The following is a 512,104-nucleotide window of genomic DNA, read 5'->3' on the forward strand; positions in this document are numbered from 1 at the left end:
AGGCCACATCACAGCACCAAAAATCCTGTCCCGGTCCAGAGTGTCAATCTCCCCTGACTGAGTTAGCCCCGTGTTTGGGGAGTGGGTCGGGATAATCCACCCTGAGCGTGGAAGAGCCCAGGATGCGTTCCCAGGGGAGATCACTTCCTAAAGCCTGTTTACTTCCCATTTCTCTTTCCGAACCCAACAACTCAGTGTCATAGTTCTTGTAAAATGCTGCCATTGAGTTCCATACTACATATCTTACATCTGTTTTCTTTTCTTTTTCTTCTCTTTTCCTCGTTTTCTTTTGGTGTTATTTTATAGTTTTTGTTCCTTTTTTTGTTTTTCTCGCTAGCATTCATTCTGTGGCCTTGATGACTTCAGTGAGCCGAGAACTCGGGTGGGTATCTCCTCTCCTTTCCGCAGATGACAGTGACGATTCTCTCAAACATGAGTCCTCCCAGTCCCTGACTGTCACGCCCCTTGAGAGATGAGGCACCGTGGAAGGTGGCCTTGTGTTGGTATCTCCTCTCCTTTCCGCAGATGACAGTGACGATTCTCTCAAACATGAGTCCTCCCAGTCCCTGACTGTCACGCCCCTTGAGAGATGAGGCACCGTGGAAGGTGGCCTTGTGTTGGTATCTCCTCTCCTTTCCGCAGATGACAGTGACGATTCTCTCAAACATGAGTCCTCCCAGTCCCTGACTGTCACGCCCCTTGAGAGATGAGGCACCGTGGAAGGTGGCCTTGTGTTGGTATCTCCTCTCCTTTCCGCAGATGACAGTGACGATTCTCTCAAACATGAGTCCTCCCAGTCCCTGACTGTCACGCCCCTTGACAGATGAGGCACCGTGGAAGGTGGCCTTGTGTTGGTATCCCCTCTCCTTTCCGCAGATGACAGTGACGACTCTCTCAAACATGAGTCCTCCCAGTCCCTGACTGTCACGCCCCTTGAGAGATGAGGCACCGTGGAAGGTGGCCTTGTGTTGGTATCTCCTCTCCTTCCGCAGATGACAGTGACGATTCTCTCAAACACGAGTCCTCCCAGTCCCTGACTGTCACGCCCCTTGAGAGATGAGGCACCGTGGAAGGTGGCCTTGTGTTGGTATCTCCCCTCCTTTCCGCAGATGACAGTGACGATTCTCTCAAACATGAGTCCTCCCAGTCCCCGACTGTCACGCCCCTTGAGAGATGAGGCACCGTGGAAGGTGGCCTTGTGTTGGTATATCCTTTCCTTTCCGCAGATGACAGTGACGATTCTCTCAAACATGAGTCCTCCCAGTCACTGACTGTCACGCCCCTTGAGAGATGAGGCACCGTGGAAGGTGGCCTTGTGTTGGTATCTCCTCTCCTTTCCGCAGATGACAGTGACGATTCTCTCAAACATGAGTCCTCCCAGTCCCTGACTGTCACGCCCCTTGAGAGATGAGGCACCGTGGAAGGTGGCCTTGTGTTGGTATCTCCTCTCCTTCCGCAGATGACAGTGACGATTCCCTCAAACACGAGTCCTCCCAGTCCCTGACTGTCACGCCCCTTGAGAGATGAGGCACCGTGGAAGGTGGCCTTGTGTTGGTATCTCCCCTCCTTTCCGCAGATGACAGTGACGATTCTCTCAAACATGAGTCCTCCCAGTCCCTGACTGTCACGCCCCTTGAGAGATGAGGCACCGTGGAAGGTGGCCTTGTGTTGGTATATCCTTTCCTTTCCGCAGATGACAGTGACGATTCTCTCAAACATGAGTCCTCCCAGTCCCTGACTGTCACGCCCCTTGAGAGATGAGGCACCATGGAAGGTGGCCTTGTGTTGGTATCTCCTCTCCTTTCCGCAGGTGACAGTGACGATTCTCTCAAACATGAGTCCTCCCAGTCCCTGACTGTCACGCCCCTTGAGAGATGAGGCACCGTGGAAGGTGGCCTTGTGTTGGTATCTCCTCTCCTTTCCGCAGATGACAGTGACGATTCTCTCAAACATGAGTCCTCCCAGTCCCTGACTGTCACGCCCCTTGAGAGATGAGGCACCGTGGAAGGTGGCCTTGTGTTGGTATCTCCTCTCCTTCCGCAGATGACAGTGACGATTCTCTCAAACATGAGTCCTCCCAGTCCCTGACTGTCACGCCCCTTGAGAGATGAGGCACCGTGGAAGGAGGCCTTGTGTTGGTATCTCCTCTCCTTCCGCAGGTGACAGTGACGATTCTCTCAAACATGAGTCCTCCCAGTCCCTGACTGTCACGCCCCTTGAGAGATGAGGCACCGTGGAAGGTGGCCTTGTGTTGGTATCTCCTCTCCTTTCCGCAGGTGACAGTGACGATTCTCTCAAACATGAGTCCTCCCAGTCCCTGACTGTCACGCCCCTTGAGAGATGAGGCACCGTGGAAGGTGGCCTTGTGTTGGTATCTCCTCTCCTTCCGCAGGTGACAGTGACGATTCTCTCAAACATGAGTCCTCCCAGTCCCTGACTGTCACGCCCCTTGAGAGATGAGGCACCGTGGAAGGTGGCCTTGTGTTGGTATCTCCTCTCCTTTCCGCAGATGACAGTGACGATTCTCCCAAACGGGGGTCCTCCCAGTCCCTGACTGTCACGCCCCTTGAGAGATGAGGCACCGTGGAAGGTGGCCTTGTGTTGGTATCTCCTCTCCTTTCCGCAGATGACAGTGACGATTCTCTCAAACATGAGTCCTCCCAGTCCCTGACTGTCACGCCCCTTGAGAGATGAGGCACCGTGGAAGGTGGCCTTGTGTTGGTATCTCCTCTCCTTTCCGCAGACGACAGTGACGATTCTCTCAAACATGAGTCCTCCCAGTCCCTGACTGTCACGCCCCTTGAGAGATGAGGCACCGTGGAAGGTGGCCTTGTGTTGGTATCTCCTCTCCTTTCCGCAGATGACAGTGACGATTCTCCCAAACGGGGGTCCTCCCAGTCCCTGACTGTCACGCCCCTTGAGAGATGAGGCACCGTGGAAGGTGGCCTTGTGTTGGTATCTCCTCTCCTTTCCGCAGATGACAGTGACGATTCTCCCAAACGGGGGTCCTCCCAGTCCCTGACTGTCACGCCCCTTGAGAGATGAGGCACCGTGGAAGGTGGCCTTGTGTTGGTATCTCCTCTCCTTTCCGCAGATGACAGTGACGATTCTCTCAAACATGAGTCCTCCCAGTCCCTGACTGTCACGCCCCTTGAGAGATGAGGCACCGTGGAAGGTGGCCTTGTGTTGGTATCTCCTCTCCTTTCCGCAGATGACAGTGACGATTCTCCCAAACGGGGGTCCTCCCAGTCCCTGACTGTCACGCCCCTTGAGAGATGAGGCACCGTGGAAGGTGGCCTTGTGTTGGTATCTCCTCTCCTTTCCGCAGATGACAGTGACGATTCTCCCAAACGGGGGTCCTCCCAGTCCCTGACTGTCACGCCCCTTGAGAGATGAGGCACTGTGGAAGGTGGCCTTGTGTTGGTATCTCCTCTCCTTTCCGCAGATGACAGTGACGATTCTCCCAAATGGGGGTCCTCCCAGTCCCTGACTGTCACGCCCCTTGAGAGATGAGGCACCGTGGAAGGTGGCCTTGTGTTGGTATCTCCTCTCCTTTCTGCAGATGACAGTGACGATTCTCCCAAACGGGGGTCCTCCCAGTCCCTGACTGTCACGCCCCTTGAGAGATGAGGCACCGTGGAAGGTTGCCTTGTGTTGGTATCTCCTCTCCTTTCCGCAGATGACAGTGACGATTCTCCCAAACGGGGGTCCTCCCAGTCCCTGACTGTCACGCCCCTTGAGAGATGAGGCACCGTGGAAGGTGGCCTTGTGTTGGTATCTCCTCTCCTTTCCGCAGATGACAGTGACGATTCTCCCAAACGGGGGTCCTCCCAGTCCCTGACTGTCACGCCCCTTGAGAGATGAGGCACCGTGGAAGGTGGCCTTGTGTTGGTATCTCCTCTCCTTTCCGCAGATGACAGTGACGATTCTCTCAAACGGGGGTCCTCCCAGTCCCTGACTGTCACGCCCCTTGAGAGATGAGGCACCGTGGAAGGTGGCCTTGTGTTGGTATCTCCTCTCCTTTCCGCAGATGACAGTGACGATTCTCCCAAACGGGGGTCCTCCCAGTCCCTGACTGTCACGCCCCTTGAGAGATGAGGCACCGTGGAAGGTGGCCTTGTGTTGGTATCTCCTCTCCTTTCCGCAGATGACAGTGACGATTCTCTCAAACATGAGTCCTCCCAGTCCCTGACTGTCACGCCCCTTGAGAGATGAGGCACCGTGGAAGGTGGCCTTGTGTTGGTATCTCCTCTCCTTTCCTCAGACGACAGTGACGATTCTCTCAAACATGAGTCCTCCCAGTCCCTGACTGTCACGCCCCTTGAGAGATGAGGCACCGTGGAAGGTGGCCTTGTGTTGGTATCTCCTCTCCTTTCCGCAGATGACAGTGACGATTCTCCCAAACGGGGGTCCTCCCAGTCCCTGACTGTCACGCCCCTTGAGAGATGAGGCACCGTGGAAGGTGGCCTTGTGTTAGTATCTCCTCTCCTTTCCGCAGATGACAGTGACGATTCTCCCAAACGGGGGTCCTCCCAGTCCCTGACTGTCATGCCCCTTGAGAGATGAGGCACCGTGGAAGGTGGCCTTGTGTTGGTATCTCCTCTCCTTTCCGCAGATGACAGTGACGATTCTCCCAAACGGGGGTCCTCCCAGTCCCTGACTGTCACGCCCCTTGAGAGATGAGGCACCGTGGAAGGTGGCCTTGTGTTGGTATCTCCTCTCCTTTCCGCAGATGACAGTGACGATTCTCCCAAACGGGGGTCCTCCCAGTCCCTGACTGTCACGCCCCTTGAGAGATGAGGCACCGTGGAAGGTGGCCTTGTGTTGGTATCTCCTCTCCTTTCCGCAGATGACAGTGACGATTCTCCCAAACGGGGGTCCTCCCAGTCCCTGACTGTCTCGCCCCTTGAGAGATGAGGCACCGTGGAAGGTGGCCTTGTGTTGGTATCTCCTCTCCTTTCCGCAGATGACAGTGACGATTCTCCCAAACGGGGGTCCTCCCAGTCCCTGACTGTCACGCCCCTTGAGAGATGAGGCACCGTGGAAGGTGGCCTTGTGTTGGTATCTCCTCTCCTTTCCGCAGATGACAGTGACGATTCTCCCAAACGGGGGTCCTCCCAGTCCCTGACTGTCACGCCCCTTGAGAGATGAGGCACCGTGGAAGGTGGCCTTGTGTTGGTATCTCCTCTCCTTTCCGCAGATGACAGTGACGATTCTCCCAAACGAGGGTCCTCCCAGTCCCTGACTGTCACGCCCCTTGAGAGATGAGGCACCGTGGAAGGTGGCCTTGTGTTGGTATCTCCTCTCCTTTCCGCAGATGACAGTGACGATTCTCCCAAACAGGGGTCCTCCCAGTCCCTGACTGTCACGCCCCTTGAGAGATGAGGCACCGTGGAAGGTGGCCTTGTGTTGGTATCTCCTCTCCTTTCCGCAGATGACAGTGACGATTCTCCCAAACGGGAGTCCTCCCAGTCCCTGACTGTCACGCCCCTTGAGAGATGAGGCACCGTGGAAGGTGGCCTTGTGTTGGTATCTCCTCTCCTTTCCGCAGATGACAGTGACGATTCTCTCAAACATGAGTCCTCCCAGTCCCTGACTGTCACGCCCCTTGAGAGATGAGGCACCGTGGAAGGTGGCCTTGTGTTGGTGTCTCCTCTCCTTTCTGCAGATGACAGTGACGATTCTCTCAAACGGGGGTCCTCCCAGTCCCTGACTGTCACGCCCCTTGAGAGATGAGGCACCGTGGAAGGTGGCCTTGTGTTGGTATATCCTCTCCTTTCCGCAGATGACAGTGACGATTCTCTCAAACGGGGGTCCTCCCAGTCCCTGACTGTCACGCCCCTTGAGAGATGAGGCACCGTGGAAGGTGGCCTTGTGTTGGTATATCCTCTCCTTTCCGCAGATGACAGTGACGATTCTCTCAAACGGGGGTCCTCCCAGTCCCTGACTGTCACGCCCCTTGAGAGATGAGGCACCGTGGAAGGTGGCCTTGTGTTGGTATATCCTCTCCTTTCCGCAGATGACAGTGACGATTCTCTCAAACGGGGGTCCTCCCAGTCCCTGACTGTCATGCCCCTTGAGAGATGAGGCACCATGGAAGGTGGCCTTGTGTTAGTATCCTCTCCTTTCCGCAGATGACAGTGACGATTCTCTCAAACATGAGTCCTCCCAGTCCCTGACTGTCACGCCCCTTGAGAGATGAGGCACCGTGGAAGGTGGCCTTGTGTTGGTATATCCTCTCCTTTCCGCAGATGACAGTGACGATTCTCTCAAACGGGGGTCCCCCCAGTCCCTGACTCTCACGCCCCTTGAGAGATGAGGCACCGTGGAAGGTGGCCTTGTGTTAGTATCCTCTCCTTTCCGCAGATGACAGTGACGATTCTCTCAAACATGAGTCCTCCCAGTCCCTGACTGTCACGCCCCTTGAGAGATGAGGCACCGTGGAAGGTGGCCTTGTGTTGGTATATCCTCTCCTTTCCGCAGATGACAGTGACGATTCTCTCAAACGGGGGTCCTCCCAGTCCCTGACTGTCACGCCCCTTGAGAGATGAGGCACCGTGGAAGGTGGCCTTGTGTTGGTATATCCTCTCCTTTCCGCAGATGACAGTGACGATTCTCTCAAACGGGGGTCCCCCCAGTCCCTGACTGTCACGCCCCTTGAGAGATGAGGCACCGTGGAAGGTGGCCTTGTGTTAGTATCCTCTCCTTTCCGCAGATGACAGTGACGATTCTCTCAAACATGAGTCCTCCCAGTCCCTGACTGTCACGCCCCTTGAGAGATGAGGCACCGTGGAAGGTGGCCTTGTGTTGGTATATCCTCTCCTTTCCGCAGATGACAGTGACGATTCTCTCAAACATGAGTCCTCCCAGTCCCTGACTGTCACGCCCTTTGAGAGATGAGGCACCGTGGAAGGTGGCCTTGTGTTGGTATATCCTCTCCTTTCCGCAGATGACAGTGACGATTCTCTCAAACGGGGGTCCTCCCAGTCCCTGACTGTCACGCCCCTTGAGAGATGAGGCACCGTGGAAGGTGGCCTTGTGTTGGTATATCCTCTCCTTTCCGCAGATGACAGTGACGATTCTCTCAAACGGGGGTCCTCCCAGTCCCTGACTGTCACGCCCCTTGAGAGATGAGGCACCGTGGAAGGTGGCCTTGTGTTGGTATATCCTCTCCTTTCCGCAGATGACAGTGACGATTCTCTCAAACGGGGGTCCTCCCAGTCCCTGACTGTCACGCCCCTTGAGAGATGAGGCACCGTGGAAGGTGGCCTTGTGTTAGTATCCTCTCCTTTCCGCAGATGACAGTGACGATTCTCTCAAACATGAGTCCTCCCAGTCCCTGACTGTCACGCCCCTTGAGAGATGAGGCACCATGGAAGGTGGCCTTGTTTTAGTATATCCTCTCCTTTCCGCAGATGACAGTGAGGATTCTCTCAAACATGAGTCCTCCGAGTCCTTGACTGTCACGCCCCTTGAGAGATGAGGCACCGTGGAAGGTGGCCTTGTGTTAGTATCCTCTCCTTTCCGCAGATGACAGTGACGATTCTCTCAAACGGGGGTCCTCCCAGTCCCTGACTGTCACGCCCCTTGAGAGATGAGGCACCGTGGAAGGTGGCCTTGTGTTAGTATCCTCTCCTTTCCGCAGATGACAGTGACGATTCTCTCAAACGGGGGTCCTCCCAGTCCCTGACTGTCACGCCCCTTGAGAGATGAGGCACCGTGGAAGGTGGCCTTGTGTTAGTATCCTCTCCTTTCCGCAGATGACAGTGACGATTCTCTCAAACAGGGGTCCTCCCAGTCCCTGACTGTCACGCCCCTTGAGAGATGAGGCACCGTGGAAGGTGGCCTTGTGTTGGTATATCCTCTCCTTTCCGCAGGTGACAGTGACGATTCTCTCAAACAGGGGGAGTCCCAGTCCCTGACTGTCACGCCCCTTGAGAGATGAGGCACCGTGGAAGGTGGCCTTGTGTTGGTATATCCTCTCGTTTCCGCAGATGACAGTGACGATTCTCTCAAACAGGGGGAGTCCCAGTCCCTGACTGTCACGCTCCTTGAGAGATGAGGCACCGTGGAAGGTGGCCTTGTGTTGGTATATCCTCTCCTTTCCGCAGATGACAGTGACGATTCTCTCAAACAGGGGGAGTCCCAGTCCCTGACTGTCACGCTCCTTGAGAGATGAGGCACCGTGGAAGGTGGCCTTGTGTTGGTATATCCTCTCCTTTCCGCAGATGACAGTGACGATTCTCTCAAACAGGGGGAGTCCCAGTCCCTGACTGTCACGCCCCTTGAGAGATGAGGCACCGTGGAAGGTGGCCTTGTGTTGGTATCCTTTCCTTTCCGCAGATGAGAGTGATGATTCTCTCAAACATGAGTCCTCCCAGTCCCTGTCACGCTCCTTGAGAGATGAGGCACCGTGGAAGGTGGCCTTGTGCTGGATGCCTCAGCTTATGGTCTGGGTCACCGGAGGAGACCCGCCCTGAGGAGGGGGATCAGGGATGCTCACGGTGAATAAGAAACTCCTCTGTGGAGTTTCATCCACAAAGGGGGACTGTGTTTTATTCCAAAGGTTCTCTCCAGTCTGGCGTCAGTCCCTGGTGCTCTCTGTTGCCATGTGGACCAGTAAGTCCTCTGTAGGGTCCAGGGTCTTTGGCTTCCAGGGCCAAGGGCTGCAGGAGCAGGAGGTTGCTGGACAAACGGCTCATGAGCCTAGACTACCACTTACGTGCAAAGTGCCCTGGGAGCCTGTGTAAGAAGCCACCCAGCTCCCTACCCCTCTCACCCCTGTCCTGTGCTGGGTTGTGACACCTGTGCCATGCTCAGGGACCTCTGGAACAAGACCATCTCAGCATCTGGTCCTCCTCTGACCACTGAGCCCTGTGTGTCCCCAGGACCCAGCTCCCACCTTAGACACCTGGATCCTTGCACATTCTCCCTGAGAGTGACCATTTCAGAGCCGGGGGCTGCCAGGACCCCTAGACTCTAGAGTTCTGTCTTTGAATCCAGCCCAGGCTGAGGGCCCTCTGGATTCCAGGGATGCCTGCAGCACCCACTAGCTACCTGGACCCCTTAGGCTGAGCTCTGAGGCCAAGGCCCTGCCTGATGTCCTCATAGGCGTCCCTGAGGCTGACCCCAGTCCACAAGGGCTTTGGTCTGGTACCTTCTGTATCCAAGTGTCTGGGACAGTGCTGGACACATGGTCGATATTCATTCAATGTTTATGGACTGAGTAAAGGAAGGATCTCAGGTCTTAGAGGACAGCTGACAGTCCCATCTGAGCAGAGCTGGGGGTGGCCACAGGGGTGGGTGGGTATTGGGGGATGGGGGATCTGATCCTGCTGCTGCTGCTTCTCCTGGATTGCAGGGGAAGGTCCCTCAGGGCTCAGCTGTGGGAGCAGGGGGCGGATAAAGCCAAGAGGTCCTCCAGCCATTTTAACCCTTGGTTCTTGTGTCGTTTCAAATTATGTTTTACTCTTACAGGATAGGAAAAGAGTTTATGGAATAAACTGAGTCCCTACGGCAACCCCAACCCCACTCAAACCAAATTCAACAGCGAAACAAGCTATTCAAAGTCCAGAGACTGCAAACAGAATTTATGTATATTTGACAATAGCTTTAAGGGGAAGCCTTTGGACGCACGGCTGGGTCCTGGCCAGCCCAAGCCGTAAGGACTCTGCAGGGACGATGGGGATTTTGTCAAACTTGGAACCACATCCATGTCCCAGCTCTGGCACCTTGAAGGCCCAAGGGGGCAGAGACCTGAATGCCAGGAAACTAAGTGCAATTACCAGAAACCAAGGGATCGGCAGCCACCGCACTGTCTGGGGACAGGCCCGAGTCCTCGTCCCCATACCAGATGCCTCCCCAGGCCGCAGTGTGCGTGTCCAGCTGGACCCGGGTGGGTGCCGTCTCTGCCCTGTGTACATAAATCTCCACGAACCGTGCTGTGTTCGTCCTGGAGTTTGTCTGCCGGAGCGACTTGCAAGTGTCCTTGTAATGTGAACCCCAGTTCAAGTCCTGGTCAGCAAAACCTCTGAATCTGTGCACAGCTGGATGTAGCAGCTGGCAGCCAGAGAGAGAGGGCAGGACTCTGATGAGGGGCTGGAGCCTTGCCCATCATGGAGAAGCCGACCTCAGGGACCCCAGATTTCTGAAGGGAGGCCGAGGGCTCTGTCACTCTTGTGGGAGTGACACGGCAAAAGTCCCAGAGCATGATTGTCCCTGGAACCTGGTGGACTGAGGACTGATAGAGCAGACGTGACCACCAACCAGGCCACACTTGGGCCTGCGTTGCATCTTGATCATAATTTGCAAGGGGCTGCCAAGGAAGAGATGCTGAAGCACCTGCAGGAACTAGGTTATTTGCATAGTGGTCTCAAGACCAGGTCCTGCTGTCACCACCGCGGGGAGGAAGTGAGATCTTCCTGCCTTTGGAGGCCACCCCTGGATGGAGCTGGGAGAGCTGTCAGGGTGTTGGAGGCCTTGCTAGAGAGTGGATGGAGTGGAGCAGCCACAGAGAGCTGGATGCCAGCTGGGGACGGTCAGCCCAGGAGGAAATTCCCCAAGTTCCTTTCTGATGATGTTCCTGTTGTTATTCTAGGCTGGGTGGGGTGGAGGCATCTCCAGAAGAAGCCACCTGCTCACAGGATGCCTCTCCCAAACTTCTGCGCGGGAAGACATTTGGAATTAGAATAGATGAAGTGAAATAGAAGACTGAATGTGACGAGGAGGCTGGCTGTGTCTGCATGGGAAGAGCTGGCTGAAGGCCAGGCCTGACCATCCTCAGCTGGCTGCAGGTGGATGGGCTCAGGCCGTGCTCATCAGGTGGAAGGAGTGGTTCTGTGGTCTCTGGTGAGGAGGACCTTTGGACAAAAGGGTAATGACTGAAATTTAGGCAGTTGAGGGAACTCATGGGTGAGGGCGACAGAGGAGCTAGAAGTCCTGAGAAGGCCAGATCCACAGATGCAGAAGGACACAGTACCCTGCACAGAAGGGGCCCTGCCAGCCGGGGAGGGCTGCTCACACCACATCCCAGGATCCATCTCTAAGCAGACATGCACCAGGATGGCCCAGTATTACCCATTCTCTTTTGAAGTCAAAATCCCAAAGCACCCACTGGCTCAGCCTCTGTGACTTACCAACACTTGGTGATGAAATACGAACAGACTGATGTCGGTTGAAAACACAGGCATCCTAGCAGCCCAGGGGGCGATGGGAGTGTGGGGTCACTCAGTGAGTGAAAACAAAGGCACGCTTACTCTTTCTGGCCAGGAAGCACAGGAAGTGTTGCTGTGCTAACTTCTGTGGGCAGAAGTCTAGGGGCACCCGTAGGTCTCTGGAATGTCGGTCCAGCACCCTTGCAGCCGCTGCAGGAGTGCGGTCCTCATGCCTGCCTGTCCCCGTCCTTCAGCGGGTGAAGGGTAGTGTCTGTGTCTGCTGGGCCCTCCCACTCAGATCATGCGACCGAAATGGCCTTGGCTTTGAAGTCAGACCCATTTGTCCCTGCCAGCCCGGCCTCTTCCTGCTGCATTGCATTGGCAATGTCCTTGCCGCTCTGAGGAATGGTAGTGATAGTTCCCATGCGTGGCCTTGGGAGAGGTCTGAGCTGGACGGTTAGACCTGCAGGCTCCCACAGGCCACCGTGGCTGCTGGTGGGAGACATAGCATCTGCTATTCTCTCCTTGGGAGTTGTCCTCAGAGGAGTCCCTACGGCCGGCCCGGGGCCAGGACCCGTTCTCTTTGGCCCTCCGGGAGGCGGCGCAGAAGGAAGCATGAGGCTCACACTGGCAGGTACGGGGGTTTCCCTGCATAAAAATCCAGAGTCCCTGTTAGGAACCAGCATTTCTTGTCACAGTCCCAGCCGTGGCTTCCCGGCTCCCTGCTAGGCACAGTCCTGGTTGCAAGGACCCCAGTATGCAGGGAGCCTCAGAGCTGTGCTGCGCCCCGGTGCACTCACCCCTCATCCACAGCCCTGTGCCCAGGTCAGAGCTGTGCTGCGCCCCAGTGCACTCACCCCTCATCCACAGCCCTGTGCCCAGGTCAGGCGCATCTGCCAGGGCTTTGGATGTTGTTGCATAGTAACACATATGCGCTTTCCAGGGCAGCAGAGTTACAAAGCTGGGGGAACCCAAGGTCACTTCCTCAGGTAGAAAGGAGAAGTGTGGCTCCACACTTTAGCGCAGCCCTGCTCACAGGTCAGCTGGGAGGTTTAGCAGAGAGCCAGCCCTGAATGTTCCTGGCACAGAGACGTCCGTGGTACAAACATAGGTTTCCGCCTCTCTCTCTTACACCTCAATCCTCTGTAGGCCAAAGGCAACTAGGGATGAGCTGGGGCACAGAAGTCGAGGGATCAGACAGCGTTCTGGGGGTTGAGGAGCCGAGGCCAGGGCTGGGGCCGGGAGACCAGCTGTGCAGGGACAAGCCATGCTGATTTATCCAGGATGGCGGGGGTTTCCGGGAACAGAGGACTTCCTGTTTTAAAATGGAGGAGGTTCTAGGCAAACTGGGAGGTCGTTCCCCCATGGGTGCAAGGCTTTTCTTGCCAAACCCCACTTCCCTTCCAGATCTCCAGCTGGCCGCAGGTGTTTTGGCTGAAGTGTACAGTGCCCGTGCCGAGCACCTTAGGTGAAATGAGCTTTGTGCTTCACACGGATGCCCTGGGAGTCAGCTCACGCTCAAGGGTGTGAGATCCTACGCAGCCTGGCTCCAGCTCGGTGCTGGGCCCTGAGGGGAGGGAAGGAATACAAACATGTGGGCAGGTGGACTCCTCCCCCAGTCAGGAGCAAGGCTCACCCTGGCTGGTTGCACGCCCCGCTTCAGCTCCGGCTTCCCTATCCTTCCCAAGCAAATTCAACATCTGCCCCCATCCGCTGCTCCTCTATCTGCCGGGAGCATCCAGGACTGTGGCCCCTGCTTCTCCCTCGCCTGCCATAACCCCTCTGTAACCAGTAGCGACCCTGCCTGACACTCCCAGGACAAACAATGGCCAGTTTGATATTTGGTTATGTTCTCACATTTAAACAGGGTTTGCCAGGGGTCTGCCAAATTGGGTGGGAAATAGCAAATGTGCCGTTGTGGGGTTCTTTTCCCACCCCGCCCGGTTGTCTAGACTCTTGGGGCCTTCTGTAGGGCCCTTCTCTATGCCCCAGATTCCGGCTCTGAAGTAGGGTGGAGCCCAGGTCTTCACACGGCCAGACCTCCCTCCGTTCCTCCCAGCCTCCCCCCAGCTCTCAGGGGCTGTTGTTCCAGCAGAAACGGGGACTTTTGATTTCTTCCATGGCCTGTGTCCTCCCTGTTACCACCCTCAGTTTCAGGGAACCTCCCTAAGGATCCCAAGGGGCAGAACCCCATCCTTACATCTGCACATCAATCTGTCCCCTTCTCCTGCCGAGGCCCTGCCGCTTCTGAGGAGCCTGCAGGCTCAGATCTCCACCCCAGGCTACCACAGATGTTGGTAAACCATGGGCAGGCCACGATTTTCTCTGTTTGACCTTCTTCTTCCCCCAAGAGCCTCTGTCACTTACCTAAAAAGCCTGAGAACACTTTCCCAGGAGAGGCCTTGCCTGCTTCCCTGTCTTTAGGCGAGAAGGAAGGAGGTACCCTCCCTCAGGGCTGCTCCCAAGGAAGGGCTGGAACAGCTCCTCCTCCTTGGTGGGCCTGGGGTAATTTTTTAGTCTCTTGCTGTTGCCTTCAGCTGTCACTCAGTCCTCCTGGTCTGCACTGGCTCCTCCTGGCTGATGTTCCTGGAGGCTTATGGTGCGGTGCAGGTACAGGACCAGCCACCACCCCCCACCACCACCCCAGAGCTCAGTTAGTCATTGCCACAGCAGGGAGCGGGGACTGCTGTCAGTTTCATTTTGCAAGGGGCCAAGTCACTTGCCTAGGATCATGTGGCAAGTAGGCGTGAAAGCTGGACACGGCTGGACAGTGTTGCGTCTGCCCCCACCCAGCAGACAGCATGCTGTATTTAGTGTGTGCCAGGTGCTCTGCTAAGGGCTTTGCAGGAATTGACTCATTTATTCCTGAACAGCTCTTCACTTAGGCACGATTTTTACCCTCCTTTTTTTGAGAAGTTAAGTAATTTGTCCAAAATCACATCTGAGAAGCAATGGAGACAGGCCTGGAACCCAGGCAGCCTGGTCCCAGCGCCTGGGATCTGAATGGCTCCACTACACCCCTGTCCCCCGCCTCCAACTGCCCCAGGTCCACGGAAACCCCTTGTGGCCAACAAGATATTGGCCACTGTTGGGAAAATATGATTAAAGAGAAAAGCTTCTCCCAGCGCAGAAAACCTCATCACAAAGAAAAGAAAAGAAAGGTTTATTACTGAATAAGCATTAAACCAAGATATGAGATGCATTACAGGCAACCCACTGAGAGATTGCAAAGACAGAAAGAAGTTTCGCCCTTTTATATAGCCAGGCAGGCACAATCCATGCACACATCCTCTCTCATCCCTATGGAAAAGGACTTGATAGCGTTATTGTTTCACATGGTTCATCCTAAACTCACCTGGCAACGAGGGCAACCCTCTGTGTTCATTAATTTGTTTTATACAAAGGAAAAAAAAAAACTTCTGCACCTGAGTTCCACCCTTCTGTCACTTCCTGTGACTGGTTTTGCATCTTGGAGCGAGGCGCCTGCCCAATTAGTCTCCTTCCTCCCACTGAACACTAGGGGCGCTGTTTTCCTTAGAATTTACATCTCAAAGAGGCGGTGCCCAGGTCCTTCAGGGAAACATTCCTGAGTCATAAAGCTGGCAAAAGGCTTATTTTGCTTTAAAAAGGATTTACACATATTTCAAAGAGACAAAGAAAGAACTTACAAATTTTCTAAAGTAGATGCTCTATGAAAAGAGAGGGGGGACGTCTCTTATTTTTAGCAGGGAGACAGAAGCCTCTTATTTTCTATTTGTCTTGGTCCTGACGCCTCTTTGCACCAGGCCTGGCCTGTGGCGCTGCCTCCTCCTACAGGTCCAGTTGCCTCCATCTCGCTCCTGCAAACCCCAGAGTGCTCGATCCTCAAAATGACATTTGACCAGGCACCTCCCTTCTCCCAGGGGCCCACAGAAACGCCAGAGTCCTTGAGTGCCTGAGAGAAGATGCCACCCAGTCTCCTCTGTCCACACTCCTCACTTCCTCCTTTTGTGTGTCCACCGGGCCAGCTCAGTCTGGTCCTCCTGTTCCCTTCACTTGTCCTGCCTCTCTGTGCGGGGCTGTGGCCTGAGGATGCTCCCCACCTGGGGGAGTCTCCTCACCACTTCTCTCTGCTGTAATTCCCCATTCCTCCTACAATCTCTTCAGCCTCAGACTTCCTCCCCCTCCTCAGGGTGCCCAAAGGATGTGTTTGCTCCTTTTTTGGGGTCTTGTTGCTCACCTATTACTGTATCTTCTATGTCAGAACACACACACTTCAGTTTGGGAGTCAGATCCATATTTGAATCCTGATTCTGCTACTTCCCATCCCACCCGTGGGACCCGGATAAGCTCCTTCACCTTCCAGAGCCTCCATCTGACCTCTGTATAATGGTCATGTTAATGCCCACCTCATAAGGTCACCAGGAGAATTGGACTAGTTAAGGCATGAGAGGCCCCTGCCCCGGGCGCAGACGGCACCCAGGGCAGCATAAATTTCCCATCCTCTTCCCCTAGCAAACTCTAGGTCCTTGAAAAATACGTGCTATGCTCAAAGAGGGAGTGTGGAACCTTATTCATTATGTGGTAAAAAGATAAGCTTCATTGACTACTGGGAGTCTCTAACATCTGATGGCCTTACCTGGAGGTCTTATTTTTCCTCTCTGTGTTCATCACTAGGCATTTCATCTCAAGTGATTTTTCTGCAATTTTTTCTTGCTTTGCGTGAGTTCTGGCATGCTGACTTGTAAAACGAGAGGCTTTCATTCATATTGTATGACGCTTGTGCAGATGAAACCCAAGTCACCCACTCATGAATAATCCACCTGTTCTTGCCCTTCTCAAAGGATATTTTCCTGAACAATCTGAAGTCACAAACACCACCTTGAAATCTCCAGGAAGTCAATGTTGCAAACTCACTTAATTTTATTATTAAGTCTTGCCCCATGAAATATTTCTGAGATGGAGCCAACAGCCAAGGGACGGACTGAGAAGAGTTTCAGCTATGTCATCAGAGCCCCCAGCAGTGAGGGGTTCGACATAATGAACGTTGATGTGAAGATTGACACATCCTGGATATTCCAGGACATGGAAGATAGTGCTGAGGAGCGGGAATGTCTCCAGGAAGAAGCAGCTGATCGCCCAGACATGGATATGGATGCGCTCAGGAGGCAGCTGGAGTCCTCCGAGCAGAAGCTGTCAGCAGCGGAGGACAAGTACGTGACATCGGAGTCCGGGCTGAGAAGCAGGTAGCGATGCCATTTTGATCTCTCTGTGTGTATTTCACAAACCCCGGGGCCATCAGAGTGTGTCACCGTGGTGTGTTGAATCACACCACACAGCTGGGGAAACTGGCTCACCAAAGGCACGTAACCTGCCCACGCAGTCACTTGCCTTCTGCTCCTCCCGCCCTCCTTCTTCTGCTCTGTACCTGCAGATGACGCTGCCTGGGCTCCTCTGCTCAAAGGCTTCCATTTAGGTGCAGCCAATGGGAGGCCCTGAAACGGAGGGAGGCAGGGAGAAGCCAGGTCTTCTCCCTCTCTTCTTCTCTGGGTGACTGTTCCATGAAAGGGCCCTATGTACAAAGTGACCCAGAAGTGCAGAAGGAACTGAGAAACCAAAGAAAGAGGCAGACAAATCCAGTTTGTCAGTTTGGGATGATTTTTTTAGGGGAACTTGCAGACACAAGCTTGGTTTTAGGCAGCCGCCAGACAAGTAGATGTCCACACAGCAAACCTTCCACCCCCAACCCAGGGCTTATATCCTGGGGAAAAAGCATGTGTGCTCTGCTTGCTTAGGTGGCTTGCATAGGTGGCTACAGGCATCACAGCCTATGGTTTCTGCAATGACAAGGGTTGTTTTGGAGGAAACCCACAACGAATAGATGTTTCTACATAAACAGAACTACATCAGCTCCACATCTTGGAGGCATTTGTGGACTCAGGGTTAGTCAAGAGTCACGTGCTGGATTAGCATTTAAAATAAAGTCACTCTTGTTCCCACAGTGACATCTCCCACTGTGGCTGTAACTCAGACGTGCTCTCAGCTTCCTCTGTGGTCCCAGCTCCCGCTGGGTGGCCTGGCTGCTCCGCCCTGCCCTGGTAACATCATCTCTTCCCTGTGTGGCTGTCCAGCCCCAGGGGCAGAAGTGACTTCCGGCAGTTGCTAATCCAGGCTGCTTGTCATCTCTGTCTGGCCTTTGGACTCTGCTGTCGTCTTTGAAATGGGTTCTCTGCATTCGTTTCTCTCTGTAGAACATCCTGGTGTAGGCTCTGTTTGCCTGATGGGGCTGACCTGGTCCCAACGTGGGGCATTTGAATCCAGGTCTTTCTCTAAAGCCCATCTTCTTTCCTGACGATGTCTTGACACCCAGACTGGCAGAAGGAGGTTGGGCCTTGCATATCGATCAGAGAAACCCAGCATGGAAGCACAATGCAGTGACGGCGGGGATCGATTCTGACAGGTTACTCATATCCCAGCAGCCACGTGCCTTGGATTTTTGCGGGACTTCCCCATTTTCTTGTACTTGCCTTTGTTTTAGTAAAGGCAGACCATTGAACGTGTATGCACATGTGATTTACTTTTCTTCCTTTTGGTAAAGTTTTATGCATGAAGAAATTCACAAATCAGAAAAATTCTTCTGTTACTCTATGTGATTGCCCATTCTTTCCTTCATTCTGCAACGCACTTACCCTCCGAGAGTCATGTACAAAGCTATGTTAGTTTGCCTGGGTTGCCATGACAAAGCACAGTAAGTCCTCACTGAACATTGTCCATAGGCTCTTGGAAACTGTGACTAAGTGAAGCAACCTACAACAAAACCAATTTGTTTTTGTTTTTTATTTTGCTTTGTTTTGAGATGGAGTCTTACTCTGTCACCCAGGCTGGAGTGCAGTGACATAATCTCGGCTCACTGCAAACCCCACCTCCTGGGTTTAAGTGATTCTCCTGCCTCAGCCTCCTGAGTAGCTGGGACTATAGGCGCCCATCACCACACCCAGCTAATTTTTGTATTTTTAGTACAGACAGGGTTTCACCATGTTGGCCACGCAGGTGTCGAACTCCTGACCTCAAGCGATATGCCTGCCTTGGCCTCCCAAAGTGTTGGGATTATAGACGTGAGCCACCACGCCTGGCCACAAAACTAATTTGACCATAGGCTAATTGATACAAATAAGAGTTAAGTTCCTACAGCATATTTCCGGTCAGAAAAACATCACGAAACTTTGAGATAAAGACCCCAAACACTTCTAATGTTAAACACCGAAATAAATGTGAAAGGCTCAAACAAATTTAAATTTAAGAAAGACAAAAAAACACAAGTAAGGTGATTATTTACCCAGTTGTTCCAGTTCAGGGTCACAGGTGGCTGGGGCCTCTCCCGGCAGCTCAGGGTGCAAAGTCTGAACAGGACACTCACACCCACACGCACACTCACGCAGGCTGGGACTATGTCGACATGTCAAGGATGGTGACATGGGGACATGGACCCGGATTCACTGGCTGGTCTCTAAGACCAATCACAAGTGTCCTTGAGAGAGGGAGACAGAGAGGGTTGAGTCTAGGGATGGCAGTGTGGCCACCAATGTGGGATTGCATGCAGCTGGCTCCAAAGATGGAGGCAGGGCCAGGAGCCCAGGAATGCAGCTCTAGACCTGGAGAAGACCAGGAAATGGATTTCCCCTCCAGCATCGGAGAGGGCTTGGCTCCACTGACAGCTCGACTAGCTCAGGAAGACTGATTCCGACTTCTGGCCGCCAAGCTTGTGGTGACGTGTTACAGCTGCGGGAGGAGACCAGGGTACCCCGAGAAAGCCCACGCAGACACGGGGAGAAGGGGCAAACTCCACATACACAGTGGCCCTGGCTGGGAATCTTTTTTTTTCTCATTAACATGATAATGAAATGGCATTACTTGCAGACCTGGGTGACTTAACAAAAACTTATTTTCTCACACTTCTGGAGCCCAAAAGCCCAAGCTCGGGGGGTCGGCAGGGTTGGTTTCTCCTGAGGCCTCACTCCTTGGCTTGTGGACTCCACCTTCTCCCTGTGTCGTCACGTGGTCATCCCTCTGTGTGTGTCTGTGTCCTCATCTCCTCCTCTTACAAGGACCCCGGTCGAATTGGAGCCGGGCCCACGCTCATGACTTTCTTTCAACTTAATTCCCTCTTTGAAAGGGCTTATCTCCAAATGTAATCACATTCTAAGGAACTTGGGGGTTAGGCCTTCAACACAGGAACTTTGCAGGGATGTGTTGAGCCCGTAACAGAAGTCCTGGGTGCTGAGAGCTGGGGAAGGCAGGGCCCTGGCCTGAGAGACTAGCAGCGTAGGCCCATACAGGGTTGTACATTCAAATCTTCTAGAAAGGTTGGTGGTGGAAACCAGAAGATCAACGGACCCCAGGAAGACAGGCAGGGAACCCCAGCCAAAGGAGACCCCTCCATGGGGGAGGGAAAGACAGAGATTCCCAGGGGGACACCATGAGCCGTAGGGAGGAGGGGCCTCTGTGACCCGGCCTGTGGGGGAATGTGGGCTTGAGTCCTCTGTTCTCTTTAAAGATGGGTACACCATCTTGCAGAAGACGGATCAGGGGAGGAGAAAAGGGAGCTGGCACAGGGCTAGGCCCTCCCATACTTGCCCCATCTTGGCTCTCTTAGACCCTGTGATGCATAGGGTGACATCATCTCCTTTGGCAGATGAGTAAACTGAGGCTGAGGGATGAAATACTAAGTGATCCAGGGCTGCTAAAAGCTGAGGCCAGGTCTGAAAGCACAATTCTGAGCACAGATTTCAGGTGAATTTCACAATGTGTTTGGGTCTAGCTGGGGCAGGGGAAAGGCTGGATAGTATGTCTTGGGTTCACTTTAATTAAAGAATTGAAGCACAAAAGTATTTCTTCTCAAAATAATATAACAGCTTTGTTAGAAATGTGAGGAAGAAAATCCCACTCCCGTCTTCATAACACTATCATTTTGCATATTTATTCCCCATCTAAATGCAGTAAAATTAAATAACAGCTAAGCACTTACTGAGTACTTGTTCAGTACCAAGCCACTGTTCACAGACTTGACAAGTATTAACATAATTCATCCTTAAAACAATACTACTACAGCACAATGGCTCGCGCCTGTAATCCCAGCACTTTGGGAGGCCGAGGCGGGCCGATTACCTGAGGTCGGGAGTTCAAGACCAGCCTGACCAACATGGAGAAACCCTGTCTCTACTAAAAATACAAAATCAGCCAGGCGTGGTGGCACATGCCTGTAATCCCAGCTACTCAGGAGGCTGAACAGGAGCATCGCTTGAACCCTGGAAGCAGAGGTTGCGGTGAGCCGAGATCGCGCCATTGCACTCTAGCCTGGGCAACAAGCACGAAACTCCATCTCAAAAAAAAAATAATACTAAAAACACAGTAAAAGTATCATCCACAGTTGTTATTGGTTTAATCAGGGAACAGTGTTCCTTCAGTGTCATATTTGTGAGTGTATTAGCTTCCCGTGGTTGCTGTAACACGTCACCACAAGCTTGGCGGCCAGAAGTCAGAATCAGTCTTCCTGAGTTAGTCCAGCTGTCGGTGGAGCCAAGCCCTCTCCGAGGCTGGAGGAGAAATCCATTCTCCTGGTCTAGAGCTGCATTCCTGGGCTCCTGGCCCTGCCTCCATCTTTGGACCCAGCTGCATGCAATCCCGCGTTGGTGGCCACACGGCCGTCCCTAAGTTCAACCCTCTCTGTCTCCCTCTCTCAAGGACACTTGTGATTGGTCTTAGAGACGAGCCAGTGAATCTGGGTCCATATCCCCATCTCACCATTCTTGACTTAATCCTATCTACAGTCTCTCTTGCATTTTAAGGTAACATTCATAGGTTCTAGGGATTAGGACCTGGATAAACCTGGGGCCAAAATTCACCCCGCCAAAGTGAAATTCGTCATTTTCTGCTCCGTTTAAGATTAGGAATCGTATCAGAATTAAATACTGTTCTCATATTTATTGTTACAGATTTGTCTCAAAACTAGAAAGAAAGGCTTTTGCTTTTCCTAGCAAATCTCCCCATATTGTAGAACTCATCGGAAAGTGCTCAGCCTGACTGACTAACTGGAGCTGCTCCTATGGTCCAGTTTGGAAAGATCTTGATTATGATCCTCACGAAAGAGAGCACACTCTGGTCTGCTACCCTTGAGACCTTTCCTCAGGGCATGAGAACTGGGATAGGAGAGGGACTCTTGGCCTTATCGTTAATAATAATGCATCATGTAATTTAATCTTCATGAAAACCTGCTGAACAAGGTTAATGACCTCTATTTTATAGATAAAGTTACTGAGGGTCATAGTGCTGAACTAGCCCTGTTAAGACCCCATGGCTGGTGAATGGCAGAGCCAGCAGGCAAAGCTAGTTCTTCACCCAGGGCAGCAGTATCTATCCTGGATGTGCAGGTGCCCAGCGTGGACTTGGGGAAGGAGTGAGGATATGTAGAGCTTAGGCATGGAGGCTGTGAATGCACCTTCACATGTATCATGGTTTCTATTATACAGGCAAGATTGACACATTAAGGGGACTTGGAAACTAGGCACAATGGGAGACAGGCCAGTCTTTGCAGTGCCTCCTCTCCCCGTGGGTCTGGGAGCCTGGGCTTTCTTTTCGGACTTTCTCCCCCGACCCTGCGTGTGTCTCCCTCCCACAGAGCTGCAATCAGGGTTCACATCCAGTCTGGGTTCTACGTCTATGTCTGCTTCTGACATAGCCCCAGTGTATTTGCAAGACCATGCAGTCTTCCTGTGACTTAGCCATTCCTAATAGACAGTTAAGCCACTTCCAGCTTCTCATCTGGAAGACTAAGTAATACAGAGATTCATTTTTTTCAGTTGCAGAAACTTTTTTCTGAATTTTAATCATTTCCTTAGGTTTATAAGAATGTAGCTAAAATGGGAGACAGCAGAGCAGAGGCTGACAATGCTGAGTCCGGAAGTAAGACCGACTAGATTCTATAATGCTGTGTGACTTTGGGCAAAAGTCTGCCCCCTCTGATCCTATTTCCTCATGTGTGAAGTAAGGTTAGCAGAACCCACCTGTAGGCTGTTAATGTGAGGATTCATTGAAACCACCAAGTTAAAGCTCTTAGCCTAAATGGCTCAAGCTCAGGCACTCTGAGTTAGCATTACCTGAATCTGCAATTACTGGCTTCGGTGTGAGGACGTTGAAGATTTCTGATGCATGGTACCTAATTGTTCAAATAACATCTTTGAAGTATTGTAGATAATCTTTAGAACTATATACATGAATATTATGCAAAATGTAATTTTGTCAGAACATCACATTGGCCCAATGACAAAAACAATAATAATAATAGTTTGGCCCTGGTGTCTGCAAAAGCCCTAGGCCATGTTGACTGCACCCTGAGCAAGTGCCTCCCTGCTTTTCATGCTGCAGAATTCAGGAGCTGGAGCTGTCAGAGAGGAAACTCCTCCGGAAGGTGGACCAGCTGAGCACCCACGTGGCCCAGGAGAGAAGCGCCTGGCTCCAGGCCCAGGAGAAGCTGGCGGCGCTGCAGGGGGAGCTGGCCAGCCAGGTATCGTTTCCTTCTCCTTTCCAGTCCCTGTTTCCTGGCCTGCAGAGCTGTGGGAACTCAGCAGCAGCTGCAGCTGGGCAAAGACAGTATAGGGCGGGCCTGGGAGAGCCCAGTCAGGAGGGTTAGAGAGATCCTAAGTTCATGGTGCATGGAGTGACTGCGGGGCCTGGGGCGTGCAGGGATGTGGGGGTGAGGGCTGCACACTTGCTGGAAGCTCTTGTGCCTGAGGACCTCAGCGCCAGGCCACAGCCTGAGGACAGGAGTTGGCTGGTGCAGGGCTCCTGGGGTCTGGAGCTCTTATGCAGATGGGGGAGATGATAAGAAACAAGTAACTCTAAACCTGGATGTGGGGTGCCATGGGGGAGTGTGGGATTCCCCCATGGTGTGTGTTCAGGGGGCTGGGGGAGTTGAGGAGAGCTACAGAGAGCTGAGGCCATGTGAGTTGGGCGTTGTTGGGAGGGGCGTGTGAGGCGTGGCTGACAGCATGGTCCATAGCACAGAGGTGTGGGAGAACACAGAGGATATCACCGTTCTGGGGACGGAGTGGGTGAGTCAGAAAGTTCCAGAGGGGCCAGGGTGGCCAACTCCGCTGCATGGCCCAATTCTGAATACAATGGGGAACAAGCTTTAGGGGATTTAAGTAGGGAAGCCTCGGAGTCAGATGGTCATTTGGGGAATGCCATTCTCCCTGCATGGGAGAGAGAGATGATGGAGGCAGGGGGAGAAGTTCAAGAGCTCCCTGGAGAAGCAGTGGGCAGTTAAGGGTGGGGGGCTGTGGAGGCAGAGCCTGGAGCCAAACCCTGGCTCTGCCACTCACTAGCTGTGTGACCTTGGGCAAGTGACATAACCTCTCTGGGCCTCAGTTTCCTCATGTGTGAAGTGGGAATGATATAGTACCAACCCCCTCAGATTGTTGTGTGGGCTGAGTTGATACATGTAAAAGACTCCCAACAGTAGGTATTTAAATGACACTATCTGCTTTTATAATTATTAGCCGTTGCTAAAATTTTCCAGGGGAAGGACGATGGGGCTGGAGGGCAGGCCACTTTTAGGAAAGGCTGCAGAGGCAAAAACCACAAAACTCCAAGGTAGCCGCGTGCGGCTCACAACGGTCCCTGGAGGCATCCTGTTCTAGTCTGCTGCTATTTAGAATGCAGCCAGGGATTTTCAAATTGCAGGTTGCAACCCATCTGTGGGATGTGAGATCGATTCTGGGGCTCACAACTAGCACTTAAAAATCAAATCAATATAGACTAAGAAATATACAAGCACGTCGCATGTGCTAGAGGGAGTGCTGTTTTGAGAAACTTGTTTCAGCTGTACACAGGTGTGTATAACGGGCATGATGTTCATAGGTGTTTCATACATGTTTCTTATAGTGGGAAACTGAGAAAAGCTGGAAAACACTTGACATTGCTATTAGCTGAAATAGAAGTAGACGTGGAAATACAAGGATTCCAATTAAATTGAAAATAGTCCTTGAGATGCCAGGGAGATATCCTAGTGGAATTTTTTTCTCCTTTATACTGAACTTCAGGCGCAGAAAATCGAGTTACTTCTCCTTGGCTCATAGTACCTCATCATTACCATCCTGAGGGGAGTTTTATCACAGGTAGAGTGCTGTTGAGTGGGACTCCTCCACCACTGATGTGATGTCTTTGTGGAAAATGTTGTCATAAATACTTTTTGAGCCATGCCCTATGTGAATGTAGGATTTCCGAGGTGAATTGGACCTAGCCCTGTAATGGTGTTCACAGTGTGATGAGGGGCAAAAGATGAGGGTGACAGCAAGTGACATGCTGTTAGGGAGTGAAAGATACTGCAGGGACCAGCAGTTTCTGCAGGGGAACACTAAGCCCTTTTCTACATATGTCGTCTTATTAAATCTGTCCCATGTGCTATGTATGCTCCTGGGAAGGACTCGTCACAAAACTCCATTTCCAGATGGGCAGCAGATGTTCAAAGTGATAGGGAAATTGCTTAGGGTCTCTCAGTTGCCCCTTGGCCCAGCTGCCACCCAGCCCCCAACCGTCTAACCCTAAATCTTTCGCTACAAACATCTGTATTTTGAAGCGAGTTTTGCAGGAGTGCATGAGTGAGTTTTCCATGCCCTTTGCACCTGTATGTACCAAATAGCAGTTTTGCTTTGTTGCTGTCAATGTTTCCAGTAAGCATTTGCACATGAAGATGTCTTGTTTCTGTAGTGACCTGCGGTTGTTGTGAAAGCTGTCAAAGGCAGACCATCTAGGCTCTGAAATCCCTCCACCGGGCACCATGCAAAGATCATTACAGAATACCCGCCTTCAGGAAGACCAGGAGAATTCTCCTCCCAGGGAATCTGACCCCGACTTTTATCTGCCCCACGTTCCCCAAAACTATCAAACAAAGCTTGTCTGAGCTGTTCCCAGGTTTCCCCTTTCACGTTTGCTCTTAGCTTGTTTGTTTTTGTTTTCTGGAAGCTCCCTAGCAGAAGAGCAGCGGCAAGTGACGGCAGTTGAAAGATTAACGTAGAGGTAGTTCTGTCCCTTTGCTTGAATTAATTCTGAAAAGTAGGCGACGGCTCTAATTTTCACAGTGGGTGGGGCACCCCCGTCCAGCTCATCGCCCGTGGCTGGGAGGAGGCAGATGTGTTCCCTGGCCAGGCAGGTGGGCAGATGAAAGAAGAAAAGGCCTGAGTCAGATACAAGGCGCTTGGCATCCTGGCCGCAGTGAATTTTAGCTGTGTGATATGCAAGTCACTTCTGAGTGTCTCTCAGGCTAGTAAGGTACCTCCCTCTAGGTGGAGTATCCACCGTAATGACAGCTGCTGTGGCACTGGTATCGCGACTCACCTGCTGGGGCCAGCTGACCCTGGGTGGGCCAAGCACTGACCCTGTAGGTAGGAAATGGGGATCTCTGGGCACTTCTGGGGTGGAAGTGGGGACACCTGGGAGGCTCCGGAGCAGCTGTGTGCAGTCAGGTGTGGACGTATTCAGTATCCGGACATCTCCAGCGGCCCTCAGGGTGTGTACTCGCTGATGGCCATCCTGCCACCTGCACAGCTCCTTTCCAGGACTCAGGGAGCTCTTGAAGGTACAGGGCCCAGACTAGGGTGGATGAAGTGAGGGAGACACTTGCCTCCGTGCAAAATTTAAGAGGATGCCAAAACAGTCAAAGAGATAATACTTTGATGCATTATTATAATGCACAAAATGCAAAAACGCACCATGCACAAAATACGGAAATGTTAAGTCAAGACAGGATCAATGTGAGCCATGGTGTGTCCTTTGGGCTTGCTGACGCCCTCATCCACCACCAACTTGTAGATCCGGGAGAAGGAGAGCGTGGCCAGGCGGCAGCAGTGGCGGCTGCGGCGGTTGCAGGAACGGTTGCGGCGCAAGGACGAGGCACTGGGGCAGCAGGCGGCGGCCCTGGAGCGCGGCCGGCGGACCCAGCGGCGCCAGCTGGGCCTGGTGCGCGAGCAGGAGCGCGTCCTGCGGGAGCAGGTGCAGCGGCTGGAGCGCGACGTGCGGCGCCTCTGCCGCGCTGCGGGCCTCCTGCTGGCCCAGTGGGACACCGCGGCCCCGGGCTCCCAGGGCGCCACCGAGGCGGTCGCGGAACTGCGTGCCCTGCAGGCGAGGGCAAAGCGCAGCGAGCGTGAGCGGGAGGAGGCAGCGCGCAGGCTGCAGGAGCACCGGGCCACCGAGCGCGAGCTCCGCGGGCAGCTGGAGGAGCTGCGCTGCTGCATCTATGGGCTGAAGCTGTCAGAGATCGGCCTGCAGGGCCAGGTGGAGGACCTCACCCAGCAGAACCAGTGCCTGCGAGAGGAGCTGGGAGCCCAGGCCCCTATTGGTCACTGCAGCCTGGTAAGTGGCGGGAACCCAGGGCAGGAGTGATCTTTTGCCTTTCTCCTTCTCCTCCAGCCACTTGGTCAAGTCATTGACCCATCCATTCCCCGGGCTCCTCTTCCTACACCTGTCCAACCCTGCCAGCCCTGTCCATCGTCCTTCACTGCATCTACTCACCTCCCCACCCACCCTCCCATCTAACCTCACACACTCATTCAGTGCACGCCCACCTCACTACCCATCCACCAACCATGTCCACCACCTGTCCATCCTCAGATGCACACACTTGCCCATTATCCATCCATCCACCTATCCAACCACTCACCCACCTACCTACCACCATTTTGCCATTCATCCTAACACCTGCTTGTCCACGCAGCCACTTATGAGACCACTTACTAAACCACTTGTTTTCCCATTGTTGAAATCTGTCTGGGCTTTTATAAAAGATACCATAGATGGTGGCTTATAAACAAGAGAAACTTATTTTTCACACTTTTGGAGGCTGGAGGTCCAAGATCAAGGCACGAGTAGATTTGGTGTTGGGGGAGGGCCTGCTTCCTGGTTCACAGATGGTGCCTTCTCACTGGGTCCTCACAGGGCAGGAGGGAGAGGGAGCCTTCTGGGGTACTAATTAGTAAGGGTACTAATACCATTCATGAAGCCTCCACCCTCAGGACCTAATTACCTCCCAAAGACTCCACCACCTGACACCCTCACATTGAGGATTAGGATTTCAATATAAATTTGGTGGTGGCGGGGAACACAGCCACTCAGACCCCAGCACTTGCCCACCCACTTGTCTAGCCACGTTCCATCATCTTCTCATTCACCATACCATCTGTTCATCTATCTACCCCTCTGGCCACTGGCCAGGCAGCCAACCAGCCACCTTGTATCCCTTATTGTCCACTCACTCTTGTCCATCCATCTGTCCAACATCCAATGAGTTCCTGCTGACAGCCAGGCCCTGCGCTACACAAGATCTTCAACATGCTGTGCCATGGGACTCGTATGTGCTTGTGAAGTCCAGTCCCTCTCCTCTGGAAGCAGTCACCTCTTCTCCCACTTCACCTGTAGCACCAAAGGTGACAACAGTATACTGGTGGCAATTCTGTGCGTGCATCTTCAGTTCTCCCTCTTTAGACTGTGAGCTCCTTGAGGGCAGGGTCCAGATGTGATGGTATTTGTAGCCTCAGTCCCCATAGCAGCACACACGAGGGCCCCAGGACTGTGGAGTAGAGAGCACACAGGGTAGGGTCCCTTTCTGGTTTGCATATTTACTCGCTGTGTGACCTCGGGCAAGCTTCTTAAACTCTGGAGGGCAGGCTGGACATGTATTGATTCATTTGATTGAGGGGAGGGTAAAAGCTTACATTTTATGTATTCCTACCGTGTGCTCGGCTCCATACTGGGTGTTTGCAAAGACATTATTTCATGTAATGCTTATGAAGGCAGGTGATATTAGCATCTTCCTTTTGCATTTGAAGAAGCTGAGGCTCAGAGGACAGCATCTTTTAACTGTTGTCACACAGCTATTAAAGGACCGAACTGGAATGTGATCAAAATTTGATGAAAGTCCAAAGTTTATTGTTTCTACTGTAGCAGCCCGCCTGCTGCAATGGAAGCACTAACTCAGCTCCCACGAAAGATCTACAGCCTGCTTCTCCCCTGTGGCTCAATTTGCATTTAAGGAAAAATGAGTGAGCAACCTTAGCCCAAAGAGGAGCGCTCATTTTTTGGAAATAAAATTTATCTTTAAACCTGGACAATCCATTTAAAATTACCTGGAACCTTAAATGATCTGAATTTTCTCAGGATTGTAGTAATGTATGAATGGCTTCATCGGTGCTCTTAGTTGACCTTTTTACTGCTTTATCCTCCTGTTCTAGCTGTTGTACATTTCCTGTTTGTTCTTCTTCCTTATGTTCATCAGATAAAAGGAAAACAAAGTGTATAACATTGGCAACTTGTTGTAATTTTGGAAAACAAGTGTGCATAGATGGAAATTGTCATTTAAAATTCTCTCTGTAATTTTCCTAAACATAAGACTTTAGACTGTTGGCTTAAGTCCTTCTTCCCCCAATCTCTCCATTCATCCTATCTTCCTCTTGTAAAAGTCCCAGTGGCCCAGGGGAACTGCACCTCCCATGGGGCTCGGCTTTCAAGGCTGCACTGCAGGCTGCTGTACAGTCACACTTCTCAGAAATAGCTACCTGCTATTTCTTGAAGATGGTTATCTGGGAGATAGCACGAGTACCTATGTATTTAGGAAGTACCTGCTCATGTCTTGGCCATTCTGTTTTCTCATGTAATCCTTAGGACAGCCTTGTGAGACAGGTGCTGTTTACCCACTGAACAGATAGAGAAGCTGAGACCCAGGGAGTTTAAGTGGCATCATCACAGGCACCAGCTGTTAAGTATCCCGGCCAGCAAGAGGACATGGCCAGAGCAGAGCCGTGACTTCTGCCTGCTGCCCGGACCTCGAGAGCCTAGGGTCAGAGTTTGTTACTGAGGAGCCTGGGGCAGCAGCAGTGGCTGGATTTAGTAGATTCTATGCCATCAGCTCACTGGATCCTTGTCATTGTGTGTCTGTGAACTTCTCAAGCTTTCATGCTTCCTCTTATAGAAGTCCCAGTGACCCAGGGGAACTGCACCTCATGTGGGGCTCAGTTCTTAAGGCTGTGCTCTAGGCTGGCCTGCACAGTCACACTTCTCTTGAGAGCCCCCTAAATTGCCCATCAAGTGGGGTCCCCAGCCACTTCTGCCTCGATCTCTCATCAGCAGCGTGGCTGAGAAAGCGGGGTTGCAACTCAGGAACCTGTGGAGTGTAGAATACTGAGCCTTCAACACTGGAGTGGAACAAGATGCTCACACTCAGAGGTGTAGGCAGGAATGAGAGTGGAGATGATGGAGGATTCCAGCACAGCTCTGCCTCCTACCCCCTGAGATGCTTTTGGGCAGGTTTCTGAATTCTCTGTGCCTCCGTTTCCCAAGTGTGAAATGGGATTAATACTGGGATGATGATAATACTAGTGCATCCTGATTGTGAGAATGAAATGTGAAAGCACAGGGAAAGCTCTTAGCTCAGTGCCCGGTATATTTTGATTGATCAATCGAATCTAGCTTCTGTCACTGTCAGCATCATCACACCGTCACCATCACCACCATCACCATCACCATCACGTCATCACTATCACCATCATCACCAACATCACCATCACCATCGCCACCATCACCATCATCACCATCACATCATCACCACCATCACCATCATCAGATCACTATCATCACTATCATCACCATCATCATCACCATCACCATCACCATCACCATCATCACCATCACATCATCACCACCATCACCATCATCAGATCACTATCATCACTATCATCACCATCATCATCACCATCACCATCACCATCACCATCATCACCATCACATCATCACCATCACCATCATCACTATCATCACCAGCACCATCACCATCATCAGATCACTATCATCACTATCATCACCATCATCATCACCATCACCATCACCATCACCATCATCACCATCACATCATCACCACCATCACCATCATCAGATCACTATCATCACTATCATCACCATCATCATCACCATCACCATCACCATCACCATCATCACCATCACATCATCACCATCACCATCACCATCACCATCATCACTATCATCACCAGCACCATCACCATCATTACTATCACCATCACATCATCACCATCATCATCACCATCATCACCATGATCATCATCACCATCACTGTCCTCATTATTATCACCATCACCACTACCGTCACCATCACTATCGTATTATCAGCCCATCATCATCATATCGTCATCACCATCACCACCCCATCATCACCATAATCACTATCACCATCAGAGTCACAATCACCATCACCACCACATCATCATCACCATCACCATCATCACCATTACCATCACATCATCATCACCATCACCACCGCCACCATCATCACTATCACCATCACCATCACTGCCATCACCACCATCACCACCACCATCACCATCACCACCATCACCACCACCATCACCATCACCACCATCACCATCATCACCAACATCACCATCATCATCACCACCATCACCATCATCACCATTACCACCCTCATCACTATCACCATCACCATCACCATTGCCACCCTCCTCCTCATCTCTTCCTGAGCTTGTGTTCATCTAGTAGGATGTTGGGTAAATCAACCTCACTACCTATATTGTAATTTTCTCTCTCTTGACTTATTTGTTTTTCCTGAGGGCTTATCCTGGACTGGAGTAGGTTAGATGTGAGTGTAATTTGTCACCATTGAGCTGCCTGAATGGCTGGTGGGAGCTCAGGCCAACAGGTCCCCGGGGTGGACAGGGCCTGTGGTCACCAGCTCCTGTATCCCAGCAGCCTGTGGATGAGCTGGGGAGACTGAGAGAACTGCAGTGGTCTTGTGCAAAGGGCCATCTGGGGGCGGCTCTCTGGGCCGAGGAGCTGAGAACCTTTACCTGGGTCTGCTGCAGGGCAGAGCAGGTGGGTGAAGCCCCCTGGCTAGCAGAAGACCTGGGATGTGAGAGGAGGTGAGGGGAAGGGGCTGGCTTTCATCTTGGGAGCTGCCCATCTGTTACTTAATCCTCAAGCAACATGGCCAGATAGGTGTCCTCCTGTCTGCTTCATAGAGGAGGCAGAAGGCTCAGAGATGCAGTGTCCTGTCCAGGGTCACACAACCAAGGAGCGAGGCCCCGATGTAATTCCCACTCCCTGCCTTTCCTTTCATATCCACCCAGCCTCCTGGGTTGGGAGTTTCCCAGAGGCAGCTGTGGGTGCTCATGCAGCTGAGAGCCACCCTCCGAGGGCATGGAGATGGCACCAGCAGTGACCCTGAGTCAGGCTGCTGGGGCTCTGAGCCCACCTGGCAGGGGGCAGCTCTGGGGCAGGACAGCATTGTCTTAGTGGGCAGGAGGGGCCCCACCAGCCACAAGCCTGGTGACAGAGTGTGACAGCGGCAGGCAGGGTGTTCCCAGCTGGTTTGGAGCTAGCTGCTGCAGGTAAGGGCCAGGTCACATGGGGTATTCCCGGGGCTGCAGATTGGGCCCTGAGGAAACAGGCAAGGCACAGCGTGTTATTTTCCTGGGGCTGCTGTAACAAAGTACCTCAAACCTGCTGACTTAAAACTGCAGACATTTATTGTCTCCTAGGTCTGGGAGCCGGAAGTAGGAAATCAAGGTGGCAGTGGGGCCATGCTTCCTCCTGAGGCTCTAGGGGACAGTCTGCTCCTTGCCACACCCAGCTTCTGGTGGCTCCTGGCAATCTTCAGCTTGCAGACGCATCACTCTGATTTCTGCCTCCACCTTCTCTTGGCCTCTTTCCTCTGTGTGTCCGTTTCTGTGTCTCTTCTCTTCTTATATGGACACCAGATCTTTATTGGATTAGGACCCAGCCTAATCCAGTATGGCCTCACCTTAATTTGATCACATCTGCAAAAACACTATTTTCAACTAAGGCCACACTCTCAGGTACTTTTTCTTTTGGGAAGGCACAATTCAACCCACTCCACAAAGTTATGTGGCAGATGACGGCTTATGGTCTCTTCTCCTCCTCCAGGTATTCCCTGACCCCAGGAGCCTCTTCTGTCCTCCCAGGGCCCTCACATGCACGGCTGTCAGTGCTGGGCTGAGCCTCCCAAGGGCGGGGCTGGGGCTGGGTGCGCTCTGCCTTCCCTGTGTTTGCTGAGTGCCGCAGGCACACTGACATGCTATACATTTATTTATTCATTCATTTACTTCCACCAAAACATGCATCTTGCAAGACAGGCACTGTCCTCTTTATTTTCTGCTGCATTCCCAGCACTAGCGCAGTCCTTGGCATGGAAGAGGTGCTGGGTGAATATTTATTAAGTGCAAGGAGGGAGGAGGGAAGATAGCACTGACTCTCAGTTACTGGAGCCTGTGTGGGTTCAGGCCCCTTTTCAGCCCTGTGAGGTTGCAAACAGATGATCTGGCTTCTCGGCTCATTTAGGACACTAGTTTCTTGGGACATGCCACCTCCCCTGTGGGTTTCTACTGGATGAGAAATAGCGGCAATTGTCTCCCTGGTAGTGTCAGAGGGAAGAACCCAAGAGACCGTGATTGCAGGACCCCACTGAACAAACGCTGGATAACATTCTCAGCATAAAATATCATGGAGCACGAACTCCTGACCTAAAGTGACCAGCCTGTCCAACATGGTGAAACCCTGTCTCTACTAAAAATACAAAAATTAGCTAGGCGTGGTGGCATGCGCCTGTAATCCCAGCTACTTGGGAAGCTGAGGCAGGAGAATCATTTGAACCCGGGGGGCAGAGGTTGCAGTGAGCCAAGATGGCGCCAGTGCACTCCAGCCCGGGTGACAGAATGAGACTCTGTCTCAAAAAATAAAAGAAAAAGATGTCATTGGGTAATGACTGATTCTGCCTTCTAGCAGTCTAAAACCGTGGCCCTTGAAAAACCAGGTTAGGAGAATTTCGACTAGCAAGAGGCTTGCTTTGGCTGTGTGTGTGTATCCATTTTATTATGGCTTTTGTATTTCTGGTATTGCTTGCTCTAACTTCCGGTGGGCTCTCCTGCCACTTACCGATGGGTTGCCCTTGGAGGGGACTCAACACCACTTCCTAATCACATCCCTTTGGGGATATGGGTTTTACCGGATGAGTTTTGGGGGGACATGAAAATTCAGACCGTAATATGGTGGGACCAGGATTTGCCCTTTGGTGGGCTGATCCCATAGCTGTGTCCCACGCCCTGTTTCTTCAGTAAATACTGGTCAACAGGTCAACAGTCAGGATTTGATGGTACCTACTTGGTGCCTGTGCTTGGCTCCAGTCTGAGCTCAGTACGGGGGCTGGGGAGTGAGATAAGACCCTGCCCCACAGGATGACAAAACAGATTGGGTGAAGGGGGTAGGGGCAGAGGAAGGGCAAGGAAATGAGCCCTGTGGAGTCCGTGGGTCACTGGGGGAGGACCCTGGTGTTGGAGTGGGGGCTGGACCCAGGCTGCAGCATGTGACAAGGCTGCCAGGCTCTGTCCATCTCTCAGAAGGAAGCTGATGGCCCACAAACAGCATCTTGAGGTCAAAAAGGGCTGCCTGGAAAGGAAGAATTCCTCCTGAGAGGACCACTGGGAAATGTGAAGCGCTAGCCAGCCACCAGCTCTCAGGTTGAATGCAGCCTGGAATTTAAAAATTAAAGTGTTAGAACCCATCGATAAGGAACTGCAAACCAGATGCGGCCCTTCATGTCTTGGTGGAAATTGCATGAGCCTCAGTGGCCCATGGCTGTGGCTCCCAGGCCTCTGAACATCTGTGAAGCCACATAGTCCAGAGAGCATTGCATGCTGTGTGACTGCCCAAGGCTGCCAGTGCATCTTCGAAGGACTGGGAGTGACCCAGGAGGACCGAGAGCCACACACAGGTCTTCAGCACCTTGCTCTAGACAACAGTGGTGACTGTTAAAGGATCTCCCTCCATAAGCACCCCACCATGGCTGCCCATGGCCTCAGGATCAAGTTCAACTTCCTATCCACGGCATTCAAAGCCCCTGGTGTTCTGCTCCTTCAAGCTCAGTCCCCCGTATGCCACTTCAGTCACACTGAGCTGCAGGTCCCTGAATGTGCCAGGCTCTTCTGTCTTGTAAGCCGTCCCTGTGTCTAGAAGCTTCTAGTGCCCATCCACACTCAGGCTGTTGGAAAGACTTGCTACTTTCTCTTTATTTGTTGGGAATGTTGCTTCCTCTGGAAGATTTCCCTGATCTCACGTCAGCTCAGTGCCCCCATGGTGACATGAGCCACCTCTGGTGGCCCTGATGTTCACTGTGCCCAGATGCCCACCCCCTCAGCTGTGTGTCCCTCATCGTCAAAAACTGGTTCACTTTAGCTCTATTCCCAGTCCCTGGCCACCAGCTGTGAAATGCTTGATGAGTGAGTGCCTTGATGTATCGGTGAAGTTATTTGCTGCACTGCCCACGGGAAAAGGAAGCTTCTGGCTGAATGGACTGCTTCACAGTGGCAATGCTGGGAAGTGAGGCATAGAAATGGGGAAATGGTGGGGAGGGTCTAGTCCCAGAGATGTGTGCCACAGATAGAAAATCATCACGAAAGCTGACTTTCATCAGCTTTTGGAGTGCTTATTGCCTGCCCAGCGTGGTAATGTGTTGCGTTCCCCACAATAAGCTTATGAGGTGGTAGAGTTATTGATTCTCATTTTGCAGAGGAGAACACTGAAGAAGGGAGGTAAAGTCACTTGCCCAAGGAAGTGGAAGCAGCAGTATCTGAAAGGAGGCACAGGCTTGGCCCCACCTGCAGTGACCCCTTGGCTATGTCTGATGTGCTCTGGGAGCCATGGTGTGAACTATGGCAAGGAAAGTCATCATAAAAGTGTGTTTCCTTTGCTTCATATTCACAAAGCACTTTCCTAAACAGGAACTCATGGACTCTGCAAGGTAGCCGGGGCAGTTCCCTGTCTACAAACCTGTAGTCTGGAGGATTCCCGTAACTTGCCTGGGGTCATATGCTTCCTCCTGAGGTCACATGTTTTAGAGCAAGTTACTTGGAACCTTGATCCCCAGAGAAACGGGCCACTGCAAGGACAAACCCTGATGTGGGGAGGAGTCTGGGGACAGGGTTTCTGCTCAGGGTAAAAGGAAGTAAGAACCATTCATAGTTGGCAAGACAAATGTGGTTTATCTGCAGATGGGTCTGAATGCTTTCCCGTGAGTGTGCACTGGGCACCTGCCATGTCCCAGGCGCAGTGAGCCAGGCATGCACCTTGCCCTCCAAAAGCTTATAGAAGAGACAGACACAGGTGCAAACCATGACACTACAATGATGCTACGGCAGAGGGCGGCACAGGGCTGTGCCTGGCCTGGAGGGTCCCAGAGATGCTCATGCAGAGAGATGAAAAGCCAGGCTCTTAAAAAGTCCTTGTCCACTGTCATCCCAGAGCTGAGATCACGATCCAATGTCAGGGGCTTTAGGAGTTACTGGATGATCCCGCCAGCCTCTGTGCCCTGGCAGTGTGCGTAGAGTGACCCCTGGTGGCAGCTACATGAATCTCTTTGTTGTTGGGTGAGTTGCAGGCGGCCTTGCTCACTGCTTGCTTTTGTGCAGAACAGCATATTACACATTTGTTTCTCACTCCAGCAGCAAGCAAGAGCTTTTAAAAAAACAGTGTTAATAATGTCAAAAAATAAAACAGGCAAAAGGGATGAACATGCAAATAATATAAAAGAAAGTACAAAATGGCCAGTGGTCTTAATAAAAAAATATGGACAGCTCCATTAGTTAAAAAATAACGCCAGTGAGAAAAACCTCAGGATCCCATTTTCTTCTGTACATCTGTCAAAGGTTAAAAGGGCCTGCAGCCATGTGGTGTTTGAACTATCAGGAGTATAAATGAACATATCCCTTTGGAAGGGCTGTCAAGCAGTACGTATTAAATGCCTTTAAAAAAGATTTGTGCCTGCATCTCAGCCATTTGACTTCCACGAATATATCCAAAAAGTGATCGGAGGGTGCAGAAGAGTCATGTACAGTCATGTTTATCTCAGCTCTGCTTATAGTTGGTAAAAATTTGAAACAACCCAACTGCCCAATAAGAGGGAATTGATTTGATCTGGAACTATCTCCCTTTTTTCCTCTCCCTTATAGCAGAGAATATTAGTTAGCTATAAAAACCACACTGCAGAAGATCCTGTAGAGAAATGATCCTTCTATATCATTAAATGCAAAATTCACAAAGTAAAAATTTACATTTTGTATAAATAGAACTTTCGTAATGTCTATGCATAGGAAAATGTCTATGCATAGAAAAAAGCCCAGAAGGGCCTCTAGCACGTTCGTGTTTATGCCTGGATATCCTGATATTTCTCATTTTCTTCTTTTTGCTTATAATTGCACATGAAAGCTGAGTCCAGACTAAGTTACAGGCAAATGTTTTCTTGAGGGCTGAAATGTAGGATGGACTGATAGAGCAGGCAGGGAGAGACAAAGTTCCAGATCAGGTTTAGAAACCTGAGCTCTGCTCTCGTTCTCCCGTCGACTTACTGTGTGACCTTGGGCAAGTGACTCACCCTCTCTGAATACTGTCTTCATCAGTTGTGACATGAAGGGGTAAACTAGACAATGGGCAATGTTTCAGTACAGCGTTGTCTTCTAGGTTGTGTCCACTGGATGTCACCTCCTCAAGGCAGGGATCTAGGTATGTTTATACATGGCCGTGTCCCCAGCTCCAGAACAGGGCCTGCCACATAGTAGATGCTCAGCGAGCATTTGTTGAAATGCATTGAAGTCAGCCTGGGTATGATAACAATCCAAAAAATACACCACCAGTAACCATTTCTACCTTCTGAGCTATGGAGTGGCCTCCACGCTGCCTCCCCAGCCTCTTCCTTTTTCTATTTATCTAGTCCTTCCTCTTCCTTCGACTTCTCTCTCTTCCTGCTTTCACTTTGAATTTCTGTCTCTTCCTTTCCCTATCCTATTCCCTCTCCTTTTCCTTTGTCATCCACCTTCTTTCACTTCCTTTCTTTGATGCCTTCTTTCTCTCTTTCATTTTCTCTTTTCTCTCTCACTCCAATGATGATTTTAAGCAGCTGACAAAGTGTGCAATTCTGGTTGAGTGGGAACCAAATGGATGAAGACAAGAGGCAGCTGAATGGGACCGTGAGAACGTGGGACAGCTGCAGCAGCCAGCCAGGCCCCCTGGGTGCAGGCAGGTGGCCGTCGGGACAGGATGCTGCTGCCCAGGCCCTCAGGGTTAATAGGTTTGGGTTGATGCTCCTGCACTGGTTCTTGTTTAAAGATTCTGGGTGACTCCATGTTATGGCCAGTGCTGAGGCCCCTGGCCTATGAGAAGAAATGGACAAGACCCAAACCATCACACAGATCAACAGGGGGCCAACAACCCAGAGTAGGAGGAGATGAAGGCTAAAGAAGGCCTCGTTAAGGATTGGCCTTTAAGCAGGTCCCAGAAGGGGAGGAGGGTGGGAAGAGAGGTCCAGACAGTGTGCAAAGGCTCTGAGGTGTGGGGAGAAGAGTTCCTTCCAGGAGCACAGACGTGGGTGGGGGTAGCAGGGTGCAGGTGGGGGCAGTAAGGCCGGTGGGGGTTTCTCTTTCAGTGTAACAGGAAGCGTAGAAGGATGAGAAGCAGGGAGCAACCAGATCCAGTTTCCATTTTAGTGCCATCGCTGGAGGCTGAGCGGTGCGTGGAAGGGAGGGGCCAGGAGCAAGAAGCAGAGAAGGCTTTGCCTGCAGCAGGCAAGCGATCAACGCCCCTCCCAAGAAGGATGCACCAGCCAGGTGGCAGGAACAGCATATGGGAAGGTGCAGAGGCCGGGGAGAGCACGGACACACTGGGGCAGGCAAGCAGGTTGCTGTGAGGGGAAGCTGGTGCAAAGCTGCAGAGGTGGGAACAAGGCGCCCAGTCAGCAATGACAGCCCGTAGATGGGCACCAGCACCTAATTTCAGCATTCGTGCTGACCCTGTAGCCAGAGAGGAGCCAAGGGGAGCCAAGGGAAGCCTGGGTGATCAGCGGGTCTCCCTGGTAGCTGGAAGAAGAACCTGAAGGAGACAGGAGGACCAGCCAGGAGTCAGACGCTGGGTCTGCTGAGAGAAGGTGAGGACCTGGGGAGCAAGTGAGAAGGGGACAGGGCACTTACCTGTTCACTTCTGTTTCCTCCTGGCCTAGAGCCACACCTGGCACACAGTAGGAGCCTAATAAATGTTTTCTGAATGAATGCACTCGTAAATCTAAAACATCTGCTTTTCCTCGGGTTCTATCTGTCCACCCAATGATGAAACATTTATTAAGCACCTACTGTATACAGGCTAGGGTGAGGGTGCAGACAAAATGAAGCCAAGTTCTCTTCCTAAAGGAGCCCACAGTCCAGTGGAGTAGTAGGTAGGTGAGCCAGCCAACAGCGCCAGGCTGGAGTACTGCAGTGGAAGCAGCCAGGGCTGTGGGAACCCAGAGGAGACCTGTGCCCAGCCCCTCATGGGGGGTGGGTGACAGCTGAGTTTTTTTTTTTTTTTTTTGCTGGTCCCACACCTCTACCCTGTAGCGGGGGGAAGGAGCTGCCTCTGAATTATCCTCATCTGCAGCAGGGCGGCAGCTGGGGAAGCTTCAAGCTGTGGAGAAGTCCAGGGGACAGGGTGCTGCCAAGGTAACGGCAGTCACATTTGGAGCTTATTGACAGTTGAAGGACAGGACGGTCCAAACCCCCTGGGCAGACACCCTCCTCCCTGGGTGGGACATGGAAAGAACCTCTGCACAGGAAGGGTGCCTTCTTCCAGGATGCCCTGGACTGTGTTCAGGGTGACTCACTGCCCCCGCCCAGGGAGGAGGCTCTGGACCCCTGCACAGGAAAGGTGGAGCTGGGAGCCTTTGGTGCTCTTTAGGGTGGCAGTCCTTAACCTTTTTGGCACCAGGGACTGACTGGTTTCATGGAAGACATTTTTTCCATGGGCAGGGGGTGCAGGGGGATAGTTTCATGGTGAAACTGTTCCACCTCAGATCATCAGGCATTAGTTAGATTTTCATAAGGAGCACCCAACCTAGATCCCTCGCTTACGCAGTTCACAATAGGGTTCGCGCTTCTATGAGAATCAAATGCCGTTGCTGACCTGACAGGAGGTGGAGCTCAGGTGGTAATGCCTGCTCGCCCGCTGCTCACCTCCTGCCGTACGGCCCAGGTCCTAACAGGCCACGGACTGTACCAGTCTGGTCCATGACCCTGCTTTAGGGGATCTGGGTGCTTCTTGGCTGGACAGACACACTCCTCCGAGGACTGAATGCTGCCCTCGTTGTCTGTGGACAGGAGTCCGAGTGACAAGAGGGGGCAGTTTGGCCTGGTGAACCAAAAGCACAAGGCTGGGGCTGTGCTGCCAGGCTGTGAGCTCTCTGCCCTCTGAGCCTCAGTTTCCTCAACTATGGAAGGGACTCAAGCTCCCTGCTGGGGAGGGGCCCCTGGGGATGGGCTTGGAGTGTACACTTCAGCCAGGACACTGATGGCTCCGGACTTCCTCTGTCTTCCTCCAGGACCCTCTGGGCTGTGTTCAGGATGACTCACTGCCCCTGCCCAGGGAGGAGGCCCTGGATCCCTGCAGAAGCCAAGACTGGCAGAGCTCCCAGCGGTCCGATGATGCCCCCGGACAAAGGGCCCCAGCAGGTGCGCAGGTACCGTGGTGCGTGGAGGACGGGTCCCGGGCAGCACCCACCGAAGGGCTAGCTTGCTTCCTCCTCATCATGTCCCAATGACGCAGGGGGAGGGGGTGGTCCTCCCTCTCTACAGACAAGAATCGAGGCTCAGAGAGATAGGGTCCCTCTCTCAGGGTCACACAGCTGCTGCAGGTGGGATCAGAGTACGCAACTTCCACCAGGGGCCTTTGGCTCGGGCTCAGCTGAACACAGGCTCACACCCTTGGCCCTCGGGAGGGTGCCAGCCAGGGGGCCTCACAGGCCAGCAGGTTGGCAGCAGGGACATGCTTTCACAGATGTCCATATGATGGCCAGGAGCCGCCCTGTGCCCCTACTTCCCAGGTGAAACCTCCAGTGTGAAGCAGTGAGAATCGCACTTGGCAGGTCTGGAAGCTGCTGGGGCTTAGAAGCCTCTTGTCCCTGATGTGAACCAATATCTCTCTCTCGTTTTTGTTTATTTGTTTATTTTTATTTTTTTTTTTGAGATGAAGTCTCACTCTGTCACCTAGGCTGGAGTACAGTTGTGCGATCTCGGCTTGCTGCAACCTCAAGCTTCCGGGTTCAAGCTATTCTCCTGCCTCAGCCTCCCAAGTAGCTGGGATTACAGGCTCCCACCACCATACCTGGCTAACTTTTGTATTTTTAGTAGAGACAGGGTTTTGCCATGTTGGCCGTGCTGGTCGCGAACTCCTGGCCTTATGTGATCCGTCTGCCTCAGCCTCCTAGAGTGCTGGGATTACAGGCATGAGCCACTGCACCCGGCTTGAGCCAATATCTCATAACAGCCTCAGCCATGGCTTCCAGAGCCCCTGCACTCAGAGAGCCTGACAGCCATGGCAGCCAACTGGGCATCTGTGGTTTATTTCCAGCCCTCCAACCCCAAGGGCTATTAGGGATGGCATTATCCCGCATATGTGTAGCACAGTGGTGCTGCTGACTGATGCAGCCAGCGTTCTCCCTTTATCTCATTTCTGGGGAGCAGAGCTGCCACATCGACCCAGGTCAGATGTATCCTCATGCCAGCTGTGCAGAGCTGGGGTGAGGCTCATACCCTGTTTGACAGATGAGGATGCTGAGGCTTAGAAAGGTTTGGTGGATTTTGTCCCATGTAGGAGTCTGTGGGCCGCAGAGGTGGCATGGAGCCCTGGGGTCTCTGCCCACCTGCTGTTGGTGGTTTCACATCTCTGAGCCTCAGCTTCCTCCCCTGACCGAGGTGCTGGTGGTCATCAGGCTGCCTTTGGGAGGCTAATAGTCGGGGGTGGGGGGGTGCCATCTTACCCAAGCCCAGGGGACGTGGTCCCTAGAGGCAATCATGGCAGAACCCCTGGGAGCAGTTTTGTAACCCCCAGGGTCTTGTTGCTTTCCAGGCCCGTCCCTGGAGGGTCCCTGCACCTGGAGCTGCATCAGGCCTGGACAGGCCTCTTCTGTTTTGGCTCCAGGCCCAGAGACCACAAGCGAGCTCCCCAGAGACCTGGCGGGATCCAACCGTGAACAGGTGAGGCCGGAGGCTTTCTGCGCATATGTGCAGTGCCCCTGGGTCCCCTCAGCCCTGCCTCGTGCAGGCTATGTGACCACCCGCAGGAGGTGGGAGGGGTAAAGAAGCTCCAGGTCTGGAAGAACATTCTGGAAGTAGTTGAGAGAGATTTGAGGAAATGAAACATCCTGAGACCTTGATGGGGCGTGGGGAGGAAGGGGGTTAACTGGGTGCCAGGCCTGGGCTGCCACGGAACAAGCTTCATCTCATTGACACCTCCTGACACCCGCAAGGCATTGCTGCCACCTCTGCTCTGGAGAGGAGATGAGACTCCAAGGGCTGCTGTGACTCCCCAAGGCCCCCAGCTTGGAGGTGGACCCCGAGATCCAGGCTCGATGGCCCACACTGCCCCATGCTGGCCCTGAGGGTCAGGAGCCTGTGTCCCGGCTCACCTCCCGTGGCTCACTCTGAGGCTGAGGCAGTCGTAGCCTTTCTCCACTTCCATTTTCTCATCCATGAGGAACAGAGCTGTGCTGGGACCTGCAAGCCCGGCTGTGGTTGTGTGGTTCTAAATAGAGAGGCCCTCCATCATCTCTTCATTCATTCATGTCCTGCTCACGATGCATCTCTTATTTTTGTTGTTGGACGTCACATCCCCATATGCCTCACTCCTCACCGCCCCCTTCCCTTGAAGCCCAGGGAAATGTCTTAGAACACAGAGGTGCTCCATTTGACAGGTGAGGTGGCTGAGGCTCCAGCAGGTTAAGGAACTTGCTCAAGGTCACACCCAGGATTGAAGCCAGGTCTCTAGGTCTGTACCTTTCTGGGGCAAGTGCTCTTTACTCTGTGGGCAGCTGGGACAGTGCCTTGGTGTCTGGATTGAAGGACATTGCAGACAAAGGCAAAGACAACAGAGGATGGGGTGCTGCCATCCTCTGTTCAGGGAGCAGCTTCAGGGAGCAGGGATGTGGTGGCCCCTCCAGGCAGGGGCAGCACTCCTGGCCTTCAAGCCCCCTCTGCCTGAAGGGGCTCTGCTGCTGGTATGTCAACCTCCAAAGGCTCAGACTCCCTCTGTCCTTTGAGATGCTCCCTCTGTCCTTCTCATCTGTGTCTTAGACCTGCTGAGCCTCTCCCAGCTATTCTAGGGGCTCCACTGAGAACCGCCTGCAGCCTGCCAGGTCTGGGAGCAGCCCATGGGGACTCACAGTGAGCCTAGCTCAAGGCAAATTTCATCCTCAGGCCTCCCTCAGCCCAGTCGGGGCCTCTGCTGTGAGCTGGGCTCCTCCTTTCTGGATAAACACGTTGAATAAGTGAAGATAAAAATACATTAAAAATATCGAGGAAACACCTCCTATGTGCCCAGCACTGTTCTAGGCCCAGGAGTTGAACAAAGATGAAGTCCTGTCCTCAGGGAGTGGACAGCCTGCACCAGCTGCATCCATGAGAGCCTTCTGCAGCACTGCTCACAGTCTGCATCTGCGCTGCCCAAGACGGTAGCCACGAGCCACACGGGGCTAGTGCCACAGTAGAACTGAACGTTAACCTTGATTTGATTACTTTACATTTTAGGAGCTCCATGTGGCCCATGACTAGTGGATTGGACGGGGCAGAGCCATAGGGGGAGTTAGATGATATAGACAGAAATATATAATATGGTGTGAGGACATGGAGGGTACTGTGGGAGAAGATGACGTGGGGTAGATGGCCCGAGAGTGGGGGAGGGCGGTCAGGGAGGGCCTTTTCAAGGAAGTCACATTTGCGTTGAGATGTGAATGGAGCCAGGCAGTGAGCCATGAGGGCATCTGGGGGAAGGACATTCTGGGCAGAGCGAAGAGCATGTGCAAAGGCCCTAGGGCGGTACCAGCTGTGTCCTGTGTGGGAAAGAGCTTGTCCCCTGTGCAGCTGGTGAAGAAACACGGAGAACCCCAGGAGGTGAGTGGAGGTGGGGGTGCTGAATGGAGGAAGGGGCTGTTTCACACCTCATCTTCTCTCTCCATTCGTAGCTTCCTCTGGTAGAGCCCAGCTTGGATGAACAGATTCTTCTCCTGGTGTGTGGCTGCCCACGAGGGGAGTGCTTGGACGAGTCACTCCTCCCCATGGACCTGGCCTGGATTTCAGAGAATCTAGCAGCTGACCCGGCTGCAGAGGCCTTTCTCCTGGTGCAGACGTCTGCACTCCCTCTCTGGGGGCCGGCTGGGGACTCCACTTCTTGGCGACCACTGCTGCTCCAGGAGTTTCCCTCAGATGGACAACAAACCCAAGAAGAGTTGGCCACCAGGTGCCCGCCTCCTCCCAAAGCCACAGGACACCCCGGCTGGGATTGTCACCAAGCAAGAGGCTGCGGTGCCTCCCTCTTCCACGAGGCCCCCTACATTTCAAATCACCGATTTCCAAAAAAACACCCCAAGGATCTGAAAGACACTTGGAACAATGGAGGAGGAAGCCTGGTGGGGAGAACTGAAGAGGGGGAGGCAAGGGTGACTTTGGGCAGGAAGGGGAAAAACCTTGGTGACAAGCACCAGCTGAGTCAGGAAAGCCATCAGAACTTGGAGAATGGAGCTGGAGCCGCTGATGGCATGCAGGACCAGAATGGGGCTTCAGAGACCAAGGCCACAGCCTGCCGCCCTGGGACCCGGCAGGAGTTTTTGATGCCTCTTCTACAGGGGGAGGCCTCAGTATCAGAGGAGGATCCCGAATCCCTGAACAGGAGGGAAAGGGTGGAAGGATATGTCTGGGGTCTCCGAGGAGGACTGTCATCAGAGAAGGAGGAAGTGGCACCCCCAGCCACCTTCTGCAGGGCTCAAGAGACCATAGAGCCGTGGCCAACAGACAGTCAGCTTGTCACAGGGAGACGCAGAGCCATTGGGAGGACAGCTAGGGGCAAGGAGGAAAACCAGGTGTGGCTTGGAAATGCTCTGCTTCTGCAAGGAGGAAGCCCGGAGGATGAAGGGCTAGAGGAGGAGGACGAGGTGCGACATCAAGAAGCATCCAGTCCGAGGTGCAGGGGTGCGCCCGAGGAGCCTGACTCCCAGAAACATGAGAGCAAGGAAATGCTTTTCTTCGCCGGAGAGACAGGTTTGCCACTGTTTCCCAGATTTGTCTTATCAGCTGACAGGGGCGAACCCACTGGTCATGGTCATCCACAGGCTGTAAGCAAAGGACACGACAGGTGTGCACTCACAATCAATGAGCTTGCACAGGAGGTGGAGGCTTGTTTCCAGCAGCTGTCCACCCTGCAGCCGGGCAGCGGGGGCTGGCAGCGCTCAGCCTCTGAGTGCGGGGGAGAGAACTGGAGCTTTGCTCGGAAGTGGTACAGTGGTGGGGAGAGAGCTCACTCTCAGCAGGTTTGGGGAAATCAGGGTATTTGTTCTGACGAAGAAGTAAAGTCTAAAGAGAGTGGTGAAGGTGATAAGCCAGGAAAGACCATGGCCCTGGGCACCAGCAAAGTTCCTGGTAACCCAGGGACACTGCCTGATTGGGATGAAGGCAGCCCAAACCCTCCACCGGGGCCCGCTGAGCCCTGGGGTGCCCTCAAGAGAGTGAGGAGCAGGTTTCGTCAGCTCATTTCTGGATTGAAGAAACAGAGAAGCCAGATTTTACACGACAACATCAAACTTCACAGAGACCAAGAGAGGTTCCATGAAAGAGTGTGCACCCTTGAAAGAGAGAGAGAGAGAGAGGTGACAAAAATATCCAGGCTCGAGCGGGATAACCGCAGGCTGGTAGAGGACATCTCTCAGTTAAAGAAAGAACTGGACCAATATTTACAGGCCATCTCTGACCTTGAAGACTGCAGTGGGAAGAGTTACAGCAAAATTTTGGAGCTTGAAGAGGAAAATGAAAAACTGAAAGGGAATCTGGGCCAACTCCAGAAAGCCACATCTGAGAGTATCAGGAAATCCAAAGACACGATGGAACAAGTCACCCTGGAAAACTGGAAGCTCCAGAGGCTGATCTCGGAGCTTGGCGTCAGTTATAAAGAGTTGATAAAGGATATCGTGCTAGGAATAGAAGACATGATCCGGGCCTTAAGCAGGGAGAACGAGCACCTTCTACGCAGGGTCCATGTCTTGGAGAGGGAAGTCACCTTGCAGAGGAGCATGGATCAGGGGCGTTTGGTGAAGGGAAGGGAGCACCTCCAGGGAAAAGCCAAGATGCACGCTGTAGACAAAGAGGTGCAGGTGACTCCACTCACAGGACAGCTGCTTTCAAGAGCCTGTGGGCCACCCTTGGAGAAGGAAATGAGTCTGGCTGCAGGGCAGACAGGACCTTCCACAGGCACCGGGAATTCCAGACGCGGTGCTGATTCTCCCCCTCCATCGCTGGTCTGGAGAAACACTGGTGTAGCCAATGCCCTGCAAGGAAATGTCAGTGGAGCAGGAGTGAAAGAAGCACATTTGGAGAAAGAGAAGAGGCCCAGGTGTTCTGTGGCTCAGGGGCAAGCTCTGAGGTCCCCGAGCAATGGCCCCACGGTAGGTTGGGTCTGCATATCTGCTTACTCATCACACATGACTCTGTTCCAGGGGCCACCCCATTCACTTATGCAATTCACCAGAGTCCTGTGAGGGAGATACAATCATCCTCCCGACTTACCAGATGAGAGGAGGTTGGTACAAAGAAAACAGAGAAATGCAGTCACTGCAGTCACACAGCCAGTGAGGGATGGAGCAGGGACTCGCACCTGGGTGCTCTGATCCCAGGATCTCTGTTCCCACCTGCCATGGGAGATTCAAGCCTGCCCCTCTTCTTAGACTCCAGCAGGGCACCCAGGGGGTGTTCACACTTTAAGATCAGACCTTGCATTTTCCAACCCTGGGGTTTTTCAAGTGGCCCAAGTACTAATTCTGTACATTGGGTCTTGAAAGTTGCAGTGAAAAGAACAACGGACTGTAGAGCATGATAAAACCGGGTTCCAACCCGGCTCTGTGCTTGCAGAGCTGTGACTTTTAGGCCACACGCAGACTTCTCTGAGTCACTCTCCTCACCTGTGGACAGTTCTTGACTGTTGGGAGTCCTGGGATAAGACACTCGTAATGTTCCTATGGTGGACTTCACCGTGTGTAGGATATTTAGCGTTGAGACCCTGGCATTCATTCATTCCATTTTCTGTCTGTTTCTCTCTCCCATCTCGCTCCACCCTCTCTCTCCCCTTTCCCCTCTCTGTGTCTCCTTCTCTGTCTCTCCATCTTTCTGTCTCTTGCTCTCCCCCTCTGCCTCCTTTTCCCTCTTTCTCTCTTTGTCTCTCTCTTCCTTCTTTCTTTTCTCTCTTTCCTCCCCACCCCCAACAATTTTATCAATCATTTCAAAGAATCTGTTTTTAGTTTTATTGATTTTATTTATTGTTTGTATTTTATTTATTGGTTTCTTCTTAGATCTTTACTGTATTCCTTTTTTTTTTTTTTTTTTTTTTTGAGACAGAGTCTTGCTCTGTCACCCAGGCTGGAGTGCAGTGGCGGGATCTCGGCTCACTGTAACCTCCACCTCCCAGGGTCAAGCAGTTCTCCTGCCTCAGCCTCCCAAGTAGCTGGGGCCACAGGCACATGCTGCCATGCCTGGCTAATTTTTTGTATTTTAGTAGAGATGGGGTTTCCCCATGTTGCCCAGGCTGGTCTCGAACTCCTGAGCTCAGGCAATCTGCCCACCCTAGGCCTCCCAAAGTGCTAGGATTACAGGCGTGAGCCACCGTGCCAGGCCTCATTATATTCTTTCTTCCACTTTTTTTAAATTTAATTTGCTGTTCTTTTTCTTGCTTCTTGTGTTGAAAACTTAGGTCATTGATTTTCAGCTGTTCTTCTTTTGCAATCTATGCAATTAAAGCTATAAATTTCTCTCTAAGCATCCCACACATTTTGAGATGAAGTCTGTTCAGTTCAAAATAGTTTCTAAGGATTAGAGGTAAGGAATATGTATTGCCTATCTACTATGTGCCAGGAAATTTATATATTATCATTTATTCCTCAAAATTGCCTCAAAATGACATTGTTAGGGCCAGGCGCGGTGGCTCACGCCTATAATCCCAGCACTTTGAGAGGCCAAGGAGGGCGGATCATGAGGTCAGGAGTTCAAGGCCAGCCTGGCCAATATGGTGAAACCCCATCTCTACTAAAAATACAAAAATTAGCTGGGTGTGGTGGCATGCCCCTGTAGTCCCAGCTGCTTGGGAGGCTGAGGCAGGAGAATTGCTTGAACCTGACAGGCAGAGGTTGCAGTGAGCCAAGATTGTGCCACTGCACTCCAGCCTGGGCAACAGAGTGAGACTCTGTCTCAAAAAAAAAAAAATGACATTGTTATAGCTAGCCCTATTTTATTGATTTAGGAATTAAAGTCCAAGAGGATGAAATAAAAACAAGCAACAACAACAACAACAACAACAAACCTAAAATAGCTTCTAATTTCTATTATGATTTCTTCTTTGACCCATGGGTTATTTAGAAATATGTTGCTTAATTTCTAAGCATCTCTGGAGTTTTTCAGTTATACATTTGTCCTTGATTTCTAATTTTATTTCATTGCTGCCAGAAAGTATACAGTATATTATTTTAGTCTTCTAAAATTTGTTGAGACTTGTTTTATTGACCGGGTTATAGTCTATGACCAACAGTATATCCCACATGGCCTTGTAAAGAATGAACGTTGTTTGATTGTTGTATATCAATTAGGCCAAGCTGGTTAATTGTCCTAACCAAATCTCTTCTATCTTTGCTGATATGTTGTCTGTTTGTTTTGTCATTAACCAAGACATGTTTTAAAATCTTCCACTCTGAGTGTGCATTTGTGTATTTCTGTTTTTAGTTATGTTATTTAAAAATCTATACATTATAATGTTCTTTCATTTTTATTTATTTATTTATTTTTGAGACGGTGTCTCACTCTGTCACCCAGGCTGGAGTGCAGTAGTGTGATCTCAGCCCACTGCAACCTTTGCCTCCCGGGTTCAAGTGACTCTCCTGCCTCAACCTCCCAAGTAGCTGAGACTACTGGCACCCACCATCACGCCCAGCTAATTTTTGTATTTTTTAGTAGAGGTGTGGTTTCACCACGTTGGCCAGGCTGGTATCAAACTCCTGACCTCAGGTGATCCACTGGCCTCAGCCACCCAAAGTGCTGGGATTATAGGTGTGAGCCACTGTGCCCAGCCAATTTATTTTATTTATTTACTATTTTTTCTATTTGTCTCATCTATTCTGTTTTCTTTTATTCTTTCTTTCCTCCCTTTGTTTTTGGTATTAATTATATTTTGTTATTTATTTTTCTTCTCCATTAGCTTATGTTTTAGTATTATTCTTTTAGTTGTTACCCTCGGCATTTCAAAAATGTATCTAGTAATTATTTAAATTTACTTTAAATTAGTTTTTTTACCATGTCCCAATTAATACAAAAATTTTTCAATAGTTTAACTTCATTTAATCTCTTTTTACTTTTTATTATTTATTTTTGTTATATATTACTCCTACATAGAATAAATCTTATAAGTCACTGTTATTTTAAGCAATCATATCTTTTTCATTTACCCATATCGTTACATGTTCTTGTGCTGTTCATTCTTTCCGAGTCTTCTGTGGCTCTGATTTCCTTTTGCCTTAAGAACTGTGGGATTTTTTGTAGTGAGAATTTTCTGGTGATTAATTTTCTCATATTTCTTTTTATGAAAACAATTTTTTAACCTTCATTAAATTTTTTTTCATCCCATTGGATTCTGAATTTTAGGTAGCCAGGTATTTTGCTCTTTTGGCTCTTTAAAGAACTCATTCCATTGTCTTCTGCCTCTCATAGTTTCTGTCCAGAAATCCATCATAATTGTCATTGTTTTTCTCCCTCACTCCCCCTGAAATAAATGTGTTGTTTTATCTCTGACTGCTTTTATAATTTCCTATTTATCTTTGAGTTTTGGCAGTTTCACTATAATGTGCCTAGATATGGTTTTATTTGTTTTTGTCCTGCTTGTTTTTATTTTTTTGGTTTTTTTTTAGCTTCTTGAACTTGTGTATTTATGTCTTTTCTGTCAGACTTAGAAAATTCTTGATCATTATTTCTTCAAATATTTCATTCTGTTCTATTTTTCTTTCCTCTCCTAGAAATTCAGACTTTTTGGCTTTATTTCACATCTTTCAAAAATCCTGTATCAGTTTTAAAAAATGTGTGTTTCTGTTTGGATTTTCTATTGACCTCTCTTTTAGTTCACTAATCCTGTATTTCCACCGTGTCCCATCTTCTGTTAAATCTATTCAATGAGTTCTTAATTTCATTTATTGTATTTTGCAGTTCTAGATTATCAATTTTATTCTTTTAAAATGAGATTCTGGTTCTCTGTTGAAATAGTCCATCTGTACATCCATTTTCTTTATTTTTCCTATGTTTTAAAAAATATATAGATCATAATTATTTTGAAGACCTTGAGGGGTTTTGTTTTGTTTTGTTTTTGCTGCTAACACCAATATTTGGATCATCTCTTTGCCTGCTCCTATTGACTATTTTGTTTATTGGTGAACAGTCACATTTTTCTGCTTCTTCATGTCTAGGAATTTCAAAAACTTTTATGTTGGACATTGTGTATAATATTTTATGAAGATTCCTGATTATTGTCTTTCTTCAAAGAATGTTGAGTGAATTTTATTCTGGCAGATAGTTGCATGATCAGCAGATCATCTTATTCTTGTGTAGGCCTATTTAAGTTTTGCCCTCAGACCTAGTAGGGCTTGATATTACTCCTAAGGTGAGGCCCTTGCTCTTAGGGCATGACCTCTCTGTGATATCAGCTGAGTTTCACAGCATTCACCAAGTGCTCTCCATTTTGGCTTTGCCAGAACTCTACCATCTTCTCAGAAGTGTGTGACCTGTGACATCTCTTCACCAATTAACCTCCAAGCTGCTGTTCTTTGCAAGGCTTAGAGTCTTCTACTGTGTCACATAGCTTATGATTCAGCCAAGGACCCAAGGGGCATTTCTAGGACAGTATTTGGACTTTTATTCTCTGTAGCTATCTCTTCCCTGTTACTTTGTCCCACAAACGCCAGCAGTCTTAGCATCCTTAAACTCCAAGCTCTATTTCTCCATCTAGCAGGACTACCACTTTCAGCTTGGGCTCTATTTTCAGGACTATTGTTTGGAAAATGTTTCAGAGAGAACCCCAGGGAAAATGTGGAGCCTACCTTGTTGTGCAGGCTTTTTCTTAAGGATTGTGGCCCTGCACCAGTCATTTTCCAATGCCTGCAAAGCATTCCTTGTATATATTCTCCCCAGATTTTATAGTTGTCCAGTACCAGTGAATAGGAATGTGAAAACCTGAGGAGTTGAATGTTGAGCTGAGATTTTGAAGGTTAGAAAAGAGCAGTGAGGAAGAGCATTCCAGGTAGGGAGAAAAGCGAGTGGCCAGGCCTTGAGGCAGGACGGAGGCTGGCTTATTGGAAAAACAGAAAATAGCCAGCATGGCTGGATTCCAATGGCAAGGAGGGGTGTAGTGTGAGATGAGGTTGGAGAAGCTGTCACAAGGCAGGTTGCAGAAGGCTTGCAGGCTCTTGTTTGGATCTTTTCTAGATGAGGTAGGAAGCCATCAGAGGGTTTCAAGCAGAATGATGTGACCCAGTTTATACTGTGAAAAGATCTGTCTCCTCTGAGAATGATGGTCTGGGTGGATTGAAGGAGAACAGTTGAGAGGAGCTGGTGGCTGGATAGCCAAGAGGTGACACTGGGGTTGAGGAATTTGGAGTGAAAACTGGAGCTGGAGTCCATGGGACTTGGTGATGGACTGGAAGTCACCAACACCTGATGTGTTACTCTTTGACCTAAAACCCTCTGTGGCTTCCTACTGCACTGGGCATGAGATCCAAACTTCCTACAGTGAGCAGTGCTCTGGCCCCTGAGACCCTCGGGAGCTTCCACTGTTGCTGCTTATACCCCCAGCCTCCACACTCCATGCTGCCACCTCTGCCCTCATTCTTCACCTTCTTCATCCACCCTTCCCTGCACCCGGCTTTCTCCTCTAGGTCTCCTGTTGGGGGGCCTCTCCTCCAGAAAGCTTTCCCCCACCCCCAGGCTGGGTTCTGTGTAGAGACAAGTCAGAGCCAACTCATGTGTGTCTCCTCCCAACTCATGTGTGTCTCCTCCCAACTCTGCCTTCAGTAATACCATTTTGGTAGCTTGCAGTCAGTCATGGTGGGAATATCCACACTATGGAAACTGGCAAATGCTACAAATTTGTACTGTCCCCCCAACCCAGAATGTGGTTGTTGTACAGTTGCCACCCCCCAACTGGATGATGTCTCTGTTCAGTGCCCCCTTCAGGTCGTCACAGCCTCCTGGCTTCCCTTTATCAGGCTGTATTGAATGTTGAACTATCTGCCTGTCATTCTGCACACCAGCCTGAGCTCCTGGAGGGCAGTGTCACCACCGCCCACCTCAGGCCAGCGTACACCCTGCACATGTGCTCATGATGTCTGCTAGACAGCAGGAGACTCTCTGGGCAGCTCACAGGGCTGCTGTGTGGGGTGGTCCCATGGGACAGCAGGCTGGCCCCACCCGCACAGCCATTCTCTTTAGAGGAAACTTGGGTGCTCTCTGAGGACCCATGGGACAAAGCTCTGGTCCAAGTCACTGCCAGAGGAGGGAGGTAGAGGAGGCAACGTACTTCCCAGAAAGGCCAAGTTGTTTTGAAGTCTTGAAGCTGAATTTTACGGGACCATTCGGAGCACCCATCTGTTCTTAACAGGGCCCAGCCTATGCATCTCAGGCCCATGTGGTGTATATTTCTATTAATTTAAAAAAAAAATCTTCTGCTATTGTATATTTTATTATGAGAGATGCCCCAGCAGCCCTAGAGTCACCTGAATTCTTCCTTCTCCTCCTCTTCTCCCTTGTCTCTTTTTCCCAAGCAGGGTAGCTTGGGTTCCCCCTCCTACCTACCCCTGCTAGGTCGGGATGAGTTTTGGGGGCCTTACAATTCCCAGGGAAGCTGCCTTAAAGGAAAAGGGAACTGCCATCACAAGGGGGAAGGGTGTTTGAGAAGTGTTTGAGTTTCTAGGCTCCTAAATCTTCACAAACGGAACTTTTAGCAGTGCTGTTCCCTTCTAAGTCTGCCTTAGTAGCATGAACCAAGAGCTTAAAGATGCTCATGTCGGGCCAGGCGTGGTGGCTCATGCCTGTAATCATAGCACTTTGGGAGGCTGAGGCGGGTGGATCACCTGAGGTCAGGAGTTCGAGACCAGCCTGACTAACATGGAGAAACCCCATCTCTATTAAAAGTACAAAATTAGCCAGGTGTGGTGGCACATATCTGTAATCCCAGCTACTTAGGAGGCTGAGGCAGGAGAATCGCTTGAACCTGGGAGGCGGAGGTTGCGGTGAGCTAAGATCATGCCATTGCTCTCCAGCCTGGACAACAAAAGCGAAACTCCATCGAAAAAAAAAAAGACACTCACGTTGTTGACCCAGAAATACCCCCTAATGATCTCAGGGAAAGCATCAGAGGTATGACCAAGTATTTAGGTACAAGGGCCTTTGTCACAGTTCCAATTATAACAGCAAGATGTTAGAATAATCCGAGTGTTCAGCACAGCCACAGGAGGCTGCGTATACACTAATAACAGCATTTTCAACATTATTTGGTAATATGGAAAAACGCCCAGGACACGGTGTTAAGGGAGAAAAGCAGAAAACAAAAGAAATATATTATATTTTAAATTTTATATAGAAAAATATGTGTTAGTATGTATGTTTATGTATGCTTGTGTCTATGTATGTATGTGAGTTATTTAAAAAAATAAGAATTTAGACTTCAAAACCATTTGGGGGCAGTAGCACCTCTCCCATTTTGCCACACTTCCCACAATGCAAAGCCAGCCTGTTCCCTCTCACTGTCCTTCCTCCCAGAAATTCCCTTTGGCATCTGAATGAAACCCACTAATCTCACGTTAGATCCAAGAAGAGTGACAGGCAATTGTGTATTCATTTAAGAAAAGTGCCTATGGGAGATATAGTATCTTCTGTTTCATATAAATATATTTTGCTTTAGCATAATAAGCATCTCATAATTTGATTGGAACATTCAATTTCACTCATCACACTGTTTCAGTATAACAGTGACTAGCATCTATTACAGCAGATTCTGGAATGCCACCCCACTGCACATATTTTTGAAGCTAATATTCCAGGCTGTTATTCTGGGACTCTCCAGGCCCTCCCCAACGCCCTCCTCCAGAAACCAAGCAGAACCACCCACTCCTATACATACACATGTCGAGGGGCTTAGCAGGAAGTCTGCAGAAAATCTATGGATAACAAAGGTTCTGCAGGATAATCGGATTGGGAGTGATTTCCGCTACCTTCTAAAACTTACTATAAGAGAAATGTAAGCAAGAAAAAAAAAAAACTAAGGAGTGGGGAAACAGGTACAGTTTGTTGGCTAAGGCAAATTGCTTGGAAGATAACCTAAACATTTCATTCAAATCTGTGATTTCCGCAGCTCCGGGACTCAGAGGCCGAGGTTACTGAGGAGGATCCCAGGCTGCGTGCCCAGCAGCTCCATCACCGGGTGCTGACCCTGCAGTGCCAGCTCAGGGACCAGGGTGCTGCCCACCAGGCGTCTCTGGATGAGGCCACCCGCCTCCAGGAGGAGCTCCAGGCCAAGGTGTGGGAAGTGCTTTCTTTCTCCTCTTGTCAGCCAGGGCTCCCACACCCCAGGGCGTTTTGGGAGTGAACAAGGATTTGCTGAGGTCTCCCTGACCCAGCCAGTTGGGAGCAGGTACTGGATTTTTAAAGTATAAGACAGTACCAGGAAAAAACAAAAACAAAAAACACAGGCTCTATGATTGCTTCCCTGTTAAATTTTAAAAATGCACATATGTGGTTTCTTTAAAAAGTCAAGCAGGCTTACAGTGTCATATAAATAAAAGTCAAAGCCCTTCCTCTGTCGGAGGGAAGTGGGTGTGACTACGACACAGTGGTGCAGATGCAAACCTATACAGGTACCAGAATTGCACGGAACTTAACACGCAGATGCACACGTGTAAAACTGGAGAGATCTGAAAAAGATCAGTGAATTGTGGCCATTTCAATTCCTGGTTGTGACATGACACTATAGTTTTGCAAAATATTCCCACTGGGGGAAACTGGGCAAAATGTACAAGGTACACTCCAGCCCAGGCGACAGAGCAAGACCCTGTCTCTAAAAAACATGTACAAGAAGGCTCTCTGTATTATTTCTTACAACTGTCTGCAAATCTTAATCATCTAAAATATAAAAGCTTTCCTTCTCCTCAACCTCAACATTTTCTGACTTCCAACATTTTTTCAACTCTATCTACCCACTTTCTGAATGTGTGTGTATGTGTACATGTTTGAAATTATACGGTACAAAACTATGCTGCATCTTCATTTTCTCATTTAATTAAGAATCTTGTGGTATTTTCATATCAACACATGCAAAGTGACCTCATTCCTTTAAAATCGTGTGTATTATGTCATCATGAGGCCAAATCATAACTTATTTAATCAATTTTTCTGTTTGTGGAAATTCAAGTTGTTTCCATTTCTTTGCATTACAAACACAGCTCCAATGAACATTTTTCTCTCTCTCGGCATATACTTCTGCTGTATATCTAAATGGCAAATTTCTAGCAAAAGAAAGGATATATAAATCATTAACTGTGATAGGTAATGGCAAGTAACCCTCCAAAATGATAGCATCATTTATACTCCCACCAAGAAGAAATGAGTCTACTCATTTGCCCATAACTTGTTATCCCAAATGTTAGCAACTTTACAATTTTTGGGCAAGTCAATGGATGAAAAATACAGCCTCAGCATTACAGTATAATTTCTAACTCTTCTCCCATGTGTTCTTTGTGAGATCAAAGCGTGTTATATGTAGGGTTTTATGTTCATTTTCCCATGTTGCTGCATAGTCCTTATACGTATGATTATTTGACTGTGTAGTAATCTATGATTGTTTGTCTATGATTGTTTGTGTAGGAATCTATTGGGTGGATGTGGTTTCCTTAACTATTCCCCAATTGTTGCATCTAGAGCTATTTCTATGAACTTACACATAACTGCTTATATATAACAGTTCAGAGAACTGGGACTACTGGCTCCAAAGGTGGCAATATTGTTGATTCTTAGCTATATATCACAAATTGCTTTCCAAAGTAGTGGTATCCACTTCCATGCCACCAGCAATAAATGAGTGTGTCTTGTTCACCGTGTCTTCAACCAACACAAGAGCTAGTATTGCTTTTTTCTCTTATCTGTCACTGGCCTGTGGGGAGGGGGTGTGTGTGGAAACTTCAGTTACACATGAATTAGACTTTAAGTATACTTTAAATTATTTTCATTCTTTTTTCTTTCTGCTCGGTTTCAATATTTCCTTCGAATCTCTCTTCCAGCTAAATAGTACTCTTTGGATGAATCTAATTTGCTCTTAAACTCACTTTAGTTCTTAATTTCAGTTAGTCTATTTTGCAGGTGGAGAATTTCCCTATGATTCTTTTTTTTGTAGTTCTCAGTTTTATGATGAAATTTTTGTAATGTAATTTCTGAACATCTCAATTGCAGTTGCTTTAAAGAGGAAGAGTGTCTCTGATCACTTCATTTTGTTCTCACCAGCAGTGTAGGAAGGTTCCAACTTCTCATCCTCACTAACATTTGCTACTAGCTGTCTTTTTTTATCATAGACATCATAGTTAGTGGGAGATTGTCTCTCATTGGTTTTGAGCTGTATTTTCTGATGACTAATAATGTGGAACATCTTTTCATGTGCTTGTGGGTCATCTGTATGTCTTATTTGAAGAAGAGTTTATTCAGATTCTTCCCATTTTTCTAATAGGGTTAATTGACTCTCTTTTTGTTGAGTTGTGAGAGTTCCATTTATGTTCTAGATAGAAGTCCTTTATTAGATATATGATTTGCAAATATTTCCTCCAATTCTGTAGGTTATCTTTTTAATTTCTTCTCATTCACTTTTTGATTGCAAATGCCCAATACTTATCTCACTGTGGCATATTTATGTTATTTCCTAAACTGAAGCAGACAGAAGGTTTAATCCAAGCCTGCATATATGATTGAGTGCCTTTTGAATATAAGACAGTCTGCTTAAAGCTGGAATTTTACTCTTTGAATATATTAGGAATGGTGTGCCAAAACAGATATATGGAAATATTCATTGAAATCTTGTTTGTAAAACAAAGAAACAGAACTAATATAAATTTCCATAAATAAGGAACTGGTTAAATCAATTTTGTTTTGACTTTGTAATTAAATAACATGCAAGATTTTAAAAGAATGAGGTCAGTTTCTATGTGTTAATATGAAAATAACATCAAAATTTTTGTATCACATACAAACTGATCTCATTCTTTTAAAATATTGCATATTATTTAATTATGAAGCAAGATGCAAGACCTTTTGCACAGTATAATTTCATATACACACATTCTGATCCATATGGGTATGTTGGTTAGAAGAGGTTGGGAGTGAGGAAGAGGTTTGTGGCTTTTTATTTGATTTTTTTAACTGACTGCAAAGGGACTGAGAGAGTTAGAAGAACTCACACAACACCTGTTTTGTTGTATCTTACGGGTCCAGAATTCAGACAGGACTCGGCTAGGCTGTTCTGCCCTCCAGGAGATCAGTGGGCATGACTCAGTGGTATCCAGCTGGATGCCAGGCTCGGCTGGGGGAGTCCCCGGCAGCCTCACTCACGTCCTGGCCCCTCTGCAGGGTGGCGGAAGGCAGCCCCCACTGGTGCCTTCCCTTTTTTCTGTCATGTCTCATGGTCTCCCCAGTGGGCACTTGGAATTCTTAAATCCTGGCTCAGAAACAGAAGAGACCCAAAGTGGAAGCTGCCAGTCCTTTTCAAGGCCAGGCCCACAAAGGCCCCAGGGCCACTTCCACTGCGTTCTATGTGTCAAGGTATCTCAGGTCAGCCCAGATCTGAGGGAAGGGGATAGGAACCCCCTCCACGGGGAGCAGTCTCAAAGAATCTGTGTCCAGCTTTCATCTGCGCCTAATAGTAACATTAGTTTATTGATCACTGACAGGTGCCAGGGCTTGATCTAAGCACTTTACATGAATGGGTTCACTGAATCCTCACTACAGTTCTCACCAGCGGGTGGCACTCATATGAGCCCCCTTCACAGATGAGAAGACTGAGGCAGAGAGAGTGTCTTGCACAAGATCTCAGTTCCAGCGACGGGCTGAGCCGGGATTAGGACCCCTGCTGTCTGGCTCAGGAACTTGTATGTTTATCACAAGACCAGAAAACTGCCGGGCTGCTTGGAGACTCAGAAGAGGGCTTGGAGCTGGCCCCAGCCACTGCAGCTGGGCAGAGCTGATTCTTTTTTTTTTTTTTTTTTTTTTTTTTTCCAAGACACAGCCTCGCTCTGTCGCCCAGGCTGGAGCACAGTGGCGCAATCTCAGCTCACTGCAAGCTCCGCCTCCCAGGTTTACGCTGTTCTCCTGCCTCAGCCTCCTGAGTAGCTGGGACTACAGGTGCCCACCACCACGCCTGGCTAATTTGGTTTTTTTGTATTTTTTTTAGTAGAGATGGGGTTTCACCGTGTTAGCCAGGATGGTCTCGATCTCCTGACCTCGTGATCTGCCCACCTCGGCCTCCCAAAGTGCTGGGATTACAGGCGTGGGCCACTGCGCCCGGCCGAGCTGATTCTTGAGTATTCAGAACATCTGTCCTCCCCTGATCCTGCCAGGCAGGTGGTGGGAAAGGCCCCTGTTCCCGGCACTGAGTCCCCATGAGGGTAAAGAGGGCAGGCAACTGCCAGCTGTTCTGAGCCCGGCTTGCCTGGGGAAGCTCTGGACAGTGGTAAGTGATGGTGCAAGTGTTGTCAAAAAATGTCGCTTTTATTTCAGCTTGAAGAACTTCAGAAAAAGCAACATGAAGCAAAGTTGGCAGTGACTCCCCTGAAGGTAATATGTTCATAAAATCAATATGAAATGCCTCTTTCAAAACAAAAGAGAGTTTAGTATTTTTCCTATTAGACATGTAATCCACCTGTACTGTATAAAAGTCTGGATAGGGCCAGGCAAGGTGGCTCACACCTGTAATCCCAGCACTTTGGGAGGCTGAGGCAGGTGGATTGCTTGAGCTCAGGAGTTTGAGACCCGCCTGGGCAACATGGCAAAATCCCATCTCTACAGAAAATACAAAAATTAGCCAGGTGTGGTGGCATGCGTCTATAGTCCCAGTTACTTGGGAGGGCTGAGCGGGGAGGACTGCTTGAACCCAGGAGGTCAAGGCTGCAGTGAGCCGAGATCACGTCACTGCTCTCCAGCTTGGGCAACAGAGTGAGACCCTGACTCAAAACAAAACAAAATAAAACAAAACAAAAAAACTGCAAAGAAGAATGAAGGAGACAGAAAGCAGCAGCCCCTGCTTGCACATGGCATTTCCATGTCTTTTCCTCCAGTACGTTTCCCATGTGTTTGAGAGCCTACGATGCCTGTACGTTTGCCTCCTGCTATTCCCACTTGATGGGGCGACCTAGGAGGTGGGTCCCAGCCTTTGAGGCTGCACTATTCATGCTGGGGTGAAGTGCGAGAGGCCTTGGTCCATAAAATCACCACCCCTGTGCTCTGTGCTCAAGCCCCTTCCTTTCTATCGCTGTCTCTTTTGTATCATTAATTGTATACAAACACTGTGATGTACTTTTTTTTTGTTTTTTGAGATGGAGTGTCACTCTGTCGCCCAGGCTGGAGTGCAATGGTGCGATGTTGGCTAACTGTAACCTCTGCCTCCCGGGTTCCAGTGATTCTCCTGTCTCAGCCTCCCAAGTAGCTGGGATTACAGGCGTGTGCCACCACACTCCGCTAATTTTTGTATTTTTAGTAGAGACAGGGTTTCACTATGTTGGCCAGGGTGGTCTCGAACTCCTGACCTCAGGTGATCCACCCCTGCTTGGCCTCCGAAAGTGCTGGGATTACAGGCATGAGCCACCGTACCTGGCCGATGTACAGGTTTTCTCAGAAAGGTTTTCTCCACGTATCTAGACATTTATGTTTAAGATCAATTCCTGGAAATGTCATTACTCACCCATGGGGTTTAATATATGCTTTGCTAGCAGGACACAGTATTTGGTCAAGGTAACACATTTCATCTTGAACATGGGCCTGGATCTGGGGAGAAGCTGGGGGCTCTGCTCTTTCTCTCTGGCCCCAGGGCAGAGTGGAGAGGGAGGTGCCCTGGGCTGGGCATCAGCAGAACCTGGTTATGCCCTGGACTCCCGCTGACCTGCAGCGTCATCCTCCCTCTGGGGCCTCAGTGTCGTCAGCCGTCAAGTCAGAAACATGAGCCACACAGTTCCGAAAGTTATTTCCCACCCCACATTTCCATGTCTATCTGAGCTTGGCGCTTGTAAAATAAAAATCGTCATAATTCCTGCCGTGCCCCTGCAGACGTGGTAGCTGGGAAGGTGCAGAGCGGACCGTGAGGCTCCTGCAGTGCGAGGCTTCTCTCCTCCCGGCTCTCATTGCCATCATTTGCTGTGGAGCATTTCTTTAAATGGAGGCCGTAATCCCTTATAAAGTGCTATCGAAATGTGAGATAAGGATAGAAACACGACACTCGGTAGGTGTCTGCCTGCGCCGTCTCCTTTTATCCTGGTGTCCATGACAATCCTCATTGTACAGATAGGCAAGTCGAGGTGCAGAGGGGAGCTTGCTCACAGAGCTGGTCCGTGGTGGGGCCCAAATCCACGCTCTTAACCCCTGCTGCCTTGAGCCTAGACCCCATGGAAAGGGCAGTGTGGAGCCCCTGGGGGTGTGTGGCCGTCTGCTCCGAAAGCAGCCTGGCTTCTGCGGGCAGGAAGGCGTCGCAGGGTGGAGGCTGCTCCGCTGAGCTGAGGCAGAGCTGGGGATGGTGAGTAGGGGCCTCAGCTGACCCTCCGGCCCCCAGCCCCCCAGCTCAGCCATGCAGCCCCGGTGGGAGCTCTGCATCCATGGCCTCCCTCCCTTTCAGGCCAAGATAGCTTCCCTGGTCCAGAAGTGCCGGGAGAGGAACCGCCTGATCACCCATCTGCTGCAGGAGCTGCACAGACATGGGCTGGGGAACCTCCTGCTCTCCGAGCTGGCGCAGAACATGCTCAACGACATGGCACTGGCTGAGTACGAGGCCGCCTTCCTGGCTCCGGGAGTCCCAGAGGTAGAGTCCCAGAGGTGGCCCTGTCTTTGCTTCCTATGGGAGTGTGGGCGTGTCCCTTGCATGCCCCTGCCTGACTGGAACAGCCCCTCCTTTCCTCCCTCCCTCCATCCACAGACACTACCCAAGAAGACACCCCCTGGCTTTTCCTGTATGCCAATGCCCATGCCCTGGTTGGGCATGGGAAGATGCATCTGGCAATCTTTACCCTTCACAGTGCTCAGGAAATGGTGCAGGGCACATAAACAGTGATTGTAATTCAGGGACATACAAGCTTCATTGCGTGTGTGTCACAAGATGGGTCTTTTGTGCCAGGACCTGTGCACTGGCCACTTCCTCTGGCAGGTTGCTTCGGTCACCCCATGACCTCCTGTCCATCCTTCAAGGTACAGGTGTGACCTTGCCCAGGCAGCCTGCTGTGAGCCCCGCAGACCAGAGAGTTAGCCACAGCCTCCCCTGTGCTCCATTGCACGTGGCCCTGCGTGACGGGGCATGAGCAGGGAGCTCTCCTGGCTGTTGCAGGAGTTTGTGGGCCCCTCTCTGATGGGCCCAGAGCCGCTCCATAGCCATCTTTGTCTTCCCAGTGCCTGGCTCTGAGAATCTGCCACAAACCTGGAAGAATGTTTGTTGAATGAATGAAATAATGAACCAAATGAATGAGAATCTCCTTTCCCAGGGTCAACAAAAGAGGAAACTGAGGCCAGAGAGGTTAGGAGATGTGCTCTGGGTCACACAGGCAGTGCACGCGGTGACAAGTGCCAGCTCTCCTGACTACAGTCAGCACCCACAGGTGCCCAGCCATGCCTGCCCACACACATACATGCAGCCCCGTTCCTGGGGACAAGCCAGCAACGCCCCCGCCAGACTAGCTCCGCTCCTTACGTGCGCGGGCGAGACCAGCTCCCACGGTAAACACAGCCGGGGCTGTTTTCCACGGTCCCTCCAGGCTCTGCCTGTGGGGCTTGCTCTCAGCCCCTTGGCACCAGGTCTGAGTCTCTCTCTGCAGCTCTGCCCAGCCTGGTCTCTGCAAGGCCAACCTCCTCTGACCCTTCCTTTCCCTCACAGCCTTGAGAGGTCCCCTCTGGTCCAAATCATTGCACAGCAGAGATGGAGGCCTGGAGGCCAAGAGGCATGTTCAGGGCCATTTGTTGACTCGATTCATAGGCAGAACTTGAATCCAGAGCCCCAGACTCCCAGTCTGTTGCTCTTCTCTTTGCCCAAGGGGTACAAGACTCCTTCAGAACTAGGATAAGGGTGAGAAAAGAGAGCAGAATTTTGTCAAAGTGCCTGCATAGTCCTTGGGATCTACTAGAGGCCCGATACGTGGGGGTTAAGTGAGATAAAATTGAAAGCAGGCCGGGCGCGGTGGCTCATACCTGTAATCCCAGCACTTTGGGAGGCTGGGGCGGGCAGATCACAAGGTCAAGAGATCGAGACCATCCTGGCCAACATGGTGAAACCCCATCTCTACTAAAAATATAAAAATTAGCTGGGCGTGGTGGCACGTGCCTGTAGTCCCAGCTACTCAGGAGGCTAAGGCAGGAGAATCTCTTGAACCCGGGAAGTGGAGGTTGCAGTGAGCCGAGATCGTACCACTGCACTCCAGCCTGGCAACAGAGCAAGACTCCATCAAAAAAAAAAAAAAAAATCGAAGGCAGAGTTCCAGGTTGTGAAAGTATCAAATAGCAAATGCAGCAGGTGTCACCCTGGAAGGCCGGCTGGCTGGCTGCTGAGGGGACATCATAGCAGTGGCCCACCTTCCAAGGGCTGCTCCTCACTCTCACAGGCCCTAGAACTAGAATTGAAATGTTCACTGGGGTTGGATAGGCTGACTTACAATGACCAAACTCACAGAGAATGATGTATACACTGGAATATTAATTTTTAAATTTCCTATGAGAAATAGAACTATACACAGGTTGAAGTATTTGATGAATGCATGAAAAATTGTCAGCGTATTCTCTCCCTATAGTTGAGTTATCTGGAAAATCAAATTTTTTCATTCATTTCTTCATCTGTCACTTGAGAGCCCAGAATGACAGCAGGGAGAGTTATTATAATAATGTCATCGGACGGATTCATTCATCTCCTATAAGGATGTGCTTCTGGGCCCGGACATGTTTCCGTGGACCAGGGTGTCCCTGCCAGACCTTTTGAAAGTGAAAAAAAAATTGTGATGTGTTTCAGAAATTCAGAGAGCTCCAGGCTGGCTGCAGTGTGGTCCCCAGGGGAGGAGTGGGGGGAGGCTGGGCTTCTGGGAGGCCACAGGCACCTGTGCCCCGGCAGGGTGTCTGCATCTTGGTTCTTAGCGGAGAGCAGGGTGGGAGTGGCGTTGGCCGTTCCTCCTACTGGTAGCCGGGCAGGAAGCGGGTCCAGTGCTGCTTGCTTGATGGACAGTAACTCTCGATTCAGAGGACACAGATGGAATTCTCGATGGAGGCCTTTGGGCTCTGGCTAGGAGCCCAGGAGGACTGCCAGGATGGCTGGGGAGACTCTGATGGGCTGGAGGTGAGAAGTGCCAGAGCAGCAAGGGACAGGTCCTGGGAACTTCAGCCAGGCAGTGGAGGGCTGATGTACCTTCCAGGAATACCCCTGGAGGGTCCTGGGCTTCTGTTGCCCGCAGTGTCCCGAGACGCTCCCATTCTCTGGCCCCTGCCTTCGGGTAGGGGGCATGGGCTGGGCTAGGGTCCCAACTGGACAGGCTGCCTTCATTTATCCAGCCAAGTCATGGTGGCCAAGACTCACGCTGCCCTCCCCCTCGCACGCTTTCCATGGATCTGCTTACTCCACCCTCCCAGCATCCTGCTGCTAGGCTCCACAGGGGACCCTGAGCCTCAGCACGTCCCGGGGCTGTTGAGGGGGTGGGAGCTGGGCCTCGGGCTGAGGCCACTAAGCTCTACCCTTTCAGGAGGAGGTGGCGTGGCCTGGTGCCCACGCAAGCAGCAGTCGGTGACCACCTCCCCTCCCTGCATGTGACTGAGTCTTTGTATTTCCATTTTCTTTCCTTGTCCTGGTTTGGGTGAGTGGTGGAAATTGAGCCTCAGAGTCGATTTGGCCCCAGTGCCCTTTCTGCAGGCATGTGGTGATGGGCTGGGGGCCACAGGTCCCAGCACTGCTGTCTGTGCTGGCATCTGCTGTTTTGCCGTCCGGGTCACTAGCATCCATGGGTCACCCTTGTATCCGCCCTGGCTTCCCTCCTCCTACTCTGCTGATTCTCTCCAGCTCAGGTGCCTGTTTTGGGGATCGGGGGAATCCCACGAGGTCAGCCTGGCCATGGCAGAGGTCACTTTTCTTTCTGCTGGGAACACGGGTCTTGCCGCCTCCCTGATGTTAGCTGGAGATGGGCCCTCAGGGAAGGCAGGCTCCTGCTGCTCTTGGATTCCTAAAACCTCTCTGGAGTTCTTAATTCCACCTTGTCCCCTGGACGCCTTGAGTGAGCAGGGCTCAGGGCACTTTCTTGGGCCTGTTTTGCTTCCTCTCCTATGCCCCCCTGACCTCTAGCCCCAGCAGGCCTTTTTATTTTTTCCTGTGTTTTGCCTGGACCTAGGCTGTTGATATTCACAAGCGTGAAATGAGACACCTTTGCTGTTTGTATTCGGTTACATCGTCCCCTTTCCCCGTCCCTGAGACCTTGGAGGCAGAGGCCCGGGTGCCAAAGGAGAGGAGAAGAGGGTTGCCGGGGCTCACCTGGGACACAGCACTGGCTAAGATGGCAGCTGGCTCTCCTGCCCACCCCTAGGGTCTGGCCTGGGGTCCACTCCACAAATGGAAGGTCCCGTCAGAGAACAGAGAACTCCTGAGCTTCCTGCGCTCCTAGCTGGGTGGTTTCCTGTCCTCTCCCTGGGCATGAAGATTCACCTACAGATGATGACACCGTGATTCTAAATAACAACCCGTCTCATGAACTTGGCACTTGCCCTTCACTGACCTAAGCCACCTGTTGTCTTAGGCCAGGTGGGGGCTGCTGCATCCTATGGGGCTCTGTGAGGTTTGAATTAGATTAAAGACCCCATGTCAAATGCCTGGCACAGCACCTGTCACACACAGGCACCCAACAGCTTTTGGGGCACCTTCAAGCAAAACGTCAGTTTTGCTCCCCTGGGAGCAGCCAAGGGCCTTGGGCACACTAGAAGGGGAGAGTCATCCAATCGGGGCAAAGAGGTAGGTGACCTAGTAAGGAAGATGCTCATCTTACCTCCTCTCGCCCTGCTGTTTCCTCCTCCTGCCACCTCCTACTTTCCTCTGGGTATTTGTCAACGAGATCTAGTTGTGGGACTTTGGAAATGGAATCTGGTCTAAAAAAGGAGCAGTCATACTCAGACGATTAAAGAATTGTCCCTCAAAGCCTTGAACTCCCCCAGTTCATTAAATCAGCAATCCCCAAGCCTGGGCCTCCAAGGATCCAGGCAATTATTTTCTCTTTAACCCCTGTCTTTTACAAAACTTGGAATATTCTCCTAAAAGTTTGCATGGGGAGAGAGGCAGGGCTCGGGAGAGTGTAGCACAAGTCTTCATCTGTCCCCTACTCTGTGTCATTGGCATTTAGTGGACATTCCTTTTCATCTCGTTCTGGTGGACCCCTACAAAGGACATATTGGTACTGTATTTCCATTCCACAGATGGAGAGGGTGAGGCTCAGAGAATTCAACTGACTTGGCCAGGATCATGGAATCAGTGAGTGGCAGAGGCAGGACTCAACTTGAGAAAGCCTGGCGGCTCTGCAGCCACTCCAGGCCAATGCAGTAGTTGAGGAGCTGGAAGCAGATAAGGGTCCTTGCACCCCAACCACATACCAAATGCAGGGCCACCCAGAAGTCAGTTGAGTGTGCTTGAGGCTACTCTGCTGGTGTATCCTCTACGAAGGTGAACAAAACCTCAGTTTCACATTGAAGGAGCCTTTATCTAATGAGGAGACACCTGACTCTAAACTCAGGGGCAACAAAGGGCATTCATTCAAAGCACTGGAAATAAGCAGAGAGGAGAGAGAGACGGATTGGAGGATATGCTTTCTGGAGTAGGAAGCACTCAGATCAGGCCTTGAAGGACAGAAAGCAGGATTTAACAGCTGGAAGGATGGAGTGAAGGTCTCAAGGCTGCGAGACCTGCATGGGCACGGGCACGGCGGCGGGAGAGTCCAGGGTGCTTGAAGACACAACGGTGTTGAAAGGGTGACAGCAAAGTGCTCTAAGAGCACCGTTCAGAAGCAGGCATTGTGCCTGGTACCGAAGCCTCCCAGGAGTGCTGGTGTGATCCGGTTACTACCAGAAGACGGCTGAGCCATAACCCATGCCCCAGAGTATTAGGCCCTCCACCAGTCAATCCAGGTTAGAAGGGACCCTCATAGAGCCCAGGTGTCACTGCAGCATAGGAGGTGCTGTGTGAGAGGCAAGTGGCTGAACTCTGCCAGGTGGAGTCAGGGAAGACTTCGCAGAGGAGGCAACATTTGAATTGGGCCTTGACGTCTACGTAGAAGTTCACCAGAGACAGAGAGAGAAGGCAGAGCCCTTCCAGACATGGAGATGGCCTCTTATACCTGGAGGAAGAGCGTAAGCAGGGTGTTGGAAGTGGAGACAGGAAAGACAGTTATCACAGCAGCACTGCACCCAGGCCCCTGCCCCATCAGAAACACCCAAGAGGAAGTGGGATCCAGGCTGCCGGTCTGGAAACAACTCTAACCTGCCTTGAAGATCCAGCAGTTGCTCTTGCTCAACCACTTGAGGGCCATGGGCCAACCAATTGAGTGATCATTGCCATCTCACTTCTCACCTGCCCCGTGCAATGCAGAACCAGGAGGACACTGATCTGTGCGGTGGTGCAAGTGGTGCACTCAGATTCAAGCCCGACCTGAATTCCTGGGTGATTGAATCAGGGGCCCCAGGGGAGACATCAGAGCACTGGATGTCCTCATTAAAATGTTTTTTAATAGCAGTTTCTAAAGCACTTTTATTACTGTCTCCATTTGGAGATTTAATTTGAGAAAAGGAAATGGAATCTTTTTTTGTGCCCATGTTTCCTAAGAGCAAAACCAATTCCTGTTCTCCTTTGAGCGTCCTGGAGAGAAGAGGAAGGAGGTCTTCACGCATACAGGCAGGGCTGGTCCTACACAGAATGCAGTTTTTTTGGGGGAGGGGTGATGGCCCTGCTTGGTCCAATTGTAGTCCTCTGTGCAAGGCTGTCCCTCCAGTGCCATGCAGAATAACTGCCAAAATGTCTTTTCTTGCAGACAAGCCACCACCTGGACGTCAAGTCTGAGATGACGGCAGCTTTAAGAGGTCAGTGTGATTTTTGATCAGGAAAAGTCTGTGTGCTCAGAAAAAGTCCAGGCCAGCAGGACGCTGTGACAGGTGGGCCAGCGGGGAGATGCCCACTGTCGCGTTCATGTTACTAAAAGGAACGGGACCCACTTCTCCCTCTCACTTTCCTATGTGGCATTGCCTTCCTATTTCACAATGAGAGAACACACTGGAAAAATACAAACGTTCAAATTCCTCAGTGCTAGAGTTTCACTCCTGGAAACTCATCCTAAGTAGATAATTCTGTATGTGGAAAGACTCTGTGGACAGGCATGTTCCTGCCAGTGCATCTATAATAGCGAAAAACTGGGAGGAACCCTCAGTATTGTTAATGAACCCATATAATCAGTGAAATACAACATAGTCATTAAAATGGTTCTGAGAAACACCACGCAACAGCATGGGAATTACCATGTTCTACTAAGTTTAAAACTGTTAGGATATGGGCCAGGCACAGTGGCTCACGCCTGTAATCCCAGCACTTTGGGGGGCCGAGGCAGGTGGATCACGAGGTCAAGACATGGAGACCATCCTGGCCAACATGGTGAAACCCCATCTCTACTAAAAATACAAAAATTAGCTGGGCGTGGTGGCACGTGCCTGTAGTTCCAGCTACTCGGGAGGCTGAGGCAGGAGAATGGCTGGAACCCGGGAGGGAGAGGTTGCAATGAACCGAGATCGCACCACTGTACTCCAGCCTAGCGAAAGAGCGAGACTCCATCAAAACACACACACACACACACACACACACACACACACACACAACTCTTAGGATATGGAATGTTTCATATAATTATAACAGCATAATTCGATGTGCACGTCTGGGTCTGATCTGCAACTTAGGCTAGGACAGCAACTAAAATACTAGCCGTGGTTACTCAGAGAGTTGGTAACATGAGTGCTTTTTCTTTAATTCTGCTGTTTTTATTATTTATTTATTTATTTATTTATTTATTTTTGAGATGGAGTGTCGCTCTGTCGCCCACGCTGGAGTGCATTGGTGTGATCTCAGCTCACTGCAACCTCCATCTCCTCAGTTCAAGCAATTCTCCTGCCTCAGCCTCCCGAGTAGCTGAGATTACAGGCACCCACTATCATGCCTGGCTAATTTTTGTATTTTTGTAGAGACAGGGTTTCTCCATGTTGGGCAGTCTGGTCTTGAACTCCTGACCTCATGTGATCTGCCTGCCTCAGCCTCTCAAAGTGCTGGGATTACAGGCGTGAGCCACTGCACCCGGCCTATTTTTACTATTAAAAAGAAAATGAAGCCGCTACCTGACCAGACAGAATTTTCCTGGGCCTTGTTTTACTCTTTTTTATTTCAATAATAAATTTGGGGGAACAGGTGGTATTTGATTGGGCCTTGTTGAAGCGCAGCTTACTACCCTCAGTGTGGGGGTGAGACGGGGCTCCTAAGGATTTGTTTAGTGTTGTGTTCGGATCAGGTGCTCGATAAAAACGTGTAGAACGTCTGGATGGTGTTACCTTTAAGACTGAGCTGCTATTGAGATCTGTTCATCTAGTGGTTCTTATTACTAGATTCTATTCTTGCCAGCTGTGTGGTCTTAGATGAGTTCATTAACCTCTCTGAGCCATACACTCTTTTAAGAGGAGGATAATATGACCTTCCTGTGGAGTGTCTGGCCCCTGGCACATAGCAGGATGTCAGTACACGAGCAGAGAAACGTGTTCTCAGTCTTTGACGCCTCAGGATGGGCCTGTCCTTCTCTACCAGGCTGTCCCTACAGCCTGACTTGGTGCCTGTTCTCACAGTTGGAGAGGTGCAGATCCTAGCTGGTCTGCTTCTGCCACTAATTTTCTCTCTGTGGCCCCAGGCAAGTCTCCTTCCCTCTCTTGCTCAGCTTCATCCCGTTTCAAAGAAGGAAACGCGCTAGACCGATTGGGTTATTTTTTTGTTGGACATTTCTGGAGGGCCGCCACATGCCAGATCCCACATAGGTGTTGCTGCACTTACAAAGCTAAGCCAGCTTGCAAAGGCGGTGGTCCCTGCGTGGAATGAGCTTGCAGCCAGGTAGGGGAAGGTGAGGCAGGCAGGCAGGCAGTTTTCTGGGGTGCCCCAAGATCATGACAGCACCATCAGAGGCATATGGGTGAGGTCCTTGGAGAGCTCAAAGGCATCTGAGAGGACCTCTGCCCCGGGGCATGGAAACTGGGAATGATCTGGGAATGGCTAGAGAGTGAAGAAGGTTATGACAGGGCTCAGAGACTTGTAGACTTTTCACCTAGCTTCCTGGGTGGAGGCTTGACTGAGAATTTTCCCTTCCAGCTCAGACATACCTCTTGAATCCTGAAATGGACAGTGTCCTCCAAAGCTCATTGTCTTCAGAGTCCTGGCCTGTTCCCGAGCCGGAGTGGCCAGCACAGACAGCCCAACTGGATTCTCCGAAGGTGAGAAGGCACCTGTCACCTCATTTCCTAAATGAACTTTGTTATTGAAAGTACAACACATTTACAGCTTAGCAAATTATCCAAGCGATATACACCCAGAAAGCCGCCACCAGGTCAAGAAATAGAACACAACCGACTCCCGAACAGCCCCCTGCTTTCACCCTCAGTCTCCTTCTATGATCTAATTTTAATGTTTGTTTCTGGTCAAATCATGTGTCCTAGGTCTGGTGACATTTTTTTTTTTTTTTTTTTTTTTTTTTTGAGACGGAGTCTTGCCCTGTTTCCCAGGCTGGAGTGCAGTGGTGCAATCTCGGCTCACTGCAACCTCTGCCTCCTTGTTTCAAGCGATTCTCCTGCCTCAGCCTCGGGAGTATCTGGGATTACAGGCACCCACCACCACGCCCGGCTAATTTTTGTATTTTTAGTAGAGATGGGGTTTCACTCTGTTGGCAAACTCCTGACCTCGTGATCCACCCACCTTGACCTCCCAAAGTGCTGGGATTACAGGCGTTAGCCACCGCACCCAGCTGGTCTGGTGACTTTTAGTGGATGCTGGACATCATGTATGAAACCTTGATGACACAATTTGAGGCCTGACAGTATCTCCATCCACAGAGGACTTCCTTTGTTCTGCTCAGGGCAGGTCATCTTCCTCACATTAGGGCTGAGTCGACGAGGAGTTCCAGTGCTCAGGAGGTCTGCTGCGTTTCTGGTTCACGGCTCACTCCTAGGGCATAAAAGCCTGTCGAGTGTTTGAGAGCCCTTTCCCTGTCGGCCCCAAGAGGCTGCTCAGAGCTCTCCTTAGCTTTTCACCCTTTCAGCTGGCTCCTTCCTGCACAGACCCTGCCTTCATCTCGAGGGGAAATAGGTCCTCAAGTGCCCTGCTCGCTTTTCTTGGCTTCTCTTCTGTTTTCAATTTTGGTCTCACAAGTCCTCACGGCCTTGGTAGCTCTCAGATGGCTTCAGACAAATGTTCTGTTACGTTTCCCCCTAGCTTTTCTAGTTGCACATACTGCAGGTTTGGTCCCAAAGACCCTAATCAGTCATTGCCAGAGCAGCACTCCCCTCTGTCTTCCCAGAGAAAACTTACTTTACTTATGAGCTTTGGGGTCTGGCAGATCTGAGTTCAAGTCCCAGCCCTACCCCTTTTTAGTTCCGTGTGATGTTAGGCAAGTACTTCATCTGCCTGCACGTAACTATCAGCTGTGAAATGCGGCTGCCTGCCTCCTACTGTTAGGAGGAGAAATCAGGCAGGCAGAGCTGAGTGTGTGCCTGGCACATCAGAGGTGCTCACAGTAAAAAAGAGAAAGCAGCCATTGCTCAGAAGGAAAACTGCTCTTACTGATTTTATTTCAGCTGATTGTAATTTTTCTCCCTTCTTTTATCCCCATGGCCTCTTTCCCGTCTCAATTATTACATTAATTTATTTTATCTAAAAGATAAAAGAGACAACAATATTTACCTCTCAGGCTTGTTGGGACAATTCAATGAAATCATGCATATGAAGCATTTATTATAGTGCCTGGAATCAAAAATAGAGGCGGTATTAAAAAAAATGACAGCTATTGTTATTGACCTTAAACTTTTTTTTTCTGGTGGGTAAACTTCATTTTAAATGATTTCTTATCTAGTAATAAAAACAAAGCTTTGATCATTCCTAGGATAATTACCTCTGATTTTTTATTTTGATCTGCCTTATCGGCAGCAGGTAGAAGATATTCTAGGCAGGCCGGGCACAGTGGCTCACGCCTGTAATCCCAGCACTTTGAGGGGCTGAGGGCGGATCACTTGAGGTCAGGAGTTTGAGACTAGCTGGCCAACATGGTGAAACCCCGTCTCTACTAAAAATATAAAAATTAGCTGGGTATGGTGGTACATGCCTGTAGTCTCAGCTACTCGGGAGGCTGAGGCAGGAGAATTGCTTGAACCTGGGAGGCGGAGGTTGTAGTGAGCCAAGATCGTGTCTCTGCACTCCAGCCAGGACAACAGAGCGAGACTCCATCTCAAAAAAAAAAAAAAAAAAAAAGAAAAGAAAAAAAAAGAAGAAAATATTTTAGGCAAAGGGAGCACTTGCAAAAAGACGGGAGGGTGAGTGCCCATAAGGCATTTGGAGGAATGGCAAGCAACATCGCTGGAGCATAAAGTATGAGGAGGTAGAGAGGAGACTAGAAGAGGATAATGACGACAGTGATAGCAACAGCAGTGAAACAGAAAACACACCCAAATCTTACTGTACCGGCATTGGCTCATCCAGTCCCACAAAGGGCCCACCAAATAGATATCAGCATCAGCTCCACTTTACCTGTGAGAAAAGATGAGGCACAGAGGGAGCAAAGGTCACCCAGCTCCTAAGTGGCAGAGCTGGTCTCCCAGCCCGGGGCGCCTGGCTCCGGAGCTGGCCCTCTGATCGTTATGTGGCCAGATGGCGCGTGGCCTGGATGGGGCAGGGATGGGGGGAGAGGAGCAGTCCCTCTTCCCTCCCTCAAAGTTCCAATCTGGAGCTCAGCGTGAGAACAAACCCTCTAATGTCTGCTGTCAGTGACACTGGCCAGAAAGCTGTAGCAAAGCTTTTGAGGAAATAGTTGGAGTAACATGTTGCATGAATGGATAAACCCAAAATGCATCTTAATACCCTTATGGTTCCAAGTTTGTCAGGTGTTCTTCAGCTTTCTTCAAAGTTATCACTAAAAACACAGAATGCCACTGGACTGGAAACCCTTCCTCTGCTGGAAATCATTTCAAGTCCATAGGGGACTTCTGTTTCTTTGTAGCAAGATGGCAGAATGTCAATTTAAACGTTTTTCCCATGCTTTGCACGGTACCTGGCCCATGGGAGGCCTTCAGAAGCATTTGTTGGGTGAGTAGTTAGCCAGAGACAGGAGCCATCAGGCTGTTTCTCTGGAAGGCGCACGGCACCTGCTCCTGGTTCCCAGCACTGCATTTTCGCTGCAGTCTTGGTTCTGTCCAGTCATCATGAGCATTTGGGAACAGAGCTCCTTGCCCTGGGCAAAAACAGACCGCAAGCCACGTATCTGGGCTGGTTTTGGGGAAGAGCTTCCCATGCTGAAAACAAACTTGTTAAATAATGACACCAGGGGATTAGTGACCTACAAGGAAAATGAGGTCATGGAGTTTTGAAGGGCAGTAACTAAATTTGTCACATGTCACACAATTCTATTACTGTACAGTTGAGCTTAGCAAAAAAAGGAGAAGAGAGCTTTAGAGTACACAAACATGTCCTGAAAAGGCTGACAAATCTTTAGTGAATGAGGAAATGTTTCGCCCTCTATATCATCAGCCTCATCCTATCACTCAGCCACTGAAGATCCAACAATACATCCCTGGGTTCAGCTGTCACTGTGGTGGGGAATCAGGCAGGCTTGAGAGCCGTATGGCCTGGGTTCAAATCTTGCAGCAGGCTCCTATTAGCTGTGTGGCCTTGGGCACAACACTTCACCTCTCTGGGCTTCTGTTGCTTCATCTGTATGATGGGATAACAATAATAGCACTTATCTCCTTAGATTTTGTAAAGATGCAATGAATCAATACGTGGAAAGTGCTTGGAACGACACATCGCAAGAGCTCAGTAAATGTTCACTGTTGTAGATTGAACCCTAGGAAATTGCCAATATTATACTACTCTTTCCCTCAGAAACAGTAATTTCATATGGCTTAAACTATCATTATCATTATTATTATTGTTGTTGTTTTTGAGATGGAGTCTCCCTCTGTTGCCCAGGCGGGAGTGCAGAGGCACGATCTCGGCTCACTGCAACCTCTGCCTCCCAGGTTTGAGCGATTCTCCTGCCTCAGCCTTTTGAGTAGCTGAGATTACAGGTGTGCACCACCACACCCAGCTAATTTTTGTATTTTTAGTAGAGACATTCATTTCAAAACAAAAAGCTAAACTACGTTAAAATAAATCTATGCACTTTGACACTTCCTGGGGAGCCCTCAGTTCCTTGTCCTTGTTTGTCCTTCCATGAAGAGACAGCCACTTCCAGGAGGGGACAGAACTGGACAGGTAGCGGCTTTAGTAGAGACAGGGTTTTACCATGTTGGCCAGGCTGGTCTCGAACTGCTGACCTCAGGTGAGCTACCCACCTCAGCCTCCCAAAGTGCTGGGATTACAGGCATGAGCCAGGCCGACTATCATTATTATTATTATAAGATGGAGTCCAGACTCCTATGCACACATTAGTCAGCTCAGAATGACCTTGCATTTTAAACACATAACAGAATCCTGCTCCTCTCCAAAAGCTGAGCTCAGACACTGCCTCCATGAGGCCTTTCCAGCTCCTCAGTGTGCAGTCAGCACTTCCGTCCTGGAGGCTTCATCAGCACCTGTGTGGGTCTCTCTTCAGGCTTGAATACTGCAGCATAATATTGAGTTTATGTGTCTGTCTCTCCCACTGGATTGGAAGTGCTTTGAGGGCAGGGACAAGGTCAGGCTTGGCACATAGTGATTGCCGATTCCCTGCCTCTGCTGTCCAGCCTCTTTTTCAGCCGTCTTCCACCGGCGAGGCAAAAGGCCCTGCTCATTGCAAACCTTCGGCTGCTCTTGCCTCCTGGGACTGGTGGAGACGTTGGCTCCATTCTGCTCATCTGTCTGGCAAGGCACCGACACACCTACTACACCCTTTAGAGGAGGGAGAAGAGGCATTAGCAGGACTCACATGTTACCTGGTGAGGCGGACCTGCCTGTCATTTGCAGGGAAGGTGCCTGAGAGGTGTGAGATGCTGGTCGTGAAGGGATCACAGGTACAACAGTGATTGGAAAGGAGACGTAGAAAGAGTGGAGATTTGAAATCAGACGGGCTTGGCTTTGAACTCGAAGCCAGCCACTTCAGAGCTAATACATTTAGTGAAGGCATTTAGAATCTCTTAAACTGTTAAGTGGGTTTTCATCTATAAAGTGGGCCTGATGATAGCTTGTTGGGGGAACTAAGTGAAGGCAAGTAAGATGGCACATTTGGGGAAAGCCCTGAGATGTGCTGGGCATGAGGTCTGCAACCAGCAAGACATTGCTTCCCCTTTCAAGGGAAGGTCACTTTCTCTTATCACTGGGAAGGAGAAAATTTATAGAGGACATCCACTCTACAGGAACGCCCGCTCATGACTATTGTCAAGCACCTGCCCCATGATGTGGAGAGGGAGCCTCACACTGCCCCAATCTCATTTTCTGACCCAGAACGCAGTGATGACAGCGTGTGTCTCATTGAACTGTCACCAAAGGAAGTGAGCCAAGGTGTGAAGAGTATTTGGTGCCAGGCACAGAAAGTGCCCCATAACTGTTAGCTATCACTGTCATCTCCTCCTTTGATTAAACGTGTGAATGGAGGGGCTTTTACAAACATGTGGACGCAGAGACCATTTCATTGTCCTCTTGCCTGCAGCTCCCTCTGTCCTTCGTGTCCACGCTTGATCCTGGAACGTGCCTGGCAGCGGTCACTGCGGAACCAGGTCTCCCCGCACAACGTCTGCAAGAAAAAGGCGGAATGCCCTGTCCTGCTCTCCAAGTCGATAATGTCCCAGTACCCTCCGAGCTCTTGAGCCCAGCAAGGATCCTGGCTTTTCACCAAGAGCTTAGACAAAGCATTTGCAGCAATTCCCAGGTCCATAAATCACCGCTGGAGTTAGAGATGTAATAGGGCCACTCATTCTCCTGAGCCATTTCATAGACTCCATAAATATTTGAAGCAGAACCTTCAGAGTGTGCTTTAAGAAATTGGTAGCAATCAGAGCCCTCATTTAGTGGCAAGCGGTTTTGCCTTCGGCTTTGGGATTTTGTGTTCATTGTCAGAGCTTGAGAGAAATGCTGGCCTGTGCCTGGCAAATTCTGAGGAGTTTGGCTTTGGCAATGTCAAGGTAGCATAGGAAATATTTACTGTACCAAAACCTATTGAATGATTGGTCCAGAGGTTCTCAACTGGGCGCAGTTTTAGCCCCCCAGGGAAAATCTGGCCATGTCTGGAGATACTTTTGGTTGTCACAGCTGGGACACTGCTACTGGCATCTGGTGGGTAGAGGCCAGTGATGCTATGAAACGTCCTACAATACCCAGGCCAGCCTCCTACAGCAAAGAATTACAGCCCGAGGGTCGCCAATGCTGAGGTCGAGAGCCCAGGATGGATCTCATAGCTCCCAACAAGATCAGCCATAGAGAATTGTTTTGTTATTTTTCTGCCCCCGGGGTCCTTCCCACGTTTTAAAAGATTTTTTGTCTAGTAAGTGAAACGCCTAACTTAAGTCATTATATATTTTACATTTAAAAACATTAAAACTAACCAGAACTTTCTAATCAGTCCATTCACTCCAAAAACGTCTGTTGATATCCACTGGATGCCAGGCAACGTGATATGAAGGAGAAGAGATGAGTCAGTGTTGATCCCGGTGCCGGGGACCTCACAGGACAATGGGAGAGATACTCCTGTGAGTAAATCAGCATGCACGCAAGTGTCACATGTACCCTGAGCAACGGGATGAAGGCAAGGGTCAGTTCTACTTGGCTTGGGAGAACTGGAAGTCAGCCACAAAGGAATGGCTGGGCAGCGTCCCGTGGGTGAGGTGGGAAGGGTGCTGCTGTATGAGGGAACGCATGTGCAAAGGCCCTGAGTCATAAAACTAAACTGTGGATGTGCCCCTGGAGGCGAAGTGGGCGAAGTATGCTCTTGTCAAGCCAGCTGCAAGCAGTCACTGCATCGTTCCCATCCAGCACCCCTTCCTTCCACCGAGAACAGACTCGTGCCCCGAATCAGGTGGGCGACCCAGGAGAAGAGCACTTCCATCCTGAGGGCAGCCCCCCAAAAAGAGAGTCCAGGGGGCTTGGACGACACACACCAGACCCTGACCCAGGCTCACCCACCAGAGATGTCACCTCGCTCTTTGGGAAGGGGCTGAGGAGGGGCTTAAGGGAAAGGCCAAAGCCGCTACCTGTCCAGTTCTGTCCCCTCCTGGAAGTGGCTGTCCCTTCCTGGAAGGACAAACAAGGACAAGGACAAGGAACTGAGGGCTCCCCAGGAAGTGTCAAAGTGCATAGATTTTAACGTAGTTTAGCTTTTTGTTTTGAAGTGAAAATTACACAGAGTTCCCGTAGACTCTTCCCCGGGCTTCCCTTGATGTTAACATCTCATGTGACTTATGTTGTACAATTATAGAAACTAGTGGGTTTTATTTGGAGGAAAATTGGGGAGCCATTGAGACGTAAGAAAGGCAGCCTCAGCACATTGAGTTCCACCCTTTAAATTCGTTTATGGAGTTTTCTGATGGGTTAGCACATTCATCCATGTATTCCTGGATTTATTTACCCACAGATCTATTTATTTATTCAATATGCATTTAGTGACTGCTGTGTGAGTGTCTGGCTGGATGCTGCTGGGGAAGAAGTAAAGATGATGCTGTCCACCTAGGTTTTCAGGGACACCCCTAGAGACCCTGTGGCCCCGTTACCACCCCTCAAGAATCCCCAGATTGGAAACCACTGCGGTGATCCCTTTGTCGGTTCGACCACCCCAGGGCTTCCCTATAATTTCCAAGCAGGAAGTGACCTGCAACACTGGTTTGGTGATCCACCTTCTGCCTCCCTCTGTATTTTGGGACAACGTCATTAGCTTTGAGCATCAGGAACATGACAGAGAGAGGACAGAAACCCGGTGCAGTCGAGGACAGCCAGCTGAGCCCTTGCTGAGCCAGCGAGATGCAGCGTGCTGCCACCACATCTGGTCTCCAGGACTCCCAGGAGCTCAGACGTCCGTCCTCTTGTGACTTCATGCTCCCCTCTGCCGCGCTCACGTGCTGGGCCTGGGCAGAAAGGCAACCCAGCAAATCCATTAAAGCAAGCCAAGATGACCTTTGCAGCTTAACCCAACGATTCCCTAATAAATCATGTTTCCAGGGCAGAGCCACTTACTCTCCCGGGCCATGAATTCCCGTCTGGGTCTAGCACTTTGGGTCGGCTCAAGCTTTGTGCTGTGGCTCCCTGGGGCACAGTACAGGATGGCGGACTCCCCTCGCCTGGTCTGTAGACCCCAGCCTTTGGAAGGGCACATGGTGGCTCCTTGCCACCCATCAGATGCTCCGGGGGCAGGACCTGCTCTGGCAACCCAGCAGGTTCAGGCAGGAACTTGGCACACAGGAGCTGGTCTCAGGCTGCCCCACAGGCAGGGAATGACTCTACGAGTGACCCTGAGGCCTCTGGAGACCAGCCAGACGGTCCAGCCTGGCTCTGCGGCAGAAAACAATTTGTCACACGGACTGTCAGCAAACAACAATGGCGGACTTCCCTGGAGGCGGAGCCCTAAACCCTGCGAGGTAAATGCGCCCCTCCCCCACTGCACAAAGGAGCCCCACCTCGGCTTTTAGGCAAATCAGAGGAGAGGGTTGGCTTGGCCTGAGGCCAAGCAGCAGAAACATTAGCGCAAGGTCCCTCCCTGCTGTCTGGCTCGTTTTCCTGTGCTCCTGGGAGGCCTTCTGCTTGAGCTGCAAAGGAGTTCTGCTCAGCAGATGCTTCTCCGAGCACTTGTCAGGACAGGTGAAGGGCTGGGGTTTGGTCACAGGAGTCTTACTCCAGGTTCCTGTCTTCCAGAGTTTGCTCTGACCGAGTGACATGAACAGGGACAACACAAGGCCCAGGGGCCATGGAGTGGGCGGCTGACCAATGAGCAGTCAGGGAGGGCTTCCTGGAGGAAGTACCCTCTGAGTTGAGCCCTGGAGATGAGCAGGGATCAGCCTGGGTGAGGAGGCCTCCAAGCTAGGAGAAATCATGAGCAAAAGCCCAGGTAGGGTTGGGGTAGGAAATGGTGGTAGAGATACATGGCTTTCTGTAATCCTGTAATGGAAGGTTCCAGAAGGAAGACATTGCCTTTTTTGTGATCCTGCTGTGTGACCCTTTCTGATGTTCCCACAATGAGGAAATCACCTAACCACACACTTCTCACAACCTATCCCCACGGTTATATGCATGACTGTGTATCTGAGGGTAAATTGCTAAGAGGAAATCCTGGGTCAGAGGAGGTTAACATTTGTCATTTTGTTGGCCTTGGCCAAACTCCACTCCTCGCCCCTCTTTGAAGTTGTAGCGGTTTTTGAATCTACTTGCAGAGCTTGGGGGTGCCTGGGGCCCCCAATCCTGCCAGCACCTGCCTGTGATGTGTGGATTCCATTTAGCATCACAGACAGGGCCCTGCACTGACGACGATGCTTCTGAGTGGGGGAGATGGGAGTTAGCAAGCAGGTGTTTGCTTTCTGACTCCACCGGAGGGGCCAGGTGCATTTCATCTGCAGGTGCTCACAAGCAGGAGTGACCTCAGCTGGGAGGCTGGGATCTGGCTGCCGGGGATGACTGGTAGAGCACTGGGCAGTTTGGAGGCTGGTGAGGCACTGAGAAGTGGCCTTTGGGCTGAGCCAGGAAGGCTTATATGGTCCTGCGTTCCTATCCCCATCCACCATGCGGCAGCTGTGGGCCCTCTGCCCAGGCCCCTTCAGGCTTGGCTTCCTCCTGGGAAAATGGAAATTACAGCCCTGTGACATCATCTTATCTCATGGAGCCTTGAAAGGTATCACGTGGCCAGTGCCCGGCGGTGGCATTCACAGCCCAGGTGTGTGACCACCCCTCGTCCTTTCCCCTGTAACGCTGGAGGCAGGTGACCCAGGAGCCAAGCACACACCCCCGCCTGGCTTTGGACCCCAGCTCTTCCCCTTACCCCATCTCTCCCCGCCTCTGTGATCTCATCTGTAAAATGGGGTTGCCTGCCTCCAAGGGCGGTGGTGAGGTGTGAGTGAGTTAGCATCTGTGAAGCGCTCAAGGGGGGCCTTGCGACATGCTTAGAGCTACGGAAGTGCCGCCACTGCTTTATCTCCATGCTTGTCATTTTTAAAAAACAGAATGAAAACAAATCACCTAAGGTGCAGGTGGGAAGGAGAGGTAGGGGCGGGTGCTCAGAGGGAGACAGCTCACAGCTGAAAAGCTCAGGAGGAAGACAGCAGGGGTCAGAGGGAAGCAAGGCTGCTGTTTCGGGCCTGTGCACAGGGCAAGTCAGCAGAGGTCTGCGGGGGTTGTAACGAGCCTCTCCAGAGATTTCCTTCTCAGCTTTAATCCTGAAAGTAACAGGAGCTCAATGCCTGCGGCTGCTGAGTCTTCTCTCAGGTCTCTCCCAACCAGCATCTCTGGTCCTTTCCATTGGTCTGTCTTTTCTGGAACAGCCTTTCCCGTGGATTTGAGGGTTGTTTTGTCTGGGCCTTCTGGAGGTGGGCTAAGCTGGGCATCTTCCGTTCCCTAAATGTCCACATTTGTTTGTCCAGAAGAATTTGCATCCCTGCTGCTTGGGCCAGTACCTTTTACTTGATTTGACCCTTTTAAAAATGAACAAATCGAATACAGGCTGGCACGTGACACTCCAAAGCCCTCCCCTCTCCATGCACTGCCTGCCCAGGGAGGCCTCGACGGGAGTGGAGGTCAGCTTTGCTGCCTGGAGCTGATCCCCCTCCCCCATCCTCCCAGTCCATCTTTTCTCCTCTCCTTTCCCTCCCATCACACATCAACTCCCTCATCTGCTACAGAATCTCAGCCCATTGCTCCTTGGGGCCCTCGAGCCATGGCTCTGTCTGAGTGGCTGATAGTAATTTAGCATCAGGCAGCAGGTGTAGGGCTGAGGGCAGGGGTGGGGGGAGGTGGGCTCCCAGCTGCCGCTGCTTCCCCATACCCAGCCCCGGGGCTGGATTCCTGGTGTTTGCTGGACACTGGAACAGACCCCAGATCAATACCCCACCCCCAGTCTGACACACACAAGGGGAGGCTGCAGACAGGAGCCTAGAGTAGCCATTCCCCGTTGCCACTGATAGTGACACACACTGACTGCTGTGGGCCTACTGTGTGCTGCTGCTGTCCTGGGAGCCGAGGAGGCAGAGCCAGCTCTTAGCTTGTCTGCTGAGTAGGGCTCACTGTCAGGCAGCAAGAGTCAAAGAGGCATTGACCCTGCTCTCCCAGAGCTACTGCATCTGGTTGTTCAGGTTGTGTCCTAAGCAAGGCACTTGGTCCAAGGGCAGAAGGGGCTGAAATCCAGCCGTACTCTTTCCTTGGGCTGTGCCTGTATGGAGGAAACAATGCCTTTTACAGAGGCTGCCTCAGCCGTCCTGGCCAAGCCCTGCCACCTGTGTCCACCTGGAGCGGGCATCTTTTTGCAATTCTGCACAAAGGCACTGTGTGGCCCAGCACAGTGTTTTTTGCTGACTCAGACCTAGCAGTGCTGAGTCAGCAGCCTGGGGTGGGCAGGTCTTGGAGTCCCCGAGGCCTCCCAGCAGGGACCTCCAGCTTAGCTTGTACAGTGCCAGAGGGGCTGGACCTGCCCCCATGCGCCCTCCTGCCAGACTCAGGAGGCTGGCACTCTCCCAGGACCTGGCCTGCAAACAGTCCTGCCGTGGGATGATGGGACGGTGCTCTCTGCTCACTGGTGGGATTAGGATACTGCTTTTACTGAGTCCTGCCTTTTATCCCCAAATAGTCCCAGCACCTGCATCCTGGGTCCTCCTTTAGGAAGTTACTGTGACTCCACCCGTGCCCAGCTTGAGGTCAGGTTAGTACTGCACAAGGACCCAAGGCAGTGGGGATGATCATGGAGCTGCTGCTTCATAGCCGTGTGTCTCTAGGTGAGTCATTTAACCTCTCTGTGTAAGTCAGCTGTAGCCGCAATATTACCGTGTAACAAACCAGCCCAAACTCAGTGACTCCCAGCCATTCTTTCTCACTCTCTGGTCTGCAGCTCGGCTAGGGTTCGGCTGACCAGGCTGGGCTCAGCTGGGAGGCTTTGCTTCAGGCAGAGGGCTGGGATTCAGGCCCGCTCCATGCCACAGTAAGTCGTGTGAACGTCAGTGGGGCGGGGACTCACACTCCACTGCTATGGCAGGAGGAGGAAGAACTGACAGCATCCAGCCTCCTGCCTCTCACAGCGGACCTAGCACACCCCATGCAGGACAGGGGTCAAGACCAGAAGCAGCCACCTGAAAATAGTGCTCATCACAGAGGAGGCTCCCAACAGCTTTTGGCTCCCTTTGGCTGTTCCTTAATATCTTCACAATGGCATAAAATATTTCTAGGCAAAACCAAAACTTACGATAGGGAATTCAAGTGGAGTCGGGGTGGACGCACACAGCCGGTGCCAAAACGAGTCGTTCTTGGAGGAGGGAGTGCCAGTGCCGGGAACTGTGCATGTCCATGGCCTTTCTGAGCACGCTCCTTCCTCTCCTGGAAATCTGGCTTTGTTTCTGGCTTCTCCCTGAGGATCTAAGTAGAGACATCCAGAAAGGAATGATGGAGTCTTAAAGGAGCCAGCCAGTTCCTTTCTTTAGCGCTTGACCTTTTAGACAGTTTGGGATATCTCCCCCAAGTTCCCTTAAGGAAGGGAAGTGGTGAGGGAAGGGGTGGATGGAGTGGATGGAGGTCCCCAGCCAAGGACCTTCCACCCACAGCCAGGTGGGGAGCGGTGGTCACTTGACTGTGCTACCTGGGGCCAGAGACCAGCCCCGCTGCTTCTGAGGAGGGGCCAGCCAGTGCTCATGCGCTTCGCCCTGCTCCCTCATTCTGGAGGCGCCTGCCGTCCCCACTGCCAGCCCTTCTGGGATTCTGGGGTGCAATTCAGCTGGCTTCTCATTGGCTTTCTGTGCAAATTCAGCAGAGCAAAGAAAGCTGAAAGTGGCTTAACTTCTGTTCTCTCCTCCTCTTCTTATCTATCTATCTGTCTATCTACCTATCTATCTATCTATTTATCTATCATCTATCCATCTATCTTCAGATCCCCTCCATCAGTAGGTCTTGTCGCCTCCACCCGGGATCCAGCTGCCTCTTATGACTCCTGACCCTGGTTCGTTGGCAGCTCCATCCCCGGTGCCTAGAACAGTGCCTAGCTCCTCCCAGGGCTCGGTACATGCTTGTTGAATGACTCCATGAACTAGTTGCTTCATTTTATTTTAATGGCACTTCCAAGCACATATTTTATTTTATCTCACTGTAGTGCAAGTTCTGTTAGATGAGAAAATGTTGTCATCCTTTTTATTTTTGCTTTGGGAGTAGAGGGAGTAGGAAGGCAATGGTTCAGGGAAGAGCAGAGGAGGAGAGGGATTGGAACTCAGCTCCCCCTGCATGTTGCCACACCGCCACCCACAGCTGAAGGAGGAGAGGGCCCGAGTTTTGCTGGGTTTGGGGAAGAGGTCTGGATTAGCAAGAAGGTAGGTTGGACGGAGAGCGAACACATTATAGCAAGGGATGGAGAAGAAACAGGAAGTGTTAGACTCTTCAGCTTTGAAATTTAATTTTTCTGTTGGAAGGACTGTTATTTATTTCATGCCGTCTGTCTTAGACCATTTATTATGGAATTTTATCTGTGCCATTATTAACAGGGCCGTAAATTTCACCTCATAGATAAAGTGACTTCCTTTCTCAGCTTCACATTTGTATTTCTTTGCTCATGAAGGTTATTCTCTGAGTGTTGGTTTGGAGGGTAATCATAATAACTTGAAATGAGACAGACTGGGATACCAGTACCAGATCTGTCATTAACTAGCTTTGGGATCTAAGGTGACGTAACCTCTCTGAGCCTCAGTTTCTCATTCCAGAGTGTCTCTTGCTTCACAATCATGTGCCACCCACCCCGCTTCATTCCCTCAATGCAGGTGGCTTTACCATATTGTTACGAGAAAAGTCACTTGGTTTAGCTATTTCACACTAAGTTGTGAATGATTGCTAGTCTCTCAACTTTGTACAGAAAACTACCTTTTGTAATTTGTAAAGAGGACGCTCATGGCATAGAGAAACTTTCAAGTTGGCAGGATTGGGAGCAGTGAGATAGAATGAGGGGACTCTCGACGGGACTCTAGTTCTGGTCCAGAAGACAGCCAGCCATCCAGCTAGGAGCTGAGGGTCCATGAAAACAAGTGCAAGAAAAGCACATGCTGCTTTGGGGATGAAACTGTGGCCATGAGCCTCTACTCTGTTCTGTGTGTGGGCTGAGCACCTTGTCTCACTCATGCTTATGCTGACCTGGAGGGACTCTTTTCACTGCCTTAATGCCATGGGTGATTCATTCATTCATTCATCCGCCCATCCATTCATTCATTCATTCATCCATCCATCCATTCATTCATTCATTCTCATGATTAATGCTTACTGATCGTCTCCTACGTGCAGTCATGCTTCTTGGTGTATGGGATTCAGCTATGAACAAGTCATCAGGAAGAGAAAGGCTACACACAGATTCATATATATTGTGTAATTTCGAGTCCTGATCAATGTTGTGAGGGAAGAAAAACGGGGTGGAGACACTAGGAAACGAGGAGGGTGACCTTTTCTAATGGATGTTATCAGTCAAGGCGTCCTGGAGGAAGTGCCATTTTGAGTGGAAAACTGGTTGAAGAAGAAAGGCAGGAGAGAGGTGAAGTAGCTTGCCCAGGAGAACTCAGCGAGTAAAAGAACAGATTCAACCCAATTTTTGAAAATATTTTGTTTTGAAAAATTTCGAACCTTTACAAAAGTACAGAGAATAATAAAAGGAACCTCACGTAGTCATCAGCAACGTCGACAATGACCAATTCAAAAACAATCTCGTTTCATTTCTACACCACTCCCTTCTCTCCACTCATATTATTTTGAAGTAAAGCTAGATATCATATCATTTAATTCATATTTTAAACAGTCATGATACCACCATCACACCTCAAACAAATGATGACTCCTTCACTTCATCAACAATCAGTGTTCAAATTTTTAAGTGGCCTGTCAGTTTTATAGTTTAAAAAATTATTTGCAGTTTGTTTGAATCAGAATGTAAATAAGGTCTTCACACTGTGATTGTCTTTCTTTGTGATAAAATATACAGAATGTATAGGTTGGTGCAAAAATAATTGCAGTTTTTGCTATTTAAAAGTGGCACCAACCTATGAAATTTTTTGTGCCAACTTTTGCACCACCCTATAAAATTTACATTTTATTTACATTTTAACCTTTTTTTTTTTTTTTTTTTTTTGAGACAGAGTTTCACTCTTGTTGCCCAGGCTGGAGTGCAATGGTGCGATCTTGGCTCACTGCAACTTCTGCCTCCCAGGTTCAAGTGATTCTCCTGCCTCAGCCTCTGGAGTACCTGGGATTACAGGCACCCACCACCACGCCCGGCTAGTTGTTTTGTATTTTTAGTAGAGATGGGGTTTCACCATGTTGACCAGGCTAGTCTCAAACTCCTGACCTCAGATGATCCACCCGCCTTGGCTTCTCAAAGTGCTGGGATTACAGGCGTGAGCCACTGGGCCCGGCCCATTTTAACCTTTAAGTACATTTATTTACATTCCCATTTTAACCTTTAAATACATTTATTTACGTTGTTATTCAACCATCACCACCATCCACCCACAGAACCCTTCTCATCTTCCCAGACTGAAACTCTATTCCCATTAAACACTAACTCTTCATTCTCATCTCCCCCATCTCCTGACAACCACCAATCCACTTTCTGTCTCTATGAGTCTGGCTAATCTAGGGACCTGATCTGAACGGAATCACATAATATTTGTCCTTTTGTGAGCAACTGGGTTGTTTCACTTAGGATAGTGTCTTTGAGGTTCATCTGTGTTGGAGCGTGGGCCGGAATTTCCTTCTTTTGAGGGTGAATAATCTTCCCTTGTCTGGAAGAAGCACATCTTGTTTGTTCGCTCATCAATCTGTGAACCCTGGTGGTGCGTCTTTAAAGTCTTTTCATCTATAGCTTCTGCCTCTTTCTCTTTTTATTTTCTTGCAACATGCTGTTGAGGAAACCAGGTCACTGTGCTGCAGTTTTTCACGTGTGCAGGGTGGGGGTCTTGCTGCTGTGTCCCTGCTGTGGTGTTTGCTGTGCTCTCCCCTCCTCTGTCTGTCCTTGAATTGGCCATTGGCTCTAGAGCTTTGATTTTATCCGGATTCAATGGTTTTGTTTTCAAAACTCCTTTAAAGGTGGTGTTAAGTTCTTCCATCGGGGCAAATGTCTGGCTGTCTCTCTTTCTCTGTTTTTTTTTTTTTTTTTTTTTTTTTTGAGATGGAGTCTCACTCTGTTGCCCAGGCTGAAGTGCAATTGTGCGATCTCGGCTCACTTTAACCTCTGCCTCCCGGGTTCAAGTGATTCTCCTGCCTCAGCCTCCCAAGTAGCTGGGATTACAGGTGCCCACCACCACGCCTGGCTAATTTTTTTTTTTTTTTTTTGAGATGGTGTCTCACATTGTTGCCAGGCTGGAGTGCAGTGGCACAATCTCAGCTCACTGCAACCACTGCCTCCCAGTTCAAGTGATTCCCCTGCCTCAGCCTCCCGAGTAGCTGGGACTACAGGCGCATGGCACCACACCCAGCTATTTTTTTTTTATTTTATTAGAGATGAGATTTCACCATGTTGGCCAGGATTGTCTCGATCTTCTGACCTCGTGATCCGCCTGCCTCGGCCTCCCAAAGTGCCGGGATTACAGGCGTAAGCCACCACATCCAGCCTTTTGTATTTTTGGTAGAAGCGGGGTTTCACCATGTTGGTCAGGCTGGTTGCGATCTCCTGACCTCAGGTGACCCACCCGCCTCGGCCTCCCAAAGTGTGGGGATTACAGGCATGAGCCACTACGCCCAGCCCTGGCTGTCTCTCTTTCTGTGCTGTTAGCATCAATACCTAGATCATGAACTCATTAGTTACGAATTCTAGGTGTCCTATAATACCATTCTTTCATCACTTACCTGCTGGAAGACTCCTAGCAACACTTCCTGTTGCCCCCTCTTCAGTTCCTCAGTTAGTTGAATTTTCGCACCTGCAGAGCTTATGTGCTGTGTGAGCCTCGCTCTCTCAGTCTCCAGCATTTACTAACTGCCTGCTCTGTGCCTCTTGCTGGGGTCACAGAGAGAAATGTCCCCAACCCCATGGGTGGTCACAGACCCATGAGTGAGAAAAGCGGTACATTGGTGGATTCGTCCCAAATTGACCATGGAGGTAGAGGTACTGACAAGATCCTGTGAGCGTACATAGGGGACAGACCCTCCTGGAAGTGAGGAGTGCCTGGAAGAGGTGCTTGCATCTGGATGCATCTGATCTCGTGCAGAGGCTGGCAGGGGCCCTGGGGGCTGGGCTGACAGCTCCCACTTTTAGACTTTCTAAGTTTAGTTTTTTGAAACTGAAAGCAGATAAAGCAGTCCTGATTTTATCAGGGGCTCCCAGGGGGACGATCCAGCCAGTATCCTGGGGTTTCCTTCCATCTCCGGGACTTGGAGGAGTGTTAGGATACAGCCTGGATGAGGCCACATCCGGGACTCCACTGGGAGTAAAAAGGACCTCAGAGACAGCAAAAGGAAGGGTTCTGAGTGTGGGAGGCCCTTGGGGCTGCAGTGTGGGAGCTGCCTCTGCCTCTCACCAGTTGGCGATTTGTAGGGGCTCCCTAGCCTCTTGGGGGCTGTTTTCCCATCTGTTGCTTGAGCTTGCATTCTGCGCGTGGCTGCAAGGACAGGTCGCCTGGTTGCCAGGGATATTTCTGGAGGCTGCATTCTTTTTCCCCAAGGTGCCCCAAGCATCACAATTATTGAGGTCTTTTCCTCCTATGGTGAACTTCCTTTCTCATCAGCCACCTCATCTAAGAGCATTTGCCTCTTCCAGGGCCATGGGCCTTGGGTTCTTCTTAACACATCTGCAACCCTGCTGGGGGCTTGATAAAAAACTCTCCAACTGCTCATTCTTGGAGGTCACACAGCTCAGCTTCATTCTTGGAGGTCATGCAGCTCAGCTTCCTCATCTCATGAATGGGGTCTCAGCAGGAAAGAGGTGACTGAGGGAGTCTATTTGTTCAAATAATAAAAAGAATAAAATAATACATTACTGTTCAGAATATTCCACCTTTCATCTTAAATACATTCCATGAATGAGTCGGTGGGAAATCTGATGGGGTGCAGGCCAAGCCTGTGACCTTCCCTGGCTGTCATCTTTATTTAAATGGTGGTCTCTCCAAGGGCAATGGCCAAGAGCACCATGTGTGTTATCGCCTCCCACGTTGTTATATGTAAATGCGTCTTCCATGGTGCCACAAAGAAATAGCACTTGAACATAAATTTAATTCTCTCAGCAAGGCAATCTTTAGTTTCTGCAGAAAGGGTGCTCATCGCAGATGTAATAATGGCGAGAGCACATCCGAACAAAGGAGGGAAGCAATTTTTATTCCTTATGCAGTTTGTCCCTGCTACTGTGTCCTGTCTCCATTGGCTGGAGCCAGCCTGCACAATCTAAACTAAAACCCGATTGGCTAACAGTTTAAAACTTTTCTAAATAGGTAAAGACAATAGAAAGACAAAGGAAAAGAGGAAGTTGCTTATGAAAGGACTTAGGAAAGTAATAACATTCCCAAATAAGGGAGGGGCATAGGCTGCAAGCTGGCAGATGCCTGTGAGCCTGTCTAGAATGAAGTTAGTCTTTAAAAGAAACTTTTATTTCTAACACTTATGGTTTATTCTTTAATGAGAAGGGAAACTTTGAAGAGGAACTTTTACTTTCTACACACGTCTTTTATCATATTCAGCACAGGGGGTGCATTGAAAGTCTAGGGGTTTTGGGTTTGTGAAGAAGGCACTAAACCCTCCCGCCAGTCCTTTCCAGGCTCCCTTAAGCCCCAGCCTGGCTGCCGTCCTCCCACCCTGGGAGCTCCTTCTGCAGCTGACTGCACTCCTGGGAAGCAGAGGGTGTGTCCTGCTCAGGGGCAGGACAAGAGGTAAACAGGGTGGCAAGCGTGGGAAGCAGTGACCACCCTAGGGTCAGAGGGCGGGGAGAGGGCGCTGCCGCTCCTGGAGGCTGGGAGAGCTAGAGCTGGGGACTGCCATAGAGGAGCCTGGCCTCTGCCCGACCTACTCCTGATAGGGTGGAGAGTAAGTTCTAGAACCTTCTCTCCTCCCTTTCTCCAGCCTTCTCCTTGTGCCTCCCATTGGCTGAGTCCAGCTGGAAGTCAGAGGCCAAGGGAGCCAGGAACGTCATCCTTGGGGTCAGCCTCCTGGGGCCAGAAAATGGATGAAACCGGGGCCAAGAGGGCAGAACAACAGCCAGCAGGACAGCTGAGTGTGAGAAAACACAGAGGGCAGATGCGCCGGACCAAGGTCCAGCCTAGCCCAGGGCCCAGCCTGCCAGCTGGTCAAGAAAAATGCAGGTTTCCTTCAAATGATTAATAGAAGCAACTGAGATAGCAACAAGGAGGTTGATGGTAAGGAGGCAGGGGCTGGGACAAGTCTGATCTGCACCTCCTTGGGCAGGCCTCACCCTTCAGGGCCTCTGTTTCCTCCTCTCCAAGGTGAAGGCCTTGGAAGAGATCCTGCTGCCCTGACTCCACAGGGCCCTGCCACTCATTTTGCTCGTTAGATTCCATGTGGGTCTCCGATCTGCAGGTGCCAGGCTCACATTCACAAGCCATGTTTGTCAATGAAATGGGAGGTTTCCCCTCTCCTGGGCACTGGCACTCTGGCCGGGCTACTTAAATGCAGGAGAAGACACAGAAGAAAATGAAGTGAGTACCCTGAGATGTGGCCTCAGCCAGGGCCTGGGTTCTAGCAGCTGTGGGTTCCCCCGGGAAGGTGGGTACCAAGCTGAATCGTGAATAGCCCTGTGGGAAGATTGATTAAGATGTCATGCCGGCGCCAGGCAGTCAAATCCGAATGCTGCTTACTAAGGAAAACCCTCTCCCGCTGCTTCAGCTTGTTTCATGCAGGGGGGACTGGGGGGCTCAGAGGACCTGGAGCTTCCTCCTTCCAGGAAGGGCTGCAAAACCCTCAGCCCAAGGCACCTCCCCACACACACTCCAGTGCTAGAGCCACTGGCCTGTGGAGAATCATTTTGGAAATCTGAGGACAGGCGTGGAGCCTTGGTATGAATTCCAGCCATGCCACTTACCAGCTACAAGACCTGGAGCAGGTGTCTTGGTGGCCCTGTGCCTCCGTTTCTTTCCGTGTGGAATAGACTTTGGTAAGGACTAAGTCAGTCGGGCAGCAGGCTGGCTCATCCATCTTTGCTACTTGGAAGTCTTAGTCCTCTCCTCTCTGATCTCCCTTTCCCGGGGAAGTCTTCCCAGACCCCTCCGCCGCAGGCCTCTGAACTGCCAGCTTCCGTTTCCCGCCGTGCCACTGAGCCCTGTCCCAGCTGCCCTCTTCTGTTTCCTTGTCACCTGCCTGTCTCCCAGCAGGCTGCCTGCTCCTCAAGGGCGTGGGTGCATCTGGTTCATGTGGGTACCAAGCTGAATCTTTATCCTCCATCCCAGCACAGGCCAGGCGTGGGGGATGCTGCTTCCTCCAGTGGGGCTTCCAGAAGTTTCTCCGAGGTATGAACCAGGGTTTGGCTTGTGCTCACCAGCTATAGCGAAGGGTGGGCCATGTGACTCTGGGCCATGTTTTCTATCTGGGGGCTGCCCCCTCGCTCACTCCTTCTATTTGTTCCATCGATCATTTCATTCCACAAAAGTTCACCTAGCGTCTCCAAGGTGCCAGGGAGCACAGGATAGTGGGAGAACTCCTGAGGGGCAGAGAATGAAGGAGAGAGAGAATGAGACAGAATCATGAGCCGTATAAACAAGTCGTTCCCCTGCAGAGGGCTGAGGGGCAAGAAGGGGCCTCCAGCCTTCATGGGGGGCTGAGGGAGGAATTCCCCAGGGAAAGCCCAGGAGAAGCTGAGAGCCCAGCCTTTGAGAGAAGAAGGGAGCTTAGAGACTGTCCACTATGACTCTCCATGGGGAGGGAGGAACCAGGAGGCAGGGACACTCGATGCCCGAAGTGCAGGTATTGTGACTTCCTCGCCAGGGTTTTGTGTGTCTATTTGTCTCTGTATGTCAGAGACATGTGGCAAGAGAGACAAGATTCAGATGGGGGCTGCCAGAGGCCTCCCAAAGAGCCCGTTGTGGGACTGCCCAGCTGTAACATGACAGGTAAGCAAGGACTGCTTGAGGGGGACCTTTGGCCCCCACTGTCTGGCCATGCCGTTGTCAGCATCCGTCTTGGTATCTGGACAGCTGTACAGGGTTTATCTTCACTCTCAAAAGGAACTTGTCGTTTAACAAAATAAGATGAAGTCTGATGAGTCTAATCTTATATAGGGCAGTACTTGCTAATTGAATGTGATTTCTGGAGCTGATAAGGGATTATTGTCAGGTTCTCAACTTCCTGTCCTTTTTCTGACTCCTACGTTTTAGGTGTGTTAGAGGCTTCATAGCCGAGACACTCAAAAGTACTTCCCGCTTCTTAGATGGGAATTCACAGTTTGTAAAGCATCTCCTGATGTGTGCTCTTGTTTGAGTCTCACAGCTGTGAGGAGAGAGGAACAAGGAGAGGATACCCATTTTGCAGATTAAGAAACTGAGGCACAGTGAGGTCTGGGAATATTTTCACGATCACACAGTTGGGGTGAAGGGGAGAGGCTGGTTTTCTTCTGATCCTCCAGCTCCCTGGAAATCGGACCTTCAGGCTGTCCCAGCCTTCACCCCTGGTGCTTGGACATCAGTGCAAAGGTGCATAGCCAGTAAAATCCAAAAATTAAATGTGGCTATTCCAAATGTGAACCCCTGGGAAAACTCAGGGCTTAGCTTCAAAGTGAATGCAAAGAAACAAAACCATTAAGATACTATTTGGTCCTGTTGTGTTCAGAACAGTTTTAGAAAAGATGTGATCACTTTAAGAAGAAGCTTACTGTGGGTGCCTAACGGACACGTAGCATCACAGAAACAGCTGCCCCTTCTGTGAGGAATGAGGCCAAATGTTTATTGAGCATCGTTTCTGGCTCAGGCTAGAAGTTTTCCAAGATCCTGCCTGGAACACTAGGATAATCAAATATCCTTTCATATATGCCTAGTGCCTAACCAAGCCTGGCACAGCGGAGAGAAAGAAACATATTTTAAACAACATTTTTCTGTTTATAAAAATTAATATATATGTATTTGAGTGAATTTGGAAAATTAAAAAAATAAAGTGACAAAAACACATGGAATTCCACCAATAAGAGATGTTCATTTTCAACATTTTGACATTTATCCTTACACATCCAGGCTTTTTAAAAAACGAGATCTTACTGTATGTGATGATATTTAAAGCATTTCTCATTCAACATGCAGTATTGACATGCTATTTTATAGGGACAGGATAGCATGTTGGTTAAGATAATGGATTCTGGAATAGTCTCTCAAGCTGTGGGCAAGTTCTTAATCCCTTTGTGCCTCCATTTCTTCCTAAATAAAATGGGGATAAGAGCCGCACCTTTTTTATACTCTTGTAGGAGTAAACAAACTAAATACGTAAAGTGCTTAGAACAGGGCCTGGCATAGAGCAAGTTTTCACTAAATATTTGATGTTATTATTATTTCAGTAAAATTATTTAAGCCTCCCTCGCTCATCCCCACTACTTACTTTGTGCTGGGCATTTTCCAAGGTCTTTTCACGCATGTTGTCATATTGAATTTCTAAACGATGCCAAGAAACTGATATTGCCTCCCATTTCACAGATATTGAAACTGAAACTTGGAGCAGACGAGTCACTTGCCAAGTCATACAGGGATCAGCAAAGCCAGAATCAAACCCCTTCAGGTCCTGTATGACCCCCAAGCCCTTGGACTGTGCCCAGACCACCCTGCTCCTGATCTTAGCTCTAAGCAAACCAGATTGGCGCTGTGGATGCTGCTGTTGATTTGTTTGGCATTGATTGTTGCTGCTACCTGGGGTTGTGTATGCAGGAAAGGAGGCCTTTTCAGTCCATTTGTAACCCACCCCACACCTCTGATGATTTCAAATCAGCTGCCACCTCTCCCTAAAGCTTCCTTAGGCAGCTGGGACTGAGATTCCTCCAGGAGCAACCCTTTCTCCAGTGCCTGGTAGATGCCTAGCATTCCATAAATGCATGCACAATTGAGCTGAAAGCCACTTTTAAAAAATAAACATTGATAATTGGAGACGCTTTTGGGACTGAAACCAAAACCCAAGAAAGACAAAGAAAGGAAATGGGGTATTTCATTAAGAGAAGACTTGGAACCTACTGCCCCAAGGAGTACCTAGTGAAAGTGAGAGGAGGAGGAGTCCCATTGTAAATTGGAAAAAGCCTTGGCCTGGGGCCAGGACAACCTTTGTTCCAATCCCTGTGTGACCTTGAGTGAGTTTATTCCCCTCAGCCTCCTCCATACAATGGGGACAAGGCTGCAGTGAGGACAATAGGAGAGAATGTGTTTGGACTGTTTAGCATGTGCTGGGCCTGAGTTTAGACTCTTAAGAGCAGAAGCCGTGTCTTCTGTGTTGTAGAAATTGGTGCCCTTAATTTCTAGAAGAGTATCGGGCACACTGCTGGCATGAGGAAATGTTATTGGACAAATGAATGTTAGTTTCTCCCTACCTACCGTCTTACACAGGTACCAGGGAATAGTTAGGAGGATGAGAGATGAGGGTGTGGGAAGTTGAGGGAGGAGATGGTAGAATAAGAGAGAAGCAATGTAAGGAGTAGCAACGGGTGCAGGAACCAGAACGAGCACGCGAGAATTCTGGTCTCAGCTCTGCTACTGGCAAGCTCTGCAACTGTAGCCAAGTTGCCTCATCTCTTGGGGTCTCAATTTTCTTGTGAGCAAATAGGGACAATGATAGTACTTAACTCGCAGTGTTGTTGTCAGAATGACAAGAGCTTAAAACTTATAAAACTCTCAGCATAGAATCTGGCACAAAGGAAGCACCCAAGTAATGTAAATCATCATCATCATTATCAGAACATTTTATTAATTAGAAGAAAGAAGATAAATTAGATATGGTTGGGTAATAAACCACCCTAAAGCTCACTGGCTTAAAGCCACGACCATTTTATATATTCATGTATACACATTAGATGTAGATTGGCTCTGCAGGGTGGTTTTCTGCTTGTCTCACTCGGCTCATTCATCAGATAGTTCTTCTGGGGCTGAGTAGTCCAGGAGGGCTTTGTGTCTGGCCATTGGTGCTAGCCATCAGTTGACTGGTTTTTCAGCTAGAATGCTCATCTCTGCTCCAAGTATCCTCTCAGCCTCCAGAAACTAGCTCAGGTTTCTGCATATGGTGGTCTAAAGGCATGGTTCCAAAAGAGAGAGCAGGAGCTTCAAGGTCTCCTGAGGCCCAGGCTCAAATCTCCCACAGTGTCACTTCTACATCTTTCTATTGGTCTAAGCATGTGGCAAGGCCAGTCCAGGGTGTGGAGAACCAGACTTCACCTCTAGGTGGGAGGGGCAGGGGAGTCACATTGCAAATGAATGTACACACAGAGGTGGGAGGGATTCTTGCAACCAGCTTTGCAAACAGTCCTTCACTGGCAGGAAATGACATTTTTGAGGCCCTGATTACTTACCAGGCACTTCAACTTCCACAGATGTTATCCACATAGCAAAATTGTGAGGCGAGGGCTTCGCTGTCACCAGGAATACTATAATCAGGCCAAGTCTGCCAAGCCATTAAGGCATCTGAGATGGTGGGATCCAGGCTGCAGATCAGGGCCTGGGGGAAGGGCACCTGGGTTCTTTCTGTCAGTGAGAATTGCAGAATTCTAGGAAAACCATAATAGTATAATGAATTACAAATAAGAAGGAAGATTTCTATCAAGTGTGTCAACTGAATGTTGAGGTTCATACACTTGGAAAGGAGAGCTTTATTTCCCATAAAGGATTGCAGCCTGCAGGGTGGCCATTCTGGCAGGCGAGGGAGCATAACCTCTGGCCAGAAGCCAGAAACAGGCACTTCCAGTGAGGGACAAAGAGAACAGAAATTTATGCTGAGTTGGGTGGCCAAATATACATATTTAATTAGCTATGGGAGGAGTCATGAATATTTATGAAAGGAGAAAATGCACATGTGCAACTGAGCTTCATGCTTTTGCATGGGACCCACGTTCAAAAATGGCAGCATTAGCATGATCTGAGGGTGTTTTCAGCCTTCTGATATCAAAAGGTGGGGCAGAGGATACAAAAACCCTTTCTGCATATTGTCTGTAGACTGGCCAAAACCACTGCATGGTTGGTGATCTCTTATCACTGCTGAGGCAGTGAGGACTAAAGGAGCCAAATCCTGGAGAGGGGAGATCTTCTGAGAGTCAGTGCTGCTCTCCTGCTGGGGTTTTCTACAGTCTGGGGACCAGGGACAGGGCTGAGCATCCAGGCCTGGTTCAGCGCAATGACCACTGATGGGGATGGAGAGACAAATTAGAGACTTGAGGGGCTTCAAAGGCCAGGGTGGGTTTCTCCTCCAGACGTTTGCCACATTCCAAAGCTGTGCAGGGTGGGGAGTGGGAAATGGAATGAGAAAGCCTCTGAACAGCAGAGCAGAGTTTTCCATAGTCTAGATGCCCAGAAGAAAAGGATCAGTCTCCAGGCTCTGCCGGAGAAGCTGTCGGTGAGCACACTGGGCCCTCACCTGGCTGCTGTTGATATTTGACCCCATGGTGCCCTCAAAGCCAAGGGCGAGTTTCAAACAGAGAAGGACTTCTTGTGGTTTAGGAAGACGATTTTGGATCCCTGTGGAGAAAGGATTGAAATAGATGGGAAACTAGTGGAGAGAGGACAGTGAGAGAGGATGTTGCCTGGTTGTGGGCAATGGCTGATGGGCCAGGTGCTGCCTGATGTGTTCCATTTCTTTCTTTCTTTCTTTTTTTTTTTTTTTTTTTGACAGAGTTTCTGTCTTGTCCAGGCTGGAGTGCAATGGCGCGATCTCGGCTCACTGCAACCTCTGCCTCCCAGGTTCAAGTGATTCTCCTGCCTCAGCCTTCAGAGTAGCTGGGATTACAGGCGCCCGACACCACGCCCAGCTAATTTTTTGTATTTTTAGTAGAGACGGGGTTTCACCATGTTGGCCAGGCTGGTCTTGAACTCCTGACCTCAGGTGATCCACCTGTCTCAGCCTCCCAAAGTGCTGGGATTTCAGGCGTGAGCTACTGAGCCCTGCCCCCATTTTTTTCATAAATCAAAAAAGCAGAGAAGCATGAGCAGGCAGAGGAAGGCAAGCTATTTGATGGAGACGCCATCTGTCACAGCAGCAAACTTGGGAGGATTAGGGGAAAGCAAAGGTGGAAAAGAGGCATCATTTGTCTTAAATGATAAAAAAAGAAAAGAAAAGAAAACTGACATCATATTATGAAAGGAGTTTGGTAGATTTTGAAATGGGAGAGAAGAATTTGTCTTGATTAGTGTGATATTAAGTAGAATTAAAACTGAGGACAGGTTAAAATTAAATTTAAAGAAGGTTATCTGAGACTTGGAGATGAATCAGCTCATCCATCTCATTTGAGGAAACTGAGGCCCAGGGAGAAAAAAAATGGCCTGTTCAAGGGACCTAGTAAACTGATTACAAAACCACCCTAATATTCTTTCTTATTCAATGGTGGGAAGGCTTGTCTTTCCCCATCCTAAGGCCACCTCCTTAGATCAGAGGGCCCCTCCTTCTGTGACCCTTGGATCCTTGGGTCCTACTTAGCACATTGTAATAGTTAACTTATCGGAGGAAGTTATTGAAGAGAGAACCCCTTGGTGGCAAAGACTGTATGATTCTCCTAATTCCTGTTGTAGTCCCTTTGATCCATGGGTCATTTAGAAGGATACTTTCAAATTCTTAATATGCGGGGTTTTCCTTATTTTGTTCTTATTATTTATGTTTTAATTCCATTGTAACGAGAGAATATGGTTCATATAATTTCCATTTTTTTTTACTTGTCAAGGCTTGCTGTATTTCCAAGATTATAAATGCATTTGGCAAATGTTCCATGTATGTTTGAAAATATTACATATTTGGTTATTATACTAATGTTTCAGACTTTATATATATGTCCATTACATGAAACTTTTTCATTGTGGTCTTCAAATTTTCTTTGTTTCCTCATTGGTACATTTGTTTGCTTGATCTGTCAAGTTCTGAGGAAGATGTGTTTAAATACCCAACTATGGCGATTCTCTTTCTAATTTTCTTAGTTTTGCCTTATACATTTTGAGGCTATATTATTAATATTTAGTGCAGTCTAGCATTTTTCTATTATACTATGAATCTTTGTTTTACAATTAGGTAGTAACCTTTATTATCTTTAATAATGCTTTGCGCTTTTGAGTCTATTTTGTTCAATGTCAGTATGGTTATTCTGAGTTTCTTGGGCTAGTATTTGCTTGGTACACCTTTTCCCATTATTTTACAGTCAATCCTTCTCTGTCTTTATATTTTTAATATGTCTCTGTTAACAGCATATAACTGTATTTTAAATTTTTTAAGCTTAGAACAATCCTTGTCTTTTAAATGGAAAGTTTAGTCCATTATAATGATTATGATAACTGATATATGTATATCATGATATATAATAGCTGATAAATATATATATATATTTATCCATCATCTTATTGTGTGCTTACTGTTTACCCTGCCTTTGCTATGCTTCTAATTTTTCCCTTTTCTTGCTTTGTATAAAACTGATTAAGTTTTCTTTATTCTACTTTTCACCCTAGGTGTACATTATATTTCTATTATTTTAGTGGCTACCCTTTAACGTTTCAATGTGCATTCTTGGCTTGGCATCTCTAACTTCCTCATGCACAGAGAATCCTAAGAAGGCTTTAATTTTTATACCTCCCCTTGCATCTTTCATGTTTCCCAGGAATATATTTTCACTCTATTTTTATACTTTTCACATTAGCCACTATTATTATTTTATATAGTGAATACTTTTTTAGATTTACCAGTTTCTTTAGTTGCCGTTCTTTCTTGTATTTTTTTTTCTTTTGAGTTTAGTTTAGTTCTCTCTGGAGCACATTCCTTACTAGTATTCTTTTAGCAAGGCATTTAGCAGTAAAAACCTCTCAGTCTTTGCCTGAGAATGTCATTATTTTGTTTTTATGGTTAGGTGATCATTTAGCTGAATATAGAATTCTAGATTCTCTATTATTTCTTCTTGGTAATATGGCAATGGTATTCCACTGTCTTCTGGCTTTCATGAAGAAGCCTGTTATCGGTGTAACTGCCATGTATTTTCAGGTCATCTATTTCTCTCTCTCTGGTTGCTTTTAGCATCTTCTATTTGTCTTCGTGATTCTGGAGTTCTGCTATAAGACATATATTCATTTTTATCTATCCTACTTGGGGTTCATGATTTCTGAATCTGAGAATTTGTATCTTTCAGCATTTCTGAAAAATTCTGTTATTATACATTTGAATATTATACCTTCAACCCCTTGTCTTTTCTTTCCTTCTGAAACTCGTATTAACAGTTTTAGACTGACTCAATTTTTTTCCTTTGTGGCTCATAACCCCTATATCTAACTTATATCTAACTCTGTCTGTGTTTTTTTTTTTTTTTTTGAGATGGCATCTCACCATTGTTGCCCATGCTGGAGTGCAGTGGTGCGATCTCGGCTCACTGCAGCCTTCACCTCCCGGGTTCAAGCAATTCTCCTTCATCAGCCTCCTGAGTAGCTGGGATTACAGGCGCCCGCCACCACACCTGGCTAATTTTTGTATTTTCAGTAGAGACACAGTTTCACCATGTTGGCCAGGCTGGTCTCGAACTCCTGACCTCAGGTGATCCACCCACCTCGGCCTCCCAAAGTGCTGGGATTACAGGCATGAGCCACCGCACCCATCCTCTTTCTGTCTTTCTAAGCTATATTCTAGGTAATTTCATCAGATAAATCCTGAAGCTCATTATTTTTTTTTTTTTCTGCAATGTGATGACTCTGTAGCCAGACTGTTGGGGATTAAATCCAGGCCGTGTGATCTTTCTGTACGTTAGTTTCATCATCTTTAAAGTGGGAGTTCCACCTACTACCAAAGTGGGTTCCTTCCACCTACCTACCAAAATAACCTAAAATTATTTTAAGGTTAAATAAATCAATACAGATAAAGCTCTTAGAGTTGTACTGTCCCATCGTAAGTGCCGTATCCAAGTTAGTTAGACATTATCTTAATTATGTTTAGAATCCACTTTATGGTCTCTATTCAATAGTTCTACTATTTGATGTTGTTAGGGGAACTTAACTTTCCTGACAAATACATCTTATGTCTTCATTCATAAAGGACTGTTTTCTTGGGCATTTTGTAATGTTGGCCTCTGGGGCTTTTTTTTTTTTTTTTTTTTAGACGGAGTCTCACTCTGTTGCCCAGGCTGGAGTGCAATGGCGCAATCTTGGCTCACTGCAACCTCCACCTCCCGGGTTCAAGTGATTCTCCCGCCTCAGCCTCCCGAGTAGCTGGGACTGTAGGTGCCCACTACCACACCCGGCTAATTTTTGTATTTTTAGTACAGACGGGGTTTCACTATGTTGGCCAGGCTGGTCTCGAACTCCTGACCTCGTTATCCGCCTGCCTTGACCTCCCAAAGTGCTGGGATTACAGGCATGAGCCACTGCACCTAGCCCTAGGGCTTTATCTGTAGGAATCCTGTGTGTCTCAACGTCAGCCCTGAGTATATCACAGGCCCAAGGGAGTTCAGCCCCAAATTCCCATGAGATATAGGGCTATGGTTACATCTTCTTAAGGATGGCTTTTTTCTCCTCACCTAGAACTCAAGCCAGGACAAACTTCCTCTCTATCTTCTAATTCCCCCTGTTACTGAGGCGATAGCCCTCCAAGGACCTTGGCTGAGTTCCAGCTCCCTGACTCTGTCTGCGTCCACGTCGAACTGCATCCCCTGGTTTACAGAGGCCAGAGCAGCCTTCCAGTGGCATCATCGCCACTGCCACTCCTGGAAGGAGAAAAAATAAGGCCACCTTAACTACAGCAATCATGAACCTAGAGCTTCCTGTGTGCCAAGTGCTGTTCTGAGCAGTTTCCATATTTTAACTCATTTAGCCTTCATGACAACTGTATCTGCGCACTATTAACCATGTTTTACAGCTGGAGAAACTGAAGCACAGAGCTGCTAAGTAACTTGCTGGGAAGTAACTTGCTTGGGGTCACCCAGCCAGAAATGTAGGGAGCTCGGATTTGAACCCAGGCAGTTTAGGGTCACATGTATGCGCTGAAGCCTATACCAGGCTGCCTCTGAGGCTGTGGGAAGACACTTTGCCTGGTTCCTGGCCCATGAAAGTGACTACACGATAATAGCTATTGGCATTATTATTATAAATGCCATTATTATTGTTATTGCTGTTGTTATTTACAGGTAAACCCTGGTTCCAGGCTTCAGGAGCTCACGGGCCAGGTCAGCCAGACACACGTGGAAGGGAGGCTTGTGCTCCAGCCTGGCTATGGTAAGTGTGCAGGGCCTGTAGCTGGCCTGGGGCAGGTGGTTTGGAGCTGAGGAAAAAGCATGGGTGAAGAACATGCCAGGGGTTAAGTGTGGCCAGGAGGAGGGTGCAGGGAGGAGTGGCAGGACACAGAGAAAAGGCAGACAAGGGCCAGACAGCGGAGGACACTTGAGCCAGACCAGCGAGCCTGCAGCTTCTCCTGCAGGGATGACAAGCCGCACAAAGTCCTTTTGTGGAGGAGTGGAACTTGATTTATTTAAAAGGCTAAGCTCTGTGCTGAGTTTTCCAATATAAGGAAGCTTGCAGAGGAATCTGCAGGCGATGCTGCCTGAGCAGGAAGAGAATAACGACAGCGAGGGCCTGGAAAGGGCCAATGTGTGTGGGTGGTCGTGGAGTTTCAGAGCAGCCGTGACTCCTGTGTCGCCGCCAAACACTGTCCACCTCGCCTTGCCATGCAGCCGTCTACTCTCCACAGCCATCCAGCGAGCTGCTCACCGCTTCTTACAGATGAGGAGACTGAGGTGCAGGGAGGCAAAGTGAATTGCCAGGGGCTGCGTTGGAGTGGGAAGACGTCTAAGCCTGTGTCCTTAACCCTACACCACGCTGCTTCTCCAGTTTTAGAAGAAAAGAGTAGGGAGGTGGTTCTCGCTCACAGACACCCTTCTCTCTCTTCCTGTTTCTGCTCTCCTCTCTGTCATCTCTTCCTTCCCTCTCCTCTTCCTGTCTCATCCTCTCCTGACCTCCTCCTCCCACTCCTCTCCCCAACAGGCTTGTCACCAGGACCCCCACATTGGCTTTTATTCTATCTTGGAGGGGACTTCACCATCCCTGGCTCACTCCCACACCTCCCAGGGCTGCGTCAGTGCAGGTCTTGGGAACAGTGTCCTTCAAGGGTGTCTGGGCCAGAGGGGACCTTGCTATGCCCAGCCCATTTCCCATGGGCATCCGAGCTCCGCAGGGAGGCATGATTATAGTCAAAACAACTGCTGAGCACGCCCCTTACCCCCAGCTCACTTAGTAGCAGACATTAGAGGGTCTGTGCTGGCCGAGTGCTAGAGTCGGGGACACAGGGATGAACCACATAGCTGCAGCCCTCAGGGACTCCAGCCACGTGAGCAGGTAACTGGCGTGGGGTCTGGTGTGTACCAGTGTGTGCTGGGAGAGCCCAGAGTCAGGGTCGGGGTCAGCCACACAGCAGATGGGGAATATGGGAGTAGGGACGGGAGGTGGAGGCAGGAGCTGCCATTCATAGAGGCTGGAGAAGTAGGAAAAGCCCCATCCCAAAGTTCCGTGAGTGGCAGACTCGGGACCTTGGATCTTTTCCCAGAATCAGTAGGGAGCCTTCCAGAGTTTCTAAGTGGGATGGTAGTAAGCAAACACTGCACTCGTGTTCCATGAAGCTAATATTCAAAAGCACTCTTGACAAAGTGTTTTCACACACATCCCAGCATCTGATCCTTCCTCCACCCTCTGTGAGAGACGAGGGCAGCTAAGACATCGCATGGAAGAGAAGATCCAGAGGCAGAGAGGAGGCTCGCTGGGATTGCTTAGGATATACACGACAGCACCAGGCTCCCATTCAGGGCTCTGGCATCAGGGTCCTGATCCCTGGTGCTGGGGGCAACTCTTCTGAGGAGAAATTTGTTTACAAAAATTATAAGGCAGAGAGAAAATGATGATCTTTAATATTAATGATAATATGGTTTCTGACACTTATTGAGTGGCTGCTGTATGCCAGGAGCTGCACCACCATTATAAATGCACTATCTCGTTTAAACCCTATAACAATTTGTGAAGCTAAGTAGTAATATTCTCCTCTGTGCAGAAGGAAACTGAGGTTCAAAAAAGATACCTTCTATTTCTGCAGATCTGGGATTGAAATCCAGCTCTCTTGCTTTTTTAATACTGTAATGTGGGTGCAGTGACTCACACCTGTTATCTCAGCACTTTGGGAGGCTGAGGTAAGAGAATTGCCTGAGCCCAGGAGTTCAAGACCAGTCTGAGCAAGGTAGGGGAACTCCGTCTCTATAAACAATTAAAAAAAATATTAGCTGGGCATGGTGGCATGCACCTGTAGTTGCAGCTACTCAGGAGGCTGAGGCGGGAGGATCAATTGAGCCTGGGAGGTCGAGGCTTCAGTGAGCTGTGATGGAGCCACGGCACTCCAGCCAGTCTCCAAAACAAACAAACACTGTAATGTTCCCACCACAGTCTGATGCCTTCCTTCTCCAGGTAGATGATCACCTGGTCACCTCAGGTTCAGGACCTGGGCACCCGGACAGCACCAGGCAAGCTGTCCCCTGCCTGCCTCCCTCTTTGATGGCTGGATTCTTTATGGAGCCCAGCCTAGTTGTTCATGTGCGTGCTCCGTAAATGGGCCAAGGAAAGAGTGTGCCAGAGTGGAAATGCGACACGCTTCTGCTCTCTGGGGCATTCAGCCAAGAACTGTGTGCATGGTTCACCTGTCTGTGAAGACAGCCGGCCAGTGGGTTTACACCTGGCAGGTTAGTGCATTACACCTGCCTTCCTCACCTGAGAGGGGGACAGGAGGCCAAACATTGCATGGAAATTAGAGACAGTTGGCAGGGGTGGGGGACAGGGGGGCGTTGGGAAGAGCTTAGCATTTTGGGGTCAGGTGACAACTCTCTGTAAATACTGAGCTGGTGACATTGCCTGTCTTCTCCTCTGCCCTTCTGCGTGGGTTGCACAATTTGGCTCCCCTTTCCAGCCTCGGCTTCCCCTTCTCTGTGTGCTCTGCTGATTTTCTGGAATCAATGAATAGAAGGAGGAAGTGACATTGAATGAGACAGTGACACCCCGGGGTGGTGATTTCTGTGTCAAAGCCTAAAGGAGAGCCTGGATCCATGGGGAAGATGGGAGGGAGGGATGTGCAAACCTTAGGCTCCTCAGAAGCCTTCCTGGAGGAGGCAGAGCTGAACGAGAGGGATCCCCCTGCAGAGAGGGTGGAGTGGGCCTCCCCATCAGACATCACAGGGGCTGCTGATGGCTGGTGTGTGGAAGGACAGGAGGAAAACAGCCGCACAGAGCCTGTATTTGGAGCGTGGAAACATGACAGTCTAGAAGTGCAGAGGGCAGGTTTCTAGTTCAGCTCGGCCTCGCCAGGGCTGCACGACCTTGGGGAAAATTGCTCTATGTTTTTAAACTTCCTTTGTCTCTTCTGTGAAATGAGAATCCTGGTAAATCACCTTATCTTCGCACCTGAGAAGCTGACAGTGAAAAGTTTTTGCAAACCATAAAGCTGTGTTCAAATGCAAAGATGTGTTCTTGTACATGGGAAACCAACACCACTCCTAGATTCCCTAACTGATACTTGCTAGGTGTTCCTTGCCCCTGTGCATCAGTGTTTGGGGGCTGCTTCTTGGTTCTCTTCCTTTGCCCTGAATACAAACCCGTGAGGTCATGGGAACATACCAGCCAAGTAGCCTGGACTTTGAGTCTGCAGGGACTCATTCCAGGGAGTGTTTTCAGCTCAACCCCAGTCTTGGGGAGTTCCTTTTCAGCTGGGCCTGACAGAGATGGATTCCAGTGACCTGCAGGATCCGGGACATGGCTCTTTCCTCCTAGTCTCACTGAGACAAATTTAGGCTCTCCCACTTTCATGTGAGCTTTGGCAGCTGGACCTGAACTGTTTGCTCATTTATGCACGAGGCGTTTGTGCACTCCTGGCCAGGACTGTCCCTCCCTTCTTTCCTTCTTTATCCCTTTACCCCTTTGCCTCTCCGCTTCCCACCACTCTTCTTCCACTTATGTCTTTCAACATTTTGAGGAGCACCTGCCAGACCCATGCTGGGCATCACAGACAGCAGAGGTGAATCTAAGCATGGTCCCTGCCTTCATGGTGCTCACATGCTCCCAGGGGAGACGGGCGCTGGAGTTGAGTGCAACGCTGTAAACCATAACACGTATGTTTCACTCATGGAGGGGGATCTGGCTCTGGAGAGAGCCAGAGGGTGATGAGCAGACCCACCCAGGGTGGGCGGGGCCCCAGAGGCACTTGCTTCATGCCTGCTCTATGCACAGCTGCTGCACACATGCCCACAGTGAGGCATGGGAGGCACTGCCCAGACACATGGATTAAAGTTGTTAAAACTGTCTAGTGTTTCAAGATTCACAAAACCTGAACACTTTGATTCTTCTAGCAACTTTATGAAGTGGTCAGCTGAACATAAGAAAGGGGTTCAAAGAAGTCTGTTGGTGGATTGAGCCAATACCAGAAGCTAGAGTCAGCCTGTGAGGATAGGAAGTCGAGCAAGGATGGGGGCCGGAAGTCAGGATTAATCGCTATAGAGCTGTCCAAATAGCACCTGACACATAAAGACACTCAGTAGGTAATGTTACCTCTTATAATTGGTTGCTATTTTCCAAAGAAATGGAAGGCGCCCAGAGACCATCCAATCATACATCCTCGTTGAACAGAGGAGGAATCTGAGGCCTAGAGAGACGTCAATGGGAAGGCAGCCACAGGACACTGAGTCCAGGCTCCCCAGTTCTCAGCGCTGCACACCCACAGTCCCCACCATACAGAGCAGCCTCTGTCATGAGCCCAGTGTTTTCTCTATCAACACCTGGTTGTCATCATGCCTAGAAGTATCACCTGCATCCTGTTAGATACAGGAGCACAATTTAAAGGCCAAAAACATTCATGAGGATATAAACCTATCAAGTAAAAGCCACCTCTAACTTGGCATCTCTAGTAGAGCCCAATAAAATTTGCTTGCCTCGGGGTAGCTAATATTTAAAGCTGGTTATTGTCACAACACAGCTTAATGGTCTAGCATCTTCAACACTTAATTGCCCTTTATTAGATCATTGCAGAATGAGATAATTGGACCAAGCACTTGAACTTCTGACTCTCTCCTATTTATCTTGTGGCGCACACAGATGGGGAATTTCACAAGTGCCTTTTAGGGCTGGCGCTCACAGAGCTCTGGGCGGCCTGGAGTTCACTGCCACTGTGTTTACTCAGGGCGTGCTTCATTCAGAAAAGCTGCCTTTCCTGGAGTTTCTCACTTTTATTTTTTCTGCTTATAAGAAGTAAATTGTAAATTTCCTTTCCCCTTTCCTTCTGTCCTTTTGTTTCCAGCACAAGTCCCTGTTATTAAAACACAATTCACTTCAGAGTCAGTTCTCTTGGGTTTATAAAAGTGCATATTTCATATTGAGCATGAAAGTCAAGGAAATGTAATGTTATTCCTAAAGGAGAATGTGCTCGCTTTTGCAAAACAAAATGTAAATTCTGCCTACCTTTGTTGTTGGATTTGGGATAAAGGAATATTTACATAACTTCCCACCTTCAAACTGATGCAGATACGGGCTTGAAAAAAATGTCTGCTGACAGGCACATCAGAGCCTGAAAAATATTCACACCTTTGAAAACTGACTAGTACTAGCTGCTCTGGGAGACACAGATCTAACTAATTGCAGGATTTATCATGGTATGATTTATAATAGTGAGTTCTTAGAAACAATCTGAATGTCCAACTGCCTGGAAATGGGTGAGGAAATCATATATTCACTCCATGAAATAGTGGTCTTTTCACTTTTGTTCAGCACATTTTTATTGAATGCCTACTGTGGGTATCAGGGACAGTGTTAGGAGGTAGCTATGCAATGATGAGTCGGGAAATGATGCAGTTGTTAGCAATCACTGCTACAAAGATGATGCTTTGGGGAAATCTTTTAATGCGAAGTCAAAACCCCCCAGAAATGTTATTATCTCGATTTTGTTGAAAGCACACAAAACACTGGGAAGGTTGACTTATTTTTTGTTTTTATCTCTTTCTCCAAATATCTGTAAGGCACACATAAAACATCTCTAGTAGGGAAAAACAAGAAAGTTTTCAAAAAAGCATTTGACATGTTCATTTGGAGGTTCCCCTGTTAGGAATTGTGTCTGTATGCCGGAAGTCACTGCATCTTTGGAAGTGACAGGAGAAGGTGCCGTCTGCAGTAGAATGCCTTCTGGCCCCAGGGTGATGTTTTATCACCAGGAAGCATGCAGGGTGTTCATGCCTTCAGCTCATCCCGGTGCCCCTCCTTCTTCCTCCAGAGCCTCATGGGAAATCACGACTTCTCCGTGCCCGTCCCTGTCAGCACACAGATCTGCCGGCTGGTTTCCATAGGCACTTGGTCAGAGCAAACAAAGGTCTTTCATCATCTGCTCCATGAACTCCCTTGGTGACCTGGAACCCAGCTGCTGCTGTCCGAGGTAGCTTCGGATGTGTGTGTGTGTGTGTGTGTGTGTGTGTGTGTGTATGTGTATGCGTGTGTGTGTGTATGAGAGGGAAAGAGCGAGAGCTAGCCCATGAAAGGTTTTGTTTACAGCTTTTGCCTTTGACCTTATAAGATTACCTTGCAGTTTGTATTCCAGGATCCTGAGTATGGTAGACACTCAGTGAATAGAAAATTGATACTGTTTCCGAGTAATTTTGTGAAAGATTTTTATTTTTGCCTTAATGAGCTCCATCTGAATTAAATTTTCAGGTGTATTATGAACACTTACCCTTTATAGAGGACCATAAACATTATGTTCCTTAATATATTGCAAGTTCCACGCATTAATGTGAGCTCCGTATTTGCAGAGGTCTGCAGGAAGCTGTAACTGGTACTCAGGTGAGTGAGGCAGGCATCCTGTGCAGTGGAGCTTGTCAACTCAGGACACATCAGTGGCAGGGCACATGGGGGTTCTGGGACCCCAGGGGAGGGACCCAGGCAGGTGTTGGGGAGGGGATTGGCAGTGCATTTGGGGAAGGTTTCCTGGAGGAGGCCATGTCTGAGCTGAAGCATGAAGAATGGGTATATTAGTCTGTTCTCACACTGCTGTTAAAGATACTACCTGAGACTGGGTAACTTATAAAGGAAAGATGTTTAATTGACTCATAGTTCTGCATGGCTGGGGAGGCCTCAGGAAACTTACAATCATGGCAGAAGGAGAAGGGGAAGCAAGGCACATCTTACATGGCTATAGGAGAGAAAGAGAAAGAGAGACAGAGAGACAGAGGGAGAGCAGGGTGAACTCCCACTTTCAAACCATCAGATCTCATGGGAACTCCCTCACTATCACCAGAACAGCATGGGGGAACCTCCCCCATGATTTAATCACCTCCTACTAGGTCCCTCCCTCAACACATGGGGTTTACAATTTGAGATGAGATTTGGGTGAGGACACAGAGCCAAGCCATATCACTGGGTAGGAGTTGTCAAGCAGAGGGCAGAGGCAGAAAGCAAGAGAGTAAGCTCCAGGTAGGGGGAACAAAAGGGTATGGGGGAGAGGTTAGAAAGACTGGAGGGAGGTGAGTGTGGTTGGAGTGGGGAGCGGTCAGTGTCAGAGATGGGCTGGAAAAGGAGCAAGACCTGGAGGCTTTGGACACATGACCCTCTGAGCTGTTGCCATAAGACCTGCTTCTGAGCCCTGATTCTGCAGTCTGTCTTCCATGGCCTGTCCTTTGGCCTCCAGGCACAGCTGGCTCCAGGCGAGACTGCACCCGCCAGTCATTCTCTGCCACTTCCATCTCCTGCTTTGTGGTCACCACCATCTGACAAGCATGCATCTGCTCCCTGTCTTCCCCTTCCACAGTAGGCATCGTAAAAGCAGGAACTTGCATGCATTTCCCCAGAACACTCCCTGTCTGTCTTCCCCTTCCACAGTAAGCACCATAAGAGCAGGAACTTCTATATATTTCACCAGAAACATGGGCACACAGAAAGCAGTCATAAAATATTTACTGATCAGATGAATGGTCAGTGAATGAATGAATATGGATGAGCCGCAGAGCCACTTTGGATCCCCCTCGGGCCAGGGTTCAGGTTTCCTGTTTGTGTGGGAAACAGCTGGAAGGATGAGTGGTCATGCAGGCAGGGTGGGCCTGGGGGCTTCTTTTGAACTTACAGCCTGGTTTATTTCAACCACTTTATTGCGCTTGTCATTTGGCTTAGAAAATATGGTCTGTGGGCCCGGGGACACAGGTACTGTGCTGGGTCATCTGCCCTTTAAAAAAAAAAAATTGAGGCAAAATTCACATGATGTAAAATTCACCATTTGAGCCACGTTAAAGGGCACAATTCGGTGGCTTTTAGTGCCTTCACAATGTTGTGCAACCATCACCACTGATTTCAGAACATTTTCGTCATCCTAAAAAGGAACACTGTCCCCTTTAGGCCCTTTAGGCAGTCCCTGTCTGTTCCCTCCATGCTCTGGGGTAACTGACATCGGGCGGTCCACCTTCTGTCCCTGTGGGTCTGCCTGCTCTGGGCCCTTCATGTGAATAGAATCATGCACCACGTGGCCTTCGTGTCTGTTTCCTTTCACCTAGCGTCCCATTTTCAAGGTCAGTCCCCGCCGTAGCAGGTGACAGCACGTCATTTCTTCTCATGGCCGAATAATGTTCCCCTGGATAGATGGGCCACATTATGTTATCCATTCACCAGCTGATGAACATTTTCGTTGTCTCCATTTTTTGACTATTATGAGTGTTTAGGTCACCAGATTAATAGGTGCTCATTATAAAAATCTAAACCTTATTGAAAGACACGTTGGGCGAAAGGAAAAGCCCCTGGAGCCCCTCCTTCCAGCTATCGTGTCGCCTGCATGGATCTGTGCATGGCTCCGCCTTCTGCGTGGCAGACTCAGCTGCCGATCTCCACAGGAGCCCCTCTCTGCCCACAGTCACAGCCTTCCCTGTGAGGCCTCAGGTTTCTCTGCATTGCTGAGATCTTGCCCTGGGTCTGCATCTCCTCCCAGCCCTCCCCAGTCCTTAAGACCCCCTTCCCAACTTCCATCACCTGGTGAACTCCAGCTCATTGCCCGCTGCCAAGGGTGGGTCCCGGGCCTGGCTCAGTGCTTCCCCAACCCTGGTCCTCACTCCCAAACCCTGGTGTAGGTGTCTGTCTCCCCTACCAGACCGTGGGCCCCCCAAGGCTAGGGCCATGCCTGAGCATTTCTGTGACCACAGGGCCGTGCTCAGGTGGTGCTGGTTGGAAGCTCACATTGGTGGGAGAGGCAGGTTGCCATAGAAACCCAGTGTTATGCTTGGTGAAAGGACAGGATCTGCTCGTGGGACACAGCCATCCTCCTCTCGGCGTTTCCTGGGGCCAGGTTGGCTGCTTCTGCCAGTCCTTGTCCACTGGTACCATCCTCCCGACAGGGCGACCATCGGTCCTGAGGCCCTGTGACCTTGCCTCAAATTTATCTTCCTAGTTCTCATGCTGCGGAATGTACGGTCACCACTTCCTACACAAGCTTCAGCGCTTCCCATGCCTCCCTGCCTGGAATGGTCCTTTGCAAAGAGAGTTGCAGATCCAGCAGCCTGGGGGTCCCCCAACAGCCCTCCCCACTGGAGCCCACCCCCCACCACACCTCCTTGCTGCTTCAGGGGTTGCGGGTCTTCCCTCTGCCCATCTCAGAAGGCCCTCCATCAGCTGGTCCCTTCTCTTCCCCACTCAGTGAAGTCTGTCTCCACTCCCTCTGCTGGCCTCTCCCTCCCAACCCAAGTGGCCCAGACCAACATCTTGGCAAACCCAAAGGCAGCTTCCTGGTCCTCTCCAACCTGGTACATGGCCACCGCTGAGAACCCCCTGCCCTGCCCCCCAAACCTCTCCCACTCCCCTTGCCAGGGAATTCCCAGGCTTCCTCCCGAGCTGCACACCTGCCACTCAAGTGCTTCTTCCCAGGGTTCCACCCTTGCCCTGGCACCTGGCGCCCACTGGGACCTCCCTGCTAAGCTCCGGACCCTCTGATCTGCTGTTCTGTAATAATGCACCTTCCTGTTCCCACTTCGATGTTCCATGGGCAACTGAAAGCCAGAGCTCCAGCTGGACTTGGCATCTTCGTCTATAAAGCCGCTTCGTATTGTGCAAGTGGATACCCCTCTCCCCACATCCATGTGGAACTTGATCTCGGTCCCCAGCCCAGGGGCCCCTCCTCCTTCCTTCCCCACTCTGATGGAAGAAGACCTGAGCTACTGCTCCAGGCCTGCCCTGGGTCCTCAGCACTGAGAACCCTGTAGCCAGGGATTGGGGGTTCACAGCGGCTCATGCTTGGGACCAGGCCAGGAGGTTTCTCGACCCTTGCTCAGACTCCAACAAACCGTTTGGCCTTTCCTGCTCTCTGCTCCTGCTGACCCTGGGTGTGGGGCAGGCTGGGAATATGCTGTGCCTGTCCCAGTTCTCCCTAAGATAGGCCTCCTGGGCTGGATGTGGGGAGGGTCCAGGAGCCCCTACTTTTGGCCTCAAGCCTAAGCCGTGAGCTCCTGCAGTTTAATCAGAAATCGACGATTTTGGTTTCCATTTGACTCTTGGCTCTTGTATTAGTCAGGGTTCTCTAAAGGGACAGAACTAATAGGATAGACGCATATATGAAGGGGAGTTTATTAAGGAGTATTGACTCACATGATTAGAAGGTGAAGACCCACAATAGGCCATCTACAAACTGAGGAGCCAGGAAGCCAGTCTGAGTCCCAAAACCTCAAAAGCAGGGAAGCCGACAGTGCAGACTTCAATCTGTTGCCCAAGGCCCGAGAGTCCCTGGCAAACCACTGGTGTAGGTCCAAGAGTCCAAAAGCTGAAGAACTTGGAGTCTAATGTTCAAGAGCAGGAAGCATCCAGCATGAGAGAAAGATGAAGGCTGGAAGACTCAGCAAGTCTGCTCTTCCATCTTCTCCTGCCTGCTTTATTCTAGTCACGCTGGCAGCTGATCAGATGGTGCCCACCCAGATGGAGGGTGGGTCTGCCTCTCCCAGTCCACTGACTCAAATGTTAATCTCCTTTGGCAACACCCTCACAGACACACCCAGGAACAATACTTTGCATCCTTCAACCCAATCAAGTTGACACTCAGTATTAACCATCACAGCTCTCAATGTGTGTGGCCTAAGTCTACAGGCTGGAGCCATTGGAAGGAAGATTGGTGGGAGGGGGTGGGTTAGGAGTGACCACACAGCCTCCCACATTCCCTACTGATGGATCCTGCCTGGCAACAGACCAGCCTTCTCCCCTCCACCCCTACCCCCAATCCCTCACCCAGCCCTGTGGGTTCTGCCTCCATTCTATCATTCTCTCCATCTGCTTACACCTGTGCTGGTGGGGTGGGGTCCAGACACTAATGCACACCTGTCCCCAGCCGCTCCTGCCACAGAAGCCTCCTATCTAATCCACATCCCCCTTCCCCTTGTTAGCAATGAACACAATTAGTAGCACACGTGAGGTGCCAGGCTCTGTGCTTGATCCAGAGTTCACACTCAGGGCTCATTGCCGTCATTGTTTCTGTCCTTGTTCTTGTTGGTATTACTGGACTTGGAGTCAGAAACAGGTTCGAATCCCAGCTCCACCACCCTTTAGCTGCGATCCTTGGGCCACATTTGTAACCTCCCTGAATATCAGTTTCTCATCTGTAAAACAGGAATTATAATCGCTCTCTTGCATTGTTGCTGAGATAATTAAATTAATTACACGTGCAAAATGTCAGGTCCCTTTCCCTCCTGGAACAGGGAAAATCGCGTCTACTCCAGGAAAGTTCATTCTGTGTCCCTCCTTAGAGTTTCTGTGGGCTCCCAGGGAGATAATTTGTGAAAAGTGGATTGTGAATGCTGAAGTGCTATGACAATGTTTAGAATGATGATTACTAATTACAGTTTAGGGCAGCTGGGAGAGAAGCTGGGGTGAGGTGAAGGTCTAGCCTCCTGCCTTTCAAAGGCCATGGGGCAGGGTTGGGAGGAGACAGAGCTGATGAGGAGACCATGGGTTGTGTGTTACTTGGAGCCAGGAGGCTGGAGTCCAGCAAACTCCCTGGGTCCTTTCCCACCCTAGAGTCTGGCATCCATCTGCCCATTTGATGAGCATGCCACGAGGGCCGCTCCAGGCTGGGCACTGTCATGGATGCAGGAGCTGGAGGGGACAGGAGGACAACCCTTCTCCTGCCCTCATGGTGCTTATCATCTACAGGTGAGATGGTTAGATAGGCAGTTTACAAGCAAGGCACACTCCCCGAAGACCTCTTCTGCAGAGTCGCCCGGTGCATGCCATGCCTATCCGTTTCCATGGGTCTGATTCCCCCAAGGACTCTGTCTTATTTCCTGGCATAGCCCCAACACCTGATGCAGGGCCCAGCACCTAGAAGGTGTTTGATAAGTAAGTGTCAAATTGGACCAACTCAGTGAAAGCTGACTACTGTGCAGTAGAGGGCCAGGTATGGGTTACCCGACTCACAAGGTTATTTTTCATTGTGTAGGAAACATGGAGTTAAGGTTTGCATCTTTTCAGGCAGTTGTTTTGAAAGACACACCTCCTGGGATTCTGAGGAGATGGGAGGGCCCATCCTCTGTCCCCGTCCATCACTGTCATGTGCACTGCAGTGGGCCCCGGCCCACCACTCTGGGATTAGCTTTCCCTGCATGCGGTCCCTGTGCTCTGGGCTCTGACAGCCTCCACCCTGCAGGCTTGTCTTCCAGCCACTGGGATCTGAGCTGGGGCAGCCACCCTGGGATCTCTCAAGTGTGTATTTCCTCTGGGCGCTCATCACTTTCCTGCTTGACCAGAAACCAGCATACTGGGGGCAGAGCAGGGGGCTCCTGTTCCTAGTTACTAGGTTCCTTCGGGGGCTTTTTTCCAAATGGGATCAGAGAGATACTCTGCTGCTTTTTGTGCCTGATGCAGTAGCTGAGACTTCTCTGCCTTCACAGGCAGCCTCTGCCCACACCCTTATCACAGCTTTCCCTGGCCCCATTTCCTCACCTCCCAGCACCGGCCGTCAGACTGCTCTTTCTTTAGAAAGGCAGCGCTTTTTATATCACTCCTGTGTGCAAAAATACTTCTTATATCCACCCCCTCTTATCTGCAGGGTAAAATCCAAACTCTCTACCTTGGCATGGAAGCTTTCCACCCTCTCGAGTGTCCCCTCCTCCTCCTCTCTCCAGCTCTGCCTGCCAACTTACCCACCCAGTGGATCCTCCCGAAACACAGTCAGCATCTCCCCGCCCCTGAGCCTCCCTGGAAGCTTTCCCCACATCGAAGCCTTCCTGCTTTTTGATGCTGGCAGGGTCTGTCAGCTGGAAGCCAACTCTAACTTTGCATTCTGTTACTTTATCTGCACTGTCTCACGGCATTCATCCCTTCCCCTATATGTGCACAGAACATGTGCCACCGTCTACATATGCAGACATGCGTGTGTGTATATATATCCCAGAGGCCATTTGTCCCATGGCCTCAGGCTCCTCCTCCAGCCCACCGCCTGACTGGGAGGCAGCTCTTGGCTTCTTTCTGAGTTCCTGAACAGAATCCACTTGCACGGCAGGACGGAGCAATGCAGATTTACTGAAAAGTCTGTGAGGGAGCCCAGGAGGATGACACGTCATCAAGCCTATCACAGGCAACCGCACATCCCCGCCGGACACCTGTCATCCCCTGGGATCCTCCCTCCGCGTGGAAGGGCCCAGCAATGGATGGGGAGCTGGAACTGCTCCTGGGACGTTGCCTGGCTCTTCCTGGACCAGCTACTTGCTCAGGTGTCAAGGTCTCAGGTCACTCAGATAAGCAGGCCCCATCCCAGAGAAATCCTGGCTGTGGTCAGAGTTCTTCAGCGTGAGGGTGACTGTCCACTGCTCCTGCCACTCCTGGAAGCACCTTACAACCCGAGGCTTCCCATGGGCTCAGCCATTCTGCCCTGACTAGTGAGACCAAAATCTAGTACCCCTCGGAGCTCACAGCACACCTTTGCAGTCAGCAGTTGTTGAGCACAGAGTTGTTTGTGTTTGCTCTACCATCATGGTACTTGTGCTTGGAAAACCAAATGCAATATTTGGCCAGGTGCGGTGGCTCATGCCTGTAATCCCAGCACTTTGGGAGGCCAAGATGGGTGGATCACCTGAGGTGAGGAGTGGATCACCTGAGGTGAGGAGTTCAAGACCAGCCTGGCCAAATGGTGAAACCCTATCTCTACTAAAAATACAAAAATTAGCCGGGCATGGTGGCACGCACCTGTAGTCCCAGCTACTTGGGAGGGTGAGGCAGGAGAATAGCTTGAACCCAGGAAGTGAATGTTGCAGTGAGCTGAAATTGTGCCACTGCACTCCAGCCTGGGTGACAGAGCGAGACTCCATCTCAAAAAAAAAAAAAAAAAAAAAAAAACAACAACAACAAAAAAACAATATTTATTCTCTCCATCCTCCACGCTGAGATAATCATCACAACCAGCATGAAGTAGGTACCTGCCATGTTCCAGGCCCTGTTATAGGCACCAGGTGCACACCTCAACTCACTTCATCATTGCAACCAACTCCAAAGTAGACATGACTGTCATACCCTCCTCACAGATGTAAAAACAGATCTCACAGCTAGTGAGTGGCAGAGGTGGGATTTGAACCTGGCAGTGTCGTTCCAGAGCCTGAGTTCCCAATTGCTATGCAACAAACACTAATGCACATAGAGTCATCCTCGGTATCCGTGCAGCATTGTTTCCAGGACCTCCTAAGGAGACCCACATCTGAGGATGCTCAAGTCCTTGTTAGAAAATGTCACGGCATTTGCATATAACCTACACGCTGTGTGCTGTAAGTCATCTCTATTATTTAAAATACTTATAATTACTATAATACCTAATGCAATGTAAATGCTTTGTAAATAGTTGTCATACTGTGTTGTTGAGGTAATAATGACAAGAAAAGTCTGTGCATGTTGAACACAGACTAACTTTTCTTTGAGTATTTTCAATCCCTGGTTGGTTGAATCCATGGATGTGGAACCCATGGATACGGAGGGCCACCTGTACCCGAAAGAACCCCTATTTCAGAGTTGATTCTGGTGAAGCATCTTCTCCCATGGGTTTTGTGGGAGCTCAGCGAGAGAGCATTTTCTTGTCTGCCATGGCAGCGGTTTCAGCTGGTGTGGTCCCTCCAGGGCCCAGTAGGCACCAATTCTTGTTTGCAGCAGCCAGCCCTGCAAAGGCCTGACTACTCAGTGTCTCAGCGTGGCATTTGCTGACCTGGGGTTAATGCCTTGGGGTCAGGGTGATTGCGTTGGAAGGGAGATTCTGGAGACAGCAGCTGTCCTCTCCACCCATGCTTCTGCTGATAGCTGCTCAGGGAAACCTTCCTAGGAGATGTCCTCGACATGGCCTCTTGCAGGGTCTCTGTGGGGCTGCTGAGGCATGAGGCACAGGTGAGTCCTCTTTAGGAAAGGGTGTGCCCCCCACTCCCACTTGCCCCTGCCTCAGTCCACTGCCTACAGGGAGTGAGTGAAAGAAGATCTAATGTGTCACCTGGAAGGTGATACACACTCCACGCCACTTCATCCAGACTTCTAGAACCTTCCTGAGCTGTGGTAGCCATGGAAACCGGGCATTGGATCTGCCAACTCTCAAGCCTGGGGCTCCTCTGAACTGGAAACAGGCCCCTGAATACATCCAGCTCCGGAAATGGCACAGCCAAGGGCCCTAAATGAGAGAGGAGTCCTGCGATCTGACGTTGCCCCCACATCCCAGCATTCCCCGCTACCACTCACTAGCACTGTCCCACCTGGGAAAGAGGGAGCCATGTCTGTCCCAACCAGGAGCCATAGCAGCAAGTTCTCTTGAGAAGCACCGAGACTTGAGCAAGCCCTTTGACTCCACCGGGTCTCAGTTTCCCCATCTGTGCAGAGGAATGCAGTCTGGACCAGTGATTCTCATCCTTGGTTGCACATTAGAGTCAACTGGGAGGGGTGTGCTTTAAAAGATAGCATTGCTGGGGTCCCCCGCCAGGAGACTCCATTCATTTGGTCTGGAATGGTCCAGGGATGGACACTTTTGGCAGCTCCCCAGTGGTGGTGGCATGCCTCCAGGCTGAGAAGCAACAGCAGCTGGATGACCTCTGCAGTGGGGCCCATCTGCAAAGGATGTACTGTAGCTAAATGCAGAACGGCTGAGAGCGGTCATCATTTTCCTTAGTGTGCCTTTGGGATGCTTGGATGCAGCAAAAAGTCGATTTACAAGCCCCAGCTAAGACGTGATTTGCTCTCTCATTTCCCTTAGAGCTTCCTTCTGAAAATCACAAGGTGAGCCCAGACCAGGCACAGCCCTGAGCTCCACTCCTCTCTGGGCGGCAGCCACTGTGGCTGGACCCGGACCAGGAGCCCAGTTCATGACCAATGAATGAGCCCACTTAAGCCACCTGCAAATCCTTAACTGTGGGAGGACATTGGGTTGTTTTTATTTCCAAAGGTGACGGTGTGAACCAGTTAGGAATGCGGTTCTGAAGTGAAATTACCCAGGTTTGAATTCCAGCAGCACTGCTTTCTGTAATAGATGCAGAGCCTTGAGCAAGGCGCCCCCACTCTGTGACCCCATTTCCCCATCTGTGAAATGGGACGTGAGGTGTGAGTTGTGCTACCTGGATTTGAACTGGCCGACGTTCTTTCTGCTGTGCGATAACTGAAGCTCACCATCCCTGCTGCGGTGGGAGGTGGTTGTACGATATGACCTCGCCTCCTCTTTTGTTTCTTGTGGTTGAGTTTTGAGTTTTGGGGGGCCTACTGTTTCTGAGGGCTTCTTCCCGGAGCTTCCTGACAGCAGAAGTGACAGCACAGTTTCTTTATCGAATGTTGCCCTTTCATTACCTGCTTCACCCTCGGGACCCTAGAATCATTTTTCCTAGTCATCATTTGCGTCGGGCCAGTCCCCGGCTCTCTGATGAATGACCAGCCGCATCTCATTGCGTTCTGTGCCAATGGCACGCCACCTCTCGCCTGGGATGATTTATGGAAGTCGAAGGCAGGATGACTTCTAATGACCTGTGCAAACCAGGACCCGGGGTGGGCACAGCTGAAACGCTGGAGTGCTCGATAATTAAATGGCTTCTGGGGTTGGGTGTGTGCTTTCAAGGCTCAAGAAAGAAACATACTATAGCTTTCAGTAGAAATACAGAAATTGGCCAGGCATAGTGGCTCATGCCTGCACTTTGGGAGGCCAAGGTGAGCGGATCACGAGGTCAAGAGATCAAGACCGTTCTGGCCAACATGGTGAAACCCCGTCTCTACTAAAAATACAAAAATTAGCTGGATGTGGTGGTGTGCGCCTGTAGTCCCAGCTACTCAGGAGGCTGAGGCAGGAATAACGCTTGAACCCGGGAGGCAAAGGTTGCAGTGAGCCGAGATCGTGCCATTGCACTCTAGCCTAGTGACAGAGCGAGACTCCATCTCAAAAAAAAAAAAAGAAAAAAAGAGAAATACAGGAATTGAAACCTCCGACTCTCCTGCATCAATGGCTTCAGGTTGTTATTCTTTTTAAGAAGGATCATGTATATTTTTTAGTTATACTTTCCTGTATATTATGGTTCACAAACACATTTTATTTTAAAGATTTAAAATGTCTAGCTTTTGCAGCCCCAGGCTGGCTGAGCAGGGCTGTGTGAATGAGCCCACCTTCTCAGATTTTGGACAAGTTACTCAGTGCCTCTTGATCCTCAGCTTCCTCATCTATAACAGGGGGATAAGGATACAGTATTCATACAATTTGAGAATTACATCAAAAAATGTGGGGGCCTCTGGTGGCGTAGGCATGATATAGGTGATCTGGAAATCTTGGATCCACTTTCCTGTGGCCAAATCTTTACTTAGGTTTGGCTAATTTGGTGTCGAACCAGGGAAACTTTCAACTTCTAGGGAAAGGCAGCTCTGGATTTCCACCCTCCTCAGTCCATGTAGCGATGCCTTTGGGGCCCAATGGCACTGTCCCCAGCCTGCCTCTGCTCTCAGCTGCAGTGCCTTGTTGCTGGCAAGCTCAGACTCTCCTTGTGCCCACCTCAAGCGGAGGCTCCTGTCCTCTAAGCAGAAGATCTGCAAGGCCTTCTGTGCTCTTCACAGAAGTGCTCTAGGGGCCATGACCCTATTTCCTACAGGAGTGACCTCAATACCCATTTGGATATTGTCTTCTCTGCACTCCCTGTCTCACCTCCCTGCTCCCTCACTCCTACTTCTGGGATCTCCCCCCAAATAAACCACCTGCACCCCTATCTGGGTCTCAGGCTCTGCTTTTGAGGGTGCCCAATCCAAGACAGGCAGCTTTTAGGAACTTGCAGAGTAATAGCTTTGCCCTTGGGTGAGTCACCCTGCCCTGAAGGCAATCTGGTTCTCCTCTGTGTCCTGGGGAAGAAGGGAGGGGGCTGCGATGGGAGGGAGAACAGCCCAGTGCCTGGGGTCTGAGCTCTGGGGGCAGGTCCTGGCTCCCAGCCTTCTTCTCCGTGGTGGGTAGGCACCCAAGGCCGTCTGTTCTGCATGGTTAAGCCCCAGCCCTCTCCTGGTTGATTGGTCAACAGCCAGACACAAAATCCAGGCAAGGCGATGGGAATTCTTCACTCTGAAACTGTGATTCTCTGTGCATGGGCCCCCCCAGAGTAACCAGGAGCTGTTTGTTGGTGCATCTGTTCCCTGTCCAGTGAGGGAAGCCAGGGCAGAATAAGAAAGAAGTCACAGCCCACGGACACCAGGAAAATGGTAGGGCTTCTTGGCAATGCTTGGGTCCCTGGTCACTACTGTGTGGAGCCGAGCTCTGCCTCTGTGGTAGCTGCACACCCATCCCTTGTTACAGGACTAGCCTCGCGTTCCTGGGCCATTTTTGCCCAGGCAACTTCAGTTTGGTTCCTTTCACAAGCAGCCAAATTGTGCATGCAGATACAAAACCTGGTCTATCTCAGTGAAATCTATGGTTCTAGGTACAGTGTACTTCCCAGCAGGTAAGTGTAGCCTAAAAGGAACACTCAGGAAAAAGAGGAGAGGGAAGTAACCTGGATTGAGCTTCTAGAATGTTCCAAGCACTGAACTTACCTCCTGTGAGGGAAGAGTGAGTCAAGCGGGAGATACTTAGCTGCAAGAAACAAGACACATTGTATTGAAACGAGCATGTGTTTATTACCCACTCATCAGGGAGACCGAAGTGCATGGCATCAGGGCTCGTTTGGTAGCTTGGTGATGCCACCAACCACTCAGCTGCTTTCCATCCTTCAGAACCACTGTCTTCAGTTTGCTAGCCTTTCTTCCTGGTGGTCATTGCCTCATGTCACAAGGTGGCTGCTGTGGCTTCAGTCTTCACAACCGTGTCCCAAGAAGAAAGGAAAAGGCAAACCTCCAGCATACATTGGCCAGGTATGCCCACAAATGTGTCCCATGGTCATTCCTACCTGAGAGCCAAGATCCCTCTTTCCGAGCTCTAGTCTAGGAGATGACAAAGGAGAAAGGAACTGGGAGTAGCTGTTGGTTGGCTAACGAACCATGTCTTTCCCTAGTAGCATGTGTGCACATAATGGTATCAAGAACAAACTGTGTCTGAGAATGGCAGGAACTGGATATGATCAAACCTTACAGCATGTGGACAAAATGATGGGAAATGGTGATGTTGACAGGCAAGATGAAGAGGGTCCTGGCATGGCCCTGGGGACCACTGAGGCTCTTAAGGCAGGTGGACCCAGGAAGGGGGTATTTCAGGACTAGATTTACAGTCTAGAAAGATCCCTCTGGCCGTTCCCTGGAGGGTTGTTAGGAGGAGAGTTGAACTGGAAGCAGGGCAGAGACATTTGCTGTGCCTGTCCTGTGTATTGAAGATAATATTTTTAGGTGTAGAATTTAGAGTAACTACTTTCTGAGCTACTCATTGGATTAAGGAAGTGACCAGACAGACAATCGAGATTAAACTAAAACTCATTAGAAATACAGGAGAATTTATCCTAGTGGGGAAATAGACTATGAGATGGCACCTTCATCTGATTTTTGATTTGATGGAAATGGCTTTTATCTGCATTTCTGTGTGCATAAGCAAATTCCAGCCTACATTAAGTTACTGACTCAGCCTTGTAAAACAAGCTCAAGGTTATTATGTCCAAGTGAGATCAAGTACAAATAACTTAAATGCTACAGAATAGGACATTATACCCTCTAAGTATTTCTAACAAATGAAAAATGAGAAGCACCATCACACACATTTCTTCAGATGGATCTGCTGGCTTTGTAAGAGAGGACATATTATACTTATATAGGTATTAAAAATTCAAACTGTGATAGTTAATTTTAAGTGATGTATGCTTATTACAGAAAAACTAGAAAACAGAGAAAAGAAGTTAAGAAAGCATTAAAACCCATAAAAGGCCGGGCGCGGTGGCTCACACCTATAATCCCAGCACTTTGGGAGGCTGAGGCGGGTGGATCAAGAGGTCAGGAGATCGAGACCATCCTGGCCAACACGGTGAAACCCCATCTCTACTAAAAATACAAAAAATTAGCTGGGCATGGTGGCGGGTGCCTATAGTCCCAGCTACTCGGGAGGCTGAGGTGGGAGAATGGTGTGAACCCAGGAGGAGGAGGTTGCAGTGAGCCGAGATCGCGCCACTGCAGTCTAGCCTGTGCGACAGAGCAAGACTCCAAAAAAAAAAAAAAAAAAAAAAAAAAAATCTGTTAACCTCTTGGCTCATATTCTTTTTTATCCCTGTGGGTAAGTTTCCATACAATATTCATAATCGTAGTCAATATACAATTTTATCTACTTTTTCATATAGTCTTGTAGGCATTTTTTCATGCTAACATTGTCTTCATAAACTTTACTTCTCATGATTACATAACATGAACTTTTCTCAACCCTTGTTATTGAACATTTGGGCTGCCGGGGTTTTTTTTTTGCTATAATAAATAATGAGATGATTATCATTGTCTGTAAATCTTTGTCTTCATAGAAGACTATTTCTTGGCGATTGATTCTCAGAAATTGAATTATTATCTCCAAGGGAATAAACATTTTTAAAGCTGTTGATAGCTATTGTTGGTTCAGAAATTCAAACTTGTGCTGAAAGTTAAATTAAAAGCAGACAATGCAGCGAGAAAGCCCCACTTTCTGTATTCTTTCCCTTGGCAGCCTGGAGATTTGGTCCCAATGTCTGTGGATGATTTATTGCCTTATTTCTAAATAGGATCAATACACACAGGAGCCCTAGTGTAATGAGATTCAAAGGGACCCCGACTCCTGAACGAATCCATCAATTGGACCAGAATGTTAAGGACAGCGAAAGTGAAAATGGCTCTAATGAATCTTGATATTGAAACAAAAGATTAGGGCATTTTGAGAAGAAAGCATTTTATCTCATCTATATTTTCCATACCCCATGTGATTAGGAAGCTCATGGAAATTGAACAGGTTCATCTGTTTCATAGTATATGCTATTTCTACACACTAGAGCTTTCTCGGACCTCCACTGCCCTCACTCAGAATGTATTCCCAGAATAGTCATTGCCTGCCTGCCATTCCCCAAGCACTGTGCAGAACACTAGAGATACGGCCTCCTCCTCATCAAGGAGCTATGGTCTGGAGTTTCCAGTAGTTTCCCAGGATCAGATGCCAGCTCTGCCACTGCTAAGGCCTCTGAGTATCTCCTTCTTTACACCAGCCCTGTAAGGTAGGCATTGTCATCCTCATTTTACAGATGGGAAAACTGAGGAAGAAAGAGGTTAAGTAACTTGCCCAATGTCACACAGGTAGTCCGTTCCAAAGCTGGTTGTATTAATAAAATTTTATTTTCTATAGTTTGTGATGTTTTGCCATATTGGGGCCTTGTTGGCCAGAGAGATACAGCTCCTGCCAGGGCTGGCTAATTTCTAGAGATGGAAATGACTCCCCTGTGAGCACGCCTTTCATGTGCAAGCCAGACAATCTATAGCCTGGCAGGTTTCCAGTCTCCTCCTTTATCTAACACACCAAGCCAACATTTCCCCTGCCACATGTCGTCCCAGGCCCAGGTGTCAAACAACTAGACAACATGCAAAAATATAACCCAGAGCATGCAACAATTTTAAAACTCTCCAGTCCTGGGCGTGCTCAGGCTTGCCTCCCCTGCCTCACCCATTTCTTCCCGCAGAACTCACAATAAAGGCTCTGGGCCAGGCTCTCTCTGCACTTCTCTGCCGCCTGCTTCCCTCTGTGGCCCTGCATGGTGTGGCATGCCCCTTCCTCTAGGGAACTGTGAGTAATAAACTCTTCTTTCAAACACAGTTGTCTCTATGTCTGTCACATTACCATACCTGATTAAAACAAAATACTGGGTGCATTTTAGAACACTGGTGCACTCTTTTACCATCATACCCCTTTTACAAGGACAGATATATTTCCTTGAAAGTAATTTGGTAGAAACACTGCTGAAAATGCTTTGTACACTCATCCCAACTCATTTTCTTCATAAAGGCCTATCTGCTGCAGTTATAAAAATATTTTGCTCATTCCAATTCTTTCCTATTACATTTGCAAAATTGGTATCCTGCTCTCATTCATTCATGCATCCATTCATTTATTCTTACATGTATGTCTTCCCCAAATACACACACACACACACACACACACACACACACACACACACACACACACACAGTAGAGTGCTAGACTGGAGCTGGTGCTTCCTGCATGCCTTTTGAGAGCCAATTGCATGCATCTCTTACCAACATATCAGCAGCTTAAAATCAGCCATAGTGGGAATGTTTACACCACAGAAATTTAAAAATGCCGAAAATCAGGTCTGGTATTTTTGTTTGTTTGTTTTTGTTTGTTTGTTTGTTTGTGTGGTTTTGTTTGTTTTTTGTTTTTTGTTTTGCGAGACGGAGTCTCATTCTGTCACCCAAGCTGGAGTGCAGTGGCGCAATCTTGGCTCACTGCAACCTCCACCTCCCAGGTTAAAGCAATTTTCTTGCCTCAGCCTTCCAAGTAGCTGGGACTACAGGCACGCACCACCATCCCCAGCTAATTTTTGTATTTTTAGTAGAGACGGGGTTTCACCATGTTGGCCAGGATGGTCTCGATCTCTTGACCTTGTGATCTGCCCGCCTGGGCCTCCCAAAGTGTTGGGATTACAGACGTGAGCCACCATGCCCAGTGTTTTGTTTGTTTGTTTTGTTTTTGTTTTTTTTTGAGAGCCAGTTGTTAAACATTTGCTAGCTCGCCACTGTGGTTCTCCATTTCTGTTCCCCACCAGGGCCTGAGAGCAGCAAGTTTCCTCTTCATCTTTTTACCTGGGGCAGGCAAAATGGATCCTGCCACCTTGAGTGGTGAAACAGGCCAAGCTGGGCCTTTCTGCATGTTTTCTCATTCTGATGGACCTGTAGGCAGCCAGGGAACCAGGCTCACCTATCTGAAGAGAGGCCCCTCTCTGTAAAGGGATCCCTTGCTGGGGTTTTAAGTGACATGTGAAGCATTCTCTCCCTGGCTTCACACACATTCTAGCAAGTCTCATTGTAACTTCACTCATGAAAGAATTCTCCAATAGTTAGAGTTGTCCATGAAACAGGCTTCCCTGGCACAGCTGGTGGGCTTCCCATCAGAGGACACATCCATGTTTGGGCAACCATCCACCACAGATACTCGATGTCGGGGTTTTGGTTTTGAGAAGGGCCAGAAAACCCCACAAGTTCAAAAGGCATAGAAAGGGAAGAGGCCGGGCGTGGTGGCTCACTCCTGTAATCCCAGCACTTTGGGAGGCCGAGGCAGGTGGATCATGAGGTCAGGAGATCGAGACCATCCTGGCTAACATGGTGAAACCCCGTCTCTAGTAAAAAATACAAAAAATAATTAGCCGGGCATGGTGGCAGGTGCCTGTAGTCCCAGCTATTTGGGAGGCTGAGGCAGGAGAATGGCATGAACCCGGGAGGCAGAGCCTGCAGTGAGCCGAGTTCACGCCACTGCCCCCCAGCCTGGGTGACGGAGACTCCGTCTCAAAAAAAAAAAAGAAAGGGAAGAAACGATTATTGGCTCTGATGAAACATCTGTTAGACAAATAGGGACATGGTGCTAGTTTCAAATTCAATAGAGAGGAATCCCCCCCACCCCACTAACAACAACAACAAAAAAGAGAGCACCTGAGGGCAAGGACTTTATCTTATTTCCCCTCAAACACCAAAAAAGCTTCTTGCCCAGGGCTACACACATAGAAGATTCTTGAAGAATGCTGGCAGGGGGTGAGGTAGAGAGGTTATTGGTTGAGGAACTGGGGAGGCCACTCCAAGCTCAGCCGTGATCGAGCGGGGTGATTATTGTGGGGTCATTTTCTCTTTGAAAATCTCTTTCCTCAACCGATTATACAAGGACACACTCTAGATAATTCCTTAGGAATAACTAGTATGTTAATTAAAAACACCACAATTCACATTCTGTTTATAGCATAATGTAGATCATAAACACAAGCATTACTTAAAATATAAAAATTAGTGACCGGATGGAACAGATTGATGAGATTCTTAAATTTTGAAGCTTTTTGAAAGGCTTAAATTTTAGATTTAATTCCCTATGAGAAATGCTAACTATCTCCTGAGGAAATATGTTGGAACCAGGTTGCATTCAGTAAAAATCACATTAAGTTGAACTAGGTTTAACCTGTCCTTTCAGCACCTGCTCTGTTCACATTTTCTCATGAACAGTTTCTCTTGGGGTTGTTTTATGTATGTTTCTCTGTGTCTTGCTCAAGAGCATGGGTCCTGAAGTCTGACAGATCTTGTTTAAAATCTCAGCTCCATTAATATTGCTAAAATTATCATACTACCCAAAACGATCTACAGATTCAACGCAGTCCCTATCAAAATACCAATGCCATTCTTTACAGAGATAGAAAAAAAATTATAGAATTCACATGGAACCACAAAAGACCTTAAATAGCTAACACAATCCTGAGGGGGAAAAAACGCTGGGGTCTCCACACTTCCTGTCTTCAAAATATACTGCAAAACCATGGTAACCAAAACAGTATGTGCTGGTACAAAAACAGACATATAGATCAATGGAACAGAATAGAGAGCACAGAGACAGATCCACATATCTACAGCCAACTGATTTTCAACAGAAGTGCCAAGAACATACATTGGGGAAAGAACAATCCCTTCAATAAATGGTGCTAGGGAAACTGGATATTCACATGCAGAAGATTGAAACTAGACCCCTATCTCTCACCACTTATAAAAATCAACAATGGATTAAATACTTAAATGTAAGACCAAAACGATGAAACTACTGGAAGAAAACATGGGAGAAATGCTTCAGGACATTGGTCTGAGCAAAGATTTTATAGATAAGACTTTAAAAGTATAAGCAACAAAAGCAAAAATATGCAACTGTGATTATATCAAACTAAAAAGTTTCTGCACAGCAAAGGAAACAACAGAGTAAAGAGACAGTCTATAGAATGAGAGAAAATATTTACAAGCTATACATCCAACAAGACATTGCTATATAGAATATACAAAGAACTCAAACAATTCAACAACAGAAAAACAAGCAATCTGATTTTAAAATGGGCAAAAGATCTGGTTGCAGTCAACAGCTAGATGATTTATTTCCCTCTGGACACCTAACCCTGCTTTTGGTGATCAAGGCCAGTGTGCTCAGCCTGCAAGGAGGTCATGTGGCCCCTGCATGACGTAGAAGGGTTTGAATTTCAAGAGATGAACTCAAAGACATAAGCAGGGCTAGATATGACAGGTTATTCTGTAAGTCTTGCTAAGTTAGGCTGCATCCTAAAAGCAGAGAAAGACATGTAGTAGTTTGAAACAATGGCATGATGTCATCAGCTTCCCAGGAATTCTGGCTGCTGTGTAGAGTGGATTGTGTGGGGACAGCCTGAAGCAGGGAGCCTGGCTAGGAAACTCTCTGTGGTCCAGCTAAGAGGCAGTCATGAGCTGGGCTGGGACAATGGCCATTCAGGGGAGTGAATGACAGAGCAGGTAACCCCCATTCTGTACTTTCCAGGCATTTTAAATCTGTGAAATAGGTCAGGCTGGTTCTTCTTTGATTTACAGATCAGAGTGAGAGAAAGGGCAGTGACAAAATGGTCCCCAAGTATGACCTTTCCACATCCCCTGTGTATCCCCACTGATGGCTGCATGACCTTGGGAGCTAGGTGAATGGTGTCAAGGGCAGTCGCGTATGTATTGGTCTCTCCTATCGGATGGTGTTCTCTCATTGAGGAGCTTGTGTCTTCACAAAGGTCTGGAACTAAGTAGGTCATGGACTAGTGTCCCCATTTTTGCCCTCATTTTCTGATACCTCAGGGCTTTCCCCCTCCCCATCGCATGGTCGTCTCCCTGCTTGGAGTCTCTGCTGTTGTCTGCTTCACACATTTGCTTCCTCCTCTGGACTCTGAAGGGAGGCTGTAGCCTAGTCGCTCCCAACTCCCCAGGGCATATGAATGCCTGCTGTGGTTTTATAGAGTCATCACATCACAGAGCCCACTGGTTAAAGTCAGAGGTCCTCTCTGATATCCCCACACGTGCAGTGCAGTGCAGTGAGCTTCCTGCAGGTACCCTGTCATAATGTCTCAGTCAGCTTTCTCAAATGGATCCTTCATCTGACTCTCTGTAGCACACTGTTACTTCTGTAACCCAGCATTTCCTTCTGTTCTGGCATTATACTTGCTTGCTTGTCTGTTTTACTCACTCAGATATAAGGCCCTTGAGGACACATGTGTCTGGGTTTTATTCATCTCAACATTCTCCATAGCCTTGAACACAGTACCTGGCATATAGCAGGTACTTGAAAATGAGCAAATAAATGAGTGAATGAATAAACAAGCAAATGAATGAATGAATGAGTGAATCAGTGAATGGTCAGCTCTTGTTGTTAAAAAGTCCTTCTTTACCTTCAACTGAAATACGTCTCCTGTTAACCAGCTTTCTGAGCTGATTCTACTCATTGACTCCATGCAGAGCACTCTACTCTGCCTCATGGCACCTTCTCATAGAGTGGAGCCTCAGGGATCTGCTTTCTGTTCTTTGAACATGCCAACCTGTTCCTGCCCAGCTTCACCCCACTTTAGGGCCTATGCACTTCTCTCTTTTATGCCCAAGACCCCTGGCCCTATTGCTTTCCATGGCTGGATCTTCCTTGTCATTTGGGTCTCAACTCAAATGTCACCTTCTCAGAAAGACCTTTACTAACTCAATCTAGAGCACCTCTTCCCCCAGCCCCCATATGCCTCTTCATCTCTCTGGGCTGAATTCTGGATGATTTCCTCAGATCTGCCTTTCAATTTACTAAATCTGCCTTCATTTGTGTCTAGTCTACTGTTTAGCTTGCCTGTAGAGATCATCTATCAGTTATTCTATTTTTCATTTACAGAACATATATGCAAATATTGTGATCATTAATATTTTAAAGTCTTCTTTTAGAATTCCTATTACATGACCCTCCCCCCCACCGCCAAAAGTGATCTATCCTATTTATTGCATCTGATGATTGTCTCTCAGATGTTGGATATCTATAATTCCTGTGATTTTTTTTAGATGAAACTTTATCAGAAATTAGCATCTTTTAGTGTCCCACATGGATTTTGGAAGTGACCCTGTGGTACTTGTTACTTCTTAAACAGTTGTTCCATTAACTTATTGGTGAATGCAGTATCTATATGTTATCATGTATAATGTAGGGAAAGAATGTTGCCTTCTTGTGTTTGATATCACCCACCTGCTTCTAGTGACAGTTACTACAAGCTTAACTTGTTGCTTTGTCCTCGTAGTGGAGCATCACTGACTGCAGCAGTACCCAGATGCCAGGTGCTTATGAGCTTAACACATAAGAGTCCCCCCAATTTAATGCATGAGCATAGCATGGAACTCATTGGAAACACAGATTTCCAAGATCTGCTTCATGAACACTGAATTCATAAATCTGAGATTGAGCCTAAGTATCAGAATTCTTGTAAAGCTCTCCAGTGATTCTGATTTATATATAAGTTTGGATACCAGTGGTCTTATAAGCTTCAAGGATTTAAATTTGGTTTATTTTTGTCTTGCTTATTCCTTCCTCAAAAAAGGATTTGAAGCTGTGTACCTACAGATAGATAAAAATACATTTTGAGAAGGAGACTAAAGACACCTACATGAACAGTGCCCTGAGTAGGTTGGCTTCCTCACTAACACCCTTGGGATGGATGCGGCCATGAGCGGTGTGTGAGCCATCTCTGCCCAGTTCTGAGACCCTTAGCATTGCAGAAAAGCCTGGCTTGGTGAAGTCAGTCATGGGGCAACTGTGGAACTGCAAAGGGATGCTGTGCACAGACAGGGTTTTGATTTTCCTAGGGTCCCTCTCTGCACACTGTCACATTGCTCAGATATGTTTATTAATCTGGCGCACCCATGAAGTCTCTTCTTGGCAAACTGAGCTCTTTAGACCCACTCTCTCTGCTACTCACGCTGTGCTGAGCCCCTCCCAGCCTGTATTCTCCCATACTTCTTGGCTTCTGCCCAACCTGCTTCCTCTGCCCAGAAAACTCCTGTTTGTCTCCAAGACTGCTCGAATGTCACCGTCTCCAGACAGTCTTTCTTTCACTCTCCTTCATTTTCTTCCTTCCTTTCCCCTTGCAAAATCATTTTTGAGTCCTTACCATGTCTGGAGTCCCCGCCCCCCCACTTCTCTCCATGCCAGCATTTGCCATGCTGCCAACCGTGACAGGTTCATCTCCTGCCACATCACTCTTTGCTTCTCTGTTTTCTTCACACTGGCTTCTCCTGCTCCCTCCATCTCTCTCCAGGGCTTTTGCACCGGCTGCAGGCTCCTCCCCTGACACCCTGACACCAACTCTTGCTGTCCCCACCTCCACTGTTACCCCTCCTCCTTTACAGCAGCAACTGGCACTTGCATTTGTTTGATGATTCCTATGTCACCCTCTGTAACCTGAGGAGGGCAGGCAGGGCATCCATCCCTCTGCCCCCCCCAATCCCGCCCCCGTGCTTAGCATAGAGACTACCACACAGCAGGTGTCCCATCACTTTTTGTTGGACGAACAAATGATGACATCCCAGAGCACCCCAATTTGTCTTTCTTCTTCAGTTGTTCTCAACTTTCTTTTGGCCATTGGCCCCTTTGAGAGGCTCCTGAAAGCTAGAAACCCTTTCTACACAATGTGCATGAATGCTTAGTAACATAAAATTTCCATATCATGTCAAGGGTTTGAAGCACCCCAGATAAAGAGAGCATTATCTAATAATTCCAAACTAAGGTTATTTTCTGGAGAGCAAGCTGATAATTGTATGATAGATACTCCATGATATAAGTCCATCACATATGGAGTTTAAAGTGGGTCTCCCAGTGATGTAAAGGTGTGTGCATGTGGGTGGCTTCATGTAGAAGCCACACTGGTTGCTATGTTCCCTTTAAGAACCTGTTTCCCTGATTTTGTCATTGCAGGAAGGAAGACAGCACAGGGGCAAACATAGCAAGCTGGAAAATATTTACATCCTTCTCAATTGACCGACAGAGCAGAGGTGGCCTATGATTTACGATCCTTTCCAGTGAGCCAAATTATAAGCCAAGCAACTATCTTCCTGTCTCAAGTCACTAATAGGGAATATTTCTACTCTGTATGATACCAACCTGGGGACCCAAGAGATGGCTGTTGACTGTAAGAAGCCCATATTGAATGCCATGTGAGTGACAGGAAGCCGAATCTGGAGTCCCAAGGACCTGTCAGCTCTGGGGCTCCTACGCTGGGACGCCGTGCACAAATAACTTACCTTCTTCCAACATCCTCTTCTTCGTCTGTTTGTGGGTCATATGCGTACTTGACAGTTTTACTCTGACAACCAAATGAGCTAATGGCTGGAAAAGCGCCTGAACACTGTAAGATTCTTTCCACGTGTCAGGATCCTTGTTGTGTTTGTAAAATGCAGTTCCTTCAACTTAGGTATTTCACTGACGGTTGTCTCGGAGTGCACTCTGCCATAAGGACTCATTGATTTACCATTCTGCATAGCTTCCATCCAAGATGGATGATGAGGGGATGATAGGATGATGGTTTTAAAAAATCATTATAGTAGTTATCTTGATATTATAGAGCTCCTGAAGAAGCTTGGGCTAGGATGGAGTTCCCAACCTGCACAAAAAGTTGTAGGCATGTGAACTCTTTCCTAGGGAGAAGGAGCATGGATTTCATCAGATTTGCAAATAAGACTGATAGACAAGCACCCTAGTAGCTAAGCACCCCTAGTCTAGGCAGAAAGTACTCTGTCCGGAAACCCAGAGACGGACTCTGCCTCCAACTTGCTGGCGATTTAAGGCTGTCCCTTGGCCTCTATCCACCCCAGCTCCTTATTTGTAAAATGGGTGTGGCACAGTCTTCCGGTTGCTGAGTTCCTACTGAGGGGCAGGCTCTGGCCAGACAGGGAGCTTCCACACCCAGCCTTCTTGCTTCCAGAGTAAGCGAAGAGCTCTTCTCTCAACTTGTGTCCATGAGTTGCGCCCAACTGACCACAGCACCCCAAAGTGCCCAGGCATGCAGCCTCATTTCAGCTCCTTTTGCTCTGCAGTTAAAGAGCATCGCGGCCCAGTTGCTGTGCTTGGACCCAGGGAGTCTGCTTCCTCTGACACCATTTCCCTGTAAACTGCAGGGCTGTGAGGCCCGCTTACATTGGCAGCCAGGGGCCTGACAGGGACTTGTGAAATCTCAGCATCGCCCAGGAAGATGCAGTGAAAATCCAGCTGTTGAGCGGGAAAACGTCAGTGAGCCACATGTTTTCTTGCCCCGGCTGCTGTGAGACAGTGGGTGGTGCCCGGAAGTCAGATCTGGTGGATGGAGTTGGCCATGGGTGTCTCAGATCTCCGCAGAACCTGGGGCAGTGGTCAGTGCTGGGTGAGCAACAGGCAGGCCCCACATCACATTACAGACCTTAGAGAGTTTCCAGTCCACAGCGGGTACCGGCAGCCCTTGGGCCAGATTTGGCCCACAAATGTATCATGTTTGGCTTACATTTAATTTTTTTATAATCGTGAATGCGCTCTGTGCCACTGAGCTGGATACTTAAAAATGGTTAAGAAGGTACGTTTCTCTAAAACTCTAAAACGTATCTTCTTAATCATTTTTAAGTATCCAGTTCAGTGGCACAGAGTGCATTCACATTGTGGTGCAACCATCACCATCATCCATCTCCAGAACCTTTTCATCTTGCAAAATTAGAAACACCATATTCGTGAAAGACTCACTCCCCATTTCCCTGTCCCACAGCCGCTGGCTCCCACCCTTCCACTTTCTATCTCTGTGAATTTGACCACTCTAGGACCTCCTGTGAGTGGAATCATACGGTCTTTGTCCTTTCATGACTGGTTTATATCACTTAGCACAATGTTTTCGAGGTTCATGTGGCAGCATGTGTCACAGTTTCCTTCCTTTCTAAGGCTGAATAATATTTCAGTGTGTGGATGTACCACATTTTGTTTATCATTCACGCATTGAGGGACCTTTGGGTGGCTTCCACCTTTTTGGCTATTGTGAATATTGCTCCTATGAACACAGGTGTACAAATACCTATGTTGCATTTTTTAATATTGGAGTTAGCAAGTGACATTTAAAAACCAAGAGATTTCATATACAAATCTGGATTTCTGGCTTCTCTTGGAAAATCAGTGTATCTGACAGCATCGGGCTTCCATCTTCCTGGCCACGGTCAGAGGTGAATGAAGCCAGCTCGCTCCCTCCCCCACTGAGAGGCACCCCACCCAGTGGACTGCAGGGCCCCCACCCCTTTCCCCTCCACTCACTGCAAAACCTGCCTGGTTTCCACAAGCTATGGCTTGGTGACACCTCGTCTGCTCAGCACCCTCATGTTATGGGTGAAAATGCAGTGGCCCAGGGAGGAAGGGTGGCTGGGGCCCGAGGTCTCACAGGCCAGGAAGTGATACAACCGCTGAAATGCAGGAAGGGCCTGCAACTGGGCATTGCAAAGCCTTGATTCTACTTCCAGCTCTGCCACCTGCTTGTCCCAGGTCCCTGGGACAAAGCCCTTAAACTTTCTGAACCTAAGTTTCCTCTTTGGAGGAAAATGGGAGAAATGGCACCTTCTATTGCAACCTTGTGAAGTATCGTGAAGACAGGAGATGCTGTGCATTCACCATTGAATGCAGTTGGGATGGGAAGGGGTGTTACTAAAAGCACAGGCCATGTCAGGCAACCTAGCGTCTGGGGGTCTGTTTTCTCATTTGCAAGACAGGAAAAGGGGCCACATCTTTCCCCACTGGGCTATTACAAGGATTAACTGAGGCAGGGAAAGAAAAGAAAAGCATCCGGCAGAGGGCGTGGCACCCAGCAGATGCTTCACAAATGCTACTTCTTAACAAGTAAGGTCACGTCCAAGGGTTCCAAATCCTCTTCCTGCAGTACACAACCCAGGAAGAGATGTAACATCATGGGAACAACCAGCTTCAGAGTCTATTGGCCTGATTTCAAAACCTAAGCTTGATGCATTAGCCACTGAGGGCACTGGGCAGGTGAGCCCATCTCTCTGATCTGCAAACTTTTCCATTGTTGAGTGGGGAAAATATCACTGTCCTTGACAGCACAGGGGGAAATGAGAAACAGAAGGTGCTTTGCACATAGTAGACGTTCAATAAAGTCTAATTCCTTTCCTTGCCTTCCCCAGCAGAAATCTGTTTTCTAGGTTAAAAAGATGGCATATTTTCCAAATATCTTCAAAAAAGGAAACAAGGAAAAGTGTGGTTTCCAGCTTCCCACTGAGGTTTGTCAGTCACCAGGTTTCATTCACTCATTCAAGGAACAAGCATTGATTGACCACCACTAAGTGCCAGGCACCACAATAGGCCCTGGGGTTCTGGGACAGAACAGAGTAGGCCAAATTCCTGCCCTGGTGGGTGGGCTTCCACGTAAGTCTGGTCAGTTGCTCCATGAGTACTCATTAAGGGCCTCTTCTGAGCTGCCTTTCCAAGGGCCTTGGCTTTACCTGGAAGGCTCATCTGTTGCTGTCTGTGTGATTCCTGCATATCTGGACCTCACCCACTTCTCTGCCAGTACCAGAGAATTTACTTGTCTTGGGCCCCAGACTTTTAGACAGCATGGTGATCCTGCCCACCTGTGCTGCTTCGGTTATCCCCTCAGTCCTTTCCAGGGTCCTTGGGCAAGGCCAATGAAGCACTCCTGGGGTGAACAGTCCATCCCACTGCACACAGAACACCCTGTGGGCCAGGTGTGGGCCCCAGAGAGCCTTGCCTCTTAGTTTACCTTTAGGCTTTGAATGAAATGGGAATATGGATGGAAAGCCCTTTGTAAACTCTTAAGATCTACATGTATATACAGGATTGGTGTTATTTGACTTTCTTCTAGAGAGATGACAGAGACCACCTGATGTAGGAGAAACAGGTTAGGGTTTAAGACCGGAATAGCTAGGCTGCAATCTGGGTTCTGCAACTTATCGGCTCCGAGATTAGGGAAAGTGGCCTCCCCTCCCCAGTTTACTTGCTGGGCAAATGGAGATAATAAGATACCCACCTCGGCACCTACTGTGCGCAATAATGGAAAAACTGGATGGGAAGGCATTTTGCAGACTTACATGTTGTGCATATACTTTACTCATGTCATTAATTTAATGTACATTTATTATACACCTACTGTGTGCCATTATGAACAAGGTGATCTGTCATATGACAATTTGGAAGAAAGTCAACAGGCTAAGGAAGAGAAGAAATACTTGTCAGATGGTTGTACTGCACATTCATAGATTATGATTAGCAACAGCCAGCAAGTTGGCATAGCAACGTTTCCCCATGAACTGCTAGGCACTGTTCTTAAAATAGGTATGTCGGAGGTGTGGCAGCAGCGGGGACACGCTGAGGTAGTGTGGTTTGATTGTTCTGCAGACCAACATGGGCTGTGTGCTCAGAGTGGCCCTGCCATTGCCCTTCCCAGGCAAGTCAGCAGGGCAGTGATTAAGGTGACAGATCCGGAAACATCCATTGTTGGAGCTGGAGACAGCCTCAGACTTCATCTAGTGTAAGCATCCTTCTCTTCCCCATTTTACAGGCGAGGAAACTGATTCCCAGATGAGGTTAACTGACATCTGCGGTCCAGTGACAAAGCCACTTGACTGCAAATGGGACTGAACCTGGTTCGGATGTCATTATGCAGTATTCTCCAACCGTGCCATGGGGCAGGCTCTTCTGATTCAGAATTTTAGGTCTTGGTCTGATGCAATTAATTTTCTACTGGGTTACAATCTATATGGCATCATCTAGCAATAGATATTAGTTTAAGGAATTCTTTCATTTTGTGTGGAATTCATGCCTGCATTTCACCCTGGGGAAGCCCTGAATCCCAGGATATCTTGGAAACTCACCTACTTTTTGGCTAGACTTACATGATTGAGCTTTAAATCCACCCTTCCATAGCCTTCCTTACCTAGTTTCTCAGTGTGAAATCAAGCATCAAAGCTGGTCAAAGGTTTTTGAATTGCTTTGGAATGAGATTATTATATGAGTTTAGTTACCCATCATTGGAGAGAACAGGGAACACAAGTCCTTTTACAGCTGGGGTCCTTTCTATTTGTTTTACTCAGCAATTTATTGAGTAAACTTTTATAAACTTGAGAGGGGCTTTTCATCTTCAGGCTGGTGAGCTTCTTTTAAGAGATTCACAGCTCCCCTTTGGTTCCAGGGTGAAATTCTAGGTCTGAAATGTGAAACCTTCTGAGAACTCAGCCAACTTCTGAGAATAGGGTGCGAGATATTTCTGACATATTTTAGACACAACCTGTTTTTCTCTGTTGAGACAGTGCCATGCGGTGGGAAGGGCTCTGGGCTGGGAGTCCAGGCAGGGTAAGAGGGGCTGCAGCCCTGCCACTTACCCCCTCCAGGTCATTTGAAGGATGTAAAGACCGCATTCTGTACTGATGATTCTTCACCCTGGTTGCATGTTGGACTCACCTGCAGAGCTTTTTAAAAAACTGATGCCCAAGCCTCTCTCCAGGCCACTGAAATCAAGTTGTATTGGATGGGGCCCTGGGCAGAGATCTATTTGAAAAGCTCCCCAGTGATTCTAATGGGCAGCTGGGGGAGAACCATGGGAATACAGTCACGTAGTCTCTTTCCACTCCTCCATTCCCTGTGCTATTTAAGTTCTAAAATGCTACTGTGGTTTTCTTCTGTGTTAGACTCATATTTATTTATGCTCCTAGCTAGGAAAGAAATGTGTCCTCAGAGTCTGCAGGAGGAAACTTCTCATCTTTGGAGTATTTTTGACCATGAGTTGGCTTTGTAACTCTACCCTCAGAGGGCCTTTTAAACAGCTGATGGTTCTTACAGAAATGAAATGCATGATGTGTTACTGCTTTGAGCTCCACTGTGGCAGAGCCTGGAGCTGAGCTCTTGGTGACTGGTCACTGCACAATTCCATGAAAGTTCAGATAATATAATTGGGTGGTAAATGACACACTAAGTGAATCTCTTGGGTGCAGTTGTTTGCATCCTAAACTCCAGAATATGCAGAAAGAGATATTCTATGGTAGATATATCTGCCAGTTGGGTAAGCAAACAAAAGTAGATTTGTCTTTGGCATGTGCACCAATGGCCAACTGCATTCTTGCCTGGCTTTGAAATAAATTATTGGAAGTTCTCCGGTGCCTTAAGGTGGTGTAGAAGGAAAAGATCCCTGGGGTTTGTTCATGTATTTAGTCCTCTTCTCTGTGTTATGGGAATTTCTAAAAACAGATAATTTGTACCTTGGACCTAAAACTGCTTTCAAGAACTCAGTAGACTTGGGATTGAAGGATTGGGTTTTCTCTTTCCCATGTGAACTTTCCTAAATCCTACTCTGGCTTCAGAAAGCACAGCTCCTATATACAAGTCTGACTTCTGCATCTCTAGTGTAAATGTAATGTATTGAGTAATGGAAAGACTAATGGAAGAATTGATAGCTCAAAAATGAGTTTTTTTCCAACACCATTTTTTTTTGTCTTTGAAAACACCAGCAGGCTGTGTCCAAGCATGGGCTGATGATCCGTTTATGTGATGGTAGAACAAGGGAAGAGAGAGACAAATTAATGGGATTGTTAAAAATGGCAGAAAACTTGATATCAACTTTGAGTCAGTATTTTCTTTTTAAAGTAATATAATACAATATTTGTAAATAGGACATTGAAAGTGATGGGGGAAATAAATGTCTATGCAGTGACCTTCTAACCATTAATTCTTTAGTGGAAAAGGACAAGGTCTGCACCTAACAGAAGTAGGACAGTGAGTTTTGGGGCCAGACACACGACGGCTCTGCCACCGACTAACTGTGCAAGCTTGGACAGGGTACCTACCTCTCTTAACCTCAAAGTCCTCCATGGAAATAGTGGGTAAGGTGTGAAGATTAAAGAAATAGCACGTTTCTTAAAGCACTCAGCATGTCAGTGGATGTTGGGAGCCTTCCCTCACCCCTTTGAAAATGGGCTCTGCACAAACACATTTTGGTGGGAGGCTGGGTCCTATCCTACCAACCTGAGTTGGGGGAATAAGATGATCTCTTCCACAGTTCAGGTTTGCACAACCAGCTTTTGCAGGTAAGGCAGGGAAGAGGCATGAGTGTCATTGGCAGAGCGATAAGCAAGGCTGGCAAGTTCACTTTGGTAGAACCTCTGTGGACTCCTTAGTTCTTCCAGGTTGAATCCTGGGCAGAAATCACATGAAAGCTGTGAAGCACAGACATCAGTTTAGAAATTGTGTAGTTTCTCACTGAATCCCAAATGCACAATAACTGTACACCTTGCGGTTGCATGAATCTACAAGGTCTCCTATGCACCCTCATTCATAAACTCAAGGCTGAGAATTTTGGCAGGCCAAGTCCTGCCCCTCCCCGGAGTGAGCTGCCTTGGTTCACGTGGGAGTGGTCCAGCGACAGGACCCAACACCTCCCCTCCGGAAGCTCTTCAGCAGGACCTGCCTCGGGTCCTGGGGCAGCTATCCTCCGGGGCCTGCCTGCAGTAAAACCATCAGTCTGTGGAGATGTTCACTGGATTCCCGACCGGTTTGGGTTGGGCTCAACCCTCCCTCTGGGTTTTCAGGATTTGTAATGATCGCTCCATTTGTGTAAAATAGGCCGGCATTTTCTCTTGTTACTGAGATGTATTTTTCTATGTTAGTTAAATGTATAATTTGTGTAATTTTGTACATTAAAATGTATGCTTTTTCACAATTAAAGGGTTTTTTCCCTTTTGAATGTTTTGTTTATTGATGGTTTGTTACAAAGTGTTGTCGACCTTGACGTAACAGAAAAAGGCAATGGAGCTAGGATTCCTTTGATTTTTGGTGGGGAATAAATGCTTTTCTTGGTACTCAAATCCACTTTGCACAAATAATTAAATGATTTCCTTTATAATCATGTAGTGATTTCTGATTGCTGCTTTGACAGATGACCATGAACCCATTGCCTTAGAACAACTCACATTCATTATCTTGTAGTTCTGAAAGTCAGAATCCCTGGGCTACAACCAAGATGTTGGCAGGGCTGCCTTCCTTCTGGAGGCTCCAGGGAGAAAGTGTTTCCTTGCCTTTTCTGGCTCCTAGAGGTGCCCACATCCTTTGGCTTGTGGCCCTTTCCTTCCTCTTCAAATATCTCTCACTTTGACCTGTGCTTCTGTTCTCTGATCTCCTGTTCTCAGACTCTGACTCTCCTGCCTCTGTCTCACTTAAAAGGACTCCTGTGATGACACTAGCTCCACCAGGTGATCCAGGATCATCTCCACATCTTAAGATCCTTAAGCACAGCCTCAGAGTCCCATTTGCCATGTGGAGTAACATGGGCAGTAGTTCTAGGGATTCAGGTGTGGGCATCTTTGAGCATCATTATTCTGCCCACCACAGTCCCATGTGTACTAATTTGGAGGCAACAGAAAAAAGCAGACATTTAAAAATCAAATGAGCCTGGATTTGAACTGCATCTCTGTCACTTGCTGGCCATATAACCAAACAGCTTGTTTAACTTCTCTGAAAATCTTTTCTTTTATCTGAGATGAGGACAATAATCCATTACTATGTACCTGATGATAAACTTACAATTCCCTTTCCTTCATTTTTTTGAAAACATTGTTTTTGCAAATAATTAATTAATATTTTTTTTTTTTTTGGTTTGCCAAAACAAAATCCACATCGGACCTGAACTGGCCTCTTGTCCTCTCCCATCTGACATGTCCCTTTCTGTTCTCTGCCATCACCCAGGAAGAAGGTTTCATGTCTGACAGGATGAGCTCAAGGTTTGTCCTTCACCAAATGTAATGCTGTAATTCACTTATAAGAACTCCTTCCCAGGAGGAGTGGGAGCAGTTGGAGGATGGGTTGGGGGATGGGGGAGGTCATAACTGTTGTCAGGATGGGGGCAGTTTTCTCAGGCTTCCCCTGCTGCCTCTGTTGGTTCCTGGCAAATATTGCTCCTTTCTCTCTCCCTGCAAGCTGGAGGGTGCATTTCCAACCTTATACCCTGGGTTTTGTTTCCTTCCTCCTTTTCTCTGTTGCGCTTGGGTTACTGACCTTGAGATGAGATGGTGTGGAAAAATCTCAGACAAACCTGAGTTGAAATCTCAGGTTAGTCACTTCCCGGTAGTTAACTTGAGCAATGGGCTTAAGGTTTGTCATCCTCAGCGCTCCAGCCTGAAGATGGAAGTGGCCTAGTTCGCCACGTGGGGCTGCCTGAGGGAGCCAGCAGTGTATAAAGCAGAGCATGATGCACGGAAATGAACTGTGTGTGCAAGGACCCTTATGCACAGTATGCAGCTTCAGGAGGGTCCGATTGCCTCCTCTGCACGGGGAGAAAACAGTGAGAGGAAGTGATATAAAGTCAGTGACATGCAGTGGGTGCCGCAAAGGTGTGTTAGATGAATGTCGAATGATTAGTTGCCCAAGACTGCATAGAAAACAGGATTCTAACTCAACCACCTAGACTCTTCTGCCTAAACCAGGTCCCTTTACCTCCTATCTCCCAGTGGGACCACCTCAGTCAGGCTCTTGGGGAGAGAAAAGGGTAGTTGTTTCGATGGGGACTCTGGCACCAGACTACTCTGTTTAAAGCTCGAATTCCTACTTGCCAGCTGTAACCCTGGACAGGTTATTTACTTCTCTGAATCTCAGTTTTCTCATCTGTAAAATGAGGCTGAAATGGTATTTTCAAGGTTGCTGCGAGGCATAAAAAAGTTACATCTGTTAGGTGCTTACAATGGTCCGGGCATGTAGTAAACTTTCTACAAGCAGAAGCTATGAAGATCCTTTCCTGCTTCTGCATAAAGACAGCCCTTTCTCAGCTCCTTCCTTGTGTCACTCCCTCTAGTCTTGGCAACTGCCCAGCCCTTTCTCACAATGGAAAGGGTTTTTTTTAAAAGCAGTAAGATTTCCATCATCACCAGCAAAGCCTGAGAGACTGTGTCCTCAAGATGTTGAGAGCAGATTCAAGCATGCAGTAGGAGGCCTGGCCTCCAAAGTTCCACCTAACTCAGACTCTTGAGTTTTCTGATATTTCTCTGGGTTATGTCACCCTGAACATTTGTGGGGTTTTAGAAGAAATTTCTATGTGGTCTTCGACATGAATTGTTCTTGCCTGGAATGGGCTGGGAATAGTATTTCACTGGACAGAGAAAAATTTTCATTGAAAAATTGGAAACACTTCCAAGATAGCCTGGAGGCTGACGGGCCTCAAGAGGAGTGTCTGTGACAAATCTGCACAGTGGACCCAGGGACACAAGGAGAGAGGAGCCAGGATGCAGCTGTGGTGGGTGGAAGGTAGATGGAGGCTGTGTGTGGAACTTTCTGTTCTCGAATTCAGCACTCTCTCCCCCATTAGAGTAAACACTTGTTGAAGGCAGAGACTTAGAAATACTCATCTGTGTCCCCACACTAGCCTCTCTCTCAAGCACAGAAAAATAACTTGCTAAATGCCCACCTAGTGGATGAGCCCATGCTCTAGGCCTGGCTGAACCTCCTTGAGGTTGAGGCCCTAGGAAGCCATTTCAAATCTCCCCTCCTGTTTCCTCTTCAAAGAGGTGGCAGGTAAAAATACCTACCTGCTGCACAGACCCCTTGTTGCAGGGTTGGAAGACAGTAGATTCAGGGAGGTGTCAGCTGAGGCCATGGATCTGATGGCCCCAGGATCCTCAGTCCATGGGGCCCAAGAGTCATAGAACAAGAACATGAATGCATCTGTCTGTCTGGTATTCTTGGAGCTTGGCCACGCTGTAGGAACTCTGGCTTGCAGCTGGCAGGGCCCGGGGTTGAAGGGACAGCTCCCAGCATGGAAGGCTGTGGGTGGGGGGACGTTGCAAGAAGCACTGATGCTCCCCTCTGCAGTCCCCACCCAGTCCTGACTTTGCTTGTCTGGACTGGCTCGAGGAGGGGGTCGGCAGCTGGCGATTCTGCCTCTCCAGGAAGTGCAGCTGGGACTGTAGGGTCCCCAGGGACTTGCAGGATCCTCTGCCTGATAATTGTGGAGAAATAAGGGAAGGTGTCTATAGGAGGCAGGTGGTGCTTTGCCTTAGAGGAGAGCCCCAGCAGAGCGACCTCCACGACAGAGGAACCCCAGAACGCCCAGACTGCAAGCTCCAGGAGCAACAAACGTGGACTGTGCCCTTCGAATGAGGGAATATCTGTCTGTCTGGTTGACTGCCAGCTGTGTGTGTGTGGTCATCTCTGTCTCTGTGTGTCTTTCTCTGGAGCGTTTTCATTTAAGCTTTTGACTTCCTTTATTCCTGGTGTGGACTTGTGTGTGTGCGTCCTGTTGCCAGTTTATGATGCACATGTGTGGAATCGCCCTGAGCTTGCCTTTGATATTGGTGTGTTGTGTGGTGTCATTGGCGTGCGCGTGTATGTGTGTGTCACTGGTTCTCATGCAAGAATGTGCTTCTCTTATGTGTCTGTCGGAGTGTGCCCCTAGCATGTCCCTCTTGGCTGCTGCACCACCTTTCCTGGCCCTTACCACCTCTTGGCCCACCATATGGGTGCTTTTGTATCCAATTCCCCTCCTTAGCAGGTCAGCTCCTGGAGGGCAGGCACTTGGTCTATTTGGTCCATGGCTCTGTTCCCAGCTCCTACAACAGTGCTAGGCACTAGTGGGCGCTCAGCAAAATAATAATGACAGAATGAACGGTGTATCCAACGCATGTGCCTCTCCAGTTGTGCAATTAATCTTGGTGTGATACTGTGTGTGAGTGGGGTTGTGAGACAGTGAGGATTTCTATTGTGTGTTTGTAATGAACTCGGAATGTGCATAAGCATATATGTGTATGTGTGTGCAACATTGAGTATGGTGTGCATGATCGAGCCCCTATGTATCTCCGGAGAGCATGTGTGATTGACTCTCGTGTGAGTGCCAGCATGTCTGTGCATCTCTCATGTGTTTGGCGTAATTGTCTGGTGTGCAGGTATGAACCCGCGTGTGCCTCCAGAGCGTGTGGGCTCGCGAGTGTACGCACACGGCTCCTGCCCCGCGCTCTCCTCGCGCCCTGCGCTCCGCCTGGGGGCGGAGAGTGGGGGGTGCGGCGAGGGCACTGCGGTGCCGCGGCCCGCCCTCCGCGCTGCGGCTCGGCCGCGTCACCGTCCCTCCCCGCCCCAGCCGCGATCCCCGCCTCCTGGTCCTTTGTAGCTGGCCGCGCAGCTAGCCCGCAGCCGCCCGGAGGCCCCGCCCCGGCCCCGCCCCGGCGCGCGCCCCGCCCCGCCTCTCCCCTCCCCGGGCCGCAGTCGCGCCGGGGCCGCCGCAGGCCCGCACCGAGGCGCGGAGCGCGGAGCGCGGCGCACGGCGGTGGCCAGGGCCGCGGGCGGGCAGGCGGGAGCGCGGTGGGTGGCCGGCTTTGGACGGGTATGGCGGACCGGCGGCGCGCGTGGAACACGGAGGACGACCTGCCCGTGTACCTGGCGCGGCCGGGCAGCGCGGCGCAGACCCCGCGCCAGAAGTACGGCGGCATGTTCGCCGCGGTGGAGGGCGCCTACGAGAACAAGACCATCGACTTCGACGCCTACAGTGTGGGCCGCCGCGGCTCGGCGCGCACGCCGCGCAGCGCTGGCCGGCCCGACGCGGTCGGCCTGCCAGGGCCGGGAGGCAGTGAGGACACGGCCAGCGACGTGAGCGATCCCTCGGGCTCCGCGGTCAGCTCGCCAGGAGAGCGCGACGAACGACCGCCGACGCTGCGCATCCGCTGCCCCGCGCCCCGCGACCTGCCCCTCGGCCGGGACAATGGCCAGGTACCCTCGGGGCGCGCGCGGGCCTTACGAGGGGGGCGGGCCCCGGGAGAACCCAGGGCATGGGGCGCCCGAGGGCCATGCCCGGGCCCCGGTGTTGGGGCAGCGGCCGCCAGGCCGGGGAGAGCCACGGCGCGGCCCCTCCCCCACCTCATCATGCAAGAGGTTCCCAAAGCTGGGGCGACTCGGTCGGGGCTGGCCGGCGTGGTCCGTGAGACTCGGAAGGGATCGCCCGGGTCCAGTCCCGGCTCCTCTTCTGCAGAAAGGGAGAGCGAGGTTCTGAGAGGGGAAGTTGGCTAAAGCCACCGCATGCACGCTTAAAACGCGAAGGGACCTCTGGGATGAGTCTAACCCAGGCCCCTCATTCTGTTTTGTGAAAAGACCTGGAGCTCCGTTCTGCGTTGGTCCATTCATCCATCCACTCACTCAGTAGTAATTATAGAGCACCTACTGTGTGCGGGGCCCCGGGAGAGGTTCCGCGAGTCGCCTGCGGCCACACAGATTAAAGCTGGAAGGAGCTTTTTTACGAGCGCTCCCCTCATGCTTGCTGGGGGGAAGGATTTGGTTAAGGATTTAGTTCGTCGGGCAGTTGGAGCCGTAAACCCCTACCCTCAAGCGCCAATAGATTCAAGGGGCACTCCTGACCTCCGCAGCACACACCGATGTGCCTGCTTCACAGAGCAAGGTGGAGGTAGAGCTGGGATTTGAACTGGGGTCTCTAGCCTCCCAGACCTGAGCATGGGGCTGGGAGGATCAGGGAGAGGGAACGCTAGGGCTTGGGCCCTGTGGGTATTCTCTCTTGAGCTGGGGGTCACCAGGGAACTTGGGGAAGAAGGGCGGATGGACGGCGTAGCCTTTGGATGGACCGACGAGAGCCAGGGTCAGGTGCCAGAAAAACGGAAGTTGGAGCATCCGAGGGCTAGGGAGCTTTCGAATTGGTCCAGACCTGGATGCCGGAGCACTGCTAGGTGCCAGGCCCAGGGTAGGCGCTAGGTCCCTGGCTCAGCAACCTGGCCCCACCCTCCAGAAGTTCCCAGGCTAGGGTGAGCGACGGATTCATTGTGAGAATTAAATCAGTTAATGCCGGTCGGTAGTGAGCATTCAACAAATGTTTGTTGTTGACTTTTATTACAATCATTATCATTTTAATTAAACCTTCCCCTATTGAATGCTATGAGTAACCCAAAGTGAGCCTGGAGGGAAGCAGAGCTTGATCGGGGCAGATATCTGGGAGGGCTTCCTGGAGGAATAGGAGCAGGGGACTGGTAGGCACGGTGGTGGGCCTCTTCGGGCCCCATCCCTTCTGGGGCGGGCTTTCTGTAGCTCCAGAGCTCTCCGTGGTCCTGAAGCCGGAGCCTCGCGAGGGAGAGGTCCAACAGCAAGGGTGTGTGTGTGTGTGTGTGTGTGTGTGTGTGTGTGTGTGGTGGTGGGGTGGTCAGAAAGGCAGATGGTGCGAAAGTCCAGCCTCCTCTTCCCCCACCCCTTCTTTATCTCAACCCTGTCCACTACCTTCCCTGGTGGTCCGACCTCTCTTGGGATCCAAACTCCCGAGCCCGATGGGGAGGCTTCTGGGCCGCGAGCCGAGAAGCCGGACCAGTACCAGGGAATCCGGGTTTCCAGCCAAGGCGCTTTGCTCTCTTGAGCCTCAGCTTCTCCATCTGTCAGATGGGGGTGGCCGTCTTCTCCCGGCCTTCCTCAAAGGGTGGTGGAGTACCAGGGAGGCGAGGGCGCTTTGTGCACGGCCCGTAGCTGTCCCAAGGAGAGTTCCTCTGGAGCTGCGGTCAATGTCACCAACGCCAGCATCTCCCCCAGGGCGCAGCCTGGGCCAGCCCCGCAGCTGCGCCCTGACGCTTGGGGACGCTGGTCGCTTCACCTTTCCCGTTCGTCTCCCCTCCTCCTTCCTCTTCTCCCTGTGGTCTCCTCTGCCTTTCTCCATGGCTTCTCAGGGACCGGACAAAAGGCAGCGCCTCTGGCGCGCCCGGGGCTCCGAAAGCACTCGAGCTTCGCGACTGTGGAACTCAGGGGCTCGCGATCTCCACGGAGGGAGGGTTTTACCTTCTGCGGGCAGAGCGGCCTTAAGGCTTGGGTTACAGCGGGCTCGGGTTCCGGGGCGGGCCTCACCGCTCCAGGGCTTTGCAACGGGTGCCCCGGCCCTTCCCCCCCGCCCACCAGGCTTCTCCCTGGGCTGCAGGAGGGGTTTCTGCGGCGCAGGCGCAACGATTGCCGCTGCTGGAGGCTGAGCGGCTGCGGCGCTTTGTACCGGCTAAATCTGCTTGGGAGCAGCGATCTGTTTGGCCAGTGGCAGGCGGATGCTCCTCCCCCTGATACGTACGTGGTCTTGTCCCTTGCTCTGGGGGCTTTCCGCTCAGATCTCCAGACTGACCCCAGGGAACGCCCTGGTACGTGGAACCTAGGACTTAACAACTCCAAGGAAGGGAGTGTAGGAGTTGGGGAGGGACAGTGTCCCCATCTGCAATTTCCGGTCATTGATAGGGATTTTAGGCCCCGCTGAGAGCCGGGGATGCATGAATGCGTGGAAGGAAATGAGTTGTAAACAGAGTGTGGGGGAACCTGGCATCTCCATGCTGCTTTGCCGCAGCTAATATGTTTTGCACCCGGGGTACATCATTTTACCTCTGTAAGCCTCAATTTCCTGTCCGTAAAATGGGAAAATTATGCCTAGTTTTCCTGGGATACTGAGCTGGCTTCTCTGTGAAGCTAAAACCTCACCTCTATTTTAAGGCCCAGGTGTCTCTGGCCTCCTGCCCTGGATTAGGGGACTGGCCTCTGGGGTGGTGGAGGTCAGGGCCCCAGCCCCCAACCACGGTGCTGGTGGAGCTGTACCAAGCCTAGGCCACTCTCGCTCTGGATGGCAACTTGAAAGCAGAAAAGATGAGTCGTTTCATAGGACCTGTGGGGTTGGATTTCGCGTGCAGAAAATGAACAACGAAGTGGTGGATAAAGTTGGTGTTTTATTCTGCCTGGGAACTGGGGGCACCTGTCCAGTGAGGTGGGGGCTTGCTGGGGCTCCCCCTTTTCCTCCATCTTTCATCTTTTCCCCTCTGCTGTTATGAACCTTCTCAAGCTGTGACCTGGCTTCCTGCCCACCTCCCTCTGGAGCAACATCTGGATCATGGACTCCGGGGCTGGTGTCCACACTGCTGGGAGGCTGGAGCACCCTAGTCCTCCTCCTGACCCCCAGCTTGTCCCCAGGGCTGTGGACACCTTGGTGCCAGTGGCCCAGCCCTCCAAACACTTGCTGTCTTGGAGGCAATTCTGTGGGGTGACCTGGTGGCCCCAATGTCAGGTTGCTGTGTGATGAGGGAGCTGCTGTTGGAGTAGAACAGGTCAGCATTAATTAAGGCCGTACCCTTCTGTCCCTGCTGTTCCCTCTGCCAGTTAGGGGGCTCCACCTTAGCGGCCCCCGGGGGGGCTGGTTCAGTGTTAGGATAGAGAGGGTGGCAGGGAGAGGCTTCGTGGTGGGGAAGGCATTGGAGATGGGTCTAGGGGAGTGGGCAGCCTTTTGTCTGGGGTAGACTATTTAGGGAGAGGGTACAGCGTGAATAAAGGCTTGGAGTCCGAGATGGAAAAAGTGCTTGGTGCATTCAGGGAGAGGCACTCGGGAAGGATAAACGGAGGCTATAGAAGGAGAGGCAAGAGGGGAGCGGTCCTTGGGCGCGATCCTGGAGAGCCAAGAACGTTCCCAGCAGCTTGGGCCGATCCTTGGCCCCCGTCCCACACTCCCTCCCCCCACACCCCCGCAGATGTTCCGGGGAGGCCTCCAGACGCGCGGCCGCACACCTGTGGCGCAGCCCGCGGGCCCTGACCGCGCCGTCTTTTTCTTTTAAAGGAGCCCTGAAAACCAGACTCTCTGGATAGCCAGAGCGAGGCCAGGGCCCGCCAAGGGCGTGTGCGCAGGGCGGGGGTCGGCGGGGCTGGGCGGGTGGGGGGCGGGGGGCGGAGTGGGAGATCGGAAGGGAAGCGCTTCCTGGTTCGAGCCGAGAGGGGCGAATCGGGCTTCGCTCCGCGCCGCCGGGAGGAGCTGTCTGCAGCCCCCTCCTCCCGCCCTCGCCTCTCCCTCCTCCTTCTCCCGCCCTCCTCGCCGAGCCGGGCGGTGCTGGCAGCCGGAGCGGCGGCGGGCGGGCCGAGCAGCCGGGGCAGCCGCGCGTGGGCATCCACGGGCGCCGAGCCTTCGTCCCTCTCTCTATCCCTCCCGGGCCTTTGTCAGCGCGCCCGCGGGGAGCGGGGCCGAGAGCTCCGGACCGAGTCAGACAGCCACGCAGGTCAGCGGCCGGGCCTAGGGCGCCAGAGGGGGCCATGTCGTACCAGGGCAAGAAGAGCATCCCGCACATCACGGTAAGCGGCCTCCGCCCCCGCCGCCCCGCGCTGGCCTTCGTGGGCTGGGAGTGGGCGCCCGGCAGGGTCCAGATCCACGGGGCGCCGGCAGGGGCGGCCCCCGAGGCCTCCTGCGTCGCCGCGGGTGGGGCGGGGCCGGTCTCGGGATTTCAGCCCCCTCCCCCAGCCCCTGGGGACAATGGGGGTGGGGGAGCCCCGCATGGCGGGGCGGGGCTGGAGCCGGGAGTCCCTCTCCCCGCGGGCTTGCCGCCCCCTCCCCCCACGGGATGTGCCAGAGGATGGCGTGGACAGGGAGGATGCGGAGCCGAACAAAAGAGGGAGGGGCGGGGGTCCGAACCCCCTCCCCGCAGGCCTCGCGCGGGGGTGGGAGGGTGAGCTGAGCCTCCTTGGCTCGGCCCCCGCACCGTCCGGCCCATGCACCCCACAGCCCGGTACCTCCCCCGCCAGGGGAGGGAAGAAGATCAACTAGTGCTCCCCACTCCTCGCCTTTACTGATGGAGTGGAAGTCCGGACCTAGGGACAGCGCCATGATGGAAGCTCGGTCCACCCCTGCCCGCAGCTAAAAATAACCTAATGGGGCGACGCTGGCGGCTGCCGGCCGGGAAGGGTTAATGCTGCCGACGCTGGGCCGCGAGAGGGTGGGGACGGTGGTGGAGGCAGAACAGCCGGGCTGCGTCCCTGGGTGTGGCCGGAAACAAAGGAACCCCCGTCTTTACGCTTTATCTCGGGGTGGGGAGCTGAGGGCGCAGCGGTCAGGAGCTGGCCCTCTGCCCCAGTTCCTGCCTGGCATCAGCGTGGAGCCTGACTGTTCCTGAGGGATGCGGACCACTGGAGCCCATGTATGCAGGAGCAGCTCCGGCTGGGAGGCGGGATTGTGGGGGTGGTGGAATCCTCCAGGGTGACTCCTGAGATTTGACTACTGGAGACCCAGCCTGCTCGTTTATGCAAAATTCAGGCTCCTGGACAGTCGCAGGGCACCTGCCAGAGGGCAGCCTTAGGTAGGCGGAGGGATTGATATTTCCACTCACCTGCCAGTGGCCTGTCCCGTGTATTGCAGGCCTGTTTCTTTAAATCGTGGCAGCAAGGCTTTGCGGGTCGCATTACCCACGTAAAGCTCCCTGAGGCTGGAGCATGGGCTGAGGGCCTCTGCCACAGGAAGGTCAGGAGGGAACCCAGGCCCCCTGCCTCCCCTGCACTGTCCTGCATCCGCCCCAGCTCTGGGCTGAGTCTTGAGTTAGAAAACTCCTCCTGGGCCCAGCCTCAGCTCTTGTCAGCAGGCCTCTGCCAAGCCCCCATGCAGAGGGTGGGCACCACCTCTTCTCTATCTCTCAGCTCTGCCCTCTGAGACGTAGAGGTGTAAGTGGCCCATTCGTAAACAGTGTAGTTGGTCGAGAATCACTAGAAGACATATGGTTGCTTCCTCCTGGGCAATGTGAGAAGAAGGCAGGTAATATTTGAGCAAGTCCCTGCCTTGGGACTCTCTAACCCTGCCTCCCAAGGGAACTGAGGCAGGTGATGGGGTCAGGGGTGATGCAGTGACGCAGGAGTCAGGAGCTCTGGGTTTGAGGCTGTGTGCCCACAGCAGGTCTCTGCTGCTCTCAGGTCCCCAGTCTCCAAGGTGAAAACTTAATAGGATGGCCTGCAAGGCAGGTCTGTGGGATGCTGCCTCCGAAAGTGTGCAGTCCCAGTCTGCTAAGCTGAAGTGGTCACCCGGCCTACTGGCTGTCGCCCTCTGGAGTGGAGATGCCTAGGCTTTTCCAGCCGATGGAGCTGGGTGTTTGATGCCTCTCTGAACCTCAGTGCTCTGCTGTACAGTATTAGGCCCCTTCACAGGACTCCTGAACATCCTAGGTGACCCTCCAAAGCGTTTAGTGTGCTAGGTGTGTGATAAGGGCTTCAGATCTGCTGACAGGTCTTGCTGCTTTAGTTCTTCATGTGAAACAATTAGTCAGCTTGTGTGTAAAGAGAAATCAAATGGGTGGTTCCAGCAGCCTCTAAAGGTGGTTTCAATGAGCATGGGAAGGAGAGAGGCTGTAAGTTATGCTTAGTTCCTGGGAAAGAGGGCCTTGATGAGGATCATTTGTGTTCATTTGGCCCACATCAGCCAGAAGGGTTTGTGGTTTTAAACAAATCAAAACCTTCAACAAATCAGAGAGGATTCACTTGTATGGGGCTTCACTGTATAGGACCTTTCATCTTCCTGAGTACCTTTTGCTAATAACACACATACATGTGTTGTGACAGGAACCAGATCCCTGCCTTAAATGCCATGTAACAAATGGGTGAGCACTGTGGCTTTTCAAATGGCTGCACCTTAACCTGTTCCATAGTAGTCATTTGACAAGTTAATGCAAACCCATTGGCTGTTAGTGGGTTTGCATTAACTTGTCAAATGACTGCCGTGCCAAGCACAGTGCTGGGTGCCAGGAAGAGTGGGAAGGAGATGAATGGGTTTGCCCTGGCCCTTCTAGAGCTTAGCCAAGGCTGACATTTCAGCCTGAAGTGTTAGTGAAGTGTTAAGGGTATCATACGGAGGGGCGGAGGAAACCCCAGCAGGGACACTCAGCCTGATCCTAGGGGAGACAGGGGACAGGAGGAGAGCAGGGTTCTTCGTGGAGCCCGTGGGGCCCCAGAGGCAAAGGAGTTGGCATGCTGGAGAAACTGAAGGAAAGACGGCCTCGAGAGAGCCCACCCTCTGCTTCCCAGGGCAACCACTGCACAGTTAGATCAAATCATGAAGGCAGTTCAGATGTTTCTGACAGCCATGATGTGTGGCCTGTGGAGAGACCTGGGGGCTTGGAAAGGATCAAGTGTGGTTCATGGGAAGAAGTGCTGGGGTAGCAGGCATAGCTCTCAGCTTCATCCCCAGGTCCCCATCTGCTTGTTGCTGGGTCATCCTGTGCCCGTCTGAGCCTCAGCTGTCTCATCTGCACAGTGGGGATAAGGGTGTAGCTTTGCCAATGAGTTCAGAGACTGGAGAGGTGGGAGCTAGAGTAGGGGAGGTGAAGGGGCATCACAGGCAGGGGCGCAGCATGGGCAAAGGCAAGGAGGTTGATCGTTCTGCTCATGGTGACGATGATGGTGATGTCTTCCTCTTTTTTCCGTCTCAGCCTTTTTCTGAGATAATATAGTAGCTGGTTAGAGACGGAAGAGCAAAAAAGCAGAAACACTTAGCTCCTGCCCCCAAGGACTGAAATATTTATAAAGCTCTCTTTCATGCATGTCTTTTTTTTTTTTTTTTTTTTTTTAATGAATGGCACAGTTGGGGATTAACTTAGCTGAAGCGGCTTCTTGTGCCCACTGCAGTGAGTGGAGCATCCTGGGTGTGGCTCTGAGCAAACAAAGGCACATGGCTTCCTAGCCCTGCAGAAGCTGTTGGCTCTGAATAGAGCCACCGAACGGGGGAGGCCTGCTCAGTTGTGAGACGAGTAAAGAGTGTCCACTATGATGATGAGGGAGTATTATGAAAAATAAAGCTTCATGAGTACCGATCACATGTGTTTTTGCTCTAGTCCAAGCATTCGGCACAACTGCCATTATCTCTCACCTATTCTATGCACGGTACTGTGAGAAATGCAGCCCAGGTAGAGCACCCCTCTTTCCCAAAGAGTAAACTGAGGCTCAGAGAGATTCAGAGGCTTGTAAAGGTTCTTCATTGGCCAGTGGAGGAAGGAGAGCTTACGTTCAAGCAGGGAGGGTATATGGGCTGGTCTGCATACTAGGAAAACCACTGCCGGTGTGTGTGTGCATAGTTGTGTGTGTGAGTGCCAGTGTGTATGTAAATGTAAGTGTATGTCTTTGGTGTGTAAATGTATTTGTGGGTGTGTGTGTATGTTTGATTAAACAGTGAAGATGACCAGGAAAGAAAGATCAAGTCAAAATCACATCAGGCTGGATTAGTTGCTCTAATTTGCAAGTATGCAAAAAATGTGTGAGGCCTATTACGCTTTTTCCCAAGGGTGACATTCAGCCTATCTGTGGATACCCAGTTGATTCCCTGCCTTTTTACACAAAGGATTTGAGATGTCCACAGTGATTTGTCATGCATATGGTGAAATCAGACGGAAGTCGAATAGCAGGACTGAGGATCAAGGAAGGACAGAACAAATGTGCCAGTGATTAGGACACTGGAGTGGCCGTGATTAGTCATCCACTACTGACTCTGAGCATCTGTCATCCAGGGCAGAGAAGCAAACACCATCCATGATGTCAAGGTCGTGATCAGACAGGGAGAAGTGGACCATTTTTAGGGAAAACATTATTTTGTTTAAATCAAATTCTTAAAAATGTCTCAGAGGGGACATAAAAGTGAAAGTGACATAACTATGCCACCTTAACCCTGAATGCCCATTTCTTCTAATGAACATGGCCAAGACTGAATACATGGAGCACACACAATACAACACACATGAGTGTGCATGGCCCATAGTAAATATCTAACAGGTCATAGCTCCGTTCTGAAAACTCAGGCTGTGTCTTTGAGGAAATGAAAATTCAGAATGGTAGCTAACCAACAGGTGTGGTGGGCAAGCATGTGTGTGTGTGTGTGTGTGTGTGTGTGTGTGTGTGTGTCCCTGACCTTAATTATCTTGCCATCTAAGTGACAAAGTGCATGCACATAAAACAACTTAAGAAAGACTAAAGGGTGCCTGTAATCCCAGCACTTTGGGAGGCCAAGGTGGGCGGGTCACTTAAGGTCAAGAGTTTGAGACCAGCCTGGCCAACATGGTGAAACCCTGTCTCTACTAAAAATACAAAAATTAGCCAGGCATGGTGGCGGGCACCTGTAATCCCAGCTACTCGGGAGGCTGAGGCAGGAGAAATTGCTTGAACCTGGGAGGCAGAGGTTGCAGTGAGCTGAGATCATGCCACTGCACTTCAGCCTGGGCAACAGAACGAGACTCTATCAAAACAAAAAGAAGAAAGAAAGAGAAAGAAAGACAGCAAGGAAGGGAGGGAGGGAGGAAGGGAGGGAGGGAAGGGAGGGAGGGAGGAAGGAAGGAAGGAAGGAAGGAAGGAAGGAAGGAAGGAAGGAAGGCAGGCAGGCAGGCAGGCAGGCAGGCAGGCAAGCAAGCAAGCAAGCAGGCAGGCTGCGGAACAGGGCACAGGTGTCAGAGGAATTCAGAGAAGAGATGACTCAGCCCTGGCAGAAGCAACAAGAGATGGCTTCTTGGGGTTTGGAGGATGACATCAGCCAGGTGTTGAGGGACTTGATTGGTTGAGGGAAGGGAAGGGCATGCCAGGTGGGTGGAATATTTCACACAGGTGAATCAGAGGATGCAGAACTGGAAATACATGTGAATGGGTGGGGCTATGGGGGGATTCTATAAAGCTTTGGAAATCAGGCAGAATGCACCCAAGGGGATGGAAATAACACATGGGTTCTAAGTGTGTCTTAGATATGAATGGGTTATTTGATGTTAAGCAAGTCACTTTCTCTCCCTGGGCCTCAGATTCCTTTTCTTGACAGGGAGAGTTGGATTAGATAATTCAGTTCCAAGTTCTAGGCCACTCTGATCTTCTTCTTTGGTTAATAGGAAGGCACTGGAAGTTCTTGAGGTAAGAGGCTGTTATTATGAAAGCAGCTTGTAGGAATGTGGATTCTGAACTCAGGCTATCTGGCTTTGAATCCTGGCTATTTTACTTACTAGCTGTGTAATTGGGACAAGTCACTTCTTCTTTCTATGCATCAATTTTATCTGTACAGATTTATGTTTGGAAATCAGAATGATATTTCCTAAGATTTTTTCCACATAGAATTAAATGACTTAGTATGTGTAAGATGCTTAAAATAGTGCCTGCACATATTAAATGTGATGTGGGTTAGCTCTTATTATTATTACCATGGGATGGTGTATTAGCTTTGCTCCATAGCACACAACCCCAAGGTCTCAACAGTATACACTTATTTTTTGCTCATGCTACATGAGGGCGTGGGTTGGCTGTAACTTTGTCCCTGTTTACTGGTGGGTAGTGAGTCTGCTCTGTGCATCTCTTCACTTTGAGACCCAGGCTGAAAGAGAAGAAAAGCACAAGAGATTAGCAGCCACCTGAAATATCTTTAAGAACTTCTACTCAAATATAGCATATTTCACATCTGCTGATAGTGTACTGGCCAAAGCAAGTTGTATGATCAAGCTGTAAATCAGTGGGAGAGAAGCACAAAGTCAGTCTTTCTAGAGGAGATGTGAGGATTAAATGTGAAAGTTCTGACATGTAAAAGATGCTAATGCACACCCGTGGAAGCTGATGATGAGGTGGTCAGGAAGCACAGGGATTGAGTTTGGAAGAAAAATCCCACCATTGGTTCTTAGGTTGAATTGGATTTGGTAGCAAGCTCCAAATTGAGGTGTCTCAATGGACAATAAGGAATAGATTGGAATGAGGGTGAGAGGCAAGGGACAGAGATAGATATTAGGGGCCCATGTACAAAAGGTATTGGTAGAAGACAGAAAAAGGCAAGCTATTTCAACAACCAACCAGTGGTTCTCAGCCTATGTGCTGCGAGCACAGTGGTGTACTGAAAAAATTCTCTGCAGATGTGCTGCTAAATTTCAATCAGCATTTAAAATTTATGTTTGCTACAACCAAGTCTACAAATTATTGTAGCATCTCTCAGGTGGAGCCCTGAGTATTCACAAGCAGAGAGATGTTGAATAGAGTCTAATTTGCTGTAAGTAAAAGTCAGCTGTTGCCATGGCAGAGGAACATCAGAGGACTTTGCCCTGAGAGCATATAGAAGAACATGGTCAGGGCAGTGGACAGCACCATGGTGCTGAACAGTAACCAAGTGCAATCAGAGCTATTATAGACCGGTAAGACAGCCATAGTCACACTGTAGTAGGAGGGCATGGTGATGGTTGCAGACTTACTTGGTGTAGTTTTAGGTCTTTAATCCTTCAAGAATGCTGCAAAATTTTATATGATTTGAAAGCATGTCCTGAATACAGTAAGGTTGAGAACTATTGCCCTAAAGAGCTGTAATGACCAAATCATAGCTTTGCTCTGAGAAGAAACAACTCTGAATTGGTGTTGGTAGTTTGGGAAGTGGAGTGGGATCTTGGATGCTTCATAGAGAAGTTGGTCTAGAAAACAACAGCAAACAGCTAAAAGGAAGAAAGCAATGTCTGTGGATATATGAGATGGTAGTTCCCCACTCCCTCCTTGGGCCTGTGTTCCAGGCATCCAGAGCATTCGCCTTGACCTGGCACACCATGTGTGGCCCTCTGCCTTTGTATCAGCTGTGTCCTTTCTCTACAGAGGATCCCTCCTCCTGGCCTGGGGGTGGTGAGCACTTCGATTTCAGTAACTTTGGCTTGTTGCTTATGTCCATCTGCTCCGCTTGACCATGAATACTTCGAAGACTGGGAAATTGTCTGATTCTCCTCAGGAGCCCCTCAGGAACACTGGGGATTCACAGTGGGGATGCCACACTGTGTGAGTGAGTGAATGGGACCAAGATTGTGGACTTCCTTGCTGAATGAGGTTTCAGCCACAATTGCATTTAGTCTTCCTTAACAAGGCACTATCTATGGATTTAACATGAAGGTAGTTACTATGCAGAATGAGATGAAGGTGGCATGAGGAGTTTTGGAGCTCAAAGAGAAAAGAAGCTGTGGGGGCCCCTGAAGTGGTGCTTTGACAATGCAGAGAGGGCAAATCTGGTTTAGTAATGGGCTTCGCTGCATTTCACATGGAATAGGAAGCTTTTGCGAAAGGTACTTTTTACACACAAGCTGGATCGTCACATTGCACATCTTCCCCTCTCCCCAGGGCCTTGACTAAATAATGACCTGGTGTTGGAACTTGGAGTCAATTCCATGGGAAAACTCATTGGATCTGATGCAGAATTACATACAGCAAAAAGGTGGCTATTTGAGGAAATTTTGAACCTGCCCCCAAATTATGTTGCCATGTATTTTTAAATCATACCATGTCCATAGACCCTTAGGGCTTAAAGTCTAATAAAATCTCAGCAAATGTTTGATTTCTATAACCTCAAGGTTGAATAGAACTTTTAAATTATGTAAAATTTTATGTTGTACAATTAAGGAGGAAGGAAAAAGTGTCTGTCTACTGCTTCTCCCCTGCCCCCACCATTCTCCCCTCAGTGCAGAAATTCCCAGTATGTTCTCTTTGCATACCTCCAATGACAGGGAGATCACCACTTTACATGGCAACCTGCTTTAATCTTGTACAGCTCTGTTGTTGGAAGGCTCTTCTTTATGTAGAGTGGGATTCTGCCTCGTGCCTTACTTTTGTTCTCAGAGTCTTCCCAAGTTTCTTCTTCCACACTGCTATTCCTAGAGGCACTGGAAGATGTTTCTCCATTACTTAGGACCTTCTCTTTTCCAAAACCACTCAAGTTCTTTATTCCTCCTCTATCACGATTTCCGCATACGGTGTTCGGTTTTCCTTTACTTTCTTTCATTTTCCTTTCATCTCATTTTTTTGCTATATTTTATTTCTGAACATGCAGAATAAAAAGAAATCCAAATTAATTTGGATTCCCCCCAATTTAATTATTGGGGACCTCTTAAACTAGTTTAAAGGCTTCCTAAGGCCATCAACTCCTCTGAGAAGCTGATAAAAGCAATCGAAGCTTTTTCCTGCATCCTCAAATGCATGAACATTTGGCATAGAATGTTAGACTTCATAGGCCAGCGTTCAGTGTATTGGGTACTTTTACATATTATTTCAAGTAATCTTGTGAGGTAGGTATTTTGATGGGTTCCATTTATAGATGAGGAAACTGAAGCCAACAGAGATTAAGTATCTTGCCAAAGATCACCCCGCTAAGAAGCTATGTGGGAATAAGCTGCCGTCTCTGGTGCCAAGGATTTCAGTCTCATAGGGGAAATAAGATATATTACAATGAGCTGGAAAATGAGTGTCATGAACAAATGCTGACCAGAGATGCAGGCCTCATGTTGTGGGAACTCCAAGGAGTGACCTTGTGATCCTGGACTCAAGATGCTGCACGTGACTAAGGAGTTGAAAAGCAATGAGCAGAGCAGATGTGGCCAGAGATCCATGCTGCAGGGAGGCCATAGAGGAAGGCATAGGTTGTGAAGGTGCAGTTAGGGAGGCAGAGCGTGGTGTGCGTAGATAGATGTGGTGGGGCGTGGCCGAGAGAAGGCTGGGCTCAGGCCAAGAAGAGCCTAGGAGGTGTGCTTTGTTCTACAGATGAGGACAAGCTGGTGAAGGATTTTGAGGAGAGGCGAGGCATGGTTGGATTTGCATTTCAGAAAGGTCACTCTGCCTGTCATATGGAGCGGACAAGATATTTGGCAGGGAGATGGGGTGAGGGCTTACCTGGGGCAGGTGCATTGGGAGGTGAAAGTCAGCAGGTAGGTATTAGAACAGTTCCAGGGTAGATGCAACAAGATCTAAAAAAGAGTTAGGTTTGAGGTGGGACAGATTAGAGAGAAGCTGAAAACGGAACTGAGCATTTCAATGAGATCTGTTACCCCACGTTGCAAGGATTAAAAAAAAAAATAAGGCACTGTGTGAAGTGCTATCCATGGGTTAATTCATTTCATTTATTCAAAATTTTCCTCCGCATTTGATGGGAAACAGAAGCACAGAGAGGTGAACTCACACACGTGACACAGTTTGGAGGTGTGGGGCCACATAAGAGCCTAGGTAGTCTGCCCTCTGCACCCGTGTCGTTAGGTGCAGTCTGGCCTCTGCATTCATATCCAAACATCGCCTCTTTGTTAAATGAGCATGCAATGAGAGAGTAAATATAAGCACCTGGCTCCCAGGAGGCATTGGCAATGTTTATTACGTGACAGGTCTCTCCATGTAATATCTTTCCCCTAGAAAGCCTTTTGCGGTTTTCAGAGGCCTTTAATCTGCCTTAACCACTTTTGAGCACATTCACAATAATCGTGTCAAGACGGCAGGTGAGGTACAAGGCCTGGGGTATGTACTTGATAAACACTGAACAGATAAGTGTAGTCTATCGCTGCCTGTCCCTGTTTTACAGAGTGGGGAACTGAGGCTCAGATGCATCAACTAGGTACACTGAAGAGAACACTGTACTAGTCTCACCACCGAGAGGCAGTGGGGTGGTCTCTGTACAGGTGCCAGGTGGAATTCGGTTCAAATCCTAGCTGCTGTACCATCTCTTGGCTTGAGCAAATTACTTCTGAGTTTCTTCACTTGTCATACTTATTCCCACTTTTAAGGTGATTTAAGAATTAAAAATGAAAACCCATGTAATGCAGAACTGATCCTTAATATGAGTTCAAGGAATGTGCACTTCTTAAGGCAAAGGAGTTCGGTTCAGATTTCTTTCTATAAAGCAAGAAGCGCAGACCAGAACACAGAGAAATGGGTCAAGTCGCCGATCACACATGCAGCTAGCATCATCTTTCCCCATGCAGCGTGCAGGCCCTGCCCACTCTTAGGGTTGTGACAGAGGTGTGCTGTTTTAAAATCAGATACTCACTCCGTCAGGGAGTGCTCCCTGAAAGTCTGCTGGTACAGTGGGACCTGAAATTGTGCACTTATAACTGCGGTTGTCATGGAGACAGGTATAATCTCGGGGAAAAAAAAGTCCTGCAGTCCATGGGGACCACCTGTATCTCCCATTCATGAAGGAGGGAAAGCCACCCTGTCCCCTACCCATGAGAGGGGGAACGAATGTGTGTTAATTAGATTCAGGCTCATACCAGTTGCCACTTCGTGGGTTGCATTCCTGGATAGTGTGGCAAAGGGCCACTGGCTGACAGGCTGTCCCCGGAGGCAAAATCAAAGGCAAATGGATGGTTTCTGTGAATAAATATGAGTGTGCAGCTGGATGGGATGGCAGCACTTGCTGTTGCAAGGAGGCCAGAGCGGGGAGCTTGCTCAAGGGGAAGGCTCTGGTTATTCAAGGTAGGGACCAAGTCATGGAAGTTTGACGTATTAGAGCTATGAAACCTCTCATGCAGCAACCCCTGTGGCTCCCAGCACAGAACCTTTATGATGTATTAATTCGCTTTGATGCAATGATGCTGCATAGCAAACACCCCCCTAGACTCTGTGCCTTACAGCAACAAACATTTATTTATGGCATTGGGTTTGTGGGTGGTAGATGCTTAGCAGGGCTCAGTTCGATTTGTCTTCAGTCTTCAGTTGGGATCAGGTGTGTTCCTCAAATCCTCTCATTCTGGGGCTGCCACTCCTTGGGTCCTGTGGTTTTCATGGCGGGAGGTGGACTGTCAGGGAAAGCTGAACCCACCTGCCCCTTAAAGCTTGTGCTCGGACTGGTGCACTCCCAGCCAAAGCAGGTCACATGGGCAGCACACCCACAGTCAGTGGGGCAGGGGGCTGCACTGCACCCACTTGGGGGCATGGTGAGAACTTGCCACAGAGGGTCTGTGTTGAAATTATCTGGGGATGTTTGTTAATAATATAAAGTCCTGGCTTGTAATCTAGATCTGGTGAATGAATATCTTGATAAAAGCCCCGATGGGAATTTTTAGCAGGCAATTCCAGGGCATTTTGAGGACCAGCTGGGCCATGGTGTCATGCTGTCAGTTTTCAGAAGGGGGGTGGCGGGGGTGTATGCCTACCGATCATCTTGAAGTTTTGAATTGCGAATGTCAGCCTCAACATCATGAGTGTGTGGTTTTTAAAGGACTAAAAACTTTCAAAACCCACCTTGACATTTCCTTTGTTCTAAAAGAAAGCAGTTCCCCCTGCATTCAATGCTTGGATAAGCACATTTCTACAAAATGGGCTCCCTTGATCTTTTTGAGCCTCATTTCCCTGCTTGCTCTTTGGAAAGAAAGGGTTTCTTCATCTTTCCAGAAGAGACTGGTCAGTTAGTTACCCTGAGCTTTCCTACCCTTCCCACTGAAGAATCAGGCAACCTCATCTGAATTTGCGTGGTCTCTGAGACCCTATGTTGACATCCGCGTGTTTGTGATTCCAATGAATCTCTAGTGCTCTAGTGGAGCACGTGGGGGCCATGGGAGTTGCTTGCTATCACCCCAACTTCCTGGGGTGGGAGAATTAAAGTATTGGAAGTAGTGTAAGGTCTTCATCTACCAACACTGAAATGTACTTGCCAACTTTGTCCACTTGGAAACATGAGACATGATTATTTTGACTCTGCAAGGCCAAAAGAAGAATTTTTGAAACAAAACTTTTTTTTTTTTTTTTTTTTTGAGATGGAGTCTCACTCTGTCACCCAGGCTAGAGTGCAGTGGCGTGATCTCGGCTCACTGCAAGCTCCGCCTCCAGGGTTCACGCCATTCTCCTGCCTCAGCCTCCCAAGTAGCTGGGCTACAGGTGCCCGCCACCGTGCCTGGCTAATTTTGTTGTTTTTAGTAGAGACGGGGTTTCACTGTGTTAGCCAGGATGATCTTGATCTCCTGACCTCATGATCCACCCGCCTCGGCTTCCCAAGGGATTAAAGGCGTGAGCCACCGCGCCCGGCTGAAACAAGACTTTTTTAAGAAGCTGACAAAGAAAAGCGGTAAGAAACTATAAGGTTGGATGCGGTCGGGGGCTGAGGAGTCTTCAGCATCAGGGTTTGGAGAAAACTCACGGTCTGTGTGTCCAGTGTCAATTCAGGACCGCGGACAGCACCAATCCCCACCTGTTCCTCACCTACCCACAGTACCTGGAACTTTCAGAAGATGGTGTCTCTGTATCTAATGTTTATTTGGCTGGGATGTTTCCCTTCTCCTCTCCCAATTTTTCTAGATTTCTGAACTCCTATTTATGTTTTGGAACTCAGCTCAAATTTCCCCTCCTTGATGACATAGTCATGGTCTTTTCTCTGTCACTGTAATAACAGCTTTGGTTCTCTGCTATTTTTCAGATAGCCAAGGTTGCTAAACCAGTGATTTTTGGATAGAGGTTGATTGGATAAGAATAGCATCCCATCTCTTTTTTTTTTCCTAAAATGTAGACCTTAATAGATTTTGTATGCCTTCTGACAGCCACCTTCATGGTGGAGATGACAGATTTATTCCCACCATGCAGGAGGGAGAACAAAAACCCGGGGAGGTTTAATGCCTCACTCAGGAATAGACAGTGATGCAGAACATTCACTGTCATCCAGAACCTCCCCTCTGAGCTGAGGTTGACTGCGGTTGCTGCTGTTTGTTTTTTTGTTCTGTGGATAAAAATGCCTGAAGCTTTAAAGGCTAGTTTTTGTAAGCAGAGCTCAACCTAATGCTTAATGTTTGTGAAAAAGAACAAAAGCGTCCTGCCAATGTCAGCTGTCTCCTCCCAGTGGGGGCTGGATGGGAGATAACAGTAGGTTTGGAGAAGAATCCCTTTCTCCTGCCTGGCTGCTCCTCTGACTCATGAGACGTTTGGCAGTAGAGACATGAATGCAGCCCAGCAGGGTTTTGGTAGAGTCTTTGCGAGGACGCCTTCCTGCAGCATCTGTAGTGTGCAGGCTTTGCACTTGCCAGGCTTCTCTCCCAGCCAGTGGGGTTAGGTTTTCAGGAATTTGAAAAGCAGAAAAGAGAGATTTATTATGTGTCCATCTATTCTTTTCTTCCTTTGTTTCTCTCTTCTCTCCTTTCTTTTGTCCTCCTTTCATCTTTCCTTTCCTCTTTATCCTTCTTTTAGCTCATCTTCCTTTTCTCTCCTTTGCACTCCCTCTCTCTTTTCAAACTTTCTCTTTCTACTTTCTCCTTCTTTCCTTGCCTCTTGTCTGTTGCCTCCCTCTTCTCCTCCTGCCCAGCAAACATCTGCTAAATACTGTGTAAGGGTCCTGGCTGGTTCCTGAGGATACAGAGATGGAATACACAGAACTCCCCTGGCCATGAAGGGGTGTCCAGCTCAATGAGAGATGGGCACATGAACTGTGACCATTTGGGGAGGGTTGTGCATTGGGAGAGGGCTGTGCATTATACTGGCAGTTAGATCATGGGGGTGGACCCCAAAGTCTCCATAGGGAAAGCCAATGACTCCAGATCCACTTCCTTTTGAATTCCTAACAGAGAATTCTGTAGTTTGCTTTTTCTCCTCACATTTTATTATCTAGCACTTTTGTTCACGCTTAAAACTTCCTGGAAAATATTTTAGCAGCTGTAGTAGCTGAATGATACTTCATTACTGGTGTGGTTATACCATTGTAGTTAATTCGGGATCACATCTTTGTGTATCATTTTGTGACCCTGTTTTGGATATTTTCTGGAGGACAAATTCCCAGCACTAAATTTATGGGTCAAAGGACATGAACATTGTTAAGGCCTTTGATACCTGTTGCAAACTTGGCTGCCACATATTCTTACTGAGGAATCCCAGCTTTGAGGAGAAGATAAAGACGATTCCTCCCCCCCTTCTTCCATTTTCACCCAGCGCTCATGTGATGTCTTAGCTCGGAAATGTTTCCATGTTCTGGTTCCTCCCTGATGAAAACCCCTCCATGACCTTCACCACGGAGCCTAGATTCCCCTTTACACATGGCACTGGGGTCCCTGAGATCTGGCTTCTGCAGTCCTTTCCAGATTCCCCACTTTGAGGTCACCCTTCAGCCAAAGAAGACCACTTACAGATCCCCAGGCATGCCAGGCTGCTTCTGACTTCTGTGTCTTTCCCCATGGAATATGGTCTGGATCTGTGTCCCCACCCAAATCTCACATTGAATTGTAGTGCCCAGTATTGGAGGTGGGGTCTGGAGGGAGGTGATTGAATCACTGGGACGGATTTCCCCTTTTGGTGCTGTTGTTGTGATAGTGAGTGAGTTCTCAGGAGAACTGGTTATTTAAAAGTGTGGCACCTCCCCACTCTCTCTCTTCTTCCTGTGAGGTGCTCACTCCCCACCCCCCACTTTGCCTTCAGCCATGATTGTAAGTTTCCTGAGGCCTCCCCAGAAGCCAAGCAGATGCCAGCATCATGCTTCCTGTATACAGCCTGCAGAATCATGAGCCAATTAAGCCTCTTTTCTTTTCTTTGCAAATTACCCAGTCTCAGGCATTTCTTTATGGCATTGTGAGGACGGACTAATACACCGTGTGCTTCCCTCTCTCGGGATCCCTTTTTGCCTTTGCTGTGTGGCTAATACCTACTCATCCTCTAAGCTTAGAGGGAATGCTTTTCCCCTTAGCAGAGTTGATGTGGAGGCTGCCTCCGTGCTCTGTGGCCCTCTGCACTTCCCACACTGGTGGCAAAGGCCAGCTGTTGACTTAGCCTCCCTCACTGGCCTGAGCACCCCTTGAGGGCACAAGCTGCATTTAAGCTGCTTACACCCATCCTTAAACAATGATTTATAGAGTGGAGTTCTAGCCACAGAAAATGGCAGAGAATGAACAATGAGCTCTTCACCTGCCAGGCCTGGGCTGAGTAAGCACTTCGAATACACGCCTAGGACGCAGAGCCAATTATCCCCATCTTATAGACGAGGAAACTGAGGCTCGGTAAGTCACATGGATAATAAGTGGAGTCAGGATCCAAGCCCACCTCTGTGTGAGTGTGGACATTTTGCTTTTAAGCGGCGCTGACACAAGAACATGATTTGCTTTAAAGGTCATTGCTGTCGCCGTGGAACGAACTGGCATCTCTGACATGCCTAGTTAATCAGTTCAGCTGTTAGACTTTGGCTGAGCTTTTCATGAGATGCTTTATTTCTTCAAGGTTTATACATAATAATTGTTTTTGAGATGGAGTCTCTCTTTGTTACCCAGGCTGGACTGCAGTGGTGCGATCTCAGCTCACTGCAACCTCCGCCTGCTGGGTTCAAGCGATTCTCCTGCCTCAGCCTCCCAAGTAGCTGGGATTACAGGTGCCGGCCACCACGCCCAACTAATTTTTGCATTTTCAGTAGAGATGGGGTTTCGCCATGTTGGCCAGGCTGGTCTCAAACTCCTAACCTCAGGTGATCCGCCCACCTCGGCTTCCCAAAGTGCTGGGATTACAGGCGTGAGCCACCGCGCTGGGCCTAGTTTATACATAATAATGTTTGTGCAGAGCGTACCATTGTTCACATCTGCTGTTTTCCCCTCACAGTAATCCCGTGAGAGGCAACAGACAGCACCGGTATTATTTTTTTTTATAAATGTGTGAATTTGGTGTTATTAATTTTAAAAACATATATTATGTAACATTTACTTTTTTTAGTATACAGTTCTGTGCACTCATATTTCCTGCATGAGAAAGGCAGCCTTAGAAGGCAAGGCCCGTTGATCTTATTACTTGGGTGGGGGAGGGTTCTAAGTTCTATCTTCTTATGAGGTGTCATGGATTCCAGAGTTTGGGAATGTTTAAACATGGGACAGAAGCGTGGCTTTGGTGGCTGGAATGCTGGACAAGCCATTAGGAACCCTTGGCTCTAGCCTGCACCCTTACTAGTTGTGTGAACGTGGAGGTCACACCTGTCCGTGGACCTCATTTCCCTGCGAGGTGGGATCAGACCTAAAATTCCACACGGACCATTCCGTGCAAATGGCCACAAAGCACGTAACTCCTTCAAAGCCTGTTTCCTACGGTCTCTTCTGTGGGAAAGTATCGCTTCAGATTTTCCACACCACAAAGGGACCTGAGTTTAGAAAAGATATCAACTCAATTCTCCTCTTGAATGTTCATATCAAATATCAGCAGAGGCAAGGATCTGAAAAGTTCTGTCATAAAGACATCATTGCTTCTGCTTAACCCAGAGATTTCTTTTTTTTTTCTTTTTTTTGGGGGGTGGGGTGGGGAATCTCACTCTGTCGCCCAGGCTGGAGTGCAGTGGCACAATCTTGCTCACTGCAACCTCCACCTTCCTTGTTCATGCCATTCTCCTGCTTCAGCCTCCTGAGTAGCTGGGACTACAGACGTGTGCCACCACGCCCGGCTAATTTTTTGTATTATTAGTTGAGATGGGGTTTCACCATGTTAGCCAGGATGGTCTCCATCTCCTGACCTCGTGATCCACCCACCTCAGCCTCCCAAAGTGCTGAGTTTACAGGTGTGAGCCACCGCATCCAGCCTTAACCTAGAGATTTCTAAACTCACGGCACCGGGGAACCCCTGTCTGGGCCTGTACCTACTAAAATCTCTCTGAGCTTGAGTTCTGAAGCACATGGCTTTGACAATGCTTGTTTAAGAGGCAAAGGAACTACTAATTTTAAGAAAGAACATGAAGAGTTGAATCAGTGCTTGGCTTCCTGTGGGCTTATTTTTTCGGAAGTAGACCGGCATCTGAGAGACACTAAGGGCTTGGAGCCTGGGCACCCCTGCTTGCAGTGTCTATTGGTAGTTGGGGAGGGAGTGGATGTGAACACGAGCTCCACCATCTGATTCTAGGAAAAGCATAGCAGGTTGGGCCGATCTTCTGGCACACAGTGCATGAAAATACCACCTTTCAGGCTGAGCCCGAAAAGCCCCCTATTAAATGTGACAAGGCAGACGGGTGCCTGCGGGGCGGCCGTGTTCCGGAAGCCATACACCAGCTGCTGGTGACTTATGTTTCCTGTTCTGGAGCCGGGGAAACATGCACACCAGCTTGTGGGTGCTTCCTGGACGTGCAGAGCCCGGGTCTCTTTTTCCCATTGGTCCTGGAGTGCCGTCAAGAGGCTTGGTGAGTTTCCTCCCTGGGGATGCACACATCTTTTTTAGGGGTACAGATAGGTTGTGGGGCCTAGGAGCAATTTATCTTGAAACATCTTCCTCCAGAGACCCTCCTGCTGAAGAACAGGATGTGCCTCTTCACACTGCTCTTCCTCGGCTCACAGCTGTGACGCCTTTCTCTCCATCTTCACCCATTCATCCGTCAAGAATCAGTTCAGTCACCCAGCCAGCCAGCCAGGCTGTGTCCAAGATGCCGGAGAGGCAGCAGTGAAGAAAACAGACAAAGTCTATTGCCCCCGTGGAGCTCACAGTCTAGTAAAGACAAGTGCTGTGCAAACTCCAGGCAGTGCCTTCCCCACCAACGCCTGTGTCATGCGTCCCCTGGGGAGTTGTGTCCTGCACTGCCGGTGGGGTAACACACCAAAGCTGTGATTCCAGTGTGGCAAGTCACATTTTAGACAGACCTAGAAATACATAGTCTGCCAGATGTGCTGTAAGTACTGTGAATACATAAACGGGTAAGGGATGTAGGGTCAGCTGGCGGGGTGGTGGTGTGTGTTGTCCCAAACAGGGGAAGTCGAGCGGAGGGCACTCAGATAAGTAACATCAAGCAGGGCCCAAAGAAAGTAGGAGCAGGAAGACTGCCAGGATCCTGGGACTCCAGATTAACTGGGGTCTCGCTGACCTTGGCTTTCACTCTGAGGGAAATATGATTCTGATGCAAGAAGCTTTGAGCAGCCGTCTGCATGATGTGTTTCTGATTCCCTAGTTTGGGTTAAACTCTTCTTCTCTGGGCTTGCAGGGCAATGTGGCCGATGCCATAAGACCATGGGACCTGGTCCAGGGAACCATTGAAGTGCCTTCTGTGCACTCCCTCAGATAGCCTTGGCAAGATCAAGCTCTAGTTGCCCACAGTGCTAGCCAGGTCACTATGCACTCTTTATTGGATTCATTTATTGAACAGGATACCCTCCCTCCAGACCCTGGAACCGCCTCCCAGATGCACCACCTGCCTCCAGGTTCTTGAGTCAGGCTCTGCTGTCAGAGCACCACCTACTGTGGGTTGTTCTTGTCAGTTTACTTCTTTTCTTTTCTTTTCTTTTCTTTTCTTTTTTTTGACAGAGTCTCGCTCCGTCGCCCAGGCTGGAGTGCAGTGGCGCAATCTCGGCTCACTGCAAGCTCTGCCTCCCGGATTCATGCCATTCTCCTGCCTCAGCCTCCTGAGTAGCTGGGACCACAGGCGCCTGCCACCACACCCGGCTAATTTTTTTGTATTTTTAGTGGAGATGGGGTTTCACCGTGTTAGCCAGGATGGTCTCAATCTCCTGACCTCGTGATCCACCCGCCTCGGCCTCCCAAAGTGCTGGGATTACAGGCGTGAGCCACCGCGCCCGGCCCAGTTTACTTCTTTCTCCCCCACCAAGGATGTCTGCTTCAGGGCAGACACTGTGTCTTATTCATCACCACATCTCCAGCCTGGAGAGAATACAAATGGTAAATAAGCACATGGAAAAAAATTACAAGCCTTCAAGAAGTGGAAAATTGCCAAGGCATGGTGGCTCACATCTGTAATCCCAGTGCTTTGGGAAACCGAGGAGGGATGATTGCTTGAGGCCAGGGGCTCAAGACCAGTCTGGGCAACACACTGAGACCCCATCTCTACAAAAAAAATTTAAATTAGCCAGATGTGGTGGCACATTGCCTATAGTCTCAGCTATTTGGGAGTCTGAGGCTGGAGGATCACTTAAGCTCAGGAATTTGAGGATGCAGTGAGCTGTGATCATGCCACTTCACTCCAGCCTGGGTGATAGAGTAAGACTCTATCTCGAAAAAAAGAAAAAACAAAAGGAACACAAATTAACAAACATTAATAATAAACAAGAGTGCTTAGTGTTTTCATGCAAAGAATGGGGCATTCCTTTTGGAAAGCAGTTTGGTCATCTTTATCAAGGGCTGTAAATAAGGCTTATGTTGTTTGACCCAGTTGTTAAGCTTCTGAGAACCTTGCCTAACAAATCATTCAAACTAAGGAAGGAGTTTTGTGCACAAAAAAGTTCATTGCAGCAAAATACGTATCACTGTAGAAAACAGAAAATCACTTCAGTAACCAACAATGGGGGAAATATTAAACAATTTATTAGGTATCCCTAAGATGGAGTATTTTACGATTATTTAAAAAATATAGTCATGAAGTGGGGCCGGGCGCGGTGGCTCACGCCTGTAATCTCAGCACTTTGGGAGGCTGAGGCAGGCAGATCATGAGTTCAGGAGATTCAGACCATCCTGGCTAACACGGTGAAACCCCGTCTCTACTAAAAATACAAAAAATTAGCTGGGCGTAGTGGCAGGTGCCTGTAGTTCCAGCTACTCAGGAGGCTGAGGCAGGAGAATGGTGTGGACCAAGGAGGCGGAGGTTGCAGTGAGCTGAGATCGTGCCACCGCACTCCAGCCTGGGCAACAGAGCGAGACTCCGTCTCAAAAAAAAAATTATATATATATATATACAGTCATGAAGAATGTGCGGCAAGTTGGGATGTGCTTATGGTAAAATGCAGAAAGGACAGAACTGTGTTCTTTTTGGTTCCCATAATGTTCTGGTTTCTGACTTGCATATCATTCCCTCTGCCCAGAACACTCCATATGGTGAAGCTTTGTTTATGTTTATGCATAAACATGTTTGTGGCTGAGTTCCATTCTGGAATGGTATTGACAAATAGAAGAGGGTTGAAAGCCTAGTCTGTACCCTTAGGCTAGGCTGGGGGATTGAAAACATCCCTTGGAGAACATCATCTGAATACATGAATATTTATGTAGACATACTCATACAATCCTGTGTGTGTGTGTGTGCTTATCTATCCACCTTCCTCTAATGACACATCCATTTATTTATCTATAGTCACAGAGAGTGTAGATATAGGAAGTATAAATAGACTCTTTTTTAGACTTATTTTCTGGGTCTGCGCTTTCTCTGCCCAATGCCCCAGATAAGGTTGGCAGCCCCTTTGGTTGGCTTCCGTGGCAGGTCCCCACTCTTCTCCTCCTCAACCCCACATACCCCATGACTTGATAAACATCTGTCTCTCCATCTGTCAACCCCCTGAAAGCAGATTCCAGCTCTGTGCCTGGTCCCCTCTGGAGCTGAGAGCATCAGTCGGTAGCTGATCGGTGCTTGGATGAGTGAGTGGATGTGTGCACTGTGGGGGAAGAAAACAGGAAAAAGAGTGGGGAGACATCAGAATGTCAACTGGGAGTTGTACTGGAAAAGTGGGGTTTTCTTTTTTAGTCTCTTCACTATCTTTTAAAATGTCTCTAAGTTGATCATTATCGTATTTAATAATACCTTGATAACTCCCTGTTCTACAAATGACCCAGTTTCTTCAACAAATGAATGACATTGAAAAGGGAGGAGGGGCCAGTGCAGGTGCTGACAGAGGCTGCCGAGATGATGAGGCAGGTGTGCTGTGGGGCCTGGTATGGCTCTTGATTCAAACCTTCCAACTACAAAAAGACATCTATGAGACCATCAAGGTACATTGAAGAGGGCCTGATTATTGACTGATAAGGAAGGTATTAAGTTAATTGGGTTCGTTGGGATAATGGATTCTGGTTTTATTTCTTTAAAAAGTCCTTACCCCTTTCCTGTTTAGAAAAAAAAGTGCAGCTTGCTGCCCACACTCATTTCTCGGGGCAAATGGGAAATGGGTTAACAGTGAGAGAAATCTAGTGAAGTATTTATAGGTGGAAAGATACAGTGCTTGTGCTTCGTTTTAAAACACCTCAGCAAAAACAAAACAAAGTGAGAGGGGAGAAAGGTGAAAGGAGAATGGGAAGTATTGGATAGAGAAGTATTGAAGCTGCTGATGGATCTGGGGCGGGGGAAGTTAAATGCCTTTACCTTTGAAAATATTTGATAATTCTTATATTAAAAATTAAAAAGAAAAGACTTTCTCCTGGCTTTTCACCAAGGATCCTTAATACTTTGCCTTGCTTTGCAGAGTGACCGACTCCTCATCAAAGGTGGACGGATCATCAACGATGACCAATCCCTTTATGCTGACGTCTACCTGGAGGATGGACTTATCAAGTGGGTTGATCAAAACGGACCTTTTAAGAAACCTGTGTCGCCAGGCTGCCTGGCCTTAGATGGAACAGAAGGCTGGCATTCTGCCCTAGAATGACGGGGCTGTGTACCTGTGTTTCAGGGGTAGAGACCTCACAGAGGTTGGGGGAAGTGCACGCTGCGGGTGGAGAAGGAGCTGGTGTTTTTCGGGTGCCCCCCTGGGCTAAGCTCCCTGCCACATGGCTGAGGCAGCTCCTCTCTTACAATGCTCATACAAAGCCTGCAAAATGCAGACACGTTTCCTGTTTTGTGGTTTTGGAGGCGGCAGGCCAATGAGTCTGGGTACCTGGCCCCATATGACAGGGTGAGTTAGGGTCAAGGCCCGGATTCCACCCTAAGACAACTGAATTCACAGCTCTTTCTTCCACCTAACCACAGTTTCTGGAATTGGGTTGAGGGGAGTAGGGAGGAAGGAGGAATGTGTGGCTTCCAAGCCCAGCCTTGGCACTTAAAGAAAAGATGGACATTGGGGCTGGAGTTTCCTTCACTTTCTTCTCATTGGCTCCCTCTTCAGCCCTGCTTACGACAACCCAGGTGTCTTAGCCAGCTCTGGCTGCCGGAACGGAATGCCACAGGCTGGGTGGCTTAAATGGCAGAAGTTTATTTCTCATAGTTCTGGAGGCTGGAAGTCCCAGATCAAGCTGCCGTCAGGGTTGGTTCTTCCTGAGGTTCTTCCTTGGCTTGCAGACACCACCTTCTGGCTTGCAGACATCACCTTCTGGCTGTCCTCACAGGGCCCTTTCTCTGTGTGTGCACACTCCTGGGGTCTCTTCTTCTAAGGACACCAGTTTTGTTGGATTCCAGCCCCACTCTTGTGGCCTCATTCAACCTTAACAACCTTAATCACCTCCTTAAAGGCCCTGTCTCTAAAGGTAGGCCCATGGGGTGGGCTGGGGCTTCAACATGAATTTTGGGAGATACAATTCAGTCCATAATGCCAGGCAGGGGTCTGTAGGCAGCGGCCTCCTCTCCTTTTTTTTTTTTTTTTTTTTTTTTTGAGACAGAGTCTCACTCTTGCCAGGCTGGAGTGCAGTGGCGCGATCTCGGCTCACTGCAACCTCCACCTCCTGGGTTCAATCGACTCCCCTGCCTCAGCCTCCCGAGTAGCTAGGACTACAGGCAGGCACAACCATGCCCCACTATTTTTTTGTATTTTAGTAGAGACGGGGTTTCACCATGTTGGCCAGGATGGTCTCAATCTCCTGACCTCGTGATCTGCTCGCCTCGGCCTCCCAAAGTGCTGGGATTACAGGTGTGAGCCATCGCACCTGGCTGGCCTTAACATTTTACTGGCGGGTGAGAATCACTGCAGTTCTCTTTCTGTGGGTCATAACCTGGATTTGCTGGGTGCTCAGCCTCTTCCAGCCTCTTGAAATCTGGAAGAGAAGAGAAGGACACTGTTTCAGGATCCAGCATGAGTGGCTGGCATAAAAAGGAAAGGCAGAGGGGAACTGGAGCTAGGGGAAGGCAGAAAGGGATTGATACTGTTAACAGGATCATCGTTAACAGGATCATCCTGGGGCCCGTGTGGGCTTTGGAGATGATGATGGAGGAGGAGGAGGAGGCTGGGAGAAAGGGGCTGTGGAGAATTGGGGGCATTGAAAGGGACCACATATGCAAATCACCCAGTGAAGACGGATACCCAGAACAGTTGAGCCCTCCCGGCCTCCCCCCAGCCCACCCACCCCCCAATTCTAGTCCCAGACTTTGACCATTTCAAATCCAGCTCGGGCCTCCCCTCCTCTGGCTTCATTCCTTGCTTGCTCTTCCAGCCATAATGAAAACTTGGGACTCACGGGACTTGCCAGGCTGCTGTCACCTCAGAGCCTTGCACCCATCAGTCCCCTGCCTGGAACGCCTTTTCCCCTGTCCATCTGCCTTCCCCTCATCTCGTTTGTCCTTGTGGGCCCTGCTCATGCGACTCCTCCTCCAGGAAGCCCTCCTTGACCCCAAGACGGTGTGGGGTGCATCCCTCTGTCCCCACAGCATGTGAGCTGCTGTCTGTTGCAGCCGTTGTCACATTGCATCGCTCCTTGACCAGGGCCTTGCCTCGTGGCCCCCGCCCTGGGGCCCAGCACCTGTAGGTCCTGGAGCGCTGATTCAGGGAAAACGTAAACAGAGGCATGCTGGCCATCAGATGATGAGGATGCTCCTGTCAGCCTCAGGGCACCTGGATCCCCAACGGTCGGGAAGGCAGATTGCGGGTGGGGAAGGGTGTCAGGATGTGTCAAAAAATGATGTTTTCTAACTCAACCATGGCTTAGATAGAGAGAAAGCAACTCCGAGGGAACACCCCTTTGTGTGGGGGGCTCTGGACTTCTGAAGCCTGAAAGGTAAAATGACCCTGAGAGTGATCTCGTGGGCTCCCCCATCCCACACACCACCTGCTGCTAGAAGTTTGATCTGACCACACCCACCCCCGTCCTTCCTGGGCCGGGCCCCCTTATAGAGCTCTGCAATCCCAGGGGGTATACAGATGGAGCAAGTGGCCATGGGTTGAGCTGCATTCATTAAGTGCCTGCTGTGTGTATCAACATCAAGAGTCCTAGGACTCCGGCTAACCAGGCTGTTGAGGAAAAATGCAGTTTCCCTAAATTCATTATCTGTCAGCCCCTCTTGGTCGTAAACCCCTTTTACTTGAACCCGTTGCTGAGAAGCTCTCTGCGTGTTGGCAGTCCTCCTCCGGCCTTGTGAAGCTGAGTGAGTGATGGTGACTGAGGCCTCACAGGGCCCTTGGGTGTTTATTCTGAACGTGCATCCTGCAGGCTGAGAAAGGTTAGGTGTGGAAGAGCCGGGGACCACCTGTGCTCACCCCAGGGACCACCTGGGATACAGAGGCACAATTATTTTCCTTCACTTGAATGAAACCCCAAGAATCCTTTAATCCTGTGGCCATTTGCCAAGTTTTCTTAAGAGCCGTTCAGCTGTTGTGATTCATTGAATTATGATTCATCGAGGTTTCCATTTAATTCACTTAGCCTTGGTGAATCTAGTGCCGGTGGTTGAGAGTTTCTTCTGCACCGTGAGGTGATAGTGTTGGGGGAGGGGTGTCTGTCTCATTCACTGAGCTGAGCTTCCTCTCTCCTCTTTCCCTTTCAAGCACATTGCTATTGAGCGCCATTCAGTGAGTCCCTCTGATTCACTGGGGTTCCCGTTTAGTGTAATCCCAGTTCAGGGAGAATCTGGCTCCTATATAAGGGAAGCAGGGCGGCAGTAAAGCCTGCTGGTCAGAGCTCTGATATTAGGCTTGGGGAGACCTGGGCTTGAATCCGGGCCCGTCACTGACTTGCTGTGTGTCCTTGGATGAATCACTACACCTCTCTGAGTTGTGTTGTCCTCTTTTGCAAAATGGGAATACCTCCTACCTTGCAGGGTTGCTGGTGGGAGACCAGAGAGAATTTGTTAAGAGGCTGTGATTGTGCCTGGTAAGAAAGAGCCTCTGGCTGCAGAGATGGCACTCACTGTTGAACATCAAGCATCTTAGGACTCTGGCCAACCACGCTGCTCAGGAAATGTCCTGTTTCTTTAAAAAAAAAAAAAAAAAAAAAGGTCAGGCATGTTTGTTCACACACTTTGGGAAGCCAAGGCAGGAGAACCCCTTGAGCTCAGGAGTTCAAGATTAGCCTGGGCAACATAGGGAGATCCCATCTCTACAAAAAACTTAAAAACAAAATTACCTGGGCATGGTGGTGCACACCTGTAGTTCCAGCTACTTGAGATGCTGAGGTGGGAGGATCACTTGAGCCCAGCAAGTTGAGGCTGCAGTGAGCCATGACCTGTACCACTGTACTCCAGCCTGGCTGACAGAGACCCTGTCTCCAAAATAAATAAAAGAACCTTTCATTAGAGTACTTGTTGGCCCCCACTGAATGGTGACTCGGTCACAGGCCTGAATCAGACTGAGCTGTGATTCCGCTGACACTCACGTGTAGGTCCGTGCCCATGTGTAAACACACCATGTGCATGTCTACAGCCAGCGGCCCTTCTGCCTGGACCGTGCCCAGGCCTTTGCCTGAGATGGCATTTGGGGTGCTACCCTGTCCTCTGTTAGAGCTGGTTGTGAGCCTTCAATGAGAGAAACCGTGATGCGCTTAGAAGACGCTGTTCTCCAGTTGCTGTTCCTTTTAAGTTAAGGGTCGAGTGTCTTCCCAACCCCTTTCCCTTCAGCTCTTGGCAAGCCCACACGTTTGGAGAGGATGGCAGAAGGATTGGGGAAGACAGGATTTCCCTAAGTCAAGTTGGACATTCTGGGGTTATTATAAGCAGTGGCGGTGGACATTCTGGGGTTATTATAAGCAGTGGCGGTGGACATTCTGGGGGTAAGGGATTGGTTATAAGCAGCGGTGGTGGACATACTGGGGTTAAGGGATTGGTTAGTATAAACAGCGGCGGTGGACATTCTGGGGGTAAGGGATTGGTTATTATAAGCAGTGGCAGTGTACATTCTGGGGGTAAGGGATTGGTTAGTATAAGCAGTGGCGATGGACATTTTGGGGGTAAGGGATTGGTTAGTATAAACAGTGGCAGTGGACATTCGGGGGTAAGGGATTGGTTAGTATAAACAGTGGCAGTGGACATTCGGGGGTAAGGGATTGGTTAGTATAAACAGTGGCGGTGGACATGCTGGGGGTAAGGGATTGGTTATTATAAGCAGTGGCAGTGGACATTCTAGGGGTAAGGAATTGGTTAGTATAAGCAGTGGCGATGGACATTTTGGGGGTAAGGGATTGGTTAGTATAAACAGTGGCGATGGACATTTTGGGGGTAAGGGATTGGTTAGTATAAGCAGTGGCAGTGGACATTCTGGGGGTAAGGGATTGGTTAGTATAAGCAGTGGTGATGGACATTTTGGGGGTAAGGGATTGGTTAGTATAAACAGTGGCAGTGGACATTCAGGGGTAAGGGATTGGTTAGTATAAGCAGCGGTGGTGGACATTCTGGGGGTAAGGGATTGATTAGTATAAGCAGCGGTGGTGGACATTCTGGGGGCAAGGGATTGGTTATTATAAGCAGTGGCAGTGGACATTCTGGGGGTAAGGGATTGGTTAGTATAAGCAGCGGTGGTGGACATTCTGGGGGTAAGGGATTGGTTAGTATAAGCAGCGGTGGTGGACATTCTGGGGGTAAGGGATTGGTTAGTATAAGCAGCGGCGGTGGACATTCTGGGGGTAAGGGATTGGTTATTATAAGCAGTGGCGATGGACATTCTGGGGGTAAGGGATTGGTTATTAAAAGCAGCAGCGGTGGTGATCCTGGTGGAGGTGGACATGTGTGGTAACATTTTCTGGGTGTCCACCTTGTCCCTGGCACTGTGCGGTCCTAGGCTTGTTTCCTGGGTTAAGAGGACAGTGTGTGGCACCCACTTCTTCGGGGGAGCCCCAGCTGGGACCTGCTTGCTGGCCCAGCTTCTCCCGGGAGCCCAGGAGGGCAGCCAAGCTTGCTGTCTTGGCTGCCTGGCTGTGGATTCTGTCTGGAGCTGTACTTTTAGTCACTGAAGCAGCATCTTCCTGTGTCTTTATTACTGGTGTTTTATGTGACTTAGAAAATTAATATGCTGCCCATTCTCAAGAGTTCACAACAATTGGATTTTTTTAAAAATAAAAATCACCCGCAGTCAGATCTCATGGTCTGAGCCAGACCTTGACCTTGGATGCTGCAGGGTTCCTCTCCTGGTTCTGGCTGAGCCTCTTCCCCCAGTGCCTTGATGGACCTCCTGACTCTGGTGCCAGCAAATAAAAACCAGAAGCCACCGTCATCAATAAGTCACCCACGGAGATCCCCGGGGGCTTGGTTTCTCATTTCATAGGCTCTTTTCCCTCCTTCCCCATTTGGAATTTACCCTTCTTCTGGAGGAAGTTTTCAGGCACCTGTTACATCAGAATAGACGTGACAGTCAGCACGTGCATCATGCTGGTCTCACTTCTGTTGGACTGAGCTCTGCCACCCCCTCCACCTGGAAGCCTTCTTAGATAACGAGGCTGGATGAAAGGGCCCCTCCTCGTGCCCACTGGTTGTCTCTGCTATACTGGGCTCTAACAGTCTGCCCACTGCCTTACCTCCTATTAGACTATGAGCCCCTTGAGGGCATGCGCCCTGCCTGAGTTATCTCTGTCTACCCAGGGCCTTGTGAAGGGCCTGGCTCAGAAATGTTTATTTCATGGAACTGAAGCTGCGGGTTGACTGCCCATTCTACTTTTCCTTTAAGAACCAAGGCTGTCTCTGTTGTTTGCCTCCAGACAAATAGGAGAGAACTTAATCGTTCCTGGTGGAGTGAAGACCATTGAAGCCAACGGGCGGATGGTTATTCCCGGAGGTATCGATGTCAACACGTACCTGCAGAAGCCCTCCCAGGGGATGACTGCAGCTGATGACTTCTTCCAAGGGACCAGGGCGGCACTGGTGGGCGGGACCACGATGATCAGTGAGTGACACTGTCCCCTGCCTTAGGGACATAGACTGTGAGGTCTCCTCCCCATCACCAGCATCACAAGTGCTCAGTGTGTTCCAGGCTCTCTGCCCAGGGTGCCACTGGATTTCATTCTCCCCCCGAGCCCTATGACACAGGTCACTGTTTTACAGAGCATACCATGTGTGCCACTGGGGCCACACAAGATGGCTTAATAAACAATACGGTTTTATAGGCACCAATTTTTAAAAATTATTTTTAAAATATTGAAATAAAACAACATCTCATTGGTATAATTGCTTAGCATGAGACTGAAGTCACATTTAGATTTTTAGAAATAAAATTTGTTTAAAGAAAGGTATTAAGTAAAGAAGACATGGATTATAGGGAGATAAAGCAAAAAAAAAAAAAAAATCCTAAAAATCCTTCAACATGATGTGAAGATGGCTATGGTTTCAGAACCAGTGACATAGGTATTATTGTGACAGATGGGAGAATAGAGGCTCAGAGAGGTGAAGCAACTTGCCCAAGGAGACACAGCTGGGAAGTGGTTGTATTAGTCAGTATTGCTGCAGTAATACTGTGATAACACCGCGTAACCAACAGCCCCCAAATCTCAAGCAACGCTTGTTTTTCTCATTTGAGGGTGTGCAGGAGTGGGAGTGGGGCTGGAGTGGCTGTGCTCAGCTGCGGGTTGGACTCAGGCACCATGGGTCTCCCATTCCGGACCCAGTGACTCCCCAGCCACTCTGTTCTCCTGGTGAATGGCAGAATGCAGGGGGTTCTGGCCGAAACTTACCTCTCCTCTCACTGCCTCATCTCCTCACTTCCATGCTGCAACCTCCACCCACATTCTATTGGCCAAGGTCAGTCACGTGGCCGAGCCCAAAGTTGACAGGAGCACACTGTGCCGCAGAGAGCCCTGGTGAGGTTGGGGAGGGAAGGAAACACTGTGGGCAATGAGACCACTCCCCAGCAGTGCTGGGTCTGGGAAACTGGACTCCTCCTCCATTGCCCTGTGCAGCCTGATTGCTGTTTCTTGTGTTGATTTTGAAGAGCTGCTTTTGCTTGGATTCATTTTAATAAGCAATTTTAATTAAATAGGCCACAGTTTATTGTAAATGTTCTTTCAACTGTTAGGCTCTTCAGTTTCAGGCAGCCTGTCTGTAATCTGGCCCCAACCCTGCCCGTCTCTCCCGCTCCTTCACAAAGGGGAGTCCCTTTGGAAGCGTGGTCTGTGGGCTGGAGCCCACTGCCATGGGCAGAGTTTGCCAAGTCCCTGAGCCAGGAGGGTGGGGCTTGACTTCTGAGGCAAGCACTGTCCTGATCCCTCTTCCAAAGGGTAGCCCATGGATCTGCTGGATGGGAAATGGGAGGATCTAGACTTGGACTTGGATCCCAGTGGCCAGGGTTTGAACCTGAGCACTGGTACTCAGCAGGCAGCTGCATGACTGTGGCCAGCACTCAGCCTCTCTGAGCCTCAGCTTCCTCGTCTATAATGTGGGCCTTATGGTGGGAAGTGCCTAGGGTGGTTTGGAGATGTACATGAGATTCCTTCATGTAGTGCATGGGGCATGAGAGTTCTGAGAGATGGGCACGGAAGTTCTGGGCTCAGGAGGACTGCAAAGGGCAGGGGAAAGAGTACTGGACGAGGAGCCAGGGTTCCTGGGACGTCCCCTGCTTTTCTCCATCACCAGCTGTGAGACCCTGGGGAGCCCTGCCCTGTAAGCCTTATCCTTCTCACCTGTGAAGGGCAGTTTCCAAAGTGTGTTTCATGGAACACCAAGAGCCTATGAAAGAGGACCGCAGTCCGGGACTCTGAAGGGGTCCCCGCCCTTCCCCATCTTCATTCAACAGATGTTAATTAAGAGTCGTCCGCACCAGGCACTGTACCAGGTGAACAAAAGCAGGAATGATGCTTGTTGTCAAGGGGACTGCCATCTCTCGGAGAGTCACTAATTGTCCACATGTACGACTAGAAACTGTGACTCCTGCTACAAAAGAAGGGTGCGCAGTACTTTGAACTGAAGGGTAGGGTCTCAGGGAAGTGTTCTCTGAAGAAGTGACATTCGTACAGGGATCTGAAGGATAAGTTGGAATTAACTGGGAGAAGAGGGCAGAGAAGAGCACAGCCCCAGGAGGAGGGAATAGCATGTGCAAAGGCCCTGAGGTGAGAACACACCTCCCATTCCAGAGACTGCAGGGAGGCCCGCGGTGCAGGGGTGTCGAGATTGAGGGATGACATCCTGTGAGGCAAGGCTGGAAGGAGAGGACAACCCTGGGCCTTGATGGCCTGATGAGGCTGTGGCTCTTTCTCATATGGGTGATGGGCAGTGTTGAGGTATTTTAAGCAGGGAGAGATGTGAACTGTTCTGCGTTTTGGAGAGACCGGTAATAGAGTGGCCTGGATGGGATGTGTCTGGACCAGTTGGGAGGCAATTGCGTAGTTCACCTGAGAGATGAGGGTGGCGTGGCTGTGGAGTGGGCAGAATTGGTCAGTTCCAGGGATATGGAGGAGGCCAGTCAACAGCCTTCGGTGCTGGGTCACACACGGGGGCATGCGAGGGAAAGGAAGTGCCACGGGTGACCTGGGCCTCTGGCTGTGGAACCGTTAGTTGGCGATGTCCACTACAGCTGGGGTTGGGGTGGGGAGGGTACTGCATGAGGTTTTGGACATTCTGATTTGGGGGAGCTTTTGAGTCATCTCGGTGGAGAAGCCAAGAACACAACCGGGTTCAGAGTTCTGTAGCTCAGAGCAAGTGGTGTGTTTCAATGAGCTGGCACAAAGAAAAGGGATCCAGTTAGTAAGCATAGTGAACAGTAGGGGATGGAGTCCTCAGGATGATTGAGAAGCAGCAGCCAAAGAAGTAGGACAAAGGAAAGAAAAAGCCAGAAGGTGGTGTTGCCGTGGAAGCTGGAGAGAAGCGAGTTTAAGGAAGGAGGGAGGGACTCTCTGTGCCCTGAGAGGCCAGAGACTGAGGACTGCATGCTCCCCATTAGACCTAGAGATGTGAGAGTCATATTAGCAAAGGCTGATGCTTTAGGTGGATGGAGGTGTGAGTGGGAGGAGGAGAGGTGAGACTTCTCTTTTTGACATCTGCCTGTGAAGGGTGGGGGTGCAAAGAAACAGGGCAGTAAGCCTCAAGGGAGACTTACATTTGACTGGAGGCTCCCCTTTCTCATCTACTTTACATTTAAGATTTTATTTGAAAAAAGGATGATGAAGTGAACTTGTTGGGTCTCGGAGGTCCTTTTCATCTTGGCATTCTATGCCAAAGGAGGTAGCTTGGAGCAGTGGGTAAGAGTTCAGACTATCTGACAGGTCTTGGATAACCTTCCTTCTTCTGCTTACTAGTTGTATGCTCTTGGACAATTGCTTTACCCTCTTTGAGCCTCAAGTTTTTCATCTGCAAAATGGGGATATTAATTTTCACTTTACAGGACAGTTGTGAGGATTGAATGAACAAACTTATGTCAAGCTTTTGTGGCATTATCTGACAAATAGTAAGCATTCCATAAATAGTTATGATGATGGTGATGATGATGACAATGGTGGTGATGATGGTGGTAATGAAGACTGAAGATGATGGTGATGATGTCATTGCTAATGGTTATGGTTAATGATAGTGACAGTGGTGGCAATATGACAATAATGATGGTGGGAGTGATTATGAAAAGGATGGTGATGATGGTGGTGATGATAATGGTGGTGATGGTGATGGGGTGATAATAGGGATGATGATGATGGTGATAGGATGGTGATGATGAAGATGGTGATGATGATGATGGGGTGATAATGATAGTGATGATGTTGATGGTGGTGATGATGGTGGTGATGGTGATGATGGTGGTGATGATGATGGTGGTGGTGATAATGTTAGTAATGATGATGATGTGGTGGTGGTGATGGTGATGATGGTGGTGATGATGGTGATGATGGTGGTGGGGTGATAATGACAGTGGTGATGATAGTGGATGCTAGTGATGATAGTGGATGCTGCTGGTGGTGATGATGGTGATGGTAATGATGGTGGTGGTGGTGGTGGTGGTGATGGTGGTGGTGGTGGTGATGGTGATGATGGTGGTGGGGTGATAATGATAGTGGTGATAATAGTGGATGGTAGTGATGATAGTGGATGGTAGTGATGATAGTGGATGGTGGTGGTGATGATGGTGATGGTGGTGGTGGTGGTGGTGGGATGATAATGATAGTGGTGATGATAGTGGATGGTGGTGATGATAGTGGATGGTGGTGGTGATGGTGGTGGTGGTGGTGATGGTGATGACGGTGGTGATGGTGATGACGGTGGTGATGGTGATGATGGTGGTGGTGATGATGGTGGTGGTGGTGGTGATGGTGATGATGATGGGGTGATAATGATAGTGGTGATAATAGTGGATGGTGGTGATGATAGTGGATGGTGGTGGTGGTGATGATGGTGATGATGGTAATGATGATGATGGTGATGGTGGTGGAGGTGATAATGGTGATGATGGTAATGGTGATGATAGTGATGGTGGTGGAGGTGATGATAGTGATGAGCGATAATGATGGTGATGATAGTGGTGATCAAGGTGATGATGGTGATGGGGTGATAATGATGGTGATGATGGTGGTCGTAGTGGTGATAATGGTGATGATGATGATGGTGATGGGGTGATAATGATGGTGATGATGGTGATGGGGTGATAATGATGGTGATGGTGGTGATGGGGTGATAATGATGGTGATGATGGTGGTCATAGTGGTGATAATGGTGATGATGATGATGGTGATGGGGTGATAATGATGGTGATGATGGTGATGGGGTGATAATGATGGTGATGATGGTGATGGGGTGATAATGATGGTGATGATGGTGATGGGGTGATAATGATGGTGATGATGGTGATGGGGTGATAATGATGGTGATGATGGTGATGGGGTGATAATGATGGTGATGATGGTGATGGGGTGATAATGATGGTGATGATGGTGATGGGGTGATAATGATGGTGATGATGGTGATGGGGTGATAATGATGGTGATGATGGTGATGGGGTGATAATGATGGTGATGATGGTGATGGGGTGATAATGATGGTGATGATGGTGATGGGGTGATAATGATGGTGATGATGGTGGTCGTAGTGGTGATAATGGTGATGATGATGATGATGGTGATGATAATGATGGTCATGGTGATGGGTTGATAATGATGGTGATGATGATTGTGGTGGTGATAATGATGGTGGCTGTCATAGTGATAATGGTGATGGTGTGATAATTATGGTGATGATGATGATGATGGTGGTGATGGTAATGATGGTGATGATGGTGGTAGTGGTAATGACGTGGCTACCATTGGAACACTTGAGTCTGAAGCATCATGATGCATATTTCTCTGTCCCAGTTGACCATGTTGTTCCTGAACCTGGGTCCAGCCTACTGACCTCTTTTGAGAAGTGGCACGAAGCAGCTGACACCAAATCCTGCTGTGATTACTCCCTCCACATGGACATCACAAGCTGGGTCGATGGCATTCGGGAGGAGCTGGAGGTGCTGGTGCAGGACAAAGGTCAGTTAAAGCCTCGGAATGGGGTTTTGGAGAATCCCTGGTTCTTTGGTAGATCCAAAGATAACGTGGAGTGAAAAATCCCCCCGTCTACATCTGTTCTGAGCCTGATTATGAGCTGCACTCTGCCACGTGACAATGAGGAAACAGGCCAGTCCCTTTACAGAGTCCATCCTTTTCTCCTTGAAAACCTCTGGGGGTGTCCTTGTTCTCAGAAGCAGATCCAGTCTCTGCAGCCTGCCATGCCAGGCCCTTACTGATCTAACCTTGCTTTTCTTTCCCATCACCCGGATCACTAGCCTGGCTGCCATCCCTGAAAGTGGCTATGCTGCGAGGCCCTTGCTCATGTGGATCCCCTGCCAGGAATGAATGCCCTTTCTCCTCTGCCTGCCCAGGGCTACTCACCTTCAAGACCCAACTCAACCATTACCTTCTCCCATTGCTTCATTCCTTGAATAGCCAATGCCGGTTACTTAGGCCTCCTTTGGGGCACTTTTTCCATTGTTCCTGGATTATGGGACATGGGTTGTCTGTCTGGCTCTTCTGCCAAACCCTGAGCTCTGTGAGGGAGGGGACCATGTCTATCTGTCTCTGCTTCCCACCTTGGCTCCCCTCTGGGTTCACACCAGCACAGTGTAGACACTTTATGGTGTGTGTTACATTGAATGGAGGGGAACTGATCAGAAGACACAAAGGAAGCAAAGAACAACAGAACGGAAAGAGACAGGGCATAAGCGATCTGTCCAGAAAGGGGCAGTCGGGGAGCCCTCTGAGGAGGCAGCCTCAAACGGTGGTGCTTCAAGGAGAGCGAGGGTGTGTTTCCAATTTTTAAAATAGCTGTGCTATGTTTTCTCATAATAATAGTATCATCCCCAATATTTAAAGAAAGTCAGAAAATGGAAGGGAAAGAATTGTTTTCCTCTGGTTCTACCCCCAATCCCAATTTACTCTTAATGTGAAGGATTATTGCTTTCCATTCCCTGTGTATTTGGATGATTTTTTCCCTATGTGGTTGTGCAATAGCTGTTATGTGGAACCCTTCTTTTTTCACTTAACATTTTATGAGTCACATTACTTTTCATCAATAACTTTTTAATGGCTCGTAATGTACAATATAATGGTTAATTTGCTTAGCTATTTTCTTTTTATTGGGCATTTATGCTTTCTATTCGTTTTATTATAAATCCTGTTACGGTGAACATCTTTGTGTATAAACATTTGTTTGCATTTCTAATTTTTCTTTGGATTTCCAGAAGTGGAATTAGAAGGTCAAAGGTTTTAACATTTTTCAAGATTATGACACTTATTGCCAAACTGGTTTCCTGAAAGATGCATCCCCTTGTACCCCTGCAAATCCTATGCCAGAATCTCTAGTCCCTGCACCTTTGCACCATTGGGCGTTATTGCTTCTATGAAATCCTTGCCGATTCGATGGGTGAAAGACACCACCATTGTGGTTTTCATGGTGATTCTTTACTGATTACATTCAACATCTTGCATACATTTTTCCTTATGTGACTATCTGATTGTATTATTTGCCCACTCATCAATTTGCATTTTCATATGTCTGTTTAAGCTCTTTCTATCAAGAAGGCATCGTGGCTATGGTGGCTCATGCCTGTAATCCTAGCACTTCGGGAGGCTGAGGAGGGAGGATTGCTTGAGGCCCGGAGTTTGAGAACAGCCTGGGCAGCAACATAGTGAGACCACGACTCTATTAAAACAAACAAACAAACAAACAAAAAACATAGCCAGGAGTGGTGGTGCATGCACGCCTCCCAGCTACTTGGGAGGCTGAGCAGGAGCATTGCTTGAGCTTGGGAGGTTGGGGCTGGAGTGAGCACTGCACTCCAGCCTGGCTCATAGAGTGAGACCCTATCTTTTAAAAGAAAAAGGCATTATCCTTGTGTTGCAGTTGCTGCGTGATTCACAACAACTACATAACAGAGTCATAATCCAAGGAAATTGACAGTCTTGTATCTTACTTTCCTTACCTAATGTTAAGTTCTGAGCAATTTTCCCCAGGTTGCTGCCTTAAGCAAATGGTCGTTTAGGACACCCCTCACTGAGATGGGAGGGTCTCTGGACTGGCAGTGGAGTTTGTAGGGAAAGACACTGGGCTCCGTGAGGCCTAGTGGGTCTGTGCTGCCTGCAGGCATCCAGGGAGCCCTGTGCTGTGTGCAGCTGGGCTGGGTCACCAGCCGGCGAATGGTGGTGGTGCTCAGGCCCTGGCAGCAACCTTTCTACTTTGTATGCTTCTATGAAATCAACTTTTTAGATTCCACATATAAGTGAGATGGTGTGGTATTTGCCTTTCTGTGCCTGACTTATTTCCCTTAACATACGGTTCCACAGCTTCAGCTTCAACTTTGTTGCTGCAAATGACAGGATGTCCTTCTTTACTAAGGCATCCATTGTGTACATTTACCACATTTATAAAATCCGTTCATTCGTTGATGGACACAGGTTGCTTCCTAATCTTGGCTGTTATAAATAAGGCCTCAATGAACACGGGAGTTGGGGGTATCCCCTGGGTATACTGATTTCAATTCCTTTGGATTTTCAGCCGGTAGTGGGACTGCTGAAGCATGTGGTAATTCAGTTCTTAGTTATGTGAGGGAGCCTCCGTACTGTTCCCCATGAGGTGGCTGTGCTAATTTACATTCCCACAAACAGTGCTCAGTAATTCCCTTTTCTCCACATCCTCATCAACATTTGCTATCTCTTAGATAGGTCCTTCCTTCCTTCTTTCCTTCCTTCCTTCCTTCCTTCCTTCCCTCCCTCCCTCCCTCCCTCCTTCCTTCCTTCCTTCCTTCCTTCTCTTCTGATGGAGTCTTACTCTGTCACCCAGGCTGGAGTGCAACGGCGAGATCTGAGCTCACTTGCACCCAGGTTAAAGTGATTCTCCCCCCTCAGCCTCCCGAGTAGCTTGGATTACAGGCACCTGCCACCACACCCGACTAATTTTTGTATTTTTAATAGAGACGGGGTTTCACCATATTGGCCAGGCTGGTCTTGAACTCTTGACCTCAGGTGATCCACCTGCCTTGGCCTCCCAAATTGCTGGGATTACAGGCATGAGCCACTGCTCCCAGCTGTGTTTTTATTTTCTAATCACCTTAAATGCTTTCAGCAATTCCACATCATCCCCAGAATAAATTGCAAGCTGTCTGCCTGGCTCATCAGGATGCGCCTGCTCCTCCAGACTGGCTTGTTCCAGTTCCTGGGGCCCAGAGCCCCGGCCCCCTGCACCTCCGTTTCCCATCTGCTTGAGGCTGCCTCTGGCTCTTGGGGCTGTGTGAGTGAGCACTGGCCCCTTCAGGAACAGTCTCCCTGCCTTTTCCTAGCGATTCTCCTGTTCGTGCTGAGCTGCACTCCCCTGGGAAGCCTTCCCTGAAGCCCCCTGACAGATGCAACCCCCCCATGCATCCCCCACATAGGGATCATCAGACTAAGTTGTCTTTGCCCATTGACTTGCTGATGCTCCCACACCCCAGCCCAGGTGGCGAGCCCCCTACGGGCAGGGACTTGTCGTCTTACTCACAGTTGCATGGCTGCGGCCTGCACACTGAGAGTTGCATCAAATATCAGTGGACCAGCTGATTGATTTTCTGAAAGATGCCTTTAGTAACTTCTGTATCCCAAGCACTTAGCACATGCCTATCATAGAGCAGGCTCTCAGTAAGTGTTTATAACATGAATAAATAAGTTAGGAAAGGAAAAGAGGAGAGAAGCAGGGAGGGAGAGAAGAAAGGGAGGAGGAACACGCCTGGTTTCCTTGGTCCTGAAGCATTTTAGTGCGTCCTTCTCTAAGTCAGAAGGGCTTGCCCAGAAATCTTGCTATTTGTCATGAGTGTACTGTACAGTCCAGTGCAGGGCGTTTCCAGGAAGGGAAACCAACACGTTTGGTGTAATGTCCTCTTTGCAGAAATGGGGAAAGTGAAACCCAGAGAGGTGAGTAACTTCTCCAGTGCCACATAGCAACTGAGGCCTGAACTCAGCTCTCCCTGACAGAGCAGCTGTCACTGTTGATCTCTTTATGGGAATTGCAAACACAATTTTTTAAAAAATGGGATAAAAAAGCAAATGCTTTAGGACACTTTCTAGAAGCTGCATGACTAATGTCTTTTCATCTTCCTTATTGCAGATGCTCATCACACCCTTCCTTATCCTTATCACACCCCTCCCTCTCAGCCTGGGGAGTTTTCCTCCTCCTCCTCCTCCTCCTCTTTCTCCTCCTTCTCTTCCTCTTCCTTCTTCTCCCTTTCTCCTCCTCTTCTTTTTCCTCCTCCTTCTCCCTTTCTCCTCCTCTTCCTCCTCCTCCTCTTCTCCTTCTCTCTTTCTCCTCCTCTTCTTTTTCCTCCTCCTCCTCTTCCTCCTCGTCCTCTTTCTCCTCCTTCTGCTCCTCTTCCTCTTCCTCCTCCTCCTTCTCCTCTTCCTCCTCCTCCTTTCTCCTCCTTCTCCTCCTCTTCGTCCTCCTCCTCTTCCTCCTCCTTCTCCTCCCTTTCTCCTTCATCACCTTCACATTCTGCTTGGGTGTGACCTTCCCTGGAAGCTTCCTTTGACCTTCACCCACATCCTCAGGCTGGATAGGTGCCTCACTGGGGATCCCAATGGCACTCATCTCTCCTGGCGACTACCACTCTGCTCTGTGGTCATTGATTTATTGGAAAGACATGCTTCTGTTTTTTCTTAAACATTTTTCTATCCTTTTTCTCTTGAAACAGGCGTCAATTCCTTCCAAGTCTACATGGCCTATAAGGATCTCTACCAAATGTCCGACAGCCAGGTAGGCCCCTCACACTCGCCCTCTCCTCTCTTGTCTGGGCAGGACTGGGCCAGCTTTGTTAGTCCAGGCAGCACAGGGCAAGGGAGATTGTGAGAAGCCGCGGGGTTTGAGTCCTGGTTCTGGCACGGAATGGCTGTGTGATATGGTGTCAGTCATTGTCCCAGCTGGGCTTCTGTTCTTTTCTGACTGTGTGAGTGGCATGCAGAAGGGGGTCCCTGGTTTGGTGGCTCCCAAACCCGGCTTATCCTCAGCATCATCTGGAGAGCTCGCTCAAAATACAGATGCTTAGTGCATGTTCCAGATGCTGGGTGTTGGACTCAGGAGGCTGTACTTCCTGAAAGCTCTGCATTTGATTCTGGGATTCAGGCAAGGATGGGGACCATTTATGAGCTCTGACACAGGAAAATAGACTGCCTGGCCTTCCCTCACAGCAACTGCAACATGCTAGGCAAGTCATCTCCTCACATTTGTAAGATGGAACATTTCTGGCCCTGCCAACAGCAAACAATTATTACGTAGATGCACCAAGTCAAGGGAGATGGAGCCACAAGTTGTTCTTCAGGAGTAGCGGTTATGACTTACAGGACAGCTGGCCTTCTTATACTACTGAGTCTCCTAGTTTTGTTTCATTGTCACTTTCCTTTGCTGTGCTTGTTAGTGTGGTGGAGAAAATCATGGAGGCTAAAGCCAAGCCAGGCTGCAAGCCCTAGCCATACCAGCTGCTTGCTGTGCAGCCAGGGGCAGCTTTCCCAACTTCTCTGTGCTTTAGGCTCATAATAGACCTGCCTTATAGAGGCAGTTGAATGATTTCATAAGAAGAGTAAAGTGCTAGGATGGTGCCTAGCACAGAATGGTGCCATACAGGCGTCAGTAAGCAGGGTAATTGGTTATTACCATGGAGATAGATGGGCAATGGGAGAAGCACTTTATGTCCTTCCTTTCAGATAAACACTTGGGGTTGCAGAAAATTACTTATCCCAAGATGTCCTGGAGGCCTTTGATACAATCAACAGAAGACATTCAAAGAGCTGAAAGTTGGTTCAGTTACATAGAAAACACAGCCGGTGATGTGCTGGCATAATTGTGATTTTCACCTGTTTCATTCTAACCACTGGAGCCCTGGACATGGATGGAATCGAGCAGCCTCTGGGTGCGGATTCTCAAAAGTGCTTCATGTCTCCACATGCCTTCCCTATTTGCTGAAATAGGGATGTGTGTGGGAAAGCAGACATCCCAGGGGATGTTATCTTGCATGCATGGAGAACAAAGTTGAGATTCAAGTGCCCCTGGAGAGGGAGCTTCGTGGCTTTGGCCCTTACTGGGGCAAATGCCCAAATGCAGATTCTCCTCAGGTAGAAAGAGAACACTGGGCAGTGGGGAGGGCCTGTTTTGGCTAATTGAGAGGATGATTGGCATGCCATATATTATCTGAGTATTGGAGTTATTAGAGAGCTTGTTTCCCCCACCCCACCATTGTCTCTAAAATGGCATGGGTTCACATTTTTGTAAGGATGCACACATCTTCTGTGGCATGTAGGTGGCTATGGTACAGGCTTAGCAGATTTAGTTAGATAATTTCTGTAAAACTAATGGTGACTTCTCAGGACCAGTTGTTGCCATTAACACCTACAGGTGTTTCAAAAAAGCCAACCCAAAAAGACAGCAAAAGGCATAGATAGGCACTGAGATTGAGTCTGTCTTCATGCCCTGGGGTGACTGGGACCAGTTGTGCCCCATCCTCAGCTTCCTGCTTTTGGGTCTACAAGATATCAGGGTCAAGGAACGATCCTTCCAAGTCTGACTTATATAGCAGCATATTCCATCCATATGAATGTGTCACAGAGGCTGGCAGGTGAATGACCAAATGGGTGTGAGCAGAAGAACGGTCTTCATGAATGCACACGCTGTGATTTTTTTTTTTTAATCTCACACCAACCCCTGTTTATCTCTCCATAGCTCTATGAAGCCTTTACCTTCCTTAAGGGCCTGGGAGCTGTGATCTTGGTCCATGCAGAAAATGGAGATTTGATAGCTCAGGTGAGTGGCAAGAATTTCCACTCTTCTACCTCAGTCTGATTCTCCTTGTTTCAAAAGGTTTGATAAAAGAGCATTGGTTAGTGAGGAGGCTATACAATGAAAGGTCAAGCCAGGAATTGGGTGTCATATCAGACACACCAGATATGAATGAAAATGCTTTGCAAACCTAGGTCATACCAGTGGCAATGCACATGGAAGCTGGTGTTCCTCATTGTCTTCAGGAATTGGGAGTGGGCATCATGGAAAAGCCCAGGCTTGGAGAAGGTGTTACAGGCCAGCCTCCTCCATCTCCCAGCCATGTGACCTTGGGCAAGGAACTTTTTCCCATGAACACTCTCATTTTTCATCCAGAAACACCCACCTGGCAGTGTTATTGTGTGGATCAAATGATATTATGTGCCATGGCTTGAATGTGTCCTTCAAAAGTTCATTATGTTGAAAACTTAATGCACAAGCTAGTATTTTGATGGTATTTGGAGGTGAGGCCTTAGGGAGGTAATTTGGGTTAGATGAGATCATCAGGGTGGGGCCTTCATGATGGGATTAGTGGCTTTTTAAGGAGAGGAAGAGAGGCCTGAGCTGGCATGCACCTGCCGTCTCATGTGTTGTCCACCGCCATGCTATGACGCAGCAAGAAGGCCCTCACCAGATGCCGGCACCTTGTTATTAGATTTCCCAGCCTCCAGAACCATGGGAAATACATTTGTTTTCTGTATAAATTACCAAGTCTATGGTATTCTGTTATAGCATCAGAAAACAGATTAAGTCATCATGTATGTGAGGTTCAGAATCTGACACATAATGGACTGCAGCCATGCAAAAGATTTGGATAAAATGAGACATGAGCAGATTTTGATAATTCTAGCTGTGGAGTGGATAATTTTTTGGGAAAAGAATGAAAGCTGGGAGTGGTGGCTCATACCTGTAATCCCAACACTTTGAGAGGCCAAGGCAGGAGGATCACTTGAGGCCAGGAGTGTGAGACCAGCCTGTCCAACATGGCAAAACCCCATCTCTACTAAAAACACTAAAATTAGCTGGGTGTGGTGGAGCACACCTGTAATCCCAGCTATTACAGGTGGGAATACAGCTACTACAGGTGTGAGGCTGAGGCACGAGAATTGCTTGAACCTGGGAGGTGGAGCTTGCAGTGAGCTGAGATCATGCCACTGCACTCCAGCCTGGGCAACAGAGTGAGACTCTGTCTCAAAAAAAAAAAAAAAAAAAAAAAAAATGAAGTCAGGATGACCAGCTAGGTTCTATTCCAGCAATTCTCATAAGAAATGAAGAGAGGAGATAGGAGATGGAAGAGGTGAGCATGACAGGAGGGAAACAGTCTACAGGACCAATGGACGGATTGGGTGGAGGAAGAAGAGAAAGAAGTCAGGCAGACTTCTGGGTCTCTGGTGCAGAGGCATGGTTTGGTTATAATGCTGTAAATCAAGACCAGGCATATAGGGGAAGGTTTGGATGCAGCCAGAAAAGGTAGTTAATGCTAGACATGATGCAAAGGACTTCACATATTGATACTCACAACTACTCCATGAGGTAGATATAATTATTCACATTTTATAGATAGGGAAACTGAAGCTCCGATATGAATAAGTTGCTTACTGTTGCTCACAGGGCAGTAGAGCTAGGATGTTAACCAGTTCCGTCTGGTTCCAGAGCGCAGTGGAAAAGCAACATGGTGGTTCAGTGCTGGAGATCTAAAGCTTCACCATTAAGTTTCTTCATTGACTTCACTTCTTATCTGAGTCCTTGTAGTTTTTCTGCACAATTGAAATTCTTTCAAATTCAATGTAAAAAACAAACAGTGCCTTAGTACCAACATGCAAGAGTATTCTGTTCATTGCTAACAGGTCACTGCCTCCAGCCCACACTCAAAAAGAAGGGATTATATAAGGGCAGGAATGTCAGGAAGTGAGCATTATTAGTGCCACATCTGAGACTTCCTCCCAATCTGTCTTCTGGCCCCCATGATTGATGTTCCTCTCCCATGCAAATTACAATCACCCCCTCCCATAGTTCTCCAAAATTTCATAACAGCATTAGTTCACAGTCTGGAATCTCATCATCCGAACCAGGTCCAGGTGTGGATGAGGCTCTTGGCTGTATTTCCCATAATCTGTAGGTCTATGAAGCTAAAGAAGGAAGATATCTCCCTGACCCTCCTGACATACAACATGCAGTGGTGGACCTGACATTCCTATTCAAAAAGGGGAAAATAGAAGGCACCAAGGAGTTATTGGTTCATGGCAGTTCTGAAATCTGGCTGGGAAATGTTGGCAGTTCCTTGACTGGGTCTCAAAGCCTGAGAATAAGTCTCCATAGCTCTTGGCTCTACCTTCTAAACTCCTGCTTCCATCCTCTGAGTCATCCATCCTTTTTCGTGAAAGGTAGTGCATGTCTGCAGCTAAGTGGTTTTCTCAGCCTGCTTCTTGCTCAGTAGAATTTCAGGGATCAGCCAGGCGCGGTGGCTCATGCCTGTAATCCCAGCACTTTGGGAGGCCGAGGCGGGCAGATCACCTGAGGTCAGAAGTTTGAGACCAGCCTGGCCAACATGGCGAAACCCTGCCTCTACTAAAAATACCAAAAAAAAAAAAACAAAACAAAAACAAAAAACAAAACAAAACAAAAAAAAACTAGCCGGGCGTGGTGGCGGGTGCCTGTAATCCCAGCTACTTGGGAGGTTGAGGCAGGAGAATTGCTTGAATGTGGGAGGTGGAGGTTGCAGTGAGATGAGATCACGCCACTATACTCCAGCCTGGGTGACAGTGAGACCCCGTCTAAAAAAAAAAAAAAGAATTTTGAGTTTCCAACTGCTTCTTTTCATATCACATGCCTGTGTTCAGTCTCAGCTTCCAGTATTTTGCTAAGGCAACTCTCCTAAAACTCTGTGGGCCTCCTGTGAATCTCACTGGGGTTCATACCATAAGACAAAAGGCACCCACTTCTTCCAGATAATCCCTCCGCTACCCTGATGAGAGAGCTAAGAGACACAACTGCAGGCTTCCTAGAGGCCCTGTAGTTTGACTGAGATGGTCCACAGGCACAGCCTTCATCTCTTTGAAATGTCTCTTAAAAAAAATGTTTTTTTTAATTTTTTTTGAGACTTAGTCTCATTCTGTCACCCAAAGCTGGAGTACAGTGGTGCAATCTTGGCTCATTGCAGCCCCCGTCTCCTGGGTTCAAGTGATTCTTGTGCCTCAGCCTCCTGAGTAGCTGGGACTATAGGCATGCGCCACCATGCCTAGCTAATTTTTGTATTTTTAGTAGTGATAGGTTTTCACCATGTTGGCCAGGCTGGTCTCGAACTCCTGACCTCAAGTGATCTGCCTGCCTCAGCCTCCCACAGTTCTGGGATTACAGGTGTGAGCCACCATGCCCAGCCTAAAAGGTCCCTATTTAAAGGATCTCTTTATTGTGGCTGATAATACTGGGAGGCACCACCCCTCATCTTTCTGAGTTCCTAACAAGGGGCTGTAGAGTCGCATCCTTGGTTTCATCACAAGACTGTTTATGGCTGCTTCTCACCTCCTGTGAGGACTCACTGGCAATGTCCTCAGAGGCCCTACTTCTTCTAAGAGTCCATTCAAGGCTATTTAAAATGCTGTTTCAGAATTCGTTCGCTGCCTGGTTCCAGAGCCTCTTCCACACATTTAGATATCTTTTATGATAACACCCTACTTCTGGTAACAAAACCTGTACTAGTCATCCATGATTGCATAACAAATTACTTCAGAACATAGCATCTTAAAGCAAATTATCTCATGGTCCTGTGGTTCCGGACTCCAGGTGCAGCTCAGCTATTTCTGGCTGAGGGTCTCACAGGCCATAGTGAGTGGCAGGTGGGGGGCGGTGAGCATCTCAAGGCTCAACTGGTGCAGGATTTGCATCCAGCCTCTCGTAGGTGGTGTATTTCTGGATTTAGCTCCTTGCTAGCTGTCAGGCTAATGTGATGGTCTGTTCTTTGCTGGCTGCTGGCCAGAGGCCTCCCTCAGTTCCTTGCACATGGGCAGCCCCAGTGAGGTGGCTTCCTTCAGAGCAGATTAACCAAAAAGCAATAGGTGAGCAGGTCGGAAGCCAGAGTCTCTGTAACCTGACCTCGGGAGTGACAACCCAACCTTTTGTCTTGTTCTGCTCATCAGAAGCAAGGTGCTGGGTCCAGCCCACACTCCAGGGGAGGGGACCCTGCAGGGGCTTGAAAAGCAGGAGGCGGGATCACTGGGAGTCATCTTAGAAGCTGCGGCCACACAAATCTTAGCTGATTTTAAACTTTCTGAAAATGGAACCATACAGCCCACACTCTCTTATGTCTGGCTCCATTTGCTCAATCTGAGGCGTGTGAGATCCATCTTTGGCCAGGCATAGCACTAGCTTTTTCTATTTCATCGGTGTGTAGAATTCCACCGCACGAATCTGCACAATGTATTCTCCAGTTGTTGGATATTTGGATAGTTTCACATTTGGAACCGTGATGCGTGAGGCTTCTGTGCTTGTTCTTGCTCCATTCTTGTTCAGCCTTTTATTAAACATAGGTTCACATCTTTAGCTGGTATATACCTAAGAGAGGAATGGCTGGGTCCTAGGGTGTGTGTAGATTCAGCTTTAGTGGTTACTGCTACACCGTTTTCCAGCGTGCGCGCGCCCCCACACCAGTGTGAGAGAGGTCCACCCTGCAGCACCCAGCTCCTGAGTGGCACATAAGGGGCTTGGCTCTCCTCACTGCCAGCAGAGATTTAGCTGTTCCAGCTCCAGCACATCTGTCACCTTTTGGACATTTGCTTTCCAGCTTTCAACATTTTGTTCCTGTGGTCTTTGTGTTTTCTTGGTTCCTGTGTATCTCTTTGTGTTGTGATTTCTGTGTGTTTGGAAGGCAGTGAAACAAATGCATGTGTGTAGTCCATTATTTTTGACTAGAAATCCTACTCTCGTCTTTGTTTTTCTTCATTATGTCATCTTTCATCCTCCCTTTTTCCCCTCTTCTCCCTCCCTCCTGCCTTTCTTCCCTTCCTCCCCTTCTCTCCATTCCCCTTTCCCTCCCCTACCCTCCCCCTCCTTACTTCCTCTTTCCTTCCAGAATAGTAACTGACATGTAAACAATTTCACATAGGGATTTCTCGGTATTCTAAAATCTTTTTGTAAACATTTTCTAAAAATGCTTTGTAAACAGCGTCTTCAGTGGCTGAAATTATTCCATTGTTTACTTAAATCTACCCAGCTGTTAGACTTTGAAATGGTTTCCCATTTATATTCTTGTAATAACCTCGAGCTTAATAACCATAGACGCACAGTTGAAATTGTGATTTCTTTTCATGATTGATGAGGCCCAGGGTTCATGACGGGGTTATGTCTAAGAACAATGACACAGACACTGAGGAAGTTAAAATTAGCAGCAGCACAGCTGGCATCTGGGCAATGTCAAAAAATTTTTTTATTTTTGTTTTTAGAAATTAAAGTGTTCCTGGGACAAAGAAACTTTGGACCAGATGGATTTGAATCTAGGCCATCAGCCCCAGGGAACCATTTCAAGATTATATGATAAGTTTGAGGTAGTGGTTTCCTGCTAGAAAGGCAGATGCCAGGAAGAGGCAGCTGAAGTAGATATGAGAGCCGGCTGCCAATTAATGAGCGAGTGCTTGCTCAGCTCCAGGTTTTGTGCTGAGCATGTTTCATATGCTTGCTCATCTGATCAGCATAGTAACTCTGCAGTACAAGCACCGTTATCCCCAGTGTACAGAAGAGAAGACTGAGGCTCAGAGAGCTTGACCAACCTGCCCAAAGTCACAGAGACGGCTGTTCTGGATCTGGACTCCCAGTTTCGGGATCTTTGATTTCAACATCAAAGACTAGAGTAGGATTCCTAGTTGAAGATATCCATGTTGTACCCAAACACCATGTTTCTTCCCAGAGGAGAGGCCTGCAGAGAGACTCCGAGATTGAGAGGGTGGTGGGTGGCCTTGGAAGCTCATGTCTTATAACCCTGCTTCCTCTCATTGATCCCGGGAGATTCCATATAAAGCAGGTGCAGATGGAGCCATGCAGGGCTACAAAGGGGAAGGTGGATGGGTGTGTAGTGGAGGGGACACAGTTCACTGCCCCCACCCAGCACACTGTTAACCTGGTGCAAGCCACTCACCTCTTTGGGACCCAGCTGCCCCCTCTGTCTAACCAGGGGGTTGGAGGAGTCACTTCTCCCAGCTCTGACATCCTCTGATCGCTAACTCACTTGTTCTTGTCTTGTAGGAACAAAAGCGGATCCTGGAGATGGGCATCACGGGTCCTGAGGGCCATGCCCTGAGCAGACCTGAAGAGGTAAGGTCTCCTCAACTTGGGCATGACTCTGACACTCATCACTGAGCACTCACCTTGATGCTGTTCCAGCTGGAACAGCCCAGCCAGGACCCAGGTCCTTCCCATGTCCTCTCCCAGACCATCCCAAACCATCTTGTCTTCCCTGGGAACCCTGGGGACTGCTGGCTGGAGAAGCCAGAAAGAGGTGCTGCCTCTCCCAGGGTCCTGGAACTTCACTCCAAGGCCCTGTGGGTGCTTCAGTGTCCCAAGTGGATACGGATTCTCATGGAGGACTTTGCATAGTGGATGACAGGAAAGTGGAGCCGCATGCCCAAGCCCAGCACCTAGGAGACAACTCCCACTGCCTGCCCTGTTCCCAAACTTTGAAAAAGGATGACTTCCCCTGGAGTGGCTGTGTGTGTGTGTGTGTGTGTGTGAGTGTGTGTGTGTGTGTGTATATGTTAGTGTGTGAGTGTGTATATGTTAGTGTGTGAGTGTGTGTATGTTAGTGTGTGTGTGTGTGTGTATGTTAGTGTGTGAGAGTGTGTGTGTATGTTAGTGTGTGTATGTTAGTGTGTATGTGTGTGTGTGTGTGTGTGTGTGTGAGAGTGCGTGTGTCTGTGTGAGTGTGTGTGTGTGTGCATGTGCACGCACCTGTAGGGAGCATGGAAGGAGGAAGGCAAGCTGATTGGGCATGGAATGGAGTGGGCACCCTGGAAGCCATCCTTTGAGTTGAGGACACTTTCTTTTTACTTTGTTTGTTTCTTTCTTTCTTTCCTTTTTTTTTTTTTTTTTTTTTTTGAGATGGAGTCTTTCTCTGTTGCCCAGGCTAGAGTGCAGTGGTATGATCTCGGTTCACTGCAGCCTCCGCTTCTTGGGTTCAAGTGATTCTCCTGCCTCAGCCTCCCGAGTAGCTAGGAATACTAGGCACAGGCATGTGCTGCCATGCCTGGCTAATTTGTGTATTTTTTTTTTTTTTTTTTTTGAGATGGAGTCTCGCTCTGTCGCCCAGGCTGGAGTGCAGTGGCGCGATCTCGGCTCACTGCAAGCTCCGCCTCCTGGGTTCATGCCATTCTCCTGACTCAGCCTCCTAAGTAACTGGGACTACAGGCGCCCGCCACCACGCCCTGGCTAATTTTTTGTATTTTTAGTAGAGACGGGGTTTAACTGTGTTAGCCAGGATGGTGTCGATCCCCTGACCTCGTGAATAGAGACTGGGTTTCACCATGTTGGCCAGTCTGGTCTCAAACTTCCGACCTCAAGTGATCCATCCGTCTTGGCTTCCCAAAGTGCTGGGATTACAGGTGTGAGCCACCGTGCCTGGCCAAGTTGAGGACATTTTCTGATGTCCTCATCAGGTCATTACCGAGTGTCCTGGGCCTGTGCCCTGGGCCTGGTGTCTGCTGGACACAGGGGACACAGACGTGAGTGGACAGGTTCCGTGTCCTGAGGGGCTTGAGATCCCACCCAGTGCTCTTCATGAGCTCCATGGCCCGGGGATGTCCATGATCTGTGTGTTCCTGGCCTGTGGTGAGGTCAGGACAGAACTGGGAGGCAGTGGTATAAACTTGTATAGTGCTTGGATGTTGCTGCCATATCCCAGTGTGAGACCAGTGCTCCACCCCGGAGAGCAGGGGGCACTGTCAAGTGCTGTTGGACTCAGTATGTCCTTCTCATTCGATGGAGCAGATTTCCCTTCTGATCACATTTAATTAAGGAAAATGGAGATGGGTGGTAGCTTTGCCCCCAGCCTTCCCTCCTGTGACACTGTGTGTACCGTGTTCAGCTGGAGGCCGAGGCGGTGTTCCGGGCCATCACCATTGCGGGCCGGATCAACTGCCCTGTGTACATCACCAAGGTCATGAGCAAGAGTGCAGCCGACATCATCGCTCTGGCCAGGAAGAAAGGTATGCAGCCGGCCCTAGGCCTTCTGGGGGCAGCTGGGGCCTGGAAGGGGGTGTCCCGCAGGTTCAAGTTCACTCCCTCCCGAACTCAGACAGGCAGCCGGAGGAGGGAGGGGTGGAGCGGGGATGCTCCTGACACAAGGATGGAGGCTGGAATTCTTTGGTCCCAATGACCTTAGGACATTCACCTCGATAAGCTCAGCTCCATTTAAAGAGAATTTTAATAATATGTTTAATCTAATGGATCCAAATATTTATTCAGCATGTCATCAATGTAAAAATCATTAATATTTTGCATGATGTTTTCTGTACTCTTCGAAATTCAGTGTGTATTTTACATGTACACAACTCAGCTCAGACTAACCACAGCCTCAGGTTATTGGTGGCCACATGAGGCTCAGGAGTGCCTTATTGGACAGAGCAGCTGTGGACCCCAAATATGTTGTTTTAGTGTTTTTAAGGGCAAGCTGACAAGTAGAGGCTAGAACAGTACAGCTTGCCTGAAACTAGCTCCATTTTGAAGATAAGGAAACGGGGGCTCAGAGACGTTACAGAAATCTGGAAGCGGTACCAGCCGGGAAGGGGTAAGCAGGCAGGTTCTGGAGCTATAGGAAGCCATAAGGTAGCCATTAGCCACATGTGGCTATTTAAATTTAAATTAAGTAACGTTAAGTAAAATGAACAAGTTAGTTCCTCAGTGGCACCAGCCACACCAGCTTAAGGGCCACATGTGGCCAGTGGTTGCTGGTTGGGCAGCTGTGATGCAGGGCACCCCTCTCGCTGCAGAGAGCGCTGCTTGATGGGCTGCCCTAAAGCCAGGCAGAGGTTGCAGCTGCCTCTCCTGCTGGGCAGCAGGTGGCCTCGGGTGAGGGCAGCAGGGTCTCTCGGGCCACATCTCTTGCCCTTGGTCTCTAATGCAAAGATCTTTCCTGGGGAGCCCGAGCCTCTGCCTGCAGGCTTTTCTGGAAGAAGCCCACCTGGCCCACTCCTTGAAAGACAGGCAGTAACTTCTGGGAAGTTAGTGCTCGGGAAGCCGCCCTCCGGCACTGGGCTGATAGAAACACATCCAACTCCCTTTCCCCTGGGGTGGGACGACCCTGAGGCATGTTCCCGAGCAGGACTGAGTGCCAGGGCCCTCAGCTGTGCCTCGATGAGGAATCTCCCTTTATTGGCTGCTTTCCCTGCCTTATGTCACTTCCTCAATCCCCAGCCAGTGTTTCCTGGAATCACCTCCCAAATAAGACTCTTGAACTAGATTCCTAAGATCTGCTTCTGGCAGAACCCAAACTGAGAAGAGCAAATCGTGTCTCCGTGGCTTGGCTTACAAATCTATAAAAGGACATAATAATGTCCAAATCCTAAAAGCAACAGCCGTATCCACAAGGTTGCTGGGTGAGTCAGCTGCCGTACGCCCCAAGGAGCGCGTGGTGGGGTGCTGACAATGTGGTGGAGCTGGGCCTGGACACCCAAGGTCCCTGTGGTGCAGGCGGTGATGCCTGCAAGAATGGTGGCCAGTGTTCTGGCCTTCAGCCAGCCCCGTTCTCCCTCCACAGTCTTCCAATTTTGTGCCTTTGACATCTGCCTCAAGAGAGTATTTGCTTTTAACCAGGCTTGTTTGTGTTTGCCCCTCCTAAGGGCCCCTAGTTTTTGGTGAGCCCATTGCCGCCAGCCTGGGGACCGATGGCACCCATTACTGGAGCAAGAACTGGGCCAAGGCTGCGGCATTCGTGACCTCCCCTCCCCTGAGCCCGGACCCTACCACGCCCGACTACTTGACCTCCCTACTGGCCTGGTGAGACCTGTGAGAATGTGGGGCTGGGGGAGGCAGCTGGGGCCTTTGGAGGCAGAGAGTTAATGGTGGGAATCCACAGGCTGGTTTGGACTCATGATTGTAGAGGAGGCTCTGCCCCGTGCTCTGAAAGGACAGTGCCCGTATGGATTACAACAGGCCTTCAGGGACCTGAAGATCTATGGCATCCAGTGACTGTTCCATTCACATCTATTGACCACCTCCTATTGAGCCAACCTACTGTTAAGCACCTGCTCTGTGGCAGGCACCATGGTGTATCAGGAAGCACCAGGATTACGGATGGAAACAAGGCTATGTCACCCTGGACCTGGCACGTCACCCGTAACATCTCTCTGTCTCCCTCATTTTACTCAAAGTGGAAGCAGACAGTACCCGTGGCAGAGCTGCCTATGAGACAGTGCAGAAAAAGGACCTGGAACCGAGGGCTCCAGAAGTGGCCGCTGCTGCCTGCAGCACACCTGCTGTGGTGCACGCACACTGTGGAGCCCAGCACCTCAGTCCCTTCCCTTCTGTTAGCCACCATGAGGTAACAGCACTTAGCAATAGCAAGGCCACACAGCGAGGCTAAGTGTCCAGGCCGCTCTGTAAGCAGAGATGCATGCTCAGAGCCCACCGGGAGGCTTGCAGAAGGCTTTCTGGAGGAGGTGGCATCAAGACTAAAGCTTGGGGATGAGTAGGAGTTTGCCCAATAGGGGAGGATAAGATGAGGCTTCTTGGCAGAAGGAACCTTGGAGGAGGGGCAGTGGGGTGCGCCCACGTGGAAATCACTGTCCCCCTGATGATACAGAAACCCTTGACTAGCATAGCCAAGGGCTTACTCAACATCTGAAGTCCGACATCTGGTGGGCAGCTCACGTTTACAAAGAACTGCAGATCTTCCCCCATAAAGCTGCTACCCCCACAGTCTTGCCCATCTCAGGAAATGTCAGGAACACGGACCAGAGGCCCTGGAGTGTGACAACGCCTCACCTGTCTGCTGTGGCCATCCTGGCTCAGGCCACCGTCATCCCTGGCTTCCTACCAAGCCTTTCTATTTCCACATAGGCCCACCCCACCCTATCCATCACAGTCTGCGCTCAGACATTTAGAACCTACTTTAGATCAAACACCCCTCTGCTCGGAACCAGTAAGTCCTCTGCCAGTGAAACCCACGTCCCCACAACATCCAACAAGGCAAAACTCAATCCGGTGCACATGCCCTGACCAACCTCCCTCCCTGGACCTCCTCTGCCCTTGGCTCTCTCAGTCCAGTCCCAGCTTCATGCTGACCCTGAACCCCAGGCAGGACCCTGCCTCGGGGCCTTTACACTCATGGGAACCCCTGGCTAGTTCCCTCTTTCTCAGACGCCACATGGTTTGCTCTGTGACTTCCTTCAGATCTTTGCTAGAAGGCTCCTTCTCAGTGACGTAATTTTCTGATTATCCTCCTGGAAACGGCATTCCCCAGCCTGTCCCCAGCATGCCTCATCCCCACCTGCTTTGGTAGAATCCCTGACACTCACTCTGACAGTGCCCATGTGCCCCATTCACCTCTGCTTATTGCCAGACTCCCCCATCCCTCAATATAGCTGACACATGCAGAAGCTCTCTCTTTCTGTTCTTAGATGCACTCCCCATTCCTTAAATTGTACCAGGCACATAGGAAGCATGCAACACAATTTTGTTGAATAAATGAGTGAAGAAAACTTCTAAATATACTCCTCTGCATCTAGGTAATTGCTAACATTTCCTGGGCCTCTGGATTGGAGGACAGCCTCACCGTCCTCACCTTGAGTTTAGAACCACTAATAATGGTCCATTCATTTTTTATTTTATTTTATTTTATTTTTTGAGACTGCGTTTTGCTCTTGTCGCCCAGGCTGGAGTGCAATGGTGCAATCTCGGTTCACTGCAACCTCCACCTCCCGGGTTCAAGCAATTCTCTTGCCTTAGCCTCCTGAGTAGCTGGGATTACAAGCGCCCACCACCACACCTGGCTAATTTTTTTTTTTTTTTTTTTTTAGTAGAGACAAGGTTTTGCCATGTTGGTCAGGCTGGTCTCGAACTCCTGACTTCAGGTGATCCACCCGCCACAGCCTCCCAAAGTGCTGGGATTACAGGCGTGAGCCACCACACTCAGCCTGGTCCATTCATTTTATTGTCTTAGGTGTTCAGCTCAGGGCATCTGATATATCAAAGAGTATTTGTTTTTAAAACACCAGGGGACAAAAGGGTAAATCCCAGTGAACTTGTGCCACTTTGCTGTAACCAATGAATACTGTTTGTTCTGCAAGCACAGCACAAACACACTGGCCAGCCCTTATGCCAACTGCCTTACGTCAAGAAGACAAATGTCAGCACACATTACTTGCTTTGTAATGTGCAAGGCATGAGGCCAGTGACATAAATGGGGCATCCCTGACTTGTGACACGTGCAGGCACACGCTGGAGAGTCTCTCTTACCCACTGGCTTCCTGATCTAGTCATTCATTGATTGGCTGTGCTGCATGTTCCTGTTTGAAGTCAGGGTTTGCCTTCAAAATGAACTAAGGTCTGAACTCTACCTTGTTTTGTCCTTGCCAGTGGGGACTTGCAGGTCACAGGCAGCGGCCACTGTCCCTACAGCACTGCCCAGAAGGCGGTGGGCAAGGACAACTTCACCCTGATCCCCGAGGGTGTCAACGGGATAGAGGAGCGGATGACCGTCGTCTGGGACAAGGCGGTGGTAAGGCTGGATCTCTTCTCAGGAGCATTCTAGAAACACCCTACCTGCCCTGTGAAAACCGATGCATTATGCACGCTGGGTTCTTCAAAGTTCCCTTCTTACATGGAGGCGGAAGCAGATATACTAGGAGGGCGCAGGAGGGAACGCATAACTTGTGAGAAAGTAGCTCAAGTCTGGGAGAGGCCTCTGCATTCGCGGGTGTCACCCTTGTCCTTTATATCTTAAGATTGAAAAATGTTTTGTTTTGTTTCTCAACCACATCTTAGTTCCTGTGAAAATGTCTCTGTAACGCTGTGTGTATGCATGTGCACACGTGTTAGGAGTTGGGGTGTTGAGTGGGTAGAGAGAGAATTCCTGTTGCAGAGGAAGAGCTGGGTCTCACTCTGATCACTGACCTGAAACCAAAGGTTTTTAATCTTCTGTTAAATTGGGGCCTGGTGACATGGACAAGATGTCATAGTGGCTCCTGTGTCAACATACCTCTGTGCGGTTAATTAAATGTCCTCTCTGATGAGGCTGGGCCTTTTGGGGTTCTTGATGATGGCACGTTTTTAGCTGGGAGAGGAGAGAATTCCAAGCCTTGCAAGGCCTGCAGCTGGCAGGCTTCCATTTGTGCCCAGCTGCCTCTCCTTCTGGCCCCATTATGAGATGCTCTTCTCATCTGTGGGTCTTGCCTGTAGGCTACTGGCAAAATGGATGAGAACCAGTTTGTCGCTGTCACCAGCACCAATGCAGCCAAGATATTTAACCTGTACCCAAGGAAAGGGCGGATTGCCGTAGGCTCGGACGCCGATGTGGTCATCTGGGACCCTGACAAGGTGAAGACCATAACAGCCAAAAGTCATAAGTCGGTAAGTCCTGGCCTATTTGTGCTGCTGAGATAAGTGATTCTTCGTTTTAATCATTTTTAAAGACTGATTAAAAATGATTTATAAATTTTCCAACTAGGATGTGATCTGATATCTAGCCTGACTCAGTCATTCCCATTTCTCCTCCAGTTGGAGAGATTGGGAGGAGGGATTTGAGCAGGCTCAGCTAAGCTGCTTCTCCTTCTCTCTCTCTCTCTCTCTCTGCTCCTGACCATGGATGCATGCATTCCCAGCCATCTGACACTGCTTATAATGTGTAAGCTTCAGGGCTCAGAGAGGGAAAGTATTAGGTCTAAGGTTTTCAATTTAATTATCAAGCTGGAAAGGGTTTGATTTGGTATATCGGAAACCTCCCACTTGGTTTTGCGGCTGGCTGCTAATAGACAGGAAAGGGTTGGCCCTAAAGTGCACACTTTTTCACATTCCATGCCGAAAGTTATGGGCCGTCTTTGCTTTGTATCTTATATGCCTTTGATTTCTCCGCTCATCCAGCAACCTACCAAAGATGCATGCATAGAAAGGGTGCATGCAGAGATGGCAGAAGACACCTGTGCCTCCCCGAAGGGCTTGCTTTAACACCCTCCTGCATGGCCAACAGTGGCCTTGGGTCTGGATTAACAGTTACACGCACAGACCCAAGAGGCCACAGTGGTCCCTGGCTCACTGGAGTCTGTGCAGGCACACAGGCCAGAAGTAGTGCATGTGCACACTGTGATGGGGCTGCAGTGGGTGTTCCCATAGCCCCTGGGCTCACATACTGGAGAAGGAGGCCACAGGTAGGGGGACAGGATGCCACGCACAAGGAAGTTTCATAAGAAAGCCACAGGAAACACTTGTAGCAGCTCACGGCCATGGCCCTGGAGTATCCTTTGGCTGCCAGAGACATAGTCTGCAGAAGCAGAGGTCTCGGTAGCTGCTCACTGACCTTGTCCGGCTCAGCAATCCAGGTCATTCTTACAATACACAATGCTCCCTGGTAACACTACTTGCTTCCCACGGCCCCCATCTCCAGGGAACGGGGTGCCTGAGATCATCTTCCCATGGAGAAAGGTTTATGCCACTCACATGTACAGTCCAGCAGGGCATGCAATTCTATTATTTATTATTATGAATTATTTCATGTGTGTACACACTGCTTGGGGTCTGTGCACATAGGAGAGGCAATGGGAGAACATCTGAGAGGGTCTTGCCAGTGAGAGGGCATCTTAGTCCATTTTGTGCTACTGCAATAGATACCACAGACTGGGTAATTTACAAAGAAAACAAATTTATTTGGCTCATGGTTCTGGAGGCTGGGAATTTCAATATTAAAATGCTCGCATCTGGCAAAAGCCTTCTTGCTGAGTTATCCCATGGGCATAGGGATAAGAACTGCCCTCTGCATGGGCAGAGGGCAGAACGATAAGACAGGACAAGTGTGAAAGAAATATCAAGAGAACGCTGAATTCGCTTTTATAACAAGCCCAGTCTCACAATAACTCACTCATTCCTGTGATAACAGCATTAACCATTAATGAGGGCAGAGCCTTCATGACCTAATCGGCTCTTAATGGTCTCACATCTTAATACCATTGCAATGGCAATTAAATGTCCAGTTGAATTTTGAGGGAACATTCCAACCGTAGCAGAGGGTGTGCACTCCTACAGGCATCTGGCTGTGGGAGCTGCCCCTTGCTTCACAAGGTGATCCTCATCTAGAAAGGAACGTGAATGTCTGTGTCAGCCAGTCAAAGGTCAGCGGACAAGGACCCAGAAGGAAGTAGACTGAGCTGGGATTGTCTTACTATTCCTTTTGTTGTTGTTGATATGGAGTCTCGCTCTGTCGCCCAGGCTGGAGTGCAGTGGCGCAATCTCGGCTCACTGCAAGCTCCGCCTCCCGGGTTCACGCCATTCTCCTGCCTCAGCCTCCCAAGTAGCTGGGACTACAGGCGCCCACCACCACACCTGGCTAATTTTGTTTTGTATTTTTAGTACAGACAGGGTTTCACCATGTTAGCCAGGGTGGTCTCGATCTCCTGACCTCGTGATCCGCCCACCTCGGCCTCCCAAGGTGCTCGGATTACAGGTGTGAGCCACCGCGCCCGGCCTGTCTTACTATTTCAATGTGGAATCAGGGGCCACACCAGCTTCCATGCTCAGGAGTGGGCACTCTTTGTGTGATTATCATCACAATCCAGCCAAATACTGTTTTGTAGTTACTCCGTGCTTAGCATTCTCCATGCATCATCTCATTTAATCCTCAGGATCTTCTAAGTTAGGTATATTGTTATTAATAAATGAGAAAATGGACAGAGAGAGGACACGTGTGTTAAGTTTCCCCTGGACACTGTTATAAAGTGTCACAGGCTGGGTGGTTTAAACAAAAGAAATTTCGTTTCTTAAAGTTCTGGAGGGTAGAAGTTGAAACCAAGGTGTTGGCCAGGCCATGCTCTCTCTGAAGGCTCTGGGAGCAGATCCCTTCCAGGCCACTCTTTTAGTGTCTGACGTCCCCAGCAGTACTTGGTTCCATGGCGTGTAAGGCATCCCTTACATCTCTGCCTCTGTCATTGCGTGGCCTTCTCTGCTGTGTCTTCTTTTATGGATGCCAGTCATTGGATTTTGGGCCTACCACACCCCAATGTGACCTCATCTTAACTAATTACACCTGCAACATCTCTGTTTCCAAATAAGGTCACATTCTGAGGTAATGGGGGTTAGAACTTCAACATGTCTTTTTTGGGAGCACGATTCAACCCATAACAATATGTAATATACCCAAGGTTACCCATCTGGGAGGTAACTGTCTTCAGGTTAAACTCGGGGAAGCATCCCCTCTCTGTGTGAGGCAAGATTTGAATTCTTTTCATAGCAGCAAGAGGACAGTTGAGGATTCCGTGAGGTGGTTTGACCAAAGGATTTTGTCTGTTTCATTTTCTCTGTCCAAAGCAATGCCATCCACATAATGGCAATTTTTTCAGAACATGGATTGAGAAATGCTGTTAGAGGTTAGTTTTGTTTTCATATGTTTTAAAAAAACATTACTTTTAACAATGAAAAGAGATCATTTCTTGTATATTGACCGTGATTAGATTTTAGATCTACTTTTCTATAAAACACAACTTTTATTCTTTCCTGTCTTAGTGGAAAGCATTCACATCAAAGTGCCACATCATGGGTATGCATATGTGTTTGTATTTCATAGACTATCTGGATGTTTTTAACTTTCTTATTGAGATATAATTCACATACCATAAATGTCACCATTTTGAAGTGTACAATTCAGTGGCTTTTAGTATATTGAGAAGGTTTTACAATCATCACTAATTCCAGAATGTTTTCATCACCTCCAAAAAAGAAACCCTGTACCCATGAACAATCAGTCCCCCTCTCCCTCCCGCATTCCCTAGCAACCACTAATCTGCTTTCTGTTTCTATGGATTTGCCTATTCTGGACATTTCATATAAATGAAATCATCCAGTATGTGGCCTTTTATGTCTGGCTTCTTCTACTTAGCATCATATTTTTGAGGATCATCCATGCTGTATCATGGATGGGTACCATGTTCCTTTGATGGCTGAATAATATCCCCTTGTAGGGATGGACCACGTTTAGTTTATGCACACATCAGCTGACTGGCTGCTTTTTAAAGGGTATAAAAGAAACCAGTCCTCCCTGGAGGGGACCAGGGAACTGGGGCTCATGGATGGCAAGAGGTTTTTTCATCATGGTGTTTTGTGTTGTTTAAATTTTTACACTGTTTGTATATTACCTTTAAGAAATGAAGGAATTGATGTTTAAAATTCAGTGTTGTTGTGAAATGCAGGGTGTGGCATTTGTGATATGACCAGGGCCTCCTCACACCTCTGCAGCTTGAGACTCTCACCACAGCACAGCGTGTTCCTCACCCAGGAGTAGGGACAGCAGCCCAGGTCCCCAAGGGCTGGCCAGTTTCAGCTGGGAGATGGGTGACTGGTTCCTTGCACCGCCCCTCTGCATTCATAATCCATGTGTCCCTCGGCACAGTTATGAATCACTCCATAGTGGAGCCACTTTAGGGTGAGGGAGAATTAGGTTAGCAAATGCTAACACTGGAAACACACTGTCTGCCTGGGTCCTGCGAGGCTGGCACAGTGTCAACAGCTGTGTGTAGGAGACGTGATTGCCTGGAACCCCCAAGAATGCACCTAAAAATCATCAAACACCATCAGATTACAAACCAATATAAAGAATTGATAGTTTTTCTATGGAAGAATCAAAAATCACTTTGAAAAATAGAATGGAAATCAAAATCCTGTAATAGCAATAAAAACTAAAGACTTGGCCTGGCGTGGTGGTTCATGCCTGTAAACCCAGCACTTTGGGAGGCTCAGGTAGGGGGACTTGAGGCTAGGAGTTTGAAACCAACCTGGGTAACATAGTGAGACCCTGCAACTACAAAAAAAAAAAAAAAAAAAAATTAACTAGGCATGGTGGTGCATGCCTGTAGTCCTAGCTACTTGGGAGGCTGAGGCAGGAGGATTGCTTGAGCCCAGGACTTGGAGGCTATAGTGAGCCATGATTGTGCCACTGCACTGCAGACTGAGACCCTGTCTCAAAACAAACAAACAAACAAACCAAAAAAATAGAAAACTAAAGACTTAAATAAATTCAAGGACCTTTACACTGAGAAGATTCAATATAGTCAACATATCAATTCTTTCTAATCTAATCTATAAATTTGGTGTGATCCCATCAGAAAATTTAATCATTTAGCTAGGAAAGCAGAGTTCCCAGATGGGAAATGTGAGAGTAGCTGAAATAGTTCTGAAAAAAGGGAAGACTGGGCCCGGGGGTGTCAGTCATCCCAGTTATTAAAACATGTCATAAAGCTGCAATAAACCAAACAGTTTGGCATGGGTACAAGAAAAAGAGAGCCAAGGAATAGACTGACTGCATATGGGAATTTGCTTTACAATAAAGGAGACAATTAGAATTAGGAAACGATAGTTTCCTATTTGTGTTAGAACACCTGACCCATGAGGCTTAACCTCTGCCCTACTATTTACTAGCAAACAAATCAAACCATGGATCAAAGATTAAGATAAAATAAAGCTATGAAAGGATTAGAATAAAACACACATTTTTTGAAAGAATGATAATTTTGAAGGGGAAAGGATCTTGCTAAGCAAGACGCAAAACTTAGAAATGGTAAAGAATGGTCTGTTTGACCATTGACTACACAAAAATTATACAAAACAATCTGTGTGGCAAAAACAATTACTTCATATGAGTTCCAGAGACAGAGGACCCGGGAGGGAGGAAATATTTGCAACACACATAACAAAGGATTAATTCTTTAACATTGAGTGTGTACTTTTAGAAATCAGTAAGAAGAATGCCAAGACCCTGAGAAATAGAATAATGTGCAAAACACAGTGACACAGTAAGAAATATAGAAATGGCATGTGTTGATTTAAAAAGAGACCCAGTCTCAGTCACAAATGCAAATAACAACCTAGAGATAGTATTTTTCACCTGTGCCAGCAACTGAGATCAGGAGTTTAATATACATAGATACTGTCTACCAAAGGCTGTCAGGTAAGCTCACAGAGTTTTGTTGGGAATGGAAACTAGTGTTGTCTTTTTCAGAGGGCAAATCTGTCAAAGATGAAAATCCATTTACTCTTTGGCCCCAAACTCCACATCTAGAAACACGTTCAAGTGTGCAGATTGTGGATGTAAAGTCTGTTTCAGCATTGTTTTTAGCAAAGGCATCGCAATGACCCAACTGTTTATCCTTGGGAACTGGGCATATAAATGGTAGTACATCCTCCTGATGAAATGTAGCAGTGTAAAAGTATTTTGTATGTGTGCTGATATGGAACAATTGCTGAGGTAAAGAAAAATTAAGCTGAGAAATGTCTGTGTAGAGATGTGTATATGTCAGACAATTATTCATGCCTTGGACATACCTAGAGATACAGAAGAAACTTTTCAAGGCCTATGTCTCAGACTCAAGTAGAAGACAGACTTACCTTTCTATCAAGTATCTTTTTTACCATTTGATTTTTGTCAACCATGTATGTGACCTACTTATAATAAATAAAAAGCGGTTGGTGACAGTTGACACACAACTGTCAAGCATTCACTTTAGGAATAATGGAAAGAATGTGTGTTTTTTGTTTTGTTTTGTTTTTTTTCTGGAGACAGAGTCTCGCTCTGTCCCCCAGGCTGGAGTGCAGTGGCACGATATCGGCTCACTGCAACCTCCGCCTCCCAGATTCAAGCAGTTATACCTCAGCCTCCCAAGTAGTTGGGGTTACAGGCATGAGCCACAGTGCCCGGCCAAATGTGTGTTTTAAAGGAAATGTTATTTTGTCTTTCAAATTAGCAGAGAAAGAAAAAAATGGCATTACCCAGTGCTGGGGGCGGCGGGTAAGTGCCGATATCGTGTCAATTGGTCTGAACCCTTGGGAAAATAATTTGGCCATATGGCACACGTGCTTTAAAACAGCTCATATTCTTTCACCCAGTAATTTGATTTTAGAAACCTATCCTAGAGAAAAAAAAATATTTTATTTAAAGAGATGTTTTAAATAAAATAAAGAACATTTTATTTATTTTTATGTTCAGTATAGTCAAAGCAGCCACATTGCATAACCCCAGGGGGACCCCCTTCCTGTTCGTGATGCCCCAGAACAATATTGATTTGATTATAGAAAGCCACCAGCAGCCTACATGCCCAATGGTGAGTTGTTGGTTATATACACTGTGGACCATACAGTGGAATATTACACAGTCAATAAAAGGTATTTTTAGAGAGAGAAAAAAAAACATTGGAACATGCTTATGATATAATGTTAGGCAAAATCGCTGTTATGAACAGCTCGGTTGGAGCAGAGCAAACCCTGGGAAGTAACGCTGAGGCTGTTGGTGCAGGCGGTGGAGTACAACATTTTCGAGGGTATGGAGTGCCACGGCTCCCCACTAGTGGTCATCAGCCAGGGCAAGATCGTCTTTGAAGACGGAAACATCAACGTCAACAAAGGCATGGGCCGCTTCATTCCGCGCAAGCCATTCCCGGAGCACCTGTACCAGCGCATCAAAATCAGGAATAAGGTGTGTATGTCTGCAGGGGAGTGGGCCCACCCATGGGACCAGAGCCGACAGTGTCTCTTGGGGAATCGAGATCTGATGTGTGCAGAGTTAATAATGTCATCGCCCTGGGAAACTCCCTTTCCTTATCTCTTAAATGGGTTGAGACGCTGGCCTGGGCTCCTGTCTGAGGACAGGAGTGAGCCTCAAATAAGGACATGCAAGTTCCAGGGCTTTGCAAACTGTAGAGGGGTGTGCACCCGTGAGGGTGGGTGGATCATGGGAGGGACGCTTACCAAGCTGCTCTGGGTGCTGTCCTGTGTCATCTTAAGCAATCCTGCTCACCCACTGGAGGTGCTGGGATCCTCCTTTTGCAGCCCAGAGCCATGAAGGGCTTAGCCAGAGTCACGGCCCAGAAACCCTCGGGTCTGGCCCTTTGGAGTAAGGCATTACCCCTGGCGTCTTGCAGGCAGGGCTCCCTTCAGATCCGCCCTTTCTTCCTTTCCTTCCTCCCTTGACGTTTCTGCCCTGTCTTTCCTTGTTTTCCTTGAACAACCTTAGCACTGACCTCAGGACAGCTGTCAAAGGGAAGGAGCGGGCTCTATTCCTAACTTTAGAGCAACTCAGAGGAGGGAACTTTCTCACAGCTGAGAGAGACTCCCACCCATGGCCAACATCTTCCCTAGCCAGGCCCTCCCATCCCCGTGGCAGCTGCTTTCCCCATGAGACAGCTGATGTTTGCCAGAAAGGCCAGCTTCATGTGTGTGTGTGTGCACACGTGCGTGTGTATGTCTGTGTATGTGTGTTATGTGTGCATGTGTACATGCATGCACGTGTGTATGCGTGCATATGGGGATGTGTGTGCATGTGTTTGTGCGTGTGCGTGTGTGTATGCGTGCATATGGGGATGTGGGTGCATGTGTTGGACTGTGTGTGCGTGTGTGTATGCATGCATATGGGGATGTGTGTGCATGTGTTGGACTGTGTGTGTGTGCGTGTGTGTATGCGAGCATGTGGCGAGCTGTGTGTGTGTGTGGGCGTGTGTGTACCTGTGTGATCCCGCTCTTCTTATGCTTCGTAAGTGGCACCAATTCCAGAGACCTTCCTGCATTGCCAGGCTGCAGCCCCGACTGGGAGGCTCTGCGTCTGGTTTTGGTCCCTCCCCAGCTTCTATAAGGTGTAGCACCAGGTCAAAGACACCAAGTCGCACAGATGCTTCGCAGTGGATGGGGAAACAAGGGATGGGGTGGAAACAAGTCAGATCCGAGACAAGGCCAGGCATAGGCAGCAGGCCATGTGAGGACAGGGGACTCATGGAAATCCCTGGCTGGGACACCCACTGAAGAGGCAGAAACACCCCTTGGCTGGCTTCATTTTCTTCTTGGTCTCAACATGAGGCCTGCCGTTAACATTCAGCTTCCGTGAGGGCAGATATCTGACCCCAAATGCCAAGACAGCAGTTTGCAGGAGCAATAGGATCGGGGGTCCCATTGCACAGGGATTCCTTCATGCCTGCAGGAGCAATAGGATCGGGGGTCCCATTGCACAGCGATTCCTTCATGCCTGCAGGAGCAATAGGATCCGGGGTCCCATTGCACAGGGATTCCTTCATGCCTGCAGGAGCAATAGGATCGGGGGTCCCATTGCACAGCGATTCCTTCATGCCTGCAGGAGCTAGACCAGGTGAGGGAGAGACCTGCACCAGAGCCTGCCTCTGAGCTTCAGGGAGTGATGAATGGCCTCACCCAGGAAGCAGTGCAAAAGCCACAAAGAAGAGTGGACAGGATACAGTGAGGCCCAGGGAGTCAAGGAGCAGGGCTCCAGGGACAGAGGGCAAGGCCGTCGACATGATGTGCAGGTGCTGGGTCTTTGAACTTAGTGCTAAAATTGAGGCTTCCTCCTATGGAGAGGCAGGAGCCCAGAGTTGGGGATCAGTGTGCTATCACCTGCTGCAGAGGAGGAGGGAGCCAGGACTGAGGTCAGGGCACTGTAACCTGCTGTAGAGGATGAAGCCCCATGTTGGGTTAGGGCACTGTCACTGACCCATGCTGGGACCCTGTACAGGTCCCTGAACACATGCTGTTCTCCAGTGTCTGAAGCAGGTGCCCTCCCAACCTTGGCCACCCCTGAGGTCACCTGGGCTGCTGTTGGCAGTTCCCAGCAGGCTGACAGCCTCCTGCCTGGAAGCCCTGCTGCTTTCAGGATCTCCACCCCTACAACCCTTTCCCAATGGGGCTGGGGCTCCATTGCCCTCCTTCCCCATCCTCCTTCAGGCCGGTGCGGAGGTGTGCTCCCCACAGCGTCCCCAGCCCTGCCCCCCACAGACCTGGCCCGCTTCTTGTTCCTCTGTATTGTTTTCTCCCTCCCCACTCCTTCCCCCTTTCTGGAAACATCTCCCAACAAACTACCTGCCCCCCGAATCTTTGCCTCGCCACTGACTTCTGCAAGAACATACATGAAGATGGGCCCTTTGCTGCTGCCTGTCTGGGACTCAGGGGTCCTTTCTGGGGGTGGGTAGGCGGCAGTGTCAGGGAAAGTGATTTCTTCTTGGAAGGGATTTGGGGTTCTCCTGCATGAAGCTTTGTGTGTATGAGTATATGTGTGTGTAAGTGTATATACGGGTGTGTATATCTGTATGAGTGTGTATGTGGGCATGTATGCATGTGTATACATATGTGAGTGTATGCGTGTTCACTTGTGTATGCTACTGTGTAGGCATGTTTACTGCATGTGCATGTATATATGCATGTATGTGAGTGCATGCGTGTTGTGTGTGCATCTATGTATGTGTATGCATGTGGGTATGTAGATGTGTGTGTATGTATGCTTGTGTGTATGAATGCCTGTGTGAAATGTGCACATCATGTGTGCGTGTTGTGTATGTGTGTGGGTGCATGTGTGCGATGTGCACCTGTCGTGTGTGCGTGTTGTGTGGGTGCATGTGTGATATGCACGTCGTGGGTGCATGTGTGTGATGTGCACGTGTGTGCGGGTGCATGTGTGTGATGTGCACCTGTCGTGTGTGCATGTTGTGTATGTATGTGGGTGCATGTGTGTGATGTGCACGTCGTGTGTGCGTGTTGTGCACGGGTGCATGTGTGATGTGCACGTGTGCATGTTGTGTGTGTGTGGGTGCATGTGTGTGATGTGCACGTCGTGTGCGTGTGTGGGTGGATGTGTGATATGCACGTCATGTGTGCGTGTTGTGTATGTGGGTGCATGTGTGTGATATGCACGTCGTGTGTGTGTTGTGTATGTGTGCGGGTGCATGTGTGTGATGTGCACATATGTGTGCGTGTTGTGTGTGTGCTGTGTGGGTGCATGTGTGATATGCACGTCATGTGTGTGCGTGTTGTGTATGTGTGCAGGTGCATGTGTGTGTTGTGCACCTGTCATGTGTATGCGTGTTGTGTATGTGTGTGGGTGCATGTGTGTGATATGCACGTGTGTTGTGTATGTGTGCAGGTGCATGTGTGATATGCACATGTCGTGTGCGTGTTGTGTATGTGTGTGGGTGCATGTGTGTGATATGCATGTCGTGTGTGTTGTGTATGTGTGCGGGTGCATGTGTGATGTGCACATATGTGTGCGTGTTATGTGTGTGTGTGCATGCACATTTGAAATGACCTCAGGTTTCTCTTTTGCCCGCAGGGCTCTACTTTGTTGCCCAGAAGGGCACACGTGCACAGTGTCGATCAATCACGCTCTCCCTTCCTCTGTTTAGGTTTTTGGATTGCAAGGGGTTTCCAGGGGCATGTATGACGGTCCTGTGTACGAGGTACCAGCTACACCCAAATATGCAACTCCTGCTCCTTCAGCCAAATCTTCGCCTTCTAAACACCAGCCCCCACCCATCAGAAACCTCCACCAGTCCAACTTCAGCTTATCAGGTAGGAAGGAGTGGTGGCCCAGGCTCCCCACACCTGCAGCAGTTCAGGCCGAGTCCTTCCTGCTGCTTCTGAGGAAATGGACACGTGGCCTTGGACACTAGATGAAGAAGCAGGGAAGGGAGTGTGCCCCACCTGAGCCTGTTCTCACTGGTGGGGCAGAGTGGGCTGGCATGGTCACCAAGCAGAGGGGGGTCCATGTTAGGGGGGCAACATGGTGGTACCTTACCTGGGTTTACAAAGAGAGGTACAAAATTGTCCCAGTGCTCATCCTTACACACATTTGGGGACACTTTCACACTCTTCCTCATGAAAGTAAACATGGAGTGGTGGGGATGAACAAGAGATAGGAGTAGCTGCCATTTGCAGGGCATGTGCTCTGCACACGTCTTTAGCCTGTTCACCCACTGCAGTGTACTAAGCACTTTCATAACCCAGGATTTTATTTTATCCTCACTACTCCATAAAGTAACATTATACCCTATTTATTTAAAGAGGAAACGGAAGCCCCAAGAAATCCAGTGTCAAAATACCAGGACTTGGTGCTCAACAAATGTGTGGGAGCAAAATTAGATATTGACTTGATCCCTCCTAACTTTCTTAAGGTTTCAGGGCGGTGTATCTGCGATTTCGGTAGATGGCCACATGAGGGCAGGCAGGCACACGTTGAGAAAGTTGAATTGGAATTTTGTCCTGCAAACTCTTTGAGGCGTTGCATGGGTTCCACACCGTGCTAGGTGCTAAGAATATGGTGATTTTTTTTCTTAGAGGGCCAGATAGTAAATACTTTAGGCTTTGCAAGCTAAGAGGCAACATCTAGGGTATCAGTTTAGATTGTGTGGTGGCAGAACCTCTTATCCATTCAGGAAGTGTCTGATTCAGTGATTATGCAGAGGGGGCATGAATCAGGGAGGCCTTCCCATTCATCTTATTTTCCATAAGACTTTCATGGAAGAGCTTCCAGTGTTTCATATTTTTTGCACAAAATGGACCCTAAATAGAATGCTAATAGTCATGTGATGCTCAATCAGCAAAATAGGGATTGGCTTCAATCCTGGGAAAAGCTGTCTGGGTGTAACAAGACACAAGCTCTCAAGGAGTTTGCAAACTGGACCACTGTTCTGGAGTTATGCAATTAAACATTGCACAACTGCAATTAAACATGGACAGAAAATCCTCCTCCCCATTGTTCCTCGAACAAGAATAACAATGAAGTTAAAAGCCTCCTGGAAGGGCCCCTCCCCACCCTTGTTCTCTCAGTTTCACTCTTAGTCCTCCTGAGGCCCACAGCACCACTGCTGTCAGCCAGCCTCATGGCAGGTTGATAGGTGAATTCATTTGGTACCAACAGCATAGATGCTTTCCAACATCAGTAACAACCTCACAGATGCCCTTTTTAATATCTGCATATGTTACATTATAGAGCTGTACCATGAGTTAGTGTCTGTTTTCGTCCATTTACATTGCTATAAAGGATTACCTGAGGCTGGGTAATTAAAGAAAAGAGGTTTACCTGGCTCACGGCTCTGCAGGCTGTACAAGCAGCATGGTGCCAGCATCTGCTTCTGGTGAGGGCCTCAGGCTACTTCCAGCATGGCAGAAGGCGAAGGAGAGCTAGCGTGTGCAGAGATCACATGGCAACAGACGAAGACAGAGGAAGAAGGCAGAGGTGCTAGGCTCTTTAACAAGCAGTTCTTCTGAGAACTAATAGAGCAAGAATTTACTCATTACTGTGAGGCTGACACCAAGCCATTCATGAGTGATCTGTCCTTCATGACCCAAACACCTCCCATTAGGCCCCACCTCCAACTTTGGGATCAAATTTCAACACGAAGTTTTGGGGGACAAAAGTCCAAACTATATTAGTGTCCTTTTTTCCAGCAGGTATTTTCAAAGTGCAGACATGCAACCAGCAAGGTACAGATGGTTATAAGGAAAAAGTTACTAAGTGCTAGGCCTGATTCCAGGCCTTTAGGGGAGTCTTGTATTGCAAGAAGACATATTGTCCACCAGTGAAACAATGGGAGAAAAGAAGTCACTACTCTGAACCAAATTCTTAGTGGCTTACATAGACAAATCATATAATGTTGGAGTTGGAAGGGGCTCATCTAGTCTACTGTTCTTATTGTGTAGAAAAGGAAATGAGGCCAAGGGAGTGAGGTGGTGTCTTACTCCAAATCGTCCAAATTCAAGGCATGATTAGCACTAAAACTTGAGTCTCCTTCCTGTTGCAGGTGGCAACTATCTGGGGCCAGTGTTCTGCAGCTAGTAAAAAGAATTCACCAAGACAGTTGTAGGTAAAGAACGTCAGATTTATTAGAAAAAGTATGAAAGGGTACAGTGGGTAGGTCAGCAAGAAAGGAGCTGACTGCAAGGAAACAAAGGCTTGCTGGAGATTGTATAGGATGGTGCTTGTGCTGTGTGCTGAAGAGGGCTTTGTGCAGTACTGATAATGCTGTCGTTGCAGTGAGCTAACTAACTTACATTTTTCTATTAGCCGAGGGTCTGGTGATGAGTGCAGGAAGATTGTGAGTTATTTGTGCCGGAAGGCTGTGTTCTAGACCATGAAGAAAGGCAGACTTAAGCTTATTTGCTTTCTCTTTTTTTGCTTTCCCTCAGTTCTGCCAGCTCAACTTCCCCTCCCTGATAAGGACTCTATACTTCCCACCTTTCAGCATTATCCACCCTTCATGATTTACTCATTTAATAAATATTTGTTGAGCTCCAGGCACTGGGTTTGCTGCTAGAATTTTACATCTTTATGCAAGAGAATACGTAAAATTAGAATGGATGGTTGGTTCTGAAAGATTAAAATTAAGAACCTCTGCACACCACACCCCCCTTCAGATCCACCTATTGCCAATGAGGGAAGTAAATCCAGCTTGTGTAGTTCACATGCACGTGCACACACATATGCACATGCATATACAAATGTGTACACACAGAATATGTGAAATACCTTTGGAGTGTGGGACACTGTGCCTAAGAGCATGGGCTTTGAAAACCAACTAGTTTGGGCTTCAATCCTGGCTTCCCCACCCAACACTTGTGTCCCGCAAGACACGTGGCCTGAACCTCAAATTGCTCACCCGTAATTTGGGAGTACAAACACCCCCTTCATAGTATGATTGTATGCCCTAAATGCAGTAACATGTTAAAGCACCAAATGTGTGCCTGCACACAGTAGGCACTCAGTGTTTGATCACCTGTCTCAGGAATGTCAGATTTTACTGGGCACTTGGACAAGAACAACACAAGGTGGTCAGGGCTGAAGGAGGGAGAGCCCAGGGACTGAGGGGCACAGAAGAGGGAGCAGTGGACTCTGTGGAGGCCAGGGAGGTTTCCCATGGCTGGTCCTGGACTGAGCCCTGAATGAAGGTGGGTCCAGTGGAGAACACCTGAAGACGGGGCGGGGTCACGACTTCTGCTAAGGTGGGGGGCATGGCAGAGTACATGGCCTCCAGGAGCAGCGTGGAACTGATGTTAACAGATCCCATCCAGCAACGATTGGCGCTCTCTTTCAGGTGCCCAGATAGATGACAACAATCCCAGGCGCACCGGCCACCGCATCGTGGCGCCCCCTGGTGGCCGCTCCAACATCACCAGCCTCGGTTGAACGCGGATGCGCGGAGGAGCTAGCCTGAAGGATTCTGGGAATCATGTCCATCCCTTTTCCTGTCAGTGTTTTTGAAACCCACAGTTTTAGTTGGTGCTGATGGAGGGAGGGGGAAGTCGAAGGATGCTCTTTCCCTTTTCTGTTTAGGAAGAAGTGGTACTAGTGTGGTGTGTTTGCTTGGAAATTCCTTGCCCCACAGTTGTGTTCATGCTGAATCCACCTCGGAGCATGGTGTTTTCATTCCCCCTTCCTAGTGAACCACAGGTTTTAGCATTGTCTTGTTCTGTCCCTTCCACTTCTAACTCCACTGGCTCCATGATTCTCTGAGTGGTGGTTCCTTTGCACCCTGTAGATGTTCTAGGATAGTTGATGCATGTTACTAAATTACGTATGCAAGTCTGTGAGTGCGTCTGAGGGGACATCGCCAAGGACTGACTGAGACACGATGCCGAGACCTCAAGCCCTGAGGGGCAGTCCCAAAACTCTTACAGTGAAGATGTTTACTCATTGCCCCCACCTCTGGTCCACACTAGAAAGAAGCTCACCCCACCTCCACCTGTGAGATCCGTGAATTCTCAGAATGGCAGGGGAAGCCTTGCACTAGGTTGCAGAGAAGCATCCTCCACATCCTGTGTCAGAAACCCTGGTCTCCGTGGCACTTGTAACTCACCGTGCTGTCTTCTGGTCTGTGTGTGTTCTTCAAGCCAGCTCTAGGCTTCAGGCCGAGCCAGGTTCACACTCAGAAAGAGGTCTCCCCATCCCCATTTGGGGCTGCCGATGGGGGGGTGATGGCTGCCCCTGGGTGGCCTGAGTCCTGCTCCCTCCGAGGCAGTTGACGGGGCAGTCAGATTTTTAAAGTTTTGTACAAAGTTTTCCTTTGTAATCACTCCCATTTTTACTTAACAACCAACTTGTTGTGGCTCTTATTTCTGAATTCAAAGCTTGTGAAAAAATAAAGAAAATGAACTGCCCACTGACCTGACTGGGGAACTTTCATTTCAGTGGCGGTGTCTGGATTGGCTATGGATGCTTGGCAGTCCCCCCACGTGATAACGAATGGTGGTGGCTGCTTCCTGAGGACTCACTCTTGGTAGAGACTGGTGGATGTGGGGGTGGGAGGAGAGATTCAGTTCATGACTTCTGAAGGAGTTCCTGAGACCCAAGGAGAAGAGACGGAAGACGGCTGATGGGCGGGCTTCCACAAAATAGGCTCAAATCTTGCATTGATTCCCTCCTGTTTGGTCTTTCCTGGCTCTCTTTCTTCTTGTATTGTATGGATCAGCCTCAGACTGCAAGCTCCAGTCTCCTAAACTTCACATTCCTTCCCTCCGTTTCCATGAGCTAGAGATACACTAAAGGAGAGGTAAAAAAATCAGGCAAAGTTGCTTGCTTCCATTAGCTGTTAGTAATAGTGATGACAATGATGGTGGTGACGGTGATGGTGACAATAGTGGTGATGATGGTGACAATAGTGGTGATGGTGATGGTGGTGGTGATAGTGATGAAGGTGGTAATGACAACAAATACATGGGCTAGTGTCTGTATAGCACTTGCTATATGCCAGGTGCTCTGTGAGGTAGGGATTATTATCCCCATTGTACAGATGAGAAAACTGAGTCAGAGTGAGATCAATAACTTGTTTAGGATCACACACTTAGGAAGTGATGGAACCAGGATTTGAATCCAGGACCTAGGCACTTTGGGCCCTAGTCCAAAGCTCCTTGCTCCTAATTACTGAGCTCCAAGGTCATTTGAGGCAGATGGCTTTGGATGGTCTGGTCCCACATCAACTCAGTGCTTTTCATGTGTCGTCCTCCTCCCCCACTCCTCAGCTTCGTGTGGCTACCTTCGTTAAGGTTTAAAGAAGTGTTGGCTCAGGGTCAGTTATAGACTTCCTTGAAACAAGGTTAACTAACTGCTGAGAAAGACCAAGAATTGATGGTAAGGATTTTTGGATGGAAAGACCAAGAATGGATGGTAAGGATTTTTGATGTTCGGCTTTGGCCCATTTGGACTATTAAAGGGAAACTTACAGAAGAGTAAAGTTGGCAGGATGAAGTTATCCAGCCTGTTCTCTGGGCCTCACCTCCTCAGTCCTGTCGGGGTGGAAGTGGAAGCAGAAGCAGCCCTAGCATCTTCTCTAAGACAGATTCTGATGGGGTGCTTGCCTGACTCCCAGGTCATGGGAGCCACTGTCCAGCCAGCATAATCCGGAGCCCATGTCGAACTTTGGGTTCCCCAGCGCCTCCAAGAGGTACAGTTACAGGGGACAGGAGACCTGGTAGCTCAGATAATCCTTAGTTCTTGGAGACTGAGCTGCAACACTCCTTTTAAGGCATGTGACTTCCTTTTACCTCTTGAGATCTTGGGAGGAGAGTTTCTCAGAAAGTTTTAGGGGAAGGCTATTTATTCTCATTCGTTCATCTGCAACCCAATTCTCCTAGCCATGTCATGTAACATACTCACAGGCCCAGGGATTAGGACGTGGTCATCTTGGTGGCAGGAACAGGAAGTGTTACTCTGCCTACCACAGTAGTCTTCTAGGTTTTTCTAGAAGTTCTATCTTTCACATTTAGGTCTATGAGCCATCTCTCAATAATCTTTATGTACAATATAAGGTAGGACTGAAGATTCTCCATTTCCCATATGATCTCCCATTGACCCAACACCACTTATTGCAAAGACTATTCTTTCCCCCATTAAGATGCAGTGGGGCCTTTGTTGTAAGTCAGGTGATTATATCTATGTGGACCCTTCTGATTCAGTGGTCCAGAAGTGTGCTGCCAAATCAATGTTGAACAATGCGTGAAGGTGGGTGGGGTAGAAAGCCCTTGTTTATAGTGTTTGCTAGTTCTGTGGGCCCCACTTCTGGTACCAATTTTCTGTCTGAGTCCATTTTGCATCACTGTAACTGAATACCTGAGATGGGGTAATTTATAAAGAAAAGGAATTCATTTCTTACAGACTTTGAGACTGAGAAGTCCAAGGTTGGGGTGGTGGTGGTGCATTTGGTGAGAGCTTTCTTGCTGGTGGGTATTCTGCAGAGTCCTAAGGCAGTGCAGGGCATCACATGGTGAGGGGGCTGAGTGTATTGGCTCAGGTCTCGCTTCCTCTTCTTATAAAGCTGCTGGTCCCACTCCCATGATAACCCATTAATCCATTGACTCATTGATACATTAATCTATGAATGAATTAATCCATTCATGAAGGGAGAGCCCTCATGACCCAGTCACCTCTAACAGGCCCCACCTTTCAGTACTGCCACATTGGGTATTAAGTTTCAACATAAATCTCTTGCCATGGCCAATTTCAACCTATCAACATTAAGTAAATGGGTTTGGAATCCAGACCACTTGACTGTTGGCTCTGATGTCCCAGGAAGGGCTGGTTCTGGCCCCTCTGCATTTGTTGGTATATTAGTCTGTTCTCACTCTGCTGATAAAGACATACCCAAGACTGGGTAATTTATAAAGAAAAAGAGGTTTAATGGACTCACAGTTCCACGTGGCTGGAGAGGCTTCACAATCATGGCAGAAGGCGCGTCTTACGTGATGGCAGGCAAGAGAGAGAATGAGAACCAAGCGAAAATGGTTTCCCCTTATAAACCATCAGACCTCTTGAGACTTATTCACTACCACAAGAACAGTATGGGGGGAAACTGCCCCCATGATTCAATTATCTCCCACCAGGTCCCTCCCACATCACGGAATTATGGGAGCTACAATTTAAGATGAGATTTGGGTGGGGACAGAGCCAAACCACATCAGTTCGTTTGTCTATCTTTGCCTCCAGATTGCATATTGACTCTTAAAAAGTAAGACAGAATGGGCAAGGTCTTTACACATACTTTTCCTTCATTTATGTAAAGCCAAACCATTTTCAGATGTCACCAGCAGGGTCTACCATGTTCTAGCCCCTAGGGTTGGTTTGGCCACCTTGATCATACACAGTGGACAAGAGAAGGTGCTACCCTTAGCCTGGGGCCAAATCTCTATAGACTCAACAGAGCTACTCTTCTGACATAAGTGCGTAACCCTCCTCTGTGTTACTCTTTCAGAGTGTGGCCTTGATGCCCATTGATAATGTCATTTGCCTAAAGGTTCATTCCAATCAAGTCCGTTTATGAAGTGAAAAAGCATGAAAAGAAGTTTCCTAAGCAAAAGGGGCTCTTAGCAAGTTGAAGTTTCTATTTTTCTCTTAGTGCAGACCTGCAGAGATTTTAGAGGAAAAGACACAGGGGCCCTGGTACACCTGGCTTCAGAGTAAAGCCTCTCACTGGTAGCCTGTTCCCAAGAGGAGGAAAGCTGTGGCGTGGCTGTGCGTCCAGGGCCCATCTGGGAATTTTCTGGGAGATCTATCAAACCACTCAGGCAGCCTGGCTATCCATTATGCCTGGATGGGGACTTCAAAGTCTTTCCCTATCAGACAGAAGCCCAACACCACGGGGGTAGCTTGGGGTCCCAGCTTGCAATGGACAAAGAGCCCCAACACGGTGAAGGAAGCCTCTATAGCCACCGCCCTCCCCCATCCAGGCCATTGTATTTGGAAGGAAGAATGTCGACCAGGACTTCCATGACTCCAGTTTCATAGCAAAAAAGAACACTCTGTATCCCAACGTTCACCTGTAGCCATGTGGGCAAATGCCTGGTGCAGGGGATTTCTCCTGGGCCAGGCGGCCCTGTGACCTTTAGGCTGAGGCCTCAGTCTCACTGATTCCTTCTCCCAACCTGCCTTGCCTTTGCTCAGAGCATGAGGGAGGCAGCTAAGTGGTTTCCAGAGAAAGGAGAACATGGACAGGAGCCAGTTCTCTAGGATTGCCTGGGCCCAGAGTTCTCAGGAGGTCAAAGGGTCACTAAGCCTGAGACGGCAAGTGCCTTGGTCCAGGTCCTCTGAGACGCAGACACTGAGCCAGGATTAGATGTGGGTGAGATGTGTATTGGGGGACATATCTGTGAGGGGAAATGAGGAGAGAGCCAGAGGAGGCAGAGCCCACAGATTGCGATGCAGCTGAGAGCCCCATGATGGAGGGAGAGAGGGAGGAGAGGGGAGAAGGGAAGGGAGGGAGGGAAGGGAGCAAGGGAAAGGAGGGAGGGAGAAAAGGACAGAGGGGGTAAGGAAAGAAGGGAGGGAGGGGAGGAAGGGAGTGAAGAGAGGGAAGAAAGGAGGGAGGGAGGCAAGACTGGTGCTGCACAGTTCTACGTCTCAGCAGGTACAGCAAGAAGTCCTGGAGCCCAGGCTGTCCTCCGGAGGAGCCCTGTCATGCGGGCTCAGGAGGCCTCCACATCCCTGCCTCATGCAGGCACTGGGAGCACCCTGCAGGAAGTGTGGCCTCCATGCTCAATGCAGGGAAGGATTTCTGAGCATGGCAGGAAATCCTGAGAATGTTGGTCGTTTTTGCTCCTTGCCGTTGGGGACCCAAGAGGTACACGTTCGTGGCCACCACAGCCAGAACAAGGCGGATGAAGAGCTGACCTCAGACTAAGTCCAGCGGCTGGACTGCAGGCTATATCGGCGGGCAGGAGGTACATCAGGAAGTGAACCAAGCCCATCAGCAGGAGCCCAGCAGGGAAAAAACAGATCCCCAGGCCTCCTGTCCAATCTGCTGACTCAGAATCTCTGGGATGGGGCTAAGAATGTTGTTTTTAATGAGCCCCTGGGTAATGCTGACACACAGCCAAATGCATAAGCCACGGGGGGAAAATACTATTCCCGGCCTCCCTCCCTCCCTCCTTCCTTTCCAATCCATACACCACAGGAGGAAAGTATATACCCAGCCTTCCTCCCTCCCTCCCTTCCAATCCATATGCCACAGGAGGAAAGGAATGTTCCCAGGCCTCCCTCCCTTCGTTCCACCAGGTTATATGCCAGGTGGCATGTGGCCGGTCAATGGTGTACATTCCAGGGAGGACGTCAGGTGTGAATCAAATGATTACTCAAAGCACCAAATAGCACACTCTGTTAAGGGCTATAGAGGAAACATTTAGGGGAGAATAGAGAATCCCATCTCCCACTCCTCTGGTTTCCATAGAGGGAGCGGCCTCCTCTCTCTGGGGGACAGCACAGGGGACTTCCCTGGCCCCTCTCCCTCTCTCTTTTATTCTTCTCTGGGGAGGAAGAGAAATACCTGATTGGCCAGTCTGGGAAGGATCACTCCCAAGACAGTGCCTGCCTCTGGATCGATTCGTTCCCCCTATAAATCATGCTTTACCCTCTAAACGGCCACATTTCCCCCATTTCCCATCTCCCTATGAGGGTGTGGAAGCACCTGGACCTCACTGGTTTGTGGGGTCATCACTCTCCTGCAATTCCCCGTGCCATGCACATTACATTGGAATGCTTTTCTTTTTCCTATTGGTCTGCCTTTGGTCAGTTCTTTCTCAAGGAGCCTTCGTAGGGTGGAGGAAAAGCTTGTCCTCTGTGCCACACAGCTGATTCACTGTAAAGCTCATGGAGCTCACACTTCTGACACCTGTGCACAGACCCCACCAAGGCCCAGGAGTGGGCTTAGCCACGGGTTCACCGACACATTCCTTACAGCTTACCATGCCACAGTCAGATCTTTTAGCTGCAATCCTTAAGACCACTGTTCCCTTTCCTGCTGATGCCACTGCGTATCAGGTGACACTAGGGAAGCCTGGGACATTTGGAGGATCTGGGTAAGGGCCAGTTGAGTTGGGTTTAGTGGGATTGTTTATGTGGGTCTCACTGTACACCTCTGTGTATAGTTATGAACTTGGACAAGAAATAAAGGAAGGTTATTTATACGGCCCGCCCCAACCCCACCCCAGTCCCAGCAGCAAAGAACACAGGACCTAGAATCTAAGGGGGGCCCTGATGTTGTTCAGGGTTGGGGGCAGAGGGGGATCTCTGGAGATGTGAGTCCTGACTCCATGTGAGGAGTGGCTAGGAGCCACTGGGCAGAGGGCTAGGGAGGGGGCAGGGGTCTTCCAGAAAATGCACATCATGAGCAAAGGCCCAGTCGGGGGCAGGGGTGTGGCCCATGTGAGGCCATGAAAGGAGACAGGGGCCAGGTGCAGAGTGAAGGGGAAGGGCATCTGCTAGGCTGCAGGGGTGGGCTCAGCCTAGACCTCTCTGGGCCTCATGGTGTATGGTAAAGATCTGGCTTTTTCTCCTAAGAGCCAGGGAACGCCGCCCATAAGGCCAGGCAGATTTGTGTTGGAGAATATGTGATGGGCAGATGGCAGGGGCAGGAGAGGATTCTGTGGCAGCAGCCAGATCAGCACCGCCCTGGCCAGGGCCTCAGAAGGAATGCCATGCAGAACGTGACCCCTGGTTGGCCAGGAGGGTCCTGGGAGGGTGCACTCACCCTGGGAGAGTGCAAAAAACCGTACTGGCTTCATCCTCGGGTCTCAAGTACAGGTCAGAGGGTGCTATTTTCACCAAAGAATTAAATCACGAGTTCATCATAATACATCATCTCTCACAGTTCCCTTCCAAATCCACATCCATCCATCACCGTAACAGCCCACAGCCCATAATAAGAAGTGGGGATGGTAACCAAAATGGAGGCAGCATACCTGCGAGGCGTCCTGGGGCTGCACTGCTCATCCTCTTCTCTCTCCCCTGGCCCTGAGTGTTGCCTTCATGTGGCTCAGCCCTTCTGTCCTTAAAGCCTTCATCAGCTTCAGGGCGGCCCCGAGTCTGTGCCCAGGTACACTGGCTAAAATGCAGTGTCTTCCAAATAGCCATATCTCATTTTAATCAGGGAGCAATTCCAGCATGGAAGTCCTCATCAGGCTCCTGCTGGCAGGTACAGGTGCCAGTTTGTGACGGACGAAACCACCGACAGCCCACATGTCTTCATCATGGAGGCCTGTGCCCCAGACTGTGCCCAGCACAACAGCTGGGCGGCAAGGGTGGGCCAGGGTCGAGCAGCAAATGACACATTCCCTTCGGCTAAGGAAGACACCCCAGAAGCAAAATGCTCCATGCAATAGCCAGGCAGTCAGGCTACAAGCTCGGTGGCGGGGAGGCAGCCGGGAGCCTTCTGAGAGGAGAAGGGTCCCATGATCATTCCACAGATGCTTTCAGAGCTCTGGGATCAGGGTAACCGACCAATTGTGGTGCTGCCGGAGGGCCTGCATTTACTATACACACGTCACAAAATCAGGCTTCCCCGGGAGGAGCCATTGGGCTCTGTGCAGAGGGCCCATGTGACAATATAAAAGTGATTTATGTCCGGGCGTGGTGGCTCATGCCTAATCTCAGTCAGCACTTTGGGGAGGCCGAGGTGGGCGGATCATGAGGTCAGGAGTTCAAGAGCAGCCTGGCCAGTATGGTGAAACTGCATCTCTACTAAAATAAAATAAAAAAAACATTTAGCCGGGTGTGGTGGCACACATCTGTAGTCCCAGCTACTGGGGAGGCTGAGGCAGGAAAATCGCTTGAACCCGAGAGGTGGAGATTGCCGTGAGCCGAGATCGCGCCACTGCACTCCAGCCTAGGTGAGAGAGCAAGACTCTGTCTCAAAAAAAAAAAAAAAAAAAAAAAAAAAGTGATTTCTATGCAAAGCAGGTTCTAAGAATATTGCACCAAGGAAGCCATAGCTTTGCACAACTCCATGGAATAACGAAGTTTTTTAGTGAACCACAAGAGGGAGCTGTTGGTTAACTTTGGAGAGCCCACTGGCTGATGGGTGAGGAACTGAAGGAAGCACACTGATGATTAAGTTTTGGCCACTTCTGGGAAGGAGTCACTTATTCCTAAGAGAGTCTATCTCAGGTTTTAAGAAACGAAAAGTCACCAATGGCCCAGAAAATCCCCGAGATAGGGGCTCCTAGAGCCAGAGGGCTCACTGGGTTCTGGGGATTTGTGGACATATCCACAGCTATGTCCTGGATTTGACCAGGGCAGGCACCCTTTGACTCAGCACAGTGGGTGATAACCCCGGGGACACGGGGCAGTGTCTGGAGACATTCTTGGTTGCCACAAATGGTGGGAGTGCTGGCATCTGGTGGGCAGAGGCCAGGGACACTGGAACATCCTGTGATGCTCTGGGCAGCTCCTTCCCCTGAAGAATGATCTCGCCCGATATGTTCACAGTGCTGAGGGTGACAGTCCCTAACCTCCATCAAAGGAGCAATTTTCCCTCCAGGTGGGAATGGCCTTTCCTGGCTGTGGTGTAAAGGGCTGGTCTGGAAGTTTCTCTCCAGGTGGGAAAGGCCTCTCCTGGCTGTGGTGTGAAGGGCTGGTCTGGAAGCTTCTCTCTAGGCGAGAACGGCCTCTCCTGGCTGTGGTGTGTGGGGCTGGTCTGAAAGTTTCTCACCAGGCAGAAAAGAACTCTCCTGGCTGTGGTGTGAGGGGCTGGTCTGGAAGTTTCTCTACAGGCGGGAAAGGCCTCTCCTGTCTGTGGTGAGAGGGCTGGTCTGGAAGTTTCTCTCCAGGCGGGAAAGGCCTCTCCTGGCTGTGGTGTGAGGGGCTGGTCTGGAAGTTGCTCTCCCAGTGGGAAAGGCCTTTCCTGGCTCTGGTGAGAGGGGCTGGTCTGGAAATTTCTCTCCAGGTGAGAAAGGCCCCTCTTGGCTGTGGTATAAGGGGCTGGTCTGGAAGTTTCTCTCCAGGTGGGAAAGGCCCCTCCTGGCTGTGGTGTGAGGGGCTGGTCTGGAAGTTTCCCTCCAGGTGGGAAAGGCCCCTCCTGGCTGTGGTGAGAGGGCTGGTTTGGAAGTTTCTCTCCAGGTGGGAAAGGCCCCTCCTGGCTGTGGTGAGGGCTGGTCTGGAAGTTTCCCTCCAGGTGGGAACGGCCCCTCCTGGCTGTGGCGAGAGGGCTGGTCTGGAAGTTTCTCTCCAGGTGGGAAGGCCCCTCCTGGCTGCGATGTGAGGGGCTGGTCTGAAAGTTTCTCTCCAGGTTGGAATGGCCTCTCCTAGCTGTGGTGTGTGGGGCTGGTCTGGAAGCTTCTCTCCAGATGGGAAAGGCCTCTTCTGGGTGTGGTGAGAGGGCTGGTCTGGAAGTTTCTGGATGCTGTCAGCATCCATCTGGGAGAGCAGGTGCCCCCATGACATCTCTCTGCAGGGGCAGGGTGTCTACTGTCTGGCAGAAGCCCCTCCCCAGGTGAAGTGAGGGTTGGGCCACACCCCCTTCCTCATATTCTAAGTGCCCTCAGAGAATACATTGCTGCAGGTGTCATTATGTATCTGTGTGTCCTCAGCCCCAGATGGGCCAGGACAGGACTTTGGGCCAGGGATTCCAGAGTCTGCATCAGGGGTCCTTGGCCTGAGGCTCGGACCCCTCAAGACACCCCTCCTGGGGGAGAAAGATCCATGAGGCATCTTTGGCTCCAAGCCAAATGAAATGCAAACTCACAGAGACGTGTTTCCAACACGGGAATACCTCATTTTCTCAGGAGACAGCGCCCACCGTACTCATTTATGCTTTCAGGGCACATTTCTGTTCTTTCTCCGTCCCTCTCAGAAGAGCCTAGAGATGCCGCTGTCCTCTCCGTCCTCGCTGCCTCTCAGCACTGCAGGAGAGAAGGCAGAATTCACACCCAGACCCAGGGCTTCAGGTCCTGTCCCACCGACTGGTCTTAAACTACAAGTTGCTTCTTCTCTTTAGCATCTTCTTTGAGTTCTCACTGTCCCCAGCTTCACTTTCTTGCTGACTCAGCCTTTTGCTGCTTAAAACAGGGAAGAAAGGCAGCCGGTTAGAACGCTGACTCCATGCCCATCCTGATGCCATAACTTACTTATCCAATTGGATTAAATGAAAATGCAGCCAAAGGTGATCAAAACAATTTTCACTTTGACATGGGTTGTTAAGAAACAAATAAAACCCCCGTTTCCCTCTCTTGGGTAGGAGGTCATCCAAGTGCCATGACCACAGCCAGCCCTGGTCAAACAGGGGACTGCCCAACACTTCGGGCTGGATGTCGATGGGGTGTGGAGGTAGGTCAAGGCTCATCTGGCCAAATGAGACACAAACAGGAAGGGTAACAGCCATGCGGCAGCCCTGGTATCATCATGGCTTACTGCCCACAAACTGCGTTCATACCTGTCATTTCTTGGACCTTCACATTTAATGCCTCTGAGGGGACTGATGATTTTCCTGCCCAGACTTTTGGCACACAGCAGCTGAGTGCATTTACCAAACCCAGCCACAGGCAACAGGCCCGGGGCCCAGTCGTACCTGAGTGAGCCTGAGGTGTGGTCCCCGGAGGCAAGGTCCTCATCGTTGGGCACCCCCAGGTCCCCTCTTTCCCGGGGCAGGGGCTTCTTCCTTTTAGTCCTTAGGGGCTTCTCTGTAGAGGACAGATGAACCCAGGCATGGCTCCGTGACTTTAGATAAGTGACAACTTCTTGCAGCTTCACGCCAACCCAGCCTGACATTTTTGAGCATGTTGTGTGGGCCAAGTGTGTGCTTGGTACCTTATGCTATTGCAGCCACTCAACTAATGAGGAAACTGAGGCCTGGGAAGGTGACGTACTCTCCCAAGCCTGCACAAGCCAGTAAGTGGCAGAGCTGTGGCTTGAGCTCCAGTCTTGCTAGGCTCCCATTGGGTTTCCACTCTACCCAGCTGACTGGAAGACTTAATGAAGCAGCAAGCAACTGAAAACCCAGCACCAGTGTGACAGCTTTTGTTTTAGTAGATCTCTGTGTTCTCACACCACCTTCTGAGTCACTCTCTCATTACCAGGTTAAAAAATCCTGTTGTGATGTCACTGAAGTTGTCGCTGGCAGGGGTGGGAGGAGGGCTTATTATCCCCACTTTACAGATGGAAAAATGGAGTCAGTTAGGAGACACAGCCAGTGAACACCAGACCCAGGAACTGGAATTATCAAATGCTAGAGAGCAAGTGGGCCTGCAGGGTGGCCTAGCCAAGCCTGCTCATTTACAGACAAGGTCACAAAAGCCCAGAGAGGCTAGGCACAATGCCTAAGGTCACACAGCTAGTTAGTGGCCAGTGTGGAACTAGAACCCATATCTCTTAGCCCAGAGCGCTTCCCGCTGCAGTGCAAGCATCTGTGACTCACCCAGCAGCCCACGCTTAGCAGGGAACAGTTTGCTTTCAGGGAGGGGCACTCGGGCCAAGGCTGCCAGCTCAGAGATGAAGTTCTGTTCAGCTTCCTGAAATGCAAGCAGAGAGGAACATTCAGCTGGGCTTCCCTCTGACTTCTCTTAATCCCTCTCCACTTGAGTGAATTCTGACACTCGAAGCTGGCCACTGGGGACCACGTCCCCAGTGTGGAGGAGAATTTTCTAAGATACATCCCAGAGAGGAGAGGAGCAGGAGGACACACTGGCATCTACCAGCTCCTGCTGCATAACTGTGGGTCCTCACTCACACCGGCCATCGGTCTTCAGTTGACAGAGTACACTGAGGTCAGAGGGCCTCAGTGACCTGCCCGGAGCAGGTACAGCAGAATAGGATGGGACACACTTCTGCCCGACTCCACAGGCTGGGCTCTTAACTGCCAACACTGTGGTGTAAAGACACACCGGAATTCCATGACGCATTAACTTTGTGACCCTGGATAGCAACTTAACCCATGCGTGCCTCAGTTTGTCCATCTGTAATGTGGACAATAGCAGTAACCTCTTTTGTTGGAAAGCGTGTGCAAAGCTCTCAGCTCATGACTATCTATCATAGACCCTCAATAAGTACCTATCGGCCACCACTGCTGTATTCTTATCACTGTTACTCTGCGATTGCCGTCGCCAGTGGAGAACACTCTGAAAGGGCCACCACTCTGCTAAATGCTTCCATTCTGGAAGATTTGATTTTTTTAAAGGCAGCCACTTTGCTTAGCCACACTTTATACTCTCACCTTACATCTCACTGTATAACCTCACACAAATGGTATTTTCTGTGATGAAATATGCACTTTATATCATGAGAGCTGAGCTTCCTGTTTGCTGTAAATAAAGTGTAAACTTTAGCTACCGCCAACACTGCCTGAGTGACACAGAGGTCACCATTACACCGGAAGCCTCCTGGTGGCCATGCGTACACAGGGGAATGCTCAATTCTCTGTCAGCTCCATAGATGAGGCCTGACCAGCTGCTCAGGGCCTGGCCCTGCTTAGGGTGCTGCAGCCACTGGAGGGATCCACACAGGCCACACCTGCCCTCCAGGGGCTCAGGGTCCTAAGGTGAGGCTGACACACCCTCAGCAGGTGAGACTCAGCGGGTCAACGATGCCACAGGCAGGGAAGTGCAGGGACCAAGGGGTCCCCTCACAACAGTCCCCATGGCTGACCCGCGGTCACAGGCTGGCTTCAGCTATTTCTGCTCCTCTTTAAACCACTGCTTTTGGAAGGTCCAGTTCTGTAACTTGTACCTGCAGCTGGGTCTCCAGCTGGGCTTCCAGAAGGTCCATAACTCCTGCCTGCTGCTGTTGGGCGTGCAGACGCATCTGCTGGTGCACCGGGAACTGGGCCAGGAACCTCTTCTGCTGGGACAGCATCCTGGGGGGAGGAAGGCAGGCAGGCTGGCAGGTAGGCAGGAAGGGAGGGAGGAAGGGAGGGAGGAAGGAAAGGAGAGAGGGAAGGAGGGAGGGAGGGAGAAGGAAGGCAGGGAGGCCGCTGATCCCTGGGAGCCCCAAGAGGGGCCTGGCCATCAGGGGTACCATTCACAGCAGCCCCAGCTCCAGTCCCCACAGGCAGGCTGCCTCTCCATCAAAGTGGACGCTCTTTACAATGAGGGAGTTTACAGAGTCCTGCCCACACACTTTGCATGTGATCTTTGGAGGAGCTTCAAGACACCAGCAGGACAGAGTAGAAAAGCCAGGGGGAAGAAGCCCAGAGAGGTGGGGGCCTCCCTCAGGACACACATCTGTGAAGTGGCTGAGCAGAAGGTGGCATCTTCTCATGAGAAAACAATCTTACCCCCAGGGAGGAGCATTCTCCTAAAAGGACCAGAGGCCTACTGGCTACCCATCCCTGATTTTAAACTCAGAATTGCCCTGGCCCCTCCCTTGTAAAATGAGAAGCTTCTTGGGATGCAGCCTCTGGGAAATCCCAAATATGACAGGCAGCCCTGTTACTCTCAGAGAGGGGGACAGAGCTGGAACAGAGGCCGGGTCCCTGAGCCCCAGGGCCCACCTCCCTCTCTGGACGCCCTCAGTTCCTCAGCAAACAGGAACATCCAAATCCAGCCACTCTGTTTCCATTATTGCTCCCTGCCTGCCTCCTTCCCATCTTTTAGGGCAGATTTTCTGAAAGGGGTCGAATTTCTAGACCTGAAGGCAGGGCCGCCTTTAGCATGGATAGGCAGCTGTGCATGTGGAGTGCTCCAAGGTGTGAAAATGCCACCCTGCTCCTACCTCACACTCTTCTGTCTGCCAGTAACACCTTTCCTCTCTGTTTTTGCCCAGCAAATTCCTGTGCACTCTACAAGACCCCATCATCCATCCCTCCACCCCTCACTCCCTTCCTCCGTCCCTCCCTCCCTCCATCCACTCATTCCTTCATTAAAGTATCTCTGGCCTGCCAGGTGCTGTGCTGGGTTCTGAGACAAAGGTGTGAACAGAGACTCACAGTCCCTGTCCTCATGGAGCTCTAGTTTGAGTGGCAGGAAGGAGGTTGGACAGTAAACAAATCACTCATGTGGCAGAGCTGAGGCCAGCGCTCCAGACTGCAGCCTCTCTCACACCTTCAAGGAGGCCAAGTTCCACTAGAAACCGTGCCTATGGACATGAATAGACATTCCTAAAAAAAAAAGACACACAAATGGCCAAGAAGCATGTGAAAAAACACTGAGCATGACTCATCGTCAGAGGAATGCAAACTAAAGCCACAAGGAGATATCATCTTACCCCAGTTAGAATGGCTATCACTAAAAAGACAAACTATAACACGGTGAGGATGTGGAGAAAAGGGAACACTTATGCACCGTTGGTGAGAACGTACATTAGTGCAGCCTGTATGGAAAACAGCATGATTTCTCAGAGAACTAAAAATAGAACGACCATTTGATCCAGCAATCCCACTTCCGGGGATCTACCCAAAGGAAAATAAATCAGTATATCAGAAAGATACCTCCTGTTCTTTTGTGTTTATTGCATTATTCACAATAGCAAAGATATGGAATCAACCTAAGTGTCCATCAATGGAGGATTGGATAAGGAAAATGTGGTCCATATACACAATGGAATACCACTCAGCCATAAAAAAGAATGAAATCATGTCTTTTGCAGCAACGTGGATGGAACTGGACGCCATTTTCTTAAGTGAAACAACTCAGAAACAGAAAGATCTCATGTTTTCAGTTATGAGTGGGAGCTCAATAATGTGTGCACATGGACACAGCAAGTAGAATGACGGGCCGGGCACAGTGGCTCACACCTGTAATCCCAGCACTGAGAGGCCAAGGCGGGTGAATCACCTGAGGTCAGGAGTTTGAGACCGGCCTGGCCAACATGGTGAAACCCCATCTCTACTAAAAATACAAAAAAATTAGCTGGGCATGGTGGTGCGTGCCTGTAATCCCAGCTACTCGGGAGACTGAGGCAAGAGAATTGCTTGAACCCGGGAGGCAGAGGTTGCAGTGAGCTGAGATCACACCACTGCATTCCAGCCTGGGTAACAGAGCAAGACTCCGTCTTCAAAAAAAAAAAAAAGAGTGGAAGGATGGACAACAGAGACACAGAAGGGCGGCGGGACGACGGGATGGGAGTGGATGATGAGAAATTAATGGGTAAAACATACACTATTTGGGTGATGGTTACAATGAAGTCTCAGACTTCACCACTATTCAATATAGCTATGTCACAAAACTGTACTGTCACTCCTTCAAAAAAAATAAAAAGAAAAGAAACTGCCTCTCTGAATTCAAGGAGGTGCGGCCCGGAGGGAAGGGCGTCAAGAGCCATATATAAGCTGTGAGTCACCGATAGGCTCATGCAACCCCTCTCCCAACACTGGGCTTCCTTTTCCATTTCCATAAAGCAGGTTGGCCCAGGTGGCTGCTGAGGCTCCTTCTCTTGGATCACCTGGGTCAAAGTGAAGCCCTTGGACCACATGTATCAGAATCCCTTGGTGGGGAGGGGTGCGGCTAAAATTCAGATTCTTGGGCTCTCCTCACACTCTCTGAGCCCGAGTCTCCAGGTGTGGGCCCAGAACCTGCAAGTTTCACAGGAAAGCCGAGTGATGCTTCTGCACCCCACAACCGAGGACCTGCCGGACCGTAGTTTGCTGGGAGCCTGGAAAGTCAGGGCAAGTTCGGTCTGTGCAAACCCTGCAGCAGGGCGTTTCCTGACACCTGTTACTGAGCAGCCTCCTAAGAACAGCCCGGTTGGCGGGCCCCTTCACTTAGGCCTTGTGAGGCCCAGAGAAGCCAGGAGAGCCAAGCCTGCCTTCTGACCTCCAGCACTGCGGGACAAGGAGTCTGCATGGCTTGAACTGTTACATTTGCGTTCATTGTGATGGTCACAGTTACAGGAAGCAGCCACCTCTTCCTCACTTCCCTGTCCTCTCACTGTGCTTCTGCGGGTCACCTCCCAGGTAAACAACCTGCCCCCAAATCCTTGTCAAGGTCTGCTTCTGAGAATACCCAAAGTACGAGAGGGGAGGCGCGTGTCTAAACATGGCTTAGACCTGTGTCCGGGCTGTGAATGCCACTTAAACCTGGGAATGAAGCCGCCACCACACCTTGACCTGCTCACTTATTTGTGCCAGGTGCCATTCCAGGTGCTGCATGGAGGGCAGAGACCAGGATGGAAACAGCGGGTGAGGAAGGCCGACAGCCCCCAAGTCCACGGGCAATGCACGCGATGGCACCTGCTGACGGTGACACAGAGAGATACGCCATGTGAAGGGGTAGACAACACCCCTACGTGGGACCTCAGTTGGGACCTCACCTCTGGTGGACCGCCTGGGAGGTCTCATGAGCGCCACCTGCCATTCTGCTGCCAGACGAAGGGTTGCTGAGTTCTTGCTTTTTCCGCAGTTTGTAATTTTCCATCCTCTCACCTAGACCATTTAACACAGGACAATCAAGGGGTCTGTTTGGAGGATCGACTGTGCCAGGTCTGGGGCAGATGCTGGGGTGCAGGGTGAGTGGGACACACCAGCTCTCAAAGAGTGTATCCTTCCACCAGCACAGGGATAGGGCGTTGTGTGCGCAAACAGCACAGCTTCCATCATGGACCAGGCACTGCAGAGGGAAACTATGATGCGCCCTGTCCACCTGCTCCACCTCTAGCTTTCTTGTATCAGGAGAAAGGGGGGCCGACTAAGAAAAAGTCGACACTGAGAAGGCACCACAAAGAGCTCAAAAGCCACACTGTAAAGGAAAAGTGATTGGCCAGGCAGAGTGAGGGCACAGTGCTGAAGTGAGTGCTCTCCAAGGAGCTAGGAAGTCTGGGCTCTGAAGTTATGCCCCGTTTCTTGGAGCTCCTTCTTGTTTGCAGGTTAAGCTGCTCAGAAAACTCTTGGCTTTTAAAAGCTTTAAAAGTAAAGTGAGGCCGGGTGAGGTGGCTCACGCTTGTAATCCCAGCACTTTGGGAGGCCGAGATGGGTGGATCACCTGAAGTCAGGAGTTCAAGACCAGCCTGGCCAACACGGTGAAACCCTGTCTCTACTAAAAGTACAAAAATTAGCCAGGCGTAGTGACATGTGTCTGTAATCCCAGCTACTTGGGAGGCTGAGGTAGGAGAACTGCTGGAACACAGGAGGCAGAGGTTGCAGTGAGCCGAGATCATGCCACTGCACTCCAGTCTGGGCGACTGAGTGAGACTCAGGCTCAAAAAAAAAAAAAAAAAAAAAAGGTGATGAGGCTGCCTGAGACAGGCATGGTTTAGACTTGTCATCCCAGTATAATTATTAATAGGGCCCTTGGTTTGGACAGCTAACTATAGGATTACCTCTTCAAGGTACCTTTCAGCTGAAAACTCACTCAAGGATCAGTGGCCACGGCAGGAGGCCCATCACACTTAACTAGCTGGGAGAGCTTGCTGGTACTTACAGGGAGATTGAACCTGGATGGCCTCTGGGGACATAGCATGTATGGCTCTTAAATAAAACAGATTAATAAATAAGGAAAAAGGAGGTGATGTAGCTTAAGTTAAGCTATATTGTTTCAATGTGTTTACTGTGAAATCCCTGCATGAGAGCTGGGGTATCAGGAAGCAGGAAATAAGAGCTGAGAGGATGGATGGGGGCTGGGGTGGGGCAGTCTCCAACCCTAGTCCCACAGATGGGGAAATCAAGGCCTACCAAGGGAAAGAGACATGCCCCAGTTCTGGAATGTTCTGGAGTAGCAAGCAATCATATCTGTCTCCTGCTAAATGAGCCCAACTCTTCCTTTGGAAAACCTGGCAGATCTCTGGGCATGTGCCCAGATTTTATTTGAATCTAGGCCTCAAATTCCTCAGGAGAACGGGAAGACAGAGGTGGCCTCTGGGCTCAGCTGAGAGGAGAAACACTCAGGGAAGACTCTCCCAGGATTGATTCCAATTCCAGTCCTTGGACATGCCAGGCAAAGCCCATCAGAGAAGTGGAATCCCACCTGCTTGGAAGCTCTGGATTCAGGGGAGGGTGTTATAAGAAGTGGCGTTTAAGAAATTGGCTTCCAACCATCTTTATCTGTATGTTACTGGAACTGGGGATACTGTCCTTCTATCACCCCAGGGTGGCCTTTTACAAGAGCTCATGTGGGGAAAATTCTTGGGGTCTCGAACACCCCCTGGGCCACTGGGCTCATGGTCACTGTAGTGGCTTTAACTAAGTAGGTGTCCATCTCTTTGACCACCAAGAAGCTCACAGACAAAATCATTGAACGTCTAATTAGGATTTGCAGGCAGATGTCCTAGATCAGGGGTCCCCAACCCCTGGGCCACAAACTAGTACTGGTCCCTGGCCTGTTAGAAACCCAGCCACACAGCAAGATGTGAGCAGCAGATGAGTGAGCGAAGCTTCATCTGTATTTACAGCTGCTCCCCATCGCTCACATTACCGCCTGAGCTCCACCTCCTGTCACATCAGCAGTGGCATTAGAGTCTCATAGGAGCGTGAACCCTATTTCAAACTGCACAGGCGAGGGATCTAGGTTGTGCATTCCTTATGAGAATCTAATGCCTGATGATGTGCCACTGTCTCCCATAACCCCCAGATGGGATTGTCTAGCTGCAGGTAAACAAGCTCAGGGCTCCCACTGATTCTACATTATGGTGAGTTGTATAATTATTTCACTGTATATTCCATTGTAATAATAATAGAAATAAAATGCACAATAGATATAATGCACTCGAATCGTCTGAAACCACTTCCCCCTCACCCTGGTCTGTGGAAAAATAGTCTTCCACGAAACCAGTCCCTGGTGCTGAAAAGGCTGGGGACTGCTGACCTAGATAAGCCCTGGCCCTGACTCCATCTCAGTATCCTATCCTTGTTCTGAGTGATCGACTTAAAACACTCTCACTGCACTGGATGTGTCCTTATGCATACGTTTCTTTAAGTGCCTTTTGAAAAAGGCTTTTTGAGACAAAGCAGGGATAAATACATTAAAACATTGAAAGAATTATATTCCCAAAAATAAAATTCACAACATCTGACATCCTATTCTGCCCCAAACTAAAAGCACACGTTGCCAGTCTCTTCCAGGGCTTCCCCTAGGGGCATCCCGTACCCTGCAGGGTCTTCAGGTGCTGCAGTTTTCTCTCCTCGTGGTCCTCCATGATCCTTCTGATTTGCTGGTAATACGCCTGCACCAGGCGGCTGACACCAGCGCTGGTCACGTAGACGCTCTCCACCGCCGCCTCCATCAGTGTCCTCTGAGGGGAGAAAGGAAGGACAGGGACAGCAGAGAAGTCACACGTGGGAGCCACCCACGGCCCATCCAGTCCCTGCCTCCCCGTGCCCTGGTTCAGATCTTCCACCTACTCATCAACCTGGATTGGTCAGGAAGCAGGCAGAGAGTGCATGGCTGGTTTAAACTAGTCATGGGAATCCTATCTTCTTAGGTCAGGGATGTCTAGGGCCAATGAAATGCGACGTTAGGGAAAGTCAGCTAAGAGGCCTTCCCCCGCCTTTTTTTTTTTTTTTTTTTTTTGAGATGGAGACTCACTCTGTTACCCAGGCTGGAGCACAATCTCGGCTCACTGCAACCACCGTCTCCTAGGTTCAAGTGATTTTCCTGCCTCAGCCTCCCAAGTAGCTGGGATTATAGGCACGCACCACTAGGCCTGGCTAATTTTTTGTATTTTTAGTAAAGATGGCGTTTTGCCATGTTGGCCAGGCTGGTCTCGAACTCCTGACCTCAGGTGATCTGCCCACCTCGGCCTCCCAAAGTGCTTGGATTACAGGCATGAGCCACCATGCCCAGCCAAGGCCTTCCGTTTCTAAACATTAAGGTGGAGGATCAGCAGGTGAAAGACTACTGTTCCCTCCTCCTGCCTGGAATGCAGGCCTGATGTCTGGAGTGACAGTGGCCATTTTAAGACTATGAAGCAACAAATTAACAGCAAGAATGCAGGGTCAGAAAGAGCCTCATCCTCAGTCACATCACAAACCCACTGTGGCAGCCTGGGCCACGCATCTCCCCATTTCTTGTGGTATGGGGTGAATAACTCCTATTTCTTTGAGCCATGTTACTTGCAGCTACATGCATTTCCACATGATACATCTTCAGACCAAAGCAGAAAAGACAGGAAACCCTGAGACATCCCATTACTGGGGATGTTTTGGTTGTGCACTGACAAAGTTATCATTCTTTTCTTCATAAGAGGATGGGCAAAAGCCAGAAAAGCTCATCCCCATTTTGGCAAATATTTATTGGATGGTGCTAGGCTTTGGGTAAGAAAAAATACCCACTTACTCTCACCACAGCATCTGAGAAAGGTACCTGAGCACACAGGTGGGGAGCAGAGGCTGCAGAGGTGAGGAGACTGTACAGCCCAGGGTGGCAGTGCAGATCTGAGCTGCTCTTCTAACTCCCAAGCCCCTCCTCATCCCTTACTGCCAATGGTTCTTTCCTTCTCCTCTGCCCCATCTGCAAAGGGGGCTCCCACTCCACCCCTCCAAGGACCTGGGCTCCAGCCTTGCACTTCCTATTGGGAGCTCCCATCCTCTTTCCCCGAAAGTAAGCAAACACACCCACATCTTCACATCCTGTGTGTACCTGCCTTCCTGCCACAGTAGAGCAGTGGACACCCCACTCTGCACCCACCTCCCCTCCCTTCGCCAGGCCCTCGATCCTTGGCCACCCCTTCTCTCCTCCTCCTCAGTTTTTTTTCTGGCCAGTCTCCCTGTACCCATCGGCACACACCTTTGCACTACTGTTCCAGGAAGCCCCTGAATACAGGTTGAATAAATGACCGTTCTTCTAGAAACTAAACTCAATGCTTTTCTGGTTTTTTGTTTGTTTTTTAGATAGAGTCTAGCTATGTCACCCAGGCTGGAGTGCAGTGGTGTGATCTTGGCTCACTGCAACCTCCGCCTCCCAGGTTCAAGTGAGTCTCCTGCCTCAGCCTCCCGAGTAGCTGGGATTACAGGCGCACACCACCACACCTACCTAATTTTTGTATTTTTAGTAGAGACGGGGTTTCACTGTGTTGGCCAGGCTGGTCTCAAACTCCTGACCTCGTGATCTGCCAGCCTCGGCCTCCCAAAGTGCTGGGATTACAGGCGTGAGCCACCTCGCCCGGCCTCACTTTACTTTTACTTTTTTGTAAGTGTGAAGTTGTGGTGGTACTCATTTTCCAATCTCGACTCAAAATCCCTCTGGAAAGCTGAGGACAAAATATGACACCCCTATATTTTGTTCCATTTCCACGCAGCGAGCATTTACTATTAGGTAACATGTGGACAATTCTAGGGACGGGGTGACATTCCCAATATCACCAGCCAGGGACAGCCCTAATGTTTGGATAATCTGAGGCAGATGTGAGATATTTAGAATAAGACAGGGTGTTGCAGAAATGTGGGTCCAGCCTCTTTGCTGCACAGACACACAAAGTGACTTGTTTTATTGAGATGAAAGGAACCCCTTGGAGGGCTCCTGCACTTCCCGATGCCAGGGCTGCCTGCTGGGCACAGGGCTGTAACCTGCTGCTGTCTGCCAGCCACAGACACCCTGCCTGCAGTGGCCTGCAGCGAGCGAGGTGCTGTAAGGGGTGCCCCACCTCTCCTTACAGCTTGTAAGGGAGGCACCAGGCAGATGCAGCATGTGTGCTGGTCATTCTCCTGCAGCCCCGGTGCTGCCACTCACTAGGTTGGAGGCTGGAAATGTATCCTTTGCCCAATCGTAGGCCTCTTTTTCCCAGTGGGAAGCAAAATGATCCTGACCGTGCAAGGGATGTGGGGAAAATCCAGTAAGACGAGGCAGGAAGAAGCCCTTAGTTAGACTTAAGTGCAATGCTAATATGACTTCCTACTGTTATCATTTTTATCACTATTATTTATGATTATTGTTAGTATAAGGAGTTAAACCACTGCCTACTCAAGCTGAACTGATTTTTAGCGGCATTGCTCAGCCGTCAGAATGAACTCCAGAAAGCTCCAATGTCTCAGCAGAGGCGGCCAGGGGCAGGGAAAGCACACATCTCTCTGAGAGAGGGATTTGAGTTTGGATCCTGGTTCTGCCACTGACCAGCTGTGTGGCTCTGGGTGACACCACGTCTCACTCAGTGCTGCTGTAAAGACAGAGCCAGTGCTCAGGATGATGCAGCGCAGGGCCTAACAGCAGGAGCAGAACCTGTGATCTGCTGTGACTGATCCTCCCCATTCTGCGAGGGAGAAGATCCCATCTTACAGATGAGAAAATCAAGACATGGAGAAGTCAGGTAAAGTCTACTAGGCCACAAGCTCCATGAACGGTGTGGCAAGGAGCAGACCCAGGCATGGACCCTACCCTGAACCTTCTTGCCCTCGGTGTCCCCAGGGACAGAGGTCAGTGCATACCTTGAAGTCGTCCCTGTCCTTGGCCCGGCTCTTGGTGGCCGCATTCCGTGCGTGCACCAGCAGCGCCTGCCCAATGGCGCACTCCATGTGCTGCTGCAGAAGCTGCCCCACCTCCTGGGCCTCAGCCAGGAGCCGCTGCCGGAGCTGCAGCCGTGTCTGCTGCACCTCCTCCTCCAGCCGGCTGGCCTCCTCCAGCACACGCGCTTCCTGGGAAGGAAAGGACTGGGAGCAGGGGCCAAGTGCGCCTCTCACAGAGAAGCTCTGGCCAGGACTGGGATGTGGGGTTGGTTCTGTCCAGGGCCCAGGGGTTGGAAAAGGGATGGAGAAAGGGCAGAAAGAGGTGGCCTCTGGGCTTGCAAAAATCAATGGATGAGGTTAGGTGTCTCTGTCCCCAGAAAAAGGGCATTTATTGAGCACCAACTGTGTGCCCAGTACCATCTATGGCCCCTCACAAGATGGGGGTCTTACTCATCCTTCTAGAACGTCATGAGACCTGAACACTAGCACTGAGGAGGACACAAAGGCTCGGAGAAGTTAAGTAACTTTCTAAAGTCACACAGCAGAGCCAGGTTTTGAAGCCAGATGTGAGTCTCTTAGGATATCACAGAAGCTGAGGCAGGGCACACAGGGCCGAGGACTGCCTTTATTTGTAGAAATAAGGGAGAAAGAAGTGAGCAGGGCTGGAGCGAGGTCCGTCAGTCCTGCCTGCTCCTCGGAGCTCTCCTGGATAGAGCTAAAGAGACTGTGGGCTTGTGCCTCATTCGTGGGTCAAAGAGCAGTAGCTGCTCCCAGAGCTTGGTGGCTACATGCAGGAGGCCTAGAGCCAGCCTACCTAGGTGTAACTCCCAGCTCTACAACTTACTATTTCTTTCTTTCAACCTGTTATCACACTTCAAAGAGACCACAGAGGCCTTCTCTACCACACCCCCAATGACAACTGCACCTGTCCCCCTCTGATTCCGTATGGTTTTTCCAGTATACATTTCTCATTATATCAGCGATACTAAAAACTTTTGGTACATGGGTGGCCCCTACGGGGGCTCCATTATCTCCACTTGTTATGGTTAAATTGTGTCCTCTCAAAATTCATATGTTGAAGCCCTGACCCCAAGTACCTCAAAATGGGAGGTCAGTAAGTGGATAGTGCCTTTGAGGAGGTGATTAAGGTCAAGTGAGGTCATTAGCATGGAACGTGATCCAATATGCCTGGTGTCCTTATAAGAAGAGATGGGACACCCACAGAAGAAGGACCTGGAGGACACAGGTTGAAGACTGTCATCTACAAGCCAGGGAGGGCGGTCTCAGAATCAAAGCGGCCCTGCCCACACCCTTATCTCAGAATTCTGGCCTCCAGGATGGTGAGCAGGGAAATGTGTGCAGTGTAAGCCGCCCGGTCTGTGGGACCTTGCTATGGCAGCCCCAGCGAACAAATACCCCACCCTGCAGCACCAGGGGTGTTAGGATTCGGGTTCTGGCAAACCTGCTGGAAGCTGGGGCCTGCTACAGGGGCACCGTCTGTCTGGAATGGGTAGGGCCACCATGCTGGTCTTACCAGGGCCCTGAGCAGCTGCCACTGATGCTCGTCCAGGCACTGGGAGGACCCCTGCTCCAGTGCACGCTGTTCCCGCAGCTCCTGCAGGAGGTGCTTCTTCCCCGACAGCCGCATCTGCGTCAGGGTGGCCAGGGTGTTGCCGCGGAGTGCCAGCCTCCGGAGGGCCGAGCGCAACAGCAGGTCATGCCCCTGCAGGACACACCGCGTGGACCTTTGAGGAAAGCAGGTGAGGGGTGGGGTCAATGCCCTTGGCTTCACGAAGCCAGTGACAAGCTCCCCAAACAGCCACAGCCCACAAGAAGCCCCTCCAAAAGGAAGCAGGTTGGAATCACCGCCCTCTGCTGCCATCCTCTTAGGCATGGGTGGTCCCTCGGCACCACGCCGCCATCTGCTTGTCTATTAATCTTTTTAACCTCATCACATCCTGCCTGGCTGTCCAATGCATGTGTACAGCAGCCTATGGTATGCAGCCACTAGAATTAATGGCATGACTCTAAATCAGCACATCCAAAGCTGAAATCTTGAGCTAATTGAGTTCCTATTTCAGTGATTCATGTAAAAAACCTCAGCCTGCCAGAGAGGTTCAACATTTGGTTGTATAACTTGAGGTGTCTGCTGAGAGGCTGAGAGGTGAACAGAGGTCTGACAGTCAGCTGCCAAGAGGCTGGCAAACACTCCAGGCTTTTTGGTGGGTGCCTTCATCCTAGGAATAAAAGCCATTTCCCACTAAGACCTAATTCAGAATCAGCTAAATTCCAACACGGGTGGAGTGAATCTCCCACTATCCAAAATTCCTGCTAGAAGTAACATAAATCCTCTCTGGAAGAAGATCATATCATTTGAAGTCTTAAATTATCTCTACAATTTTTCACGCTTAGTGGTCATCATCCAATAAAAACACCCAGACATGCAAATAGATGAGAATTAACTAAAAATAAAGAGAAAAACAGACAATAGAAACATACCCACGAGATATCAGAAAACAGAATAGTCAGACATGACCTTTACACTAATTATGATTAATACGTTCCAGAAATTAAATGATAAGATGAAGAATTTCAGCAGATAACTATAAACTATACAAGGAATCAAATGGACATCCTAGAACTGAAAACACAATAACTGACATGAACGACTCAGGAGATGGGCTTAGCACCTGATAAAATATGGCTGAAGAGAGAGTGGCTGGAAGATACCTCAAAGGAAAATATCCATGCTGAACCACAGAGAAGAAAATAATCAAAAATACAGAGTAGCATGTAAGAGACATATGGGATAAAGTGGAAAAGCCTCATAAATCCTGTCACTGGAGTCCCAGAAAGAGAGGAGGGTGAGAATGGGCAGGGGAAGATCTAAAGAGAAAATATCTGAGAATTTTCATAAACTGATATGAAAACCCAAATATATATCAGCATGAGGATTTACATTAAACATAAATGGACTAAACATTAATGCAATTAAAAGACACAGGTTTTCAGGCTAGACAAATTCCCCAATCGCTCTCTGTTGTCCTCAGTATGGCTCACTAGGTGTCCCTGGTCCAAGCCTACTTATGTTTCCATCCTCTTGTTTGTTTATTTGTTTTTGAGACGGAGTCTCACTCTGTAGCCCAGGCTGGAGTGTAATGGTGCGATCTCAGCTCACTGCAACCTCTGCCTCCGGGGCTCAAGCAGTTCTCGTAACTCAGTCTCCCAAGTAGCTGGGATTACAGGCACCCGGCACCACGCCCAGCTAATTTTTTGTATTTTAGTAGAGACAGGGTTTCACCATGTTGCCCAGGGTGGTCTTGAACTCCTGAGCTCAGGCGATCTGCCCACCTCAGCCTCCCAAAGTGCTGGGATTACAGACATGAGCCACCACACCCGGCCTCCATCCTCTTCTGATGTTTCCCCTGTATTATCCAATTCCATAGCTAGACACCTGCTTCTTGATGGTATACACAATTTGTTTTCTGCAAAGGGCTGGGCAACTAAAAAATAGTTATATTGATCCCAAAGGAAAATAAATTGAAAATAAATTCTACCATAAAGACACATGCACTTATATGTTCACTGCAGTGCTATTCACGATAGCAAAGACACGGAATCAACCTAGGTGCTCATCAATGGTGGATTGGATAAAGAAAATGTGGTACATATACACCATGGAATACTATGCAGTCATAAAAAATAATGAAATCATGTTATTTGCAGTAACATGGATGCAGCTGGAGGCCATTATCCTAAGGAAACTAATGCAGACACAGAAAACCAAATACTGCATGTTCTCACTTATAGGCGGGAGCTAAACATTGGGCACACATAGATATAAGGATGGGAACAACAGACAATGGGAACTACAAGAGGGGGGTAAGGGTTAAAAAACTACCTATGGGGTGCTGCGTCCACTACCTGGGTGATGGGAGCTGTACCCCAATCCTCAGCATCATGCAATATACCTTTGTAACAAACCTGCACATGTGCCCTCTGAATCTAAAATTAAAGTTGAAAAATAAAACTAAAAAATAGCTATATCAAAAATTTTTTTCTCGGCTGGGCATGGTGGCTCACGTCTGTAATCCTAGCACTTTGGAAGGCTGAGGTGGGTGGATCATTTGAGGTTAGGAGTTTGAGACCAGCCTGGCCAACATGGTGAAACCCCATCTCTACAAAAATTAGCCAGGCATGATGGCGGGCACCTGTAATCCCAGCTACTCGGGAGGCTGAAGCTGGACAATCACTTGAACCCGGGAGGTGGAGGGAGGTTGCAGTGAGCCGAGATTGCACCACTGGACTCTAGCCTGGGCGACAGAGCGAGATTCTGTCTCAAGAAAAAAGAAAAAAAAATATATATATATATACATATGAAAGAAGGAAAAAAATACTTTCCAGCAAATTGGAAAGACCATATTGCACTAACAGTTATAGCAAAAATGTGAAAAATGAATATAAAAACTGATAATTGGGGAGTGGCTGCAATTGGACACAAGAGATCTTTTTACAATTGCGTTGTAGCAATTTTTGGGGTGATGGAAATGTTCTAAATTTGGATTGTGGTGATGGGGTAGAACTCTGTAAAATTTACTAAAAATCATTGAATTGTACTCGTAAAATAAATGTATGTAAACTATACCTGAAAAAAGCTGTTTAAAAAAGTTCCTATGACAGACAACTCTATGAAATAGATATCATTAGCCCATTTTATAGATAAGGAAATTGAGGCTAAGAAATGTTAAGTCATTTACATTCAAAGGAAGCCGAGGGGCAGTCAGTGTGCCCACTGTACAGATGAGGACGGAGCATCATGCAGGACACAAAGCCCTGGGCCTTCAGGGAGCTGTACTCACTCTTCAGTGAGGCCGCCCAGTCGGCCCAAGACGCCACGGATGGTGCCCTTGTGGTCCTCCCGCAGGTGTGTCTGCAGCACGCTGGACAGCGCACACTCCTCCATCCACACCTGAACTCAGGACAGAGGGACAGAGCAGGTATGTGGTTACTCACTTCAACAATCCTGCTTGCTCGGATTGTGCATTTTGTTTCTTGTGTGTGTGTGTTTCTTTTTTAAATCGCTCTATGCCCCAATTTCATTAACGTTTTCTCTTGTATTTTCTTCTAAAACCTTAAAATCTTTCCTATTTGCATTTAGGAAAAACGCAAATAGGAAAATTTTAAATACTCTAAATTGAAGTATCTAAAATTTATTTTCTGTGGAGTGAGGAAGGGATCTAATTTTCTCTGGATAAATGGATAACTAATTGTCCCAACAATGTTTATTAAATAATTTATTTTTTTCTGGCTTTCCTCTAATGCCAATTTGTCTTGTATAATTAACATATACACACACATCTTGTCCCAGCTTCTGTATTTTGTTCTATTGGTCTGTTTATTTCTGCACCAACACCATGCTTGCTAACGTTTAGCAATTAAACATCAATGCAGCGAGGGTAGGTCCTACCTTATCCTCTTGTTCAAAGCTGCCTTAGGTATTCTTGGTTGCTTTTCCTTTCACATGACTTTTAGGATCAGCTGGTCAAGTTTAGGGGAAAAAAGACTCGGGAATTTTCTCATAATTGGGTTGATTTTACAGATCAATTTGAAGAGAATCGCCATCTTTGGAAAACTGAGTTTTCCACCCCAAAACATGCCATTTCTCTCATTTTTCTTCATGCCTTCAATGACATTCTATAAACGTCTCCCTTAAGCTCTTATACATATTGGTCAACTTATTTTTAGGTAGCTTGTGGCTTTGATTCTGGAGATGATCTTTCTTTATCACTGGGTGTTGCTGGTATGGAGGCAATCTACTGGTTTGGGATACTGATTTTGTATGTGGTGACATTTCAGAGCAATCTTCATAGTTGTGACAGTTTGTAGATCCTTTTGGCTTTTCAATAGAGACATTCATATTATCCATAAATATGGTGCATAACATTTGATGTAGGAGCATCTGCTCATGCTAATTGACTGTGCTGTTCAGAACAGAATTTTTCATGGCCTGACTTATGGTCTGATCGATCTGTTATTTTTTTGTGAGATGGGGTATTACAATCTTCCATCATGGTTTCAATTTGTTCGTCTTTCAAGTCTGTCCAATTTTGCTTCATGTGTTTTGTGGCTAAATTGTTGTATATTCCTCTTACACTATGTAATGACTCATTTATTATCCCTAAAAAATGTTTTCTGCCTAAAGTATAATTTGTCAGATATTAGTATCATGCACTTTCTTTTGGTGGATATTTGCCTGGGATATTGTTTTCCTTCCCTTGACTTTCTAACTTTTGATGATCTAGCTGTGTCTCCTGTAATGCCACATAGCTAGATTAGGAAATGTGTTTTTTAGCAATCCGAATGAATCTGCTAGTATTTATTGTGACTAATGGGATGCTTGGACTTATTTCCCACCATCTAATCTTGTGTTTTCCAGGTATTATGAAATGTGCATTCTTCCCAACTTGTTTTTCTCTTTTATTGGATTCATCATTTTTTAGGTCTCTAACCTGCATTTTGGGATACTTTTTTCTCTACCTTGGAAGTGACATATTCTGCTTAGTTATTTTACTCTGTCAATGCACTGCAAAGGCCATCAGAGCTCCCCTAAGCTCCCCTAAGGCTGAACAGATTGGGTTATCACTTGATGTAGCAAGGGAGAACGTGTAGAGGGGTTAGAAAGGCCCAGGTGCGGGCTGTGGGAGGTGATTTGGGGAGGGCTTAATGAAGCCAGGCTTGGCTCAGCCAGGATGGGGTGTCTGGGCATTTCAGGGGTGGGGAGTTGGACAATGTTCACGTTTGGTCTGTGTTCAGGTATGGTGGCAGGGTAGTCTCATTTTTGGCTCCATCTTTCATGTAACAGAGGGGCCTCATCATGTGGATGCTCGGTGGTTGGTTGTTCAATAGGAGAACACCCAGGCCCAGCTGCGAGTAACAGGCTGGCTCCTGGATGGGAGGGACTGTTCTCTCCCACGTGATTACTCTTCAGTTTTTAAATTGTATATTTAATTTGTAAATATAAAGTTAATATTTCTGCCCTCCCCCAGACTAGAAGGAGAAATAGGATTCCAGTGTTCTCTCTGCCTTCTTGGATACCGCTCTTCATTATTTTGGTTCTGCGCTGTTTTCTAAACTCTTCATCTAAACTGCTCATTTCTAAACTCCTCAGTTCATTGTTTGAATCATCAATGTTCCTTTGCCCAGTATTATTTCTTATTTCCCTCACTACCTCTGTTCTCAGTTACTGTTTTAAAAATTGCCTATTTTATTTCAACAGAATTAGATATGTTCTACTCCTATAGGATTTTGTCATCCTATTCTCCATGTCTCCTTTCATATTTTCCATCTCTTTAGATCTCTGAGCTGTGTTCTGGGACCACCTTCTTGCATTTATCTTCTAATTCGCACATTGTTTCTTTAGCCACAATTTAATCTGCTATTCTATTAACGAATCCAATTCCATTTCTGTTTTCACTACTATAATTTTCCTTTTGAGATGGAGTCTTGCTCTGTTGCCCAGGCTAAGTGATCTCCTGTGAGATCTCGGCTCACTGCAAGCTTCGCCTCCTGGGTTCAAGCGATTCTCCTGCCTCAGCCTCTCAAGTAGCTGGGATTACAGGCACCCGCCACCATGCCCAGTTAATGTTTTGTATTTTTAGTAGAGACAGGGTTTCACCATGTTGGACAGGCTGGTCTTGAACTCCTGACCTCAAGTGATCCATCTGCCTTGGCCTCCCAAAGTGCTGAGATTACAGGCGTGAGCTACCACTCCCAGCCTCATTACTATAATTTTCATTCATAAAGTATATTTTTTCAGTGTCTTATCTTGTTTCATAGTGCCTTGTTTTTAGGGCTATTAATCTCCTCTGTTTTTAAAAGAACACACATTACAAGCATATTCTAATGATGCCCAAGGTCACACAGCTAATAAACAGTGGGGCAGGAACTGAAATCTACATCTTTCTGTCTCCAAAGCTCAAATATTTTCTAAATCCACCATGCTCCTCCCTGACGATCTCACATCACCAAATGCACCTAACTCAGCAAGACCATGCTACAACCAAGGACTCCATCCTTAAGGTGAGAGTCCATCCCTTTTCCATGGCTTTGTAAAAGGCTCTACCTCTGGCATCCTGGAGATGGCGCATGCTGCATTTGGAATGCAGATTAAACACAGAGACCTGGACAGAAGCACTTGCAGCCTAGACTTCAGTTCTGGTGGACGCTGTGATTCATAACACTTGCACTTAACTCTCACAAAACTACACTGTGCTATCCGGAACATTTCATTAAATCCCATCTCTGACTCCTCTTGTGAGAAACATTCTAGAAAATTCTGCACAGTCATCTTTTTTTTTTTTTTTTTGAGATGGAGTCTCACTGTCACCCAGGCTGGAGTGAGGTGCTATGATCTCAGCTCGCTGCAACCTCCGCTTCCCGAGTTCAAGCGATTCTCCTGCCTCAGCCTCCCAAGTAGCTGGGATTACTGGTGCATGCCACCACGCCCAACTCATCTTTGTATTTTTAGTAGAGATGGGGTTTCGCTATGTTGGCCAGGCTGGTCTCGAACTCTCAATCTCAGGTGATCTATCTGCCTCGGCCTCCCAAAGTGCTGGGATTACAGGCATGAGCCACCATGCTTGGCCAGTGTTGATTCTTTGAAAGGTGAGTCTGCATTGCCACTAAAGTATATAGGGGTCTTTGCTATGTGTTTTGAGAATGCAGCTTAAACTAGCAACAGGATTCGATGATGATCGATAAGGTCAAGATCTCTGGACCAGATGGTGCCTGCAGCTGTTACACAAACCTCTTCAGCATTATCAAATGCAGGCTTGTAAATGCTTACATTCAGAAGTGTTTCCTCAGGCTAGAGTGCTGGTCATTGCTATCAGCTCATTTTGTGGCCTCAAGTAAGTTTTACTCTGTTTCAAACTCTCATGTATTATGGGGAGAAAGGGAAAGAGCTACTGATTGATGCCTAGTATGTGCTGAAAGTTTGTTAGTGTCCTCCTAGTAACAGGGAGGGTTTTTAGGTGGGGTGGACTCTACAATCAACTCCTGAGGCAAACACTGGAGTGCCGGGGGTATGGGGGGCATTGCAGTTTTAAACAGCATGGTCAGAGTAGGCCTCGCTGTGAAGGTGACATGGACCAAAGACCCGGAGCAGGACGGCGTGAGGCAGGAGCGTGCCCAGAAAGCCAGAGGAGTGCAAAGAACCAGTGGGGCTGGGGGCAGCATGCAGGTGCGGTCAGAGGGCAGCCAGGACCTGACATGGTGGGCTCTGCAGAGTGTGGCAAGGACTCTGGCTTTTATGCTGTGTGAAATGAGAAGCCATTGGGGGTTCTGCAGAGAAGCAACACGATGTGACTTAGTGTTCCCTATCCAATCTATTTGTGCTGATGACTGTAAGATGCCCAATTATTTCCGGTATCACTAACAGAGAAAAGTCACTGCCAATTAAATTAAAATGTATCTTGATTTCAGGGATGTTAAAATATTTTTAAATATGTATCCTAAAAACTAGTGGCATATAGGATGTCTTAAAACAGGGATGTCCAATGTTTTGACTTCCCTGGGCCACACTGGAAGAAGAACTGACTTGGGCCACACATAGAATGCACTAACACGAACGATAGCTCATGAGCTAAAACAGATGCAAAAAAATCTCATGATGTTTTAAGAAAGTTTACGAATTTGTGTTGGGGCTGCATGCAGCCTGTGGGTTGGACAAGCTTGTCTTAAAAGTATCACTCTGGCTGGGGGTTGAGAATGGAGGTAGAGCAGTTGGTCAGCTGTTGCAGTAACCCAGACAAGAGTGGTTTTGACCAGGGTGCTAAGAGGAGAGGTGCTGAATAGTGGTCACATTCAGGATTAGACTGAAGGCAAAACCAATGGGATTTCTTGTCAACCGATGTAGGGTGTAAAAGAAACAGGAGTCAAGGATGACCCCAAGGTTTTTGCCCCAATTTAGCAGAAAAATGGAGGAAGGCTGTGGGTAAGGCAGGTTGGCAGGAAGAGCAACAGCTGTTTTTGACACACCAATTTCTCATGTCTATCAATCATCTAAATGGAGACTTCATGTAGATCTGAGTTCAGGAATGATCCTGAGCTGAGCGTATAAATTTGGAAGCCGCTGGCTCTCAGTCCAGCGATGCTTGAGGAACTGACTCCTGACAACAGCCATGTGAGTGAGCACAGAAGTGACTCTTCTCCAGTCAAGCCTTCAGATGAGACTCCAGCCCCAGCCCAGGGATTGGATGTGGCCTTGTGAGAGGCCCTGAACAAAGGGCCCAGTTAAACTGTGCCTGGACCCCTGACCCACAGAAATTGTGAGACAATAAGTGCATGTTGTTTTAAGCTTCTAGTTTGGGGGTTACTTGTTACGCAGCATTAGAAAACTAATACAGATGGTGTGTGACTGGATGGGATCACTGAGACAGTGCATGTAGATAAAGAAGAGGACTGGAGACTGCACCCCAAGGCTCTCCAGTGTTCAGAAATTAAGGAGCTGGGAAGGGGCCAGCAAAGGAGACTGAGAAGGAGAAAGAAGTGAGCTGGGAGAAGCAAGAAAGTTAAGCGGGTGTTTCAAGGAGGAGGGAAGAGACCAACTTGGCCAAACACCACCACTGTGTCCAGTAAGAGGAGGCCGGAAAGCTCGGCACAGAGGAGAGCAGACTTGGTGATGAAATGATGAAAACCACCTGGAGTGGGGTACAGAGAGAGACGGAGAGGAGCGTGAGGTGGGGAGCCAGGATTCAAACTCAGAAAGACTGCCATTAGCACTGATGTTCTTTACTGTTATGCTAAGGAGTGCACCAACTGCCACATTCCCTGCCCCACTCCTACTCACTGGTGTGTTAGTTTCCTGTGGCTGCTATAACACTTTATTACAAATTTGTTGGCTTAAAACAACACTTATTACCTTACACTTCTGGAGATCGGAAGCCTGAAATGAGGGTTGGCAGGTCTGCACTCCTCCCCAAGGGTCTGGAGCAGAATCCATTTTCTTGCCTTTTCCAGTTCCTAGAGGGCACTTACATTCCCAAGCTCACAGCCCCTTCCTCCGTCATCAAGTCCAGCAATGGCTGCAGAGTCTTTCTCACTCCTCACTCTGGCACTGCTGCTCCTTTTTCACTTATAAGGACCCTTGTGATGACATGGGGCCCAGCCAGATCATCCGGAGAATATCCCCATCTCACGATCCTTTGCTTAATCACATTTGCAAAGTCCTTTTTGCCTTGTAACCAGACATTTTCACAAGTTTTAGGGATTAGGATGTGGGTCTCTTTGAAGGGACATTATAGCTGCCTACCGCAAGGGGACTGGGAGCAGAAATCTGCATTAGAGCAGATTAAATTTTGAGAAACATCATTCTACAACCTGTTCCAATGGCGTAATTCACAAATTCCATAATTTTTAACAACTTCCCTGAGCAACGGGATATGAAACAACCCACTGTCTTTTTGGATAGAAAACAATGTGGGAAAGGCAATTTGTAGTCGATGTGTTTTTGATTTTCCATGAATAGCTTTGCTGGTGCTTTTCTTCTCATAACTAATATTCATCTGAACGACAGCTCATTTCTCTTTTTTTTCATCAATGAGGAAATATGGCAGGTGGATCTCTAACTATCGTGTATTAATTTTTTTTTTTTTTTTTTTTTGAGACGGAGTCTCGCTCTGTCACCCAGGCTGGAGTTCAGTGGCGTGATCTTGGCTCACTGCAAGCTCTGCCTCCCGGGTTCATGCCATTCTCCTGCCTCTGCCTCCCGAGTAGCTGGGACTACAGGCACCTGTCACCACACTTGGCTAATTTTTGTATTTTTAGTAGAGATGGGGTTTCATCATGTTAGCCAGGATGGTCTCGATCTGCTGACCTCATAATCCGCCCGCCTTGGCCTCCCAAAGTGCTGGGATTATAGGCGTGAGCCACTGCGCCTGGCTATCATGTGTTAATTTAAGGCAGTTAAGTAACCAGTAAATTAAGTATGACATAGACACCTTGAGAAAACAGGCTTGGGTCATACTTATATAATGAGTTAATGAGGTCATTAACTCTCCTGCTTGCTTCCTGCATGCAAAACTCAGCCAGAAACCTTCCCCACATGCCAAGAAAAATTCACAATCATATGCTCACAAAGTAAACAAACATTAAAAACAGAGCTGTGCATAGTCTACTATTTGCCTAAAATAACTTAAGACTCCTAACCAGAGAGTTTTAGATGAATCATAGGTGTTTTGTCAGAAATGAAATTCTGGATTCCTTCACTGTCAATACCATTAAATGATTCAATAGATATTGTGCAAAAGGTCTTAACTTGCATTATCTCAATGCAATCATTTGGATATTGTGACCCTTAGTTTTCACAGAGAAGCTGGAGTTCTGAGGTATTTTTAGCAAGTTGTGTAAAATCACAGAGTTGCAAGAGGTCAGCTCACTGGCTAAATTCACACAGCCCATTAACGTGTCTGCTCTGGCTCAAACCCATGTCTTAGGCTCCTGAGGTTAGGCGCCTGGCTGCAAAACCACAGTGGTCTCTAAAAGGCCCCTACATGCATTTAGTGAGTCCACTTCAGAGGCCCATTAGGCTCACCTGGTTTCTAAGACACTGAGGCCCAGGTCCTCCTCCCTCCCCAAAGACTGTAAATGAATTGGTCTGCGGCCCAGGATTTGGAATGAATTGGATGAATTCAGCTTCATTTAGATCACTTAGAAGAATACATGGCAAAGGCAACACTGTAATCATTTCCAAAGCTGCATTATTGTTGCTGGAAATGCAACAAGTTTTCCTGACATTTACCGTATTGCAGCCACTGGGCTTTGAATAGGCGGTGTCAAGATGAAAATCAGGGTTGCCATCCTCAAGGAACTCATAGCCAAATGCAGGAGACAGACAAGTCACCTACGACAGGGCAACCGGATGCCACTGACAGAGGACTGAATGAACTAGAAGGAGGTCTAAGAAGTTGTTCCGGCAGGAAACTAGGCCCTGTGCCTGTCCCCACAGCTGTGAGTGGTCATGTGTTTGCACAATGCTTTCCTCTATCTACTTTGTACTTTCTATTGCCCCAAGGAATTGTTTTAGGAAACCTCTTTCAGATGGATGCATCAGTCACACTGGTCTTTTGTAACTAACTGCAAACCCAACTTAAAGAAACAGGGCTTGTTTCTGACAATAAGCATGTAGGGGCGGGCGGTTCAGGGCTGCGGTAATGACTTAACAGCACCGCCAGGGGCTCAGGGCTGTCTGAGACTGCTCCACCATCTGGAATCCACCAGGCTCACGCAGGCAGCCTCTAGGACAGAGAAAGGCTGATGCACCTCCAGGCCTCCCGTGCATTCTAAGAAGGAAGAATGGGACACTGAAGAAGGGGGCTGCTCCAAGCAAAACCGGCTTTGGTATCAGGAAACAGAAGCCCTTTGCCTTGTTTCAAAGGCCAGAGCAGTGTCACTCAGCCATGGCTAGCTGCAAGGGATATGGATATTGAGGATGTTAGTTTCACAGCCCCTAGAGGGCCGAAGGCAGGGGAGAAAGGACTGGCGGGCGGTCTTGGTGGATGCTGAATTTGGAAATGCCTTCTTTAATTTAACAGTTTTTAATTTTTTAAAGATAAAATCAATGTGGGCTGGGCACAGTGGCTCATGCCTATAATCCTAGCACTTCGGGAGGCTAAGGCGGGCAGATCACTTGAGTTCAGGAGTTTGAGATCAGCCTGGCCACCATGGTGAAACCCCTTCTCTACTAAAAATACAAAAATTAGCCAGGCGTGGTGGCACGTGCCTGTAATCCCAGCTATTTGGGAGGCTGAGGCAGGAGAATCGCTTGAACCTGGGAGGTGGAGGTTGCAGTGAGCCAAGATCGCACCATTGCACTCCAGCCTGGACAGAGCAAGATTCCATCTCCAAAAAAAAAAAAAAACCAATGTGTATTATATTAGTTTCCTATTGCTGCCGTTCCACATTGCTACAAGCTGTGGCTGAAAACAACACAAATCTACTACCTTACAGTTTTGAGGCCAGAAGGCTGAAATGGTTCTTAATGGGTTAAAATCAAGGTGTCAGCAGGGCTGCGCTCTTTTCTGGAGGCTATAGGGGAGAATGTGCTCCTTGACCTTTCCAGCTTCTAGAACCAGCCAGAGTTCCTAGGCTCACAGCCACACCATTCCGACCTCTGCTTACAACATCAACCCTCCTTCTCTGACTCCCACCCTTCTGCCTGTCTCCTGTAAGAACCCTTGCAATTAAGCTGGGATCACCAGGATAACCCACAAGCATCCCTACCTCAAAATCCTTCACTCAACTGCACCTGCCTTTTGCCCTGTAAGGGAACACAGCATAGATATCTTTGAGGGGTCACGATTCTGTCTCACCATAAATCCATGGTCTTAATAATCAGACTCTCACTGAAAAACAGGAGTCTTATGTGTGCCGCTTCCCCCACCCCCACTGAGCCCACTCCCTGTGAACCCCTTTCCTTCCTGCCATTTGGTTGGCTACTTATTTCTCTCATTCTAAAGAACTAGCTTTGCTGCTCTTCTTGATTGATCAACTTAAGGTATGATCTCCGACTTCCTGTTGAGGGAGATGAGGGCTCTGCTCTCTCATCCCACCCCTGTGGTGGGCCATTGTGAAAGGGAGGCAACAGTCATCTCCGTAGAGCACCTACAATAGGCACTAGTGGGTGTTCAGGAAGTGAGATCTCTCATGCTTCTTCATGTGTTTCTAAAATGCAGACCAGAGCCCCTGGGTTCCCAAATGCCCACACCTGCTGGTCTTGCTCTAGGAGCTCCTGGAAGAGTTTCCACTGCTGCCTCCGGAAGCGATCTGACTTCCCCAGCTGCCAGGCAGCATTCTCCTGGACTTCCTGTCTCAAGTAGCCACAATCTTCTGGTGGGAGGCCAGTCATGCCAGGGAGCGTCTGAAGGAACAGGGCATCCACGAACTTCTGGAAAGTGTCCACGGTGCTGCAGTACAGTTCCTGAAGCCGAGAACCACAGATGGGGTTACAGGTCACGGCAGGACCCTGTGTGGGGCCTGAGCTGCTCTCTGCCTCTCCTCCACAAGCCTCCCGCAAGACACAAGGAGATCCACAGACAGGAACTCTCAAGTCACATGTATGCAAGCATGCATAGACACACATACAAGTAACTCCCCCACATGCACACACACTTGTACACACAGACACATGCACATGTACTCATACACATATGCATGCAGACACAGGCACATATACACACATGCACACACACAGGAACACATGCACGCTTTTGTTCACATTTGACCCACGCACACACTCCTACATACATCCATGCATAGACAAGTGCACACATACACACATGAATCACACATAGACTCATACATACTTGCACACATAGACACACTCCTACACACACACACGCACAGCCTTGGGATGCACCCGTCACCTTAGAGCCCTCTCAGCCCCACTCAGCCAAGCTTCACACCTGCTCTCTTCGCCAACCTTCACACCTGCTCTCCTTGCCAAGCTTCACACCTGCTCTCCTCCCGCAGTGAGCTCTCCATCTCTGGCATCTCCTCAAAACCATCACTAGGGCCTCCCCTGGGTCACTGTCTAGATTATTTTCACAATCCCCACTGGTCTCTTTGTCTTCCCTTCCACCCTCCATGCTTAAGTGAGTTATTTTCATAAACTTCATGTCTTATCATGAGTTCTCCTGGCTCAAATAACGTGGAAGACCTCTGTTCCCCTCACACTCAGGATCACCCAGCAGGGCTTCCGGGCAGCTCAGAGATGGCCCCGGCTGTCCTGACTCTTGTCTCATCATTCTGTTGCCTTCATCCCACCTCCCCCACCCCAATATCTTTCTAAAAACCATGAAAAACAAACCCACACCATAATAATAATATTAAACACCTGTGAATCCAACACTCACATCTTTTTTTTTTTTTTTGCATTTAAAACATGGAAGTGGGAGGCTGAGGCAGGAGAATGGCGTGAACCTGGGAGGTGGAGCTTGCAGTGAGCCAAGATTGCACCACTGCACTCCAGCCTGGGCAACAGAGCGAGACTCCGTCTCAAAAAACAAAAACAAAACAAAAAAACATGGAACCTTACAGATGGCTGGGCATGATGGCTTACGCTTCTAATCCCAGCACTTTGGGAGGCTGAGGTGGGTAGATCACCTGAGGATGGCAGTTGGAGACCAGCCTGGCCAACATGGTGAAACCCTGTCTCTACTAAAAAATACAAAAATTAGCCAGGCGTGGTGGCACACATCTGTAATCCCAGCTACTTGGGAGGCTGAGGCAGGAGAATCACTTGAAGCTGGCCCAGGTTGCAGTGACCTGAGATTGTGTCACTGTGCTCCAACTTGGGTGACAGAGAGAGACTCCATCTCAAAAAATATAAAAACAAACAAAAACAAAAAACATGGAAATTTACAAGTTAAGTTGGAATTCTTTATGGCTCCCTGCAATTCTTTCCCCTCCCTCTCAGCCTCAGACAGCCATCCCCATGAATGCAGTGACCGTCTCTCCAGTTTACAGGTTTCTACTTTCCCTGCATATCATATTCATAAAGGTGGCTTTTGGTGTGTGTGTTCATTCACCCATAAATGGTATCTCATTGCATGTTTCATTATGCAGATGCTTTTTGTTTTGTTTTGAGGCAGGATCTCCCTCTGTCACCCAGGCTGGAGTTCAGGGGCGTCATCACGCCCTCGACTTCCTGGGCTCAGGTAACCCTCTCACTTCAGCCTCACAAATAGCTGGGACTATAGAGTGTATGCCACTATGCCTGGCTAATTTTTTTATATCTTTTTGTGGAGACGAGGTTTTGCTATGTTGCTCAGGCTGCTCTCGAACTCCTGAGCTCAAATGATCTGCCTGCCTTGACCTCCCAAAGTGCTGGGATTACAGGTGTGGGCCACCGCGCCCAGCCCAGAAGCTTTTTAAAGCCACTCCTTTTGCCCCATCTCCAATCACTTTTACACCTAGAATGGACTCCTTACCCTGAAAAATCCCTCCAAGATAATCCCTTCTCTGGAGCTTCCCCTGGGCCACTAACATGGGCATTTCTGACCCCGAGCTCCCACCAGCTGTTTGCTTAGCCTACCAGAGTATCTAAGCCACAGTTTATCTGTCATCCCCCTAGACCACAGCTCCCTGAGATAGCGGCTTTGTCGCGCTAGGGTCTGCACCCACATCTCATATCCTCCCCAACCAAGCACGTGCTGGCAGTCCCTGAATACGCCATGCCCCAACGCAACTAGAGCACCCACGTTCCCCAAACTCTCCTCACATGTTCCAAAAATCAATTCGAGGTCTCCTTTTCTGGCAAGGTACCCTGACCACAGGGTCTCATTAGATGCAATGTGGCTAAGCTGAACATCTGCTTTCCCTCCTGGAGTCTGCAATCTTGGCACATGACAGGAAGGAGATGTGCCCGTATGACTGATCCCAGCAGAATCCCTGGACTCTAAGCTCAAGATAGCTTCCCTGGTAGACAACATTTCACACATGCTGCCACAGCTCATGTGAATTAAGTGCATCCTGTGTGACTCCATGGGGAGAAGATTCTGGAAACTTGTGCCTGGTTTCCTCTGGATTTTACCCATTATAGCTTTTCCCTTTGCTGATTTTGCTTTGAATCCTTTCACTGCAATAAGTCTTAGCCATGGGTACAACTACAGGCTGAGTCCATGAGCTGTCGTAGTGAACCACTAAACCTGGTCATTTTATGGACCCCAGAAGAGGTGCCCCTCCTTTGCTGCTGCCCTTCCTGCACTCATCACCCTTTGCAGGCACTGGTTGTATGACTGTCCTTCTCATGGGCAAGACCACAGAGTTTCTTCTTACCACCTTTGTTTGCAGGGCCTAGCAGAGTCCCCAGAAAATGACAGGTGATAATAAATATAATTGTTAAGAATTACTCATTTGAGGGAGGAGCCAAGATGGCCGAATAGGAACAGCGCCAGTCTACAGCTCCCAGCGTGAGCGACGCAGAAGATGGGTGATTTCTGCATTTCCATTTGAGGTACTGGGTTCATCTCACTAGGGAGTGCCAGACAGTGGTCGCAGGACAGTGGGTGCAGTGCACCGTGCGCGAGCCGAAGCAGGGTGAGGCATTGCCTCACTCGGGAAGCACAAGGGGTCAGGGAGTTCCCTTTCCTAGTCAAAGAAAGGGGTGACAGATGGCATCTGGAAAATCAGGTCACTCCCACCCTAATACCGCGCTTTTCCGACAGGCTTAAAAAACAGTACACCAGGAGATTATATCCCACACCTGGCTCAGAGGGTCCTACGCCCACAGAGTCTTGCTGATTACTAGCACAGCAGTCTGAGATCAAACTGCAAGGCAGGAGCGAGGCTGGGGGAGGGGTGCCCACCACTGCCCAGGTTTGCTTAGGTAAACAAAGCAGCCAGAAAGCTCGAACTGGGTGGAGCCCACCACAGCTCAAGAAGGCCTGCCTGCCCCTGTAGGCTCCACCTCTGGGGGCAGGGCACAGACAAACAAAAAGACGCAATAACCTCTGCGGGCTTAAATGTCCCTCTCTGACAGCTTTGAAGAGAACAGTGGTTCTCCCAGCACGCAGCTGGAGATCTGAGAACGGGCAGACTGCCTCCTCAAGTGGGTCCCTGACCCCTGACCCCCAAGCAGCCTAACTGGGAGGCACCCCCAAGTAGGGGCAGAATGACACCTCACACGGCCAGGTACTCCTCTGAGACAAAACTTCCAGAGGAACGATCAGACAGCAGCATCTGCAGTTCATGAAAATCCGCTGTTCTGCAGCCACTGCTGCTGATATCCAGGCAAACAGGGTCTAGAGTGGACCTCTAGCAAACTCCAACAGACCTGCAGCTGAGGGTCCTGTCTGTTAGAAGGAAAACTAACAAACAGAAAGGACATCCACACCAAAAACCCATCTGTACATCACCATCATCAAAGACCAAAAGTAGATAAAACCACAAAGATGGGGAAAAAACAGAGCAGAAAAACTGGAAACTCTAAAAAGCAGAGCACCTCTCCTCCTCCAAAGGAACACAGTTCCTCACCAGCAACGGAACAAAGCTGGACAGAGAATGACTTTGACAAGTTGAGAGAAGAAGGCTTCAGACGATCAAACTACTCCGAGCTACGGGAGGAAATTCAAATCAAACGCAAAGAAGTTAAAAACTTTGAAAAAAATTTAGAAGAATGGATAACTAGAATAACCAATACAGAGAAGTGCTTAAAGGAGCTGATAGAGTTGAAAGCCAAGGCTCGAGAACTACGTGAAGAATGCAGAAGCCTCAGGAGCCAATGCAATCAACTGGAAGAAAGGGTATCAGTGATGGAAGATGAAATGAATGAAATGAAGCGAGAAGGGAAGTTTAGAGAAAAAAGAATAAAAAGAAACGAACAAAGCCTCCAAGAAATATGGGACTATGTGAAAAGACCAAATCTACGTCTGATTGCTGTACCTGAAAGTGACGGGGAGAATGGAACCAAGTTGGAAAACACTCTGCAGGATATTATCCAGGAGAACTTCCCCAGTCTAGCAAGGCAGGCCAACATTCAGATTCAGGAAATACAGAGAATGCCACAAAGATACTCCTCGAGAAGAGCAACTCCAAGACACATAATTGTCAGAGTCACCAAAGTTGAAATGAAGGAAAAAATGTTAAGGGCAGCCAGAGAGAAAGGTCGGGTTACCCACAAAGGGAAGCCCATCAGACTAACAGCGGATCTCTCGGCAGAAACTCTACAAGCCAGTAGAGAGTGGGGGCCAATATTCAACATTCTTAAAGAAAAGAATTTTCAACCCAGAATTTCATATCCAGCCAAACTAAGCTTCATAAGTGAAAGAGAAATAAAATACTTTACAGACAAGCAAATGCTGAGAGATTTTGTCACCACCAGGCCTGCCCTAAAAGAGCTCCTGAAGGAAGCACTAAACATGGAAAGGAAAAACTGGTACCAGCCACTGCAAAATCATGCCAAATTGTAAAGACCATTGAGGCTAGGAAGAAACTGCATCAACTGACGAGCAAAATAACCAGCTAACATCATAATGACAGGATCAAATTCACACATAACAATATTAACTTTAAATGTAAATGGGCTAAATGCTCCAATTAAAAGACACAGACTGGCAAATTGGATAAAGAGTCAAGACCCATCAGTGTGCTGTATTCAGGAAACCCATCTCACGTGCAGAGACACACATAGGCTCAAAATAAAAAGATGGAGGAAGATCTACCAAGCAAATGGAAAACAAAAAAAGGCAGGGGTTGCAATCCTAGTCTCTGATAAAACAGACTTTAAACCAACAAAAATCAAAAGAGACAAAGAAGGCCATTACATAATGCGAAACGGATCAATTCAACAAGAAGAGCTAACTATCCTAAATATACATGCACCCAATACAGGAGCACCCAGATTCATAAAGCAAGTCCTGAGTGACCTACAAAGAGACTTAGACTCCCACACAATAATAATGGGAGACTTTAACACCCCACTGTCAACATTAGACAGATCAACGAGACAGAAAGTTAACAAAGATGCCCAGGAATTGAACTCAGGTCTGCACCAAGCAGACCTAATAGACATCTACAGAACTCTCTACCCCAAATCAACAGAATATACATTTTTTTCAGCACCACACCACACCTATTCCAAAATTGACCACATAGTTGGAAGTAAAGCTCTCCTCAGCAAAAGTAAAAGAACAGAAATTATAACAAACTGTCTCTCAGACCACAGTGCAATCAAACTAGAACTCAGGATTAAGAAACTCACTCAAAACCGCTCAACTACATGGAAACTGAACAACCTGCTCATGAATGACTACGGGGTACATAACAAAATGAAGGCAGAAATAAAGATGTTCTTTGAAACCAACAAGAACAAAGACACAACATACCAGAATCTCTGGGACACATTCAAAGCAGTGTGTAGAGGGAAATTTATAGCACTAAATGCCCACAAGAGAAAGCAGGAAAGATCCAAAATTGACACCCTAACATCACAATTACAAGAACTAGAGAAGCAAGAGCAAACACATTCAAAAGCTAGCAGAAGGCAAGAAATAACTAAAATCAGAGCAGAACTGAAGGAAATAGAGACACAAAAAACCCTTCAAAAAATTAATGAATCCAGGAGCTGGTTTTTTGAAAAGGTCAACAAAATTGATAGACTGCTAGCAAGACTAATAAAGAAGAAAAGAGAGAAGAATCAAATAGATGCAATAAAAAATGATAAAGGGGATATCACCACCGATCCCACAGAAATACAAACTACCATTAGAGAATACTATAAACACCTCTACACAGATAAACTAGAAAATCTAGAAGAAATGGATAAATTCCTCAACACATACACCCTCCCAAGACTAAACCAGGAAGAAGTTGAATCTCTCAATAGACCAATAACAGGCCCTGAAATTGTGGCAATAATCAATAGCTTACCAACCAAAAAGAGTCCAGGACCAGATGGATTCACAGCCGAATTCTACCAGAGGTACAAGGAGGAACTGGTACCATTCCTTCTGAAACTATTCCAATCAATGGAAAAAGAGGCAATCCTCCCTAACTCATTTTATGAGGCCAGCATCATCCTGATACCAAAGCCTGGCAGAGACACAACCAAAAAAGAGAATTTTAGACCAATATCCTTGATGAACATTGATGCAAAAATCCTCAATAAAATACTGGCAAACTGAATCCAGCAGCACATCAAAAAGCTTATTCACCATGATCAAGTGGGCTTCATCCCTGGGATGCAAGGCTGGTTCAACACATGCAAATCAATAAATGTAATCCAGCATATAAACAGAACCAAAGACAAAAACCACATGATTATCTCAATAGATGCAGAAAAGGCCTTTGACAAAATTCAACAACCTTCATGCTAAAAACTCTCAATAAATTAGGTATTGATGGGACGTATCTCAAAATAACAAGAGTTGTCTATGACAAACCCACAGCCAATATCATACTGAATGGGCAAAAATTGGAAATATTCCCTTTGAAAACTGGCACAAGACAGGGATGCCCTCTCTCACCACTCCTATTCAACATAGTGTTGGAAGTTCTGGCCAGGGCAATCAGGCAGGAGAAGGAAATAAAGGGTATTCAATTAAAAGAGGAAGTCAAATTGTCCCTGTTTGCAGATGACATGATTGTATATCTAGAAAACCCCATTGTCTCAACCCAAAATCTTCTTAAGCTGATAAGCAACTTCAGCAAAGTCTCAGGATACAAAATCAATGTACAAAAATCACAAGCATTCTTATACACCAATTACAGACGAACAGAGAGCCAAATCATGAGTGAACTCCCATTCACAATTGCTTCAAAGACAATAAAATACCTAGGAATCCAACTTACAAGGGACATGAAGGACCTCTTCAAGGAGAACTACAAACCACTGCTCAATGAAATAAAAGAGGATACAAAGAAATGGAAGAACATTCCATGCTCATGAGTAGGAAGAATCAATATCGTGAAAATGGCCATACTGCTCAAGGTAATTTATAGATTCAATGCCATCCCCATCAAGCTACCAATGACTTTCTTCTCAGAATTGGAAAAAACTACTTTCAAGTTCATATGGAACCAAAAAAGAGCCCGCATCACCAAGTCAATCCTAAGCCAAAAGAACAAAGCTGGAGGCATCGTGCTACCTGACTTCAAACTATACTACAAGGCTACAGTAACCAAAACAGCGTGGTACTGGTACCAAAACAGAGATATAGATCAATGGAACAGAACAGAGCCCTCAGAAATAATGCCGCATATATCTACAACTATCTGATCTTTGACAAACCTGAGAAAAACAAGAAATGGGGAAAGGAGTCCCTATTTAATAAATGGTGCTGGGAAAACTGGCTAGCCATATGTAGAAAGCTGAAACTGGATCCCTTCCTTATACCTTATACAAAAATTAATTCAAGATGGATTAAAGACTTAAATGTTACACATAAAACCATAAAAACCCTAGAAGAAAACCTAGGCATTACCATTCAGGACATAGCCATGGGCAAGGACTTCATGTCTAAAACACCAAAAGCAATGGCAACAAAAGCCAAAATTGACAAATGGGATCTAATTAAACTAAAGAGCTTCTGCACAGCAAAAGAAACTACCATCAGAGTGAACAGGCAACCTACATACTGGGAGAAAATTTTCACAACCTACTCATCTGACAAAGGGCTAATATCCAGAATCTACAATGAACTCAAACAAATTTACAAGAAAAAAACAAACAACCCCATCAAAAAGTGGGCCAAGGATATGAACAGACACTTCTCAAAAGAAGACATTTATGCAGCCAAAAAACACATGAAAAAATGCTCACCATCATTGGCCATCAGAGAAATGCAAATCAAAACTACAATGAGATACCATCTCACAGCAGTTAGAATGGTAATCATTAAAAAGTCAGGAAACAACAGGTGCTGGAGAGGATGTGGAGAAATAGGAACACTTTTACACTGTTGGTGGGACTGTAAACTAGTTCAACCCTTGTGGAAGTCAGTGTGGCGATTTCTCAGGGATCTAGAACTAGAAATACCATTTGACCCAGCCATCCCATTACTGGGTATATACCCAAAGGACTATAAATCATGCTGCTATAAAGACACATGCACACGTATGTTTATTGCGGCACTATTCACAACAGCAAAGACTTGGAACCAACCCAAATGTCCAACAATGATAGACTGGATTAAGAAAATGTGGCACATATACACCATGGAATACTATGCAGCCATAAAAAATGATGAGTTCATGTCCTTTGTAGGGACATGGATGAAACTGGAAATCATCATTCTCAGTAAACTATTGCAAAGACAAAAAACCAAACCGCATGTTCTCACTCATAGGTGGGAATTGAACAATGAGAACACATGGACACAGGAAGGGGAACATCACACTCTGGGGACTGTTGTGGGGTGGGGTGAGGGGGGAAGGATAGCATTAGGAGATATACCTAATGCTAAATGACGAGTTAATGGGTGCAGCACACCAGCATGGCACATGTATTCATATGTAACTAACCTGCACATTGTGCACATGTACCCTAAAACTTAAAGTATAATAATAATAAAATTAAATTTAATTTAAAAAAAAAGAAAAAAAAGAATTACTAATTTGAGTCAAGAACACTGTTTTTGCATAATATCACTCAATCCATACAACAGTTCAATCGAGGCATTCTATTATAATTATCATCATTCTATAAATGAGGAAACTGAGGCACAGAGAAGATGAGTAACTGGAACACAGTTTATAGGTGGTAGGTCCTGGCCATTGGACTCTTGGACTCATACCCTTAGCCACTGTGCTACATGGATAATTGGTTTTTTGAAAGGAAAATAAACATATTCTCACACATACACTTAGTATGGTGAATGTACCTAGGTCATACTTGCTGTGCTCACTGAATTTAAGTTAAATTTCATTCAAATCAATGTTAATTCAACCTAATGAATGCCACACTCTTAAGCTCATGGCCAACCCTGACTTTGGTCAGAATAAAGTGATCATGACAAGGGCATATGGAACCCACATTCTTTTAAAAGATTTAGTGATTATATTTCTCATATGGCTAACCAGATAAGTTGGATCAATCTTTTCACTAGGGGTGAATGAAAAAGATAAGTGGACAAAATAATTATTAAATCTTCATAAAAGTTGCAAAGAGCTAACAAGATTGTGATGAGTACATGGGCCAAGGTCTAAGAAGACACAATTGGAGGGACGTGCCCAGCCTTTGCGCTGCTTTTACCTAGGGAGTGTTGGTTGATTCAGAGGGGATGGCTGATCAGCTGAGCAGGTCTTTTGACAGCCTGAAGCTGTCAGGGGACTGAAGTTCAAGTTCATTGTTCATTATGGGTGGGGGCCTGGTAAACCATTCCACACTTAGGGTTGGTACCCAAAAAGCCACACTGGAGAAATATTAGTAAAATGGAAGGGAACCAGTCCAGACTCATTATATAAACTGTAACCTAGAGTCAAGTTATTTAGATTGCCCAGGATATTTTAAGTCCTGACTTTGAATTAAGGTGACCCTGGATCACTAGAGGCGCTGATATCTGACAAAAGCAAAGGAAAATCCTCTTTGGAGAAGGACAGTATCATTGTATACCTGAAAATATTTCTACAAATAAATGTGCAAATTTGAAATATAGTACACAAAATATAAACAGACACATGAGGAGATAAGGTAACATGATCAAAGACCTACACAAACAATGGGCATCAGAAACAAACCCACAGGTACTTCAGAGAGCAATTACAAGTCAGCATGTAATTACAAGACATGGTCTTTAAAATATCAATGCTTACTATGCTCACGAAGTTAAAAGCCACTCTTAAACCTTTAAGCAAGGAGCTGGAAATTATAAAAAGTAACACTACTTAGTTTAAAAAGAGCCAACTAGCAGTTCTAGAATTGAAAAATATTGTCCAATATTAAGAACTCAGTGTACAGGTTTAATAGCAGTTTAGGTGCAGCTGAAGAGAGAATTAGCACACTGGAAAATAGATCAGAAGAAACTAGCAGAACAAAGCAAGGAGAGACTAAAGGATGGAAAATATGGAGGAAAAGATAATGACAGAGAACATACAATGGGAAGGTGCAACATGTTAAATTGGAGTCTCTGAAGGATTGGAGGGAAAGTCTGGGTAGAAGCAGTATTTGAAGAGATAATGAAATTTCCAAAACTGATGGAAGAAATTTACAGACGAGGAAACTGAGGCTTCCTCTTTACATGTAAAAGAGAAGTTAAATAAGTTGCACAAGTTTACACACAGCTCTGACAGTTGGGTTCCAGTGTCCATGACCTTGATGCTACTCAGGTAAATATTTTTTAAAGAATGAATGAGTGAATGAATGAATAAATGAAGAGCCAGCACCTAGTAAACACAGGGTCACTTTTTGCTACATGAATAGCAGATAAAATAGTCTTTAAGAAAAACAAAACAAAACATGACTAGGCACAAAGGGGTCATTTCCTAATGCTAAAAGGTTTAATTCACTGGAAAAATGAAAAAGTTATAAATTTGTATGTAGTTAATAAAATTACCAAATCAATGAAATTTGCCAAATTAACAGAATAAAGGAGAAAAATATTACACTGATTACCTCAGTAGAGGAAGATAAAAGCATTTTACAAAATTTAATTTCTATGCATGAGAAACACACTTAGCAAATTAGGAATGGAAAGAAACTTCCTTAACTTGATTAAAGAAAAAAACAACAGCTATATTACATATTATACCTAATGGTAGGAACCACAAAGCAAGATTAAGAAAAACTAAACTAAATACGACCTAAATAAATGTAGCAATAGACCACGTTTCTGGATTGGAAGACTTGATATTTTAAAGACATTAATTCTCCTCAAATTGACCTATAAATTCCAAATCTTAATCAATAACTATATGGGATATAAATTGAAGCTACACATACTCTTTAATCCAATAATTCCACTCTTTGGTATATCCAAGAGAAGTATGTACACACAGCTTCTACAAGAAAGTTCACGTCAGCCAATGTGTAACAGGCTAACACAAGAAGACTCCAAAGCTCATCACTAGTAGGATAGGTAAATGTATGGCAGTGTATTTATACAACAGAACACTCTACAGCAATGAGGAAGAATGAACTACTGCCACATACAACCACACGGATGGATCTCTCAAATATCAAGTTGAGTGAAAGGCCAATGGGACAAAGCACATGCTGTACGAGTCCATTTATATAAAGTTCAAAAACTGCCAAAGCTGCACAACAATGCCCAGGATGTGCTCTGAGATTTACAACTGTAAATCAAACTAGGGATCTGATTTCTGTATCAGTTGGATGATGGTTCCTGGGAATGGGCAGGGTGTTAGGATGGGGAGGAGGCATTGGGGGTGTTCTGGGGTCCCAGCTACATTCTCTTTCTTGCTCTATATGTTTTCATAAATGTTTTACAATAATCATTTGTTAATTTGTAAGATTATGCTTTATTTATTCATATGTGTTATATTTCACAATAAAAACAGTTTCAATGAATGGGGATGATGGACATTATTTTCCAGCCTCTGAGAATCCCAATTTTCTGCCAGGAGACAGATTTTTAAGTTGACTGTCATTCTTGGACTCTCTTATTCTACAGCAGTGGTTGGGACAAACCTTTTTCTTCATTGTTCACAATGGTCAAATCACAAAAATATGTGGGATTTGTAAATTAGAGAAGGGTTAGCTTTGTAAAAACAACAGGGTCCATTAGCTTAGGCTCCTTCTAATAAGAAATGTGCTGGATCCTGTCTGCTCCTTGGAAAGACTCAAGTCTGAATTCTTTGTCACATTGTCTGACAGGCCATAAAACACATCACTTCCCACTAATGCTGGCATGTGTCACTTGGGAGATACTGATTTATTCTGTGCCTGAAATAGAACCAGAATTAATTTGCATTATTGCTTTCCCAGTACGTGTAAAGGGGTCAGGACAGAGGGGAACTCTGGTGGGGGATGGAGGCTGGCCCTGAGCCTCACCCCCTAAGCTTAGGAGGATGTCCCCTTCCCCCCAAACAGAAGCACACACAGCCCAGGCAAATACAAACTGCTCACTTTGTACTTGCTCCTTCACTCAGGTGTCTCCTCTGCAGCCTCATTCAAACCACCAGCTGCCCTCCCCAGGTTTCTCACAGAGCAGGGACTTGGGGCAGGGAAGATACCCATAGTCTAGAGCTTTTCAAAGCTTCCTTAACCTACTCAAGGCTCAGTCTTCTTATCTGTCAAAGGGAGCTGAAAATACCTGCTTTCAGGGCTGATTATGAGGATTAGAAAGGATTTATGGGGATTGGCTGGCTCACAGCACACAGCAAGCACTTAATAAATGCTAGCTAGTATCATTAGATAAAAGTTGGAGAAGTTAGTGTGTGGTTCTCAAGAAGTGTTATCCACTGCTATTGTCATTCTAGGAACAAAGCATTTGGGGGAAAAGAGGTGAGAATAATTCCCTCTGAGCAGAGGCAGTTTTTGTTTCAGTTGTTTGCAAGGCAAGCAGGAGGAGGGGAGAGATGGCAGGGAGGGAAGGGAGGAGAGACGCAAGGCCAGCAATGGGTAGGACTGAAGTATAGGGTGTTGGGGAGGCACAGGACTAGTGAGGGGGCCAGCACCATACAAGGGACCCAAATACGCACTGCCAAGTGGAAACCTGGCAGACTGGACTATGGTGGGGTTCAAGCAAGGCAAGGATGTGGCCAGGGCTGAAGATGCACTGACAAAGGTTCAGAGTCCATGGAATGGATCTTTCCGGAATGCCCTGGACATGGTCTGGCCCCTGGGAGTCCTTTGTTCCTCATCACAGGACCCAAGAATGTTCCCCAGGGATCCCAGCCTGATTGTTCTGAAGATGCACATTTAATGACTTCAGAGTAAAGTGTGCTCAAGTTCCCCCGACAAGTGGGTCCTGGAGAGCACAGGTGAGCTTGGGTCTCTTAAAAATGGAAAGTGGGTTGAACAAGGGGCAGGAGCTCCGGCACCTGCAGTGCTGGGCCATCCACCAGCAGCATGACTGTGGGCCAACTCCCTTAAAAAAGGAGGGGAGGATACCTGCATACAAACCTGCAGGGACTATGGGGGATCCCACAAAACACCCGGGCAGCTCAGTGCACCGCCTCCCAGTCTCTCTCCCGGCACCCACGCCCCTTGCCACATAGCTTTGCAGGGACTTCTCAGGGTGAGTGGAGAGCACTTCCCTGCCTCTGCTACACTGAGTTCAGGCATGTAACTTGCTTTGGCCGACAGAATGAGGTGGAAGTGAGGTGTGCTGCTTTGGAGGCTAGACCTCAGCTATTGCTATGAGAAGAACATGCCCAGGCTAGTCCACAGGTCTTAGGGGGAAGATGGGAGAGACATGGAGCAAGGCTGAGTCAAGTTAATCAAGCCCAGCCTAGATCAGCCAACTGCTGGCCAAGCTGCAGACCATGAGAGCAAATCACTGTTGTTTTCAGCCCCTGGGTTTCCAGGTGTCTTGTTACACAGCATGACTGTGATCATAGTTACCTGGACAGCAGGAGATGGAGGGGGTCCTAAAAGTGAAAGCTCTGGGATAAATATGTGTGTCATCCTCACAGCATGCATATGTTCATTTTGCAAATGTCTCCTGGCACCTACCACAGGCAAGGCCCTGTGCCAGGGACACTGCAGTGACCGAGGCAGGTTTGGACCCAGACCCGAGGGAGTTCACAGCCCAACAGGAGACATTGCACACATGCTCCCCACAGGCTGTGGCACAAGTGATGACCAGGAGGATGGAAGTCCTAAGTTAGACAGGTCTGGGGAGAGGTCAGAGAAGGGCTCCCCTAAAGAAGTGACATTTCAGCTGAGACTCAAAGAGCAAGAATGAGCTGGCCAGGCAAAGCCCAGGGAAGGGAGGAAGACAGTTTCAGGCACTGGGGTGGGAGGGACAAGGGCACCCTTGGGGGAACTGAGAGATATCTGAGGTCAGCTGGAAGTCAGGGAGCAAGGGACAGAACTTTAGGAAGGGTGATGAGTGGGCCAGGTTGTGTGGACCTCATGGGCCAGGCTGGACAGGTGGATGCTTTGGGCCAGCTTGGGTGGAAGCGTCAATGGTCAGGCCAGGAAGACCATGTGGGTCAGGTTGGGGGCATCTTGTGGACAGGCTGGATGGGCCTCGTGGACCAAGCTAAGTGGTCATGATGGGCCAGATTAAGGATGTTGGACTTCTTGAGAGCAACAGGAGGCATTCTGGGGTGTTAAGCAGCTCTTTCATATGGTTAAGAACTTAAAAGGAAGGTAGCCAAGAATTCTTGGATCAGAGAGGTTAAGTGATATGGACTAGGCCACACAGCAGGTATGCAGCTGAAATGGGCCCATAAACTGGTCTGTCTGCTTCTTGAATGACTCTTCTCCCCACTGTACCTCTTTGCAGGGAGGTAAGATGGTTGTGAAAATTACTAAAAGGAAAGAGCGGTAACATGTGATACAAGGGCACTGTGAGTTGTACTTCTGCAAAGAAAACACAACACATTTACCCCAGTAGTTTTACTAAATTCAAATAAAAAGCCACAGCCAGACACGGTGGCTCACACCTGTAATCCCAGCACTGTGGGAGGCCGAGGCAGGCAGATCATGAAGTCAGGAGATCGACACCATCCTGGCTAACACGGTGAAACCCTGTCTCTACTAAAAATACAAAAAATTAGCTGGGCGTGGTGGCGGGTGCCTATAGTCCCAGCTACTCGGGAAGCTGAGGCAGGAGAATGGCGTGAACCCGGGAGGCGGAGCTTGCAGTGAATGAGCCAAGATCGTGTCACTGCACTCCAGCCTGGGTGACAGAGTGAGACAGAGTATCAAAATAATAATAATAATAGTAACAATATTAATATAAAATAAAAAGCCACATTCCCTTAGCCTGTTACTGTAAAGGGAGATATGAATCACCCAGCCTATTTTTCTCAGTCTCTGCATCCTTGGTCATAGTGTATAACCCTTTAAGCCTAATAAAGGAACATGGAAACTGCCTTGCACTCTGCAGCACCCATGGACACCTGCTTCCCGGCGACAGGGAGGTCTGTGGTGCCCAGGCTTCTATTATTTCCTCTCAAGATCTGCTTCCAATACTTTACTGCCCAGAAAATCGGGATTTCATGGTCTTCAAGAAACAAGTTTCTTTCACCCTTTGGAAATGTACTGTTTTTCTCTGTGGTACACAGAATGTCTCTCTAAAGATGTCCACGTCCCAATCCCTGGAACCTTTGAGCACGGAACTTTACACGGTAAAGAGACTTCGCAGGTGGGATTGAGTTAAGGATCCTGAGATGGAAAGATGATCCTGGATGATACAGTTGGCTCCAATGTCATCATAAGTTTCTTATAAGTGAATGAGGGAGGCAGGAGGGTCGCAGTCAGAGACGTACTGGTGGAAGCAGAGGCAGGAGTGGAGCCATAGCTGGCCCTGAAGATGGAAGAAAGGGCCCTGAGCCAAGGAATGTGGGTGGCCTCTAGCAACTGGAAAAGTCAAGAAAACCGTTTCTCCCCTAGAGCCTCCAGGAGTCAGCCCTGCTGACACCTTCATTTTAACCCAGTGAGATCCACATCAGACTTCTGACCTCCAGAACTGTAACATAACTTTGTGTTGCTTTAAGCCACTGAGTTTGTGGTCATTAGTCACAGTGGCTATAGAAAACTAATACCTAATACGCCATCTTCAGAATGACAATAGTTTAGCTCATTCATTGATATATATATATTTTCTTTCTTTCTTTTTTTTTTTGAGATGAAGTCTCGCTCTGTCACCCAGGCTGGAGTGCAGTGGTGCGATCTCGTCTCACTGCAACCTCTGCCTCCCGGGTTCAACAATTCTCCTGCCTCAGCCTCCCAAGTAGCTGGGATTACAGGCACACCCCATGATGCCCGGCTAATTTTTGTATTTTTAGTAGAGATGGGGTTTTGCCATGTTGGCCAGGCTGGTCTTGAGCTCCTGACTTCAGGTGTATCTGCCCACCTCGGCCTCCCAAAGTGCTGGGATTACAGGTGTTAGCCAACACTTCCAGCCAATTCATTAATACATTAACTGATTGATTGGTGTATTCATCAATATTGACTGATTGTCTAGAGTGGGTTATCCCCTGGGCACGACCCCAGAGGTGGAGAAATGAACAAGCCTCAGCCCTTCCATCAAGGAGGGCACATTCCTTTTCCCTTCTTGTGTTCCCCGAATCACTACTTCCCAGTAGAATGTTACGAGTCTTGGGCCTGACTCCTAGGCCCCAGCTCAGTGACCTTGAACAGACACTTTAGACTTCCAGTGCCATGCAGCACTTAATCTTGACCAAAGAGGGGTGTGCCCAACACTCTTCTATATGCTTTACCCACGTGAGATTATTTAAACCTCTTGATACCCATATGAAGAAGGCCTATTAACTCCACTTTAACAGATAGGAGGCGGGACATCGATCGTCCAAACAGACACAAAGCTCCAGGCTTTCTCCCTGCCCCGTCAGTCAGCACCATCTCTTTCATGGGCCACAGCAGTCTCCTACCAGGGCTCCCTGCTTCTGCCTCTGCCCCTACAGTCTGTCTTCCTCATGGAAACCACAGTGGTCCTTGTAAAACATAAAACAGGTCACTTCCCTACTCAAAACACGCTGGTGATTTCCTGTCTCACTCAGAAGTAAATGCAACTATCTTGGGACGGTCTGCAAAGCCTTCCAAGACGAGGCGCTCTGGACTCATTCCCTCCTCTTCTGCCCCTTCCTCCCTGCCTTGCTCCCCAGCTTCCCCACTGCCCTTATACTGGCCTCACTGCTGCTGCTGCTGCAACCCCAAGCATGCACGTGCTGCACAAAGCTGTGCTCAACAATACTTAAATGAATGAATGAATGAATGAATGAATGAACAAACTCTCCCAAGGTGCCTGGTTAGCAGACTGAGGAAGAAAAGTAAAATTCTAAGCTGCCAACTGACTAACAATTGGGGCTTCTTGGCCAATGGGACCCCAGAGAAACCTTGGAAGCTGAATTCCCGGTGCCGTAAAGGATGGGATGGGAGGTTGAACACACCTCATTGTACCCCTTCCCTCGCTAGCCAACCATCATAAGGCTTTCTTCCCTAAGGACTAAACAGAAACCAGCTCTTTCAAAAGACTCCATGCTGATCATGTTGATGGCTGGCTTATCTTCCCAGGTACAGAACAAAGACAAGATGAGACACCTGCTTCCTCTGTTCTTTTTCTTCAAACGTTCACCTGTTCTTATGTAAAATGTAGATTTACTAGGCACTAACTAAAGTCTTTCAAGTGTGTAACTGTTCCTCTCACTGCTGCCCCACCCCCCCAACCAGCCCCCGCCCCCCGCCTTTTTAAAGGAAAATGTATAAATATTAAACCTCCTGAGAACCTCTTTGGAAAAAACAGCCAAGTCTGTGACTTGCGTTTTCCCAGGTGCACCCTCAAGCTGGCTCAATAAACCTCGAATGATTGTGACACCTGCTTTAGTCATTCATTTTGGTGGTTGAGATTCACACCCAGGACCCTGGACCCAGATCTGGGCTCATCCCCACTGGGCTCAACATCTCCTGAGATCATGCTCCCTGTGGGGAAGGCGGGGAGGCATTCACTGAGCACCTACCATGTGCCAGGTCTGGGCATTGGATCTGCTCTCCTTGGCACCCCCAGCCTTCAAGGTAAATGGGCTCCCAGTCTCCACTGCACAGAGAAGGAAACCAGAGCTCAGAGCAGTCCAGGCTCTGGCCCAAGGACGCCCAGCCAGGAGGGCGCAGCCAGCTCTCCAATTGGCAATGCAGGATTTTAGCCTGCTCCTATGGAATATCAGGAAAAGCAGTTTCCAGTAACCAAAGGCAATGATTTCCAAATTGAGGAAATGTAAAATATGCCAAGCAACCTGGAACCTAAAGGCTTGTGATGAAATGGCAAAGTAAATCTAAGAAAATCCCTCCAGACTAACTCTGGGAGACATGCTGACACAGGCCCTGGGCCAGGCCGGGAGCAGTAGCTCACACCTGTAATCCCAGCACTTTGGGAGGCCAAGGTGGGCGGATCACCTGAGGTCAGGAGTTCAAGACCAGCCCAACCAACATGGTGAAACCCCCATCTCTACTAAAAATACAAAATTAGCTGGGCGTGGTGGCACATGCCTGTAATCCCAGCTACTCCGGAGGCTGAGGCAGAAGAATCTCTGGAACCTGGGAGGCAGAGGTTGCAGTGAGCCGAGATCACACCATTGCACTCCAGCCTGGGCAACTAGAGCTAAACTCTGTCTAAAACAAAACAAAACAAACAAAAAAAAAACACCCACGTGGATGTGGAGAATTTCACACCCATTTCCACTGTGTCCCTCGACACCTTCTTGTGCAGTACATTTCATATACCTCCTCCTAGGAGAGAGACTCCAGCAGGTATCACCCCTCATCACACCTGTCACCCTCTCCTGATGTTACATTAAAAGGCTGTCTTCACTTTCTTCACTGAAGCTCTCACAGGCCCACACAGGGAAAAACCAAATGCATAACTTCCTAAGGATGTCATTTTGGCATCATTGACAATCCTTTGCTGAAACTGATGTATTTACTGGCACCTGCTGGGGCTGGCCAGGCACTTTCCTATTGTGAAAGGAAAATATATTGGGCCCCCAAAATCACTAAGCAAAAAGGAACACTGAAGCTGAAAACTGCTCAGGGCAAACCTGCCTCCCATCTACTCAAAGTTATCTCCCTGCTCACTGAGATAAATGCAGATCTGATTGCCTCCTTTGGAAAGGGTAATCAGAAACTCAAAAGAATGCAACTGTTTCTCTCTCACCTACCTGTGATTTGGAAGCTCCCTCCTCACTTTGAGTCTTCCTGTCTTTGCTTTAAGTTGTCCCACCTTTCCTGACCGAACCAATGTACTTCTTACATATACTGATTGATGTCTCATGTCTCCCTAAAATGTATAAAACCACGCTGTGCTCGGACCCCCTGGGCACGTGTCGTCAGGACCTCCTGAGGCTGTGTCCCAGGTGCGCATCCTCAACCTTGGCAAAATAAACTTTCTAAATTAACTGAGACCCGTCTCAGATGTTCTGGGTTTACATTTATATACTGCTTGGCTTACCCTTTGCAGCAATCATTGATAGGGTTTTACTCAGGCTGTCAGCCTGGTTGTGTAATTGTGAGCAAGTGATCTAACCTGTACCTCAATTTCCTCAATCTTGGCGACATTCTGATGCACAGCAAGGTTTGAGAACTGCTTTAGAGAGGATGGGTGAGAATCCAATAAGCTACTGTAGGGGGTGAGGAGGAGAATGCTGCTGATACCCACCCCATAGCCTCTGGGCCGCCTGGTGTCACCTCCGGCAGGGGATAATAAGTGGCCCGGCTGGGATTTGAACCCAGGATGTCTGGCTCCAGAGCCTGGGCTTCACCACTATGCTCCACAGCCCACACGTAAGGCAGGATAGGTATTCAAGGAAGCGACCATGTCCTTGGGCTGCGGCGACCAAACCATCAACACAATAAGCCTCAGCATTCACACTGTAGTCCGGCTCTTTCCAGCACAGTTATCTGCAGCAGGGAACATCTCCTGCAGTCGGCAGGTGCGCTTTGATTTTATCTGTCCTCAGACTGACCCTCTGCTCATTTTAATAGTAAAAAACACACGCTTGGACGGAGACTTAAGATGCTAATGAGACATGTGATGTATGAACAAGTGTACAGCTACTGCGCATGTGCACTCAGAGGACCACCCCCCGCAACCCCAACATGCTTACTAATAACGCTTCTTCCCACCCGCTTATGAATAATCACATAAGACTCCCCAGAAAGGGAGTTTCCCCGGTAACAGTCAAGGCTGTCTCATCTGCTCTTGGCATCATGTCTATTCTGCACCTAACTTTCAGAACATTCTTTCTCCTTTGCAATAAATTGCTCTGTGCTGCATCCCCTTTGCTGTGGTCTCTTGTTTACATTCTTTTAAACTAAAAAGACAAGAACCGAGGTTTCACAACAGCCGTCAACACACTGAGCAGCATGGTTGGGGTGAGCACATCAGCACTAACATTAGAAAGCCTTTATTTTAAATCTCATCTTCCCCGCTTGCTGGCTGTGTAAAACCTGGGCAAGATACATGGGCCAGCACAGAGAGGTATGTAACCAGCCAAGGTCACACAGCATGTTAGCACTCAGAGGAAGATTATAATTTGGTTTCCTCACACCCAGCCAGGGATTTGAGTCTTGACTCCTCTGGGGACAAAGTTGTTCCTTTCCTGTCTACGGGCCCCAGGGCTTTGACAAATTGAACCCCATCCTACTCATTTCTAGAGAAAACACTTCACTCCTCTTCTGGGAAGGAAGGAAAATGCAGTGGCTTTCTCGTGAATCTCATGAGAATTCAATAATCAAATATTCAAGAGGCACTTAAGATAGGAGCTAGCCCTGAACAAAGATTGGTTTCCGTTTAGTTTCCTGTGGCCGCCATAACAAAGCACCACAAACTGGGTGCATCATGACAACGAAGTTTATTCCCTCACGGTTCCGGAGGGCATTAGTATGAAACCAAGGTGTTGGCAGAGCCTCGCCCCCTCCAAAGGCTCTGGGAGGGGCCCTTCCTGGGCTCTTCTGGCTTTTGGTGGCTGCAAGCGTTCCTTGGCTTGTGGCCGCATCACTCCAGTCCCTTCCTCTGTCTTCACACAGCCTCCTTCCCTGTGTCTCTATGTCTTCTCACGGCCTTCTTATAAGGACACCAGCCATTAGAATTAGGGTCCACCTGAATCCAGTAGGACGTAACCAATTGTGCGATCTAACCAATTACATCTGCAAAGCCCTTATTTCCAAGTGTGGCCACATTCTGAGGTTCCAGATGGACATGACGTTTTGAAGGACACTGTTTGGACTAAACTGTGTCTCCCTCCCAAATTCTTAGGTGGAAGCCCTAACCTCCAATATCCCATGTGACTGTATTTGGAGGTAATTAAGTAATAAAATTCTTATGTTGAAGTTCTAACCTCCAATATCCCATGTGACTGTACTTGGAGACAGGGCCTTTCAGGAGGTAATTAAGGTTAGATGAGGTCATCAGGGTGGGGCCCTAATCCCATAGAACTGGTGTCCTTATAAGAAAAGGGAGAGACCAGAGCCCTCTCTTTCATTCCCCCCCTCTTCCAAGCAGAGAAATGACCGTGTGAGGAGGCAACGGGAAGGCAGCTGTCTGCAAGCCCAGAAGAGAGGCCTCACCAGAAGTCAACCCTGTTGGCACCATGATCTCGGGCTTCAGCCTCCAGAACCTTGAGAGAACACATTTCTGTTGTTTAACCCACCAGTCAGTGGTATTCACCACGGCAGCCCTAGCAGGTTAACAGAGACATGACTGACCCCAGTGCAGCTCCCACCCGGGTGAGGAGTTGCACTTCGTACCACTGCATGAGCTTCTCCCTGCTGGGGATGCCCACTGACTCCTTGTCCACTTGGGCCTGGTCTCATCCAATGCTTGGCTCAGCATTGCCTTCTGCAGGCTGCTGTCCTTGACGTCACCTTCACCTGGGAGCCCCTTGCCTCTCCTCTGAACTCAGAAGCAGGGAAGCTGTCACCGGAGACAACGTGCCCTGGGGTGTCCCGAGTGCCAGCTGCTGTCTCAGGGCCCCACACACAGTCCTCCTGGCACACCATGAAGAAGAACTATGACTGTCCCCATTTCACAGATGGGGAAACTGAGAGCTAGAGACCAGGTGATGCTCCTGTGGTCACACAGTGAGGAAGCGGGGAGCCAGGACACAGACCCAGGCCCTCTCTTCCTCCTGGTGCTGCCCAACACCCACTTGTTGATTCCTTCATAGCCAGGTGTCCACACTCCTGCCTTTCCAACAACTGAGGATGCTGCCTGAGGCGGGGGCTCTGTCTGGCTCAGCATGGCATCCTGTGACTCCTGCCCCTAAAGAGGGCTCGGGTGCCCTCTCCTGCTCTCTCAAAGCCACCCTGCAGGGCAAGCATGGCCAGCTTCACCTCCCCACCCCAGACCTGCACACGGTTGCACAGGGGAAAGAGGTGATGTGGCATGTGATCTCCGACATCCCCATTTCAGCCCGGAACCCCTTCTTCATCACCACTTTACACTGATGACACCCAGAAACCCTGGGCCTATTTCTCACCTGGGGAGAACTGATTTCCAAAGAGCTTTGCTGACAGGGATGTCTGGAGATAAGAATCCTCAGCACCCCAAAAATGGACAGTGCCTCAGAGAGGACCAAGGCCAACGGCCTCGGTTTCTGATGTGGACAAGGAGGATCGCATGGAGGGGACGTGGCCTGCGTGGATCACCGGCCAACGAGTGCGGGGTTGGACCTGAACCACCTCTGGGGTCCCCGGCCAGGAGGATGTGAGGTTCTCGCACACACACAGACCCTGGGGCTTCTCTGCCAGTCCCCACAGAGGCCATGTACCTGGCAGAGTGCAACCACAGCCTCGGTGGCTCTGACATTCTCCTCTTCCTCCAGGTCACACCGCATCAGCCTCTGCCTCTCCAGGACCTCATGAAAAGCCTGTGAGGAAAACAAGAGCTGAGTGGTAGAAACATGTAGGGTTTTTTTTTTTCCAGAAGGTTCTCCAACCGTCCCCTGCATCTCAGGTTAGAAAGAAGGATGTTGGCACCTGTATTACACACAAGGAAACTGAGGCATGGGGCTGTCACATGGCTTTCACAGCTGATGCCAGGGCCAGCAAATCTGATTTCCAGGAAACACCACAAACCACCACACTTTTGTTAAACCCAGGATGAGGAGGGGCCACTGGGCCACTTCTGTCACTCCGCTGTCCTGGCCACAGCCACCCAGACATCACTTTCTGACCACTCAGGCCATGGGAGACCCACTGATGGGAACCCAGCAGGGGTGACACAGACTGGCGATTGGAGGTCAGTGCAGTCAGCAACCAGCCAGGCCCCACTCTGACCACATGGTGGAGGCCCTTCCCTGAGGACCCCAACAGAGCAGCAGGAGACTGGGCTACCCCGGGCATCAGCAGAGGGAGACCCAGTCAGCCCTAAACAGAGCATCAGAGAGAGGCGAGGCGGGGCAGCAGAGGGGCAAGGCGGGGCAGAAGGACAGAGTAACAGACCCTTCTCAGGGAAGGGTTGCAGGAGAAAATTCCCTGTGGGGGAGGTGTTTCAATGGAGTCTTTAAGGACAAAGAAGGACTCCTTGGAGGGAAGATGGGGAGCCAGGTTCAGCAAGCAGCAGCAGAGACCAGGAGGTAAACCCCCTAGGATCTTTGGTGGTGCTACGGGCAGGAGGTGAGTGAGAGAGAAGGGCGGGACTGGAAAAAGGTGGGTGCTGAGTGTGCGCTGGGAGCCTGGTGTCGTTCGTTCATTCTCCCACCCATTCCATCCTCCTTCCTTCATTCGCTCGTTTGCCCATTTGTCCATGTCCTGGTTCATTCATGCATGCATGCGCTCATTCACCCTTCCCTGCCTGCGTCCTACGTGTCCTGAACACCAGCACCGAGGTGTTCCGAGGACTGTACCGAGGCCCTGGGACACTGACGTCACCCAGGCACTGTCTCCACACTCTGGACTCACACTGGGCTTTGTGACATCAAGGACAGGGGCCCAGAAATATCCAAGTAACAAGGAGCTGAATAGCCTTATATTCCTCTTATTTCAAATAGGTCTCAAAGACAGAAAAACCTACCCTACCCCTTTGTGGCAAATGCAGAAGCTCCAAGTGTGGGCCTGGAAGAGGCTCCCTGGGTGAGGGAGGCAGCTGGACCAGGGACCTAGAGGCCTGTCCTCTGTTCTCGGGGGACCCCTCCATTGGCTTCTCACTAAAGTGGTGCCACCACCACCAGGTTGGCCCCCAGGGAGGGCCCCTGGGCCTCTATTCTGGGCTGAGCCTGGACCCAGACATGGTGCCGCCCACCCCTTGGCAGAACTGAGATGTGCTGTACCAAGTGTTGATGGAGGGCAGGTGGACCCAGGCAAACAGTGAGGCTGGGGCTGCCCCTTCCTCGGTCTCACTGAACCCTAACAACGCTGTGATATAGGTACCATTATGCCCATTTCACAGATGTGGAAGCTGAGGGCCAGAGGGTAAGCAACATGCCCAAGGTCACCCAGCTATGTAGTGGCAGAGTCAGCACCCAAACCCAGGTGTGGCTGGCCTCAGCGCCCAGTGCTTAACCAGCCTGCAAGACGGTCACGGACAAGCTGGTCCTCTCCCAGCCCCACTGCCCATTACTAGTGAAAGCAAGCAGAGCGAAACCAGAGCTCGGTGGTCTCTCTGAGAACTGGCGAGCCCAGGTCCTTAGAGCCTGCTCTGGGGCCAGCTGACTCCTTTTCCTTGGAGGGTGACATCTTGCTTTTTGTCCTCCTTCAGATCTTCTTGTCCCTTTCTCAGGCAAGACCAAGGGTACCTCCGACCTTGGCCACCTCCGGGTCCTGACCACTCAACCCCACATGCAAGGCTGGGAGCTCCCTTCCTTCTCCTGGACTTGCAGCTGACCCACAAGGGCCCTGTCCCTGGGTGTGTGAGCCTGCCTTACTCTCTGGGACATGCTTGTCCCCTCTGGGCCACACATTGCTCCCTTCACACCATTGCCACCATCTGTGTGCTCCTGCCATGCGTTTGCACTCTGCCAAGCTCTCTACGGATCCTACCCCCTCCTCTTCTCAGCAGCCCAGTGAGGCCAGCACAACTCTTATCACTGGCTTATAGTCCACTAGGACCCTAGGGACGTAGGGGCTAAGGGACTGAGATTCGGTCACTCGGCTGACACATGGGAAGTAGGGAGATAACCTCATGCCTGATGAATACCTCCGGCTTCCCGTGCTCAGTCACGGGAACAGAACTACAACAGGCTCACCCACATGTGCAGAGGCTGGGAATGTGAGTCACCTTGAGAAACTTTTCCGGGTCAGCAGTCGGCTGGGCCTCAGCCAGGAAGCTTCTCCGTTCCTCCTCTTGGGCCAGCGTGAGTTTTGCCGTCCCCTCCACCTGGTGAGCCAGAGATGCCTTGACCAGGTCTTTGCCTCGCTGGACAAACTCTGGGATTGAAAAAAGCCACAGCACAGGAGGTGACTCTGTGAGCCAGACTTTCAGTGGAGACCCTCATGCTTTCTCCTGTCCGGAGGTTGGGGAAGCTAGTGTCGGCTGCAGAGATGATGCCTGTCCTGCTGGTGACAGACCTGGGTTTCTTTCCGCAGGTCCCACTAGTAGTGTGACCTCAGCTAAGCCCAGATGCCTCTACGTCTTGAGCCTTGCCCCACCCCCACCCCAGGGTCAGCCTTGGGGCAGAAGCATGTGTGGGACACACGCGCGGTTCCCCTTCCTGCCCCACATGCTGGACCATGGCCCACCCTCACCCACCCTGCCGCTGAGCAGGGCCACATGACTCCGGCATGACCATGAGCTGCCGCTGGGCGACAGGAGCCACTTTGTGTAAATGTCTAGTGTGAGATCCTTCACCCTCCTCTGTCCCTCTGCGGTTCCTGGTGGCTTTGATGCAGGACATGGGAACTCAATCAGCCTGAATCCCTGGTGAGTGAGTGCAGCAGGTGACCCCTGCCCTGGGCAGTGGCCTTCATGGACTCTGCTGTACAGAGAAGGGAAGAGAGCCCCAGAGAGCAGCCCAGTGACCCAGTCCCTAGGGCAGAAGCAGAAAGGCAGCCTGTGCCCGGCGCCGTGGGCACACTGCCCCAGGCTGCCAGCCCTCTCACTGCACAGCCCCAGGGACCCAGAAGGCCAGTGTCGTGGACCACGGCACCCATGCCCACAGCTCACCCCGGCTGAAGCGTTCTGCCTCCTGCCAGAAGGCCTTGTGCTGCTGCGTGAGCAGCTCCTCCTTCTGCCGCCCGGACAGCTTCCCCTCACCAGCCAGCAGCTCCAGGCCGCGGGAGATGGCAGCCAGCCGGCACCTGGTCTCCTCCTGGACTTGCAGCTTCAGAAACTCAATCACTTTTGCCATGTGTGCCCGCCCCATCGTCCTCTCCAGGGCGTCCTGCAAAAAGAAACACACAGGACCATAGCTGGGGTGTCCTGGGAACCACCAGGGCATGTTAATTAACAGCTGGGAAGAGGCCACCAGGGTCATTAACTAATGGCACTGCCTGGGAGAGCGGAGCTCAGAGGAATGAACTCCCCTTCTCTTTCATGAGCGAGATCTGGGTCTGCCCCCGAGGTGGGGATTAAGTGTCTCTCCTAGGGTGCGGGGAGGCTGACGCTGCTTAGCACATAGGCACTTAGTCGCCAGTAGCGCTCCCCGGAGGGCCACCCTCCTGGGAGGGAATCCAGATTTGCAAATGGTCAAGGAGGAAAAGCCACCTGGCTTATAGTCATCTCCCCCAGCCCATCTGGCCTTGTGGCCCCCACAGGGCTGCGGAGCAAATGCAAAGTGCCAGCAGTTCCTGGCTTTCGTTAGAGCCCCAGAGAGCCTGACTGCTGAGGACGGCCGAGATTTTCAGGGGAATGATTGGCTTCCAGCACGACTCTCCGCAGTCAGATTCTACAGAAGGCCCTCCCCAGCCCCACCTCATCATTTCACAGACTCTCAGAAAAGACAGGGGGAAATGTCAACCTGAGGCAGCCAAGGGCCCTGCACGCCCGAAAGCAGCTGCTTGTGGAATGAGAGCAAGGGGGAAAGGAGGAGCGGGCGGGGGGCCTTGGCATCTCCCTCAGCACAGACTCTGCACCCCCCACTCCCAGCCACGCCCAGCTCAGGCCTAGGCACCTCTGTGCTGGGCTGAGGCCACAGGCCAGTCCTGCTCCCCAGCCTCCCATCTCTGCCCCATGCTCTGACCCACCTCACAGACCAGGGGACCTTTCAGAGATGCCGATGGTTCTGTCAGCCGTGGCCCCAAACCCTCCTGTTGCTGCCCTGAGATCAAGTCCAGCACCCCGGGCATGGCGCAGGAAGCTCTGTGGGGCCTTGTCCTGCACACCTGCCTGCTCCTGGCTGCCCAGCCTCTGCACCTGTGGGGTCTTCCTCCTGGATCACCCTCACTGCCTCCACTCACTCCCCTGCCCGGCCAGGTCCTTCTCGTCCTCAAGGGTTCTGTGGCCCTTCCCTGCTTGTCCCCACCCTCACTGGTCCCCTACTCTGTTCTCCACTGCCCCAGGGCTCCAGTCTTCGAGGAAGTGATTGTGAGGGGCAGTCCCAGCCTGGACTGAGAGCCCTTGAAGACAGGGGCCAGGCCTGAGTCACCCATGTCCCCTTGACCAGCCATGGCCACACTGTGTGCCGAGCTGCACTGGCCTCTGTTCCCGCAAGACTAGGGCAAGAACATCCCCCGGTGATGGACAAGGACGGCGAGGCTCATTCCAGCAGCCCGTGACCCCTAGAGGGCGCAAGAGGATAAGCGGAGGTGCCGGGTGGGCCGCGGGAAAGGTGGCTCTGGCCACCTCTAAAGAGCACAGGAGGATGTTGGGAACCCAACACAGGCTGGCTGGGGTTGGCAGTGGTGGTGCAATCGATGCACTTATATTGGAGGGAGGATGGGAGTGGAGAGAGTTGAGTGAGAAGTGGGACGTGGAATGGGGGAAGGGGGCCCTGACGTGCTCTGAGTGTGGCTGAGTCCTCAACAGTGCCAGGCTCAGACTCGGCTCCCAGGTCTGAGCACAAGCTCCCAGGACCTCGGCACAAGCTCCTCACCTGACCCCTGCCACACAGATTTGACATGAGGATTAAGTAAGTCAAAATACATCAAGCATTGAGAACAACGGCCAGGCAACAGTGAACCTCCCTGAGTGTCAGCTGTTTTCATCATTATCTACAGCCGGTCCCCACATCTGTCTTGACAGCTGTTTTTTTCCTGTGTGTCTCAAGAAACTGAATCTGATGACCATCAGGGTCCCTTTGAAGGGCTCTTCCAGTTTTAATATTTAGAGATGCACATTCCAGCTCCAAATGCCCAGGCCAGAAAGATGGGATGCCGCTCTGGGAATTCCAACTCTTCTGTGTTCTGAGATACGGAAGCCATCTTTTTCTCCTTTGGTAGCCGGTATGCAGGCACAGTGAATCCATCCCTCTTCTATACAAACATAGACTGTGTAGCCCTGTCCATGCATCATTACAATAATTTGTTGTTGTCTATTTCTTCTGCTGACATGTGGCCTTGGGACTCTAATGACTAACAAGTACTGAATGCTTCCTACGTGCTGGGCTCTGCTCTAAAAACTTTACATACTGCCAAGTCTTTAACACTCTCAACTACCCTGTGAGACAGCAGGTGCTATCACAGCCCCCATTTCACAGAGGATGAAACCAAGTCACAGAGACGTTAAATTATCTGCCCAAGATCACACAGCTAATGAGTGGCAAGACTGCAGTGGGAGCTCCAGTTTCTTCTCTGAGCCTGCATTCCCAACCTCTGCAATATGGTTTCCATTAACAGCATGTGGTACACAGTAGGTGCTCATTAAACACTGGCTGAAGGACAGTCATGCTGTTAAACTGGATGATCCCTTTCCTTCTTCCTATTTGGAAGTTATTGGCTGATACTCTGGCCAGAGTCAGCTAAGGATGTATTTTCTTTTTTCTGCATCAATATCCTGCTGATAGCAAAAGAAAAAAATATGGGAAGAAAAGTCTTTCACCTTTGCAGAGCATTAATATGAGTCAGCAGCCTTATCAAACTGAAATCCAATTCAAAGGGGCTTGGGCAGCTAACCAGGAAGCTTCAGGCCCAGGCTCAGCGATGTCAGTAGAGAGGACGGGGATCTTAGGTGGGTCACTGAGTGGGCTCCTTATCTGTGTGCTGTGAATAAAATATCTTCCAGGCCTGTCTTTTGGTAGTGTTGAGAGAAAAAGAAGGCCATGTGTGTATATACTGAGAAAAAGCATATGGAGTTCTCAAACAACTATGTGGACGTGGGGGTCTTGTTAAAGTGCAGATCCTGCTTGGGAGGGGTGGAGGGCAGGATTCTGCATTCTAACCAGCTCCCAGTGTTGCTGATGCTGTGGTCTGTGGATCACACCTGGAGGAGCAAAGCGGATTGGGAGAGGCCCGTGGTGTGCAAGGGGAGGCAAAGATCCATTGAGGCTTGGCTTTCCCACGGGTCTGAGGAGCTGAGTCTGTGCTGAGGGCAGGGAGGCCACTGCAGTGTTCTGAGCCGAGCTGCCACATGGGCTGGTGCACAGGACAGGGAAATGGGTGCAGGGCAGCATCAGACGGCTCATTCCCTGGGCCTAGTACACACTGGTGCACACAGGACGAGCCCAATGTGTACCAAGAGGAACCCAATGGTGACTGGGGTGTTAGGAGTCACTCAGCATCTACCCAGGCCCTGTCTGTGGCAACTCTTAGCACTATTATTTTATAAATAGAGGAACAGATGCTCAGAGAGGTTAAGTAATATGTTCAAGATCACACAGCTCCAAACAACAGAGCCCGGAGTCAAAGCTGGATTCGCAGATTTCTCTCCCATGGGTGTCCAACCCTTTGAATGTGAGGACTTTTTTGCTTATCTGTGTGGTTGGCAGTCTTCACTAAAATAAGCAGGGAACTTTTTTTTTTTTTCACTCATCAGCTATCGTTAGTGTTAGTGTATTTTATGTGTGGCCTAAGACAATTCTTCTTCCAATGTGGCCCAGGGAAGGCAAAAGGTTGGACACCCATGCACCAGGGGTTTGTATCCCTGGCCTCCCATCAGAATAGTTCAGGGCGTTTTAAAACCCACAATGCCAGGGCTTCCACTCCAGACCAATCACATTAGAACCTCAGAGTGAAGGCCAGGAAAAGGCGTTGTTAAAGAACTCTGCAGGCAAAACAGGGCAGTCAGGAAAGCAAATCAATGCTCTGTCTACACCAGTGGGCGTCAACCCCAGCGCCCACCATCGTCATTGGGGAGCTCTAAAAATCCCAATGCCCAGCCAGGTTGCATCCCAGTCTGATTAAGTCAGAAACTCTGGGATGGAGACCCATCTGGTGCCCAAGAATCAGTACTTTTTAAAGCTCTCAGATAATTTCAATGTGTAATTTCAGGTTTAGGACCAGTGTTCTATGCTCCAGTAATACTGAGCTGGCCAGAGCCTTCACTCATTGGATAGATGGATGGATGGATGAGTAGGTGGATGGATGGGTGGATAGATGGATGGATGGATGAGTAGGTGGATGGATGGGTGGATAGATGGATGGATGAGTAGGTGGATGGATGGATGGATGAGTAGGTGGATGGATGGGTGGATAGATGGATGGATGAGTAGGTGGATGGATGGATGGATGAGTAGGTGGATGGATGGATGGATGGATGGATGAGTAGGTGGATGGATGGATGGATGGATGAGCAGGTGGATGGGTGGGTGGGTGGACGGGTGGATGGATGGGTGGGTGGATGGATGGATGGATGGAGGGATGGATGGATGGATAAATGGGTGGGAGGGCAGATGGATGGATGGGTGGGTGGATGGATGGATGGGTGGGTGGATGGATGGATGGATGGGTAGGTGGATAGATGGATAGATGGATAAATGGGTGGGAGGGCAGATGGATGGATGGGTAGATGGATGGATGGGTGGATGGATAGATGGGTGGATGGATGGATGGATGGGTAGGTAGATAGACGGATGGATAGATAAATGGGTGGGAGGGCAGATGGATGGATGGGTAGATGGATGAATGGGTGGATGGATGAATAAATAAATGGATGAATGAATTTACTGTTGTTGTTGGTTTTTTTTCCCTGAGGCTCTATATAACCAGCTCCAACATGAATCTGTTAGATTTAATGATGTCAAGCCTCAAGATTCCAAATCTCTAGTATGAATATCTTTATGTTCCCTCCCGCCCCCTCCAGCATTACCAGAGCCTGCAGCTCCTGAGAATCGCACAATAGCCCTTCGGCTGCAATCATTCTTTCAGTCAGAGTCATCATGAGCTGTCGGGCTTTGGAGCTGGAACACTTAAACTGGTCCACAAGAAAGTGCTGGATGTTTGCCATCTGTTTCCAGAAAGCTTCCATCTGTGAAATGAGCACAAGCAGCAAGAAGTGAGGGGAAAAACTTACTTAAGAAAGCCAAACGGTGCATGCTCGGGAATTACAATTCACTCCTTATCACAAGCAAAGATTCTAAACAATTCTACAATTTCTGTGAGTTTATCTTGGCAACAATCACATTCTACAGTAAAGTTCTTTCTGGTTCCATTGCAGCTGTCAGTCAGTTTTGCAATGGTGTTTCAGCAGACACGAAAGCACTGCTGCTAAGGAAAGAAGGCAGTAGCTTGTCCAGCCTACAGACTCTTGCACAGGTCATTACAGTTACCTAGGGGCAGATGAAATGTGATAATGTGCTCATGGAAGCTTTGGGAATTTTAAAAGGGATTAAATACTTCCCGGAAGTAAAAGTATAAACAGATGTTTAAATATTAGTTATTGTCCTAAAAGTATGAAAGCTTAATATGGCAGAGAGGATGCTGACCATGAAAACATTTTGCTTTAAAATCTTCCTTCCCCCTCATTTTATCAGGAGCAGAGCTGGGAATTCCCAAGTGGCTTAGAATGCAGGAGGTTTAATTGCATCATCACAGACAGTCAGAGCTCTAAGGACAATGACACTAGGAATCGGAACAACTTTCCCTCATGGCCCGCAGGCTGTTCACCAGGCTCTGTGCTTCACACATTTGATATCTGATATCATGATAAAGTATGTATCTGGAGGTGCAGGAACAGGCTCGGGGGAGTTAGGTCACCTGTCAAGAGATCATGGAGCCAATGAAAGCCAGGATTTGGTTCAGATCCATTTAACTCCACGGCTGAGGTTGCCTCCATCTTGGCTCAGCCTCTCAGAGGCTGAAATGGACACTTCTGGTTGGACCAGGCATGGGAGGGGGTAGGGGTTAGTGTCACCAGAAACCCATGCTGATCTTGTTGCTGTGACTCAAGGTGATGAAACTCTGTTAGCCTCAACTGCGGTGTCAGTCTGGCTCTGCCAGGAGGAAGCCTGCACCCAGATGAACACCCCTCATCAATGCGGCTTCCCATCTCAGGGCCCCATTGCCTCCCAGTAAACCCCATACATGCTGCTGGTCAGCTCCTCCTCCCATCCCTGCCAGGAGGGACCTCAAACCTGCCTGGCACCCTCACGCTCTCACCCTGCTCTTCCCTCTTGGAGCCATCAGATGACCTGCCTTCCTCCTGCCATGAGACTGCAGACTGTCACCCACCAACTCTGCACACCCCACTCTGCTTACAAAGTCCTGATTCTCTTGGCGTCCATGACATGATTTTCTCCTGCTTCTGCAAAGCCCATCCAATTCCTCCTCTGCTTTCTTGTCTCGATTCTTCTCATCCCCTTCTCCTTAAACATGGGCAGGATCCAGGATTTGGCACTAAGCTCTTTTCTCTTCCCATTTTACACACCATTTCTAGGCCAGAGGTCACCATTTTTGGAGGTCACCAATACTTTGGAGAATCTCATGAAAACTCTGAACCCTGTCCCTGAGAAAGGCAGACATGGACAAGATACTGCACACAGCATTGGGGGTTCTGTGGACCACCGGAATCCAGGCTGGCCCTCTTCCTTAGTATCCTGGCCCACAGTTCTAAGAACATTCTGGCCCTCCAGGTCCTCTAACCTGGGCTCTCATGGAGACCCTCCATCTCCAACCCTCTCCTCTCAATATTGGACCTATTCAGAGGACAGGAGCATTGGCTCCCTCCCTCCCATGAGCGTCTTGCTCCGGGGCCCTTATTTCAGCAGTACTAACCCTGGACCCCCTCCTCCTCCCCACCTGCCGCCCCAGGCTAGACCACCATAGCTTCTCTCACATGTTTCCTCACCTCTCCGTTCTATTGCAGTTGCCTTAATAAAGTTCCTGCTGGACTAGCCCAGTAGCTCTTCACCACCCTCCACTCAGTGCCTGGGCAGCCCTTCTAAAGCAGAAGCTGAACCCAGCCACCCCCTGCTTCAAAGCTTCAGTGACTCCCACCTCGCTGGCATAAGATACAAGCCCTCTGGCCAGATCCCTCTGGCTTTACCTTACCTCGACTTGCTCTCAGCCCTCTTTAGCAACCGTCTCTGCCCCACCACTGGCCAGCACCCACACTTCTCCCAGCCAGCCTCTCCATGGTCCCTTCTTCTATGGAGGCTTTCCTAAGCCTAGGGTAAAATGAATTCTTCCCTCCACTGTGACTGCCTCGGGCCTTCTCCTGTGCTTCCTTCTATCACAAGATGTGTCACCCTGTGAAGCCCTCATCTGCTCACCTGTTCGTCTCTCCGGGCCTCTCTCAGGCAGGGCAATGTCTAAATGATTTTTGAGTCCCCAGTGCCCAGCACAATCCCTGGTGAAGAGCAAGTGCCAAGGACATGTTTGTTTAATACATAATATATGAACAGGGGGTGGTGGAACCCAAAAGAAAAGAAAAAGATGTTTCAGAGAAGCCATTCTGTCTGGAATTTAAAACTTGCTTTCATGAGCGATGCCTAGCAGCTTTCTTCTACTCTATTCCAAAGGGCAGTAATGACATCAAGGGTTACAGCAATCTTTGCTTTGAATGATAAAAAGACCAATCTGAAATTTAAATGAGGATAATTCATGATATAAAAAATAAACATCCCTTTGTGAATCTTTGCTGCTTAATTACTTCTTCCCTATCACTTAGCATCAGAAACTGGATCCTGCCTCTAGGGCAGAATGTGATAGGGGAATTCAAGTATTAGGCACACTTCTAACTATCATCTCTTTAATTTAGCCAATTTAACTGTTTTTAGAAACCAAAATTTGTGTACAGGAAAGAAAGTCCGGCACGCACATTATCGATTAGCTGTTCAGAGTACTCTCTCTCCTTTTTTTCCACATCAGCCAGGGTGATGTACTCAGAGTCACCAGCCCCCGACATTTCTGTGTTTGACAGTTTGACCTGAAGTCCCTTTTCTAGTTCCTCCAAATCCTGAAGAAGAAAAAAAAAGAAAGCAAATAAAGAAAAAGTTTAGTGTGTCTTAAATTCTAGAAAAATAAATGCTTTTATTTTTCACATTTCACAAAATATTTTTAAACAATAGTTAAATGCTCTGGGGGTTGTTGTACATGAGGTTTGACCCATTTTCTCATTAAACATAGAGCCTCAAGAATAATGGATTATTTTCTTCTATATCCTCCCTCAAAAAAAAAAAAATAGACCATACTTTAAAAATCAATAAAATAGTATCTTTCAATCATTATGAAGTCCTGGAAAATATCATGACATCCAGTGGGTTGGGAAGGAATGTTTCTTTGCTCCTCTTCTGGTTTTCCTGGGAAAGAACAACACCCCGGGGCAGGAAGTAGCGTGTATCTGACTGGTTGGTTTAAAGGCCAGAAACTTGCCCAGCCTCTTCCTGTTTGTGATGGGCCAATCAGGGGAGGCCATTGCTCTGGTGTGATATCAGCCTAGAGTGAGCTGGGTAGTCAAGGCCCTGTTTCTGTGTGGGGAAGCCTGAGGTGGCCCAGCATTGCCCGTGACTAGCTAGGCAATTCAGTGAATTCTGGTATTCAGTATCAGGAAGCCATGATAGCTGTGCATCTAAGCCACGTCCTCCAAGGTGGCCTCTAATCAGTAATAAAGCTACATTTCTATATCTCTCTTCCTGACTCTCTCAAATGATTCTGAACTCAGGAAGGAAAAGGTGAGTCCTAAGTATAGAGTCCTACAAACCCCAAGATAGAGTGTGGGAGGCAGCTCTATGTTGTCACATAGCCAACAGTGTGGCATGGGTCAAGTTTCACTAGGAAAAATAACATTGATATAAACTACTATTGAAGACCCAAGCTGAGGCCATATGTGATTTCTAATCCTCACGGCATCTCTGCAAAAGAGAAATTATGACCCATTTCCAGGTGAGAAAGCTGGTTTATGGAAGGTAAGATAGTTTGTCCAAAGACGCCCAGGCAGGAAGGGGCAGTGCTAGGCTTGTCCTTACTCTTCCAAATTCTGGGCACTCCTTGTCCTCTTCTGAAAGTTTTAAGGTTACTGCAAGTGTTAAATGAAATTATGCATTTAAATCACTTGGCTAGACTGTCTCAATAAATAGTAGCCACTATTATAACTAACATGCTTGCTTAAGTTCAGACAGCCTTGTTTAACTGGTAGAGATGGAATTTGATCTGAGGTCTGCAGACTCCAAGGCTCTTATTCTTTCCATTATAACAGACAGTATTGTTTCATTATTACTAATATGATTATAAATGTCATCGTTATCATTATCATTTTTGCCACTGGAAAGTCATTTGAATTCATGGAGTCTCAGTTTCCTCAGCTGTAAAACAAAAATAACAATGGCCACTCACAGGGCTGTCATAACTATTAAATGGAATAATGTATGTCAAGCACCACGTGCACTGCCTGAGGACCATGACCATGGTGGTGACACTGAGGATGACAATGAAGACGGTGATGTCCTTCCTCCTTCCTGGGATGCAGTGAGTCATCCTTCCTCATGGAATCCAGTGGAGTAAAGAAGAAACATTCCTTCCCAAACCCCCAGGTCTCACGGTGGTGGGAACAAGGACGATGATGATGACGATGAGGACTCTAATGAAGGTGAAGGTAGAGGTAGCAGTAAAGATGATAAAGATGGTGATGATGGTGGTGCTGATGAAGACTATCACAACAATGATGCGCTGACGATGGCAGTAATGAAAATGTTGACAATAACAATGATGATGATAATGAAAATGATGGCAGGGGATGAAGAATAAGAGGCTAGTGATAGTAGTAATGAGAATAATGATGACAATGACGGTGAGGATAAGGTGAGGTAGGAGACTGGCAGGACTTGTTTTCTGATCACAACCCTGCTGATCAAAACGGGATCTAGTCCAGACAGGATAAAGTGAAGAAACCGGCAGGAACCAGTGGATGGTGATGAAAGTGATCCCTTGCTGCCCTCATTGCTCATTAGCATAAGACACTCCCACCAGCACAACCACAGATTACAAATGTCATGTCAACAACCCAAAAGTTACCACCCCTTTCCATGGCAACAACCCAGAAGTTACTGTCCCCTTTTTAGAAAGTTCTAAATAACCTGTCCCTCAATTTGCAATGAACTGCCCTTTAATTTGCATGTAATTGAAAGCAGGTTTACACGAGTATAAATACAGTTGCCAAGCACCCATATGTTACCAAATCTGGGCACACTGCCTATGGGTTAGCCCTGCTCTGCAAGGAGTGGCACCATTCACTGAAACACTACTGTCTAACACCACTGGCTCTCCTTTGAATTCCTTCCTAGGTGAAGCCAAGTGCCCTCCCAGGCTAAACCCTATTCTGGAGCTTGCCTGCCCTGCAACATTGGTAGTGGTGATGGTAATGAGGATGGTAATGAGGATGGTGATGATGATTGTGGTGGTAATGAAGATGATGATGGTGGTGATGGTAGCAATGAGAACGCCAATAATTACAACAATGATAAAAATGATGCTCATGATGATGGTAATGAGGACATGAGGATGGTGATGGTGTTGGTGATGATAGTGGTCATGAGGATGATGATGATGGTGGTAAAGACAAAGAATGATGATGTCAGTGGTGACAATAGCAAAGATGATGGTGGTTATGGTGATGACAACAATGACATGATGAAGAAGAGAACTGTGATGGTAGTGGTGGTGATGCTGGTACAAAATAAAAATGGTGGTGATAATGAGGATGATGATGATTTTGGTGGTGGTTGTGATAATGAGGATGATAGCAGTCATCACATATTCACAGCCAACTGTGACGTTGCAAGGTGTATCATACACATCTCTCTTATCCTTTCTGCACTCTCGCAGAACAGGAATTGTCTCTCTACACAAAAAGGAAACTAGGATTCTGAGAGCTTGTAAAAGATAAAGCCAGGATACCAACCTCAACCAGTCTGACTCCAAGCCCTGACTCTTTGCTGCACATGAAACAAAATAAACTTTCCATAAAAGACTGAGAATAGAATACAAAGTAGTATAAATAGCTATAACCAATAAACAAATTATGTCTTTAAAAATATCCCAAATGTGTGCAGAAAAAAACATTAACAGTGACCGTCCTTGAGTAGTAGATATGACCAATATTATTCTCTTTGCTATAAATAGTATTCCAAATTTTAATACACTTTTTAAATATTTGTATACATACTTTTATATTTCACTATACTGTGTTAAAAAGTATATATTGTAATAAGCTATTTTATACATGAAAGAAAAAATACTTTTGCATCATAAGTTGTATATATTATAATAAACTATTTTTAAGTTACCTTGAAACGTAGGTTGAAGACTTACTTACATTTTCTTGTTTTGAAAGGATCTTCTGGTATAATTCATCATCTGACTTCTTTTTAGGAAGAAGGTCAAGGAGGCATATTTTAAAAATCTGAATAAACATCTATTGCCAAGAAAGGAAAGATAACAAAAGAAAAGTTTAATCAATGGTATTTTTGTCTTTTGCTTTCTGTTTTCTCTTCTCCCTCCCTCCCCCCGCTGCCTCTCTCCTTCTTTTCTTCTCTTTCACTCTCTCTTCACGTATATTTTTTGCTGAAGGAAAGGACCTCAGATTATAAATCATGACAATAACCCATAATGCATTACATTTTCATGAAGCTTCCTTAAAAAGCTTCATTTCTTCCTCATGCATGTATTCAACAAATATTAGGTGCTTACTCTGTGCAAGGCCCTCCACATCCCCCATTCAGTTTAGGTTGAGGTTCGTCATTGTTATTGTTTATTGATGTCCAATTGCTCCAGTACCATTTATTGAAGAAAATATAAAAAGCAAAGGAGGGTTTGCTTCTTTGAAGAAAGAATCAGCGGGATAGTTGTATGGAACTGGAAATGCAAAGTTATCCATGTCAGTCTCCTGTTTCAATGGATGGAGATGTCCTTTAAACCAGGAAGAACCCTCCCATAAGTGGGGATACCCAGGAAGTACAGAGGGGGCTGTATCCGCAATTTGTTCATCTATTCACCCTTGTAAGACATCTGGATTATTTCCAGTTTGGGGCTATTATGAACAATGCTGCTGTGAACATTTGTGTGAACGTAAATCCTCATTTCTCTGAGATAAATGCCCACAAATGCAATTGCTAGGTCTTCTGGTAATTGCAAGTTAAGTTTGATAAGAAATTGCCAAAACGTTTTCCAGTATGGCCGTAGGTACCATTTTATATTTCCATCAGCAATGTATGAGTGATCCAGTTTCTCCACATCTTTGCCAGAATTTGGTGGTGTCACTATTTTTTATTTTAGCCATTTTAACAAGTGTGTGGTGATATCTTATTGTGAGTTCAACTTGGATTTTCATTCTGGCTTAATGACATTGAACACCTTTTTATGTGTTTACTTACCATCTATGTATCCTTTTTGGTGAAATATCTGTTCACGTCTTTCCCATTTTCTAACTGGATTGCTTCCTGTCTTCAGCTGAGTTTGGAAATTTCCTTATCTGGTCTAGGTACTAGTCCTTTGGTGGACATCTGTTTTGCAAACGTTTTCTCTCACTCTGTAGCTTGTCTTCTCATCTTCTTAACGAGGTCTTTTGCAAAGCAAAAGTTTTTAATTTTGATGAATTCCAGTTAATTTTTCCTTTTATGTGTCATGCTTTTGGTGTCAAGTCTAAAAACTCTTTGCCTAGGTCTAAATCCTGGAGAATTTCTCTTATATTCTTTTTCTTTCTTTCCTTTTGTTTTTTTTTTTTTTTGAGATGGAGTATCACTCTGTCGCCCAGGCTGGAGTACAGTGGTACAATCTTGGCTCACTGCAACCTTCACCTCCCGGGTTCAAGCAATTCTCCTGCCTCAGCCTCCCAAGTAGCTGGGATTACAAGCATGTGCCACCACACCTGGCTAATTTTTGTATTTTTAGTAGAGATAGGGTTTCACCATGTTGGCCAGGCTGGTCTTGAACTCCTGACCTCAAGTGATCCACCCACCTCAGCCTCCCAGAGTGCTGGGATTATAGGCATGAGCCAACCATGCCTGGCAATATTTTTTCTAAAAGATTTATAGTTTATTGTTTACATTTAAGAATGTGATCCCTTTTAATTTTTGTATAAGGTGTGAAGTTTAGGTTGAGGTTCTTTTGTCATTGTTATTGTTTATGGATGTCCAATTGCTCCAGTACCATTTATTGAAAAGCTTATCATTCCTCCATTGAAGTGCTTTTGCCTCTTCGTCAAAGGTCACTTAGATATAATAAGGCATTTTCTTTTTCTTTTGTGAACCGGTAAGGCTTTTTGTTTTTGTTTTTTTTTTTTTGAGATGGGGTTTCTCTGTGTTGCCCAGGCTGGTCTCGAACTCCTGAACTCATGCAACCTGCCTGCCTCTGCCTCCCAAAGTGCTGGGATTATAGGCATGAGCCACTGCATCCTGCCTGGTAAGGCATTTTTAAATGCAGGGGTTAGCAAACTTTTTCAGTAAAGGCAAATATTTTTCTGGCTTTGCAGGCCATATGATCTCTTTTCCAACTACTCAGTTCTGCGGTTGTGGCATATGCCACACAGGCATACAGGCAATATGGAAAAGAAGGACGTGGCCAGATTTGGCTCAAGGGCCACAGTTTTTGATCCTTCTTTTAATGGATTAAGGCTTGTTAATCACTCTTCTGGGCCAGCCTAATGTATGTATTATATATACTATCACTTGGTCTCCACGACATGCGGCGAGGTTGGTACCATCTTTCCCATTTTACAGATGAGAAAATGCCCAGCAACTTGCAGGGGCCACTTGCCTCCTGCCACACAGCCACGTGCGACAGAGCTGAGATTTGAACCCAGAACTCTGCCCACCAACCTTCATTATATTTGCCAATGACAATGAGCTCTAAGGAGAAAGTGGTGTCCTGGCTTTCTACCCACTGAAGATGGATATGGTATAAGATATAATAACATTATTTTTGCAAGATGTTAGTTTTGAGTGTAGTTTCTTCCTGACCCAAATGAATCAGTAATGTTTATAGCTCTCATCCTCTCCCTTTCCACAGTGCCAACTTTGAGATAGTTATAGACTCAAATGAAGGTACAAAAATAATACAAGCATACCATGGAGATATTGTAGGGTTGATTTCAAGACACCTCAGTAAGGTGAATATCACGATAAAGCAAGTCACACACATTTTTTGGTTTTCTAGTGCATATAAAAGCTATGTTTACACTATACTGTAGTCTAAGTGTACAATAGCAGTATGTCTAAAAAAGTACATACCTTAATTTTAAAAATACCTTCTTCCTAAAAAATGCTAATGTTCATCTGAGCCCAAGATGATTATTTAAAAAAAATTGTTGGGCTGGGTGCGGTGGCTCACACCTGTAATCCCAGCACTTTGGGAGGCAGAGGCAGGCGGATCACGAGGTCAAGAGACTGAGACCCATCCTGGCCAACATGGTGAAACCCCGTCTCTACTAAAAATGCAAAAATTGTCTGGGCATGGTGGTGCACGCCTGTGGTCCCAGCTGCTCGGGAGGCTGAGGCGGGAGAATCGCTTGAACCTGGGAGGCGGAGGTAGCAGTGAGTTGAGATCTCCGTCTCCAAAAAAAAAAAAAAAAAAAAAAAAAGTTGCAATCTTTTAGCTGGTGGAGGGTCTTGTCTCAATGTTGATGGCTGCTGACTTATGAGGGTAGTGGTTGCTGAAGGTTAGGGTGGGTGTGGCAGTTTCTTAAAATAAGACCACTCTGAAGTTGGTCACATCAGCTGACTCTTCCTTTCACAAAAGATTTCTCTGCAGCGTGCCATGCTATTCGATAGCAATTTGCTCACAGTAAAACTTTAAAACTTGGAGTCAATCCTCTCAAACCCTGCAGCTTATTTACCAAATAAGTTTACATAATATTCTAAATCGTTTTTGTCAGTTCAACAATGTTCACAGCATCTTCACCAGAAGCAGATTCCTTCTCTAGAAACCATTTTCATTGCTCATCCATCAGAAGCAGCTCCTCATCCATTCATGTTTCATCATGAGATTGCAGCAGCTCAGTCCCATCTTCAGGCTCCACTTCAGGCTCCACTTCTAATCCTAGTTTTCTTGCTATTTCCACGTTTCCAATGACGTCCTCCACTGAAGTTTTGAATCCCCTCAAAGTCACTCATGAAGATTGAAATCAACCTCTTCCAAACTCTTGTTAATGTTGATATTTTGACCTCTTCCTATGAATCATGAATATTCTCAATGGCATATAGAATGGTGAATCCTTTCCAGAAAGTTTTCAATTTACATTGTTCAAATCCTTCAGAGGAATCACCATGTATGGCAGTTACAGCCTTAGGAAATGTATTTCTTAAATAGTAAGACTTGAAAGTTGAAATTACTCTTTGATCAATGGGCTCAGAATGAATGTTGTGTTAGCAAGCAAGAAAATGACATTAACTTCCTTGTACATCTTCATCAGAGCTCTTGGGTGATGAGGGGTTTTGAAAATGACCAGTAACATTTTGAAAAGAATTTTGTTTACTGGGCAGTAGGTGTCAACAGTGGGCTTAAACCATGCTATAAACAGCTATGTTGTGATCCACGCTTTGTTGTTACATTTATAGAGCACAGGCAGAGTAGACTTAGCATAACCCTTAAGGGCCCTAGGATTTTCAGAGTGGTGCATGAGCACTGGCTTCAACTTAAAGTCATCTCCTGCATTAGCCCCTAGTGAGAGAGTCAGCCTGTTCTTTGAAGCTTTGAAGCCAGATATTGACTTCTCCTCTTTAGCTATGAAAGTCTTAGATGGCATCTTCTTCCATGACCATATCATGCTATTTCATCTGCATTGAAAATCTGTGGTTTAGTGCAGCCACCTTCCTCAATGATCTTCTGGGTAACTTGCTGAAGCTTCTCCATCAGCACTTGCTGCTGCTTCACCTTGCACTTTTATTTGTTCTGGAGACAGCTTCTTTCTTTTACCTCTCTACCTCTTTCTTTAAACCTCATGCTCCGCTAGCTTCAAATTTTTCTTCTGCAGCTTCCTCACCTCTCTCAGCATTCACAGAATTGAAGAGAGTTAGGTTCTTGCTCTGGATTAGGCTTTGGCTTAAGGGGATGTTGTGTCTGGTTTGATCTTCTATGCAGACAACTCAGACTTTCTCCATATCAGCAATAAGGCTATTTTGCTTTCTTATCATTCATGTGTTCACTGGAGTAGTACTTTTAATTTCTTTCAAGAACTTTTTCTTTGCATTCACAACTTAGCTGTGTGGTATAAGAAGCCCAGCTTTTGGCCTATCTCAGCTTTCAACCTGCCTTCCTCACTATGCTTCACAATTCCTAACTTTTGACTTAAAAGTGAGAGACACACGACTCTCTTTCACTCAAACACCTAGAGGCCATTGCAGCGTTACTAACTGGCCTAATTTCAATATTACTGTGTCTCAGAGAATAGGGAGGCCCAAGCAGAGGGAATGGCCAGTTGATGGAGCAGTCAGAACACATAGAACATTTATTAATTAAGTTCGTTGTCTCATACAGGTGCAGTTTGTGGTGTCCCCCAAACAATTACAATCATAACGTCAAAAGTCACTGATAACAGATCACCGTAACACAATAATCGTGCAAAAGTTTGAAATATTGCAAGAATTATCAAAATATCACACAAAGACATGAAGTGAGCATGTGCTGTTGGAAAAATGGAGGCAACAGACTTGCTGGATGCAGAGTTGCCAAAACCCTTCAATTTGTAAAAAAAAAAAAAAAAAAAAATGCAGCATCTCTGAAGCACAATTAAGTGAAACGCAATAATGCCAGGTGTGCCTGCACAAAGTGCTGTGTGCTCCTCCCCCGGGGTGGTTCTGATGTCACCACGGTGCAGTATCAGAACTGGGAAATTGCCATTGGTTGAATACTGTTGTCTACAGACCTTATTCAGTTTTTACCCATCTTTATGCACATTTACGTGTGTGCGTGTGTGTGTGTGTGTAGTTCTATGCAATTTTATCCCATGTATAGATTCACATAAGTGCAGCCACAATCAAAGTAATATTCCAGCACCATGAGAACCCCCTAGTGCTGGTGTTCCCCTTTATTTAATCTTCCTCCATGCCCCCAATCTGTTCTCATCCTGGCCACTCTGTTTATAGAGGTTACGCTCCAGCTTCTCCTGCCTCTTGGACAAGCCCAGAGCCAGTTTCTTCCTCCTCAGGGCCAGCCAGGGAGCTCCAAGCTTCTGGGATGCATGACGGTCTCATGTGGTCTGAATAACTTCTGAACCCCAGCTCATCTCTACCAGGGAAACAGAGTATTTAGGTCTCCAGGCAGCACAGCTCCCAGCGGCTCACCAGGTTCTTGCAGTCCCAGCACGTGACGATACAGTTGTGCTCCCCAGAGCAGGAAGGACCGTACTGGGAAGCAGCTCTCTCAGGGCGGTGCCAATCACACGTGCAACACATTTCTCCTGAGCACCTTTGACGAGCAGGGTGCAGGGCTACACCTGGGCACGCACGGGCCTTTCACTCACACAGACCTTGTCCAGGTCTGATTCTGCCATCACCAGCTGTGTGACTTTGGGCAAGTGACTTAACCTCTCCGAGCCTCAGGTTCCTTGTTAGTGAAGTGGCATGTAAAGCTTCAAAGAAGTAAAAGATTTAAAGCACTGAACCTACCAGAGTGTACGTGCAGAATAATCGCTGCTGTGACCATGCCAGCCACACAGCTGTGACATGGAGCCTAGAGTTCTACCCACAGAACCCTCTCAAAGCGGGGCAGCTTGTCTTCCCAGTAACACCATATAGCAATAGCTGAAAGGATATTTTCTTTAAGCCTTTCCTAAAGTGGCCCAGAGAGGTGAAGCAACTTACCCAAAGTCACACAGCTCCTAGTTGTCAAAGGGTGGACTAGAGTCCAGTTTCTGTCCCTTAATCCAGTGCTCCTGGAACTTCCCTGGGTTTCCGCCCACAAGACTCCCCGCAGGGAAGACTGACCATCTCCCCAGCTCTGCACTCCCTCAGGTGCCCCCTTCACACTCGCATGATGCTTTGTCACAGGCCTTTGCCATGCTGCCTGCCACTGTTTATTTTGTGACATCTGTTTACTGCCCTCCCCACTGCCCCAGAGAGTGGGCTCCACAAAGGCAGAGGCTGCCCCTGGTGTCTGACACCGTGCCACACCCCCGTGCTGGATGGTGAGTGATGCTGAACGCTCCCTCCAGGACTGCAAGCTGCTCCCTGTGGGCACTCGCTGGCTGTGGGGCGAGGCCAGCCAGGACTACTCTGCTCGCCAACTGGACAGGCTCTGAGCCAAGAAACAACTGGTCCTCCCAGGGAGCATGGAGCCTTGGAGAAAACAGCCAGGGCCAGGTGTAGCTCACTGAGGAAGGCTGCAGACACAGGCTGCCTGGTGGCCCCCATCCAGGGACCTCCACAGGGCTGGGGGTAGAGGGGGTGAAGGCCATGCTCTATTTCTTGAATTCTAGCATATTTACGGTTTCAAACATTGGCATCCGTTTACGAGGCCAGTCAGTCCTGCTCACACAGAGCCCAAGTTTCTTTCAGGCACATCCCCAGTGTGCTATTCTTGTTTTGTTTTTGTTTTTTGAGACAGGACCTCATTGTGTCGCCCAGGTTGGAGTGCAGTGGTGTGATCACAGTTCACTGCAGCCTCCATCTCCTGGACTCAAGTGTTCCTCTCACCTCAGTCTCCTGAGTAGCTGGGACAATAGGCACGCACCACTGCAGCAGGCTAAGTGTTTTTTGTTTGTTTGTTTGTTTTTGTTTTTGGTAGACATAGGGTTTTGCCATGTTGTCCAGGCTGGTCTCAAATTCCTGAGCTTAAGCAATCCTCCCACCTCAGCCTCCCAAAGCTGAGATTACAGTCATGAGCCGCCTGGCCTCCAACGTGACATTCTTGCCCTTCTCCAGTTTATAAGAGTGCCCTGTAGACATATCTGTGTGTCTGACCACCTCTGTTCCTAGCTCTCCTCTTTCTCTCATCTGCCTTCTCTCTGTTGGGTCTCATCCCTCATTCAGTAATTCAGAGAATGTGCCTTATGGAGAAATAACAGTTTTTTTAACCCCTGTGGTCTTGATGCCTGACTAAACCCACCAGGGTTCTGCAGCTACTGTGGGACTCGTCTGTCTGGCTTCCCAAAGCTCAGGTCCACGGTTGATTCAATCAGAGGCCAGGTGCATCTGGCAGAGACTAATGTTGTTTTCCCCACATCCACAGTTCTGAGTTCTTGTTCATTCAGTCAAGAGAACACATGGCCCCATAAAAAGGTACTGAACTTCTCATCTCAGCGCCACTCCCGCAGCTTTATAACTTTGGGTTAAGTCCTCTGCCCTGTGCCTCAGTTTTCTCACCTGCAGAGTGGACATGATAATGACACCCGCCCCTCTGGGTTGTGCTGAGGTTTAAGTGTAATACTCCTGGGACCTAGTACATAGCAAGACTCAAGAAAATTCATGTTCATAAACAGTCTTACCTTTTTTATTCCTTTAAAAATATTGTTATATTTTTAAATATAACAATATTTTATTCCTTTAAAAATATTGTTCTCTTTTAAATATCTCTTATCTCTATCTCCAGCAGGAGGTGTACCCCGGGAGGAGGCACTCATCTTTCTGCCGAGGCCCCTACAGCTCTGGTTAAAGTCAAGTCCATGCCCCACCAACAGGCGTGACGTGCTTTTCCATTTTGTGGCTGGATGCCTGACAGTGCCGCTTTCCCCCACCTCACAGTGGCTCTGTTTCCACTGATGTCTGCCTCTCAAGGGTCTCTGGGTCTCACTGCACCCAGAGGCCTTGTCTCCCAGCTCCCATCCCCATGAAAAGGAGGGAATGCGAACATCTCCACCTACCATATGCTTTTCCTGCCTCAGTGCCGTGTCCAAATGCAGCAGGTCTTTTAAGTGAAGGCTGTAGATACACAGGTCGACGTCTACACTGCAAAATAAAATGAGAATCGGAAAAGACTTTCAGGGTATCAGAAATGAAGAGTAAGAATATTGGCACGTCCCTAATCAGTACAAGCCACAGCACACCCTGCCTCAAATTCTCATTCTGCAGCATGCTGAGGTCCTTACACTCACTCCAGGTTTATAAGAAGGGATCAAATGAGCTGATTGAAACCCACTAATGGCGAGAGGAGAACAGTTGGTGTCAGAGACATAGCTGCCTGGGACTTCCAAGAGAAAACCAATGGAGAGAGGGAAGGGAGAGAAACAAAAATGATGTTTCCTCCTTTGAGTATTTTCTAAAAAAAAATTTATTTACTTATCTTTTTAGAAATAGGGTTTTGCTCTGTCTCCCAGGCTGGAGTGCAGTGGTACAATCACAGCTTACTGCAGCCTCCACCTCCCCGGCTCAAGCAATCCTCCCACCTCAGCCTCCCGTGTAGCTAGGACTACAGGCGTGCACCACCATACCTGGTTGATTTTTGTATTTTATTTTAGAGAGGGGTCTCACTATGTTGCCTAGGCTGGTCTTAAACTCCTGAGTTCAAGCAATCCACCCACCTTGGCCTCCCAAATGTTGGGATTACAGGCATGAGTCATGGTGCCCAACCTCAAGCATTTTCATGTCTATCATCACATGTCATCTTTCCTCGGTGCCTTAGCAGAGACATTCTCATGCCCATTTTACAGATGCAGAAACTGACTCAGGGAAGGGAGAATCAGAGAAATCAAGCGACCATCATAGGGTCAACGGGGGCAGATACATGGCAGAGTGTAAAAGTCTTTGACCTTTTTTCCCTCATAGGCAAATGCATTTTAAATGATGACTCTCCCACCCAAACCGTTTCAAATCCTCTAAGTCCCAAATGCTGAAAGAAAGCCGTTCTAAGCCAGGGCTGGCCAGTCCAAGAAGGCCCCTCTTCAATGAAGTCCCTTCTGCCTGGGCCACTTTCAGGCTCAAGGCGCTGAGCCCAGTCTTTTTGCAGCAGCCCTGAGCAGAGGCTGTGCCCTGGATCATCCTACCACTTGGATTCAATGGAATTTTGGAGCAGAGAGAGGCCTGAGGCCTGGTGTGTGAACCTGCCAGACTGAGTTTCTTAAGCCCCTACCACGTGTGGAGCCCTGCTCTGGGTTGGGTCAAACCCGGCTCCGTCACTCACCGCTGTGTGACCAGCAAGTCACGCAGCCTCTCTGTGTTTCCCTTTATTCTTTGTGAACTGGAGGAAATGACAGTACCAACTTCATAGGGGTGTTAAGAGGAATTCATTCATTCATTCATTAATACTTATTGATTGCTGAACTTGTCCCAGGCTCCCCCTCACCGGGCAAAATCCTCATGAAATCATTAATCCCTGTAAAGTGCTCAGCACTCTGCCCAGTACTCAGAAGTACCCACTTAATCAACTTCGCCAGTGGCTGGGAGCATGCCAGTGATTAAATGAGGCCTCCTTGTCATCTCCCCGGGGCTCAGGCCTGACTCCATAACCCCAGTGTTGGGCAATACAGCACAGGAAATGACAAATGCATCTGGGGCTCTGACGGTGACGCTGGGTCGCTGTGTGTCCCTGGCAGAGTCACTGAACCTCTCTGGGCCTCTGTTTCCTCCTCTGACAACGATGTGACCCCCGGCCCACTCCAAAAGGACTGGAAGCCTCATCCTCCATTGTCCCCTCTCCTTACCTCTCGCAGGCCAGCACCTCAGGGAAGGCATTCACCCGGAGGAAGGTGCGGCTAAGAAACCTGTCATCGCTAGTGGCCGAGTGGACGCTGGATGAGGAGCTGCAGTCGTCCTTCTCACCCTGGCTCAGGCTCCCCAGGCTGCTGGAAGGAGAGGCCTCTACTGGCTGGTGTGGCAAAACAGCCTGCTTTAAGTTTTCATGCAGAGATGGGTTGGAGGAGCCATCGGCCAGGGGCTGGGGTGGCAGTAGGAGAGTCACACTCAGTCCATGTGATGCCGCAGGGATTTGATCTAGTATTCATAATTCTACCAGTGATTCACGCTAGCTGCTCACAGGAAGGTCTGCCTGGAGGAGACTGGCCAGGGTGCCAGCAGACACCACAGAGCTTCCGTCCCAGGTTCTGCCACACCGACATCCCAGAGGCCCGAATCACAGTTCACTTGTCCTCACAAGGTCAGCCCCTCTGCACCAGGCTCCTTCCCCTAAACTGCCAACCTGGATCTTTGCCCTGGACACCCAGCGCACGCTCCTCCCAGCTGCCAACTCTGACCTCCTCCATAGCCACAGCTTGCCCTGACTCAGTTCTCTCCCTGCTGTCTGACCCCCTGGCCTGCTCCCTTCACGAATCTTGCCAACCACCTGTCCTTCACCTGGACAGAGCAGGAGTCACCCTCCTGCCCTCTGCCCACCGACAGGCTCCACACTCCTAATCAAGAAGCTGGAGTACCATGCACACCAGGCCCACAGGTCACAGCCTGGGGCCTGGCACGGCTAGAGGGCCCAGCAAATGTCAGCCTCCACCTCTGGCTGCCCGAGCCACAATGAAGTGGCTCTGGCTTAGACGCTCCTGGTCACTTCATAATTCTGGGCCTTTCCAGACTTTGGTCCCCCTACCTGAAACACCCCCATTTGTTGTTTGCTAGGCAGAAGCGTCCCTTCCTCCAGGCGTAGATCTTGGACCCCATATTGGCTCCACAGGTCCCTGGGCGTCTGCCTCTTGCCTATTTCATCATGCACTGTTCTGCATTCTCCGTGTATTCCAATCCACCCAGGCAGTGAGGGCCTCCAGGGTGGGGCTGACGCTCTGCTGACTACGGCGTGATGCCCAGGGCCCACGCGGGGCCTACCCAGAGGATGGAGAAATGCCCTTCATCCACCCACCCGTCCCGCCCTTCAACCAGGTGAAGGACGTGGTTCCCAATGTGGGTTCCAGGGAACAGTTCCATGAGCCAGTTACTGCTCACCACAAAGGTTCCATGGAAAAATTAGTTCGGGAAAGCCTGTGTTAAACAAGGTGAAATATTCCTTTGGTGCAGGAATTCTCAGAACCTCCAACAGGCTTTGGCTGTCTTCAAAATCAAATAATAATTGAAAGATCCTAACATGCTCTGAGTGCTTAGATATTGTGCACTGTTCTGAGCCCTTATGTATGTTATCCTGTGTAACACCCAAAACAACTGGGCGAGGCAGGAGCACCATCATCCCCATTTCACAGATAAAGAGACTGAGGCAGGAGAAGTCAGGAAATGCTACATAGTGAATGGCTGAGATGGGGTTAGGACTGAGTTGCTGTGACTCCAGAGCTCGTCATCCTGACCACCAAGAAGGCAAGCCACATTTTCCCAAACTTATTTCACTAGGAAACTTTTTTGCACAAAGCACCTCCCAGGCTGAGGGCTCCTGGAGGAGCTATGGAAGGTGTAATCATAGCCAGGTATTAGGGTCTGACTCTGGCTCTGCCTCTTCCTGTCATGTGACCTCAGGTCACTCACCTCTCTGGGCCTCAGTTTCCTTACGTGTGGAGACATTATTTACCTGATAGGCATAACACCAACTTGAAATGCCTAATGCATGACAAATACTTAGCACGACACTGGCCCTGTGCACATAAGTGTTCAGTAAGTGCCAGCTGCTGCCATTAGTCCAGGGCTCTGTGAATGAGGATTAGCACTCAGAACTGAGTCGGTATCAGTGTTTCTATTAGTGTTTAAAAGGCAGAGAGGGAGCTGTCCTACTGTGCTGTCACCTCGTGTCCCTGGGGATACAAGGAACCATGGAACTTCCTTACCGTGGTTACCATGGGCATGTCCTGTTCCTGAGCCTCAAAACTACCCCTACTAAAACGACATGCCATAAAACCCTCAAACAAGACCAAACATCACACAGTTAATCCCCCCACTTTCCTCCCAATCTCTGGCACATGACGGAAGTAACTGGCTTTCTACGATGGAGCTCAGGACTCTCACCCGGAACTTCTGATTGATGGGGTAGATGACTTTGGCCTTCAGGGCGAATGCTGTGATATTGCTGTTGGAAGGCGGCTCACATTCCTGGGAGAGAAAGACACAAACAGCATGGGAAACTTTCTGTAAAATGAAGGATAAGTTGTCAAGTTTTTCCAAAATGCCTCATCCCATTTGTAATAGCAGCCTCAGAAAGAGACCATGATAGGCACATTTAGATTCATATTAGCTCTTCCTTGCCAGAAGGAAAATGGATGGATGGGTGGACAAACAGATAGATGGACAGATGGATGGATGGGTGACTGAATGGGTGGGTGGGCAGATGGATAGACGGGTGGATGGATGGATAGGTAGACAGATGAATAGATGGGTGGTTGGATGGAAGGATGGACAGACGGATGGGTGAATGAAAAGGTGGAGAGATAGATGGGTGGATGAAAAAATAGATGGGCATATGGACAGATGGATGAACAGACAAATGCTATCAAAAGAGAATGGCACAATGTTCATTTAATTACAATTCTTCAGCTTTGGAAGAAATAAGGATTTGAATAACTTCAGACTGATTAACAAGATAGTCTCCTAAGGAATTAGAAAAAGCAAACACACAAAATAATTTTAGCATTGCCAGGGGTATAAGCACATGCAGTCATATTCACACAAGAGTTGAGATTAGACCCTTAAACAAAAGGAAGTGGTTGGGCAAGTCTTCTAACTTCTCTGAACCTCAGTCTTCCCAGATAGTAAACCAGCAGAGTATCTGCCCTTGAAGACCATATACACGAAGCACCCTGCTGAGTCGCTAGAAAAAAGAAGAAACTCATCAGTGAGCTGCTTTGCATAGTGGCACAACGCACCACTGTCAAATCCTGCTCAGGAATCACCTCCCCTGACTCATTAATAAGAAGCTGGATGGACTTATCCATGGCCTGCCGTATCTCCCCACATCCTCTGCATCTCTCTCCTGTTGGGTCATCCTCACCCCAGCCCTGCACTTTGTAAAGTCACTGCTGAATCAATGCTTTGGAAACAACCAGATAGTGAATGAAGATAAGCAGACAGGCAAGCCCAGAGCCTGGCGCTGCAGACCATGAGAAATCTCTACTGGGCAATTCTGAACACAGTGATGGAAGAAAACTGCATCTGAGTCAATCCCAGTGCTTCTCAACCACGTCTTGAATAGTGAGATCTATCACCAATGACCAATTTCCAATCACAAAGTTCACCTTGGAATAAGACATCTTATTGTGGGAAACACAGAAGGATTGAGCACTTGCTCCTAATTTGGGGTGTTGACACAGCCTCCACTGAGCCAGCACTGTGGCCTAGATACGTCTCCAGGAAGAGCTGCACTGTGATGCCCTGTGAGCAACACGGGAGGGACACTCCACACCAGGGGCTCCTGTTCTTGTTGTTTCTCTGTACCTTACAACTCACACGACTTGGGTGACAAGAATGGGGGAAGACTCTTCACATTACACCTTATACTAAATTAACTCAAGATGGATTAAAGACTTAAATTTAAACTCAAAACTATAAAAATCCTAGAAGAAAATCTAGGCAATATCATTCAAGACACAGGCACAGGCAAAGATTTCATGACAAAAACGCCAAAAGCAATCACAACAAAAGCAAAAACTGACAAATGTGATCTAATTAAAGAGCTTCTGCACAGCAAAAGAAACTATCATCAGAGTGAAAGACAATCTACAGAAGGGGAGAGCATTTTTACAATCTACCCATCTGACAAGGGTCTAATATCCAGAGTCTACAAGGAACTTAAACAAATTTACAACAACTCCATTAAAAAACAACCCCATGAAAAAGTAGGCAAAGGACATGAACAGACATTTCTCAAAAGAAAACATTCATGTGGCCAACAAACACATGAAAAACAGCTCAACATCCCTGATCATTAGAGACATGAAAATCAAAACCACAATGAGATACCATCTCACGCCAGTCAGAATGGCGATTATTAAAAAGTCAAGAAACAACAGATGCGGGTGAGGCTGTGGAGAAAAAGGAAAACTTTTACACTGTTGGTGGGAATGTAAATTAGTTCAACCATTGTGGAAGACAGTGTGGCGATTCCTCAAAGAGCTAGAAGCAGAAATGCCATTTGTCCCAGCAATCCCTTTAATGGGTATCTACCCAAAGGAATAGAAATCATTCTATTATAAAGATACATGCATGTGTATGTTCACTGCACTATTCACATTAGCGAAGAAATGGAATCAACTCAAAAGCCCATCCATGATAGACTGGATAAAGAAAATGTGGTATATATACAGTATGGAATGCTATGCCACCATAAAAAGGAACAAGATCATGTCCTTTGCAGGGGCATAGATGGAGCTGGAAGCCATTATCCTCGGCAAACTAACACAGGAACAGAAAACCAAATACCGCATGTTCTCACTTATAAGTAGAAGCTAGACAATGAGAACACATAGACACATTGGGTTGGGGGAACAAAACACACTGGGGCCTGTCATGGGCTAGGGGAGGGAGAGGATCAGGGAGAATAGCTAGTGCATGCTGGGCTTAACACCTAGGTGATGGGTTGATCTGTGCAGCAAACCACCATGGCACACGTTTACCTATGTTACAAACATGCACATCCTGCACATGTACCCAAGAACTTAAAATAAAAGTTGAAGAAAAGGTTTCAAGAAGTGAAAAAAAAAAACAAAAAACAGGGAAGACCACCAACATACGCTACCTCCCTAAGCTTCCAAGGACCCTGCCACAGAAGTCACTGTCTCCACTTCCAGACAGAGAAAATGAGTCGCACAGAGGTGAAGCAACGTGCCTAAGGCCACACAGCTAATCATCGCTAGAATCAGGATCTGAACTCAGCTTTACTGGCCCCAGGTCCGCCCTCTTTAGCCGATGCCATGCTGGCTTTGTCAACATGATGTGAATAAGAGCAAGAGTAAGTGCCATGAAGTTTAAAATGAAGTGGGGGTTCGTAGAGAAGGTCCCTGGGCTTGGCTTCACCATGTTCAGGAACCTACATCAGATACTGAGGCACCACACAATCCCACATCCCAAGTCCCCACATCCAACGGACCACCAATCCCATTAACTCAACCTCCTACATCTCTCTCGAATCTATGGCCCTGGCCTATGCCTCCAACATATTTACCCTGAAGGGCTGCAATCATTTCCTAACCAGCTCCTCATCCATGTTTTGAGGGTCTACCGTCTCCAGCCACCTTATGCATGTTTGCCCATTTAATTATCACACATCAGTCAGCTTGAGGAGGTGGGGACTATTATCATCATGCCCACCTATGGTGCTGCGAACTGAGGATCAGAGGTTAACACCTTCCAATTCATTCTCCCTGTGGAAATCGAATGATCTTTTAAACATGAATTTCCATCGAGGTGCCTCTTAAAACCCTTCCTGGCCTCCCTCTGACCTGAGGGTACAGAGCCTGGCCTGCTCTCAACCCCCTGCATTCCGGCCCACTTTCTGCTTGGAGTTTTGTCAGTGAACAAGGAATGGCAGGAAGATGGAAAAGGCTGAACTCAGGACTCATTTGCAGGGTCCATTGCAAAATGAAAATGGGGATTCTTATTTAATAATGATCAAGAATTTCAAGATAGTGACAACTGAGTCCACCGGCCAACAGTGGGCCTATCTGAGCATGGTCCCTGTGACCTCACAGGTCACACCCAGGACACCAGCCCTGGCTGACTGTCCGGGGGGAGACACAGTTGCTCAAGGGAAAGATACAAAAGCAAAAGGGCCCTGTGCATTTGTAAACTTCCTACAAACAGGGGAGAAAAGAAAGGACAAAGAAAAGGGTGACCACGAGAGAAAAGCAAAATCCCTGCTTCCCAGGAGTTGACCTTCAAGAAGGGAATACAAAACAAAAACCTAATTATGAAAAGGAAAGGGCCAGGTGCGATGGCTCACGCCTGTAATCCCAGCACTTTGGGAGGCCAAGGAGGGCAGATCGCGAGGTCAGGAGTTTGAGACCAGCCTGACCAACATGGTGAAACCCCGTCTCTACTAAAAAATACAAAAATTAGCTGAGTATGGTGGCACATGCCTGTAATCCCAGCTACTCAGGAGGCTGAGGCAGGAGGATCACTTGAATCCAGGAGGCGGAGGTTGCAGGGAGCCAAGATCGCACCACTGCACTCCAGACTGGACAACAGAGTGAGATTTCGTCTCAAAAAAAAAAAAGAAGGAAAGGATGTTGGTGCAGGGTCCATCCGAGACCTGTAGGCGCAGCACCTGGGGATAGAGGAGCCGAGAAATGGGCATCAGAAACACATCCCAGCTGGCAGGAAGGCGCAACCTGATCTGTCTACCTGCAGACTGCAACCCCTGCAGGGCCAGCCCAAGGACGGTCATGGTCTTTGCCAGGGGATGAAGGATGCAGGAGCATGTGACACCCGAAATCAGGGAAGGAGCGGGCTCTGCTACCTGAACAGGAGCTATTGCCTTTAGTTTTTTAAAGCTCTCCTCATTAAGGTCAGGTGTCCTCCAAATTCTGAGAGTCTCCCCAGCCGAAGCAATGCAATTATTTAGAAAATTGGTTGCAGTGAAATCTACAAGGTAAAACTTCCTCAGCTGGAGCAATGCAATTATTCAGAAAATTGGTTAAAGTATAATTGCAGGAAAGGAAAAGCCATTTCCATCACCAATATAAAGGGGTTCTTTTCAGAGAATGCATAAATGCATCCTTAAAGGCTCTACCCACTCTCCCTCCCTCCAAAGCAAAGGAGTGGGATGGAGAGACGGAGGCTGTGGAATAGCATGCCTCAGAGCCTTCTGGAATTTTCTGTTTGTTTTCGGCTGAGATGAGCTGTTCATTAAACAGAGGTCATCCAAGGCGTGGCAGGAACCACAAGGCCCTGGTTTTCTGTGCACTAGAGGACAAGAAAGTTACAGCTCAACCCACTGGGCCAAAGCAGCCCTGACCACATATTTTGACAAGCTCAGTCTGCAGAAAGCAAGAGCATTCTGACAAGCCAGTCACTGGAACAAGCAGATCTTTCACTTAACCCTTGGCAATTATTAGCTTGATAATGGGCATCTGCTAGTTGTAGCTGAATAGTGAACAAGTAAGACATTACTAGGCAGAAAAAAATAACCTTACAGCAGGGTAGAAAGACTTAGGCCCCCCTGCAAACACTGATTGAGCCCCTATTCTGCGGCAGGAACGTTCACACGCATTAACTCAGCCCTGGGTGACTCGGGGATGGTGGGGGGAGCACCATCACTGCTGTCATTTTAAATGAGAAACTTGAGGCTCAGACAGGTTATGCTTCCTGCCAAACATCACACAGCAAACATGTGGCAGAGCTGGGACTGGGTTCCAGGATTCTAGGTCCCAAAGCCAGATGTGTTTTCATCACATTCAAGGGTACCCTATGTGTGAGCAGCATTGTTTAACAGCTTTATTGAGATTTAATTCACACACCCCGCAGTTCACTCATGTAAATATACTATTTCATAGTTTTCCCTATCTTCAGATATGTGCAGCCATCACTATAGTCAACTGTATTTATTTTGAGACAGAGTCTTGCTGTCACTTAAGCTGGAATGCAGTGGCACAATCTCAGCTCACGGCAACCTCCACCTCCTGGGTTCAAGCAATTCTTCTGCCTCAGCCTCCTAAGTAGCTGGAACTACAGGCATGCACCACCACACCCAGCTGATTTTTGTATTTTTACTAGAGATGGGGTTTCACCATGTTGGCCAGGCTGGTCTCAAACTCCTGACCTTAAGTGTCTGCCCGCCTCAGCCTCCCAAAGTGCTGGGATTACAGGCATGAGCCACCATGCCCAGCCTATAGTCAACTTTAGAACATTTTCATGGCATCAAAGAGAAACGCTGTCCTCTTTCACTGTCACCCCATCCCTCCCCTTCCTCTTCCCCAGCCCCTGGAAACCACTAATCTACTTTCTGACTGTATAAATCTTCCTGTTCTAGACATTTCACAGGAATGGAATCCTATAACATGTGGTCTTTTGTGAGTGCCTTCTTTCATTTAGCATGTTTTCCAAGTTCATTCAGGTTGTAGCATCGATCGACCCTTCATTTTATTTTATGGCCAAATAACCTTCCAATGTCTGCATATATCACATTTTATTTTTCCAGTTTTTCCATTTGGGTTGTTTCCACATTTTGGCTATTGTGAATAGTGTTGCTTTGAACATTTGTGTACAAGTTTTTGGGTGGGCATCTGTTTTCACATCTGTCAGCAGATTCTAGTAGTGTGAGACGGTGGGAGAGGGGCAGAGCAGTAGAGAGAAGGCGAAGAGAGACACAGACAGGGAGACGCCGTGCACCTGCAGCTCACATACTGTCACAAAGACACACATAGAAAGACCCACATAGACACATGAGAGTGAAGGACTGGGACATACACAGACACACGTGGAGAGGCAAGCAAACAGTGTTAGAGACAGCACAGGGCACATTCAAATAGGGACTCAATCAGTGTTTGCAGAGAGACCTAAGTCTTTTTACCCTGCTGTAAAGTTAACTCATATTTTCCTGCCTAGTCATGTCTTACCTGTTCACTATTCAGCTACACCTAGCAGATGCCCATTATCAAGCTAATAATTACCAAGGGTAAAGTTAAAGATCTGCTTGTTCCAGACTCATCTCCTGCAAGCCATGTCCCGGGATAGCAGCAGAGGCTTCCCCATCTCTCCCGCCTTCCACGTTGGCCAAGGGCAGGGTAATGCCCCCCTCCACAGGGATCCCACCAGCCAGGGAGGGAGATGCAGGGCTGATGCAAAAGCTGATTGTTCAGAGTAACTAGAAGCTGAGCCCTACTGACTTTGGACCTTTGGGGAAATCCATTTTTAAATCCCGAGCCCACTTTCTTCTGTAGTAAGCTGAGGCTGCAGAACAGGATGGAACAGGTTGGAAAGGGGCACAGGCTAGGAGTCAGGTGTGGGGATGCAGCACTCCCGATAAGGGGCCTGGCGAACCCAAGGACAAATATCAGCTTGGCTACTCCCCAGCTGCGGGACTCAGGAAGGCAGCCTACCTCTGAGCCTCGGCTTCCTCATCTGGAAAATGGGAATATAAATCAGATCAGCCTCACGTGGCTGCTGAGAGAAGGGCACAAAATCATTCACGCGAGTGTTGGCATCACTCACAGATGAGAGGTGTAAAACTGCCTGGCATGAGTAGATGCTAAAAAACAATGCTAGTTCAATCTCTTCCTCTTATTCCAGAAGATGAAGCCTGCAGTACTTCTAGGGGACAAGGAGGTGACTAGAAATGTCACATCCTCTCCACCCACAGGGCTCACCCAGAAAGCGATGTTCTGTGGATAGAGTAAGGGTTCCAGGAAGGCAGGAAAAAAGAGATTTTTTTTAACGTCTCTTCCAGACACCCAGCACCCCCACCCCTAGAGATTTAATTAAAGGAAGTAAAATGAAATGAAAATAAACAGACTTATGCACCAACATTCACAGCAGGCTTATTCATCACAGTCAAATTCTGAAAACAGCCCGGTCCACCAATGAAATACACACTAAATGGTGAGCAATCAACAAAAGCATGGCACATCCACACAGTTGACTGCCACTGAGCAATAAAAATGGGCGAATTATTGATACACACAACGAAAGGGAAACATTTCAAGGCATTCTGTGGAGGGAACACAGGCACAGAAGAGCGTAATTTCGTTTGCATAAGGTTCTAGAACTGCAAAACCAACCAATGGAAATCCCACGCTTGGGTGCCTCTGGAAGTGTGTGGGGGTGGGAAGTGACCAGAAAGGGGCACTAGAGGACTTGCTGGGTGATGAAAACATTCTCAGGGGGGTATTTGTTCTAAGGGGTATGCAATTGTCAAAACTCATCAAACTGTAAAACCTGAAGTCTGCGCATTTGATTGTATGTAAATTATGCCTCAGAAAAGCAGCCCATTGGGAAACTATATCTGTCAGAGGCTTGTCTACATGACACCTGGCTGCCAGGGGGAATACCCCACCTCCCACATGTGCCTCCACAAACAAACACCAACACCAAGCTTACATCAACAGCTTCCTTGTCCTTCGACATCTGCACTTCTCTCTTCCTCCTCCTCGATGGGGAGCCAGTTTCCGAGGGGGTCTGCGCATTAGACTCCAAATTCTTGAGCAGATTTTGAGTGTCGTCTTTCTAAAACCCAAAGGTCAGGAGTTGGGGGTGGATAGAAACACAACATCGAGGTCAGTCAGCCTGGTCCCCACTGTGACTTTTGCCAGTCAACTCCCACAGTCCAGCGGCCGCTTCTGCTCGCCTCTGTGGTTCTCAAGCTTGGTCTTCTGTGTGTGATGTCTCCCACCCCACATGGGGTCTGCTACACGTCCTTCAAGACTGCACAGGTCACCTTCCTGAGAAGTTCCCCTAAGGCCTCCAGGATGCCCCATTTCAGTGCACCCTCAGGACTTGAGGCAAGAGGCAGAGCAAAGCTTGTTCCGTTTTTCTTCTAGGTTGGGGACCCCATTGGACTGGGAGCTCCTTGGATTTAACAACTAAGCATGGGAAATGGCACATGCGTATTAATTTTCCTGTTGATCTTGATCATTCCATTGAATGGTTTTTAAGAAAATATGTTAGGTGACCTTAAGTTATAGAGTAGTTTCTATTCTGAAATACAACGAGTGCTCATTATTTATGGATTCCATATTTGCCAATTCCTGTACTTGCTAAAATTTATTTATAACCCCCAAACCAATGCTCATGGCGCTTTTACAGTTATTCACGGATACACGCAGAGCATGAACAATCTGAGTTGCCCAGCATGCACGTGCTCAGTTGAGATGGAACAAGGTAGCACTCTGCCTTCTTGTCTCTGCCCTCATGCTGTAAACAAACATCCTTTTCATACTCTAGTAGCACAGTTTTTCCATTTCTGTGCTTTTTCTCGGTGACTTTACTGTTTAAAATAACCACCAAACACAGTGCAGAAGTGCTGTCTAGTCTCCTGAAACACAAGAAAACTATGACATGCCCTCTGGAGAAATGGGTGTGTTACAGAAGCTTCATTCAGATGTGAGTTACAGTGCTGATGTCTGAGTCCAATGTTAATAAATTAAAAATATCTATTAAATAAGATATCTTTAAACAGAAACATACATAAAACTATGCTATGTATTGACTGGTTAATGGAAATGTTGTGACCAGAGGCTTGTAGGAACCTAACCCTGTTTTTCCCCCAGGAACAATGGTTCAGTGTTCACTAATGCTGTGTTCTCAGCGATTTTACAGAACATAACTACCATGAATAAGGAGAGTAGACTATATTTAAAATTCTGTTATCCCAGACACTTCTCAACTTCCTCTTTAATCACTGGCTGCTCATGAATATAATCTTTGAACTAAAGAAACATCACCAGTTTGTCACTGAGTTAATCAGCTACTATTATCGAGCATCTGCTTTGTGTCAAGCCTTGTTCTAGGTACTGGGAATAGAGTAATGAACAAAATACACAGCCTCTGCTTTTGTGGCATTGACACTGCAGTGAGAGAAGAAAGATGCAAACAAATGAAAAAATACATAGTAATTCAGGGACAATCGTGTTCTAGAGTAACAGTGGAGGGTGGGGGAATGAAGGATGATGGGAGACAAAGTTTCTTGGACAAAGTGGCATTTGAGAAGGAACTTAAAAGAAGTGAGGCCACGAGCCATTGAGATATCTCAGGGAGGAGCATTCTAGAGACAGAGAACAGAAAGTGCAAAGGCCTTGGAGGCAGGCCCATGCTGGGCATAGAGAGAAACCTGTGTAGATATAGCAGTCTGGGGTGGGTCTTGGGGTAGATGATGACGCCAGAGATTTGGGGGGTTGTTTACCAACCATGGCTGGCCAGTACAAGGGTCCTGCAAAGAAGAACCCAGTCAGATAGTCCTACAGTAAAGACATCAAGGAAAAAATAAATCTATCCCACAGAAGGAGCATCAGCATCACTTGAAAAGTGATGCTAGAGGGTCATCAGCCATTTGAGGACAGACTGTAATATGAAAGATAAAATCCAAAACAAACAAAAGGAAAAAGCAAGCAGAGAACGCACTACAGAGCGAAAAACAACTTTAAATAAATAAACAACTAAAATATTATCAGAGAGATCAGAGAAGGTATTCCATTCATAAAATAAGAACAGGATAGAACATTCTCAGAACAAAAAAAATTACTCTTCAAAATTGAAAATATGAAAAACTCAATACAAGTATAAAGTTGAGAAACGTTTCTCTGAAGGTAATTTAAAAAAGACAAAGAAAATCGAAGTGAGAGAGAAAGACAAAGATTGGAAGCCCAATTCAGCCTAAAAAAACGATAGGAGTTCTTGGAAGAAGAAAACATATAAAAGGAAAAGAATCATCAAAGAAATCAAGAAAATGATTCTCGATCAAAAGGACGTTCCAAATGCCTGGCACCATGGATGACAAACGACTTTCGCCAAGACCATCGTGATGCAATTTCATTTACTAGGAGCAAAGGTAAAGGTTCTTTAAGATTCTACAGAGGAACAAAAGGAAAAGAGGTTTCGTGTAAAGTATCAAGGATCAGAATAGAATCAGTTTTCTCAACAGCAACCATGGAAATTATGAGATGAAGCAGAGTCCCCCCTTTTTAGGGGCCTGCAAATCCCTTGCCCTAAGCCTGGAAATAAAGGAAAATCCTGACTTTCTTTAAGGGAAATTATCAGCAACTTGGTAAGCAAGAAGGTAATAGTCGCTTAAAACAATAGCCAAGGAAGTTAGAGTCAGGAGATGTTTGGTTTCCCTGCAGAAATTAAAGATACCATCTTAACATATGTCCCTGAGTTGTTTTTCAGAAACCTGGACCCCCATCAAATGGATCCACTCTGAGGATCCACGGCTGAGGTCCTCAGCTGCCCCTTATCTGAGATCTGAACTCTAAGCACCATTCTTTGTTCTAAAGTTCTTCCTGGGGGGCCCAGAAGAAGTCATGCCCAGGAGCCTGAGCTAAGGTTCTTTTCTGCCGAACCTACATTTTAAAACAAAGCTTCTCTTCCCTGACAAAATTGCAAATCAGAAAATCTTTGAATCTACCTCTGACCTGCAAGCCTCCACTTCAAGATGTCCGGCCCTTTTAGGCCAAAACCAGTTGTAACCTTCATGTATTGATTTACAATTTTGCCTGTAACTTCTGCTTTCCTGAAATTTACCTCTACCTTTAAAAACCTCACCTGGAACTCATCGGGGAGGTCAGGATTTGAGCATGAGCTGCCTAGTTCTCCTGGCTTGGTGCCCTGTGTATAAACACCTTCCTTTTCACCACTGCAAAACCTCAGTGTCGCTATCTGGTCTTACTGTGCCAGGTGAGTGGAACCCAGTTTGGTTCCACAACAGTTAGAAGACAATGGAGGCCGGGTACAGTGGCTCACGCCTGTAATCTCAGCACTCTGGGAGGCCGAGGCAGGTGGATCACGAGGTCAGGAGTTCGAGACCCGCCTGGCCAACATGGTGAAACCCCGTCTCTACTAAAAATACAAAAATTAGCTGGGCGTGGTGGCGCATGCCTGTAGTCCCAGCTACTCGGGAGGCTGAGGCAGAAGAATCGCTTGAACCCAGGAAGTGGTGAGCCGAGATTGCACCACTGCACTCCAGCCTGGGTGACAGAGCGAGACTCTATCTCAAAAAAAAAAACAAAACAAAAAACAAAAAAAAAGACAATGGAAAAATGCCTTCGAAATTCTGGAGGAAAATTATTTCCAATCTAATTATTCTTACCAAATTAAGTATAAAGATAGAAGAATACATTTTCAGACATGGAAGTTCTCAAAAGAGTTGCAGCCATCCCTTTTTGAAAAAGCTACTGAAGGATGTGCTCCAGGCATGCAATGAAATTAGCTAATGAAAGGGGAGTGCCGGGGAATCCCTGAAACAGGATTCAACCCAGGAGAGACATGAGAAAGTCCCAGCATGAGTAGTAGCTGCTTCTCAAACTTTAAGAGCATGTAAATCACCAGGAGGGCTTATTAAACACAGCTTGCTGGACCCATCCCTAGAGATTCTCCTTCAGTGAGTCTGGGGTAGAGCCCAAGAATTTGCATTTCTATCAAGCTCCCCAAGATATTGATGCTGCTGGTCTGGTCCACACTTTAGAGAGCTGTCTGGAGAATAACCAGCTCAAACTAGAGCTTGTCAGAATGTTTCTGGGAGAGATATTTTTCTCAAGAAGATAAAATGGATCAAATATCTAATGCATTCAAATGTCTTGAACACAAAGGCACATATACAGGAGAGAGTTAAATGAATGATAAGTACAGAGAATCTAAGCAAATGAAAAAACCGAGGCCAGATGTGGTGGCTCACACCTGTGATCTTGGCACTTTGGGAGGTGAAAGCAGGAGGATTGCTTGAGCCCAGGAGTTTGAGACCAGCCTGGGCAACATGGCAGAACTCTGACTCTATGAAAAATAGAAAAAAAAAAAATTAGCCAGGCATGGTGGTGCAAGCCTGTAGTCCCAGCTACTTGGGAGGCTGAGGCAGGAGGATCACCTGAGCCCAAGAGGTCAAAGCTACTGTGAACCATGATCATGCCACTGAACTCCAGCACGGGCAATAAAGTGAGACCCTATCTCAAACAAAACAAAAAAAGAGAATAATTATTAATTTCAGGAAAAACAAAATGTTGTGCAAGAAAAAAAGGTATTCATAACCATAACTGATCATTAACTTACAGTAAATAATGTTTGCAGAACTGCAATAATGGAAACACTGAATACTAATTTAACCAAATTCCCCTATAACCTCCCTATCGGGAGTGTGATGGTGGTGTTGGGAAGAGTGGACATTTTATGGAGGACGGGAGGCAACAGAGCTAAGTCCTCTTCCTTTCCACAGTGGAGGGTGAACGGCTATTACACGCAGCTAAAAAAAAAAAAAAAAAAAAAAAGTGTAAACAGCAGCAATATAGGCACGTTATTTAGAAATGGGAAGTAAATTCCCAAAATAATCAGCTGAAAGAGTTAACAAGGCCACTGTTGAGAAGTAGAAATGGGTGGGGCTATTGCTCCTTTTGAACTAACACTTTAAATTATGTGCATGAACAACTTTGATGTAAATAAAACAGGTTTAATGATGAAATGAGTTAAAATAACAAAATAAAACAAAAACAGCAAAAGGAAAGCAGTGCAAGATAAAATTGTGTCTTGGAACAGAGGAGGAGAACAGAGTACCCAGAAAGCAGGGAAGTACCTGATCTAACGCGGAAGGTTAAGAAGGCTTCCCTGGTTAAGAAGGTAATCCCTCTGGGTCCCGAGGGCTGAGCAGGATGGAGTCTGAGAAAGGCCAATGCAGGCGGAGAGAACAGATGTGCAGAAGTGCAGAGGTGTACGGGGAACAGGGAGATGTCCTGAGTGGCTGGAGAGCAGGATGAGGCAAGTGGCTGGGCACACATGCGTCAGCGTAGGTGCTCTAGAAAAGGTAAGCCATTGTATGCACCATGCTAGAAAACTGGGCATTATCTTTTTTTTTTTTTTTAGATGGAGTTTCATTCTTGTTGCCCAGGCTGGAGTGCAATGGCATGATCTCGGCTCACTGCCACCTCCACCTCCTGGTTTCAAACGATTCTCCTGCCTTAGCCTCCCCAGTAGCTGGGATTACAGGCATGCACCACTACGCCCAGCTAATTTTGTATTTTTAGTAGAGACAGGGTTTCTCTATGTTGGTCAGGCTGGTCTCTAAAATTTTTTTTTTTTTTTTTTTTTTTTTTTTTTGAGATGGAGCCTTGCTCTGTCGCCCGAGCTGGAGTGCAATGGTGCAATCTCCGCTCACTGCAACCTCCGCCTCCCAGGTTCCAGCGATTCTCCTGCTTCAGCCTCCTGAATAGCTGGAATTATAGGCTCCTGCCACCACGCCAGCTCATTTTTGTATTTTTAGTAGAGGCAGGGTTTCACCATGTTGGCCAGGTTGGTCTCGAACTCCTGACCTCAGTTGATCAGCCCGCCTTGGCCTCCCAAAGTGCTGGGATTACAAGCATGAGCCACAGTGCCCGGCCCGGGCATTATCTTTTGCAGGCAGCCAGGAGTCACTGGAGGTGTTTAATCAAGACAGTCATATTGTCGGACGTACATTTTATAAATAAAAACTAGAGGGAGGAGACAGGAGGAAACGAATCTCATTAGAAAGAAGATTGTTGCAAGGATCACATCAAACTGTAAGAAAATCCTCTTAGTCCTACTTTGAGCCACAGACCCCTCCACGGCTGCACCCTGGTCTGAGCCGCCATCACCCTCAACTGACTAGCTGTGCAAACCCAGATGCCTTGGTTAATCCCGGTAATCCTCAGCTGACTCAGCTAGCAAATGGAATACTAACCACCACCTCACCAGGTAGCAGATGCTTAAGGCTCTGGCTTTAGGGTTCAAACCAACTAGGGTTGAAATTCAGCCCCACTGTTTACTCATCGTGGCACCCTGGACATAATAACCTTGCAGCATCCACTGCCTCACTGTAAAGTGGGGATAATGGCAGTTCCTCCACCTCATGGGCTGGAGGATAAAGAACCAGATGTCTATAAACACTGCATAGGACACCCAGCCAAGTCTCTGTGTGTTACTTCCCTTTCTCTCTCCATGCAACAAGCCAGCATCAGCATCTCTTAGTATCTTTTAATCACCAGCAGGATCTGAAAACCCCCAAATCACCTACAAGCATCTTGCATTATCTCAGTTTCAGCCCTCATCAGCTCTTTGCAGTGTAATGCTCCCCATGAGTCACCAAATTCCCCTATATTCTGAAAGAGCCTGTGCCTACATGGAACTCGCACAAGATCTGTCTCCTCTTCCCACGGGCCAGAAATGGGGACAGCAAGACCATGCCATCTTGTTTCTGATCTCGCAGACTTTACCCTCCTCCCACCCCAAAGAGACAGAAGCTGCAAGGACCTAAAATCGTGGTGTGCCAGGTGTTGCCATGCACAGCCAATTCCATGAGGGCCACTTGCATAGGAAGCATCCACTGGTCTCCTTCAGGCAGCCACCCCGACCCTCAGCCATGCAGAACACAGTGGCTTTGGGGTTAGACACGTCTGTCACTTTAGTAAGTTACTTAACCTCTCTGTGCCTCAGTTTCCTCATCTGCAAAGCAGAGACAAACTGTTGTGGAGATTCATTGAGATCATTTAGGCAGACGGTCTAGTTCATTGCCTGGTACATAGCACTTAATAAACGCTAGCATTGCCAGTGTTCCATCACAGACTCCCCATGCGGTGTCATAACCGATAGTTTACTTGCAAACTTGCAATTCGTCCTTCTCCTTGAGGCTGTGAACCTCAAGCAGGCAAGGCAGGGTCTCTCCTGCTCATGAATGTGGTCCCTAGGCCAGTGACTGGCTGTAGAAGGTGCCCGAAAACTTTTACTGTGGGATGAAAGAAAAAATGAATGCCAATGTGGCGGCTGGGACTCAGGGCAGGCGACGTAACCCACACCTCAAGGATGCAAGAGGCAGAAGCAGGAATAGGCATTCAGGCGTGGGAGCCCCAGCCGTCCTTCTGTCCATCACGGTGAGCGGGGCCAGCATCCTGTCCAAACCCTTGGTGCTGCAGATGAGGAGACCGAGGCGTGGCGCGGTTGGGCTGCTGTCTAGGATCACCCAACGGAGTGGGATGTAACAGGCACCGCAGGGGACCCCAAGCCAATGCCCTGTAGTCACGCCGCCACCTCCCTCCTGGAGCAGAAGGGGAACCCGACGCCTAAGCGGTTGCGCGCGAAGTTCCCAACCAGGCTCAAGGAGTCGCAGAGCCGGGGCTCCGGGCCCGCAAGACCCAGAAGCCACGCGCCCCACGCGCCCCACGCCCCGCTCCCCGCGCTCCCCGCCCCGCCGCTGTCTGCTCGGCCGACCCACCTGGTGTCGCGTGCGCTGGCGGCCCGCGCGGCAGCCAAGCCAGAGGCCGAGGCCGAGGCCGAGCGCGGCGCCCAGCAGCACCGCGGGGGCCAGCAGCGCGGGCGCCGGCCGCAGCGCGTCCCGCCCCAGCAGCAGCCGCGCGTCGCTCTTGCAGGCCGCCCCGCCGCGGGCCATCCGGGGCGCTCAGGCTGCCGCCCCGCCGCATCCCGCCGCTTGCTGCACCGTCCCCGCCAGGGCGGCGACGCGGGACTTGGAGCCCGGACGGGCCAGGGGCGCGTCGCCCCCCGCAGACTTTCTGGCCTGTGCAGTCTCCCGACTCCTTCTCCTCTCCCCTTCCCTGCTTCCCCGAGCCGGAGGGAGGAGCCTGGAGCACCGCTCAAAACTTTCAGCCACCCCCGCCCCAGCCCTGCCCCTGCACTGAGCATGCCCAGAGACAGACGCGCCGCCCAGCCCCGGACCCTTCCGGAGGGGGGCCCGGTTTCCACCCCTTTAAGTTTATTGAGGCTTAGAAGGCTCCTTTAACTTTATTGAGGCTTAGAATACGCATTTAGCTTAATGATCTCATTAACTTTCTCAATAACCCTCTACGGTTGGTGCTCCGCCCATCCTCCTGATGAAGACGCTGGGATCAATGCAAGTCCAACCCCCTGCCCTTGCCCCTAACCTCTACCCATCAACCTTCCCGGGAACACACCGCCCTCCACGCCTCTGAACTTGCTCACGCGAAGACTCCCGTTTTAATCTTATTTTGTCCCAGAGAAGGTCGAGACAATGGGTGGAGACACCGTTACACTCAGTCTCCACTAGGAGGATGGGTAGAGGGACCCTTACACCCAGACCCCACTGAGACGATGGGTAGAGAGACCCTTACACCTAGTCCCCACTAGGACCAAGGGTAGAGAGACCCTTACACCCACTCCCCACTGAGACAATGGATAAAGAGACCCTTAAACCCGCTCCCCACTAGGACCAGGACACTGCACTGTCATTCATTTACTCAGCACTTAGAGAGAATCTGTTGTGTGTTGCAGGCTGGGGGATAGGCCAGCCACAAACCAGGCAGTATCCAGGCTAGTGAGTATCTCGCAGAGGGTTAAACAATTAGACGAGTTCATCACTCTGTGTTTGCTTTAAACAAACATTTATGGGGTAGCTACCAGATGTTTGCTTTTGTCCTGGGTGCCTGGGTAAAGCACACATGCCATGTGCATGACTGCACATTTGCATGCAGGGACACACACACACATACACACTCCTACCCTGTGGAGCTTAATTCCCTGTGCGGGCCAGGCTAGGGGACACCATGGGGATCTGCTTCAGCAGAGGAGGGCTTTGTCCTTTCAGCCTGGATGTCCAGCTTGTTTCTAGTTTGTTTCATCATTTCCTCATGGCAAGATGGGAACTGTTATCCAAATTCTTCATCTTTTTTATAAATGAAGAAACTGACAGCTAGAGAGGAGAGGTGACCCATTTCAATTAAGGAGTGGGACAGAATTCTTGTCTCATTTACACCTGTGTCTGGCTTCAGGGCAAACTCTCTGCTATGTGGAGCTTCTTATATATTTCCTTAGAAGCATCTCCAAGGTTCCTGGGGACGTGTATGGGGGCAATAACTTGATGCTCTTGTTTTACACTGGGTATTTCCATGAATGCTTAGGCTTTAGTTTTTAAAATGTGGTGTTTGGGCCAGGCGTGGTTGTCACGCCTGTAATCCCAGCACTTTGGGAGGGTGAAGTGGAGGACTGCCTGAGCCCACGAGTTTAAGACCAGTCTTGGCAACATAGTGAGACCCTGACTCCATAAAAAATAGTAATAAGAAGATTTTTAAAATTTAGGGTTATTTGCTTTTCACTTTATCATAAAGTTGACTATTAAATTAACCTTTAAATTACTGTCAAACACCACCAACGGTCCAGCAACATGCTTGGCATTTAGCCTGTGGCCTTGTCTCATGCCTGACAGCTGCCACGTACCCCCTGGTGTGGGGAACTTGGCTTATAAATTCTCAGCTTCTCAAACCCCATGGCCTTGTCCATGTTAGGTCAGGAAAGGCCTGTCCTTGGATGGTCTGGGTTATGCGGAGAGAGGCTGCCAGGGGCCAGGCTCGCTGGCCTGAGACTTTAGACAGCCTAACAGGCTGCCCTGCAGGAAGGCTGGCAGGAGTAGAGCCCTCTTCCGTCAACAGGTGTCAGCTGTCACCCAGGACCTAGGCAGGGATAAAGAAGCAGACAAAAGGCTCCACCAGTCTCTGTTTTTGTGTCTTTCTCCTCCTCCTGCCTCCCTTGGCAAAGCAAATCCCTGTCCCCTCGGAGAGTTCAGGGAGAGCTTGCTTAGGGCTGCGACTTCAGACACCAGCTCCCCTCTTTCTAGGTCGCCAGAGAGGTGGCCCAGCGGCTGGCCTGTTTCCCACTGGGAATGCGACGGGCACCCGGGCAGGCCCAGGGCTGACCCACAGCAGGCCCGAGCAGTGAGTGCTCAGCTGGTCTGCATTGAACGCAACCGGAAGTGAGGGTCCTTTTCCTTCTCTCCCGGCCACCCCCTCCTCCCCGAGCTGTCCTGAACCCTCTGGGTGCTCCAGGACTCCTGGCCCCGCGCTCCAAGTGCTTCTCCGTTTTCTAAGCGGGGATGGGGAAACGCCGGATTCACATCCGTGTGTCAGGAAACCGTTCCCAGGGGAAGTGCGTCTGAGCTGAGGCTTACAGACCCGGGTACGCGGTAGCGGAGGGGCCCTTGGGGTCCTGGTAACCTTGGGGAGCAGGGGAGTGACCCGCTCTGATTTGGTTTGGGCGCAAGCAAACCCAGGCCTGGCCGCCGGGCGCCCGGGCAGCGCCAGCTCGCTCTCCCCCTCCCACGCCCGTCCGGCACCTCCCGGCCCGCCAAGCCCCAGATGCGGGTGTTTGTTCCAGAAAACTTTCGGCGGCGGCTCGCACTGAGCATGCTCGGCGGCGGGGCGGGCCTGGGGTCCGGAAGCTCCAGCGACTCGGCGGCACCCGCCGCTTTGGGTAGCGGGTCCCGGCAGGCGATGGACCCCTCGGGCTCCCGGGGGCGCGCCACGTGGGCGCTGGCCGGGAGCCTCCTGGCGGTGGCCCTGGCGCTGGGGGGCCGAGGCTGCCTCGGCGCCAGCTCACGTCCCCGCTGGCGCCCCCTCGGCGCGCAGCCACGCCGGGATCCCCAGGTGGCTCCTGGGTGTGGGCCCGGCCTGAGGACCCCTCCGGGGCGGAGCGGGGCGGGGCCCGAGAGCAGCACGCAGGTAAGGAGGGCCCGCCCCCAGGCTCCGGTCTGACTGTAGTGGTTTGACTTTGTCTACACCGGCGGTGGCATGGAGGACCCTTAGTATTTCGCAAAGAATGAGGAAGGGAGGGCAGGATCTGAATAGGGTGCTTCGCGGCCCTTAGGTGTACTCCCGCTTATGGCCAGAAAGCTTCGAGGGAAACTGGAGACCTTCTTCGGGGTGTGGCAGCTGCTGGCTTGGACTTCACCAGCGACCCGGGTTCGAATCCTGCTCTCCATTTTACGAGCTTCGACCTAGGGCAGGTTACTTCTGTGCCCCAGTTTCCTGATCGTTGAAACGGGGCCGTCGCGGCGTCCACCCCAGAGGGTGGAAGTGGGTTAGATGAGCTCACGCATGCACAGCGCCTTGCAGAGGCCAGCACTGGGAAATTGCAGCGGTTTTTAAAAGTGGGGACTCTTGGCTGGACTCTTAGGTGACTGAACTCTCCTGGCTGATGGATTTAGCCACTTCCTGCTTCACCCTGGCCCTCCCTCTGTGGTCCTAAACTCGAAAGGCATGGATCCCTGGCTGTAGCCCTAGACTTGACCTCCCCCCACAAAGCTGGTCACCAGTCCTAGTGCCTTTTCCTCCAAATCAGCTCGGATGTCTGCCCCTCCTCCCTCCCCACTGCCACTCCCTGCCTTCAGGTCCCACCACTTCACCTGCAGCCCTTGGTGATGGTTTTCCCACGTCTCCCATCCATTTTCCCCCAGACCTCTGGGGTGGTCTGTCCTGGTAGACATCCTGTCACTCCTGTCCCATGCTGGCACTCTTCCCTCCTACACCTCATTGCCCCTGGCAGCACACCCAGGCTCCTATTCCCAGGACTGCCCTGGCCAGTGGTCTGGGCCATTGATGCTGCCCTGAGGTCCTCCCACCTCTCTCCCAGGTTGGTGGGTCGTGTCCTGCTGTGTTCTCTACCCCAGGACACTTGCGACACTGGCAGAGGTTTAGTCTCAAGAGACCCTGCTCCCTTTCTGTCTTTAGGTTTTCACTGGAAAAATGCCATGTCAGTGTCCTGAGCTTTCAAAAGTCCAATGACAGAACATGTTCCCTGGGTCCTTTCACTTGCACCTGCCCTGTGAGGTGGGAGTATCTGGCCCGTTTTGCAGGTGACAAAACCAAGGCTCAGGGAGCCGCGTCCCTAGGCCTGTCCTGTGCTCTCTCCCTGGCCCCTGAGTTCAGAGCCCGCGTGCCTGGCCTCACCTGCTTTACACAAGCTCTTCCTTCTGAGAAGCCAGTGTCAGAAGATCCTGGTGCACACTGGCCTCTGTCAGCCACAGTGGTGTTGAGGGTGGTCCCTGCCAGAAGGGAGGGACGGTGCCTACTGGGAAGGGCCTGAAGCCATCTAGGACCATGGTGGGTCTAGAGTACCTCACCCTCAAGGGCCGCCCCTGCCTTTGCAGGAATCTGGGAGTGAGCACCTGTGTTCAGTTGCCCTTGGCATCTTGAGCACGTCCCCTGGGCCCTGACCCTGCCCACGCCCATCCCACCTGTCAATGGGACCAGCCTTCTTCCATCTCTCTGGGCCTGTCTTGGACAGCCCTTCTGCACACTGTACAGGAAAGAACTCCAGCCATGTGTGTCCCTGCCTTGGTCACTCCCTCTTGTGGGGCTTGGGGCAAGTCACAGCCCTCAGGGTCTCTGCTTCTTCTTCTGAGCAATGGTGTAAGGGCTGTTTCCAGAGCACAGTTCCCGAAGGCACAGGTTAGTTCTTCCTATTGTAATTATTTGATGCCTTCATGTAATTACTTGGTGCCTTCTATCCATCCATTCATTCAATATCTATCTATCTATCGATCTATTTATCTATCTATCTATCTATATTTATTGCACCTTTGCTAAGTCCCATGCTGTGTTCAGGGGGCATTGGGAGACCAATGCCTAATTGCACACAGTGATTGCTGTGAGGAGGAGGAGGATGGGGAGCTGTGAGAGAGGGTGGAGGAAGGAGGTCATTTAGTCTGGAAGGTCAGTCGAGACTTGAAGGATGGGCAGGTTTAGCCAGGGAAAGTGTCCAGAGAGAACGTCCCAGGTGGGGGAATCCTCATGGGTGTGGCCCGCATGTAGGAGGAGCGTGGCATATTCCAAGTCCCTGGCCCCATGATGCTGGGATATTTCTTGGTGAGAACATTTACCACATTGTTTGGGCTGCTTGTCTGTTTCCTTTGCTGGACTGTGAGTTCCCGTGGGCAGGGATTTTACCTTTTTTAATTTCATCATTTGATTCCCACTGGGAATGCATTTTATTCCCCAGTGGTTCTTAAGGTGGGGACCAGGGAATCCCTGGGGTCACTGAGCCGTTATAGGGGTCCATGGAGTCAGAGCTATTTTCACAGTAATACTGAGGTGTTACTTACTTTTTCTACTCATTTTCTCACAATTGTGCGATGGGGTTTTCCAAGGCGACAGGAAGTGTGATGTTGCAGCAGATTTAATGTACAAGCAGATTTGAGAATCCAGCTCCTTCCATTAACTCAGACATAGATGAGGTTTACAAAAATGTAAAAAAATGCTATTCTTCTCACTTTTTTAATTTTAGAAAATAAAACAGTTTTAGTTTATTTAGTTTTCAAAAAATATGCTATTTGTGTTAATATGCAATGGCATTGTTACTCCTATTTAAAATGAATTACTAGACACTTTAAAATATTCTCACCTTTAATTTAAAGAGAGTAAATGTTGATAAATATAAAATATAATCAGCACAAACAAAAGTTTTTTGGAGTCTTCAATAATTGGAAAATGTGTAAAGGAGTCACAAGACCAACAAGTTTGAGAAATCAGTGCTCAGTAGCAAGCCTATCTGATGTCCCAAAAATTAGAGATGAAAGAAATCACCTGGCCCCTTTGAAAGACAAGTGTCTATTTCAGAATGGGATCCTTTCATCATTTTCACCATTTCATTATGCTAATAGTATCATTTTGTTATTTTACTTGAAGTACCACACAACAGTAATTTAGGTTTGTTGTGATGCCAAGTTCAGTGGATTGGGTGTGTCCCAAATTTGTAGAAAAGAACAACAAAAAATCAGCCAGATACGATGTAACATTATCTGTTACACTGTGTAATTACTATAGCTTCAAAATTGCAGCCTTGGAATTCTGAGTTCAGGGAGCCCAAATAGTCAAATAAGCTCAGGCCTGTAATCCCAACACTTTGGGAGGCCAAGTCAGGAGGATAGCTTGAGGTCAGGAGTTCAAGAGCAGCCTGGGAAACATAGTCAGACCCCCATCTCTACAAAAACATATATATATATACACACATACACACACACACACACACACATATATTTCATTAGCTGGGTGTGATAGCACATGCCTGTATTCCCAGGTTCCCAGGTTCTCAGGAAGATGGCTTGAAACCAGGAGTTCGAGGATGCAGTGAGCTATGATCTCACCACTGCACTCCAACCTGGATGGCAGAACAAGACCCTCCAGCCAAGACCTTCTCTGAGCTCCACCGTGGATCTGCATGCCTACCTGACATGGCCCGTGGAGGCTCACGGGCACTCCACAACTCATGCACCAAGGCAGAACCTAAATCCTGCCGCTTGCGTCCCTTCCTGCCAGTGGTTCCTTTGTCTTTTTCTTGCTGGGCCTGAAGGCCTTGGCACCCTCCTTGCCTCCTCCCTCTCCCCAAGCCCCACATTTAGTCAGCACATTGCATGGGTTTTATTTTCACAATACACCCACAATCAACACAGTTTTCACTCTCTTTACAAACACCATCTTCATCTGAATTGCCACCTTCTCTCTGGGATTATTGTGGAGCTGCCTGACTGACCTCCTTGCGTCTCCCCTTGAGTACTTCTCTGTTCTCAACAGAGCAGCCAGAGTGTCCCATTTAAAATGGCTATTATGCCACTCATCACAGAGTAGCTTACAGTGGTTTCCCATTGTCCCCAGAGGAGAAACCACTCACTTGCTCTGCTCAGGCACCCTGGCCTCCTTGTGTTCCTTGAACACCCTGGGTGTGTTCCCTCCTCAGGGCCCTTGCACGTGTCTTTCCTCTGCCTGAACGAATGCTCCTCCTCCTGATACCGCAACAGCTGCTCTGTCACCCCAGTAAGGCCTTTCAACATCACCCCATTTAAAATGGCAACCCCCATTACTCTCTGTCCCTCTTTCCTTCTTTATTTTGCTCCACTGTTCTTATCACCTTCTAATATACTATATATGGTATGTTACTGTTTTGTTTGTATAATATATATAGTATACTCTGATTTTGCTTGTAATTTTCCTAAATAGCGTTTTGAGAGTAGAGCATTTGATGTCTGGTTTGGCAATGTATCCGCATTTTCAAAATAGCACATAGTAGGTGATCAAAAGTATTTGTTGAATGAATGAATGCAAGCGAAGTAACTGAGGTTGGCAGGAAGTGGTGAGGCAGTGGCTGAGGGATTGGAACCTGGGCTGAGAGTCTGGAAACGTGAGTTCTGACCTCAGCTCTACTGTTTACTAGCTGTGGACACTTGAGCATTTCATGTGTCAATTTATAAATATTTATTGGGTACTCTTGATGCTTCTGTGCGGCTCCTGGGGATATAGCACTCAACATGCCTGAGTCTCTATTCTCCTGAAGTTGGTGCTCAGTCCAGCTTTGAGACTCACATTCCTCATCTACAAAGTGGCAATTTTATAGTTACTTCTTGGCATTGTCAGAGATGATGATGATGGTGATGATAGGAACAGTAACAAGAGCAGTGATAATAATAGTTACAATGATATGCAGTAAGTCCTCACGGAACATCAATAGGTTCTTGGATACTCTGACTTTAAGCAAAAAGAAGCACTGTATGCTGTAGGAACTTAGCTCTTGTCTGTATTAACTAGCCTATGGTAAAATTGGTTTTGCTATACAGTATGCCATTTGGCTTAAAGTCACAGTTTCCATGAACCTATTGATGATGTTAAGTAAGGACTTACTGAATGGCAATACATAGTAATATGTAGTAATAATAGCAATAATAACAATTGTATATTTGCTGTGTATTTACTCTGTTGGGCACTATGCTAAGCTTTACATTTATTTTCTGGTTGAATCTTTTACAATTCCTTATGAAGAAGGCGTAATATCCCCATTTACAGATGAGGAAACTGAGGCCACCGTGATTCCAGGTGAGGTGAAGATGTCCACCCAGACTTGCCTAACCCAAAGCACTTGCTGTCAGTGTCTAGGCTGTACAAGAAAGTGCTTCATAAACCTGAATACAAGATTTCTGTGCTAATTTATCATCCCTTTCTTCTTACAAAGAGAGAACTAAGAGGCAATTACAACCATTTCCCAGATGGTCTAAAAGGGTACTGTCCACTACAGTAGCCATGTATGGCTAAACTTAAACATTTTACATGCTCAAATGGCCCCATCTGGCTAGTGGCTACCATATTGGACAGCTCAGATTCTAGACCATTTTCATCAATGCAGACCGTTGGAAGTTGATTGGAAGGGGAGGAGGCAGTGGAGGGTTAGCAGAGACCAGGCCTCTGGGCCATTCATTTGCAATGGCTATTGAGGGCCTTCTAGGTGCCAGGCTCTGTCCTAAATGCTTGAGATACAACAGGACAAGGCAGACCAAGACCTGCCCCTGCTCTTGAGGAACCTGCATTCTTGGAGCAGGAAAAAGGCAGGAATCATGTTACTATGTGGTGTGTCCACTGGTGGTTGGGGCTGTAGAGATGCACACAGCGGGCAGAGTGGTCTGAGAGATGAGGGGCACTCATGATATGGACAGGACAGGGTGGGCAGGGAAGGTGCTTCAAGGAGGTGACAGCTGAGTGGATCCCCGAATGGAGTGGGGGATGGGCAAGGCCTTGTTTCTGGCCAGGACTCCTACAGTTGTTCCGAGGAAGATGGGATGCTGTGGATGGGCTTTGAGCAAGAAAGTGACCCACTCTCAAGTTTCCTTTCCAAGCACCCCCGTGGCAGGGGTGAGAATAGATGGCAGGCAGAGGGGTGAGCAGGAAAGTGGCGAGCAGGCAGGCGGGACGCCAGGGGACCGTGGAGGGGAGCTGGACTGGGGAGGTAATGGTGGGCTACTGAGAGGTTGCTGGATTGTGGATGTTTTTTCAAGGTAGAGCCAGTGGGGTTTACTGGGATTGGTTCTGGGTTGACAGAGAGAAAGAGAAGAATCAAGGACAAATCCAAGGATTTTGGCCTGAGCCAACAGGAGAAAGGAGATGCCACTGGCTAATGTGCAGCAGCCTCAGGTTGGAAATCACTGCTGTTGATTTCGACATGTCTCTTAGGCATTCAAGTCTGGATTTGAGGGGAGAAACCTGAACTAGAGATTTACATGGGGGAATAGTCAGTGTGTAAATGACCTTTAACATCTGAGGGCCTGGATGAGGAACTCTCGACTGGAAAAAGTACCCTGGAGCAACCCCAGGACTTTTGACTAGGAAGAGGAAAAGATCCAACAGAGGAGGTGGAGAACATGTGGCCTCTGTAAAAGGGAACCAGGAATGTGATCCAAAGGTCAAGGGTGGACAGCATTTCAGGAAGGGAGAAGGGGCTCACCATGGTCGGCAGAATAATGGCTCCCAAAGATGCCCACGTCTAGACCCCTGGAACCTGTGGATATGTTAGGTTTCATGGCCATGGGAATTGACGTTATACAAGGAATTCAGGTTGCTGATCAACTGATCTTAAAATAAGGAATATATTCAGGATTATCTGATGGTTCCAATGTAACCATCAGGGTCCTTAAAAGTGGAAGAAGCAGGCAGAGGAGAGATCAGAAGGAGATGTTGGAAGAAGGTCAGAGAGATGCAACGTGAGAAGGACTCAGCTACTGCTGGCTTTGAGGATGGAGGAAGGGGCCATGAACTTAAGGAATGCCGCAGTCTCTGAAAGCTGGAAAAGGAGAGGAAATGGGTTCTCCCCTGGAGCTTCCAGAAAAGAGCACAGCCCTGCCAATACTTTGACTTTAGTCCATTGAGACCTGTGTCAGACTTCTGACCTCTAGAACTATCAGAGAATAAATGTGTATTGTTTTAAGCCACTACATTTGCAGTAATGTGTACAGCAGCCACGGGAAGCTGGAATAAGCACGTATCGAATGCTGCTGGTAAGTGTGTGCGATGAGGAGGACTGGCCATTAAGTGGAACGTTGGAGTGGCTGTGGTGACCTCAACAGGAGCTGTGTCAGCTTGGAGAAAGGGATGACAGGGAGGGGCAGGCTGGCCATTGGAAGGTGCTATGGGCTGCACCTGGCATGGTGCTTATGGGAGCAGTTGCCCAGAGTGGCCAGAGTCCCAGAGAGGCATCTACCCAGGCTGGGGACTGCGGTGAGGACAAGAATCAGAGATGCCCAGAAACCAACGAGACTGCCCTGGGAGGCCTGGCCCTGGGTTCTCATGGAGGTCAGCCTGGGTCCTTTGCTCCCTGGGATCCTGCCTCTTCCTCCTGAGTGGCAATGTCCACTGGTAAGGAGAGCTTTGTCCCTGGGCGAGGTCAGGGGCCAGGTTCGCTTTGCCTGACATGTGATCCTAACAAGCAGCAGGTGCTGGTTGAAAGAATGGATAGAAAGTTCCAGGGGACAGAGGTTGTACAAACGTACATTTGTGTGGAGTTCGGTGCACCATCCAATGGATGCTTTGCCATCCATTGGCAAATGTTCATATCAGAGACCACATGGATGTATTTGTTCTTAAGTAATAGACTGTAATTTTTAGAACAGTTTTAGATTTACAGAAAAATCAAGCACATAGCGCAGAAAGTTCACATGTACCTCCTCCACCCACACACATACATAATTTCTGCTATTATTATTTCTTTATTTTTATTTTTATTTTTTTTTGAGACAGAGTCTTGCTCTGTCACCTGTACTGAAGTGCAGTGGCGCAATCTCCACTCACTGCAACCTCTGCCTCCCGGGTTCAAGTGATTCTCCTGCTTCAGCCTCCCAAGTAGCTGGGATTCAGGCACCCACTACCATACCCAGCTAATTTTTGTATTTTTAGTAGAGGCAGGTTTTCACCATGTGGGCCAGACTGGTCTCAAACTCCTGACTTCAAGTGATCAGCCCACCTCGGCCTCCCAAAGTGCTGGGATTACAGGCGTGAGCCACTGTACCCAGTCTATTATTTATTATTCATATTTATTATTTATTTTTTTCAGAGAGGGTCTCACTTTGTCTTCCAGGCTGGAGTGCAGTGGCATGATCATAGCTCACTGCAGCCTCGACCTCCTGGGCTCCAGGTAATTCCTTCTGCCTCAGCCTCCCAAGTAGCTGGGAGTACAGACATGTGCCACTACACCTGGCTAATTTTCTTATTTTTTTTTTTTTGTAGTGATGGAGTCTCCCTATGTTGTCCTTTCCAAGGCTGCATAATATTCCATTTTATGGATGGACTGCATTTAGCTTATCCATTCATCCATTGATGGACATTTGGCTTGCTTCCACTTTTGGCTATTGTGAATAATGCTGCTGTGAACACAGATGTGCAAATACCTCTTCAAGACCCTGCTTTCAGTTATTTTGCGTATATGCCCAGAAGTGGAATTCTGAATCATGCTGCTTTATTCTTTTTAATAGCTGCCTGGTACTCCATAGAATGTTTGTACCATAATTTACTCTTTTAAATAGAATTCTTTACGCTGCCCATAGCATAACATAAGCTCCATGTGAACAAACTGAAGCCAAATGTTTGGCTCCATCAATGGGGAATGCTGGGGTGCATTTGGTAGAAGGCTGTCTGGATCGAGCTGCACCCGTTTTCCCTCTTCCCGCACCTCTTGCCTGTCTCCGCCACTGTCTCTGCAATTTCCATCATTTCCTCCGTGTCCCTCCATGAGTCTCCATCTCTGTGGGTGGGCCTCCTCCACGCCTTTGGGGGAAAATCAGCCTCCAGCCCAGCTGGGCTTACATCACCCCAGCAGAACTGCCCCAGCCAGGGTCCTGGAGGCCTGTAAGGACTGGGCCTGAAACACAGACAGTGGCCACAACCAGTTGTCCCATCGATCCTGTCCCATCTCATGCTTTCCGTGGTGTCTGGCCCGCGTGAGAACCATGCGAACAGTAGCTACATGGACTAGTCATTGGAACTGGACCCAAAGCCAGACCTGAGCATCCCGCTCAGCTCACATACACATCCTTTCTCCTTCCATTACACAGAAACCAGCCGTTGCATGCAGGGTGAGCACATGTGCTGGGCCAGGCTGCTTGCGTGCCAGGCTCTGGAGTGAGTTATCTCATTACCGTAGACTGGGGGTAGTGCTGTAAAATGAGTATAATGCTTCATGCGTTTCTATGGGGACTACTTGTACAGTTCACTCGGTGCACATAGTGTAAGCACTGGCACATGGAGAAGGTTCCATTCGGGAGAGCTTTTATTATTATTCAGTAGAGAGGTCTGAGTCTTTCTAGAGCCCAGTGATTCACAAAGGTAAATTGGAAGGTTGTGGCCAGGCTCAATTTAGACCAATTTTCATCACCAATGAGGCTGAGCAGACTCAGAGGAGGCTTTGAGGTCACTTTTCAGAAGAGGGATCTGAGGCTCAGAGAGGCCGAGAGACTTAGCCAAGGACACACAGTGAATAAATGGTTCCAGCTGGAGTCCAGTTCTCTCCACTCCTCGTCTAGTGTCTTATCTACCACTCTGGAAACTTGCAGGATCTTGGGAATTCGCAGACTGTTGGCTTACCCAGGGTCCACAGAGTTGATGGAGGGCGGGGCTGAGGTTTGAACCCAGGTCTGTCTGATGATAGGACATTTCAATCACATGGTGCGGCCTCCCTTAACAGCTCCCAGAAATGCATTCATGAGGGTGCTGATTCTCTCCCTGGGAAAGAGAAGGGAATTCTCTACTCAGAAGCTGGCGGGGATGGCTGACTTAGAAAAGTTTACTTCACACTTCTGGATGAAAGTGCAGGTCCTTGGCCGGGCGCGGTGGCTCACACATGTAATCCTAGCACTTTGGGAGGCTGAGGCGGGCGGATCACGAGGTCAGGAGATCGAGACCATCCTGGCTAATACAGTGAAACCCCGTTTCTACTAAAAATACAAAAAAAATTAGCCAGGCGTGGTGGCGGGCACCTGTACAAGTCCCAGCTACTCGGGAGGCTGAGGCAGGAGAATGGCGTGAACCTAGGAGGCGGAGCTTGTAGTAAGCCGAGATTGTGCCACTGCACTGCAGCCTGGGTGACAGAGCAAGACTCTGTCTCAAAAAAAAAAAAAAAAAAGTGCATGTCCTCTCCATGTGAGCCATTTACAAAGATTATTTATTACCACTTCTCACAAGTATGTGTTCCATTAATGACTTTGTGTCTTTTGAATTTTTTAGGACTTGCCCTGTATGATTTGGCCCAAAGTGGAATGCTGTCACTTTAAGACTGCAGGTGAGTTTCTCTTCTGGTTGATGTTCCCCTGTTTTGAGCATGAAAAACCAGAAGCCTGAAGCCTTCCTTCCTCCAGCTCCCTCACACTCTGCTGATCCTTCCAGCACCTCTCTACTTTGGGCAAGTAGATCATTCCCTGTCCTTACAGAACTAGGGCAGTGTGCCTCCACCTCAAAGCTGGCCGAAGCGTTAGTGCACAGTGGAACCTGGGGTGAGGTAGGCCCTTTTTGATATCCCCTGAAGGCGTTTGGTGAATGAAACAGAATGTGTGAATTAACTGGGTATATCAGTTTCCTGCGACTTCCCTAACAAATGTTCACAAACAGTGGCTTCAACCACACACATTTATTGTCTTACAGTACTGGAAAGCAGAAGTCCAACATCAGTTTCACTGGGCAAAGTCAAGGTGTCTGTCTGGTCCCTCTGGAGGTTCCAGAAGCGAACCCATTTCCTCTCCTTTTCCAGCATCTATGGCCGCATTGCCTGCGTTCCTTAGGGATGGATTAGGGATACTGCCTTCCTCCATTTTGGAAGCTAGCAGCATGGCATCGTGCCTCAGTAGTTACTTGGCCTTCTTCTCTTCTGTCTGTCAAATCTCTGTCTCCTTCTTATAAGGACATCTGGGATGATATTTAGGGCCTACCAGTATAATCCAGGCAATCTCCCCATCTCAAGGCCCTTAATCGAATCACATCTACAAAGTGTCTGTGACCCTAAGATAACAATCACAGCTCCATGGGGTTAGGACCGGGCTGTCTTTGCGGACCTTTATTCAGCTTGCCACGCTCAGTGGCTGAAATTCAACTGACACTCATTTAAGCAAGAGGGAATTGATTGGCATCTGTAACTGAAACGCACAGGCCCTGGCACTGCTGGACCCGGGAGCACAAGGTTCTCAATGCTCCTACGGCTCTGCCTTTCTCCTTCCCTCTCAGCCGCCCTGCTTTCCTCTGGTGAGCATCTTTTGCAGGCAGTTACATCCTTTCCCCATGACGGGAAAGATGCCGCGGGCAGTCCCCGGCTCTTGAGCCTCATGGCTGGCACCTGCAGTGCAGACTTCCCAGCGGCTGTTGACAGCTCCAGGGCAGACCCCTGGGCTCAGCGTGGGTCCCTGGCCTGTCTCTGAACCTATCCCTGGGGCCTCTGGGTGGGGTTTTCTGGGTTCTGTGCCTAACTCTGGTGTCCTGGGGAATGGGAAGGGCTGGGATTCGGGTGGGCCCTACTTGGCTCTGTAGACTGAGTGGGATTCTTGCTGAATAGAGGAGGGGTCCTCTCTGAAGGGAGGGATCACCTTGGAGTCTTCATTAAAGCTGAGGACCAGGAGAGCCAGAGAGGCGTAAATGGGTGGACCAGAGATGGAGCGCTTAAGGGTAAGGTATGGCCTTAAGATTTTATATCCTGCTTACTTGCTGCACAAGTATTTGTGCCCTGGCCCAAGGTGCTGTGCTGGGGTCCGAAGATGGATGTCCAGTCTCACTTGCACCCATACGCTCTACTCAGACATTCCTGATGCTCTGAACCAGCCGCTCACCTGGTGGAGCACCCACTTGTTTCCATGGCGAGGGCCAGCAGTTCCCCGATGCTTGATGCAATAGAAGCCCTTATCCCATCCCAACCTGAGGAACTGAATCACCCCCGGATACAACCCAAGGAAGGAAAAAAAATACTGTAATTTAATCTAGGACCCAGCTCCACATCTTTTTTTGATCAAATTTTAGTTTTATTCCTGCATATATTTTGAAATTCTATAGAAAGTTTCAAAAGCACTTGTAGTCTTTACCATCAATATGCTGGGTAAGAAAGACTGAAAAGTATATCTTATTTTCAGTCCAATTAGTTTGTATTTGAGTAGAAGACAAATGTTGAAGAAGGCACAATGCCACCATCCAGGTCATTTCAAAACTCAAATTGCTGACTTGAAGCATTGGATACATCTAAGCCCTTTCATGTGCAGTGTGGCATTTGATTGGCTGCTCAGACAACAGCCCTGTCTGATTGGTATCTTAATCACACTCCCAGGTGAGGGGAACTGAGGCCCAGAGAACTCAGCTGACCTGTGCAAGGTCCCACAGCTGATCAGCATCTGGGCCACATCCACTGAAGAGGGACCCTGACAGCCCAGCCAGGACCTTTTAAATGACATTCCTGTGCTTTAGACACAGTGCTCATGAACTTTCCAAATGTATTGACACAGAGAAAAATCTAAGGGAGTCATTTCTTTTTTTTTTTTTTTTTTTTGAGACGGAGTCTTGCTCTATCGCCAAGCTGGAGTGCAGTAGCGTGATCTCGGCTCACTGCAACCTCCACCTCCAGGTTCAAGCAATTCCCCTGCCTCACCCTCCTGAATAGCTGGGACTACAGGTGCGCGCTACCACGCCAGGCTAATTTTTTGTATTTTAGTAGAGACTGGGTTTCACCATGTTGGCCAGGATGGTCTTGATCTCTTGACTTCGTGATCTGCCCGCCTCAGCCTCCCAAAGTGCTAGGATTACAGGTGTGAGCTGCCACACCCGGCCTGGGAGCTGTTTCCTACTGGAGGGCTCAGCAGGCGTTTGTGTCTGGCCATGTACACATCCTCTTTAGGATGGTGGTTGGTGGTGGTCACTGAGGGCTTACTCTGCAGTAGTCGGGTGCCCAGAAGGACCTTGTGAGGTCAGACCTATGCTGTTTGCCTTAGAATTAAGCAAACTGAGGTATAGAGAGGTTAGAGATTATGCCCAAGGACTCACAGCCGGAGGGGCAGAGCCAGGACTGGAGCCCAGGGCTGTCTAATGTCATGTGTGTAAGTATCACCCCAGGCACCATTCTTGTCCAGTGGTTCTGATTCCTAGGTGGGGCTGCATAACCCAGGTAAGGGGATGAGGCTTTGAAAAATGCTCTTCTTAAGTTCTGTAGCCTCCCAGTGAGCATGTCTCATTTTCCTGGCAAAGAGATGATATCATTCATTCATTCATTAACTTACTTACCCAGCAAACATCTTCCAGGTGCCTTCCATGTACCCTGTAGTCTGTCTGTAGAGGTTAAGCTCTATGTCTTACTGTCTTTCCGCATTATATAAGATGGGCGCGTTGCTGTTTTGCAGTGGAAGCACCACTTGGAATGAAATTGGACAAGAAAATGGAAGTCTTTATCCCACTCTCAACTTCTGCAGCTTCTGGTGGGCCATGGGCTCATTCCTTATTTGCTTTTATACCCTCCTGGCCTAAGAAGAACTTATTTAAAAGAGAGTCTCCTATAACACACCGCCTGGTAAGTATTAAGTTCAATACTTTAACACAAATACCAGAAGTTGGAAAGAAACCAATTTTGGGCTGTATATAAAATGGCACAGGCTTTTGTTGCTTAAAAAAACCCTATTCCTTCTCTTTCACTAAGTATAGTTATCATTGGGGAGCAAATCCATTTATTTTTCCAAGGTGCTGTTTCTGCTACACAACATACAGTATTTAGATGGAGAGGAGGTTTGACTCAGCACTAGGCTGCCTCATCTGGTGTTTCCAAAGCAGGGATTGGATTGTGCTTTAACCAGACCGAGTGACTCCCAGCTATTAAAGATGACTGTGCTCATAATAGCAGTGAGCATTTCACAAGCATTTACTATGGGCCGGGCACTGGGTTTAGCACTTTCTATGTATAATCTCACTTGAGCCTCATTATGAGTTTCTTAAACAGTAGTATTTTTATTCTCATTTTACAGACAGGAAATTGAGGATTAGAGAGATTAAGAACTAGTTCCATGTCCCATAGGTAGAAGTGGCAGAGCTCCATGCTCTTGCTATTGTTTTCTATTCTGTTTTATGTAACGTGGGTTCAGTGGCTTAACGTGATATGAGAACCGTTGAGCTTGGCCAATGAGCTACGATGGCCAAGAGCCCTTTTTTTGGGCTCCCTGCTAAGTAGTGATGTTAATATCCTGGGGCTGCTGTCACAAATGACCACAAACAGCATGGCTGAAAACAACAGGAATGTATTTTCTCACTGCTGGGGAGGTTAGAAGTCTGGAAGCCCGGTGCTGGCGGGGCCACGCTCCCTCTGCAGGCTCTAGGGGAGCATCCTCCTCCCTCTTCCAGCTTCTGGTGGCTCCAGGCCTTGGCTGTGGCTGGATTGCTTGACTCTCTCCCTTCATCTGCTCTTGGCCTCCTCTGTGTCTGTTTCTTCTCTGTGTGCCACTTATAAGGACACTTGTCAATGGATGTCGAGCCCACCTGGATAGTCCAGGATGATCTCTTGAGATCCTTAGTTTAATTACATCTTCAGAGACCCCTTTTCCAAATAAGGACACATACACAGTTTCTGGGGATCAGAACACGGACATATCCTTTGGGGGACATCACTGAACCCGCTACAGTACTCATTGTTCTTTCCAGTCCTCTCCAGTTACAGGTAACTCGTCACCTCCCAGGGCAGCACTCTCCATACTCACTCATCCCTTCTGCATTTATTTGCTCCACAAGCTGTATTTATCAGTTGTTGTTTGCAAGATGCTATATGAAGGTCAGAAGAAGAGAAAGCCAGGTCCCTGTTCCAGGGCTTTGGCAAATTCTCTCAGGGTCCCAGCGTGTTAAAAAGGCGTTAGGGTGGGTGTGGTAGATGGAAGCTCAACTGAATCAGAGGCCTGGGTCAGGCTGATGCTGTTGCATATTGTCTGTGTGTTCTTTGGAAAATGGCATTTTTGTTAATTTTCTACACAATGAGAGGGTTACACTGTGGAGAGGGAATGCATGTTGTAGAAAGATCACAGGATTTGGAGTCATACAGGCTTGGGTAGAGTCTCGAGCTTCCTGCCTGCGTGACCTTTGGCAAGAGTGTTAACCTTTCTGAACCTTAGTTTCCTCATCTCTAAAATGGGAGTAATAGAATTCATGTGTGTAAAGTTATGGGTGCCATGCCTGGCCCTCAGCCAATGACAGACATTTCATGGTTATTAGGCCCAGCGTGGTGGCTCACGTTTGTAATCCCAGCACCTTGGGAGGCCAAGGCAGGAGGATCACTTGAGACCAGGAGTCCAAGACCAGCCTGGGAAACATAGCAAGACCCCATCTCTACAAAAATAAAAAAAAATAAAAAATAAACAAAACATATGATTATTAATAGCACTGAGAGCTGCCAGAGTCTGTGACTCAGAATACAGCTTGTTCCACTGCAGGTGACAGGTGCGCAACACAGAGAGTGCAAAAGATGTGGTCATCACAGCAAGGAGAGCCAAGGAGGGCTTCCTTGATGAAGTAAGGGTCCAGTCCCATTTAAAGGAGGTGTGTGGATACTGCAGGGCCCTGGGGTAGCTACGGAGCATGGCAAGGGCAGAAATGAACAGATATTTGTTATTAGTCAAAGGGAAAGGAAATCTGCTGTTTCAAGGGCAGCAGGAGGCTTGTGTTTGATGGATGAGCCCTGGCTTTCCTTTGGGACCTTTTCATAGGAGCCATTGCAGGGCTGGAGGAGGCCAAGCCTTGGCGGGGGGATTCCCTGTGTTGATGAGGGATCAGGCTCACAGAGAGGCTGTCCCCAGCCCCCAGACACACTGCCCTTTGTTACAGCGCACGGTGGCTCACAGGTGTACTGTCAGCCCACACCTGGAAAGCACACAGTACATGTTAAATATCTTCACTGCTCTTCCCACATCCCCCCTTGCTGGTATGTCAGTCTTGGTTGGCTGAGCCCTGTGAAAACAGGTGTCCCACACATGCACCCAGACCAGGAATACACTGTGGTGTAAGCTCATGTCCACATTCTTCCTTCCGTAAGTTTTAATTTCCAATCCTTTAATGCTCTTTTAAAAATAAGACTTCAAGATTATTTAAGGATTAGTAGCAGTAATCCTTCTACCCTCTGTAAAAATTTCATCATCTTGTACTTTTATTAAGTATATATAGCATGAAATATTTCTCATTTTCTAATAACTTTTACATTTTATTGTAGTATGGGGACATTTCAAGAGAAGTTCAAGGGACTTCCGAGAATGGAGTAATTTTTCAGAAATGTGCACTGGTAAGTTTCCATTGGTGGTGTATATTTGAAGAAAAAATAATTGGATTTTGCCCAGATCATTTTAGTAGAGTCAAGTATTTAAGAACTGATAAATCATGGGCTTACCTACACAAGTCTAGACACATGAGCAATGAACAAACAACAACGTCTCTGATATCTCATATGGCAACACTAGGACTGAGATTATTTTTGTTACAATTAAATAATTGTCAGTAAAAATCCACAGAGATCATTTAGAATGGGAAAAAAGTATGATATATTTTGTTTCAGATTATAATCATTAATAGGGTACCTGACAGTTTTCAAAGTTGTTTAATGTTTTTTAGGTCTTTAATCTTCCTAATCCCACAAGATGGTTACTAATCCCACATATTATCCTTGTGTCATGGGTCTCCAGCACCTGCCTTAGGGTCAGTGATTTGCTAGAAGGACTTACAGAACTCAGAAAAGCCATTCTGCTCAGTTAGAGTTCATTACAGAGAAAGGGTATAGATTAAAGCCAGGAAAGGAAAAAGGTGAATGTCGCAGAGCCCAGGAGAGACCAGGCATGAGCTTCCAGCTGTCTCTCCCAGTGGATGAGTTGTGTGGACAGAGCTTAGTTCTCCCAGCAATGATGTATGACAGTGCGGATGGAATATTGCCAACCAGGGAAGCTCATTGAAGCCTTCGGGTCCAGGGTTTTTCTCAGGCTCAGTCACATAGGCATGGAGCACCCATGAGACTGACCTCAGTTACTCATTCTCCAGCCCTTCCAGAGGTCATTTCAGTACAGCAGGGTCCAAGGCACCCACCACAAATCATTGGCATCAGCTATCTGGTGGGTCAAAGGACCCAGGCATATTAAAAAAAAAAAAAAAAACCCACACTGTAATCAGGCAAAGATATTCCACAGGCTTTCAGGAGCTGGTGAAGGGCCAGTCCTTTCTCTTGAATGTGGAGGGTTTGGACAGCCCAGGCCTGCTGAGTTAAGCCTTTCCTGTGCCGCCCTCATTTTATCACAGGCCCTCAACTACATCGTCTGCCTTCCTGGATGCAGTCAGTGTTAGCAGTTTCTTGTATATCCTTCTAGTGACTTTTTCTGACATATGCATGCAGTTATAAGTGTGTGCCCATGCATGTATACATACGTGTACCTTCTTTCTCCCCCACTCTTTTTCCACATAGGTGGCAATATATTACACACACAGTTCTGAAGCTTGCTTTTATCACTTCTTATATTCCAGAGCTCGCTCATCTCAGCACACACATTGCTTCCTTCTCTTTTTTCCAGCTCCTGCATGTATTTCAGCAAAGCTGGGGAGAAGCTGGTGCAGGAGGGCTGGGAGACAAGATTAGAGAGGGAGGCAGGGCAAGAGTGCAGAGCCCAGGTGATGAGCCTGCTGCATGGGCCACTGGATGGCTTCCGGCAGTAGAGCCATTGAGACACATGCTGGGCAGAGCCTGAATGTGGGAGATGATCCAAGAGGCGGATGAGCTGCTTGGGTCCTTCCTGGAGATCACATGACCATCAGAGACCCTGGGCTGAGGCTGAATCTTCAAAATAACTAAGTACCAAGGAGCCATTGTTTGCTTGGTAACACTGGTTGTCACAATCTCCCCAACCTGAGTGGTTCTGCACTTGGTGACTTTTTCTTCTAAGATTCTCTGCAGGGATGATTTCACTGCATTTCAGCATCTCAGTTTCTTTGAAACTGTCTCCAAGCAACAGCTTGGCAAGTGTGGGTCAAAACCCTCTTGGGGGTCTTTGAAATCATACGGAGACTGATAAATTCCCAGACCCTCTGCGAGACCGTGCTACCCTCCTTCTTCCTGGATGCCTAATGTGCACAGGCTGGGCTCATGCCCCATTTTAGGAAGCTGGACTTGTCAGCAAATCTGCCCTCCTGCCTTCTCCTTCTGCCCTAGGTGTCCGGGCCGAGCGAAGCACAGACAGCCCACATATGGCTGCTTGTTAACAACACCAAGACACCCTCGTCAGCCAACCTCTCAGAGCTGCTCCTGCTGGACAGCATCGCTGGTCTCACCATTCAGGACTCCATCGGAAACAGGACCTCGGAAGGATTCCAGGCTTTTAGCAAGAAGTTTCTGCAAGGTAACAGCAAAGCGTTCTGAAGTCAGGGATGACAAATGAGAATACGTACAGATACTTCCAGGTGAATGTGTTCTGGGTCAGGCATGTTCTTAAAGCCTTACACGTGTTCACTCTCTTAATCCTCACAGTGGATCTTACTATTAGGGTATCAAAAAAAGAGACCACATTCAATATCTGTAATCAAAAAGCTGAATTTCTCATTTGTCTTAGAGAGATGTTAGATTTGGAGAAAGTGTTGTGGGAAATTTTTAAAAATATATAGTCAATTTTTATTATGAAAAATTTCAAACATACACAAAGATACAGTTTACAGTGGACCCCAGTATACCTGTCACTCAGATCACCAAAATTAACCATCACTCAGGAAGATGAAGAGTTTGTTTTGAGTTGTGCTGGACAGAGTAGGAGTGGGTTGACATCCATCTCAGTAGCATGTTCTTGAGCTGTCCAGGTGTGTTCAGGTGTGTTCAAGCATGTTCACTGGGGTAACTCCAGGGCTGCTTGGTTGGCTTGTAGACTCTGCCACCCTCACTGGTTGGCTTTCAGAGGTTCGTTTCCTGAGGTGGGCTGTTATTGGTCAATTAAGCAGGTTTAAAACCAATTCTGGGATTCAGTTGGTACCATGGCTTCAGAACTCAGTTTCCCTAGGAGGGCAAAGACATCTTCTATTCTTAGTAGGACCTCATTACAGATGAAGAGACTGGGACTAAAGTGGCTGAGAAGCTTGCCCGAAGTCATAGGGCTGGCCGCTGTCAAGGCTGAGTCAAGCTCAGGCAGTGTGGCTCCCTGTGCACCCTGGTAATCTGTAAACCGTCATGCTTCTCACACGCCTGGAACTCTTACCGACTCCATGCCTCCGTACTCACAGCACACATTGCTCATCGGTCATGCTGCTCCTTCCCTGAGCCTAGATAAGGCCTCAGAATCCTTCTTAACACGCTATTATTGACAGAAGCTACTAGTGGAGCTTGCCCACAAGTAGTGACCTTTTTGCTGGCTCTGATTTAAATGATGTCATAAAAGTTTTTATGAGATGTCCCAGCTAAGTGACCTTCAGTGCTTTCCTGCCTTCAATGATATAAAGATGAATCCGCTATTCTTAACTCATGTTCAAAGCACGGAGCATGGAGCCACGAGCAGAGCATAGATGTAGCCTCAGATGGACCTGGGTGACTCCCAGCCTTGTGACTGAGAAGCTGCATGGCTTCTGCAAAGCTATTGAAGTGCTCTGGTCGTGCGAATATCAGTCCATTGTGGAGTCGTAGAGATTGAATCAAGGAGACAATGTCACCCAGGCACTCTGCCTGGTAAAGGGAAGGTGTCCAACACCCTCTCCAGCTTGTGGTCCTGCACTTCTCTCATCTCATTTCCCCGCAGACCTTTCATGGTCCGTGCTCCTGCCAGACCTAGCTTCCTACCCTTCTCCTATCTCCTAGCATCTACTCTTGCTCTTGTGTGGGTCAGGAAAGCACCTCTCCCCAACTCTGAATCTACAAATCATCTCTATTCTTTGGGACCTGGCCCTGGTGTCACCTTTTCTAGAAAGCCCTACCCAATCCCTTGCCCCAAAGTCACCCCTCTGCCTCCAAACTTCCACAGAGATTACCTGCCCCTTCCTGCTTCCCTGCTTGAAGCCTAGGGCCATTCTAGGCACTTTCCACACGTGAATTCATGGACTTCTGCTCTGGCACGTGTACACTGCGTGTCTCTGAACCTTGGCTCTCCATCTCTCCTCTGGACATGCTAATAACACCCACCTAGGAAGGTGCTGTGAGGGTAAGGGAGTTAAAGCAGTGTGACGCAGCCCGGCTGTGGAAAGTGTTCCTGGGCTCCTGGTGATAGGAGGTATTTTGTTGGTGGTTTTTTCTTTTCTTTTCTTTTCTCTTTTCTTTTTTTTTTTTTGAGATGGAGTTTCGTGCTTGTCGCCCAGCCTAGAGTGCAGTGGCGCAATCTCGGCTCACTGCAACCTCCACCTGCCGAGTTTAAGTGATTCTCCTGCCTCAGCCTCCCAAGTAGCTGGGTCTACAGGCGTGTGCCACCATGCCCAGCTAATTTTTGTATTTTTAGTAGAGACAGGATTTCACCATGTTGCCCAGGCTGGTCACGAACTCCTGACCTCAGGTGATCCACCTGCCTTGGCCTCCTAAAGTGCTAGGATTACAGGCGTGAGCCACCACGCCCGGCCACTGTTGGTGTTATTTTTATTCCTATTGCTCCATTCTTGTTATTTATGCCCATGCTTAGCTCTACATTCCCTGAGGGCAGTGTCCAAATCATATTTATCTGTGTGAACTCATCACTATGCCAAGGAATGTGACATTGATTTTCACCTTGGGGCACAGGTGACTTTTTTTTTTTTTTGGTCCCCCAAAGCATAAGTAGATAACTGTAAAATCAAATGACCAGTCAGGTCCCAGTTCATTGACATTCTGACCTCATCATTATTATTATGTGGTGCTTTTCTTTTATTAGAGCCAGTGTTGTTTGGGGAAAAGATGATGGGACCCAGAGGGTCAGGTAGCTCCCTGTCCATCAGTGGGGTGATCCTAAGCCAGTCACTGTCTCTCAGTCTCAGTTTCTTCTTCTGTATGTTGCAGAAAATCACGTGTTCTCCATCCATCTTGGGGCAGTGTGTGGAGATCAGCTGGGTTAATGCAGGTACAGCGTGTGGAGAGTGATGAAATCACTGTATGGGGAAGGTCTGACTATGACTTCCTTCCCTGCCATTGTCATTGTCACTGCCATTATCTTTATCACTTTACGTTCATGATCTTAGCTCTAGGATATATAAAAATAAAATGAGATGGGCATGGTCCACACCTAAAGTCCCAGCTACTCAGGAGGCTGAGGCAGGAGGATCACTGGAGCCTGGGAGTTCGAGACTAGTCTGGGCAACATAGAGAAAGCCTGTCTCTGAAATAAATAAATAAAAATGTTTAAATAAAAATGAAAATGTTGAGGATTTTTAAAACAAAAATGCCAGTGATTCCTTAGGCTAAGTGAGCATTCCTCCTCTTTTACTATATATATATGTATATGTGTGCGTGTGTGTGTGTATATATGTTATATATATGTGTGTATATATGTTATATATATGTGTGTTTCTATGTATATATATATATTTGAGATCTGCATACATTGAGAAATGAGGCATATTGTGGCATTTTAGGGCTATAAGTAAGCTGTGTTAGGGAGAAAGGCAGGTTGGAGGACAAGCTTAGGTGAGAACAGTGACTGGCAGAGTTAGACAGGCTCTGTCACCCACCTGGCTACGTCAGGCGAAGGCCTCCAGTCCTGGTACAGCCTCTCCCGAGCAGGATGGGCTGAGCGCGGTCCACCCAAACTTACCTATGGAATGAGGTGTGCTGCATAGTGAGAAAGGGCTGGGAGAGCCAGCCCTGTTGTGGGTAGTGCACCCCCGCTCGTGAATGGAAACGTCAGGAGTGGGAGTCCAGGAGTCCGCCCAGCTCACTCTCCCCAGTTTACCACTCAGAGAAGTCCCTCCCTGCACCCAGCTGTGTGCAATACAAAGGGCTTCCCTGCTGCAGGCATCACTGCCATGGTGGCCTCCCTTGGAACCACTGAAGCCAGGGGCCAGGATGTGTCTGGGGTGTGGTGGGGTGTGGCCGGGGGCGTGAGCAAGCCCTCCCTGAGTCACACGTGTTTTTCTCTATGCAGCTGGAGATGCCTTTGTTGTCAGCTACGCAGCCACGCTCCAGGCTGGAGACCTCGGGAACGGGGAAAGCCTCAAGCTTCCTGCCCAACTCACCTTTCAGAGCTCATCACGGGTATTACCTTTGTTACTTTAATCTCTGTCTTGCCACTGCCAAGAGAGCTTGTTTTCATGCGCGTCCGTGTGAAGAGACCACCAAACAGGCTTTGTGTGAGCGACATGGCTGTTTATTTCACCTGGGTGCAGGCGGGCTGAATCTGAAAAGAGAGTCAGCGAAGGGAGATGGGGGTGGGGCCGTTTGATACGATTTGGGAAGGTAATGGAAAATTACAGTCAAAGGGGGTTGTTCTCTGGTGGGCAGGGGCGGGGATCACAAGGTGCTCAGTGGGGGAGCTTCTGAGCCAGGAGAAGGAAATTCACAGGGTTGTCACTCAGTTAAGGTGGGGCAGGAACAAATCACAATGGTGGAATGTCATCAGTTAAGGTGGGGCAGGGCCTTTTCACTTCTTTTGTGATTCTTCAGTTACTTCAGGTCATCTGGGCATATACGTGCAAGTCACGGGATGCAATGGCTTGGCTTGGGCTCAGAGGCCTGACATTCCTGCCTTCTTATATTAATAAGAAAAATAAAACAAAATAGTGTTGAAGTGTTGGGGTGGCGAAAAGTTTTGGGGAGTGGTATGGAGACAGAATGGGCGATGTTTCTCAGGGCTGCTTCAAGCGGGATTAGGGGCGGTGTGGGAACCTAGAGTGGGAGAGATTAAGCTGAAGGGAGGTCTAGTGGTAAGGGGTGATATCGTGGGGGATGTAAGAAGAAATATTTGTCATATAGAATGATTGGTGATGTCCTGGGTATGGTTTTGGATGAATTCAGAAACTAAATGGAATAAGAGAAGGAGAAAAACAGGTATAAAAGGTCTAAGAATTGGGAGGACCTAGGACATCTGATTGGAGAGTGCCTAAGGAGATAAGGAGATTCAGCATAGTCCTGCCAGCAAAGATTATTTATTTACTTCAAGAGTTTAGAGTGGCAGTTTGGGGATAGCACCAGGAGATATCAGCTGTGATGGCTTGGAGAAACAGTGTAAACCGGCAGTGTAAACAAGAGCAGGGCATGTATGAGTAGTTGAGAACGGTGAATAGAAGTATGACTGCACAAAAGATAGTAGGGATGACAAGTTTTTTTGGGGCACAGTCTAAGCTGGTCTGGTGTCGAATGAGACTGGGACCTAATAAAAAGGAGCGTCTATACAGGAGCTTAAATGGACTGTACCTTGTAGCATTCTGAGGACAGGCCTGAATTCTGAGAAGCGAAAGTGGTAAAAGTATTGTCCAGTCCTTTTTAAGTTGGTGGCTGAGCCTGGTGAGGTGTGTTTTTAAAAGACCTTTAGTCCGTTCTACTTTTTTTGAAGACGGAGGACCGTAAGGGATATAAAGGTTTCACTGAATACTAAGAGCCTGAAAAACTGCTTGGCTGATTTGACTAATAAAGGCTGGTCTGTTATCAGACTGTATAGAGGTGGGAAGGCTAAACTGAGGAATTATGTCTGACAGAAGGGAAGAAATGACTGTGGCGGCCTTCTCAGACCCTGTAGGAAAGACCTTTACTTATGCAGTGAAAGTGTGTATTTAGACTAAGAGGTATTTTAGTTTCCTGACTCAGGACATGTTGAGTAAAGGTAATTTGTCAGTCCTGGGTGGGGGCAAATCCTCGAGATTGATGTGTAGGGAAGGGAGGGGGCCTGAATAGTCCTTGAGGAGTAGTAGAATAGCAGATAGAATAGCAGATGGAACACTGAGAAGTTATTTCCTTGAGGATAGATTTCCACGATGGAAAGGAAATGAGAGGTTCTAAGAGGCGGGCTAGTGGCTTGTACTATAGCATAGCCTGCCTTTGCTGGTGTGTGGTGATTAGGCCTGGTGGAACTGCCGTCAATAAATCAAGCATGATCAGGGTGAGGAACAGGGAAGAAGGAAATGTGGGGAAATGGGATGAACATCAGGTGGATCAGAGAGATGCAGTCATGAGGGTCAGGTGTGGTATCTGGAATGATGTGGGAGGCTGGATTGAAGGCTGGGCCGGGAGCAATTTGTTAATTGTGGGACTTAACAAAGAGTGAGTACAGCTGAAGGAGCCGGGGAGCAGAAAGTGTATGTGTCAGGTATGAGGAAGAAAATAGATTTTGGAAGTTATGAGAAATGTAGAGAGTGAGTTGAGCATAATTTGTGATTTTTAGGGCCTCTAACAGTATTAAAGCAGCGGCAGCCACTGCACGCAGACATGAGGGCTAGGCTAAAACAGTAAGGTCAAGTTGTTTGGACAGAAAGGCTACAGGGTGCGGTCCTGGCTCTTGCGTAAGAATTCTGACCGCACTAACCATGCCTAGGAAGGAAAGGAGTTGTTGTTTTGTAAGGGATTGAGGTTTGGAAGCTTAATCAGACACGATCAGCAGGGAGAGCACGTGTGTTTTTATGAGAATTATGCCGAGATAGGTAACAGAGGAGAATGAAATTTGGGCTTGACTGAAGTAATGGGGTCTGTCTGTGAAGTCTTGCGGCAGTACAGCCCAGGTAATTTGCTGAGCCTGATGGGTGTCAGGGTCAGTCCAAGTGAAAGTGAAGAGAGGCTGGGATGATGGGTGCAAAGGAATAGTAAAGAAAACATGTTTGAGATCCAGAACAGAATAATGGATTGTGGAGGGAGGTATTGAGGGTAGGAGAGTATATGGGTCTGGCACCACAGGGTGGATAGGCAAAACAATTTGGTTGATAAGGCACAGATTCTGAACTAACTTGTAAGCCTTGTCTGGTTTTAGGACAGGTAAAATGGGGGACTGGTAAGGAGAGTTTATAAGTTTTAGAAGCCCATGCTGTAGCAGGCGAGTGATAACAGGCTTTAATCCTTTTAAAGCGTGCTGTGGGATGGGATACTGGCGTTGAGCGGGGTAAGGGTGATTAGGTTTTAATGGGATAGTAATGGGCATGTGATCGGTTGCCAAGGAAGGAGTAGAGATGTCCTATACTTGTGGGTTAAGGTGGGGGGATATGAGAGGAAGATGTGAAGGAGGCTTTGGGTTGGGGAGAAGGGCAGCAATGAGATGTGGCTGTAGTCCAGGAATAGTCAGGGAAGCAGATAATTTGGTTAAAATATCTCGGCCTAATAAGGGAACTGGGCAGGTGGGGATAACTAAAAAAGAGTGCATAAAAGAGTGTTGTCCAAGTTGGCACCAGAGTTGGGGAGTTTTAAGAGGTTTAGAAGCCTGGCTGTCAATACCCACAACAGTTATGGAGGCAAGGGAAACAGGCCCTTGAAAAGAAGGTAATGTGGAGTGGGTAGCCTCTATATTGATTAAGAAGGGGACGGACTTACCCTCCACTGTGAGAGTTACCTGAAGCTTGGCATCCGTGATGGTCTAGGGGGCTTCTGAGGCGATTGTGCACTGTTAGTCTTCAGCTGCTAAGCCGAGAAGATCTGGGAAGGAGTCAGAGAGCCTTGGGCCAGAGTTCCAGGGGCTCTGGGAGTGGCTGCCAGGTAAGTTGAACAGTCTGATTTTCAGTGGGGTCCTGCACAGATGGGACACAGCTTAGGAGGAATCCTGGGCTGCAGGCATTCCTTGGCCTGGTGGCCAGATTTTTGGCACCTGTAGCAAGCTCCTGGGGGAGGAGGTTCTGGAGGAATGCCTGGCCACTGCAGTTCAGGCATTTGGAATTTCTTGTGTGCTGGAGATGTGGCTGGGGTTTGTCTCACAGTGGAGGCAAGGAATTGCAACTCAGAAATACATTGCTACTTGGCTGCCTCTACTCTGTTATTGTACACCTTGAAGGCAAGGTTAACTAAGTCCTGTTGTGGGGTTTGAGGGCCAGAATTTAATTTTTGGAGTTTTATTTAATGTTGGGAGCAGCTTGGGTAATAAAATGTATTTTGAGAATAAGACGGCCTTTTGACCTTTTAGGGTCTAGGGCTGTAAAGTGTCTCAGGGTTGCTGCCAAACGAGCCATGAACGGGGCTGGATTTTTATATTTGATGAAAAAGAGCCTAAACACTATCTGATTTGGGATAAAGAAAAAGGAGCATTAACCTTGACTATGCCTTTAGCTCCAGCCACCTTTTTAAGAGTAAATTGCTGGGCAGGTGGGGGAAGGCTAGTCACGGAACGAAACTGTAAGCCGGACCGGGTGTGAGGAGGGGAGGTGATAAAAGGATTATAGGGTGGAGGAGCAGAGGCTGAGGAAGAATTGGGACCTAGCTCGGCCTGGCGAGGAGGGGAGAGGTCAGATGGGTCTCTAGAAAAGGAAGATTAGAAAGACTCAGCAACGCTTGGGGTTGGGACTGAGGGGACAGGCGGGAGGGAAAGAAGGAAGATTTGGGACGAGTTGCATTGGGCACAGAGACTAGGAAGGGACTGATGTGTAAAAGAATGCCTGGACGTCAGGCACCTCAGACCATTTGCCTATTTTATGACAAGAATTATTTAGATCTTGTAGGATGGAAAAATTGAAAGTGCCATTTTCTGGCTATTTGGAACTACTGTCAAGTTTGTATTGGGGTCAAGCGGCATTGCAGAAGAAAATAAGATGCTTAGATTTTAGGCCAGGTGAGAGTTGAACAGGTTTTAAGTTCTTAAGAATGCAGGCTAAGGGAGAAGAAGGAGGAATGGAAGGTGGAAGCTTGCCCATAGTGAAAGAGGCAAGCCCAGAGAAAAGAGTAGAGACACAGAGAACGGGTGGGGGTTTCTTGCCCTCCAGAAAAGCAGAGAAAGGGTTGGGGCACGGAAATAAGGGATTGGGGCACAGAGATAAGAGGTTGGGGTGTGGAAATAAGGGATTGGGGGTTCTTGCCCCCTAGAAAAGCGGGACTTGCTGCTAAGGGTGAAGGAGAAGGGGTTGAGGGGTACTTGCCCCTCCCCCAGAAAAGTGGGACTTGCCACTAAGGGTGAAGGAGAAGGGGTTGAGGGGTACTTGCCCCTCCCCCAGAAAAGCGGGACTTGCTGCTAAGGGTGAAGGAGAAGGGGTTGAGGGGTACTTGCCCCTCCCCCAGAAAAGCGGGACTTGCTGCTAAGGGTGAAGGAGAAGGGGTTGAAGGGTACTTGCCCCTCCCCCAGAAAAGCAGGACTTGCCGCTAAGGGTGAAGGAGAAGAGGTTGAGGGGTACTTGCCCCTCCCCCAGAATAGCAGAGAAGGGGTAGAGACACGGAGAGAAGGGGTTGGGGTACTTGCCCCTTCCCCAGAAAAGCAGAGAAGGGGTAGAGACAAGGAGAGAAGGGGCTGGGGTACTTGCCCTTTCCCTGGAAAAGCAGAGAAGGGGTAGAGACAAGTAGAGAAGGGGTTGGGGTACTTGCCCCTTCCCCAGAAAAGCGGGACTTGCCGCTAAGGGTAAAGGAGAAGGGGTTGGGATACTTGCCCCTCCCCCAGAAAAGCAGAGAAGGGATAGAGACATGGAGAGAAGGAGTTGGGGTACTTGCCCCTTCCCCAGAAAAGCGGGACTTGCCGCTAAGGGTAAAGGAGAAGGGGTTGGGATACTTGCCCCTCCCCCAGAAAAGCAGAGAAGGGATAGAGACATGGAGAGAAGGGGTTGGGGTACTTGCCCCTTCCCCAGAAAAGCGGGACTTGCCGCTAAGGGTAAAGGAGAAGGGGTTGGGATACTTGCCCCTCCCCCAGAAAAGCAGAGAAGGGATAGAGACATGGAGAGAAGGGGTTGGGGTACTTGCCCCTTCCCCAGAAAAGCAGAGAAGGGGTAGAGACACGGAGAGAAGGGGTTGGGGTACTTGTCCCTTCCCCAGAAAAGCGGGACTTGCCGCTAAGGGTGAAGGACCAAGGCAGGCGTCCCTGCACGGTCTGACACCTTTGAAACGTGGGTGAATAATCAGAGAGGCGTCCCTGCAATGATTAAACACCAAGGGAAGGCTGCCTTCCCAGTCTGTGACTGGCGCGGAGTTTTGGGTCCACGGATAAAATGTGTCTCCTTTGTCTCTACCAGAAAATGAAAGGAATTGAAATTAAGAAAAGGGAGAGATTGAAGTGTAGCGCCAAGATTGAAAGGAGAAAGAGGTTGAGGGATAGTGAGGGAGGTTGGAGAACAGAGTAAAAAGAGGCCGCTTACCGGATTTGAAATTGGTGAGATGTTTCTTGGGCTGGTCGGTCTGAGGACCTGAGGTCACAGGTGGATCTTTCTCACAGAGCAAAGAGCAGGAGGACGGGGATTGATCTCCCAAGGGAGGTCCCCCTATCCGAGTCACGGCACCAAATTTCATGCGCGTCCGTGTGAAGAGACCACCAAACAGGCTTTGTGTGAGCAACATGGCTGTTTATTTCACCTGGGTGCAGGCAGGCTGAGGCCGAAAAGAGAGTCAGCGAAGGGAGATAGGGGTGGGGCCGTTTTATAGGATTTGGGAAGGTAATGGAAAATTACAGTCAAAGGGGGTTGTTTTCTGGTGGGCAGGGGCGGGGGTCACAGGGTGCTCAGTGGGGGAGCTTCTGAGCCAGGAGAAGGAATTTCACAGGGTTAATCACTCAGTTAAGATGGAGTAGGAACAAATCACAATGGTGGAACGTCATCAGTTAAGGCGGGGCAGGGCCTTTTCACTTCTTTTGTGATTCTTCAGTTACTTCAGGCCATCTGGGCGTATACGTGCAAGTCACAGGGGATGCGATGGCTTGGCTTGGGCTCAGAGGCCTGACAGTTGTTTTAGAAACAGGGATGCTTCAGACAGAAGACCTATTAGTTCCTTCCTTCCTTCAGTGATGCCACCTAGCAGATAAGGGCACAGGCCCTGGAGTCTCACACACCTTGTCATGAACTGGGCTCTTTTAGTAATGCCCATGTGACTTTGCCTAAGTTACTTAACCCCTCTGGGCCTCACACGAGGTTATCATAAGGATAGGTAATCAATACATGTGAATTCTCTTCCCTGTGTTCTGCACACTGTAAGCAACTAACCGATAGTTACCATTACTATTAATTTTGCAGGGCTACCATAACAAAGTACCACAGACTAGACTTAAAAACACAGAAATGTATTGTCCGGGAGGCTGGAAGCCAGAGATCAGGGTGTCTGCAGGGCTGATTTCTTCTGAGACCTGTTCTTGGCTTGGGGAGGCTGCCTTCTCCCTGTGTCTTCCTAAGGCCTTCCCTGGCTGCACATCTGTCCTAACCTCTTCTATAAGGACACCAGGCATGCAAGACCATGACCCAGCCTAGCGACCTCACTTTACCTTATTGCCTCTGTAAAGACCCTGTCTCCAAGTGCAGCCACATCCTAGGGCACTGAGACTTCAGACTTTAACATACAAATTTCGGGAAACACAGTCTGGCCCATAACACCATTACTGTGAGTCTCCCCATCTCTCACTGCCCCTGTGGTGGGTTCACTTATGCAGTGAATGCTGGCTGGCTGCCTGTCCTGGCAGGTGCTGCACACCCCGGGTACAGGCTGGAGGAGATGTGGTCCCCGACTTCAAGGAGATCATGATGTTCTGCTTCCTTTTGTCATTTTATTGTGGCTTCAGCCCCTGGAGAAAGTCTTCCCTATTCACGGACATGGAAGATGAGGCTCATAGCATGACTGTGACTGCCCCAGGTCTCATAACAGAATCAGACTGTACCCTGCAGCCTCCTCCTGAGGCCTCCTTCCACCCTGAGGCTGCGAGGCCAGTGTGGCGGTTCTGCTGCGATGAGGGGGAAAACAAAACAAAACAAAACAAAAAACCTTAGATAAATTTAGATAACATGAAAGAGGCTAAATACAAGATACAAGAAAATGACATAAAACTATTGGGAAGGACAATTCTCTCAGGAAATAATTCAGTATAAAGTTAAAAAAAAAAGAGAACAAAGGCAGATTTTTGAAAATAGGGATAAAATGGTCCAGAAGAAATCACAACAATTTCAGAAGGCAGGAAACCAAGTAAATTAGCAAGATAAGGTAAGATAACGATAAGGAAAAGACAAGGTAAGCATCAGAAAGCAAATCAGAAACTCCGAATAAAATGAAATGGAAGCTTCCATGTCCTCAGGCAGGAGCCTCAGGAGCTGAAGCCCCGGGCAGCTGTGTGTGTTCCTGGACAGCTGTGTGTGTTCCTGGGCAGCTGTGTGTGTGTGTTCCTAGGCCGGGCTGGCTTGGGCAGGGGGAGGTTTGTGGTTCCGCAGAGCCTGGCTCCCTGCATGCTCCTGGAGGACCTTCCTCGTGGCTTCCTCTGCCCCACCCTGAAATAGTCCCTTCCGCCTGTTACTTTGTTTGGTTCCTGTCTGTGATATTGACTCTACCCCTTAGGAACCCCCTCCCTCCCTCACTAGAATGTCAGCTCCACGAAACCAGGGACCTAGTGTGTCCTATTCACAACTGTGTCTCCAGTGCCAAAAAGAGAACCCTGCACATAATAGGTGCTCAGTAACGTTGTGTTGAATCCCACTTGGTCCATGTTTTCTGGCTTCATGTTAGGAACTAAAACACGTAACTGCATGCATTTACTAGAGTGAGGATTTATGTTTTACAAAGAGTTGAAGACAAGGTTTGATAGCACGCTTTAGGCTCCTATCTGCGTATCTGCGGAAACACAGCAGAATGTACTAGAATGTGGGCTCTGAACTTAGCCTCAGGCTCCAGCTCAGGAGACCCTGAGACTCCAAGGCACCGTACGTATTCCAAAGTAGAGGTAACTCAAGAACAGAAAAGGCCAAGTGAATGAATGCCTCAGAGGTGTCTCTTCTTTAGAGTCATATTCTAAAACTGTTCCATTTCCCTCCTATGAAAAGAGGACTTACGGTATTTTGATTTTCTCTGAAGCCTCCATGAGGTCGCCTGCTGGTCCACAGTGGATTTGGGAAGTCCCACTGCTTCCTAGCACTGCTGCCATAACATCTGCAGGGCATGGATCGGGGATTTGCTACCTTGGGAGGAGCATAGCTCAGGTTACAGAAAAATGCCTTAGTTGTGTCTATAATGAGAATTACATGGGTTGCTGAGCTCACTGGGCTGCAAGCTCTAAGTCCCAAGGTCTGGTTCTTTTTTTTTTTTGAGACAGAGTTTCACTCTTGTCGCCCATGCTGGAGTGTAATGGCGCAGTCTGGGCTCACTGCAACCTCCAACTCCCGGGTTCAAGCGGTTCTCCTCTCTCAGCCTCCCGAGTAGCTGGAATTACAGGTGCCCACCACCACGCCTGGCTAATTTTTGTATTTTTAGTAGAGATGGGGTTTCACCATGTTGGCCAGGCTGGTCTCGAGCTCCTGACCTCAGGTGATCTACCCGCCTCGGCCTCCCAAAGTGCTGAGATTACAGGTGTGAGCCACTGTGTCCAGCCAGTCTGGTTCTATATAATAATACTACTGCTACTACTATTGCTATTGCTTTTTAAAAATTTTATTATTATTATTATTTTTGAGACAGTGTTTCACTCTTGTCACCCAGGCTGGAGTGCAATGGCATGATCTCAGCTCACTGCAACCTCCTCCTCCTGGGTTCAAGCCATTCTCCTGCCTCAGCCTCCTGAGTAGCTGGAATTACAGGTGTCTGCCACCACACCCAGCTAATTTTTGATTTTTAGTAGAGACGGGGTTTCACTACATTGGCCAGGCTGGTCTTGAACTCCTGACCTCAGGTGATCCACTTGCCTTGGCCTTCCAAAGTGCTGGGATTACAGGCGTGAGCCACCACCCCCGGCCTGCTATTGCTACTACTACTGCTGCTGCCGCTAGTGTCACTACTACTACCTACAGCCACCAACAGCAGTAATATTTTATAGCACTCCCTAGTGCCAGGCATTCTTCAGGGTTCTAGATTACCTAAGTTAATCTTCATAGCAATTCTGTGAATTGAATATGATTACCATTTCACAGATGAGAAAACAGAGGCACAGAGAGGCTAATACCTTGCCCAAGGTCCAACTGCTGGTGAGCAGTGGGGCCCTGTATGAACTTAGACAGCCTGGCTCTAACCACCACCCTACAGCCTGCCTGTCAGTAACAAGCTATTCTGCGTTTACCCCCAGGAAGAAGTATGTTCTCACGATGGGTATTCTCGGTCACCATGCGGTTAGACAGGTGGATACCATGACACACTTCATTTTTCTGTTTCCTGTATCTTCTCAGCAGAGGGATATTAGAGAGCATTAGGAATAGACCCACAGGGGTTTGGGGCTTGGAGAATCAAGTGCATTTGAGTGAGAGAAGAACATGTGTAGTGCAGTCAGAGCCCAGGATTCTGTCTACTTTTGTGAAGGAGGCAGACACTAGGAGAGTGGAGGTGACCTGCCTTGGTCACAGGCTTGGAGTCAGCGCCCAACCCCAAGCGTTTCTCCACAAGGGCATGCTGCCATGACTTTCTTTGGATGTTAGCGAAGCTGGTGTTTGGATTTCACACAGCCTCCAGTAGAGAGGGAGGGATCCTATCCCCACAGCCCCTTCTCCCTGATGGTGAGACCTTCACAAGCTCTGACCTGTGCAGCAGTTAGGGCTGATTGTAGCTCCAGGCTTGGAGGGTTGGAAATCGCACCAAATGTTATCCCATGTGTCAGACCCCAAACTGTTGCTGAAAGTGTTTTCTTTTTTCCTTTTCTAGAACAGAACACAGCTGAAAGCACTTTTTTCCATAACAGCAGAAGAAAACATAACGGTAAGAGACATGACATGCCCTGAGCACCCTCAGGACACACCTGTGCTGTGTGGGTCCTGCCTATCCTTGGAGCCATGGGGAGGGGCCAGCTGCTGGCCTTGGCCCTCCAGTTATGCATTGAGACTGGGACTCTGTGCAGTCTCTCGGGTCCCCCGTGTGCCCTGAGGCTATCTGACTGGTTTCCCTGGACGACCCTCCACCTGGACGAGGCAGGTGGGCCGTGGGCTGGACAGGCTGAGGCTCCACTGCCCGTCTGTGCTACTGTCCAGCCACGCTCCTACCTGTCCCCAGTGTTTTTCACTAGGTCAAGCTGCTGGTGACATTGTGTTTTCCCAGATCTTCCCAAAGCCTGCAGTCTGTGGGTGGGTCTCTCTGCTTCTGCTGTTCACCATAGTACTTCTCCATTTCTGTTCTTCAGTTTAATCATTTGCAGCTCACATGTTCACTCATTCATGTATTCACCAAGTGTTAATTCCACCAGGTAACATTTCACGTTTCTTAAACACCTACTGGGCGCCAGGCATTCTAAGCAATTTACATACGCGGAATTATGTCATCTTTACCACAGTCTTGTGAGACAGATTCTATTTTAAAATCTCTGCCATTTCATATGGGGAAACCGAGGCACATTAAAGTCAAGTGATTTGCCCAAGATCCCATGGCTAGAATGTCAGGGTCCCCAACACCCACCACCGGGTTCGATGATTCTCTAGGATGACTCACGGGACTTACATATACAGTCACGTGCCACATAATGACATTTTGGTGAACAGTGGACTGCATATATGGAGGTGGTCCCATAGGATTACAATGCAGCTGAAAAATTCCTATCACCTAGTGATAATGTGGTTGTGTAACATCCATCATAGCACAGTGCGTTTACTCACCTGTTTGGTGATTCTGGTGTGAAACCTACTGTGCTGCCAATCATAAAAAGTCTAGCACGTACAATTATGTACAAAACATAATACTTGACAATGATACTAAAAGACTATGTTACTGGTTTACGTATTTACTATACATACTTTTTATTGTTATTTTAGAGTGTATTCCTTCCACTGATGAAATCCAAAATAAGCTTAACTATACATCAGCCTCAGGCAGGTCCGTCAGGAGGGATTCTAGAATAAGGCATTGTTATCCTAGGAGATGACAGGTCCATGCCTGTTAATGCCCCTGAAGACCTTCCAGTGGGACAAGGTGTCAGGGTGGAAGGCAGTGATATTAATGATCCTGATGCTGTGCAGGACTAGGCTAATGTGTGTGTGTCTTAGTTTTTAACAAAAAGTTTAAGAAGTTTTAAAAAAAAAACCTTAAAAATATAGAAAGCTTACAGAGTAAGGATATAAAGGAACTATTTTTGTACAGCTGTACAGTGTGTTTGTGTTTTAAGCTGTGTTATTACCAAAGAGTCAAAATGTTTAAAAAAAAAAGTTACAAAGGTAATAAAGTCACAGGGAGGGGAACATCACACACTGGGACCTGTCGGGGGTTGGAGAGCAAGGGCAATTACATGTGGGGCTTAAAACCTAGATGACAGGTTGATGGGTGCAGCAAACCACCATGACACATGTGTACCTATGTAACAAGCCTGCACATTCTGCATATGTATCCCAGAACTTAAAGTAAAATAAAATAAAATAAAATAAAAAATAAAAAATTACAGTAAGCCAAGATTAACTTATTACTGAAGAAACCTGCACAGCATATATTTTTAAAATAAATTTAGTGGCCAGGCACGGTGGCTCATGCCTGTAATCTCAGTACTTTGGGAGGCCGAGGTGGGCTGATCACTTGAGGCCAGAAGTTCGAGATCAGCCTGGCCAACATAGCTAAACCGGTCTCTACTAAAAATACAAAAAAAAATTAGCTGAGCGTGGTGGTGCATGTCTGTGATTCCAGCTACTCAGGAGACTGAGACATGAGAATTGCTAGAACCTGGGAGGCGGAGGTTGCAGTGAGCCAAGATCATGCCACTGCACTCCAGCCTGGTTAACAGAGTGAGACTCTGTCTCAACATAAATAAATAAATGTAGTGTAGCCTAAGGGTACAGTGTCTCTAAAGTCTACAGTCGTGTATAGTCATACCCTAGGCCTTCACATTCACTCACCACCCACTCACTCACTGGCCCAGAGCAACTTCCAGACCTGCAAGCTAGAGTTATGATAAATGTCCTATACAAGTGTATTTTTTTTTTTGTCTTTTGTACATATTTTTCTTTTCTTTTTTTCTTAGACGGAGTCTTGCTTTATCGCCCAGGCTGGAGTGCAGTGGAACGTTCTCAGCTCACTGCAACCTCTGCCTCCCAGATTCAAGCGATTCTCCTGCCTCTGCCCCTCAAGTAGCTGGGATTACAGGCACCCACCACCACACCCAGCTAGTTTTTCTATTTTTAGTAGAGACGGGGTTTCACCACGTTGGCTAGGCTGGTCTTGAACTCCTGACCTCAAGTGATCCGGCCACCTCGGCCTCCCAAAGTGCTGGGATTACAGGCTTTGGTACCTTTTCTATACTTGGATCTATTTATATACACAAATGCTTAGCATGTGTTACAGTTACCTACAGTATTCAGTACAGTAACATGCTGTACAGGTTTGTAGCCAGGAGGAATAGACTATACCATAGAGCTTAGGTGTGTAGTAGGCTAGATCATCTAGGTTGGTGTAAGTCACTCTGTGATGTTTGCACAATGAGGAAATCACCTAACAATGCATTTCTAGGAACATGTCTTCGATGTTAGGTGATGCATGCCTGTAGTTGTACCCACTGCTATGACTTACTACAGTGAAAAGATACAAAGCAAAATCAGCACAGGGAAAAGTTGCATGGGAAGAAGTTTGGAGAAAATCACCTGCAAGTTTTAAGAGTCCTCTCCCAGTGGAGTCGCAGAGGGGATGCTTCATTCCCCCAGCATGAGTTGTGAGAACACATGTGAAGTATTGTCTACCAGGGAAGCTCCTTAGAGATTCAGTGCCAGAATTTTCACTGGGAGCTGGCCACGTAGGCACTCTCTGCCTGGCATATACCAAGATTCCAGACTCCCAGAAGCAAAGCAGGTGCTCAGCCTAAGCCACACTGTTTGCACAGACAGTTTGAAAACAGAGAGCCACTCTTACCAGAAAATAGTGGAAACCCTCCCAAAATCCATGTTCCCAGGCGTCAGCTGAGGCCCAGCCCTACAGGAAGGGCTTTCAGAGGATGCCAGTCTCTGGCTGGAGATGTTAACTCTTTTCTGCATGGCTAGTAAGTGGCAGGACCAGGATTTGAACCCAGGCACTTTGGCTCCGGAGCCCTGCTGTCAGGCACTGGGCCACACCACCTCCCAGAGAGCGAGACTCCTGCACAGAAGAGATGAAGAGAAAGTACAAGGCTGGCGTTAGGTGAGTGTTCAGTTTAGTGGGGCTGTCAGGTGCACTGGTAACAAGTTTCCCTGGTGGTCTGTGAGCTCCTGGCGGGTGAGGCCATGTCGGATTTGCCTGTGTCCCCCACTGTGCGGTACATTGTAGGTGGGACTCAACAGGTAAATATCCCGTGATTGAGCTTATTGTCGTCAATGACGATGATTGCTGCTCAGGAGGAGGAAGTGGCTGGTTACTGTATGAGTGTAATAAAAGGCAGAGAATGCTCATGTAAGAGTATTTCTGAGTTCTTCCCCGCTGCCGCAGGCTCACTTGTGGATGGAATTGAGCCATGCCGGGGTCTTCCAGGCTTCCCGTCACCTACATGTTGCCTTCAGGAGAAAGAGGAATAGTTGCCCCCTGGGATGCAGACCTGTGGATGCAAGTCCTGGCCATGGAGCTGGGGCTGGATTTCAGCCACACCAGCCCCCAAGACAGGTGCCCCCAGGCTGTGGACCACATTCAGGGAGCTCCCTGTTGAGTGGGGAAAGGAGATGTACGCACAGGGTGGCCCTATGGTGTTGTGTGGGCCCAGCAGACTCTTGGAACATAAGGCCTGGCTTTGAATCCCTGTCCCTCCAGTGATTGCATGTGACCTTCGGCACGTCACTTACCTCTGAGGGCCTCAGTTTCCCCAACTGTGAAATGAGAGTAATAACTATTCACTTCATAGGATGGTTGTTGAGGTAAACGGATCAAGGGATATAAAGTACTCAGCACAGTGCCTGGCACTGTGAGGGCTCCATAAATGTGAGCTGTTGTCATCAGCAGTATTATTACTATTATTTACACATGAGAACAACACAGCTGTGCCAAGTGTTCTCTGATGCTGACAATGAATGTTTTGCATCAGGGCCTCATGCTCCAATGCTCATTGGGGCCACACAGGTGCTATAAGTGTACGTCAGGCTCAGTGCAAGATGGTAGGAAGTAATGGAGCATGCAGCAGCGTGGACACTCGGGTTGCCTGTTACCCACCATCCCCACCCTCACACTGAGGCAGTACATGAAAAAAAAAAAAGACCGAAGAATGCACGGCACTCACTGAATTTGTGAGTTTGTGACCTGAAATATAGATTGCTTGTACCATGGACACTGACAGCGGAGAGAGAGAGAACTCCATGGGCTGAGTGCACTGGCAGGCTTCCTGGAGAAGGAAGAATTCAACTGGGTCTTGATGGTAAGATTTAATTAAAGTTGGGGAAGGGGCAGCTGAAGATCTGACTTCTAGATTAAGCCAGTGTTGACTGCTTGTCAGGCATGAACCAAACACTACTGGGTGACACATACATAAGGGTGAGGCAAGGCCGTGGCAGTCATAGCATGTGTTCCAGCAGAGACAGTGGAATTACACCAGACAGGTGTGATGGTGATGAATAGGATGAGCTTGCCAGGAGGGTGGCAGCACCCCTGACATTTGCATCAGGCAGTTTAAAAATACAAGGTAAAGATGTGAGGCTTCCATTGTGTAAATAGAGATTCTGCCACATTTGGGAGCTACCCCATTATCTCCTTAATTTCCTGTTATTTCCTGAGGGTGAAACTGACACATGTCAGCCAAGGAAAATGAGGCCCCAGGAAATTGTTTCTCATTTTTTCTCAAGAAGTCGTCTTTCCCTTTCTGTCTCCTGGATGAGAGTACTGTCTTTTTGAGAGAAAATAAGAATCACACATTGAATGCAGGTCTCAGATGGCACTAGATATCCCCTTCTGTGTTCATCACATGTGCCCATGAAAGGGCCAGGTACTGTGCCGGGCACCAGGAGAACAGATCACAGTGTTCTGCTGCCAGGATCTCAGGTCTAATCAGAGAGAGACATTTAAACCGATTGTTATGGTACCCCAATTCACTTAGAGTGCAATTCCAATACTAATTTTGTTGTTGTTCTTGAGATGGAGTTTTGCTCTTGTTGCCCAGGCTGAAGTGCGATGGCACGATCTCGGCTCACGGCAACCTCTGCCTCCTGGGTTCAAGCAGTTCTCCTGCCTCGGCCTCCTTAGTAGCTGGGATTACAGGCACCCACCACCAGGCCCAGCTAATTTTGTATTTTTAGTAGAGATGGAGTTTCACCATGTTGGTCAGCCTCCCAAAGTGTAGTTTAGTAGAGATGGAGTTTCACCCACCTCAGCCTCCCAAAGTGCTGGGATTACAGGCATGAGCCACCCATTAGTATTGGAGCACCCAGCCTCCAATACTAATTTTAATGGGACTTTAGAGGGGATGTGAAAAAAAATCATAGTTTCATCTGAAAATATAAATTATAAACCCAGATGGGAAGATTTTGAAAATGAAGAGTAATGTGGGAGGGTTTACCCTAGCAGATATTAAAAATATTACAAAGCTACATTAATGCAGCATTTGACTGCTACAAGAAACATCAGACCAATGGAACAAAAGATAAAATCTACACACATATCTATAAATATGTTTTAAACCAATGGGAGAAGGAAGATGTATCATACATGAATTTGGTAACAACTGACTGGGTCTTTTGAAAGAAAGATAAAGATGAATTTCCTGATTAGATTAAAATCTAAGTAAATATAACAATTTGTAAAAAGTAAATATGGGCTAATAGGATATGATCTGGAGAAAACTGGATTTAGGTACACATAGTTGCAAACTTTACATTTAAAAACAGCACTCAGATAAGTGAGAAACTTGGGGAAATATTTGTAATATACATAAGAGACAAAAGATTGATGTTTTTGATATATAAAGAGCATCTTAATATTAACTTATAAGAGATGGAATGCCACAATAGATAGCGATCTACGATATGAGAATTTCCCAAAGACGAGGCTTACAAGGTGCCCTTGAAGCACAGTGGCGACCTGTGTCACTCTGTAGGCAAAATCACGTGGCTGTGAGTTGGATTTGTAGGCCCGGGGGTTTGTACACAATTGCACATTATCATTTTTGCCTTCTCTGTGGACATTTGAAGCCCACTAACCATTGCCCTAATCTGCGTTTCTTGTTTTGATTACTGCCTCAGCGTCCTATCCTTTCTGCCTCCAGTTTTACTCCCCACCCAGCCCATTGTCCACACTGGAGTGGTCTTCCCTAAAACGCAAACCTGCCTGCTTTCTATTCTTGAGGGGCCCCCATTCAGGATCCATCAGGAAAGCTGACCCCTGCTAACCATCTCCCAGGGCCACTTGGTGCCTTTGTTTTCCATTACGCTCTGGTTTTGCACATCCTGTTCTTATCTTACCTGTTCTTTGGGCAACTTGTGAACCTCCTGCTGGACCCTGACCAGCATCTGCACGCTGTGATGTCCTAGCCCTCCCCTGGCCAGCTAGTTGTGCCCTTGGCTGGGGTCCTATGCATTGGATCATTTATGAAAGCCTGGCGCCGTGTGAAGTTGAGATTATTCCTCTGGATGGCACTTAATGCATTTTTGTTGGCATCAGAATAGAATTGTTGAACTGGAAGAGACCTTAAAGATTATCTAGTGCCACTTTCTCATTTTAGAGTAAAAACCTCCGGTCCAGAGAGGCTCTGGGAACTGGCCAGGTTCAGAACTCAACATCACTGCAGTCAGAATCATGCTGTGTGATATGTTCTCTACTCCAGATGCTATTCGCTAGATTGGTAAATTAGCAAAGCTGTGTTGGTGAGTGTGATTGTCTCTGCCTGTGATTACCTTCGAGATCTCACTGTTGCCCGAATTGTCAGCTGGGAGGCCAAGGGTCTCTTTGCCCTCAGGGCTGCCCCTCAAGGACTGTGTGACAAGGGCCAGCAAGCCACTCACCCCTGTGCTTCTTGGGTCTCAAGCTCAAAGTAAAAGATTTCAAGTAAAGGATTCTTAGACTCTGTTCCGGAGGAAACATTCGTCTCATCTCCCATGTTCATCAAGCATTTTCTGTGTTTTGAAGGGTTGGGTAGGTGGGATTTAATATAAGGCCACTGTGGGCATTTTGAAAAAATGTCCTCTTCTTACCACCACCCTCCACGTACAGAAAAGTTGGAAGAATAAAATAGCTTCATGCCGTAATCCCACCAGCAGGGAGAACCATTGCTAACATGTTCACATCTCGCCATCCACAAGACTATGAATATATTTAGTACGTAATTGAAGTCCACTCTGTAAACAATTCTTCATCATGCTTTTGTAACTTGGTGTTGGATTCTGAGCATTTAAAGCATTCGTTTTGAAAGGCCTGTTTATCCAGCATCGCTCTTCATAAATGCAGGGACAGAGTGCATCAAAGGCATCTGCTCCTGCTAATATGTGATTAAAGGGTGGTAATCGTGGATGATTCTTTTTCAGAGACAAGAAGGAAAGTGAGGAGGACTCTGGGGGATGGGAAGCTGGGATAACCATCTCTTTTTCTTTATTCTTAGACAATGAGGTTTAAGGTAAAGATGCTCTTTGGAATCTGTACTTACAGTGATTCTCAGTGGAACTTGGCTGCAGCATGTTTAAGGGAATCTCAGAAGTATGATTAACGTGGGCTGATTCTGGTGCTCTCAGCCACTTCCGGTTCTGAACTCGTCACTGCAGCAGTGGGTCCCACCAGCATCCTGCCCCCTGAGCTGGATTCAGGGACATTGTTGGCTCCTCCTGTGTCCGGCCTCTTACATATCCATTCCATCACGACACTCCGCTGACTCTGTCTCCTGATCTGTGCCCTTCCCAACAGCCAACAACAGTAGTAGTAATAGCGGCTCAGATTTACTGACTTCTGTGTACCATAACCCTAAACATTAGGCACTGTTTTTTTGTGTCTGGTGAAGTATACACAGCATAACATTTACTGTTATTGACAGTTACTACATTCACAGTGTTGTGCAGCCATCAACACTGTCTGCTTACAGAACATTTTCCCCACTCTGAAAGGAAACTTGGTACCCATTGGTGACTTCCCATTTCCTTCTCCCCCAGCCCCTGGCAAACCACTCATCTGCTTCTGTTTCTGGATTTGCCGACCCTGTACATTTCAAATAAGTGGAATCACACGGTACGTGTCCTTTTGTGTCTGGTGTCTTTCACTTAGCATCATGTTTTCAGTGTTCCTCCATGTTGTAGCATGCACCAGAACTTCATTCCTTTTTATGGCTGAATAATATTCCATTATATGGATATACACATGTTCTTTATTCATCAGGATGTTTGGCTTATTGTGAACAGTGCCGCTGTGAGCATTCGAGTACAGATTTTTGTTCGAATACCTGTTTTAAATTATTTGGGGTATATGATTGGGGGTGAAATTGCTGGGTTGTATGGTAATTCTATTTTTAACCTATTGCCTATCAGGGCTGGGGAAACCCAGTCTCCCACAGTGTGGAAGGGAGTGGATCTAAGAGTTGAACCCCCATCAAAGGCCAAAGTCCATGGTCCTTGCTGGCGTGTCCTGTTGCCTCCTGCAGCCTCTTTTCATGCCCCGCATTTCTCCCTTGGCATCCAGGTTTACCTTCCTCTAGGGTGAAGTCATACAGCGGCCAGAGTTGTCTTTCTAAAATACTCATCTAACCATGTTTCTTCATGGCTTAAAGCCTCTCAGTTGTTCCCCTGATTCCCTTAGGATGACACAGCAAATCCCTAACCTCCTCTCGAAGGCCCTGTCAGGCTGGGGCTGCTTCTCTTGCCGGCTTCAGGCCTTGTTCAGGCCAGTCCTTCTCCAGGCTCGCCCTCCACCTGGCCCAGCTCATTCTCCTCTGCCCACTGGATCACCTCTTGGAAAGCCTTCTCCTGTCCTTTGAGCTAGGAGAGGAGCTCCCCTCCCTCCCCCAGTCCTCCAGGTTCCCCAGCCTCAGCCCAGGCACACTGTGGCATCAGCATCTGCCTGCCTGTTCATTCCTCTGTGGGACTGTGAGCTCCTTGAGTAGAACCTGGCTCTGGTTCCTCCTCGTTCTTCCAGCACCCAGTACAGGGCTCCAGTGACTCAGTGAATTAACATCAGGAAAGTGTAGTGTCACATCCAAACACGGGGTCAAACCTGGCAGCCCACTTGATGTATCCACTTAAATAGAGAGTTTCAGGCAAACAAAATTATAGCAAACCTTGGTTTCTGCACATGTGAAATGGATGTAAGAATTCTGCACTTAAAATATTGTTTGAGGCCAGGCGCAGTGGCTGACATCTGTAATCCCAACGCTTTGGGAGGCCGAGGTGGGCAGATCACGAGGTGGGCAGATCGGGAGTTCAAGACAAGCCTGGCCAACATGGTGAAACCCCGTCTCCACAAAAAGTACAAAAATTAGCTGGGCATGGTGGCAGGCGCCTGTAATCCCAGCTACTTGGGAGGCTGAGGCAGGAGAATCGCTTGAACCCAGGAGGTGGAGGTTGCAGTGAGCCGAGATTGTGCCATTGCACTCCAGCCTGGGCAACAAAAGCAAGACTCTATCTCAAAAATAAATAAATAAAGTATTGTTTGAAATATTAAAAAGGGAGCAAAGCCTGGTCTGTGGACAAAATTAAAATTTGAAGGGATTAGGAAGGCTTTTGGATAGAGACTCAGGGGTTCCAAAATCCTGCCCTGCTACTACTCTGTCACCCCCAAAAGGTGAGCTGCATACTCAGAGTGGGAATGAAAGTGTTAACAGGGGCACAAACCCTTGATGGCTCGATGTGGGGCTCCTGATAAAGGGCCAGCCTAGGAGAGGCAGGTGAGGTATGCAGGCCGCTAGCCCCAACTGCTGGATGTGAGTCTCAGGTCTACTACTTACTCTCTCTGTGACTTTGGGCCATTTTAAAAACTTATTTCTACAATGACATTATAATTTATAAAGTGGGGGTTAAAATAGTTCCCATTACAGAGTATTATTGTGGAGATTAAATGGATTAATACATGTAAAGCACTTGGATCCATCCTTGGTGCTTAGTATCTGCATAATACATGTTCTCTGAAATGACAATGGTAAGGGTGATGCTGCTGCTGATGGTGTCATGATGGTGTTGATGGTGGTAAGCATGAAGATGATGATGATGATGATATTGATGATGTTGATAGTGATTGTGATGGTCATGGTGAAGATGATGGTGATGGGGATATTGATGATGTTGATAATGATGGTGGTGATGGGGATATTGATGATGTTGATAGTGATGGTGGCTATGGTAATGGTGGTGGTGGTCCTGGTGGTGATGGTGATAACGAATTTGATGGTGATGCTGCTGCTGATGGTGTTAATGGTGATGGTGAAGATGATGGTGATGGAGATATTGAAGATGTTGATAATGATGGTGGTGATGTTCATGGTGAAGGTGATTGGCATATTGATAATGTTGACAATGATGGTAGTGATGGTGATGGTGAAGATGATGGTGATGGTGAAGATGATGGTGATGGTGATATTGATGATGTTGATAGTGATGGTGGTGATGGCCAATGTGAAGATTATGGTGATGGGGATATTGATGATGTTGATAATGATGTTGGCAATGGTGATGGTGGTGATGGTGATGGTGGGGATGGTGATGATGAATTTGATGGTGATCCTGCTGATAGTGATCATGATGGTGTTGATGGTGATGGTAAAGATGAAAATGATGGAGATATTAATGATGTTGATAATGATGGTGGCGATGGTGATGGTGGTGACAGTCATGGTGGTGATGGTGATGATGAATTTGATGGTGATGCTGCTGCTCATGGTGATCATGATGGTGTTAATGAAGATGTTGATCATGATGGTGATGGTGAAGATAGTGATGATGGGGATATTGATGATGTTGATAATCATGGTGGTAATATTAATGTTGGTGATGATGATAGTGATGGTAATGATTATATGGAGCCTCCTCCTTCTCATAAAATTACATATTGAGATCTTACTGTTCTTTGGTCATTCTTCACTGAGGAAGAAGATTGAAGAGTAGAGGCATTGTAGGCAGGACAGGACCTAGCATAATTTAACAACACAGATAAATGAAGAAAGTGAGGGTCATGAGTGGGTTTGCCCTATGGAGGTAGGCTCTACCTAGGTTTGCTTGTCACTTGGTGTCAGAAAGCAGGAATTGTGAGAGAAGGGGGTGAAAGGTGATGGGATCTGCAGAACTGTCCCTGGTTTTTCCCTCTTCCTAGGTCCAGGCTTCCATTCCCACAACTGTGTTGCTACTTTAAGCATTGATCTAGACTCTGCTCCACTGAACTGCCCGCAGTACCTCTGCTCTTCAGTTTCTCTTCACAATGCCCTTGTAAGTGGATTTAGAAGGTGGAAGTGGAAAGAGGAAGAGATTTGAGGTAGCCTGACTCAGCTGTCCACTTCCACTTCATGAAGCAGGAGGGAGGGAGGCAGGAAGACAGAAGGGGAGAAGGAACATACGAGAGAGTTCTTTTCCTGCCTTTTGCGGTAGAGTGATGCTGCCCATATGTAATGTCAATCATACAACTAACTTCTACCGTGGTGTGGGAGATTAGGACTAAAAACATTTTAGAAAAACATACAGCCCCCTGGATAGTAAGTAGTGTCCAGCTCTAGTGGGACAAACGTAGACATTGGAGTCCGGCAGAGCTAATTCTGTTTTAGCTGTGGACTTCAATTAATTTTTTAATCTCTTTGCATCTCCATTTGTCTATCAGTAGAACAGGGATGATACGTGTTTCATGGGCTTACAGAAGATTGAATGAAATAAAGTATATGAAGCATTTTGTTAGTGTCCTCAGGCTGCCATAACAAATCTCCACAAGCTTGATACCTTAAAACAACAATTTAATTTTCTCACAGTTCTGCAGTCTGGAAGTCTGAAATTAAGGTGTAGGCAGGCAGGGCCACGCTCTTTATAAAGACCCTGGAGAACCATCTTCCTTTGCCTCTTCTTAGCTTCTGGTGGCTCCAGAAATCCTTAGCATTCCTTGAAATCCTTGGCTTATAGCTGCATCACTCAGTATCTGCCTCCATCTTCACATGGCCATCTTCTCTGTGTGTGTCTACAAATCTCCCTCTCCTCATGAAGACACAATCATTGGATTTAGGACTCAGTGTGACCCAGTATGACCTCATCTTAACTTGACTAAATCTGCAAAGACAATTTCTAAATAAGGTCACGTTCATAGGTATTGGGGTTAGGAGGGCACAATTCAACTCAACTCACTACATTTACCTAGCCCAGAGATTGGCATACTGTAGGTGATCAAAATTGTTAATCCTCCTTACCTCCCATTCCCTCTTCTCGAAGATGAAAAAACAAATTGCTGCCTTCTTTGAAGGTAAAGGGGATTAACAATCTTGAAAACAGATTGCTGATCTTTAGCTACTGTGTTCTTTTACAGACAGATTTTTTTTTAGTTTCCTTTCCATCAATATTTTGACATAACCTCCATACAATGCTATTTATGTTTATTCAGCTTATCGATTTTTTTCTTGTCTAGTAGGCACACAGGGCTCAGGGAGCAGAGGGACATGTCCAGAACAAATGGAGTACTTGGATTTCATTTTGGTGCTAATCAAAATTCAAGATTTAGGATCAGGAGGATGTTAGAGCAAGAAAACAGAATTTGTTCTCTGACAGTCTCTGATAACAGCCTCTGTGGACAGAGGCTGATTTATCAAAGGTGAGTTATAAGTGGCATCACACTTTGATTCAGGTTTCAATAAGCATTTGAACTGAAGCTCCTGTTTTTGACCTAACTTAGCTTTGACAGTTTAGAAGTTCAGGGTGGCCTCACTGGTCTGTCAGAAAAAATATAACCTTGACTACAGTCTGCATTGTGGCTGCAAGAATGAGGAATAGGCTAGTTGTCTTCTAGCTCCTAAATAATACATTCGGTGCCCCATGGTCTGGAGCCATTTTGAATTAAACTAATTGTCACAGGTTGGCTTTTCTGGAGACAGATGCTGATGCAGAGTTTGGGGTATAATATGCTTTCCATTGTGCAGAGAAGAGTTAGCATATCAAACCGAAGGCTGCTATCCTTAGAAAAGCTTGCTTACAAGATTGATCCTGGGCTGGTGTCTAGAAACTTGGATTTCAGGATTCCCATCTTCTTAAAACTGCTAAGAGTGGCTCCCTATGCCTGAACTGTTTTTTACATGTAGTATAGTTTATGCTGATTACCTGCTGTTTTTCTTAGAGTATGAAATTTTGGTACATGCCAGGCACAGGGTGCCTATGTGATCAGCCTCGAATAAAAACCCTGGACACTGAGTCCCTAATGAGCTTCCCTGGTAGAAAACATTTCACATGAGTTGTCACAACCCCTCGCTGGGGGAATTAAACACATCTTTTGTGACTCTGCTGGAGTCTGGAAGCATGTGCCTAGTTTTCCTTGGGCTTTACTCCATTCTTCCCTTTTCTGACTTTGCTTTGTATCTTTTTGCTGTAATAAACCATACTTGTGAGTGGGATTGTATGCAGGTGGCCTTGGGGACCCTTGGTACAATCAGTGACCCCCTATGAAAGGAAAAGGAAAGGAGCAGGATTGAAAACAGGAAGAAGTTGAGTTGTGATTTGGGTTGACAAAGCCTCAGCAGTCTGGGTGATTTTCATCTATCAAATTTGCCTTACTTTTTTTTATAATCATCATCATAATAGTAGTAATAATAATTATTATTATCTCTTATTACACAAATAATACATACTCATTGTAGAAATATTAGAAAACAAGCATAAAGAAGGTAAAAAACCTCATCAAGAAATTACATTCAAATAAAATTCTAGAGGATTTTCTTTATAATTTACACATGTATATGTATATATACACATAATTTTTATTTTAGTGAAATGGAGATTATACTGTGTGTATTTCTTTGCAAAGTTACATTACTGTATAAGTCTTTTTATATATTATTAGAAACGTATTCAAATATCTTCTTTTAAATGTTAAGATATTCAGAACTATAGGGAAAATGCGGAGATCTTAAAAAGCACCCAGAAAACAAAAACAGGTTCTTCTAAAAGGTCATCAGGCACACTTCTGTCAGAAGACAGGAGAATGGCACCATCAACATTTTGAGGGAAAGTTATTTTAGCCATGAATTATGTAACCAGCCATACTATCAATCAAACTGAGAACTGACAGCATTGACAGATGTGAGAAAAGAACATCTTCTCTAAACAAACTTACTTGAGAATAAATAGATACTTACGATACTTCATCAAAATAAAAAAGAATTATCCAAGAAAAAGGAAGAAATGGGATCCAAGAAACAGTTTTTCTTCAATGAGTAATGCTGTGACAATATAGAAGGCAGTGAAGAAAAAGAAAAAGCTCTCTATGATACCAGAAAACCTAGAAAGTAGCCAGGTCTGATTAAATCAGAAAGTCAGAGAACTCTGGGAATGATGACTTTAAGAAAAAGTAAATTTGACTGTCTGTAACAGGTAGTATTATTAAGAACATGGGTGTATGCTAGGAAGAAAAAAGATAGGCCATGAGAGACTTCAGGAAAAACAAAAAGTCACACAAGGAAGTGCTAATTCACACTAAAGCAAACTAAAAATGTAGGCTGATTTGGAATAATTGATAAAGTGTGAGAAAAGGGACTGAATTAGGAACACACTCTTTGAGGGGCAGATATTTAGTGACACAGGATTGGATCCAATTACTTTACTCTGCAGTGAGCAACATTCGCCTAATCATTATGATAATATTGTCTTTTAAAATTTGTAGTTGCTGGCATTAACCTATAAACAATAATCAGGATTGAATTCTGGTTGCAGAACAAAATATATATGTTATAAACCTAAAAAATGCTGGAAGGCAGAAGCAGGGAAGGAGAGGTGGGATAAATGTGGGCCACTAATCTCACTAGTCAGAAGACAAGAGATTTTCTCTAAATGTAATACCGTAAAAATTGGGGTTTAATTATTTAATCTAAAGTTATAGAGGGTAGTGGGAAGGTGAGGGTGCCATGGGTTCTTCTTCTGGCCTCTGCAAAATTCTACCCATGATTCTCAGAAAATGTCACGGATCCCTAGTGCTTCCTTCGGATTATCATGTATTTGATTTGGGAACCTAACATTCTTGAGTGTCTGTGATATGCTAGGCTTGCAGCTGGATGGTGCTATTGTGTGCAAATCACCATGCCTCAGGTCTTTGACAGGCTTGTCTTGCACTGAGGAAATTCAGGCTCGGAGAGGACCAGCGAGGGCCTCCAGGCAGCCAGCTGGTAGCTGGCAGAGCGGGACTCAAATGCAAGTGAGTCGGCTCCCTGTTTGGTCTGCTCTGACACTCGATCATCTGTGTGGCCTGGGAGACATGCAGTCTGACCATGCATGAATCCTGCTCTCCTCTTGTCTCCATAGGTTCTGCCGCACCACGGCCTCCACGCAGCAGGGTTCTTCATTGCCTTCCTCCTCTCCCTTGTGCTGACCTGGGCTGCCCTCTTCCTCATGGTTCACTATCAGTGTCTGAAGGGAAACATGTTCACCAGACATCGGGTGAGTCTTCTCTGAGGGTGGTTTGGAAGGTGGTGAATGTGAGGTTGAAGTTCATCCCTCAGGTCTGTGGGTCTCAGCCCTGGATCCCCATCAGCATCGCTGAGGGAGCTGTGCACAAAAACCCATGCCCAGGGCCCACCTCCAAAACTGATGTTTGTCCTGGGATGCATCCCCATCATTCTTTTTTTTTCCTTAAGAGCCAGGGTCTTGCTGTGCTGCCCAGGCTGAGTCCAGTGGCGATTCATAGGCACAATCACAGAACACTACAACTTGGAGCTCCTGGGCTTAAGCAATCCTCCTGCTTCGGCCTTCCAGGTAGCTGGGACTGCAGCTACACACCAACATTCCTGGTTTAGTTATTTTTGAAACTTCTAACCAGCAACCAGGTGGGAGAACCACTGCAGCCATTACCCCATACAAAGCCCGTCACCCACATGCAGCCCGTCACCTGAGACTAGAATTCCAATTCAAGTAGCATATGTGGGAAGTGATCCCAGGATATAAGGGGAGGGGGTGGGAAGTGAGGCAGAAAGGGAAGGTGGCTAGTAAAGGGTGTGTTTCATCAGGGACCTGGGCCCTGATGGGCTTAGTCCTGCCCAGGGGCTCTGGAGGCTGGAAATTGCGCCCCAGCCTGTGTGAGGAGCCTGTTATTCATTTTGTCCCTGCTTCTTGGAGGAGAGGATTGTCATTTCAAAATGAGGTCAGCCCACAATCTCCTTGGCGGGCAAAAGTGAGAAGAAAAACGTCCCATCTAATCAGACCTTGTACTGATTCTCCCAAAGCTGTTATCAATCAGAAGAACTAAACACACCCTGCTGCTTTGATGTCGGAGCAGGATTCATTTTCCAGAGATTAAGGCAGATCATGAGAACTGCACAGAGGAAAGCAAGAGTATGAATTTGATTTAAGGCCTGAAGACCCTTGCAGTACTTTTTTCCTGGCATCACGGAATGAACTCTTCTCACATTTTTCTTTATTTTTTTTTGCCAGCATAGTGGTGGTCAGTGGTCTGCACTAAAACAGAAGGCAGCCTTCAGAGTTGGATTGGGGTCAAAAATCAACCGGGCTCTTTTGAGCTGTGTGACCTTCAATAACGTTATTTCACTTCTGTGAGCCTCAGTTTTCCTATTTGTAAAGTGGGGGCACCAACACTTCGTTGTTGTAACAGCTTCATGATAACACAGAGAAAGCACTGAAAATAATATCTGGCACAGGGACAAGAATTGTTAAAGGTTAGCTACAGCTGTCATGCATTTTTTCAGAGTTAATGATATTGGAGACAAAACAGATATATCTCTCATCCAGTCAGAGGGTTGGGCTTAGTTATCTCTAATGTCACTTCCAGCTCACAATCCTATATTCCTTCTTTCTTTCTTTCTTTTTTTGAGACAGAGTCTCACTCTGTCACCCAGGCTGGAGTGCAGTGGCGCAATCTCGGCTCACTGCAGCTTCCATCTCCTGGGTTCACCTGATTCTCCTGCCTTAGCCTCCTGAGTAGCTGGGATTACAGGCGCCTGCCACTACTCCTGGCTAATTTTTGTATTTTTAGTAGAGACAGGCTTTCCCCATGTTGGCCAGGCTGGTGTCAAACTCCTAACCTCAAGTGATCCATCCACCTCAGCCTCCCAAAATGCTGGGATTACAGATGTGAGCCACCACACCCTGCTCAATCCTATATTCTGATTAGAAACCAGCCAGATCTCTGATGTCAAGGTCCACCATACCCATTGTGAGGTTTCCTCTACCTGATAATGATAAAGATGATGATAGTGAAATATTTTATAGGTCTTACAGGTTGAAAAGTTCTTTCTGTCCATTGTTCCACTTGACCCACACAACATCCTCACACAGGGCTATTGGAATTATGATCCCATTTCTTTGCAGAGAAAATGGAGGCTCAGGAACATTTGCAAAAGTTTGTCTGGGTTTACCATGGTCACAGTGGTGGGGCTGATTGGATGCTCTGACTGCAGACCCCTGGCCTTCCCTCCTGGCTTTCTCAGCACATGGAATTCACAAGAAAGCCCAATCAATTATTATTTCTGCAATTCTCCTGAAGGTTTGGCAGTATGAGAGCAAGCTGGAACCCTTGCCGTTCACCTCAGCTGATGGCGTGAATGAGGACCTTTCCCTTAACGACCAAATGATAGACATTCTGTCTTCCGAGGACCCTGGGAGCACGCTTCAAGCCTTAGAAGAGTAAGAATTCTAAATCCCATTATATTTCCACAGATGTGATGAATGTTTTAACGACAGTGACATAAGGCCAAACACTGAGTATATTTCATTCATTCAGTTAATCATTCGTCACTCTGTAGTCATAATTCAATAACTGCTATGTACTGAATGTTTGGCATCTAGGAAAAGAGGTGTAGAAGACATACTCCTTCTCTAAGGAAGTCTGATCTAGTAGGAAAGACTGAAACATAAACAGAAGTGACCACAAAATTGGGTGAGCACCATGCTAATGGGAAGGTCAGGGCTGGCAGAGCACAGAAGACGAAGTAATTACTTCTGAGAAAGTCATAGAAATGCTTCCCAGAGGAGGTGGCATTGAACTAATTATTTAAAAAATTGTTTAAATTTATTTTTAAGTTTAGGGATACGTGTGGAGGTTTGTTATATAGGTAAACTCATGTCACGAGGGTTTGTTGTACAGATTATTTCATCATCCTGGTATTAAGTCTAGTACTCACTAGTTAAGAGGGAGAGAATCTGAATTGATTCTGAAAGCTTATGAAGAAGCTTTCCAAGTTGATTAAGCGTGGAAACAATTTTCAGACAGAGGAAAGAAAGGGCAGATGTAAGAATGTGAAAGGAGCAAGGTGCGTTTGGTGAGATGTCAGTAGCCAAGTGTGGCTGATGTGCAGATTGGGGTATTGAGTATAGAAAATAAAGAAGAGGCAGCAGGGGAGAGAGGCCAGACCAGGTGATGTGAGTGTGTGCTGAACTGAACTCAGTTCTTCTTATGTAGTTAATGAATATTAACATCATACTTCCTATGTGCAATAGCAGATAGTGCCAGACACTGTTTAAGAACTTTACAGAACTAACTCATATAATCCTCTTAACAAGCCCATGAAGTAGGTATTGCTCTCTGTAACATCTTATGGATGAGAACTTCAGAGAGGTTAAGTAACTTGCCCAAGGGCATATACTAGTAAGTGATAGGGTCAGGTTTTAAACTCAGGTCATCTGCTCCATGGTCCAGGCTCTTAATCATTGCCCAAGATTTCTCCTGGATGGACACATGGGTCACAGTCTAATAGGTAACCTTAACTAGATAAGGTTCATCAGCATGGCCTTGCTGTTCCTTCTTTCCTTTCATCAGATATTTAAGATGACTTCTTTATGTTTTCTTTAATTTTCCATTGTTTTTGCCAAAAATCTCAATCTTATTTTTTTATTTACTCTCAAACAAAATTATTTTGAAGTCTCTGACTGAAGACGTTATTATCTGTACCCTCGTTCTGTGTCTGTTATCTAGAGTACCACTCAGTTTTTGATCATATTTTCTTGTCTCGTATCTCTGTGTATTTTTGATTATGTGCTAGACATTGTATGGAAGTTGAGAGACAATCTAAGGACGAGGGTGATGTTATCTTCTTCTAAGCGGCTAGCAACATAATTATGGATTATATTAATCCAATCAGAGTTTGAGATCATTCAAAGCTGGGCTTCATTTCTCCCAAATCAAATTCTTATTTGGTTATATCTGATTATTTTTATTTTAATATTCTTTGCTTTCTTGTTAGACTGCTGATGATTAATAATGGGGCCAAATGTGAACCCTTCAAATTGGATTCCATTTACAGGAAACATTTTTTATTCTAGATTAAAGATGTGTGGCTTTCTGCCCACTCACTCCCCACTGGAGGGTAATTTCTGTGAATTTGGAATCATCAAGATGACAATAAACTGTAATGCCTTATGTTTTCAGATAAAATACCTTATGTTTATGTCACATTTAGAAATGTGCACACCCCTTATTTAATTTGGTGCTCATGTCACATCCCTTATTTAATTTGGTACTGCTTTTTGGTATGGCATCTTATTTTCAGTGTTTGACAGTTGAAGCAGCTGAGGCTCAGCTAGGCTGAGAGGTTTACCCACAGTGATACATGTGGTGAGTGAAGAATGGGACTTGAGCTTCCTCACTATTTAGGCTCAGGCACATTTATATTTTACAGACATTCTCTGAGCCTAGTTTTCTTATCTCTCAAATGGGGAACCCGTAACCTAGAGCCTTGTGATACTGTCATGTGTAATGATGTGAAAGAGACTTGTGATGGGGATGCATCCTTATGTTGATAGCTGCCTGTGAGCCCTGGTCAGATTAGCAGACCCTAAAGAGAAGTGGTCAGGGTGATTAGCCCTTCCTTGAGTCTTTCTCAAGAGAATTGAAAGCACACTGAAAATGGGAGACCTGGGAAGCAAAACTGAGCAGCTTCCTGATCCTGTCTCCCTGGGTCCAGGAAATGGTGTCCTGTGACACAAAGAGGTAGATCCTAGGTAGAACCAGAAAGAGCTCTGCCTCATCCTTTTCAGGAGCAACTACTTACTGGCCTGAGAGAAGAGCTCTGCTATGTCTGACTCATGCCACTTTGTGAGCTCAATGACTGTTCTCAGAAGAAAGGGACTCTCCTCTTTTTTGAATGGGTGCTCCTTCCTCACTGAGTGCCTGGTGAAGAGCCAGGCCTGAAGCCTCATAAGTGCAGGGCTGACCTTGCACCAAGAGGGGAGTCAGGGCCTGTTAATCCATTTCTGGGTGCCAGAGTTGTACGGCTTGGTTAATTAAGCCTTATGCAGCCATCCCGATGCCATTCTTCATTTTCACTTAATTCTCTAATCAGAATGCCAAGGATTACAAATTAAAATTTGCCACCTTGTCTGAAGTAGTAGGGAGAAATGGACGAGCAATGGGAGGCAAAGTTATTGGCAGAGGTTCATAAATGTCACTTATTATATTAAGTGGTGTGAGCAGCTAATTATCAAATGATTTCAGAGCTAAAAGTCTGTTTTCTTACAAAACATGAAAATGAAAAGTAGAGTGAAATGATTTGGATCATGCAATCAGCACCTGGATATTTAATTTGCAAGTATGTGGTACTCTATAACCTTCCAACTAAAGTAATTAGTACTTTAAAATAGGAAAGTATTAATCCTCCTGTTTTTGTTTTTTATTCAAAAAGTGGTGGGGCATAAGAAGCCCAATCTTTCTTTATCCCTACATTATATGAAATTATAAGCAGCTGCTGCAGTTTGGCAATCCTGATGCTTGAGTACAATAGGAATGTTGAAGTTTATAATGATTTTGTTCTTGCACCTCTGGAATTTTATATTAATTTCTCTTGGGAGCTTGTCTTATTTTGCCTGAAGAGTGTTTAGCATTGATTATCAAGCATGCACTGAGAGTGTTCAGCTTGTGAGCTAAATTCATTCCTGTGTTCCTCTCCCCCAGCTTCCCATCCTCCCTCCCGTCCCAACATTCAATATTTATTGAACTCCAATTCAGTTTCAGGCATTGTGGTTGGACACTAGTTTTAAGAACCCAGTCTTTTTTTTTTTTTTTCAATTATAGCATTGCCAATTACTTTTAATCTTTCCATCTTGCTCTGTAGCCCTGCTTAGATGCTCCCAGAAAGAAAATGTCACTCAGAATGGCAGGAGCTTAGTATGCGTGGAAGTCTGTGATACACTCCCCACTAAAAATAGCATTTTTCTCTGGCAAATCAGTTATCCCATTTGTTCCAACATGAAGCTTAGCTGGGATTCGAAATATGCCATTAGGTGACTTGATTGCCCCCTCATTTCAAGCCCCATCAGAGCCGTAACTTTGCTGTATCCTGCTGAGTTATTTTTGACAAAGAGCATTTCCTAGGTGTGCGTGGTGGTTTATCTTTTACATTGCTTATTCATAGGCTGTCTCTTACAGAGAGGATTTGAGGAAGGAATATTTCCTTTGATTTTTATCAGGCTCCTTGACTGTGGCTATAATGGAGGTGGACTCAGTCCCAGCACATGCTGGGACCAGGAGGAGGGAGGAACTGGGCAGGACTGGCTGGTCCTGGAAGTTTCTAGGGGCATGGAGTGCCGAGCGTGTTTTAGCTCCAGCCTTACTCTGGGCCTGACCACTGCCACACACCTCTCGCCTGTGATCTTATTTAATTCTCACAACTCTCCCGTTTTAGACCAGGAAGCTGGGGTTCAGAAAGGTTTATTGGCTTTTCCCTAAGGTCACACAGGTAGTAATGGATTTGGCTTAGGACTGAGTGTTTTCAATCTTTTCTTCTATTGACCGAACAGCTTTTTAAAAAGACTGAGCTTAGATTTTTCAGAGTCAAAGAACATAAGACAAAAAGAGAAGTTCAGATCTATGTCTGTTTCCTCTATTATTAGAACGAGCTTAGGACTCTTTCTGGATGCTACCAACATTGCCTCTAAACTGTCTCGAAATTGTGTTTGTACAAAGTAAGTGTTCCGTGAGTATTTGTCGAATTGAGGCTTTTAAATATGTGTGTTAAGTAGTTTTTTATGTGCCAACCATATGGTATATTTTTACAACTACTACTCTTTTTATTCTTTGTAAACACTTTAGAGAAATGATTTTGTTCCTTATCTCTAAAAACCTGAAGCCCAGGGAAGTTAAACAACTCATCCAAGGTTCTTTGTTCACTTGTTCTTTGATTGGGTTGCATTGTAGATGCATGCAGTACTTTTTAAAAAGTAATTAATGGATTGATGAATCCAACAGATTCTTGCTGAGGGCGCCTTCTGCATCAAGCACTGTGGTAGATCCAAGACTCTTGTTTGCCGGACACTAGGAAGTAAGAGTCCTGAGTTTTGTCCTTACAGAGTGTACACAAGCAAACACAACCCTGTGCACTGGTAACTCTTTGATTCTACACTGTGGTCAGAGCTATGAAGGGGCAAGGGGCCCTGTTAACGCATCTTGGAGAGGATGCTTCTAATGGAGGCTTGTGAAGCTGAGAGCTGGTGAGGAGCGTTTTGGAGTGGGCAGCATGCACAGGAGGTGGGAAGGGATGTGGACATTTGAGGACCCAAAAGAGGACCAGCCCAGTGTGGGAGGTGTAGAGGGCACAGAGATTGAAGAGTCATCAGAGCCAGTGAGGGGCGTTCCCTACAGCAGCACTGCCTCCATTCTTTATCCTGAAATTCTCATTTTCTTCACAACACTCAAGGCTGCCGGAAACTACCTTTTTTTTTTTTCAAATTAATGTTGTTGTATTTCATCTTACCCACCTGAGCAGTAAGTTCTGTGAGTGCAGGGACCTTCTGTCTTGCTTGCTGATTCATCTCCAGTGCCTCCAACAGTGCCTGGCACAGTAGATGCCTCTACACAATGGTGTTCTTGGTGGAAAGTCGCCTGCAGAGAAAATTTGAGGCTATAAGGTACTTGGTAGCAAAGATTAGGAGGAGGTGCAGCATCACTCAAACCAGAAGACAACACATGTTTCCAGATGTGATGTGGCTCTTCAGGCTACCCAGCTCTCTCCAAGGATGTCCTGTGGCTGGGACACTCTTGCAGGGAGATTCCGTTTGATGGAAGGACTGGAGAGGAGTTGGGCCATCATCTATCACGGTAGGAAGGACGGCAGAGTCTGTGTAGATGCAGCAGGTGTGTGGCTTGGGGAGGGAATATGGGATGAACCTGTCAGATGCTTCTCAATGACGTTCAAGGTGAGGACAGCAGGGGAGGAAAAGGCAGGAATGTAAAAAGTGTGAGGCAGTCCTGACCATGGGGAGGTGGCTTACTAGAGAATCCCAGACTTGCCGAGCAGCATGGAGTGCCCGTGTGAGGCTGGTGGGCCTCCCTGCCTGGATGAAGTGCCTTCCTCTGCAGTGGTCTCAGTGGTCTGGATGGAGGCATGGAGGCCACTGGCGGGCAGGGCATAGAGCCCAGTGGTTAAAACCCAGGCCTGACTGCTGGAGTTGAGTCCCAGTTCTGCCACTTACCGCATTGGTGACTCCAGTTGCCTTATCTATACAATGCGATGCAGTGCTGACCTCATCCTGGTGCCAGGACCAGAGCTGTCCTGGAGAGCTTTTCCAGGCGAGAGGGAGAGGGATAGAGACTTAGCTGTATTAGTATCCTGTGGCTGCTGTAACAAATTGCCCTGACCTTGGTGTTTTCACGCAACAGAAACTCACCCTGTCACTGTTCTGGAGGCCAGAGTCCCAAATCAGTTTCTCTGGGCTGAAATCAGCAGGGCCATGCTCCCTTCAAATGCTCTGGGAGGGTTGTTCCTGCCTCTTCCAGCTTCTGGGGCTTCCAAGGCTGTAGCACTTCTTGGCTTGTGGCCAACTTACTTCCGTCTCTGCGTGCACGTGACCTCCCCTTCTTCTGTGTGTGTGAAATCTCCCTCTGCCTCTCTCTTAGGAGGCCACTTGGGACTGGGTTTAGGGCTCACTGGGTAATCCAGCATACTCTCCTCATGTCAAGATCCTTCACTTAATTATATCTGCAAAGGCCCTTTTCCCTTCGAAGGTCACATTTCCAGGTTCCAGGAATTAGGGCTGGAAATCTTTGGGTGGAAGTGATCACAATATCTCAAGAGGATGAGGAAGGAAGTGGAGACTTGAGGGACCTCGAGAAGAAGTGAAAGGAGGGTGTCAGTGGGTTAGAAGACTTGATGGGGTGTGTCAGAGAATGATTTATGGAATGTTACTGAGGAGCTGAGGGGTCTGACACTGGCATGCTGGGAACGGTTACCTCTCCATCGGCAATGGTTGGTCCAGGGCTCAAACCCAGGTGTTCTGACTCCAAGGCCAGGACATCCTCTGGTGCTTCCTGGCTGTTTGTGGACCATTTGGTGGAGATTCTTCTTAAATCATGCAAGAGGAGACTCACAAAGAGGGAAGGGCCTAAGGTCTGAGTGGAAGCAGCTCTTCTCTGAGACTAGAGTGCAGCTCGCCTACCTCCCCCACTTCCCTCAGGAGTAGGGATAGACGCGGTTCCTTGCACATGGCAGATGCTCACAAAATAGTTCTGGAATTGAACCATCTCACTTCATGACCTGTTGTGAGATATTCCACTGGAGATCCTTGTGGGGTGGTGGTCAGTTTTACGAGGCCCACAAATAATGCCCCTCTCTTTCCCTTCCAAGTTCTAAGCTACTTTGAAACTCTGTCCTCCCTCCCTCCCTTCCTCCCTGCCTCCCTCTCTTCTTCCCTCCCTCCCTTCCTTCCTTCTCTTCCTTCCATTTTTTTTTTACATGTGGATTAAGCATTTGGTCCATGCCAGGGGCTGTGTATGCGTGCTCTGCCTCTGAGGCTCTCAGCACAGTCTGTGATGCTCGGGTTGTGTCTGTTTTCCATATCAAACCCTGTCCCTTGGGTGGTGCAGGCCTGGCGGCACCAGGTGAACCTCAACCAGCATGTCTGGGCTGGGTCTAAAGGGCCATTAGGACTTGTCAGAATGTGCGTGGGGCATTTCTAGCAGAGGGAATGAGTGCCAGAGGAGAGACTGCAGGAGGCTGGACACACGGGTGGTGGCGGGGAAGAGGCCTTAGTCTCTGAAAGAGGGTCCTCGTGGACCCTTGAATCCCTCCTCACTCCAGCTCCATGATACAGATAACCTGTGTCTAGGCCCTTCTACCTTTCTGGAAGGATCAGTATCAGAGTTCGTCTGGAGCACCAGATGGCTGGCAGGAGCAAAGGTCAGCTAAGGTGGACAGCAGCCCTATCCTCAAACCTGATCCTTGCTTCTGGATTTCCTGAGAGGTGGCAGGTTCCTGCGCAGCACCCGACATGACGGGATTCTTATGGGGTTTGTAAAGGGGTCACTGGAGAGCAGAGCAGAGGGGACGCCTGCTGGGTTCCCACGGCAACTCTCGCTGTCATCTTCCAGCAAGGTGAGGATTTCTTGAGGAGTTCTGTCTGACAAACACCTGCTGTTCTTTTGGCAAGTGTTTACTGTGCTCTCCCTCAGCGCTAGGCACGATGTAGGCTGGGTGCCGGGGAGGAAGCCAAGAAAAGCAGGGAGCCTCTCAATACCCACCGTCTGCAGGGAGAGAGGACTCATTTGCCGAGAAGCATGATGCAGGGTACAGCGCAAGGTGAAACCAGCATTGCCGTGGCAGCTTCCACCCCACCCGTGACACTCAGCATGTTTCTCACTCTGTCCCCAACTGCTCATTCTGCTTAGTTATGGCCATAGGGGCCCGACTCAACAACAGAGTGGTCTCCTTCAGCGGCCTGGAAGGATGTCCTTACACCCCTGGACGTGGATTAACCATGCGTGGATTAAATAACCGCATGCCCAGGCCAAGCCTGTGTTCCATAGGATTCTCCTCACTCCAGGCACAGTGTGCAATTCAGAAACATCAGCAAAACTCCAGCCACCCCCGCAGTGATGCCCCTGGGCTCCTGGCCTGCGCTGCCATTGCCCACCAAGGATTGGAGGAAACCCTCAGAAATGCAAGGAAAGGGCAGGTGGGCAGAGTCGCCTTAGGGAACGGAGAAGCTGACTGCTAGGTTGAAACCTCAAGGATGTAAATGCAAGGGAGAGGCGTCTCCAGTGAGAGGTCCCCTCTGGCACTGTGGATTCCAGAACCCAGAGAAATTCATGTGTGCCCTCTTTCTTCTCTAAAAGAGGAGCTTCTGAGAGACCTCTCAAAAACTGCCATCTCTGCCGCGGGGCCTTCCCTGGGCTCCAGGGCTGACTCCAGGCCCCCTCTTCTCCCTATAGGATATATAGGCTGTTTTCAACCTCTTTTTTTTTTTTTTTTTTTTTGAGACGGAGTCTCACTCTGTCACCCAGGCTGGAGTGCAGTGGCATAATCTCGGCTCACTGCAACCTCCGCCTCCTAGGTTCAAGTGATTCTCCTGCCTCAGCCTCCTGAGTAGCTGGGATTACAGGCGCCTGCCACCATGACCAGCTAATTTTTGTATTTTTAGTAGAGGCGGGGTTTCACCATGTTGGCCAGGCTGGTCTCGAACTCCTTACCTCAGGTGATCCGCCTGCCTCGGCCTCCCAAAGTGCTGGGATTACAGGCATGAACCACCATGCCTGGCTTGTTTTCAGCCTCTCGTTTCAAGTTCCCATTGCAGCTCCAGATTCTTGGCATCTCAGCGCTGAAGAGAGGGTGGGCCTCGTTTGTAACAGGCATCCATTAAGGAGTCCAGCTCTACTTTTTGTTTACATAATAGATTATTTTTTAGAACAGTTTTACATTTATAGAAACATTGAGACAAGAATACGGAGAGAGTTCCCATATCTCCCAGACCCAGTTTCCCCTAGTACTCATGTCTTATATTAGCATGCTACATTTGTTACAGTGAATGATCCAATATTGATACATTATTATTAGCTAAAGTTCATAGTCTGTTCAGATTTCCCTAGTTTTTACCAAATGCCCCTTTTCTGTCCAGAGGAAAAGACTTTTTACCATGGCCTTACCTTTCTTAGGGGAAAGAGCATTGTCCCAGCTCATGAGTTAAGAGCTAACCTGAAGATAAAGCAGTTTACACCTTCCCAGGAAAACAGAATCTTAGAATCTGGATACTGCAAAGGATCTTAGTGGTCATCTGGCCCAAATTCTTGGCTGGAGCAGGAATAGTCTCTGGTATGCCTAATAGATGGCCAACCCATTTCTACTTGGATGTTGTCATGGATGGAGAGGGACTGCAGTCCCTTCAGGGTTGCTGTCATGGGTGGAATTGTGCCCCTCACAAAGCTATGTTGAAGTCATAACTCCTCGGACAATGAGTGTAACCTTATTTGGAAGTATAATCTTTGCAGTTGTAACCTCACTAAGGTGAGGCTATTAGGGTGGGCCTTGATCCAACATGACTGGTATATTCATAAGAAGAGGGAAATCTGGACATAGACACAGGAGGGACCCCATGTGAAGAGAGGCACACACTGAAATGATGCAGGGTTGCTGGCAACACCGAGCTGGCATGGAACGGATCCTCCCTCACAGCCTGCAGGAGGAACCATCCCTGCCAACACCTTGAGTTTGGACTGTTGGCCTCCAGAACTGTGAGGGAATAAATGTTGTTCTAAGCCATCCAGCTGATGGTACTTGGCTACATAGGAAAGTGCCCTAGGAAACAAATACATCTCCCTAAGCCACACCTTCTGAACCAGAACCTGAGAGCAGGCCTGGGGAGCTCCATTTTATATCTTCAAATCCTTCTGGTCATTCTGATGCTTAATAGTTTGAGAACTTCTGCAGGACAGCAGAGTACTCCAATGATGCATCCTCTAGTTGGTTCTGAGTTGAGTCACAAGCATCCTCGTCTAAGGCTGCAGACCCTCCCTGCCATCTCCCTCACCTTGGGGTTTTTATCCACCAGCAGCTCCAAGCCCTTGCCGGCTGGAGGATGCTCCTGAGGACCTTAACTTCCCGGCACAACTGCCTACTGTTTGCATGAGCCGACACCTTTGTCTCGGCCTTCTGGTCTCTGAGCTGTGAGGTGACATTTCTGTTGGTTGAAGCCACCCACTTTGTGGTACTTTGTTACAGCAGCCACAGGAAACACATGCAGTTCTTCATCTCAGTGCTGGGCAGCTGACAGTCCCTGGAGGATGCGTCTGTCCTTAACCGGAAATCCATTTATACAGTGTCACATGTGGTAAACATGGTGTTTACTACAAACAACCGGCTGAATTGCGGTGCCATCCTGACGCAGCCTCTCCTCACCTCCACACTGGTCCCTGCATCGGACTTCTCCCCTTTCCGTCCTGGAGCTCTCCACGTCTTACCATCTCATCACCAGCACCTGAGTCCTAGCCATTGCTATTTCTTTCTTGGCCTCTGCCAGCAACTTCACATCCATCCCTGACCATCCAGTCCATTCACACACCAGCCAGAGGCATCTTTTCAGTGAACCCGGTTGGGTCACATGTGCTGAAAAGCCTTCGCCAGCTTCCCCGTTCCCTGGTAAAACCCAAATCCCCACCATGGCCTGCAAGGCTCCATGTCAGATGCCTAAGGCTGTTTAGCCTGGATTGGTGACATTTTTTGTTCACCTGATCATAATCATCAGATATCTGCAAGATTGTCATGGATAAGACAGTGGAACCTGGGACAATGATGGAAATTTTAGGGAGACAAATGTCAGCTAATTATGAAGAAGGCCTTTCTACTTCTCTAAGCTCCATTATAAGGGAAGTTAGCCTGGAAGGGCAGCTAGCTCCCCATTGTGGTGGGTGCACATAGTAGAGGCTGGGGACTGCCTGGCAGAGTAGATGTTGAGAAAACCCAGGTATTGGTTGGAAAGGTGAGTTAGCTGACATCCAAGGTTTATTCCATTTCTAAAGCCAGCTTTACATTTTCCATCCTACATTTCTTTCCTATGATCGTCATCTAACCTTCAGGTAGAGCACAATTTGCCTTTCCAAATAAGGGTTTCAAATGTTATCTCTCTACCTACCTACCTATCAGTCATTCATTCATCCACTCATCCATCCATCCATCTACCTGCCCACCCATTCACTTGTTCTTCCACCTACCCATGTGTCCATGCACCTACTCATTCACCCATCCATCATCCATTTACTCATCTGTCCTTCCACCCATCCATCCATCCACCCATCTTTTTCACCCACCTATTCTATCATTCATCTATTCATCCATCCATCCTTCTATCTACTCGTTCACCCATCCATCATCCATTTACTCATCTGTCCTTCCACCCATCCATCCATCCACCCATCTTTTTCACCCACCTATTCTTTCATTCATCTATTCATCCATCCATCCTTCTATCTACTCATCCACCCATCTGCCTATCTATCAATTTGCCCATTCACCCACCTGTCCACCTATCATCCATCCATCTATATATCCATCCACCCACCCATCTATCTATCATCCATACTTCCTCTACCCATCCAATCTTCCATCCACCCAGCCAGCCATCTATCGACCCATTTGTTCACCTACCCATGCATTCCTCCATTCATTCATCCATCATCCATCCATCCATTCATCCATCTATCCCTCCATCTATCCATTCATCCATCCTTCCATCTAGCCATTCACCCATCTGTCTATCTGTCCATTCACCCATGCAGCCATCCACCCATCCATCCACATGTTTACCATGTTTCCCCTGCATCTTCTTTTCTCTGCCATAAAGAATGATATCAAGAAAGACATGACAGACATAACAACAGCAACAACAATGAGAAGTCACATTTTCCAGCATCTGTTCTGTGCCAGAGACTGGGCTAAGTGCTTCGTGTGTGCCGTTTTGAGACAGTAGGACAGATGGTACAGCAAGGACTCTGGAGAAACATGTCATGGGTTAAAATCTCAGTTCTGTCATTTAATAGTTATATGACTTTGAAAAAGGTACTTTAATTTTTCTATGCCTCAGTTTCTTTACCTGTAAGAGAGATGTTAATCACCTACCTTATAAGATTTTTTTGTGATGATTAAATGGCTATATATATATATATATATATATACATATACATATATAGCAATTAAAACAAAGCCTGATCATAAGAGGCACTATTACTTATCCTCTCAGTGACTTTCGTTTGACGTAGGTGATAATATTCTCACATAGCCAACAGGGAAACTAGGCTCAGAGATACGAATAACCCACCTGAGCTCATGCGGTTCCTGAGGGGTAAAGCTGAAATTAGAAGCTAAGTTAATGTGACATCTAAGCCCATGCTTCCAAACATAATGAAATATCACCCAGGAAAAGTTGATTAGGATATGTGTGAACGAGAGTTAGGAGGGAAGCGCAGGAAGGACAGGGAGGATTTGAGGCAGAGAGAGGTAGTCCTACTTCCCCTTTTTGCCTCTTCCAGGGCTGACCCTTCTGTCACAGTCTGGCCAGTGGGTGGAGTAGGGAGTGGGCAGTGATATGGAAATCCCAGGAGGGAAGAGTTAGTGGCATCTGTCTGCATCTTTGCCCGCTTTAAGGAGTAGCTTGAGGCCTGGAGAGGGAAGGCCCAATCCCACTTCTAAACATAGAAATCTTTAAGAGGAAAATTGTCAGCGAGGAAAGATGCAAACTGCTTACCTCTTGTACCTTGTAGTCTAGATTTTACCCAACTAGAAATTTAATGGTTTGTCATAAGTCTTATTGGTGTTTTGCTCATGTAGGTGACTATTTTTACTCTCATTTAACCTCTCATTACAATTTGGACAGCAAATATACTCAGGAGGTATTTTTCTCCCCAAATTTCCATTGTCCATGCCTGCAAATGGATAGTTTATAAACATGATTGATGGTCCCAGAGAGGAATCTTGCAGTATTATCTGTCCATTGGAATTACCTTCTGATGAGGAAAATTTCAGTTTCACTCATATTGAATTGGTTTTGGGGGTCTATTGTGCTTATACCTGCTACCTTGAAGATGCCAGATTTATATTGTAAAAAATGGCCATGGTGATTTCATTTTCCTTCTGAATTAATTATCCACCATGTTGATTAATGAGTCCTCCTTCACTTTCTGGACAACATTTGCTGCATGTGTATCAAATTCTCTCCTAATTTTGTTCTGACACCTTGCTTGCCATTTGATGAGAACTTGGTTAATTTTTATGTGAAATAAGAAGAAAGAAAGAAGAATTAATGTCATCTTCTCTCCTTTTTTTATCATTAGTAGCTAATCAAAGTATTAATCAGTTTTTGGATAATTTAAGCGGTACTGGTTCCCTTGAAAGATGTTATCATTGGCAAGTTTTAATAGCTTACATAAGTGCTTCCTGTGTGCTGGATGTGGTTCTAAACTCCAGTCACTTCCAAGAGGAATATCACTTGTACAGTTTGTATATGTAGCAAAACTGGCCAGAGAAAATATGTTCATCTTTGAAGCACAGTGGCAAGATGACATTTTTGTGACCTCAAAAAACGAATGTTCCTGGGAAAGCAGTGGGTGAATCCTGCTAACTTTGCCTAGCTGTTGAGGTAGTAAAGATGCCTGAGACTCAGAGCCCAGCATGTGTAACCCAAAATGTCTCTGTCCACCTCATGGGATCGTTAGGGACTTTTAGGGGAATGGAAAAATATGTGTATTTCATTGTTGTCTGAATAATTAAAAATGGCAAAATGCCATAGGGGGCAGTGAAAATTTAACTCTTCACCAGTGGACCTGATCCTGTATGGAAATGAAGAATTCTTAATATTTGTTTTCCTCTCTTGCAGCCCTTTGGGAAATTAATGGATGAGAGTTGGCTTCATTAGTGGCATGGTATTTTAATCGACTTAGAGGGACATTTTCTTGTCTTTGTGGCTTTGGAACACCCTGACAGTTTTTATCATCATCCCTTCTGACAGATTATCCATAGTGATTAACATTAAAACTGTTACAATAAAGAGTGCCTCTGGGACTGTCTTCCCAGGCAACTGGGAAGGTGAGCTGTGGGCACCGACTCTATTCTGCAGCCAATCTTCTGTGAGAGGGAAGAACCAAGAATGAGGAAACTATTACTATTTAGAACCAACAAAATGCCAGACTGTGCTGTGTGCCTTCTGTTTCTTCTCTTCTTTAACTCTGAACAACAACCTATGAGGGTGGTCCTCATTGTGCTGGTGTGGAAACTAAGTTCTTTACCCAGGCCCTTTAGCTAGCAGGTGCTTTCACAGCAAACCACCGGTAAAGCACCTGGTACAGCACCTGCCATTTTCCCAACACAAGCAGCCACAACATTTGTTTGTGTAACTTAATGAATTAATGAATGATGGATGGAGTGGTCAAGTAAGGTGTATTAGTTTCCTATTCAGCTGTAACAAATTACCACAAACTCTGTGGCTTACCACAATATGAATGTATTATCTTAGAGTTCTGGAGGTCAAACTCCGATACAGGTCTGACCAGGTAAAAATCAAGGTGTCAGTTCTAGATAGATCAGTGGGGTGGTTATCATTTACAATAATCTATTGCATGTTTCAGAATAGCTAGAAGGGAAGAATTCTAATATTTCTAGCATAAAGAAAAGACAAATATTTAAGGTGATGGCTATCCCAATTAACCTGATTAAATCTTTGCACATTAAATGAATGTATTAAATTATCACATGGGCCCAGAAAATGTATACATCTGTTACTTGTCAATTAAAAAAAAAAGATGTCAGCTCTAGGGGACGTTCCCTTCCTGGCCTTTTCCGGCTTCTTGAGGCTGCCTACATTCACTGACTTGGGACCCCTTCTTCTATCTCCAAAGCTGACGTCATCACTCCTATGTTGGCTTCCTTCGCCCCATGGCATTCTCCAACTCTGACCCCTCTTCTGCCTGTTTTCCTATTTTAAAAGGCCTTGTTCTTGATCTCAATCTTAAGGTCAGCTGATGAGTAGCCTTAATTCCCCTTTGCCATGAAGCCTAACGTGTTTGCAGTTCTGGGGATTAGGCTGTGAATGTCTTTGGGGGGGCACTGTCCTCCCTGCCACATAAGGCTTCATTTAAGGTGTGAAATCCATTCTGTCTGTCTCAGAGTAGAGAAGGGATTTTGTTTTCTGAGCTTGTACAACATTGATTGTTTAGTTCATTTGACATTTAGCCATACACACACTGCCTTGAGGCAGCTCTTGTGTTTCTTTCTTGCTTTGTAACCTGCAAAGCACGCGTTGCATAGACACATGTTCAATAAGCACTTTTTGAGAAACTGAAAGAAGCAAATGAATGAGCTGTTGTTTAAAACTAGGCTAAGTTGTGTCTTAAGGGGACGGAAGCTATTTTAATCTAAGATGGTAAAATTCGAGCATCAAAAAGAATAAAGACTGCAGTTGATCAAAACCTACCAAATATATAAAAATCTTCAATTTCATAGTGACACTATGCAGAGGCGGGGGGCTTCCTAGGTTCAGCTAAACATTTGGACTCACAAGACTCTTACAGGGCACACGTGGCCTCATTTACCCAGAAGGCTTGAGGGGCTGCAACACCGCTTGCTGTGAGGACAGCATTATTCCCCTGTGGGTATCCTTGCCACAGGTCACACAACAGCCTACACAACTGTTTGGGGGGCATTTTCCTCCCAGGTGACACAGGTCAGGTGCAGGGAAATGCAAACCACATCAAGCAGGTGCAGGAGTCTTTCTGGCTTAAAATATTCCTACCCGAAAGGTGGCAATATCTCCTGTAACAAGTCACAGACATAGCTTCCAAGGTTCCCGCAAGAGAGATGCCCAGTTCCAAGAGTCATCTTCCTCAGGGAGATACAAAGTATGGCATCCCTGTTAGGTATTTAGTTTATTTACCAGTCTTCTTATCCATGTGTAATTTACCAATCTGGCATTATTTTTACCATAAGCCATGTTGCCTGGTAACCTATTTGATGTTTGTCTTCTTAGTAGGTTTCTGAGTAAGAGTTAACTAAAGCTCAGATTCTCAGGAAGCTGAGAAAAGTTTTATAAACCTTTGCCCTCATGCTAAAACATAACAAGACACGCTGATAAACAAACCCAAACTCATTATTCACCATTGAAGGTTGCTATGACACCAACCCTTTAATCAGAAAACTGATAAGATACAAGAGAAATAATTATACATCTCTATGAACTTTATGTCAGAGTAACAGAATTGTTGATGAAAGTTATTTTTGAAGAATTTCAGCTTTAAAAATGCGGAAGAAATGATGGAATTAGACAATGTGCATTTTTAAACCCCTAAGGAAATCATGGATCTAGGTAACAATTAGAAATTTACAGGAAAAAAAAAAAACCATTAAAAAGTGGATAAGGGACATGAATAGACACTTTTCATAAGAAGACATACATGTAGCCAACAAACATGAAAAAAAGCTCAATATCACTGATCATTAGGGAAATGCAAATCAAAACCGCAATGAGATACCACCTCACACAGGTCAGAATGGCTATTACTAAAAAGTCAAAAAATAAGCCGGGTGCAGTGGCTCATGCCTGTAATCCCAGCACCTTGGGAGACCAAGGGAGGTGGATCACTTGAGGTCAGGAGTTCAAGACCAGCCTGACCAACATGATGAAACCCAGTCTCTACTAAAAATACAAAATTAGCTAGACATGGTGGCACACACCTGTAATCCCAGCTACTCAGGAGGCTGAGGCTCAGGAGAATCACTTGAACCCGGGAGGTGGAGGTTGCATGAGCCAAGATCACGCCATTGCACTCCAGCCTGGGCAACAAGAGCGAGACTCTGTCTGAAAAAATAAAAAATAAACAGGTGTTGGTGAGGTTGTGGAGAAAAAAGAATGCTTATACACTGTTGATGGGACTGTAAACTAGTTTAACCATTGTGGAAAACAGTGCAGCAATTTCTCAAAGACCTAAAAACAGAACTACCATTCAACCCAGCAATCCCATTACTGAGTATATACCCAAAAGACTATAAATCATTCTGTCATAAAGACACATACACATGTATATTTATTGCAGCACTATTCACAATAGCAAAGACATGGAATCCACCTAAATGCCCATCAATGGTAGACTGGATAAAGCAAATGTGGTACATATACACCATGGAATACTATGCAGCCATTAAAAAAGAGTGAGATCATGTCCTTTACAGGAACTTGGATGGAGCTGAAGGCTGTTATCCTTAGCAAACTAACTCAGTAACAGAAAACCAAACACCGCATATTCTCGCTTATAAGTGGGAGCTAAATGATGAGAACACATGTACACATGGAGGGGAACAACAGACATTAGGGCCTATCAGAGGGTGGAGAGTGGGAGGAAGGAGAGGATCAGGAAAAATAACTCATGGGTATTAGTCTTAATACCTGCTTGACAAAATAATATGTACAACAAACCCCCATGATACAAGTTTACCTGTATAAGAAAACCTACACATATACCCCTGAACTTAAAAGTTAAGAAAAAAAAAAGAAGTGGATGTTAAAATCATTAGATGCATGGTTGATGGGAAATATTATAATGCAGGGATCATGTTGGCACCACTTGAACCTATGGATTCACCCTAGCCTTACCCGATAGTATGGACGTAAAGGAAGCACACAGTATGAATATAGTATCACTATAGGGGAATCCTCAAAAACTAAAAATAGAACTAACATATGATCCAGCCATTCTACTACTAGGTATATGTCCAAAAGAAAGGAAATCAATATATCAAAGAGATATCTGCGTTCTCATGTTTATCACAGCACTATTTACAATAGGCAAAATGTGAAATTAACCTAAGTGCCCATCAACAGATGAATAAAGAAAATATGGTATAAATACACAATGGAATGTTTTTCAACCATAAAAAAGAACAAATTCCTATTATTTGAAGCAACATGGATGGACCTAGAGGTCATTATGTCAGGTGAAATAAGCCAGTCATAGAAAGACAAATATCACATGTTCTCACTCATATGTGAGAACTAAAAAAGTGGACCTTGTGAAGATACAGAATAGAACAGTGGTTACTGGAGCCCAGGTATGGAAAGGGGTAGGTTTAGACGAAGGAAAAGAAAAATATAAATAAAAGATATTTATTACCACTGAACTGCACACTTAAAGAAAAGATGGTGGCCAGACGCGGTGGCTCACACCTGTAATCCCAGCACTTTGAGAGGCTGAGGCGGGCAGATCATGAGGTCAAGAGATTGAGACCATCCTGGCCAACATGGTGAAACCCCGTCTCTACTAAAAATGCAAAAATTAGCTGGGCATGGTGGCGGGCGCCTGTAGTCCCAGCTACTCGGGAGGCTGAGGCAGGAGAATCACTTGAATCTGGGACGCGGAGGTTGCAGTGAGCCGAGATCGCACCACTGCACTCTAGCCTGGCAACAGAGTGAAACTCCATCTAAAAAAATAAATAATTGATTGCCATTCTAACTGGTGTGAGATGGTATCTCATTGTGGTTTTGATTTGCATTTCTCTGATGGCCAGTGATGATGAGCATTTTTTCATGTGTCTTTTGGCTACATAAATGTCTTCTTTTGAGACGTGTCTGTTCATATCCTTTGCCCACTTTTTGATGGGGTTGTTTGTTTTTTTCTTGTAAATTTGTTTGAGTTCATTGTAGATTCTGGATATCATCCCTTTGTCAGATGAGTAGGTTGCGAAAACTTTCTCCCATTTTGTAGGTTGCCTGTTCACTCTGATGGTAGTTTCTTTTGCTGTGCAGAAGCTCTTTAGTTTAATTAGATCCCATTTGTTAATTTTGGCTTTTGTTGCCATTGCTTTTGGTGTTTTAGACATGAAGTCCTTGCCCATGCCTATGTCCTGAACGGTAATGCCTAGGTTTTCTTCTAGGGTTTTTATGGTTTTAGGTCTAACGTTTAAGTCTTTAATCCAGCTTGAATTAATTTTTGTATAAGGTGTAAGGAAAGGATCCAGTTTCAGTTTTCTACATATGGCTAGCCGGTTTTCCCAGCACCATTTATTAAATAGGGAATCCTTTCCCCATTGCTTGTTTTTCTCAGGTTTGTCAAAGAAACAACAGGTGCTGGAGAGGATGTGGAGAAATAGGAACACTTTTACACTGTTGGTGGGACTGTAAACTAGTTCAACCATTGTGGAAGTCAGTGTGGCGATTCCTCAGGGATCTAGAACTGGAAATACCATTTGACCCAGCCATCCGATTACTGGGTATATACCCAAAGGACTATAAATCATGCTGCTATAAAGACACATGCACACGTATGTTTATTGCAGCACTATTCACAACGGCAAAGACTTGGAACCAACCCAAATGTCCAACAATGATAGACTGGATTAAGAAAATGTGGCACATATACACCATGGAATACTATGCAGCCATAAAAAATGATGAGTTCATGTCCTTTGTAGGGACATGGATGAAAGTGGAAATCATCATTCTCAGTAAACTATATCGCAAGGACAAAAAACCAAACACCACATGTTCTCACTCATAGATGGGAATTGAACAATGAGAACACATGGACACAGGAAGGGGAACATCACACTCTGGGGACTGTTGTGGGGTGGGGGGAGGGGGGAGGGATAGCATTAGGAGATATACCTAATGCTAAATGGCGAGTTAATGGGTGCAGCACACCAGCATGGCACATGTATACATATGTAACTAACCTGCACATTGTGCACATGTACCCTAAAACTTAAAGTATAATAATAATAATAAAAATAAAAAAATAAAAGATGGTAAATTATATATGTATATTTTGTCTCAATTTTTAAAGGTCACTCGAAAAAAGAAGGAAAACAAATTGAATGAAGATCTTAGATCTGTTAGTTTACAGGAAATACAGAGGATAGAGGGAGGTACGGTGACATCCATGGAAGCAACTGGCCAAATCCAGAACATGGGACATTCTTCAGGATGGTGGCCTGACTTCCCTAACACATCAATGCTGTAGAAGGAAAGATGGAAGGCCAGAATGTTCTAGAATAAAGGAAACTTAACTGGCATTATGGGATTTTGTTTGTTTCTTGAATTAAATGTTCAATTGTAAAAAGACATTTTGAGACACTTGAGGTAGTCTGAATAATGACAGGTAACTAGACATTTCTAATTATTTGGATTGTTTTAATTTTTTTTATTTTGAGACAGTCTCGCCCTGTTGCCCAGGCTGGAGTGCCGTGGTGCAATCTTGGCCCACTGCAACCTCCGCCTCGGCCACCCGAGTAGCTGGGGTTACAGGCGCCTGCCACCACACCTGGCTAATTTTTATAGTTTTAGTGGAGATGGCATTTCACCATGTTGGCCAGGCTGGTCTCAAACTCCTGGCCTCAAGTGATCCACCCACCTTGGCCTCCCAAAGTGCTAGGATTACAGGTGTGAGCCACTGCACCCAGCCTGTTTTAAATATTTTATATATAATAATGACAGTGTAGGTAGTCACACTCTACCTCTGCCCTCTTAGGGGCCCCAGCTGGGCCCGAGAATTAAATTGACATGAGATAGATTAACAGGAAAACAACATGCAAATTTAATATAAGTTTGACATGACACTGGAGCCCACGTGAGGAAATGAAGACCCAAAGACGCAGTTAGAGGTGAATGGTAATATGCTGAGTTGGACAAAGAACAGCACGTTGTGAAAAAGACAACGAAATTACGTGGTGAGGCTAAAGAAGGATAAGAATTATTTTAACCAGGTCTATTTTTATAGAATTATCTTGGTCTCAACTTTTCATGCTTGATGATAAGAATGTTGCTTTCCTTCCAATATAGGGATGGCATCCTTCACATGGGAATTTAATCCCTCTGCTTTTAAGAAACAGGTTGAAGCTCAGAGTGATCTGATACTTGCTAGTTTGTTTGTCTTTTGAGGTGTCTTTAACTGAAAATAGTTAAATGTGGTGTATGCCAGAACACCACATTTTGGGGTAGTATATTTTACTACCCTTTAGCAACAAGGTTAGGTAAAGTAGATATGCATGTACATATTCATGTAGACAAGTTAGTCATTAGATAGACATACACACATCTGTCTGTCTGTTGATCGGTCTGTCTACGTATAACTCCTTGACAGTTAAAGATGCTCAGTGAGGTGTTTATGAGTAAAATGACAGATCTGATATTTGCTTTAAATTGCTCAAACATTAAAGGCAGTAGAGAAAATAAGATTGGTCAATATTGACGAGTTTTGAACCTGGTTAATGTGGAAGTCATATACTTAAGCCCTTGCAAGTTTTATAATAGTTTTCTTAAAATCTTTGTATTTTTACAATCATACACCAAATCAAATTATCAAAGATGTTTGACATGGTGGAGGGTGGGGCTAAGTGTGAGGATCCTATGTATGGCTGGGGGTCTCTTCTGGAAAGCAGTTTGTCTGGATGTGCCAGGAGACTTATGGATGTCGTTGACATCTGACCCAGCAGTTCCTCTCGTGGGAATCTGTACTGAGGAAATTATTGTGAATATCAAGAGCTCCGTAAAAAGTGATTTACTTCAGGATTATTTTAGATTTTGAAATTTGCAAGTAATCCAAATGTGCAACAAATGAAGAATGGTCATTGAATGGTGGTGTATCACTTGATAAAATATTTTGCAACCCTTATAAAGAAGCATTTAGTTTTCAAATACCACTGGAAGATACCTATAACCATGTTAATTGGGGAAAAAAGGATAAAATTGTACTTGCATGCATCTGTGTAAATAGTGGACATTTATGAAAAAATATGCATAGAAAAAAAGGCTGGAAGAAAATATGACAAAATGTCTTCATTAGTTCTAATTGAATGGTGGCCTTCTACTATAAAGACACGCAGCACTATTTACAATAGCAAGGACTTGGAACCAACCCAAATGCCCATCAATGATAGACTGGATGAAGAAAATGTGGCATATGTACACTATGGAATACTATGCAGCCATAAAAAATAATGAGTTCGTATGCTTTGCAGGGACATGGATGAAGCTGGAAACTCTTATCCTCAGCAAACTAACACAGGAACAGAAAACCAAACACTGCATGTTCTCACTCATAAGTGGGAGTTGAACAATGAGAACATATGGACACAAGGAGGGGAGCATCACACACCAGGGCCTGTCAGGGGGTGAGAGGCAAGGGGAGGAAGAGCATTAAGACAAATAGCTAATGCATGAGGGGCTTAAAACCTAGATATCGCATTGATAGGTACAGCAACCACCATGGCACATGTAAACCTGTGTAACAAACCTGCACGTTCAGCACATGTATCCCAGAACTTAAATACAAAAATAATAATAAAATAACTAAATGCCTTCATTAGTTCTGATTGAATGATGGATTCACAGTGAATGAATTCTTTTTCTATCAGTCTTTGTTTTCAGATGTATTTTTACCATGAACATAAATTAATTTTTTTTCTATGTAGCTTTTCTTAGCTTTATAGAGGTATGATTAACATATCATAAAATTCACACATTTTGAGAGTACTGTCTGATGTGTTACTGGAAGTATATACGGTTTTGCAACTACTGCCAGTCAAGTTTCAGAACACTGTGACTCTGAACTACCTCATACGTATTTTCAAGTAGACTTTATTTTTAGAGCAGTTTTAGATTTACAAAAAAATTGAGAAGATAATACAGATAATTCCCATATATCCTGCACCCAGGTTCCCCTATTATTAACATTTTCTGTTGGTATGTTACATTTGTTAAAATTAACAAATCAATGTTGATACAATGTGATCATGTATCAGTCGTTATCAAAGTCCATGCTTTATTCAGATTTTCGTAGTTTTTAATCTAATGTCCTTTTTTTTGCTCTGGGATTCCATCCAGGATATGATATTACATGTACTAGTCCTGTCCATAAATTAATTTTTAATGGGAAGAAAAGTAAAATAAACCCTATTTTTAAATCCTCCAAATATATTAGCTATCCATTTTTCCCTTGGTTTCCTTGTTATTGTTGACTTGTTACCTGTCAACAAAAACATGTCTCATATTGATTATATTCTTTTTTGTACATCACGTGGTACCTTACAAATTTACTAATGACCTTCAATAACTGGATGAAGCAGAAGTGAGCAGGGAAAGAAAGAAAAGGAATTGGAAGAAAGCCCTTGCCTACACATAATTTAAAACCTCAGAGCTTTGAAAGACCTTTGGTTTCTGTTGCAATTTCATGTAATGGAATTATTTTGATTTTTGTGTTTCCTAGGTTGGAGATTGCAACCCTGAATCGGGCAGATGCAGATCTGGAAGCTTGTCGAACACAAATCAGCAAGGATATCATTGCCCTTCTACTGAAAAATCTTACCAGCAGTGGCCACCTCTCACCCCAAGTAGAGAGAAAAATGAGTGCTGTTTTCAAAAAGCAGTTTCTTTTGCTGGAAAATGAAATACAAGAGGAGTACGATCGGAAGATGGTGGCATTGACAGCTGAATGTGACCTGGAAACAAGAAAGAAGATGGAAAACCAGTACCAGAGAGAGATGATGGCAATGGAGGAAGCAGAAGAGTTGCTGAAACGTGCTAGTGAGAGGGTAAGACAGGTCTGAAAGGAAGGCGTTCACTTCCCTTTCTCTCAGGGATTTGTCATGTATCCATCTACCCACTCATCTGTCCATTTGCCTCCTCCGTCCATCTACCCATCATCCATCCAACCATCCACCCATTCATCTATTCATCCTTCCATTCATTCATCCAACCATTCCCACCGTCCATCCATCATCATCTATCCATCCACCCATCTACCCATTCACCCACTCATCCATCCACCCACTCATCTAATCATCTGTGCACCTATCCATTCATCCACCCACTCATTCACCCATCTGTCCATCTACACATTCATCTATCTGTCTGTTCATCCACCTACTCATTTATCCATTCACCCTCCCATCCATGCCACCCATCACCCATCCAACCATTTACCCATCCACTCATTCCCCATCTAGCCATCTACCCATCCACTCATCCATTTACCCATTCACCCATGCTTCCATCCATCTACCCATCCACCTATCTGCCCATTATCACTCATCCACCCATCCATCTATCCAGAATTCATTTAGCAAAAATGTGTTGATTACTTACTGTCTCTCAGGCACTGGCCTAGGCGGTGAAGGTATAGGAAACAATGAGACATGATTCTTCCATTCAAGAAGTTCATCATCTTATAAAAAATCTTACAAAATCTTATAATCTTATAAAAAAATCTTACACATAAAAAATGAGACATTATTCCATCGTGTTATAATAGAGGTATGCTCACAATGCTGTAGAATTCATGGGTAGAGAAGAAAGGCTTCATTCATAGCAGAGCACGTCTGTAGACGCCATGGTTCACAGAAAGTTGTGATGTCAGAGTCCGTGTGTCCCCCCTCTGGACTATATAGCCTGTTAGGTTACAGTTCTTTCTAGCACAGGCTCTAGAGTCAGAAAAACCTGGACTCACAGTCTGGTACATTCCATCTCTGCTCCTGAAGACCTTCATTAGGCACTGCAAGTCTAATGGCAAGCCACCTCTCAGGGTGGGTGGGAGAAGCAATGTAGGAAAAGCAGCTGCCTGGTGCCCATGAGCTGCAGAAGGCTCTCAGCTCACAGTGCTCAGTTGGAGTTCTCATAGGTCAGCCTTCCCAGGGCTGACCTAGATTGCTCAGAAATCAGCTCTTGTTTTTCCAAAAGTTGTGTCAGTTGCTGCCTTGAAAGAACTAGAGTTTTTCCTGAATGTACCAAATCAAACCTGATTTCTGTTTTCCTCTGTGAAAGAGATGGCTTATTCAGTTCATGTGACCTGAGCCTGCATATATCCTGTTCTGAACATCTACTCCCCTAGGGAGGGCTTCCAACTGCTTAAGAACAAGCTTCTGAACTCAGCTTCCCTTCCGCAGACTGTGGCCATCTACGGATGCCCCTGGGAGTAAATAAGCAGCTCTCTTGTTAACAACTCATGACTCACAGATGGTCATCTGTGGTCAGACATGGGATGAGCAGTAAAGAAAAGGGGCGAGGTCCTCACTGTCCTGCCTGCACCTGCTCCCTTGCTCCTGGGGCCTCCCTTGCCTTCAGAACCATGTCATTTTAGGTTCTCCTGTCCTAGTTTCCTGTGGCTGACAAAATAAATCACCACAAATTTAGTGGCTTAAAACAACAGAAATTTATTCTGTTATATAATAGTTCTGGAGGCCAGATATCCAAAATCTAGCTGTCAGTAGGATCCTTCCATGTTTGGTTCAGCTTCTGGTGGCTTCGGCTATTCCTGGGGTTGTAGCTGTATCACTTAAATCTTTGTTCTGTCTTCCTGTGGCCTTTTCCCTGGTAACCCTCTCATCTCCTGTCTCTTATAAGGACATTTGTCATTGAATTTAGGTCCCACCTAAATAATCCATGGTGATCTCATAAGATCTTAAATTAAATTCATGTGGAAAGACCCTTATTCCAAATAAGGTCGTGAGGTTAGGATCTAGACATACCGTTTTTTGGGGGTGGAGGTATCACCATTCAGTCCACTGCAGCCTCCCTCGCTGACACTGCCCTCTAATGCCCTGTCTATGACTGTGCTGGTCAATATCACGCATCCTTGAGCTGGGCCCTTAGGAAGAATGTATTGAATGCATTGTTCGGTGATTCAGCCCCTAAATGATCCCATTATCTCTCTTTTGATTCTTTCCTAAATCTATTACAGTTTTTGTTGTTGTTGTTGTTTGAGTTGGAGTCTCACTCTGTCACCCAGATTGGAGTGCAGTGGTGCAGTCTTGGCTCACTGCAACCTCCGCCTCCTGGGCTCAAGTGATTCTCTTGCCTCAGCCTCCCGAGTAGCTGGGATTACAGGCGCCCGCCACCACGCCCAGCTAATTTTGATATTTTTAGTAGAGACAGGGTTTCGCCATGTTGGCCACACTGGTCTCGAACTCCTGACCTCAGGTGATCCACCCACCTTGGCCTACCAAAGTGCTGGGATTACAGGTATGAGCCACCACGCATGGCCAATTTTTTTTACCTTTAAAAATAATACATGCTCAACAAGGGAGGCTTGGACAGTACCTTAAGGCAGTGGTCAGCAAACAAGGACCCATGAGCCCAATCTTACCCAGCTTGTTTTTATGTGGCCCGCAAGTTGAGAATGTTTTTTACATTTTTAAAGAGTTTTAAAAATCAAATACACAAACAAAAATAAGAATACATAACAGAGACCTTAGGTGACAAACTCTAAAATATGGCCCCTTACAGAAAGGCTATCTGATTTCAGATCCAAAGGTGAAAAAGAAAAAGCTCTGAAAAAAAAAAAAAAAGGGAAGCCCATCCCACAACTCAATGGCAGAGGATCATTCATTCGGCCCATTGTTGAGTTCCTATTGTATACCTAACCCTGGAGATACAGGGATGGCTCAGGCAGCCTTCACACCTGCCCTCAGGTGCCAGCATACATTTTAGCCTTTTGCTTTATCCATTTATTTTTATAAAGTAAGGATTATACAGTTTGTATAGTTGTATATACTTATTGTTTTCACTTTACATCACAGTATACACATTTGCTGATTTTATTAAATACTCTTACAAAATACGATGTGTAACAAAAACAGCTCATTCTTCCTTAGCATGCACAGTGTGTCTGGCATTGTTCCAAGCACATCCCATTGACTGTCTCTTTAGCGTTCACAACTCAGTGAGGTAGGGACTGAGAGGATCTCACTTTGACAGGTGAGGAAACTGAGCTGGGGAAGGTTCACCTGCCCAAGGACAGTCAGCCTCATGTCCAGCAGCACGCCCCCAACCACTGCGCACACTGCCCCCTCCTGCAGTGGAGGTTACATCCCCCTGCTGTGCGCCCCATGTGAACCCGTCCTGTGGGGCACCTAGAATGTTTCTAGTGCCTTTGCTATCAAAAGACTGCCTGGGGCAATGCTTTTTTATGCGGAGAGCTGGAGGATAGGATGCTGGGTCCGTGTCCTACTCCCATCTGTCACGCCTTCTCCTCCTCGGGAGTCCCTCTCCTCCTCAGGGCTTCCTGACCCTGCCCTCTCCAGGACTTTTCTGCAACCTGTCTCCCACCCACACCACCTTGCCCGCCAGCGTGTATTGGGTGGGCACCATCACTCTAGATTTCCTAGATTACTCTGTTCAAAGACAAGCAGCCGCCTTATTTGAACCAATCTGTTTCCAGAAATAGTATCTGAGCTGCAGAATTTAATAGAACTAGTTTCCTTCCAGTCCATGCAAGTGATTCCATCTCACAAAACCACAGACTACTTTATAATTATCCATCATGTGTTATATTCATCTTTAAATAAAATACATAAAAATATTTTAGGTGTATTATTCCACCAAGAATTAGTTTTAAAAAAGAAAAGCAAAAGGAGCAGTATCAGCTTTCCTGAGTAACGTTTAGTACAGAACAGTCATCCCTCCCTCAATATGTAGGAAGCATTGGTTCCAGGACCCTCCCCACTGTCCCACCCCCACGGATACCAAAATCCACAAATTCTCAAGTCTCTGTTATAAAATGGTGTCATATTTGCATATAACCTACACAAATGCTCCTGTATACTTTAAATCATCTCTATTACTTGTAATACCTAATATGACATAAATGTTATATCGTTATAAATAGTTTATATAAATGCATAAAAATAGTTTAGGGGATGTTGTTTAGGGAATAACAACAAGAAAAAAATAGTCTGTATATGTTCAGTACACACAGAAATTTTTGACCTGCAGGTGGTTATATCTATGGATGCAGAACCCACAGATACAGAGAGCTGACTGTAATTAGTGTAGAGCTGAAATTTGTTCATACTATAATATTTAAATGCATATATAATGCCTTATAGTTTTGAAAGCATTTCTCCATTGAGAAGCCCTGGGGAGAGTATTGGGGGATATGGGCACAGAAGGCAGGTTGCTGGGGTTTATTTCCTCGCTCTTTTCCTCCAGTAGGCACGTTACCCAGTCACCCTGGGTCTCCTTTCCCCATCCTTAAGACAGGGATAATCATGATGCCTGAGATCTTAGAGGGCTGTTGTGAGAATAAGTAAGTTAATTCTCATATAGTACTTTAGCCATTGCTCGGCACTGAGTCAATCTTGGACAAGGGTTTACTATGATTCATGACTGAATGTAATTTTTAAAGATGCCTGTGGCATAGAACACAGAATGTGAACTCTTTCTACTTGAAGGTGGGCAAACCGAAGCCCAGAGGGGAAGTGACTGGCAACCCAGCTTCCTGCATCCAGTTCAGAGCTGGGTCCTTCCTCTGGGGTTCGTCTTCTATACCCAGGCTCTCCCCGCTGCTTTTCTGCCACTTAAAGAGGAGACCCAGCAGATGTCTTGCCCTGGGCTGCCTGAGGCTTTCTAACCCCTGTGTGAGTCTTTGTCCTCAGCACAAGAATTCTGACATTTTCACCATTTCTGATGGATTTGTTTTTATAAAACATTTTTACAATTTGCCTGTCTTGCTGAGTATGGGGAGTATGACAGCACAGTCATCACTTTTGAGCAGGATTTCACTTTGTGATGCTGTAGAGTCAACATGCACGGCAACTGCTCCAGCCAGCCTGATGCAGGCCTGTGCTTCTCACACTGGAACTTCTGTATCCTCCCTTAAGGTTTATGCCCGCTACTCCCTCCATGGGGCACTCCCTCCAGGGGACACTTGCTTTTCTAGGTGTTGGAAGCCATAGGATACATGTGCCTTATCTCCCTGAAGTCTTTTTTGTTGAGAAGTTCAATAGCGGATTGGGGGTGAGTAAGCATTACTTACACGTTCCTTTATAATGCACATTTGTGGCCAGGTGTGGTAATCCCAACACTTTGGGATGCCGAGGCAGGTGGATCACCTGAGGTCAGGTGTTTGAGACCAGCCTGGCCAACATGGTGAAATCCCGCCTCTACTAAAAATACAAAAATTAGCTGGGCATGGTGTTGGACGCCTGTAATCCCAGCCTCTCGGCGGGGCTGAGCCAGGAGAATCATTTGAACCCAGAGGGCGGAGGTTGCAGTGAACCAAGATCGCAGCACCTCACTCCAGCCTGGGCAAAAGAGTGAGACTATCTCAAAAAAAAAAAAAAAAAAAAGCACCTTTGTTGACAATATTTAAAACATAAACTTTTATGTAAGAAAACCCAGATTTCCAGTTAAAGGATAGGAAGACTGAGCTGTGTTGAGTCCGTATTCCTGCAGAGCCCTTTGGTGGACGGGGTGGAGGCTGCCCCTACAGGCAGGGCGTGCTCTTTGCACTTTGCCCCAGTTCCCAGTACTTCCTAGTGCCTGTCACACCAGGCAGCCTCACTCATTTGCAAACATGACCTCCCCTGTTTGGCAGGCCCAGGGGTGTGCTTTAGGGCTTGGTTTTCTCATCTCTGCCATAGGAGGTTGAACTAGGTCAGGGGTGGAACTCACATCTGCAAGGCTCTGAACTCCCTTTCGGAATGGGCATGGGAGTCCTGTCCACATGTATTTTAGAGAGTGTTTCACTATGGCACAAATACATCATTGCCTCATACTTTATTCTTCGGCAGAGATATGATTCTAAAAAAAGCCCAAAAATTTTATTTTAGGATTTGTGTGTGTGTCTGCTTTTTATCTTGTCTGTGAGAAGCTAAATGGAAATTACCCCATATTTCATTTCTATTAATTAAAATAAATTGAAGCTTGGGACTTGTCAAATTCTATACTGTCAAAAAAAGGTCACTTTGATGGATGAACCGACATAACTGGGCACCAGCTAGTCATTCGTAGTGGAATGCCCCCGTGGTGCCCAGACTCAGGGTCCTGACACCCTCCTGGTTGTTGGTGAATTGCATCCTTTGATTTAGATCAAGTCAGCTGTGAATATGCTTTCTCTGTAATAGAGTGACTCATTATGTCGAATCTAATCCTTTGTTATAAAATCAGCTTTTTAAAAAGACTGAATTGTTATTTGGTGGGCAAGGCAAGCCATTAGTATGGGCATGGGTCCTGACAGAGTTGCCAAGAGGATGCACATAAAAGCCTTTGACTTCTAGCCTCATGGCCCCTGCTGTCATCCACTAGGCTTTGCTATGAGCACCCGCAGGGCAGGGGATGCCACGTGTTGGCCCTTGGACCTCTTTGGAAGGCTCTAAATAATGCTTGTCTTTCTGGCCCAGATTCTGAACAAATCAAACAATAAGTAAAAGGGGTTGGAGAGACAGAGAAAGCTAGAGATCAGCATATCACCTTTGTGAGCTTCTGTGAGTTATTGGAAGTGGAGGTGAGCAGGTCTGTGACTTGGGAAATTGGGGAGCAGGTGATGCTATTTACTGAAACCATAGAATTCTGGTGGGTGATAGAGCATTCCGACCTTGTTTAGCCTGAAGGAGCTCTGGCCCTTGCCCTCTGCACCAGAGCCCCTCCTGCCTTCTCTGGGCTTCTACTCAGCCCAGCCATGGTAGCTGCACCTGCCTGCTTCCCAAGGCCAGGCCTCTGTTGGCCATTTGGGATGGCTGTACCCACACCTCCTGCACGCGTAAGCCTTTCCCTGCCTTCGCTTCACCAACGAGCTCCACTGTGACTGCCTGAGTGGTTTCAGACCTTGGAGCCTGAACACTTGCTTTCAACACCCTTCCTCCCCTGCTGAGCATGGGCGAGAATTTGGGAAAGCTCTTACCTTCTCTAAGCTTGTGTTTCTTCTCTTATAAAACGGAAGATGTCAGTTTTCTATTCCTGCCTAACCAACCACACACATTAGTGACATTGTCTCAGTGTCCATGGTCAGGAGCCTGGACACAGCTTCACTATGACCTACGCTCAGGATGTTGCAGGCTGGCAATCAGGGTCTTGGCTGGGCTGCATTCTCCTCTGAGGCTTGGGGTCCTGGTCCAAGCTCATTCAAGCTGTTTGCAGAATTCACTTCTTTGTGGGTACAAGACTGAGGCCCTCAGTTCCCAGAAGTTTCCCTTCTGCGGAGACAGTTTACAGCATGGCTGTTTGGTTCTTCAAAGCCAGCAGCAGAGGGTCTCTCTCTTTAGGAAGGCTCCAGTGCTTCTTTTAAGGATTCAGGCCCACCCAGGAGAGTCTTCCTTTTGATTAATTCAGTCAACTGATTAGTGACCTTAATTACATCATCAAGACACCCTCAGCTTTGCCATGTGATGTAAACCAATCACAGGAGTGACTTAATCAGATACATTCCCATGCTCAAGGAGAGGGAATGTATGTGGCATGTATACTAGGGCCTGGGAATCGGGCCATTCTAGAATCCCGCCTACCCATGTGGAGTGAAGAACAGCTCCCTCTGAGATAATATCTCAGCTCCTTACTGAGATAATTGGGGGGAGGCCATATGCAAATGGATCAGGAGCTCAGTAGAGGTGAGCTTCCTTTCATTCCTCGCGCAGGACCTCATACTATGCAGGCATCCAAGCAGCCATTTCTTAACACCTCTTTTGCTTCTCTTTACCCAGAGGATCTCCACTTGGGCCTGATTGCTGGTATTTTTCTCTTCAGCGAAGTTGAGAATGAAAGATAGGGGGAATAATCTTGTGAGCCTGACAGCATGACCCACTGATAGTGAAGATATTTTCATTTTTTGCAGGCTATTTTCTAGCAGTTTGATTTGCAGATTTCCACCCCTGTAAATATTCTGCTTTGAGATTATTCTCGAAAACATTTAGATAACAGGGGAGGACAGGTTGGAACAGCATATTCCAGGGCTTAGTAACCTCATTATTGTCAGCTTGGGACTGTGTGTGTGTCTATGTGTGTGCCTTGTTTTTGCTGTGTGTGTATATGCTGTGTGTGCACATGTACTTGTGCCTTGTGTGTGTGCATGTTCTGTGTGTGCCCATGTGTGCATCTGCATATTGCATGTGTGTACATTGCCTTACACATTGTGCGTGTGCATGTGCACACATATGCATGCACACACTGCATGTGCGTGTGTGTATATATTGTAATGCATATGTGCATGCATCTGTGTGTTTATGTACACATTGTGTGTGCACATGTGCCTGTACACATTGCATTGCATGCACATGTAGGTGCATGTTCAGTGTGTCAGTTTCTCACATGCTCCCTCTCTCTCCAGTCTGCTGTAGAGTGCAACAACCTTCTGCGGACCCTCCATGGCCTGGAACAGGAGCACTTGAGGAAGTCTCTCGCTTTGCAACAAGAAGAAGACTTTGCCAAAGCTCACAGACAGCTGGCTGTTTTCCAGAGAAACGAACTGCATAGTATCTTTTTTACCCAGATAAAAAGTGCTATTTTCAAAGGAGAATTGAAGCCAGAGGCGGCTAAAACGCTGCTGCAAAATTATTCTAAAATTCAGGTAATAAATCAGCCTGGCTGTGATGGAAAAGTAATTTTTCTGAATTGTTTCAGTAAATGTCTCCTCTCTCAGAGTTCAGTCCTGCCTCTCCTTTGTACTGTGCACTAGTGAGCTTTCTCTTCTATCTCTTGGTGTGTGGGTTTCCAGTAAGCAGGGAAAATGGTGGCTTGGAGTACAGGCCTTGAACTCGGGCTGACCTGGATTTGAATTTCAATTCCACCACCAGTCTACTGCGTGAACTTGAGCAAGTTACCTCACTTCTTTGAGCCTTAGTTTCCTCACCTATAAGATGAGTGTGATAGAATGCCCACACTCACAAGGGTGTGATGAAAATTTGATGAGCTGACTCATGGAAAAGTTAGTGCTTGGCATAACATATGTTTAATGTATATAGCAGTGGAAAGTAAATATAGGCCAGGCTTGGTGGCTCCCAGCACTTTGGGAGGCCAAGATGGGAGGATTGCTTGAGCCCAGGAGGTTGAGGCTACAGTGAGCCATGATAGCACCACTGCGCTCCAGCCTGGGTGACAAAGCCAGACTCTGTCTCAAATAGAATATACATATATGCATGTATTGATGTATATGTAGGGTTTAGTATCTGTGCCTGGATATACTTGGATGGATTTGTGTATTTTTGCATGTCAGCTTGAGTGTGAATGTTGTTAGTCCAACAGAATAATTTCTTAGGCGGTAGTGAAAATAGTCTATCTGACACTGTCAGCATCACTGTGGAAATTCTTAGGAGGCCTATGTGAGGCATTTTACATGCACAAGTGTGTGCACACACAGGCACACAGAGTGACATCACTGCTTTACAAGAATGCGCTTTGTTGTTTGGCTCCAGCGCTGTCACTGGTGCTGATAGCTTGCTCTAGCTGATGGTAAGAGTAATTGTGAGCAAACTCTGATTTTACTTTATGGAATTTTCTATCTTGACTGTCAATAAGATGTTTGAGAAATGCAAATGTCATTCTTTAGACAGACTGCCTCTTCCAGGTTATGAGCCAATCTCTGTTTCTAAAGCAGCAAGGGTACCTTTGGATGGTGCTGGAGGCCTTGGAGCAGCATCTGGCAGAGTCAGGTCCATAGGGGTTGATTTGTTCCTCAGTCCAGTAATGTGTTCACAGTCATGAGTGCATCACTGTGGTTCTTGAGCAGTGCTTTTTCTGATGTAGTGAACACTGCTATTTCATTTTTATCTTTGTAAGTGAAAATCATTCCAGAAAGTTGGCTTGCTGGTTAATTTCCCACTTTGAAATTCCCTACTTGTGCTAGAAGGACAGATTCCACCCATAGCAGAATGAGCCACATCCACCTAGTGTGAATCAGGGCTCACAACCAGCCTCTGTTACTCCATTGCTAAGACAGTGGCGAAAGATGAACTGGAACATCCAGAAGAGGTGCGGGCACAGGCGGCCTTCCCTGCGTCTGTGAGCAGGTCCTCAGCATTCACCCAACCACTGACAAAGACAAAGGCTGGCCCTGCCCACCCTCTGGGGACCTGCAGCCAGCACCAGGCTGAGTGCATAAGGGCTGAGACATCAGGGCCATCCCAGGAGGAGACCAAGTAATCGTCACAAGCCTCCCACTCCCAGAAGGCACCCAGGACAGAAAGAGAACGAGCTCCCACCTCCATTTAATCTAGATTTTTCCCACTAAATCCTCAGTGAGCATACATAAAGCACAAATTCTGTCATATTCATAGCTTGGTATTCAGACACCATGGCATTACTTAGATATTCACAGATTCGTTGTCATTTTACTCTCATGATGAGCAGTGGCTGATTCTCAATGCCAGAGCACTCAAGTAAAAAGAATGCATGCTATTGTGAATGATATTATGCCGAAAAGTAACTCCACAGGTGATAACAGTACTGCCATACAAGCTTTTTTGACCAGAGCTACGAGAGTATTTAAGGATACCAATTCTGAATTTCCTTATGACATGGGCTCCCATCAATCGACACGCATGGATCCCTCTCCATGGAGAACAGGAACATTGCTGCAATCTTCCTGTTATACGGATTCTGGTGCCAGTGGCTCTTAGGGAGGTGCTAGTGTGTGTGAAGCCACATCTGACTGACCATGCAGCTTTTCACTGACTGGATGGTGCTAATTTCCAAGTGTTGAGATGTGGAGATGTTACAGCTCTTATGTGGGAAGGAGAACGTCCATGCTGTCCTATGTTCCCTGTTGAACAAAGCATTGACACTATTGGTTATCCATTGTATGGGTGATATTTCCACAGATAGAAAAAGGACAATGAAGCCAGTCCATAGAGTAGTTCTACTGATGTTCCTGGTCTAATTAATATGCCTCTGGTTCAAGTGGGATTTTTGGAAGCAGGCTATTATGATGTTAGAGCACAGGGCCTGGAATTAGACTGCTGAGTTCAAATCCCTGCTCAGCCGTTTGTCTGATGTAGACTCAGTTTCTTCATCTGTGAAATGGGAATAATAGTACTGTCTCCCTAGGTTAAGTTAGATGAGACATGGAACACTCTTGGCCCAGTGTTAGGTCCAGAGAACACACCTCACATTAGCTAGGTTATTACTCTCCTGTGTTTGGTTAGGTTTTGTTCATTTTGTAGGCTGAGGAAAAACCTTCTTGCTTTCTTTGTGCCCATCCTGGTTTTGTCTCCTCTGTGGTGGTGGGAGCTCCTTGGGGTTGGGCTGATGGCTGACTTCTCCCGGAACTTCAGCACCTCATCCTGGTGTTCAGCACTTGTAGGAACTCCACAGGTGGAAAGAGTGTGTGCATGGGTGAAGGATAAATGGCTGAATGAGTGAAATTTATGTTCCGTAGGGCAGTAAAGTTGTTCTGATAACTTTTTACCATCTGGGTCTAGAATGCACTTTTCAAAGCCCTCATTTCTTATTTGTATGTAATTTTCTCATAAGCCTTTGTTACAGGCAGGGAGGTTAAAGGTGTTAATTCTCATGTTTCTTTTCGTGTGTATTTTCTTATAAAAGGAAAAATAATATTTTAAATGTCTAGAAAGATTATGCTCTTAATTTTAATTAGGCATATGTTCTTGATTTTTTTTTTTAATTCACAGGAGAATGTAGAAGAGTTAATGGACTTTTTCCAGGCTAGTAAGAGGTATCATCTAAGTAAAAGATTTGGCCACAGGGAATATCTGGTCCAGAACCTCCAGTCATCAGAGACCCGTATGCAGGGCCTTCTGAGCACCGCTGCAGCCCAGCTGACTCACCTCATTCAGAAGCATGAGAGGTACCACTCAACACTGTCCCAACAGTGCAAACTGTCTTAGTCTGTTTTCTGCTGCTATGACAGAATACCACAGACTGGGTAATTTATAAATAGAAGAAATATATTTGGTTCACAGTTCTAGAGGCTGGGAAGTTCAAGATCTAGTGAGGGCCTTCTTACTTCATCATAACATGGTGGAAGGGTATCATGTGGGAGGAAGTGCATGTGTGAGACAGAGACAAAAAGGGGGTCAAACTCCCGTGATAACTAACACAGAAATGGCATTAATCCATTCGTGAGGGTGGATCCCTCATGACCTAATCATCTTGTAAAGGTCCCGTCTCTTAATACTGTCACAATGGCAATTAAATTTCAAGTTTTTAAGGTGACATTCACACCACGGCACAAATGAACTGCCTGACACAAACCTTCCTCACTGGAGACCCACTACTTCTGTTTATTCAGCATATGTGTTGACTGCTCCTCACTTATTATTTCTAAAGAAGAATTATCTTGTAAAAATCCTTTGTGTTACAGAATTTTAAAACCATATGCAATAGTCTAGACAACTGTATAATGAGCCCCACTCATGGCCAATTTTGATGTAGCTACACGTCCCCACCCTGGATTATTTTCAGGCAGAATTCCAACAACATGTTCTGGAGAAATCAGTGATGAGGCTCACATGGACCATGTGATGGAAGAACCCACCTCTTTTTAAGATCTAGCACACTGCCGGCTCTCGTGTTCACTTTTGTCACTAAGTATAAATACAGAGATGCTTGTCTCAGATTCCAAATGGTTTTTCTGAGCAGCACCTGGGATCCTATGTGGTCAGGTGTATGGTGGTGTCACAGAGTTCTAAGTGCCATCCTTTGCCTCTCTCCAGCATTTCTTCTCAGCTATTATTCTTTGAGGTGACTTAATTGTAAAGAACAAACTTTATTCTTTTAGGTTACAAGAAGCTCTGAAATGAATAGGGACATGACTGTAAAGCAGCTTTCTTATGACGATCTGTTGTTTTACTGTGGTTCTGCTACTTAGGTAACCTTAATGGGACTTTGACCCTCTCCTGCTCTGTTTAATGAGGATTCAATAAGGTGCAAATTATGCAAACACTCCCCACCTAAAGATGCTAATGAATTTATCACTGCAATTTACTTGGCATTCCTGATTTTAATTTGCACTCGAGTGAAAGAAACAGTTCTTTGCCTTGAACTGAAGGGCCCACCAGCTGGTTGTGAGCAGTCACCAGGGAAAGATGCTTCATCTCTTCTTTTCAAATTCTATTTTAAAAGACATAATTATATTTCTAAAGCATGCATCTACTACTGATTCCTTCACCTGTTCATTTCTTCAAGGAACCTCCATTGAGAGTCTTCCCTGGGCCAAGCTGGGGACTCAGCCCAGGGATGCAGGCAGTCTAGGAATGATAGTGGTAATGCTGGTAGCAGAGTATACTTGTCAGGGTACTCCAGGGAAACAGAACCAACAGGATGTATAAACATATAGACAGCATCGTCTGCTGTTTCCAGCTTGCCATACAAATAGCTTCCTATATAAATAGGAACTAGCTCAAGCGATTATGGAGGTTGAGAAATCCCATTGTCTGCTGCCTGCAAGCTGGAGACCCAGGAAAGCCAATGGTATAATTCAGTCCAAAGCTGAAGGCCTGTAAACCAGAGGGAGTTGATGGTGTAAGTCCCAGTCCAAGGGCAGGAGAAGATGAGATGAGAGGTCCCACCGTAAGCTGTAAGGCAGAAAAAAAAAGGACAAATTCCTTTTTCCTCTGCCTCTGTGTTCTATTCAGGACCTCAGCATATTGGATGATGCCCGCTCATGCTGGGGAGGGCCATCTGCTTTACTGAGTCCACTGATTCAAATGCTGATCTCCACTGGAAACACCCTCACAGGCACACCCAAAAAGAACATTTCAGCCAGGCGCGGTAGCTCACGCCTGTAACCCAGCACTTTGGGAGGCCGAGGCAGGTGGATCACGAGGTCAGGAGTTCAAGACCAGCCTGGCCAAGATGGTGAAACCCTGTCTCTACTAAAAATACAAAAAAATTAGCTGGGCGTGGTGGCACGCGCCTTTAATCCCAGCTACTCTGGAGGCTGAGGCAGAGAATTGCTTAAACCTGGAGGGGCGGAGGTTGCAGTGAGCCAAGATAGTGCCACTGCACTCCAGCCTGGGCAACAGAGCGAGACTCCATCTCAAAACAAAACAAAACAAAACAAAACAAAACAAAAAGAATGTTTCATCTGGGCCAGTCAAGTTGGTCCATAAAATTAAACGTCACAGAGTATTCCCTGCTTTTGCCTCTTTGACTTTGTTTGTGCTGTTCTTGACACCAGGATTTTTAATCCACCATCTCCCCTTGGAAACTTCTGTCTGCACCAGAGTGGTCCTCTCAAATGTTACTTTCTCCCAGAACTCTTGCCAACTTCCACCCTAATGATGTCTCTCTTGTGTTGAGCATTCTCTGCTCTTACTCTGCTAGTACTTTAGTAATGTCTTAGCTGCCCATTCTCCTAATTCTTCTGGAGGATAAAGATTTTCTGATTCAAACCAAACTAATATGGAGATGAATGTTCAGGCACAATGGCAGTTAAGCTACAGGTGAGTTTGGAGACCACATTCCTAAATTTACATCCTTTCCATCTAGAGCAGGGTACCTGGATGAAGACCAAATGGAAATGCTATTGGAGCGGGCTCAGACAGAAGTCTTTTCAATCAAGCAGAAGTTGGACAATGACTTAAAGCAGGAAAAGAAAAAGCTCCACCAAAAATTAATAACTAAGAGAAGACGAGAGTTGCTACAAAAGGTATATAAGGCATGATGCTATTTATTCTTTGCATAAGCACTTTCTAATACCCATCAAGTGCCAGGTACTGTGCCAGACATTGCCATTGGTGCACTAGAATCAGATGGGCAGCTGGGCAGGCACCATGATGTGCCATCTGTTGTTGATTGGTAGTGACTTTTTGGAATGCTGTGTTCAGCGGGATGCTACACTTCTTATCCAGCCCAAGCACGGCACAGGGTCATGGTAGACTAGTAATGTCTGCATGGGCAAGGGAATTAGGAAAGCTGATTTGAGTGACTAATGATGATGGTAGGTGCTAACATTTATTGGCTGCTTACTTAGCACTGTGCTAAGCATGTTATATAAGATATCTTGTTTAATCTTTATATTAACCCTATGAGGGAGATACCACTGGGTTTGTGTGTGTGTGTGTGTGTGTGTGTGTGTGGTCAAGGTCAAACATCTAGTAAGTGGCATGCATGGCATGTATTTCGGGACTCTAAGAATATGATGAGGCTGGAGTGTGCAGAGGGACGAGGGTAGGGCCTGGAAGGGAATGCGGCAGCAAGTCAATGGGGGCATAGCGTGCCGGGGTAAGGGGTTACCTTCCATCCAAGGATAGTGGGGAATGTTGAAGGGTCTTCAGGAGGTGAGAGAGACATCAGATCTGTGATTTAGGAAGCTGAGGTGAGCACCATGTCAGATGGAGTTGAGGGACCTGGGAATACAAACCCCATGGGAGGCTCTGGTACTTGGCCAGGGGTGAGTGGATGCAGGCCTAAACTGACACAGAGCCCTGAGTACAGGGGATAAGGACAGATTCAGGGAATGTATGGGACATGCAGGGTGACACCCAAGTAGTTGGTTGACACCATTTGCAGGGAGGGGATGAAGAATAGCTTTCAAATTTGATCAATAGAAACTCTGCTCTTTATTACCAAGTTTGGGACCCAACAGAAAGCCATGATTCTGACCTTGATCACTGATGCATACCCCACCTTTGAGCATCACACCATTCATCTCTGAGCCACTGGTTAAGGGATTAAAACAGTGGGGCCCAGGGCTCCATTTCCCTACTGTCTTGCCTGATCCAAGGTAAGTGTCTAGAAAGAAGGATGGACTCCACATCCTATAGGAGATTCTGGCAGTCTTCTGTGAATATTATTTGTTGCAGCTAAACATTACAAGTGGCCCAGAATTAGGATGTAGCTCCGTGAAGGCAAAAACTTGTGTTGCATCCTCACTGTTGAGAACACTGCCTGACACCTGGTACGTGCTCAATACATATTTGTAGAATGAATGAATTGACACTCTCTGGTCACCAGGACCCATGAACATGGGTTATGGTAGACTAGTAATGTCTGCCTGGGCAAAGGAATAGGAGTGCTGGTCTGAGTGACTAATGATAATGGTTGGTGCTAACATTTATTGAGTTCTTACTTTGGAAGAGCATCTTATGTTCTCTCCAAATAGAACCGAGACTATCTGTGGACCCACTATTATAAAGAACACCATAATGGACATCTTTATGCATCTCAATTTTTTTCCCACCACGGGGCCTTTGCACCAACTGTTCTTTCTCCCAGGAAGGTTCTTTCCCCATTTTTAACCTGATTCAGATGAGACCTCCTTCCTTAGGTCTCACTTCGATCTTCTTCCTTAAAAGCTTTGCTGACTTCCTCATTTAAGTTGTCTCTCAATGATCTTAGCTTTTTGGTTCCCCCTTTATAATATTACAACTTGCAGATCCTGTGTGCCTAGCACATAGTAATAACACTAGCAGATATTTATTGGCGTAAACTACTCTATGTCAGGCACTTTTCTAAGAGCTGTACGTGTATTAAGTAACTCACATAATCTTCACAGCTCTTGTGAAAGGGAGGTCCTATTATTATCCCCATTTTACAGATAGGGAAATGGAGGCACAGAGAGGGTGAAATATCTGCTTTGGGTCACTCAGCTTGTGAATGGAGGAGCCAGGACTGGAACCCAGGCACTCTGTCTCCTGGGCTTTACCTACTCGACAAATACATGTTCAATGAATGGTGAACACATAGGGATTCTACCGTGTTTTTTTTTAAACAGTAACTTTCTAGATCTGGCACAATGGTTCACAGCTGTAATCCCAGCACTTTAGGGGGCTGAGGTAGGTAGATCACTTGAGGTCAGGAGTTCAAGAGGAGCTCAGCCAAAATGGTGAAACCCCAGCTCTACAAAAAATATAAAAATTAGCTCGGTGTGGTGGTACACACCTGTAATCCCAGCTACTAGGGAGGCTAAGGCAGTAGAATCACTTGAACCTGGGAGGCGGAGGTTGCAATGAGCCAAGATAATGCCACTGCACTCCAGCCTGGGCGACTGAAGGAGACCCTGTCTCAAAAATAATAAATAAATAAAAATAAATTTAAAAAAATAAATTAATTTTTTAAAAAATTAGCCTGGCATCATGGTGCACACACCCGTAATTGCAACTACTTGGGTGTTTGAGGCACAAGAATCGCTTGAACCCGGGAGGTGGGGATTGCAGTGAGCCGAGATCGCACCACTGCACTCCAGCCTGGGCGACAGAGCGAGATTCCATCTCAAAAAAAAAAAAAAAAAACCAGAATAACTTTCCAAATGTGAGAGTGTTGGGGAAAAGGCTATAAACATTCTGTGCCTCCTGCAATAAAATTGTTTCAGCCAAAGGGCTGTACCCGCCAAGCCCTGCCCCCACTTAATTTTCTTTTCTGAAACTCCAGCACAGGGAGCAGCGGAGGGAGCAGTTGTCCATCAGCGAGGCCTTCCAAGCGGTTGAGGATGCCGGCCAGTACCTGCGCCAGTGGAGGAGCCTGATGGAGGAGCATGGTGCCGCCCTGGAGGAGCTGCAGGAGCATCTGGACCAGGCCGCCCTGGACGATCTCAGGACCCTGACCCTCTCGCTGTTTGAGAAGGCCACCGACGAGCTGCGGCGCCTGCAGAACTCAGCCATGACCCAGGAGCTGCTCAAGCGCAGCGTGCCCTGGCTCTTCCTGCAGCAGATCCTGGAGGAGCACGGCAAGGAGATGGCTGCGCGGGCCGAGCAGCTGGAGGGGGAGGAGAGGGACAGGGACCAGGAGGGTGTCCAGAGCGTGAGGCAGAGACTGAAGGATGATGCTCCTGAGGCCGCGACAGAGGAGCAGGCAGAGTTGAGACACTGGGAGCACCTGATATTCATGTGAGCGCCCCTGCAGGTCCTAGTCACCGCTCCCCACCCCACTGATGCCGGGGAGATTCCTGTTCTGTGGTTGTGGGGATGACCAAGCATGAGACACCTGGCCCCAGACAAGATTACCAGCGTTAATTAGTCATATAAACTCACGCCCTGGGGGGAGGACCTCGAATGTCATGCAGGATCCTACAAGGATTGAGCAGAGTGCAGAACCAGGCCCATAGGGTTTGTAGTAACAAGAGGATGGGTGGCCCCTGGCTTCCAGGGGAAAATGTGATGGCTTGTCTGAATAATTCCCTGGACTGAATAATTCCAGGGAGCTACTCAGGGATAAATGGGAATGTGCTGGTTCCCTTAATAAGAAGTGTCCCCTGGGGATACCTGGGGAGGGGACATGATCCACAGGAGCAGAGGGGGAAGGGGAGCTTGCGGTTAGGCCATTCCAGGCCCTGCTAGTTTCACCAGGCGTCAAGGCTGCTCATGATCTTGACCTTCGTGTTAGTTCTTCCACCACACTGCATCATCTTTTCACCTGGCCCTTTCATCCCTGGTCCTTTTCTCGGGCTATGTGTCTTTATTATTAATTCAAGAGCCGTGTAATGACTTCCACTTCTGAGTAGGATGCAGTGGACCACACCTAACACTCCTGCTGCAGTAACTAGAAAATAATGGATACGTTTATTTTTAATATTTAGTTTTTTTTTTGTAGAGACGGAGTCTCACCGTGTTGTCCAGGCTGGTCTCAAACTCCTGGGCTTAGGTGATCCTCCTGCCTCAGCCTCTGAAGATAAATTTCACAAGTAATTTTTTAAAGACATGGGAGAGTGGTGGAAACAATGAAGACAAGTTGAAGTCATATTCCAGAGGGGCCAGGGCCCACAGTCCTTTACTTCCCTGAAACATTTGCCAGCTCTTTGTGCCTGCTGGGATTTGGCCTGGCCCAGGAAGGGAGCCTTTTGTGCTGTAATAGAGACCAACAGAGCTTTTGGTGGTTGTTTGGGGCTGGCAACAGATTGGAAACTGGAGGGGCCTCTAACATAGCCAATGTAGAATGAGACATGGGCAATGTAGACCAAAAGACCCAGGACCACCACTTATGTTTGCGCAACTTGTTTAACCTCTCTGGGCCTCAGCTTTCCCACTTGTAAAATGAAGACCACAAAAACTAAATCAAATCATTTAAGGTGCTTTTGGCAGTACATGACACTATCAAGTAGTTTAAATATGAAGACAATGTTTATGTAAGAGCCTGGGCTCATCTTGGACGCTTTAATGGACATAGGATCTGTCCGCAATTTCCTTCCTCCTTTGTAGAAGTTATCTCCTAGAATCTTGCTGGCCTCCATGATTTAATGTCCTTTCCTTTCCTACACAGTTTTCATCCCCAGGGTCCGACCTTGCTACCAGGAAAATAGGTCCCCAGGTGTTTGCAAACATTGATACTATCTTGGTTTGTGTTAAGTGACCTTTGGCCCTTTCCCATCTCTCTCTCTTGTGATTCTGGCCTCATTTATTTTTTAATCCTTGTTAGCTTTTGCTTTCTTGACAAGGAAAACAAGATTCTGTCTTCTCTTAGTCCATAAAAATCAAATCCTTAAATGCCATTTCTTATTCCCATGAATTGCTCTCAACAGTATTTATTCAGCTTAGCCTACATTCCATAAAATTCTCTTCTCATGTTCAAACTGGCTTTGGACTCTTCGTAGCAAGTGAATTAACTTTGGCATTCCTATTACCAGCTGGTCATTTTCTTCAACTTCATTTGGATTCATTTTGCAGGGAGTGTTACTAAAGCCACTGCTGATTTAGCCATTTAATGGGAAAAAGAGAACTCTCACTTGGCTATCAGAGAAGTGTATGATTTTTTCAAGGGTAAAAGATGATCAACTCACAGTGCACGCAATGTGAGTCTGCTCATATAGTTTGCTTATTTAAGATGCTAAAAGGTTGCAGCCTTTATTTCTGAGGCATTATGCAAAAATGGCTTTGCACAATAGATTTGAAACACATTTTTAGAAGCTTTCCAATTTCAACCAAGATGGGATTGCTGTAAAACTGGTTGGCTAAAGTAGGAATTAATGAGGAATATCTTTGCAAGAGAAAGTGTAGTCTTTGAGCCTTCTTTCGGAAGTTCCTGTCTTGATTTCAAACTCGTTCAGGGCAAAGATCTCGCCTCCTGTATTTCTGTATTCTCTTGGCACTTACGTAACAGAGGATTAAGACAACAGTGCTCAGGGCCGATGTGGTTTGAAAGTGGCAGGAATAATGACTGAGAGTCATCTCAGAGTTGCTTTCACTTTGGATTCGGTGTAATCAGCAAACAGCGGGGCAAAGGCTTTGCACAAGGGAAGGTGCAAGGGGGCTGCTGCAGTTTCCAAAGGTTGCTTTAAAAATCGTTGGGCCCCATGAGGTGAGGAACCCAAGATGGGTGTCACATGACATCGGGTCAGGCCTCAGACTGTTGTCAGCAGAGGGCCCGCGTGGTCTCTGAAGGTCTCATTCTCTTTCCACCAGAGACCTTTCTAGCAGAGCCACAGCCCCATATTCCCACATTGAGATTTGGGTATGGTAAACCTGACTTTGGCCAACCACATTGGGTGTTCTGCTGATAATTCTGAATTTTAAAGCATCAGTCAATGCTGGCTGCATTGACAGAACATTACCAGAACATTCAAACACATCTACAGCTAATCTTTGTTCAATGAATAATTCTGTCCAGACTTTCTGAGCAGATTTCCTCTTACATCTCGTGGGCCAGAACCAGCCCCCTTGAGGCTGAGAAAGCAATTGTGTGGCCATTCTCTCCATTAGAGTGGGCTGTGGGCCTTGCTGGAAAGGAAGAGGGACTGTTCATCCATTTCCTTGTCTGTAATTTGGTGTAAGGAACAGCAATGATGTAGGTCATTGCATTTGTTTCTTAGCACTACCATAACAAAGTACCACAAACGGGGTGGCTTAAAACAACAGAAATATTTTCTTCCACTGTTCTGAAGGCTGGAAGTCCAAGATCAAGGCATTGGCAGAACCATGCTCCCTCTGAAGGCACCAGGGGAGAATCTATTCCATACCTTTTCTTAGCTGCTGGTGTTGCTGGCAATTCTTGGTGTTCATTGGCTTGTAGACATCTCACCCCAATCTCTGCCTCCATGTCAGATGGCCTCTCTGTGTGTTTGTCTCTTTTCTTATAAGGACACCAGTTATATTGCATTAAGGGCCCACTGTGCTCCAATATGGCCTCATCTTAGCTCACTTCTTCTTTTTTTTTTTTTTTTTCTTCTTTCTTTTTTCTTTCTTTCTTTCTTTCTTTCTTTATTATTATTATACTTTAAGTTTTAGGGTAAATGTGCAGGTTAGTTACATATGTATACATGTACCAGCTCACTTCTTAATTACATTTGTAAATACCCTATTTCCAAATAAACCAAGATTCACAGGTCCCAGGTTAGGACTTGAATATATCTTTTTAGGAGCCATAATTCAACCCATAACACTAAGTCACTCAGCATGGTTCCCAGCGTGGAATCGATTTTCACTGAATGAGAGCCGTCAATCATTACCCTTTGGAACCGATCATAAGGGACTCTCATTTCCCTGACCTCCCTGAGCTGAGTTTTGTGCGTCTCTCCTCTGTCCATTGGTCCTACATAGAGAATGCTGCTGACCGGGCTCCGCAGACAGCGCTTTGTTTACATGTCTGTTTCTGAAGTGAGACCAGGTTAATTTCAAGGTCATGGGCACTGAAAGGCCTGTTGCCTCCTCAAAGACACCCTCACAGCCTGGCCTCATTCAGCTCTCGTTCTTAGATCCAATACAATGTCCTATGCAGCACGACATGCATTAGGTGCTCAAGGAATGCCTGTGGCAGGAATGCATGATTAAGGAGCCAATGCTTTTTCTGCAGACATGGATTTGAGGAATGAGCTTTACATCTCCGGCTTCATCACTCCAGCCCAGCCCCCAGGCTTTCTCTGTGTAAGAGCATGTCTCTGTTCTTCCTCCCAGGAAGCTCTGCTCCTCAGTCTTCTCCCTGTCTGAAGAGGAGCTGCTCAGGATGAGACAGGAGGTCCATGGCTGCTTTGCTCAGATGGACAGGAGCTTGGCCCTCCCCAAAATCCGGGCCCGAGTTCTGCTGCAGCGATTTCAGACTGCGTGGCGAGAAGCAGAGTTCATGAAGCTGGACCAGGCCCTGGCTGCCCCCGAGCTGCAGGTGAGATGGACCTGTCAGTGGCCTCTCGATTACAGAAGCAGGGCCGTCTCCCAGCTGCTGGCCCTACAGGGTCTGACGTCTTCCCCACCCTGAGCCCATCTCACCTTGTGCTCCCCTATCCTCTCCTCTCTGGCCGCATTGGTGTCCAGCTATTCCAGGAATCTCCAGGGCTGTCCCAACTTTAAAGTCTATAGTGGACACCACTGGTGCTGTGCCCTGATCCTGACGCCTGGGCTGTTGCACCATCCATCAGCAGCCATAAGTGTCAGCCTTGCCCAGCCACAATCTTCTCCTGATGGAAGCTGCCTGGCCTGAGATATTACTCTGTCTCTCCTGCCCCCTCCTCCAGCCACAGCTAATGACTGACTCTGGGTACAAAAGGCCTTTCTATATGGCATAGAGGAGGGATGCTCAACTCAACTCAGGTGGGTCAGGGAAAGAAGGGCTCTTGCACAGGGTCTTAAAGGATGATGAGTGGCAGCTGCCTTTTAATGAGCAGCTATTATGTGCCTGAGGTCAGACAACTCTTTGGTGCAGTTTTTGCTCCAAAGCCCCTAGGGACCAGTTTAGGCCCAACTTTACCTGAGACCACAGTCTTGCTTGGCTCTTCCCTTTCCTGTCCTGTTCCCTTGTTCCCCAACAGGTTGATCCTAAAGAGACCTCCTTCAGGAAACCACGTGCACCTAATCCCTGCCTCAGGCTCTGCTTCTGGGGCTCCCAACATAAGATAAGGGCTTCGAACTTCTGTGTTCTCTGCCACGTATATGCTTTGTAGGCCATTGAGGTCTCAGCTCAAATGCCACCTCTACCAAGAAGCCTTCCCTGAGCACCTGTCTAAAATTACCCTCTCCCTAGGCATTCTTTATCACATGCTGGGTTTCATGATTTTGTTTATCATTATCTGAAATGTGCTGGTTCCTTGACTTCCCCTTTGTCTGGGCTTCCACTAAAAATAAGCTCCCCGGCCCATTCACCACTCAAGGGTGCTAAGTGCATAGTAGGTGCACAGTAAATTTTGTTGGCTTAAACATCCCACCAGCCAAGTACCAGATGTGTGCAAAACATCGGGGCTTCTCTTAAAGTAATAATAGTTGAGACTGAAAACATATTAAAATCACTGAAGCTTACATGATCTCACCTGAAGTTCACAGCAGTGCTAAGAGGTCAATATGGTGTCCCGTTTTACAGATGAGAAAACAGCCCAGCAGAGGAAAAGTGAGTGGCCCTATAGGAGGTAGAGAATTGGGCTGGGAGCTGGTGTTTCCTGACTTTAAACTCACTTCTTTTCCTTTAGAGAAAGAAAAAATCTCAGACATATCCTTTCTTAATATAAACCAGTAGATGCAGAAACAACTTGGAATCTTTGACATTCTTTTAATATATTTTTTTTAAGTACTGTTGTTTTTTTTCCTACTTCTGTTCTTACAAGGATGTGGGAGATACAGAATAAGAGCAAGGAGTAAATTATCAAAAATTTTAAATATTTTTGAACAATGGGGGAAAATAATTTTCACTTCACCGAAGCGAGGGGAGGGAGTCCATGAGCCGCTGGTTCCCCTGCCTTGAAACTGGTGAGTCCCGGCAGGAATGAAGTTTCTGCCTTCAGAGTCCCCCAGGGTGCTTGGTTTTCAGATGGAAATGGCTGTGGCCACTGCCTCAGAGGAGGCAGATGTCATCTTCCCTGTCATGAAGGTGCTCGCTCCGCATTCTGCAGAGGGAAGGCTGGGCCAGCATGGTCAGGCGTTTGCACGGATGGAGCCACAGCTCCCTTCCCTTGCTCAGTCCCGAGATAGCGGCAGAGAAGGTGGCGGGAGAGCCTGCTCTCAGTTTCCTAAGCGCCAAGGCCTGGGGATAAAATTGTTGTTTTAGTCTTCATGTTTTCATCTGTAAAATGGGTGCAATGAGGGTATATGGGGCCAGGTGGAGCAATGTTAGTGGATGCTGAGTGCATTCCCCATCACTTGGCCGTTCTCACCCACCTGTTGTGTTACCACCAGGGAACCCTTGCATTTCTTCCCCGCACACCTCTCTTTGATCTAGGCCCGCAAAACAGGTAGTGTCTACGTTTGACCTCATCTGCTGGTGGCCCCCAGGGCTCCCAGACCATTCACGGACATAAGTTTCAAAGGCATTTGCAAACACCAAAGAGATGTGCAAGTCAGATTCGCCACCCTCTTCCTTCAGCCCTTTCTGTGGCCCTCTGAGCTGGGATCCAGGTTCCAACATGACCTCAAGGCTCCCTGTGGCCTGGGCCCTGACCAGACCTGTGCTGGGAAACCTCCCAGGGGAGAGGGAATGTGGGGAGGGGAATCCTGACTTGTAACATTTGCCCATTTCCATGGTGTAAATCCTCCTCCCAAGGCCAGTTTCAGGCTACCGGCTTGACATCACTGCCTAAGAGCTGGGCAGAGATGTGCCCGATGGACTCCCTGCCTGGCCCTCTCTAGGGCTATCCCCTCCCAGCCCCAGCCTATACCCCGGGCTTCCAGGTCCTGTCCGCCAACGTGGCTCTGCTCCTAGTGTCCTTATTTAGTTTCCATGTTTTCAGATTGTTTTCTCCACTGTCATGGAAGCATTGCAAGAACAGGGACCTCATTCATCACATCCCCTTCTCAGAGAGGCTGACAGGTCTGAGGTCCCACAGCTAGTTAGGAGGTGGACACAGCTCAGGTCTGCTGTCTGACTGCAGAGCTGAGGTTCTGCCCACCAGGCTCCCTCTGCTCCCTTTGGTGGGAGGAGCCCACCAGATGGTGTGAAGATCAAAGGCTCTGAAACTGAGCTCCTTCCAGAAGAACATACCTCTCCCCTCCGCTGTCTGGCCTAAGGCAGAGTTTTGCAGTTCTGGGAGCTGCAGAAACTTCTCTTGACCTGCAAAGCCCTGGGGGTGCTGCATGGACTTGCTGGTGATTGCCTTCTTACCAGTGTCTTCCCCAACCTCTCTCCAGCAACAGTCCAAGGTGAGAAAGTCACGGTCGAAGAGTAAAAGCAAGGGAGAGCTTCTGAAGAAGTGCATCGAAGACAAAATTCACCTCTGTGAGGAACAGGCCTCTGAAGATCTGGTGGAAAAGGTCAGTACATCTGCTTCATCCACTGTTTCTCTCTACACACGGCGGGGCTGATAGCTGACATATTTGCAGGCGCACAGAGCCATTAGGGCTGTGCCATCCATTTCCACCCAACCACTCACTCACTCAGGTACTATGGTAAGAAAGAGTTGGAAGACCCTCCCCCTGGGCCTTTCCCCTGTGCATTCTGCTTGGAACCCTCTCCCTCCAATTCTCAGTCTGGGGATCTCACCGGATCCTTCAGGCTTCACCTCGGGTGCTGCCTCCACTGGCTGAGTCACTTGCTGTATTTGGGCCTGGTTCTATCCTGGGGCGTGTGCATCTGCCATTTCACCTCCATCACATTCTTTTTCTCTCTCACACTCTCTTCCGTGCTCCCACAAACTCACTGGGCTCTCCCTTCAGCCCCATTTTTTTGTTTGTTTGTTTTTTGTTTTTTTGAAATGGAGTCTTACTGTGTCACCCAGGCTGGAGTGCAGTGGTGTGATCTCGGCTCACTGCAACCTCCGCCTCCCGGGTTCAAGTGATTCTCCCACTTCAGCCTTCCGAGTAGCTGGGATTACAGGTGCCCGCCATCACACCCAGCTAATTTTTATATTTTTAGTAGACATGTGGTTTCACCATGTTGGCCAGATTGGTCTCGAACTCCGGACTTCAGGTGATCCGCCCACCTCAGCTTCCCAAAGTGCTGGGATTACAGGCGTGAGCCACTGTGCCTGGCCCAGCCCCATTTCGTATGTGATGTTCTAGCACACACCACACAGTCTCCTAGGATGCTTTAATCTGTATTCTTCTGTTTTTGTGGAATTACTTTTCCGCCTCTATTTACCTGGATAAATAACTTGTGTCCTTGCTGTCCTGAGGTGTTCCCTCAGCTCTTGGATGTCTCCCCTTCCAAGAAGCCTTCCCTGAACACCCTAGATTTTCCCACTCATTCCACCCCACTTCCAACTCTTCCTTACCATAGTACCTATCACATGGTTAATTTGTTCCACAAGTATTTTGGGGAGGCAACAGTGTCCCAGGCACTGTGTCAGTTAACTCTGGGGTTGCAGCAGTGACTGAGGCAGCCCTGGTCCCTGCTTTCCAGTAGAGGAGAGCCCTTTCTAGTTGGGGGAAATGGATGATAAACGCTTAAAATGATATACTGTCATCAGTGCTATTAAGGAAAGAAATTAGATAATGTGACCTTACAGGTGAAGTAGGCTGGCAGCGGGGTGGACTGTAGGTAGGAGAGGAGGCAAGGTCTCCTCTGCAAAGGTGCTGCTTAAGAGTAGATGCTATGTGACCGCAGCCTGGGTGTCTGTCTGCCTTCCCCAGCACCCTGCAAAGGGTGGATTCCCAACAGGAATATGTTCAGTGAATGAATGTATGAAGCCATGCTTTAGAGCTGCTGTTTTTGTTCTTACCTTCCATCTATCTCCTTTTTCTAGCTTTTTTGCTTGTTTTTATGTTAGTGCCGGTGTATTTCTCAGAACACAAATGCACGATCTGGCCAAGAGCCACAGAAACTGCTCTGGGTTCAGTGTCTCCCATCAGGTGTGTCCAGGTTGTTGATGTCTTAAGGGATCCAGGAAGTGGCAACCCTATTCTCACCCAGGTTCTATATGAAATTGAACAGTAAGACAAAGATTAGGCAGACAGAGGCAAAATGTCATCTTCCCTATTGTTAAAGGCTAATAATTCAAGAGATATACATCAATATGGGAGCCAGTGGGATTGCTAAAGTACCTGAGAATTAAACAAACTCCATCACTCAATCACAGTATCACTAGGGGGTTCCTTGTCGGGGGCAGCCTACCCCTAGGGAAGCAGAGCAGAAGTTGGGGTCCCAAAGAGAAGCGAGAGAGGTAAGCCAAGCTGTCCCAGTTTATTCCCAGTTTACAGCAAGAAGAGGAGAGAGCTGGAGAGAGGTCGGGTCATGTGCACATTGAGCTCCTGGCACAGGGAGGAAATAGCCACACTTGGGGGTAGAGGGAGCATTTCCCTGAGTACCGGCTGCTTTCTGATCCTCCGTAAGAGGTGACAACCCACTGTTGTCAGAGAAGAGCTGCTGGTGAAGGGAAAGCTGGGGTTTGGTTTGGCAGAGGGAATGGGTATCCTGGACTGTGCTGGAGGCCACAGAGGGAACCCAGAGGGTTGAAGCCCTGTGACAAGGCTGCTTTACTGGAGTGCTGGGTCATGGCCGGTGGATGGGGGAGCAGCCCTGTGGAGGAACCTGCTCAAAGGCCAGGCTGAGAAAGATAAGGGCCATCTCACCAGCACCCTTGGAGCAGAGTCACAGGATGAATGTCTGAGCGAGAAGGTGATGCAGAGGTGGTAACTCTTGGGGACATCAGGTGCAGACTGCACCGGTCCCACCCAGTGGCTCAAGGCTGGACCTCAACATCCTCCATAACCCCTCCCTGGCCCCTACCTCGTCTCCCCCTGCTCTGTCTCATAATTCTTTCTTTCTTTTTTTTTTTTTTTGAGACAGAGTCTCCCTCTGTCACCCAGGCTGGAGTGCAGTGGCACAATCTCGGCTCACTGCAAGCTCTGCCTCCCGGGTTCACGCCATTCTCCTGCCTCAGCCTCCCAAGTAGCTGGGACTATAGGCGCCGGCCACTACGCCTGGCTAATTTCTTGTATTTTTAGTAGAGATGGGGTTTCACCGCGTTAGCCAGGATGGTCTGGATCTCCTGACCTCGTGATCCGCCCGCCTCAGCCTCCCAAAGTGCTGGGATTACAGACGTGAGCCACCATGCCTGGCCTCTCATAATTATTTCAAATCCATGTCCTCTGTTTCCAGCCTTGCCTAGCACCGTTTTTGCCTAGATACATGCAGCAGGCTCCTTACTGTTTCCTGTTTGTTCCCCCTTCCTTCCAATTAATTCTCCTTGCAGCAGGGAGCATCCTCTTCCTAAAGCCCAGCCCTAATCCCTTACGGATCCTGAACCAGCAGACCCATCTCCTTTTTGGCCAAAACTAGTCATTTTAATAGAAGGAACTAAGCACATTCCTTCCTGTAGTTTTTTCTTTTTCTTTTTTTAAAACCATGTCAACCTGAAATAATTGAAAGAATCAGAACCCAGTTTTTGAGAGTTTATCCAAGAGAAAACCTGGGAATTGCCGTCTGGGAAATACAGACTGCAAAGAAATGGGGTCAGCACTCTAAAGCTAAAAGTTAAGGTCTTGCTTATATAAGAATAAAATAAAGAGATTTAACAGGATTACAACATTTTCTACACAAGGCTAGTTTATAAGTTACAACAGTTTAATTAGTTACGGTTTGTTTTCTTTTCTGTATGGCTTGTTTTCATTTCCTTTCCAATTTAAAAGAGTATATTTAACATTCTGTCTTGGCAAATGTGATAACCATGAAGTCTTTGTGAGAGAAGAGGGAAGTTAATCTGTAAGGAAGATCAACAGTGCAGAGGGAAGGGGTCTTTTCTGGCGCCCTCTAGTCATTTACAGCATTTTACAAAATAATGTAGTCTGGGAAGAGGGCTAATCTGTAATCAGAGAAACAAAAGTTCAGCTGCTTAGGTTATAGCTGCCTGTCACATGACTCAGGCCCTATAATCATATTCCTTTAAGGCACCCAATAATTTAAAATTTCTGTAACTTAGGTTTCAAATTACTTATTTTCACAACCATTTACATTTTCTCTTGGTGGCAAGTATAGAATATTGTTTTCCTTGCCTTTTAGTTTTTTTCTCTTTGTTTTTGCCCTGTTCAGGATTTTTGTTTTATTTAGAAATTTTCAGTGCTTTATATCTCACATTACCACTTTTCTTTCTTAGTTTCTTTCAATTATTCTTTAGTTTTTAATTCCAGTACTCAGCATTATCACTGAAAATACCTTAACCTCATTCATTTTGTTTGTCACCCATGGTCCTTTAGAAGTTTATTACTCTCCCAGGCCTCTGCTTTCATCATAGTGTATAAAAGAGGGCTCTGTGTATAATTAAATAGGCTTAGTACACTGTACTAATATGACATAGTGATACTAAAAGAAAAACTGTTTCTAGTCTCTGTCAAATTCCTGTCAGATACCAGTCTTACAGCTGATGCTCTTCATGAGCATGAATCTCCATAGTCATCACATTGCTGCAAGAATGGCATCTTGAAGTCCATTCTAAGCTCAAAAAGGTTAGTGCCCAGCCCAGGGTCCACCACCAGGCATGTGATGGGACCTGGTCTGCCTCAGCCCTCTGTGCAGTGTCTCCTAGTTCACACTGGCATCCTGGTCCCATGTAACATACTAGTTACCACTTCTTCCATAACATGAACAAGGGATCCAAGGCAGATGGGGAAGAGATCTGAGGATCTCCATGCTGCAGAGGGTACACACAATGACAGCCTGCCTTGGGAATCCTTGTGTACTGGGCCACCTTATCCAGTTGACACATGAGGGACAGCATCACCGGGGGCTGTGTGACTTGTTCAGGACCATCCAGCTAATGGGTTGTGACCCTTGCAACTCAAAGCCATGTCCATTTGGATAGGAAACCTGGGTCTTTCCAGCTCACCCATCCTAGTCTACTTGCCACACATTCATAGACACCTAAGGAAGTTCCACAAGAGGCATTTGGCAAAAAAAAAAAAAAGAAAGAAAGAAAAGGAAAAAGGAGGAAGACATAAGACACTGACCAAGAAGAACACGGTGCAAGAGTAAAGACCAGCTGAACCAGGCAGGTGAGCCCAGCAGGTGAGCCTGGGAGGTGAGCAGAGGCCTTCAAGGGATGGGGAGGTGAAGGGAGCTGGAGGTCTGCGATTCCCTGAGCCTGTCTTGGCACCCTCCCCTGCCCTGAGCTCATGTCTGTGGTTTACATTTGGGGCAGACCTTTGTCCTACCTCCCAGCCCACATGCACAAGCCAGACCCTTCACCTGGTCCTGGGCTGAAGACACAGCCATCTGCTCCAGCACTGGAGGAAGGACTGGCCAGTTGTTGCTCTCCAAGGTGTTTTCAAGGGTGATTTAGATTTCGTTTTTGTCTTATGCACTGATTGAAGAACTTACCTCCCTTCCTAAAATGTGATGGCATTTTAATAAGAATGGTGCCTACTTCCTTTGTTTGCATTTTAGTGCCAGGCACCTTGCTAGACACTGTATATGTGTGTATGTGTATGTATTAATATATGCATACGATAGAGGTATATGTATGTGTGTGTGTGTACATATGAGCCATCCACTTGTGAGTTCTACATATGAGTACCTATATGTATGTCCATAGTCCATATATATGCTAGTGAGGTGTACTGAGAGCTACGTGCTTTCCATCTATCCAGTCTAATCCTCACACAGCCCGTAACAGAAGTGCCACTGTCATTGCTCTATGAGAGATAAGGACTTTGAGGCACAGGGAGGTGAAGTGACTCCAAGGTCACGACTGGTCTTCAGACCCTGCATTCTTGCTGCTATGCTGACCTGTGCTTTGTTCATTATATGCTTTACCCTTCCCAACTTTCACCACAAGTAAGAACCATCAACGTCCCTGTTGTATGGATGTGGAAACTGAGTCTCAGAGATGTTAGTGACTTCGGCCAGGTTCCTTTATGTAGCCGGGCAGTGGCAGACCTGGCACGAGAAGCAGAAGCTCTCTGTGCTGTGTCACTGTCACGCCACCTCCTGACCACATGCCCTGATCAGAACTGTCAAAGAATGTTTTCACCAAACAGTGGCGGTTGTTTCCCAGTTTCACAATGCAGGGTGAGCGTGCCTTGGCTCCTGCATCTGTGAAATGCAGCTTTTGACAATGATAGCCCACTAGTTACAGGGCTTTTGTGAGGTGCCTTTTAACTTTGGAGTGGGCTGCAGTGCTCGTCTTCTTTCCCACTAATGGAGCAGCTCCACATGCTACGTGATCCAGGCCTCACAAAGAAAGGCAGACACGAGGCATTTGTCATCTGTGACCTTTTCGTGACAGTCCATCTTCATAGTCGACCATTTCATTGTGGCAGGTGCCAAGAGAATAGACACTCTTGAGTTGACAGCTTTGATGTTCCTCCCGAATTTGATCGATTACATCTCTTAGCACTTGCATGGCGGTTGTTCAGATGTTTTATTTGCAGGATAATTGCAGAGGGAAAAATGACAGCTCTCGTTCTGTGAATCCCACAACTAAGAGTTGCTTGATCATGATACTAATCATGGTTTTCCAGAGAAACAGGACCCATAGCAGATAGATAGATAGATAGGGAGGTAAGTGGGTAGATAGATAGGAGGAGATTTTTTTCAGATTTATTCAGGGAATTGGAACATGCAATTATACAGGCTGAGAAGGTCCACTGTCTGCCATCTGGAGGCTACGGAACCCGCAAACCTGGTGGTATAATTCAGTCTCAAGGCCTGAGAACTAGGGGAGCTGCTGGTGTAAGTCTGAGAGACCCAAGGCCAGAGAACCAGGAGCACTTTAGATGTCCAAGGGCAAGGAGAAGACGGATATCCCAGCTCCGGAAGAGAAAGAGAATTCACCCTTTTCCCAACTTTCTGTTCATTCAGGCCCTGGGGATTCGATGATGCCCACCAACATTGGGGAGAGTAATCTTTACTATCTGCTGATTCAGATCCTAATCTCTTCCAGGCTGGCATGGTGGCTCATACCTGTAATCCCAGCACTTTGGGAGGCTGAGGCAGGTGAATCACTTGAGGTCAAATTGGAGATCAGCCTGGCCAACATGTTAAAACCCAGTCTCCACCAAAAATACAAAAAAATTAGCTGGGTGTGGTAGTGCACACTTGTAATCTCAGCTACTTGGGAGACTGAGGCAGGATAATTGCTTGAAGGTGGGAGGCAGAGGTTGCAATGAGCCAAGATTGCGCCATTGCACTCCAGCCTGGGCGACCAACCAAGACTCTGTCTCAATAAAATAGAATAATAAAATAAAAAGATGCTAATCTCTTTCAGAAACATCCTCACAGACACACCCCAAAATAATGTTTTACCAGCCACCTGGGCACCTCTTAGCACAGTTCAATGACACATAAAATTAACCATCACAATCATGTCTTGAGAGTGGGAGGTCCCTTGGAGTTCATGAAGCTGGAAAGATGGAGCTGCATCTTGCTGACACTGCCCAAGAGGCCCACTGTGGAGCCCAAGCCTGGCAGGCCATGTGGTGTCCCCAGAGGGACTTTGACTTCACTGTTGGGCTGCAGAGTATGCTGGGACTAGGAGCACCTGCTGGGTGACCCCTTCCTTTGCTGAAATCTTCTGCAGATATCCACGCCAACCCTCAGCTCCAAATTGATATGGCCCTTGTCTGGACTCTTCCGTCCAACAGAAGGGGAAAGAGAGGCCAGGAGGCATTGGGAGAATTGTCCGCAGCCACACCAGCATCGAGTGGTGGAGTTGGTGTGTCTGCCTCCATAGCCCAGGCCTGTGGCTGGGACTGCAGGGAGCTGTTAGGATGAGAAGGCCTTCACCTCCCAAGGTGACTATGTTCTTCCCACTGCCTCCCCTGTCTCCTCCCCTTCTCCTCCCCTTTCTCCCATTTTCTGTCTTCTTGCCCTTCTCTGCTCTCCCCCATCCCTGTTCCTTCTGCTTCCTTCTTTAGGGAATGTTTTGTGTGGTGGTTTCTCTGCGCTAGGCAGTTTTAAGTTTCTGCTTTTGAGATGTTCACAGTTTCAGGTAAGCAGCCAGTTCTTCCATCAAGCATTTGGAAGTTTGCATCCTGCTTTTGGATAGAAAACCCATCTGAGTACTCTGTAACTCTACCTTGAACAAGTGGCTGTGCAACTAATTCAGAAAGACTTGTATGACTGATTCCTGGAGGAAAGGAGAGACCGACAAATATGAGCCTCTGGCTGCCACTTTTTCTGTACAGCTGGTGGATTAAGGGAGGAAGGTGTCAGCTCTGGTCACAGGTAGCTATCCCATGGGGCCAAAGTGGCCAGATTAGAAATGGGAAAGTCAGCTACAGATGTCTGGTCCTTCTGATGGACTGATTACAAATGCACAGACACAGAATTTGCAACCTGGAAGACATTGGAGGGCATATATATTTTAGAATAAGTTAAGCTTCTGAATAAATTTCTATTATGATTGCATTAAACTTACAGATTCATTTAGCAGTTGCCTATCCTATCCAAAAATGTAGAATATTTCTTATTTGGAGCTTCTTTTAGGAGCTCTAGTGAAATTTTACAATTGTTTTCATGAGTAGGGAGATCGTACATCTCAATTTGCTTGAGACGGTCCCAGTTTCCTTATCATCCCCATGTCCCTTCCCATGAGCCCTCCCTTTCTCTCTCAGCTTAGGAGAGAAATCATATGGTGACCTTATACGTAAGGTCTTGTGTATTCTTTATGGTGATTCCCAGACACAGTATAGGTTTGGCTGTAATTGTGAATGATTCGATTATATGTTTTAGATTATTCAGTGCTGGTGTAAAACATGTAACTAATTTTTATAAGCCTTTCCGGACTCCCGTATGCTATCCTGGGAGCCAGACTGCTGGCTCCAGAGTCCGAGCTCTGCCATGTTTTAGCTGTGTGACCTTGAGCAAGTTATTTAACCTTTCTCCACCTTAACGTACTCATCATTCGAGTGTGGATAATAGAAGCACCTACCTCCTAGGATTTATCTGTTGATTCCATTGATGTTTTATGCAGTCATAATGTCAACAAATGATTACAACTTTGTAGCCTCCAAATTCTTACACCTTGTTTCTTTTTCTAATTGCTGTTTCAATGTCCTTATCTGCTTGTTCCGCCATCTCTCTCATTTCTATTGATTGGGTTTTCTCTGGTTTATGGATCTTATATTTCTGCTTCTTTGCATGCTTGGTAATTTTTGATTGGATGCTGGGCATTGTAAATTTCATGTGTTGGGTGCTGGATTTCGTTGTGTTCTCTTTAATAGGGTTGGAGCTCTGACAAGTAGTTGAATTACCTGGAATCAGTTTTATCCTTTGAAGACTTGCTTTTAAGTGCTGTTCGCTTGGGTTAACAGCTGCGTTTAATCAAGTCTAATTTATTCCCACCACCCAGGTGATGCCCTTCTGTGGATTCTGCCAAAAGTGTTATTGATTTGTTATCGATTTCCAATTTCATTGCGTCTTAGTTAGAGATCAAAGTATGTATAAAGATTCTTTGGAATGTATTGAGGCTTACCTTGTGGCTTTATACTAGGTCTGCTTTAAAAGATTTGTTCTCAAAAAGGCTGGGTGTTTTCCACTGAGTAGGGAAAAGGGAGCATTAGGAGGTGAGTGGGAGCTGGGTCATGAGGTCTGCAAGGCTGCACTTAGCAGCTCAGATGTTTTGAAGTAAAATCAACAAGATTTAGGCATTTTGTAGAGAATATTTGGTGGGGAGTACCAGTGGGGAGGTCTCTGCTGGTCCGTCCTCCTCTCCTAACCTCTGCTGTGGTTGGTTTAGGGGGTTTGGGCCTCATCTTAGTTTGACCTAGCCCTTTCCTTCTGTGTGTCAGCCTGTGCTGAAAGTTAGAGCAGTCCCGTCAGGAAGGGGATTGGCTTCTGTGAACCTACAGGTCCCTGTGGCACAGGAAGGTCTCATGCCACAGCAAGGATACGGTTGACCTGAGCGGGGGATGTCAAAGTTGCTGTAAGTGATGCTCAGTTGAGTCAGTCCCACCACCCTCCTCAGTGCAGTGTCCACTCAGTGCAGGGACATTCTGGCCACCTGCCCTGGCCTCAAGCCAGTCTCCTCAGCTTGGGGCAAGTTTGTCAGATCTGTTGGACTGTAAGGCTGTCACTCAAAATGCCTCCTGGCCAAGCCTTTCTTTGCTGAGTTCCTGGCCAGGACAGAGAATGTGCCTTCTTTCTCTTGCCTCAACATCTGAGCAAGTCCACAAAGCAGATTGGAGAAACAGCACAAATTATGCGGTTCGTGTTTTACTTAACAATGATTGGAAATAGATCTGTCTGTCTGCATCTATCTATCTATCCATCCATCCATCCATCCATCTATCTATCTATCTGTCATCTGTCTATCTGACCCTTGAACAACATGGGGGTTGGGGTGCTGAACCCTCACACATCACAGGTGGAGCCCAGCAGGCTCACCACATTAAACAAACAAAAATCAAAGTTTCAGAGGCTACTGTGTCTATGATTTGTAGGGCAGAGTTCCCAAAGACAAGGTAGCTCCAACAGAGAGAGACAGAGCACGCTCCAGAGATCTGCGGGGCATCCTCAAGTCTTCGGCTAAGTCCTGCACGTGATGTGCATTATCATGTGTATAACTTCTGACTCCCCCCAAATATGCCATTATACTAATAGCCTACTGTTGACAGAAACCTTACAAATAACATAAACAGTTGAGTAATACATATTTTGTATGTTATTAAGTATGTGTAAGAAAGTAAGCTAGGGAAAAGAAAATGTTTTTAAGAAAATCATGAGGAAGAGAAAATATATTTACTGTTCATTAAGTGGAAGTGGATCATCATAAAGGTCTTCATCCTCATCATCTTCACATTGAATAGGCTGAGGAGGAGGAGGAGTAAGAGGAAGGATTGGTCTTGCTGTCTCGGGAGTGGCAGAGGTGGAAGAGTTGAAGGAGGTGGAAGGGGAGGCAGGAAACGCAGGCACACTCAGTGTAACTTAAAATATTTAAATTGATACAATATTTGTACATATTTATGGGATGCATGGTAATATTTTGTTACATACATAGGATGTATAATGATCAAGTCAGGGTATTTAGGATATCTATCACCCCATGTATTTATCATTTCTATGTGTTGGGAACATTTAAGTCCTCCCTTCTTGTTATTTTGAAATAGAAAATACATTGTTATTAACTATAGTCACCCTAATCTGCTATTGAACACTATGTCTTATTTCTTCTATCTAACTGTAGATTTGTACTCATTAACCAGCCTCTTTCATCTCCCCCACACCCTTCCCTACCTGTGGTAACTATCCTTCCACCCTCTACCTCCATGAGATCAGTTCTTTTTGCTCACATATATGAGTATGAACATGTGATGTTTGTCTTTCTGTGGCTGCCTTATTTCACTTAACATTGACGTAACTTTAATTGAAAGCAAATCCACGTGTAAGTGGAAACAGGCAATTCAAACCCGTGTTATTCAAGAGTCAACTGCTTATCTACTTATCTATTATCTATTTCTGCTTTTTGCTTTACTCCGAAACTTGAAGATTTTTGATATCAATATATGAGAGTTCCCTTGTTACTTTTCACAGCGGCACAGCATTTCACTGTATATGTGAGCCTTAAGTGATTTCCTCCGCCCTCAACTACTGGATATTTAGGTTGTTTTCAACCCCTTGATATTTTAAACAATCATAGACCCTCTGCATATATCCTACACCCCTCTGTAGTGAAGCAGTCAGAGCAACTATTACTATCTCCATTTCACAGATGAGGATACTGAGGCTCAGAAAGAGTGAGAAGCTTATCCAAGGTCACAAAGCTGGTACATGGTAGAACAGAGCCTAAAGCACAGGCCTCTCCATTTCCATCCCTGCATTTGACTAGCAGATCCATTTGATGGATCCAGAAATGAAAGGACATTTCAGTTCCTCTTCAGTGTGATTCTTGTGCTATTTTTGAACAGTGTATACACAAATTTCTCACAAATAATCTTTAGGAACACTTAAATATAAATGAAAATGACATAACCATATTTCCTCTTCACCCATTATTTCTGGTCTTATTATAATGATCTTGCTCTCTGCACGGCACATCTACCATGTATCTGTTCACCCATCCATTATTCATTCACTGTTTCCAGATTTCATGATGTGTCGTACATGCACTGTTCACTAGAAATGCCTTCATTCAGAAGTGGAACTCCTGATTGCCAGTGACGGTGTATCCTATTGTGTTTCTGCAGCTGCCTCGGCAGTTATGCAGGGGTAGTTGGTTCTTGTCAGGAATGGCCCTTCACACTCTCTGACTTCAGAAGGGACTAGAGTTTAAGCATCAGAATAATGTGCTGCTTTTCAGTGACCTGACGAGAGAACCCTGATAGTCCTTAAAGAGCTCAGAAAAGAAGGCATGTTGAAAGGGAATCCATTTAGGAAGGGAAGAGAAAAATCCACCCATCCATAAAGATTGAGAAAGTCTGCAGACAGTTATCCTCACATCTCCCCTTGCCCCGTCTTATCCCTTGAGGCAGCCTCCGTCAAATTCATCTCCCTGAAGCACCATTCTGAGAGACATTCCATAGCTTCCCACTGACCCCAATAAAATTCAGATTCCTGAGCTTGGCATTCAAGGCCTTATGGTCAGACTTCATCTTACCTTTCTAATCTATTCAGTTTGTACCTTTCACATGCCAAAAGGTTACCCTGGCTATCTTTGGATGGTTTTAATTTAGTAACTTTTCTCCCACTTTTCTAGATTGTCTATTTTTAAATTTTACTTTTCATTTTTATCAAACATATGCATGCCTTCTTTTAAAGAGTCAAATAATTCTACAAGGCTTGTGCTGAAAGAAGAGTAGCTTCCCCCAGCCATGCACACACAGACACATTTTCAGCTCCCCAGATTACTTTTCATTTTTATCAAACATACGCATGCCTTCTTTTAAAGAGTCAAATAATTCTACAAGGCTTGTGCTGAAAGAAGAGTAGCTTCCCCCAGCCATGCACACACACACACATTTTCAGCTCCCCAGAGTTAACAGCTTCTAACTGTTTAGCTTGGTCTTTTGGTGCTTACCTCCATAACTCTAAATAGCATGCTTGCTTTGCTACTTCTTGATTTCTGTAATTTGGGATTATCTATTTCCTTTTCCTATCTATTTCCTTTATAAAAGATGAAGATTTACTCTATTTTACTCTCTTCACTCAACCTGTACCACATATCAGCCCTTTCATTATCCCCCACCATAGTTAGGTCAGTATTTATGGCTTCTATGATTATAAGCATGTAAATGTTACCTACAGTTGAATCTTGTAGGAAACTAGAATCCTTTTTCTTTACTGTATAACTTTTTATTTTTCCCGGAGGTAATATTGTCCTTTAGTTTCGTTAGGAAACTATTTTACTCTCTTTCTTCTCTAAACCTGGACCACATATCAGCTCTTTCCTCCTCCCCCACCATAGTTAGATCAGTATTTATGGTTTCTATGATTATAAGCACTTAATTACTATTCACAGTTGAATCTTGTAGAAAACGGGGATCCTTTTTCTCTACCTTATAACTTTTTGGTTTTCCTGGAGTTAATATTGTTCTTTAGTTTCCTTTTTAGTTACTTTTCTATGTATTTATCATCAATTTAATCCACTTCTTTTTACCTTTTTTTTTTTATTATTATTTAAGAGGCAAGGTCTTGCTCTGTAGCTCAGGGTTGAGTGCAGTGGCACAATCATAGCTCACTGTAACCTTGAACTCCTGGGTGGTACAAGTGATTCTTCTGCCTCAGCCTCCAAGGTAGCTGAGATTATAGGCATGCACCACCCTACTAATTTTTAAAATTTTTCATAGGGACAGTTTTCTCACTACATTGCCCAGGCCAGTCTTGAACTCCTGGCCTCAAGCAATCGTTCTGCCTTGCCCTCCCAAAGTGCAGGGATTATAGGCATGAGCCACCATGCCCAGCTTTATTAATCCTCTTCTTGATGGTAGACCAAATACCCTATCAGGACCATTACACATGTCACATCTTCTGTTAATCCCATCTTTCACGGTACATCTCTCTCTGCCTCTGATGTGCTCCAGTTGGAAACTGACCTCTGTGCCTCATGCACAGCTGCCATCTTGGGGTCACACTGTGAATTCCCTTCACTCCTCTCTTTCCTGGTTTTATCCTTGTTTTTAGTGAAACACATCTTGTTCTAGTTTCCTGGAAAAGTGCATGTAGGAAACTTAATATTTTGGAATGATACCCAGGAATTGAACTCAGCTCTGCACCAAGCAGACCTAATAGACATCTACAGAACTCTCCACCTCAAATCAACAGAATATACATTTTTTTCAGCACCACACCACACCTATTCCAAAATTGACCACATACTTGGAAGTAAAGCTCTCCTCAGCAAATGTAAAAGAACAGAAATTATAACAAACTGTCTCTCAGACCACAGTGCAATCAAACTAGAACTCAGGATTAAGAAACTCACTCAAAACCGCTCAACTACATGGAAACTGAACAACCTGCTCCTGAATGACTACTGGGTACATAATGAAATGAAGGCAGAAATAAAGATGTTCTTTGAAACCAACGAGAACCAAGACACAACATACCAGAATCTCTGGGACACATTCAAAACAGAGTGTAGAGGGAAATTTATAGCACTAAATGCCCACAAGAGAAAGCAGGAAAGATCCAAAATTGACACTCTAACATCACAATTAAAAGAACTAGAAAAGCAAGAGCAAACACATTCAAAAGCTAGCAGAAGGCAAGAAATAACTAAAATCAGAGCAGAACTGAAGGAAATAGAGACACAAAAAACCCTTCAAAAAATTAATGAATCCAGGAGCTGGTTTTTTGAAAGGATCAACAAAATTGATAGACCACTAGCAAGACTAATAAAGAAGAAAAGAGAGAAGAATCAAATAGACGCAATAAAAAATGATAAAGGGGATATCACCACTGATCCCACAGAAATACAGACTACCATCAGAGAATACTACAAACACCTCTATGCAAATAAACTAGAAAATCCAGAAGAAATGGATAAATTCCTCAACACATACACTCTCCCAAGACTAAACCAGGAAGAAGTTGAATCTCTGAATAGACCAATAACAGGCTCTGAAATTGTGACAATAATCAATAGCTTACCAACCAAAAAGAGTCCAGGACCAGATGGATTCACAGCCAAATTCTACCAGAGGTACAAGGAGGAACTGGTACCATTCCTTCTGAAACTATTCCAATCAATAGAAAAAGAGGGAATCCTCCCTAACTAATTTTATGAGGCCAGCATCATCCTGATACCAAAGCCGGGCAGAGACACAACCAAAAAAGAGAATTTTAGACCAATATCCTTGATGAACATTGATGGAATTTTTCAGATTTTTCTAAGACTGAAAATGTTTCCATTCTGCCCTCATGCTCAACTGATAGCTTGACCAATCTAGAAGTCTGGGAAATTTTCCTGAATTTTATTAATGATTACATCTCCTATTCTCTAATTTGTCTTTCTAGAACTCTCGGGATTCCAGTGTTGACCTCTCGTCCATTATTTCTTTTTTTTTCCTTTTTTTTTTTTTACTATTTGTCTTTTTGCTTCACTTGCTGGGGGATAGCCTAAGTTTTATCTTATAAGCCTTTAATTGAGTTTTTCATTTATGTTTTCAATTTCTAATTCTTCAAGAGCATCTTCCTCCACCATCCCAGTGCTGTCTTCCTAAAGAAAAAACATTCTCTTATTGTTTTGAGGCTGCTATAACTTGTTATATCTTTCTAAGAATATTAAGGATTTTTTTTTTGATTCCTGCATATTCACTCTTACCTCCATGTTCATTAGAGGCTTTCCCAGGTATGTGGTCATCTTTGGTGATATGATGATATTTAAGAGTGGGATAATAAGAAACTGCCTTAAGGCTCTGAGCCTACAGCCAGGGCTTGTAGACTGTGGCCTTCACTCTGGTGGCTGGGCTGGGCCACTCTGTAGGGGAATCCCCAGTGTGAGTATCTTTAGATCTTTCATCAAGGCTAGTTGAATCCCCCAAAAAAGACCACTCCAAGTCTTTTTTCTAGATGGTAAAGGCATGGCTGCCCAACATTTGGGAAGCCAAATGCAGGAAGAGAGCTGGGGTTTTAGTAGTCAGTATGTAAACTTTCACTAGGGCCCTGTGTTTTCAGATGTGCCTCAGTTTCCTTCCCTAAATGCAGAGACTTTTCCTGAGACTAAATCTCCAGTCATCTGCTGGGTGTAGGGAAGAGAGTGGCCTGCTGAGCAAAGGATGGGTGGGGGGAATTCTGGGAGCCTGTTTCCTAATGAGATATTTAGCCTTTTCTTCTGTTTTAGCTCCATCTTTTACCTCCCACTTCTAGATGTGTCTGATGTCTACATTTTCTGAGACTTGGGAAGGTAGATCTGCAGTGTAAATTATGTTGCTTCTTGCTTACTCCATGGCTTACTTAGGATTCAGTTTTTTGGGATCTATATAGTTCTTTCCCAATCAGTCATCCAGTTTCTAACTTTCAAAATTTTATCACTGTTGTTTCCTCTCTCATTTCCCCCATATTTACCCTCTGCCTTGAAGAAAGCACTGGATGCATCTTAAAAATTCACTGTTCTTCACTAGGAATCTCCACTGTAAACATTTTTTTTATATTCTGCATGTACTTTATCATTAGAAATGAAGAAACCTCTCTAAAATAGGGGGAAACACTCAATATGGCAAACCATTATCTTTTTTGTGCAACTTGAAAGAAATCCTATTTAATAATGATGTGAAATAGGATTTAATCCTATTTAATAATGATGTGAAATAGGATTTAATCCTATTTAATAATGATGTGAAATAGTGAAAATAATAAAGTGGTAATGATGATGACAGCTACTGTTTAGTAGGTACTCAGTAGGCATCAGGTACTATTTCCTTTTCACAGGAAAAACAGACTCAGAGAGGTTAAGCAACTTGCCTTGGTCACACAGCTAGTTCAGTGGTAAGTTTGTATGTAAGAGTTAATAGATCAACCTTAAAATACAACAAAGAAAACTATGCCAAGTGATGTGACAGGATGCCCCTCATTTCTCTGGGGAATTTGCGCTTTGATAATATAGGTGATAGAGGTGGTAGAAGTATCTTTCTAGGCATATAAATTAATTTGTCTATGTCTAAAATTTAAGCACTAATGATGCTTATTTAGCAAAATAGTATTTCATTCGACAAATATTAACTCAGTGGACCATCAGTGAATCTACTTTCCTCCTGATACAATATGCCACAGGGAGTTTTAAACATTTCCCATCTTTTTACCTGCTCTGGGTATCTTGAACCCATTCAGCAGAACATGGATTAAACTAACCTGATTTTTAAGAGGAACAGCCACTAGAATGGGAATCTTCTTTTATTTTGTTGTATTTTATTTTATTATTATTATACTTTAAGTTTTAGGGTACATGTGCACAATGTATAGGTTAGTTACATATGCATACATGTGCCATGCTGGTGTGCTGCACCCATTAACTCATCATTTAGCATAAGGTATATCTTCTAAAGCTATCCCTCCCCCCTCCCCCCACCCCACAACAGTCCCCAGAGTGTGATGTTCCCCTTCTTGTGTCCATGTGTTCTCATTGTTCAATTCCCACCTATGAGTGAGAATATTCGGTGTTTGGTTCTTTGTTCTTGCGATAGTTTACTGAGAATGATGATTTCCAGTTTCATCCATGTCCCTACAAAGGACATGAACTCATCATTTTTTATGGCTGCATAGTATTCCATGGTGTATATGTGCCACATTTTCTTAATCCAGTCTATCATTGTTGGACATTTGGGTTGGTTGCAAGTCTTTGCTGTTGTGAATAGTGCCGCAATAAACATACGTGTGCATGTGTCTTTATAGCAGCATGATTTATAGTCCTTTGGGTATATACCCAGTAATGGGATGGCTGGGTCAAATGGTATTTGTAGTCCTAGATCCCTGAGGAATCGCCACACTGACTTCCACAAGGGTTGAACTAGTTTACAGTCCCACCAACAGTATAAAAGTGTTCCTATTTCTCCACATCCTCTCCAGCACCTGTTGTTTCCTGACTTTTTAATGATTGCCATTCTAAATGGTGTGAGATGGTATCTCATTGTGGTTTTGATTTGCATTTCTCTGATGGCCAGTGATGGTGAGCATTTTTTCATGTGTTTTTTGGCTGCATAAATGTCTTCTTTTGAGAAGTGTCTGTTCATGTCCTTGGCCCACTTTTTGATGGGGTTGTTTGTTTTTTTCTTGTAAATTTGTTGGAGCTCATTGTAGATTCTGGATATCAGCCCTTTGTCAGATGAGTAGGTTGCGAAAATTTTCTCCCATTTTGTAGGTTGCCTGTTCACTCTGATGGTAGTTTCTTTTGCTGTGCAGAAGCTCTTTAGTTTAATTAGATCCCATTTGTCAATTTTGGCTTTTGTTGCCATTGCTTCTGGTGTTTTAGACATGAAGTCCTTGCCCATGCCTATGTCCTGAATGGTACTGCCTAGGTTTTCTTCTAGGGTTTTTATGGTTTTAGGTCTAACGTTTAAGTCTTTAATCCATCTTGAATTAATTTTTGTATAAGGTGTAAGGAAGGGATCCAGTTTCAGCTTCCTACATATGGCTAGCCAGTTTTCCCAGCACCATTTATTAAATAGGGAATCCTTTCCCCATTGCTTGTTTTTCTCAGGTTTGTCAAAGATGAGATAGTTGTAGATATGCGGCGTTATTTCTGAGGGCTCTGTTCTGTTCCATTGATCTATATCTCTGTTTTGGTACCAGTACCATGCTGTTTTGGTTACTGTAGCCTTGTAGTATAGTTTGAAGTCAGCATGATGCCTCCAGCTTTGTTCTTTTGGCTTAGGATTGACTTGGCGATGCGGGCTCTTTTTTGGTTCCATATGAACTTGAAAGTAGTTTTTTCCAATTCTGTGAAGAAAGTCATTGGTAGCTTGATGGGGATGGCATTGAATCTATAAATTACCTTGGGCAGTATGGCCATTTTCATGTTATTGATTCTTCCTACCCATGAGCATGGAATGTTCTTCCATTTGTTTGTATCTTATTTCATTGAGCAGTGGTTTGTAGTTCTCCTTGAAGAGGTCTTTCACGTCCCTTGTAAGTTGGATTCCTAGGTATTTTATTGTCTTTGAAGCAATTGTGAATGGGAGTTCACTCATGATTTGGCTCTCTGTTATTGGTGTATAAGAATGCTTGTGATTTTTTGTACATTGATTTTGTATCCTGAGGCTTCGCTGAAGTTGCTTATCAGCTTAAGGAGATTTTGGGCTGAGACAATGGGGTTTTCTAGATATACTATCATGTCATCTGCAAACAGGGACAATTTGACTTCCTCTTTTCCTAATTGCATACCCTTTATTTCCTTCTCCTGCTTAATTGTTCTGGCCAGAACTTCCAACACTATGTTGAATAGGAGTGGTGAGAGGGCATCCCTGTCTTGTGCCAGTTTTGAAAGGTAATGCTTCCAGTTTTTGCCCATTCAGTATGATATTGGCTGTGGGTTTGTCATAGATAGCTCTTATTGAGATACGTTCCATCAATACCTAATTTATTGAGAGTTTTTAGCATGAATGTTGTTGAATTTTGTCAAAGGCCTTTTCTGCATCTATTGAGATAATCATGTGGTTTTTGTCTTTGGTCCTGTTTATATGCTGGATTACATTTATTGATTTGCGTATATTGAAGCAGCCTTGCATCCCAGGGATGAAGCCCACTTGATCATGGTGGATAAGCTTTTTGATGTGCTGCTGGATTTGGTTTGCCAGTATTTTATTGAGGATTTTTGCATCAATGTTCATCAAGGATATTGGTCTAAAATTCTCTTTTTTTCGTTGTGTCTCTGCCAGGCTTTGGTATCAGGATGATGCTGGCCTCATAAAATTAGTTAGGGAGGATTCCCTCTTTTTCTATTGATTGGAATAGTTTCAGAAGGAATGGTACCAGTTCCTCCTTGTACCTCAGGTAGAATTCGGCTGTGAATCCATCTGGTCCTGGACTCTTTTTGGTTGGTAAACTATTGATTATTGCCACAATTTCAGAGCCTGTTATTGGTCTATTGAGAGATTCAACTTCTTCCTGGTTTAGTCTTGGGAGGGTGTATGTGTCGAGGAATTTATCCATTTCTTCTAGTTTTTCTAGTTTATTTGCGTAGAGGTGTTTGTATTATTCTCTGATGGTAGTTTTGTATTTCTGTGGGATCGGAGGTGGTATCCCCTTTGTCATTTTTTATTGCGTCTATTTGATTCTTCTCTCTTTTCTTCTTTATTAGTCTTGCTAGTGGTCTATCAATTTTGTTGATCTTTTCAAAAAACCAGCTCCTGGATTCATTAATTTTTTGAAGGGTTTTTTGTGTCTCTATTTCCTTCAGTTCTGCTCTGATTTTAGTTATTTCTTGCCTTCTGCTAGCTTTTGAATGTGTTTGCTCTTGCTTTTCTAGTTCTTTTAATTGTGATGTTAGGGTGTCAATTTTGGATCTTTCCTGCTTTCTCTTGTGGGCATTTAGTGCTATAAATTTCCCTCTACACACTGCTTTGAATGCATCCCAGAGATTCTGGTATGTTGTGTCTTGGTTCTCGTTGGTTTCAAAGAACATCTTTATTTCTGCCTTCATTTCATTATGTACCCAGTAGTCATTCAGGAGCAGGTTGTTCAGTTTCTATGTAGTTGAGTGGTTTTGAGTGAGATTCTTAATCCTGAGTTCTAGCTTGATTGCACTGTGACCTGAGAGATAGTTTGTTACAATTTCTGTTCTTTTACATTTATTGAGGAGAGCTTTACTTCCAAGTATGTGGTCAATTTTGGAATAGGTGTGGTGTGGTGCTGAAAAAAATGTATATTCTGTTGATTTGGGGTGGAGAGTTCTGTAGATGTCTGTTAGGTCAGCTTGGTGCAGAGCTGAGTTCAATTCCTGGGTATCCTTTTTGACTTTCTGTCTCGTTGATCTGTCTAATGTTGACAGTGGGGTGTTAAAGTCTCCCATTATTAATGTGTGGGAGTCTAAGTCTCTTTGTAGGTCACTCAGGACTTGCTTTATGAATCTGGGTGCTCCTGTATTGGGTGCATGTATATTTAGGATAGTTAGCTCTTCTTGTTGAATTGATCCCTTTCGCATTATGTAATGGCCTTCTTTGTCTCTTTTGATCTTTGTTGGTTTAAAGTCTGTTTTATCAGAGACTAGGATTGCAACCCCTGCCTTTTTTTGTTTTCCATTTGCTTGGTAGATCTTCCTCCATCCTTTTATTTTGAGCCTATGTGTGTCTCTGCACTTGAGATGGGTTTCCTGAATACAGCACACTGATGGGTCTTGACTCTTTATCCAATTTGCCAGTCTGTGTCTTTTAATTGGAGCATTTAGTCCCTTTACATTTAAAGTTAATATTGTTATGTGTGAATTTGATCCTGTCATTATGATGTTAGCTGGTTATTTTGCTCATTAGTTGATGCAGTTTCTTCCTAGCCTCGGTGGTCTTTACAATTTGGCATGATTTGCAGTGGCTGCTACCGGTTGTTCCTTTCCATGTTTAGTGCTTCCTTCAGGAGCTCTTTTAGGGCAGGCCTGGTGGTGACAGAATCTCTCAGCATTTGCTTGTCTGTAAAGTATTTTATTTCTCCTTCGCTTATGAAGCTTAGTTTGGCTGGATATGAAATTCTGGGTTGAAAATTCGTTTTTTTAAGAATGTTGAATATTGGCCCCCACTCTCTACTGGCTTGTAGAGTTTCTGCCGAGAGATCCACTGTTAGTCTGATGGGCTTCCCTTTGTGGGTAACCCGACCTTTCTCTCTGGCTGCCCTTAATATTTTTTCCTTCATTTCAACTTTGGTGAATCTGACAATTATGTGTCTTGGAGTTGCTCTTCTCGAGGAGTATCTTTGTGGCGTTCCCTGTATTTCCTGAATCTGAATGTTGGCCTGCCTTGCTAGATTGGGGAAGTTCTCCTGGATAATATCCTGCAGAGTGTTTACCAACTTGGTTCCATTCTCCCTGTCACTTTCAGGTACAGCAATCAGACATAGATTTGGTCTTTTCACATAGTCCCATATTTCTTGGAGACTTTGTTCATTTCTTTTTATTCTTTTTTCTCTAAACTTCCCTTCTCGCTTCATTTCATTCATTTCATCTTCCATCACTGATACCCTTTCTTCCAGTTGATTGCATTGGCTCCTGAGGCTTCTTCATTCTTCACGTAGTTCTCGAGCCTTGGCTTTCAGCTCCATCAGCTCCTTTAAGCACTTCTCTGTATTGGTTATTCTAGTTATCCATTCGTCTAAATTTTTTTCAAAGTTTTCAACTTCTTTGCCTTTGGTTTAAATTTCCTCCCATAGCTCGGAGTAGTTTGATTGTCTGAAGCCTTCTTCTCTCAACTCGTCAAAGTCATTCTCCATCCAGCTTTGTTCCATTGCTGGTGAGGAACTGCATTCCTTTGGAGGAGGAGAGGCGCTCTGCTTTTTAGAGTCTCCAGTTTTTCTGCTCTGTTTTTTCCCCATCTTTGTGGTTTTATCTACTTTTGGTGTTTGGTGATGGTGATGTACAGATGGGTTTTTGGTGTGGATGTCCTTTCTGTTTGTTAGTTTTCCTTCTAACAGACAGGACCCTCAGCTGCAGGTCTGTTGGAGTTTGCTAGAGGTCCACTCCAGACCCTGTTTGCCTGGGTACCAGCAGCGGTGGCTGCAGAACAGCGGATTTTTGTGAACCGCAAATGCTGCTGTCTGATCGTTCATCTGGAAGTTTTGTCTCAGAGGAATACCCGGCCGTGTGAGGTGTCAGTCTGCCCCTACTTGAGGGTGCCTCCCAGTTAGGCGGCTCGGGGGTCAGGGACCCACTTGAGGAGGCAATCTGCCCATTCTCAGATCTCCAGCTGTGTGCTGGGAGAACCACTGCTCTCTTCAAAGCTGTCAGACAGGGACATTTAAGTCTGCAGAGGTAATTGCTGTCTTTTTGTTTGTCTGTGCCCTGCCCCCAGAGGTGGAGCCTACAGAGGCAGTCAAGCCTCCTTGAGCTGTCGTGGGCTCCACCCAGTTCGAGCTTCCCGCCTGCTTTGTTTACCTAAGCAAGCCTGGGCAATGGCAGGCGCCCCTCCCCCAGCCTCACTGCCGCCTTGCAGTTTGATCTCAGAGTGCTGTGCTAGCAATCAGTGACACTCCGTGGGCGTAGGACCCGCCGAGCCAGGTGTGGGATATAATCTCCTGGTGTGCCGTTTTTTAAGCCTATCGGAAAAGCACAGTGTTATGGTGGGAGTGACCCGATTTTCCAGGTGCTGTCTGTCACCCATTTCTTTGACTAGGAAAGGGAACTCCCTGACCCCTTGTGCTTCCCGAGTGAGGCAATGCCTCGCCCTGCTTCGGCTCGCACATGGTGCGCTGCACCCACTGTACTGCGCCCACTGTCTGGCACTCCCTAGTGAGATGAACCCAGTACCTCAGATGGAAATGCAGACATCACCCATCTTCTGCGTCGCTCACGCTGGGAGCTGTAGACCAGAGCTGTTGCTGTTTGGCCATCTTGGCTCCACCCCCTAGAATGGGAATCTTCAAATGCACATTTATATTTCAGCAGCGTTTCTTTAGCGTTACTCTCCCAATGTTTGGATGCAAGTTTCTTGATAATGTTACCTGCAGCAAATATGTATGAATCTCTGGCAACTTTAATTCTTCCCTCCTAAGAAGAAAGAATTAACCAAGGAGCATAAGACAGAATGAAACTGAGGCAAGTTTTCAAACAGGAGTAAATGTTTATTGAAAAGCTTTAGAGCAGGAAGAAAAGGAGGTAACGCACACTTGAAAGTCAGGTGACTTGAGAGACCAACTGCACAGCTCAACCTTTGAGTTGGGGTTTTATACATTGGCATACTTCTGGAGGGTTGCATCCTGTATTAGTCCATTCCCACACTACTATAAGGACATACCCGAGACTGGGTGATTTATAATGGAAGGAGGTTTAATTGATTCAGAGTTCTGCAGGGCTGGGGAGACCTCAGGAAACTTACAATCATGGCACAAGTGGGAAGCAAACATATCCTTCTTCACATGGCAGCAGCAAGGAGAAGTGCAGAGCAAAGAGGGAGAAGAATCCCTTATAAAACCATCAGATCTCATGAGAACTCACTCACTCTCAGGAGAACGGCATGGAGGTAATCACCCCCATGATTCAGTTACCTCCTATGACAGGTGGGGATTATGAGAACTACAGTTCAAGATGAGATTTGGGTGGGGACACAGCCAAACCATATCACATCCCTTCTCCCGTGATTCTTCCCTTGGGGTGGGCTGTTCACATGCACAGTGACCTGCAGGCACTTGGCAGGAGTCACATATGCAGTGTTTTTACAGAAGTTGTGCACCTGCTCACTTGCGGCGTTCTTCCTTACCAGTAGAATGTTCCTAGAAGATGATATAGTAGTTATACTCTGCCATTTTGCCTCTTAGTGCACATGTGTGAGCCCACTTGCCCAGCTCCTCAGTTCTTATCCGGAAGCTGCTGATCACCAATTTCAGGTTTTTACTATCTGTTGGGAGACTGCTATTCCCTGGTACCAGCTGCAACCAATTATTATTTTAAAGAGGCAGTTAACAACCACTTGACCATCACCTGATGGCCACCTGACATTCCTGGTAGTTGGGGGGCTCTCTCCTGCCCTGCTCATGTCTGACTGGTTACCTACTGTAACAATAAGACCTCTCTCAATGCCTCTCTTGCCACTGGAGGATGTTGCTAGTGGCACTGCTAGATTCTCCATCCCTTGGCCCACTTTTCTCCAAGGAGGGCATTTGTGATTGGTGGGATTAAAGAAGGAATGGGGCAGGCTCAGCTCAGCCCCCTCCTCTCTGGGAGCCAGCATTCCTGTAGGAAGCCCCTCTTACCTGTTTTTTAAGTGATGAATTTCATAAGGAAGACTACTCTTGGGGGATTGTGAATTTGTTTGGATACAGATGTGAGCCACATTCTCCAATCTAGTTTTCATCAATATGAAAGCTGACATTAGGCGCCTAGCTGGCTCACCCTTGCATCTAGTTGTATTTGTTTCCAAACTTGGGCAAGGAGAGGTGTGATTTATTAAACTCTTTAGAATCCCAATAACTCTCTGCTGGTTGACACAGGTAGACTTTATTACATGTTTAAAGGACATTATAATGCATAGATGAAGCTTTTCCTTTGAAATCACATGTTGTCAGGGAAAAGTAGTAAGGAAATTGTTTGAACTTCTCGTTTAAAGAGTATTTAGCAGCATATCATTTTGCAAATGAATTTGTATTATTCTCAGTGGCTTGAATATTTAATGAAGCCTGTCATTAATACCTCATAGAAATGCAAATCTGTGTTGTTTCCCAGGATTTCTTCTAGGCAAAGGATTAAAACCCTCTCTAGACACACATTCTCGTGGTGCTGGAATTAACAAATTAAGCTTTCCAAAGAAGAAAAAATAATTTTGGAGAAGCTTTTTTTTTTTCTTTTTAATTTCACTGTGCATGTTGTTCATATAGTATATACAAAAGGCTTTACACTTCACCCACACTTATGCATGCATTTATATAAATAAATCTTGAGCTTTCCCTTACGGCCATCTCATTCTGCCCTCTGCTCTGCACCTCTGCAGGGGTCTGGGTCTTACAGGACACTTGGACCACCACCCACCCACCCAAGAGGGGAAGATGGAGACCACACAAAGATAACATGAAAACCCTAGCACATGGTAGCCATGTAATAAGGAAGACTTCTGTCAGCTGAAGCATGATGAGGTTCATAAATTTGGAAAGGAGACCTTTATTTCTCATAATGGATTGTAGCCTGCAGGGTGGCCATTCTGACGGGCTAGGAAGCATAGCCTCTGGTTAGAAGCTGAAAACAGGCACTTAGAGAAAGGGACAAAGGAAACAGGAATTTATGCTAAATAGGGTGGTTTAATATACATATTTAATAAGCTATAAGAGGAGTCATGAATATTTATGAAAGGAGAAACATGCACAAGTGTCATTCAGCTTCACACCCCTTCATGGGTCCTGTGTCTCCACCCAAATCTCATCTTGAATTGTAGTTTACATAATCCCCATGTGTGTCATTGGAGGGAAGTGGTGAGAAGTAACTTAATCATGGGGGCAGTTACCCTCATGCTGTTCTCGTGATAGTGAGTGAGTTCTCATGAGATCTGATGGTTTTATAAGGGGCTTTTCCCCCTTTTGCTTGGCACTTCTTGCTGCTGCCATGTGAAGAAGGATGTGTTTGCTTCCCCTTCTGCCATGACTTGAATTTCCTGAGGGCTGGGGAGGCAATTAAATCTCTTTTCTTTATAAATTACTCACTCTTAGGCAGTTCTTTATAGCAGCATAAGTACGGACTAATACAGGTCCCATGTACAAAAAAATGGTGGTGCTAGCATGATCTAAGGGTGGTGTTTTCTACCTTCTGACATCAGAATGTGAAGAAGAGGACACTAAAACCCTTACTGAGCATCCTCCACAGACTGTCCAGAACCACTTTGTGGTCAGTGTGTGTTATCACGAAGGAACGCTGGTTGGTTGCTTTGTCAAAACAGCAAAAAGGAGGGGCAGTGTCAGGCAGTTGGTTGATATCGGGGTGGAGTCTTTTGGAAGAGCTGGTTTCTGTTTAGCCCTTAGGGAAGAAAACCTAATGATGGTTAGTGAGGGAGGGGGTGTAGTGTGTGTGTCCAACCTCCCATCCCATTAGGGCTGGGAACTCAACTTCCAAGGTTTCTCTGGGGTCTCCTTGGCCAACAGGGGGCCCATTCAGTCAGTTAGGGGGCTTAGAATTTTATTTTTATTAATCACCTCTTATCCCAATTCTTGCCATGCCTTGCCCATCACTCAACTTTTTCCTGTTTAGGGACATCCAGCTCTCTTGCCCTTCTCACTGTCTGAGGGGAAGCTCTGCCTTCTTGTCCCTGACAGTTCAGGACCTCTGCAGTATGGGTTCTTCTCCCCCCACCATCTTTACAGCTTCATCTCCCACTTTCCCTCTTAGCTTTTATCTAATTCAGCCTTACAAGTCTCTGTAGGGCTCCCTGCCTCAGTACCTCTGGACATGCTGTTCCTCTTCCTGAATGCCTGGATCTTTCAGTGTCTGCTTCAAATGCCAGTGTTGTCATGACCTTCCCTGACCCCTCCACCTTCTCTTTTCTCTAAATCACATAGCACCGTACATGGACCTCCCTTATAGACCCCACCATATTTCACCTTCGGTAATAAGAGTATTAACACCAGTACCACCAACAAGGACAACAGCAGCAACATTTGTTAAACACTCCAATGTGTCAGGCACTGTTCTTAGCACTTAACAGTATTAGATTATTTAATAATCAGAATAACCCTATGAGGGACTTCTGCTTCTGACCAAGACAGAATAAAAAGTATCAGAATTACCCCTCACCTAAAACAAAACAAACAAAATCTATGGAACAGTGATTCTCAGGACACTGGACAGCAGTCAAAACTGATCCCTAAGAAATAAGAAATAAAGGAGTTCAGCCCTGTCATTGTCCCAGCTTACTGCCCTAAAAGGGTTTCCAGGCTGAGGCACAGCAAGAAAGAACCCAGCAGGTCTACTAGGGTAGACCCCTTGAGTAAAAGAGACAAAGCTAAGAATTTGGGGAAGCCAAGTTGGCTAGATTTCGCAGGACAGAATCCCAGAAAAGAAAGAGCTGCATAGAGAAAACTCCAGAGGTGTCCACTGGGTCCCCTTGAGTATTCTGCTGAGACCTGCTCAGCACTTCCATGGAAGAAAATTGCTCAGAGCTAGGGGAAAGACCACCCAAAATACTTAGAGAGAAGCGTACACAGTGTTCACACCAAGCTGGGGATAGTGACAGTTCCTTCCAGCCAAACTAGAAAGCCTCAATTCAGAGGACATCAGATATAGTACTCAAAAAGGTCTTGCCTCGGCAGTGGAAATAATGAGCCCTATGCTGGTCCCACATAAAAGAGCTTAAAAACATAACCCAAAAGGTCAGCCTGTTTCCAAGTAGCTTAACTGCATCTCACAACAAAGCTGAAGAATAATTATAGAAACACAAAAATATCCAGGATCCAACAAGGTAGAATTTACAATGTCTTTAGTTCAGTTAAAAAGTACCAGGCATGAAACAAACAGGAAAATATAACTCCTCATGAGGAGAAAAATCAATCAATTGAAACCAGTCCAGAACTGACACAGATGTTAGAATTGACAGAGAATGGCATTAACCCATTTATGCCTAGTGTTCCATTATTGGAATGCTAAGCTTGTGGGAGTTATTTATATTGTACTGCTCAAGGGCATCACCAAGTTCTGATTTTTCACACACAAAAAATGGCAACCTCCAGCATAAATGGGGTAAAAGAGTCATTATAATTGTGTTTAATATGTTCAAAAATGGTTAAGTATAGATATGGAAGATGTAAAAAGATATATCTATATGTCTATATTTACATCTATACCACACGTATTTTTGTTCCCTAGAAGTTTGATTTGAATATACACACACACACACATATACATGTGTGTGAGAATTAACAGCAGATTAGACATTGCAGAAAAAAATTAGCTTGAAGATATAGCAATAGAAACTATCTAAAATGAAAATAGAGAAAAGTGAACAGAGTACCAGTGAGCCATGAGACAACTTCAAGTGGCCTAATGTGTGGATAATTGGAAATCCTGGAGAAGAGGAGAAAGAAAAAGAAGGATGAAAACATATTGGAAGAATTAACAGCTAAAATTTTGCCTAATTTGATGAAAACTGTGTACTCACAGATTTAAGAAGCTCAGTGAATCCCAAGCATAAGAAACTTGAGGAAAATTTTTCCAAGGTACATCATAATCAAATTGCTCCAAACCGTTGATAAAGAGAAAATCTTAAAAGCAACTAAAGGAAGAAGATACATTATGTACACTACAAAGCAAAGAGCAGGTTGACAGCTGATTTCTCATTTGAAATAATGCAAGTGAGAAGACCATGGAGCAATGTCCTCAAAACAGTGAGGAAAACCTGCCACCTAAAATTCTTTACTCAGAAAATATATCTTTCAAGAATGAAGATGAAACAAATTTTTTTACACTTACAGTGCTGAAAGTTTTCCTTACTAAGAGATTAATACTGCAAGAAATGTTATAGGAAATCAGGCAGAAGGATTTTCATAACAGATAGAAATCTAGAACTAAGGGAGGAGACCACCCCTCATATTGTCTAATATGCCTAATTTCTACCTCCAAAGAAAGAAGAAGTAAAAAATAAAAGGCAGAAATGAAATCCACAAGCAGACAGCCCAGCGCCACACCCTGGGCCTAGTAGTTAAAGATTGACCCCTGACCTAATTGGTTATTTGCATAAAAAAGGCACTGTGAAGATCCCTGTCCTGTTCGGTTCCTTTCTAATTACCAGCGTATGCAGCCCCCAGTCACGTACCCCCTGCTTGCTCAATCAATCACAACCCTCTCGTGCAGACCCCGTTAGAGTTGTGCGCCCTTAAAAGGGATGGGAATTGCTCGCTCAGGGAGCTTGGCTCTTGAGACAGGCATCTTGTCTATGCTCCTGGCCGAATATACCCCTTCCTTCTTTAACTCGGTGTCTGAGGGGTTTTGTCTGCAGCTCTTCCTGCTACAGAACCACACAAAAAAATGAGCAATGGGAATGGTAACTACATAGGTACTTATGTTAGATTCTCTTTGAATTTTAAAAACCTTCCAAAAATTGACTGATTGTACATCCAATGGAATATTATGCAGCCATAAAAAGGAAATGAAGTTTTCATACAAGTAGATGAACTTCGAAAACATTATGCGAAGTAAAAGAAGCCAGACACAAAAGGTTGTTATTCTGTAGTTCCATTTATATAACATATCCCGAATAAGGAAAATCATAGAAACAGAAGATTGGTAGTTGCCAAGGACTTGGGGGTGGGAGGACTGGGGAGTAATTGCTTAAAAGGTGTGGCATTTGCTTTTGCTTTAGGGATGGTGAAAATGTTCTCAGACTAAATAGAGGTGGGGGCTACTCAATCCTAAATGTCACTTAATTGTTGACTTTAAAGTAATAAATTTTATGTTATGTGCATTTCACTTCTATACAAGAAAATTTTAAAGATTAACTTGTTTCAATGAAAATAGTAACAGAGCAGTGTGACGTTTATAACGTGTATACAATTAAATGTGTGACAGAAATAGCACCAAGACCAGGAAGAAAGAAATGGAAGTAAATTAGCATAAGGTTGATAAGCCAAAAGTATCTGAGAAAGGTCTCAACCAATTTAGAAAGTTTATTTTGCCAAGGGTAAGGACACATCCATGACACGGTCTCAGGAGGTCTTGATGACATGTGCCCAAGGTGGTTGGGGCACAGCTTGGTTTTATACATTTTAGGGAGGCATGAGACATCAATCAATACGTGTAAGATGTACATTGGTTTCGTCCAGAAAGGTGGGACAACTTGAAGCGGGGGCTTCCAGATCATAGTTAGATTAAAAGATTTTCTGATTGGCAATTGGTTGGAAGAGTTATTGTCAATAGAAAGGAACATCTAGGTTACACTAAGGGGGTTGTGGAGACCAAGGTTTTATCATGCAGATGAAGCCTCCAGGTAGCAGGCTTCAGAGAGAATAGATTGTAAATGTTTCTTATGAGACTTAAAGAGTCTGATCTCTCTGAAATTCCAAAAGGGAGGAGGGTATAAGGAGGCATGTTCAGCTCCCCCTTCCCATCATGGCCTGAACTGGTTTTTCAGGTTGACTTTGGAATCCCCTAGCTGAGAGGAGTGGTCCATTCAGATGTTTGAGGTGGGGCTTAGAATTTTATTTTTGGTTCTTGTACGCCATGTGAAGTGATATAATATCAATTGAAGGTACCCTGGGATAAGTCAAAGATGTGCACTATAAACCCTAAAGCAGCCACTAAAATAACAAAACAGAGCTATAGCTAATAAAGCAACAAAGGGAGGGAAGGGGGAAGCATAAGAGATCCTCAACCCGGAAGAAGATGGTAAAAGGTAAATCTCAAAATAATTATCTTCAGTCAAAACAGCTAGACAGGTCGGGCATGGTGGTTCACGCCTGTAATCCCAGCACTTTGGGAGGCTGAGGTGGGTAGATCACTTGAGGCCAGGAGTTCGAGACCAGCCTGGGCAACATGGTGAAACCCCATCTCTACTAAAATTACAAAAATTAGCTGGGCATGGTGGTGCATGCCTGTAATCCCAGCTATTCAGAAGGCTAAGGCAGGAAAATCACTTGAACCAAGGAGGTGGAGGTTGCAGTGAGCCAAGATTGCACCACTGCACTACAGCTTGGGTGACAGAGTGAGACGGTGTCTAAAAAAATACAAAAAAAAAAAACAGCTAGATAAAAAAATATGTACTATATGATTCCACTTATAAAAAAACAAACTCTACAAAATGCAGACTTGTCAATTGTGACTGAAAGCACGTCAGTGGTTGCTGAGTGGGGGCAGGGGCTGGGATTACCAAGAACATGGATGTGTTCACTATGCTGGTTGTGGTGATGGTTTCATAGGGGTAGAAATATGTCAAAATTTATCACATTGTGTACTGTAAATATGTGCAGGTTATGGTAAAGAAGTTATACCTCAAGCTGTTTTGATAAAAAACAAACTAAACTCTGTGTGTTGGATGGTATTATTTTCTCCACTTTATAGATGAAGAAGCATAGGTATGCAGAGCTTAATGACTTGCCTGAGGTCAAGTAAACCCTGGGCACCTGGTTTGAAGCCTACATGGAACAAAACAAACATAGAGAAATGAGACCGCTTCAGTGGGAACTATAACCCGAAGGACAAATAGTAGAATTTCAGGAAGGGAGGATGGGAAGACATTTCAGTCATTGCAAAGAGCACGAACCACAGACACAAAGTGCATGGTGTGTAGAGCACAGCGCGCAGTTGGGAAGGGGAGTCCCAGTTGTGCATGTGTGAGTGGGGTAGGGGCAGAAGAACAGACCAGACCTGTCCAGGGGGACCTTGGCTGGGATTGGGGTGGGGAGCTCCTTGGATCCCATGCTAAGGAGTTGAACTTCCATCCTCTAGGACATGGAGAGACTTAGAAGTGTTTTCAGAAGGAAAGCAATGGGCTCAGGTGACTCTTGAGGATGATACATATGGAATGAAGGATGGCTGGGCTCCCTAAGCCCCCTAGCATCTTCATAAGCAGGGACAGCCTTGTCTGATATTGCTCCCTGCAGGTTCCCAGTGCGTCTCCGTTGTAAACCTTTGGTGGTCCTCAGAATCCCAGGTCTGTAAACTCCGAAAGGCTGTTTGTTCTCCTCCACCCTCCTGTACTCACTGCTCTCTGGGTTTGGGTCCATCCCTGTCCCCTCCCAGGTTCGAGGTGAATTGCTGCGGGAGAGAGTGCAGCGCCTGGAGGCACAGGAGGGAGGCTTTGCACAGTCGCTTGTTGCTCTGCAGTTCCAGAAGGCGTCCCGGGTGACCGAGACCCTGTCGGCCTACACCGCCCTCCTCAGCATCCAGGACTTGCTCCTGGAAGAGCTGAGTGCGTCTGAGATGCTGACCAAGTCAGCCTGCACACAGATCCTGGAGTCGCACAGCCGGGTGAGTGCAGGCGCTGGGAAGGAGAGGGGGACAGCTGGTTCTTTCTGGTACCTACCTCTGCATCTTCCTCTGTGGAACAGGCTGCAACCCCCAACCTGTCTGTGCTGTGGGGTTGTGGTGAGGATTAAATGAAGTGACTTATTGGAGAGTACTTTGCACTCTCTCAACCAAAGATGGCTCTATTTCATTACTCTGAGAAGCAACCCTTTTGGATTTTAGCATCTCTGAAACTTGGCAGGTGCCATGGTTTCGTTGGCAGTATTGTTTCTTTTATTGTGCTAGGGAGGACAACAGTGTATCTTCCAATTAGCAGCATCCTAAATGCAACAATGTATTGGGTTATTTATTATTTTAAAAATTCTAATTATTAGCATTATCGCAACATGCTACATTCTTTCCAAAATGTGAGAGGTATATCTGCAAAACAAAAGCTATGGTAATAACTGTTTTGGTGACTAATTTTAGGTCTTTTATGTGTAGATTTTAAATTTCATTTATTATCTATTATTATCATAGTTACTTACAATAAGGAAAAAACCCCTCACATTTATTGAAACCCTAGTATGGAGAGGGAAGCGCTACTAAGTTGTGAATAGACATGCTCTCACTTCAGTGTTAATAATTCTTTACTTAGTTATACTTATTAAGGCAGGAGAATCGCTTGAACCCAGGAGATAGAGGCTGCAGGGAGCTGAGATCATGCCACTACACTCCAGCCTGGGTGAGACAGAGCGAGACTCCGTCTCAAAAAAAAGAAGTGTGTTTCTTCTGAAATACAGCATAAACAAAATAAAAAACAAAACTACCGTAGAATTGATAAAGTGAAGGGATTTTTTTTTGAAAAAAGTCTAATAAAATATACAAACCCTTGGCAAGAGCAACCATTAAAAAATATAAAACACAATAATATTAAGAGTATAAAAAGCAACATGACTATAGATGCAGTAGAGTTTTTTAAAATAAGAGAATGTTATGAACAACTTTATACAGATGAATTCAAAAACTGAGATGAATTCAAAAACTAGAAAAATGCAAATCACCAAAATTGGCTCAAGTAGAAAAAAAAGTCTGATAACCCTGTTGCCATGAAAGAAATTTATTCAGTACTTTAAAATCTTCCAAACCCACACAAAAGACACCCAACTCCAGTAGTTTTGTAGATGAACATTGCCAAAGTTTAAGGTATTTTGCCAGTCTCATATATGAATTATTCCTTGTATTAGGAAAAATAGGGAATATTCCTCAACTCATTTTATCACGCTAGATAACTTTAACACCAAAACCAGACATGAACAGTACCAGAAAGAACAATTATACTTCAATCTTGCATGTGAACATAGATGTACCATTTGAAAACAAAATAGCAGAATACAGCCATCTATAAAAAATTAATACATTATGGATAGGTTGGGTTTATTCTAGAAATATAAGGTTGGTTTAACATTAAAACATCCATTTACAAAATTCACCTGATTAACAAATTAAAGGGGAGTGACTCATGTGATCATTTTAGTATATAAAGAATATGTCTTTATATTAGTCTGTTCTTGCATTGCTATAAGAAATACCCTGAGACTGGGTAATTTATAAAGGAAAGAGGTTTAATTGGCTCATGGTTCCACAGGCTATACAGGAAGCATGATGCATCTGCCCAGCTTCTGGGGAGGACTCAGGAAACTTACAATCATGGTAGAAGGTGAAGGGAAAGCAGGCATGTCTTACATAGCCAGAGCAGGAGGAAGAGAAGTAGGGGGAGGTGCCACACACTTTTAAACAACCAGATCTCATAATGACTGCATCACGAGAACAGCACTGAAGGGTTCATGCTAAACAATTCATGAAGGACCCCCATGATCCAGTCACCTCCCACCAGGATCCACCTGCAACATTGGGGATTACAATTCAACATGAGATGTAGCCCCACCAAAATACCATGTTCTTCTCACATTTCAAAATATAATCATGCCTTCCCAACAGTCCCCCAGAGTCTTAACTCATTCTAGCATTAACTCGAAAGTCCAAAGTCTCATCTGAGACAATGTAAGTCCATTCCACTTATGAGCCTATAAATTAAAAAAACAAGTTAGTTACTTCCAATGATGCAGTGGAGCCACAGGCTCCATATTCCTGTTCCAAAAGGGAGAAATTGGCCAAAAGAAAGGGGCTACAGGCCCCAGGCAAGTCTGAAATGCAGGATGGTAGTCATCAAATCTTAAAGCTCCAGAATAATCTCCTTTGACTCCATGTCTCATGTTCAGAGCATGCTGGTCCAAGGGATGGGCTCCCAAAGCCTTGGGCAGCTCAGCCCCTGTGACTTTGCAGGATTCAGCCCCAGCAGCTGCTCTCAAGGGCTGGTGTTGAGTGCCTGCAGTATTTCTAGGCACAGGACACAAGCTGTCAGTGGATCTACCATTCCAGAATCTAGAGAATAGCAGCCCCCTTATCACAGCTCCACTAGGCAGTATCCCAATGGGTACTCTGTGTGGGGGCTCCAATCCCACATTTCCCCTCCGCACTGCCCTAGTAGAGGTTCTCCATGAGGGCTCTGCCCCAGCAGAAGGCTTCTGCCTGGACATTTTGGCTTTTCCGTATATCCTCTGAAATCTAGGCGGAGGCTCCCAAGACCCAACTCTTTCATTCTGGGCACCTGCAGGCTTAACACCACATGGAAGCTGCCAAGGCTTACAGTTTGCATCTTCTGAGCAGTGGTCCAAGCTGCACCTGGGGTCCTTTGAGCTGAAGCTGGATGCAGGAAGCAGGGTTCCAAACTGCTGCACAGGGCAGCAGGGCACTGGGCCTGGTCCAGGAAACCATTCTTCTCTCCTAGGCCTCTGGGGCTGTGATTAAAGGGCTGCTGTGAAGGTCTCTGAAATGCCTTCGAGGTCTTTTTCCCATTCTCTTGGCTATGGTGGGCTGCAAATTTTCCACACTTTTACACTCTGCTTCTCTTTTAAATATAAGGTCCAGTTTCAGGTCATTTCTTTGCTCACACATATGAGCATAGGTTGTTAGCAGCCAGGTCACATCTTGAATGCTTTGCTGCTTAGATATTTCTTCTACCAGATACCTTAAATAATCACTCTCAAATTCAAAATTCCACAGGTCTCTAGAGTAGGGGCACAATGCCACCAGTCTCTTTGCTTAAGCATGGCAAAAGTGACCTTTACTCCAGTTCTCAATGAGTTCCTCATCTCCATCTGAGACCTCCTCAGCCTCGAATTCATTGTCCATATCACAATCAGCATTTTGGTCACAACAATGTAACACATCTCTAGGAGGTTCCAAACTTTCCCTCATCTTTCAGCCTTCTTTTGAGCCCTCCACACTCTTCCAACCTCCTTTGGTTACCCAATTCCAAAGCTGCTTTCACATTTTCAACTATTGTTATAGCAATGCCCACTCCTCAGTACCAATTTTCTGTATTAGTGTGTTCTCACATTGCTATAAAGAAATACCTGAGACTGGGTAATTTGTAAAGAAAGGAGGTATATCTAGCATTATATACCTAATGCTAAATGGCAAGTTAATGGGTGCAGCACACCAGCATGGCACATGTATACATATGTAACTAACCTGCACATTGTGCACATGTACCCTAAAACTTAAAGTATTATAATAATAATAAAAAAAAAGAAAGTAAGAATGATACAAAACAAGTAGAACTAAGGAATAATAGTAAAAGTTACAGCATTCTGAGCCTTCTAGAAAGAGGTTGAAATGATTCAGCATGCACATGAATGTTTGTAATGATGATTCCATTTCATAAAATAATACTTCAATTACATGTAATACGATGCAATTACTAAAAAATAGAAAATTTGTAAAGTAACTCACAGAAGCTTCTATCTAAAATTGTTAAATTAAAATTTAAAAGCCATTTTTGGTTTGTAGGGAGTTATATTTGAGTTATCTGGAGAAAAATAAACTTATGAAGGATAGCAAAAAAAAAAAAAAGAAAGGAGGTTTAATTGGCTCTTGATACTGCAGGCTGTACAGGAAGCATGATGCATCTGCTCAGCTTCTGTGGAAACCTCAGGAAGCTTACAATTATGGCAGAAGGCAGAGGGAAAGGAGGCACATCTTACATGGCTGGAGCAAAAGGAAGAGAGAGTGGAGGAGGTGCTACACAGTTTTAAACAACCAGATCTCACTATAACTCACTATCACCAGAACAGCACCAAAGGGATGGCGCTAAACCATTCATGAAGGATCCACCCCCATGATCCAATCACCTTCTAGCAGGCCTCACCTCCAACACTGGGGATTACAATTCAACATGAGATTTAAGCAGGGACACAAATCCAAACCATATCAGTCTTTAATTGAATTTAACACCCATTCAAGATAAAACTCCATAGCAAATTAATAATAGGAGGAAACCTCCACAGAGTGCTTAGCCAAAGCCCACAGCAAGTATTACACTCGAGGTGATTAGCATGGAGGCGGATCACTGCCCTGAATTCCAGATGGAGGAAATAGAGCCTGCAGAGGGAAGAGTAGGTCCAAGGTCATTTAGTGAGTTAGGGGCAGAGTGAGACACCAGGAACATTTAGCCTCCAGTGCATGATTCATCTGCTTATCCTAAGTGCCCAAGAAACACCCTCAGTACAGCCCTAAAACACATAGTTGTGCTTTTTACTTGAGACCACACTGATTTCTATTAGTATAATAATTGGAGAGTACAACATTTACATTTTCGATTTTATCCTAAAACTCTTTTGAGTAACTCCTACCTCCAGTTTGTTTAGAACAGAGAGTTAATGTGTCCTGAGTTGGGAACAGCTGATAAATCAGATGATGCCATATTATTAAATGAGTGGTAAGGCAATGCATATGATACACTCTTACTTGAGTTTGCATTTGATATGAAGACAAGCCTGTTGTTTTGTTCCAGATATTAGACTTGCATTCTGCAATTTGCTCATTCTGTGTAAACCACTTTCCTATTGGGAATGGGCTTTTAGGCTGTTAAACATTCAGGAGAATTAAAAAAGCATGAAATAGAATGCTTTGGAAGAAATTACTCCTAAGAAAACTGTATCAAGCGCCTCATCTGATGAAAGATTTAGACTCACTTTGCAAAATTGGAACATATGCAAGGCTCAGTTGGATCAGAAGGCCAAGTGACAATGATAGGCAAATTTAAATGGGATGGACTTACTCCTAACAGATAATGTGACCCCAAACAAATGGTACCCACTGTATTTGCATTTCAGTTTAAATTGCTGTGTGTTTACTTTCCCGAGCCTCACTTGGCATCTTCTTCTTCTTCTTTGTTTATTGTTTTGAGACAGAGTCACTGTCACCCAGGCTGGTGTGCAGTGGGGTGATCTTAGTTCACTGCAACCTCCACCTCCTGGGTTCAATTGATTGTCCTCCCCCAGCCTCCCGAGTAGCTGGGACTATAGGCATGCATCATCATGCCCAGCTAATTTTGTATTTTTAGTAGAGACAAAGCTTCACCATGTTGGCTAGGCTGGTCTCGAACTCCTGACCTCAAGTGATCCTCCCACCTTGGCCTCCCAAAGTGCTGGGGTTACAGGCGTGAGCCACCACGCCCAGCCTCGGCATCTTCTGATCTTCCCTCTGCCTTTCTCCCCACGGACCACTGGCCACCATCTGTTGATTCTGCCTGGGCTTTCTGCTTTCCACCTTTGGCTGCCCAGCTTCACTAGACTGATATATCTAGACCAGAACAACAGAAATAACCTTGATATTAACCAGCATCAGTGGAGCTCTCATTATGTCCAAAGCAGTGGGCTAAGTGTTTAAACCTCATGTCAATCCCATGACATTTTCATACCCATTCTACAGATGAAAGAGCTGAGGCTTAGGAAGGTTAAGTCATTTCACCAAGGTCCCACAGCTGAAAAGCAGACTTTAAACCTGCCTCCAAAGCCCATGCTCCTGTCCTAACCTCAATTTCTGCCTACCTCCCTTTCTCCCTACTCTAGTTACCCGCCTGCACGGTGGCCAAGGGGATATTTCTGAAAAACAAAAGTGATGATTCACAGCCCCATCCCCAGCTCTACATTTAAAAATCCCACCTTTCACCACTCCCTCTCTCAGATCCTGCATTTTAGCCCCTGGACCTTCTTGCTGCCCCCGAGCATTGGAGACACATTCAGGCATGTGTCCCTTTGAAGGACCTCTGCCTAGAATGCTTCTGCTCTACCTCCTTGCAAACTCCTATTCATATTCTAAGACAAACCCAAATGTTACTTCCTCTGTGAAGCCATCCATGATTCCCTCTGGCAGAGCTGGTCTCTTCCAGCTCCCGTAACCCTCCATCCCGAAGCAGATGATGGCATTTCCCATCTCTGCAACTGTTGACATGAGTCTCTCCCTCACTAGACAGTGAGTTTTCATGTCTCATTCACCCCTGAATCCCCCAATCTATTATCTGTCTCTCCCCATTTCTGTGTGTGTCTTTCTTCCCCTCCTTCCCTTTTCCCTCCCTCCATCCACACTTCCATCCATCCATCATCAACATCTATATATCCATTCATTCAGCAGATACCTGTGGAGTGATTACTAGGGGCATTAGAGCTGAATGATGGGACCCAGAGTCAGAGACACCTGAAATCACCCCTGACTCTGCCTCTTGCCCAGCTCTGTGATTTCAGGAGATTCCGTTATACTGTCTTGTCTCAGTTACCTTATATATAAAATTAGATGATGAAAAATTCCTGTCTTATGTTATTTTGTGAAGATTAAACAAACTAATTCATGTAACTTTTATAATCTCCTGATACAATCTGGCACCATATTGGCATTCAGTAAATGCCAGCTGCTGTCATCCCCATCATCATCGTTATTATTGTTGCTGTTTCTTCTTCCATGAGCCATGCACTGTGCTGACTGCTGGGGAGAAAGGAGAACACGTCAGCGATGCTCCTGAGTCCCTGACCTCAGCATTTAAAATCTGGCGAGGAAATCAGCTATTAGGGAAGACAATTCCAGAACCAAGTTTTGGATTCCAGTTGTGCCAGGTGGCAGGCAGGTGTAAGGGTGCAGGGGTTTGGGGACACCATCAGCAGATTATAAACCGTGGGACACATTTCCACCTTATATTCCATTCCTAACCAGGGCTCTCCTGGTGCTTGAAAAGCTCTGTGTGTTCCACTGTTCCTCTGGTGACACAGACAGGCTCAGGTGTGACCCTCCCTTCTCAAGGTGGGCTGGGGCTGGCATCTGGGTAGAAGTGGGGTCTCTGTCTCCTGCTCCTGGCCATGCTGACAGTGTGACGGCATACACTGCTGGAACTCCACTGGGCTGTGTTTCCTTGTGGGATGCTGCAGCAAGAGGGATGGTCATAGTTCCACATCTCAGCATGCTAGGAGCCCTGCTCAGGAGTTCTCGAAGGCCCAGCACCCAAATGCTTGGGTGGGATAGAAGGTTCTCCATGTGATGGCCTCCATGCTACAGAGAGATGCAGTCTATCTCTGGCTGATTTTCTTCTGTCATGGTTCTTGAATAGTTTTCCAGAGTCTTTAGGGGGCTTTGAGACCCTTTTGAGTGTTTGATGCAAGCTTTGGCCTCTCTGCAGAAAATAAGACCATTTTGTATCTATTTAGGAGAATCAAGGACCACCCTCCCATGGTGAAGTCCAACCAAGGCCTCTTAGGATTTAACATCCTGTCCACCTTCCAGTCCTAATTATAGTACTGACCAATCTGGTAAATACTGGGTTAAATGTGCCTGCATTCTCCAAGGCCTGGGGCCCTCCTGCCTCCCCCCACCACCCACCTAAGCAGGCTGTAGACAGTTTCTTGGGTGAGATTATCTAATCCTGGTGGCCTAAGAATGCAGATTACTTCTGTTTGGCCTAGGAGAGACAATGTAGCCTAGTGGTTAAGACTGCAATTTCAGAGCCAGCTAGCCTGGTTTGAAATTCAGGATCTGCCACTCAATAGTTACATCATCTGACAAATTAATTTAACTCTGTGTGCCTCAGTTTCTTTACCTATAAAGCAAGAGAACTAAGAGTATGTATTCTGAAGGGTTGTTGTAAGCGTTCAGTGAGATTCACGTATGAAAAGTACACAGAGCAGTGCCTGGCACCCTGACGGTACTGGTGGTGTTAGCCATAGTTGCTGTGTTCCAGCCTGGCTTTCGTCCATGCTGAGTGCATGCAGATACCCCACCATATGCAGTGACAGGTGCCAGCCACCAGACACTTTGCAGGCAAGGAGAAGGAGACACAGCCCTGCCCCCAAAGAGCTCACACTCCAGCAGAAAGGCACAGGACAGTGATTTCAGGTGACAGGAAACGGAGTGCATGCAAGGAGTAGTGAGTGGGCACATGAGGAGAGGGCATCTGTGTCTCCCAAGGAACTCAGGGATCCTTTCGCTGAGGAGCCCTTCACCAAGGAGTTTCCTCTTAAGCCGAGGGGTGAAAGAAGACTGGGGATTGGTCAGGCAGACAGAGAAAGGCACTGCAGGTGGAGGGAATGGCCTATGTGGAGGCATGGAGGTGACACAGGGGTGAGAGATTGTGGTGCACTCACATTGCACCATGTGGCACAGCTGAATGGGGAACCAGGCAAGACAGGGTCACGCCAGGCTTGTAGCAAGACACCCAGGAGGTCAGATTTTGTCCTCCACCCCACCCACCTTGTGCAGTGGGGCTCACCCTCTGCCCCCTCCTTGTGTAGGAGCTCCAGGAACTGGAGAGGAAGCTGGAGGACCAGCTGGTGCAGCAGGAGGCGGCCCAGCAGCAGCAGGCCCTGGCGAGCTGGCAGCAGTGGGTGGCCGATGAGCCCGGGATTCTGAACGAACCTGGGGAGGTGGATTCTGAAAGGCAGGTCTCTACTGTCCTGCAGCAAGCCCTGAGCAAGAGCCAGACATTACTGGAGCAACATCAGCAGAGGTATGCTGTGTGTCCCCTAGCACTCAAAGATATTAGTCCCCAGCAGGCCTGGAGAACCTGGCATCTCCAACTCAGCCCAACTGTACCCACCTGGGCTCACCCTCTTGCCTAAGGTGTCATCCCATTGCTCCAACACGAGCTGCTGGCTTTGTAGCATACTCTTTCTTCCCTGATGCCCTTCTTTTTTAAATTTAATATCATTGAAGTTTTACCAAACGTAATATTTTTAAACTTTTTACTTTGAAATACAGACTCACAAGAAGTTGCAAAGATAGTAGAGAGAGTGCCATGTACCCTTCCCCCAGCTTTCCTTCTTGGTAACATCTGACGTAATCATGGTACGTGAATTGACATTGTCAGAAGACAGTGAACTAGACTACAGGCCTTATTGCAATTTCACCATAAGCATAGTATTTTATATCCTGCTTTTGTAAAATTATAAAAGACAGTCCCCCAGTCTTTTTGTTGTTGTTGTTCTTTCCGTTGTTTTTCAATTCACTTTAGGCACTTAGCCTTGGCTGTGGCATTAAGCATCCTTGGAAAAACACAATTTTTAACAGCTTCATACTTCTCCACTGTGAATAAAAAATGGACATGGAAAGGATTGGAGGCAAAGTCTATACACAGTGTGGTTAATTTTTGCAAACACACGCACACACTAATTGGAAGGAAATAGACCAAATTTCAGTGGATGTGATTTCTGGGCAGTGAGATTACAGATGATTTTCATTCATCCTATCACGCTCTTCTGTGTAAATGCATCAAAGTGCACTTCTGTCCCATTGAAATAATTGTGAGGGGGCCCCATCTGCATGGTTGGAGGGAAATGCTCAAGGCATTGGCTTGATTTAGCCTGGAATTTTAGGGCATATAGTATTCATATGCTCCTGGAGGAGATGACTTGTGATCAAACTTTTGATTTGAGTTGCGCTTGCAGAAGGTTTGGGGTGTATTAGCCAGGAAGAGCATGAGGCAGATCCACAAAGCCGACTTGAATTAGCTACGGCATGTGTTAAGCAGACTCCCTTGTGTGGGCGTCAGGAAGCCTCATGTGAAAAGGTGTCATCCTTTGGTTCTGGGTCTGCATCAATCCAAGGGCACATGGTGGGTGTAGACCCCAGATCTTGGTCTTCTTCGTCATCACCATGAGGACTGATGCAGAGTTTTCAAAGCAGCATCACAGAGATCACCCTGTAAAGCCATAGGAAAGTCTCCTTATAGCTCCCATGAAACTTTTCACTTCGAGGAGCCTCCTTCTTAGGGAACCCTCCTTGACATGTTATTTGCAAAGTAGCCTAGGCAAGAAAAGGAGCGCAGTCTTTCTGGCCATCTCTTTCTATGGACATATTTTTAAAATCTTGTGGCTTAGATGTGTGCTTCTTTGTTATTTAAATAACTAGATGATCTCATAGTATCACTTTATAACAAAACCGAGCTTACGTATATTTTATTTTCACTGCAGTTTGAGAGAAGAACAACAGAACAGTGTCGTGCTAGAAGACTTGTTGGAAAACATGGAGGCAGACACCTTCGCAACCCTGTGCAGCCAGGTGAGAAGGTACTGGCCGGGTCTGAGGCCGCCCCTTGCCAGCACGTCACTTCATCTTTTTCTCAGAATCCACATTTCCTCACCTCCAGGATGGTGATGAAAAGCCAGCCTTGGAACCTGCGGAGCAGATGTGTGCGAAGCTCTAGCATGGGCCCAGCACACAGAGGACGCTCAATCAGTGCTAATGGCAGCAACTGCAACTGTAATCACGTGTGCTCCAGTCGATGTCTTTTCTGTGATTTGGCAGGCACCCAAATATTCTCCTTCTTCTCGATCTTTAACTAAGTTTAATATATAAAAAGTAGGTTCTACCGGGAAGAAAGTGGGTAAGAGAAAACTGGGCCAGAGCCATCAATCAGTGATACTGCACCCCACAGCAGTGGGTGGAGATCAGCCAACCTTTCTCATCCTTGGCCAGAGTTGCAGACTCACCTCCCTTCCTGATACAGAGCCCTGAGGCTGTGCACGAAGCCTTATGCAGTCATGTACCTGACTGTCTGCTACCGATCGGGCTTTATACGCATCCTGCGATGGGCTTCCTGTGTTTCTGGTGTCTGTAAGTAGCAGGAAATATAACTTCAGACAGTGGTGAATGCAAGCCACATGACTCCAGAGAGGTGCTTGCTGATGCAGTGACATCAGGGTCATGTTCTGTGACCCTGATGAGAAGGACTGTTTCCACAGTTCCTTCTCACAGTTCTAGCTGCCATAACTTTCAGAGCAAGGAGGGAAGAGTTCAAAGAACTGCCACCATGCCTGTTCTTTCTCATCAAGGAAGCAAATGCCCCCAAGTCCCTGCAGCAGATTCCCCTCGCAACCTGAGAGCTGGCCTGTGGACCCTGCTAGCTGCAGGGGAGGTGCGAGTCACTTTACCCCCCAGCCTCTAAGAAGGGAGTCAGCAGGGAGGAGGGGTTAGGGCGCTTTTAGGTGTCCAGCCGGCTGCATCCACAGGCACACCCAGCTTCCCGAATGGATTCGTTTCCCATCACTGCTGTCACAAATGACCACAAACAGCAACTTATCACAGCTACAAACTTACCTTAAAGTTCTGTAGGTCAGAAATCCAACATGGGTTTCTCCAGGCTAAAATCAAGGTGTTGGCAGATTTGCCTGCCTTTCAGAAGCTTTAGGGGGAGAATCTGTTTCCTGCTCACTTAAGTAATTGGCAGGGTTCAGCCCATTGTGGTTGTAGGACTGAGGTCCTTGTTTCTTTGCTGGCTGCCAGCCAGGGGATCTTCCTGGCTTCCAGTGACACCTACATTCCTTGGCTGATGGCCTCCTTTCTTCATCTTCAAAGCCAGCAAAATTGCATCTCTCTGGCCCTTCTTCCATCCTTGTCACATCTCTCTCTGACCTAACACAGCAGGAAAGATCTCTACTTTTAAGGACCCACGTGGTGATTATGTTGGAACCACCTGGATAATCTAAGATAACCACTTTCCTACCCTATCTCAAGGCCCCTGACCTTACTCCCACTTGCAAAGTACCCTTCGCCTTGTAAGGTGACATCTTCGCAAGTCCCAGGATGGGACCCTGGACATTTTGGGGAGGGGTCATTATTCTGTTGACTGTACCAAACAAGGTGCCAGTACACTGGAGTGACAGTGTCCAAACAGGGCAGGGGAGGAGCTGGTGCTTCCTGAACACCTGCCATGCCTGTTATTCATTTAATCCTTGCAGAAAGATGGGAAACAGGCCGTATTATCCTGTTTTATGAATAAAGGGACTGAGGCACAGAGAGGTGGTGAGGGCATGAGGGCCCACCACTGCTCGTGGGGGGCTTGGGATTCAGCCCAGTTTGGTGCTGCACAGACTGTGCTCTTCCTGACCAGCTCTAAAGGGTCTGAAGCAGATGACCACCCCGGCCTGTGTCTCTGCGTAACTGAGCCATCTCCCACTCTCAACTTTGATTCCCCCGCCTTTTTCTTTGTTACTTTGAGACTTCACAGAAAGCCAGTGTCACCAGCAGAATTTCACCCAGGTTCATTTCTAGATTGTGGGCCCTTTTAAATTGTGAACTCTGTATGCATCTCAGTCTGTTTCTGCTACTACACAAAATTCCTAGACTGGATAATTTATAAAGAATAGAAATCTTTATCAATTTTCTCATAATTCTGGAGGCTGGGAAGTCCGAGATCAAGGTACCTGCAGATGCAGTGTCTGGTGAGAACTGCTCTCTGCTTCCAAGATGGTGCCTTGTTGCTGCATCCTCTGGAGGACAGGAAAGTCGTGTCCTTATGTGGCAGAGGGGATGGGAAGGCAAAAAGGGCTAAGCTAGTTCCCTGGAGCCCTTTTATAAGACACTAATCCCATTCTTGAAGGCAGAGCCCTCATGACCTCATCACCTTCAGAAGGCCCCCCTTCCTAACAGTGGCATTTGTGGTTAAGTTTCAACATGAGTTTTGGAAGAGACACAAATGTTCAAACAATAGCACTCTGCTGAAGAATTGGCTCTATGCAGAAAAAATACTGCCAGACCGGAAGCTCTGGGCAGCAGGGGCCAGGTAGGCTTGTTGTTTTTCTCTGTCCCCAACTTGGTGCTTTGTATAGTCTGCCCAATAATATCTACTCAGCTGAATTTCTTTCTTCCCAGTTCCTGTGTATTAATAAGAGTCCCCCAGAGAAACAGAACTGATAGGATGCATCTCTGTAGAGAAAGAGATTTATTGAAGGAATTGGCTCCCGTGATTGTGGAGGCTGGTGAGTCCAAATTCTGCAGGGTTGGCCTGCAGGCTGGAGACTCAGGAAGGAGTTGCAATTTGAATTCCAAGGCCATCTGCTGAAATGATTATCTTCTGCTCAGCCTTCTTGTTCTCTCCAGGCCTTCAGCTAATGGCTGAGGCCAGCCACATTATGGCAGGCCATCGACTTCCCTCAGAGTCTACCAATTTACATGTTAATCTCATCCCAAAACACCCCCACAGAAACAACAAGAGGAATGCTTAACTGAACATCTGGGCACAGTGGCCCAGCCAAATGGACACATAAAATGAACCACCACATCCAGTCTGGAGGAAGCCCCATATTTTGCCATTTTCTTTTTGTACCAGAGAAAAGAATCATCAGGGAAGCTCAGTCCTCCATTTCTCTCTTTGTCCTTCCTCCTCTTGCTGCTCCTTCATCCTGTGGAGAGGAGCAGGGAGGAAGTGGGGAGAGAGGCTGTCCACTGGCCACTCTGGGCCTCTCTGTCACTCTCCTCTGCCTAGGGAGCTGTGTCCCTGTGTTGCTTTATGGACCATTTCTTTAATTTTTTTTAATATTTTAATTGGAGACAGGTGGTTTTTGGTTACATGGTTAAGTTCTTCATTGGTGATTTCTGAGATTTTGGTGCACCCACCACCTGAGCAGTGTACATTGTACCAATGTATAGTCTTTTTTTTTTTTTTTTTTTGTGATGGAGTCTCGCTCTGTCACCCAGGCTGGAGTGCAGTGGCGCGATCTCAGCTCACTGCAACCTCCATCTCTCTGGTTCAAGCGATTCCCCTGCCTCAGCCTCCCGAGTAGCTGGGATTACAGATACATGCTACCACGCCTGGCTAATTTTTTTTGTATTTTTAGTAGAGACAGGGTTTCACCACCTTGGCCAGACTGGTCTCAAACTCCTGACCTCAGGCAGTCCACCCACCTCAGCTTCCCAAAGTGCTGGGATTACAGGTGTGAGCCATTGCACCCAGCCCAATGTGTAGTCTTTTATCCTTCATCCCCCCTCATTCTTCCTCCTGAGTCCCCAAAGTCCATTATATCATTCTTAGGCCTTTGCATCCTCATAGCTTAGCTCCTGCTCATAAGTGAGAACATACAATATATGGTTTTCCATTCCTGAGTTACTTCACTTAGAATAATGGCCTCTAGCTCCATCCAAGTTGCTGCAAAGGCCATTATTTCATTCCATGTTATGGCTGAGTAGTATTCCATGGTGTATATATAACACGTTTTCTTTATCCACTTGTTGGCTGATGGGCACTTAGGTTGGTTCCATATTTTTGCAGTTGTGAATCGTGCTGCTATAAACATGCATGTCCGTGTGTCTTTTTCATATAATAACTTCTTTTCCTTGGATATATACCCAGCAGTGGGATTGCTGGATTGAATGGTAGTTCTCCTTTTAGTTATTTAAGGAACCTCCATACCGTTTTCCATAGTAGTTGAACTAGTTTACATTCCCGCCAGCAGTGTGAAAGTGTTCCCTTTTTCACCCTTTGTGGTCTGTTTCTGTCTGTAGATGGTGGCATCAGATTCAAAGCTCTTGACCCATGTGAATGCTTTTTGTGTCACCAATTTTAGTAAGACTTGACCTGGTGAATTGACTTGTCTGGAGGATTACTGATCAGGGACCACTGGAGCTGGAAGGGCTGTGACAGTGAGCTGGCCTGTCCCCATATTGACTGGTGGGATCCCAGCTATAAAGGTTTAGACCCTGCCTCAGGAAGAAGTGAATCTGCAGGGTGTTTATGAAGTCACTGTTTATCCATCTTGTATCCAACAAATGTCTGTTGGTAACTCTCTCTGTTCCAGGAACGGGGTTAAGTGCTGGGGACAGAGAAGCATGTGTCACTGACTTCATCCTAAGAGCCTAGTTCCAGAGGCACACTAGAAATGGGACAGTTACAGCAGAGTTGGTTAAAACCAATGCCAGATCAGAGGAGGGACACCTGACCCAGAAGATGGGGTCAGGGAAGACTCATGTAGAGTCCAAAAGAATGCGCTGGAGAGAGACAGAGAGTAGCTTGGGAGAAATATACTCTAGGCTGAAGGACGCTCATGGGTAAGGGCTCAGCGGCCTGGGCGAGCAGGACGGTCAGGGAAGAACGAGTATCTCAGTGTGACAGTGGAGGGAGGCCATGGATGGGGAGCATCAGGACATGGAAGGAGCTTTGGTATTTGGAGCAGCACCTTTCCTCGTGCCTTCACTGAAAGCACTTACCGAGGTCATAGTGACCCCGTTTCCAAGGGGTCGAGTCCCTGTCTTTGTTTCTCCTGACCTCTCTGTGGTCTCTGAACCCCCAGCACACCCTTCTGAGCACCTTCTCTCCTTGGTTCCGGCACCTGGACTCGTTCCCTCCCACCCCTGGCTGCCCCTGCGCAGGCCCCTTGCTGGACACTGCTCCTTCTCATGGCCTTTGGGCACCCGATAGCTCTGTGCTTGGGCCTGTTTTCCTCTCCAGCTATCCAAAGTGCTGGGATTACAGATGTGAGCCCCCATGCCTGGCCAAAACTTTTAATTTTGAAATTGTTTTAGATTCACAAGAAGTTACAAAGCTGGTGTAGAGTTTCAGAGAGTTTCACTCAGTTTTCCCCAATGGTGCCTGTCAGACAGCATCAGAACCAGGAAGTTGACATTGATATAAAATGTACGTATAGTTCTCTGTCATTTTATCCTATGTACATTCATGTAACCAGCAGCACCACCATCAAGACACAGAGCTGTCAACCACCACAAAGGCCACCCTGGGCTGCCCCTTTAAGGCCACACCCACCTCCCCTGCCCCACCCCTGGCATCCACTGCCGCTCTCCAGCTCCAAGTCTCATCATGCCCAGGTGGTTACATGCATGGAATCACGCAGCACGTGACCTTTGGAGACTGGCTGTTTCCACTCGGCATGATGCCCCTGGGATCCTTCCAGTTCTTTCTTCTGACTGCAGAGTGGTATCCTGTGGCATGGGTATAGCACAGTGTCTTTAATTGCCCACTGGTTTAGGGACGCTTCTGTTGTTTCCAGAGCCTGCACTGCTCGCCTGGTGCTTAATGGCTTCACAGAATGTGAGGAGGAGGAGAAAGGACATTCATTTTGAATCGCCCTGCTGCAGGGCTTTTGCTGTGGGGATTTGGGTACTGCCCCAGTGACTTGAGAGCAGTTGGACAGGATGGACGGAGGCTTTAGAAGCGTTCTGGGGAGCCAAGATTGCTGACCAAATGGGTTTTTTTGGCAGCTCTGAAAGTTCGGGAACATGTTTTCCAGACTAAGCTACTAAAATATTTATCATTCCAGGACAGAATGTGATAAATTAAAAATGATGGTTCAAGTTGAGAGGCAGCGAGGGTCTGAGCTCCCTCCATTGTTTCCTGTAGGAGCTGAGACTGGCATCGTACCTGGCGAGGATGGCCGTGGTGCCCGGGGCCACGCTTCGCCGGCTCCTGAGTGTGGTACTGCCCACAGCCTCACAGCCTCAGCTGCTGGCCCTGCTGGATTTGGCCACCGAGAGACATGTGGACCATGCAGCTGAGAGCGATGGCGGAGCGGAGCAGGCTGACGTGGGCAGGCGGAGGTGAGTGCCATGGGGGGGCTGCCTCCTGGGGTATGTCCTTGTCCAGAAGGGTCCCCATGAGTCCTCAAGGTCATGGGAGACCCATGTATTTTGTCCATACTTTCTAATTTTGTCACCAATTTATTTTTTAAATAGAATCTTGAGAAAATAAGTTTACCCAGAGCCATAAATATTTCATGCACGCCCATTAAAGAAAATGTAAAAAAAATGCATAAAAAGAGGAAGAAGAGGAAGAAATATCCATGGTTTGACCACCTGGAAAAATGACTGCTAGCATCCCGTTACATTTCTTCCTCCAGAATGTGTTTCTCTGCTGGGTTTTATGAGTGTGTGTCTGCAAGTGTGGGAGCATGTGTTTGTATGCTGGTACGTAAATGTGTGAGTGTGTTGTGCATGTAAATATGTGTATTCGTGTGTCGTGTATGGAGTGAGCACGCTGTGGATACAGCCTTGCTACATTCTGCATTTCAGAATCTTATAGCAGAAGCGATTTTGCTCCTTACCTTTTAACGCTCATGCAAACATCCCCCTATATAATTCTTATCCCATTACTTAGATTATATTTTCTGCTAGTGTTATTAATTTAAATTTTATTCTTTCAATGTTATTGACATGTGGCATAGGTGGATATTATTATTACTGGCTCCTCATGCTAAGGGGTGTAGCATAGAGCATGTAACTGTCATCCTGTCACTTGACATTCAGTTTGGGCCCATTTTTTCCTTAATTATGGGTAACTCTGCATAGACAGTCTCCTTTAGGATGGGGCCCCAGGTGTGAATTTGGTCAGTAAAGGCTCTTTATGGGGAAAGGCAGGAAGGGGTGTGGAGTAAGGTGGGTTTGGGGGGCAGCCAGCAGTGCCCCTTGAGGATGGAGTAGGTGGGGAATGAGGCTGCAAGGAAAGCCGTGGCCAGGATGAAAACATTGAGCACGAGGCTGCAGAGCTCACAGCCTCAGCAAGGATGCAGAGGAGGCCAGGAGGGCATCCGGGAGCCCGAGAGCCTGCTGAACCGTTGTGACTGTGTAGATAGCATTTGTCCTGAGAAAAGGGGTAATGTTTTCGTTATCAGAGATACTTTTTATCAGAGTATCTGACCCAAAAAGCCAAGAGGCGCTGCTGAGGGTGAATAGAGTCTGACCAGGGTGAGGGGGAGGGTGGGGAAGAGGGAACAACAGCTGCGGGTGTGGGCAGGAGGCCACAGGGTCGAAGAGCCTTCCTAGTGGCCTTGGGGCCCAGCGTAGTCAGGAAGTGGGATGTGGACCTCAGTCAGAGGGCTGGGTGTGGGTGTGGTCAGAGGGCTGGGTGTGGGCTTGGTCAGAGGGCTGGGTGTGGGCGTGGTCAGAGGGCTGGGTGTGGGTGTGGTCAGAGGGCTGGGTGTGGGCGTGGTCAGAGGGCTGGCTGTGGACTGAGGTCAGAGGGCTTGTTGTGGGCTGAGGTGAGAGGGCTGGATGTGGGTGAGGTCAAAGGGCTGGGTGTAGTCTCCTCAGAGGGCTAGGTGTGGAAACGGTTAGGGGGCTAGGTGTGGAAACGGTTAGGGGGCTAGGTGTGGAAACGGTTAGGGGGCTGGGTGTGGGCTGAGGTCAGAGGGCTGGGTGTGGGCTTGGTCAGAGGGCTGGGTGTGGGCGTGGTCAGAGGGCTGGGTGTGGGTGTGGTCAGAGGGCTGGGTGTGGGTGTGGTCAGAGGGCTGGGTGTGGGTGTGGTCAGAGGGCTGGGTGTGGGCGTGGTCAGAGGGCTGGGTGTGGGCGTGGTCAGAGGGCTGGGTGTGGGCATGGTCAGAGGGCTGGCTGTGGACTGAGGTCAGAGGGCTTGTTGTGGGCTGAGGTGAGAGGGCTGGATGTGGGTGAGGTCAGAGGGCTGGGTGTAGTCTGCTCAGAGGGCTAGGTGTGGAAACGGTTAGGGGGCTAGGTGTGGAAACGGTTAGGGGGCTGGGTGTGGGCTGAGGTCAGAGGGCTGGGTGTGGAAATGGTCAGAGGCCTGGTTGTGGGCTGAGGTCAGAGGGCTGGGTTTGGCCATGGTCAGGGGGCTGAGGTCAGAGGGCCGAGTGTAGGCTGGTTAGAGGGCTGGCTGGGTGTTAGGGGGTCAGGGGTCTTGTTGTGGGCGTGGTCAGAGGGCTGGGTGTGGGCTGGTCAGAGGAACAAGAGGGAGCCAGAGGGAGGCCACTTCTGTCAAACTGAATGTCCAGTGACAGGATGACAGTTACATGCTCTATGCTACGCTCCTCCATGGAATATTAGGAGCCAATCGTGTTACTATTACTAATAATATTAAAAATAAAACCAGGTTTCACAGCCTGGTTTTCCCAGTGCGCTGCTTGCCTGCCTGCGCGGACATGCGGGTGGCAAGTAGTCAAGGTGACTCTGCAGTAGGAACGTGTGTGGCTGCAGGGAGGCCACTTCCGCCTGCCTACCGCCCCTGTGGACCTTGTTTCTGGTGCTTCCCGTTCAGCCAGCTTCGTTTGGGAGGCCAGTGGGGAGAGATGGACAGGCCAAGCTGGGATGAGGCAGGAGGGCTTGAGGTCAGTATCACCATGGGCATGAGCATGGCCTTTCTTTGCCCAGCCTCATGGCCAGGCAGCCTGGATGACTCCGGAGTCCCAGGCCACTAACCCAATCTCTGAGGGCAGGGCGTACACTACTCTTGTGTCCCCAGCAGCTGGCATCCGGCCATTACATCAGTTATGAGTCTTGGGTTTCAAGCAATGGGAACTGAATCATTAATCCAAGCAAGAATGGGGTGTATTGAGGGGCATGTCAGAATCCAGGAAAGAGCCAGTGTTCACGCCCCAGGAAGGGCAGGGCCAGGGAAGCACTCGGGGCGTCCTCTCTGGGGTGCTGCCTTCAGAGGACCGCCCTTCTCTGCTCCAGGAGTTAGACTCCTGGGAGAGAGCCTGCCTGGCCCAGTGTAGGAAAGGCTCCATCTCCACCACCAGCTGGGCAGGTGTGAGCCGCCAAGGCAGGGGAATGAGTCTAGCACATCCTTTATTGGCTTGACTTGACACCTCCCACTCTCCCAGGCAACAGTCTCCAACACCCTCTCCTTCAGTCTAAGACCATGCACCTTCATGGCTTTAGGGCTCCCTGCCTAGCCCACCTTCCAGGCTTCCCCTGTGCTTTCCGAACTTCTGTATTTGTATATGCATAAAGCACTTGTGGAGCTCCCACTGTGTCCTCTGTCTTAGGTACTAGGGCTACGTGGAGGGTAAGAGACAAAGCCCTGCCTGCATAGAGCATTAATCCCAGTGAGGGAGGCAGCCAGTATGTAAGTCAGCGCACAGATCCCATTCCTTTGTGAGTGCCCCAAGGGCTCCCTTTGCTCAAATGTCTCCCCCAACCCCAGTCAGCCTTCTGTCTGTGATCCCCTAGACTTGGCCCCTTGAGGGCAGAGGTTGCATCTTAATGAGGCTGCAGAAGGCGTTTGATGGATGTGCAGTGAATGAGTGAAAGAATAAATGGTGAACACTCTGGGGATGGGGGGTCCCAGTGGCAACCAAAGGTGGCATTGAGAGATGGGTAGGATTACTCATCACTTAAAGATTCTATTCTTTTTTTTTTTTTTTTTTTTTGAGATGGAGTCTTGCTCTCGCCCAGGCTGGAGTACAATGGTGTGATCTTGGCTCACTGCAACCTCCGCCTCCTGGGTTCAAGCGATTCTTCCTGCCTCAGCCTCTGGAGTAGCTGGGATTACAGGTGCCCACTACCATGCCCTGCTAATTTTTGTATTTTTTGGTAGAGACTGGGTTTCACCATGTTGGCCAGGCTGGTCTTGAACTGCTGACCTCAGGTGATCTGCCCACCTAGGCCTCCCAAAGTGCTGGGATTACAGGCATGTGCCACCGCGCCTGGCCAAAGATTCTATTTTTGAAACTATAAGACTCCCTTCTTGCCTGCAGGAAACACCAGAGCTGGTGGCAAGCCTTAGACAGCAAACTGCGAGGAGATCTGATAAGCAGAGGATTAGAAAAAATGCTGTGGGCCCGCAAGAGGAAGCAGAGGTAATGATGGGTACCTGCTCATGTGGCTGGGGACGGGGTGATATAAGCTGCCTGTGGGCCAGGCTGGGGAGGCAGGAGGTGACAAGGAAAGGAGGTTGCTGCAAACAAAGATTTGTGACCCTGAAGACCACAAATCTTTATTCAGTGGGCTGAGTTTAGAAGCTGAAGATGAGCTTGTGGCTAGCAGTGAGAGAATGTTCTCAACATTTATTAACATTTACATTACTGTATTTATTTTAGCTAATGGCTATTTTTAATGGAATGTAATTAGAAGAATTCCTTATAGCTACTGTTCACAAAGCCCTTTCATGTCTTGCTGCATTGAGCCTTCCAGAAAGTGGGGATGATAAAATGGAAGCTCAGGGAGGTCAGAAGAAGAGGCCCCAGGCCAACAGCTGGTAAACCGTGGCCATGAGATTTGGGGCTGCCTCACTGCACCCTTTATTTTCTTAAACTTCCAGTCTTGCGCTCTTTACCTTCACCCCAATGCCTTTTTCCTTGGCTGTGGCTATCACACACCTACAGAGCAGAGGGAAGTGAGGGGCAGAGTGGTTTTAAATTGCTGCAAACCGTTGTCCAATGTCTTCTGTGATTCCAGCTAGAGAAGATGTGGAAACAAAAAGCAACATCAAGTAGATTCATAAGGGGTTAAACAGTGATATCAGTGTGTACTCCAGAAACAGTGACTGTTCAAGGGACATGTCTACCTCAGTCCTGCCCCTTCCACAATTTCTCAGAGCTCAGTTGAAGGTGCTGAGACCAAGCTTCATAGATTATTCATGATAAAACGCTTGGAACCATTAGTAGCCTGGTTATCATAATATAGTCTCAGATAAGTTAGATCAGGATATTGGCCAAGAGAAGTGCATGCAATCCTAGAAAAAGAAAATTAAATTCATTCTATAGAACTCTAAAATATTCCATTAGGAACATTCCTAGGCTGCACTAATAGAAGTGGAGTGGATACAGATCAAGAGACATGATGGTCCCACTGTCCTGGCTCACTCTGTGGGCCTTTGCTCTGCCTAGAGGCACCATGGACCTATGGTGGAGACACAGAGCTGGGTTTGAATCCTTGTGCAGACTTAGTAGCTCCAAGGGCAGTAATTAGTGGTGATGGCAATGGAGTGGAATCTACCACATGCCTTCTGGGAGGGTCAGCAAGCCTGCCATTGACGTGCAGCAGATGCATCCCCAGTGACATGGCCTTGTCCTGCCCTGCTTGGGCAGTGAGAGAGTGCTGTGGCTTTGAGGATGTATAGAGCTCTTGGTGGTCACGGTCATTATCAAGAGCAGCCTGGGAGTCAGGGGTTGGACTGCCCATGGCCAGGATTCCAGCAACCGTTTTATGGGACATTCTCAAAGTGTGCCACACTCTTCTATGGCAAACACATTTTGCCTGACTTCTAACTGTTGCTTTGTAACCAGGTTTCATCAGCCTGCTTTTAGAGTGAGGCTCATAGGTGTACTCATAAATGTTTAACAATTGGCTGGTGGGGAGGGGGCAGTGGTTTCTGATTTGTAGCATTTGCCAATTTCCATGGTGTAAATATTCCCACCATGGCTGATCTGATGTCACACTAACAATATGATGACAGTGGGCTCGCAAAACTCCTGAAAATGGGCCGGGTGCGGTGGCTCATGCCTGTGATCCCAGCACTTTGAGAGGCCAAGGTGGGCGGATCATGAAGTCAAGAGACCAAGACCATCCTGGCCAACATGGTGAAACCCCATCTCTATTAAAAAAAATTAGCTGACCATGGTCACACGCGCCTGTAGTCCCAGTTACTCAGGAGGCTGAGGCAGGAGAATCACTTGAACCTGGGAGGCGGAGGTTGCAGTGAGCGGAGGTTGCGCCATTGCACTGCAGCTGGGCAACAAGAGCGAAACTCCATCTCAAACAAAACAAAAAAACTCCTAAAAATGGAATGGTCATGAGCCAGGAAGAGTTGACTACAGTGCACCACTGTTACAGGCTTCAGCTAATTTTACAGCGATCTGGTGACCAAGGGGGAAAATAACCTTTCCTTAAAATGGCACTGGGTTGGGGAATTCAGGACCCAAGGAGGGATTCTCTTGGAGAATTCAGAACATTCCAGAGGGTACATTGCCAAAAATATTGAATTTGATCTTTTGCTATTTCTTTAGCATATTAAAGAAGACATGTCTCCCTCTCAGAGAGAGGATGATATTCTCTGGAAAAGGAAGTTGGCCACACCTGTCACTGGAGCCCATTGGCGAACTGGCCCCTGTACCCATTGTAGGGGCAGAAACCATTGATATATTAAACACAGGAGAGAAGCTCTTTATATTCAGAAATCCAAAGGAGCCAGAGATCTCACTGCACGTTCCTCCCAGGAAAAAGAAGAACTTTCTGAATGCCAAAAAGGCCATGAGGGCCTTGGGCATGGACTAGCCCAAGGGAAAGACCCGCGGGAGCATCTGAAGACAGAAGGGATGATTTTCTCCTGCCCACCAGTGTTTGTGTGTTTATAATGTACAACTCGCAAATATAAATTGCACATGCAGAAGGCACAGACCCCCCAGCGCATGCTGACTTGCACGGACTCGGTTTAATCTTGTCTCATGAATTTCCAGATGGCCCACTCTCTTCCATATCACAAGGACATAAACACTCCTTCCTTCCAGCCCCACCTCCCCAGGGCCCTGGAGGAGACCCCCACCCTGCAATCCACACCCCATCCTCTGCTGCATAAGCTATGGGCTGTGTGGTGACAGCCAGATTCTCTGCTCTTATGTTTTGTATTTGTTACATATTCTATTTTTATAAAGGGAATTTTAAAAAATAAATAGCTGTTTATTACAAAACCCATGTTTGCTTTATGTAGGAAGCATTTATTTGAAATTACGTCTTACGTTTTGTTCCCTGTGTGGTGTTCAATAGAGAGATTCGCCCTCTATCACTCCAGTTGCCAAAACATGTGTCAGCCCCTGGGGTCTACCATCACCAATTCAAATCAGGGTTATTTTCCCATTTTACAAATGAGGAAATGCAATGGCATAGAAAACTGAAGTGATTTTTACAAGATCATAAAGCTCATAAATGGCAAAATCAGGATTCACACTTTATGGCCCCCAAACCTTATCCTTTCTCCTGGCCTTGATCCATGGACACATGACAGCCCTCACACAGTTACCCATAAACAGACTCCATACAAGTGCTTGTGTTTTACCAAGAGCTTGTGTAAATGCTGACCCTTCCCAACCACACAGCAGTGCGTGAGGCCGGTGATGTCTCACTGGGGCTGGGCCACATCATGGTATCAGCCAGGCAAATAATACAATTACAATGGGTACTCTCTGACAGTAGGGAATGATTAGGATGAGAGTCCTCTCACCAGCAAGGGAAAAAAGGGATGACTGATAAAAAATCAAACATCTGTCACATGAGAGTTGCTGCTAGACCCTTCCAACAACTTTAACCTACTTTTTAATGATCACTAATACCCCAGCAAGGTGAGTATCCCTATTCCTATTTTACTGCCAAGGAAGCTGAGACTCAGAGTTTAAATAATTTGCCTGTAATCAAACCACCTATATGGGAGGAATCGTCAATTTGAACCTGAGTCTTCTAACTGAAATGCTTATATGCCATGGATGTCCCGTTTCCATTGGCAACCAGAAGACCACGTCTTATTTGCAGTTTCCCATCAGCATGCATGCAGCACCCCGACAAGGACCTTCGCTGGGGTTGCACTTCTCCCAGGGGACAGCAGCTGTGCACTGTCTTCAGCTGCCACTTGACTGCATGACTGCATTGGCGGGAAGGTGCAGGTAAGCAGTTTGAATGCAGGAGAGAAGAGATGATGGCACCAGTTTTCCCATCCATCAGAAGGTCCAGTGGGCCTCGAGTGAGAACAGAGAAAGTGGAGTGATTTTTACACACAGGACAGCAGAGTGGAGGATGCATGGTCTTGGGAATAAGCAGACTGGAGTTCAAATCCTGCTCCACTACTTAAGGGCCATAAGTTCTTGGGCAAGTAGATATAATTGGGTCTGTAAAGTCCACCACATCTATGTTCTTCTCTACCTTTTTAAGGTAATTGTCTGCATTTCTGATAATTTCCTGCTTCTACAGGGGCTCTGATAGAATTATGCATAGTTGAAAGTAGATTGCATGCAAAGATTTCAAAAAATGGCTCAAAATTATAGGCTGAAGCCTGATTGAAGAGGCTGTTAGCAACAACAGGAGGTGCCCAAGCTGCTCAAAATCTAGCATTTGAACCTAATAATAACTCCTTATGTTAATAGACAGAGAAAGACTAACTACTGATTTACCTTTTGTAAACTCACTGCACAAAAAAATGCCAAGATGTGTTGGGGAAAGCCTCTGTTTCTGGAATCAGATAGACCAGGTTTAAATTGTGGCTCTACAACTTTTTAGCAGTCATTTTACCACTCTAAACTTCAGTCTCTTTATCTGTAAAACAAAGATCCTAATGTCGTACTTTACAGTAGGGATGTTATAAAGAGTGAAGATACTAGATATTATGTCTGTAATGTCTGATGAAATGTTGGTGTGCAATAAGGTAGCTTGTTTATTTTATTATATTTTAACATCTTTACAAAAATCCATCTGATATGGTTTGGCTCTATGTCCCCACCCAAGTCTCACCTTGAATTGTAATCCTTATAATCACAATGTGTCAAGGGCAGGACCAGGTGGTGGTAACTGGATCATGGGGGCGGTTTCCCCTGTACTGTTCTCGTGAGTGAGTCTCACGAGATCTAATGTTTTATAAGTGTCTGGCATTTCCCCTGCTGGCACTCCTTCTCCTTCCTGCTGCCTGGTGAAGAAGGTGCTGTTCTTCCACCTCGCCTTCTGCCGTGATCGTAAGTTTCCTGAGGCCTTCCCAGTCATGTGGAACTGTGAGTCAATTTAACCTCTTTTCTTTATAAATTACCCAGTCTCATGTATTTCCTTATAGCAATGTGAGAATGAAGTGTTCTTTCATTCCTTTTGCCATTCTAGGTGAAGGCTATTTTCTTGAAGGGCTGTATCTTCACACAGAAGCCTACTCATGAGAGAGAAGCTCCAAGGAACTTGGATTGAGAGGACTTGAGCTCAAGTTTGGGGTTTGTTAATTACAAGCAGGGACTCGGCTCCCTGTGTATTCTGTCTTTAAGGAGTTCAATCTAGTTGCGTTGACTAACACAAAAATAAATAATTGGTAAATGCAAGGTGTAAGACGCACATACGAAAATCCTGCCGTGGGAATTTGGGAGTGAGGTCAAACCTGGCAGGGGTCAATTGGGGACAGCTTTGTGCTTACGACTCCCCCACATTTCCACACTGCAGTCTTTGGAAGGAAATCACTATGAGCAGCACACATTTAAGGAATGGGGACATAAGTCTACCTCCTTGAGGGTAAAGTGTCTACATAGATTATTTGGAATTCTGCATGGGAGATAATCTCTTTTCCATTTATTTTTTCAGTTATTTATTTCTATCGGTATAGACTCATGGATATTTATTTTATACTTTGAGTTATAATCCAATAATAATTTGTTGCCCTAATTGTTCCAGCTTTCAATATTGGGAGCTCTTTCTGTTGTCTCCCATATCCCTTTAACATAATCCCATCAGTGCAGATTTTTAAGTTTTTCCAAGTACTTCCTTATTTTCTGGCACTAGAAGATGGTCTAAAAGGTGAGCATTATAAAAAATGAGCACTAGAAAAGATTTTCATCGTTTATATTTCCTGTCCCAGTCCTAGAATCAGACATTTCTCCAAGGAGTCTGATTCCTTTTGTTGGAGAATGGTATTAGAAACTAAACTCTGAGCCCTAGATGTGCTTATTGCTACTGGAGTATTGTTACTTCTAGGCCCTCTAAGCTGACAGAGCAAGAAAATATATGTGTACATACTAACCTGTTTATATACACATGTCCATTAATATTTTCAATGTAATAATCTGTGTCTATATTATGCTAAATGTGAATTTACTGATGTCTCCAACACGAATCCATTGCCACATGGATCATTCTGGCTTTCTCCCCTTTTCTTTTTTATTATTTTTTGAGACATGGTCTTATTCTGTCACCCAGGCTGGAGTGCAGTGGTACAATCACAGTTTACTGCAGCCTTGACTTTCCGAGTTAAGTGATCCTCATACCTCAACCTCCCAAGTAGCTGGGACTACAGGTGCATGCCACTGCACCCAGCTAGTTTTTGTTTGTTTGTTTGTTTTTGTAGGGATGGGTTCCCACTGTGTTGTCCAGGCTGGTCTCAAACTCCAAGACTCAAATGATCCTCCCGCCTTGGCCTCGCAATGTGCTTGGATTACAAGTGTAAGCCACCACACCTGGCCCTTCTCGTCTCCATTCCAACAGTGAAAAGCGTGTCTCCCATCATTTCCCAGCTATTTACTTATGTGGTCAGTTCCAGTACATATATGGAGCATTATCAGGGTTTTGATAACCTGGACCCATGTGGGAAACAACTTTCTCAGTAGAGTAGAGAACTTATGTGCAGTTTCTTTTGCATTTGAAGACTTCACTCATTTCCAAAGTTACTTAGGTCAGCATCTTTTTCTTCCAACCTCTTCAGGAAAGTTGTTTCTTACATTTGAAATGCAGTTAGATTATTTTGACACATTCTGCATTGCTTCCTGGAATTCTCTGGATTTCTTAAATGATGTTTTTAATCCGCATATGATAAAGTCAATTTTGCATTGACATGGCATTATGTATTTGTTAGAATGATTGTATAAAATGATACAAATTTGTATAAAATGATATATAATCATTTTAATAAGCACATAGTGCCATGTATCCACAATTACACTATCATACAAAGTAGTTTTACTACCCTAAACAACTTCCTGTGTTCCACACGTTCAATCTTTTACCTCCTCCACCTGGGACCCTGGCAATCACTGATCACTTTACTACCTCTATAGTTTTGCCTTTTCTAGAATGTCCTTATAACTGGAATTTGTCAAAGGTCAATTAACTATATTTGTGTGGGTCTATTTCTGGGCTCTCTATTCTGTTCCAATGATCTATGTGCCTGTTCCTTCACCAATACCACACTATCTTGATTACTGTAGCTATATAGTAAGTCTTGAAATTAGTATGAGTTCTCCAACTTTGTTTTTCTTTAGTACTGTGTTGACTCTGTAGGTCTTTTGGCATTCCATATCAACTTCAGGATCAGTTTGTCAATATCTGCAAAATAACTTGCTAGAATTTTGATTGATATTCTATAGATCTATAGATTCTATAGGTCGGGTTGGGAAGAATTGACATCTCCACAATATTGAATCTTCCAAATCATGAATAGGAAATATTACTCCTCCATTTGTCTAGATCTTTTGATTTCCTTCATCAGAGTTTTATAGCTTTCTGCATACAGATCCTGTACATATTTTTAGATTTAAACCTAATTATTTTATTATTTTGGTGGTATTTTAAATGGTATTTTTAACATTTCAAATTCCAGTCATTTATTTCTGATATATAGGAAAGCAATCAATTTTTGAATATTAACCTTGTATCCTGCAACCTTACTATCCTCACCAATTAGTTTTGGGGGTTTTTTGTTTGTTTGTTTTTGGTCAGTTCTGAGATGTTCTATATAGACAATTATGTCATCTGAGAACAAAGACAGTTTTATTTATTCCTTTCCAATTTGTATACGTTTTATTTCCTTTTCTTGTCTTATTTACACTAGCTAGGATTCCCATATGATATTGAATAGAAGTAGTAAGAGGACATCTTTGCCTTATTCTTGATCTGAAGAGGAAGCATCCAATTTCTCATTATTTAAGTATGAGATTAGCTATAGGTTTTTTATGTATTTTTTATCAAGTTGAGGAAGTGCCTCTCTATAGTGTGCTGAGAGATTTTATCATATGTGTATATTGAATTCCATCAAATACATTTCTGTATCAATTGATAGGATTTTTTCTTTAGCCTGTTGATGTGATGTATTCCATTAAATGATTTCAGAATGTTGAACCAGCCTTGCATACCTGGGATAAATCCCACTTGGTCATGGTGTATCATTCTTTTTATAAATTATTGGATTTAATTTGTAAATATATTTTTCAGGATTTGTTCATCTATGTTCATGTGAGATATAGGTCTCTAGTTTTCCTTTCTTGTATTTTCTTTATCTGTTTTTTATATTACAGTTATACTTGCCCTGTGAGTTAGGAAGTATTCTTTCTGCATTTATTTTCTAGAAGAGATTATGGAAAATTGGTATTATTTCTTCCGTAAACATTTACTAAAATTCACCAGTAAAATGATCTGAGTCTGGGGCTTTCTTTTCTTGGAAGGGTACCAATTATAGATTAAGTTTATTTAATAGATATGGTTTATTTAGGTTATCTCCTTCACGTTGTGTGAATTTTTTGTAGTTTGTGTCTTTCAAGGGATTCATTCATTTCACCTCAGTTACCAAAATTATGGGCATAGAGTTGTTCACAGCATTCTTTTATGATGCTTTTACTGTCCATGGGATCAGTAGTGAGACTGCTCTTTCATTTCTGATATTGGTAATTTGCATGTTTTCTTTTTTTCTTGGTTAGTCTGGTTAGCTGTTTGTCAATTAGATTGATGTTTTCAGAGAACCAGCTTCTGGTTTCATAAAATGTTCTCTATTGTTTTCATCTTTGCTGATTTTTGCTTTATTTTTTATTATCATTTTTTTCTGATTGCTTTAGCCTTAAGTTACTCATTTTTCTTTAGTATCCTAAGGTGGAAGTTTAGATTATTAATTTTAGGTCTTTATTCCTTTATTAATATATGCATTTAATAGTATAAATTTCCCTTTAGGCACTACTTTAACTGCATTACACAAATTGGGATAAGTTGTATTTTCATTTTCATGTGGTTCAAAATATTTTTACCGTTTTCTTGAGACTTCATTGTCCCATGTGTTGTTTAGAAATATGTTATTTAATCTGAATATATTATGCTATATTCTATTTATTTCCCTTTTATTGATTTCTAGTTTAATTCTATGGTGATCTGAGAGCATATTTTGTGTAATTGCTATTATTTTAAGTTTGTCTTTTTTGAGACGGAGTCTCGCACTGTCACCCGGGGTTGGAGTGCAATGGCATGATCTTGGCTCACTGCAACCTCTGCCTCCCGGGTTCAAGCAATTCTCCTGCCTCAGCCTCCCAAGCAGCTGGTATTACAGATGCCTGCCACCATGCCTGGCTAATTTTTTGTATTTTTAGTAGAGATGGGATTTCACTATGTTGGCCAGGCTGGTCTTGAACTCCTGACCTTGTGATCCGCCTGCCTTGGCCTCCCAAGGTGCTGGGATTACAGGAATGAGCCACCACGCCCGGCCGTTAAATTTGTCATTATGTGGCCTATCTTGGTGAATGTTTCAACCAAAATTGAGAAGATTTTATATTCTGTACTTGTAGAAGAGATTATTCTGTAACTGTTAGATCAAGTTGATTGAGAGTGCTGTTCAGGCCAACTATGTTCTTACCAATTTCTTGCCTGCTTGATCTATGAATTACTGAAGGAGGGCTGTTGGAGTTTCCAACTATAGTAGTGGATTTGTGCATATTGAATTTGCATATATTGTGAAAAATATTGTGTATATTTTTCCTTGCAGTTCTATCATATTATGCCTTATATATGGTGATGAATTGATCCCTTTACCATATGTATTCCCTTCTTTTTCCTTGTTAAATTTCCTTGTTCTGAAGTCTGGTTTGTCTCAAGGTGATATAGCTTTCCCAGCTCTCTTTTAGTTAGTGTTAGCAAGGTATATCTTTCTCCATCCATTTACTTTTAACCTGTCTCCGTTTTTATAATTAGAGTGGGTTTCTGGTAGACAACATATATTTGGATCTTTTTAAAAAATCCATCTGACAATCTCTAATAGATGTTTTTAGTCCATTCACATTCTAAGTGCTTATTAGTATAGTTGGATTAATATCGGCCATGTTTGCAAGTGTTTTCCATTCACTGCTGAATTGCTTGTTTCCCACCCTTCCTTTTTTCTCCTTTCTCTGGTTTTGATTAATCATTTTCTCTTACTCTATTTTATCTCCTCTCTTAACATATCAATTATACTTAAAATGACTTTGGTGGCTATACTTATTTCCCTTTTATCCCCTTTTATATATTGACCTTCTACTATGGAGATGATGACCCAACTCTCCTTCTTACACACATGACATGTGCACAGATACACACACACACACACACACACCCTTCCTCTCTCTAGTTATCTAATGCAATTAAAGCACAATTTTAAGTAAACATTTGGCATTTACGATATTAATAAGTAATAAATTTTTATATTTAGCTGAGCCATATAGTGCATTTGAATTAAATACATTTCCTTCTTTATGTAACTTTTTGTTTTTATTAGAGTTAATAGTTGGCTTGTATAAAAAGGACTCATCTTTTGGAGACGCACACAAATATTTATGGATGAAATTATATGTTGTCTGGGATTGGCATCAAAATACTCTGGAAGGGCTTCTGGCTGTGATAGACTTAATGTATTCCCAGTCTTCTCTGTCTCCAGGCTGTGACCTTCACAAGTGTTTCTTAGCTTCTCCTCACTTCCCTCCAGTGAGACAGGAAAGACTGAGGGGGCTGGAGCCAGGAAAATGTCTTCCCTCTGGTGGTGTGCTGGGGAAAGGGATAAGGTCTGTTAAAGTCATGCAGATGCTTCAGGCTTATTATACAATGCTTGCTTTTCTACTCTTTCTCCCAGAGCCACTAGGGTATCTTTCTTATCTCTTTATCATGATCATCTGGTGAGGTTGCTATAGGTAAAACCAAACAAAGTGTGAGGGACCCTCTAAGACTATAGGCCCTTAGTTTCTTCCTGAACTTCTAACATTTCTTACAGGGCAAGTTATGCGAGTCTACTTTCAGCCCTCAGCTATTCATCAAAATGACCATGAAGGTTTCTTACGGGTTATGGTTCCAGCAGCTTCTAATTCCAGATAAGCAGGTCACAGCTGCGCCGCTATAGGTGAGCTTGTCTTTCCAGATTTGGAGGTAGTGGTTGGCTTTGTGATCTCAGTTCTCAGATGGGTCCAAGAAAAGACACTGATTTTCAGTTTTCTCAACTTTTTCCTTGTCCTATGAGTGAAAGTACCAACTTCCCAGCTCTTTACATGTTGGGACTGAAACTGGAAGTGGCGTGATTCCTTTTTCTGTCTTCCGTTTCTCTCATCGTCATGCTCCTGTTTTTTCCTCCAGTTTTGGTATATGGCAATGCATATTTGTTGTTGCAATGTCCTCACTTGTGATTTCTTTCATTTCTGTCTTTTCCAGGTCAGTTACTGTTGAACTTTTGTTATGCATTTGGGTCATCTTTTCCTGCTTCTTCGCATGCCTGGGGATTTTTTATTGCATGCATACATTGCAGTTTTACATTATTGGGTGCTGGATTTCGTTAGATACTTGTAAATAGTTTTGGATTTTGTTCTGGCATGCTGTGAGGTCAGTCGGGATCAGTTGAATTGTGTAAGGCTTTATTTTTTCTTTTAACAGCTTGAGATATAATTTACATATTCTAGAGTTCACCCATTTAAAGTGAACAGTTTAACTTTAGTATATTGACAGAGTTGTGCAATCATAACTATAATCTAATTTTTGAAAAATTTTATTACTCCTCCAAAAATCTTGTATCTGCTTATAGTCACTCCCCCAAAACTTCATGTTCCTGCCTACCCCCACCCCAGCCCTAGAGACTTTCTGTCTCTACAGATTTGTTGAGACTTGGTTTTTAGCCCTTGTCATGGTTAAGTCCAGAGTTAATGTATTCGCACTGTTAAGGCAATGATATGGTTTGGGTCCATGTGCACCAAATCTCATGTTGAATTGTAATCCTCAATGTTGGAGGTGGGGCCTGGTGGGAAGTGATTGGATCATGGGGGCATATTTCTCATAAATGGTTTAGCACCATCCCCTTTGGTAGTGTCCTCACAATAGTGAGTGAGTGCTCGCAAGATCTGTTTGTTTAAAACCACCCACCCCCCACCAACTCCACTTGCTCCTGGCATGTGAGATATGCCTGCTTCCCCTTCTCTTTCTGCCATGATTTGGTTTCCTGAGGCCTCTACAGAAGCTGAGCAGATGCCAGCATCATGCTTCCTGTATAGCCTGTGGTACCATGAGCTAATTAAGCCTCTTTCCTTTATAAATTACCCAGTCTCGGGTATTTCTTTATAGCAATGTGAGAAAGGACCAATACCGGCAATATCCATCAAAGGACCCTAGCTGATCTATCACACACCAGAGGGAAGATGAAATATTCCTGGCTCTTTGTGAACTTTGGGAATTGCTTGGAACTACTGTATCGTGCTTCTTTTCCTGCTCTCATAGTTTCCTCTCTGTATGCACAGATCATCACTCAAAGACTTATGGAGGCCCTTCTGTTGCTATCTAGTGTTCTTTCTCTCTCTACCTCGCCTTCCTCTTCAGTATTCTGTCTCATAAATTCTCGTTGTCTCAGTTCATTGTCTCCTCAACTCATCTAGACCTGCGGACTCTGTTTGGGTTTCCCCTGCTTGATCTGCAGCCTTAAAATTGCCTCCAGGCACTGATCAAAGGCAACTGTGGTTCTGCTTCATTTATTCATGGTCGTGTGCCATCTGTTGCCTGTCTGAGAATAGCTGTTCCCTATAACTTGGCCAGCTTTCTAGTTGTTTAAGTTGGGAGTGTAGATTCAGCCTCTGTGACTCTATCATAGCCAGGAGCCCTTCCAGGGTATTTTGAAGTCAATCCCAGATACCTTATAATTTCATCCATAAATATTTGTATACATCTACAAAAGATAGGCCTTTTTTATACAAGCTAGCTATTAACTCTAAGAAATAGAAAAAGGTACACCAGGAAGGAAATTTAATTCAAATGCACTATATGACTCAGCTTTAAATAAAAATGTATTAGTTATTAGTTATAATGTTGTAAATGCCAAATATTTACTTAAATTGTACTTGAATTGCATTAGATATCTGGAGAGAGAAGAAGAATGTATATGTGTGTATATACATATAAGAAGGAGAGTTTAGTCCTCGTCTCCATAGTAGAAGGTCAGTGTGTAAAATGGATAACAAAACACTGAGAAGTTACAAATGTTCCTTTAGAAATATAAATGTTAAAATCTTAAGAAATAGCTAAACAATTGAAAGTACTTGTTTCTGGAAAAAGGAATGAGGGGTGTATTACCCTATTTTCATGCCGCTGATAAAGACATACCTGAGACTGGGTAATTTATACAGGAAAAAGGTTTCATGGACTTACAGTTCCACATGACTGGGGAGGCCTCACAATCATGGCAGAGAGAGGAGCAAGTCACATCTTACATGGATGGTGGCAGGCAAAGAGAAAGAGCATGTGCAGGGAAACTCCTGTTTTTAAAACCATCAGATCTCATGAGACTTATTCACTATCACAAGAACAGCATGGGAAAGACTGGCCCCCATGATTCAATTACCTCCCGCCGTGTCCCTCCCACAACACATGGGAATTCAAGATAAAATGTGGGTGGGGACATAGCCAAACCGTAATCATTCCCCTGGCCCCTCCCTAATCTCATGTCCTCACATTTCAAAATCAATCATGCCTTCCCAGCAGTCCCCCAAAGTCTTAACTCACTTCAGCATTAACTCAAAAGTCCACAGTCCCAAGTCTCATCTGAGACAAGGCAAGTCCCTTCCACCTATAAGCCTGTAAAATTAAAAGCAAGTTAGTTACTTCCTAGATACAATGGGGGTACAGGCATTGGGTAAATACAGCCATTGCAAATGGGAGAAATCGACCAAAAGAGAGGGGCTACAGGCCCCATACAAGCCCAAAATCTAGCAGGGCAGTCAAATCTTAAAGCTCCAAAATGATGTCCTTTGATTCCATGTCTCACATCCAGGTCATGCTGATGCAAAAGGTGAGTTCCCCTAGTCTTGGGCAACTCTACCCCTGTGCCTTTGAAGGGCACAGCCCCCCTCCTGGCTGCTTTCATGGGCTGGCATTGAGTGTCTACAGCTTTTCCAGGTGCATGATGCAAGCTGTCAGTGGATCTACCATTCTGGGGTCTGGAGTACAGTAGCCCTCTTCTCACGTCTCCACTAGGCGATGCCCCAGTAGGGACTCTGTGTGGGTGCTCCAGCCCCACATTTTCCTTTCACACTACCCTGGCAGAGGTTCTCCATGAGGGCCCTGCAGCACACCTCTGCCTGGCCATCCAGGCATTTCCATACAACTTCTGAAATCTAGACAGAGGTTCCCCAACCCTAGTTTTTGACTTCTGTGCACTCACAGGCTCAACACCATGTGGAAGCTGCCAAGGCTTGGGGCTTGCACCCTCTGAAGCCACAGCCTGAGCTCTGCATTGACCCCTTTCAGCCATGGCTGGAGCAGCTGGGATGCAGGGCACCAAGTCCCCGGGCTGCACACAGCACGGGGACCGTGGGCCAGGCCCACAAAACCACTTTTTCTTCCTAAGCCTCCAGGCCTATGATGGGAGGGGCTGCTGTGAAGACTTCTGACCTGCCCTGGAGACATTTTCCCCATCGTCTTGGGGATTAACATTGGGCTCCTCGTTACTTATGCAAATTTCTGCAGCCAGCTTGAATTTCTCCACAGAAAATAGGATTTTCTTTTCTATTGCATTGTCAGGCTTCAAATTTTCCAAACTTTTATGCTCTGTTTCCCCTTTAAAACTGAATGCCTTTAACAGCACCCAAGTCACCTCTTGAATGCTTTGCTGCTAGAAATTTCTTCTGCCAGATACCCTAAATCATCTCTTTAAGTTCAAAGTTCCACAAATCTCTAGGGTAGGGGCAAAATGCCACCAGTCTCTTTGCTAAAACATAACAAGAGTCACCTTCGCTCTGGTTCCCAACAGGTTCCTCATCTCCATCTGAGACCACCTCAGCCTGGATTTCATTGTCCATACCATTATCAGTATTTTGGTCAAAGCCATTCAACAAGTCTCTATGGCGTTGCAAACTTTCCCACATTTTCCTGTCTTCTTCTGAGCCCTCCAAACTGTTCCAACATCTGTCTGATACCCAGTCCCAAAGTTGCTTCCACATTTTTGGGTATCTTTTCAGCAGCATCCCACTCCCAGTACCAATTTACTATATTAGTTCATTTTCACACTGCTAATAAAGACATACCCAAGACTGGGCAATTTATACAGGAAAAATGTTGAATAGACTTACAGTTACACGTGGCTGGGGACGCTTCACAATCATGGCAGAAGGCAAGGAGGAGCATCTCACATATTACATGGATGACAGCAGGCAAAATGAGTTTGTGCAGGAAAACTCCCGTTTTAAAACCATCAGATTTCATAAGACTTATTCACTATCACAAGAACAGCACAGGAAAGACCAGCCCCCATGATTCAGTTACCTCCCACAACATGTGGGAATTCAAGATTAGATTTGGGGGGATACTGCAAAACCATATAAAGGGAAGGAAGAGTGAGCAGGGCCTGTTGTCTTATGCCGTAAAATTCATTCAGTTATTTACTTTTAAACTTTGGATATGCATTACTTTTATTAAAAACCTCAAAGTCCTTGGTATTTGGAATCAGAATTCTGGGTTCATTCTGGGTTCTGTCACTTCTGTGAGAGGGTTTGACCTCTCACAGCTTCATTTTTCTTAATTGTAAAATGGAGACTGTATCATTGGCTGAGTAAGCGGATCGTGAAGATCAGAAAGACTGAATGTCCAATGCTGAGCACATCAACTGGAAAATGGGTAAATGCTTTAAATCACTATGAAGAAAATCTGTGTGGCAGAATGGGAGATGCACATGTGGGCATTGTCAGGGGACAGCCCCTATGTTAGGCTCTGCTTAGCCCCTCAGACTACCTGTGAGACCCTAGACAAGTTCTTCAACCTCTTTACTACTCACTGTATTTACCTGTCGAAGGAGGAGATGAAACAGTCCTCATCTTACAATTATTGCAAGGAGTAAAATAGAAAGCAAACTCCCGTACCCGGGTACCCAGTACAGGTTAAGTGCCTAATCAATGATGGCTAGTTGTGTTGCATTATTGATGAAATTATATTGACATTATAACAATATATCATAATATAAAAATTGTAGGTTAGTTTTCTTGTTGCTATTCAGTTTCAAAATTATGTTAATGAATATTTGATGACCTGAGAAAGCTTTAGTAAATAATGGTAATAAAAAAAGAAGCAGTATTAAATAATAGTACCCAGCCTTCAATCACTGTCTATTCAGGGAGGGAGGGAGGGATGGAGGAAGGAAGGAAGGAAGGAAGGGAGGGATGGACAGAGGGGGGAGGCAGGGAGGGAAGGAAAGAAGGAAGGAAGGAAGGAAGGAAGGAAGGAAGGAAGGGCTCTTGTTTTAGTAAGTGAGTACATATAAATAAAAATAATGAGGAAAGTAGAGCAAATGTTAGCACTGCTTGTCCCAGGAGGGTTGTTTACAGGTGATTTTCTTTTTTCCTTTTTGCATTCTGGTTGCTTCCAGATTTGTGTAAATGAAACTCTATTGGATCAAATGGTATTTCTAGTTCTAGATCCCTGAGGAATCGCCACACTGACTTCCACAAGGGTTGAACTAGTGTACAGTCCCACCAACAGCGTAAAAGTGTTCCTATTTCTCCACATCCTCTCCAGCACCTGTTGTTTCCTGACTTTTTAATGATTGCCATTCTAACTGGTGTGAGATGGTATCTCATTGTGGTTTTGATTTGCATTTCTCTGATGGCCAGTGATGGTGAGCATTTTTTCATGTGTTTTTTGGCTGCATAAATGTCTTCTTTTGAGAAGTGTCTGTTCATGTCCTTGGCCCACTTTTTGATGGGGTTGTTTGTTTTTTTCTTGTAAATTTGTTGGAGTTCATTGTAGATTCTGGATATTAGCCCTTTGTCAGATAAGTAGGTTGTGAAAATTTTCTCCCATTCTGTAGGTTGCCTGTTCACTCTGATGGTAGTTTCTTTTGCTGTGCAGAAGCTCTTTAGTTTAATTAGATCCCATTTGTCAATTTTGGCTTTTGTTGCCATTGCTTTTGGTGTTTTAGACATGAAGTCCTTGCCCATGCTGCTATAAAGACACATGCACATGTATGTTTATTGCGGCACTATTCACAATAGCAAAGACTTGGAACCAACCCAAATGTCCAACAATGATAGACTGGATTAAGAAAATGTGGCACATATACACCATGGAATACTATGCAGCCATAAAAAATGATGAGTTCATGTCCTTTGTAGGGACATGGATGAAATTGGAAATCATCATTCTCAGTAAACTATCGCAGGAACAAAAAACCAAACACTGCATATTCTCACTCATAGGTGGGAATTGAACAATGAGAACACATGGACACAGGAAGGGGAACATCACACTCTGGGGACTGTTGTGGGGTGCGGGGATGGGGGAGGGGTAGCTTTAAGAGATATACCTAATGCTAAATGACGAGTTAATGGGTGCAGCACACCAGCATGGCACATGTATACATATGTAACTAACCTGCACATTGTGCACATGTACCCTAAAACTTAAAGTATAATAATAATAAAATAAAAGAAATATACAAGTTAACATTAAAAAAAAAATGAATCTGTATTGCCTTTGTCATCAGATAAGAGCACAAAAAGTGACATCTGAAATCACAGGTTTGGAATAGAGAAAATAACTTTTCATATTTTACCTTGTAATCATATTTCTGGCTTAGGAGTATCTAAAACCCATTTCACATAACAATAATCAACCAAAAAATGATTCTTCTTAGCAATTATTGTATTTTTCTATGATCTGGTGAATTTTCTGCAGACACTCTCTGCATCAGGTAAACATTGAGTTCCATTGCATGTAAATAATAGTGATTTAAATAAAATATGTGTTTAATTTCCTCACATGTGACACACAGCTTAGAAGTAGGCAATGTGGGCTAGAGAAGAGCTTCCAATGTCATTAATGCCATCTTTCTGCTTGGTCATCCTAGGTGCATGGCTTCCACCCTCAAGGTTGTCTCATGGTTTCAAGGTAGCTACTGCAGCTCCATCATTTCTTCCTCATTCCAGGTGAAGAAAAGTTTTGAGGGATCTTTGGGGTGTCACTTTTCTGGCTGGAAATCTCTGTGGCTGGTGGCACCTTTGCCCAAGTTTTGCTTGGGCCTACTGGGTTCATTCTTCCCACTTGTCCTGGCAGGGTGTGCTCAGCTCAGACTACCAGCCTAGATCCTATGCCTGCCAAAGGCAGCCAGGCATGGAGTGGTGAGGGGTGTGTGAGTGAGCCAGTGAGAGGTTCAGCCACTGTGCACAGTCAGGCACACCAGCTGCTGCAGTGGGGTGGGCAGCTCCAGGTGCCGGCATGGACACCAACTCTCTGCGAGGCTGTGGCTAGACCAGGTGTACCACAGGTAGCTTCCATTGGCTGCCACTGGGGAATGCGGTGGCACACAGAGGCTTGGAGAATCCAGGAACCACTGGGCCCCAAAGAGGAAGTCACAGCCTTGGCTCAGGGAGCTCCCAGGTCTGGGCTCACTGAAGGGCTGCAGCTCTTCTCTCCTCTTCACCCGCAACATGGCGAGCAAGGGGTGTGTTTCAGCCCTGTTTGTGTTATAGCTCTTTCAGCCTGCCTTCTGCAGGTCCCAAGTTCTTATCCTGTGTCCAAGAAGAAAGAAGTACGCAGACAAGTGGAGGGTAAGCAAGGTGAAGAGGAGCTTTATTGAGTGACACAGTAGCTCAGAGGAGGCCCAGGAGTGGGTAGCTCCTCTCTGCAGCTGGTCATCCTGATGTCTGCTCAGATTTGGCTGAGCCTTGGGCTTGTATGGGCTTCAGAGAGGAGGATGTGTATGCCAATTGGTCCATAGGTGGCCATGAGTGGCCTGGAAAAGGCACCACAAGTTCCCACTCTGGTCCATGGGACCAGCAGCCGGGCCCCCAGCCTTCAGATCCTCCCTCCCTGAAGGAGGGCCTGAAGGTGGTGCCTCACTGGGGATCTGCCCCCTTCCACCCAGGAACCTCTCTGCCTCCTGCTGTACCCAGGCTGTAGGTGCCAAGAGGCACCTGCAGGCCAGCCATAAGCTGCCTTCAGCACCCCTTTGGCTTCCCTCCTATGCTTATCGGTGTCCAAAGTCCAGAGGGGGCTGAGGCAGTGGGGGGCTGGTGTGTCAACACTGCCCAAAATGTGTGCACACCTGGCCAAGCTGTGACTTGGCCCTGACTTTGCTCTGAGATCGGAGCAGGCACCGATAGCAGGGAGAAGCCAGGCAGTGGGAGCAGGCACTTCTGAGCCTGCAAGGGCATGGGGGCCTTCCTGAACCCCCAAGAATGCAGAGATTCCTGAGTCTGCAGCTGTGGTTTGGGAGGCTGTAGCTGTGCCCGCAGAGGCGGGGCTCCTGCCTGCTCCATGGAGTAGGAGGCCTGGTTCCACAGTCACAACTTGGGCAGCTGTGGCTGCACCAGGGGAGCTCCTGCCCCACCAATCCGGAAGGGGCAGGGCTCCCACTTGGCCCTGGCTCCCACCAGCTCCATGGAGTGTGCAGCCCTGGCTGTGCCCCCTTGCTGCAGCCAGCATGATGGCAGCAGCCACTCTAGACAGGCTGCTGCTGCCATCAGATGGAGAAAGCAAAAGAGCAAACTATAATAGCTGTGTCAGTCCCTTTAAAGAGCTTTTCCAGAAGCCCCACTTAGTGACATCTGCTTGCATATCATTTCCTAATTCTCCTCTCTTCCTCATCCCTGCAGCACCTTACCTCCTGTTGGACTAGGAAACGGAATTTTATTCGTAATGTATTTTTGCCAATTTTGTTATTTGTGGTATAATCTTTATACTAAATCTTTATACAGAACTGAGTCCTATGACCATCCCAGCTTGCAAGGGATGATAAGAAAGGTCATTTTCAATTGGGACTCTCTAGTATGATAGAAAGGGAGAAAGGGTTTGGGTAGGCAACTCGTCTCTGCCAAATTCCCATGTGACCAGCAGGGAACCAGAGATGGTCCAGCCTCTTCTCTTACAGGGAGAGGAAGCTCCTGTCTTCTGCACAGATTGGCACTTCCTCCTGATAACTCTGTGTTTTGAGTAACGAATAATAATATCAGAAGCAAACATTACTTGTTACTGTTCTCATTTTTATATCTGAGGAAACTGGGCTCAGATGAGTAATTCCCTCAGAGTCACCAGCTTTAGCAAATTCCAGAGTCAGGCTTCTAACTCATCTGTCTGACTCGGAAGCCTGTGTTCTTTCCAATACACCATCCTGGCTTCCCTGGCCTGAAAATGGAATCATTATTTATTCTTTCAGCCCTTTCTGTGTGTCATTTATTTATGGGAATCTAGTAGATATTCAGTAAATGTTTGTTCAATGGATAATGAATGAGTGAATGGGTGAATGTCTCCTGGAGAGGAGCTCACTATCTACATGGGGACACAGATCCCATACAGGGCCATCTATAGGTGTTGTGAAGCATTGTGGAAGGAAGCCCCCTTTCTGGGAGTGCCTCAGGAAAACTACATGAAGAATAGAACGTTGCACCTGAGCCTGGAGGGCCGAGCAGGCTGTGTCAGTGAAGGGTGTTGCAAGCAGAAGGAACAGCATGTGCTCAGGCTTGAGGTGCAGTGCCAGTGCTGTAGGGATTTTACTGTGGCTGGAGAGACAGGAGTGAGGAGGCTCTGAAGCTAAGGGAGCCAGAGTGGGCAGGGCTCGTCCTGGGGGCTGCAGGGCTAGACCTGTATGTCCTTGGGAGGAACAAGTTGAGAAACTGATTTTTGATCTGTGAGTCCCAATCCTGGGCATCCAACGGTGGTCACTCACTCCATGTTTTCCCCACAGTATTGGTAACTCCTCACCCCCTCTTTTCTCTGTTTAGTTCTCTGTGATTCTATTTTTGGAGTTTACAAAGTGAACATCCAATGTGATATGCAGAGAACTCTGGTGATTTGTCCTGAAGCTGTTTCATTTTTTTGAATTATGGGAGTTTACTCTTCCCTCTTGGGGACCTGGGAGGATTGAATAGCCAAGGGCTTCCCACAGAGTCACTCTCGGCTCTCTGACTCCTGCACTGATTGTGTTGCACTTGTTTTGAAGGCTAATGAATATGGGAGGTACCCAAACTTTCCTCCCTCTGTGCAAACACAGAATTGCACCTCTTGTGTGCGTGCATGTGTGTGTGGGGTAGCGTGAGATGGATAATCAAATTATTTCCAGAGAAAATAAATTTGAATCTCAGAGGGCTCTGTGAAAGCAGGAATGGATCAATTCCTTCTGCTGTTGATCCACTATTTGACAACTTGCAGATAAAGGTTGTGAAAACAGAATTTTCTCTCTTTTTTTTGGTCCCATAACAACTTCATTTCCATTTCTAGCCAACATTCATTTTGCAAAAAGCCTGAAGTTGTGGCCAGGTAAGCCCTGTCAAATTCAGTGATTTCCTAGTTAATTTTAGTTTAAACTCGGGTGACCGCAGGGTGTCTCCCTCCCTCTTCTCCCATAGATTTCAGTTTTCATGTGGCAAGTGGGTGTCTGGTGCCCAGTTCCACCGCCTGAGCACCTGGAGGTGCACAATTTGCCAGCCTGACGTTCTGTGGTCGATCTCCTCTCCACTGGTCACCAGGGCGCCCACACTGTCACCTGTGCTTGGGTCTCCTCAGGATGGCCCTGGAGCCCTCGGGCTTAGCTGAGACCTGAGGCCTGAGGCCTGCACCCCTTTCTGGGCACAAGAAATGTGCTACGCAGGGGTGGTGGATGCTGTGACAGTGTCCTGCCCAGATGCCCCTCGCAGCCCTGGTACCAACCCCACAGGGGCTGGAACTGCAATTAAGAAGCAGGTGCCATTTCCCTCTCCAGTTCCCCTGACATCTTACCTACCTGGGGTTTCTATAATATTCCCTATTATCCCCCACCCCCATGGTTCTGCCTGAAGGGATTTGGTGTGGAACTCCTTCTGGAACACGCTCCCATCAGCCTCTTTCCCGATTCTCCTCTCTTCCTCGTCCCCGTGGCACCTTACCTCCTGTTGGGCTAGGAAACTGGTTTTTCTTCGTAATGTATTTTTGCCAATTTTGTTATTTGTGGTATACTCTGTATACTAAGAACCCCTCCCCACCAACTCCTGGATGTGTGAAACACTTTGAACCCTGTAGGCTAGCTTCTTGCCGTTGAATGCTTTGGCCTTCAAAATTATGTCTTCTATGGATTTCAAGAGCTTCTTTTGGAAGTCAGTGGCTGAGAATTTAACCCTGATATTCACTGTCATTCAGAAGGGAAGAGTGTCTTTATGGAGTGCTCCTGCCGGCTTGGGGTGGATGGTGATGGTACAATGTGGGTAGGGATGGGAGAGACTTTGGTTAGACCAGGATTCTATCCTGTTCCAGGTCAGGGAACCAAGAGAGCTTCTGGCAGGACCTGGTAGGGACTCCAGAGATTGGGTTAATTGAGTAGATGTCTGAAAAATGAGAACTTACCTGCAAGTTTGTCCCAAACATAGCTAAGTTACCGTGGACTGAGCACTGCAATCCTTGGAGCCTCTGTTTGTGTAATAATAAGTCAGAAAAATACAGAATTCTGTCCGCCCGCATCACTTAACAGTGTGGGTGGAGGGCAGAAGTGTGGGAGGACTTGTTTACATTGCAGGGCAGAGAAAATCATTGGTTACTGATGCTGCTGAGCCTGGCAGTGGGCCCTGGAAAACCAAGGAAGGGCCTGGGAGAGCTGCTGTTGTACCCATGAGCCTGGCTCTGGGCACACTGCCCCGACACCACACCATGGCAATCGTGATGAGGATGGCTTGGAGGAGCCAATCCTGACAACTGACCCTGTTGCCAGGGACTGTGAGTAGAACTTCATGTGTAATAACCGTGAATGCCTCACAACAGCTCTGCAAGGTCGGGTCTACAGTATCATCCCCATTTTATAGATGGGGAAACTGAGGCACGATCATCAAATACTGGGCACAGACTCTCCAGCATGTAGGTGATGGAGCCAGGCTTAGAACCTGGCAGTCTACTCCATGAACCTGCATCCTCCTCAGATGACAAGGTGAGTTGTGGCCCTAGAGGGATAGGCCTCTTGGCCCTTTTAGGAGCTCCCCATCAAAGCTGTAGGCACTGGCAAATGAAGATTCTTTTTTGAGACAGAGTCTCACTCTGTTGCCCAGGCTGGAGTGCAGTGGCACCATCTCCGCTCACTGCAGCTTCAAACTCCCAGGCTCAAGTGGTCCTCCCACCTCTGCTTCCTGAGTAGCTGGGACCACAGGTGTGCGCCACTATGCCTGGGTAATTTCTTAAAAATTATTTCTAGAGGTGGGGTTTCACCATGCTTCCCATGCTGGTCTCAAAGTCTTGGGCTCAAGTGATCCTCCCACCTCAGTTTCCCAAAGTGCTGGGGTTACAGGTGTGAGTCACCACACCCTACCTGCAAACAGGAAATCAGGGTGGCAGCATGGTCAGGTACTGGTGAGGGCTCTCTTCCATGTTGCAGACGACCGCCTTCTCGTTTTATCTTCATACGGCAGGAAGGGCTACCTGGCTCTCTGGCTTCTTCTTATAACGCCCTATCCTTATGGGATGAGGGCCAAACCTCATGATCTAACTACCTACCAAAATTGCCACCTCCTGACACCATCACATTGAAATTAGGGTTTCAACATATGAATTGAATTTGGGGAGAGGGGCACACACATTCAGTCTGTTGCTCTGGACATAAACTCAGTAAGGGCAGAGACTGTGTCCTGTTCTCCACTATGTCCTATTACCTAGCACAGGCCCCGCCATGTAACTGCTTAATACACATTGATTGAATGAATGGGTGAATTCCTAATCATCTATTTTTACAGAAAAGGAAAACAAGGGTCAGAGATGCGAACTGACCTGCCCAGAGTCGCCAAGCTGGCGAGAGGCACTGCGAGGCCTGGGATGCTGAGTTTACATTGGCAAACACACCCATACACATCAAAAACCTTGCTTCACGCCATGGTAGAGAGGTGGAGAGGCTGAGACACAAGGATGCGAAGTCCTTCCTGCATATTCCAAACATGTACGGAGGGAAAGGAAGCCACGTGCTTTCAAAGAAGCTTGTTTTCAACCTTTCTGAAACATCTTATTCCAGCACTCGCTCTCTTCAAGTCTCTGTTCAAAGATCGTCTTTCACTGAGACCTGCCTGACCTCACTCTTTGAAATAACAACTCCCTCCGAGCTTCCCTCTCCCTCAGTTCGTCACCACTGGACGCACTCCCTATTGATCTGATGGGTTTTTATTGTCTGCAGCCCGGCGCTGGGCTGTCAGCTCCATGGGAACAAAGACTTTGTGGGGCTTGTTCTCAGCTGTATCCCCAGTGCCTAGAACAGTGCCTGGCACCTCCTAGGGAGTCAATAAATAGTTGTGGAATGAATGCAAAGGAGTGAATCCATGAAATTGCTTCTTTTTTTTGCATGCCCTGATTCCTCCCTTAAAAAGCTGTATTCTTACAGAGCAATGTTATCACTATAGTCAGACTGACACTCTGCTGTCTGAAAAGGTCAGAGGCAGCTGGAAAAGCTAAAATTAAAATTTAAAAATTAATTAGCATGGATGAGTGTGCAATGACGGGGAATGCTTAGACCCTGGTTGGGGGAAGGAGCCTAAAACCTAAAGGGCTTCTCTGAAAAGAAGCTCTGCCTCCCCACAAGCTTGCCAGCAGTAGATGGTGTCCACGTTTTAGAATTCTGGCAATCTGATGGGTGAGACATTGTATATTAAGGCACTTAAAAAACTGTATTGCAGTATAATTCATATATAATAAATTGCACATAGTTAAGATATACACTTTGGTGTGCTTTGAAATATGGATATGGCTGTGAAACCATCACCACAATCAAGACAATGAACATCTCCATCCTCCCCAAAAATTTCCTTGTGGCCCTTGGTAATTCCTCCCTCTAGGGGACCCCCTTGCCCACACCCAGGCAACAGCTTACCTGCTCTATCACTGTAGATTCGTTTGCATTTTAAAGCATTTTATATAAATGGAACCAAACAGCATATACTCTGACTTCTTTCACTGAACATAATTATTTTGAGTTTCATCCACGTGTCTCATGTATCAGTGGTGCATTATTTTAATTGCAGAGCAGTATGGATGTACCATAAATTGTTTACACATTCACCTGTTGATGGAAATCTGGGTCGGTCTAGGTTGCAGCCATTACAAATAAAGCTGCTGCGAACGTTTGTGTATATCTTTGTGTGAATATAAACTTTCATTGCTCTTGGATATATAGCTGTGTGGAATGGCTAGAACATACGACAGGTGTATATTAAGCATTGTAAGAATCTGTCAAACAGCTTTCCACAGTGCTTGCACCATGTTACAGTCCACTAGCCATGGAGGAGAGTTCTGGTTCCTCCACATTCTCACACACCTTGAGTGTGGTCAGTCTTTTAAATTGTACTTATGCTAATAGTCAAGCAGTGATTTCTCATTGCAGTTTTAATTTGGATTTCATGTGTTTGTCTGCCAACCATTTGTCTTCTTTGGTGGAGTGTCTGGTTAGATCTTTTGGGTTGTTTATTTTTGAGTTTTGAGAGTTCATTGTATGTTCTAGATACAAAGTCTTTGTCAAATATATGGATTGGGAATATTTTCTCCAATTCTGCAGTTTGTCTTTTCATTCTTTCAATAGTATCTTTTGAAGAGCAGAAGTTATTAATTTTGATAAAGTCCAATTTGTCAACTTTTTATTTTACGGATTTTGCTTTGGTGTCTATCTGAGAAATATTTGTACAACTCAAGGTCACATTTTAAAGTGTGTGTCTGTGTGTGTGTGTGTGTTTTTGTAGTATATGGTGCAAGCTATGAATCAAAATTCATTTCTCTTTTTTTGCACATGCAATTGTATGACATCATTTTTTGAAAAGAGTATTTTTTTCCACTGAATTGAATTCCACCTTTGTTGAAAATCAGCCATATACATATGAGTGAGTGTATTTCTATATCTCTCTTCCGTTTAATTGATCTATTTGTTTATTTTGACACCAATAGCACCATTTCCTGATTACTATAGCTTTATGATAAGTCTTAAATCAGGTTGTGTTAGATATATATATTTTTTTCTTTTGCAAAGTAAGTTGTTTTGGCTATCATAGGTCCATTGCATTTCCATGCAAATTTTAGAATTACTTGTCAATTCTGACCAAGATATCCTGCTGTGATTTTGATTCAGATTGTGTCGAATCTATAGATCAGTTTAGGGAGAATTTACATCTTAACAAATATTGTGTCTTCCAATCCACAAATACAGTATAGCTCTTCATTTACTTAAATGTTTAAAATTTTCCTTCAGCAATGTTTTACAGGTTTCAGTGTACTTTTGTCAGATTCATCCATAAATATTAAGTATTAGAATACTATTATTAATCATATTGCCTTTTAAAATTCCAGTTTCTGTTTTTTATTACTAAAGTATAGAAATCCAATTGGTTTTTGTTGGTTTAGTTGAATCTTTCAAGCTTTCTAGGCTCACTGATTAGCTTTAGTGGCTTTTTTGTGGATTCTATCAGGTTTTCTATTTAGACAACCATGGTGTTGTTGAATAAAGACGGTTTTAAATTCTCCTTTCCAATCTGAATGCTTTTTATTTCTTTTTCTTGCCTTACTTTACTGGCTAAAACTTCCAGGACAATGTTTAATGAGTTGGTGAGAGCAGATATAACCCACTAGTTTCGACTCGGTTGTTCACCATTGAGTATGATATTAGCTGTGGGTTTTTCGTGGATAACCTTTACTGTATGGAAGTTTCCCTTTATTCCTACTCTGTCAATGATTTTAATCAGAAATGGACATTGGATTTTGTCAAATGCTTTTTCCCCATTGAGATGGCCATATATTTTAGTTTTTCATCATTTTATAGAGTAAATTACATTGATTGATTTTTTAAAAAATATTAAATCAACTTTGCCTTCTTGGGATAAACTCAACTTGGTCATGATATACTATTCTTTTTTGCAATCTATTGTTAGTTTCTATTTGCTAAAATTTTCTTAAGAACTTTTGCTTCTAAGTTCACGAGGAATATTGATCTTTGGTTTTCTCTTCTTGTAATGTCTTTGGTTTTGGAATCAGGCTATCACTGGCCTCATAAAATGAGTTGGAAAGTATATTCTCACTTCACTTTTATGGAAGAGTGTGAGAAGAATTGGTATTATTTCTTCCTTAAATATTTGTACAAATTACCCCCTTGAATTTTGGTGCCTGGCATTTTCTTTATTGGAAGATTTTAAACTAAAAGTTAAATTTCTTTGAGTATACAGTATCTGTTTCTTCTTGAATAACAGTTGGTAATGTATGTACTTTAAGGAATTTATTCATTTCATCTAAGTGGTTGAATTTACTGGCATAAAGCTGTTCATAATATTTTATTATTCTTTTAATTTCTGTGGAATCTATAGTGATACCAGTTTTTTCATTCCTGATATTGATAATCTGTGTCCTCCGTCCCTCCCTCCCTGCTTTCCTTCCTTCTTTTCTTTCCTTTTTTTTTTTTTTCTATTTCTTTCCAGATCAGTTTGGCTAGAGGTTTATCAATTTTACTGATCTTTTCCAAGAATCAGCTTATAGCTTCATTGATTTTCTCTATTGTTTTTCTCTTTTGTATTTCACTGATATCTGCTCTTATCTTTGTTATTTCTTTTATTTGGCTTACTTTAGGTTTAAGATGCTCTCCTTTTTTTATTTTCTTGTAGGGGGATCTGAAGTCATAGACTTGAGACTTCTTTTCTAAATATAGGATTTAGTGCCATAAATTTCTCTCTAGTAAATATGTTAGTGACACCCACAAATTTCAATAATGTCAGTTCCGGACTGAGTTCAATTGATTGATTTTCTTCTTTATTTTGCACCACATTTCCTGCTGCTTTACTTGCCTGGTATTCCTTGATTGAACGCCAATCATTTTAACTTGTTGGGTGCTGAGTATTTTTGTATTCTTGTAACTATTGTTGGGCTATGTTCTGGTACGCAGTTAAGAATTTGGAAATACTTTGATCCTTTTGAGTTTAGCTTTTATAATTTATTAAGATGTTTCGTCTATGGCTAATGATTCCCACTATTGAGACAAGATCGTTCTGAGTCCTCTACCAAATGACTCCTGACTTCCAAAGTCTTCAAGTCTGGCTGGTGGGAAACAGCACTATTTCCCAGCTGGTGTGAGCACTGAATATTGTTTCCTGGAATCCTTCTGGGTGATTCTCTCCCTGGCCTCAAGGAATTTTCTCAATGCATGGTACTGATGTCACTCTACTGAATAGTTGAGGATAGCCCCCTGCAGATTCCAGTGTTCTGGCTCTCCATAGCTCTCCTCTCTCCAAAACTCTGCCCTGCAATCTCTTGAACTCCCCTGGGCTCTGCCTGGGTTCCCTTCCCTGCAGCAGTGCCTGGAAAGTCTCCCAACGCAGAAGGCGGGGCAACTCTAGGCTCACCTCATCTCTCTCCTGCCTTCCAGGGTCACTGTCCTTTGTTGTCTAATGTCCAACACCTTGAAAACTATTGTTTTGCACCTTTTGTCCATTTAAAAATATTTTCCAAGTGGGAAGATAAATCTGGTCCTTATTAACTATGTGTTTGTTGACAATCTTAGACTACTTTTAATTTACCTTTCTCAGATGACAAGGTTATCATCTTCTCATACAATTAAATGCTTTGTCTTTTTCTGTGAATTGTTTATTCACTTCTTAGCTTATTTTTCTCCAGGGTTTTTCTTTCTCCTGAGGCTTTGGGAAATGCTACAGAGATTTATATGTTAGGGATAATAACTATTTTTTTTTTTTTGAGACAGAGTCTTGCTCTGTGGCCCAGGCTGGAGTGCAGTGGTGCGATCTCTGCTCACTGCAAGCTCTGCCTCCTGGGTTCACGCCATTCTCCTGCCTCAGCCTCCTGAGTAGCTGGGACTACAGGTGCCCGCCACCATGCCCAGCTAATTTTTTGTATTTTTAGTAGAGACGGGGTTTCACCGTGTTAGCCAAGATAGTCTCGATCTCCTGACCTCGTGATCCGCCCACCTCGGCCTCCCAAAGTGCTGGGATTACAGGTGTGAGCCACCGCACCCGGCCATAACTCTTTTTTAATGTATTGTGATTTAAATTAAAAATATTTCCCCAGTGTAATTTTTGTCATTTTAATTTGTATGTTTTTTGTCATGCAAATGTTTTTAAATTTTTATGTAAAAATATTTTCCCTTATTGCTTCTAAATTATTAAATGTATTTCTTATAAAACAAAAGACATAAATAAGCACATTAGGTGGAAACCAAGGAATACAAATAAGCTCTTTAAAGATCTCTTGGGTGAGGGGCACCAGGTTCTGATATAATAAGTAGAGTGTCAATACCCACATTTTTTAGAGAATAGTATCTTATAAATATATTTGCATTGAATATTTGCATGGGTCTATGTTTAAAATTGGTGCTAAAGTTGGATATGGTGAACCTTGCATGTTGTATTCAATTGTTCTTTCTTCTAAAGTGCTGGTTGTAGTGAAAGGGTCCATGGGAAAAAATTCCAAGCACAGGAACCCAAGCAGACGGGCCTGTAGGTAGAGATGGGCAGAGGCTAAACAGGGAAGCATGGCAAGGGAAAGGAGGCGCTGTCACTTACTGAGCACCTGCTGTGTGCCAGGCACTGTGTAGGAGACAGGTGTAGAAGAGAAAGGCTGCAGTGGTTATGGGCATCTTTGGGGCTACCTTGTTTTTGGAATATCCGGCCTATATTTGGAAAATATCCCTCCTTATGATTTCTGCTCTGGACTGAATGACTGTGTCCCTCTCCCCCAAAATTTATACGTTAAAGCCCTAGCCCCTAATGCAATGGTATTTTGAGGTGGGGCTTTGGGAGGTGATTAGGTTTAGATGAGGTCATGAGGGTGGGGCCCCAATGGTTGGATTAGTGCCCTTAAAGAAAGAGGAAGAACAGGAGATTCTCTCTCTCTCTCTCTCTCTCTAAACATGCACACACCAAGGACCATGCTGCACCCTGATCTTGGCCTTTCAGTCTCCAGAACTGTGTGAAATAACTGTCTGTTGTTTCAGCCACCCAGTCTATAATAATTTGTTATAGCAGTCCGAGCCGACTGAGACCATATGTGCCTCCCTAAAGCAGAAGCCTGTAACTCACTTTCTCAGTTTCCCTCGAGATTCAGGACAGGTAAGTGAGTTGGGCCTCACGAATCAGACACACTCACATAAAACCTTGATTTGGAAGAGAAAAATGATTGGATGAGGCAAGCACATTGACAAATCCACTTTTCTGGTGTGGATTACAGCAGAGGTTACTTTCAGAGAGGGCAGCAGGGCTGAGGTTCCGGGGTCCAGCCTCCCAGTCGGCACTGGGAGTTGAGATGTCTGTGCTCACTGGGGATGGCAATGGGCGGTCCTCACTGCAGGTGACCAGCCAGGGGATTTGAACATTCATCCTGGATATGGTATTCTTTGAGGAGTCTGGCGGGGGGTCCTTAATGTCTTTAAACTGGTATTGAGGGAACCTTTGCCTACGGCCCATCACTTAAGGCTCGTCAGCAAGGTGACATATTTGAAACTTGCAGCTTCTTCACAGCTGACAAAAAGAAAAGGGAGATAAATTTTTTAAAATTCTCCTGTTTTCCCTAAAAAATAGAGATGAGAGAAAACCCTTGTGTTATGGCCATTAACCGTTTCCTTTATTCATTCAAATAGGAATCGAGCTTTTTTTTTTTCCACCAGATGCCATGCTAAGTGCCAGACCACTGTGAACTGCAGAGGAAAAACCGGGATATCAGAACTCTTCCACCGGTGGGGATATTAGAGGCCACAAAGCCTCCATCACTCAATGCAATTGCATCTAAAATAATTTTCTGCAGGCCACATGGAGGTGAGATGTTTGAGGTTTCTGAACAGGAAGCCCAAACATGTTAATTTGATACATTAGCAGGGACTTATTATTTTCCCCTAACAAGGTCACAGGAAATTTGTTAGTACTGCATCACAATCCTCTGGAAGAAAAATCCTCACAGGTCACATTAACCCTTTAGTTCCCACTGCTGTGAGGAAGGTTCTGTTGGGCAATGCTTTAACTTTTGATGGTCACTGAAACATCCCAGTCTCTCACCTTTATATGATGCCTCTGTTTTCATCTATCTGTCCATCCATCCATCTATCCATCCATCCATCCACTCACTCACTGAACCAATAGTTGCTGGAGCATCTGCTGTGGGCACTGCTGCAGAATCGGGGATGTGGCGGTGAACAGGACCCACAAATTCCCACCCTTCAATGAGTTAACATTCTCATGTCATTCTCTCACAGCTTCATACAGCAACTCTCTTAAAATCAGTGTCATTTTTCATACAAAAATTGAGGTGCCAGTCATGCAGCCTGTAAGCCCTTTCCCAGTCTTTTCTCCACAGAGCAGCCAGGCTGATCTTTTTTAAAAATGTAAATCACTCCCTGCTTAAAATCTTCTAGTGCCTCCTCATCGCTCTTAAGAATAAAATCCAAATTCCTTACCAGAGCCTATGAGACCGTGAAGGATATGCCTCTTGGCTCCCTCTGTGACCTCATATCCCCCTTGCTCATCTCAATTCTGCCATGTTTGTCTTCTCTTTGCTCTGCCAGGACTCTGAGCAGGGTCCTGCCTCAGGACCTTTGCACCATCTATTTCTGAACACTCTGCTGTCTGTGTATTCCCTTGGCTGATTTCTACCATTCGGGTTTCAGCTCAAATATCACCTCCTCCAGTAGGCCTTTTGGGACTTGTCCACCCCTCTTTCTCCCATGCCCTGTTTTCTTTCTCACATGGCTGTGGCAGTCAGCTTTCTTAGCAGCAATATGGACTCCAGCAAACGAATTCTGGCAGATACACGGGTAGTGCAGGGGAACAAGTTCTTATCCACAGCTAGACGCACTGGCTGGCTCTTCTGCCCCTTACTGGCTGCAGGGTGTGAGACAAGCATCTTAATCTCTCCAGTCCTTGGAACATGGAAACCAGACCATGTGTTTCCTCTGCTCAAAGACTTTTAAGGGCTTCCCATCCCAGGCAGAGAAAAAGCCAGTTTCCTTTCTTTGCCCTGTAAAGCCATCCAACTGGACCCATTCCTTGCCTGCCCTCTTCTCCCACTCCACCCGCCACTGGCTCTGCTCCAGCCACTTCTGCCCTTGCTGTTCCTTGAGCAGCCAGGAACGTGGCTGCCTCCGGCCCTTTGCACTTGCTGCCTTCTCTCTCTGGAACGCTCTTCCTCCAACACCCATGTGGCTTGTAAGCTTTCATTCAAGCATTACCATCTTAGTGAGACCTTCACTAGTTGCCCTATTAAAAATTGCAATCCCACCTCCTCCCCAACCCGTGTCGCTTTCCCCTCGTTGATTTCTCCCCTTAGCACTCATCAGCTTGTCACGTACTGTCATTTGCTTAGTTGCTGGTTTATTGTCTGTCTCCTTCCACCACAAGGATGGCTCCATGAGAAATGATTTCTGTCTGTTTTGTCAGTGATATGTTCTAGCATCTAGAATGCAGGCACATGGTGGGAAGATCTGCTGAATGAATGAGTGAACAAGGTTCAGTTCCTTTATTCCTCTTCTTTGCAGTGGGTAGTCAGAGTCCCTTCCTGATAGTATGGAGTAAGACTCAGGCATTAGAGTCCAGCACACTGCCTGCCGGTGCTGGCCATCTCTGTTCCCATCCCTGCTCAGCTTCCCACCCAAGACAAGCAGCCCAGGAAACAGATTCAATCAATGCTCTTCACCTTGAGCATCCTGAGGGCTGTGCTTGATGAAGTCTTAAAGCCAATAAATATCAGCACCTAAGCTGTCTCTGCTAGATGGTCAGGGCAGAGGCAGCAGTGGCCACACTTAGGCAGCCGCTGGGGAGAGGACAAGGACAGTCAGCTTTAGGAGGAAGGACACAACTGACCCCTGCTTGCTGGCAGATGGGGTGGGCTGCAGAGCTGATGAAAAACAGAGGCTTCCCAACCAAGACAAGCAGCCCAGGAAACAGATTCAATCAATGCTCTTCACCTTGAGCATCCTGAGGGCTGTGCTTGATGAAGTCTTAAAGCCAATAAATATCAGCACCTAAGCTGTCTCTGCTAGATGGTCAGGGCAGAGGCAGCAGTGGCCACACTTAGGCAGCCGCTGGGGAGAGGACAAGGACAGTCAGCTTTAGGAGGAAGGACACAACTGACCCCTGCTTGCTGGCAGATGGGGTGGGCTGCAGAGCTGATGAAAACAGAGGCTCCCAGTCCCATGTGTAAGAACACGCAGGCTCAGTCACACTGCAAGGGCCTGAGTCTTGGGTCTGTTATATCTGTGTGATACTGGGTGTGCTGGTTAATTTTATGAGTCAACTTGGCTGGGCCATAGTGCCCAGAGATATGGTCAAACATGATTCTGGATGCTTCTGTGAGGGTGTTTTTGGATGAGATTAACATCTAAGTTGGTGGACTTCAGCAGAGCAGGTTGCCCTCCATAATGTGGGTGGGCCTCGTCCAATCAGTTGAAAGTCTGAACAACAGAAAAAACTGACCTCCCCTGAGCAAGTGGGACTCTGCCCACAGATGGCCTTTAGGCTGGAGCTGCAGCCTCAACTCTCCACTGGATCTCCAGCCTTCCTGCCTGCCCTGCAAATTTTGGACTTCCCAGCCTCCTTAAAGTAAATCTCTATAAATATACCAGTGGCCCTCTGTATCCATGGTTCCGCATCTGTGGATTCAACCAACTACAGATCAAAAATTTAGTCAGACCCATGACAGTTGTGTACAGACTTTTTCCTTGTCATGATTCCCCAGACAATACATGTAACAACTACTTATATAGCATTTACATTGTATTATGTATTATAGGTAAACTAGAGATGACTTAAAGCAGTGGTCCTCAACCTTTTTGGCACCAGGGACCGGTTGCATGGAAGACAATTTTTCCATGAACTGGCAGGAGGGTAGTTTCAGGATGTTTCAAACCATTATATTTATTGTGTACTTTATTTCTATTATTATTACATTGTAATATATAATGAAATAATTATACATCTCACCATAATGTATAATTGGTGGGAGCTCCAAGCTTGTCTTCCTGCAACTAGTTGGTCCCATTTGGAGGCGATGGGAGACAGTGACAGATCATCAGGCACTGGAATTTCAAAAGGAGCACGCAACCTAGATCCCTCACATGTGCAGTTCACAGTAGGGTTTGTGCTCCTAAGATAATCTAATGCCACCACTGATCTGACAGAAGGCAGAGCTCAGACAGTAATGCGAGCAAGCACTGGGGAGCAGCTGTCAATACAGATGAAGCTTCACTCACCCACCACTCACCTCGCTCACCTCCTGTTGTATGGTCCGGTTCCTAACAGGCCATAGGCCGGACGGGTTTGTGGCCTAGGGGTTGGAGACCCCTGACTTAAAGTACATAGGAGGATGTGCTGTAGGTTACATGCAAATACCACACCATTTTATTATATCTGCGATGGGTCCTGGAACCAATCTCCTGAAACCAAGGGAGGACCATATATACACATTCTATTGGTTCTGTTTCCCTGGAGCACCCTGAGTAATACAAGGGAAGTCTTTTCATGCCTTAGTGAACTTGGGACTCAGTTTGCTTCTCACTGGTGCAGCCTCCAGAGCCAGCTGATCTGGGCCGCCACTCCCTCAATGGCTCCCGGCCTTGGGCACATAACTGAACCCCTGCATGCTCCAGGCTCCTCTGCAAAGTTGGGAGGGTAATAACAGTAATAACCACCCTCAGAGTGTTATTGTGAGAATTAAATGCATTCGTGCCCATGAGTGCTGAAGGCTAGAGATGCACTGGTCTTTACTATCAGGACATGAGGACTGAGAAAATCCATGAAACTGCTCAGCATGGTAAGTAGCTTGCTAGGTGAGTGTGGCTCATACCAAGTTCTCAGCACCTGTTAGATGATACTATTAACACAATATTTATTTGTAAATTACTGAAACCTTATTCACCAGGTAAGTATGAATTGAACCCAGACCTACAAAAAGCTTAAAATACTTGAGAAACAATAATTTACCTTATGAGGTAGTCAGCTGTCTGGTAACCTCAATCAGCTAAAATTTGCTGGCAAATTCAGGAATTGAAAAATCCTGGAGATTATAGGTCAGAGGGTACAAACCTGCAGTCATGTAGGATGAATAAGTCTAACCTAATGCACAGCAGGAGGACTATGGTTCATAATATTGTATTGTATGCTGAACATTTGGTAAGAGACTGGATTTTATGTGTTCTTACCACACACACACACACACACACACAGTAACTATGTGAGGAGATTGATATGTTAATTTGTTTGACTGTAGTTGTCATTTCACCATGTGTTTCAGAACATCATGCTGTATTCCTTAAATAGATACAATAATAAATAAACAATTATCCTAGAGAGATGAGGGGTAAGCATTATACAAAGCCACACCCTCGATTCTGTGGAAAGGTTCATGGGATCCTCTTTAGGCCCCATGGCCCCTTGAGCCTGCAGGCACAATGTCTGTTGTAAAAGGAAGCATTGGAGAATGGCCTACCTTGAAACCCCTTGGGATTTTACGCTCAATTTTGGAAGCCTGGCATCCATCCCAGTGCCCCTAAAGGTAAGGACTTATGCTTTTATTGAATTGCATGTAATGACAAGAAGTTAATATCAACTGATAGACCTTAGAAACTAAAGAACTGGTCAGGCACAGTGGCTCACACCTGTAATCCCAACACTTTGGGAGGCCGAGGGCGGATCACCTGAGGTTGGGAGTTTGAGACCAGCCTGGCCAACATGGCGAAATCCCGTCTCTACTAAAAGTTAAAAAATTAGCCAGGCATGGTGGTGGGCACCTGTAATCCCAGCTACTCAGGAGGCTGAGGCAGGAAAATCGCTTGAACCGGGAGGTGGAGGTTGCAGTGAGCCGAGATCGCACCACTGCACTTCAGCCTGGATGACAATAGTGAGACTACGTGAGAAATAAACAAACAGAAAAAACCCAAAACCTAAAGAACTTAATCAGTTCTTCCCATTTCTGTATCATCAAGGGCATTCATGCATCATATATAAGTTCTGGAACACAAATTTCCAATTAATATTTGTTATTCAAAAACGTAGGATGGCATAAAAACTCAGCCACATAGGAACACTCCTAAGTATTAAGCTCCCAATGTATTTCACTTTACAAGCATTTATTGAGCACGTACTATGTGTCTAGAACCACAGTAAGTGAGAGGATGTTTAAGATATGTTCTTAGTCTGAAGGAGTTCGCAGTCTAGCCAGGTTCACATATTTCACAATATTTATTGGCATGTGAGTAAATAACAAACTGCTATAAAACTTCATAGGTGGATGAGACCACTGTGGGTTGTAGAAATAAGGAAAGGATTCTTTGGGGAGGTAAAAAGCCAATTGAATTATATCATGAAGACTTTGTTGGTGTCTTGGAGGTAAATATAGCACCTCTTTCTTCATTTCCTAATTTTGAACCAATTAAGACACAGGAGTGAGACAGATGAGGATGCAAATATCACGCTAAAAGGCTGAATTGACCCATGTACCTGAGGTGGGTATCCATATGGGTTTCCTCCTACTTTACCCCCTGAATGAGGTAGACTCATTCTCCCAGTCACATGTACCATTGACCAGCATAGATTTCTGAAAGGGGTGGCTGAGAGGAGCGTGCCCCATTCAGCGAGGAGGCAGAGGCTACAGATGGCTCTCAAAATCTCTCCCACAGAGTGGAATGGAAATTCTCGGCCTCTGTGGAAACATGAGGGGTAAGCTATATATATATCCTTGTATGACTAGTAATTTATGCCTAAATTAAATTTGGTTTGGAAGTGTGTAACAAAAATAGTGAATCTGGATGGGTATATTAACACCAACATCATCAACAACAATGTTCAACATCAATAACATCAACATCACATCAACAATAGCAGCACAGCAGTAGTACCAACAGCAGCAACAACAATAATAGAATAACATCTCAGCAACAAGAATAAAAATAGCAACAATAGCACTGTCAACCACATCAGTAAGAACATTAACAGTAACAACGCCAACAGCATCATCACAACGTGCACAGTAGCAGCATCAACAGCATCATCACAACACCCATAGTAATGTCAACAGTATCATCACAACACCCACAGTAACAATGCCAACAGCATCATCACAACATCTACAGAAACAGCATCACTAGAGCATCACCAGAGCATCATCACTACTTCCACAGTAACAACATCAACAGCAACATAACAGGATCCAGAGAAACAATATCAACAGCGTCATCACAACACCCACAGTAATAGTGCCAACAGCATCATCACAATACCCATAGTAACAACATTAACATGATCACAGCATCCACAGTAACAGTGTCAACAGCACCAACAACATCCACGGTAAGGTGTTACCAGCATCATCACAACATCCACAGTAACAGTGTTAACAACATCATCACAACATCCACAGTAACAGTGTCAACAGCATCATCACAATACCCATAGTAACGTTAACCTTATTCCAGCATCCACAGTAACAGTGTCAACAGCATCATAACAACATCCACAGTAAGGTGTTACCAGCATCATCACAACATCCACAGTAACAGTGTTAACAACATCATCACAACATCCACAGTAATAACGTTACCAGCATCATCACAACACCCACAGTAATAGTGCCAACAGCATCATCACAATACCCATAGTAACAACATTAACATGATCACAGCATCCACAGTAACAGTGTCAACAGCACCATCACAACATCCACGGTAAGGTGTTACCAGCATCATCACAACATCCACAGTAACAATGTTAACAACATCATCACAACACCCACAGTAATAGTGCCAACAGCATCATCACAATACCCATAGTAACAACATTAACATGATCACAGCATCCACAGTAACAGTGTCAACAGCACCATAACAACATCCACGGTAAGGTGTTACCAGCATCATCACAACATCCACAGTAACAGTGTTAACAACATCATCACAACATCCACAGTAACAATGTTAACAACATCATCACAACATCCACAGTAACAGTGTTAACAACATCATCACAACATCCACAGTAACACTGTCAACAGCATCATCACAATACCCATAGTAACGTTAACCTTATTCCAGCATCCACAGTAACAGTGTCAACAGCAACATCACAACATCCACAGTAACAATGTTACCAGCATCATCACAACATCCACAGTAACAATGTTAACAACATCATCACAACATCCACAGTAACAGTGTCAACAGCACCATTATGACATCCACAGTGAAGCATCAACAGCATCATCACAACACCCACAGTAATGCCAACAGCATCATCACAACTACAGAAACAGTGTCTAGAGCATCATCACTACTTCCATAGTAACATCAACAGTGACATAACAGTATCAAGAAACAACATCAACAGCATCATCACAACACCAGTAATAATAGTGTCAATAGCCTCATCGTGACATGACACCCACAGTAATAGTGTCAACAG

At 47.3% G+C, this 512,104-nt stretch overlaps 4 protein-coding genes and 2 long non-coding RNA genes across 34 annotated transcripts; 3 read left to right on the forward strand and 3 right to left on the reverse strand.

Annotated features, from left to right (window-relative positions):
* The first annotated feature begins 15,767 nt into the window (after positions 1-15,767).
* C3H4orf50 (chromosome 3 C4orf50 homolog) lies at positions 15,768-130,019 on the forward strand. Its single transcript, XM_054553697.2, has 15 exons — positions 15,768-16,378; positions 22,554-22,692; positions 25,998-26,537; positions 39,616-39,745; positions 41,142-41,269; positions 43,252-45,720; positions 53,706-53,870; positions 58,106-58,162; positions 60,210-60,392; positions 66,613-66,661; positions 68,970-69,091; positions 74,488-77,401; positions 99,211-99,298; positions 105,366-105,524; positions 128,472-130,019. The coding sequence occupies exons 1-12, from the start codon at positions 16,092-16,094 to the stop codon at positions 74,737-74,739; spliced, it is 4,521 nt and encodes a 1,506-aa protein (XP_054409672.2). The 5' UTR covers positions 15,768-16,091; the 3' UTR covers positions 74,740-77,401; positions 99,211-99,298; positions 105,366-105,524; positions 128,472-130,019.
* A 10,739-nt stretch (positions 130,020-140,758) lies between these two features.
* Positions 140,759-215,165, forward strand: CRMP1 (collapsin response mediator protein 1). Of its 4 annotated transcripts, none has more exons than XM_024246575.3 (14): positions 140,759-141,263; positions 167,117-167,205; positions 173,478-173,662; positions 179,040-179,204; positions 183,929-183,990; positions 185,947-186,027; positions 192,277-192,345; positions 194,111-194,231; positions 195,864-196,020; positions 198,601-198,742; positions 199,423-199,593; positions 206,510-206,689; positions 210,390-210,555; positions 214,077-215,165. In XM_024246575.3, exons 1-14 carry the CDS (start codon positions 140,883-140,885, stop codon positions 214,166-214,168), a joined length of 2,061 nt encoding a protein of 686 aa, XP_024102343.1. In that variant the 5' UTR covers positions 140,759-140,882; the 3' UTR covers positions 214,169-215,165. The 4 variants fall into 4 exon arrangements, with proteins under 4 accessions (XP_024102343.1, XP_054409675.1, XP_024102344.1 ...); XM_054553700.2 differs by lacking the exon at positions 140,759-141,263 and adding an exon at positions 143,555-143,659; XM_024246576.3 differs by lacking the exon at positions 140,759-141,263 and adding an exon at positions 145,344-145,616.
* On the reverse strand, positions 150,976-156,540 carry LOC129058900 (uncharacterized). Its single transcript, XR_008524328.2, has 4 exons — positions 156,296-156,540; positions 154,932-155,005; positions 153,761-154,083; positions 150,976-151,629 (listed from the first exon to the last, which is right to left on the reverse strand). It is a non-coding gene; the product is annotated as an uncharacterized LOC129058900 (long non-coding RNA).
* On the reverse strand, positions 200,865-318,461 carry EVC (EvC ciliary complex subunit 1). Of its 16 annotated transcripts, none has more exons than XM_063723309.1 (24): positions 318,079-318,459; positions 310,257-310,382; positions 302,238-302,321; positions 299,993-300,225; positions 298,217-298,301; positions 289,739-289,837; positions 286,247-286,384; positions 283,298-283,456; positions 278,282-278,498; positions 277,397-277,545; positions 274,950-275,048; positions 251,803-252,015; positions 241,898-242,007; positions 238,573-238,783; positions 237,021-237,227; positions 233,749-233,893; positions 230,981-231,092; positions 227,462-227,588; positions 226,155-226,248; positions 225,309-225,420; positions 221,707-224,799; positions 215,147-215,520; positions 212,066-212,256; positions 206,161-207,880 (listed from the first exon to the last, which is right to left on the reverse strand). In XM_063723309.1, the coding sequence occupies exons 1-21, from the start codon at positions 318,250-318,252 to the stop codon at positions 224,715-224,717; spliced, it is 2,979 nt and encodes a 992-aa protein (XP_063579379.1). In that variant the 5' UTR covers positions 318,253-318,459; the 3' UTR covers positions 206,161-207,880; positions 212,066-212,256; positions 215,147-215,520; positions 221,707-224,714. The 16 variants fall into 16 exon arrangements, with proteins under 16 accessions (XP_063579377.1, XP_063579379.1, XP_063579380.1 ...); XM_063723310.1 differs by lacking the exon at positions 206,161-207,880 and adding an exon at positions 217,665-217,711 and having other exon boundaries at positions 210,407-212,256; XM_063723307.1 differs by lacking the exons at positions 206,161-207,880; positions 215,147-215,520 and adding an exon at positions 200,865-203,775.
* Positions 318,462-320,618: 2,157 nt separating this feature from the next.
* Positions 320,619-476,480, forward strand: EVC2 (EvC ciliary complex subunit 2). Of its 6 annotated transcripts, XM_054553703.2 has the most exons (24): positions 321,196-321,328; positions 324,684-325,531; positions 326,417-328,419; positions 331,637-331,691; positions 334,774-334,940; positions 337,611-337,679; positions 339,585-339,771; positions 343,450-343,559; positions 353,997-354,050; positions 369,644-369,778; positions 371,838-371,977; positions 395,289-395,613; positions 404,118-404,357; positions 407,416-407,591; positions 410,237-410,396; positions 413,120-413,574; positions 417,571-417,775; positions 420,721-420,843; positions 452,739-452,966; positions 461,624-461,838; positions 463,301-463,388; positions 469,459-469,655; positions 473,546-473,647; positions 475,796-476,480. In XM_054553703.2, exons 3-24 carry the CDS (start codon positions 328,411-328,413, stop codon positions 476,061-476,063), a joined length of 3,708 nt encoding a protein of 1,235 aa, XP_054409678.2. In that variant the 5' UTR covers positions 321,196-321,328; positions 324,684-325,531; positions 326,417-328,410; the 3' UTR covers positions 476,064-476,480. The 6 variants fall into 6 exon arrangements, with proteins under 6 accessions (XP_024102077.3, XP_024102076.3, XP_054409678.2 ...); XM_024246309.3 differs by lacking the exons at positions 321,196-321,328; positions 324,684-325,531; positions 326,417-328,419 and adding an exon at positions 320,619-320,786; XM_024246308.3 differs by lacking the exons at positions 324,684-325,531; positions 326,417-328,419 and having other exon boundaries at positions 320,956-321,328.
* On the reverse strand, positions 349,736-381,458 carry LOC129058901 (uncharacterized). 6 transcript variants are annotated; one of them, XR_008524330.2, is made up of 8 exons: positions 381,201-381,439; positions 380,748-380,875; positions 377,951-378,387; positions 377,042-377,165; positions 357,168-357,389; positions 353,875-353,992; positions 352,205-352,330; positions 349,736-351,105 (listed from the first exon to the last, which is right to left on the reverse strand). It is a non-coding gene; the product is annotated as an uncharacterized LOC129058901 (long non-coding RNA). The 6 variants fall into 6 exon arrangements; XR_008524334.2 differs by lacking the exon at positions 377,951-378,387 and having other exon boundaries at positions 352,205-352,326; positions 381,201-381,449; XR_008524335.2 differs by lacking the exon at positions 377,951-378,387 and having other exon boundaries at positions 380,748-380,928; positions 381,201-381,447.
* Positions 476,481-512,104: the final 35,624 nt, after the last annotated feature.

Source organism: Pongo abelii, chromosome 3 (genome assembly GCF_028885655.2).
Source record: "Pongo abelii isolate AG06213 chromosome 3, NHGRI_mPonAbe1-v2.0_pri, whole genome shotgun sequence".
Classification (NCBI taxonomy): Eukaryota; Metazoa; Chordata; class Mammalia; order Primates; family Hominidae; genus Pongo; species Pongo abelii.

What these genes read in the sequence shown, in the direction of transcription:
- CRMP1 (XM_024246575.3), top strand. Translation starts at nt 140,883, where the DNA reads ATGGCGGACCGGCGGCGCGCGTGGAACACGGAGGACGACCTGCCCGTG. An exon ending in CGCTCTGGCCAGGAAGAAAG is followed by an intron (nt 194,232 to 195,863) that starts GTATGCAGCCGG and finishes GCCCCTCCTAAG; the next exon opens with GGCCCCTAGTTTTTGGTGAG. An exon ending in TCGTCTGGGACAAGGCGGTG is followed by an intron (nt 198,743 to 199,422) that starts GTAAGGCTGGAT and finishes TCTTGCCTGTAG; the next exon opens with GCTACTGGCAAAATGGATGA.
- EVC2 (XM_024246308.3), top strand. Translation starts at nt 320,966, where the DNA reads ATGCGGGTGTTTGTTCCAGAAAACTTTCGGCGGCGGCTCGCACTGAGC. An exon ending in TTTTTCAGAAATGTGCACTG is followed by an intron (nt 337,680 to 339,584) that starts GTAAGTTTCCAT and finishes CTTCTGCCCTAG; the next exon opens with GTGTCCGGGCCGAGCGAAGC. An exon ending in CAGCAGAAGAAAACATAACG is followed by an intron (nt 354,051 to 369,643) that starts GTAAGAGACATG and finishes TTGTCTCCATAG; the next exon opens with GTTCTGCCGCACCACGGCCT.
- EVC (XM_063723307.1), bottom strand. Translation starts at nt 318,252, where the DNA reads ATGGCCCGCGGCGGGGCGGCCTGCAAGAGCGACGCGCGGCTGCTGCTG. An exon ending in ACCCGGAAAAGTTTCTCAAG is followed by an intron (nt 275,049 to 277,396) that starts GTGACTCACATT and finishes TTTTCCTCACAG; the next exon opens with GCTTTTCATGAGGTCCTGGA. An exon ending in AGGACAGGGACGACTTCAAG is followed by an intron (nt 233,894 to 237,020) that starts GTATGCACTGAC and finishes TTCTCCCCTCAG; the next exon opens with AGGACACTGATGGAGGCGGC.
- C3H4orf50 (XM_054553697.2), top strand. Translation starts at nt 16,092, where the DNA reads ATGGAGCCAACAGCCAAGGGACGGACTGAGAAGAGTTTCAGCTATGTC. An exon ending in TGGCAGTGACTCCCCTGAAG is followed by an intron (nt 58,163 to 60,209) that starts GTAATATGTTCA and finishes CCTCCCTTTCAG; the next exon opens with GCCAAGATAGCTTCCCTGGT. An exon ending in GATGACGGCAGCTTTAAGAG is followed by an intron (nt 66,662 to 68,969) that starts GTCAGTGTGATT and finishes TTTCCCTTCCAG; the next exon opens with CTCAGACATACCTCTTGAAT.